The following is a 478,431-nucleotide window of genomic DNA, read 5'->3' as shown; positions in this document are numbered from 1 at the left end:
GGATGGACCAATACTGGCTGCACATAGGAAGGAAATAAACATGTTTTTTGACTTCACTGCTTCTCTGAGGATGGCATCCATCAGGAGTTTCTGCACTTGTCTAGGCTCCCTTGTTTTCTACTTTGCATTTCTTTAGCTTAAGCTTAACCCTTTGAAACTGTCAGCCTGGCTATCGGTGTCCTTGCCCTTCCCTTTTTAAATCCAATTAGCTCACATATGTTGTGTAATTTAGAGAAATTCCGTATAAATCATACTTCCAGATCGATTTGTTTCTGTTAAATTGGCACCAAACTTGTAGTGCTGCTGAGGAAATAACATACCAGCAAAACAGGGAAAGGTGGATGATGCTGCCTGTTCTTGCCAAACAGAAATACAGTGTATTATGTGCCAGATGTTAATACAAACATTTCTGGGATATTCTGTTTAAAGTAAAAGAAAAGCTTGCAGAAACAGCTTTGTGGAATGTTTAGTTAATGGCTGGTGTAGGAAAAGCTGTTGGGATGTGGTTGTCAACAATCATGCACTAGATAGGAGACAAGAGGAAAGTGTGTCATGGTAAAAAAAAACACAGGATAGAGATTTGAGGAAGAAGGTCAGAGAACATATGCTTTTGCCTGCTTAGACATCTGCGAGATCTGAAAGAACTACCTAATCTATTTTAGCCTAAATAAGGAGGTTCTTCTACACTGCATTTTTACATAATAGTGAAACTTAAAAATTTTTTTCAAGTGTCTTCCTCTTTGGTGGTGGCAGGAAGAAAAGAAAGAAAAATAAGGAACTAAATGTATTTTACAAAAACTAACCACAAAAAACAATGGAAAAAGGCTACTTCTCCTTGAACATAGATTGAGTAAATCTCACTTTTGAAAAGTCTAGTCTTATGACTCTTAACCAACCACAGACTTGCTCACACTCTGATCTACTGTCTAGTTTTGTCTTGTGCAACTACATTAACTGTTACAGTGCTTTGTGTCTAAAAATTACCAGAAACACTGTACTGTTAAGTTACAAGAGCACAGATGTTGAGGAATACACGTAGTGCAGGTAGGTCTGGTTGCAAGCTGCAGGTTGAGCTCTGGGTGCTGGGAGCCGTGGGCAATGAGAAGTGACCTGTCACCAACCCTTTGCACAACAAAGGCCACTATGGGGACATGAGGGTCAGCTGGGGTAACTGGACACCCAGAGGCACACCAAGAGCCCAGGACTCAAAACCCCAGGCTATAGCAGGCTTAGACTGGGAGAGTATAAAGGCCCAGGGATTCTTCTGTTTGGGGCCACTCCTCAGAGGCACCAGCTCAAGCTGGTCCTTTAGCTGTTACGTGTTGCTGCACCACAATTAAGTTCCTTGAAGGAACCAGATGTCTGAGACTGCAAGGGGACCTCAGTCGCAGCAGTGAAAGCCTCTGGTGGTGGTGGGAGTGTGACTGCCAGAGTGGCTCCTGCATGGTCAGACAGGAAAGTTTCCTCAATGATATAGTAGACTTGTATATTCTGAGGTTTACCCTGCCGGCATGGGGTACTGTGATGGACACACTTGACCCCCTCCCTGTCCTTTGGCTCAGACTCACCAACAACAGGCCTCATGTCCTTGGGGTGCACTCACAAGCTGTTAAGCCCCTGTCTCACCTACAAGGGAGCGAAGGTGTTTTGAAAACACGTTTCAAAACCCAAAGGTTCAAGATAAGCAAAGGTACAGAACGAGATATCAGAGCTAAAACAAGATACTTGTCTTGTTATTGCTGTTGACTTGCAGCAATACTTCACTGTACAAGCACCGACAGCCCATGCAAAGCTTGGAGCTCTCTTTGCTGAAGCAGAGGCTGCACGGCAATGATACCTCCCTGAGGTTACTCCTTGGGCTTGAGAGATCTCATACCCAGGACAGGTTCTCAGGAAGAGACTGACAGCATGCTGAATTCATCCTGTGAAGGATTACCTATGTAGCTACTCAGGTGTTTGAGTGTGGGTAATTTCATTAGAAGCGAACCATTGATGCAATCTCAGACCAAGACAGGATCCAGCTTGTACCTAGGCTCTGGAAAGGAGCAAAGAGATCTACTTTCCTCCTCATGACTCAACAAAAGGATCCTTCTTACTCTTCATACATCCAGTCCCTGTCTGAGCCATTCTAACTCAACTTTTCTTTGTATGTCTCTTCTATGCAGTAATTCATAAAGTGAACTTTGCTATTGAACTTTGTCAAATTCCATCAAACTTTGTCAAAAATCATTATTCTACATCAATAAAACACTTTACTGCTTCTCTCTTTTGAGTGAGGTGCATCCTTCTTCCATGACAGAATCTTCAAATAAATAAGTGAATTTTGGACAGTGGATCTGATTTGCTAGCCAGTTGTCTCTAAATGGATGTACTTCACACTTCCTATGAGCACAATCAAAGCAGTAGGTGAAGCTAGACATTTTATTAACCCACTAAAATAAAATTATTCTCCTTCACTGAAAGAAGTTCTGCAAGATTAATCAATAGAACTGTAATCACTGAGTTAGCAGAGCAGAGTTTATTGGGGATTATAATTAGTCTTTTTATTATTCTAAGTTTCTTAATTGCTTTTTAACAGTTATTATATATAGTAGCAAAAATGGGGAGCTCCTTTTCAATCATGATCAGTAGGGCTTGGGTCACCTTGAATCAAACAAATGACACCTGGTAATGGGAAGAACTATCAGTTTTATTGACTGTGTCTGAACATCACTGTATGAGCAAACAGAACAGATTTAGTGCCAAGAACCCATCTCCTGATGTACTGAGTTCACTGCAAGTTCAGGGGTGGATTCTTGTGGGCTCAGCCTCTTTCTCTGCCAAGAAGGACCTTATTTGATCACACCCTTATATGCTAGAAGGAAAAGTTGTACAATGGGCATCCCTATTAACTGTTTCTCGCTTAGCAAGTGTTAATAAAACAAGATTATTATAAATAAAACAAATTAAAAATTTGTTTCATCAGGTCCTGTCCCGTTGTCCCTCATCATAATTTTTATGGACCTGACTATAAAAATGTATGTATTCCGTTTGTTGCTTGCAGCTGTCCCACTTTTGCAAGCCCTGTGACTCAGCATTCAGGTCACAGCCCTGTATAGTAAGAGTAAGATGCAGCACAAGCCTGTTAACAGGTCAGTTCCATTACCAGAGTATTTTCCTCATTCAGATAACCACAAGCAGAAAGGATTGAAGATACTGTTTTTGAGTGGTGTAGAATGAATCAGCAAGGGATAGCACATTGAAAGAGATCTAAAGTAATACAAAACTGAACTGTGTCAGATGTGGTAAGTGTATGAAATTAGGCAGAAAATAAAGCCCTTGCATTCAGACTTGTCCTCTGAGATCAGAGGGGCTGGGTGAGGCATGTTTTAATTTCTGATTATAACCAATTTGGCACTATAGGTCATGTTCAATAAGAACTTTCATGATCACAGATTAACAAAAAGTGTACTTTATTCAAGCAACAGGTTATGGATTCTTGTTAGATTACCAGTGTTCCCAGGTATACTCCAATGCAGTTTGGTGGAGGTACAGATCTTAACAAAGAGGTGCTGTTGCTCTGGGGAGGACAGAGGAGCCAGCCCACAATCCTGTCTGCAAAGCGGGTTCATATTCTTGTTCTCCCAAAGTAGAGGATTTGAAATAGAAAATTCATACTTTTGGCAAAATGGAGATGTGACTGTAGTCAAATATGATTGGTTCAGGAATACTGTATCCTGCAAATGCAGGTTTCAATTCGGGAATAGCTGTTTTCTTGTGTTGATATTGGTGGGGATATTTTTAATATGCAAATTAGAGACAATAAGGGTCTTTGGTCACCTTTGGTCAAACGGAGTTATGTGGTTTATAGAGAAATGAAGACAGAACAGAACCATGATACTTCAGCATCCTCCTCCGGCTGAGGCAGTAGCAAAGGCCCTCTGACCTTCCCCAGAGAGTCTTTACATCCTCATCTCCTCAAAGTACAAGAGTTATCACAAGGCCCCATGGATGAGGGGGGTGAGGCTGGTACAGAGACATTGTTGTTGCTCTGTGCTTCACAGGGACAACACTGGGCTGTGAGGCCTCTGCTTCCTCACAGACAATGTTCTCTTGTTGAGCTTTGCTCCAGCCAGGTGCAAGACAAGCATGGCTTAGCTCATGTTTTTGCTCAACCATCCTCATCAATTCTTCATGAGAATCCTGGCTGGCAAATCACAGCAATTATCAATCCTGACACAGTGTTAAAAATAACTTAAAAATATTAGATTTTGCATTTATGTACTAGCTTTTACATGTTGTTTACATGTTTTACATGTTATCATAAGTACTTGGATATGGTACAATTTGTAACTCCCTTTGGCTGCTTCTTAGTGTAACCCAATCTATTGGTTTTGCACTGTATAGCTTGTAGAAATAGCAGTGTGATGAATGTATTATATCGTAGGCCTTAGCAAAACACAAAATGTGAAAAAGCTCCTATGGTGTAAGGCAATTATGCTTGTTTCCCCCGTATCTGCTGACCGACCTCTTGAAGTGATAACAGTGACACAAACCAGAGCACTGGAGAAGAACTATAGAAGAACTCCTTATCAGGGAGTGTGAAACAACAGGATGGAAACACAAGAAGAAATAAAATATATGGACTTAACCCACAGGATGTCACACAGATAAGTCGGAGTGTAAAATCAAACAAAAGAGTTCCTGAAACATCAAAAAGCTCACATGAATGTTTGAATAAAGTACGAAACACATGAATACGTATGTACCCTTAGAAATGTAACAGTATATAGAGAACATTGTTTTAAGCTAAGGTGTGTTTTTTGGCTGATTCCCAAAAACACCCCAGCGCTGGATATTTGTCCCTTTTTATCCCCTTATTAAATTAAAAAAATTCTAAAGAGTGAATTCTGTTTTTTTCACACAGTAAACCTGGCAGGTTTCTACAAGTGTCATCTGAAGAACAAATCAGAAGTGTGGATGTGAGCATTTAGAATTTACATTTTGCAATCATGATGTACTCCTATTCCTTTTCTACCCACAACACAAATGAACCTGCATGGGTATGTCTTTGAGATGACACTCTAACAAACAGCACAGTAGGATGGTTTCCTAGCCCATTTTAATCTCTTAAAAATTAAATTATACCATTTGGATATGTTGAATACCACGGGAATCAACAGAGTCCCTGGTGGGAGATTAGCTTTCAGTGGGTTTCAGTGAAAAAGGTCAGAGGGATAATTACATGATTAATCTTTGACAAGGCCAATTGTCATATTATTACAAATATTTTAGCATCATGATAGGTCATAACAAAGTGATACAGCTGCTCTAATATTAATGTTTTGTGTAATGTGTTAAAGATTACCTGCACTCAAAACAAAACAAAAAAAAAACAAAAAGAAAAAGAGAAGAAAAAAAAAGGAAGTAAAAAGAGTCCTTGTGCTCTTTTACTGTTCCTTTTTTTAATATAAAGGATTTCAGTGTCTTACCAAATTTGTTGGTTTGGGTTTTTTAACCTTCATGTTTTACCTTAAAGTTGGGAGGTAATGATGGAGAAAGTCACCTAGCCTCACTTCTGAACCAAACTTAGCAGTTTAACTGCAGTGTCTAGAAAATTAGAGCAATGATGACGTTCAAGGGAGAGCGAGATCAAAATTTATGCTGCTGCTTAAAAAGTAATAGGTTTGTGAGAATTAAGAATATTTTCTTGGAAGTGGTGGATTTACTTTTGATTCAGGAACAGGAATGTTAAGATCCACCAGAATGATGTTAGGATCCCACTTCTGGAATAATGTTAGGGTCTGATAATTAAAAGATACCTCTGCCTAAATTAAGGTGCAAACAAGATCATATGCCAAAGTCAATGGTACAAATTTTAACAAACCAACACTAAATGTGAAATAGAGAGATAGAAATAGGAAGAAAAGCAGGGGAGAAAGAGAAAGGGACAGAGAAAGATTATCATCACCACCACATGGGTTCTCTCATGCAAACTTCTTGCATGGGAAGAGATATAAAATACCTTTTCACGTGTGAGAAATGACACTCACTTTTAAAAATTTCAAAGGTTTATTAAAATCCTAACAAAACACAACCAAGGACTGAATAAGGCAAAATTACAGAGCTGGGAACATTGAATTATACCCCCACATGCTCACTCACAAAATGGCTGCTCCGCCTTTTATATCTCTGGGGGGGGGGGTTGCCTCAGGCAACCTTTGCCCCGCCCAAAGTCTGTCAATCAACTCTTCTTCACCATCCATTGGTGGAAGCTGCTTTCCTGCAACTTGATTGGAGGTCAGGTGTTGCCATGCCACGCCCCCTAGCAACAAGCCTTCCCCATTCCCAACTGCCCCATGTAAGGAAGGGCACAGGTTCGCGCCCTCCAGCCACAAGTCCCGACCACCAAGGCCATCCCTTGGCAACCATACGGGGGAAAGGGGACTATGGAGAGAACAGGGGATGCCTAAACAACAAATCACAATAACATAACTATACATCAATGGAACTTCTCTTAACATACACATAATATTCATCCCTTAATGGCAAGAGCCAAATACCATCGTATTACCCATCTATATCAACACCCTCCACACAAACCTCCACTTGCTCATCTACTCAGAATTTTGGGCTTAAATCTGTTCAAGCTATGTGGTTAAAACCAGTACTTTGTGGCTAAATTTACCTGCGACAAACATCGTAAAATTAGTCAAAAGATATAAAAGAGCTCATCATAAATGTTCTGTATGACATAATGTATGTGCACATGTTTCTAAAGCCCTGCAGAAGTGCAGGGAATTTACAGAAGCAGAAAGCTGGTTGTACTGGTCACAGCAGATAGGAGTTCAATCCAACAGTCCTGAAAATCCTCCAAACAAGCACTAAATACCTACACTCAGGAAAAAAAGCCCCAAATAAACCAGCACTAAATACCTATGCTAAAGGGAAAAAAAACCCCACAAAAAACTCCAGTGGTCTAAGGCTTAATTAATCAGAAAAGTCACAGCTATAATGAGCCAAAGGAGAGTAAAGATTCAGTACCATAAGACTCAGGGTCTTCACCATGACATTTGCATCACCCATGCAAGGTTCCTGCGAACTACAGCAAGGAGAAATAACTATTTGCTTCTCTTTGTTGATATCATTAACCAACTAGATTGAAACTCACCTAGAAAAGGACACCATGGAGGTTTATGCTCTTCCACACCTGACAGAATACATGGTTTCCAGAGGAGGCCCTTTCATAAAATCCACTCACACTTCAGGGAATTAGTTAAACCGATTTGTTAGAAAAGAAATTATAAAACACACTTTCATGGTACTAGAAAATCCTTGAGTTAATGGAGGTACAGAGAAATCAAATCAAACCATTAGAAAAACCTGAAAGGAAACAGTAACTGCAACATTTAAATTACCACAGATCCCAGAGGCTGATCCTCTACAAAAGCTTCAGCCAAACTTAGCCTGTCTGAATCAATGGCTAAATGGCAAAGGTACCCCCTTCAGAGCTGGGGTACTCCAGGCAACCTCAGACTCTTCTCTCAAGAGACTGATTTGCAAATAAACAGAGGTACAAACTGGCCCTTGAAAGGCAGCATTCTGTTTAGCATCTAGGTAGTAAGGAAGTGTGTTTAAAGGGGGTTTGTAGTAAGCAAAGGGACAGATTGCCCTGAACAGGCAAGGCATTACCAGTCTAGCTTTGGGATGAAATTTTTCCATCAAACTATATCATCGCTTGGACTCTTGTAAAAATTATGGAAACTCAGGAGAGAAGCTGAACAAATGGTGGCTGGTGTTGTAATAAGCCCTATCTCTGTAAGATAACCATCAGAATCCAGGAATCAAGTCCTGGCTGCAGAGAAGGGAGGACAAGATGACACCATAAATCTGCCAAACAAGGAGATAACACTGGAACAAAACTGTTGATAAGGCCAAAGAAAAATTTTGTTTGAACATTTGCGCCAAACTTTTGTGGTTGCTGAAACTGCAGAAAGGCCAAACCACGGTATCCGGCTGTACAAACAGGAACTAGAACATCTCCTTATTAGGAGATGTATACTGTAAATTGCATAACTGGTATAGAACCAATGCCTGCGTGCTCACATCGAGAATGAACTCCTGACCGAGGAAGACTACAAGCCTTCGTCCCATGACCACCAGGAAGCAGATTATGACCACCTAGCAACTAGCAGCACAAACACAGATGCAACCTAGGAAGAGTAATGAAGACACTGAAGACAGGACTAAATGTAGGTTTAGACTGTTGTGTGCAGGGGAAATGTTTCTCTTCCACAGTCTGAAGTGTATAAAAGTGGGTAGCTGGACTACTGAGTGGGTGCTAATTCAGATTTGCCATGTTGTACCCATTTCTGAGCAGACATGAAATAAATATCTCAACTCTGTGGGAATTGGCTTCTTGCACACTGGGTAGAACCCATATTTGGGGCTGCACTGTTGTAGCTGGCAGTCACTAGCTTGGTTTTGCTCTTGGTTTTGTCACAAAAAGCTCTCTAAGGTCTCAAGTTCTTTGCAGTGCTGTGGATGACACACATATCCTCCAGAGAGGTGAGCTAAGAAAACTGTAAGACAACTTTTAAGGCATTTGATAAGATTCTGTTCTTAAGACACTATGCAATCCTGGGTTGCTAGGTGCACAAATACTGAATATGCCTTAGCAACTTTTAAAACAGTGTATTAACCTATACTGAAAGTGTCCTTAACAAAAAGACCCAGAAGAACTGGAAAGCATAACAGACAATACACCTCAGGGGCTGTCTTAGTTTAGGGCAAATTAGGAAGGAAAACTCCAAATGGGGATTTCTCCAGGGAAATGCCCCTTCCCACTAACTGGTCTGGGAAAAGAAAAAAAATTCCTTAGAGAGAAGTGGAAAAAGCTGTTTATTTAACAGAAATTGAGTAATATTAAATAATAAAACCTCTTGCTGTTCGATGGGATGGCAAGTTTAGGAAGAAAAGTCCTTTTCATGTGGTGTAGCTCGGCTCGCTCAGGTTCTTATCAGTCCTTCCGGCGCTGGAAAGTGCCGAGGCCCAGGCCCCGGTGGGCCACAGGCGTGAGCTCCCGGGGTTTGGCTGGGTGTTCAGTCCAGAGCAGGCTTGCACAGATCCAAGAAAATTGGGAAAAAAACAAACAAAGGTCCAGGGAACTCCTCTGCCTCAGCTAACTAAAACTAACTAAAAGCCAGAGAGAAGCTCTGTCCCGCTGTCTGTCCGTGCTGCAGACACCACAGTCCAGGAGCGGGATGTGTGGGAGTGATGTTTTTCCTTAACACAAACTGCGCGCTTCTTCTTCCTCCTCTCTTGCTCTCAAAGCCAGTCTTAAAGGTGCAGAACTTAATATATAACATAAACCAGACGATTGGGGATACCAGTATCATAAAGTCACCCCAGGACAGGGGCAAAAAGCTTTCCTGTGGTGAGTTCAGCTAGAACTTATTAGACAACAGAATAGACAAATACAACCAGCAATTTAACATATACATGATGTAAGTGATTGATGGCACTTATAATAGAAATACTATGGCACAAATAGAAAGCAACTTGGAATCCTAATCTGCAAATGAACCCCAAACTTTTATTTGGAACTTTTGCAGACATTTGCATTGTGAATACTCAGGTTGTTCTGGAAGTGAGAAATGTGCTTGGGCAAGTGGAAACATGAGAAGAAACAGTAGAACAAGAACTAAAATAATGGCATATATTGTTATCTAAGGTCAGGAGTTTACCTGGATCACAGTGCAACCTGTGAATGATTTCATTCAATGACCAGAGAACAAGAAAATGAAACCATGAGGTAAGATGACAGGAGGATAATGGAATTGGGTTGGAGCCAGAATGGAACTAGAAAAGGAAAACAAAAGCAAAACAATTACCCAGCAGTGTTGTCTGAGACTCACGTGCAGTGAAACTAAACACCAAGATCACAGTAACTGTTTACTCTCAAGGGCTAACCAAAAGCAATTTCTTTTTAGCAATGAAGAGGAACGTAGGAAATGTAGGCAGGATTCAGTACTGGCATGTCCTGTCCAACATGTGCACAAACTGTCCTGGCCAGATTACTGGGACACGCACATACTGATACTTCTGCTGGTGAAAATATGAATAAACAGAGTCAGCTGATTTATGAAGCAGAAATCACTTTCCTTATCTGTAGGAACTTGAAGCGAGCTTTGTTTCATTAACTGCCATATAAATTGGCAGAGAATCCAAAGTGAGAAGGCAAGAAGATATCTTTCCACCACTTCATTGTGGAAGTGGTTAGACTCATTCATTGGAAAAGAAAGAAAAGGTAGGAACCACATACAGTGACTGATAATGTAGACAGAGCATACAAAAGCTACACAGTCACTGATTCTATTGATGCAGATTTGTGGTAGGAACACTAAAGTGGGCAAATATAAAATGTGTCTGAAAGCATCAGCAGAAAGAGTTAAAACAGAAGGGTTAAAAGAATTGTGACTGTTGCAGCACAGAAACCAGATTGTCTCCAAGACCCCAGAACATAAGAGAGCATACTGGGAAAATGAAGGATGGAGCTGAAGATGTGGAGAATGGCAGGAAGTTAAAGAACAGTATTTGATCCATAAAATCTCCAGAGGGAGATACATGTATCAGCAAAGGTAGTTCAGGGAGGTTGGACAGGGTGAGAAAAGCCAAGTTTACAGCTACTGCCAACTCCAGAAGTAGCTTGAAGAGTGAAAGGCACATTCAAAACCAACCTGTTTTTCCCCAGTCAAAAGAGACAAGATGACTACTCTTCACCTGATATTCCCTTACCATATCCAAGTCCTCTCGGCCAGACCACAGACTATCATAGTGATCTGGCCAAGACAAATGAAATATGACCGGCATTCTTAGTGGTTGTGTGTTTGATGCTATAAGAACACAAATGTGAGGTAAATCAATATTGTTTAAAACAAAAAGCACCCTCTCATTCTCATTTTGCTACATTAACAGCAAAACAGATTGAGGAGTGGCTTATTGAATAAGGAAAATAGAAGCTCTGGGCATATGAGTTATAGGTGTTGGCTGACAATAAAGAGGTTTAGAAAAAACAAGGAGAAAAAAGAAGTTGTGTGGTGGAACACCCACAGGAATATAACTGAGGAACAAGGACCTAGTCATTGGAGTGATGATGGCATGACACACTGCACAGACCCTGTCCATGGTGAGGGTAGGCAGCTCTGGGGTCACCTGTGCACACCTGTAGTGAGTGCTTTGCTCACAATGTCTTCAGTCCCAATAGCAATCAGATTTGGGATGTGGACTTAGCTTTGGAAACTCCCTTGGCAATATATCCTAATATCCTTATTACATTAATAATCATACAGTTCCTAGGAAGAATAAATGCAATTGGTGATCAAAGACACATGGTGTTTCCCACGGACAGAAAAATATACTGTACGTCTGCTCATGATTAAACACATTGATTAATTACACAATCTTTAAGTTACACATTAGGCTCATGAATACCATGTGACCGTTACTCAATCCTAACAGATGCATTTATTGAGTGGGAATGGGGTCCTGTGGGCGTGCATCCTCACCCCCTCTTCTCTGGCCTGCTTGCATCTCCTCTCAGCAATTGTGGCCCTGGCCTTTGTGTGAAAGTTGAGCAGTGAAGTGCCCCTTGACTGTACTGGGAACTCTTTCAAGGCTGAGGTGGGAGCAGCTCTGATGATACCAGGAACTCCTGCTGCCTGGACAAGGTGGGAGAGGAGAGTGGGAATAATCTGTCATCCCCTAACAGCCTGGAAACATCAGTTATCTGAATTGTAGCCTGAGTGGAACAGTACCACCCTTACTGGAATTTTGAAAATTTCAGTAATTGCCAGTCCTGGATTGCAGACAGAAAATTTACTGGTGACTGAAGGCAACCATCTCATGACCCTATAAACAGCATTCCTAAGTAAGACCCTTTGATCTCTTCTGAACTGCAGTGGGCTGCACCAGCATCTCCCTCTGAATGGGACCTCTCTGAGTGTGTGAACTCCCAAGTTTGTCAAACTAGGAAGACTTTTGGCTGGTAATGGGACCTGGGCTAATATCCCAGCTACTTGAGGCTCAGCCCCTTCCACTGAGATACAACAAAAGGCATTAGATGTGGGTATTTCACTCATTCTTGAGGGAAGTTTTTAATAGGTGTGCCTTTGTACATATACATATCTTTGTGTGTGTATTGATTTGAACATTTTATAGCAAATATATGTGCTATTATCTTGAATCCATAACTGTCATTGTTGTCGTGGTTGTAATTGATTATTGGTTAATTTAACATTTAAGGGCTGCTAAATCCTTTAGACAATAAACCATTGATTAAATCCAAGCCTAAGTTTGTATCCAGCTACACCCAGACTGCTCTCTGGGAAGTTTAGAGAGGGTCACGCCTACCCTTTTCTGCCTTACTCCTTTTACATCCCTGACCTTCATATAAATCACTCTAAATTTGATCTATTTTTCTTTTTGTTTATATTAATTATGCATGTAATAGTAGTAGGGTGAACCTCGCTTGTTGTGCTTTTGCAAATTCATATTGAAATCTGTTTTCACCAAAACCTTTGATGGTGATTTTTTAAGCAAATTAAACCTTCATTTTGTTCATTTTGTGACAGGTCCAAGACAGGAAGAGGCTGTAAGACAATTGAAATTGGCAACTTTTCAAGCTAAAGATGCCAGATACAACACACCCTTCTTAGCCACCATGCTAACCGCGTTGCCAAAGGCAATAGTTTTACCACAAAAAAAAACAACATAAAGGCAAGCTGGTCCTAGCTACAACCTCCAGAAAACCAATCAGCTGCAAATCAGGTGGTGCAGTCCATGTTTGGAAATGTTTAGACAAAACAAATGTTCCCGGTATATATGGTGTCCAGGTTTGGAAGACAGGTGTCTGCTACCGAGAGCAGGAGTCTCCCTTGGAATGGAAAATGTAGACCCTCTCCCTCTGAATTACTATAATCCTGAAATCAAGGGGCTCTCAGGCAGAGATCTGGGGATAGGAATAACAGTTCTTTACTAGTATTTATAAGAAGGTAAACAAACAATAACTACAGCACTAGCAAGAAAACAGAACCAGGGACCCCGTGACAGCTTTTCTTGGTGAGACGGGAAGGGATGGAGGAGAGGCTTTGCTCCACAAACCCCCTCGGGCAGTCAGTCCCGGTGCTCCTGCAGGGCTCTGAGGAACACTCAGCTGGAACAGCAGAGATGAGCTGAGATCCTGGGCTGGTGGCTGAGGTGTATCAGCAGCTCCATGGCGGTGCCTGGCACTGGCACATCCCGGCAGGACAGACTTGCCACCAACAAAGAAGAAGCAGCAGCTCCGTCTGGGTGATGGCGAATTATTCCTTTCTCGCAGCAACAACCGCTCCGAGCGTCTGTCCTGCTCTGAAGCTGAAGAAAGCAGCCCCTCCGCAGCTGCCCCTTCCCTCTCTTTTTCCTGATCCCCGGCCGAATTCTTTGTGTTTCTCAAGCACCCAATAAGTGCCAGAAATCAGGTTTCCCCACAACTAATGGGTAAAAATTCCATAGGCGAGAAGGAACAAAAGGAAGGATACTTAACCCTCAACATATGGTCAGAGATCCTGAAATCCCTTCTAAGGCACAGTTTATCAGATTGATTGGGAGGAAAAAGTTTCTTAGATTTCTATTGCCTGAGCAAGCAAATACTGCCAAAAATTAATCTCTTGGCCCAAATGGTTGCACCCATATTACAACAGGCTTCAAGTAGAAGTAATGGGAGACAACACAAACCTCAGAGGTGTATTTGCCCTTACTAAGGTAAAACTGAAATAGGCAGCATGATTATATATGGTAGTGATTGGTTCTACACGCCTGATTCTGAGACAATGGTGCCCGTGCCATGTGTTTTCATGATTATACTTGAGTTATAAGTGTTACCCTGCTTGTGGTATGTGGGCTTTGTTGTTGTTGTTGCAACAGGTGTACATCTAAAGACAGTTCTTGCTCTGACACCAGTCATACATGTCCTCAAGAGATCCTACACTTGCTTATGTTATAGGCCCCTTGTGCAATGTTTGAATTACAGGGTTTTGGTTTTCTTTGACATTGGGCTGCAACGTACCATTTTTGTGGACTAAAGAAATACCTTCTACTAGTCCAATTTATTGTTTGCATACCTAATGTCTTAACAGAAAAACATTGCTTTCAATCTTGTGACACTGGTAGCAACATTAATAATGTTATAAATTAAATCAGCCAAATTTTATCAATAAGGATTTTATTGAAAAATTTGAAAAATTGAATTTTGGAACAGCCACAATCAAAGTCAGCGTTGAGCCCGGGGCACTGCGTGAACTCAGAACCAGCCTCTGGCTCCCCCAAGTTCACAAACTGTCCTTCGGAGAGCTGAGTTTTATACAGGTTTTTCAGCCTGAGGCTATGCAGCTTCAGTTTCCTTCTCCTTCTTGTGTTGTTACATATTCATATTTCTGCTGCTGGTCTGTTGATGAGTCTTCCCAGAAGGGAAGAGAGTTTGAGTAGATTTTCGGGAATTGGACATTAAGATGTATGGTCCTGAGTATTTCGACTAGATCGGTATCAGGCATTAATCACTGGATCTTTAGTAGGCTCTTCTTGCCTGGGTGGACCCATCTCTTCTCGCTGATATCTTTGTTCTCTTGCAAATTACTCCTTTTCCTGGGTTTCCCCAGCAGCTTTTGCAATCTCCTTTGTGTTTTATACATAAAATATGCTTTATACCCGACTTTATACATGTACAATAAAACACGAATTATACCAACATATATTACATTTAAATAATACAGTTTTTACAGAAAAAGACACATTAATTCACAGTTAAAACATCTGCATGGAAACTTCCTAGTAGCTGTTCCCATTCTCTGGTGTTAGAATCAGCCTCCCAGTACCCTTCTGGTGCAAAAGGTTGGCTGTGAAATAAGAGATTTGTTGGTGTCCCTTGTTCTTCATTGGGAGAAATTTGATGCTGATGGTGGAAACTTCCTCACTCCAGGGTCTGTGCTTGGATTTATTTTTATATATTTTGTAACACGCGCCACATCTTCCTCTTCCTTTATTGCTTCACAATTCCTTATTATAACAAAATTCACTGTCTGTGGTTTAGTCCACATTATGTTATGTTGTGAATTCATGTTGTAAATATTGGCTTTTCACAATTATTCTGATAAATATATATTATATGCTTTCACTATATTCTTTTCTCTCTTAGTAAGTTATAGGCTTAGATAGGAATTCTGAATAATAAAGATATGTTTCATCTGGACAAGGCAAGACAATGGGAGGATCAAGCTGTGGAAAACAGGCTGTTATCAGCAGCAGGAAATGGAGAGCAAACTGTTATCAAAAAAACCGGTACCAGGTGGGCAGGGGGGAAAGATAAGCTCAGCTGCCCTCAGAAGAAGGATGAGGGGCCCAGATCCTTATCAACAACTGACCATCTGCAGAAAAAAGGAAACCAGACTCCAAAAGAATGCTGACCAGCAAGAATAATGATGACCAGCAAAAAAATTATGATGACCAGCAAAAACTGAGACTGTGCAAGAGCATGATCTAAGAAGGCGGAACCAGGGAGGGGACATGCTTGAATATGCATTAACCCCTCACAGCAAGGATGGGATAAAAGGGGTATCCATGGGATACCAGGTGTGCTCTTGGCAGCGCGCCAAGGCACCCGGCCGTTTTAACTCTTTGCTTTATTTTATGTCTCTTATTGTCTTTATTAAACTTTTTAAAATTTACAGGAGTGAACTTCGTTTTTCACAGTTAGACACTTGTTCCTTGTTCTTTTTTTTTTTTCTTCCCTTGAAACTGGTTTTACCCAGCTCCCAAGGCTACATTCTGTTAGTGACTGGTAACTGAGTACTGGTAATATGTTTATGACCCTGGGGTCTCTAGTATCATCACGTGCCTGGACTTTCAAGGCCTCTGCTATCATCCTGCACTCCTACTCTTCTAGGCAACTCTAGGTCACAGACACAGAATAATGACCTGTTTGAACTAACCATAGCTTCATAAAAAATTCTACAACAGTATAGCATACAGTTGCACAAAGTTAACTAATGTCAAAACATAATCTGATTGTTAGGCAACTGCTGTTACAGATAAACAAACAAATGCAGAACCCCTTGCGGGCCAAAACAAGCTCAGACAAGGCAACTGTTGGCAAATCTCAGCCTTGAAGCAGTACAGAAGTAAACTGCAGCCTCCTGCCTCTGTACCAGGAAACACAACACCAATTTACTTGGGCTTCAAGGCTACACCATCAAAATACAGTGTCTTGACAGCATTTCCATTTCTGACTCCATGGGTTTTACATCTGTTGAGATACAATGCCTTGGCACCATGGTTCATGTTTTCTCTGATGTAATAATGTACTTAAATATATTGCATCTTGATAGTTTTATCTGGGTGTAGAGTTCTAATAGTCTTACCACACTCAACCTTCAAAATTCACTTTATTTATTAATGGTAATACAATATATGCATATAACACCTTTTTTTTCAACTGCTTTTCCTTAACATCTGTCTCATTATGGCATATTACTGGTATGAGTTTAAATATGATTCTGTTCAGGTTTTGATTCCCTGTCCTTAGTAAGGAAGGACCAAAACAATAATTTACAACCACTGTAAAAGAATACCATGTGGGTAGAAAGCCTTGCAGCACAAATTTATAATTTCAGCACAAGCAAAATGTGTCTGACTGTTGGAAGTTCAGTGTTAAGTGCATTGGATGTGCAGCTGTGAACATCCATGGGGATGAACTCCTGGGCAGATAATCCCAGAATGCAGGCCTGACAGTGATTTTAGAGGTCATGATGTGATAAAAGGATGAGTGGTTTGAGATTCAGATTATTGAGTGCAGGGATTATGATTCTGGATATTTGTTTGAACCAAAATGTGGTGGAGAGATTGGAAATGGGAAGATTATTTCAATAAGGATCCCTGTAAATAGATTGATAAATGGATGAATCAGTCTAGGAACCATTTGTGGATCAGATGTGAAAGCTCATCAGAGAAACAGGATTACGAAACTGAATGAAAGAATGGTGAATGCGTCTGTTAGAGAGACTGCCAGCCTGAGGCACGTGGTACAGTCAGTAAAACCAAACATCAGTGCCCTAGAGAAACATGAAGATTAAGAAAACAGGAAACTGGGAACTGGAAACACACCCCACATGTGCGACTCTACAAGTTACTGACTCAACTGGAAGCCTTTGCTTCAAGGGTTTAATGACCATGACCAGACTCCAAGGTCTGAGGATGAAGCAAGTTTCAAGTATTGACCTTCAGCCATCCCGACTGCATAAATGGTGCACAAAAACTGTTACAGAGTTGGTACAAAGACAGTAGACAAGGGAGGGAAGAGCTGAAATTATCAGTTATCCCTGATCTTAACAGTTTTAAGGAACTCAGGTTGATTGGCATTGGGGATTTAGTTCTTCAAAACCCTTTTCTGCAATGCAGATGCTATTCATTATGCACTCAACTTCACTAGAAACTTCTTCAGAGTGAGATATCTTAGCCTGGATAACTGAGTTGCATCAGGAATGGTCAGAGATGCAGACTAAAATAGGAAAATGCAAAAGTAGAAATTATGGAAGTGGAGGTGCCCTTTTGAATGTGTGCATACCCAGCTTTGTGTCTGAAGTTTTTGACATAACACAGTTTTCAGGAGAAAGGTGAAGGTCCTGCTGTGACTATAAATAGGATGGGTCATCTGTCATATAAAATCAATGAAATGCCATAATGAAAAATGAGCACTTGCACCACAGTTAAAATGTGTAAACTACTAAAAATATTCTGCTGGTTTATAGCCCTTTGACAGCCAGGTTATTCATTCCAAGGGGAGGACTTGGAAATATTGGCGAGGAGTCAAGGACAGGGCTTGGTGTGCATGATCCAGTCTCAGTTCACAAATGCGAACTTCCTTCGCCTGCTGACAACCATCAGTTCACAGTGACCCTAACTTCTAATTACTGCAACATTGAATTGTTTGACTGTGTGGGTGTGATAATCTGCTGTCAGAAAGGAAGGAGTGTGTAACTGGGGGCAGGGACAACACTGAGCTGAACCTTGGATGTCTTGCCCAGCTGTCTGCTTTTGCCATGGCCAGTGGGGCAGGGCTGGCAGCTGGGGTGGACACAGCCTCAGGGTGTCTCAGCAAGGACCGGGGGATGCATCCAAGTAGGTCTGTGATGTGGATCTAGGTAATAAAAAATGGATCCTGTTCGACAGCATCTCCGTAACAAGCAAAACACCGTTTCTTTCAGTGAAAACAGACTTTCCACCTATTATTAGCGAAGATCATGGAAATAACAAGTGTGGGAGTATGTCTGAGAGCTTCATTATTCTGAGAATTCATGTGTGCCTCCATTATTCCGAGAATTATGGAAAGTCAGTGCAATGGATCAGTAATTTTTTTTGTGTTTCAAGATGCAGGGAACAATACTGTTACTGATGGTGGTTTTGACTGGAATAAAATTCACCTTGTGCGGACTACAAATCATAGTGACCTGACCAGTTTATTCAGACTCAATCTTGTCAAAACTCAGCATAATGTAGAGCAATTGTAATTGGAATCTAAGCAGATAGATGAGCTGAAACACACAAACAAGACATGCCATGGACTGCATGTTAACCCAAGACAGAATGGATACTGAAACCAGAATACGTTTAGGCCATAGTACCTCCATTTTAAAATGCCACCAATGATAGTCAGTCCCAGTCCTAGTGCCAAAAGATCCCACCCTTCTTTGGTTTTTACCTGATATTTTATCTCATTATCCATTTGCTCTTTTCACTGAACCTGCGCACACCTGGTTTGCCTCTGCCCAGATTCCTCCCAAAAAACCCAATACTCCCCCCATAGTAATTCTTTCTAATTTGCCTTAATTCTGCTACTTCTGATGTTCCTTCTTGTCAAATTTTGCATGGGTCTTGGTTTTTTAAAGAGACAAGAGCAGTTGTTGGTTGTTGTAAAGTGGTTTATTTCATAAATACATCAGTTTTGAAGGTGAAGAGTTCATTAAAGTCCATGTTAAAAGCTTTCTGGCATAGAGTCCTGATGTTCTGAGCAGCAGCAGCAGCTCCCCCACTTCTTTTCTTTTTCTTCTTCTTCCTTCTTTTCACCCCAAAACAGGGGGATTTTATTCATAAATTATCCAATCAGCTAAAAACACAATTCTAAAGCATTCTTCCTACACCAATCTGAGCTTAATTCTAATGTGTGAAAGTAGTGTCAGTCCTTAACCAAAATCTACACATACAGTTCTATCTGTTTACGCAAATAATTCTATCTGTTCTATATAGAATTGCAAACACTGTTCTGCTAAGTTTTCCTTACGTCTGGAGCTAAGTTAATTTTGCAAAAGGTAACACTACTGAACTTTAAACTAGGCTTTAGGGCTTTTTACTAGCTAACACTGTCTCTTAAGGCACTTAAGATATGTTTCCACTTACTTAAAACTAAAACTTACACTCCTACTTCATGTTTGTGGCTTAATATATTTCAGTTTCTCTCAAGGCTCCAATTCAATCCCTGCATTCCTTTCTCTCTCTCAGGGACTCAGAGAGGCTTCTATTTCATGCATTCCAACACCTTCTCAACCCGTGTTTCTGTTTTCCGTGTTACCTTGGCAATTTGGCCCAATGCAATGTAATGCATATAATTGCTGGACTGCATCATTGAGTGTCCTGACACCACCTTCCAATAATTAATTAATTCATGGTGGTAATGTGTCATGGACTCCCTTACTTTTTCAAAGTGCTCTCCTGTCCACAGTTCAGCCATAGCTTACACCAGGGCTCAGTACACCCAATTCCTGCAGAGTACAAGGAGTAGGTTTCCACAAATGAAGCACACAGAGGGACAAAAAGTTATCTCTTTTACAAAGTAAAATTCACAGGAACCCATCTAATGCACAGTCTCTGCTTACCTAATGCATATTTATTAGGAGATGTGATCTTGCACAATGCTTGAGTGATTTGGGTGGATCTCATCAGTTAAAAAACCCAAAGTTCTTCATTATGCAACTTCTGTTGTAAATGGTATCTGACAACATTAGTTATATTTACAAAAGGTGAGAAAATTCAGTCTGGGAGGCAGATAACTTGACTCACAGAGTGCTGATCACACCTCTAGGCAGTTCCTGTTTGACCAGGATACTGTGCAAGTATACATACTTAACCAAGGAGAGGCCGTGCCTGACAGTGGAGGAAGGGGCAGGGGTGCCACACCAACAGCACTAGGCTGGGTGGCATGCTCTGGCATCTTGGAATCTAGACAATGCAAAGGTCAAGGATCTCCAAAAGATTAGGCACTTGCTGGCAAGGAAACCATAAAACCTTGGGCAACAAGTAAACCAATATACAATGGGCATCCCAAGTGCATCTGCTGCAACAGACTTCTGGTATCTCTGCTGTGATGCAAGGTTGTGAAGTGTCTGGATATGTGTGCAAGGGTAATTAGAAATGTAGCATGATATTAAGTTCGTTTTAATTCAGAAACAAGTTTTAATTCCTCATTTGCACAGGCTCTTGAAACCCGTTTGGCATGTTGAGAAGGATATTCAACTCTGTAGCAACTGATTTTCAGATCACAGAATCACAGTATATCACAAGTTGGAAGGGACTCATAAGGATCATCAGGTCCAACTCTCTGTTCCTCACACTAAAACCTAACCATATGACAAACAGTGTTGTTCAGATGGTCCTTGAATTCAGACAGACTTGTAGCCACAAGCAATTCTTTGGGAAGCTTGTTGGGAAGATTGACTGGCCATCCTCTCAGTGAAGAACCTTTTCCTAAAGTCCAGTCTGGACTTCTTCTCACATGGCTTCATTCCATTTCCTATTACTGGTCACCAGGGAGAGGAGATCAGCACCTCCTCCTCCACTGGTCCCTTTGGTGGTGCATTCCTCCCCTCCTCAGATTGCTCTACAATCTCTGGAATTCTCTTTAGGACTAAGCCTTGAGGAATGACTCAGATGCAGCTTCCCTCAATCTTATCAGAAACTCATGCATGACTAAGGTGGGAAGGCACTGTCCTTAGCAGAAGCTTCTGTTGCATAACAAAGGACAAGAGCCCTTACAACCCTGGACACATTTCTTGCCTGAATCATTCTGGAGACTCACAGATCACTGAAGCCAAGCATTTTGCAGCCCTGTAAGCAGCAGTCTTAAGTGAAACCCTCAGAGCTCTCCTGGATGTCAGCAGGCTCAGTGTCCCAGCCTCTCGCTCCAAGTGGGACACTGCTCAGAGCCTGCCAGCTCTCACACTCTGGTACTTGGAGGACCATCACTGAAAGCTGACAGGGGGACCTGGGTTGGTACACCACTCTTCCAGGCTCAGCCTGCTGAGAGATGCAAAGGCATTCCATGTGAGTTCACTGACCTTGGTGTGGGAGGAATTTTTAATAGGTACCTTTGTACATGTTGCCTTCTGTCTGTGTGTATGAGAGTTTGAATGGCTTTAGATACCCTAGGGCAATACAATATGAATATTGCCAATAGATTCATAGTTCAGTTACTTTGCTTATAGTAAATGCTATTGAATAATTTTCTGTTAAAATAATGATTAAGTGCTTCTAAATCCTTTAGACATAAAACCCTTGAGCAAGCCTGAGGCTAAGTTTGGCAAGGGGATCCATTCTGAATATGGTGACCCAATGGGAGTGTCTCCCTTACCCTTTTTCACTCTCATCCTTTTGTAACCCAGAGTCTATCAAAATTATTTAAAATATGTACTGATCAAGTTTTTCTTTATATGCTTTATTCTATGTGGTAGTATGTTCTGCAACAGTAGTAAACTTTGCCACTGAACTCTGTTAAGCCACACTTTCACAAATACATTTAAAATCTCCTTTACTAATAACTTTGATGATGATTCTTTAAGCAGCCAAAATACTCATTCATGACATCCCCCTCAAGGAAGTGTTATGCTGCAATGGGGACACCCCACAGTCTTCTCTTCTCCAAGTTGAAGAAATCAAGTGGCCTTTGCCACTCTTCCTAAAGATTACAGTTGAGGCCAGTTCACCATCTTGGTCACTCTCTAGTAATTTGATGTCATTCTTATATTGAGGTGCCTAAAACTCACACAGAACTCTCCCTACAGAGGCGAGGTGGCACTAGTACAGAGCAGATCAGGACAATCACCTACCTTAAACAGCTCAAAGTGCTGTGCTTGATAGCCATCCCATGATGTGGTTGGCCCTTTTGGCTGCCTGGCAACATTGTTGACTCACCCAATTTTCCATCAATCCAAACCCCCAGATCTCTTTTCATGGGCCTGTACTTCAGCCTCACATCTCTGTTACTAGTGAGAGATGCCACTGCATGAATTAAGGTGCAAATGAGACCATATGCTGGAGTCAACTATATGGATTTCATTTAACAACAAACATGAGGTAGAGAGATAGAAAAAAGTACTAGAAAACAGAGGAGAGCGAGAGAGAATTATCAAGCAGATCCACCATCCATGTATCCAGGGGTATCCCACTGGTCCTTCCTCACCCTGGGCTCTCCGTGGTAGGTTGATACTCATTCTTTTGGTGGTACCACCTTTATATAGTCCAAGTGCTGAATATCAGATGGAGGTATGTTCCTAATTTACATGTTAAGCGAGGTCAGGCATGCCTCCATGGCATGCAAAAGTAAGGGTAGGCAAGGTCCTCTTTCTGAGAATGCTTCCTCCAAGGTTTTGAGGGGCTTTTGCTGGTCACAGCTACTGTCTGACCATAATATGGGATGATGTTTGTTTGACCAGTGATATCTGTATGAGTAGTTGCTTCCTTTCACACAGCTTCCTTCCACAACAGGACTTTTTGTCTGGATGCATTAACCAGGATGTGCTAACCAGATATAGCCTCCACCAGGCCAGGAATGAGTCCTTCCTGTCACAAATTCCTTTTTTCTGTGTTTATCTTACTGCAAGTCCTTCTCTAGCCTTAACAGTGTTTCAGATAGGCAACTGTGCTTTTTAACTTCTTACACTCCCCAATTTGCACATATAACCAGGATTGCCCCTATTCCAGGTGATGAATCCAGCACTTGCTCTTGATATATTCATAAGCTGGATGACTGCCAAACCTCTCAAGTCAATCTAGATCTCTCTGTAGGACCTCTCTAGATGTGGGTTGTGGGATTTTGAGGGTCTTTAGTGGTCTCAATCCTTTGGTCAACAGTTCATGCCCGCATCTGGACCTCATCTCAGCACTTGCACTGTCTTTTGTGTGTGGTAGTCTCCATGGATCAGAACAGGGGAGTGGGCCCCAGAAAGTTGCTGCTCTTCCTACATACAGATCCCCTCTCCAGCCACATCCTGTTTTAATTTGCCCACTTGTTCTATAGTGGCTATTGCTGTTTGAGACATAGACTCAAGCATTAACTCCTTGTTGCCCCAGTGTTCTACACAGGCCTAGCCAGGAACAAAACATAATGGTACCTTACTAGCCCAAAGAAAGGAACAGTGTCTTTCAAAGAAGCAGATAACAGAATGTAAAAGCAGACACACAAGATGCTAAATGTAGCTGGAACCAGTGGATAAACAGAAAATGAGGGATTATAGTGGCTTTTGTGGCAAAGCCATGTAACAAGAAGCAACACCACATGCCCTAAGAGAAGCTCAAGACACGGTCATCTGTAACACTGAGGGCACTTGGTGGGTAGGACAACCACAAATCCCTTCAGACAACCTTCTGCAATCATAAGATGACTTCCAGTAAGAGTAAGAGGTAGATGCATGGAAATTAGTTCTAGGAAAGGTGACGTTTATGTCTTAGCCAGGAAGTACACTGTAATCCCTATGTATGAATGTCATTGTGATGTTTTTGGAGCAGACAACACAAAGCAGATCCTTAACAAACTTAATCCAAGTTTTTGTTGTGGCCATACCTAGCATCTTTATACTCTTCTGGCTCCACAGTGCACTTCATCCTATTGGCCATCATCACAGTGAAAGCACTATTTTGAGAAAGCATCCCCAAAATCCAGATAAATCATCAGAGCAGTACTGGGGGGGCAGGCCAGCTCTCAGCACCCATCTTAGCCCTACTACAGCACCAGCACACTTAGTCCTCCCAGAGCATAGCCAGCAGATTCAAACTGAACTTGACCAACTAACCTACTCTTTTATTGGACACAGCTATGAGGAAAAGGCTGTTCCCACTCTTTGGTAATTAACACAGCTGCAATTATCAGGGGCAGGACTACCTTCAGCACTATCTCTCTCCTCCTCCTCCCACATATGAGCACGGTGGAATAAATGCTTTGTTGTAAAGTGTCATGACACACATAATTAGAGGAAATAATCCTCCAGGTGACCAGTGATGCAATAAAGAATGCCTGCTTTCTAATACTTCAAAATTGTGGTAGAAAATGAAAGGAAAAAAAAAAAAAAAGAGGCCGGGCTTTTATAATATCAAGTTGTTGGCTACCAGTCATATGATTCTAGGGCAACTGTGTCGGCCCAGCAATTCTAGATACCTTATCTGTAGTATCACTTGTTGGTTGCTTTATAAGGAAATTTGTCTGTTGCATGCTCACCTGTGCCAGTTTCTGCCAGAAAATATTATTCTTTGTATCCTCGGAATGTTTGACTTCAGCATTGTCAAGCTGTCACCAAAATGCAGGAATATAACTTAACACTGATGCACGGGGATAACTCCTGTGAATTTTTATTAGTCTCCAGTTATATGACCAAATGGCATGAAAGAAACTTATCCAACACCAATTTCATGTTGATAGGAAATATATATGCTAATATCTTCACAAACAACTGGATGGGTGGGGGTCTTCACTAATGACAGGAGAAATAGGGTGTTATTGTCTTCAGGAATGACTGAAAGAACCAGTCAGGTTCTGCAAGAATGGCTGTGGGGGCCTTTAGGGGAAATGGGTCTTCATGTCTCTACGAACGTCAAGCCAAGCAAATTACAGAATCCAGAGAGCTGGACCCAGACTTTCTGAGATTTACAGTAATAGGAGAAAGGGGTCCGCACAAACTCTATTGCAGAACTCAGAAAGCCTAAACTTTAGGGGAAAATGACCCTGCATGCATATTTAGTCGGTGGTTCAGAAGTCTGTGCTTTCCTAGTATCTCAGCCAGTGGAGAAAGGAACACAGCAACATGCACTCAGGAGTTTAAGATAAAAGGAGGCTGTGCCCTCCAAAACCTTGTGAAACACTCACCTCCACAGAGGTACAGCCCAGCGTACTCTCTCCCTTTATTGGAATAAATTTGCAGGACTCCGTCTCCTTTACAGACACTGGCTTTTCACAGCACAGCTTTTCCACACAATGTGAATAAGCAGGCACTTCTTTATTTTGGTGCAAGGAACCCAGGGAATTACTCCTCCGAGAATGTTCTGCTTAGTAAACAAAATCCATCCATTTGATATACTTTTTCTGCTAAGTCATCATTACGTAAGTTCTTTTACATTTTATGAAAAATATGTCTGCTCTTAAATTTAACCTTAACCATAACTGGTTTTGCTAGTTTAATAGCTTCATCAATATTCATACCTTAAGACAATGGGGCATCTCTACTGAGCTCCGACCTACCGATTGGAATCCTGGATATTCCAATCAAGATGGGAAGGGTAGGGGTTTCCAAGCAGTATAACTGGTCTGCATGATGGTTTCCAGAGTTTCTTGAACAAAACATAAGACGTCCAGTAGCTTCTTGTCGAGGTTTCTGCTGCATATTTTACACACAGGACTCCTGACATTCCTATACCTTATACTTCACAATTTTCTACTTGTAATCATAACCAGCTCTTTTATATTATTAAATCGATTATTTTATCAGAGTATTTATAATATGAAGTCTCAATGGGTCCTCAGCCCGTGGGGGAATATGAAAGGACCACTCTGTGATTGTTAAAAAAACGTGACGCGCTTGCAGCAGTGAGCTGTGGGAGCTCTCTGGAGAGCTGAGAAGGCAGGAAGGAAAGCGGCAGGGAGGAGGGGCTCAGCCTGGAGGGATCCGGGAGGCACAATCCACCGCGGCTCTCCGCGGGTGAGCCCTCAGCACCGCGCTCTCCGCAGCCGGCGGCCGGGCCCCGCACACCCCGCGCGGGGCGGGCAGGACGCGCCGGCGCCGCCTCTGCCCCGCCCCGGAGCTCCCGCCCCGCTGCCCGGAGCCAGGGTCTCCTTCCGTCTCCCATCGGGGCCGACAGTCGGGGCTCTGGACGAGTCGCCGGCCGGATTCGGTGAGGACGTGCGTGCCGGCGGGAATAAGGAAGGGAGGGAGCGAGAGAGCGAGCGAGCGGGCGGGCGGGCGAGCGAGCGAGCAGGGCGGGGGCCGTGCCGTGCCGTGCCGTCCTGTCCTCACTTGCCCTCAGCCCGCGGGGCCGCTCCCCGGGAGCTGCCGGCCTCTGCGGAGGGCTCGGAGCGGGCGGGGCCCTTTCTGTGGGCCGGAGAGCGGGGAGGCCGCGGGTCCGCAGCAGCGGGGGCCGCGCAGCGCCGGGGCGCCCGCCGTGAGCCGGGGGGCGCGGGGGGCCCGGGCGGAGCGCGGGGCCCGCAGCGAGTCCGCTGCTCGTCTCGCAGAACCAATTAACGTCAATTAGTAAGTGTCCTGCGAGTGCCTGAACAAGGACAATGCGATGCGCAGGCTCCGGGAACATCCGCCGCCCCGATCACTTTAAGGACGCAGAGGTTTGTTTGCTGTATTTCTCCGTAGGATATGACAATGCAGGGAGATGCGGTTAAAAGATACTGAAAAAAAAACCCAACCCAAATCAACAAACTAGGAAATCCCCTCCCCCCCCCCCCCCCCAAACAAAAGTGACGAGAGAAAGTAATCACTGTCAGGGTTGATGACCGGGTATTTCGAGTGTCCTGTGTTTAAATTCTGAGATGAAAGTCCAGCGTTAGTGATTTTTTTGCTTCAGCCTCTCAGATAGGCATTACAAGGTGTGCGGTAAGGAGCCGGTGCTCTGCTTTGTGCAAGAGGGACACCTGCAGTCGTGTATTGTGGTTGGACTGATGAAACTGTTTATACTATAACAGAAAAAAAAACACCAAACGTATTTAAAGAGGTATATGCTCACTCTTTCTGTTTTGGGTTGTCTGAGTAGTGTAGCTGATATAATTAACTCGCTTATTCCATGCAGAGGCAGATGGAAATGTGAGAAAAAAGTGCAAGTACCCCATCAATCTGTAGTGATTTTCTTCCTGTGCTTTGGGAGATGTGCTTTGTATGTCCGTGGCATCAATGAAAACCCAAGGCATCAGGTAGAACGCGAGTAGATTTTCTGCTGGGGCACTGGATGTGTTTCAGAAGCCCATAGGAATGCTGGCAGTTGTTTTCCTAGAAGTTGTTAGGAGGCTGACTCAACTCTTTCTAGGAGTTTCATGGTAACTTTGGGCATTTCCCTGCTCTTAACTAGCCTTCTGGGAGGACTTAAAAATAGAATAAAACAAACCCAGCTCATTGTGACTCCTGGTAAATATTTTCTCCTGAGAAAATATTCATCTGAGAATGATGGGAGTAAAACTTGTTACAAACATCAAAAACTCCTAGCTGGGCTCTTATCACTCTGTTCCCTTGAACTAGCCAACTGATGTCCCAAAACATTCAGTTAGATATTCCTGGCAGGGAAAACAAACTTGTGATAATGATTGCTTTTATATTACTGTCTGCAAAATTAAATAATTTACTCTCGATGCCTATGCCAGTATAAAAGTTCCCCTGAATCTCAGAAAGTCCAAAGTCTTGGAAAACTTATTGCCAACTGCTTCCCAAGATGCTTACCAGGAACCATTAGTTCAGTGTTTGTGTGGCTCACTGCAGTGAGTTCAAGAATCCAGCCGTCTTTGTAGTTAAAGCTTAAACAGTATTCTTTTCTCCAGGAAATAATATATTGTCTCATGTTTTAATAGAAGAAAAAAACCCAAACATTTCAGCATGCTTTATATCAAGTCTGTTATGGGATGTTTTGGTTTACTTCTAAGTAAAAGCTAAAACTTTCTCCAGTTCATTGATCTACCAGATTTTTAGAAATTTTATTTTTGTTGTTGTGGTTCTGATTTCTACTTAAAACTCAGATGCTTTTTTGCTCTTCCCCCTTCCTACTAATCTTCAAAAAAATAGTTGTAAAGTGGTAAAATACTTTGATTTGCAGGAGGCTGTCCCTCAAACACTGGCTCTTTAGAAGCCAACAAATTGCTGACTTGGATTGCTTCTGCAGGCTAAGGTGTTTTGGTAGGAGAATATTTTTATAAGTTTCTAAAATTTACACAAATCAGCCTTTCCCAACTGTTTTATTTGCCTTTTTTTGTTTGGTTTCATTTGCTGCAGCCATGAGTGACATATCAGTGGGTTGGAGATGTGAGACTCCAAATGTCACAGCATTTGTGGTCTTGTAATAATTAACCTGTTAGTTTGATGTTGAGCCTTTCTTCTTTGTGTTGAAGACTAACAGTTGTCAGAGGGAGAAGAGTACTCCCCACCCCATGATTTAAAAGACTTGGATCAAGACAGCAAAAGGAATAAAAGAGGGAGCAGAAAGCCAAGAAGGTGCAATTCAATTTTCTTAATTCCTAGAGGAGTTCCAGCTTTGCTAAGCATGGCTATGAGAGCTTGTGAAAAACCTTAGAGCCTGCTGGTGACTTAAAAGGAAAGAAAAAAGAAAAGCAAGGAAAAATGGTGAAAACACCCATTATGGTTTTTAGCATATTGCTAAGGCAATGCTAATCTTTGCCTTTTTAAACTGTTAATGGACACTAATGAAAGGGGACTGGTTCTTCACAGGAAATTGGAATTCAAAATCTGCCAGGGGACCTTTTGATATATTACTGGTAATCAGGACATAGGAGACTCTGGTGGTGGTGTTGGTACTGGTCATTGCTCCTTCGGTAAAAGCAGCACTTGAAGCTTACAGACTGTTGTCCCTTCTAGGACCCAAGACCAGGGAGGAGCTCCTGTTCCTCCAGTGAATGCTCCACATCTGTCTGAAGAGACACACGAGATTGCTGAAGTAAGTGATCTTTTTTTCTTTTTAAAAGTGAAATTGTGGATGCCATTTAATTGTCTGCTTTGGTTCATCCTGAAGCACCACAAGTGGTAGCATCAGTGTGACTAAAGAGGTAGAAATGGGGAAGAGAATAGGGTTAAGGAAAACACAAACTTGCCTACCTGTCTTTGTTACTCAAAGCATTTCTAAGCTATATTAAATACTGTTATATGCAGTTTTTAAAAAAACTGTAGTACTTTCCCATTGCTGAAAGGGACTGGATTTTTTTTTTTTTCACACTTTTGTTTGCTAAACACTACTAGTATGTTTCTCACTATCATTTGTCATTCTGATAAACATAAGCAATTCAAGTTCTCAGGAGTTTCAAAACTGCACAGGACAGTGTTAATGTAGAGCAAAAAGGCTGTAGGAATTTGTGCTTTGAGGAATTTCAAGGAAGCTAATTTAATGAAATGATTGATATTGTAACTTATAGCAGGCAGGAAACTTCACCAATCAGAAGAGAAACTATACTTTTTAAAAACACTCCTGTGATCTTGAAGGTAGCACTAAGCCTTCATGCTGGATATAAATGGTCTCCATAAAATGCAAATATGCCAAAAAGCTCTTATAGCATGTGATTGTGAAAGATTCAATGACCAAAATTCAAGTAACTTCTTAATTTGCACTTCAGTCAGTATCTTGTACATAGATTGCAGACTTGTCTCCCATGAGTGGTCATTAGGCGTTGGATGATTAGCAAGCAGTACTTCTAAAAGGGGATGATGTCTACAACTACTGAGGATATAAGACAGTTCTTTAAATATGCATTGAAACTTGAAAGGAATTTGGAAATTCCTCAGAGGTTGAAGCATGTATATGGTTTCTCTGCATTTCACTTGTTTCTGTGAAGTACTGAGGCCTGAACAATAGGCCCTGAGCTGAAGTTTGTTCTCAATGAACCTTCCAACCAAATGTTGCCTAATATTTGTATCCACTTATTAGTGAAAGATGCATGATCATTAGTAAAACATATAGTGTGATAAGAATATATTTCTTCCTGTGTTCAGAGCCCAGTCAGGGCCATGAAATCAGATACCTGGCCTTGTTTGGAAGTACATGGTTAAAGCCAAATCCCTTGGTTCCTCCTTGAGCCCTGGCCAGGCTTTGGGTGGAACCGAAGAAGAGAATGAAACCAGGTGTTCCTGCACTAGAAGATACATACATGGAATCTTGTTTATTCAACAATATAAATACTGGACCTTCTCACAGTGAAGATGGAGACCTCACCTGCGGGTGGATGTACCTCAAGAATTTTCCAGTTACCAGGAGTGGCTCTCCAGTCCTTCGCTGTGGCTGGAGCTCCCCAGCTGAAGTGCAGATTTGGATGATAATAAAATATTAGGTGATGTACCTTTCCTAATTACTATAGGCAATCTTCTGTAGTAGTGATTAGCTGCATTGTTTAGCTTATCCTTTTGTAATTCTTTGCTGTTTTAAACTATAGTAATTTACACTTATTCCTTAAAGTTGGTGTTTGTGTCTTTTGTGCTAACCATGTCCACTGGCAGAACAGTATTGTAAATAAAAATTTGCAGTTGAAGTGTAGGGGTGTAGGTATTTTCTAAAAAATGTTGTTCCATCCAAGAAAAGGCAGCTCTGGACTTCGCTTCATCTTTAGCTGACCTTCTTCCATCATAGTAATATGCTCAACTAGAAAAGCATGAGCTACAGATAATACTTACAGCATTGTGTTTCAGTTATATACATCAACTCTTCTGCAGAGGCAAGGGTATTCCTGTATGAAGGAGTGATGCTACCATTAGAAAAGCTTTCATCTGTAGGATTCTGAATGGAAAATTTGGTGATGCCAATTTGTCTGATGAATCCAGTCTGTGTTATTAATGCCTTTTCCCTGCAAATCTTTTCTGCTGAAAATTGCTTTCTCAGGCTTGCAGCTATTACTCAGAAGTGAACATATTTTTTTTTCTCTGTGGAGTATGAGCAATAAATGCTTGGTTGATACAATCAAGGAATTGAATACAATCTTGAAGATTTCAGTTTGTTCTGAACAATGACTGAACAATTGCTTTTGCTGGTGTTTGTGTGTTGCTTGGTACCACGGAGAAACAGAATGTTTAAATTCCTTGTGAAGCATGGCTCCTCCAAATGCCTGGTGTCCATAGTGCTTGCAGAAGAGCTACTTTTAGGTTTCAGAATAACCTCTTGGAGCTCAGTTTAGATGCTGCTTATGACAAATTCCATTTTTTTTTTTGTAGCTAGTGCTTCCGGTTGTTGATACATGGAATGGTGATTATCTGCATTAACTCATTTGTGGTGAGAAGAATGACTTCTTTATTCTTGACCTGTTGACTATGACCACAGTTCCCATGACACTTGTGACAGTGTTGCTGGGTGCAATTATTACTTTCAGGACAGTGGATTGGGACCAATGCCAGATGCCATGGAATGCCTTTTTCTTGATTTTTTAAATTATTGTACTATTCCCCAAATAAGTCTTAAAATGGAATTACATAATTGTAATTTCTCAACTACAGAATTTCTGGGTTCCCACCAAGATTTAAGGCACATTCAGAGATTGATGCTTGTTTCATTGCTTTTCTACATTTGTTTTGCTGATGGGAAGGATCAGAAAAGACAGCAAATTAAGAAATAAGTGTAATTTAATATAATACAAAAAAGCAAAGAATTACAAAAGGATATGATAGGATAAGCATCAGCTGGGGGCAACCACTGTCACAGCAAAGGACTGGAGAACTACTCCTGGTAAATGGAAAATCCTGCAGGTGTTTCCACCCACCGAAACGAGGCTTCTGACTTAGCTGTGAGAGGGTCCCCTTTTTATTCTGTTGAATAAACAAGCCACTGTAACTTCTAGTGCTGGAACATGTGGTTTCTTTCTCCTACTGGGTTTCTTCCAAAGCCTGGCCAGGACTCAAGGAGGAACCAAGGGAGTTATCTTTGATTTTACACTCCCAACCAAGGCAAGATTTGGCCTTGCCTAGGTTCTAAATACTGAAACCATAGTTTTGCCAATGAGCAGATACATATATCATGTGGTTGGAAGGTTCATCTAGAGGTCAGCTTTGGCCCAAGGTCTGTTGTTCAGACCTTAGTACTTAACATTTTTCTGCTGTCACCATGACGTGTGATAAGTAGAAATCTGTATCAAACATCCTTGTTGAAACCAAATTTCAAAATTTTTTTTGACATAAATACTAAAATTGGAAACTTGTGAGCGTAGCAGGATGTTCTTTCTGTATATCTGTGGGTGAAACAGCTTGAACTTCATGCTATTTGCAAAAATCACCAGTGATCCAGTGATGGAGGGAGGGTGGTCATGTTTTTTTTTTGTGTTGAAGAATGCTGAGATCAGCCTGACTGAAGCACCTCAAACAATATGAGGATGTAAAGAAACTGGTGTTTCCTGATGGGAACTGGCAGTGGCACGGATGTGGGAGACAGATGTTTCCTGATAAAAGGAACCAATGAGTGGTAGTACTAAGCGTGTATTTTAAATGAATTATGTTCTGCTGGGCTAGCCTAGCAATGTAGGACTGACGGTCAGTCATGTTATCCTATAAAAGCTCAAGCTCTCTTTTATTGTAGGGATTTCTAGCACAACCCTTCTAGGATTGTGTGTGCAGATTCTTCCTTTAAGTGGGGATACTTCTCATGGTAACTCCTTGTGGCTGAGTGAGAGATTTGCCCGTGGTCATGAGAATGGGTGACCAAAACCAATCTCTTCCTGACAGTTATTAAGCTAGTTTAGAAAATACCAATTTATTAAATAGTGCACTGTAATAGCAGTTACAGCCTTTTGTACTGAGGAAGATTATGGAGCAGATCATCATCAATGACATCACATGGCACCTATAGGACAACCAGGGAATCAGGCCCAGCCAACATGAACTTATGAAAGGCTTATGAAGGGCAGGTCCTGTTTGATCAACCTTGGTTTAAAACAATTTAAGAACACTCTAAAATGAGTTGTCTCCCATTAGTTTTAACCAATCTCTTTCCATCAATAAAGAGAAACAAGTAGAACAGATATAACTGAAAAAATAGTTTACTAAAAAAAACCAAAAAATCAACAGGCAAAAAACAACAGTAAGAGGACCAGTTTTTTAGAAAGTTTCTGAAATCTCCAGATTCCCAGGGAACAAAGAGAAACTCAAAATGGCAGAGTGACCGCTTCCCCAAGATGGTGCCTGCCATGGGGGAGACAAAGGGAAAATGGTGGCAGCCCCCCCACCCCTCCCTTTATCTCTCTGTTGGTGGCAACTCCGGTGGCTGGTACTTGCTTAAGGGCTAGGACTCGTGGAGGGACTTTGCCTTCTCGTTGGCAGAAGAAAGCAAGACAAGACCTGTGGGCTGGTGTGACTTGGTGCCTTCTTGCCTCAGCCAGGCACTGTTGGTGGGCTGGGGTCACCACACCATTACAAATGGAGAGGGGAGTTTAAACCAGTCCCCCTGCCCAGGCCTTTGACAGTAGACAGTAACTTAATCGAGGTGGCCAACACCCAAAAACTCACTCTTGTTTTGCAAGTACTTAATGGCCATTTAGGTCTATTACAAAATGAATGATTTATTGAATAGACCAAGGGAAGCAGACATAAGACTTCAACCAGACTTCTTACCACACATGATAAACAAAGAGATGCTATTAGTAGATAGACAATACAGCGTGATTCAGGTACCTATATTACAGCTAGATTCAATGTATCTTACCATCCAGTTGCTGGTGGGCCATACATCAAATCTTTCCTCTCAATTTCCAGAAAAGTATGTACAAAGATATGTCCAAGCTTTGTAGGAGAAGCCATCCTACCCATTCCCAGGGAGTGTGTAAGAGTTCTATCTCCGTAATAATTTTTGTGACTTTTATAGTTGTGAAGAGCAGTGTCTTTTGGTCAAAGATACTTCTTTTATCTCTTCCTGCATCTGCTCCCCAGACCAAGATGTTGATTCTTAGTTGGGTGTCTTGGCCCCTCTGGCTCCAGAGATAACCCCCTGCCAGGCCTTTGACCTTGCCTGGGTTATCTCTTCCGCATGCACCAGCCATCCGTGGTAGAGAGGAACGTCCTGCTGTGCACATGGAGCCGGACTGCTCTGCTTCTCTGGGTGCGCAACACTGCTGCAGACAGGTGTTGCAAAATTCACTCTGAAATAGTTTTTGATTGGGAAATGCAGCTTCTCGAGTTGCTGCTGTTGACAGTAGAGCCAAAAGGCATGCCAGAGGCAAGAGGAAGCTCTGTCTGAGCTTTAATGACTTTGAGAATGAAGTGTATTCACTTCATCTCCAAACAAAAAAACCCCACTAACAAACTGAAAAGTACTGTTTATGCAGTGTTGGATAACACTGAATAAAATCACATTAAGAGTCCAGGTGTTTGGAGGAGACAATGCTGAAAACAAAAAGGAAGGCTGGGAAGGAGAGCCTGATGTAACATGAAGGCTACAGGAGTAAAACCTAACCATCCTATGTACATTTTACTGAAGTCCAAAAAGGTTCATGCACTGGCTTTCCTAGATCATCTAGGTGGGTTACCCTGTTGTAGGAGGAAATCATGTGTGACGAGCTGACTTTCCCCTCACGAAGCCATGTTCGCTGTGGCTGATGATTGTTGTCTTCCAAGTGTTTTTCAGTACCTTCCAGAAAAATATTTTCCATGATTTTACCAGACACTGAAGTGACACTGACAGGCCTCTACCTTCCAGGGTCCTCCTTCTTGTCCTTCTTGAAAACTGGGACAACATTCGCCAGCTTCCAGTCAGCTGAGACTTCTCCAGATTCCCAGAATCACTCAAAAACCACCAAGAGAGACTTAGTGATGACATCAGCAGCTCTTTAAAGATTATTGGATGAATCCCATCAGGATCTGTCAGAAGTTGATAGGTAAAAGGGGGAAATACACTGTTGGAAATGGTGGAATGGGAATCTGCAAAGAGAAGTGACTACTAGTCTTTGTATGCTTAAATTTACTGTAAATGTTCTGTGATTATTTGGCAATCTGAGATTAAAGTAATTTTTCACAATAGAGACAGACAAGACACTTGTTTTTTCATGCAGAATATTATTGCACACAGCTCATTTTTATGTGCTATCAGAAGGCACCGTGTTTGAACCTAATAGGTCAGCAGATCCTTGAAACTCAGTTCATTGGTTGGTCATGGCTAGTGTACATGCCTGTCAAACTTTTTTCTTTCTAGATGTGTTTACATTTTTTCTTCATGGGTTCTCATGGGATAGACTTCTTATTTTTGCAGGTGCCATTAACTGTCATGGTCTTAGAATTCATTCTCACAGAAATAAGCAGAGATTTGCACTGTTACAGGATTCCAGTCTCATGAAAGCTGACAGGTTTCTCATGGGAGCTTAGGCTAGCTATTAGCTTAGCTGAAGTAATAAGGCCTGATTTTACAAGGTCTTTCTTTTATAAGGGTTTTACCTATATGTAACAGTAATTTCCAACTAATTATCTCTCATGTAACTGCTAAGAATTTTGGGGCAAGAAAATTCCTGTGTGCTGGTGCTGTTGTGACATCTAAAATACAGTTACAAAGAAAGGAAAAAGAGAATTATGGATGTTTATGTACTCTTTTCTTTGGGTACGTTTAGGTGATTCAGACTGTTTTTCTATAACACCGTAAGTCGGATGTGCTGAATTTGATTTAAATAGTTTAGGTTAAATGAGACATGCTGCTACAAGTCCCGAAGCAGAAACAGGAGAGCAAAGTTTTGCTGGCCTGCAGCTGAACTTTTGTCCTTTTAATTCTTAGAATCTTCTGTTTGCTGAACTGCTTTCTGCAGAGGTACAAAATAGCTGTGATCACAGTGGCTGGCATTGAAATGTGTGTTTAAAGAGTTTTGGCTCTATTAAAGGGCACTTTCAGCAATGAATATTTTAGAGCTATTGTGAGTGCCTCAGTTACACTTGTTGCAGAGGAGATTTAGACCACTTAGGGAACCACTGGCGCAGGTAGCTGGAAAAGTGGTTTTATTTGAAGTGAAATGATGTAAAAGTGAGGCTTAAGAAAGTGCCCTAGCACTTTAATCTTACTGTACAGATTCAATAACAGTAATAATTCAAAAGTATTAATACATTATCTTAATGCCCTATGATACGAAGTCATGCACAATGTCAATCACCAGAGATCTGCAGTTGGTAAAGAGTCTTTCAGCAAGGAAGAACTTAGAGGTGACCCAGCTTAAGGAGAGGTTGCAACCGTGCAGCTGGGAGAGATCAAAAAAAGGCTCACCTGAACTTTCATATTTGTTGAATAAAGTGGTTGGCTTGTAGTCAAATTAAATGCCATGGAAAAGGTAGGCATGAAATTCCTTGCACCCACAATTTCATGCGTTCCTTACTAATTAGTCTTGGAAGAACTACCTGCTATTAATGTGTTATTCGGTTGACTGGTGTTCCTAGCTCTTATACATCAAAGCTCTTTGTGTCACCCTGTTCCTACATGGGTTTTCAAATAATAGGTTGGAGCTGGAAAAGTCCATGACTACACCTGGTTACGGCCTACGCCTTTACTTCCTTGTGAGCCTGAGCCAAACTGTCAAGAATTTGGTCAAGGAGTTGAGCTCATCCCATGACTACAGTCAATCCACTTTATTGACTCAGAGTGGTAGTGCAGTTACCTCTTGCCTATGTCATCAATGTGTGTTATATTGCACATAAGTGGTGAGGGTACAGTTATTTGATGAGTTGCTTAGCTTAATTATTATAATTAACGTTTATTATATACCATTGCGCAAATGGATACTGATATTGTTGAATATTTTTAGGAGAAGGGTTGGAAGTGTTTGTGCATATTCCAGTCCCAGGTGCAATATGTGCACAGCAAGGAATAGAGAGAGTCACCCATCTGACTAAAACCTGGGCCTTTCATGACAAAAGAACCTAGGAGACTCAATATTTGCATTTGGAGGAAGGAGTATAGTGGGTAAGGGAAACAGACTGCAAGACACTTTCAGAAATACCTTTGGTACTGGCATGCAAAAAGATTCCTTTAAAAATAACCCAAACACTTAACACTCTGGGCAGGACCCTGACACTTACCAGGGAGATAGAAAATTCCTGGTGGTCATTGAGGGCTGAAATTTGGAGTTGTATCTTATATAAGATTCCTATCTATATGTGCTAGGAAAGTCAGCAAGATACAGGTGATGCGACACATCAGAAGAGGGAGAGGTTTCAGCTAATATTGCTCGAGCTACCTTAGCATCAATGGCAGGATTATAGCCATGGCTGAGGTAAATGAGTAAAGGTATAATTAATGCCATTTTAGAATGAAGTGTATTCACTTCATCTCCAAACAAAAAACCCCAAAAAAGTGAGCTTGGTAGGCCTAGTGGGTGGGACACTGGAGGAACATCTTTAATGTCTAAACTGACTGTGCATAGATGAGAGGAAAGGTAAATGGCATTAATTATTTTGGCAGCTTTTGTGACTGCATTGTGAGGCAGAGGGGGGCAAAGTTTATGTTGCCATAAACTTACGATTAAAAGAATAATTTTATGATTTTATTAGACATAAATTTATGACAGGTAGCTGTCACAGGCAGAATGGAAGCTTCACACAAGGTTTATCATGTGTACTCTCCTGTTGAGTCACAGGGTGTAGAAGGGATCCTGTTGCTTTCTAAACTCCTCCTCAGAGAGGAGTCTGGGTGTGGCTGGATCCAGTTCTAGACACAGACATAGTAAAGGTTTATGCCTAAAGAATTTCTAAGGTGCAGTTGAATCTTTATACAGCTTCATCCCACAGGATAAAAGAAGGCAAACCAATATTAATTTTTTTTATGGTGTTAATACTGATGATAATATTGATCATAATACTAGTTAGACTAAAGGACCTTAACCAAAATAAATTACTACACAGTATAGATAGTTAACTATCATTACAGTGATAATTTTAAAGTGGCAAAATAATCAAGTAGAGATTGGTGTTGCTTACTCACACCAATGTCTGTGTGCATATCTTTTTAACTCAGCCTTGGGAAAGAACCTTGGATTGTCCCCATTCAAAGGAGGTATCTCCACACACACTTCTAGAAGAGAGTATGTTAAGAGTGTTAGAAGCATAAAACAGTGAAGTAAATAGCAAAGCTCAGTATGAGATGGAGCTCACACATCAGAGCATCAGTGATCACAGCAGACATGGAAACCTGATGGAGGTTTTTGTTGCCATGGCGTTGGGTAGGAATGTAAAGTGCCAAAGGAATAGTGCAGTCTCAATACCAGGAAATGTTTTGTACAACTGCTACCAGGTATACCTCCTACCAAGAAATACTGCATACAACACAACCCCTAAGATCAGAAAATTGGACCATCCACAGCACTCTGCACAATAATGGCTAATAAGGACCCTGATTTTGTGTTCAGCTGGGGATGAGAATTTGACATGAAAATTGTTGGGACCCATTTTCCTCGCCCTCTGCAGAAGGGGCACCTTTTGGTTAGACTTGTGTCCTCGGCTATGCAGAGTGTTTTGATGTGAGAAATTGAGCTTGTGATTGCCATTGTATTGTTAGGGCTATATTTAGCTACTCTGCAGTTTATGCAGATACTACTGGCACTCCAAAAGAGCCGTGTATGTTGCATTTAATAAACCATAGTATTTGTGCATCAGACTGGTTCTTTTGAATGCAACTGGACTTATACTCAATAGACTATTGGAGCACCAAATTCCAGGCCTTTAGTTATGCATTTTACATTTGTAAAAAGTCCCTGCTGTTAAAAATTTGGACTGGGTTTTTATAGCGGTCGACTGTCAGTCAGATGTTTCTGGGCCAACTGTTTCAGGTCAGTTGCCTTTAGCTCAGCAATGTCAGGTAAATTATCAGTACTGTCACTTTTTGGTTACTTTATCAGGAGCTTTGTTGCATCCTCACTTGTGCCAGTTTCTGCCAGGAAACATTGTTCCTCACATCCTCAGAATGTTCAGCTTTGAGATTATTGAATCAGGCTAGTCTCAGCATTATTCTACACCAAGTGCAGCTTTATTCCCCTTCTCCATCCATCACTGATAACTTTTACAATCAGGGTATTGTTTGAGCTGCTTTACCCCCATGGATGCAGAGTGTCCTGCTCCAGTGGCTGTGGTTAGATGTCAGGACCCACTGAACTTGTGAGCTGACTGGCTGAGGCTGTTAAAAGGGGAAGTGGGTGCAAGTGAATACTCACTTTTTTCAGTTTTCTGAGAAGAGACATGATGAATTTTGGGGCTTGCAGGATGTTCTGGGTCTCTGAGGCGTGTTAACAGTATGGGTCACAGGAGGTAGGGGAGGTGCTTCACAGAGACCCCAGAGTAGGGGGACTTGGATTCAGAAGTACCTGGAGATTGTACCTTCCCAGGAGCATCATGGAAGGTCTGGTCTATGAGTGGTTCTGTTTGTGGAAGTAAAAAAGCTAATACCTTGCAGGCATTTGTAGGTCTTTCTAGTTAGAAATATCTGCATCATGGCCTAATGGTCTCACTGAGCAAGAGTGGCCAAATTATTGGAGAGAAATACTTGTAAAAGTATCTTATCTGAATCTTATCTTATATGTTACCATTATTTTTGGTAGCTTGCTGCATCTTGCTTATCTGACATGTACCTGTAGTCCTGTGAAAAACGACGTGTAATGTAGAGGTATATATAAACTCTGTCACTACCCCAGCTGGGCAAGGTTCAACTCGTCAGAGACTGTTACTTGGCTGCTCTTTGTGGTGCATAGCTCTGCAGCTACATGCAGTGATAAACTGCTGCTGTGCAGACCTGACCAGAATTGTATAGGAGTTATTCCGCAGCAGAGGTTAGAGCCGCTCAAAAACAGGTCCTCAGGCTGGCTGGCTTTTAATGAAGCCGCACTTGATTGATCTTGGGAAGGGCTGAAGGGGCTCCTGGAGATTGAGGGCTACTGCAGAGGGTGACAGAAGTGGTCCCCTCCATTGTGATCAACTGAAGGCAGAATTTTGACTGCCCATGAGGACATACAGATGGTGATGCCATTGATGGTGGCATCTACCTCCAAATGGGAAGTCTCTGTAAGATGCACCATCCATGGCACCTGAGAAGAATCATCAGGTTCTGTCTGGGGTGCTAACTACATGTGATAAGTCTGGGTCACCAAGGGCTGGGGCATTTCCAGTTGGTGAAATGATGGGAGGGGCACTAGGGCCCTTGCTCAAACCCTGGTGAGAAAAATTGCAGCATAGGGGCTTGTTGGCAACAGCCAATAAAACGTGTTGGGTCTGTGTGGGCTGCCTGGTTGGAATACCTGGGGCTAAACAGGCTTTTAAGATTCCTTGGGTCAGGGCCCTTTAGCACAGGCTTAGGGAGGTTTTAACCAGGGGTTTGGTGGTAACTGTGGCTGCATCCAGACAGGATGCAGGATGACAGAACAAGCATAGCAGAACATAGCTGGGACCGTGTGGTGCTGGGCATTGTGACTGCTGATGTTAGTGGGCTCTGAGTGGTCCAGGACTGTTTAAGTAGTGGGTGCTGCTGGGTCTCAGATGGAAGACAAACTCATAGTGATTTACTAAATATTGATGTTGATCTAGTATCAATATCAATCTGTTGATGGATAAAAGACTGTAAGAGTTTAAAGTTAGAAAGCATATGTTTAATCAGCACAGGGCAGGTACTTGGGGTAGTCCCCTAAGATGCACTGCAAATTCACAAAAGATTCCAGTGTCTGTTTATTTACAAAAGTCTTGAATACCCAAAATACTAATACATATTCATAATGCTAACACCTCCCATTCTCTGCTTCATATTAAAATACATGGTAATAAGTTTAAAAGGTTGTTACTCCTGTGTGGTTGGTTCCTTGAATTGAAGGGGTGGTCATTTTTAGTGAGGAGTGGTTGTAAAAGATGAAGGATAACCCATCTTCCTCACTCTGACCTTTCTACCTTTACAATGGTTTACATTACAACTGACACTTGGGGGAACTCCACTTTCCTCCCTTCATGACTTTTAAATGGGTTTCCAGATGTATGGTCTGTGTTCTTCCTGGGCCTATTTATCAGTTTCCCTGTTCCTCATTATAAGCACAGCTAAACAAACATACAATTACAAGTAATTCATTATCTAAATCCCTGGATTTATTATCTCAAATCCTGCTTCTAACCTAATCATTACCTCTAATTGATTCCAGCAAAGTCTATCTCTAGCTAAAAGCTTTAACTTTTCTAAAGTTCTTAATTTTTTAAAAATTCGTGACTCAATAGGACTTTACCTGGCACACAGGGGTTACACCTAAAAAATTATTGATAACCAGCCTTCTCGTGTTCAATCCCAAATCTGTGGGACTGTCCCAGGAAATATTCTGGGGACCTTGGTCACCTCAAGACCTTTATCTTTGAGCGTATGTTAGTGATACCAGAAGTACAGTTGTGTTTACCAATGGAGTTTGTAGTTAGATTCCAGACCCTACAGGAGGGCCCAGGCTTCTGATTCTGAAATTCAGGGGGTCATGTGATATATTTGCAATTCAGGTTAAGTAGCACACAGTAACAGATTTGTGATAGTGCTCACCTGATTTGGCATGGGATTTTGCCTGTGGAAAAGCATTCATAGACACAGTTACGGTGCCTCCATTGACACCATACTCAGTTTAATTGTTAGTCTGATTCATAGGCCTAGTCTGGCTTCAAGGAGGTAGGAATTTGACATACGATTATCTGAAATCAAATTGGACCAACTATTTCTGTCCTGGTTGTCTTGATCAATTTTTCTTTCAGAAAAAAAAAATCTTCTTTCAGAGTTTCTTTCAGAAGCTCACTTTCAGGCAGCTTCCAGCCACCTGACAAGCTTTTCCTGGGCAGATAGTGCCATCACAGGGACACCGTGGCCTTCTGTTTTCTCCACTGTCACTTCAAGGCTTCTAACACAGACACTGGCAAGAGTTGTAGAGTTGTGTCTGTTCCAGCTTAAGTGTCCTGCTGGGCTTCAGGCATTTCTTGTTTGTAGGGGAATAACTCGGACTTCAGCTGCATTAGGTAGTGCTCAGCATTTCTAAGACCATGAGCTGTAACACAAATAGGCAGGGTAACTTTCCCTTCATGCTTTTATCTTTCTGACTTTTTCTATTCCTAGAAGAGAACAGGTAGTTCCCTCCATGAGAGCATCTGGCGCCCAAAGGCAGGGCAAGGCCCCAAACCAATTAGTTCAGGCACCTGTAACAAGGCTCAGGCAAGTTATGATGCCATGTACTGCATCTCTCTGTTGACACCGGAGTGGAGGGACTTGATGCAGCCTGCTGAGTTAGATTTGGAATGTAGTAACAAACACCAGACCAACAGCTTTAGGGGTAAACAGTTTCTCTCAAAACAACAGGTGATTCTTGGGGATGGTCCTGTGTGTTTCCTCTTATAGTAATTCCTGTAACACATAACTCAAATCAAGAATTCCAAAGTATATCCATTACAGCCTCCACCCCTGGTCCTTTTGGGCTGGGTTGTAGGGTTTACCATTGCAATGAACCCTTCCTCTTGTCTCCAGCTTGGCTTCAACAATGGGTTTCTAATTTATTTTCAATCTTGATGGTGACAATAATTGGATTTTACTCTTAGTGAAGTTGTGAAGCTGCATGTAGTCAAAGTTCCTCCTCTAGCAAGGATTTTACAGTTACTAGGGGTTAGCATCTTAGTCTTGTTTGCCTCTCTTACAATTATGTTCCCAGATAATGTGAATGCCTTAAGTTTCCTCAGCATTTGTCTAATTCAAGGATTGTTTTATCCCAAATCATTTTTCAGGAAATACCCAGTGTAACATTAGCAGCCTGAAAGCGTAACCTTGGATGCAAAAACCTGTTTTGTCTGCTAAGATTCCTGCATCACTGTAAGTATTGCCTGGACACTGATGTTGATGATTTTTATGAATTTCCTATGCCACTTCGTTTTCCTGTCTTCTTTTGTTGTTGGTGTCTTAGAGAGCAGAGAAAGTAAAAGAGTGAGGAAAGATAGAGCTGTCTTTGAATCTTGAAAATAACACCTGGAAAACTGTAACACTGGGTCTTTTATTTCTTATAGGCTAGATATGAGTGATACTTCTCATTCTCAAATTTGAAATCAGAAGAGTCTTAAAATCTAAAAGATCCCATGAAGGAATGTCAGGAGCCTTGGGTAACCTGGGAGAAATGACATGAAAGATTCTGTTGAGAAACTGTCTTAACACCCTGCACAAAGCAAGGTGTTTGTTCTGTCCTAGGTGGGTTTGATCATACTCAAAGGAGCTTATTGAGATACAGACAAGCATTCATTCCTGTCAGTTGTCATGGGGTTTTTTGTGATACTTTGTGCGTTTTTGGAGGCTGAAATAGTGTTAGGCTTTGAGGGCACTGTCTCTAAAGACTTTACAGAGTAACATGCTCACCCGTTTGGGTTTGTTGATAATCCATGTGCATTCTGGAATATAACACATGAAGGCATAGAGATATGTGACTTTGTCAGCTCCTGAAGGTGTAAGTACTGCAGTAGCATAAGTGTTGTTGTCATCTTTATGCTTCATGCCTTCTCCCAGCTAAGTTAATGCTGCCAACAGAATTAGGGGCTCTTTGCTTGTAGATCACTGATGTGCCTGTAGAGGCACAGTCATGTTTCTCAAAATTAAACTAGTGGGCAACATTATTATGAGAGATTTTTACTAAACCCAAAATAATTTTTCCATTTATTTTGTTGTATTTGAAGGTATAATTGAAATTGAGTCTTACTGTCTGAAAACCCTGGCCTGTATTTTATTCTGTAGGTGTTTCTTGTGTTCAGCTCTTTAGTATTGTTCATTGTGTCATGTTATACACCTACCTGGGGGCTTTTTTTCCATTGTTTTAGGATTATTAGCTGTATTTAGCTTCAGCAATCTATTGTTAAATTAAAAGGTTGAATGATAACAGAATTAGCAGAATAGTGTGACTTTTTTTTAAAATCATTAGATAGTCAGTAGAGTCGTTAGTTGCTTCTCCTTTTATCCTTTAACTGTGTTCTGGGAAACAATTTATGCAACTTGACTTTGACAGCATTTTATGTCCATGCGTTGTGCTAATGGGGTTGCTCTCCTACCCAGCAATTTAAGTTCGACAGTGCCATTCATGATGCATTCTAAATCACTTCTTAGTAAATTAAATAGGTCTTGATCAAAAGGTTGTAATTTTTGTAAATTTTTTTTTGTAGCATTTTGGTTTTGCCTGAAGAAAAAGAAAACAAGAGAAGATGGACTGGAATGTAAGGCCAGTCCAGAATGCTGATGCAAATACAAACCTACAAAGTGAAGGAGCGTGTTTCACTCAGTTACTTCCTAATGGACATGCTTTTCCTCAGACAAATGCTAACTCTTCTAAAAATGCATGCACTTATGCTGAAAATAACCAAATTGTGTATATGCCAACTATCAATGTTGCCTTCCCTGGTGTAAATGCTGAAGGATTCAAAACTTCAGATCAAACCTCACCAGGAGCATCTGTAACTGGTAATAATTTTTTCACATCGAAATACTCAGTTAAACGACATCAACAGATGTACATAACAGCACCAAAACCTCCCAGTCAGAATTCACCTTTGCGGCCAGAGACGACTCTGACTTCTTGGCCAGTCTCTAATCCCTGCAGTTATCCCTGCAGAAATTTACCCCCTCTGTCCTCTCAAATGAACACAGGGAATAGTGTAAGGAGCCTGCTTGGGGAGCCTCAGTATGCCAATACCAGTGCTTACAACATGCAGCCAGAAATGCTGCAGCATAATTCTCTGAGACTTGCAACACTACATCAAGGTGGCATTCATCCCCAGAGTAGTTCTTTTCCTCTCGGTACTCCTGGGCAGCATGTCCAGCCCCAAATATTTAATTCCAGTACTCAACAGGGTAAAGTTTCATATTCAATGAATCAAAATACTGGAGCAAATATACATCTGCCACAATTTCATCAGAGTCAGATGACATCAGAAGCTCCCAGAGGATGTTCTGCACCATCTTTGTTGCCTGCCAACTGTGTTTCAAGACCTGCAGCACAATCTTCAATGGGTGCACCACAGGAAGTGCAAAATATACCTAATGGATACAACATTAACCAGCAGAGGTGCCCACTGGATCCAAAAAATGCTCCTGGGTTTAATAGTATTCAGCAACTCTGTCAGAAGCAGCAATCTGGAGAAGTCAGTCAATCAGTCAGGAATGTCTATAATCCAAGTGGAAGTGTGACAACAAATCGGTCTTTTAATGAAAGCTCTGTGTCATCCCCTGGCATTCCCAAAGAACTGCTTGATGTTGTGAAAGAAATAGAAGCTCTTTCTTCAAAGCCACTGAATGATCCTGCTTCAGTTCCAGAGAGCCAGACTAATAGTTTGATGAATGGGCCTGTTAATGCTCAGGTTTCTTCAGCGGCAGCAACACAGGGAATAGGAATTACAAAGGAGAGGCTAGCTTGGGAAGCTGAAAAGCTGAACTGTCTTAAAAAAAGGGTTGTCCTGCTTGAAACGGTTCATAATTATAAAAAAAAAATCTATCATGCCAAAAATACGCTTCTTCCTCCTACTAGTTATCCATGTTCTCCTGCTAATTGTCTTCCATGTGTGCCCAAACAAAATGTACCACTTTCCCCATCTGAACCAGTGGGGACAGAGAGGCCCACACTTGCGATTTCACATGATGAAAGAAAGGACAAAAACCTAGCCAGTGTTGACAACAGAAGATTGGAGGTGACTCAAAGTGACCCTCAGGTGGAGCAGGGAAGCCTTTCATCAAGCTTCACTCCTATTCCCTCTCAGAGCAAAGTCCCAGCTCAATTTAATAATCCTGAGAGCACCTTGGAACAAAGGGATGTGCATGCCTTGGCCTCTTCTCAAGGAACTGTGACTTCCTCAAACAGTGCTTCATGTTTTACTCAAGCAGGGAGCTCTGTCAAGACTGCATCAAAGACTGTGCAAATTGGCCCTGAGAACTCATCATTTCTTCAGTTTGTATTGAGCAGCACAAATGTGCTGAAAGAGAAGACAGCTGGTGCTACTGCTGATAAAATATTGACGAGTCTCCTGTGTAATGAAAAACCAGTGCTCGATACATCTGTCTCAGGTGAAAGCTTGCTAAAAGACACTAGAGAGAAGAACACAGAAAGTCTGAAAGGTGAGCAGGCATCTGTGGCTCACACAAACTCTCCTGCATCAGAAACAACTGCATCTGGTGACGCTAAATTCCAGACCGAGGTAGCTCAGAAAAAGCCGCCATTTACTGAAAATGCATCCTGTAACCAGAGCAATTGTAGTTACACTGTGGAAGAGGTGGCTGCATGCCTGCGCATGTGGGAGAAGTTTCCATCAGAATCTGTAAGTGTGCAAAATAAACAGTCAAATGAGAGCCCTACAGCAAATCAGGTTCCACCCTCCAACCAAAACACAAAAGCAGGAAAAAAAAATGTTCTGTCTAGCGTGGACGAGACCATTTTCCCTGTAACAACTACCTCTGTGGGACAAAAACTTGATACATTGACTTCCAATTTGATAAAAAATTTTGAACCTCAAGTTGCAGTTGTCTCTCCTTTAGTGCTTTGTGAACAAAGAACAGTAAGTGAGCAGGCAGGCAAGATCCCAACACCTGAAGGTAAAACCTATCCAGTGATCGATTTGGAAAGCACATGTAGCTTGCAAGAAGAGGGGAAAAATGGTTTAAATGTGGCAAATACTGCCAAAGGAACAATAGAAAATGCTAGGTCATCACCCAGTGATTGTGTTCTGGAACAAAAAGTGGACTCAGATTTACAACAGATCAAATTAGGTGATGAAAACCAAAGGAAAGTTAGTCCATCTGCACAAAATGAAAGAAAAAATCTGCAGCTTGGATTACAAAAGAAGGCTAGTCTTCCTGAATCAGGCACAAATTTTTGTAGTCAAATCTCTCAAGAAGGTATAAGGGACCACAAAGACAAGCAAGCTGTCTTAGAGGCAGGAGATTCATCCACAGCTGTGCTGGAAAATGAGATGTTTTGTATTTCTAGTGTATGCTCTCTTGTTGAAGGTGATAAATTTTATAATGCACAAATAGCAGGCATGTTTAGGTCAGTCTATGAGACACAAATATCAGAAGGAAGTGCATCTGGTGCAAGGCAAAAGGAACAACATCCGGACTTGCGTAAAACTGAGCTGAGCAATAACACTTCCCGAAGAGAAAGCTTGCTGCTGAAGATGTTGGAAGAATCATCAAGTCATTTGGAGAAAGAAAGCAGAGGCAATCCCCCTAAAGCAGTTTCTACCTCTGAACAAAACATGACTCTCAAGGCATCTTCCAAGCATCCTGAAAATTACTTAGAAAGTCTTGCTAATATAAATCAGAAGTTAGCTCAAAATTCACTAGATTCTTCTATCAGCATGACTGTTAAAACTAATGCACCCGCTGTTCCAGGAGACCACAGTAAACAAAATTCCATGCCTAATAAAAATAGCACAGAAAAGGAGGTGAACTTTTTTGGAAGAGAACCTAGTAAATATCTAGAAGATCAGCTGCTTGCTCTAGTGAAAGAATTTCCATATGGCATTGAAGGTGCTGATATGCTAACAAAAGGAGCAGCACAAAATCGTTCTGTGGCTGAAGGGACAGAGAATCAGTCTCAAAAAGAGGTTAAAATTAGTGACAAGAATGCTCATTTGAAGGACCCAGTAAATCAGACTAAAATTACGGTGTTAAGCTCTGATCAGGTTCAAGAGCTGTCTCCTGGACAAAACCAGTGTCCTTCTAGTGACAGCAAGAGAGAAGTGAGTCAGCAGTCAGAAAAGGCTTCAGCTGACAAGGGCAACCTTGAAGGCTGTGTCCAGCCTAGTCAGAAACCGTGTGAGGAAGAAAAAGCTCCACAAAAAAGTCCCAAGTCCAGTGAAAAAAGTGAAGATTGCTCTTTAACAGGTGGTTTGTCTGTAGAATATAAAACACCTCATTGTCCCTCTCAGTTAGAAACATCTGGTTCAGAGAAAAATGATTGTCAACTTTCAAAAGCTGAAAATACTGGCTCTGCAGAGACAGAAGAAAACAGTCAATCTGATACCTTGAAAAAGAAAAACTCTGCAGTGGGAGACTTAACAATTTCTGAAAAAATCACAGACAGTATTAGCAAAATTAAAGATACTTGCAAATACACTTCTGCAATGAACAAAAATCCTAGGCCGAAGGTGGATAATGAATACAAACTGCCTACAACACAGGAAAAAATTGGACTTTTTAATTCCTTTGAAAAACAGGATGCTGATAAATACAAAAGCAGCAGTTGTAAGGAAAATCTGCAAATTGACAAAGGAACCCAAGTGTCAAGTAAAGAATTTCATTCTGACAAAAAGGAGCACCAGACAGCTTCCCAAGAGTTACCAGAGAAAACTGATCATACATATGCAGACAACATGGCAAAGTTGTCCATAAAGAAAGAGAGAGTTTTCAAAACTGAGTCCCTTTCAAAGGATATAACCAGTCCAGGTTTGACCTTGAAATCCAAAATGGACACTCACCAATCTGTCAAGTCAGAAACCGTTGAAATTAAGCACTCTGAAGTCAGTCAAGGACAAAAATTTAAAACTGGTGAAGAGACTTCAGCTGAAGAGCAAAGCTGTAAGAAACAAAAGGAGCTGCTTAGGCAAGACGTAGGAATTAGTGTCAAAGAGCAAGCGAAATTACCAGCAGAAATAAAACATAAAAAATTGAGTAGTTACCAAGCTGATGCTGTGAAACTCTCAGATAGTAGCACTGTAGACTTCAAATCAAGACACACAAAATATTCTCAGCATAAATCTGTGAAAGTTCATCCTTTGCAGGAGCAGGCATACAAACGGAAGATGAAGGAAAATATGGTTGGGAAGAGAGAACTTAAAAAAGCAAAGCTAGAAGAGGAAAAACTGAAACAATCTGAAGCAAAGAGTTCTAAACAGCTTGCGCACAATTGCATGCTAAATGCTGACAAAGCTAAAAATCTGAATGGAGAAAATGGTTGGAAACCAAGGAGTTCCTTAGCAGATTGCGCTGTGCTTAAACTGCAGAGAAAAAGGGCTCGATCTTCTACCATATCTAAAAACTACTTTTCTAGCAAAGAAAGACACCTCGATGGTCTAAACAAAGACAAGTGCACTGAGAAAATGTTTCCTGATAAAAATCTTCTATACCTAAACAGAAGAAATAACAGACTAAAGCTGCATCTTCAAAAGGAACCCAAAAAACACTACCTGAACAGAGTGGCATTTAAACGTACAGCACAGGAGCGCATTTATCTGACAAAATTAGAGACGTCACCTGTCAGACCTGTCTGGCATAGAGCCACCAAAGTGTCACAAAGCAGCGAGTCAAAAAGAGATGTGTCTGTCTCGACAGCTGAGAAATCATGCAAACAGGAACTCCTTGAGTTCAAGCTGTGTCCAGAGATACTGTTCAGAAATCCAGCCCCTGGTGAAGAAAGCTTAGCTGCAAAGAATTCTCCAGAAAGAGATAAAGTTGTTGTAGAAGGTATGATGCTGTCTTGATGATTCATTTGTGAGTAAAAACTGTGTATTCATTTTTAAATGCATGTTGCACAAAGCTACAGACAGTGAAAACATGGGACTGTAGAGGCTGAAAGCTGAGATATCCTAACTTGTTCTGTGACAGACCATAGCCGTGTCTTAAGCTGAAAAAGTACATGGGAGTTTACCTTCAATTTTCTGTGAGCCTTAGAGAATGAAAATTAGAGCATGGCAGTTTCAAGTAACTTTTGGAGAAGGCTTTCTAAAGTACTTGTAGAAGTTAGCTTGGCTTGGTTGTAGAAAGTAGATTCCCTTGGCACAGTTACCAAAGGAGATGTGATTTGTATTCACTGTTCACATGGTTGTGCATCAGTCTGGCTGGGCAGAGGAGGGAGAGATCTTTTGTGACATTGAGGAATAGAGTAGGCTTAGGCCAGACATATCCTGCCCACAGTCCCCATGACCTTTGCCATCTTTGCTTTAAGCATCCATTTTTCCTTCTCTTCTTTACCCCATTTTTCAGCATTTTACATAGTGCATTCTGGAGCATATTTATGTCAAATATTGTATTTGATTTTTAAATGAACCCAAATCTTAAGCTGTACATATCAGCCCTTGGAGTCAGATTCATACCCAAAGGAAATTTCCTTTTGCATGTGCTAGTATATGTGTTAGAATTTAATGCTTGATAGAGGCCTAAATTTGTGATACAGAAACCTCAGAAACATTTCTTTAAAATTTCTTTTTAGGTGTCAAGAGTAAAAAAGAAGATTGGTTAAAATGTGAACCAGTGAAGCAAAAGAAAGTGGAAGAGATTTCTACAGGTGAAGTGACTTCTGAATGTCCCATTTGAAATACAAGTTAAATCCTCTTTGCTTGGTTTTAAATGTTCCTTTACAGTAGTAAATCTTAATAAAGCATTTTAAATTATTATTTTCTCATTCTGCTGATTAAATGGATATCAGAGAATAGATTAGAAGTATCAAATATTTGTGTAGCTTTTTATTATTAATGAATATGTTGTTGGAAATGTTAAAATTTTCCTGTGCTGTTAACTTGGATGTAGCACTGGTAACAGTGTTTAAATTTAATTTGTTTTAATTTGTATATAAGGATTCTTTCATGCTTTAAAATATAGGAAGTGATGTAGCAGAATGTAGTGCAAAAACAGAAAGCGATTTTTAAAATAAATCTGACTTGCACAGTTGGTTGCTGCTGTCCACACATAACACCTGTGCTCACAAATTGCAGGACCTGTGTCCCAGTAGTCTAGACAAGATAATCTGTATGACACCCAGAGGAAAAATGGGACCACTGTTAACATCTTCCTCATGTCTCTTGAATGGCAAATTGCTTTTTGGATGGTCTTTTATACCCTCTAGGAGTCAACTGTCACAACATCTCAGGATCTTGTTTGTTCCATCCTTTTTAAATCTTGGGTGAGGTTGCTCCCAGCTGTCCTTGTTTCTTTGCTTTAAGTACCTCTCTGGCTCTAATCTTGTTTTTCTAGTTAGTGGTCTAACAGGGAACAAAATGCATTCTGTAGCCTTGCTGCTGTCTGCTTCTTAGCTTTAGAGCAGAGTGCTTGCATGCTGATACTTGTGTTGTGATGTTGCAGGTGACATAGTTTGCAACCTTTGCATCTTTTGTTGCTGTTGCCTTTGTCCTTGGGCTTCGGTGTCTGCCATCTTTTTAGCCCTTCCTCTTGCTTCTTCTCTTCCTTACACAAATGCACGTTTTCTGTCACACCTTTCTTAACACTCTCCAGAAATCTCTCCTGTGATTTGACACCCAAATAGCCATTTTGTGCTTAAAGATACATTGTTTTAAATTTGAGGTGCCTGGTGCTTTAGGAAGGAAGTTTGTGGCATCCTTTTTGACACTGAAAGGCCTTAGGTACCACATGCATAAGGAATAGAGTCCTTTGAGACTCTTGCTTTAACATGCTTGTCTATCTTGCAGCTGAGGACAGTATTCCCCTTGATACAGCTATACAGATCCTGGATGGAGATGGAAAGACTCTTCACATTCCTGTCAAAGACTCAAAAGAGATGTTTCAGACCTACAGGAAAATGTATCTGGAAAAAAAGATGCAAAAGTCTTGATAGCACTCCTGTATCAAAGGTCTTACTGTCTCTGAGAAAAAAATGCCAACACTAAGATGATTTTTTTTCTGTTTACTTCATATTGCTGAACAAATGTAAAAACCCACGGTTTTCTGGTGGGTGTCGAGAATTTCCTTCCCTATTTTCCTCATATTTGTGAATAATTACCATCTTATCCTGTATTTATTGTCCAAATATGCTTTGGCGCTGTAAATGCTGTTTTAAACATATTGTTTCTTTTGGCATATTTGATCTTATTTTTTTTTAAGATAGAGTAGCTCATTGAATCTTGACCGAAAAATAACAAACTCATTTAAACTGTCATAGCCTGGTTTTTTTTCCTGATTCTCAAAATCTTCTACTTGTTATACTTTCCATTGCTGGCAGTGGAAAAATATTTCTGCTGCAAAGGGATTGCAGTGGATTCCCAAGCATTACACTTCTGTTTCCCACTACGGTAGTCTGTTTTGCTTCTAAAAAGGCTCTCTGTTTTTTGTAGAAACTTTTTTTCCTAAACTGGGACTAGAAATATAAACCCCTCAATTCAGGCATACAGATCAGGGGCATTTAAGAAATATTTATGCTGCTACCCAGTTTTGTTACATTTCTTTTTGTGGCACTTGTATGGACTGAACTCTTGAGTTCTTAGTTTGAACACAGTGCTGCAAACTACTAGTTTAGTGAAGACTTCTCTTGCTTTTCTTTCTCTCTTTGCAGTTGAAGTGTGGGGAGTTCGAATTCAGTCTTGTCTGAGTTCAGCTAGACTATAATTTTTTTGTTTATAAAGTGTTAGATTGTGTTTGCTTACACATTCACTGTGACGTAACGGTTGTATTTGTCATTGGCTATCTTCTGTTAAGTGCCTTTTCACTGTTATTCAAAATTTAAAATCAAATCGTATTTTTACAGAGATTTGGTACTTAATTCTTTCTATCTTACTAAACCTTTATGCTGAACAAAAAACCTGTAGATACTTCACTGAACGATTTTTATACTTGAAATAAACTTTTGAGGACTTCATCTTGTCTTTTTTTTTTTTTTTTTTGTTCTTAAAGTATGAAGTTGTGCTTATTGCAGTTAGTTAAATAGGCATTGAAGATATTCCTGTAGATGAAAAGCAGCTTTAAAATAAGTGATGGATCTTCCTTGTTTAAAGGAAGTAGTTGAAAGTTTGTTAGTTTGTTTTTCTCTCTGGATGCCAGACTTTTAGGCTGTGGGGAATGTTACTGCTGGAGGATTTTGTAATAATGCTGTTAACTCTTGAGGTTTTTCATTTTCTTGAGAGTGTAGTTACCTGTATTATACTGCCTGCATGAAGGAAGATTTATTGCAGCCTGAAGTGTAGCCAGTACAAGCAAAACAGGGTTCCTGTCAGGAGTTTAATCTGGGTTTTGTTCTGCACAATGATACATGAAGCTGACATAAATGCTTGCGTGAATTCTTTTTAGTAGGAAATTATTCAATCCATTGACCTATGACGTTTATGTTCTAAATATTTGGAGAAGTCTTCTCACTGACCTGGTGCATCCAGTCAGCAAGAATGCCAGTTTTGAGTCCCAGTGGATACAGCTGTGTCTTCTTCCTTCCTTATTACCAAGAAGTGAATCTTGGTTCTGTGACACTGTTTACATGGTGACTTGTGCCTACACTGATTCGCTATGGCTGGGATCTTTGGAATAGACTGTCCGCGTAGCTTTTGCTTGGTTGTTGCGCAGTCAAGAGAATCATGGATGAGGTCCTTTAACATAATGTGGGTTCAATGGGCTCATTGAGTTCAGTGATGCCATTTTCAGCTGGTTGCTGTTACTTTCAACTGCCCTGTGCAGTTCCAGTCTCCACTGTAGTCATATCATAGCAATTTTTGCTGATATTGGAATCTCTCTGATAAATTGCCATGGCTCATAAGTTGGCCACTATCCATTCAGACAGCTGCTGGAAGGAAAATATCTGTAAGGAACAGTGTTAGGACTGCAAGGAGTACCTACAGAGAAAAGCCTGGAGACCATCTGCTCCACAGAATGAGCACTGTGGATATGTACATAAATGTCACATGGAAACACCAAACCTTATTGTGGTCATGCTGGCTTGACAGACAGCTAAAGGGCAGATACAACTGTCTCTAGCACTGCCTGTTTCACCTGTGGGCATCTCCAGCAACTACAAGATAAATGGGCAGTCACAAGAGCCAATAAGAAAAACTTTGCATAGGGAAGCCTGATGATCAGCATTCTGCTCTGCATCTCATGCAGCTAACTATGGTTGAACCTATTCTGATGTGTGAGTACATCCAGTGTAGATTTCTCCCCTGATATGACCGTAAACAGCTACAGACAAGATGCATAATGTCCCTAAAACTTTAAATTTTAAAACATTGTGTGCTGGTTTTGCATTAATTGACATTTGGTGAGAAGGGAAGAAGCCACCCACAGAAATTATTTTTCTGGGAGAGGCTGCTAAGAGCTTCCTCTGTGCCTAGCGAAAACCAATAGCTGCCTAGCTTTGGGAACTGACAACCTATTGAACCATGTAGAGTCTGGGTCTGCCTCTGTGAGATTCACATTTTAAACATGGGCAAGCCCAGGAAATCTCTCTCTTGGCTTCCAGCTTTTGAAGAGGTAACTGGGTGCTGGTTGGACCGGATCCTCACAGCCTGCTGGGCTGGGCTGTCCCCATGTAGCCCAGCTGAGAGTTTCTGTCCCCTGAGGGGTGGTGAGTGGGCTGCTGAGCCCCTCACTGGGGAGTCCACTGGCCCCTGTCGCAGCAGGTGGTTGGGGCCCCTTCCCAGCAGTGCCCACTGGTCCTTCTTCCAGCAGCACCACCAGGCCAAGCTGGCCAGAGGCTCTATCGGTGCTGGGGATAGCCCTGAGGCCAGGAGCGTCCAGGGTCCAGGAGTGGCCACATGGCTGGGACTGTGGGGCTGAAAAATCAGAGCAACCGGAATAAGGGTGCACAACCATTGCTGCATCGGCATGGCTCGTAGTGAACTTTGTTTAGCTGCTTTGAGCCAGCCATGCTGTGGGGAGAAGGACAAAAATGGCAGCAGCAGCTTTTCTTGTTTTCGGTGCTCCGCATGAAGAAAAGCGCTGAGTGGAGCCGGCGGCCGGCACGGTGTCGGCAGAGACTGCGTGAGCAGCAGCGAGAGGCACGGTGAACGAATTCCCCAATGCACAGCCTGGATGAGAACAGCCTTTCAGTGCTGCAGAGCTCTATGAAAGCTGTTTCAGTTGATAAAGCTTGAGAATGAGCCTACCTAAATGAACCTACAAACACCAATTCTCTCCCAAATCAGGAAAAGGGTAAGACATGTAAGGAAAACAACATGGGACACTGAGGTCAGTAAAGGAGTCAAATTCTAGTTAGGAGAGGATTGAGGAGATGCTTTTGTCTTGGGCTGAAGTTCTCTCTGTAAGGCTATGGTGAAGATACATACTTGATATATCAGACTTTGTTTTTTCCCTGTAATTCATAAATTGCATGGGGGGATGCAGCATTCACCTGCAGCCCATGAGAAAAGGGCATTCGTGCAGGAGCGTGTGGATGCTGAAAAGCTGTAATCCAATGAGAAGTTTCAACAGAGAGAGATGAGAAACTTTACCCCAGGGACAGAAGAAGAAAAGCCTCTGTTCCCAGAGACAACAGAAGAGAACTTTTGGTTTTTATGCTAAAACAGCTCATCCTTAAAATAGCACCCTGTAAGTTGACACGGCCCATGAAAGCAGCTTTTGGAAAGCTGCAAGGCATGGGAGGGACTTTCATACTGCAAACAGATTTTCCTTTCCTGGGTGGCTGATTCACTGTGACATTGAAGCCACAGGAGAACTGTTACTTGTGGAGAAGTCTCCATGGCATGGGGAGAGAAACTCTTCTCCCTACAAGAATTGATGAAGGACTGTTACAGAGGTGGTAACAGATTGAAAATCCCAGGGGTTTTGTCTCTAGGCTGTCAGAGGGAAGGAAAAGAGGTTGTGGTGAGGGGAGAAGTATTCTGAAGGTTTTATTCTGATTCTTACTAGTCTTTTAGTTCTGTTAATGAAGTTTTCTTTATACCTTTTGAGCATGCTTTTCCTGCCTCCTAATTCATATCTCACAGCAGGAAATGAGTAAATAATTGTAGTAGGTGCACTAGTGATTTTAGCCAATGCTCAACCCACCACATTATTTACTGCATTGGCCGGGAAACTCTGCATGAAATTTGTGTTTCTGCTTGGTTTCAAACTGAAACCACCACATGTTGTTATGACAAAAATACACTTTTTATATAGAAAGAGTATGGGAAAGAGAGCAAAGGAAAAAATTGACATGGTTAATATTTGGAGGTGACTATTCAATACATACGGTAAGTTCTTAGGGTTTAATGGCTCTGTAAACTTCACTGATTGTGTGGACTTGTACTCATTTAGTACTGTGATGATAAGTTTTCCTACACAGTGTAAAGAAGGGCTCTCAGGGATTAGAAAGTGCAGTAAGATGAGAATCCCACTGCTGCCAGAGGGAGGGAGGCACTCTTCTGGGTTAGTGCAAGGGGCTTTCAGCTGTTCCCTACTCCTGAGAGGCTTTGTGGCAAGGGAGATAAGAAACTGCAGAGTTGTTCCACAGTGTTTTGATGAGAACCTCACTCCATTGTTCTGTGTGTTTGGAACAGGAGAAGGGCTGAATGCACAGCTAATGAAGACTAGACATGGATGCTATACCTGCAAGTGCTGTTTTCTATAGGGAGCTGTCAGAGGTCTTCCTGGGATTCCAGCAGAAGAAATCCCTGTTGTCTTTTCATAGCCCTGCTCTGCCCAATTGCCTCAATGAAAGAACAGAGTGAATTGCACCCTGCAGTGACTGCAAGAGGGGGAGGGAGAGGTGTCTGGGGTGATGGAGTGAAGCCGGGCCTGGAATGTGGGAGGAAAAGGTTTAGTTGTGCATACATATTTGTTATATTTTTTTAAAGAAAAAACCAAATCACTACTCAAATATTTTATTAATTGGAAATTAATTAAGTTAAATTCCTTGAGGTAAGTATCGTCCTGTAGCAGGATGCTCTGCCTGGAGTGGGGGTAAAACAACTCAGACCTATTTGGAGAGCTCTCAGTGGTGAATGCAGAACAGGGTGTCACGCTGCTTCCCCCCAAAAATGAGCTTTAGCAGGAGTACTAAGGTAAGTCTATCTACTTGCCTTACTTGGGAGACTTGGTCTGTGTATTCATGATAAGATACAGAAGGAGAATTCTCTTCTGAAATAACTGTTACCCTGTCCTGACTTCTGTTACTCCAGTGGTCCTTTCAACAGGGACAGGTTTCTGTTAAAAACTTGGTGACAGGGTGGATTAGCTGTCATCTCCAAGAGAGTGGTTGCCTGTTAGCAAGGTCTAACACAGACTTGATTTCCAGCAGTTGTTGTTAGCTCCTAGTTCTTTGTCCTTTTTGTGTCATATCCTTCTTCATTTGCTTATCATTGAGTTGATCTAAATTCTTGAAAATTAATTGCTGAAGAAGCCAACCCAGGTTTCTCTAGAGGAGGTTGACTGATTCCTGCACTATTGTCTGATTCCTCCTAGCTTTTATTTAGGAGTCAGCCACGAATGGGTTTCTTTCCCTCATAGATCAATACTGTGGCCTGTGGAAGATACCTCTCTTTTTTTTTTCTTTTTTTTTTTTTCCCAGAGGCTCATTAAAATTATTATTAAACTGAAAATTTTTATTAAAAATAGTCTCTGTACTCATCCAAGAGGTTTTTGATAGAGCCTCTGGTATGAATGCAGAAGCACAGATGCAGAGAAGAAAAGCTGGTCTGGAGCATGGTTTTTAGACTGTTAGACTAAATGTTTAAATTAGCATTTCTCCTTTCTGCTTCATGTCAATGGCCTCATATCCTTTGTTTACAACTTCTGACAAATCCTTCTCCCTTCTCTCTCAGTTTTTGTAAGAGAAGCTGCAGGCAGTAGAGGGTCACAGAAAAGGGACCATTGAGCTGAGAATGGGCCAATGACAAAATTGCCAAAGCAGCACAAACATATTTAGCATTTCTTCTGATAGGACAGACTCTGGCCAAATCACAGACTTACTATAACTGCAAAACAGTGAGAGAATTGCTGACTTGGAAATAATATATTTAGCTAATTGCTGATTTAACATCTGGTAAGACCACAGGGTTGATGTTGCAAAATCCCAGTGCTTGAACCAGCTGCAGAGCGAGAGAGAAGGGGTCGGTTGTCTCTGGGTGAGCCTGGGGAGCTGACTCAGGAAGGCAGCCATGGGGTGCAGATGGAGTGATGGGCTGCCTCTGGGACAGACTCAGAGCTGACTCCCCAGGAATGAGGAGCAATCTGGCTCTATAAATGAGCAGTACAGAAGGTCACAGGTCACTACAAGTGAGAGGATGAAAGGGAAAATCAAATACCAAGAGGTAGGCTTAGCAAAATAGGATCAGCCTTGAAAATCCCACTGTCTGGGAATCCACAGCTGCAAAGATAAACATCTTCACACCACCTTGACACATGAGGTGGGACACCTCTCATGAGCATGGACACAACAGCTGCATCTTGCAGACCCTCTCAAACTGGGAGAACTCAGGATTTTGGGGTGCTTGTCATGCTCCACTTTGCTAATATTTATCATACCTGCTCACTCCTAGGTTTATCGTAATTCCATACTTATTAGGTTTAGGCAAACATAACTGGCATAACTGTTTTCCTTATGTTTGTTGTACTTGAATTTGTCTGGCAATTTCTCAGAGCAGGAGCCTGCAGGCTGTGGCACTGGAGCCTGGAGAGGAAGAGGTACTGTGTAGCTACAGACACCCGCGGTGTTCAGCCTGCAGAGCTGTCTTTGAAGCCTAGAGTGGTGTCAGAGGGCATCTACATCATCATAATAAATCCCCAAAGGCATTTTTTTCTGCCCTGCACACAAGAAATTTATTTCTACCCTAATTTAAGGAAAAGATAGAGTCTCCTAAAAGGAAGGAAAATACATTCTGCAGTCACTGGCTAGCAGTGGGGAACTAGCCTGCCTGGGAATTACAGTAACCCAAAGGAAAAAAGACACTGTTGTATTACAGGTTTAAAATGAAGAGAATAAAATTGTAAAAGGAGGATCCAGAAAGGAGAAATCCCAGGAGAGCTGGGTGAGAAAAGGCAGAGAGTGTAGAGAACAAAAAGAAGTTTAAGCTGCAGTTATATTCAGTGAAGTTAAGGCGTAGTATTAAACTGAGCTTTGGCTATCACCGCTAAATCCACTAGATGACAGTGTGGAGACTGCGTTCAGCGCTACAGCAACATCTGTCTGTTCTTTAAGGGCCTGCTGCCATTGGCTCGCTGCTAGAAACCCAAAGTTTGCAGTGTGCCTCTGCTCCCACCAAGGTGCTTCACCCCTGTCAGTGGAGAGAAGGTTGTCTCCGTCAGTGCTAACAAGAAGGTAACACAGCATGAAAGAACTGATCATTATTTCTCTGGCACTGGCTCTTTTTTCCAAAGCCTAGAGGTCTGGGGACTGGGATTTGGGGAGTGGTAATGGAAAGGGGTCTGAAGGATGGAGGGACACCTGCCATCTGTCTCCTGTGCCTTGCATCCAGGCATGGAGCGGGACAGACTTTTAGCAGAGCCTGTTGTGACAGGACAAGGGGCAATGGTTTTAAAATAGGAGAGGGTGGATTCAGACAACATAAAAGGAAAAAGATATGGGTGGTGAGACACTTGCATAGTTTGCCCAAAGAGGTGGTGAATGCCCCATCCTTGGAAACATTCAAGGTCAGGTTGGATGGGGCTCTGAGTCTTCTGTCCAGGGCAGGAATGTTGTGGGGGGCACACACTGGTCAGAGGGCACTAAACCAATGGGAATTGCTGGCAGTGAGGCTTAGCTGGTCAGCCCTTCCCTTCTGCTGGGTCTCTCCCCTATTAAAAAAGATGCCTTGGTTTGAGAGACATGAAATATTAATCGGTTGTGCCATTTATTCTAGTGCAGCTTACCATGCACTGGAATCCCAAAGGGCCTTGAATTTTGTCTTAGCCTCATACAGATGCCTTGAAACTGGCATTTGGCAGTTGTCCTGGTGATTTTATAACAGCCAGGGTTTTAGGATTTTCAATGCATTTGCTGCATAAACTTGCCCTTATATGGGATAACATGAAATTCCACGAGTGAGAACAGATGGATTTTCTTTTGCTCTGCTTTTTCTTTCCATCTAGGGGAAGATTTGTCAGTCTAATTTTCCTTACCGCCTTTTCTGTGGCTAGAGAGAGGAAAAGAAATGCCATGAGTGATCTCACTTAATGACAACCAGTCTTTCATGGCCTTTGTATCAGGCAGCTCTGTGGAAAAGGATTTTAAAATCAGCCTGTCTGTGAATCTTCCTTTTCTTCTAAATTAACCATATATTGCAATTTCATAAACAATTATTTCAGTCTCTTTACTTCTCAAACACAGTATTATTTATCATTAAAGGCTGCTTTGAACATAAAACTATTAGGATGCCCCTTATTAGAGTGGCTTACCATGGCTCCCTTTCTAATGAATTTTTTGCTTTATGACTTGCTGGCTGAGTTTGGGCTCTTACTTTAAATCACACAATTGATTCAGTGTTCAAAGTCAGTTTATCAGACCGTATCTTCATGAAATTGCCTGCCAGCAGAGCAGCCGAGGCAATGAAAAATTAGGATGGAAAACAAAGTAACCTTGTTTTTATAAATTGTCAAACATTTGGGCTTTGCTTCTGCAACCCTTAAACTCAGAAGGGCAGGGAGCTTCTGATGCCAGCCCAACAAAGCCGAAAACAATCCTCTGGAGTGGCACTGCTTCCTTCTGTAAGGGGCAATGGACAGCCTGGGACTGTGGCAGCTTCTCTGATGGGTTTGTCACATGGCTGGCTCCCTTTTCCTGATTTCCCAGTGAGATGTCTGCAAATGCCTATGCTGTAAATTCATTCTGCCAGTGGGGTGCACAGGAAAGGTGTCAGGCCCCAGGAAAGCCATTGCTAATGGAGACATTTAAAATTGTGCTGGGCACAGGGTTGGGGGTGATTTGTACTTAGGAGATCTGAGGTCACAGAATCGTGGTATCATTTAGGTTGGAAAAGATCTTTAAGATCATGGACTCCAACCATTAACACAGCACTGCCAGCCCACCACAAAACCACGTCCCCAGGTGTCACATCTACATGTCTTTTAAATATCTCCAGGGATGGTGACCCAGGCAGTTTCTTGGGTAGCCTGTTCCTAAAGTCAAGGGCAAAAGCTCGCCTGCCCAGGGGATTAGACAAGCACTTCATCACCCTGATAATCAAATTTATGTGTTTTTATTTTTCAGTGCATCAGTCACAGCAGCTCAGCTGGGCCAAACTTGGTATCACACATACTTCAGTGGTTTGTAGGCAGAGACAGAATCTGACCCTTTAACAGAAGAAAATTTCATGATGTAAAATCTCTTGGTACTTATGGATTAAGAATTACCATGGTAAGTACTTCCTGAATGTGGAAATGCTTAGTTTGGGTACTTGGACAAAAAAAAAAAAAGCCTTGCACTGTGATGCAGTAAAAACTTACAAATACTTGACTGCACGATGCTGCCAAAACAATTTGCAATTGGCCAACAGAACAAAGTTAAATAAGTAAACAGGAAAAATCCTGATTTTGAAAGAAAAACCTCATTTTGCATCTTCTTCTCAGAGAAAATTATTCATATTAAATGTACATTAGATCTTTATAAAAGTTTTAATCACATTTTAAAATACAAATATGAAGTATTCTCCCTTCAAGATTTTGTTCTGGAAGTGATAAAAGTTTGTGTCAAAACAAAGCAGCTTGACATTAAGCAAGGGAAACGCAGTTTGCTCTAACTTCTCATGAAACTAAAGTGACACAGACCAAATTTTGGTTTTAAATAAGATAGTGCATCCCCACTTGAAGTCAATTTGTTGTGACTGCTAACAGAACTTGATTCTGTAACAAACGAATGTTGCTGCACTCTACAATAATCACATTAATAACTTCATAGGACCAAGTCATATTATCTGAAAAATAGTTCTTAATTTTAAAAATACTTTAGAGTGATTTCTCACATGCAGCTTTTCCAACATTGTGTGTTGCAGCTTGGATGTTGCTTTTGAATACCCAGATGCTCACTATAAAGCAGAATTTTCTGGTCAGATACATTTTCCATAACACTATGAAAATCCTGTGGCTCCCAAAATGAAACATTGATACTTTTAAAATAAAGAATGCACTGAATTGTGTCAGGGAAACCAAGACATTAAGAAAGAATGGAGATTGACACTCTAATTTGTATCATAGAAGGCACTGCAACCAGCAGTTGCAGTTAATTGTAGAAATGCTACAGAATGAAACATTTTGAGTAACTTGGAATAATCTTGAGCTTCAACTTCAGTATATTCTGCATTGAGTATAATGAAGATACTATTTCAATTATTCCAATTGTAAACAGAAAGTTTTATTAGTGGAAAATTTAGATTCTGCAAAAGCTGGTTTTATATCAGGAAAGGAGCCAACGGTTAAATGCCAAAAAGACTTTTAATCAACTGTTCAGTACAGGGTCCATATGGCAGAAAATAAGACCTGTAGTCTTTGATCTTACTTGGGTTTCATCAGAAAGAAGGAAACACATGATCAAGGCTACTCTGAACTGTAATTAAATGTTGTCCTCCTGTTGACCCAGTTATCAAAAGCTGCTTCTTCTTCATGTGAGCTGGAAAAGTCAAAGTAAGGTTGGTATGACAAAGTGATGTATCTGGGTTTGGAAACTAGCATGCAGTAACTGTGCTGCTCTAGTGGGCCAAAAAAATAAAGTTAGAAATGCATTAATTGCCACTTTGATGGTGCTTGATGAAAAATACATACCTGCAAAAGCAGAAAGGGTCATAATGAATTACTTTTAACTGGAACCTTAGATCCTTGGGTGTTGTTTTAATATTTTCTGTAGAGCAAATAAACGAAGATCTTGTTAAAGTAATCTGAATAACTTTGTCTCCTTTCTGAGGAGCAGGTAACAAGCCTTGTATTACCTGGCAAGGCATGGAAGTCCTCGAGGAAAGCCATCTGGTAGAAGAAGGGATGTTTTTTTTTAAAAAAGGAGTTGTTTGATGACCAGTTTTTGGAGAGAGTAGGAAGGTGGAGATCTGGCCTGGAACTGGGTGGGACAAAGCTGAAGCTGCCTGCCCAGAAGCTGAAGGACTGGAGGGGTTGAATGCTGAAAAATGCTGAGGAAAGGAATTGTTTGCAGGCCTTGCTGTTAGCAAGCTTTAGCTTTGTATAATTTCCTGATCAGTTTTTAGAGTAAATCTGGTGTTTAGATACTCCTCTGAAGGCTCTGTGAGGAGCTTGCTCTATCACATCCCCCATGAACAAGAAAACCAGACACAGCCTGTGCTCACAGCCTGGGGCACCCTTGGGCTGTGCAGAAGCTGCAGGTAAGATTTGGATGAAGCAGGAGCTGCTTTCTAGGTCAGGCAAATGAAATACATCAAATTGGTGGCTATAGGGCATTTATTTGGCTTAGGAACTGAGAGCCCTGGATCTGAAGGACACAGCACTCATGAACAGCCGGCCCTATTAGCACAAAAAAGAAGAAAAGGGAATTTTGGGCTCAGCACTATAACTTTTGCACATGAAGCTTATCCAGGGCTTTTCCAATTGGATTAAAGTTTATTAATTCTGGTAAGAAATAGTGGGGTAGATGTAAATGTAAATGGAGGACAAGACAGGAGATGGCAAAGAACTTTGAAAATCTGCAAATCATTATATGAGTGCCTGTTCTGGATTTAAATGTGTTAATATAAATTAATTATGAACTTGCAATCAAAGGGAAAAGCGGAGTATTTATGGAAGGGGTACAGAGTAGCACAATCTAAAAATAAAGTAGTTTGGGCTGAATAAGAAAAAAAACGGGGCCAAAAAACTTCCAGTCATCTATCTCCAGATTCCATGTGTTGATGATAATTTGTCTGAGTTTGTTCTCCAGTGCTGCAGAATATTATGAGATCAAAAAGGCTGACCCATATGGAAATTACTGCTGTAAAATAAACGCTATTCCTGCTGCTTTTCTGACATGAGTGAGGTCTGATAACAATGCAAATCACAGGAGTATAAATGCAGTTCAAAAAAATTATTTTAGAAGAATTTCTTCCTTTTTCAACAAGTGCTTTGAATATACATACACGCTCCTGTCTGGGCACAGACACCAGGATACAGGTCTTTGGGGGCAAGAAAATCCCATGAAGAAAAGCTGCTGGAATTTATTACGACTCCCTCTTAAAAAAAAAGTACACATGACCCATCCCCCCAAGGAAAAAATCTGAAACATTTCAGTTGAAGTATGCAGAAAGAAACTCAAATAAAATATCTGCCCTTACACCTAAGTGTTAGGCTCTGAAAAGATTTAAAGATATACAGACATTAAAAGGAAGTAAAACTGTCCTTTGTATCTGGGCCAATTAATTTGATGTTGCATTGTATTAGATCTTCATACCTGGTAATGTGGTATAAATTTCAGTAAGATGTGTAATACCAAAAATTACAAATAATCACCACCTTTAAACAAGAACATTCTAAAGTTACAAGACTCAATGTGAATATAAAAAATCTCTAGTATAACAATCTGAATTAACCTGAATAATCTGCAATAATTTTTAGGTTGAAATAATTAATCTAGTTGTCCTGTGTATGGAGATGAACATTATCATCTTTTCTGGGCATGTGTAATTTGGAGTCTTTTCTCAAAATCTGTTAAAGGGGCACTGAGGTAACCAGTGTCTCTATAGCCAGTAAAACCAGTTCATTATCATAGCTGAATAAACAAATTTCTCTTCCAGCAATACTGATTTCTTACTGTACCTGTCAAGATGGTTCTAGTAATTATACTTCCTTATCAAAATGGAAATCAGGTCTCTTGTTGATCAAATTCCTAATACATCTTTGGCACTGCCTGGGATGTGAGCTGGAAGGAAATTAAATGCTGATGCTTAAGGCAATACTTTGATTTAAGCCTGTCTTAAATTCCTTGGCATCACCTTTAGAAAGAATGTGAAGGAAATGACTGGTTGTGCATGAGTGCTCCATTTTTTATTCTTCTTTTTATTTCTGTGCATTTCCTCACAGTTTATATGATTTGACTACCAAATTCTGAGTTCAGTCAGCTTTTGGAAAACAAAAGTCTAATTTTTCCTCCCACCCCTGATGAGGGAGAAAAATGTCAGATATGAAAATGTCATCATTTTGCCCTGCAAAATTTAATCCTGCACATGAAAACAATGCTGCAAACAATGGAAAAGCTCACAATTTCACTGGAGAGCAGATATCAACCTCACAGCAGGTCTGCTTCAATGTGTTCTCCATTTTTTCCCTCACTTGTATAAATTTCTATTGTTCTCATGTCTCCACTCCTCCAACTTTAAAAGTTTTAACTTTCTTTACAATTCAAGATAAGTAGATTTTCTTTAAGAGAAAAGCAGTGTAATGTTTGCATATTAGATGTTCTCATGGAAACAATCAATATCAATTCCTCTAATATGATTTCACATTTCCTACTCTATGGCTTTTGTAAATAGTCATTCTGATGAAATAGAAGACAAACTGGTGTACTATATACATATACCCCATCTGATGTGTTTTCTTTTTACTACAGCCACTGGTAGCAAAGTAAAATTTGTAAAACCAATCTTGGATTCATATTTTTTCCAAGATACTTCTCCAATTTCCAGCAATTTTTAGTTTTGAAGCTTTCTTATCTAGAAATTGTATCTATGTAACACTGTCTAACTGTCCTTGAGAGATCTTCCCCATAGGAAACCATCTAGAAGCTTAGAGAATTAATTTAATTTATTTATTTACATCCAAACAAATCAGGATGTTATGAAATAACAGGATATTATGTCTTGCAATGCAATTAGGCACTACATGTGCAAGTGCTTTATTTTTTCCTGCTTGTCTTTGACCTGTTGCTTGATGGTTTCATTGAGTGCCCTGTGGTTCTAGTCTCATGAAAAGTAATGACTAATCATTCCCTCTCTACCTGCTCCATGTCAGTTATGTTTTTCTAGACCTCTCTTGTGGCCTCAGTTAATCTCTTTCTTCAAAATGAGTAAACCAAATCTTTTTGATCTCTTCTACAGCACAGATGAGTCAGAAATAGGAAACAATCTGACTCTCCTTATCTGTATCCCTTCTAGTTGTAAAATCTCATTTTTACAGTGGCCAGAGTGTCTCAGAAGACTGGGTGCACCGTGGCCTTACAGAGTAGCAAAAGATAGTTTAGATTCCCCTCCTGGTCTTTTTGCTGGTCAGGGGACAGTCTTCATTTTGCAAAGCACTGTCTGCAATGACGTGGGAGAAGTCCTGGTGACAAAAGCTGACATGAGAACTCGCTGCTTGGAACATAGAATTAAGGTCACTTCACCGTGTGCGCTGCTCTGCATTCATCTGCGCTGCTTTCCTCTTGCTGCTTTGTTAGCTGGGCAGCCCTGGCAGATCTTTCTGTAACTCCTGGCTAGCAAGTTAAATGCTCTCTCTCCAAAGAACTAGCCCTCCTGGATTAAATAAAAACCAAACCCAGAAGTGATAGAGGTTTACATGCCACATCTCTTTGGAGGTTTCTTTTTCTCCCCTTCTGTTTGCTTCCAGTTGTTCAGCACCCTAGAGTGAAAGAAACAGAAATAAACATAAGAATTATTTTTCTTCCAACTTACTTTGCCTTCCAAATTTTCAGGCAAGCCATTTCCTTCAGTTATAAACTGAAGGCAGAGACTACAGGTAGGTTCCCTGACCTACCTCTGGCATCTCCATGTGCAAAATTTTAAAGACCAGGCTATAAAGACAGCTGCAAGGAATGGCAGAATAACTGCTGGGAGCGAGAGGTCTGTCTGAGAACTCCTCTAATGCTGCAACCAGAAAAGCCTGAGACATGGGATCAATTTATTCACAATGAGTCCTTGCTGGCTTTGGCACATTTCATTATACAGAGTGAATAATAATCAGTCTCATTGGTATATAGCTCTTTTATATGTGTTTTTTAGGATGGAGATACATCACATGTGTATTTTATCAGTGCTCTGTCAGTACATGGCAGCTGAACCCAGCAGCAATGACAGTATTATTTAGATTAGAGTTTATATATAGATAGGCTGTGAATTTTCACTTTATTAATGGCTTTGCAGGACTTCTTGTCTTCTATGCAGTATAAATATGAAATTAAATCATGTAAAGAGGCGTAGCTTTTGTTGTACAACTTCATAGTATCAGTGGTAGGGTGGCAGGAGAAACCTGAGGAAAGCAGAGAATATAAAGGGGAATGGAAAGAGGACTAAAAAAGGAGGAATATGCAGAACAGAGTGCTACATAGTGTTGAAGGGGGATTTAAGAAAAACAAAGCTACTCAAAGACTAAAAAAGTTTTTTTTGACTCCCAAGGAACCAATTGAAGCTTCTTGGGAGCTATTGACATATAAATCTGTGAGGATGAACATACAGCAGAAATGCAAAGCATCCATGCCTATGGCAAATAATTCTTGCAGTAGGCATGAGCTGCCTGCCTGCTGCTCCCTGCTGTTCAGAAATGTCTGCAAGTGATGCAGTGGGAAGTGCAGGAACACATCTGAAGGATTGTTTAGAGACATACTCATTTACTTCAGATCTTATTCTTAGCTCAAGGAATAAACACCATTAATTCTGAGCCATTCACTGAAAACATCAAATCTGCATGATGTGCAGAAAATGAAACAAAAGACTGCAGAGACCTTTATCTTTAAAGGCTTTTTTAAAATTCACACTGACAGCCAGTACCTCACGCTCCAAAGATTGAAGAGTTTATTCATGTAGAGGTTAACTGCAGCCAGAGGAAGCGGTTTAGCCATGCTCAAACTAATCCAGAACTGGGACAGCCTGTCAGTTTAGGTGGGAGCTAGTCTGGGGAGCTGTGCCTCGGGCATTGCCTGATCCCAGTGCCCCAGCTCTCCCATCCTCCCAGCTCCCTGAGCCAGCCTGGCAGCTTGTGATGCTGTGCTCTGAGCAGGATCAGGGAAGTAATCCACCAGCCAATTTTGGGCACCTGTAATACATTTTGCTTTTCTATTTAAGCAGATCACTGGTTAGAGGGAAAATCAGAAGCCTCAGAGCAGCTAATGTAACCTCTACCTACATTTATTGTATCCAATCATTACAACCACAGCTTATTAATAGCAATAATTGAAAAGAAACTTTGCTTAATAGTGAGGTTTCTTTTCCCCTTAGGCTGCCAACAGTTTTCCCGTATATAATCTCATTTTTCAACATCATTTCATCTATCAGGCTGGCTATAATAAGTCTTTTACTTCATTTTTTAGTGCTTAGTCACCCAAGTGAGCTTTCTCCTGATATTTTTGTTCAAGCTCTTCTATCAAGACAGCAGAATCTGGAGCACACATAGACCCAGACTGAAGAGAGAGCTGCGCAGGGGAGCAGGCGGCTGGCTTGTCATCCCTAGCAGCTCCTTTCCTGACATCCATTTCCCATGAGAATGGTAGCAGCAAGGTACTGTTGGCTGTGTTTTCCAAAGGGACAGGAAGGGAGGACCAGTTTCACTCTGCAGTCATATCCCCAGACATTTCTGACAAGGATCAGATGGCAGATTGCCATCTCTGAGGACAATTCCCTTCACCCTTGTTTCTGTCTCTGATCTATCCACAATTCTCAGCCAGTCACTGAAGTCTCCCACAGTTCCCATACACTTTCTGATTTTGTTTTTGTCTCATTGTCATATTGACAAGGCCATCCTTCCATCCCTCTCTCTCTTTTCCCCCCCCCTGTTTTTCTAGCTCCCATCTATCACAGGTGGAAGAGGAACACCAATGTGATACAGTCAAGCTCAACTTGCTTAGTTCCCCAAGCAAGGGACAGGCTGCACGGGGAAAAGCTGCACACACAGGGCTCACACATGAGAATTAACAGGGATCTTTACCATGCACAGTGAGTTGGCACAGCCAGTCCTGGAGGAACATGAAATTGCTCTGCCCAATCTGTCTCTCTGTTGGGCAATGGGCAGCACCTCACTGCCAACATGTGATGGTTCCACCTGGAGAAATCTGTTTCCATGAGATGTTGGACATTTTCAGAGCAATGCCTCCCCTCAATCTCTGCTGTTCTGTACTCCTCAGGGACTTCTGGCTGGATGTCAGCATAGGCCATCAGCAAATGTCTCTATGATACCACCTTCCCAACAGTTTCAAATATTGTTCTCCAGTGGCTTTTTGATCCATGGCCCATTCCAAGGCTCACCTCACTATATTTGTATTACCCCATCAACCACAGCTCATGATGCTCAGTAACTCAGCCAAAGCAAAGTCATGATTCTCCAGTAATACCATTATTTATAAACAAGTGTATAAATAAATGTGTGTCTGTGGGTGTTTAAGTTTTGTTTTATATTCACTTAACAGCACATCTCAACTGCTCTTTGTAAAAGACAATGAAAAAAAAATTCTGCTTGCCCTTTTCTTTGCATAACCTTGAAGTGTATGTGTGTGCATGTCTGTTCCAGCTTTCTGTGGATTGGTGTCTGATGCCAGCTGAGGGCCACAGAAGTCATTCAAGAGACTTGACTGCCCTGATCATTCCTGTGTTTAAAACAATTCCCTCATCCTGCTAATTCACTTTCAAAACATGTTTCTGCTCTGACATGACTCCCTTTCTTACAGAGAGGATCTGTGACAAGTTTGCAAATCAAGCTTCCCCTCTGCATCTATCGGTAAATTGTCAAATCCCTTAAAATGTAGCAGCTGCCATTTTCTCACAATATTAAGGAGTGGGATTGCTCTTAAAGAAAAGGAGGAGAAAAGGGTTAATATTAGATTTTCTTCTTTTAGCCAGGCACTTGTGTTGCCTTCTCCGTGGTGGTGAGTCTTCTTATGGAAGGTGCTTCCTATTGCCTGTCAGTGACAGCTTTGAGTGATCTGCAGCTGACAGCACAGCAGCTGTCAGTCAGGAAGAAGCAGGAAGGCAATCAGGTGCCCACATTTATTTTTCTATGGCTGTACTGAATGCTCCAGACTACCATCTTTCTTACAGGGAAGTTGACATCCCCGTGGCTGCAGACTTTGTTCCATTCATATCCCATAGATAAATGTGATGGTAGCAGCTGCTTGTGTTCTCAGACAGCCTGAAAAGCAGAAAGATTCATGAACTTATTAATTTTAAAAGGAATAATAAATGGTAGTCATTAGGCATCAATGTTATGTAATATGAAGATGTATTACCCCTGCTCATCCAAGCAGGCAGGAGTGAGAGGTGACCAGAGACGATGTCAGTAGCAGAAGTGAGCTGTCCTGCAGGACTGTGCAGCCTGCAACCACACCTATTGTATGTGCTCCTGTGGACTCTCCCTGCAGCCAGCTTTTCACAAACCATTCTCACTCGTGTGTTCAGTGTGGGACACCAGGGAGCAGCTGCTTTGCACGTTGCCCTATATAACTGAGTTCCTTCAACTTCCCACAAGCCTATTTTGGGACTTACCAAGAGCTGAGCAGAAGGACAGCTCTCTTCTCGTAACATCCCCTTCCACAAGCAGAGCTACTCTCTTCCATCTTCTCCCATGTGACCCACACTCACATTTGCCTCTCACAGCCTCTTTCTGAAGCTTTCCCACACAGTATCTCCAGCAGCTCATAAGGGGGAGCAGTAGCAGATGGGCTCCTTGTATCAAAGGAATTACCATCTGTTATTTCTCTTCTCAATTTTGTGTACTGCTGGCAAGAATTTGACTGTTTCTCCTATTCTCCCTTGATCCTCTGCTGCCCAGTTGGGCAAACAAAGGTAGGCAAATAGCAGCATCCCTCTTGTCTTTTCCCCTGCTTGTTCCTGGAACTGCTGTGAGCAAGGGTGGCACTCCACACCCAAAGGTGGCTGTAGCCCCACTTCATATACTCCCCATGCCAAGCTCCATCTGCTGTGCCTTCAGAAAGTCCTGATCATTGAGAAGGAATAAAAAAACCCTAGCAAGACAACTTCACAGAATTAACTTTATCTCCCTCCCAAATGGTAGCACATATCAGGAAAGGCTCTGGCACTACAGGATTGGTTTACTCTCATCTTACACTGTATTCATGTTTCCCAGCTAGATACATTCAGATAGCTACTCTTAAAATACAACACAACACGTTTCTACATCTCTGCATTGACAAGACTTTCTTTTGAAAGAAAAAAAAACCTTACCATGTTCCCCTGCAGCAGACCTCCAGGAATTCAGTCATGTTTTGGGCACTCTAAGGTCAGGGTTGGAAACTGCTCCATGCTCATGATGTTTTTCTAGTTTGCAGGTTTAGTTAGAGTCCATCTCTCCTGGACCTCAAAAGTTCATTCAATAATCTGTTGGAGGGGTTTGGTGTTTTTTTTTCTGTTTCATAAGAATAAAGCTCTTGATTGTAAGAAAATCTGAAACAAAATACCAGCCAGCCTTGATCTGGCTCAGAAAGCATAAGGCAAATGAAAATAGCCCAAAATATTACAGCAAAACAAAACACAAAGAAAATACCCTTAGAAAGCTTTATGGGTTTCAATTTTTTTTTAAAGGATTAGATTTCACGATACAGAATTCACATTAAACAATTTTATGCAGTACCTGTTTCATCTATTGCAATCCATGTCTGTAGGTTGAATAATGTGATTATTATAAGAAGAAGCATTTATAGTATAAATGCAATTATTGGAAAAAAAATCTAGAGAGGATTTTAAAATAATTGTTTGCAGTACCCTGCTTTGTGATAGAGCAATCATTTTATCCAAGATGTACCAGAGTGATTGGGAAAATTCCCATGGAAGTCAGTCTCCAGTTCAAGATCTTAATCTCCTAATTGGACTTTGAATCCTCTCTTAGCTGAGGAAAATAATTGTAGCTTTGATCCAGATGCCTCCTTTGTAATCCATTGTTTTAGTGTTTTGAATACACACCACCCATTCCGTATTAATATTTAGATAAAAACCTAACAGAATCCAAGTTTATAGGATAGTATCATAAACCTGGCATCTTTCCCAAATGCCTCTCACTTAATAGAAATGTAATGTAATTTACTTTGTGCTGTGTGTTTTGCATTCATTGTAATGTGTGTTTAGAAGCTGAGTGCTGAAATACTAGCTTAGAGCTCTTGAAAAAAATCACTAAATCATATGCTTTTTTTTAGTATCTGAATCAAATTTTCCTCACATTATCAACACAGCATTACAATTAGATTCCACATAAAAATCTCAGTTTGTCTCTCAGTGATCACTGTCTGTAAATGTTTTTAGTCATTGATGCACGATAAGGAATGTAAGGCTTTAGCAGAAATAAGTGCTTTTTGAAGCTATATTTAATAGGTGCACTGCAGATTCTTTGCTTTCAATTTCAAGACAGAAGACATTATATAGATATTTGTTCTCTCACACTAATGACTTCTGAGGAGAAAAGCTAGTCAAAATGGGATCATAACCTGCAGTCTGATTCTTATCTTATAGTCAGACCACATTTCAAATGTGGGATCTACCTATTGTTCTGGTTTTGCCAGCTGCTTTTGCCCATGCTGTGGTGGTAGAAGGAAGCACAGGAACTGAGCAGCTCTGCACATCCACTCACTCCAAAGATGCTGGTGGTGACTTGACATAAAAGGAAGAAGGAGAGTGGAGAAACAATGTATAACCTCACTGCACTTCCCAGAAACACACTAAAGATGACAGAGAAATTGATTTGTGAGGGTCTGGAAAAAACACAACAAAACAGAGGGTTTGAAAAGTGCCAGAATAGAACTGCCAAGAGGGCATTGTCCTTTGAGGACAGTATCTGGCTGGGGGTGTAAGCAGCTGTCAGAGGCTTTGGGCACCTCTGCTGGAGCAAAAAGCCTCTGCTCTGTGGAGGAACCAGGTGTTCCAGACAGAAAACTCCCTTGGTCATCCCCACAGGTGCTTTCCCCACCTCAGGCCAGCAGGCAGGCCCCGAGACACTTGCCATTTTTAGAGCATTTCTGCTGTATATCTGAGATAAACCATGTTCTCCCTTCTCCTCTCAGGTTTACATCTGTTCAGTAAGGAACACTGTGACACTGATTTATGTAGGCTAAATTGCTGGCAAGTTGTTTGGACAAAGGATTCTTAATGGGCAGGTCTCCCTTGTGTCATAGGAAAGCGAACAGTAGTTTAAATAGGTATAATAATCCTTTTTGTGCTCCTTTCAACCATTTTTTATTTGTGTTCTGAGTCTCTGCATAGAGTGGAAGAGCAGTGTCCTGGATCTCAAGCCTTGGAGCAATGCTATCAATTAAAAGACTCAGCTTACATTTGTGGAGCTGTACCAATACCCAGTGCAACACTCGCAGAAAACAACATCCTTTCAGGCTGAAATTATATTATTCAGTATAACAGTTAAAATTCACATTTTTTGCTCGTCTGTAGCTTTTCTGTATGCAAGTATCAGTTGGCAGCTTAGTTATTGCTGACTGTATTTTCTAAATGTCCTTAATTTTTTGTAGTTTTCTTGTAAAACTCATTTTTGATTCTCTAGCCCTTGCTCACTACACACAAAACATCCTGCCATTTTTGTGCAACCCTTTTCCCTGATTTCCTTGTCAAAGTGTTCTGTTTTACTCCATTTTCCTTTCAGGTTCCATATGTTCTACACAAGTGGTTTTCAACCTCCAGCTTTTTGAAGCCCAAAATTATTCTGGTGAAATTATGGTTTCCTGTATTTAGTTTATTATCCTGACATTTAAGTCCATCTGATAATAGGCTTAAAGAAAATTAAAATTATTTACCTTTGCAGATCTTTAAAGGCAGTTCACAGAGGACTCACATAAGGACACTGCTGTTTGAAAGCCTTTCTTCTGAATACTGACACTCATTAATCAGAGAAACATCATTACATGCCTTATTGTTTATTAGCTCCTGTGTTTAGTTTCTCTTAACATTCTCCATAAACTAATTTTCTTAAAACCTATTACCATTTCTATTGGACTAGGATCTCGAAATATCTTTTTAAATTTCATTTTGTTCCCAGTGTCTCCCTTTTTTCTCTAAGCTGGCCATTCATTACAAAGATGGTGCTGGTATCCAGCACTCGAGAAAGATGAAGCTTTGGCAGTCTAACAGCCACTTGTTTATTTCCAGACCAGACCCAGCACAGTTCCCATTGAGCCTTCCCTCAGTGCTTTCCCCTTCTTTTCCCTTTCAGGAAATCAATGCCATTTTCATTAACAATGACAGATTGGTCCTCATACCTTTCTTTTTCTTATTTGTTTTTTCCTCCCTTTGGCCACTCTGGTGAGCCTGCCAAACACTGCTAATTAGCAGTTACTTAGATTTGGGCTCTGGTGCTCTGAGATGCTCCATACAAATGGACTCACAGGGATGTCTGTGCATGCTGTAGGTGCAGATTCAACCTTCTGCCATACAGTATGGGCTGCTTTTATAGCTGCATTGTCACTAAGGCACTAAGAACCAATAATTCATTTCATATAGGTCATTAAATGCTCCTTAAGTGATCTGAAATTTAAAGAATCTCTTGTGTAAGATTTGAATTGTATCGTTTTCGCTGTCCTTGAATATCTGTTTGTTTTAAAAAATGTGTAATCAGTACTGGAACCTATTATCCTTAGTTTAGGAATCCACTAGTATCACACATCAGGAATTCAAAGGAATTCAGTTTCATGCCCATGAAATGGATGCAATCAGAATGAAGCTTGTTCTATGAAGGTATGTGGAATGACCTGTAGATGAAATTGGTTGAAATGCTCATGTGAAGGTGGTGCACAGGGCAAAATGAAGAAGAGACAGCAATGCAGGGTGATATGCCAACCTTTAATAAGACCAGGGCATGCTTTTTTGAGCTTGAGGAGGCAGAAAACATAAAAGCATTGTAGCAGGACTTAAACCAATGTTAGGTGATCACACCAGGGCAGTGGAATTATTTAAAATGCCAATATCATTGTTTTAGGGCTGTCTGTGCTGATAAGTGGGCTCCTAAAAGTACCAGAACTGTGACTGAGACCAGAGCTTTGCTGGCACCACTATACAGTAACTTGAATCCATAGTTTATCATAGGCATTCCAGAGATCTCCATCAAAGGAGGACCTACTGCCTCTGCTATGAGGTAATCTCTAGGGAACGACCACCTTTGGGTCATGCTGCAGCAGCTCCTTCTTTAATGAAGACTTTGGCTAAAACTTAGATGCTATTTATATTGTAAGGTCATCCATCTTTTCTCATCTCCACAGAGTCTGGAATGAGGCAAAACCAGAGCTCCTGATAACAGGGAAAGGAACTTGAGTATTTTTCAGATCCATCAGTGACCTTAGTAGTTCACTAGAAATACAGATGGAAGATCTTGACAACAGAATGTAGGTGCTGGTTTTTAGGCTTAAGAAAAGAGAAGTGAAAGGTGGAATTCACTCAATTAAATATGTATGTCTGAATGTATCCATGTGTGTGCTGCCCAGCCCAGGTGTAGTCAGCGCAGAGGGACTGACAACTGACAACAAAAGTCCCCTGACAACTGGGGACTTTTCATAGAAGTCTTTTAAAGAAGTAAATTTTTAAAACAAAGACAAATATCACCAAAGAAGCCAGGTTTGATATTGCTTGCATTTAGGTGACAACAAGAGGGCACTAGGCACAGCAAATCATGGGCATCTTGGTGTTTTCAATTCAGAATAGCTTGAGGACCTCACAGTCAGTGTGCACTGCTGCACGGGGCACCACACCTGCCCTTCACACTGCACTTTCTCTGGAGGTGCTGCAGAAAAACTGGCACATTGTAAAACACCAGATTTCCCTTCTGGGGTGCAGATGTTCAGATGTGTGCTGAGGCTGCCCTTGGCTTGTGAGTGAGATTGTCAACCAAATGATGTTGAGTTACACCAAGGCTTGATTAGCTGTAGGCATCATGTTGCTTCAGCCAGTTTCCACACTATCCTTGACCCAACCACTCAATTTTAGCACTGGTCTCAAAGATGTTTGTTTTCTGATCCATTCCCTTGCTCAATAAACATTTCCTTGCACAGTGGCCTAGGTGCAAAGTTGAGAAAGACTAGACTAAAACTTGCAAAAGCTTTTGAGATGACATTTTGCTTCTCCTTTGAATTTTGGGCTTTTTTTTCCCCTTCTGATTTGTGGAATTTCTCATTGTCTTTTAAGAAAAGGATGTTGAGGTTAGATGTATTATGGGAATCACAGTTGAGATACTGGCATTTTCCTCTCTTTTGACATTCAGTCATCGATGAGAGCCACTCAGTCTTCTCACCTACTAATATTCACACTTGTTTCTTTCCTATTAATATTCACACTTGCTTCTATAGTAGAATTTATTAAGAATTTTCATTTTGGAAGTGGTTTTCAAGCTAAAAATTAACAGAGATTCCATTACTTTGCTTGCTTCTTCCACGTGTGCTTTCTAGGCAATGAGAAGGGTTTGTGCAGGCTGGATTACAATGTATTAGTTATGTATGGATACACATACATTTATAAAATTGATATATGCCATATACTGTATACATATATTGTATTACTAGTGTTAGTGCTTCCATTTGCAGATCTCAAAGAACTTTGCTGTAAGAGTACTCTTATCATTTTTGCCTATTTCTTAGTCATGGGGAAGCCATGGTAGAAAGGGGATGTGGCTTGTTTGAAACCACATTATCAGGTCAGCAAGAAAGGGAATCTATGTCTTTGATTTCCAATACAGTGCTGCATTGGTGGGCAGTGACATCCATCTTCTTACAGGTGACTTTCTATTTAAAACAAACACCTCCGTTTGGAAATTCTAACTCAACTGTCAACCTTTAAAGGAGTAAATTTAAAAATAATAATAAAAAAAAAGTCTGTAAAACGTGAAAAACAGGTCCTGCTAGTACTTAGAACAAAACTTGACAAATATCAATTCAAGTCTATTTGCAGGTCACAGTTTGAAGAAACAGTGAATTGGAGTTTAAGACTCCGAGTACAAAAAAAAAAAAAAAAAGGCTATGACATTGATCCAGGATGAACTCACTCTTCCAGCTCAAATATGTAAAATGCGCCTAATCTGGTGTGTTAACTTTTTACTGGCAGGCTTTGTAAAAGATCAGTTACTGTCTGTCTGCACCACTCCAATTCTCCAATTTTATGCTGGACAAGTAGCATCTGTCTTTCTGCAGCCAGCATAAAGCCAGCATAAAACTGACATAATCTATGCATCAGGTCCTCCGGTTAATTTGACAGATAAACAATGGTGTCACCGCATCTGAGCTGAATCAGTTTTGTCCTGCTGTCTAATCAGTGGCACCGAGACCTTGTGCTAATGGTGATGGAAGAGCAGCCCTAGCCCAACGCCCCGACCCCGCTGCTGTTTCGCGTTCAGGTTGCCTTGACCGTACCCAAACGCGCTCAATTCACCGGGGACAGGGAAGAGAGCAGGTAACTCAGCTTTCCCAGTTTCCCGAAATAGCAGGGCACTACTTGCGGCCGCGCTCCCGCAGTTTGCTGGGCTGCATCTCCCTTTCCGCCGCTGCGGCCATGGCTGCAGCACGCTGAGCACCACCGGGCTGCGCTGACACGGCGGCGGAGGGGCGGGAGGGGACCGGCAGGGAGGGGGCCCGGGCGGGGGCAGCCCCCCCAGCGCCGCCAGCCCGGCCGGCTCCGCACCGCCCCGCACCGCTCGGGCAGCCCCGCCGCCGCCTCCCCTCCCGCCCGGCGGCAACGCCAGAGCCGAGCGCGCTGTCATCTTAAAGAGCGCAGGGGAGGGACCGTGTGCAGGGGAGGCGGCGGTGCCGGCGCCGCGGGAGGAGGCGGGCGCCAGCAGCAGCAACTCCGCGGGGGCCGCCGCACCAAGGCGCGCTCCCGGCCGCCCCGCTCGCCGCCCCGGCCGCCAGCGCGCCGCCGCCTCCCCGGGCAGCGGGGCTCGCCCGCCCGCTCGCCAGCCCGGGCGCCCCCGCCGCCGGGGCCGCCGCAGGGCCCGGGGGGGCGAGGGCGGCCTCGCCGCGTCCCCGGCGGGCCGCGGGGAAGGGAGGGGCCGCGGCCGCGGCGGGGCGGACCGCGCTCGGCGGCGGCTGCCGCAGGCGGCCCGGTGCCCCGGCCCCGGGCCGGCCGTGCCGGAGCCGCCCCTCGGCCGCGCCCGCCCCCTGGCCGCCTGCTCGGCGGCGCGGCAGTGCCGGCGGGGCTATGGCTGCGGAGGAGGTGCTGCAGGGCGCAGACCACTACAAGAGCGAGATCGAGCGGCTGACCCGGGAGCTCTCCGAGACGACCCACGAGAAGATCCAGGCGGCGGAGTATGGGCTGGTGGTGCTGGAGGAGAAGCTCACCCTCAAGCAGCAGTACGATGAGCTGGAGGCGGAGTATGACGGCCTCAAGCAGGAGCTGGAGCAGCTGAAGGAGGTGAGCCAGCCCGGGCTTTTGTCTGGCCCCGCCGCCGGGGGCTGCGGGCAGGTGCGGGGCGCCCCCCGCGCGCCCGTGCCCGGCCCCGCGCCTGCCCCTGCACAGCCGGGCGAGCGGGGATGCGATGCGCCGGCCCCGGAGCGGCTGCGGGCTCCGGGGGTGGGGAGGAGGGCTTTCCCGGGGCCGAGGATCAGCCGGGACCGCGGAGCTTAAGGACGGATTACACGAGATCGCAACCCCCTTGCCCTGAGAAATTTCCCCCGGGTCGCGCTCCGGCTCCTGTCGCCGGCAGCCTCAAGTTGTGGGAGCGGGCGTTTGCGGCAGTGGAGGGTTCCCCCCGGTCCTACCTGCACCGCATCGCCCGAGGCTTTTTTAGGAAGAGCAAAGGAAACAGTGGGATGAGAGCCGGGCCAACGCAGTGCATAAGGAGTCGGGATCTCTGTAAACAGCTGTCTGCAGTGCGTGAGGAGAGAGACAATTCCTTTTGAAGTTATTTATAGACCCGCTTTATTCTGCCAGTGAGGGGAATCGCTGCCACTGTGTGTGGGGGGGTGGGTATACAACAGTCTCGAGGTCACCCATGAGTGGAAATTAAACTTCTGCGTCATGCTGAAAGGGTGAAATATTTGATTGGAGGGGTGATTTGGGGTTATCTTTCAAAGGTGTTTTTGTAACACTCAAAGTATGAAGTAATGAAGTAGAGGGGTGTTACACCTTACCTTTCAGCTCTGCTAAACATGACTCCGAAAAATCATCATCCTCCCTATGTTCATCCTTAAGGGAAGTAACTTGAGGCTGGTAACAGTGCACGTACGTGGGAGCCAGGGAAGGGCTGTGTGCGCACACGTATGCAGCACCCACAGCTCTGCACTTCGTGCTGCTTTTGTACCATCTCAGAATGTCACTGACGAGGTTGTGTAAACAGAAGGTAAAGCATCAAACAGATATTCTCTCAAATTTTGAATGTATCTTTTTGCTCTACAAAAAACCCCAAAACAAATTATAAACCCTAAACAAATAATAAAAAAACCCAACCCTGCTATATAGAATATGCAGAAATTCTGTTAGAATTATTGACATTTCTATTAGAAACCATGAACATATTCCATATGGAGGGAATCCACTTAAAAAGCTTAGATTATTTATGTGTATATTCTTTAGAATACTAATTGATGCCCTTTTAGAAGTATTTTTAATAAAATAAAGGTTTCATTTTACTTGCAGGTAAATGAGTTATTCTACAGACTTGGTTCAGTGTCCAGAAGAGTTGAGAACATTATATTTTAAATATGAAGAATAAAGCTGTTTTTCAGAAAAACCTATTGATCTCCTTAAACTTGATCTCTGCTTCCCTGCCCCCCTGGGTCTATGGAGTAGGCTCAGGACTTTTGAAACTAATAATCACAGAGTGAGGGATAGAGGTACATAACTTGGCAGTGGCATGAAGGCTGTGCTGTCTGAAATGACCTGACAGTAATAGAGGAACAGATTTAAGAGGGGAGAGTGCAGTGCAGTTTCTAGGGAAAAAAAAAAAAAAAAAAGAAGATGAAGAAGGAAATAAGCAAAGCTACAGCTAGCTGTTATCCCACCATAATCATGTGTGAAAGAAGACTGATGACAAGCCAGGATGACACATGGGTGCACATGGCCACAGAAGAGATAGTGCAAGGAATCAAGTTGAAATTATGAAACTAGAGGGATTAGTCAGTGCAATTAATTGAAATTAAAGATGGGCACAAACTCTCTTCCTGTTTACCTCCCCTTGAAGTCAGTGGGATTGCATGCTGTGCAGCCCAGAGTATCTCCCTTGGGGCCGTGCCTTCATGCTGTGCCAGCCACAGCGTGGATTCTGAGGGAATATTCACAGAGGGAGGAACAGAAGAAATCCCGTAGCTTGCCTGATACCAAGCAAGAGTGGAGCTTCTCCAGTTCCCAGTCCAGACGTAGGGCTCTCAATTCCAGAGTTCTCCTTAGCAGCAGGTAGGGAATTTCCATCCCCCACCTAGGCTGCAAGCAATTGTTTTCTTGCTTTTAACTTTTCTTGCTTTTAACCTAGCAGAAGCTGATTGTTACTGCATATGCACCCTGTGAAGGAGAATTTTCTCTTAGCCCTTCCTGTTGCTGTAATCTGTTTTCTAATAGGTCTGTGTCAGCACCTCCATTATGACAGTTCCCTCAGCACAAGTCAGACCTGTAATGGTGAGATACAAGCAAATGGTGCCTCTGTCAACACCAGTGAGACGGAATTCAGGTGGTTCAGGCAAATTGTCCTGTGGAGTGTAGACATGGAGCTGTAGGGTTCTGCCTGAAAGCTCTTAAGGGGGCAGAGAAGTCCAAAGACACATTTTTGTTCTAGTAAAGCACCATCCAAAATGTGTGGAGGAGGCTTTTTGTGTTCTTTCTCCGGCAGGCCCTTGCAAGAACGTGCTACCCAATGGTAGGACATCAGATGCCAAGACTGACTGACTAACAGGAATCTGCTTTGCTCTTACTTCACTGCATTTCTATCCTCTTTGAAGCCCTATTGGGGCATAGGCTTCAGGTTTGTGCTAGAATAAGTAGTTTGTCCATTCCCAAAGAATAGGAGGTGCAAGAGGGTGGCCAGGATTGTGTTAGGACAATTGCCTTTCCTTCTGCAGATCTTTTCTCAACAGATTCAGTTACTGGGGTCAACATTTTTTTGAGGCAAGTCTTAATTTTTGAACAGTTTTATTGTTGATTTCTTGTGTTCTGTTGTTAGGACTTCTTTGTATTTACTAGTCAGTTGAAAAACTGCCTGTCTTTAACTACTCAGCCATGGTTTGGCAGACTGGGATCTGAAGTCTTCTCCCATCCTCCCTGGCTATCCAAAACTCCAGTGGACTTCAGCAGTCCTTTTCCAAATAAATGGCCATACCTCAGCTATATAATAATTTCCATCATTGGAGAGTGAAATGGGAAACTAAACCCATTATAGGATGTTGAAATAAAAGCAAATTATAATATATTACATTAAATATTAATACTTGTGTACAGAATAGATGCTATCCACCTTGCAATATGAATTGTTTTAGTAACCCCTGATGTTTCTTCTGCTATGTTCAGAGGTCTCTGTTTAGCCCAAGATTTTGATGTTTTGGGCCATGAGATAAATTTATGTTGCAAAATCACTATTGTTATTTAAAATTTAATTAATTTTCATAGGATTTGGGTTGTTTGGGTTTTTTTCAGTCTGAAAATTTTGTTTCTCCAATCAATTTCATCTCAATTTAGTAGAATTTTGGATCTTTGGTGAAACACTATAGTTTTAGGGCCCCGTTCAGAATGTTACTTTAGCTGATGTGCCTTTTAACCTGCAGTTCATAAAGATTCAAAGACTAGGACTTGTTGCTATTAGCCATGGGATTGAAGGTAGCTTGTTTTCATTGTCTTGCTGACTTAGGAGTTTAATTACCATCATATTCTCTGTAAAACATCTTCCAGTGGTTTTATTGTATCTGGTCTTACATGTTCACATTGCGTTTGCTGTAAGAATAATGTGCATTGTTAGTTCTATGTATTTTAATGGAAGTGTAAAATGGCTTCATATTGATCTTCTTGCCTGTTTGCTGTAGCAGTCCCTGCTTTAGCATGGGAGTCCATTCCATCCTCAGCCATTCCATGATTCTCTGATCAGCTGCTGGGCACTGGTGGTCAATAAAGTTTTTAAAGCAGGGAAAGATCAGTCACATCTGCTCGTGATTAAATGGGGATGGAAGGCTTTGGTGTCCAACTCTGCAAGAGTTAGACCTGGGAAATCCTAGCAGAGGTTTCTCTTTGGGAATCAAATAATGAATGTGGCAGGTGTTCCTCTCCTTGACTCCCTCTCTGACTGACTAATTTAGGCAATATCTCACATGGCTTCTTGGCTTTTATGTATTTCATTCTATGGAGACAAACTCTTCTGCTAGGTTGCACATGGCGCTGGCTGATTTCCAGGCAGTTTGGTGCTTGCTTTACTTAAAAGCAAGTTATTCATGGTAAATGATTGGAAACCAGGCTAGTGGTGAGTAGCCCTGTCCTTGGTAGGTGTTTGTTTTCTTTACCTCACAGAAATGTTGTATAAATGATTATGAAGTGTTTACTCAGTTTACTAATAGGGCTTCCAGAAGTAATTCTTGGTCTGTGTCTGAAAGGATTTTTATGAGTAGAGCTGAAGGTCGCTCTGGCAACTTCTTTTTTGTTCTGCTCTTCCTTGCGCTGTTTCAGCACAGGTGACTCAATCTCCATCTCTCCTCTCTTCTGAAGTGACGCTGCCCCTCCAGCTCCCCCACTGTTCTCCAAAATCTCTCGCCCTCCTGCTACTTGAATCACTTATGCCTCTTCCATCTTTGAAGTGTACTTTTGGTGGGATTTCTCTGGATCCAAAAAAGTTGTAAGAGGGGGAGACTCCTCCCAAAAAATATCCCAAATACAGCCCTCTTAAATGTGCATTCTTATATACACCTGTCTACATCCCAGGATGCTTAGGAAAGTGTGAAGCGGCTCATAAATACCACTGAGATGTTCTAAATTCTCCCCAGAGCTGAATGTGTTCCAAATACAGAGCTTGGGAGCTGTGAACTGATGCCATCTCAGTATATCTTTACACCTCCTTCCAGTGACAGCGTCTGTGGGCTTGTGTTGGATGAGGCATCTCATCCTGATCTCACCACATCTCACGTCCTTGGCACCTGCTCGTGTTGTGTCACTCAGAAGGGCCATACTGTCCAACACCCAGCTCAGAGATGAGGCCATGCAGTTATTACAGGCTGGGGACTGACTGACTGACTGACTGACTGGGGGTCAGGCCTGTGGCAAAGGATTTGGGAATCCTCGAGGACAGTAAGCTGAATGTTGGATAGTGATGTGTCCTGACACTGGGAATTTTAACAGCATCCTGGACCTTTAGCAGCAGAAGCAAAGCTGGTAAATTCAGAGAAGTGATTATCACTTTCAAACTGGCAGTTGTTAAACCACATCTAGAAAACAGCATCCAGTTTGGGCTCCCTTAATACAAGAAAGGCATGGATAAACTGGACTGCATTCAGCAAAGAACCACCAAGATGGTCAAGAGCTGAAGCACTTGCCCTGTGAGGGGGACTGAGCTTGTTCAGCCTGGAAAGGAGAGGGCTGTGAGGCAGCATCAGCCTGTCCATACACAGAAAGTGTATTGAGATGTCAGAGCCAGGCTTTTTGCAGAAGTGCCCTCTACCTCTGGTTGGAGGCCTGTCACTAGTGGTGTCCCCCAAGGGTTCATACTGGGTCCAGTATTGTTTTAACTTATTTGTGACTTGGATGAAGGGGCAGATGCCTCCTCAGCAAGTTCAGTGCTGACACAAAGCTGGGAGGAGTGGCCGAACCCCCAGAGGGCTGTGAGCCCTTCAGAAGGACCTCAACAGAGATGGGAAAGATGGGTGCAAGGGAACCTTCTGAAATTTAGAAAAGGCAAGTGAAGGATCATGGGGAGGGATAACCCCATGCACCTGGCTGGGTGCTGACCTGCTGGGAAGCAGCTCTGTAGGGAAGGAGCTGGGGGTCCTGCTGGACAGCAGGCTGTCCATGAGCCAGAAAAGTGTCCTTGTGGCAAAGAAGGCCAGTGCTGTCCTGGGGTGCATTGGGAAGAGCATGGCCAGCAGGGAGGGGATCCTGCCCCTCTACTCAGTCCTGGTGAGGCACATCTGGAGCGCAGTGTCCAGTTCTGGGATCCTCAAGACAAGACAGACAGAGCTCCTGGAGTGGGCCCAGGAGAGGGTGATGAAGATGAAGGGACAGGAGCATCTCTCTTACAAGGACAGGCTGAGGGAGCTGGGTCTGTTCAGCCGTGAGAACAGACAAATGAGAGGGGACCTTATCGGTGTCAATAGTACCTAAAGGGAGGGTGTCAAGAGGATGGGCCAGGCTCTTCCTGGTGGTGCTGAGCAATAGGGCAAGAGGAAATGGGCAGAAATTGTTGCACAGCAAGTTCTGTCTTAACATGAGGGAGGCCTTCTTTACTGTGCAGGTGACCGAGCACTGCGAGAGGTTGCCTCGAATGGTTGTGGAATCTCCTTCCCTCGAGGAAGGGAGGTTGAACTAGCTGACTTCCAGCTGTCCCTTCCACAGCTGTTCTGTGGTTCTGTGCAGGGCGGGAAGACCAGAGATAAGTGACATAAATTGAAACTACAGAGGTTCAGACTGAATTTAAAGTAGATCTGTTTCCCTGTGAGCACGGGCAGTCCCACAGGTTGCCCAGAGAGGTTGTGCAGTCCCTTTCCGTGGAACTTTTCAAGCCACAACTGGGTACAGCCCTCAGGAACCTGGTCTGAGTGCAGAGCTGGTCCTGCTGGGAGAGGAGGTTGCACTGGGGGAGAAAGGGGGCAGACAGCCAGGGGCCTTGAGCAGTGCAGAGCCTCTTAAGGATGCCCACTGTGTGTAGTTAAATTTGGTGCTGGGTTGCTGTGAGTTACCCTATACACAGTAATGTCCTGCCTGGAAACAGTGACTGTCAGCAGGCCCACAGCCTCACTTCGTGCTTGAATTTCATTTTCTCTTGCTTGTTATTAAGTCTGCAGTGACCTGGGGTTACTAAGGGCGGAGTTTGATGTGCTCATCTCTCAGCAAGACAATCCTACATCTCCCTCTGCCATTCCTGCCCCTGTTCAGGCTCTCAGCTAGCAACTGTTCATACTGTCACAGCAGGGTAGGAAACTAACCTCAGTTAAAAATAACCGAGGAGGGGCTGTTGCTGTCTGTAACCCAGATTGGTTTCATCATCTGATTCACAATACCTCCCAGTGAACTGTTTTACTTTAGCTAAAAGTCAGCACGAGGAGAGGAATGAATGTAGAGGGAAGAGGGGGACAGGATGAGCTGCTGTACCGATGTTATGAGAGATGCTCATCAAATTGCATAAGGATTGCTTCCTCCAAGAGGAAATGAATCCTGTGCATTAGCCTTCAGAAAACATAAGCAGCTGGAATCATGTTAGAGGAACTTAGGACTATTGTTGGAGCTTTGGCAGCAAGGAAAGAAAAATGTAGATGAACCTTTTGGTTTTTTTCCCAGGGACCTGTATTCCCAGTTGCTCTCAGAAATTGTGTTGTATCCTTAGCAGCCAGTACAGATGAACATGCAGTATTAGTCCTCCTATAATAGCCAGCCCTTTAGCAGGGATGGTCAGCTTTCAGCATTGGGGGCTCACATATTCACAAAATAAATCTGAACAGACTTCAGTTTGTTTTCTTCCAATTGTTAAATTATTTTCTTCATTTTAGTTTTTCATCAAATAAATCTCTTTCTAATCTGAGCAATTCTGATTGCATCAGTCATCTGGATGGAACTCCTCGGAGATAAATGGAAGTTACAACTGGATTTTATGTCATGGAAAAGTAAATTTTCCATAGATTTGCTAGGAAATACTGAATTAATCTACCAATCTAATCTAATCTTTAATCAAATCTGATATGACTGACTGAGGTGTTAATGGGTGAGCCAGACATTAATATTATGAACTACTTCCTGTGTAAGGCTTACAAATGTAAAATTAGGGGTCACGGGAGAGATTTTAATCTGAAGGTCCACACCTGTTTGGAATTAGGCCTTTTTGTAGTGGATTAGAAAAGAAATAAATTGCTATCATCTTTTCACCTTCCTTTAGGTGAAATACTTTTCCTTCCCTTCTGTGTTGCCTAGTGCGTTTTCTTCCTTAGGCTGTGTGTGTGCAGTCTGTGTGCACAGCAGGATTCAGGGCGAACACCTGGCTTTATGGAAAGTGCAAGAGGGGCAAAACAATGGTGGAGAAAATAAGATTTGGCATAAAACAGTAATTTGTGAGCATTCATCATGGTAAAATGAGGAGCATTCTCAAAGTCAGATAGAGTGAATTTGCACCTGGGCAACTTTTATATACCTTATGCAGTTGGCAGTTGGAGGAAAATACATGCAAGATCATGTGTTTTTCTGGCTGTATTGAGTACTTCTAGAAGAGATTTCTTCTTGAGATGGAATGTGTTTTTTCTTCAGTACTTCATTCTCCCTTATGTTTTTGCATCAGTGTTTTCTCCATTTGGACAATGAGAGTAAAATCCAAATCACCGCTTGCTTCTGCTTCCCTTGCGTCTCTGCTGCATTGTAGGGCTTTGCCTCTGTTACAGCTTTATTTCCCTTCCCTCTTACTTTGATACCTGAGGGGGTAGTGCTTAATTCAGTACAATTCTGTACTGTACTTTTTTTTTTTTTTGGGGGGGAGGGATGATTTTAAATTATAATGGCAGAGACTGAAAAACATACATTCATTTCTGCTGAACTGTCTTACATTTGTTCCATGACTTTCATAGTCCTCTTCTTTCTTCATTTCCTTGAGAAATCCAAAACACTCATTTTATGTGGGAGGAGAGAGAGTATTTTCCCAATTTAGAGGAACTGATATAGTGTGTAGAGACATGAACGTGCCCTTTGTCCCTTTATCACTTGCATCACTCACAGCAGATAATTATGAGGAGAAACCAGCAATTTTTTGTACTGTACTGTGAATGCAGTGACAGACCAGCTACAGATAGAACTAGCTGGAACTAGTCAGAAGGTGAAAAATGTGCCTGAGCAAGGGCAGGTGCCTAAAGCTGAAGTAGGCATCTAGAAATTAAGCTAGGTTGCAGATTAGTGTTTTGTTGGGTTTTCTACTTCTCTGCAGAGGATAGTATTAAAAGTAATTCTGAGGTTATAATATTTGTATTTCTAAATTTCTTTCACTGTCAAAGTTTAATTAACTTGGTAGTTAAAAGAAGGAGCAGGCCACTGTCCTAAATCTATGGTTTTGGGACAGACCTATGAGAAATCAAAAGGCTTTCACTAAGACTGAAATGTCTCCAACCCCATTTTCTTCATCTCTCTTGGGGTTCCTTCCTCTCTGTCTGCAGCCTCATTCTCATTCTTGTACAGTGTTTGTCTCCTATTCATGATGGTTTATGTACTTGTACTTTTTTTTTTTCAATCTTTGCCCTATATCTTACTTAGTGTTCATTTGCTGCTTTCTGAGATGCTGAACTGAATTTTTTATATTAAAGAGCCTTTTTGTCATTTTGTGAATATAAGGAATCTGTCAATTTTTGGCAGACTAGGCCTTCCATACTACTCTCAGATATTGTAAGGACATGAGGCATTCCTAGAAATACTTCAAAATGTTGTTTTAGCACGGACTGAAAATGAAACAACCAAGGATTTGTCCCCTATGCTTTGTAGCAGCGTCATCATTAAAATCATCCTTGGGAAAATCACTTTTTGGGCAGCTTTAAAATTGGATTGGCTGTGTGGATGCATAGAAAGAATGCATTTCCATAAGGCCTTAGGAAACTCAACCCCCCTTTTAAAAAAAGAAAATATTGTATGGTTTCTGGAATAATTTGTTTAAGCCCAGACAAGACAACTGATGTCCAGGGAGGTTAGGTAATGCACTCAGACCTTTTGATCAGTGAGTAGTTCTCTAGCAGTGATAGAGACAACACTGTGCTTTGCCAAGAAGTATGAAAGACATCCTCATTTATCAGCTGGTCACCTTTCACTTCAGTTAACCACCTCTGGGGACATTCCAGCTGAATTACATAAATTTCACTTCCTGGTGGTTTGGGTTTTTCTGGTGTGTGTTTGTTTGTTTGTTTTTAATTCTGTGATGTCTCAGAGCTCACAGGTAGCAGGGGCAGTGCTGTGCATTTGATTTATACTCTGTTAGCACCAAAAAGGCTTTCCTTGGATGCCTTAGTCACTCAGGATGGATTTAAATGTCAGTGTACTGAGAATGAACTGCAAAGTTATGTTTGTCATCACTGGCTAATGACTAATTCCCACGGAGGGAAGCTGGAAGCTGCTAACAGCTGCAATTTTAACTTCTGTTTTGGATACTTAGAGGGGGAAACTCTGCTCCTAGTAGTTGTAAAGCTCAGATAGGAAGACAGAAGTAAGCTTTTAAGGATAAAGATAGGAATTTGGGTCAGGCAAAGGGAACAGGTGGCTTGGTGAAATAATTAATTTACAAAAGCTTGGCTGTTGGCCAAACATGAACACAGCATGATTTGGATTTTGTCTTCTCAGGACTGGAGTATTGTCTACTCACAGCCACAAGGCAAGGTACAGGATGCCAAACTGCACTGAATCCTGGCCCTGCTCAGGAAAGTAGAACTCTCAACCTTTTGGCATTTGAGTGTTAAGAGAACTGGAGCATTTGATCTGGAGGCAGATGGAGAGCTCACAGTTGGGTTAAAGCATCTGTGTAGTCATTGCCTCTGGTTCTCGGTTTGGTGGGTAAGCAACAACTGTATTGTCCAACTTGAATCTGTGACTCTTTCTATTAAGTGCTCTCAGTAGCTTGTAGCTCCTATAATAAATAGTATTAATAAAGACAAGCTTGTGGGGCTTTTTTTTTTTTTTTTCAGGTGAGTAGGGAGAGTTTTGCTCATACCCTGAATTCCTCATAGAGGTTTTACAAAGCATTAAAAGTTTGCATGGTTCTGGGTAGTTCCAGGTGACTGCACAGCAATGGCAAACATGCAGAGCTCACTTGAGTTTAGTTGAAGGGAACATTTGCATTGTCCTTTGTTTCTTTGATAACTGCTTGCAATTGCCACCTACAAACAGTTAGGAAAGGTTGGATTTAAGCATTCTATGTGAAGAGTGCTATCTCTAACAATATACCCTCAATTCAGGGTTGTGCCTAAGGGTAATTTCTAGCAAGTATGACTTGAAGACCAATGGTGAAGTCCTGCCTCCATGGGTAAGTCAAAGATAAAAGGGGGAAATGATTTATTGTTGAATCTCTGCCTACCACCCACTGTCAAACAGAACTATCATCAAGATGCAAATGATAAAATGTGTTACAACCTGAGAATTCAGATTTCTTCCCACCAAAGTAGGAAGAACTTGTATAATTATAATTATTGTGTTTCAAGCATGTGATCTTGTTCTTGTAGTTTAATGAGCTGTCATAACTCTGCTAAGCTGCTGTGACTGCTCATGTGCATGCACTTGACCAGCCCCAAATGTGTAAGAACAAGGTGAAAAAACCCCCACAACCAAACACAGAACACAGCAGAAATCTGAAGGAAACAGTGTTCAGCTGACATGGATCTTCTATCTGCAGTAAGCTAAAAATGTGCACTAGATCAATTTCTAATCCATAAAATCTTGGTCATAAATCTGGGTCTTTGGTAATAAATTTTAAAGTAAATTGTAAGGATATGGTACCAAGGACTCCTCTGGAAATAAAGTGTATGATAAATAACATTAGAGAAGAGAAACAGAAATTAGATGGAACATAATTGTGTGTGTATACCAATAAAGGAGATGGAGTCTCATGGCATTGTTAGGAGTACATTACTTTGGACATTAGGTAATTCCATTTCTTGGGCATTAGGTAAGCTTTTAATTTCTCTGCCAGATAAAGGCTGATGGTTGCCATCTGATAATAACAAAACTTTCACTTAAGATCCTGTAAGCTCAACTGTGTAAAAGTAGTAGCAAATCTGGAACAATACAGTTGAGGGACTACATTTTTTCCAAGTGTGCTGAATTTAATGTTACAGTTATGCTGTAGATTCTTAGATGCTTTCTATTCACACAATGAAATCCATGTGAAAGTATTAGAAGCGAATTATCACATTTGGAAATTTGTCCCCAAAATCTGTATTTTGTTTGTATTGGGAAACATTGGGTTTGCTTTATTAAGCAGGCTGAGCAACTTTGCATTAAAAACTATATGACTTCTTTTTGCCCACATACTTTGAAATTACAGATCACATACCTGAGTGATTGTTGTGATACACAGATAGTGTCTGGGCTTTAAATATTTTTGCTGTAGTTATTTAATGCTGCATCATTATTTGTAATTTAAAGTATTTTCTGTCTACTTGCTTGTGGAGAGATGTTTATGCAAGAACAGAAAATGCAGTGATACCTTCATTATAGTTTTAGCACTTGTGTTTGAAAAGTACTTTACTCGCAGTTCCCTGGGCTGACTCAGAATCATGCCTGTGTTTTTATGTTTGTTGAATTTGCTTTTGTAGCAGATTAGACTGATGGGAAGACACTTGAGATCAGACTTTTTTGAGTATAAATAACCCTTTCCCTGGGTATAAGAGGAAGAGTTGCAGGTGAAGACCATACTGTGCTCACTTTTTATTCTATAATAATAATAATATAATAATAATCTCAGTTGCAAGATATTTCTTGAAATGTGGCCCCTGGTTTCTTAACCAGTGAGAGCTTGAATTAGGTACCCCGAGATGATGCTGGGCTGGGTACTGAGAGCTGCTGTTGCCATTACTCAAGGATGTGCTTGTTAAAATCTTCCAGTCTGAAGAAGCAGGTTTGGAAAAGGGGATCCTGAATTCTGAATTCTGCCCCAAAACCTTGTACCAGAGATTCTTCTCCTGCCATCAGTTATTTTTGTAGCAGAAAGTAATCCACTCCTTGAAAAGGCATCCAGAATCTGATAAGCAACACTTTCAGGAGCCTGCAGTCCAATGGTTTGTGCTGTCTGTGGAGAAAGGAGTTGCAGCTTTGCAAGTGACAATGTAATGAATAGTCAAACACTTACCAGAGCTCTGGCACTGGATGGATGCAGGGAAAAGCCAGAGGGAGTGAGTCAGCATGACCTTGGCTGCTGCCAGAGGGATGAGTATCACATCCAGCCCTCCAGGGGCACTGACATTGGTTGGGGTCTTTATTGCAAAGAGACTCTGGTGAAATAAAATCTGCTGGAATGATTAACCACTACTTGTGTGTGTCTGAAAGGTGTCACTTGCACACAGAGTAGTGAAAACATCAACTTAAGCCAGCTGTAGTTATTCAAAGGTAGTTTTGTTAGTTAGCAGGTGTAGTTCTTTGTTACCCTGTGACAGCACAGGGAAAGCAGAAACAGCCTGAAAATTCAGAACGCTGCTGGTTCCATGAGCTGCAGTTTGGCACACTGAGTCTCAGCAGGATGGGATCAGTTGTTATTTATTGCATGACAGTAACACCTGGGGATTCTGCGATGCCTGGCACAATGAGTTGCAGGCGTATAAATAGAAGATTAGAGATTTTACTTTGGAAATGGGACCTTGTCAGGGATTTGGTATTAAGGAATAGTAAGTGCAGTTCACAGATAAGTAATAGAGGTCCAGAAGCTTTGATGGGATAGGTTGTTCAGCCATAATTTCAAAGGAAATCTGTGACTAATTCACAAGGAAAACACGGATTTTTCTCAGATTTAGCCCAATCCTTTATCTTCCAAATCCTTCCATTTAAAAAAGCTGGTCAACCAGAAAGCCAAAGCAATCAACTGCCCTGTGCTCACTGACCAGGGTGTGCACTGGCAGTGTTTCCCTCTGGTGCCAGGGTGACCAGTAAGGCCATTTAGGAATGGTGTTGTGGTAGTTTTGCTACTTTATCACAATCAAAACTAAAGGAAAAACGAGGATGAAAAACTCAGATAAAACTCTCTGGTTTATCAGTTCATTATTTGGCAATGTTTCAAAAGCCCTTGTCCTTAGAGATCATCAGCACCTCATCAGAGCACCTTGTCCCCTGTGGACTGTACCGTCCCTTTGTGGTCCCCCTGCCACATACTCTGCTGTTCGAGAGCACGTGGAAAGTACCTGGGACCCCAGAATACGTCCCCATCTCTCACCCTGAGCTGCCCTTTCTGCTTTGCTGTTCCCCCCTTTGGAAGCTGACTGCTCCTGGCCGCCATCCCACAATTTGTTACAGTCTTCCTACTCCTTCCCACTTATCTCTTTCTGAAGCACAACTCTTCTCTGCTGAGACTGAGATTTTCACATCAGCATTTACTAATCCCTGCAGCTGGTTGAAATGCTTGGTTTTTCCTTTGCTCTTTCCATACACCTAGCTGTTCACTGCTGGTGGGAGAAACCAAATTCCAGGCACCTCTCCCTGCAAGGAATGCATCTCTCCTCTCCTTGCTTGCTGTCTGTGGGTGGCCTCATCCCACAAAGTATCCCTTGTTCCTATTGCTGCATGGGGAAAAATTAAGTGACAGGCATTACTGTAGTGAGATCCAGCATGTGGGATGACCTTTACAATGGGAATATGTGGGAAATCTTCATTTAAATCTGTGAGGTGTGACTTTTGCAGTTCTTTGGGAATTCAGGCTGGCTAAAATCTCATGGGGTGTGTTGAGCACTAGATGAGGCTTTTTGCAGAGCTGGCAGTGGTTAATGTGGAGCTTGGACCAGGAGTTTGTAGAGGGCGAGGTCCTTGGGGCAAGGCCTGCCCTTGCCCTCCTGTTTGTACTGAATGAACACAGTGAGCCTCTATTCTTGGCTAGGACAATTAGGTTCTATGGCAATATCAGTAATTAATAATAAAATGGGGCCTCTTCTGTAGATGGGCTGCTGGAAATAATTTCCTTCTGCAAGTTGCTTCTCTAGAATGTGGTTTTGAACTTTGAGATCCTGAAAGAGATAATCGAAACACAAGCAGCTGTCACAAACCTTTAGCTCTGTTTGTGTAGGCAGTGGTGGAAAATCACAAAACCAAATTGTTGGATGGTTCACTGGTCTGTGCATCTTTTGTTGTAACATCAAGCTCTTATGCAATGGACCCCTGTTTGATTAAAGACTCTTCTCACTAGTAGTGGGTTTCAACTGTCCAGATTTATAATAAGGTGAAAAGAAGCAAAGCAAACTACTGATCTCCTGGTTGTTCTCACCCAGTTCATGTATGGCACACACAGAATCAGCTGTGCTGTGCTGGACCAGGGTGATCCAACTGCTCCAGCTGCAAGAAGTAGGCTCTTGTTTCCAGATGTGGTGTATGAGGTGGTGGTGGATCTGAACCCTGCCTTCACCCATGTGCCATCTGGGGCCAAAAAGGTGGGATGAAGCATTTGGTTGCTTTGTCACATCACAGTCCTTCAACAGCTGTTCCTCATCCCCTTGGCAGCAGGGGTGGCATCTGGCCATGGAGATGGGCTTCTGAGTGGTGGGAGCACAGTGCAAGGAACAGTGTGACACGGATCCTCCTGTCCACATGGCTCATCGAGGTCTGAAGGCTCCTCCTGTCCATCTTCTTTCCCAAATGTCAAGGAAGCTGAACTGTAGAGGCCTTCAGAGACTTCTTTCAGAACTTTCTTTTTATCCTTTGCCAGACCTCTGCCTAAAAAGATGGCAATGACTCTGAAATTTAAATTTAGGCATCCAAGGGTAAGTTATGCCTCCACATTTTTTACTATGACTAAAAAGAACCTTCTTCCTTCAATGAACACAAAACTGACATTTTAAGGAAGTTGACAGCTAGTGTCATGATGGTGAAGATGACTTACTGAGAATCTCACAATGTCAATCATGATTCAGGGGTTTAGAGTACTGGGCTTCCACTAGGCAATGCAAGAATGCAGGTATCCTTGGTAGGTTGTATGTAATGGGGAGGGCATTCATCCCTGAATTGATTTTTAAATTCATGTTCTATTTCTACTCTGGTAACCATAGTAATTACACTAGAATCTTGTGTTTTAACATATTCATGCCCAAAATGTCTTCTGGTGGTCAGTTTATTTTTAAAAAGATCATGTCATGGCCTGCAGCCAAAACCACTGGTGCTAATACAGAATGTGATTTTTATGTTTTCACTAGGTATGCAGAGCCAATTACAATGAATACTTTTTCAGGTTCTTTTTTTCAATAAAAATATTGGACTCCATGACAGCACTGTGAATTATGATCTGAATTCTCTCCTGCAGTACCTCTCCTGAAATCAAGAGAATTATGCTGGCAAAGAAGTTGGTTCTTCATAGTGTCAAGTCACACAACTCTGACAGTGACTTCATTATGGCATTCCCAGAACTGTAAGGTGTTTTGATGGGAGGACTTGGCAGCAGACTGGAAGCACTGGTGGCTCAGTACATTGTGCTCTGCCTTCTGAGTCAAAAATGACCTGGTGTCTTCGCAGTGCGGTTTGTAGTTTGGTTTTATTGTTAATTTTATGAGATGTAAACCCCTCTGTTTTCATGAAATTATTGCATATTACTTTTTGAAAAGAAAAATTAATATTCTTGGTGCTTTTTTTGGGGGGGAATTTAATATCGGGATAGCTACCATTGGCTGCCTGGTTTTACAGAGTTGGTAGGAGAGACTAATCACCTTTGCAATCAATATCCTTCAGCCAGATTTGGTCATAATTTGCCATCAAGATGTTTCAAGTACCTCCATAGGAAACAGGGTAAGAATTGCTCCTTGTTTGTCCTGGATAGTTAGGCCTAAATTTGTGTTTCTGAACTTGGCTTGCCTTCGATGCTGAAATGCAGATGACCTCCAGAAGTCTTTTACTCTTCAGCTATGGTTTGAGTCTGAGTCTAAGTACAGGAGTTCTTAAAAGTGGCTTAAAAACTCACAGTTTGCATATGAAATCCATGGAGGATCTTTGCTTCTCTGTTTGAATTCCCTTATCACATCCAAAAAGGTGAAATAAAGGAATGTAGACCAAGAGGTCAGATTTATAAAAGGAACATCTCACCAGACAAGGTTGCACACTGGATTGTCCCCAGCAGAATTCACTTTTAACTCTGGAACACCTCCTGAACTAGCTGGAGCTGGGATACTGGTGTTAGATGAACACAATAAATTAATTGGTTTTGTTTTTATGAACCCTTATGAACTAAGGGTTTGTTTAATTGTATCTTTGATGGAGAGTGCTGGGTGTGTTATTTTTCCTCGTTATGCAGTAATAATTATAATGTAAATATGAATCTTGGACATATGCAGGCTTCTTGTCCTACAGGAACAAACAGCATTAAGGGGGCAGATAGATACCCATGGACCAACAGGATCCCTGAAAGGTACATCCTTCCCTCTGAGATACACAGGGTCTGCCATGGCTGTAATTTGGGTTGTTCTGTGAGGGCTGTGAACCACAACTACCAAGAGACAAAATAGACAATGTTGGTTCTCCTTCCCTCATCAAACAACAGTAAATGAACAGCAACTCCCCTATCTTCTCTGTCTCTATGCACACTGATTTATGGGAGTATTTAAATGTCAGCGGGAACTGGAATGAGATGGCATCTCAAACAAATGTAAAAATCTTAGTTTGCAGCAGTCGCTGTTATATTTGTGGTCACAGTAATTTTGGCTGTAATTTACAAGTTAGGCTTGCATCTGTAACTGACTGAAATGAAACCGTTTCTAAATTAAGCTTAAAGCAATTTAAAATAAATTGTGTTTCTGCCTTTCAGTTCCAATTGAAGCCTTTTTTATTTCCCAGGCTATCAATTCTGTGTATGTATCTGTGTCATTCAGAGTCGGTGGGTTTCTACCTTCTTTTTAATAGCAGTACAAAGGAGTTTGAAAAAATATGAGGTGGGGAAAGGGTTGCTGTAGGTATTAATTTCTAATTAAAATATTATTTCTATCTTCTGCAACAGTTTTTATTTGTTTGTTTGTTTTGTTTGGGCCATAATGATGTAACACATTTCCAAAATATTTCCCCTGTCTTTAAATACTTTTAGAGAGTTGTGAATGAAAGTGAACTGCATTGCAAGACTATTTTGTAGGATAGTCTTCACAAGATGTGCAGGTAATCATGCTCTGTAATGGATGCAACAGAGGACAAGAAAGCAGCAGAAAAATTTAGAGTTGGTAAATTGTGCTGCTTCTGTCAGCATCAAAAAGAGCTGGCTTGTTTTATATGTGCTAAAGTTCCCATCCAGAATAATCTAATCAGTTACAGGCTTTATAATATTGACATTTTAGTGAAGCATGGCTGTGTAAGCATCACATTTCTGCATAGTGCTGCATACCTGGAGTAATTACCACGGCTTAAAGAAGTCTAGTTCATAATTTATGAATAACACAGATGTTCCCACAAGTCCTGAGTGATAACATCTTTGATTAGAGCTACACAGGCACGAAGAAGCTCATTTTGAATTCACAGGCATTCAGTACTGAGTAAGGTGACAGTTTTAGTGCCAAACATGCCACGAGACAGGAGAATTTGTATACATGTGTACGTGAAATCTGCTGGTGGCTTCTGCTGCATTGCGGGGTGCCTTGCTGGAGATGAAGCCATCCATGTGCTGTTAGGGCTGGTCCCCCATCTTCTGTATGCAGGAATAACTAAAGAGACATTGAATTTTGACAGCATTTTTCCCAGGGAGAGCACCTCAGGATAAGAGGTTGTTTTGGAGAGTCTGAAGAAAACCAGTCTGACCCAGTTTGTCTGTGCATTTGGCGTTTACAGGAATGAATTTACAGCAATTTAAAGAGACCAGGTAGTCTCATTCTCCCTGAAGTTGCACCATGAGAGCACAGGAATAATTAATCCTGCAGTCATACACATTATTCCTGCTGCTGTTTTACCAAAATAAGGGATTACTGCCTTTACTTACTGACCCTTACTTATGGAGGTCTTCCTCATTGCCTCCACTGCTGATTATTCTTTAATTAAATTCTGGAAAAAAATCATGTGAAAAGGAAAGTCTCCAGTCCTTAACTAAAAATTTTCAGTCATTTTGTGTGGAAAAGAGATATGTAGGGGATCCTTTTTTTTTTTTTTTACGTGCATAGCTTAGCAACAGGATCAGCTGTGAAATAAAATAGGCTATAAAGTAGAAGGGAAAGCAAGTAGGTCTCGAGGGGCAGAGATGTCCTGTGGTTACAACAGAGAAGTCATGGGGATTCTGATTAAAAAGCTACAGACTGATCCTAAGTAATATTCAGGGAACTATTTCCCTGCCTTAGTTTTCACAGCAGAGTTCCAGGGTTGGTAACTGCTGCTTTGATCTGTATGTTTTCAGTGCCATGCAAAGTAGAGAGCAGCTGGTTTTGAAAGCTTCAGGCAGTCTGTCTGCTTCAGTTGTGTGTCCCTGAAAGGCTGGGCCAGCTCAATAAGGGCCAGCTGACAGCACAAGAGCTGTGATTAAGCTTTGGCTCAGGGTCTGCTATGCTTATTCTGAAGGTTTTTTATGCTTCAGGGAGGTCGAAACAAATAAACAAACAGCCCTGCCGTGCTTGCAGTGGAGAAATGAGATAGACCATCTCCCCAGCTGCCTGCTCTGCTCCACTTCAACCTGAAGCGGTGCTGCCGGGCAGGGAGCAGCACTCCTGGGCGCCGGTAGCTGAAAATGGCTTCACGCTAACGAAGGGGGCTGTCAATTTTGCTGTCCGAGGTTGTGCTGGTTAGCTGTGCCCGCTGTAAAAAACGAGATTCGCTCTCCTGTTAAATTTTAAAAGGTTTGATGAAGACAATAAGAGACAGAAAATAAAGCAAAGAGTAATGGCCGGGTGCCTTGGTGCGCTGCCGAGAGCACACCTGGTATCTTTGGAACACTCCTTTTATCCCATCCTGCTATGGGGGTTTAATGCATATTCAAACTTTTCCAAGAAGTATTTTGCATGACTGCTCCCTGGTTCTGCCTTTTTAGAAGCCGTAGAAGTTTGATTTCTTCTGATCACCATTTTATTTGGGCTGGGGTTCCTTCCTCTGCAAGCAGTCAGTGCAGATAACAGCCTGGGCCCCATTGTCTTGTCCATTGGGGTCATCTTGCTTTGTACAGAGGGACACAGCCCTAACATTCAAAATTCTTCTTGACCTATGCTTAAAACTCACTAGCAGGAGAAAAACAGAAGACATAGCAAAAGCATATAACATATAACATTCATCTTAATACTTGTGAAAAAGCCAATATCACAATAGGAATTCACAGCACTGCCCTATAAAGCCCCATTTCCCCCTCGGAGAAGGAGAGCACTCATGGAGAGTGGTTGGCCTGGCCTTTCCTTGCAGGCGGCTGAGTGCCAGGACAGTGGGGTTTAGCTTGGCTGGGGTATCTGGGGAGTCTCTTTAGGGCTGTGAGTCCTGCTTACTTCGGGAGGAAATTTTGTTTTTATCAGTATGTATTTACCTGACTTTGTATTGTTTCCCGTGTGGTTGGAGGTGCTGGCTGTGAGAGCGGCCTAGTCACCACAGCCTTTCTCTTTGCTGTGTGTCCTTCTTGGCTGTGTGAAATGTACTGCTTCTGCTGGTGTCTCCTGAAAGGCACCGGAGAAATCTCAGCCCTGCCTGGGTAAGTAAGGTCTTAAATAATGCTGTTTCTTCTGTTCTACAGCTTTGGTAGCTCAGCAGTGGGACTGTAACTTGGGGGTGGTAACTGAGCTTCTGAAATCCCTTTTTATGAGGCTGTGTGGGAAGGGGCAAACTCTGACTTTCTTATCTGTTGGGAATGGTATTTAGAGAAGTCAATTTTTTTTTTTTCCTTGTTAGCTCTCCCATAAAATTCTAAGCATAGAATCCTAAAATGTCAAAATTTTTATTTTCTTTTCTGAGGGAAAGAAAGACAACAGTGGAAGAGAAGACTTGCTAATTTCAGCACAAAATGATGCTTTTATTTTGGCTGTAGTCTGAGTGATCCCCTGGGCTAACCAAGTGTCAGATATGTGATAGAATTGAAACAGAGATTGACTTTCCTGCTTGTCAGCTGACAATTTAGTGATGTTTCTGTGTCAGGTAATGCATGAATGTGAACATTTGTAGCCTGCTCTACAGGACTGAATGTATGAAACAAAATATTTTGATGGTGTTTCCTTTCCCTGCTGCATTCTCCTGCCTTAATCTGATAAACGAGGCTTCTGTATTCTATAAGGTGCTGGATGGGTTGGCCAAAGGACTCGAGTTCAGTTTTAAAGGTTTTGGGTTGTGTATCTCCCCTTGCCTGAAGAAGTTTCTGGATGCAGCTCTCAGTTCATCATGGATGGTCTTCAAAGAGATTTGAACTGATGGTTTAGGGTGCAAAATTTGTTACAGACATATAGTAGCCTGGTTTTCAGGCCTCAGCCTTTTATGTTCTGTTCCATTTGTTTCTGCCTACGTGTATATATAAAATATGTAAGGTCCTTAAGGATAGCACAGGCTGTTAAGTTTATGATGATTTCTGTGAAATAAAACAGAGGTGAATGCTTACAAATATTTAGGGTTATTGCCCAGCAGCAAATCTCTGTGCTAGTGGCTCTGATTCAATGGAAATTGTGTTGAAAAGAATGATTCTTTTGCAGTCACATTAGCATCTATTTTTTACTAAAAAAAAAATCTTGATAAGACAGGACATTCCTAGTAGAAATTATACTGCCAGGTTATGATTTTGTTTTATTTTCCATTAATTAGACCTGTATTTTAAAAGAGTCTATAGGGAAGCTTGAAATTCTAGTCTTGTCCTTACTACTTGCCTGGATGGATCAAATTGCTAATAGAAACTTAAAATGCAATTGTTGCTCCAAATTATTGTTTAGGTTTATATGTCAGGGGACGCTATGGAGGGTATTAATACTGGAGGTACAAATTAAATGTAAATTCATACTGGTTTAATTTCTATTGTAGCAGGTCTTTGTAAACACCAGCTAGCAAGAAATTTTTCTAATCTCTGGCTTGACAGCATTTCAGTGTTGTTTACTGCATTGTCTGAATTTTTTGCTGCCTCTCAAAAGATGAGAGGAGAGTTTGTGTGCTCAGTGTCAGCTTATCATCTTGTCATTCTTTTCAGGCTACAGATGAATATATTCAAGGGCTCTAAGAAATGTGTGGATTTTTGTGGGTGTGACATTGTCTAGGGTTTTTTTTTCCCCCTTTTTTTCCTTAATTGTAGCTGTATCCCAAAGCTCAGTGACTGGAATTAGAGAGCCTTCCCTGCATGGGTGCAGAAATGTGCCCTCAGAAACAGGGGACAGTTGACAGAAGTGGGCTTAATGGATAAGCGTCATTTCCATGTTTCAGACCTTGCTTCGTTTAACTTCCTCTGATCAAAGAGAGACCTCTAGCATGCTCTTTTTTCAAACTTGTAATACCCTGTATCTGTCCTTTGAAATGATCTCTAAGGATCATATAAAACATGCTTCTTGCATAGTTTTAAATCACAAATAATTGCTGATGCATGTGTATTGTCTCTCCTTTCTTCCTGCTGTGCCATTTTAGTCTCTCTAATTTCTTGCTCTTTAGTGGCTTTATCCTCTTTTTCCAATTACTAGGATTTTCTCTCTCAAGTCTCTGGAGTAAATCTCTGGAAAACTGCATCATCCACAGCTGTTTAGATTTTCCAAAATATTTCTTTGGCTTGTATTCAGAGACTGTTTAAGTGGCAAATAAATTAATGGGATTGTTTTAGAAGAGGAAACGTTCCTTCACTAGCTATTTTTACATACGCAAAGGGGTATTTAAATTTTTGTGTTTGCCTTCATGGGCTCTTATTGAAATAAGCAACCATGCTCATGCTTCTGTCTTTAATAGTGTTCCGTCCTGGCATGAAGCTTCTATTCATCTTGCTCACCGTCTTCCACCCAAATGTTAAATTAGTAGCCTCTGGGGCTCCCCCCTTACCTTAGGTTGAAGGAGGGACAGACAGCTGGACTGCAAGAGATCACTTCTGGAAGTGCTTCTGCTGTGAGGAGCTCCTGGCTTGTTTAGGGTGGGTAGGAAACTTTTAGATGACTTCATGTTGAGGAAGATAAATCCCATCTGAAGTACTTAGAGCTGCACCATTCAGATTTGCTCCTGGCTGGATGAACAAATAAATTCATGGAGCGCAAAGGTTAAAAAGTGCTTAGGGCTTGTCTGACCTGAGGAGTAAGAGCTGGAGTATAACTCTCCTTTAGCTTTGTGCTGAGCCCTTTGGTTTGCATTTGTCTTGTGGGCATCTTGTGAAAAGGCATCCAGTCTGCATGGGAAGAAATTCAAAGGCAGACTTGACTGTTTCCTTGGCAATTAATTTTAGTAGTTAACTTCCTCTGGTTAAAAGCTCCATACTTAATCTCAGATTTCAGTGTGTTTGGTTTAAATTTAAATTACAGCTGAAAATTAACTTTTTATATGCTTTGCTTGACTAAAAAGCCTCAAGGACATTTAAATTTCTGCCAGAGGTAATTTTCTTATTTCCTTTTTCTTTTTATTTGATGTTGTAGTCATGTCATCCAGCTATCAGCTTTCACCTCCAAAACAGAGTGAGCTTCTTATCCTCAGTGCTGAATTTTCACATAACCTTGAGACAGAATTGTAATTCTCTGCATCATCTCCTGATTTTTTGGTGTCCTTTTTAAGTGAGTTATTGGAACTCTTGCTTAATCCTACATCTGTGCAGTTTAATACCTTGCTTGGGGAGAAAAATTGCATTCTTGCTTCCTAATTCATTTCTATACATCCAAGGATTATGTTTGCTCTTCCCTGACAAAGGATCATATAGAGACTTGTGCTGACTTGCTCATCCTCTACTATGTCTCATTTCTCTTCAGCGCTTTTATAGCTGCTGACGTTATTCAGAAAAATACTGAAGAGTGCCAGACCTGTGCTTTGTTAATTAGAAACAGTCTCTGCAGCCTGTAGTCTTCAGTAGGAAATGGTGGTGAAAGTTTAATGAAAAAATGTGCTTGACCCTGTGTTTCATCTCTTGTTTATTATCTGCCTGCAGTTGATGCAGTTTTCCCTGGATAGTACTGTAAAATTGAGGAAAACTGAAGATTTTTTTGATAGCTAATTTCCAAGATTTTTATATTGTTCTTCAAAAGAATGAATTATGAAGAAAATAACTGCTTCATATCTTTCAGATATAACGGTATGAATCTTGCAGTAAAATCTTTCAAAGAGCAGCATGAAAAATACTTATATCTTCATTCTTCCTCAATCTGTAGCTGCAGATAACAATTTTTGGATTTTTTTTTTTTTATAATATTGTAAAAAGGTTGTATGTTGTTGAGAATTCTGAGGTTGCAGAGTTTTAGTAATGGTACACAATGAATTAAAAAAAAATAACCAACAAACCAACCTTGTAACGTTTTCCAAAGTAGTGGTGTATTTATCTACACCATTATATCACTGTCAGTGTATGACACTCAGTTCCTTAACTAAGCTAAGAGAGGAAACAACTTTTTGGGTACTAATGTACTTCTTAACCAAATCCCCTTTAAGATGGGGGTGGTGGTGTGTATCTAAATCTGTGTGTTCATAGAATATGTTTGAATGTCAGTCTAAAATAATGAACATTATCTGGGCCTGTTTGGACAGAAGAATTCCATTTTGGGAATGCTGAAGCTTAAATCAGAACAAATCTGAGCTTTCTGAGCAGTTCAGTTTATTTAGCAGGGAGAGAAAATGTCAAATGAGCCAATGCCATCATGGTTTCATCACTCTCAGGTGATATGAAAAGTCTGAAGTCCTATACTTCAAAATTCAGCAAAATGCCAGTGCTCTCCTCTTTTTTTTTTTTGTTTTGTTTTGTATAGTTTTTGTGATTTTTTGGGAGTGGGAATTGCCTTTTACTGATAAGGAGAAAAGATGGGTTGAGGGTTGAAAGAAGTTCTGGCAGCTCTTTAATGAGCAACTTTGTGAACAGCAGATGTCTCAGTGCTCTGAAGATACAAAAGTAATTTTTCATTGGCACCATATATCTGTCTAAAATCAAACCTGCCAAGTTAAAAATTATGGTAATTGAATCACACTTTCTTAAGCAGCCATTTTCTGTTTTTCTGAGAAGTGAACTGGAACATGACTTGCATTGTATTTACACTGAACTCCTTCAGTGCAATGTTACTTTTCAGTTTCCTCTAATTTTATCTCCAGCCAGTTTGGGTACTTCAAATTAATGGTTATGGTAACTCAGGTGATTGTCAGGATGCTATCAGAGTGTGAGCAGCACTGCACTGACATAAACCCTGCACAGGACTGGGAGATCATTCATGTCCTTGGAATCGCAGAATGGTTTGGTTTGGGACTTTAAAGATCATGCAGTTCCAGCTCCCACTGGATCAGGTTGTTTAAAGTCCTTTGCAGCCTGGCTGTATATGCTTCTGGGGATGGGGCATTCACAGCTTCTCTGGGTAACCTGTGCCAGGCTCTCACCACCCTCACAGTAAAGAATTTCTTCCTAATATCCAATCCAAACCTACCTCCAGCTGAAAGCAGTCAACCCCTTGTCCTATCACTCCACACCCTTGTAAAAAGTCCCTCTCCAGCTCTTGTAGCCCTTTTAGGCACTGGAAGGTGTTCTGATATCTCCCCAGAGCCTTCTCTTCTCCAGGCTGAAGAACCCCAGCTCTCTCAGCCTGGCTCTATAGCAGAGGTGCTCCATCCCTCTGAGCATCTTTGTGGTTGCCTCTGAATTTGCTCCGGCAGGTCCATGTCTTTTTATGTTGGGGCCTCAGAGCTGGGTGCAGTGTCCCTCGTGGGGACTCACTAGGGTGGGTCTCCAGATTATGAACCAATGGTGAAACTGTTAATGTAATGAGACTCAAGCTTTTTGTATGAGAACACTTAAATTTTGTTGAAATAGTTTTTGTAATGTTGGATAAACTGGAAGCTGAGAGGAATCTCACTTAAAGAGAAAAATGTGTTTTCATTTGGAAACAATTTTAAGTATACATTTGACTTTAGCAGCAGAATAAATACATTTGTACAGGCAAGCAGGCAGGTATTAGGGTTGGAATTCTGTTGAAAAACCTTTTTCAAACTGATACTTTTGTTGCAATGTCACTGCTTACCCCTCACCAGCATCACTTTTCCTAGTCATACTGTTTTCTCCCAAGAAGTGAAGGAAAGGCTGCAGAGAATCACCTGTCCTTGCAGGTCATCAGAAAGTAGTTTTTCTCTTGTTACCACAGGAATTTCATCGAGGCATCTGTCCTGTTTCAGGGAAGTTTGTCTAGAGAGGGGTGTGTAAGTTTGTACTATCCACTTTGATACTTAGAAACTTAAAAATAAGAAAAGATTCTGTGCAATTGGATGCAGAGGGAAGAAAGAGGAAGAATCTTCTGTAAGTTTAGCAGACAATTTTCTAGGCTAAAAGGCTTGTGGCCATCATTAGTCAAGGTGTAAGTGTACTTGGAGAAGGGTACAACAAGCTCAGTCTTCATGGAATTCCCATTTGGATGTAATGAAGGCATAACAACTCCATTGTGCTTTCTGTCAAGGGGCTGCACAGCTGGAAAAGAATGATAGGAATAATTTGTCTCAGATTCCAGGGGAATTTTCCTGTAAGGAGCTTGGGATGGAAAAATTAATTGGAAAGTGCCAAGAGCACTTTGAGAAGATCTTTTCTAAATGACTGTTTGCACAGGAGCAATTGCTTCCCTGCCTGAGTTGCAAAAGGGAGTAGAAGCAGAAATAAATCTGTAGAGTTTATGAACCCCTGATTATTTACCCCTTTGAGTACTGGCAGTTCTGTACTGGGATAGCTCAGGTTTGTTAGTGCAACCCACTAGATTCATATGCAGGTGCAATTTAGCCTGTGAGTCTAAAGATAACTTGTTAGCACAATGTGGAAACCCTAGTATGTTTTGAGCTCTGTAGCTAATGAGTTTTGCAATCAGACTATAATTTAAATCACATAAATATGTTGTCTTGTAGGTATTTTTGTAGGATTTTTTTGGTTGTTTTTTTTAAACCTAGCATTCAAATCTGTCGTTAATTTAAGCACAGCATGTTAACTAGAACACTGCTCTGTATAGGCTGTAAATGGTTATTTGCTAAAACAAGATAAAATATTGCAATTGTGTTGCTGCAGTAACGATGTAAACAGTCTAATTGGAAACTAATTAGGTACTCGTTTCTGGTGTGATGTGTTGATCAGGTAGAAATACAAGTGCTGCTATTTCTCTGCATTTTGGTTGCTTACTTATGTCGTGAAGATTCAGTGTAGGTGACCCAGGGTACAACTTTCTGCACCAGTAGTTCATTATGTGTCCATGGTTTCTAAAATAGCTTTTACAGGTGAGTGCTGCATGCATACATTAATAAAAAAAAATAATGTTGAGTGGAAAAGTACTCTTCTTGTGTGTGGGTTTTGGTGGAGGAGTTTGATGTAAAACAAAACTTCAGAGGATTTCACTGGCCACGTGAACAGGAGACACTGATGTGTTTGTAGCTCCTTTGTTGTGACAAACAAGAGGTGCATTAGCTTCTTAAATTGAGATTATCTCAAATGGAAGTAGCACAATTCCTGTTTTTGTTTGGTTCAGCTGCAGCAAAAATGGGTTTCACCTTGGCTGGTTTAAAACTTCAGAATATTTTAATTTGGATTTGATTTTAGGGAGGGGAATGGTTTGCCAGTACTAACAAGCAGCTTTCTGTAGTGCTCCTAAAATGACATGGTTATTTCAATGATTAATAGCACTGCACAGTCTATTAGAGTGATAACACTGGACTGCATGATTATAGTTTATATTCTTCTGCAGTTTCAATCTTTTTGTTTATAATTATTTTCCTTTCAATTTTCTTTTATGGAGACATATGTTGCTTATTAAGCAATCCACTATGCAGTTAAGTACAGAACTTGATTATTTGCCAAGTTTGCATCAGCAAGGCTGATGTTACAAATACTTGTTAGGCAAAACTACTTTGAGCTTATTCTTGCTACCCTGCTTTGACAAAATGAATTCAGTGGCATTGCCAAGACCTCCACAAAGAACTGCAAGCTCTTGTAGGAGGTTCTGTTTATCTGCTTAAAAGTAGGCTTTATTGGAATCCATGACGAATGTACTTGAGGCAGAATATAAACTGTTGTGAAAATAAAGTATTAAAGCAATTGCATGCCAGATTGTATACTGTAAGTAAATAAAAGTCTGCAGAGCAAATGGAGGCTTCTGTACTGGGAAAGGAGAGAATCACAAAAGGGATCATGCATAGGTGTGGTGGTGGCAGCAGCATCTAAATTAGGAGGTTTGTACATAACTCCAGATGTTCCTTCCTTCAGGCTTCAGGCCAAACTCAAGTTTTTAGCCCATGAGGACCACGCCATCATCATGCAGGTGAGTGTCTTTGTCAGCACCAGAAAAGACTCGGGTCTGAGGCTGTGCAGTGACTCTCTTTTGAAGGGTGGTGTGAAGGAAGTTGAGTGGAAGATAACAGTGAGAGTTAGAGTGAGAAATGCTTTAACTAATTCATAGTTTTTTCTTTAATCAAGACAGATGCTAAAGATGCTCTTTTTTTTGTGTGTGTGTGATGTTGTATTAATTCTATGCTGGGAGCTCATACATCCAGGCAGAGGAAATGGGCTCTAATGAGTGTGTCTCCAGTCAGACACTGGCTTAATGGATCATAATGGGAATTGAATGCTTCAGATTTCTTATGGAAAAGACAGAATCTGTAACAGCTGTTCTTTGAAATATAATTTTTCCTTCCAGCAAGATATGATCAAGAAAGAGATGAGGAGAAAGTGTGTGGAATCAATCCCTGCCAGTTAGATCTCATCTCTTATTGTAGTTTATTCTGCATTGAACACCTTTGAATGGATGGTTTATTTCTCCAGCATAGCTTCACTCTTCCATTTCCTCCCCAAGACTGTTGCTCTCTCCCATCTCCTCTGTGGAAGCACTCCTGCTTTCTGTCTGTAGCCATGCAAATGATACTGGAGGGATAAGTCAGGAGGAATGCCTGAATTCATGGAGGATGGGAGAACAAATCTGTGTGAAACTCCTTTAATCAAGCAGCAGATATTTGTGTGATGCTGGAGCCAGTGGTTCTGTGTATCTGCGTGAGGCTACAGAAATGGAGGAGGGCAAAGCAGTCACGGCAGCCTACCCTGTCTGTAGGTTTTCTGTTTCTGTGTTTCCTACATAATTAACTAGCTTTGCCTGGATCTCTTTGCTCATCATCCAAACAACTGATTTCCTGAAAATGCTTCCAGTTTGGTTCCAGCCACCTCCAGCTCTCTGGCTTAGATGTTTCTGGAGAGGAGCCCTACCCTAAGCAAGCACTTTAGAATTAACCAGTGGTGGTGGTGGCTTCCTGCTGGCACTGGAGTCCTCAGTGATGACTCCTTGCTTCCTGTGCTTTGAGCAGGGCTTTGCCAGACAAAGGGATGTCTCCATAACACTGCAAACCAGATCCAAGTTTTAGTCTGGAATAGCGCAGTTACTCTGGGCCTGTGATGCCAGTAGAGCCAGTACAGGGTTACACGAAGGAAAAAAACCAGCTTCTGTCTCATGGCAGCAGCTTGTTCCATGAAGCACATGCTGTCTGCTTTTTTACAGACTGGCTTGTGGAAAGAAGGAGAATTTAGCAATAACTGCCTTGCTTCTCGTTTACCAAAATGTATTTGTGTATCCAGTTGTTCAAGCCATTTAGACTCAATCTGGTGAATGAGTTGCTTAAAGGAAGATGATTAATGTATGCAAAGCATATTGTCCAGCTGAAACTTGTTTACCACATGAAAATGTCAACATTATTATCTGCTGCTGTCTTGAAGTGTTAGTATTTCTGTCTTCAGACAATATAGCATTGCTGGAATACCAATGAGGCAGATGCAGTGAGGAGTCAGAAGACTTCTGAAGCTCATAAGTCCTTATATAAATCCATGTGTGAGATTCACTTTGTACCTGTCATTTTGGGAAGTCATGAGACTTTGGTGCGTGTTATTCAAAATACATGATTTTCTCTTCACTCTTTCAAGTGTCTTTATCCACATAAGAAGGAATAAAAAACTTCATGGAACTTGTGATTAGTTCTTAGGTAGTGGATACTAGGATGTGACTTATGATTGACAAGTGGGAAAACAACCTGTTTGTTTAAAATTATGGATGCTACCAAAAGTGTTTAGAGTCTTAAATGATGGTGCTGTCAGCAAAAATCTGATTTTTTTGTGGTGTGGATCAAGCCAATTGCACGCTAGAGAGAAACATGGATTATTTATTTCAGAGTTGTGCAATCCAAGGTGCTTGGTGGAATTCCATAAGTCAGTCACATCAGCTATCAAAATGTTTTACTATATATTATATATTTTAGCAAGGAAAGAATAGTTATTATTAGGAGAACTGGGTAACTTGTAGCCAATGAACACTAACTCCTGTCTTCTATTGATTAACGATTGTTTTGCTTCTCATGCTAATTAGTCCACATGATCAGTCTTTCAGTCCTCTTGGGTTGGTGGTCCTGATCTCCCCCTGCTGGAATTACCTTTTACCCAGTTGGAGCTGATTTCAGCGCAGCTGCTCTCTTGAGTTTATCACTTTCTTCCTTATCTTGAGAATTCCACCTGAAGACTTTGTGGCCCATAAATTCTGCATTCTTTCCACTATCAGTGGGCATCCTTCTTCCCAAGGTTTGTTAACCTACCCCTAGGTCTGAGATCACTGAAGCATATAAAGCCCTAAACTTTAACAAGGCAATGATTCCAACAAGTAATTTGTTTTTCTAACACACGGATGTCACTTAGAGCTTGCTCGTTGGCTGCTGTTTCATGGATTAGATCTCCATTGTTGTTAATTAGGCTTTTAAGTATACGAAGATCAAACATCAAAGAATGCCCTTTCTTAAGAAAATTTCTACATATTCAACATTTTGCAACAGTGACTTTTTTTTTCCATTTATTACTTTTAAATTGAGTCCTTACCCTGGTTTTAGTGACAAAACACAGCTTCTTAAGCCTGGGCTGTGAAGGGATATCAGCCGGGATATCAGCTGGCCAAGTACTTGTTTGCAGCAACAGAGTTGGGCACTTGCAAATATCTTAAGGGCTCACCTATTTAAAGGTCAGCCCCTGTTTTTGATCTGTCAATGCTTTAAAAACTCTGAGAGTTTTAAAACTATGAGAGTGCACGTTTGGTCACAAAGGATGACAGTAAAATCCCAGTATGCATCAAAGCAGTTGCTGCAGCTGTAACCAACTTGTAAATCAATTCTGTCCTTATGGAGGCAGAGGGAGACACGATGCAGTGTCTGTTGGAATTTGTTGATATCCAGATCCCAGAAGGCAGAAATGGGGTCTGGGGACAGAGCCCCCATGAGCCTGGAGGAGGGTGGGAGCAAAGGCTGTATGTTGCTTCCTAGCCTGGCTCTCTGCACTAAAGCCACCTGAAGAGGCAGAGCTGCTTGCTTTCTGGCTTTTACCTCAATGCAACAAAAGGAGTGCTTGTGGCAGGGTGGGAGATGTGTGCACTTGCTGCTCGTTACCAAATAAGAGGCTAAGGGCCAAATGTGCCAAGAGTTAATGAGACAGATGCACAGGGAGTGAGAAGAATGAGCACCTTGAACTGGTGAGAAATAATATTTCTGGGGATCAATGCTTTTGGGAGGATTGAAAGGGAAGTACAGGATAGAGAGGAAGAATCTTAATTAGCTGTTGTTTCCTGTAGCTTGTTCAGTAGTTTTGGCTCTTCCACATTGCTGGATAATTTTCTAAGATCAGCCATTACAATAAGGATTTTTTTACTGTGTGTTATTTTAGGAGAATTTTAAGCAATATGAGAAACTAATGGCTCCTTCTAACTGCTAATTTATATCCCCTACAAAAGCCTGTTATGCTAGATATTTTGAATTCTAGTCACCCTCTAAGATGTTTTATTGTGTATCTGATCTGGGGGATAGATAATGATGGTTTGTACCCATAATTATTATTACCTATATTTTCCAGGCTGATCTGGAGGTGAAAATCAAAGTTGTTTGGAAGTAACATCCCTGATCGTGGCAGGAATTTTCTGATAAGAGTTTTGGAAAAAGGAAACCAGATATTAGTATCTGAAGTCTGAGCTGAAAATTTGAGCCCAGTCTTATCCACAGTGTATTCTTGAATTGGCTATTTTGTTTGATCTGCACTTGGCTCTTCTTGAATAAGTGAGTTTGCTTTTCTGAACTGTGATATTATAATACCTGCCCAACAGAAAAAAGAAAGGCAGGAACTTTAGGGATGGTGGCACACTGGGATTTAGTTTGCTCTCTAAATAGGAATATCTGTAATATTTGGGAGTTTGAAGGTTTGCTATACACTGGTGTTTTAAACCAAACAACAGAAAATATGATGAGGAACTAAGAGGTTGAATCTAATTAATGCTAAATCTGAAGCATGCTGGTGTGACTAATTCATCCAAGTTGTGTGTTTGGGTATTGTGAAGTGACCTTTACAGCATTTGGAGGGCAATAAATATTTGGAAACAATAATTAAAGGTTTATATGGTAATTTGGCATGCCTAATATTTTTTTAGTTGTGCATTGACTTTCTCAAATGAGCTACCTTCTGTGTTATCAGCCAAAAAAAAACCTTCCATGGTAAATTTTTCTCTGCTTCTTATTCCCCATTTTCTTTTAAGTGGTGGTTTTTTTTCCAATTAAGATGGAACTGGGTAATTTTGTGTCAGTGAGGAAGAGCTTGGTCCAAACTACCTCAGGATTGATGATTTGCCTTCAGTGCAGCTGTGTGTGGTAACCCCAAATGCTTGTTTGGGGGATGTGTGTGTTGCAGGCAGAATGGAAGCTTCACAAGTTCATCAGGGAGAGCCTCCCACTGAGTCATAATGTGCAGAAGGACCCTCTTGCTTTCTCAACACCTCTGAGGAGACTGGATGCAGCTGGATCCAATCCTAGCCCCAGACTGAGTCAGTGTTTATATCTGAAGAGTTATGGAGTATAATTGAACCTTTATGCAATTCTGTCCTGCAAGATTGAGGATGGCAAATCAAATACATTCATATGAATTATTTCAATTGACTATGATAATGATTAGACTAAAATATATTAATCAGAATTGCAGAGCATCCTGCTGCAGTGTTGAGTCTCAGCAGGTGATGTAATCTGTTTGTACATGTGCTCATTTATTTATGAGTTGTAATAAGCTGAATAGAATTCCTCTGATTTTCAGGAAGTGTGGCAAAGAAGTTGCTACTATGAAGCTGAACTTTATAAGTAGTCTTAAAAAATAAGTAATTCCACAGTGAGTGATGCTTATGCTTCTGGTATTAGCCATGAGTACGCTCTATATCCTGACCACAGCAGTATTATTGGATCTGGAAGTTGCAGAAGAGAGCTTAGAACTTTCAGCAGGTTTCAAAGTAATGGTTACGTTAATAAGGCTGTAAGAAGTGAGGCGAGGAAGGAAATGTGATAACTTATTACAGTAGAACAAGTGGGGAAAAGTAAAGAAGCTTTTCAAGACAAGGAAGATGCTTGTTTCATCTGGTAATATTTTGTAGTGCTCTGGCAAAATCAGGAGCTGTGCTCTACTCTTTGCTGTAGACTGCCTTCATGTGGCATTGAATTTGATGTTAGCTAAATCCATCTAACATTCTCTTTTTAAGAATATGTGAATTTATTAAATTGCATTCATTTAATAGAAAAAATTATACTAATATACCTAGGAAGTTTTCAGAGTATATTTAGACTCATTGCACTTTTTATGATGCCCATAGATGAATTGGATAATATATGTTATGCTTAGACATGTAGTTAATTTGGGAACCCCGTGATTGGCCTGAATAGGGACTTTTTTAAATGGGCTTCTGGGATCTTGGAGAAAACATTTTTGCTTACAAGTATGTTATAAAGCCTGGGTAGAGAGCAAAGTACGGTTCATTTTCTGTTTAGTTTTTTCTTTAGAGATGTCTTAAAATTCCAGTAGCTTACATTTCTGCCACAAATACATGTAAATTATGAAATTGCAAATTTGTCACTAGGTCTGTTCCTAGGCTTTCCAAGGGTATCACAGCCACCTGCAAAAAAAACATATACCACAGGAAAAAAATGACTTTATGTCAACACTGGAAGCACATTTCAAAGAGACTTTAACCTAATTGTTTGGATTTTTTTCTAATAATTTCTGGTTCTGTGCCTGCAACTTTTTCCTCTGTGGAGAAGCAATAGGTGCAACTGTAGTATGGCTGTCATACAAGTGCAGTTCGTGCTTCCGCATTTCTTAGGTTGAAGAGAAGGCCCTTGGAAAATGAGGTTCAATCATGTTATGGCCTATGTGTTTAACACATCATGTTAAATTTATTTGTCCCTGTCCTTTTGGCAGTGATAAATGGCTTATTGGATCAGAGATCTTGGATAAATCAATGAGGAAGCTTCTTCAGTATGCATGTGTCTGCTGGTACCTGGAGGGATGTTGCTGAGTATCAGAGATGAACTAAAGAACTCTCTGAAAACAGGCACTCTGCTGTTTTTATCAGATAGCACGCAAGAATCTTGGAGGAGTTAAAAAAATTTAAGCAATTTAGATACAGAGTAGATAAGTAACCACTTCATGTGCAATGTATTGAAGCGGGAGACCTCGTGTGTATTTAAAAGCAGAGGTTCAGTGTGGCTAGTGGAGACTGGAAATCTTTTCATGCAAGCAATCACCTGTGTCAGCACCTCTTTCTGCACGCAGTAGCATGAATAATTTAGTTCTTTGTTAATGTCAGTAAGAACTGTTTTCAAAGCTTCCTTTAACTTTCTGCTCTTGATACCTGGGCTTCCCTCCTGCACTCCAAAATTACTTACACAGAGGTGATGTCTTTCCTTCATGACGGCACTATTGCAGCACCAGTGTTGTGGAGAAAGAAGTGCAGTGACAGTGAAGTCCATTCCCATCCCTATTCCTCCAAATCCAGATGACAGTGGAGAGTTGTGGCTTCTCTCACAGCACCTTGACCTTGGCTATCCATTGCTGCTCTGAATGATGTGTGGAGGATGTATTGCCGTGCTTTTAGCGTGGTTTTATGTAGTTCACAACGATGGAATGCCACTGTAATTTTTATGAAAAGTTAAGTGTAGGGTGTCATTGGGGATTTAGGAGTATCTGCTGCCAGGCAGAAGTAGGGATATTTAATCTCTTTTGTGTTTGTGCTTCTCAATTTCCCGCTCTGACTTTCCAAAATATGGTTTATCTTTGCTTCTCAGAACAGCTCAGGGCTCATGGAGCCAAAGCTCTCCTAAGTCATGGGTGGCTGATGTGAAGGAAAGCTGGATTATGGAGGGGCTCACTGACACTGCTCTTTCTGGGGGGGTTGATTTTGCGTCAGCAGTGCTGGTGTTGCTGAGGGAAGGGGAAAGGAGGCAGAGAAGCTCTCTTGGGAACATGTCAGGGCTAAGTGATGCTAGCCCTATCTCTATAGCAGCAGGAGGGTGGTGACTTGGTGGTGAGGCAATTGAGTGTGATCATGATTTCTTCTCCTTGTAACATGTGCCACTGCACTGAAAATATATTCCCAGGCTTTTTGAAGTCGGAGGAAATATTAAATTAAGGAGAAAATATTAAAGCCATCTTGTGTTACTCAAGTAAGTGCTGCCTGCTTGTTGGGCACTGGAGTGGTGGTGGGCATGACAAGGTGCTTGGATAGGTTCCTAGGAAGGGAAGAGGAGCACCCAGTGGTAAAGGCATCTTGCCTCTATCCATGGTGCAGTGAATCCAGATATTCTGGAAACAAAACTTAGGCAGTAACTCCTCAGCCCTGCTCTGTGTAGGTCCTGTGTTGTCCCTTATCAGTAACTAGGTAGGAAACAGAAGGAAAGGGTGGGATCCAATGAAGTGCTACTTAAACATGCACAGAAGAAAACAAAATCAAAATATTTTGATACATTTTGTATATATTTCTGCATTAATCCCAGAAACGGAAGTACAAAAATGTACAACTAAATACTTGTCTTTAAAAGAGGATACTGACATAACATGCATCTTAAATGTGGCAGGAGGGTGATAAATGCTGGATAATGCAGTATCAAAGTACAGAGACAGCTGGAGTAGGCTGAGCTGGCAGAGAAGCTGTGCTGTATTTTAAAGCTTAAAGTCAAGTCAAATCTGCTATAGGTAACAGAAAAATCCCAGTGAGTTTTGGCATAGAAAAGAAGAAACATGGTAATAGGATTGTGTTACTGCTGTCAGTGCTGTGGAGGAAAATGGGAGAGATTGTAAAGGGATGGGGTGCAACAGCTGTGTCATATTGGGATGGGATGCTGCAAATTAGCTTTAAACACTGTCAGTGGCAGCTGCCTAGATGAACTGGGGAGGGGGATTTGTAAGGAGAGAGGCAGCATCTGGCTCCTGAGCATGCAGAGCAATTTCAAAATGTCACACTGGAGCTGCTCTGTGGTAGTAGCTACAGTGTGCATAAATTCAACATCTCTGCAGGGACAACAAAAGTGGGAAGCTCCCACCCAGAAGTTGAAGACAACTCTGAGAGTGCAGAAAAGGATGGTATTTGTTGTGGGGATTGCTTTTGGTTTGTAGTGTTTATTTTTTGGTTGGTTGTGTTAGTTTTTTAAAGAAATATTGAGAGAAGCAAAGGGTCAAATCTTTGTGGTGGTTTAAAGCATAATGCAGTAGACTCCAAGGAAAAGAGTTTCTCTACCAGACCCTGTTCTGTGATGTGCATATCTGCTCTTTTTTCAAGAATATTCAAAGCATTAAGTTGCAATAGTAAAATCAAGTTATTTTATCACTTTTTCCATCCCAGTGAAGAATGTGGGAGTTTTAAATTCCCAGAAATCTCTCTTGTGAGGGAGGCAGATACCAAAGGACTTGTCTTGGTGTCTGTAGAAAAGGTGATTGGAGGAATAACATAACTAAAATAGATTGACATGTCATCACTATAGTGTGGTGTGCCTTGAAGGACAGAAACATTACTTGTGCTATGGAACTGCTCACCTTAATTTGATTCACTTAATATGATTTTGCACTTTCAGAAGACTGAAAGGATGGTAAAGGGCAAGGGTGAGGCAGACTTTCCAGGGAAGCCCAAAAAAGCCCATTGCCCTTATCTGGGAGATAGAGTAATTTTTATAATAGAATTCACCTTTGAGTGAACAGAATAGATAGCAGAATAGTCAGTGTGGGTTTTGCAACAACAAGGCTTTTCCTATTTGTTTACTGGAGTTCTTTGAGGCACATGGTAAACATGTGAACAAAGATGATTGTCAGGTGAGGTGATATACTGGGATTTTCCATAGGTGTTTGACAAAATCATCAACTGCACTTCATTTAAAAAAAATATGGAAGCCCTGCCCCAACACTGCAATGGACCAGCAAGGTAAATCTTCAAGTGAATTAATGATGGTTGAAAAATTGCAGAATGCAGGTATCAGTAAAATGGGAAAATCTCATGGTGGAAATCAAGCCACCAGTAAAGGACTGCAGATGTCTCTGCTGGAGCCCGTGCAGCTCGATATATTGACGGGTAACTTGGAAAAGACAGGGAACAGTGAAGTGAACGAGCTGCTGATGATACTTAAGTATTCAGGGTAGTCAGACTGGGACCTAACTGAGAAATTGCAGACAGGCTTTATGAGGTTGAGCAGCTGGGCAGCAGAAGGTCACGGGAAAATCGATGTATTGATTTGAGCTGCCAGTTTACCTTCAGTAGTAATGCCTTAAGATTGAAGAGACATTCTTATGGAAACAGCCTCTCACTATGGTCAAAAACCCCACCCCAAACCTGAAATCAAGAGGTGTGGTCATCTCTAAAACGACAGTCTAATTGGAGGAGATGTGGACAAGAGAAACAAAGGTGATTAAAGGCAAAGAATGATTTCTGAAAGTGGAATGATGAACTAAGACATAATTCTTCAGGCTGGAGAGGATCTGCAGTGACACAGATAGGTGTGTCATAGACTGAGGTCTGTGTCTATCAGGCAGGGGATACCTGGGGAGTGAGTGTTGTGTGTTCTCCAGCAGAAGAGCTGGCAGCATCCAGTGTCAGCTGCAGGTTCAAAGAACAGGAAAGAAATGCTTTTCTGCCCAGTGTAGTTAGGCTGTGTAGCTGTCATGTGCCCCTCTGCACTGGTTCACAAAGTGACAGGACATTTCAGGAACATCTACTGAAAGCTGTTAAATAGGAAAAGGATGTTTCTGGCTCAAAGCCCCAGCCTCACCAGCTAGAGTGTGTTCTGGGGACGTGGTGGTGCATGCTTTGCCTCTTCATGAGCAGATTCCCTGGGGCCTTGATGTTGCTGGCTGTTGGAGGGGAAATGTGGGCTCTTGCTTGGCTTGTGCAGCCTTTCATACCTCACTGAAAACAGAAAACAAGTCAGTGTTTGACAAATACCTGTGAATTACACTGCTATTCTATTGACTTTGTGGTTTACACTAGTAATTGCCAACAAATCCTCTCTTGGTCCCTTGCTTCTAGGGCTACTTAGAGAGCTGCTGCCTTGAAAGGACCAGGTGAGAGCTCTACTTTTTTGTAGGTAAAGCAGGTAGGGCTCTAGATCAAGCTTATTTGATCTCAGAAAATAGTAGACAGGATTATTGGTGACTGAAAAGGGAATTGAAGGCTTCTGTCTTTAGGGCTTTTTAGACTTGTGTACTGGGTTGGTTTTTTTTGGATCTCTGATCTGGTAGTTAGCACAGTTCCATGCATCCCACTGATGATGGGGCTGTGGGAGGTAGGAGGAAGAGAAGGAGTAGGACTAGGGAAAGCTCTTCATGGAAGCAGATTGAGCTTGGCTTATTCCGTTAAACTGTGCACCTTGGCCTGCTTGTGGAAGGTGCAAACACACAATTTTTGCTTGAAAGTTGTATTTATTCAATCAAAATTGCTTTGATTTTTGAAAACTGGCATAGAGTAACAAATAGACTTTCAAAACCTATGTGAACCTGTTGGCTACTGGCTTAGCTTACATGAGCAAACAATATCTCTAAAACATGTCTAAAAAACCCCAAATTATAATTGAGGGCAAGAGGTTTTGCAGCAGTTTTACAATAGGAGTTTTAAAATACGTAATTTTTTGGTTAGGTTGCAAATACTTTTTGTCTGTATTGCCACAGGGCTCAGAAGCTTCAGGAAAGCTTCTTTAGAAACCTTTCATGCTCTTTCATTGAGAATGTGACCTAGCAACTGCTTAAAGAGCTGGACTCTTTAAATGATTTCTATTTTGGGTGTTAGCAGAAAAAAAGAATAAGGCTGGTACCAGGAAATATAGGAAGAGACAGGCCCTTCACTTCATACAAAATAGGTCAGTGTTCCCCACTGCCCTGGGGTAACTCTGGGTGCCCCAGAATATCAACTGCAGAGAGAATGGGGATGTGAAATGTGCATCTCCCTCTTGACCCAGGGAGTGAAGTGGTTGGGAAGCAGAGAAGCTTGTCTGAGGATGGCTAGTGGGTAATGGAAGTTCAGTGGTGAGCTTAAAGAAAAGTTGCATGATTTGTTAAACCTTACAGTGCTTAGCAGTGAAGCAGCTTTAAATAATGCAAATATTGCCAGCAGCTAATTAGGAATGGTGATGTATGAAATAGTGTTTTTTATAGCAAAGTGTTTTCCAGTACAGCATTGAAAAGCATGTTGTCATCCCTCAAACATGTGGTAAAAGTCTGTTCCTGTTCAAATGGCACATGGGAATTTAGGGTGCTGGAAACTGACTTGCTCCATATTCTATATTCAAAATGGATAAGTTAAAAATCCTGTTTTTGAACTAACCTAATCACCATAATTTTTTCTTTGAAAGAAAATAGTTCAGAATAATATGTATCTCTTCAAAAGAAGAACTTTCAAAGTAATGTATAGATGCTGATAGCATTTACTTTAAGGTAGTATTAATAATGGAGACCTACAGAAGAAAATATTAATTGTCCAGATTTAAAATAATTATTATAGTAATTCATGATGTTAATGTTCTTAGTAGCTAATGCTTAACATATAATCAGCTTTGTAGTGGTTTTTCACTAATTCCCCTAGCCTAATTTTGTGTGTATTTAATTGAGCTAGCATGGTTAATTCAATTTCTTTTATCAACTCTACCCACGGCAAAGGTCTGTGAAGCTCTTTACATTGTTGAGCTGGAATGTGAGGGAGACCTTTCCCTCTCCATAAACTCCTGGGTTCCTTAACTGCTGCAAGGTGCCCTGAAACCCATTACTTGTGCTGCAAAGTACGTCTTGATTGAATTACACTGCTGACGTTTCTGCTTATCCAAGTTCTCTAAGCTCCTTTTTTTGTTGTCCTGTGAAACTACTAGGAATGTTTTCAGGTTTTGCTTTTTGCTTCCCCTTGAAATTGTGATTTAAAAAAAAAAAAAAAGTATTATTACTCTGGATGCTTGTAAAATGGGGGAAAAAAAAAAATCTAAGTTCTGTGTGGCAGGAGCTACCTGATCTCTTGAAAGGTTGGAAAGAATGGAACCTCTGAGGAATTAAATAGCAGGTGAAGGCTGATACTGCAGTAGGTGGATTCTTTTTTTAAAATTTTTTAGTTAGACTTAAACTTCCTTTACTATAGAAACACTGTGACTCAGCTTCATAAATCATGAAGGATTTATAGAATCTTCTTGAATAAAGGTTTTTGTTTTATGAACGTTTTTCTCTAGGTGTGCTGACTCTGTCACGACCCAGACAATCCTTTGTACAAAATATTCCAATTATTTTCTGGGCTCACTTTGGTGAAAAATAAATGGACTCTTTGAAACACTTGAATTGTGATACAAAGGAGGACCAAATCTGCCTGGCCTAACTAAAATGGAGAGGTAGAGGGCATCTGAAGACTCACTGTTGGTATCTCCTGCACAGCTGTTACAAAACTCAGCCCAAATCAAAGCACTAAGCTATTTTCAGGTCACCGCAGATCCTGGAAGCAGAGATTGTACTTTGTGAATATTAGGATGTTTTTGAGATTTTAATTTATTTATCTTTTTCTGAGGGAAAAAATAGTAAAATGGGTCAATAAAATCCCTTTTTCTGAACATAACAGAAGATCTGTGGTTGTCATATCTAAGATTGCAGCTCTTATGCTTGCAGCGTAAACCTTTTTTTGAATACATCTTCTCTACAGCATCTTCAGTGATAATGTAACTATTTGGATAGCATCTAAACAGCAAACTAGCTATTTTTGGAAGTGTTCCTTAAAGTGTACCATATCAGTACTGGTACTTTTACAGCAGGAACTCCTGGGACCAGTGAAGCTTTGATGTCCATAAGGCTTTCTTTGCTTAAGAGCATTTGCCACCTTTAAAAACAAGCAAAAAAACCCCCAAAGCTTCCCTGTGGTTAGCCAAAAATCCATGTCCTAAGTAAGAACATGTTAAAATTTGACTGAACCTGATCATTATTCTTCAAAATTATTTTTATGCATACATTTCTGAAGAAAGCAGGACAGCTTATGAATGCCATAGTTTTTTTTAAATGCACAGAAGTAGTAGTAGTAGAATATTAGCACAGTTCACTTCCCTCAGAGGTGAAACGTGTTTGACCCACTGCACTTTTCATTTTGGCCATCTGGCAGAGGTCCCTCTACTAATAATTACTTTTAACCACCCCCCTTCCCCACTTTTACCTGTTTGCAGTCAGGTAAAGCATAAGGAAAACAAAGTAATCCTAATTTGTAGTGAGGTATCATCCAAAAATAGTGTTCCGAGCTGTAGAACAAGGCAGGTTACAATTTTGGAAAAGATTTGGCAGGAAAGGAAAGTTGAAGGAAAGTTGTATGATTTCTAGATGAAGTTTCCTGGCTTTTTGAATCTGACAGATGGAGATACCATTTTTCAGCATTGAGTCATCTTGTATATTCTAACTATAGTTATAACACTTTCCTGAGAGGCATTTCATAATTTATTCACTGACAGGAGTTATCACAGCTGTCTGCCAGAGGAAGATTTTTCTCAGCAGTTGAAGAAATAGTTGCCCCACTTTAAGTGGGATCCTGCTCTGGGGCCAGCTCTGGATTTAAAATAAATAGGCAGGTGCATTGTCACAGCTCCAAGCCTGCTGTGGTCTCTGCTGTTTTCGGAGAAGGTCAATGAGAAGGGTAGCATGTATCAAATGTGGGGGAGGAAGCAGGGAACAGCCCCAAATACAACATAATGAGAAGTGTGAGATTAAGCAGAAAACATGGTGAATAATGAACTCGTTTGCCTGCAGTTAAAGCATAAAAGGCAAAGATGATGAATAACCATAAATGCTGCTGTCTTTAAGACCTACACAAAAGATAGTTCTTTAGACACCTGATAGGGTTGCATCCAAAAAAAAAAAGGTTTAACCTCTCTTTTCCTTATTGGAAACATAATTCTGTGTAATAGTGATGATACAAGATGGCTGAGAGCTGGCTGTGAGAGAGGGAAAAGAATTGTACTAAAGTATATCCTTGTCCTGCGGGGGATTGGGAAGAAAAGAGTCTGGATTTTGGTGAAGGAGTTTAGTAGCTGGATTTCTGCAATTAGTTTAGAGTACTAGAGCTTCCTGTGTCTTCAGTGTGGTGAAACAACACACCTCTCCCCAAATCAGTGGAAAATTGTGAATGTTCAGCATATTTAAATTGGGAAGTCTTGAAATGTAAGATTAGCCATTTGATGGAAAAAATCGCATTTAACTTGCATAGTGAGAAGAGATGGGGAAAAAAAAAGAACAAGTATCCTGACCAAGAGCTCTTGAAGCGAGAACTGAAATGTTGATTTAGTGTTGCGGCACCTTGTTCTCCTGCAGCTCTGCCAGCCTTCCTTGCCTCCTTTCTTAGGACATGTCTGCCACATAGACTTGTCTTCCTTTGATGATGGAAGACCAAATGACTGGAATTAGGCATGACCAGCTTTTCTCCTAGTGCCAATAACATTAATGACTGCCTTTGAATGCACAATTTTAAGTATCTTAGCTCCTTAAAAAAAGGGCAGCAACAAAACAAAACCTTCTTGATAATGATATTGGCTATTGTCCTGCATGACCCTGAGTGTAGTTTACTATATAACAAAGATGTATTTTGCTTCCAGATGGCAGCATGGAGGAACATTAGCGAAATCAATATCGTATTAAAGATTCAGGCTGCATTAGGGTGGTATGACAGATTATTTTCTCTGAGCGCTGACATCATGTTTCATTATGTCCATTCCTGGATCTCCATGAGGTAGTGATGGAGCTGACTCAGCCCTCCTGGGAAGTTCAGTCTTTCAGGAGATCCTCCTCCCATGGTGCTGTACCCACCAGTGCTGTTGCCTGGTTATCTCTGTGGAGGCTGCAGCCAAGGGGATGTCGTGGCACTGCTGTCTGCCCTGGCCATGGTGCTGCCTGGGATGCTCCTGGCAGGCCTTGCCAGATGGCTGAGTTATCCAGAAAGGGCAAGGTAGGTGGGAAGAGCTCTGTAGAGAGTCAGCAGAGGAAGGATGATGCCAGGGAGGCCAACAGGATGGGACTTCTGTTGTTGCTTCTGTGATTTGCATGATAAGGTGTGGTGCAATAGCAGGGTACTGCAGGGGGACTAAAGAGCCTCAGCTTTGCTCCTTAGTTACATCTCTATCTCTCTTCGTGGCCTTGAGCAATTTGCACCCAACTTTCCCTGTAGGTAAAACAAGAAAATCAAGAAAATAATGCTTATTTAACTTTTTATGCTACTTTGAGATGTCCAACAGAAAGGTGGTGAGTATTGTTATTCATAGACTCACATCTTTTTTCCAACTTCTTGTATTAATTTTTGCTCCTTAGAATTAAATATTTACATCTCCTGGTCTGGGAAGATTAATTTCCCGCTTAAAGATGATATTTCATGCTTGCAAAATTATTACTTTGATGATAATTATTCCAACATGCATTAAAGGAAAATGCCAAAATTATTTGAGATTCAAAGGCACTGTGTTTTTACTGTATTGTGTACAGTGGCTGGTAGGAAGGGACTTCCCTGAGTATCCAGCCATGTTTATAGGAAACTGTTGGTCTCAATCAACACAGGGGCCTTCAAAGCCTGGGAGTGAAAACTTGCTGTGCTGTTCATGCAATTAAAGAGATTTCATAATTACGTTAGCACATCTTGAAAAGCTTGGTCAACTTACCTCAAGGGGAGGTAAGATGAGAGTTTGTAAAGCAGCTGCATGACTCTTGTCTACAGATCAGATCAATGATTTAAGTTTCTGACTTCAGAATTAGATTGTTTATCCTCTTAGTATTTAATTTTGGATACGCCATTATAAAACTTGACTATGAAATGTGATTTTAAAATGCCTAATCAGCTATTCGTTCTTCAATTTGATTCTCCATCAGTGCAGAATTACATCTTTCCCCTCACTAATGAAGTAAATAAATCAATACAAATGACTTGCAGTCATAAAGTCTGACTGAGTTATGAGCTTATGCAGCACCACCAAGTCCATAAATGCACCATTTTAGTGCCTCATCTTTGGTTTATAAAACAGCAAGTTGAAAAGGGAGGTAATAAAGCTGGTGGGAAAGTTATTAAGGCAAAATTTCCATTCTGGAACAGTCCATTTTGGACTCTTTCCTGCTGTTCTGTTTGGAATCTTCTCTGTGGGCTTCCCCGTCACTGCTGTCATCCTCCACAGGGAGTGTGTGGGCTGAGGCTCCCAGCTCCAGAGGTGGTATCCACAGGGACTTCCAGCCCTCAGTGCTCTGGGCCTCTGCTCCCGCTGCTTCTGCCCTCCTGCTGGCAAGTGTGGTTGGTTGTCTTCTCAACTTTTGGACTTTTCTGTCGCTTTCTGCTTTTGGCACCACCCTCAGTGTTATTTCCTTTGGAAAAAGGAATTGCTTCTCTACAGAGAAATGGATTTAACAGTCTGGAGGAGGAAGCAGGTGACCAGTCACCATTATATATGCTAAAATATATATGAAGCATATGTATATCTGTGGAAATTTTATAAGTTCTAATATCCAATATTTATAAAATTGTAGATTATATAAGTCAAATGTGTATGGGGTGTGTATATAGGAATATATATGCATATACGTATATATACATATGCTGTATATAAATAAATTGAAGGTTTTAATCCTGTGCAAAAAGGTTTAAAAAAGTGCTTAGATAAAGACTTGCTCTGACTATGATGTAAGTTATCATTTTATTATTAATAATGCATTTATTTTTTGTTGGATCCTGGAATCTCTGTGCAAGGTTATGGTGCTGTATGAAATAGATACTAATCTCTTCAAGACAGAAAGAGAATAAACAAGGTGAACTGAAGGCAGAGAAGTAGATATGGAAGACCTGGACTCTGCTGTTCTTTGATTGCAACTATTTAGCTGTGTAGGTAGAAGCATTAGCTTCCCAAAATCAGGATGTAACATAATGATGTATTGATATGAGGTAACAATTGTTTACTAACAATTTTCTGTTGTAGTAAAAGGGATGTTTGTTTGTTTAATTTTTTTTAAGTGCCTGTCAGTAAAGAAAAAAACCTGATGAGGTTTTGGAGAGCAGTATGTGTTACTCTGCTACTTCTGGCTTAGATGAAACCATGGGAATTATACTGTACTCTGGGGATCTGATAGCTGGTAGTAGCCAAGCAGAGACCTAAAGCCTGCCCAAGCAGCTTCACACCTGCATGAGGAGGTGGTGCAGTGCTGGAGGTGGAACCCAGCAGTGAGGCTGTGGCAGTGCACACTCGCTCTGCTAATTGGTCACGGTCTGATGGATTTCAATTTATGTCTAGATCAGATCAGAGGCAGAGCTGGGAAGGAAACTGAATTTTCAGTCTCATTCACTTAGGAAGCCTCAGCTTGATGAGGACTAGAAATAGTTGGAAGCTCAGTCTGACTTGCGTTCTGATTGAAACAATTGTTCGATAGCCTTGTCTGAAGGCAAATTCTCATTGCATTTAGCATGATGTGTGTCCAGCAGAGCTTGTGACTGCTGAACTGCAGCAGCCCTACTCATTGTCTGCAGATGAACTGCTGGCTCCTCTAATTTAAATTACAGATTTTGTTTTCTAAAATGAAGTTCCCTGACTTCCTTGGGCACGGTTCTAGGAGCTGTTGAGAGATGCTCCTGTTTGGCTGCCCTTTGAGCTTCTTCCATTCCATGGCACAGCACAGTTCTGTGGCCTCTTGTACACTGCCACAAGAGCTAAACCAGAAAACAAATTGAAAAGGAATGCTGATTTATTGAATTCTGATTAGGAAGAGGAAAATGAACATGGGATGCAAAGGAAATCACTCACCACTCACTACCTCCCACCATCAGACTGATAAGTGATGGCTACCTGAGGCAGACTGCTCCCTGTTTAATCCCAGTTTGGTGTTCTGTGTTATTCCTTTTGGCAGTTTGTGTCAGCTGTCCCAGCTGCATTCCTTCCCAGACCCTAGCCCTGCCCACTCACTGAGGGGGAAATTGGAGAAAAAAAGACCTCCTTGATGCTCTACAAGCACTGCTCAGCAGTTGCCAAAACACTGTTGAATTGCCATCACTGTTTTAGCCACTGTTTCGCCACAGATATAAAAACTGGCAGCATCTGGGCTGCTGTGAAGGAAGTTAACTCCATCCCAGTATACCACATTATGGTTAATTTGAAGATGCATTTTGTATCAGCATATCTGAGCTAATTAAGGGCAATTTTTAATATTAACCAAGTTTCATTTCACTTACTGTTACTATGGGCAGCAGATAAAAAGAAAATACTTGGTTTCCTTTTTACTGATCTCTGAGATGCAGAATTGGAGCTGAAATATAGGTAATAGAAAAACTGGTTCCTTTCAATAAATTCAAGCTTCATGCCTTTCTTTTGCTAAGCCTGCAACATTCTTTGCTGAAATATTTTTTTCATTCTTCTTTTCTTAGGTATGGATGATGTTCAGATGGTTTTGTAAATGAATTTCATGTGGAAATGATGCAGGAGCTTTATAACATCTTTTTAAACACCATATTAATTCACAAGGATGGAAGTTTATCATGTCATATAAAATTAAACTCTCCCTTGATGTACACTGGTACATGGTAACACCTAATATATTGTGCTTCAGTGACAGCTTTAGTGGGAATCTGTTTCTACTCTTCAATTTTCAGATGATTGTGGGTATTACAGCACCCTGCATGCATTAACAAAGAAACCGGGATGCTGCAGTCTTGCTCTGCTTCCTTGGTTAGACATGGAATAAAAGTTAAAATTGAGTTCATTGATGCAGAAGATATAATGCAGTGTTCAGCAGCTGGATAAACTTCTACTTGGAATATTGAAAATAATGTTTTCTGGAAGATACCACTATGCTTTTCTCTCTTTTATTGTGTTTGCTTCTACTTCAGTAAAAAAGGGAATTTGCATAAGACTTCAAAAACATCATGATAGCTCGGAATTTATGTGAGTTTGGAGGGTGAAGTTAAGGGCTTTTGCAGATTTTTCCATGCTCTTTGATCTGTCTTTCTAAAGATGATCTTAAATGCAGCAAGTGCCATGTCAAAGGAAACATAACCTGCTGTCTGCTCCTCCTGTTTGCACTCTTGATTCTCTTTAGCCACATCTTTTTAGTCCTCACTGATGTGAATGGGTGATTTTGAGGTGGAGAAAAGGTGTGCATTTTGTTTAAGGTCTGTAAAAGAAGACTGCTTCTAGAGAAAACAAGAGGGGATTGTGGATAGCGAGAAAGGGGGTATTTAACTTTTCCCCTGCCTAATTAGGGGTAGCAGGCTGGTGCTCTGTGTGTGCAAGAACCTGTTTCCCTACACCCGTCCTTGCCCTGTTGTTCATTGTGTTATTTCTCTTATGTGAATTAGTCTCCAGGCTTTGTGGTACTTCATCTCTTCTTGGAAAGACTAGGGAGAACATCAGATGCGTCATGGAAACTGTAGTCTGCAAGAACAGCTCCAAGGGGGGGTGATTTTTGATACAAATTTGGGGATAACACTGTTTAACTGCCAATCCTACAGACTGACTGAAGCAATATACTGGTAGCTGAGTAGTCTCCCATATAACAGACTGCCTAGCTCTTCCTCTTTTGAAATAGTGCAGAAGAGAAATCATGTAGGAAATCCAGTGTTGGTCTAATAATTCTATTACTGATCTTCTAATAGCAAAAAAAGTGACATGCTGCAAGATGAAGAACAACAGATGCAGAACTGCTGGAGATCTGGGTTTAGCATTCTAATAGGTCTTGGGAACATGGACTTGGAATGTTTGCATGCTTCCAGATGGTTCTGCAAATCATTTAAGAAAAATTGATCAGCTTATTTTCAGTACTTTGTCTGTAACTAGTTCACTGTAATGATGTAAGAGATTCCTGGAAATAAAGGCTGGTTCTGTATCCACTAAAGCAAGTGAAGAATGAATCTTATAAGCAGAAAACTTCTGTATTTGCACCTTCTTGACTTTCTGCATTCTCTTGACTTTCATTGATAATTGATTTTGGCAAGCACATTCAAGAAGCAAGTCGTAAAGAACTTAATGTCAGGATCTGTTTGATACATTTCTTAGAGTCCTGTGGAAAGATGGGGAAGTATAGAAATACAGTTAATGGGAGAGGTAGAATGAGAAATTTAGCCTGTTTAAGCATCTGTGTAAGTGCTGCTGGTGAGATGCAGCTTCTTGGTTCTCTGCCATCTGTGATATAATCACTGTGCTTTACCATGTGGACGAGGTCTGGTTGTTATTTCAACTTCATGAGGATGTTCTACTGCTACTTCAAACCTCATATCCTCAGTTAAACATGAGAATTTGTTCTTGCAGTTATAAGGTTTAAAGTGTTAATCTTCTGTGTTTTCCTGTTCTTTCCTCTGTAATCAAGTTCATTGGCATCATTCTTGGCAAGTAACTGTTTTATTAGTAAGCTTTAATGCATGCCCTTAATTCCTTTTTAAGCAGAAACAGAATGTCCTGGTTTGGGTTGGGATAAAGTTTTTTGTCTTCAGAGTAGTTGGTTTGGGGCTGTTTGGATTTGTGACCAAAACAGTGGTGATAGCTCAGGGATGTTTTGTTTATTGCTGAGCAGGGCTGAAGCACAGTCAAAGCCTTTTTTGCTTCTTGCCCAACCTCACCAGAGAGTGGGCTGGGCTGCACAAGGAATTGGGAATGGACACAGCTGGGACAGCTGATCCTAACTGACCCAAGGGATATTCCAGACCATATGGCATCATGCTCAGTGTATTAACTAGGGGAAAGAAGCAGCAGTGTGAGGGAGAGGATGTTCAGAGTGATGACATTTGTCTTCCCAAGCCAGTTATGTGTGATGGAGCCCTTCTGTCCTGAGGATGGCTGAACACCTGCCACCAATGGAAGTGGTGAATCAATTCCTTGTTCTGCTTTGCTTGTGTACATGGATATTGCTTTAGTTGTTAAACCATCTTTTATTTCAACCCATGAGGGTTTTTTTTTGCCTTTTTACCCTTCAAATTCTCTCCTCCATTCCACTGAAGGGGAGTGAGGAAGCAGCAGTTTGGAATTTTGTTGCTGTCTGGGGTTAAACCATGGCATAGTCCTAGATTTAAAACTGTAATGGCAAATAATAAAATCAGTGGGAATTCATTCCTTCTGTCCAGGCTGGAATGATTTATCTTTTGGGACAATCGATAACAATGCTATCCCATGCCTTCAAGTAAGTTTGGGATGGTCAAGTAGGGAACCAAAAGTCCTGCCTCCCTTTCTCTCTATCTGTGGGAATGCTTGTCTGAACTTCATCCACCCACACTCTCATTGGCTCTGCCTCTGAGGACAGCTTCAGGTGGTGTGACTGAGGTGAAGGCTGCCTTTCTGTATTTAGTGGTTTGACAGTTATTTTGAGCTTAAAATGTAAATTTGACTTTTTGACTTTTTCTCATGTGTATGACAATGTTCTCATGCTGAAAAGATGTAATCAAGCCAGTGTTTGATCTCAGACCATTGTTAAAGCAGATGGAAATTTTTCTTTCAGGGGAAGCTGGGAGTTACAGGAGACTAACTGTAGGTGAACATACATTTTGCATGTGTATGTTCTTTAAACATAACAAATTCAATTTTTTTGTACTCTGAATAGATGTTTTTTTAATCTGTCATTTGATATCCAGATCTCTCCATTTCCTGCTCACCTGCTGACCAGAGCTGGCAAATGAGGATATTTGCAAGGACAACACTGAGGCCTGAGTTAAGGTCCTCCAAAGTAAATCAAAGGGTTCCTGGTGGCATCCACAATCTCTTCATCAGGGTATATGCCAGTGGTGGTGATATATGATTTGCTCTAGATTTAGGTGATATCAGTGGTTTCAGTAGCATTTTGGAGTGCATCTTATGCTGTATGGCTGAAATTTGTTTTTTTGTGTGTTTGTTTTGTTTTTGAATTTGTTTTGTGTGTGTGCAGATACTGCTGCATGTCTCAGTACTGTTTAAACTGAAGAATCTGGGTCCAGTTAAAAATGCTTTTAAATTGAATAGACAAGTTCCATAGCTCAGCCCCCATTTTAAATTTTAGTAGTGTTTATCAAATGGTTAAGAGAAAGAGACCATTTTCATTACCATGGTCTGAAAAGGAGGAAGTAATCTCTTGATCTAAAGAGAAGCAAACAGATTATCATCAAAATCCAATAATGGATTGAAGCACAAATGAGGAAGCACAAAGAGCTGATTTTCATCTCTCTTGCCTTCTTAAATCAAAATTATTTTTGCCTGAGTTCAGTCACAGACACTTTTACAAAAGGAAGGACAAAGGGGTCAGGCTGAGGACAGAGGACTGAGAGTGTCCAGGGGAGCAATCCCTGAAGCAGCAGAAGCACTTGAGTGCACTTGTGACAGGAGAAGGAAGTCCTGAGGACTGGTAAACTTGCAGGGCAGGGTTCAAACTCAGGCACGAGCTAAATACAGATTTGCAAACAGAGCAAGCAAGAGATATTGGCAGCTCCAGGAAGGGTAAAGGCAAGGGAAGGCATGAGCAGTGTATGACTGGAAGGACCCAAGGGATGCTTGGAGCAGTAGAGATAACATTACCCAGGACTGCCAGCTCAGATCTAAGGTCCTGGGATCATACCGTGCCTGGATTACTTTGTCACAAGCCATCACTGCAGATCCTCAGGAGCTAAAATTGGATTGGCATTTTGTCTTTAGTGGTATTGCAGGGTTGCAGTCCTTATGAATGTGAAAATGGCTAGGACTTGGGATGTGGAGGATGGTGCAGGAAAAAATAAAAATACTTCCTAAATAACAAAATGGCTGGATTTTAGGTTGGACTTCAAGATGGTTTTCCATGATAGTGTTTGTTATTAATTCATGTTTTTAGCTGAGGGATCAGTGAAGAGCCAGGTGGAAGCCTGCCCATGTCATTGAATGGTCCTTGGCAGGGCATTTTATCTTTCCTTAGTCTGATTTCTGTATGCTGTAGAGGAAAAGATTGCTAGTGGAATGAGAAGGAAGAAGAGAAAAAGCCCTCTGAGTGCCAAATCTATCATCTGCTTTATTAGTATGTAATTTGCTGTGTTTACTGAAAACTCCAGTCATGCTGGAAGTTATCCATCCAATATGATCCATGTGATGTGGCTCTTTCTCTGAATAAATGTGATTTTTATCAGCTCTGTTTGCAAGACAGAAAAATCATGCAACTTCTGATCAAGCCTTTACTTTGAGAGTCTCAGTCAAGGTACAAGAAATACCAGTTAAGAGAGGATCTTAAGGATAAAGAATTTTGTTTTGGGTGAGAGAAAAACGGAGCTATCAGAGCTGCAACTAGCTTAGCTTACGCATTTTTTCAGAAAAATTAGCTAAGAGTTTAGATATAAGAGGACAATGGTAAGGGAGAGGGCTCCATCTTTGACAAACAGACTGAAAACATGTTCATACTGCAATGGAAAGAAACAGTTTAAAAAAACAACAGGCTTTGAGTAACTTCAGGTGTATTCCATTGTCATGACCCCCTGAATTAAGTAGAAGAAGAGAGAAGAATGAAATACCCAGCTCCTCCTCCATAAACTAACTGAAATAAGAGTAAGTTGGGGGATTTTTGTGCAAGAAAGTCATAGCTTGTTTTATTTTTTCCTTTAGGTTACTCCAAGTTTAAGTGTTTAAGGACTGTCTTTCAATTTCAAGACAGATTGGGCTGCAACCCACTTAAGGCAGGAGTTTATGCAAGACAGTATGTGTGAGATGAGCCCGTTAGTGCTGTCATTACAGATGTGAATCCCAATTGTAGAAGAGAGTATTGATCAGCCATTCCACAGCCATGGCAGACCTGTCCCCTGGACAAAGACTGCAAGGCTTCTTCCTTGCATGCTCAGTTTTGTGCTAGCTCAGGATAACCCAAGGGTCTTCACCTGTGCTATAAAGCCCTTAATGCCCTGCTTACCTCCTGTTTGCTATCTATGGGTTTGGACACTTAAGTTTGTTAAATACCCTGGTGATCTCACCCAACAAAACCTTGGTAACAGAAAAGCTCATTATTCAGTGCATTATTTCCTTTTTCTTCCAGGCAGATGCACTGCCTAGGAGTTTCTTGTTTCATGCCTGTGTACTTATCATTATGACTTCTTAAATCTTCCACTTCTGCCAGTTAAATCAAGGTTTACAGCTGATACAGGGCTCTGGGTGCTGTAATCAAATCCTTTTTCTTCACGAGAATGAATTATATTTTCATCCTTATTTTTGTCTAGTGCTTAGACTTGTCACAGAAGCTGACAGGCAGAGGGCACTTTTCTGCTGTGTTTTTCTGACTGTAATGAAGTAGCTGATGGGGAAGAATCTCTGTTCCTTATAACTGGCATATAATCAACAGGTGTCATACTGTGTCTCACAGATGGTATCTCCACAAACAGATTGTAGGCACTGGGGGGCTTGTTTTGTGGTGCTCTTATATAATCTCATGTTGCTAGCATCTTCCTCCAAAGATTACCTGTGTATAATTTTCTTTTGCTTCTAAAACTGGCCATTAATACAGATGTGTATCACTTCCAAGTATGGAAGATTTTAGTTCCGTATAAATGCATAACACATTTGAGTTAATAAAAAACTTGTCTTCTTGACTTTGAAGTTAATTCTATCCCCTAAACCCTCCAAACTTCTATTCTGTTAACTAGCAAATACTATAATCTCCGTTGCTCACGTGTCTCAACAATGTCATTGTACGGCTGTTGGCTGTGGCCAAGGTGTAGGGGCCAACCCAGTGCCTTTTGCTGGAGTTGGCTGGCTGTAACCTTGGGTCAGAATTCAAAAATGGGTTAAAAATAGCAGTATAGACTTTTATTCCCTTCCATGAGCCATAGCAGCAATACAATGAATATTAGTTATATTAATAAAAGCGTAAATTGTGTGCAGTCAGACGAACCTGGTTCTTGTGAATTGCAATGGTGCAGTATACAGGAGTATTTGAAATGTCATAGATGCTTTTGGAGAACATGTTACTTTTAAATAAGAGAAATGGGTGCATAGGCAGCAACTGCAACTCTCCTGTCACTTGCTCTACACTCCTGAAGTAAAGATGCAAAGTAATCTACACATGCCTCCTTGGAAATATTGAGGAATGGTGATTCATTAAGTGTTTTCTGAAGAGAAGACTTTTCAGATTAGGCAACTATCAAACATATTGCTTCTTTTCTGAGGGAAGCTGCAAAAAAATTTGCTTTCACTTGTGTATTTTGTTGCATTTTTAATCAAGGAGGGGGAAAAGGAATTGTAGGCATGTGCCAAGAGTATTCAAGTTGAGTGAAACGTTCTGCCAGCTGACCGGAGGCTTTCTGTGATCCTACTGGATGTGTATTAGTAAAATCAATGCAAACGTGTTTCTCATGCAATTCTCTTGTAGCCTCAAGTTCTGTAATTTAGCTGACTGTAACATCAGAGAAATTACAAAATAATAAATTGGCTCAGGGGAAAACTCTCATCACAGGTAGGTGTTAGATAAATGAGAGGCGCAGCAGAAAGAATCCTTGGACCACGATCTCCAGGCAGTGTCTGTCCTTTATACTCACCCTTATTGATTCATAGAGCTGTTACATTTTCCATGTTGCTAATTTCAAATCTGCTGTAGCTTGGTGTGTAGGAGGAGTAAATAGATGATTGTACCAAAATGAGGAACTTGATGTATTTTATTCTGTGTCTTATTACAGGAGAAGTGATTTCAGGTTATGCACTGAAAACAGGAAGTTTCACCAAGATAAAGAAGCTTGGATTACATTAGAAATATATTCATTTGCTATATTGGTGTGACTTTATTCTAGGGTTTTATTCTGGATCCCCTCAGTAAATACACAATATTCACATTAAGAGATTTTCTTGTTAAAGATACTGTTTGGAACTTTTTGTTACATACAGTGCTTCAAAATACTTTATTTTGATTGTTTTCACTGGAAGAAGCCATAGAGGAACTCTTCTGCTCTCTCATCTATTGAGAGCCAAGTATAAAGGTTAAAATAACCTTTTGTACATTAGAAGAGAAGTTGATTTAGATGAACAGCAAAAAGCTGTTCCTAATAACCATTTTGAGTCAAGATCGGAAACACAGAAGGAATTAATATGCCATGTTCAAAGAAACAATTATTTTCAGATATTTTTATACACTGTAACATCCAAGATTTTTTATGGATGTTCCCAAAAGTCCACCCAGTTTATTGCACCATGGTAAGGTGTTTCTTCTAATAACTACCAGAATATCTCATCTATCTTTGTTTAATAGATAACCCAGTTTTTAACCAGATACAACAGTGCTTTATTAAATTTACTGTCCTGGTTAGACAATTACTGTTGGTTAAGTTTTCTGGAGTGTGCAAGCCTATGAAGTGGCTCCCTTGCTGTACCTACAGTGTATGAACAGTTTTCTGTTATGCATATACATAATACATATTGCAGTTTTCTGGGGTGTATAGGCCTTTGACTCTTTAACTCTCTTCAGATATCTTTCTTGTACTATGATATCTAATTAATCTCTAGTTATATGACAACCATAAAACAATTCTTCATTGAATTTCGTTAAGTTCTCTAAGGGGTATGGGTCCATGGAGTTCCTTTCTGCAGGTGCAGTGAGGCAGTTTCTCAGGGTTTTCTACTGACAACCAACCAACAGAGATCTAACTCAAAACCAGCAAAACTAACAGTCAAATGTTCCTTAACTAATTAAAATTCATTATAAAAATTTAAAGAAAATCTGTTTCACTTTTATTTCTGTCTAGCATATCTGCTCCTGGGTAATTTTTTGGGAGAGAACTGCATGAGGGAGATTATTTGAAGCTGGTAGGCTAAGTGAGGACCCTGAAATAGTGCTTGGCTTTGGCTGTGATGGCACAGTGGGACAGACTGGGTAGAAACTTGAGCACCTGTTTTGCTCAGGATTGTATGTTTCCTAAATTTGTTGCTGTTGCTGGAGGAAAACAAATTAGCTTATTTTGAATTTTTACATGGCTTCAGCTTTTTCTTTCATTGGAGCTATGCTAAGCTATGCTTTTGATACTGCTGCAGATGGCAAATAAAACTCAATTAGTAAAAAAAGATACCATAGTCTTTTGAGATTGTTCCCTAATTTGCTAATGGCATGGAGTTTTGTTACAAAGCAGGCATGCATTTGTCTCTCTCTATTAAACTAAACACTAAGCTTCACTGGGGTAAACAGACCAAGAAGCCATTTCTTCTAGGAAATTTTCATTTTTTGCATATTACTGTCTCTAAAACATTGTTGGAAGATTGGCTGTTTTGAAAATAGCTAAACATTATCTGATTTTTCCAAAATACTGCTTAGGGTAGACTAAATATAATAGAAGTACCCAGAATTGTGTTACATCACCTTTTTTTAAATGCCTTAAAAAATGGTTGTTTATAGATGATACTGAATTACTGATGTATTTAGAGGTGATGTGAGTTTCCCTGAAAACTTAGTTATCCCCTGTAATAACTAAGAAATTTTCAGTTTTAGGAGCATGGAAAACACCCAGGATAATGTATTGCTTAGTATATCTGACTGATCTTTTTCTCAGGTAATAGTAAATCTGTCTGTGAATAACCCAGACCTTATTCAGCCTGAAATAATTACTTGAGTAGCTGCAAGGAGAAAATAAGGAGTTCTTTCCTAGTCCAATGAAACATCTTCTTTGTTACTAGTGCCATGGAAACCTATTTACATGCTAAGGTTATCACGTGCTTAAGTGCTTTCCTGGATTGAGAATTCTTTTGCATCTTTATTGAAAATCCACTTAAACAACTGGATCAATCTTGTTGCCATTTTGGCTCCTAAAACAGATTTTGCAGTGCTGCTGCTTTAGCTCTTCTAATGCTGAATCTTTTTTGCATTGCTTTTATTGTTCATGACTTGAAGTGAACCTGATTCCTTTTTTTTCAGTCCTTTAAGGGTGAAATGCTTTGCTTACACTTAAAGAACAATGAGTCAGTGCAGGGAACTTTTTTGATGTTTACATTCATCTTACATGCTGAATAAAATCACTACCACTTCATATTGCCGTTAAGTTTGTATATTTTATCAGGTAGGGAAGTATGGGAACTGACAATGGTCAAATAAAAGATTTTTAGGCTTCAGGCATTAGCTTGAGCCTGTGTGAAACTAAGTCACACAAGGTTCTCACTCTGGCATGAGAAATCATAAGGAGGAACCCAAGCAGTCCTTGGAGAAGGAAAACAACCTTTGCAGGTGTTGTTTGGATCCTTGTTGTTTACTTGTAAGAAACAGTCAAGGGGTGGTGTTCCAATTGGCCAGTGATGGTGATGTGTTGGTTTAATGCCCAGTGGGAGTTTTACCTCTTGGACCTGTCTGTAAAAGATTTAGAATAAAACTTGCTCTCTTGTGCAACCCAGCTAGAAAGTCAACGTTGTGCATCCACTGTTACTAATATAGAGCAACAGGGAAGTAGATCTGCATCTTAAAGCATCAGCTGAAATGTCTTGAGCTTCCATATGAATTTGATAGGGCTCAAATTTCTAAAATCCACTTTAGTCCTGAGATGCTTCAGGATAGTTGTCATTCTCTAGGTTCAGGTTAAGATAGAAATCATGTTTGACAGAAACATTAGTTGTATTTGCTGGGGAGGAAAAGGGAGGACAGATGAAAGAATGTTTAGGTTTTCTTCAGGACAAGATTTTGCAAGATTAATGTGTATATACTTATTCTTACATCTTGAGCTGCTAGGGAGTTGAGCATCTGTTTCACTGTGCAAATTCGAAGCATAAGTGGAGTTACTAGTCAAGATTTCTGAAGGGTATATGTGACCTCACCTGTGATTAATGCTGGGCCTAAGGCAGTGGGATGAATCCATAGTAATTGCTATGATGAATTGCATAGTAATTGCTGTGGCTGGCTTGCTTTAGGAATGAGGTTTTTGTATCACAAAAAAATGCATCTGTAAATCATATCTATAGAATAGGGGGAGTTAGCTGTTTCTGTAATAGATCGGGAACATCTTTGATGGAAAGTTGTACGATGGGAAGGTGTATTTGTTTGTGGTTGGGGATTTCTTGGAAGGAATGAGGTAAAGGTGATGTTTCCCTGCTGGTAGACCCTGCCTCTGGAACAAAATTAATCATTCTTTAAGTTTAATTACCTGACCTTAGCAATTATTCACAGTCAAACTTTATTTCATGACCTAAGGGAAGGCATAGCAAGATAAAAATCTCTGAATCCCTGTAACTCTTAAAGATTTGTGTAATAATGTTTCACATAATCCAGCTGCCTTAATGAGAGCTTGTGAGTGGCTTTGAGTGCATGATATAGGGATGCCTCACAGCTCTGAAATTACTTCTCTTAAGGGGTGAGCAACTAACCTAAATACAGTCTTGATGTCAATTGACTTAAATTTGCTCCACAGTGAAGTTCTTACAAGTACCTGGAAGAAGAGAAAGACAGGAAATCGCTTATCTAAATTGATTATCTGGAATCTCAGAATTCTGTGGGTAAACCTCTGTTCCAAGATACAATATATGTGGGATGGTAGAAATAGTCTTGAGTAAGCAATGAAGATACAACATGGGCAGATATTCTAGTTTCTTGTGTTGGATAAAGTTCATATGACTATGCAATCCATTTGTCGGCAGGAATATTTCCTAATGTAGGAGCAACAGTTCCCTAGCTTAATTCTCACCTCCTGTCTTGGCTTTCTGGAATGAGTTGGAAAAGCTTTGTTAGTGACATTGTTAGAAATTATCTTGTTCTTTCCTTGCCTTACAGCTGCTGTGTAGCATCAATGACTTCAGGTAGGCAGATGCATTTCCTTCTCTAAGGTTAGGCATCTCAAAATCCATATATTCCTTACCCTGAGCCCTGTAAATGCAGGCTGTAGATATGAAAAACTCTTTTATCATTTACTTGAAAACTATTTTACCCAAGAACCTGGAAACATCTGAGAGTTTGAAAGGGAGCAGTTTACCAAGAAAAGCTCACACTCAGTTTGATGCCTGAGCTATCTCATTCCCAGCTAGCTGGGTGCATCTGTATGGCACTGGACAGTGTTTTATATCTCACTTTGCTGTGTGCTATCAGTGATATCCTCATGGACCCCATCCTGTTGGTGGACACTGATGTAAGGACAGCCTGTCTCTTTGAGCTGTAAGAAATGCTTTTGTGTCACTCATAGGGTAGCTTTTATCTTTTTATCTCTGTGATAATGTAAAAAAATATAAAAAAAGTCTCAGAACCAGCAGCAAGCAAAACACCCAACCCAAAGTAGAAAAAGGCAAGTGTTCTTTGCCCAGACTTCTTTCTTCTAGCTAAGAAATTGTACTTTGAGCATATTGATGTTGTGCCAGATTTTTATCTGTGGGTGGCACTTCATACTCACTCTTCCCTTGGAGCCTGAAGAATGTTCTTGGAGGCTGCAGCTTTTGCCAGTGCAGTAGGTCAGTCTGTTCCTTGAACCATGGGTCTCCTGTGGCCACCTGAGGAGGCACCTCTCTGAGCTGCTTTAGGTTCAGTGACTTGTTCTTCCTAGAAACACTTCTTGTTAGAGATGTAAGGAGTTGAGCCAGTACCCCCTCCTCTGTGTGCTCCTTAGTCCACTCACTTAGCCTAGGCACCAGCTGAGAAACAGGGGACTGACAAATAGCACAGGCTGGCCTTTCTCCCCTGGCAGAGGTAAGGCTCTCTCTTCCTTTAACACAAAGATATGTACTGTAGTTACTTGTAGTATTTTGGATTCAGAACAATTTGTTTGGTTTCCTAAGTCATACAGAGCTCATTTTTAACTGCCTAATTCACTGAAGTATCAGGATGTTTTTGTCATGATATTTCTTTAGCATTTATCAGTAGAGAAAATAATTTTCTTTTCTTTCTCTTATCATCTTTTCTGTAACTTATCAGAAAGGTCTTTTGGTGTTGATGGCAGCCACAATTCACAACTGCCTTTTTTTTTTTTTTTTTTTTTTTTTTTTATCCTCCTACTTGTGTCCCTGGAGCTGATCTGTAGCTGAACAGAAGGCTGAGAATTCCCCACTGAATTTCCAGGACTGCTGAATGAATAAATTGCGTAGGGGAGTGAGTGGGAGGGAAAACACTACTTCTTTGTTGTGTTTTTTTTCTTTTTGCCTTTACAGAAAAATGCATTCTTTAAAATAGTGAAGTAAATAACTATAGAAGTGAGCAGCACCAACTATAAAATGAGCTTGTAATGTGCAGCATACAATATCCAAGTATGATTTTCTGTAGATAAGACATATGGTTTTGTTCTTTTCCAAAAGAAGTTAGAAGCAATCCGTGCTTAATATATGCATAGAAAATAATCTTTAGTATTTCATTAGGCTACTCTATATTACAGACTGTCAACTTGGACAAAATCCAAGCAAGGAGGGGAGTTCTTAAAAGCAGCCCTTCCCCTGCCTCCCTCCCCCATCTCAATGAAGGACAAGGTCCAACTACTTTAAATGTGTTTACATTCTTTCACTGCAGTAAATATCCCTATTTATAATTGCTGTGTCTGCATTCATATCAATGCATAATGCTATCTATGAATACTGAAAAGTAATCCTTGCCATTGTCCTAAAGCAACTGTTTATGGCATTTCAGCTTGGTTTTTGGTTTTTTGGGTTTTTTTTGGATGTTGCTGATGTAGACAAGGAAAACAAAAAATACTCCCTCAACCTTGAAGAATCTGATGCTGTCAATTTGATGCTCAGAAAATGCAGGCTGTGCAGGCATGAAACCTCCATGGAATAATAGGAAATACATTTTGAAATAATAGGTAGAAAAAGATAGGTACTTCAAACCAGCTTGTTTAGTCAGAGAAGATAAATTCAGTCCCAGACCATTATAGAAGATATTGTGAATAAACCCGGAGGGTACCTGCAGAAGGAAATGAGATGTTTTCTGGCTGATAGAGTAAGCAGAGTAATTAGGTGTGAAAGTACAGTTATCACAAAGCAGCTTGAAAATATAATTGATGGGTCTCTAATTGGCTCCTAGCAAGGAAAGAAGGGATAGTAAATGGAAAGCAAAATACCTGATTTTTATTTGGCAAAGATGTTTTGATTTTTAGTGTTAAAATGGCAGATTGCAGGCTCACTCGCCTACCATGCTGACACTGTGGGCATATGTTGTATGTGATCATTTTCCAACTGACCCAGATATCAGGTGCTGTTTTAATGCAGGGGTATGATCATCTTTGTAGGAGCTTTTCATTTTACCTAGTGTGCTGTGAGATTCCAAACTTAAGTTTCAGCTTCATACAAGGCCCTTGGTATGCAGGAACTGAGTGGAATTTCATCAGTTAAAGCAGAAAATTGATCTGCAAGAATTATGGGGTGCGTTTCTCCTTATTTTTGTTCTTAGATGATTTCAGAAATGTAGTTCTTCAGTGCTTTCTAATAGGCTAAAATGAAAATTGAAACCTAACCAGCCTTGAAACTGAATTTCCTTTAACTGTCTGTCAGCACTTTGTGTGCTTATAAGAAGCTGCGTAGCTTCCCATCTCTCTGAAGAGTTGAGGATGCTTTTGTGGATGAAGAAATGTGACTTTAAATGTTTGTTTCTTATTCCTTATTTTGCCTCAAAAATCATGAGTTGCCTATGCTAAAGAGGGATCTGGCGAAAAAAAGCAGTTCAGGATATTTCCTTCAGATGCAGTTTTCAAAGGGGCAGCAGCTTTGTTCAATAAAATTGATCAGGGTGTTAGGATGCAGAAATGCGCTGCTGTCTCTGCCATGTCAGGAGATTAAATGCTATTGCCATGGAATAGTCTGTGCATCCTGGACAAGCATTTTGCTTTTCTCACAAAATGGATGTTAGGTGTGCTATTAGTGAGAAAATGGACAAGGCAAATATCTGGCCTCTGTAAACTCAGTCAACCTTTCTTTTGAAGTTGAAGCTCATTTGGGGTTCTTCCAGCACCGTGTATTTTGTGTACTCCAAAATTAGGATTAGAGCAGCTGTCACAGGAGTGAGAAAGTTAAGGATCTGAAAGGATCTCTGTCTTGCAGTACTGAGGTTCATTTCTTCTCTTCCCTCCCATTTCCTGTAGCATTTCCTGCTGATTTGTCAGCTATCCTTCCTGCTACCTTACAACTGATACAGATAATTTCCCATGGGACCAGGAGATCTGGGTTCTCATGCCGTGGTCACATATGCTGGGAAGAAATTTGGGCCAGTGCAATTGATCATTGTCCATGAAGAGAGAGAATTAAACAGTCGAAACATATATATTCAGCCAAGTAGCCTATTTTTAAAAAGAAATAATTTATTTGCAATCCTAGTGAAGAAAGTGAGGCATGTCTGTAGCTGGCACCCCTGGAACCCTGTCCTGTAAATGGGTTCAGGCTTTTGGCATAAACATCTTTTGCCTTTTATAAATGTACTTACATGGGTGTGTGTATATAAATACAGTGTTATAGTAGTATTATCTATTAAATTAATGATAGTTTTTTTAGGCTCTAATTTTGTGATGACTAAAGATATAGCAAAGACTTGCGATAAAATGTTTAAGTACAAAATATAATTTATTTTTTCCCCATTCTGCTTTCCTTATGAACATTACCTATTGCCTTCTTGGTGAACTACTTGAAATGAAAATAAAGCAAACTAATGCAAGAGAAATTTAGTGAAAAAGAGACTGTTATTTTAGATCAGTGATGGAAGCTGATTTCTGCTTATTCTACCTGTTTCTACCTAGTTTTTGGGAAGCTTTGTCATTTCAGAGCTGTTCTTCACAACAAACTGAGTGAATGTCACCAGTGCTGGCTTTTAACACACACTATCATCTGCTGATCTTTCAGGGACCTTTGTAAAGCACTTTGAGATTGCTGTAATGGGACATCCTTATTGCAGGTAGTGTCTTATCTTAAAATGCTTCTAGTAATGTGCTGTTATTAACATAAGGGTTTCTTTCTGGTTCAGCAGAAATAATAGGGCAAGCAGCCCGGCCATCACTCAATGTCAGTGTTTTAACAGCTTAAAATCTAATTAGTTTATCTCAGAATTGCTCTCTGTAGTGGGGGTTTGCCTATTCAAGTTCTGTGTACAGAAATGCACTAACCCTTACGGTTTGAGTAATAGTCACAGATGACTTTGGGGGAAAATCAGGGATATTTTCTGCAAATTGTGAGGCTATTTCAGCAGCATTAAAATTGGCTGTGTAATTTTACTGGGTTTTTGGGTTTTTTTGCCTACTGGGACCACAGCTGTTTGAACAGAGAATCACAATAGCTTTTCTGTCTTTCTTGATATGTGATTTACCCTCTAAGATTTGTGGATTTTTCTGGAGTGTTTTGAAAGGTCAGTAAAAATACACAATTGCAGTATCAACTGATGATGACGCACACACACAAACTACTTAAAATTCTTTTGCAATTAGAATGTAACATTTCTGGCTTATTTTCTTTTTAAGCAAAATTTTTTTTGCTGTCTCACTTAAAAAGACCATATAAGTATTCCTTTAGTGTGTAAACATTCGTAATTTGCTGTCAGTGCCATTAATAATGTTTACAGTGTGTGTTTAGTTAAAAACAGGTTAAAAAAATCCTGTTTTGGGACTGCCCTTAACAAAAGTTCCATAGCAAATTAAGCAACCTGGTTGAAAACATTAACCCTGCCATATCCTATTTGATAATTTGAACAACAGAATCCAAGTATGATAATGGTATCACCTCTTTTGAGAACTAAGGAAATGTTTACACAGCCACAGATTGTCAAAATGTGCATGGAGAACATATTTGGATTTTTTCCCTTTATCAGATCTCAGACCCTTCAAAATGAAAGGTTGGTATGGTTTTTTGTATTTAAAAGTATGAAGCATCATAGACAGAGAAGGATTTCTGCCCCAGTTTTTGAGGGGAAATGCTAACAAGCATGAATCTTTCCAGGAAGCTTCCAAAATAACAACAGCAATGAATTACTTATGAGTGCCCAGTTTGAAACTAGGTTCCAGGGGACTTGATATTTAGAAAGCACTGACTGCATGGCTTTTAAAATTCAAAGGCTCTTGAGGCACAAAATAGATACTTTGAGGCACAGAATAGATACTTGCTGCTCTTTGAAAAGTGTTGGGTATTGCCTTCACGTCAGTATTGAAAACCATTATCAAAACGATGTGATGCATAAAGCCACGATTGCTGTGGTACCTACTTAGTGTATAAATTGGGCATTGGTTTATGTCCACCATCTTCCTGACCCTATGAAGACCATATTCCTGTCAATGTTATAATTTATTCATAATGAAATGGTATCTGTAAGTTTCAGCTATCTGAGGAGGAAGAAGAATTTTTGTGAGCTAATGAATAATTAATGTAGTTGAGTAGCGGAGCAGACTGATGCACACAAAGAGGTGATGCAAAATGAGTGTGGTTAAAGAGGAAGTTTTCCTGCATTTACCATATAGTTTTATTTATTTTTTTCCTAACTTGTAACTCCTGTCTAACTTTTTACTCTCTGCTGTGAAACTCTTGGACAACTGATTTTACATGGAAAGCATTCTTTGCTGTTGAATTATCTTACTATCTCAGCTAAAAGACAGGCTTTTGAGGATAGTGACAGTATCAGAATAATTATGATATGAAACTGTTACTTTCAGTTAACTGGAATCAACTCAGTAGTTACCAGTGTAGGTTCTTCAGTGTTTTAACTGTGAAAAGAGAAAGGATGATGAGCTTTATTCAGGTACGTTTTTAGAAGACAGGACTGCTCAGAGATGAAACAATCTGTAGGCTGGAAGAGACTGTTGTATCAACTTTCTCAATTTGCTATTAAATACAGGCAATAAAATTTCATAGTAATTTCTTTCTGTTGAATATAAAAGCTTATGTCTGACTAATGTGGTCACAATGATTTTAGCTGCAACTGAAACTGTGAAGTGGAAAGGTTTAGGGCTTGTTCTATTGGATTTGGGACTATTCTGTGTCTTTAGGATTCAATCTCCTGCCTGCTGTATCTCTGACCAGACTGCAGAGCTGTGTGTAATGCAGAGCTGCAGTTGGAGCTACTTTCTGTAATAAACTGCAGTACCTCCAGCTCTGTTAGATACCTGTAATGGCACTGTGGGGCTTGACCAGTAATCATTACATTCACTTGGACATTCCCACATTTCTCTTTATTTTGGATTGGGCACTATTAATGCCCAGTATGAGTAAATCACGGAATCTATTGTATGTGTTCTAATAGGTTATCATTTGAACAGGCTCTTCTTCATCCTTTTGAAAAAAGCATGCAAAAGTTCATCTCAGTCTTCCTGTAAAATGTTTCAGCCTTTCAGAAATTATCCGCAAGTTCAGAGAAGAGAGCTCTTTATGTCTGCTGGGGTAATGGTCACCTTTAAAAGATGACTTCATCCTTCTTACACTGTTAGTTTGAAACTGTCTTCATTTTAATTATGTTCCCTCTTGTTCTTGAGCACAAATGCAGATGCAGTTCCCTGCAGTCACTTCTTTGTGAAGAGTGGTAAGCAAATATGAGATCTGAGTGATGTACAGCATTAAAGGAATCTTAATATTATAGCAGAGCCTTTAAAGAACTGCAGGACTCAAGTCCATCTTATTAGCTCATTTTTAGTTATTAGATTAGCTTGAATTTCTGAATTGAGTCCAACCCTGTCATCTATTATTCTGGTTCCTTGAGCAATTTGATTTTGATCTGTATTTTATCCTTCTATTGCAAATCACTTACGTCTCCCTGTTTAAATGCTTAACAAAATTTGGTATAGTTCTAACTTGATTGGCATCTACTTCTATTTCAGTAATAATTTGCTCATTTCTGCTTTGCTCATGATCCTTGTCTCTCTGTATTTAATAATATGCTCTGTCACAAAATTTTCTGTGTATGGGTTATTTGTTCCAGGGTGTGTGGGGAGAGCATGTATGCTGTAGAGTCCTGCAAGATGTGATACACATTAGCTCTTTGAATTTCCTTCAACTTCTGTGGCTGTGCTTCTAACTTAGAATTTATTTTGCCCTTTTGCTGAGATGACAATAGAAAGGATGGAGACATTTCAATCTGTGTTTTCAGTGTGTTACTGGTCAGGTTACCATCCACTGGGTAGTTTCATAGCATGCTATAGCAATGTATCTGAACAACTTAGGCCATAGTGTGCTCCAGCCAAACCATCTGTATAATTTCTTATCAGACCCTCTGGAATTTGTCAAGGTTGCTGAGACATAAATTGTTCTAAAATAAGAAAGAAGAAGCTGAGAAACAGAAAAACAAGACCGCAAGAACCAGATAACAGGGGCAGTCAGACACCTGGACTGAGACCAATCACAAATCCTGAGAAGTGCATGCTGAACACGTGGACAGAATAGAGGCACCAATTGAGAAATGCATGATTGGTGTGTTCAGTAGTTTTAGAATCTATAAATAAATGCATAATGTAAACAACAAACAGCTTCTGCGTAATCATATTGGTTCTTTGTTCAGAGGTGCTGAGCTCCTGCCACACACAATCACGTAGATTACTTCAATGTTTCCAACTACCTTGCAGTGAAACAGTGAAAGCAAAAGTTTATAAATAATTACTTCCATCAAAGCAGATGTGAAAAATGTGGTTTTTTTTATTTGTTTCTTTGTTTTGTTTTGTTTTTTTTTTCTCCATCCCCTCTTTCACGCAGTGGTAGTCACAATGCAGTTGAAAAGTTTGGGTTTCTTTCAGAGGTGTGATGGACAAAGAAGGTGGCCAGTCACAGGACCTGAGTGGCCACTTCAGTCCATGAGCAGGGACTTGGCCAGGTCCCTGCTGGAACAGGCTGGAAATTCATGTGCAGTGCTGCTGTTTCTTAGAGAGCTCGAGTAATGTGCTTCCAGGTGTTTAGCTTACATTCTTCCACAGCAAGGAATTACTGTTGCTAGACAGGCTTGCTGTCATTGATAAACCCTATAAAAGATAATAAATTACTTTTTCAAGTATTTTTTTTTTAATAAATTTACTTTTTCATTAGAAATGCACTTCTCTGTGCCACCATTTGATATCTTTTCTGTAGGAAATGCTTCCAGCAATGCAGTTTACAACTGAGGATAATTCAGTTTTTAATAATTGTTACAAAAATTTGGTCTAATCTTCTGCATAGCATGGGGCATATAAAACCTTGCTCTATGTTGAGCAAATAATCTGTCTGAATAAAAGCATATTTTATGCTGGTATCACAAGATGAAATCTTGCCACTTTTTCTGTGATTTTCTGTGTTTGTTATGAGAAGCCCAGCTGAAGAGAGCATTCAACAAATGGCATTATAGTGTTTCTACACAAAATATGTTGTCTTCTTACTCTGACCTTGACAAAACCCCAAACCTTCCTCTCATATTTCACTGAAGTTAAAGGCTCAAATCCCTGTTTTTTTCCAAATACGCCTATTCTTTTTCAGTGAAGGTTGCTGTGTGCTGTCATTCTAATATTTGTATTCTGTGCTGTATTGCCAGGGTCAGCAATGAAACATGATTATCTTGGGATCTAATGAAATAGTTTCCTGCCTCCTGTAATTCTCACAGTGGCTCAGACATTTAACCTTTTCACCCATTGGGACTAGCCTCATAATAAATATACTGCTACGACAGCAGAGCTGTCTCGATTGTTTGCTGTATTTCCAAGAAATGAAATATTTTAAACACTTGAGCATTTTGCTCTTCTTTTAATTCCCCCATGTGGATGGGTTTTTTCTGAGCACAGCTTAATAAACCTAGTATGTGTTCAGTTTGAGTCTTAGTATCTACATGAGTTTTAGAGTCATAAATTACAGCAAGCCAGGTCTTATCTAGAAGAATTTTTAAGGTCAGGGTTTCCAATATCTTCTGTTATACTACATGATTATTTCTTTTGTTGGCCCACTTTCCATTGTCATATCTCTGTCATTAGAATACGTGGTGGGCTTCACCCTAGACATGGCTGTGATGAGGTTCTGGATCTTTGATTTCTGTCCCCTTTATTTACTGTTCCTGTGATGTCTCTGGGCACAGTTTCATCACATGCCTGTGTTTCTCAGCTGTGGGGTGACAGTGCTGGCCCAGCTGAGCTGTAACATGTTCCTACCAAATAGATCTGCATGAATTTGCTTGGAGCATGCTAATGAAAATGGATTGAGTAACCCTAAAAAAAACCCTATGAGTTGCTATTTTCAAAGCAGTTTTAGAGTTTTGAACAGTCTCGTAAATAAAATAGTTACCAAAAACTGGTAAAACACCTTAACACCAATGTAGCATTAAGAAGCAGGAATTCTTTATTCATTGCTGGATGTACCAGGGGCTATTTCCTCTGTAATATTGTGCATGCTGAGGGCAGAAAGGTTCCTGTACTGTTTTTTACATACATATTCATAGGTTTTCCCAGAAGAAACATTGCTATGCCAACCATTTCTCCAGAGTCATTGGGCATGTGTTCCTTTTCCCAGGGATCCCTCCAGTGGTTCCCAGTGACTGGTGACCCTGAATTTATACTTTGACACCCCTATGAACTCAGTGCTGCTTTCCAAATTAGGAGAAAAGTTGGCATAACTGATGTAGTTCATTAATTTGTGGGTCCTTAGATGAATGAAATATAGTTTTACTCCTTTCCTTGGTCAATGTTTATCACAGTTTTGATTGCATCGTTCCAAAGGCTAATGATCTTGCAAAATGATTGTTGTATTAACCCACCAGGTGCAAACAATTCTTTGTCTGGCAATAAATCAATCTCCATCTCAGTGTTCTGAAATTGCCAACACTGGTGTGCAACTAGATATATGTACATGTAAATACACAGCACAGTGTCTTTGTGCTATTCTGTCAGCAGTCATGGTGTGTTAAGTCCATTTTATTTTTCCTTCGGATTCTGTCCTAATTGATTTCTTTTCAGAGATCTAGCGCTGTAAGTCTGAGTTCTCCATATTGATAGCCTTTCAAATTTGCATTACAGCAGAAATGTATGGTAACCTCATGCTAGAAATTTATGAAAAATGGTTCATTCCATTCTTCTTTTCCTGATTTTTCCTAAGCTATGCTGAGTGAAGTTTGACTGAAGTGTCATCTGCACAGATTTTATATGAAGTTACCACTGTTTTTAGATGTCTGGCGTACAGATTCCCAACAGTAAAGGTTGTTGCTACTGTATTTTGACTCAAGGGAGTATCTGTGAATCCATTGCAAAAGAAATACATCGTTTGATGACACTGTGTTTTCACTTAGTGCTTCTTTTTCTAATGATGTGTGTTCCCTACAAATAAACTCATAGACCTGCTGCAGTTCAGAGATTCAAGTTTAAGACAAACAGAAAAGAAGCCATCAAATCTCTCAGGAACTGCCTCAAAGTGGGAGTCAATAGGGAGCTCTTTGTCCCCTTCAAATATAAAATACTTCAATTAACTGACATATCTTTCCAATGTGGATTTTTCTGACACTCTCAAAAGGCTCTTTGTAAAGCATTGAATTGAAAATGAGCCTCCATATAGCAAAGCTGCATCCATGCCAGGTGTTATGTTGTAATAGTATTTTTTCATCTAAAGACTCATCAAATATGATACAGTATAAATTGCAAATGTAGATTAGAAACGCTTTTTCAGCAATGGAGGTGTTTCATAACACAGAGTATGAGAGGCTAACAATAAATTGAAATTGCTTACAGCTTGTTTTGCACTGAGGTGATCCTGTGTTTTTTGGGATCCAGGTCAGAAATATAACCAGCTATTGAGTATCTAAATTATCCAATGACAGATGGGAATTATAGTAATTGATAGTAATCTTGCATCCCTCCTGATGCTGGGATCCTGCCTGCTGTGGCATTGTGTGAGCCCAGGATTGCACAGATCTCCCGTGTCCCTTCCATCCATGGTGAGTGTTACCAGCCTTTCTCTTCACCTGGAATTCTTAGAGGCCTTGATCATAGCACATGTTCATCAATCACTGACTTGTGGTCAAGTTTGGAAGATGGGCTTTGCTTGGAAAGTCTCTTGGATGATTTTCTCCACTATATCAATAAAATTATAGCTCTCATACAGTACATATAATATTTCGAGGACGTGACAATGCATCTACATAGCCTTACAATTGAGTATATGTGGTAGATATACACATTGATTTTGCTTCCTCTAATTATAATATTGTGTAAAGCAGCCACACAGTATCTGAGGCATGCACAGGAGCAGTAGTGGTGGTTGGTCTGCCACGGCAGGCTGGTGTGATGCGCTACAAGGACCACACACACGTGAAAAGGAAGAAAAGTTGCACGTCACTGACTCCAGCCCCTGTTTTCCAGTTTTACCACTCACTACAACATTGGAGAATTAATTAAAACTTGAGAATTGTGAGGTGTGCTTTTGACAAAGTAATATTCATTGTGTTACCTGCCCAGTGAGACAGTGTTGTTCTGGTGATATGAAGAGGTCTTACAGTGGGTCCTTATGGTTAGAGAGGTAGACTTTTTTTTTTAATTTAAAGAAAAGTCATATCCCAAGTGAAGCAAACTGTGCTTCTGGAGACCTTATGGAGTGTGTAGGTGATGCTTATTTTGCAGAATGTATCAGATGTCTGACTTCTACCTACCTGCACTCCTTTTTTTACAGATTTCATTCTTTCACACTCTTATGCATTCTTCCTCACAAGAACTAAGACATGTATGTGTGCACAGGTGTGTTTGTGTGATATGGGACAGGTGACCTCAGGTCCTTAGCATGTGTTTTACTGAGTGGTTCTGACAAACTAGTTTTGTGCATTAGGAGTGGGTGGCCGGTTTGGTATTGTGCATCATATTTCACTTCATTCCTCCAGATGAGTGAATTTCACAGTTGTCTTTATCTGGATATTTTATGGCTCCACTCCTGTTCTTCATTACCTTGAGATCTTATATTTGGGTCAGCTTGTTCTTCCTTTTCTGTTACATGAAATCACCTCTATGATACTGTAGCAAATAACTGCTAATTTTCCTATTAACTCTTGTTCTGCTGTTTCCTGTGGTGTGCGTGTGAGCACATGTGCAGACATGTATAAATGTTTCTTTTGTACTTCATTGGCACTGATGTTAATTGTTTTACTTTAAATCTCTTTAGAAAAGCAGGAAATTGTCCACCTTCATTTATTGGAGGCATTGATATTTGCATTCTGCTGTTGCAATTGTGCAAATGGCCATCAACCCATGCTGCGATGCGTTCTGTGACAGTTTGCTAAGTATCAAGTTCAGAGACGTGTGAAAGCATCCTTTCTGGAAAAGAAAGGGACAGCTCCCAGATCCGGCGCCGGGACAGATTTAGCCAGCCAGCTAAGCACTCCCTCACTGGCTGCTGACTGAGGTGTTCTCCTGTCTGTGCTGCTGAGCCTCTGCCCTGTGGGCCGCACTCCCATGGATGGGTGTCAAGGGAGGAAAGAAGACTTCCCATTTCATGAAAACTGCAGTTGTGAAAAGCAGGATTCTAGAGGGAAAATCCTGGTGATGCTGGTGGTTTGAAAGCCTCTGTGAAAATAAGGTTATTGAAAGAGCTCAGAGTGACAGGTTTTGCTGATTTTCAAAAGTTTGTTTAAATGGTTTGTAATTTGCTGGAAACTTCCACATGAGCAAATACTGTGAATCAGGAGCTAGAATACAGTATATCATCCAGAAGTAAATACCCAAGGGTAAAATCTGGGTTTCACTGAAGCCAGTGAAATCTCTGGTTACTCTTTCATTAGAACTAGATAAGTCATGGATGCTCAATTTGCATAGGCTTCTGCATTTATCTTACAGTTGGGAATATAGGTTACCCTGAGACAAAGCTGCTGACAAAGCAGAAGCATATTATCCTCTTAAACTTGTTATCCTTTGCAAATTGCTTACAATGTATTTCACAAACAGGAGTTTTCATCATCGGGCAGTATTATGTATTTGACGCTGTCAGGGAACAAGGCTGGGAACTACTTAAGGTTTTGGTTGAGCTAAGACAGGTCCATACTATAAAGATGCCTGCAACCCTGGATGTTGCCTCTGATTCCTGTTCTCTTTATTTTGTGTGTGGTTTTTAAATTCCATCCTCTCTACAGCTGACTTCCCCTGTGTTCTTGCAGGAAAAGGCAAATAGTGGAGGGAGAGTTGAGCTCTTGCACAAAAGCACTGGGAAAGCTGTGGCTGGACACATGGCTTTCGACACATGGCGGCAGATTTCTGGCTTGTAAAGCCAGCTCTTTGTTGGACTACTGCCTTTTGCTTCTGTTGGGGTGACAAATGGGATCAGTCTGGAGCCCTGCTGCAGTTGATACAAGTGCACAGCATGGGGCATGGTCCATCTTCTTCAATTTATCGTTGGGTTGTCTTGAGACAGACAGGTGTGGATGCAGCAGTGCTTGGAGGAGTGCCAGGCCACCTACCTTCTCACGCAACCTCCTGTATCAGACACATCCCTCTTTCCTCCTGAAGAGATCTTCTGGCCAGCAGTGTACACCACGTTCCTTTCATCACTGTCTCTGCTTTAGTTGGATAAATGGACAAGGTTTTTTGTTTGTTTTTTTTTAATTGGGTATTTTGTGTTTGTTTGGCGTTTTTTCTTCTTAGCATATACAAAATGAATTAAAGCACTTTGAGGATGACAGTGGGACAACTTATGGCAATCCCATTCTTTTGAGTCTCACTTTTCTGGGGGTGTTGAATAGGTGGGCTATTATTGCTGTAACATGATTATCAGTACCACCTTAAAATCTCATTTGCTCTGGAGACATGAGATAATCCAGCACTTGCAGTGAGCACCCAGCTGTAAGACCATTTTGTGAAGCAGTTGTGTGCACTGCATTGGTCAAGGCCAATGGAAACATAAGGTTCCCCATGGTAAGCCTGTGGCTGGCAGCAGTCTAATTAAACCTTTGAAAATAAGTGAGAGCTCTGTAATTTTGGCCTCTTTGTTCTGAAGGGCATGCTTTTATTTAGAGGTTTTTCCAACTTGTTAGGAGTTTCTATAAACCCCTGAAGCAACAGAAATTGCTGGATAATCTTTCTCCTTTCAAACATTTGGTTTAAAAACATTATTATTCTAAAAGTTAAAGTGTGCCTCCTGCCAGCTTATACTCCATCTGCAGGAACAGGACTGTGGGGCTCTTTCCCTGCATTCCATTGTCCATGGTACTTGCTAAGCACAACTCTGGTTTCCACATGCTGACATTAAGCGAGTCATGTGTGACAAGGAGAGAGTTTATTCTTATTAGTCACCTGTGGAGTAATCAGAACTGCTGTGCTGGCAATTCACATAAAGAACTGCAGAGAATAGAAGTATAAGTGGAGCCAGGCAAATTAAGCCTTTAAATTTAATGAGCACGATTACTTTAGTAGAATATACAGAAAGCACATACTCTAAGTGTAGCTGTTAATGAAATTCTTATTTTGGAAGACCTTTTTTCTGCCCTGACTGCTATGGGCCCAAGACTTGTCTTACTACTATGAATTTGGCTTAGACTGAGCTTTGCTCACAGGGTCAGAGTTGCATGACTGCTGCAATAAAACTGGTTGAGAGTGCTGGTGGCACAAACAGGTAAAACTCCAGGTCCCTTTGTGCTCTTGGCATTAAAACTTCATGTCTCTGTATGCTCTATTTAAATAATCAGATTTGTTTATTACAGTAAAACCACATTGGTTTTGCTTTTGGTCATCTTCAGTTTTAGGCTGGCGCTGAAGATACCCAAGAAAATGGCCAGCTATGTGCCATGGCTCTTTCAGCTGTGTGGTCCATTGTTGAGAGTCTCATGGGTCTTGGATCTTCAAAGAAACAAGACCAGCTGTTGGTTGTTGTAAAGTTGTTTATTGCTTGAATACATCAGTCTTGAAGGTAAAAATTCAGAGTATTAAAGTCCATGCAAAAAGCTTCCTGGCATAGAGTCCTGATGTTCTGAGCAGCAGCAACAGCTTTCTCTTCATTTTTCTTCTTTCTTTCTTCTCTGTTGTTGTTTTCACCCCAATACAGGGGGGTTTTATTCATAAATCATCCAATCAGCTAAAAACACGATTCTAAAGCATTCTTCCTACACCAATCTGAGCTTAATTCTAATGTGTGAAAGTAGTGTCAGTCCTTACCCAAAATCTACACATACAGTTCTATCTGTTTACGCAAATAATTCTATCTGTTCTATCTAGAAATGTAAGCACTGTTCTACTAGGTTTTCATTATGTCTAGAGCTAAGTTAATTTTGTAGAAGGTAGCACTACTGAACTTTAAACTAGGCTTTAGGGCTTTTTACTAGCTAACACAGTCTCTTAAGGCACTTAAGATATGTTTCTACTTACTTAAAACTAACACACTCTTACTTCATGTTTGTGGCTTAATATATTTCAGTTTCTCTCAAGGCTCCAATTCAATCCCTGCATTCCTTTCTCTCTCTCAGGGACTCAGAGAGGCTTCTATTTCATGCATTCCAACACTCCATGAGAAGTGTAATGTCTACCAGTCCTTCCAGCATGGAGAGTTACTCCCTGAATCATAATGGAATTTAGTTTGCAAGAGGCTCCTGTAGATGATCTTGTCCAACACCGAAGTTCGAAGTTAAGTGTTCAGGATCTTGTCCTAGACGAGTTTTGAAAGTCTCCAAGGATGGAGGGTGCACAGCCATTCTGGGCACTTGTTTTGTTGCCATGCCACTCTCAGGGTGGATTTTCCATTGTTTTGTGTGAATTTCCTTGGTTTCAGATTGTGACCTTGTACCTTGCCCTTTTCCTGTTGCACTGCTTTGGAGGGTCTGACTCTACCCTGTCCTCCTTCACTCAAGCAAAGAAGCCAAGTAGGTCTCCCTTTTCTTAGCCTGTTCTACTTGTGCTGAACAAAAAAACCCAGTTCCTTTTCTGTGGGAATTCCAAGCACGGAAAGTTCTCAAAATCTTATGAATGCAAGCTCAAACATAGACATTAACAGGGTTTGACCTGAGACCTTGGAGAAGGCTTCCAGATTTAAATACTGTGAGCAAGAATGTGGGTTTATGGTTTAGATAAAGACATTAAGCTAGGTAATAGAAAGTTTTAAGTTTTTTAAGTTAAAATATAGAAGTAGTTATAAAGGTAAGAAGAAATTTAAGGTATAACAAGTAGTTTTGTGTGTTATTATATGACTAGTTAAGAATGTCCACGCTGCGGCAAAGATGTGTAAAACAAAATAATTAACTCTTGGTGTGAAAATAGAAACATTCTTCTGTGGCAGTAGTTTATTAGCTACTTAACCTTTAAAAGACCTTGTAACCTGTGGTCTTGTGACCACTGACCACGAACATCTGGTAAACATGGTGAAGATGCTCCTTCATAAGACTCTAGAAGAAGAATAATAAATCATGCTCTAAAAGGTCTCCCAGTGGTTTTGTCTCTCAAAATACTGATACTTTTCTACAGGGAGCCTTTCAGACACCCTTGAAATTCACTTTACTTTCCTAACTTCTCTTCCAGGTCTGCTTGTTTTGCTGGGCTATTATGACAATGAGCGCTAAATAGTACCCCCTCTCTATTCTCCAGTTTCATTTACAAAAACTATAGAAATCAGCCTCTTTAGAGATTCATGACTGTAGTCAGTTCTCTTCCCATCTACTACTATATCTACTTGGCAACTCACAGAGATAGGGAGGCTCTAAGGGCCTGTTTTGAAAAAGATTGGGAAACACAAGGAAGAGCAGAGCAAGTCTTTATGCATGTCTCTAAAATGTCACTTCAAGGATAACATAGTGCTGTTTCGATTATCTGAGACCTTTCCTGTGGGTTTCAAAAATACCTTAAAGGAGACAGGGATTTTTGTCATCCTCTGTGAAAATGTGGAAAGTGGAAATACCCATTGTAGCTTCTAATTTATTTTGTTTGAATGACAAAGAATTATTCTGAGTGTAAGCTTCTGCCTGAGAGTGACATTTTAGAGTGCTTTGAAGACAAGATGGGTAACTATATTACTTGTTTTCTTGTTCAAGGAGAGGAGCTTCCTGTTCTTTGAGAAACAAATCCTTAATTTTGCTGCTTAGCAAAAGTACCTCCACTTACCCTATACTCAGAATGCAGTTTTGATATCTGGGTTTTTAAAATAACAACTTATAAAATTGGTTTGGAAGGGACCTTATTTTCTTTTTAATTGATAGAAAACAGTAAGAAATATTAAAAGGATCTAAATAAAATAGATGTGCTCTGACTTCTAAGATATGTGTAAATAGAGCTAAGTGTTTTGCAGCAACAAGAATACCATTTCTTTCAAAATATGAGACCAAATCCCAGAAGCCCTCATAAAGTGAGGCCTAGCTAATTTAAAGCTTTCAGGTGATTCAGTAAGCAACTGGGTTGTTTTATTTTTCACTACCAACATGACTTTGCTTAGACCATTCCTAAAATGCTCTATAAATGTGCTCTGACTATGGAATGTGAGTTTACATGTGGAGAGCTAATGTGAAATAACTAAAATGTCCCAGCAGGCTGGCAGCTTTTAAAGAACTGGATTTTGGCATTAATTCTTTGCTGTTTTATTCAAGCAAGCGCTGGAGGTAGAATTGCAATTATTTCAGCCATTTAATAGTTAGAAAAAGTGAAGAAAAGCAATCAGAAAAGGAAAAAAAAAAAAGTTTTTGTAAACATGGGATTTTTGTGCTCAGTGCAGATGTAATAGGGCCTACCCATGGAAGGCTGGTTTCATCTCTGCCTTCAGGCACATTTTATTTTAAAAAAATTGAAAATCTCTGACAGTCTTATATGCTTGTTCTGGTAATGCTTCTATTGGTTTTAATTGAAATTTTGTAATAGCTGGATGTTGGTCTGATAGTAATTTGTGCAAAATTGTAAGCCACCTTATGTTTCATTAACAAGATATGAATTATTTTGTTTATAGAGATAATTTAATTTTTTGCCATAGGATTTTTGAACAGTGCTGCTTTTAAACTACTAGCATGAAACTGATTTGTTGTGTTGTAGATAAGTGGTGCTCTTTGTTACAAGGTTCCCCCTTCTTGTGTTTTCTGTGCCTGGAGGGGAATGCTCAGGGCTGGGGAATTGAAATCCCCATCTAGAGTGCAGTTAAAGGCAATTAAATGGAAATTCTTATTCACTCCCCTTTTGCTGGATTGCAGATGAACAATGGATGCTGGCATTGAATGTTCATTTTCATGGTAGTGCTTTCTTCTTGTCTATAAGTATTTCCTAACCATCACATTTAGGAGTGGTTTTGTTCCTTATTTATAAAAAGGCAGAGTGGTTGCCTGAGGTCTCACACATATTGATGGAAATCAGCAGACTGGGACTGCAGAAGCATGGCTGGGTCTGTAGCTGAGCAGAATATAAATTTCTCTGTGTTTTCTCAAGGCTTTGTTGATTAGCATCTGATATATGAATTTCAAGAGGACTATACATACTGAAGGGGTCCACTGAGAACAAACAGAGGCATCCGTGTTGTTCACTCTTTTACCCAAATTGTCCTTAGGGAAAAGCCTATGAATTGTTGACATTTGTCCTACTGCTCTACATCAGTAAATAGACTCAGGATTAGTTATGTTTTCCATGGATCTGATCTCCCTAGCATTTCTGGCATAGGTAAAACCTCAATCACCTTGGCTTGCAAGTCCCTTTTGCAAGTGAAATCTCTTATGCAGATATTGACTTATGTGACTTTATCATTGCAACAGCATTTCATTTTTATTAAAGGGAGTTGAATTAAGTAAGCTGGTATTTGGAAGTACAGCTAAATGCTTTTTGCCTTTAGGTGGTAGCTTCTTCAAGTATCCTTTATAGATTTCTCAAGTGCCTGTACCATGCTCATACAGTCATTAAGTTTTGGAGAAGATCTCTAAGGTAAAGTCCAAACTTTGACCAAACACCACCATGTCAACTAAATCAAGCACTGAATGCCATGTCCTTTCTTATGCCATTCTTAAACCATGCCATATCTTAAACACTTCCAGGGATGGTGATTCCACAGTCTCCCTGGGCAGCCTGTTTCAATGCCTGACCATCCTTTCAGTGAAGTTGTTGATGTTCAATCTGAACCACCCCTGTTACAGCTTGGGGCAATTTCCTCTTGTACTGTCATAACTATAGTATCTTTTATTTCAGATCATGAATCGATCTTTTCTAACATCCTTTTCCCTCAGCAGCAGATGATCTCCTCTAAACTTCTCAAATGGGAACTTGAATTTCCTCAATTATCTGTAGCAAAGCATGAATTGAAAAAAAACCCTGTCCTTTAAAGTTTAATTTTCACCATTTTCGAAAGGCAGACTTCTTGCATGAGAACAAGTAAGAAACCCCCAGTTTGTTAGCATGCTTCATACTGATTGCAAAATATTTAACCTTTTTCTTCTGCAAGATGGGGGCATATGATTAAAAGGGTAGGTTGTTACATTAAGAAAATAAAACTCAAACACACAAAAGTCCTATTCATCTAGTGTGCCATAGAGCATAAAACCGATCACATTGAGTCTGGAAATTTTGAAACTACCAGTGCTTAGCCAGGTGCTTGAGTACAATGGAATTTTGATCAATCATCTCATTCGTTTTGACTGGGGAAGAGTTTAAGTCTAGGAACCTTTTTTGGTGTTTTGAGCTGAAAGCTAAATTAGTGTTGAGATAGATGCTCAATCTTCTGCCTCCACAGAAGAGTTCAGTATCCTGCTTTGCTGAACACAGGAGTAATCAGACAATCAGCTGTTTTCAGCTAGCCTGTCAACCCCGAAGTTCATGATCTAGTTTTCTTGCCTATAAGCCCATGCTGATTCACACTGTGTTCTCAATCTGTTTTTGTGTTTTCAGTCTGCTTCCCTGCATGTGCTGTCTATCTCACATGCACTATCTACACAATGCCTATTAATTTTTTTCTTCTGTCATCATTAAGCATGCATCTGCCTGTGTTTTGATTGCAATATGCCAAGTATTTGCGTTTGAAGGCTTTAATCACTCCAGTATTGGCTTCCAAAAGGAAACTATTGACCTGTCTCAATGATCTTAAATGAACATGAGAAGGTCACGCCAGCTGCATAAAGATTTGGTCTACATTATGTCAAAATTTGAAGGCCTAAAACTTTGGAAAGTTTTAAGAAAGCAGATATAATATGACTAGAACCCATCAGTTGCCTCTGCAAGAGGTTGCAGAGGTTTTTGCTGTTGCACTGCTGAGAAACATGTTGGATTTAGATTTGGTGCCATATCACAAGTTATGGAGGAAGTAGTTTTGTACCCATTGAGTTTGAGGGAAGGAGCAGATTCTGCTCAGATGCTGCTCCTCTACTCAGCCTTCCCTAGAGGGGATTTTCTTACAGGCCTCTGTCTGCCACTGATTGCTCCTTAGCAGAAAAATTTCAAAGAACCCTGAGCTTTTGTCAATGAATTTTGAAAAAAAAACCCACAAAAAACCAAGAAAAAACCCCATATATAGTAAACAGAAAAAAAACCCCAAAACTTATCTGAGAGACACAGAATTGCAAGTGACTAAAGGAATATTCAGTGATAAATGTGTATTCAAGTTTTGCAACAAAGTAAGGCTTGTTCCTGGCATTAACCCATAGCATCCGGAGCAAAGGTATCCATCTGTAATGTCATACTGACATTTGACTAGGAAATATGCTACCCTCTTGGGTAACCCAGGCTGGTTTTTTCTCTGCTTTTGTGCTATGAATGTGTGGAGGTAACTAATACATAATACATTCTGCTTTGCAGCAAGTTAGCAGCTCAAATAGGTAATCATTTGAATCAAGTTCAATGGTGTTGCATTATGCATCAGAAAAAAAACTACATTCAGTGTCAAAGCCATAAAGGTAGGCTGCCTGCTTGTCCTGTTAGCAGTCAGGTCATTTTTATTGCTTATTAATCAGTCCAGAGCAGAGGAATGAATTTCTGTGAAGCATTTCAGAATTCCAGCCCCAGGAGGTCATTACTGAAAATAAAAGGGAAATTCAGAAACGGCAGCCTTCATTACCTACTTATGTTTTAAACTGATCTTTTGCACATGTGCTGCTTTCAACACCTAAATTGGAAATCTACCTTCTCTCTTTCCTTTCTTTCTTGAAGTGCTAAATTTGTTTCAGACATAATTTTATGTCACTGCACATTAGCTTTCTACTGCTGTTTATATTTATCATATAAATATGACATGTCTGGAGCAGTCATTTTTTATTGTACCTTTGCAAATCTGTGCCCATTTTGTTCACAGCATTATTTCTGTCATACTTGTTTGCTTCTGTCACTGGAATTTTCATCTGGGGTTACTTAGAGTTCAACAGTAAATGGTGTTTTTCCTCTAAAGTTATACCTTTCTGCATGATCAAATTGACCTCTTCCTTGTGCACACCCACTTTTACCATCCTTTATTATGACATCAAATAGTGATCGCTATTTTATTGTTCTCACAGTTCAAATTTTAAGGTGCCTTTGAAAAACCATGGTAGTGTTACACAATTCTGAGGTTTCAGAAGATACATATATATACGTAGTATAATGGTGTCTTGTTACTCGGCTTTTATGACCAATTTATAAAGAAAAGTATTTTCTAACTCAAGAGCATCCTTTCAAACAAAATCTGGAGAGAAGTGATGGGGACCAGTGTAAGGTGAAAATCTGTCTGCTCTCTGTTAGGACAGTCCTTGTTGAAGCAGTAAACTTTCCTCAGTCTTTGTAGCTGAGCTCTTTGTAGCTTGAACTTTTTAAGCTGTTGTGCCTACTGTGGGAGGGGGTTTCCTTTCTCAAGGAAACAGAAGTCCTGAAGGGCTACACAGCCTCTTCTGAGTCCAAACTTGAATCTGGAAGATGTCAGGACAGCCTCATGCTGTGATTACTGAAACCAAGAGCCAACAAGGGAGCAATAGTGATTTTTCTAAGTGGTTTTATTGAGGAGTCCCACCAAGGAGCACCATGCTGAAAAGAAGTGGTAATTACCTGATACATCTGCACAGTATAGTACAGCAGCTATTCAGAGTACTTGAGACCATTTTATGAAAATACCAAGATCTTATTCAATGGTGAATACAGGGAACATCTGCTTTGCTTTTGCATAGTTCTTCCTCTCCCTCGGTGTCATGTCACAGGAAAGCTATTCCTCCACCCAGGCTTCCATGGCAGCCAGCTATTCCCTCATATACAGTACCATAAGATCTATTTAGCAACCCATTTTGTATCCAACACATGACCCAAATGCAAGTGAAATTCCTTTAACTTACAGTCCAGGTCATTGCCTTCTCATGTGAGCACAGTTACTTGAAATATTTCACATCATGCAAGGATATAAGGTTTTATAGAAAAGTAAATGTATTAAGCAAATTATTAAATTATTAATAATAATTATTAAAACAGAAACAAAAAATTATTTATAATTTCAAAATAGAGCACATATTTAGCTACCAGCTGAAAAGTATTGATATGTGGTTTAATTTCAAAGTGATCAATCTCATGGAAGACTTTAAGTGGACATGTCTGGAAAGTTTAAACGTTTTGGTGTTCTGTACAGGCTATGAAATAGAGAAGCAGAACTTTTTGCTTGCTTATAATTAAAAGGTATTTAATGTTCATCTCCTTGATGCATTGATCTGCATTAATTGCTGTCAATATCAAAAGTGAACTATGCATATTTGCTTTCCTTCCCCTTATTTTTAACATCTTGATAGAAGTTTAAGAAAGAAATTAAATATAGTGATATGAATGAGTTGGGACAGGCTTGGCCATCAAAGAAATGAGGAAGAAATTCTTTTCTATACAGGTGACTTAGCAGTGGGACAGATTGCTCAGAGTTTATGGAGTCTCCCTCACTGGAGCCTTTCAGGAACTATCAGGACACAATCCTATGCCATGTGCTCAGGGATGACCCAGCTTGAGCAGGGAGGTTGGATGAGATGACCCACTGTCGTCCCTCCCAAGCTGACCCATTCTGTGATACACTAATGCTCAAATTGGTTTCATAGGAAAAAAAAGTTTATGTATTTTCTGTAGTCATAGGTACAAGGAAATGTGGAGTACACTGTAATTTTCCACTATGCTATGCACCTTCCCCAAAATCTGTATATTCATAGCTGTTCTCAAACATCACACATGCTAAAAATGCACCTTCAAAGTACATTAAGAAAAACCAGGTATGCATCTGGAAGGCTGTCAGTGCTGTGTACTGGTGTTTAACTGTACTTCTCTGGTAGAGAGGGCTCCAGGTAACATTTGTTCATGAGCTTCTCCATCCCTGCAAGTCCGACCTGCTCTTCTGATATGTTTTGATTTTACCCCTGGATAAGTGGGTAAAATCAAAACATTTTTTGTTTTACATTTGTCTTATAGGGTCTTTGTTTGACTGGTGCTTTTTGCTTAGTCTCAAACTCAGAACAGCAAGCCATTGATTGTAAGTATGTAGAGGAAGATAATTTATTAGTAGTGTAACCAAAACAGTTGTCTTAGATTCACAGATATCAGTGCTTAAGTTTCATTAAATTGAATTTCTTGTTATTTGGAAAAGCCTATTTAGCAAGATGCTGATGCTTGCTATTTCAGTAACTTACAGCTTTTTGAGAAGACAGCTGGGTTAATACATTATTGAATATTTTTAGAATCCTTTAATGCTGAGTTCACAGGATTCTCTAAGTCAAGTAGACTTAAAAGCTGTGAAGTTTTTGAAGAGTTTTACTTTGAAGTTTCTAAGGGGCTGCTTCAGTTCTATTGCCAGTAAAGCTTAGAACGTGTTCTGAAAGGCTATAAATAGCAGCAGTAGAACAATGGATTTAATTTGGCAAGTCTTATTGATGGGAAGGCAAAGGAGGCCACAGCTTACAATGGCTACAAATGTGTGCTGTGGTTTTATAGAACTGGGTAGAAATGAGGCTTTTAGGGATAATTTTTCACTGAAATAGCATGTTACCATGACTCAAATTTCTCGCACATATTAGGAGGAAGAAAAAATAAAATTGTGGTCTTTCAGATGTGTTCATTTTGATTTAAGATACATGAGAGAACTTCTGCCTCTATTAGGATAAATATTCTTCACATTAGAAGCCTTCTTTTGTCTTTCTCCAGAATTAGGTCATGTCACTTTCAACTGAATGTCTTTTTTTAAAAGGTAATACACTCAAATCTGGTTTTTATTTTATTTTACTTTATATTTTGCTGCTACTTTGATTTTCTTTTTTTGTCTATTATTTCATTACATTATTTTTTATATTATTATATCATTGCTGGGTTTTCCTGCATTTTTCATAGTTAAAGGATATCTCCATCATGTCTACCATCATGGCTTGTACGTTGCATGCTTCCAGGTTGCTCCAGAGCTGTCAAAAATAGCATCAGACATTGTCACTGAGAAATACTGTCTTATTAAATTGATCAGTGTAAGCCAGTAACAAGAAGACAAACAGTGAATTTACTGCTGTATTTAAACAATTCTCAGGCAGTTAAATATCCAACAGAGGCAAAAACCACTGAGTAGAAATGGGGCTGACATACTATGTGTTTAGCATCCTAGAGGTGTTGATGGCCACTGCTTGGTTCTCAGCTCATTTATTTTTCTTCCAGGTTATAGGAGCATTTTTCCATACCAGGAGATGAGCTCCAATAAAATGTTGTTGGAAATGGAAAGGATTCAGTGAGATTTGTCAGCTATTTATGCTCTTTAAACCAAAACAAACCATGTGTTTGTTTTGCGGAACCGGAGAAGAAAGGAGTTGATAAATTATGGGCTGGCCTCGTGCAGGAGAATTAAACACTGGTACTAATTAATGGCCAGTTAGCAGAGCACCATCTTGATCTCAGTGGAGGTCGACTGGATGGGGGCCATAAATCCAGACTGCAAACAGGAACAGCCTCAGGATGCTTCATTTCAGCTAAGTGGGATGGTGGCCCTCAGCTGCTGGGACAGTGTTTAATAGGTCAGAGTTTGGGATTTGCGGATCTATCCCACCCCTGCTGGCTATGCAGCTGCTCGGTTCCATTGATAATTGTTCTGGGGCAGTAGGTTTTCACTGTGCTCTGTTTTTCCTCTTGCAGGCTTTTGGACAGTCCTTCTCTGTTCACCGCAAAGTGGCTGAAGATGGCGAAACGCGGGAAGAGACTCTTCTCCAGGAGTCTGCATCAAAGGAAGCATATTACCTTGGCAAGATTTTGGAGATGCAGAATGAGCTCAAGCAGAGCAGGGCCGTGGTCACCAATGTTCAGGCAGAGAATGAGAGGCTCACTGCAATTGTCCAAGACTTGAAAGAGGTAAATGGGGCTGAATTTCCTTAGGGTATCATGGATAATACATCTCTGAGTAAACAAAATATTACAGGAAATGAAAATGCTCACCTCCCAGCCTGTGATCTTCCCAGAAACCACATGGCCTGAGAAGGCTACAGTTTAGCAAGGAGAAAATACAACTTTTGTTGTCTTTAAACAACACCACCACTGCCTTACAAGTTTAAAAAACCCAATTCAAGAAGCTGTAATTTCCTAAGCACTCTTAGCTTTTTGTATTGTATTTTATAGTACTGAATTTTACATCAACACGTTTTTGGTGCTCATGCAACTCTTCTCTTTCTCAGCATTTACATAATTTCTCAGGTATTCTGAACTGCCTAGAATTAAATAAAACTTTTGCTGGTTTTCTTCTACTATAAAGCAAAATCAAAATGCATGCTCATATTTAGAAAATGGGTAAGGAAGTCAGATATAGTTATTGACTGTATGACACATTGAATAATTTTGATGGAGAATTAAGCAATATTTAATAACTTGCCTTTTTTCTCCTTGGAATCTGGAAGTTACAGAGTGTAGCAGAATAACTACATGCAGGGGAAGGCAGCACTTGGAAGTGAGCTCACATCTTCCCTGCATTCCCTGGGAATGCTTAGACACAGGGATTCTCCCCACTGCCCAGCTGCTGAAGGAGTTATTTCCTATGTGATTCTGGAAAGTGAATACTTAATGCATTAATTCGTTAATATTAACAGTTACCATGTTTTCTGTAGCTGAATGGAATGGCATCCTATTAGCCTACAGAAAGCCTGGAACAGGGTATCTCTGGAACTGAGGCCTTTACTCCCATTGAACATTCTTATTTAATGGTTGTACTGCCCATAATACGGATCAGGTTTCAGGAAGAAGAACACACATGCCAGTTGTTCCCATAGTCCAATTAAAATATGTGATTGTAATTGCTGTTGCAGTGTTTAACAAAAGAAAATCAAATATATTTTATATTAGTTTTGATCTACTTGTCCTAAAATCTTCTTGGTGGCAGACAACCAGCTGCTGACAGGCCTACCTGTTTGGTTTTGCTCACAGGTCCTGATGACTTGGGCTTCAGACACAAATGAACAACCAACTAAGAGAAAACACATATTTGTCTTTGTACTCTATATTCTTTTCCTCTGGGGTCTCCTTGGGATTCCTTCAAATGCAAATCTCCCTTCCATTTTCTATCATGGTTATTGATCTGCAATTTGTTCAGGAGGCAGTTTCAGTACCTGTCCTCCATGGAATATTGATTGTCCTCGTTTCCTTGGAGATAACAGTAACCCCTAGTGTGAAGCCAGCTGCAATTATTTCCTGCTCTAATCCTAAGTAGAAACAAGCCAGAGCAGTTAATTAAAGTGCAATAAAGGAATTTACTTGAATAAAAATAAGGGTGATAAACTATTATGATGTATTATTATGATGTTGTACCCCACATATGAAGTCCTTGACTGTGTGGAACTTTTATTTTGTTTTACTACAATCAATGTATTTAAGCATAAATAGGATTAGTGCAGTCAGTTCATTGTACCACATACTATTATGACTAATTACTTGAATAATAATAATAATAATAAGAGATAGAAGATGATTGACACCTACTTCAGGCCCTATGTGATATTTTCACACTGAATTACACTGGTATTTCACCTTGGGCTCAAAGGAGTGTCACTCTTGTGCCCAGCCTGGTATCCCTTGGTCCCATGGCAGTGATGTCCAAGTGCCTGCTGTAAGAAGATGATCTTCTCCTGTAAATGTTTATTAATTTTGTCTGCTTGGTTCTGCCTCCTGCAAGTAGGGAAAAGCAGACTGAACTTACTTCAAATCTTGACAGCTACAAAGGTGAGGAAAAAAACTATGAAGTGTCTGGTATGTTTTGGAGTAAAGCCAGAATTAGATGCTGCTGTGGGTGGATTGCTACAATGAGGAAGCAATTTGTCTCCTTAGGCAGTAAATCTGGAAATATAATTAGAGAAAAAAATGAAAGAAAAAATATTATCTTCATGTGGGCCTCTGCACTGAGTGATGCAAAGATGGATGGGTCTTATGTCCAAAATGTTCTGGACATAAGTATCCTGTCTTTTCCCCTCCCTGCCCACTACCTCTTCCCCTTAAGAAAAACATGCTTTATAGCTGTTTTTTTACACCTTAGTAAGACATCTTATAAACTAAGCAAAGAAAAATAAATAATTCCTTTCACCTTCAGTTTTAATATAAAGGTTTGAATAACTGCTGTGTGGTTCTGGGAACAATTTTTTTTCATGGATGATACAAAACTATGGTAGTTTCTCCATGAACTCATCCACTTATATGAAGACTGATAGGTTTTCAAAAAATGACTCCTGTTGTTGGTGTCACATTCCTAAATAATACACTCAGTGCTTCACTCTCCTGCCTGTTGTGGGAGTTATCTGATGAATTCATTCTGCTTTCTGAATTTGCCCAGAAATCCATACTCATATGAATGTGTATGAGCATTTTCTGAACCATCAGGATACACTCACATGAATGCTGATGACTTTTAGCAATCCTGGGAATTCCATAGCCCCAGAGTTTAAAAATTCATACATTTTAGCAAGTATCTGCCTCACAGTCACAGCTGATGTCTGCAGGGCAGCTTGACCTGGATCTCCCTTGCTATAAAAGGGAATGTATCAGGCTCATGTCTCTTGAGAATTATGCGCCTCAGACTGCAAAAACAAACAAACTGATTTTAGTACCCATATCTTGAAAAAGATGGTTTTTTAAGAACTTGATCATGTGCTTCACCCTGATGGGAAATAAGGAACCAGGAATCTCTGTACACAGATAACTTTCAACTTAATGTTAAAATGATTAAAGGCGTAAAACACCACCAGCTTTATTTTTTGATGTAATAAAAATCCGCAGAGTGTTGGATACGAATCATATTAACTATCACCTAGTTTTTTAACTATCACATTTTGGAAAGCTGGTAGGTATTTTTTTCTCCCACCAAGACCTAAGATATGGAATGTAGGCTGTTTAATTGGAACCAAAACTATACAGATTTTAAAACTGAGGCCAGAGAGATAATATTTTAGCAGTCAGAGACTAGATTTACAACATCTGCATGTTAGGCATAACACAGTTTATGGTGGTGGCCTTTCTGTATGGAGAGCTCATTATGGTTATTGGATCATGTAACCTTCTCTAGCAGTGTATAAATTACCCTTATTTATTATAAATGTTAAAAAAATCACCTTTTCTTTAGGAAAGCATCTTTTTAAAAGACAATCTTTTGTCTTTTTCTTATTTCCTGGAGTCTAGTTTGTTTCCTATTTAAAAACACTGTTTATTATAGTTGGGAGATGAGTTGCTTTTTTCCATTTGTTCCAGTGAAACAATCTCTTCTCATAATAACCATAAGTATTTTATTGGTGTATGGGGATGAAATCACCGCCTTGAGAAGCTGATAACTGGCAGAGGTGGTTATGAAAGCCCAGATGACCAGCTCAGAGGCTGGAGAAAGTTCTCCATGCCCATAGACAGGAAATCTCCATACAGAGGTGATGTTTGGATATACTCCTCCATCATGGGAAAGCTGAATACCTTGGAGCTGAGCATCTGACTCAAAACAGGTGGCAACTGGAGGGGAAAGAGAATGAAGCAAAGATGAAGCAGGTGAGGCTGTAGAAAATGGAGATGAAGAGTGATGGTACAGTTCAAGATCTGTGGGTGTTATGAGACTAGGCTGATGAGTTGTTTAGGGTGGGTAGGTGAATATCTTGGTGTCTGAAGGGGCTGGCAGGTATGGATCAGCTCTTTCTTCCATTAAGACTAGTGAAAAGGAGAAAGCCAGGAAGAAAAGGTTTTCTACTAAAAGCCACTGCAGCAGCTGCTGGGGTTGCAGAAAGAAATCAGCACCTGGGTACCTGCAGCTGATGAGATAACAGATGAACAGGGAGGTTTACATGATGACAATATTAATGGGCCATGGAAACAGCACACACCTGGATTTCTGGAGGGCAAAAACAGGAATGGGGGCGGTGGGAGAGTGGGTGGAGTGAAAAATAGAAATGTGCGATGTATTATTCACTGAAAACAGGTGAAAAAATGTTTAAGGTAGAGTTGTGCTGCCCTTGAAATCAAAGCTAAACGTGTATTCACTTCAGCAGTACAAAATTCTTGTACTTCATGCTAATCAGGAAATGTATGGGCATGGTAGCCTGGACTTTTCTGAGGGGAACTAACATTGGAAAATAGAACAAATTTGCAGTCATTGTCTTCAAGCTGACTTTCATTGACTTTCATCTAAAAAATTATATATTAAGAACTGGACCTTCTATAATAGATGTAGCTTAAATAAAATTTTGCTGTTTCTTATTTAGAAATTATATTTTTTCAATCTGAAAAATTAGGGTTTTTTCTCTTTTACAGTTTTGAATAAATACTAAAACCTTTAATTGTGAACACATGTAGTTAATACCCTGTTGTGGTGCAACCAGGGCAAACACACCAATTTCAGATTCCTGTTTTACTGCTCTGGGTTTAGATTTGGATACATTGTGCATCCTGTATAACGTAGGATGTCCTTAGATCCTTTGTACATTCAATTGTCATCTACTGTTCGAAGCTTCTGCAGACATAATGTGCTTCAATTTCTACCTTTTGTAAAATTTTCTGTCCATCTAAAGGTCTGGCTTGGCCTGAGGTCTGTCAGTACCCTGTTGCTGCACACTGAGCACTGCTGTAGGAGCTGCTGGGATCTTCCAAGGAGAGGTTTCCCAGCTGACCACCTCACCCAGTGATGTCCTTCCATTCTCTGGTTCCATGATTGTGGTGAGGTTTGGGGCTCCAGTTTATTCTCTCTCCTAGGATTTATGAATCTACTTCTTTCTCTGAAGAAAGTGCCCTATCGGTTGGCAGGCTCTTTGTCCCTTCAGATGAAGCTGTTCCATGTTGTTGGGAGATAGTGTTTTGTGGGCCAGGGAGTGAGACTTTGCAGACTGATGAGCATGACTATAGCCTAAAGGCTAAACCACCCAGATGGGAATAGGGAACAGGGTCTAGTCCCTATTTCAATTAATGTTGGATAAGAAATACTTAAGTATTAATTGGGTCAGAGACCAGAACCCCAGCCACTCCTCTGAGAGAGGACAACCTCAGCAACCCTGTCTCCAACCCTCAGGGAGAGCGTGGTCTGCAGCCTGGCTCTCCCATGGCTGGTGGCCTAACTGATGAGCTCTTGGAGGGAGGTAACTCTGGGTAACCAAGTGAGGTGACCTTAACCAGCTCTGCACTGAAAAAAGACAGAAAAGTTAAGTCTGAGGGAGGAATTACTGCTAGGGATTGTGTACTGCAGGAAGCACCTTTTAGCTGCTTGGCTGTAATGACAAAGCCAGTGAATTCTCTTCACTTTTTTTTCTGGTAGTTGTCTAATTTCCTTCATGCATAGAATATGGATCCTGTGATTGTGCTCTGGTGTTTAACCCAGATAGTGAAGTGATTTAAGTTACTGCAGTGTTGACTCTGACCATGCAGACCATCATTCTTACGTGATCTTGTCTGCCCCCTTTTGGTGATGTCCTTTTCTTTTCAGTGTCTGCATTCACAGCCTTATCCCATTCACTCTACTCCAGAATGAGAGTTTGCTTTGGCATTAAAGCCAGTTAAAGAATGCTCACATTATAAATATTTATCTGCTTGCTAATATTAAGGTGGCATTTGCACAAATGGCTTTGTATTGTGACCTGGGCAAGGGGATCAGGTGCCAGTTTGCAGACAACACCAAGCTGGGCAGAAATGTTCATCTGTTAGAGGGCAGGAAGGCTCTGCAAAGGGATCTGGACAGGCTGGATTGATGGGCTGAGGACAAGGAAATGAGGTTCAACAAGGCAAAGTCCTGCACTTGGGCCACAACAACCCCGTGCATCACTACACACTTGGAAGACAATAGCTGGAAAGCTGCCTGATGGAAAAGGACCTGGGGGTGCTGGTTGACAGCAGCTGACCAAGAGCCAGCTGTGTCCAGGTGGTATCAGCAATAGTGTGGCCAGCAGGACCTGGGAAGTGATTGTCCCCCTGTACTCAGCACTGGTGAGGCCACACCTCAATTCCTGTGTCCAGTTTTGTGACTTGAAAGGCAAGACAATAAGTATATTGAGGTGCTGGAGCAAGTCCAGAGAAGGGCAATTGATCTGATGAAGGGTCTGGAGCACAAGTCCCATGAGGAGCAGCTGAGGGAGATGGGGGTATTTAGTGTGGAGAAAAAGAAACTCAGAAGAGCCTTTATCAATGTTTACAACTTTGTGAAAGGAAGTTGTAGCAAAGTGGGGATTGGTCTCTTTTTCTAAGTAACAAGCAGCAGGACAAGGGGAAATGGCCTCAAGTTGTTGCCAGGGAAGTTTAGATTGAATATTAAGGAAAAAATTCTTCACAAGAGTGGTTAATCATTGAAGCAGGCTGCCCAGAGAGGTGGTGGAGTCACCAACCCTGGTGGCATTTGGAAGACACATAGATATGCTATTTGTGGATTTGGTTTAATAGTGCAATGGCCACGATGGATTAATGGTTGGACTTGATGGTCTTAGAGGTCTTTTCTAACCCAAATGATTCTATGATTTTTGGAGGGAAAATAATTAAGAAAATACACTGAAGTATTCGACATGGATATTGTTAAAGGTGTTTTGATCCTAATGGACCTTAATGCAGGCACTGCTTTTTGAAAAGAAGCTGTAGGAGTGAGATGCTAGAGCAGCCCATGGACATGACTGTGGGTGTCAGAGGTGTCTGAGAAACAAAGTGGAGCTGGGTGTGATAGAGAGATGGCAGAGCTGTTCCTCCTGTCAGGAGAGTGCTCACATCTCAATTTGGGGCATTTTTAGCATAATCAGTAGAGCTGACAGTGTTTACATTCCTTTGTTTTGGAAGTTAATGTCAACTGGTTAGAACCAGCTCTGAATTAGGCTTAGAATATAAATGTGTTACTTTGCCCACTGAGAGGTGTTTTTATTTTCTGTCTCCTGTTTTTAGAAAAGCCTACCATAGGGAAATTCTGTCAGGTCCCCCTCATAAATGTTTCTCTTTCCTTTGCTGATAGTATTAATGGGAGATGTTTTTGCCTGAAGAGGCTGCAAAATTTGCTTAAAAATGTATTGTATCTGTCTGCTTGCAGGAAAAATTTCAGATGGAGCTTGGTCTGAAAGCTTGTTAAATGGTTTCCTCTGCTCTGTACATGTGCTTTCCCTGTTCACAGGACTTCTAAAAAGAAACAAAATTATTTTTTTTGTCTTGGAGACAGAAAAATACAAGAAGCTATGACTTGTAATCCTATCAAATCTCTCTTCATGCTGTGAAATTAATGGGTATACTAATAGACTGATCGTGTATCTCTGTAAGAGAAAGACCTTTGAGTACAGGCAGCAAGACCACTGTCAGCTACTTCTGAGTGTTCTTATTAAAAGATAAAGATTTAATTACAAATCTGCCATTCAACTCCATCTTCTGACTTAGTTACCACCAAATGCTTTCTTAGGGTTCGTGCTTCACAGTTTGGCTGACAAACCATTCAGGTGAAACCAAAGGTGGCTATGGTAAGATTCGCCTTTTTGTTTCATTAAATGTGGTTTATAATCCTAAATTGCTATAATCACTCATAAGATGGTTGTGTTTACAAGTTCATACTCCTCATAAGCACCAACAGTAATAGAACAGGAAGATCAAGAGTTCAGGATTATTAAAAACGAGATTCACTTAATAAATTATAAAAAGAATTTAATATAAATAAAAAGACAATTAGGAGACAAAAGAAATAAAGCAAAGGGTTAAAACGGCCGGGTGCCCTGGCGGGTTGCCAGGAACACACCTGGTAGCTGGGGAACACTCCTTTTATCCCCCCCTACTGTGAGGATTTGATGCATATTCAAACTTTTTCAAGAAGTATTTAACATGTCCCCTCCCTGGTTCCACCTATTTAGAACATTTTTATTTTCTGCTGGTCAGCACTATTTTTGCTGGTCATCATTATTCTTGCTGATGAGCATTATTTTGGAGTTTGGTTTCCTTTCTTTTGCAAATGGTCACTTGCTGATAACCATCCGGGCCCGTCATCCTTCCCCTGAGGACAGCTGGGTTTCATGCCTTCTGCTGATAACAGTTTGGCCTCTGTTGTTCTCTTGATAACAGCTTGGGCCCCACTGTCTTTACCCTCTGGGGTTTCCTTGCCTTGTACCTAGGAAATTCTTTTAAACTTAAGACTTGTTAGCAAGAAAAAAAGTACATACATAGCTAAAAAGTATTTAATATATAATATTCATCTGCGAAAGCCAATATCACAATACAAATTTATAACAGGATAAATACATGTTGTTGTGGCACTCTTTTTCTTAGGGTAACCAGCTTGTTTTGCTGTTCTTACCCTCAAATACACTTGCAAACCACCAAAAGTATCTTTGAGCGGCTGTTAATGAGCCCAAACAAGGATTTTGGATACAAATTTGGGATTTGACAGGTTCATGACACTGTTTTCTTTGGCAAGGCTTGAGCATTTAGCTCTGCTGGGAATAGCAGAGTCAAACAATGGACACTAGGGAGGTCAAAAAAAGGCCAAGTGGGATAATGAAGCATAACCGAGGGACTGCTGTGTAAATACCAAATGCCTTATTAAAAATACTCAATTTCCCAGCTCCCCCTTTCAGAAAAGGGGCCTCAAATAGAAAATGAAAGAGGGTGCACTTTCAGCTGCCCTTGGTAATCAAATCGGGATCTGGCAGTGCTGGGTCTTACATAAGTTTTTTGAAAGAATGACCCCTTATTTGTGCCGAGGTGGTGTTTCCAAGCCCTTTGTTGTCCCCCTTTGTGCAGGGTATTGAGTGAGCACGTGCTGAGAGGACAGCTCTGGAAGTCAGAGGTATTACCTGGGTTTAAAGAAGAGTGAGGCAAATTTCATGGAGGATTGGGCCATTAGTAGTGCTGATACCTGAAGATCCAGTCCCAGATCCCAGGGCTGGTAGGGGATTCCAGGGAAAGCATCTTCCTATAATATCCCTGTTTCTCAGGTATCACACCTGTGGCTGCTAGGATATTGGGCTAGCAGCTCTCTGAATTTGTCAAAACATTATTTTGTTCTTCCTTTGTGGCCTCTACATTTTTAAAATGCATAGCTTTTCTGCCTTGCTATTGTTTCTACATGAGGAAGCCCTCTTAAGAACTTCTTGTGCTGACTCATTCTTTTCAGTATTAATTTGCTGGCTAAAAATAGCTTGGGCTTTTGTCTATTCAAGTGGTGTGGAGTAAGATGGTTTTTGGCATTGCTGAGATTAGCTGTGTTGCCAGTTTTTACAGAATCCTTGCAGTGTGATCTAGACTCTCAGGAGCAAGAGCCCAGGAGCTGTGTTGACTTGTACCTTGTGACTTCATTTGCCTGGGATTAAGTGGGAAAGGAATACCCTGGGTGCCAGACTTTCTGAAACTTAAGTCCAAAAGCTTAAGCAGCCTTCCAGATAAAGTAAAGGCATAAGGAAAAGAAGTTTTTGCTGAAAGTTGTCACTGCCTGAGTGCATAAGCAAATAGGGCATGAATTGTGGTGACATGTGTCACTGGTAAAAAATATTGAACAACAAATTGAAGGTGAGTTTGTTGCCCCTGTTCCAATTAATTTCCTCTGGTTTGTTTTTTTTTTTTTGTTTTTTTTTTTGTTTGTTTGTTTTTAATGTCCTGAGCAGTTTTCAGATAAAAAAAAAAGTTCAAAGCTTCCCTGAGAGACTAATGTTTTTCTTGCCAGTCATTCAGTGTTAGAATGTGCAATTGTAGAATGTTTCATTCCTTCCAGTACTCATTGGGATCTCATAGATCATCCTGTTCTTACAGAGCAGGAATCTGGATGTATTCCCAACCATCAGTACACAGGCAGTGTGGTCCCATTTCTGCTCTCCTGGGAATCCACACATGCACTGTAGCCCTGCATGATTGTACCTTCTGTTGATTTTCTCCTGTTCCCTGCATATGGATGCATCACTGCCTGTTTTCCTTCCTCCTAAAATTTTTTGCTCGTTATTAAGGAGTACCGAATGGACGGCACTGGCTGGCCATTGGTTCAGAGAAGAGACCCACCAAACAAAACTGAAAAGCTCAATGATCTCTACTGGAGCTGTGATTAGTTACTTGGACCTTAGGGAAATTCATAGGTGCTAATCACATGTGGACAATAATTATCAGCCAAGGTGCTCAAGCTTCAGCATCTGCCCTTATTTCTTCAAACCCCACATTTATTTTCAGTCTCTTTTTTTTTTCTCGTCTTTTAATCAATATTCATTTATTTGTAAGGGTTTCTCCTGGGATTTAGTAGGTAATTTTGGGAAATGGGATTTACCTTTTCCTGGGGATGTCTTGGCTGCCAGGACATGGAGCATTGCCTGTGACCTGACCCCAGAAGTGCATGATTTGTGAGGTGCAATCAGAGCAAAATGGAGCAAAACACATCTAAATTATGCCTTTGGACTGTAAGCAACTACTAAAGAAATTTTTGGCAAAAATCCCCCACCAAACAAAAAGAAAGAAACGGTGTAGAATCAAAACCTATGAAACCCTGAAAAATATGAAGAAAGTCAGCCAAATCTTTGGGGTTTATATATTTGTGCTCTTAATGCTGGTATTTTCTCATCTGGATTCATTCCGACTACATCTTACAAAACTGAAGTCTGTTCTGTGTGGCAACCTGAGACTATCCTTAAATATGGTCCTGTGTGGGGAAGGTTCTTCTCTTCAGTTTCCCACTTCTGCCTTAAAACCTCAAACTCATTACCAGTTTGTCATTGGTATGAAATTATTAATAAGTTCTTGGCTCCCATGATCTGTACTAATTGTGTTTTCTACAACAAACTCTGTTCTCAAGAGGAAAATTTATAAGAGGAAGGTGACAGAAGGGTGAACAGCAAGAGCCTCAACTATGCCACCTCTTTTTCTCCCTTTGCCCTTATTTCAATATATGACACAAGCTGGTTATTTTTAGTTATTCTCAACAGTCAGTGCCAGTCAGCATCCAGGAGGTGGGCAGCAAGTCAGGCAGAGGTCAGACAGTGTTATCACCCTTTCATTGTGATGGTCAAATCCACTCTTAAGCTTCAGGATTGAGAGAAATGCACTTTTGCTGGCAAATGTTTTAGATGTGTCCGTGCAGATGCTCATACATAATCAGAGCTTGTCTGCTTCTATGATGTTATTGTTAAAAAAAAAAACCTCATCAAATAGGTAGGACTACATATGAATGCAATTTTTGCCTTCACTGCTCATTCATTCTGCCTATGTAGCCTTTCCTGTCCTCCTGAAGCACAGTATGTTGGCTCTTTCAGCTAAATGTGCCTTGAAGGCATCATCGTAGAGCTGTGATTTTTCACTTCAGTGAAATGGTGGGGCTGTCTGCTCTGATACTCGCTGTGAACTCTGCCTGAAGAGTGAATGCTGTGGCATTACAATGTCAGCTCAGAGTGAGGTGGGTTAAAAATGGGTCATTTCCCACCACTCCTGCACACCTAGTCACGAAAAGGGGATTCAGAGGAAATGCTCTTCACTAATGCAATACTGTGAGGTTTGGCTCACGAGGGTTTTTGGCATTTGTTTCTCGGAGTCCCTTGTGTCTTGTTTTTCCCAAGGGAAGTGACAACACAGCAGTAGTGAGAAGATACAGGATTCCGGTTCTTTGCTTAGTGGCTGGATGTGATTAAAGTGGCAAAGGCAGAGTGGTAAAGTGGCAAGGGCAAAATTATGGGTCAGGGTGGAGGAAGGGAAAGTGTTTCTTTCACAAATAGCTTCTCTCACATGCCCTGACTATCTGTCTTTTCCAGATGAGGTACACAGAGAGACACATGAGAAAAGCAGGGAAGAAAAATTTAAAAATTGCAAAAAATAGGTATGGATGGAGATTGGTTGTCAAATAAATGGGAATATATTAAAGGGAAAACTCAATATTTTGGTCTGTACCAAGTCAGCAACAAGGTTTCCTAAAGACACTATGCCTTGGCATGCTCCACAAATGTGAGAGGAAAAGAATATCCTTGGATTATCCAAATGTTATGTTATCCAAGGCATAAATGCAATGAGGACGAAGGATTGAAGGATTGAATCAGAAGACCGCTTTGCAAGATGTTCATAGGCACTTTGTAGAGCTGGAGCTCACCTTATTTTGGCAGCACTTCCCATTGCCCTTTTACTGTACAGTGAGTTGCTAAGCAGATAAGCCATAGCTAGAGATGTAGATTTATATGATTGGTGTGTTCTTGATATTAATTTTACTGAAGATCTTTGAGTCGTCATCATCAGAATATTTTAGTTTTGGAGGCTAGGATGCACAGCTGGTTTTGTGCAACTTGGTTTGCCAGTGCTCTCTAAATGTCAGTGGTGATTTGAAGTCAGCCCTTTGACAGCTTTCATATATTCTTTTTGCATTTTGTTTTTATCCATCATAAATACTTTTAAAAAGCTAATTATGAGTTTTGCCTTGCCACTTTTCTTGCCCTCTAGAATTTATAACTTACTTTACTTTTTCTTCCTTCTTTTAATCTACCTAATTTCTTCCAACCAAATCTGTTGGGAGATGGAGCTTTATGCCAGAGTCATAACTGCCATAACTCTGTTTTAAAATTAATAGTTTTATCAGCTCTAAGGGAAATTGAACCTTAAATTGCTAATAGAATTTAAAAACGCTTCTGTATTGTTAGTCCACTTGAAATTATATTGCCATCTTCAAGGGAAAGAAGTAATGACAGTATATGCTTTGAAGTTCAAAAAGTGAAAAAATTTAGAGTATTAGGAAGGAAAAATAAAACTAGGTGGGTCTTTAAACTTAAAATGAGAAATGCACAGCCTTGATGGTGTTTCTGTTTAAGAAAACCTCCACCTTTTAGCATGTTATCAAGAGTAATGAGCTCTTATTTTATGATCAGTTCTAACACAGGGCAGCTGCACCACCTGCTCTGTGCTGATTTCAGGCTGTGGATTGCCTGGGTGAGCTAAGGACCAATTTTCAGGATTTCAATGCATGCTATTACCTAGCTTCTCACTGCAGCTATCAGAAAGGCAAGGCAAATCAACCACCAGCTCAGCTTCAGCAACATTTATGTAAATTAATCATTCTTTTACCATATACTTTGGGGAATCGTACTTCCTTTTCATAGCCACTAATTGCATATTGCAAAATGAAATGCTGAGTTCCCCTACCACAGTCTGTATTTTTGTTCTTAGCTGCATTCAGAAATATCAAAAGATACTGGTTCTTTGCACAGTCAGAATAGCCACTGCTACAGCCTCTGGTAGTTCTGCCTTGAGGCAGAAGGAGCCATGATCACCTTTTTAAAGACAGGATAGTAAAAAATGTTGGGTTTTGACTGCAACTGGAAATCTCCTTGCTTTCCAGTTGCAAGGTTGCAAATATACTGGAGATTGTTTTCATCCCTGTTGTCATTTAATTAAAAATCCTGGCAATAACTCAGAGTGAACTGGAGAGATAATCTTTCTTTCCATCAAGAAGCAAATGCAAAGACTGGTTTATCATTCTGTTTTTCATATGGCACTGACCTCTTCCTCAGGGGCTGTAAGCAAGTCCAAGACATTAAAACCAAAGTAGGCTGGTTTCTTCTTTATTGCATGCCACTGCTTAAGGAAATTTAGCCATGACTATTTATTTTCTGTCCAACACCACAACAAAATATATAAGCTACATCTGCTGTAAGTGACACCGTCTTGCAAGACTTGTCTTATTACTGAAACCTAAAACCACAGTCAGTTTTTGTTATATGTGTTAAGGCATTTTTCTTTAACAGGTTTTTTTTTAATGCTGAGTTTTATAAGGAAGTCACTTCTCTTAGTTGTGCCTTATAATAGTGGAGGCAGCTCTATGCATCATTCCCATCTGAGGTCTGGAAGGTCAAGTTATTTTTAAATCTAGTGCTGCAGCTGGAAAACAGTTCAGGCCTTATAAAGGTGTAATTCAATGTGATTGTAAAATAGGTTGTGAAAATGAGACATGAATTTTAAAATAATTAAGAATTTTAGAAAAGCTAAAGATCTTAGCTAGAGATAGGCTTTGCTAGAATTAGTTAGAATTAATGATTAGGTTAGAAGGAGGATTTGCGATAATGAATCCTGCATTTAGGTAACAAATTACTTGTCATTGTATGTTTGTTTAGCTGTGCTTATAATGAGAAGAAGAGAAACTGATAAATAGGCCCAGGAAGAACACAGATCTTACATCTGGAAACCCATTTAAAAGTCATGAAGGGAGGAAATTGGAGTTCCTTCAAATGTCAGTTGTAATGTCAACCACTGTAAAGGTAGAAAGGTCAGAGTGAGGAAGATGGGTTGTCCTTTGTCTTTTACAACCACTCCTCACTAAACATGACCACCTCCTTAATTTAGGGAACTGACAGGCTTAATGACTTTTTAAACTCATTATCATGTATTTTAATATGAAGGGGGAAATGGGAGGTGTCACCGTTATGAATATGTATTAAAAACAACAGTAAAGTAAAATACACATGTCACTTCCTCCACTGAAGCACATAATTCAGAGTCTGTTGGGGTGAGGAGCCATTTGCCTTCTCCTCTTTCGACTTTCTATATCCTGTCTGTAGTCCATTAGAGACTTCCATTATTTCAGCATGATTGGGGTTAACTTCTAAACATGATTTATTGCTGCTTTCTCTCATGAATACAGAGATGGAACCTGTTTTTTCAGCTAGGATATCATCCAGCAGGATTGAGATTTTTTTTTTCTTGCTATAATTTTCAATTTATCCCGTGGGGTTTTATTGCACAGCCTTGATAGCCTATTATTGTTGAACCAAGGGTGAGGAAAATTCATTTGGTCTGAGAGAGATTGTATATGAAGTACACATTTTGATTTTAAGAGGCATTTTCTTGTTCTCCAGATGATAGACTTTAAAAAATAGCATTTTCATAGAATGTTCGCTACTTTTTATTTAGAAAATACCAATAAGCACTGAAGCAGTAATTTGACCCTTCAGGAAAGTGCACCTATAATATGAAGTGTCTCTCATCTCATCCTCATCTTTCCTCCTGTGCTGCAGCTCCTGCTGATGTGTGTGGTGTTCATGCTGTTGGCCGGCTGAAAAGCAAGTCCTGTGCAGTATTGGTATCCAGAATTTTCACATACCTTGGAGGGAGAAGCTTTGCTGAAAGATAAAATGTCATTTATTTCAGGAACTTCTGCATATAGATAAAGAATAAGCAAATTCTTTTAACAGCAGAGTGAGTTTTCCCAAGGTGAACATTTTTCGATACTTACCTGCGTAATTTTTCACAAAAGAGAAAACTCAAACTGCCTTTAAAACAAATTGTTCATCGCATACCATTGTCACACAGTCCAAGCCACATCTCACCCCTTCTCTTAAATGCAGCCAGATTTAAGATGTAACTGTCCTGGGAGGTTTACCTGTGATGGTGGAGATGTATCTGGGTGTGCTGAGCTCCCTCATGTATGGCTGGGCTTTCAGAGGGCACTGACTGCAAGAAATGTAGTGCTAGCCGAGGTTTTCTGTGCTGTTGAGTGGCTGGCTGGCAGCGCTTGGGGCTTATTCACATGACATTTTTTTTCTCAGAGGAGATGGATGAATTTTCTGTGGCTCCAGAGTGGCTTTTCTGGGAGTGGATAAGCAGAACAGCAGTCAAGTTATGAGGGGACATGGATATGAAAGAAAACCAGAAGCACTAATAGAGCATCTTTCCTGATTAAGATAATGAACATAAAGAGGTTGTGTCTGGGCCTTATCTCTGGACTGATGGGATGCTAGGCTTTTGTTTGTTTGTCAAGATCATTGCTGTGTAAGGTAAGTAGGATTGGAGTTGGTGTTTTAAGAGGAGCTAATGAAAAAAAACCAAGTGTAGCTGACTCCAGGGCTTTTTTTCAGCCAGGAAATTACTTCTGCAAATATTTCTGAATAACGGGAGAGCTATAGATGTCTTCTCTTGTGGACTCAAACATCTTTTCTCTGTATCTTCTCCCAGGAGGACTATCTGCCTTTCTTTACCTGTGCATTATTGACTTTCAGTGTATTTTACAGCCTATATTTTGAATAATTTTATGCCTTACTCAGGCCAGATACCTGCATTTCAACTATTTTTGTGTAAAAATAGCCTGAAGGCATGTACTGTATCCTCAAATTAAGAATTTCCTTATTTGGGGAATGCAGGGAATGCCCAGCACTGTGTCATTATATAAAAATCACCACCCCTCAGCTTTGTGCACTTCCCCTGATTCAAGGGCCTTAAACCTCAGAGTTATTGTCAAAAACTGAATTCAAGATTTGCACTGGACTCAAGTTGTGCAGCACAAAAAACATTTCCAGCCTTCTTACATCGCGAGAGTAACCCCAGAAGACTTTTTTCCCTGTAAGGTATGGCCAGCTGGCTTCAAGAAGCATCTTACTTGGTGCCAGACCAGACTTAAGAAGCTCTGCTCCAGTCTGTGATCTTCTTTGTCTTCTTTTCTAATGTTTATGTGAGGGATAAGTTTTCGAGACCTTAAGTGCTTGTGCCTTTCTTCCCCCCTTCTTTGACATCAGCTGAACCATATCTAGCATATATTTGCCTCATTGTTTGAAAATTGCTACTAAAGATTGCTCCATGTTGGTGTTTAACCATTTGCATGATGGTGTGCTGTGTCAAAGGAAAAAACAACTGCACAAATCCTCAGTGCTTCTCTTTTCCATTCTGTAGAATTTTCTTGTCCTTTGTGTGCAACACTTCACTTACAGCTCACAAATGGATTTTTTAGCTGTTAACGATAATAGTGATAAAACCAATTCTTTATTTCTGAAAAGACTCTGCTGTGCTCTGTAGGCAGGGAAGTGCTACAGTAACTGCTGTAATTAAAACCTTTCTCATTTGGAACATATGGCAGGATGGGATAAGCAGGCAGGAAGAAGGAAGCTTGGTATGAAACACACAGTGGGAAAAAGTGCTTTGGTTGGAGAGAGAAGCAATTTTATAAATTAAAAAAGTGCCCAAACCAGCCATGGTTTGCCTTCTGTGACTAAGAGATTTTCTCCCTGTAAATGCTGTCACACATGTTGTGGCTGGGCACACTAAGCATGCTCTAAACTTGTCTCTTTTTTTGGGTAAGATGAAGGTATATGTGCAGTTCAAGATAATCTTCTGCAAAAGAACACCCTGTCTACAAAGAAACCAAACCCAAGGTAGCTTCCAGTAGACAAATTAGCGGAAATGAACTATCTCTGTATGGAATTTCCTTTTAGAACCACTAACGTTATCATGGTGGACAGTCCATAATCTTTGATTCCATGGGAAACCAAAAAAATATTTCTGCCTCACCCTCAGAATGTTGTATTTCATAGAGAGTAATTTTCTAGTCTTATGGAAATGATAAAGATCATATGTATAAGCAAGGTCTAGTGATGCCTGTTGCTGCCATCTGTTCATCTCCCTGCCTGCTTTGTGAGATAATTTTACCAGTCTGTTCCTATAGCACACATTTCTCTTATTCATATGAGGGATAAAATACTGTGGAAATAAATTGTTTCAATAATAATACTTTGTTTAACCAGGACATGTTTTGCCAATTTCTTACCTTTCTATATAAATGAATGCATTGTTTTGAATGCCAATAGAAGGTCTGCACTGTTTTAAATGTGGTCTAATTTAAGGTGTGTAATTTGTACAGATTTGTTATAATGAGATGATTTCTTTCCTGTAATGGGATGTTGAGGCATTGAGGCTCAGATCTCCATTTCTAGTAACTGAATGCTGATCTCTTGCATTCTTTGGTTTCTTTGACACTTGGTGATATGTGTAAGATGAGGGAGGAAGTTCGTGCTGCATCTTAAAGCTCGGAAATTCCAGGGATTCTTGTACCCCTAACACTAACTGTAGTGTACTGCTTTCCCTACCCAAAGCTGAAAAATTGTAATCGTCTTTGCAGTGTTCCTAATATTGAAGAGCTTTTGACAGAGCTAGTATGAATCTGTTTCCTCTTTATGTATTGCAAAAGAAGACCCAGACTCTGTCATGTAGCAACTCTTTCACATGTGTTTTGTGTGCTTAAACATGGAAATCACTAGCAACACTCAGCACTTTACCTGAAGGAGTATTTAAAGAATCTCCCATCCTTTTTTTGCTTGTTATGCAATTACAGGGTGTTACAACTGTCTTTCTCTTTAAAGAAAGGGTTTTTCACTTTAAGGAATCCCTTCTACATACACTCTTCTGTTCCATTTCCTATTTACTTCCAAAGCTGTGTACCAGTGCTAAATCCAAGTTTCTAATTGAGATTCTAGGCAGGAAAAGTTGCATCATTGGCTTTTGTTCCCCTGTGAAAGCCCATACTATTGGAAACTGCCTTATATAAAACAGTCCCCTTTTCATCTTGGAACACAAAGAAGAGTTCCTGTCCGAAACAAGTACTGTGCATTTCAGTGCTTTCCAAGAGCTGTGCCGAGCTTTGTCCAGAGCCTTGACTGTCCTTATCAGCTCGATTTACACTTAGCACAGGTGCTGTGCTGATGAAATACGTGGTACTGCCACAAGTGGGGCTCTCTCTGAGCCATTTGCCAGGGCTGGGACAAGTCCTCGGGCTTTGTGCAGAGCCTGGCAGAGAGTTGGTGCTTGACCTCAGGGCTGGTGCAGGAAAATAGCTGAGCCACAGGCTGCTGTAGGCATTGGGACCTGCTGCCCTCTTACCCATCCCTTCCAGTCTTGCACTTATAGCAGAAACATGGGATCCTATTCCAAGATCACCAAACTGACAGGGTGTGAAAGTTTTCTATTTGAATTCCTCCCTTGATTGTCGCGGATTTGTGTCAGATATAGGATTTCTGTGTAGAAGAAAGGGGATGATGGCGGAGCTTGTGGCATGGGGTATCTCTTACAGCAGTCTGTTACACCAAAGTGAAATATGTGAAGGGAATTCTATAATAAGGGAAAAATAAGATTTGTTTGTGATTAGTCAAGTTCTGACTAGTTTTGATTTATTACCCTTCATCTCAAGCAAAGCAAAGATTCAGGGCCTTGTCAAAAAAAAAAACCTATAATAATATATATAACAGGATATCTATGATATATAATATGTATGATATTATGATTGTTTCCATTGTATGTTTTTAATGTGGGTTGATTAACACACTAGCTAGTATATGTTAAAAATATGCATCCTCACCCATGATCTTAAAATGAAGGGGAAACTTGGGAGAAAATGTTAATTAAAAAAAAAAAAAAAAAAGCATTTGATTGCCACAGGGTATCCTGAGGCTAGGATTATTAGAGACTGGTTTGTCTCTGTCCATGAGACAGACAACACAATGGCAGAGACTGCTGCTATTGGTCTGTTTCTGGTTTTTGATACTGGGACGTGATATTGTCTTCTGTTTTAGCAAATAAATAAACAGCTTAAAACAGTTGTCAAGATTGAGATATGAATGCATTTTATTGATCAGGTTTGGCAAAGGATCAGCCTGCAAGGTAAGCAATCTTTTTTATTTCCTTGCAAGTTTGAATTTAACTATTAAACATTATTTGTACGTTTTTCATTAACCCCTGTTTAACCCAAATGTCAGATATTGGGGAGAAATTAGTATTTGATGCAAGTTCAGCACACTGATGCCTCTGTTGAAAAAATGGTAAATAAGAAGTGAAGGTTGGAGGGGCAAAAGAACAAAACATTTTGACAATCTTTAGTGGGAAGAAAAAGGACCAGATATGTTAGTTAGAGCAGAAATGGAATTGGTGGCGATGTTAGGCAGGGTAGTATGCTTTTATTGCTGAGTTTAGGACAAATTAGGGCAGGAAAAGCTTTCAGTACAATGTTTAGATTTAAAGAAATATTTACTGGAATTTCTCTGGGTCACCCAAACACTTCCCTGAGAGAATGAGAAAAAATAAAATGGAAGTCAGAAAAGTGCTACAGCAGCTCCAATCCCTTAATGGGATAGACTGAGGACAATATTTAGGCTTTATGCTGCATTTATTTACAAAAATGTTCCCGGTGGAAGGGGTTGTGACACCGTAGTGTGCTGGGCCAATTAACAAGAGCACATCTGCATTCTGTCTAGATGCTCCTGAATCTCAGCTGATCTCTGAGGGACTCAAGAGTGTGGGGGGAAATAATTTGGGATTCAAAGGCTCATGTCTTGTCCTTTTGTTGCTGTGTGAAAGTTGTCTTCAAAAGCTTCCCATTTAGTGGTGACAGCTGGAAAGGTCCACAGGGAAAGTGATGTTTTCCACTTTCTGAGGACCAAGGCCAGAAATGGATTTTTAGCTTAAACTTGAAGCTTTGAACTGCACATAGAAAGAATTCCTTACTTTATGAAAACACAGGGATTTTGACTTGGTACCTCTCAAGGAGCACAATCAATGTCTCTGATTTGTGATGGGGATTTTCTTTTCCTAGAGCAGCTCAGCTCTCTTCCCTGTGCTTGCTGCAGCTTCAGCACTCCTGCAGCAAACACCAAACTGCTGCAAAGCAATGGATACCCTACTCTGAGACATTAAAACAGGTAGCACTTTATTTTCATATACTGGGGCAGTGTGGCCACTTGATCTTAAGGAGCTGCCATTCACTGAGGATGAGGGCAAAGAACAGATGGATGTGGCTGCAGGGTTAATTTTTTCTCCTTGTTGTTTCTGTCTTACACAAGAGGTACTGTACAGGCTGAAGAAAAATTACCTATGTTATGGAAGTTCCTATGTGATCAAAGAGAGAGACTATTAAACTGGGGTTAATGCACTGCCAAAAGCTGTGATTACACTTGAAGTTCTGTTTGGGGGATTTTTCCTATTCTGCCCTTGTATTTGGCAATGTCCTACATTACCCTGCACAGAGTGCATGGCATAGGTGTGCTGTATATCCCATGATCCATACATATATTTGTAGGGAGGCATGTAGGATCAGGAAAATGCTAAGTCAATTCTCTGATTGATATGCTGGGTTAAGTCACCCTCAGTATAATAATTAAGAGCCCAAGGAATTCTTGCAGCCTGGATTGTTTTCTCTATAGACACTGGTAGCAGTATTTCAGTGATGAAAAACCTGACAATAGTCCACAACTGTGTAGGTATGACATAAGAATGTATTGATCAGTTAATGAAGGAGAGTTCATAAATTTCATCTTATTCCTGTTGCTTGTCTGAATTCTGACCTGGTTCAAGAGTGATGTTGTTTTTATTCCCTGAGACTGGCTGTCATTTTATTGGATTGATTATTCTGCTGCACTTCTTTTCAGTGTATAACTGAGTTCAGTTGTGCTGTATCAGGCCATGGGGCATACAACAGAATCAGAACTAAAAAACTTGGATTTAAATAGTTATTTGCTGAAACTGATACTGAATTTCATTAGTAATGATGGCACATTGAGGTCATGGTTGAGTGCTTTAAGAAGTCACAGAAAATTTAAAAACACTGTAACAAATCTGGAGCCATCCTCTACATTTTGTAGATTTATGTTAAGAATCAGTTAGGAAAAAACAAAGGGAGCTTAAGTTATCAATCATCAGTGGTCTAATGGGAGGGTAGGAAGCAGGAGGGAGCAATTTGTGGGAGAATGGATTGTAAAAGAATAGAGATCGTGCTGCAGGCAATCTCGCCCCTGGTAAGTTGCAGCTGTGTAAGATAGGTAACCAGCACTGAAGGAAAAGGCAGGGAATGCAGATGTGTAGTGACCAATCACAAAAGAGTAAAAGGGCACACAGGTGTTATGCATGTGAGAAGGGTATAAAAGGTTGCACTGGGGAATAATAAAGTGCTGATGCTCAAAACCATTCATGGTGTCAGCCGTGTATACTCCGTCAGCAATTAAGACTTTGGACTGCAGTCCTTCACTGCCAAGGAAGTTTCTTAGCAGTACCTGGAGATTTACAGTCCAGCACTCCCCTGTTATCCATGCACCTCGGGGGCATGGCTGAGGTCTGGATGGGGGGAAGCTGTCACACTGCCCTAATCTCCCCAGGCCACCGAGCCTGCCAAGGCCAGCAGCAGGGCCAGTCTGGCAACCCCATTTCACCCAGCTGCCTTGAAGGCTTGAGAGAAGGCTCAGCTCAGAATTTGGAAACACTGATATTGACACAGATGAGGCTTATGAGAACATGTCTTTGAAGTTCAGCGTTTTCCTCTCCACTTTTCACATGGACTAGATTTCTAGATTTCCATAAATCTGCAAAGAAAGTAGTTCTTCATTTCTCAAGGTCCTGACTCTTTCTTGCTGCAGCTGAGCCCCCAGAGCTGCTGAGTCCCTTTGCTCACATGTGCTATAATGATCATCAAGATTACTTGTTAATTGCCACTCCTCATGCCACAAGGTGTTTATAGAAAACTATCAGTGCTTTAGGTGAATTTAACTTTAGATTTCTGAAGGACTGTTCGCAGGGATTTTTTATGGGTGTTCCCAGTTAGTTCTTTTGTCTGTATCAATGATCTATTTTAGCAGAAGGCTTCTGCTATCAGACTAACACCCATAGTGAGCTGGGTGAAAGCCCAGTGGAAACAAATGGTGAAACAAAATCACCAGTGGTTTTAAGGGGGGAAGCACAAGAGAGTGGAAATAGATTTAAATGTAATTTTTATACCCATAGCTAAACAATCCCATAGCTTACTTGATATTTTACTCCCTGAGCAAATACAGAATTTTATGGCTTGCTTTTTTTTTTTTTTTTCCATTTTGATGCATTGCAGGCAGTTAATGATACTTGGTGTTTATTCATTTCCCAAAGGAATAATTTAATTCTAAGGCTGTGCAGCCATAGGCAACATGCTTCAATAATCTGTGTGAGAACTGCAGCATTAATAATCAGTCCTTGCACTGTGTTCTTATGGCATGTATTACATCTGTATTTCTGTCCTGCATGCTGAGCAGCAAGAATCTTGTTTGTGCAGCCTTTAAAGGAAAAGATAGAAAACTGTCAGCATGAAAATTATTACTGTTGACCGTAATATATAGATAAATATGCATATGTATAAAGTAAGTGTGTGAAATTTATGATCTGTATTAGAATAAAAAAAAAGGGCAGATTATAAAAGCCATGATCAGGTTTCAAACCAATTTATATTGAACGGTGAAGAGTACTACACTGTTACAGCCACACTTCCTGAGTACAGGTATTTTTACTGACCATATCAACAAATTCAAGTAACCTTCAGTGCAATTTACTTTAAAAAATCTTTTATGTGGGCATTTGTATTCAATTCAAATTCAATTCAAACCACCATGTGTCCCGTAACAAGTAAAAATTATGTGTACTATTCTGTCCTAAAAGTTGTGGTTTTCAGACAGATGAGGTACTTACCTTTGACTTTATTTGCTACCTACGTCACTCAAACATATGCTCTAAAATAAAAACCCTAAGTCTCTGATGATAAAAAGCCATTAGTCATCAAGCCATGTTCATCTTTTTAATATTAATCAGTTGCTGTTTCTGAATTGATGGTTCTGCTCATGCCACAGAAGAATTAGAGGGGGTGGGTGCACACAAGGTCAAATAAGCTGCAGAATGCTGTGCTGCTTTTTGTAGCAGATGGGTAATGTTACATGGATTTTAATTACTGCAATTGCTCCTGACTTTGAGGAAGTACTCTCCCTTAATAACGACAGATTTGGCCACATAATTATATTCAAATTTTGTTGCTCAGATGTGTTAGTTTAAAGATGCCATGCCTCTGCCCATCTGGAGAAGAGTAATTACTGAAGTTTAACTTTCTTCTTGTACCTCTTTTCATAGCAACCATTTATATTGTATTGATATTTTTCAAGGGGAGCTTGAAAGAGCCTGTTGTCATTGGGAGGGTGGTGGGTGTCGATTCACAGAGCTTTTAAAACACCTCTGCAGTTGATGATCTGCAGGAATAATTTTGTTGAGAGATGCTCTGCTGTGAGCATGGGCTTACAGAGCCCCTTTGATGAGCTCTCACAGTTCCTTTGCAGCACAATAGAGAATGTGCCAGCAGATGACCCCTTGAAATAGATTTGTACCTGTGAAGAGGTTTTTTATCTCTTTTAGACTTTTTCACTCCACTTTCTAGAAAGTATTAAAGGTTTCTTCTTTCTTGCAGTGTATTTCTCCTCCAGTGTGAGGAACAGTGAAGGAATACTGTGTTATTCTGGTTCTCCTTTTTCCCACCACAATATCTACTTTCCATTGTAGTTCATTGCCCATCTCCCTGCATGTCATGCAAGGGCATCTAAAGTGTTTACTCTGTGGTGGGAACTATCTGGAATCCTCATTTCTTACCTGCTCTTTTGGTTGTAGAGGACACAGAGATGGCTGAAGATGGATAGAGTGGGCAAATGGAAATCTCCTGCAGAGAGGAACAGATGCATTTATTTTTTGCCTTCTCTGGGTAGGAGAAGAAATACTATTTTTGTCTTTCATTGTGAAAGACTCTGCTTCAGATTTGAAATTCAAAATACATCCGTGGCAAAAGGAAAAGTGAAGCCAGGAAGGAAGTTTCTGGGAAAGGTGATGGGGTTGTTGGAAGTCTTTAACAAGACGTTAGATGGATATCAGGAATGACAGAGATGTTGCTCTTACCCTGGGAAAGATAAACTGACTACTGAATGCTGCCCAGGGGCCCCTTTGATATCTATTTTTTATTACTTTTATGATCTTGGATAAGCTGAGGATCAGGATTAGTTACATCTCTGACTAATTTGAACTCAGCCCCCTACTAATTTAACTGCACTGTCCCAGGGACCAGATTTATTGGTACTGCTGGCTAGCCCTGGGTCTGCATGTCAGCTCTGTCATCTTTCTGTGCTCTGACCCAGTCCTGCAGCACAGCCCTCCCACTGCAGGGGAGAGCAGAGGCACTTACAGACATGGATGTTGCAATGTCTGGCTGGTGTTTCCAAGAACAAAGATTGATGTGCAAACTGGAGAAAGCAGAGCTTGAGTAGTACTTCAGGGCAGTGCAGGTTGGGGAGGCTGAGCTGAGAGCCCTGACCTGGCACGTGTGTCCCTCAGCAGCACGGTTTCATTGCTGGTGTAAGGAATAGAGGGAAGGCAGGGCTGAGCTAGAGGCCAGCTGTAATTAAAATAGCTCCAGTTCCTGAGGAGGAGAGGCAGTGGCCATGGGGAATGGAAAGCTCACAAGGAGCCTAGCTCTGTGCCTTAAACATGGGGCAGTGGAGCCACTGCCCAGCATGTCTGGAGACAGGTTACCACAGGGAGCTCTGAGATCCTGACAGCAAAAGATAGGGAAGGACAAAAGAAGGAATGTGAAAGCAAGCAGCCAATAAACAGGGATGTATTTTTCCATACCAACCAATCATAATGAAGCCTAAAGTAGTAGAGCTCACCCCTCTTATTTCTTTCTTCCTTTTTACCTTCAGGCATTCACTTTACTGCTCCTGGCTCCTCAACATTTCAGTGCATACAATGAAATCTTAGTCCTGCTGAAGGCTATATTAATTTTATAATTTACATCAATGGGGCTGGGTTTCCACCTCTGGAACTTGGAACTGTGAAAAACGAGGTTCACTCGCCTAATAAATTTTAGAAGGTTTAATATAAACAAAAAGACAATAGGAGACAAAGATAGTAAAGCAAAGGGTTAAAACGGCCGGGTTCTTGGCTCTCTGCCAGGAGCACACCAGGTGTTTTGGAAACACCCTTTATATACCATCCCTGCTACATGGATTTATACATTTTCAAATTTTTCCAGGAACTGTTTTGCATGGTCACTCCTTGGGTCCACCTTTTTAAAGCATGTGCTCTTAGAGTTTGATTTCTCTTTATCATCTTTTTATTTGGGCTGGGGTTCTTTCTTCTACAGGCAGTGAGTGTTGATAGTAAGGGTGAATAATCTGGGCCCCATTCATCTTTTCACTGGGGGTTATCTTGCTTTGTACAGACAGGACATAGCCCTAACATCCAAAATTCTTCTTGACCTACACCTAAAAACTTTTTAGCTACTAGCAGGAGAAAAAAGAAAAAGACATAGCAAAAGCTATTCTAAGATCATCTTAATACTTGCAAAAAGCCAACATCACAGTATGTATTTAGAACAGAACAGATCATACAGTTGTTGTTGAGCAGCAAGCACACCCAAATCAGAAATGACATATTTTCCTATTTTCCCTACCTCCTGCCAGCACCAGTGCTTGTGTGTCCAGCCTGTCAGCAAAGTCAGGGAGTATAAACACCATTAAAACTATCTTTATTTGTTTTCTGGAGTGGCTTGCTGCCCTTTTTCTGGCTGGTGATGTGGAAGGTAGCACTGGCCCGAGGGAGGGTCAAGACCTGGGAACAGCAGCTGAGGGACTGATGAGCTTAAACTGATCACAGCCCCACACCCTGTTAACACAACTTTTCTTTTGTTGGTTAGCCAGTTCCCCTTTTGGGTCTGGAATGAAATTTGGCATTTTGGACCTGACAGATGGCCTCTCAAAGAGATACATGTAACTGGCAGATGCTTCTCCTAAGTGATCAGTTAGGATTTAAAACCAGCTCTTGGCCTCTTGATGAGCTTGAAAAGGCCTGTGCAGTTTCTCCATCAAAAAGCCTGCCTTGAGGCATTGTCATGTAGAATCACTGCTCTTGGCTTTTTAAATTGCATATAGAAAGTGACAATGTAATAGGAAAGGTTATAACTGGGCAAAAAATATAATCCATTCAGTACAAAATATGCCCTAGAATCAACCCTTTTTTTTTTTTTTTTTTTAAGCTAATCTGTCAAGAGCAATTTGGGTTCGGTATTTTTATGATACTACTCATCCTGCTATGAGGTAATTGGGTGATGTGGAGCGGGCAACAGCCCCTGTTTCAGAGAGTGCAGACCTGGAGAAAACGAGGCTCAGGGGAGCCTTATTGCTCTCTAGAACTACCTGAAAAGAGCCAGGGTTAGGCTCATCTCCCAACTAAAGATTGATAGGGTAAGAAGAAATGGCTTCAAGTTACACCAGTTTAGATTAGATATTAGTAAAAAAATTCTTCACCAAAAGGGTTATCAAGCACTGGAACACGATGCTTAGGGAAGTGGTTGAGTCACAAATGTTGGAGTTAATTAAAATATCTGTGAATGTTGTACTTATGGATGTGGTTTAGCAGTGACCTTGACAGTGCTTGATGTGATGGAACATGATCTTATCAGGTCTTTGTTCTTCATGTGCATCCTCCCTCCACCAGCACCCTCTCTCCCTTGCCACCGTGACAGGCAATGTGGTTTATCCTAAGACAAGTGCACCAGGTGGGAATTGCAGGAGGACCTGTCTGGATGCTCACATAGCACCCACAGTGTCCTCGTCGTGGCAAAATTTGTTCCAGCTAATTGATATTTTGCTATTTGCAATGATCAAATATTCATGCATGAAGCCATTGCACAGATGTGTATTAGCTGTTCAGTGCTGTAACCCTGGATTCTGAATTTTCTCCCACACTGCTTTAATAAGGCTTAGTTTGGCGAAGTTTCTCATCCTTTAAAGGAATTGAAAATATTATAGCAGTGTTTGTTACAGAGTGCTGATATTAATTATAAATAAGTATAATTAATACACTAAGAGATTTATGTATAATTAATGCACTAATTTTAGTGCATTAATTGCTATAAATGCAGTCAAATCAAACCATTATTTTTTCAGGTAATATGCATGATTAGAGATTTGTGGTTCATACCATCTTATAAAGAATATTATGTGACCATGATACTCAGCAGGAAAATTTAATTCCTGAACTGTCAGAACATTCCTTAGTTCTATCTTTTTATATATAATTATATATGAAGTCAATAAAATAGCTGCTTTGTAGGGATTTATATGTGGCAGGATTTGCAACATTAAATATGATGGGTTTCAGACTCTGTGATAAGTACATAAATGGGCTATTTAATTGCCCTTGATACAAATTCATTCTACTTCTTCAGATTTAGCTATTCCAATTAAATGCACTGAGCATTTCAGATGATTAAGTTATTAGATGTATTGTAAATGCTTTATTTGAAATCTGTTGCTGGGGAAAGAGCTTGAAACATACATTATCATGATCTGGCTTCTAATCTGTATGCTATAGCCAACAAATATATGGCTTTTTTCATCCTTCCCTTTGTAAGTCTATCCACAGGAAGGGAAAGATGGATAGATATTTATGCTATGCTACAGATATATTTTCAAAAATGCCTTGTGCAGAACAGCATTTTTATTTCCTGGGTTTTAGACAGTGAGTGATATACCTAAAGCCAAGAGATGTCAGAATTGTACCTAATTTCAAATATTAGTGATTTCTGGGTTTGGACAATAGGAGCTGTATTTGTGTTTTTAAAGTAGGATGCCAATACAGCTGCTTAGAGCAGATACAACATCATGAAGTCTAACAAAGCCATCTGATGAAGCTTTTTGAAGGATGAGACCAGAAAAATTCAGGTCAAAAAGGAGGATGCAGACTTCTGACAATGATGAAAAATAATCTTTGTAATAATTTATTTTGGGATGTAGAGATATCTGTGTATTGAAATAGCAAAAACAGTTCTGTAAAAGATGCCGCAACCCTGCTTAGTTGGGCATCAGAATGTGTGAATTAGGAGGACTGGGGTGCAAATTCTGCAAAGGGGTCAGACCAGGTCACTTTAGGTCATCCACAAAATCCCTTTATATTTTTAAATATACCTGGAAACATGGAAAATGCCATTCTTTTAGTTCAAGTTGAGTACACCTGTAGATGAGGGAGGGAAACTTTAAGGCTAGTGTAGAGGACTCTGGGAACTTAAAACACCTTATGACAAAAAAAGAAAATGCTCTTCTGTTGCCACTTTCATTCTCTCTTCTCTCAACCCCTGTTAAATTGAATTTTCTATCACTATTACTGTTCTTCATAAAAAATACATCTTTTATTTTCCTCTTCACAATAAAGTAAACATGACATACAAATTTACAGTGAGACTTGTCAACAAACACATAAGATCATGGATATTAGGCTGAGCATAAACTTTCTCTTGTATTCAATTTACTACTAGTGCAATAAAACTGTCATCAGATAGAATGGGATTTTATCCTGCATCAACTAGAAAACAATGCCATTAAATTTGAAGTATACAATTTTGGTGTATACAACATATCGTTGTTCTCTTGTTCTCTAGTGAGTTATGAAAATTAAAAAAATTATGTACAGCACCATGCTATGGCTTGCATATTCCAACAGATAAGTAGGGATTTAGTCTGGGTAGTTTGGGATGTATAATTAATCGATGATTTATAAGGCTGTTTTTCAGTGTGAAAATATGTTTTGCTGTAGTAAGAACCTGAAATCTCTTATTGAACATTTGTTTGAACACAGTGGATGGAAAAAGCCCAAACACTAGTTCCACAATTTTTTGGGGGGGATAAAAAGCAGTAGACAAAATACAGAAGTAAAAAAAATAGTCCTTTATGTACTCCAGCATAGGGGGGAACCAAAATAGTTAATGGGAATGCATTCACTTTAAAAAGAAGGCTAAAAAAAAGAAAAAAAAGAAGGCTGCCACTTTCCCAAGAAATTCAGTATGTTTTGTCACTATTTAGGAAACCAGAATCCATCGGAATTCACTTCTCACCCCTAGACGAGAGTACTCAGCTTTAGTGGTCCCTTCCTTTCCCAGTTTGTTTTCTTTAGGTGAATTGATAGGCCACAGGAGCATAGCAAGTGGCTTCCTGGGGCAGCACTTGGGAGTGTTCTGACATGAAAATTGTGTACTTTTTCACAGTGTTCAACATTAGCCATTTCCATTCCCTCGTTTTAAAGTACCTTCTCAGCTGCAATTATTTGACATTACACAATGCATTGCAACGAATCCACACACGATTAATACAACGTGTTCTCTATGTGGCATATGAGATAAAGCATTTTAAAAGTCTGTGCTGAATCAAAAATTAATATTGTATTAATTGTATAATGTTTAATTTGCTAACAAGTACAAACTTCTGTTATTTAATATTCCACTGATGCTCAGAGACCTGTCAGGATTGATGGCTGGTAGTATACAAGCATGGTCCTTGTCTCTGCATAACCTAGAGATGTCTTTCACTTTTCATATATTACAATTCTGAACATATATCTAGGTACCAGTAAATAGGTGACCTGAACAGACTTTGTCTGGACTGAGCTTCCTGTTTTTTGTTTGCCATGGTCTGCTTCATGATGTGTACATTCATTAGAGGTGCTGCAGGGATGACATCTTCCACAATTAGTGCTCACGTATAATGAGATGCAATGCTGACAAGGACTCTCTTGTTTTCTATAGTTTCACTGAGAGGCCTTTTCCTTCTTCTTTGGCACCAATCCATTAAAGCCATTGCACCATGTTCAGCTGGTGGCTGGGATTGAAAATAATTTTCAGCCATTAAAACTTTGTTGGTGTGTCATCAGCTCCACCTCTTGGATTCATTTGGCTTTTACAGGCCCAGTACATAGTTCATAGGGGAATTCTCTCTGGGAATGTAAAAAGTCCTGAGGCAGTGCCCTAGTAAAAGCATCTGGCTCAATTGCTTGTCCTGCAAGTCCAGTGCTTGATGAGTAGCAAAGTTTAATTACGAATTACTTTGCTAATAATTTGGGTTACATTGTCCTCTAGTGGCTCATGTAGATAACTGCCCTGCTGGCATCCTTTTGCCTTGTGTTTTTAAATCCTTTCATATTCTTTTCATACAAGTCCACCAAATAAAAAAATCTGCTTCTTTCCAGCATTGTATCAGTAGAGCAAGAGCTCTCCTCTATAACTGCAGATACTTTGCCTAATAAATGTGTATTTGAAATTGTTCAAAATAATAGGATTGTGAGACGTTAATATAATTAATCAAAGCATTTGATGAAAACTAATATATTCTTCCTACCAACGGTAAAAGACACTAAACTCAATGTGATTTTTTTTTTTTTTAATAGATTCAGGACCTATTTTCACTTCCAGAAAATACACAGAGGTGTGTATATATATATATATATAGAGGTGTATATAAAGGAAATCAGAATAGCCTTCCACATGTCCTGTGGCTATTTGCTAGTACACCTCTGAAACACTGGGTTTTGGGCCTGTGGAATGGAATCACTGCCTTTCCTGACAAGCATGGAGAGCACTGGAGTGCTTTGCAGCTGGGTGTTTGCCAGCATAATGCAGATGTTTGCAAGGAGGAGGGATCTGGAGTATGGAGAATAACTCCTGGGTGTTTGCAGTGAGAAAACACACATTTTATATTGCTTTGAAAAGGTAATGGCCTATTCTGTTATATGCTGAGTTGGTTTTGCCCCTGTGTCAAAGCAGAGGGATTGCTTCCAGTAGTGACCTTGGCCCTGGCCATTGGAAGTGTGGCAGGAGGTGTTTGGGCAGACATGGCACATTGGATGCTCCAGCTGGTGAGTCTTCCTTTTTCCTGCTGTTTCTTCCTTGATGAAATGCCATGAGAAAGGACAAATAGAAGCTGCAGTGCAGAAGGAGTTTCTCTGTGTGTAAGAAGAGGAGAACGATAGATGTTCTGTTTCTATCTCCAAGATTACGTAGGAAGCAGCAGTTATAAATGGTGAAGAAATGTGCTATCTCTTTTAAAGAAATAGTGATGCACTCCAGCAAGGTGATAGCTCATGTTTTCTGTTGCAGTTTGAGACAAAGGGGTACTCACATCTTACAGAATTAATTTTCAAGGCTTTTTCAAGCTACCCTGCCTGATAGTCTATCAGAAAACATCAGGATCTGTAAAAATTACTTGTTCATGTCCTCCATTTCTGGGCACCTTTTTCATGCTTCCTTTTCAGAACCACAGAACCAGAAAGTGGATTGTGTTAAAAAGGATCTTGAGGATTGTGTAGTTCCACCCTGCCCCCACCATGAACAGGGGCACCTTCTGCTGGACCAGGGTGCTCAAGGCCCCATCCAGCCTGGCCTTTTGGGGAGGCCCTCCTTCCTCTCAGCAGTGTTGATGGCAGAGGCAGTTTGGATCACGAGTAGATGTGTCCTGGCTGCTGCTGCTGCTGCTGGTCTCACCGCAGTGAAGTGCAGGCAGCGCCATTGGGAATGGCTTGCTGAGCACTTCTGGGATCCTGTCAGGATGCTCCCTCTCCCAGGGCTCCTGGCAGTGCTGGATGGATGTCAGCCAGCTCATTCCCTGGGCTGATCATCCTCAAGTACTGGGAGAGTTGCAGAGCAGTTTCATTTATCCTTGACACGGTGGAGTTGTGCGTTTGGTGTTGTCCCCCTACCGCCTCAGACTGGCACACGCCCCCACACCTGCCACAGCTGGGAATGCAGCTGTGCTGGCAGAAACAAAAGGTATAAAGGCAGCCTGGGGGTGTAAAATGCCTTCAGCTTTTGAAATCATCTGTGGTGTTGCTCTTACAATTTGTTCAGAGGTTTATTAGTCAGTGATGGATGCAGAAATATTTACTTTTCTCTAGTGCTCTGTGACTCTTCTGCTGGGAATCTTTTCAGTTGTTTTCAGTTCAGAAATTAGGGAGTTGCTTTATTTCTTCTTAACTGGCTGCTAGGAGGAGAGCAATGGTTTTTAGTTTCCTCTAACAAAAAGTTTTCATTTTTAAATGAAACTTTTGTAAAGTCTTGCATCAAAATGTTTATTTTTTTTCATGCTTTGCAAAGTTCTTTTCCAGAGGTTTGTAATTATTTAACCGAGATGCTAAGTGAAGTTCTGTTTATCCTTAATTCAGAATGTGAGGTTTTAGCCTTCATGTACCAGAGAGTGAGTGGTGCAGATTGATTGATTTAGATCTCCCTGACTATAGTTTCTGCTTAAACATTTGACTTTCAGGTATCTATCAGGCCAGTAGTTGCCCTCCCTCCACACTGGAATCTTTTACAGAAATTCATTACTGCTTCCCAGGTGTGCTCTCTGTGACATTCCAGCAGTGAGGGGGGTCTCCCCCATCAGTAAAGTCTCTCCTCCAGCTGCTGTGGTAATGCTCAGATCCTCCTGCAGGAAAGGAGATGTGACTGACCATGCCTCTTTCTATTAATCAGACAAATGCAGGCTTCTCTTCAAAGCAGGACTTCTTCAAAGGTTGTTCCTCCCAACAGAGCTGTATTGGTCACTCTTGGTTCTCTGGTTTTCTTCCAGCTGCGTGTTAACTCTGTCTTCCTGCAGTGCCTTTTACATTGTGGTTATGCCAGCAGAGTCTTTCCAGAATAACCTGACCCTTGATGTCAAACTCAGGCGGAGCTGGAATCTGATGGAATCGATTTTTGGTGAAACTGATCCCTCATGTTCTCTCTCATGAGGCTGTCTGGGCACAGTATGTGCTAATGGGAAAAATGAAATGGTGACCTTGTGTGCTCCCAGAGTGTTGGGTGTGATCCTGCTCAGCTTGCTAAGTGCTTTCCACCCTGTGCCTGCCTGTGAGACTCTCTAGTGCCTGCAGATGTGACTTCACCTTGCTCCCAAGCAGATGCCTTTGGAGAACAGATGTCAGTACTCACTGCTTTTCTGTATGAATGTAAAACGCATCCTTCAGTGGAAAACAGGTGGTAATTTTAGTTAAATCCTGCTGTATTGTAGGGCCATGAGATGCTACAGCCTTTCCAGGGCTTCCACTTCAATAAGCATCTAATCCTGAAACTGTTTAAATCAGGCTTCTCTATCAGATGTCCTCATTTCTGAATTGCCAGCACACACCTGAAATTATTGCTTGGCCTCAGATTAATAGGTGATGGTGTTTTGATGTGCACTGTTGAATCATTTCTATTTCAGGATTAATTTTTGTTTGGCCTTTTCTCAAGGCAGTGTTCAGCATTAAAGTTGCTGTGTGTGAATTGTAAGGTACTTGTGTTTTCTCTTGTCAGAATAATGAAATGGTGGAGCTGCAGAGGATACGAATGAAAGATGAGATTCGAGAGTATAAGTTTCGAGAGGCGAGACTGCTGCAGGACTACACTGAGCTGGAAGAAGAAAACATCACTTTACAGAAACTGGTGTCCACACTGAAACAGAATCAAGTAAGCATTGAAAGATTCAAGGCTCTGTACTGTAAATTGTCACTGTTTTCTCCAATTTCCATAATGTGATCCCGCAGAGCACTTTGGTAGACATTTCTTTGTATGGTGTTTTTGGGTTTTTTTCCCAGTTGGATTTTTGCTGATCACTTATTTTAAAATGGTGTTACTGGCCATTTTTGAAATATGGGGAGGCTCTTACCTCAGTTTTGGTAAATTGTGATAGAATATTTAATTTCAGAACTATGGAATCACAGAGGAATTATTGAAAGAGATAGAATTGTGAATTTTGCTTCATGCATGTTCCCATTCCTCAGGAACTCAGTGCCCAGTGGCCAGCTGTCCTTTAAAGTGAGCAAAAGAGGTTTGGTCTCCTGTCATATGAGTAAAGTTGTGGTGATGAAAATTTAAATATCCAGGTTGGATGATATAACACTTCCTGCCTTTTAGATGCTGTCTAGACCATCATAACTTTGCACTTCATAACACCCTCTGCTCACCTGCTCTCAGAGGGTCACAGCTCTGCACTGCAGCCCCTGGTTGTGTCCTGATCTATTGCCTGGTGCTCTTGGGGCTTCTGTGGAAGAGCCAGCTCTCTCACAGATTCTGATGGCACCTGGGAGCAAAGCTGCCTTATTCCTGCAGGAATAAGCAGTGCTATTTCAGCTCTCTTTTACTGCTTTTTCCCTGCTCCAGTACAAATGTGATTGAAACACTTAAAACAACAGAGCTGTGCTGCAGGGAATACACAGGTAATGGAAATGGGTGCATGATTTCCTTATTTATGAGGATGCCTAGTCTTTCACACTCCTGAAATAGAATTTATAGCAGATCATCTTTGCTGCCAGAGTTATTTACCCTGACAATAAATTCTTCCTTTGAGGCAAGGATTTTTTTCTCATCAACCTCATAGGAGACATTTTCACGTTTTCAGGAAGTAAACGACCCCTTTATGGACTGTCCTATTTTCCCCCTAAAATGAAATCTGTTTGCAAGTGTTTATATTTGTCATAATATTTCATTCTAACTGAAACCAAATACCAGCAGTCTGTGGAGAGAAAAAACATTGCCACATTTTGAAGGGCTTTAAAAATCAGTCATTTTGTATCACAGATACATGCACTTGTGATTTCTAAAATTACTTTAATCTGCAAGTTAAAATTTAAGAGCATTTTATACTTTAATGGTTGAATTTACAAAACCATATGTTAAAAATCTCAGTGCTAAAATGTCATTATCTACATGTTGGGGGTTTTTTGTAGCTTTTTAAAGTAAGAGTCTATGAGAAGGTAACCATAGAGATATAGCTTTTATAAGCATTTAAAATTGAAAAACTGTTGGTTGTTTAGTTTGGTTTGGCTTTTTTTCATGTCCTTAAGTTATAAACTTATAGCTACTTGATTTAATTTCATAATTTTTCTGGATGGACCTGTTCCTCCAGTAAGGAAAGATATTAAATTGCTAAATGTAGATTTGAAACTCTCATGGATTTATTTTTCTATTTAAGAATGCCCAATATGACTTTGGGACTTTCTTTGTTGTTTGATATGTTTCCAGTTTCTGGGTTTGAAGATTAGTGCTTTGTTTTTAAGTCTGCCTTTCCAAAAGTCAAAGACTTTTGACAGACTGATAAATATTCTACTTCAGTAGGAATGGCGAGTATTTTTATTTCTGCTGGAACCTTATTTTAGTTTGTTTAGAAATCCATATATTTTAAATATAAAAAAATTCTATACGATGCCTTAAGATTGCAGATAATAATGTGTTTGAATTATAGAAGCATCAATCACAAAAAAATGTGGTTTTTAATGGAAACATGAAAATCCAGTATTTTTTTCCCTCTTTCACCAAGCTATTAAATTATTTCACCTGATAATGAGTTGGTTTTTTTTCATTTCAAAATTAAGATGCAGATGACTAATGTGATTAGAATTAAATTTAAAAAAACAAAGTGTCATCATTTTTACCAGTTGTGTTGGTCAAGTGTGGACATGTACCTTGACAAACAAAGCTCTTCCTTTTCATTGCTGTGGGGTTTTCCAACAGTGAATAGGAAGATGAAGAAGGACAGCAAAGGGGAAGCATTCTGCAGTGGGGATCTCCTGCACTGTCTCTAGGTATTCCTGATCAGCTGGTTTCGAGCTAGGCTGTGTTTTTCTAGGTTTTGTTTCACGTGAGGTGAAATGGAAAGGACTGAACAAGGGAGCTGTCTGTAAAGGACAGACAAGAAGCTTCTGTTTAGCTCAGCTCACAATGCCCATAAATACCTTGATAAAATACCACACCTTGGTGTGGTGCAGGGAGCTGCCCTCTGAGAAGGACAGAACAGTGAGTCCCTCCAGTGCTGCCAAGGGGTGTCACTGGGGCACATTCTAGGCACTGTGCTCGGAGCAGCAGGTTCCTATGTGCTCCAGAGGGACATCCCTACACACAGTCCAGGGGCTGTGGGGGGCTGAATGAGCTGTTTGCTGCATTTTTCTGGTAATTTAAAAATCTCTAGCAGTTTTGGGGTGTCTTAGAGTTTAAACTGACTGTAAAATAGATTCCGGTTTAATTTTTAAAATTAAATGCCTCTGGTATAATGGAGAGCCTTGTAAAGTACAGAGAACAGATTTGAGGCTCTTCTACTGTTTTTCTACCTTATTTTTGAAAACTACCAAGATAGTTATCTGTGCCTGAGTGACTTTACATCTAGTAGGAGTTGATATGTGAGGTCATCTTCAGAATATTTGCAAATTGTAAATCAGGCTGTATTAACCTAAGATATATATGGTATAAATACCATGACATACCAACATTGTTTTTGGCAATTCATAGTAAATCTGTTGTCACCAGGACATCTGCTAATAAACAGCCTTCTTCCCATGAAATTTCATTGCTTATCATAAGTTGTTCAGGAAGGGGTTTTCTATTTCTGAGTCTCGCATGCGGAAAAAGTGAGCACTGGAGTATTTAACAGAGTGAGCTCCACTTGCACTTTTTGTTCAGTCAGTTCTTTGCAGCAGCAGGCAATGTCTGGTATTCCGAGCCATAGTTTCTCTAGCACCTATCTCAACAGGGCTGATAAATGGCAGATTTTCACAACTCAAGTTTTAGTATTATGAATGTTCTTTGTCTTGTCTAATTCAGGTTGAATACGAAGGCTTAAAGCATGAGATTAAACGATTTGAGGAGGAGACAGTGTTGCTTAATAGCCAGCTAGAAGATGCCATCCGGCTGAAGGAGATTGCTGAGCATCAGCTGGAGGAAGCTCTGGAAACTTTAAAAAATGAAAGAGAGCAAAAGAACAACCTGAGAAAGGAACTGTCCCAGTATATCAACCTCAATGATAGTATGTATAGTAACCATATTAATATATCAGTAGATGGGTTGAAGTTTTCAGAGGACGGGGGTGAGCCCAACAATGACGACAAAATGAACGGACACATCCACGGGCCTCTTGTGAAACTCAACGGTGACTACAGAACTTCCACGAGTAGGAAAGGAGAATCTCTGCACCCTGTCTCTGACCTCTTCAGTGAGCTCAACATATCAGAGATACAGAAACTGAAGCAGCAACTCATGCAGGTAAGGGCTGAATTTAATGTCCTGGTGTGTTTAGACACAGGGTTCCTATGAACCCTCGTGCCAGTTTTGCAGTGATCATTCATGGTAATGTTCTTGACCACATATGTCCATTCTCCAGACTTCTGCTTTGGTGTTTTTTCATATCCAGGTTTTGCCAGAAATATCCCTAGTAAACAGAGTACATGCCTCACAAAAGTCAGTGTGACCTGAGCAGATATTTTGTGCAGAGGAGAAAGGGACATAGGCGCTGGGATTACAGAAGGTTTAGATTCCTTTTTTCCTGCTTTCATAATGGTAAATGTCCCTGAAATTGCAAATGAAATAAGGTATTGTGAAAAACGAGGTTCACATATTTTTTATAGAATTTAAAAGTTTAATAGAAAGACAATTAGGAGATAAAAATAAAGTATACAGATACAGCCGGGTGTCTCTGCATTCAGCCAAGAGAGCACACCTTCCTAACAAAGGATTGTCCCTTGAAAACAGACTCTTACTACATATCCATAAATTCTCATACATGATTCAAACATTCTTCTTAAGTTTTGGATGTTTCTTTGTTTAGTTTTTGACTCGCCACCTTCCCAATAAATCAATCTTCTTGGCTCCACCGAGTTTCACATTCCCTGATAACAGAAACGCACTAAATTCCTCCCCCAGAGCGCTGGTCACTGCTGTCCTCATCTGGATAAAATAATCTAAGGATGGAGGGGGGTCTCTAACTATCTTTTTCAGTCTTTGGGTTATACAAACAAAAGTACTTTCTGTTTTAATACTATGCCATAGCTTAACATATATGTATATTATACCACTATTTCTAAGTTTCATCAGTAACAGAAGTAGAAGGAACTATATTAATATAACAAAGTTTTCTGACCTTATACATATAACATTCATTTTAATATTTGTGAAAAGCCAACAATATAATATGTATCTATAACAGTATTCTTCAACTTGACTAAGCTATCTGGAAGAAAACTCATTAAAATACCTGCGTGTACAGATTTAATTATGCTCCCTTGCAAGTCAAGGAGTTTTTGCCGTTAAATTCAGCTCGAACAAGGTTTGACACAGGGTCAGGAGAGAACAAAAAGAGGGGAGTGCTCCTCTCAGCAGCCGTGCTCTGGGAGCATGTGGCGTGTGGGCTGTCACAGAGCGCCCTTGTCCCGCTGGCGGTCCCGGCGGATTCAGGGGCTGCAGGGGGTGCCTCGGGATGGGACAGCCAGCGTTTGTTCCCTGTTCATCCATGCCCAGCCAGAATAGGAGCCTGGGATGCGAGCCAGATGAAAGCTGAAGCTGCCAGCCCCAGTGTTGCCATCATCTCAGGAGGGGTGCGGTGCCATGCAGAGAAAAGGGTCCTGCTGCCCAAGCTGTTGAGCATCTGGTCTGCCACAGCAGCTTGAAAGGTTTTAGCACTGTCGAGGAAACACCCAGCATTTTCTAGCTTCAGGCTTCTGAAAAGCACCTCCTCGAAAAAGGGGAAATACGAACCCTTTACTGCCTGAAATGTAAAAGGTGGTTTTGAAGTGAAGTAGAGCAAAACCATTTTTCGGTGCTTGCTAGAGAACAACAAATCCCTATGTGGTCTGTCCTATTTGCTGAAGAGTTAATTGTTTTATTTATCTCATTGCCAAATTCACCGTGGGAAGTTTTAAGCCAAGCTGTGACATGGTGAACATGGATGACACCTAGTGCTTTGCACCAATAACTTTGACACAAAGCATGCATCATTTAAGTGTGAAAGCTTGAAATTTAGGATTTTATTTACATGACAAATTCTGTTAAACTTTCCCGAAGTATACACAGACTGTATATTGTGTAGATATGCATATGTACAAATTGCACCTGGAAGTACATATATATTTTATATATACATATATATTTTATATATATATATAAAAATATATAAAAAAGTATATATATAATATGTGAACATATATGCATAATATACATATGTGAACATATGCATTAGATGCAGCTTATAATTTGATTCATAAATACAATGTTAAAAATTTTAAAAGCACAGTTTCAAAGAAGAAATGCTTTGAAATGTTCACATTTCAAAATACACTGTGTTTTAAACCATAATTTACAAGGAAATATATGCAATATAAATTCTGAGTGAAAGTTGCTTATAAATGAAAAAAAAATTGATGTCTTTGGGTATGCTTTTTCTTGGTTTTATTAAATTAAATACTGAGCATGATGAGTTAGCGAACTTCTACTTGAAAGATACTGTAATTGACTTTATCTTCACTGGGTTAAAAACTTTTATTTCTTAAACAAAGAGGCAGCCTTCTCACAGTCATTAGGAACAAACTTAGGACCCTAAAAAAGAAATAATGACTATTTTCATTCATACCATTTTTTTGGTGCTGAGCCTCAGCACATCTGTGCCAATGGTGACCACCATTGTTTGGCATTTATATCCTGTTAAAAGGTTCATGGTTTAAAGAGACAGACTAGACCTCAGTGAAAGCCTGACTTCTTTAGATACTGTAAAGACTTACTGCAAAATGCTGATGTTTTACAAAGTGATCTCCTCGGCTGAGTTACATCAGTTCACATCACACAAATTAAATTTGGATCATACAAATTAAATGTGAAAAATTCCGCCAAATGTTTTCCATGGGGTAGATGGGAGACTTAATTGGGTTTAAAAGCTGACAAAAGGTAAATCATCAGCAAAATTGAATTTTTATTTTTTTTCCTCTACAGTGTCTTTGCTGTATGGTGTTCATTCAGCAGTAACTCAATATTTGGTATGAGTTCCTCCTGTTTTCTGTCAAGAGGCTGCACTGGGACAGAGTTTCTGGAGGAACTGACCATTTATTGGGAACTATTTTTATGACTGTAGGACATAAAGTTCTTTTTTAGGATAAAGGTAAACTTCAGATTTGCCATTTTTTAAGTGTGTGTAGCAAATTGGTTTTGCTCCTCAATCTCATAAAGAAGACTTCACTGAAACAGTATGACAAATAGAATTTCTTCTACAGCTCTTGGATACTGCTGCTTCATGAGCTCTGCTGGTACCTCAGAGAGATTTGATTGCACCTATTCCCTTTCCATATATATATATATCTGATGTGTAATGTCTTGCTGAAAATTTTCATATTCTGAGATTTTCTTAGAAAAGCTCAGGGCTTTGCACTCTTCCTTCCTGTTTGTTGTCCAGTGGAAATAATTCTCTATATCATCCTTCAAGTCTGGGATTCCTTTTCTTCCCATTGTCATGCTTTCCCTTTTTCTGAGGCCAATATCATATTTGGAAAACTTAATCTAAGTTCCCTTAAAAAAGGCAGAAAAATAAAAAGTCCCTGCAGCTCAGTTTCTGACACTCTTCTTCAGCTGCCTTGTACTCTGTGACAAATATGCTGTAGCTGAGATTCAGGGCTCTTGAGATGAGTTCTCCTGTTAATTTGTTCCAGTCTCCCCCAGGAATTGTTCACTGAAATTCTGATGTTTAAAAAAAAATTAAAAAAGAAAAAGGTGATGATATAAATGACTATGGTTAAATTGCTTTCCATAATTGCAAACTATAGATGCAAATTGGGAAGGAAATGTCCTCAAGCTGAAATTTCTGAAGGGAAGGATGCATTCCAAAATAGGTATAGCTCCTTTTGAATTGCTTTTATTTTCATGTTAACATTATAAAAATCTTTACTGCAGCTACCAATTTCAATGTCAAAAAAATGCACCAACTGGACTGAAAAATACCTGGAATTGCCATAAATTTGCTGTGGTGGAAATAAGAGTATAGTATTGTGTAGGACAGGAAATATTACCATACTTGGGAACAGCAGAGCCATTAATATGCAAAAGGTATGCTGAGGACTGAGCTGGAGCTTTGGGGTTTTTTGCTTGGCAGTAGGAGCATGTATTTATGGTTTTAAACTGAAGTGGATTAGCTTAATCCATTATTGCTGGTCCAGAATGAATAAAATTGAGTAGGTCTGTGTATTTCCTTTTGCCTGCTGTGCAAGTTGATAGATGGGTTTTAAAAGTTAAAAATGTTTTCTCTGGGAAGAATCCTTTCTGGTTGAAATGAGTGTTTCCAGAACACATTTATGTTCAGAAGAGAAATTATCATCAAGATCCAAATTAGCTCTGCTGCAGTTTTTCTTTGTGATAGGGTGTAATGGCTCAGATCAGTAGTCCTGCAGGATCATTTCTGTCTGATTAATTTAAGCAGGCACTGAAGCACTGTACTGCTTTAACACACAGGTGTTTTCTCAAAGGAAAGGCTTTATTATAAATAAATATTATTAAAATTCACTGTTTATTTTTACATGGGTGCAATCTACAGTGAATTGGCTTCTTTGGTGTGAACATGCCCACAGTGGGCCCATACACTTTAATAAGCTTACTGCCTTTTGTGTGTAATGTGTGGTTCTTTATAATCAGTACGTTTTCTTACTATAAGGTGAGATGGTCCTTTAGTTAGCCAAAACCCAGATTATTTTTTGCATATGCATAGCTCACCTTATCAACCTGAAGGAATAAATACCTACATCTGATGAGGGCAGTGTAACTAGCACTGAAGCCTGCTATACCAGGTGGTAACAACTGGAGGTCAGCTGAAGGTTTCTAGGGAGAGCAGACATGAGCCAGCCAGCTTGATAAAAAAAAGAGGAATGCTTTTTTCAATCCTGCTGGTTTGATCTCTGAGCATCTCCACGACAGGCCTGACCAGGAGATCTGTAGAAAGCAGAAATTTTAAGAAGATGCACATGGCAAAAGGGAAGTTTACCCTATTTTGTATTTTCTCAACAAGAGTGGGCTGATGTGGGGGCTCAGCAACAAGTATGATGGCGACATACTGGGGTAGCAATGGGGGAACGAAAAATAGGGAAAGATAACAAAATACATGTGGTTCTTGGCTGTCCTCTTCTGCACTGATGATGTAGTGCCAAAAGTGGAACACTTCATATCTAAAGAGATAGACTCTTCCTGGATCATAAAATAATGATGAGGTTTGGTCTTGTTTTTTTAATTCTTAAGGCATCAGTTCCCTGTATACAAGAAAAGTAGACTGATTTTTTTAGATGTTTTTATCATGGCTTCTATTTTTATTTGTACAGTTTCTGGCCGCAATTGATTGCAGATCCTAGTGGAGGTCACGTTTTGAGAGCCTATCTGTGAAACCAAGGGATCACTGTGTGCTCCAGTGTCTTAGTACTTCTGAGCAGCAGCTGTGTCTCAAAAGCCTGGTTAAGAGGAAACAAGAGTTTGAAACTCTGCTTGGAACATTTTGTGAGATGGTATTAATACCTTCTCAGCTTCTCAAAGGCTTTTATTTTCCTTTGCTAAGATCCATGGGGGCTGATTTGATTCTCTTCCACATACTACTGATGACAAAGGAAAGGTTTTTTTTTAAGGTTTCTTTGTAACAAAACTTTAAATTCTCAGAATTCGTAATGGCACCACTCATCAAGGGAAGTGCCATTTTCACTGCATGTGCTGCGATACTACAACAGAGGGAGAGAAGAGCAGTAAACCTGATAGGCTCAGGGTCTTATTGTAAAAGCCATGAAAGGAAACAGGATCTTATCTCTGTAAGCATTTTCTCTTCTTCCCAATTCATACCTCAGAATAGGACAATGACACAGGAAAAAGTTGGAGCATTTCACTTAATTCTTGGAAGTCCTTCAGGGGTATTATGATGAGTAGCAAATACCTGAGCAGATCAAACTTGTAAGTTTGTCTTTTTCACTTTAAAATTGCTGTGCATGAAAACTTCTAGAGGTGTCCTTCATGATGTCTTCAGCTCTCCAACGTCCACTTTTCTATGTGGATATTTGGAAAGAAACTTACTAGGTCACAACCAGTGGGTTGTTAGTTATGCTGCAAATCCTGGTTTTCCTGGCTTGAATTTAAACAGTTGGATTTTGCTTACATATAAGTGCTGGGGGTGGGCAGTCCTGTGAGTTGCATGTCTTCAGTGTCCTGATCTGTGCTACATTTCCACACAGTAGGTTATTCAATCTGTGGAAATGTACACAACTAGTTTTTTATTGCATTTGCCTTAATGAAAGTGTGCAACAGTTCAAAGATGTAAATGAATATTGTGAAAGATTGGTAAAACTGTTAATGGGAAATGTAAATTCAAACTCCATTGAGAAAAGGCTTGACAGTGATGCAGTTTCTGTGTTCAGGGAACATATGTCCTAATAAATCCTGTGTCCTCACTCCAGCTGATGAGACAGTGCTTGGGCACTTGGTAATTCTTCAGTGGGCAATGTGCAAAATTGTGACCTAGTGATATTGGAAGTTGTAGAGGAGGCTGGAACTTCCTAAACCTCTGAGAGTTACACAGTGCCCTATAAATTAATTTTATGGTTTAGGTGTATATGGCTAAAATCTCTCAGAAGCCCTCAAGCTGCAGACAGTGGTAGGGTGGAAGAGATGACTGTGACTGCAGAGCTTGGTGCTCAGCATGGGTAGGATGAGATCCTGGGTTTCTCACTCTGCCTCTGTTGCAGGTGGAGCGAGAGAAGGCCATTCTCCTGGCCAACCTCCAGGAGTCTCAGACGCAGCTGGAGCACACCAAGGGAGCCCTGACGGAGCAGCACGAGCGCGTGCACAGGCTCACGGAGCATGTCAATGCTATGAGGGGGCTGCAGAGCAACAAGGAGCTGAAGGTTGAGCTTGACTGTGAGAAGGGCCGAGATTCCGGCGAGGAAGCACATGACTACGAAGTGGACATCAATGGCTTGGAGATCCTGGAATGTAAATACAAAGTAGCTGTTACTGAGGTGATAGACCTTAAAGCAGAAATCAAAGCCTTAAAGGAGAAATATAATAAGTATGTGGAAAACTACACCGAAGAGAAGGCCAAGTATGAGAGCAGAATCCAGACATACGATGAACAGGTGACAAGCCTGGAGAAGTCGACCAAGGAAAGCCAGGAAAAAATGGTCCACATGGAAAAGGAGTTACAAAGGATGACAAGCATAGCAAACGAAAACCACAATACCCTTAACACTGCCCAGGACGAGCTGGTGACATTTAGTGAGGAGCTGGCTCAGCTCTACCACCACGTCTGCCTGTGCAACAATGAGACGCCAAACAGGGTCATGTTGGACTATTACAGGCAGAGCAGAGTCACCCGCAGCGGGAGCCTGAAGGGGCCGGATGACCCTCGAGGTCTCCTTTCCCCTCGGCTTGCCAGGCGGGGGGTGGCATCACCCGTAGAAGCCAGGACCCCGACCGAGCAGGTGACAAAAGAGGCCACAGAGCCCGGCAAGGAACAGAGCCCAACCAAAACACCTTCCATTTCTCCTGTCATCACAGCCCCTCCTTCCTCCCCTGTCTCTGACACCAGTGACATCCGCAAAGAGCCTATGAACATCTACAACCTCAATGCCATAATAAGGGACCAAATCAAGCACTTGCAGAAGGCTGTGGATCGGTCGCTGCAGCTGTCACGCCAGCGGGCCGCGGCCCGTGAGCTGGCACCCATGATCGACAAAGACAAGGAGGCCTTAATGGAAGAGATCCTGAAGCTGAAGTCACTCCTGAGTACAAAGCGAGAGCAGATCGCGACCCTGAGAGCAGTGCTGAAAGCCAACAAGCAGGTAAGGTGCTCATAAAGCACTCAGCAAAGTCTGTTATTTATACAGGTCACTTACAAGCTTTCCCAGGGGTATTTTGAAGGAGAGGTTTTATCTCTTACCTCTTTATACATCATACCTTTTAGCCTCTCACTCAGTCACAGTGAGGACACACCTTCGTTCCCTTCCCTCCCAGCCTCCTCTTTAAGCACTTGAATTCTGCTTTTCTCAGCACCCACCATTCACTCAGCAGAGGTGTAGGCAGGGACCAGCTACTTCCCAGGCATGTTGCTAGTATTAGCACAAACTGTTTAAGATTCCCAGGGTTAGAAAACAAAATATAATGTACCTGGAGAAGCTCTCAGTGGTGCGCTCTTCTATTTAGGAGAATGAAAACCTTCAAGATACTGTTTTGAATTTTTTCAAATCTTAAGAGAAATTCATCCAACCACTTTATTTTTGATGCTCCACCAATGAAAAGAAGCCAAAAATTATAGTACTTGATATCAAATGCCCGAAGAAATCTATCTTAATGCTACGTTCTTCAAGAGTACTGTCCATTTATTTGTGTGGTATATCTACCAAGCCTTTGGCATCCATTAGATTCCAGGTCTGAAAACACTGTAAAAAAAATCTAAATTTAAACATGCAAATAGTTTTATTTACTTTGATGAATCTCCTTTTGCTCAGAATTAAATCTGAATACAAAAGGCTGCAGTGGCAGTGATTTTTTTCTAGGTTGCCTGGCACTTTCCTCATCTGAAAGCCACCACATGGGGGCTTGAATTCTGGTTAACAGCTTGGCACACTATTAGCTGTTGACAATGATGGGATTTCAGTGTTAAAATTCCCAATAGTCAACTATTCTGAAGTTACAATTTCCAGTTTAATTGATTGTTGTATCTGTAACTGCATAGGGTACTGGGGATTTTTAAATTGCAGCAATATTTCAACATATATTGAGTCTTTATAGCATTCCCCTGCTCTTCCCAATACAACACATGTTAAATATTAACTCAAGTAATTAAATACCATCTCTAGCTAAGCAATAATAGCTCAGAGCAATTCCATGTGGATTTTCCATGTAATTAAAATGTAATTTAGATGGAATTGATGTGTGGGGATATACATTCTGTGATTCCAAATTAAAGATTTCTCCCATTAGCATAGAGTTATCATTTATTTTTTGCTGCTACCAGAAGATCTATCTAAGTCTCACTCTTTTATTGCTGTCAGAAATAATGCATTATCCTAAGGCATGCTCACTGAAATGGAAAAGATAGATTTGCTGACTAAGGAGCTGCTATTAATGAATCTTTTACTTACTGGATAGCAGCATAGATATTGGTAATTGTACAGCTGCGTACAGGAATTTGCAATACTTGTTCATGCAAACTTGATATCAACTTACTCAAACTTTGAAGCTAAAAGGTATCATAATGTAAAGGGAAAAAGAAATCTAATGTTGGAGAGGGGAAGAGTGATTTATTATGTGCCAGCCTCAAGTGGTGGGTATATCCCAGAACCCAAATTCATATTTTGACTCATGTTCAAAAAAACAGGAGTTAAGATTTATTCTTTTAAGGTCTTCCCCTTCAAAAGAGTAAGTTTCTAAGCAGCAAAAGGCTGGGGATGTTTTTCCCTTGTGTGACCCTTCCTTAGATCTGCTATTTTGGACTGCGCTTTAGTGAAAAAACACCCTTAACTAGGGCAGCACAGTTGGTATGTAGTGTTGGTGAGTAGTATTCGCAAATAAGCATTTTAGAGTTCACAAGGCTCTAGCAGGAAGAAGAGAGCAAGATTTGCCGTAAGAAGATGGAAACCTAAGTCCATGAAAATGGATTATTAAATCAATTGCCCAAGAAAGCAAGGCACACAGATCTTGATGGCTTGCTTACCTTGTCTTGATTTATATATCCATTTGTTCATAGCCAAGATTACTGTGTCTGTACCAGGGTGGTGGAATAAACATTAACAAGTAGCATAAATGAGAGAGTAAAATCGAATCAGTGATGCAGTAACTTTTAGGACCAGTTCAATAATGGGTTTGATTTCGATTCCTAATAGCAATCAGAAAGCAGAGCTGCCTGTGAGGGGAATTTAATATCCTGAAGTACAGATGGAAAGCTGATCAGTTGTTTTCCTAAGTAAATAGTTCAGTGGGACAGAATTGAGTCAGCAAGACCTTCACGTCTTAATTAACAGTAACTGTGGTGTCTCCAACTCCCATAACTGCAATACCCATAAAAGTCCTTCAGAAAAAATACTTTGATTACCCCAGACATACCGTATTTTATCTATAAACAAATGCCCTGATATTATATAGACAGAACACAGAATTTCTACTGCCAAAGAGAGGCTTGATGAAAAGACCTGGTACCGTGTACAGGTTCTGCTCTAAAAATACAGGCTAGTTTTCTGCTTTTGTGTGTGAAATAAAAATCCTACCAGTGTAGGATTTAATATTTATTAACAATTATTTTAGCTGGTCTGCTTCTCACACTTCAGCTATAAAATAAACGGAATACAAAGCTGTCTTAGAAAATGAGATTTTTTTCTCAGATTTCAGGATGAAGATGGCAACCTTTAGGCTGAGTTTGGCAAACATCTCTTCTGTAAGGATACAGAGGAGGATGGAAAGGACCCTGCTAGTTCTGGCAGTGCTTGAGGTCCTGGGCTCGAGTGTGTGCTCACCTCAGCCTGTTCACCTCCAGGGCTGGCATTTAGGGATGAGGAGGGAGCTGAGCTCTGTGTGTTCCCCAGCTCTCTTTTCCTTGATAGTATTTCACACCCCGCTGGAGTTGAGGTGTTGGAGCTCTCTGCTTCCTCCTGGCATTGCTGTCAATTCTAGGTGACTTCTACACAGTAAATGCTACATGAGCCGTCAATCCCATGTCTGCAGGTGGCTGGCTGGGAGCCTGGCTAGTTCATTTGCCCAGTTCCTCAGCATGACTGGTCTGACACGAGTGTCATGAGCACCTCTACTGTCTTATTGGGTTATTTACTTCACTGAAGAATATTTATGGGGTTTTTGGGGGTTTTTTTCTGGTTTTTTTCATCTTTTTTCTTGTGCTCCCCATCTATTTGTGTGATGAAAGGCTGCGTTTTTGTGTGGAAAAAAAGTTCTCTGATTTTTCTGATACAATTTTTTTTCTTTAACCGCAGCTTTAAACAAATGCTTCAGAAAGAGCTGTTAAAGTCAGGTCCTGGGTACCTACTTCCTTGTGGCACCCACTACTTGGAGATAAAGGCTTTTATTTGCCCCATCCTTCCTTTCAGAGACTGCTCTGTATACACTGTTCTAGATTACCTAAATCTGGATTCTCCTACAGAACTGGTTTCAAGTATAACCAGGCATATATGGCTCAGTGGGTACAATTTTGGAGATTGGCTGAGACGGGGAACAAATAGAAATAATTTCAGCAAGAGCTGGCACTCTGGAGGAGTAACGTTATGCTGTGTCTTCAGTTCATTCAGTTAATTTTGTCCCTTTTAGTTTGGCACAGTGTGACAGTACAGCTGAGGTGACCAGACACTCTAAGTGTCTCTGATAGATGGAGACTGAGTTCCTCTTTTATCCTCTGTCTCACTCTCCATTACACGTTCAAGCTTCAGGGTGTTCTCAGGATTCAGGCAAGTTTCCTGTCTCTTCAGGCTCCCCAAACTTCCAAGAGAAGCTTCCTCAGCTTGTGCTCCCCTTCTTTCTTTTGCTACTAAACCCACTTTTTTTGTCAGTTTTGCTTCTCCAGCAGAGCACTTATCCCCACTTGTTCTTCACTTAGGAGACTTTCAGGAGGGAGATCCTCAGCAGCTTGACTAGTGCATGGAGAGCCATGAAGCATTTCCCATAGGGCTTGAAGCTTATGCATTGTATTCTCTGTGTTGTTTTATAGGAAATTTTAATAGGAAGAAAAAAATATTTGAAGAGTTGACACAGTTCTTCCTCAGTTACTTTTATTCACCAAGTAAACTATATTTTTATCCTGTAGTGTTGCACATCCCTTTAGCTTACACTGACATACGGACTAAAACATGGGGATCACAATCCATCTGATCATCGTGCTTAATTCCAGTGAGGTGTAAATTACTCTTAATTTATGAGTGTGCATTTTTGGTCATGGCTGAAAACAGACAAAAAGCTGATTATTTCTGCTTTATCCTGCCAAGGCATAGGCTGGTGTCTGCCATCCTACACATCCTACACTGCACCAAGGCATATATCATCAAGGCTGAAAAAAAAGCAGAATTGATTTAAATAGATCCCTAAATGATTGATAATTTTAACATGTACTGTTGATGATTTCAAAGCTGGATTGGAAAACTGCATCTATTTAAAGTGATAGGTGGTTACTACTACTGCCCTTTAAAAATCTATTCTCTTAATGTAAATTGGTGTGAAAGTAAGAAAATATTATTGGTAAATATACAATTAAAAAATTAATTATTTTAACACCGTTATTTAACAAGACACAAATGAATAAAGGTGTAATTTAGTAGGAGATTCTAATGTGTCCTTTTTTTTAAGAGATAATGTTAGTGGGAAATGTATTGAGTTTCAGACTGTTTGAAATAGGTTTCCAACTGCTTGGTCATTACCATCTTTTGTCCTGGTCCATTGCTGGTTGCTTCAACCTAATGTTCTTCTAAACTTCTCTCCCCTGATGGTGACTCAAGAGCCCATAAGATCAATAGAGGAAATTGATTGCCTGTGTGAATTGCTGCAACTTATTATGCACTAAATGAAGTGCAAAAAACAGCCATAACACTCTCTGAATAAATGTAAAAGGAAGCAAATTTTTCTTCATTTCATTCAAAGGCAGTATTTTTAAATGTCTCGAGCAGCAGTAGGATAAAACCTCTATAAAACTATGTATTTTGAATAACTTCAAAGTGATACTAGATTCATAGGTAAAGCAGAATGTTCAAGTCTTGCAAAGATGAGACAAATGTAACTATCAAAAGCACTACAGTAAATGAAAGAAATTTAATGGATGAAATTGAAAACAGCAAGAAGAGACCAGCAAAATTTTAGGAATAGGACAAATACAAAGCCTTACTTTCTCTGTCTCATTTGTTTGTTTGTTTGTTTGTTTTGGTTTTTTTAGTGCTTAAAACTGCTAAAATAATGCTGGTTTGCACAGCAGTGAACATTGCCAGTTATCAGGCATAAATCAAGCCGCCAGGTCCAGGCTGTCCCTGTGCCCAAGGAAAGCGTCAGCCAGCTGGAGGCTTGAGGCCAAACTTAGTGATTCACAACTTGGCTGTAGAGGATGAGCCTCACGTGCTCTCTGTCCTGTTTACAAAGTGGCCAGGGGACACACTTGGTTGTTTATTGCAGCTCAAACAATGTGGTAGCAGCTCTTGTAACTTTACTCACTTGCCTGAGTCCTCCACATAAAGCTGCACAGTATTGCAGAGATACTTGAGGTGCTGAGTTGTTGTCAGTTGCCATTGAAATGGATTTTTTCCTTACAGCTGCTTTTTCCTGGTTTTGTGGAATACAGCTTAAAAGAAGAAGTTAAAGTGTGCAGCCCAATGAAGATCAGGTTTAATTTCTTTTACTGTGTGAATGAAGGGCATCAAAACCAAAATCAGGCATGGGATTTTAGCTGTTCTTACAGCTCTGTCTCATAAGCACATATCCTTGTTTGTGTTTTAGACAGCTGAAGTGGCACTGGCCAATTTGAAGAACAAATATGAAAATGAAAAAGCAATGGTGACTGAGACCATGACCAAACTACGGAATGAACTAAAGGCTCTGAAGGAAGATGCAGCAACCTTCTCATCCTTGAGGGCGATGTTTGCAACCAGGTAAGGTGAAACAGTGTCACCATCTGGTTCAGCACTGTAAACATGTGTGTGCTAAGTGAGAACACACTTAGCTGTGTGTGTTGGGTGCTTAGGAGGATAGAGAAATTATGTTCTGCGTGGTCAGGAGTTTGCTGGATGAAGGTGAATGAGTTCTAGAGTGCACACTGTGCAAAACTTGAAAGGTTTCAAGTGCTGCTGAGACACGTGTCTTGGAAAATAAAGCTGAAGAATAGCAATGTCAATACAACCTTGAGTAAAGTGTTAGAAATTACAATATATGTCTCCAACGTATTTGCATTTATATGGTTTTTTAAAGTGAAAATCAAATAGTGGATTTATGTTGCTGATTTTCCCATCCAGAAGTACGCAGCGATTCCGTCATGTAAAGCTTTTGTATGGTTAATGATGATCTTCAGAACCCCACATTTTCATTACAGTGAGATTTATTACTTACCAGTAGTAAAATCTATTTAATCAACTAACTTACGCTGTAATCCAGTGCTAATAATTGTAAGGCCATGTAATTTCCCACTCCAGCATAAATTCTTATTTTCTCCCACTGTGATGTTCAATTTATTATCTTCTCCTTCACAGGATAAAAGCTTCACTTATCTTCTGTAACATAGTCCTTTCTGGCAGAACAGTAATTAATCAACTTTCATCTTTTCCTTCTCCCACATTTTCTTCAGAAGTGCTTTTGATTTTACACAGAATCAACTAGGTTGGAAAATACTTCTGAGTCCAACTTATGACCACAAACCACCTTGTGATCCAGGCCATGGCACTGAGTCATGTCCAGGCTTTCCTTAAACACCACCAGGGATGGTGAATCCACCACCTCCCTGGGCAGTTCACTCCAATGTCTAGTGACCCTTTCTGTTAGAAATTCTTCCTAATGACCACCTCAACCTCCCCTGGCACAGATTAAGACTGTGTCTTCTCAGCTGCTTTTTAAAAGGTTACCAGGAAATAATTTTTTAAAAAAGATCCAGCATTTTCATCAATGAATTCTTATTTTGGAAATACACAAGAGAGACTTTTTTTTCCCCCTCTTATGGTCAAACACAGTACAGATTTCTTGTTTGTGCTGTAGTCCATAAATAAGACATCTTTGTACCTTCTGCCAACATCTCTTCAGTGCTGCCGGCAGTGCCATCTCACCACTTCCAGCCTTCTAAGGTGTTTTTTTTTGCTTAGTGACAATGGCAGCAGCAGCTGGGAGAAGTGGGAAGGAAGGAGAAAAGGGGCATTTATATGTCATGACATTGGTGCTGTGTACAAATTCATCATAGGTCCATCGTCAGAAGAGTGCGTGTAGCGACATAATGGAAACGAAGACCCAGCTCAGCAGGTGGTGTGAACCAAGGTAGCCTGATTGATTTCATTGACATCTAAAGATTTTCTTCCAGAAAGGAGAGTTGTGTCTGTATGTTAGAAATGCATGTGTTGACCTTTCCTTGCAAGCTCCTTACTCTAGGAGACACAGGAATGTTCTAATTCTGTAAGAGCTCATGGAAGGCGGGTAACTCTGGAGCAGAGGAGTGGCATCGTGAGCATAAAGCAAACAAGGCTCTTGCATGGGCCATAAATCATCAACATACAAGGTAAAAGTAGTTTGCAAAGCTTTAGAAGTTAATTAAAGGGAATGTTAGACTGTTGGTGTACTGAATACTCCTTACCCACTTTGGGCATCCTGAGTGCAGACTTCTGTTGTGTTCAAGGCATATCCTAGAGCTGATGGGAAGCTATAGCATTGCCTAATTGTGAGAATTAGGCTTCACTGGTGCCACTCATCATGGTATCTTTTCTAGATGCCTTGTGTGTAGGATGCAAAGAAACTTCTGTTCCTCTTCTGTGAACTAAAAATGGAGTCTGTGTGACTTGCTGAGTTGCATATTTTTAGTTTACAAATTTCTAATGTTAGTAGAGATAAACTCCACCCAAAGAATTTACTGCTGTTGGTAAATTCCATGTATTAGTGATTAAACACTCAGTGATGTCCTATGGAATGTACCCCTGCCCTTGAGGTCCCAAGTTTTGCCCAGTATTTTCTGAGCACAGTTATAAAAAATGATTCACTATAAGGTCTCTTCCACATCATTATGTTCCTATAGATTTTTCTGCTGTAAAATATTCATTTTTCTTCCCTAGCATGGAGTTTAATGGCCTTTATAATTAAATCAATCTTCCTAAATGGTCAAATCATTGACTCATTCCAAATAGTCCATTTGGAAGAGCATTTGTTTAAATGACAGAGTTGATATACTCTGAAAGTCTGTTGAAGAAGAGAAATCTGTTTGAAAATACAAGGCTGAAGGTAACATTAGATGCAGTAGCAACCTTCAGCATAAAAAAGCAATTGTTTAGTCTTTAGTTGAATAAAACAGTGGTTTCCATGGTTATAGTGTATCACATGGTACTTACTCCTGCTTTTGTACCATAGGAAGATCATTCTTCTGATAGTACAACTGTATTATAGATCTGGAAATGGTTGCTTATACTGTTTGATAAACAATATCCTTTCTCTTTCCATAAACCATCATTTTCATCCCCAAGTGGATGTTCATCTGGTGCTGAACTGTATGGTTCCTTCCTCAAATACACTGGATAAAGGTCATAGCACATGTTATAAAGAAAGCACAGCAAATCTGTTTCTGGTTTGAACAGCAAAGTTGACACTTTCCTCCAAAGCTTCCCTGTGCAGAAAGCAGGAGCCTTCCTTTTTCAGTGTTTTTCCTGACACTTGTTCATCCTTCACTCCTTAAATTCTTTTTTCAGTTCTTTGTCTCAAAAGTCTTTCTGTCCTGCTTGTCCTGCTGCTTTTGCCCTTTTTCCTTCTGGAGCAGCTATTTGACCCCAGAATCTCTGAGATTCTGATCTCTACAGCTTCCTCCTTCCCTTTTGATTAGCCTTGATCCTGAAGCGATTCAGGAAGCAAACTTCACTGAGTCCTTACACTGTTTGCTTTCCCAGCCTAAACAGAGATATGTAACAGGAGAGAGCAGGAAGTATTGCTTATGATGTTGCCATAGTCCTGACACTACATGCATGGATTTTATTCTTCGTCCATCAACCTATTTTCTTATGATAATTTTTAAAGAAAAATGTGTGCTGAGGAGATGGAGTAAGGAGATGGGACAGATCCTGGAGCTGAGAAAACACTTGTGAACAGAAGAGAATTGTAATTATATGGTTAGAGCAGGGACCTGTCACTGTCAGTGTCACCAGGTTTTAGCTCAAACTCTGCTATGATTTATGTTACCTAAAGTACACTTAAGCCTGATTTGGTATTTGGTTTATGTTCCTAGACAAGAGGGATAGATGGAACCAGAAATCCCTGAAAATCCTATATAAGCTTCTTGGATATAAAAAATAAGGGGGCTTATGTGTCTGTCTGCTTACTTTCTGAGATGAGAGAAATAAAAGATAGGTAAAACCTTGACTTTTGCTCTAAGTACACCAGCAGACAGCAAGAAAAAGTGTTGTTTATTTAATAGTCACTTGCAGCTTACAACCTGTCCTGGGGCAAGAGGGAAATTGGGGGAGAGTTCTGACTCAGGAGGACATGACCTAACTTTTGGTATCACTATTTGAACCCTCCTGAAAGACCTATTCAGAGCCCTGGAGTATCCTGGAGCACTGCAATGGTCTCTGCCATGCCAGAAGTCATCTTTTTTAGGAGCTCTTTACCTTTTTCTTTTAGGAGATCCTTAATCTTTTTCTTCCTTCTGTGAGACTCGGTGAGTGTTTATCAAACGTGTGGGTGAAAGGCAATATAGATGTGTGCAATGCTTTTTTCTTTTTTAATTGGAGACATGTCTCCTTTTATGCTACACTCGCACATAGCTGGGAATATTTCAGTGAAGGGAAATTCTATAGCTGCAGGCAGTTGTTACCTCTCACTACACAGTATAACCTTCCCTGCTGCAAAATTCCAGGAGACCTGAGGCTGTTAATTCAGCAGTTTCTAAAGTTAATTAAGGCCTTTTCTTGGGTGATATAGGTTTAACCTTTCTGAACAGTTTCTCAAATAAAAAAATAAAATAAAAAAAGCTTGAGCAGCAAAAACCCAGAGACAATAGACCATGTGTTTGTGAAAAATAATTAGAAGCATCAAGTCATGGTGGAGGTCAGATGACGGGAACCACCCAAACACTGCAGTGAACTAGCAGAAATATGGGCTTGCTCTTATTGGGACATTCTAGGAAGGACAAGAGGACATGTAATTAATCAGAACAGCAAGAAAATGTATTAATGAGATTGGTTTTGTCTCAAGTATGAGACCAGCTAATAGCATATGGTATGTCCAGATTTCTCATAGCAGGTTCATCTAAGACTGCCTTAGTAATATCCACCTTTGTTGCACTTGTTTCTTAGCTGTTCAGTTCACTTGTTTCTGGGCTGTTCTACAAATCAGATCCACAAATACCTGGAACACCTTCTAAGGATTGAGAAAAATCTATCTTTTTCTAAAAACAAAATTGATTTATTGGCATATTAAAGGAAGATATTTCATTCCCCTAGTGGCAGTGTGCCACAGGTGTTGCTGCAGGTGTTATGTCTAAAAATTTTCAACAGGAAACACATTTGGAAATAAAAGAAGTCTCCTGAACAAAGAGGAAAGCAGGAGAGAATAAAAGACATGGATACAAGACCCGTCTGGTTACAAAAATGAGGCTTTAAAACTCTGATAACACAGACATCAAAGTAAATTGATTTGAAATAGAAATTACTATAATATTCAGAATGCTGATTTCATGTCTCTGTCAAGGAAACTGACTTGAGCACCAACAGACATCTCACAGCTTGGAGCAGAAACAGGTGTGCAAATTGGCTTTAAGTCAGCATTTCATGAGTATCTCTTTTCCTCAAGGCTTGGGTAGCAACAGTCATGCTTACTAAGGTCCTGTAGAAGAAATATAATACTGAAACTAGATGAAGCTGTATCTGATTTAGTAATTTTGCTTGCAGTGCCTGAATTACTGAAAAGGGGAGTGCAACATATATATAGAAGTATTTGTGTGCAAAGAATAACTAACTACATATTTTCAAGTATACTTTGTTTCTGTTTCCCAAGGGGAAGATTAAAATTTCAGAGAAATTAGTTTCATCCCTCAGTTCACAGTAATTCAAAGGTTTATTGCATCACCCATTTCGATAAGGAAGACTAAAATAATTTTTTATGCTTGCTTTCTGTAAGTGATACTGATAAAGTTACATCCTCATCCATTACACAATTGCAGCTACATAGCAAAGCTACTTAGATCTTGTGGGAAGGAGATCTGGTGAAAGCTGCATCATTCAACATGAAAAATCCTTGGACAGTGTCTGATGGTCAGGCAGTACTGCTGTGTGTGAAGCATCTCACTGCTGGGATACGTTTATTTTTATCGCTCTTGGGTCTTACTGATTGGATGGTCTATTGCTGTCATATTGAAGCTATTTCACTTCAAAAAGTGTTTTAAGACAATTTTGAAACGCCTTGCTTTTTCTGTTAACTTTGGGAAGTATTGCTAAAAGCAGAAATAAATTTAACTTGGTCTCAAATCATAAAAAAAGGTGGTTTTAGTTCTCAGAGATCTAAAGCAAATGAAAAGATAATTTTCATATGGGTAAAAAAGGTTGAGGATTAAAATGGAGTAGGTGACCATAGCAATGAACACCTCTAAGAGATTCAACAGTAAATGTGAAGTAACTTCCAGGTGTGGGGTTTCCTGAATAGTACCCTTTAATCAATGGTAACTAATGGTAATAAATGGTTAACAAGGGTAAATAACTGAAGATTTCTCATTTCACAAAATCTGATGTGTCAAGTGTTCAAACTACTTGCAGTCTTCTTTTGTAATACTTTCTTGAAGTGGATATTACTGCCTGTGGAAAATAGTATTTTCTAGTTGGTAGATGTTATTACCAATGGTGACTTACTAGTAGAAGCAGCACCCAAAATTATTATTTGTGGTCTAAACTGGAAAAAATCCCATACTTCCCCTCCAATTGCTTTTTATCTGCATCAGAAACACATTACATTGTCATAGACTATGTTAATATAGGCACAGGTTGTCTTGCTGAATGGGAAGTGTTGACATGCAGGTCCAAGTCCAAATTTATTCAAAGTGGGAACAGAAGAATTCAGGCTGCCTGCTGTCAGGGTTAGGGTCAGCAAAAGCTGGGATCTGAGTTTGGCTCTGTAACTGAAGCCCAGGAATGTGCTCACTGGTAGAACTGGTTCTTGGGCCGTTTCCCCAGATTTCTGCCCTGTTTTTCCGCAGGTGTGATGAGTACGTCACACAGCTGGATGAGATGCAGAGGCAGCTGGCAGCTGCGGAGGATGAGAAGAAGACCCTGAACTCTCTGCTGCGCATGGCTATCCAGCAAAAACTTGCCCTGACCCAGCGACTGGAGGATTTAGAGTTCGACCATGAGCAATCCCGACGCAGCAAAGGCAAGCTGGGAAAGAGCAAGATCGGCAGCCCTAAAGTAAGTGAGGAGGCATCAGCCACCGTGCCAAGCATAGACACTTTCCTCCTGCATAGTCAGGGCCCACAGCAACCAAACTTACTGGTCAGCAGTGGCACTCAGAGGAAAAGGTATGCATGCAGTGATCTTTACAGTACAGTGCAGTAGCCAGACTTGCATTAAAGTCGTTCACTGAATTGTAAACATGATGTTTCCTTTTTTTGCTCTTATTTTTTCTTTCCATACTTTGACTGGGGAGGAGGAGGCGGGGAGGATATGAGTATGAAATTCAAAGCCTGGCAACATGTGGTTCTGATCCACCTACTCACTGTTATTTCCTCCTTCTGAATGCAGTGTTTTGCACTATATTCTGTCAGTGTCTCAGTGCATCTTGTATGTCTTTAATATTAAGTGTGAATGTATTTTCTTTAGTAAGTTTTCTTTAAGTTTTCCCTACGATTTTCCGTAATGAGCATCTGAAATAAAAGAAGGATTGTGCTCTATGAGCATTTTAGTGCTTAACATGAAAGAAACTGCATTTCTTTGTTAAGCTCTGGTGCTCACTTGTTCTTTATCAGTGTGAAAAGAATATGGATGTGTTCACTCAGATCAATTTTTCTACATGGGAGCAAGAAACCTTTTGAAGGGGATGGCTGCCATTCATAACCTAATGCAAATATTTTGCTGTTCAAGCAGTGAGCTCATGTCTTGTGCCTGCCCCTGCCAAAACTCTCTAGGTGTGGGCTTTTCCGTGGTTTTGAAGATGAAGTGGACTCTGTTAGAGAAGTCCTAGATAATCATCCCCTTTTCTTGTATGCTCTAATCACAATGCAAAACTGCGAGAACAATCAGGGAACCTTGTACAAGCTGACTTGAGGATGCTGAAATATAACCCAACCTCATCTCCTCCTTCCCTGAGGTGAATGAGGATTTCCAATGCAGGCAAGGTGTCCTGCTCTGGAAATGATATGGGGTGTCAACCATAGTTGATTTTTGCCTGTTAAGCAAGTTAAGATGATATTGTCATTCGTGAGGCTTTGAAAGGTAATTAAAGTAAAACTCTTTTGTTTCCATATGTATTTTTCTTGGATCTCCTGCAAGACTATTCTCACCTTCCCTTTGTGATCAGAGCCATCCCAGGACTTCAGGGACCTACCTCCAGAAATTATTAAGAGCCCCCCCTCATCCCGCCTCCACAGAATCATATCTTCTGAGGGGCTCCCCTTCCATGAGTGAATTCATCCATGGGCACCGTCTCAGCAAGGAAAAAAGGTTAACCGTGGCCACACCAGGTAAACATTTTTTCCTTGGGTGCATGTGGTGCTGAGTGGTTAGCAGAGCAGGGGATCCTCTCAGCACTGCAGATGCAATTTAATTTGGGCGCCTTCTTGGAAAGCAAAATGTCTCCTCCTGTGTCTCATGTGGCGGGAGATGACATTCTGCCAGCAGCGGCCCAAACTGGTTTCAGATGCAGTGTGGAAAGTCCTGCTGTGGTATATGTGGGTGCATCCACTGGCATCCACAGAGGCTGCACCCCTGTGCCTGGGTGGTGGAGTTTATCCTGGTGGTGGCATTGGTAGTCCCTCTGGAAGGCACAAATCCCACGGGATAGAGGAGTCAGATGTGTGAGGACCGGTAAGGGAACGGCTGGCAGTGTGCAGGAGCCTCCGCAGCACCCATCTTCTCACCCTGGGGCATTCAGTCAGGTTTTTCCAAAGAGTCATGTTCAACTCACAGAAGGCTTAGTTTATACAAATTGAGTCATGAAGTTTATCTATGCAGGAAGGTTTTGCTCTTAATTTCCTGCCAAAATGTAGCGTCTGCTTCAAATGAGGCGTAGAAAGGAAATGCAAACTGGGATGACATTTCAAAGGTGTGATAGCTTTCTTCTCCTGAGAGAACCGCTAATAATTTCTTATCTTCTGCACCTGAGCAGGACCTTTAGCCTTTAACTGGGCACAGTCTTGTCCCTTGTGGTAATTTTGTTCATTCTTTGTTTTGAAATATGTTATACACAAAATAAGTATGAAATAGGAAAACTGAATATGAATATGAAAGCTAAAACAAATAAAAGTAGTTTCTGCTCGAATAAATGTTTATTCTGGGAAGATGAGCAGCACCCTTTAGTAGGTTATATTTCTCACCCAGTGTCATCAGGGTCTTTGAGTAGTGCTGTGTGAGTAACGCCCACTCAGAGGACAAGTGTAAAACTGCAGAGAGTCTAAACAAGACATTTTCCTAGGGTGTGTTGCAGTAAATTAATCAAAGAGCTGTCTCCTGAGGAGAAAAACATGGGAGTGGTGGGAAAGAAGCATCTGATATCTCATGGAACATCACAGATGTATGGACCACATGATTGAGAAACACTGACACAGTTTTTTTGTCCAGTAACAGAGACCAAAGGATGAAGCAGCCTGAAAGGTAGAATTGGCCAGAAAATGATGTTTTCCTGGAGTCCTACCTGTCACTTTAGGTACATCTCTATGTATTTAGAGTATAAGGGTCTTGAGACAGGGTCACTGATTTATGTTGCAGCTGTCCTTATGAATCTGCAACAATCTCAACTTTCTGAATGCATTTGTCAGAATTTTATACCATCACATGGCTTTAGTCTCAGCCTGTGAGACTGACAGGTCCAAATCCAAGATTTTTCTGAGCATTCAGATTCCAGTGTTGGCAGGACCAGTTTAGAACCAAGCTGAGGATTAGGCAGGGAATTATTCATCATTATTTTTACCAGTTTCAGGAAGATTTCTTACTGTTGTTAACAGATGAAAGGAATGATGTACCAAGTAGGATTTTTTTGCCATCTGTCTAATTATCTGTTTCCTGAAAGTAAGGAACAGCAAAGAATGTTATTCTGCTGCTTTTACTGAGAATGTTTAAGAGCTTTATCTCACAAAGAGCTCCTGATCTCAGATGATTCGTTCAGTCAAGCAAGGCAGCAAGAAGTGTAACAACCCACACCTGCTTCTTCATCAGAGAGGGTGCAAAAAAGTTGCATCCAAACTCAAACACTTTGGAGCAAAGTGTAGCTTGGCTTGAGGCTGAGTCCCCAGGTGTGGAGTAAGAATGAATCAAACCTACATCAAATGGAAACACATTTTCATTTTGTTCTTTTACATTTGTGAACTATTTCCTTCACTAAAATTTTTCACCTGTGTGATGTGAGAGCTTCCCTGTTCTTTCATGAGCTCCCAGGGATGTGGTGACTGGGAGGCTATAACTGGGAATGTGTTTGGTTGGAGATTGAGACCAAGAGCCAAAATAGCTGAAGTTGGTACTGGACAGGTTCCTCTGCTCCATGAACCCCCTGCAGCAGCAAGCTGTGCCTGTGTTTTTCTTGCTCCTTCTGGACTGGTGCTTGGCAGAAGAGGCTGCCTTTGCTTTGACTGCTGCTGGATACCTGGAGGGGGAAAGCTGGACTGCTTTTGGCAGCCTTCTTCAGAGGAAGACCAGCTGAATTGAAGACCTCTTAAGCAAGAGATTGCCATGTCCTGCTCAATTTCCATTTGAACACCCACAGCTTTAGATCAGCACACAGGTACCTTTGACACAAAGCTGCGACTGAAGGACTTGATCTGGGCTTTCTAATTGAAGTAATAGATCTTAACAGCCCACAGGGGCTAAAAATACCACTCAGTGCTTTTTCAAAGTATCGTGCTCCATTTTTCCTAGGCAATGGCATGCATTTAGCTTTCTTGTCTGCTTCTTCTTTGTTTCTGTTCTTCTAGCATGTATTTTTACACTTTCAATTCTTTATTCTTCTGATAACAGCCAGTATGTGCCCAGCAAAATTTCAGCCCACCTTTGGATGTGTTTGTGCTTCTTTTCCCAACTACATGAAGAAGTCAGGGCATATAGAAAGCCTAGTGATGGGTTTGGCAGCGTGTAACACTGTAAAAATAACCTTTCCTTTGCAGTTGTGTTCAAACTCCTTGAATATGAAGTCACTAGGTGCCTCTTAATATCCCAAATATGAAATACGGTTCTCTCAACCTCTTTGAGGAAAGAACAAGACTGAAAAGGTCCCCGTAGTATCCGCCTTGACAGCACTCTTTTTTCTGTCAGATACTTTAGCATGGCAATTCCAAAAGTTGAATATGAAGTTCTGCTATTTTAGCTTAAAATTAAATCAAGATCCTTGTGTAGAAGATGTACCTGAAGTAAAAGCTTTCCCAACAGGTTATGAGAAGAACAGTTAACCAATGGCTGCAGTTCTCACCCCGAGTCAACAACAAACCACCTGAGAAGCTCCTTTGTTGGAGCGCTCTCCCAACAAAATGGGGTGGATGCTTCTTTCCCCTGTTGTTTATGCTTAGTATTTAAAATCTCACAAAGGAAAACACTGTAAAAAATGAAGTGTTTCATCTTTTGAAGGAATACATATCATAAGATCACAATGAGCAATCCTTTCAGAGAAATCTGTACTGCTGTATCGATTTTATTTTATCACAATAGAAAAGGGAAGGTAGCAGCCTTAAATGTAACACATTTCCCTCAAATTCCAAGCCCAGCTGAGGTCAGATATTTGGCTGACCCAGTCCAGGATTAGACCCATGGATTTCAACAGAACTATGCTAGTTTGCTGTCATCCAAACTTGTATTTTTGTTGTGCTCAGATTAATTGTTACAAACCATCCCATGAAATGGCTCTTCTAAAAACCTGTTAGAAAAAGACAACAAACCTTGCAAAAATAGGTGGTTTTGTATGGGTGATCATTTATGAAAGCACAAGAAACCTGAAAGCACACTTGCTTTTCAGCTATCTTTCAAGAGTGATTTACAGCCTGGCATGTAATTCTCACAAGAAGAGACTAATGTGGAAGATAAAGACAGCACAGAAAATTCCACATAATAGTATAGCAACTGCTCACGCACTCAGCTCACCACCTACCATATGTAATTAAGAGTATATAATAGTTACTGAAAAAATCAGCCAAGATTAATTTCTGACATAGCTCTATACTTACAGAAAATCAAATATGAATCACAATATGATACAAATAACTAGCTCTTGTTTGTTGATTTATATTCTTACCATAAAATTTAACTTCATTTGTTAAAACTCTATCCCAAAGGCAATTCCTGGAGTGTCACCAATAACTAACTTACAGCATCTGTAGGTGGAAAGTATTTTTAAAGCTAACAAGGACAATGAAAATAGAAGTCTCAATGACCCAAATGTTGAGGTCCCAGGAAGTCTTGCAATTAAATCTTTAAGCTGGAACTCAAGGGAAATTGCTTAAGAGTTGTCTTTGCTACTTGTCTTTACACTGAGCGTGGTTTAAAATGTGAAGAATAGGTAAGAAACCTACAAAGGCATTGTTTTGTTCGATGTAGCACAAACACAGTTTACCACAAAAAGGAGCAGAGGGTCTTCTGAGTAGGGTGGTTCTTAGTCTTATAGGGAATGTGATAGGCCATGTGAGGGTGTTGAGTAACCCCTCTTGGCTCAAGAGATGAGAAATAAACTCTTATACAATTTTAAAATATTTTTCCTTCTGTATTTTGAGTTTTTTAAAGTACAGTGTTTTAGATGTGACTTTCCAAAATATTCTAGAAAAGGTTATTCTCTGTGGAATCATAAGCTCATGTTCCTTCTGTATTTTTCTTTCAATAACCTTAAAGTGGAGCTTGGCATGTGGGGCAAGACTGTTGGTTTTCTCCTCCTTCTTACTTCTTCATTTTGTTTAGGGAGTGTGAAGATATGGTAAATCTTCTTCAAAATGTGTGTTGTGAGTAGAATCTGCCTTACCTTTCCCTTTTGGATGCAGGGGCTGGGAAAATGAGCAGAGATTTTTCAGGCTGACACCTCTCTGATGCCTGGAGAGGTGTGCCTGTGTAAAGGTCAGAGAAACACATTTTTGATAGCAGATTTGTGTCTACTTTCCTTGTGTGATGGAAAGGGTTTACTTCAAGGACTTTAGCTGTGCACATTTTTTGTTTGTTTAGGAATATTTTGCCAAAAACAGCTTTGGTTTTGAGCTGAAGTACCAATGTCAGAAAGCACCTCACAAATCTCTAAGCCTTGCTGCTGTAGGCATTACTTCAGTATCTCAACTTTGCTTTTTTATGCACTTCTCAATTTTGAAACAGCAGGACTGTCAGAAATCTGAACACAGAAAGCACAGCTTCCTTTAAAAATGGTTGGTGGAGGAAGTCCTTTGAGGAACTTTGTCAGCTCAGAACTGAATTTTGCCAGGAGGGTGCTTTGTGATTGTTCAGGTCACACAGTGAAGAATTCTAAATATTTCTTACTTCTCCTTTGCGAATTAATTTTATAGATTGATGAAGAGGAAAATCAACATGTTTAGGATCTAGATACCTCCTTCTGTGCTGATTTTAAGTTAGATAATTTTATACTGGGTTCTTAACAGTGTGGATTTTTCTGTACATTGAGTGAAAGAGTTTATTCTTGAAAAGCAGGACAGGTGGTTAACCAAGCCACCATTATGTAAGATATGCAGCCATATAAAATTTAACTAGTCAGGCTGAATTGTTCCCTCAGGAAAGTTTGTTTTGTTTCATCCAAGCAATCCAAAGCATGGAAGATCTTCACAACCATTATTTTTTTAAAAAACCCACAACTTTATTCTGGTAACACAAATTTAGTCTGAGTACAAGTAGCCCTTTGCTTCTTTAGAGCTCTTCATTAGAACATCTCATTAGAGATCCATGGATAATTTTTCTAAGAAAGAATGTTGTATTTTTATCTACTGGGAATGTACTTGTGTTGATGATGATCCTGTAGCTGCAAGATGTCTCTGAGCTTGTGCAATCAGAAAGGCCACTGGCTGTTGTGAGACTCATGCAGTATTGGTTTAATCTGTCTCTGCTCCTCATAAAAAAATGGATTTTATATGTTTTTAGTAGGTTTTTTAAAAAATCATGTGTAAGGGTTTTTTTAAACGTGAATATGATGCTCTCCACAAAAGGGATAATTGAGTCATTATTTACTTATTATCCGTGTTCTCTTTTTTTGTTCTGCATTCTCCTATTTTCTGTGGGTTCTGTAAACATGCCATATTTGTATCTGTGTGTGTTCATTGTTTGATGAGCAGTATCAGTGCATATATACAGATACATGTATATATCTTCCTGCTCTCAGGGCCATGTCCTGCATCTGATATGCTCATTTATCTCAGCTTAATGAGCATTGCATATTTATACCATTTCAAGCATGGTGTGTTGTCCCTGTGGAAGCCGTTTTGAATTTGAGGAACAGTGTCCTTGCCAAGGACATTGGTTGGCTGTAACTGATGAAGAATTCATCTGGCTAAATGTACTTTTACCTCTTGGTGCCACTGTGAATAGGACCTTTTCACTCTGTGCTTTTCCTCTCTTGCATTTAGCTTTCCAGTTGCCACTGATGAGACCAAACCCATGCATTTCATGCTGATCAATATAATTTAGCTACTTCAATATGATTTAGCTATTATGGCATGAATTCACTGCAATTCTACAAGTTTAGTTTATTTTTTATTATGTTTTTTCACTGTATAAAGAAAATAATCCTGAAATAAAACCAGTTTTTCATAGAAGCCCTAATTTGTTTGATAAAACATTAAAGAGTAATAATAAGAAAAAGAGATTGCAGTGAAATCCATGCCTTACTGCTGTGTATTTTCATTAAAAGGTTATTGACATTTTTCTCTCTCTGTCTAGCTCTGTCTAAGCTTGCTGGATGGAAAGGTTTACGTTAGCATCATTTGTTAAAGTTCTGCAGTAAAGTCTTATTTAGACTTCTGGGTTTTTTTCTAGCTAAACAGGTATACAGATGACACGTGAAATCTTTAAGGCATTTTACCAAATATTTCTTGCTTTCTCTGAAAATTTTGGGCTTTGGAATCCAGTCCTATCAATTAACTAAAACAGAGATTGAAATAACCTTACAGTGTTGGTGACAAAAGTCATCCATCTCTATCTTCTTTTATGAGAAGTTTTAATGGGGTTTCATGACTTGCTGATTTTTGCCATCAAATACACAGAAATATTCAATACTGTGCTTTTTACCTCATAAATTGGGCAAAACAGAAGTGAGTCTTTGTTTGAATTAGACATGCTGACATTTTAGCTCTCTGATAGAGCAATTCCTTGGGATGTTGTGGTGTTTGGAGGAAGTTCACAGCAGTTCTTTAAGCAAGACTAGTGTCCTTGGTTGTATCTCCCTGTCTGCATTTTTTAGGGCCATAGAACCTTACAATTGTAACTTACGTTGTTTCTTCCAAAGCCTACTAAAGTTACTGTTCCCATGGACTTCAAACTTTGGATCAGGCCCTTCTTTATCCATATAATAGTGCAGGTATTTTTGCTATGGATGATTTTGTGACCTGAAATGTGTCCTCGACTTATGTTTCCATGGTAAACAACAAGACTGAAATGTGATGATTTATGTAATTTTAAGACCTTTCTTTTCCTCTTTTGAAATGTTTAAAATGTGTGTATCTTTTAGTAAGTGCTTCATGAATCATCAGACATTTCTAAATGTGCTTTTTATGAACTGTATATAAAAGAAAAGAACTGAAGATATATTTTTCAGCTTATGCCATTTCCATTCCTGCTGTTTTACTAACCCATTATTTAGCTTCTCAGTAGATTTAATGAGGAATTATTTAAAGCATTCACAGAAACCATTTGACAAATAACAGAAACACGTCATGATACAGAAAGTGTGAAAAAGGCTACAGAGGTAACAAGAAACCTCTAAATGTTCTGAACCTGTAACTGGAGAAAAATGCACTTCACTAATTTCGTTAATCACAAGGTATCAGTTATTTTTTAAGAGCTACTCTTAATATGAGCTACAGGAAAAGCAAGGCTGGGATATGGCTTTATCACTATACTTTGAGCTAGCAGGCACATTATTACTGAAACATGTGGACTGATGGGGGAACAGCTCTCTAGATTTGGGATAATTCAGGTCTAAAAAGAAAATACAAGTGAAGTCACGCAGAATGAGGAAATTAAGGGTAAAAGCACTCCATATAGTGTAGCTGCTGTATAGATGAACTCACTAGGACATAGCCAAGAAACCTGATGTGTTCTGGAAAGCCCCTGAGTCAGTGACCTACTAAATCATGGCTGTCTGTGCTGTGTGACGTGGTTAGTGATGCTCCATGAGCCCATTTGTGGAAATCACCAAGATAAATAGCATTTCCCCAAATGCCATAAGAGAATAGCAGTTAAACTCCCTACCTGCTCTTACTCTTGAGAAGCATTTAACAGCAAACCCTCTGTTAGGTTAACTTTGCCTGACCTTGTCCTAAGGTGCTCAGAGGAGGAGGAGCAGAAGGAGGGCCTGTGTCAGGAGCTTGTGATTGTAGAAACAAACAGTGGGACATTCCTGAGCATGCTTTGCCAGAAAAAGAAGATGGGCACGGGGAGATGACAGAGATGAGGATTTTAGATGCATCCTACTGCTGGCCTACTGCATCTTAGGGCAATGTATAGATATTGGTAATTAATGGGAGTTCAGCAGCATGCTCACATCTCTTATTCTTTAAATAGTTTTTAAGAAGAGTAAGAAATAAGTAGTGGAATAATTAATTGTTGATGTAACTTCTCCAATCAGAAGTAATCTAAGCTATTAAGTTTCCTGAATAGTAAGCTTAAGCTGTGAGTTACCTGTGTACTTCCTCTCCCAACACAGGAATCTCATAGTAGATTACCTTTAACATGAAGAAAGCTGAAAATGATACTTGGTTGACACATTTCTCTATCTCCAATCAATGATCCATTATTCAGTTTGATGGAACTGAGGCAAAATTCAGACAGTGGGAAATTGCAGGTAATGTGGGTGCTGGAAAATGTGCAGGAGCTAAGCAGCACCTGGTGAATTTCATTTGGCTGCTGGTGTGCAGCTGTGCCAGGATGGGGCTGGCCCTCCTGGAGTGGTAGAATGGCTCTGCACAAGGGCCAGTCCTCCTACGCTGCTCCTTTGGCTCACAGGCCAGGACAAGCTGACTCAATCCTGTTCTGTGCAAGCTGGGGTTAATTAGGCCAGCCAGGCTCCAGATGGAACCCCAGAGGCTGCTCCACCATAGCCCTCTCCTCCTGCAGAATCATGGAGTTGTTTCAGTTTCCAGTTTTCAGCTGGCAGACCAATCTGCTGGGGCTGTGTGTAGGGCAGAGATAATTGTGTTATTTCCAGACTCAAACTGACCCTGGAAGCAGGAGAAGGGAGAGACTCTTCTAATCTTTGACCTGTGCTATTGTTTGTGGCTTTTTCCAAAGGTAAGTCACAGCTGTTCTCTCACCAGCTGTTTGTGATTACTGTTACCTCTTAAAGTTCCTCTTGGCCTTGAGGAAGGTCAAAGTTTTCTTGTCATTCATTAGAAAAATAAAGATAAATTATAAGTGAAATCAGCTGCCAAATGATTGTATAAACTTATGTCCTTGTCACCCTTGTATATAAACAGTTTGGGGACTCTTCTCATCCTGTCAGATTGCAGCTTGAAAGTATCTCTACAAATCTCAGCGAAGAGGGCAAGCATCTTAGTACACTCTGCTCCATTCTTCTTGACATCTCACATTTGTCTTTTGGTTTGAAAATCTTCCTTGTTTCTTACCTTTGAGCAGAGAGGATCGATTTATTGTCTTTGTAGGTCTTGCTCTGTGATGTAACACATTTTTACATCTGCACAACCAGAAGGCTACTCATCTGTTCTTTGCCCAATACTTTCAACTCATGCTATTAACCCTTAATTCTTTCCCATTAAATTGACATTTCAGGGATGAAAACAATCCATGATCATACTCTCTTTTCAAGTAAATTGTCAATAACAGCTTCATAGACATATTATCAAATTCCTCAGACTTGGTGGAGCAAGTTCAATTGACATTGTAGCATAACATGAAGTCAGACAGCCTGAAAACTTTTACCTAGGAAAGAAGGAGTTTCTGTTGGCCTGGAGTGATAAATGGGATGCTAAGCAAGGTTTGTTTTAACAGACTGAAAAAGCCTCAATCTCACATTTGGTCACAAACATTTATTGACAGGTTTTCATTTATCAAGAACAGATTGTTCCAAATGTTTTCATATCAGAAATGCAAAATATGTTACAGTACCTGCTGATGGTTTGCTGTTTGGCTCTCCATTTTACCTTTTCAGATAAAAGAGGGAAAAAAAAAATTCATTGATTAACAGAACTAAATGCAGTTAGAAATCTATTATGCTTATCTTGGAATTCTGAGTAGTCTTGGTGTTTGAGAGCACTGTGTAGAGATAAGGAATTTCCTAAGAGTCAGAATGTGCTGAAATGTTCGTTGCAGTGTGCTGGGTCCTGAGCAGGTGGGACTGGAAATGCTTGCATGTAGATTTTTCGCAGAGGACATTGCTGATGTCACCAGAAGCCAAGCCCATCTCAGACACAAATAACCCAGGAAAGCAGACCTGTGTTGGTTAGAGTCACCAGTTCACAGACTGAAGGGCAGAGCACATCTTGTGACACCAGAGAAACACGTTGTTTTTGTGACTGATCCAAAGGGAAGCACAGGAAAATACTCTCTTTTTGGTGAGATTTGCTCTCAGCAGATAATTTATAGCAGCACATTCAGTGCTCATGTGAGCAGATGTAGTTTCTCTGAGCCTAGGTTTTTTTTAATGCTCTTACATCAGGAGCTGATTAGCCCGATTAGGACTGAGCATTAGGTTCCAAAGGAAAATCAGCAGTGGCTAATCTGTGTGAGAGGAAATCTCTGAGCCCTTTATATCATCATTGTGCAAGCGGCTAAAATGTCAGGAACTGAAAAATCAAAAGAGGACTAACATATAGCACAAGTTAAACCTCAAATTTCCAATATTTCCTCAAAATTCCAGTGGTAAGTGTTGTTGGAGAGTGTCACAAGACACTCTATCTGCCAGCACAAGTCCTGCTGAATTCAGTGAAAACTGGCATGTGGATTTCTGTGTATAGCAGATCCTCTTTGTCATCTGTGGTTGAAATGAGTGCTAAAATTAATTTCTTTGTTATAGGTTCATGGAATGGTAAAAGGACTTGAGATCAGATAGCTCATCCCCTGCCCCAAAGTGGTTTATTTCCTAACAGCAAGTGAAGATGATGGAGAAATAAGACAGTCTGTATTTAATAACTTCATTGATGATTTTCTTGGTGGTAGTGTCAGAAGACACACCAAAAAGTGTAAACTGTGTCTGTACCCCAAGTACCTTCTACATAAATGACAGCCTGTCCTTTCACTCTGCAGCTTGACTGACAGGCCCTAATATTTGAAAGGTACAGGTAAAAGGCTTCTTTCAATGTGATTTTAAAATTTATTTTTACTTTTTTTTAGTAATAGAAAGCATGTCTTACCTTGTCTTTATGGCATGTGACATTAGAATTAGTAAAGACTTTTTTGAGACTTTTAACCTTCAACAGAGTATTTCAGAAAGAAACAAACATTTGCTTAATACAGGCAGGAGTTCCTTAGTAGAAAGAAGTCATTTTATGATTGTCATGACATTAGAGAAGGGTGTCATAAATCCTCCAAAATACTTAAAAGGATTAAATATAGAAGGAATAAAGTTAGCTCTTGCACAGCTACTTGGGCATAAGTAGATAAGAAGCTCCTTTGAATTTGAAATGTGTCTATGCAAGCCATATGCATTCTGCTTAGCTCTTTCCTAGCATAATCCTCAGAAACTTCACTCCTGGAGGATGTAGGAGGACGATTCAGTCATCTTAAGACATGTGGATCACTAGATGTGGTCCTGATGTGAACGTGAACCAGATTGCATGAGCTTTGCTGACGCCAGCTAGAATAGTGTTTCACACTGAAATAGTTATTACCCAGCTTGCATAATCCTCCCAGGACCTGGCTCACGAGTCAAGCATTCTGCCAAATGTAGCAGATCAAGATGCATCATAAAATATTTGCAGCAGGTTTGAGATATTGGAACAGGATCATAAATCAGGCATTTGTGTTGTTCTGGAAAAGCCTGTCGGAACAATTTCTTCTGTATTAGTGAAACCTGTCTGCACCTTTTCATCACACAGCATTTTGTTCTGTATTTCTTTCCTCACTGACAACTTTGTATAACCTGTTGGGAATGACTTTACTTTGGACTTCTGCAAACTATTTTGTTTAGAATAAAGCATTACTTATTTATTTGCTATCATTTTCTGTCTGCAGTTAGCCTGATCTGTCTGTTCCTCAGACACCTCTTATTTTAGTTGAGCTTTGTGCTGAAATGACAGACCCTTCTATTCATGACTCAAATACATTGCCAACTCTTGCACTCCTCTGCTAAAGGATACAGTGAGGACTGTAGTGACAATCCTGGTAAATGAGAGTGGCAGAGTATTCTTTCTTATTCCATTTCTGCTTTGGGACACAATGCTGCCGGCACAAAGTCTGCACATATTTTTCTAACCTATGTACTAGAAAATAGGTCCAAACCCTTCTCTTCTTTCCTGAAGCAGGAAGAAATCAGTGATTTGGGTACACTTGCTTCTTACCCACTGGAGGTCAGCACAGATCTTCACAGGAGCTAGGGAGAAGCCTTGTGGGCTGGTATGGAAGGGAAATACTATAATAGTGGATATGATGCTCAGTGTGCTATGAAGGTGTGTTGCTTTGCAGTACCTGATGTCATCTCAACACTCTTGACAGCAAATTACTTGCATGTTCTTCCATTGATTGAGACAAAGAACAGAAGGGGGTTTTGAAACACATCTACATTGTAAAGAGAAATTATTATTGGTGTTGAGCTTTAAGTAGCAAACAATTGGAAGAAAAAATCAAGTTCTTTCTGAGTACATGGAGGTCCCTTGTCTCATTTTTAAGGTTTAGGGGAAAATAACCCCATTCTATCAAACAGGTTGAGAATCAGGTTGAAGCAATCAGGGAGGATGACAGGTCTGCAAATCCTACTGGAGATGAAAAGTAATCTCCAGCAGTTTTTAGTAGGGTCAGAATTTCACCCATAGATTCCAATATTTGAAAAGATCCTGATGACTCTGTTGTGTGACAATCTGAATCACACAGACAGTGGAATGAAAGGCCAGAATGCTGCAGGGAAAATGAGCAAATCTTGAGATCTGTAAATCTCAGTAAACACTACTGACTTAGAAAGCAGGGTTGTCTTGTTAAACTACTTTCATGAAGCCCCACAAGTATTATCCAGTCTAAAGCTGTCTTCATATTTTCAATGTCACAGGAAAACAAAGCAATGAAGGATTATTTGGCTTTACTGTTATTTAATAAATTAAGAACCATAATACAACTTTGCAAGTGATTGATGTGGAAACTTCTTTGACAGAGAATTGATAAAATAATTGAGACAAAATAATGAAACTGACTGTATCAAGTTCTCCCTTTTTCCTACCAAAAAACCCCAATCTCACAAGCATTGTTCAGAAATTGAAAAGACTTTCTTGTATGTTTTAATGAGATTACATAATTGTTTTTGTATGGATATAAGTCCTTTGGATAAATTTTGAGTAGCTTTATTGATACTTTTCATATTAGATGTGAGCAAAACTACTTCATGACGAGCAGAAAAATGAGAAGTACAAGGTTTAAACTCAGATCCTGAATACCACCCGTTACTGCTGTCTGTCTAAACAAAAATTTGTCAGTGCTAAGGGAAAACAAACAAAAATTTTTTGAATGCTTCTTCTGAAAAGGAGAAAAAGGCAACAGCCAATGTCACTGCTATCAGACAAAAGGTGTTTCTGTCAGATAAGGCACCAAGAGCACATTCCTCACTAAATCTCTCCCTGAGATGCGTAGCCTGTGTACTGCCGTTACTAACCCCTTGCTCTGTAATCTCTCTGTATATATGTCTAATTTATCAGTTTCTTGTAGATTGTCAGCAGCCTGCTGCCTCCATACCGCCACACGGCTCACAACTAGCCAGGGGGCCAGATTGCCAGACTGTCAGGTAAACTCCACTAACCCTCCTCTCTTTGCACATAGCTGCATGCATGCCTGCCACCCCCCTCCTCCTCCTCAAACAAAAACTCTTCACTTCTTCTCTGACAGCAAGCTTCTAACAGCTTGAAGAACAGTGGTAATTTCTGCAGTGACAGTACCAACATGAGTCACAGCATTCGTGCACTTGCTTCCCTGTAAAAACATGGAAAAAATGCAAAGCTGGATCTTGCAGCCCTCATTTGATATTTTTATGCAGTTTTTCAACAATGCCAAAATAGTAATGAATTTATTTTTTTGCTAGAAAGATTTACTTAAATGGGGGACTTTTAATTTCAGGGGTAGATGTAGGCTTCCTTTTTGTAAGGTGGCATTTTAAAGGCCTTTGTGAGACTTTAGCAGACACTTCTAAGTTCTCCCTGACTTGGAAACCCAGACCCAAGGCAATCAGGTTTTAATCTTGTTTCTAAAAGTAAACTCCTGGTGCCCTTGCTCATAGGTGGTGCAAAGGCCACATCATGCTTCTGGGATGGCTGAGTTAACCAAGGCACAACCCCCAAACCTAAGCAAAACAAAAGGACATTACAATAATTTTATCTGTTCATGGTACATTCTGTGCAAATATTCACTTATGTCTATGCTCTCATTTGAAATAGGTTACATTATTTTTAGGCCCTTGCCTGAACTGTAGTGACCAAGTTAGTGCCTCTCTTTTATTGCCTACAAAGTGGAAGTACTATTATCTTCTTTACTATGTAAGAGCAATATGAAAATCTTACTGAGAAATTGGTGTAAACTCATTATAACTGGAAAGTATACTGATATGGAGTTTGGACTTCTACAGCTTACTGAAAGAAAAGAAATATTACAAGTTACACTTAAAATCCTTAATATGCCAGTAAAGTGATACTGCTGTATTTTAGATGTTAGAGCAATTTGAGATTAGCAATAGGTGCTTTGGAAACGTGGAAGGTTAATGTCAACAAGTCTTATTTGAACCCTATTTAATTAAATTAAAGACTATTTTGTTCCTTCCAGAGCTACTCTTCTAGTGGAGAATATGCTCAACTACCATCCCTCTCTAAATGCTAAATAATTGCTTCTGTAATTTTAAAACGTCTTCTCAGAATGGAAAACCTACCTGATTTGCTACTTGTGTACATTTATCTGCAAACATGAACTTCTTCTGATAATTTAAAATATGGTTAATATTTGAAAAACTTCAGGTCAGTCATCCTAAAAACAACACACACCTTACACACAAAATTGACTTTCACGTAGCTATTGTTTTTTACCCCTAGATTTGTACTTGTCTGGTGAAGTCAAAACAACACAGACTTTGATGTATTCACACTGCTGCCTTGCTTGCCTCAGCCACATTACCTGCCCAGCTCTGTAAGGCAATGAAGCATAACAACAGATTTAATGCAAGTCAGCATGATGACATCAGTTGTTGAGTGGTTTAAATAAAGTAATTGGAACCTGGAGTAAAATTTGAGGGCATTTAAGGACCAGTTAGACTTATTGAAGTTTGGATTTTCTAAATGCAGCAGAGAAGGAAGCCAGGAGCTTGTTCCACCCTTCCTTGTCCTCTGACAGTCCCTACTGGGGTGGCACATACGATTTATGTCACAGGGTGATGCCAAATGAGGCAAATGAAAGCTCTGCCCAGCCCTGAAGTCACCCATTTTAAGTGAGAGCTGTGCTTGTTTTTTAAAGTCTCCAACACAATTCCTGCAGTAATGTGACCTCTCATTGGCATTTCACTCAGGACTCAACAAGAGCTGGTTAAGGCTTGTGCTTCACACAAATGTTTTCCACATCCTGCAATGTCTAATTGTGTTCAAACCAGTTAATTAACCTGACCGTAGCACAGGTAGTCACAGAGAGCTTTCCCTCATTCATTATTTACACTATGGTTTTTAAGTGGGACTTGTATAACTCTGGCATTTTTAGTAACTGGGATTCCAATGCATAGGCTTTGGTGAATCTCACTAGATAAGCAATGCAGTTTCAAGCCAAATGACACTCCAGGGCAGATCTAGTGAATTTATTTTATCTTTAAAGTGGCCTTTTTGCTTGAATCTGCATGTTTTAACTGAAACTTGATTGGAGGATCTGTGAGAACTTTCCTTAAGAGACTTTTTTTAAAGAGATTTTTTTTTTTTAAAGCAACATGTTTTTTTTAATGCAACAGTGCACAAAAATCTCACTCTGCCTTCCACCCATCAGCTCAGTTTCTAGGTCTGGGGATATGGGGCAAGCAACCAAATCCAGGCCTGCCCTGAAAATTACTGGATGCTGTTCCCCCTTCCCAGCATCTGTAGCTACCTGTCTGCTGGACTATACTGGACAAAGCTAAAATATTGCCATTATCTAATATGTATAATATATCCAATATTATAAAGAGCAAGTCCATGATTGGATTGTGTTAAGATTTCTGTTGAATGCAGTGAAAACCTCATTTTCATTATCAGAGGCCAAAACTCTAGGCCCAAATTATCTCTTAATAAGAAAACAAACCACAACTCCCTGGTACCTCAAATTAAATTAATATTGCCTTTTAATATGAAATTATGCTTTTACTTATATAAAGTAGGAAATAAATCTTAAGAAAGGTAAAACACGCAACTTAACACATGCAAAATTTTTGCATTTTGAAAGTATCATTGGTCTGTTTATATTTTCCTTTCCTGATTTGTTGCAGTTACAATCAATGCCAGACAATGTTGCATGTGAATGACATCTCTAAGCCAGAACAGAGTACTTGCAAACACTGAAGGGCTTTGCACACTATTTTCCAGTTAATTTTAGAAATACTTGATTAGTATTTTGAGTGCCAGGGAAAAAAAACAAGAGAGCTGCATAAAGCCAGACAATAATACTAGCACAAAAAATACTAACTAAAAATATTAACACAGTAAAAAATACTAACACAAAAAAGTTACACAGACTTTATTCATCAATTGAATGAGTACATCCCCAAATGATACAGGCATTTAAAAAGATGTTCTCAAAAAGTCTGTAAAAACCAAATGTTTCAAAAACTACACATATCCCGTTGGGTGAATGTAACAATGTTATTTTCTGTTTATAGTCAGAAACTCAAGTTCTTCCATGTCTCTCTCTTGCTTTTTGTTATTAATCTGCTGTCTGTGACTGTCAATATGTCTGATAACTCAGCTCCAGCACCTGCTGCCACAGCACCTCTACTGCCATAAAAAGCACATTCAATGCCACGTGTCACTTGCTGATTCTGATGTATTTTTAGTTTATGTACTGCTACAGTAATCTGCATTAATGAATTGGATGAATTGTGTTTCTGAAGAGAGGAAGGTATAACAGCAGAGTTTTAGAAAAGGACTTAAATCTATTGGAGCTGCAGGTGATGTGGTTATATATTTTGCTATAAAGGTGCCTGCTAGCCTTGAAATTCTTTTTTCTCTTCCAAATGCCCCTAGTATTTATTATTGGTTGAAAAGGAAATAGCGAGATAATTTTTTCTATTTCTTCTGGACACAAAGTGTGCTTGTATTTGAAAGTAAGAAGCAACACAGAACTACCAGGAGAAGAAAATTAATATAACTAAGCACAGTTCTTTGAATTGCTAATCTGAGCATAGCCTGGGACAGTCTGTAGTACGGGTTTTACAGTCATGGCTGGCTTTGTACTGAAGGTCAAGCTGTAAAGTTATTATGGTTGTTTATATTTGTGTAGAGGAGAATCTTATGTGTCTCAGAGAGGTTTTTTCAGGCCACTGAGGCTGTACATAACTAGTTGTAACTACAGCCATTTCTTCACCAGTCCTCTCCCTCAGAGCATGAGCATCTTTTGTTGCTTATTTTTAAAGTTAGGAAGGAAGCCCCAGAAGACAAACACATCTCTGCTAATGAGCAAGGAATGTGTGTGTTGAGTTTCTGTTCCTCTCTGGCAATTATAGGAGTCCCGTTTAAAAAGAAACAAGGCAGCAAGGGAGAAGAGTAAGCCAGTCTTTGTTGGGTTGTGTAATCACCTCCTTGTTTATCTTCCCCAAATGTGATGTCGAGATTCTAATTCAATTTTCTATCTCTGAAGGAATTAAGACTACTGCTTCTCCTAAGCGTATCTTGAAAACTTAGGAGACACTGAAGCCAGGAGCTTGCTCCTGATGAGTGGGAAAGTTTGAGAGTAAATACAGACCTTTTGGGTCAATCTGCAGTCACTCCTGACATAGTCATTAGTGTGGAACAGATAAAGATAGATCTCAGTAAGATCTCTCTGTGGATGCTCTATCTGCATCTGCATGTGGCAGAATATGACAGAAGGATGGATATAGCCATGGAAAGAATTATTTCTTCTGAGGGGTCATAGTCAATAACAGTACACACTTTGAGACTGAACTCTCAGCTGAGCACAAAACAAAGCTTGTGGGATCCTGAGCTTCTATAACCCCCACTCACCACCCATTTTACAATCAAGAAACTCATCTTCAGGAGCACTAATGGGAAACAGAATCTAACTTAAGACATGTGATTCTGTGATGTTCAAATAAGCTCAGAGGTGCAAGGACTGTGGCACCTGCTGAATCGTAATACCTGTGTATTTGTGGCCAAAGCCTCCCAGATTTCTCTGATTTGAATATGTAGACATTGCCATCAAGTTACTTAATGGTGATGGTGCACACTTCTTTCTTCAGTCAAACACAATGTCATCTCTTTGTTTCCTTAAGTAAATGCTGCATGTGGAAACTAAAGACATTTTCAGTACCACTGGCATTTCCAGTAGCAGTTTTGCAAACACCTCTGGCATTTCAAATTGATTCATTTCCAGCAATAGACTAATTGCATTCCTTCAGCCAGTACTCCAGTAGTCTGTGCTGCAGAGATAATATGTAAAAGCATGGTTTCTAAAGAAAGAAAACAGAAAAGGCAAATTCTCTTGAAGACAGAGACATAAATGATGGTGCTTTATCATAAATCACACTGTTGAGCTTGGAATAACTTCAACACTGAACATTTGAAGCATTAGGGAAAAAAACTCTTCCCAGACACATTAAAGAACTGGGGTTTGTGGTATTTTTCTGGGGTTTTTTTCCCCCTTCTCTTTATAAATGACATTTTCTAGCTTTTTGTTTTATTATCTTGTTTTTCTACAGCTCTGCACCAAGAAGTGGGGGGTATTTGTGTTAGTTGCCCCTTTTCTTTGCTGCTACTCCAGCCCCTGTAAGGTGGTTCAAACCTCTCTGAACTATATGCCATTAATGCTATAAATGCACTCTAGAGTCTTAACAGGTGAATGCTGTTATCAGACAAATTGTACATGAAAAATAGTCAAATGACAGAAGAATATGACAGAATGAAAAGGATTCAAACAGCACAAAACCCCGAAGAAAACAAAACATAAGAAATCCCCATACTTCGGGAGTGTAAATTACAAAATATGTAATGATTAAGGGGCCTGATGAAGAAGGCTACTCTGTATTTGTACAAATGAACTCAGAAATAGGTCACATTCAAGTAAGACATGACATTTTCACAAAGCTAGGAAACCTGATTTCCAGCCTGGCACTGTCCTTCATTTCAAACAGTGAATCAGCTGCATATAGAAAATCTTTAATACTCATGTAAAGATGGCACCTGCATCTTGTCCTTCAAATTTGCTCCCTCATTTCACAGATGCATTTATTTCCTCCACAGTCTTTGTCGTCTCACATGCAAACAGCAATTGTGTATGGCAGCTGTGAAGTGGGATATCAGGGCCACCTCACAAATGCATCCAGGTGTCACTGACTTGCTGTGCTCTGAGGTTTTCTTTATGTACGCTGTGCATCTGAGGATATGGATTTAGAGACGAGGCTTCACCCCCTTTTAAAGCTCATTTCCAGCCCTGTACTATTTAGATGCTTGTAAAGAGTTTGCCTTGTATTTTAAGTGCTTTTTCTCTTTTCTTTTTAATTTTCAGTCCTAATGCTCTTCCAGAAGAGCAGCCACATTCCAGCTCTCAGTGTGCCCCTCTCAACTGTCTCTCTAAGCCTCCTCCTTAGCCCTAATCTTCATATGCAACGTAAGAGAAAATGCAGAGTGGAGCGCATGCAACAAAGGTTGGGGTTGTTCCCAGCAAGCGGGTAGACAATCCTGCCTTGTTGCTGCTTTGGCAAGTCTGGATTCATATCCCCTGCTCTGGCAACTGAGGGAAGGTTGAGAAGAAGAACACAAAGCACAGAGCCCAACCTATCAAGAAGACTTTTTATGGTTCCTCTGATTGTACTCAAACTGTGCTATCACAACTGAAGTGTAGTGAAATTTAACATCTCGACAACAATGTTCCTCCCAGCTGCTTGGCTTTACCTCTGAAACGACGAGAGACTTAAGCCAATGTTAAAAAAAATGTTATAAAAATCCTACCCTCACATCCTCTAAGTTCAGCCATAGGAACCAGTTCAAATTTCCTTTTGTCTTCAAGGGTGTGATATTTATTTCTTACTTTATTTGCACCAGAATTTTGTGTTTATAAAATGCAGTCTTTTTTTTTTTTTTTGTGAGAGTTGTATTTAACTAATTTTATTTTTTAAATCCAAGCAGAAATAGCTTCAGTGAAGAATGACTGTGTTAATATTAAAAAAAGGCTTGTTGCATTGGCCAGCATATGGCCAATTTTTATTGCACAAAAATGTTGGAAATGGGTTGAATTGGAATGTTAACAGTGACTGTATATTTTGCTGCTGCACTGATGTTGTTTATGCACTTGGTTTTTTAATTCCTACTACACTAGCTTCTGGTTTTGTTCTAGCTCTTCACTGAAAGATAATTATTAAGCCTAAGAAGGAGATGAAAGGATAATGTACTGATTTGTTTTCAGTTGTTTGCTCTCATTGTAATTATACTTCTCGCATCATGAATTGGTGCTGTTTTTTGGGATTACTTTCTATTTGGTATCTGAGAAAGAAAATCTAAAATAAGTAAAATGCTGTGTGCTAATTAAATGCTTTCTTTCCTCCCGCTCCCATATTCAGGATCCTAGCTCGAGGCCTTACCAGGAAAGGCTAATTTGAATGAGGAAGTCATGTGCATTTTGTGTGAAGTATTCTGTGGTGAAAGAACTCATGCAGGTAGGGTTGATGGTGTGGATCAAAGTCAGCAGGACTTTACTGTAGTGCATTTTTTCCTTGCCAAAAATCAACAGACACAGAACCTTAGCTCATGTCAGTTTATGACAAATACTCAGGTGATCAACACTACGCAGACTCTATCGCAACAGTGCACAGTGTTCCTAGTTAAAGATTCTTTCCTTTAAAAGCTGAGTAAGCCTGTTTTTCTCTTAAAAACAGTGATTTTCAGAACAAAATCAAGGATAGAGGAATTTATTTTGCACAGTACCTGGCAGCAAGACAAGTGGCTAAGCAGAGGGTTATGGTTCAGCATCTGTGGGTTTCCCGTCTGGTAGTCAGCTAAGCAAGTCTGCAGTGCTGCCTACTTGTTGGTAACTAGCAGGCTCCTTGTTTTCTTAGGTGGCCTTAATTTATTTACAGAAGAGAGGCTTAGATATTTCCATGTCTTTATATCTTCTCTGCAGCACATGTGTGACTGACAAGTGGGAACACAGTACAGCCTAAGGTATAGGGTAGCTGGGAAAAAGAAATTGCTTCATCTGTGGCTGGAGCAATTCTTTCAAATTCTGCCTGAGTCTGAGAAAATGAAGTCAGTTTTTTTTAGGGACAGTGCTTACCAAATGTTACAATACAGAAAACATCAGCAGAGGAAAGAATCGGTGACCACTCAGTGTGCCTAACAAATCATTATTACCATAGTACCAAGAACAAAGGTGCTGTAAATAGAAATATTTTATGTCATCAACAACGTCTGTCGTGTAACCTTGGCAAAGCAGCTGAGCTATTGTAACAAAACACTCAGAGATAGAGAAAATAGGAACAAACTGGTACCCAGTCCTGATCAGATCAGACAGATAACACTCGGCAGTGTTTTGAGTTTGGTTTCCATGGGGTTCACGTGATTCTTCTCATATACCTTTACATCACTATTCAGTATCATAATTGAACTGCCTGTTGTCTTGTCATAGAAAGCTCAAGTGAAACCTTGTTCAGCTCTATCATGATGTCTGACACTGAGTTTAGCTGCTATTTTGATTTTTTTTTTAAAATCCCACAGTATTTTGTCTGAGGCAAATTCAGCTTTCAGAAAGCATCTCCAGATTTCTGACCTTGTCTGACTGGTGTATGAATATCTGCATCCAACAAAGACAGCTACTGCATAGTGTTAATAAGAGAAGGAATTTGCATAGCACTTTGAATACAGTTACCACTGACTGCACTTGGAATAGTTTTTCCTATTTTCATATCCAAATCAAAGGCATTTTCCTAAACTTGAGTTAAGCAGTATTTCAATGAAATACATTTCCTTTCTATATAGATACAAATTTTTTGGGGGGGGAAAAAGGTATTAAGACAGTTTAGAAACATATGCATGTCCATGTGGATCAAGAGTTATGAAAGAACATTCAGTGGTATAGAAGTTGTGGCCCTGTTTTATAGAAATAAGTTTTTTTATTCTCTTAAGTTTAAAATTTTTAATTTCTAAGTTTTCAATTTACATTTTTTTATATGTAATAAAATGTAATTGTTGGAAATGTGAGAGAACTAGAAACAAACCAACTTCGATGTACAAATGGTTGTAGTCATTGCATTGTAAGTTGCAGAATTCTGTAGGTCCCTGGGACAACTTTTGTCAATTAACCAGTATAAAGTAAAATACGTACCTTGAACTTAAGATGAAAACCTCTTCTTTGTTATATATTGATTGATAACATAAAACTTTATGAGAGATTTTGTAGGAAATATTTACATTCAGATAAAACCAGAAACAAAAGCCTGGGTTTTTTAAGGATTGCAAAATATTACGTTTTGCCCATTTAAAATTAGCTTATGTTGTGTTGATATCTATTCTGATTTTTAATGATTAAGAAAAAAATTATTCATATATTTTTAATGGTTGAGTATACTTAGAATCACTATTATGTGTTTTACTCAGTAAAGAAGCAATTCAAATCCTGCTATGACTTCTGTGTCTGAAACACAGCTTTTATTCTCTATGATGGCCTTGAAATTTCTTTTGATTTGAAATAGCCTACTCAAAATAGGGTCATTTAGGTCAAAACAGGGGCATTTTGGTTTGGCTTGTGTTTTCTGATGTAGTGAAAAATTATTCCTTGTTCAGTGAAATGATCTGCTTGTGGAAATCCAGTTTATAGGAAATGTGTGAAGAAAAGAAGAAAAGGAAATAAATAGAAAAAAACCCAAATATAAAGGGAGAAAAAGATGAAAAATAAATTTTAAAATGTAATAGTATATTACAATATATTTTCTATCAGTCAGAACATATATGGAGGTTTTACAGAAAGAGGACATAACTGTTTTTCATGCTAATTGTATAGAATTTTCTGCCTTCTAAATGGAGGCAATAGTGTGATATTCTTTCTGATTGATCTGATTGACAGGTTGGCATCTCTGTGCTTTATCCACATTTTTACAGTAAATTAATGTAATCATAGCTATACAGCAGAGTTTGTAGAATTAAACTGTAATTAACGCTGCAAGTTTTAATGCCAAGTTGATTTTCAGTTTGCTTTTTATTTTTAAAACAATGACAAAGTTGTTTAAGCCATTTACCATATTAATGTGTGTACATAAAGGAGATTATGTTATGAAATATAACCTCACTTAAGAAATATGACCTCACCTATGAAGGCTGCTCACCATAATTATGTTGGAAATACTTAAGTAAGCTGTTAGTAAAATCTGATCCAGTCCTTATCCCACTGGGAATGACACCCACAGTCCAGGCCCTAATTTTGGTACCAACCTTATCATTTATCCTGCAATGCCAAAGTCAGTAGCTGTGCTGCCAGCTCCACTTAGAGCTGGATTGATCATCATCATCATCATAAGATATAGATTGCATCAGCCTTTCTGAGATCTGTTCCTTTCTTTGGCAGAAGATGCATATCCACTGAGGTTACAGTAAATTTCTTTCTTTTGTTCCTTGGAAATCTTTGTTTGAGAATGGCAGGGACTGATGTTTTACCTTTGAAGTATGATAATTGCCATAGTTACCTCTTTAAAAATTCCAGTCATCACTTTTTCTTCAGCTTTCCTTTGCTATGTGTGCAGTGAGTCTGAAATGGATATATACTATTCAGACATTTTTTAACCATTAAGGGGTTTTTTTTAGTGTAATTAAGTGGAAAAGAAAGAAAAAAGCAATTGCCTTTCGCCTTCAGGCACAAATACATCAAAATATGCAATGGAAAATGTGTGCATGACATTGTTAAGATCATGTTGTTTCTCCATATCCATTACTAAGCTAGAAAATTCTTATTTCTTGTGTGATATGCATATTCCTCTTGCTAGAAGGGCAAGACAACTATCACAGAGAGTCTGTATCTTTCATTTGGAGGCGCACAGCTTAAATCCTTATTGGTTTTTAATCTGTTTCCTGTGGAGTTCTTGAAAATCCCCTTTGTAAAATGTAATGGTAACCAAGTGACAAAAGGTAAAGGAAAAATCCAATATTTCATTACTGGAGTTAATGTGTGGGCAGACTCTGGGTGATAGAGCATTGTATTTCAAAAATGTCTTTCTACAAAGCTTTATATTTGTTTTGATTATCATGATCTGCTGTAAAGGGGTGGATAAGAGTGTATGTTTTTTCTCAGTGTTAGTAATCTGAGTTTTTATTGACTATGTGGTTAATTGATTTCAAAAATATCTTGAAAAATCAATAAACAGAAGCATTTGATGAAAGTTTCAAGTAGACTGGCTTGCTAGCTAGTTGGTATTTTAACAGCTATGAACAAGAAATAAGAGTAATCTAGCTTATTTTATTATTATTTCTCCTCTTCACAGATATGGCTGTGTGTGCTATGCCAGTGGTTAAATTAAGTCCATTTTATTACTTATTGCCCTTTTGATTTTCAGCCCTGTGGTTTGACTGTTAAAGGGTTAATTAACTTGATCCTTTGTAAACAATTAAAAAAAAAGAAAACTGATGTTTTGTGACTTTTGTAATCTATTGAATGTTTCCATTTGCATGATGTTCTGTATTTAATGAACCATACAGATTGCTGTGTTCCTTTCAAAAGAGTTTTAGCATTGGTGGAGTTGTGACAAACACAAATTTGTATACTGTATGTTTACTGCTGTAATAACTCAGCTACTCCTATGTTGAATTGACATTATGTTGTCCTGCCTTCTTGGGGTTAAATGATGAAGTGTTTCTAGGTGGTGAAGAATATAAAAATATGTATGTTCATTTGCTAAAGACTGAGTATCTGAAACTCTTCTTGTTGCTACTTTATGCTAAAAGCAAAAAAGTTAAATAATTCTTGTTTCCAAAAATGCATCGTTTATTTTTAAAATTGAAGTAATTCTCATGTTAACTTTTCCTTGTCCTTGTAGACAATCCTAGATTCATACCTTTTGAGGGATTCATAAAGTCTGTGCTTGTACATGTGTAATATGATCATGCAGTCAAATGGTTGGGAAAAAACACTCTACTGCTGAAGAAAATTAAAAGAAGCCAATATACTGATTCTTACGTCTTTATGTTCCAATCAAAATTACAGTGTAATGCATAACTGTTCCAGTGAATAAACTGGCCATTTTTGTTCATTTAACACAATTCTGTCTGGTCTACTTCTGTTTGCAACCATTTGCCGTGCTTCGCCTTGGCTTAGACTTTCACAATTATTTAGTTCTTGGAGATCAATGATTGTAAGTTTAAAATGTATCAAAGAGGAAATTTAGAAAGGAAATCAACATTAAAGGAAAAGGGAATCAGAACTAAGGCCAGGATCCTTCCTTTGTTTTCTGAGTTTGAGGCAGATACTAAAATACAGTTTCTCTATATAGTGTTTCCAGCAGATTTAAATGATCTCTGAAATGCTGCAACATCTGCATAAACTTTCAGCACAAGAATTCTCTGTAAGATGCAAATCTCCATCCTCAGGGGATGTAGATGCAAAAGAGCTGAAGTCAACATAAATTTGTCTTGGGAATGCTGTGCCATACCTGCTTTTTTACACTTAGAAGCATCCTTTTCTCTTGCAGAAGAGCAATGCTCTGAAAGCAAAGTGCTGAAAATCACCCCACACTGATCCAGGAGCTTGGCCCTGGCAGGAAGGTGGCTGCTGCAACTCCTCCAGTGAACCTTGCTGTTCACAGGGTCCCTGAAGGGTAAAAAATGTCCAGCTTTTGGAAGTGGGTCAGGAAGATTGTAGAGAAAGGATTACATCTCCAAGCCTGCTGTGACGTTTGACTCAATGAGACATCTGGGTTGGTTTTTTGGCTGGCTGGGGAGGTGCTTTGGATAGTAACACAAATTGTGCATGGTGACAGAAAAGGAGTCTGAGAGCTGTTATTTGTCTAGGTTCTTCCCACTTGGCTCTTTTCTTTCTTTTTCTCACCTAGCAGGGGTTGTTCTCCCATGTTATCTTTGCTCATTGCAGGAATGCCTTGGGCAACAGTGTTCCATGATCATTTAGCAGAAGGTGTGACTGCTAGAATTTTTCACACTGGGTACTCCTCTTTCTCAATTTTGAATTGAGAGTTTCTGTGATTTGAGAAAAAACAGACTTTGCTTTCAAAACATGGTGAAGAAGAGGTTTCACAGAGGGACTACCCCTTGTGGGAATGTTCTGATTTCAAAGGTGGTTTGAGAAACTTGTAACCCATATTGCTCCTTCCCCTTGCTCTGTGTCATCCCTTCAGCTGGTCCTGTGCAGGGCCCTGAGAGGAAATGATATAAGGTCACTGAAACAAAATGGGGGAAAAAACCCAACAAATTGAAAAAAACCCTCAATAGATGTAACTTGTGTTCCGAAGAAAATGTCTATGTAATTTCTGCCTTGGGAAGAACCATTACTCCATATTCTGGAGCAGGAGGTAACTTCTGACCATTGAACTGTTGGTTTTCTGCTATGTGTATGCCAGATTTTAATGGAAAAGATCCTGAAGGTAAAGTTTGCAGTGACTGTCACAGGAAGTCTTGGTTTTTGAATACCTCCCTTAATAAATCCTGCAGTTATACATAAAGAAACGCAGAGCACTTTCAGTTGTACCTAAAGGCAGCAGGAGCTGTGCTTTGACTCTCCTAACACTATAAAACACTAACAGGGCACTGGCAAGTGAGGTATGCAGGAAAAAAATTAATTTTGAACAATGTTGAAACCTAGGTTTCATTTGACCCATAATAAGAACAGAGATACTAATTATGAAGAGGGCTTGACAGCCACATCTTCTAGCAGCCTATGAATCACAAACATAGAAGATTTTATTTATAGAACAAGATAGAGAGGAAAGATGGAGCTAAAATAGATAGTCGTAATTATGTGCATCCTGGGAAAAATTATTTGGAATAAAGCCAGTTTTCATCGATTTGTTTATGGTAAAGGCACAGGCACAACCGCTTTCTTAGTAGAAAGTTTGAGTGACTGCCTGGATAGAAGAAGAAAGTCTTAACTTTGCACAAAAATAAGGCTCAGTGCTATAGTTGTCAATTCAGCAGAAGCTTAATAAACCAATAAAAAATATTGACCTTTGCAAGAAGGATTTTCTTTCCTTTTTGACTAGAGTGGTATATTAGAAAACACTTATTTCCTTCATTATTATTTATATATTCTCTTGTATCATAGTGGAAGTATCCAACTACAGGAATGTGATTTTTTGGCTGCTTTTAGAGAAAAAAAAAATTAATTTATTGTGATAGCAATTTATGACTGAGAAAATATTATTTGTAAGAAAGCTCTATATGGGGGGAGGGTGGGTGGGAAGAAGGACATTCATATCCCTTAAGTGAGTTATCAGGAAACTTTGGAAATAAATAATGAGACAGTTGTATCCATTTAAATTAATTCATAGGATTTCCTACCTGTGCAGGGTTTTCATATTTTTTAGCATTGATTATGTCTCTCAAGGAAATTGATTTTTGCTATTTGATGCTGTCATATTGGCTGAGGTATTAAAACTGAAGCTGTTATTCAGATTGGAAACATTATATGGAAAGTTACATTGAGTGCAGAGCTTCCTTGAAGAGCAAATTCTGAAGGCAGAGGATGTGAGCCCAATATTTGGTGACCAGTTTGTGATTCAATTTCAGCCTTGCAAACCATACATAACATTAGAACTTATAGAAACACAATACAAATACCAACAATCTCAAAGTCCTACACTACTTAAAAAGAAAATGCCTCTGTGAAGCCACCATGGCATTCAAAGGTTTTTATTATCTTGGACAAATGCAGAGTAACTCTTTTTATCTTTACAGCACTCTATGCATATTAATTCTTTCCCAAAACATCTTTGCAAATTGGGTGCTGTTATCTCTCACCTACAGACAGGCAAATTAAGAGTGTGTGATGGGAAAACATCAACACTCAATAAAGTGATTACATGTAATCCTTCACCTCTCCGCATACCTCGCCCTGCACACACTGAAATACCAAAGTGCTTTTAGATGTGAAGGTGAGTTGTTTACTCCATGTGGTATAGACATTGTCCCAGAACCTGCATTGCTCAAGTGCTGGAGTTGGTTCAGAGCTTGTTTCCTATTTCTGCAGTGCTTAGTATTAATAGAGCCTCACTATAAATAGCTGGAGTTTAACATCCTCTTGCTGGTTTTAATTTCTGTAGACCTATGCCCTCCTTCTGTCTGTCTGCCAGGCTTGTAACCAAAATGGCAATTTGACTCACCAGACACAAGACAAAAATAATGCCTGAACATGGGAAAACTTTTCTTTCCCCAACAATGATAGCTCAATAAAATACAGATGCTCTTATTCTGGTAGAGAATGTGAATTTCCTTTTCAGTGAGTACAACCCATTAAAAGGGTATTCAAAACCATTAATATAAATCTGTGACAAAACTCAAATGAAGATTCTGGAGGTTCTGAAGTTTCAAACCCCTCATCTGTGCATTTATGCTTAGTTTACCTCTGCTGAAATAAAAGCACATGGCACATTTCAGTTTGGAAAGGTACAGCTGTTTGCAGTGCATAAAGCTTGCATTTATATACACTATAAAGATTGTTTGAAGTACTATGTTCCAAAATTAGATAACAATAGATCTCTGGGGGTAAAAATAAGTTTTAAATATTATAAGTATTAATAGAATGTTATTTTTTGAGATTCAGGATAAAACAGCAAGTTTAAGTGGAATACGAGCAGCATTTATATCCTTTTCACAGTCATATAATAATGTTTCATCCCAGAAACATCCAAGGGAGTCTGTGGAATGCAGAACAGAATGGAGGAAAACAAGGGAGGAAAACTTAAAGAGGAGTCTGTAAATGCAGCAACAGCTTTGAAGTCTTTCTGTTTTAAGTCACTATAAATTATTAAGAAGCATGTTGAAACTCCTGTGCATGTACCATATGCCTTGTTAGAAGTAATACGAAGTACCTGACAGCTTGGTTTTTACAACAAGGAAAAAACCCCAAATTAAAGCAGTATTGCAATACTGGGACTGGTATATTTTCTTCCAGAGCTGGAAGTTATAATTAGACCTTTATTTTCACAACATGTTTTATCAACCATATGCTCTACCTGTGTTGATTTGTTAAGCAGAGAACCAAAACATTTTGCTTTACTGTTTAGGTAAGCACTCACAGAGGGACAATTGTTAATATTTAATGTATCCAGCACCTTAGCAGTACATGACTCTTCAAACAAAGCACCTTTCCTATGGAGACAGATGGAGGGAGTTGGGGTTGTTCAGCCTGGAGGAGAGAATGTTCCAAGGAAATCCTAGAGCATCTTCCCACTAAACCCCACTAAAGTGTCACAAATGACCACATCTTTTTAATTTATTTTTTTTTAATGTGGCTGTTGATTCTCATTACAGAATAAAAGATGAAATAGAAAAGTAGAACATTTTCTTGAGCATAGCTTCCTTTCTCTCTCCTTTCTGCTAACATGACCTTATGGAAGTTTGTTTTCACCTCTAGTTAGTGCAAATCAAAGCTAAAGCACTGTTGCTAAGGGTATCTAAATGACTGACATCAATTGGATAGCAAGACACATTTCATTAATCTGTGGTGATGATAATGAAGAATATTCTAACTTCTAAAAGCAATCAGGCTCTGTTAAATGCGTGCCGTTCTGCAAGACTTACCTGACAAAACTGATCAGAAGAAGCAATTACTCCCTTTAAGCAGCAATCCTTCAGTAAAACTAAGTAAAACTTCAGTAAAACTAAGGGATGTGTTTGATACCTTTATCTCCACGTATTTTCAGTAAAATATGAAAAGAATTTTCTTGCAGTAGACCAAATGCTTCTGTGCTGCAAAAAGAGGGGTGAGACAAAAAAAATTACCAACAAGGCAATAAGCAGCAGGGATGTTTCTTCCTTTAATTATCATACTGCTGTTCTTGCAAAGCTACATGTTAGCTCCCATCTGTGTGACAGAGGGAGAAACCCTGGCTCTAGGGGGATATAAGTAGGATTCTTTATGACAGTAGCTGGAAGTGGACAAAACCTGCTGCTGGAAAGTCCCGATCATTACCTTCAGTGGGGCCCAAAACGACAACAGGGAGAAAGAGATTAAACACAATATTGTTCCCTCTTACACAGTCAAGCAAGGCAGAACAGAGATTTATGTTATGTTATGTTATGTTATGTTATGTTATGTTATGTTATGTTATGTTATGTTATGTTACATTGCGTTACGTTACGTTACATTACATTACGTTACATTATATTATATTATATTATATTATATTATATTATATTATATTATATTATATTATATTATGTTATATTCATTGTTTGGATGAAAGAAGCCTGCCATGGATTTTCTTCTGAGGGCTGTCTACCCATCCAGTTTTGTTCCAGCAGTTAATACTCGGGATTTGTCTGACCTCTCTCAGATTGCTTGTCATGGGTCACTTCTGATGTTTGACTCCAATTCCTGCTGTTGACCCTGCAGCTCCTTCCTAAGATATGGCAGTAAGTAACAAAATAGCCCAAGTGCATTTTTGGTGGAAACCAGCATAATGCCACACGCCGAGTCTCCCCACGCTGCTCTGACACACACACTGGGTGCTGTGCAGGGAACACGCACCAGGCCCAAGTCCCTCTCCTCTTTGTAAGCCACTCCCCAGGCTAAGAAGCAGAGCCTGCAGCCTCAGGCTGAAAGACACATTTATATCTTTGAGTGCTGTGTTTGCCTGCATCACAGTTTGAGTGAGATTGAGTATTTGCCTCAAATTCACTTGCTTAGTCTGTGCATCAGTTTCACACACTGCAGTGGCTTTGTGCATTGTAGCTGCTGCTGCTGCTGCTGCTGCTATTGGAAGAGACTTTTCATCTGGAATGTGCATGAGGGTCTGAGATGAGTGAAATTCTTCTCTAATTAGTATCCTCCTCAATCTTTTGCTCTACCGGTTCTTGCTCTTCATTATACTTCCCTGCTGGCAGAACTGGTTTGTGGTTTAAATGCAGTTCACAGAATATTCAAACTGATGAGTTATACAGTGACTTAGGCAGGACTTGGGTTGATTATTATTATGTATTTAATATGAGTTTTCTGTATTATAGCCTACATTCTAATTCAGTTTTTATTTGGAGGTTCATACTTAACAGAAAGGCAGCTTTGTTTCTCAGAACACTGAGAAGGTACTGTCTATCAGTTCAAAATAAACTATAAACAAGTTGATGTTTTTAATGTTTAGAAAGTTTTATAAATGTTATAGTGTTAGGTGCTGAGTTAATGCATCTTCTTTCTCAGGGTCCTGTGGATTAATGCTCCAAAAATATGTTACTACAGAGATTTTCTGTGCACAGGATAGAGCACTCAGAGAAATCAAAGCTAGATGCTATCAACTGAATCATGGAACAGATTTATAGTGCAACTATGGAGACAGTAAGGTTAAATTCCAGCAGAAATGAAGAATCTTGACCAATGGCAACAACAGAAATGGAATTTCTGTAGAAATTTTAACCAACTGAAGGAGCTAGTTAAAATCAAGTCTCCTGAAGGTTGCTTCCATTAGTAAAAGATTAATCCAAAGAGGTTTACTGGAGGAACAATGGTTTACATGCAGAGTGATGTTTTTGTTTTCTTACAAACTAAACAAAGATTGCCTATAAAGTCCTATTTCCCCGAATGCTGTGGGTCTCCAGCAGCACAAGATGAATGCTTCCCAAGACTTCCACACACCAGAAGCACTCTCTCAACTTTTTCTTGAGGCTGTCTTGCCTGCTGTCCTTGCTCTCCTCCACCTCCATGTGCATCTGCAGGGTTCCTGTTGTTCCTCCCACATGCAAATAAGGTAGAGTTAATTCAAGTGTCCACCACTGCATTTCTCACCACTCCCACAAAAGCCTTGGAGCTGGATGCCCCAGCTCTTGCCCAGGCTGGGCTGGCTGTGGCTTGCTGGTGCCCAGGCACCTGAGGGGTGTGTAACTCCTGCACTTTTCCTGGGGTGGGACATGTGCTGCAAGGATCTTTGCCAAGAAGTGCCATTTTCTGACCTTAATATATTTTAAGTAGCATTGGCAGTACTGTCTACATGTAAGCTTATTTTTCTGTTCTCAAATCCCTTCTTCAGTTATTACACTGATCTTTTAATCATTTAGGGTGATGTTTTCCAAGATAATGCCTATCTCTGATTGACCTTTTATACTTAAATTGCTTTTCCTTTTGCTGACGTTGCCAAAGGACTCTCTGTGCCCGGAGATGGAGAACAACAGGGACAGAGGGTGTACAGAAAAGGAGGAAGGTCATGCCAAAAGGAGTGGAAGTGTTTTACCCTGTCAAAGCAGGCAGAACAGAGCAGCTGCTGGTGTACAGCAGCTCAGAGCCAGCTTGAACCAGCTGCTCCAGGTCTGTGTGTAACTAATTGAAAAGAAGAGAGACAGTAAGTTATTCTGGGAACCCTGCACCATGCTGCAGCGTACAAATGCTCTGCAATTACTGGGAGTTTACTGTCTGCCTGGATTTCTTCTATCACAGGCTGTCACCTCACCGCTTGAAATATATCAGTGTGCTTCAGGGGGATTTTCTCAAGAAAAGGAGCTTTTGTGGCCAGTTTTCCAATTCCACCATGTTGACATGAGTCTCTTTTCTGAGGTGACCTTTATTTTCCAGAGTGACACTGTAGTAAGTTACCACTCACTGATAACATTGCAGAGATCAAAATTAGCACAGTTCCTACCATTCAGTTAAGATTTGTAGGGTGTGTTTGCCCTTGCTTCCTTAGCTGCTCTCCTTCCAGGAGCAAAGCTCTGTGTTTAAAGAGGTAAGTACAAAGTTCAGTAATAAGTGATATATGCATGTCTATATGCCCAGCCCTAGTCTGGTGACTGAGTCAGGACATAAATCAGTCTTCTGTCTCTGAGTCACTGCTTTATTTTGTATGTTTACAAAAGTCAAACCTCATGTTTGCAATTGCAAGCAGACAAAAAATGATCCAGGAGGTGATCTGGCCGCTTCATTTTTATTGGGAACTGAAGGGGTTGGCTGTAAGATATCTAGCCTCTTCTGGCAGAGAATGATTACAGAGGCCAAAAGAGTGAGATCATTGGCACATGGTGGCAGATGGCCCAGCTGCACCAGTTCTTCCTCCCCACTCACTGCTGACACTGAAAGTGGAAGATCCACTCCTTTGGCTTCTGCCTCGTGATCCTTCACTACTGCATGTGTGGTATGGAAAGAAGCACGTCATCCTCTCTCTCCTTCCAGGGGTCAGACACTGCTGGTGCTTCACATGGGTGGTCCCCTGACATCAGCAGGTGTGGTTGCTGTTCTGCATGCCAAGGAAGCCTCCTGGAAGACTCAGCAGGATCCTCACCCTGTAGCACAGGACTTGGGAGGAAGCTGATGCCCCATCTCTGGTTCCCCCCTGCAGATGTGGCTGTGCTGTATGCATGGCTCTGTGGGTGCTGACAAAAGGTATCCTTGTCCCTTGGGAGTCAAGGAAGTTGTGAAGTCAGCAGCTTGCCTGAGCAGTCCATAAAATCCCATTTTGGAATATGTAAAAGCCTAAGAGTGGCTGTATGTGTCAAATGAAAGGTCTTGCCTGCCCACTTCCCATCTCTGACAGTGGTCAAAAAGAGATATAACAGCAGGGTAAGTACAGAGGGTGCTTCTCCAGAATGTTCTCCCAAGCCCCAGCAATTCATGTGCTTCCTGGCAAAGGTTGTGTTGGACCATTGCCAAAGGAACGCCATCCCTGGAGTGTGGCTCACTGCACTCCTCTTTTGGGAGGAAATCCTGCAACTACTGCTGATGGCAAATGAGGCAACATGTTCCAAAACAGAAGGCCACCTTTAGGGAAGTCCTAAAACCTTGGGTTTGCAAAGGCGAGGAAATCCCTGTGTAGTAGGAGCACTGCTTCTCAACTGGTTCGCCACAAACTGCACCGCATCAAGCTCCCTGGCAGACTTCAAAGCTCTTAAGAGACAGCTCTCACAATGGCACAGGTGGAGATGTTCTTCTGAACACTGTGTTTTGGTTAACCAGGTAAACAGGTGCTTTCAGACACTGCTGCTGTAGAAGTGATTGTAATCTCAAAGCATTACAGCCTGCTGATTGCCTTTCCCATTGATGAAAATGTAGAGACTTTGGCAAAGAGGCAAGAGTTTTGGCCTGGATGGAACTATTATTGATGAAAGTATTGCAGCTCCATCCCTGGCATCAAAACTCACTTTTAAGTACTGGAACTCAGAGATGCCTTTGAGAATGTTCTCGTCAGACACGGGGGACTGCGTTACGGCCAGCTGGTTTGATGTTCGCTGGCAGTCCGACAGCAGCTGGCCTCCCCCGGCAGGGCAGGCATTGCGGAGGTGAGCAGGGGGAGAGCGCGGCCGCCCACGGGAACGGGAAGGGGAACGGGAAGGGGAACGGGCCCGGGGTTTCCCGGCGAGGCTCCGGGAGGAAGCAGAGCAGGTGCGGTGCCCGCGGGGGGAACCCGCTCCGTGGGCGCCCGGCTCGGAGAAAGTCTCCGCGCATCCCCGGGCAGGGCCGGGCCGAGCCGGGCCGGGAGCGGAGGGCCGTGCCTCGCCGTGCCGGCGGGGAACCCCGCCCGGGGCAGGTGGCGAGGGCAGGGCTGCGGGAGGCGGTGTCCGGCCAGCTGCCGGCGAGGGTGAGGTGAGGCGGCAGGTGAGGGCCGAGCGATGCAGGCGGGCGGCGAGGGAGGCGCTGCCCTCGGGGCAGTGCGGGGGACCCTGCGGAACCCCCGGCCTCTCCCCCCATCCGCCTTTCTCCGTTTCTCCGCCGCCCCGAGGATGAGCGGAGCCGAGGGCGCACGCTTCAGGAGGGTGGCGATCCGCAGGAAATCCAGCGCCGCTCCCGGTGCCGGCGGAGCAGCACCCGGCAGCACGGCCGCAGGTAACCCCGCAGGTAACCCCGCAGGTCATTCCCCCGGTAACCCCCCGGTAAGCCCGCAGGTAACCCCCGGTAGCCCCCCGCTAACAGCACAGGTAACCCCCCGGAAGCCCCCCGGTAAGCCCCGGTAATCCCGCAGCGCTGCCGGGCCAGCGGCGCTGTGGCCGCGGCTGGGGGCGGGCTGGCTCCCGAGCAGAAGGCGCTGCTCACCTGCCGGAGCCGGGGCAGGTTCTCCGGGGGAACTCCGGCCGTGCGGGGCTTGGGGCCGCTGCTCGCAGGGGCTGAACTCGGGGGCTTATGGGGAGAAACCCCTCAGCGCCCTCGGAGCTCCTACCTTCAGCACGAATGTACTCAAGTTGTACTTTTTATTCATCTCCGTGTTTGTTACATTGTTATATGTTAGAATGTTATATGTTTTTATATCTAAGACTTTTGTGCTGGTAGTTCTTAGGACGGCAGGAAAGCAATGTTCCTCCTCTCACAGATCGTGTCACCTGCCCCTCCCCGGTGCCTCTCTCTTTTCCCCCTTCAGCGGCAACCTGTGCTAGACTTGTTTGACACGTTACACTTCAGAAGGCAGCTACATAATGTTGAAAGGGACAGTCAGACTCTGGCAGGTTACCTGTGTTACCTTGGCCACCCTGAAGAAGTACAGTCATAAAATCTGGACTTCAGAAGGTTGTCCTTTATCAGCAAGTGAACGCACATGCCCATGTTTCCAGGTCTGAGCTGTGTGATGTGACAGCAAGTGCGATGTGCTGTGTGTGCAATGTGCTGTCCTCATGCTTGTGGTGCCACGGCACCTTGGTTTTATGGGGGTGAAATAAAGCTTGAAATCTCTGCCATATGGTTGTTATGATGTTGGGAATTATGACACGTCAAATACTTAGGACGGGGTATTTTGCTTTGGGACAGTCCATGACTTCCTGAGCAAGAGCCCTGCTTAATTTAACAATGAGTACGCACAGAGAAGAACAGACTATCACAATGATGTTCACAGGATCCTTTCTTTTAGATTTAATGTGTAGCGACTTTGGATTTGCTCATGAAACCACAATATTTTATTGGTGGTGGGATATTTTTTCCCCCCGAGGCTTTATGTGTTTGTTTGCATTGGGAAAGAGAAATTGGTAATTGTGTTTGCAGCATGTAGACTTGGATTTTTAATCTCCTCAAACAGAGGTATACTTACAACCAGGACTCTGTGTTTCCTGTTAGTTTGTAATTTAGTTTGTTTAGTCTTCTGCAGTTGCTCTCTGTTACCTTAGACTCCTGGGTAGTGTATTTATACTCATCTACAATCTATTTATTGCCACTCTTTTCATCTGTGCTCACACTAGCTCCACCAGGTGACTTATTTACTGAACATTTGTGCAAGATGCAGCCTTTCAGTGTGACCACTCTTGCTGGCTTTTGGGTTGCAGAAAGGTTGTGAGGTCCACGACAGAAGCAATATCCTCCTAGTCAAGTATGCCTGCTCTGCAATAACCAAACTCACAGTAGATTCTTGTATTGTGACTTCCAGGTATGAAAACCTCACAAATTAAGATAAGGAAATGAATTCCAAATATGTGGGAAATAAAAGGGAGATTTTGTGATGATTTCTCTATATAAGTGCATATAAAGCCTCTCTTTTTTTTTTCCCATTCATAATCCAATTCTCCTGGAAGATGAGATGAAGAAGCCTTCTGAACATGACTTCTATTCTCAAAGTGGAACTTTGGCACCCTGTCTGCTCTTCCTGTTGCAGAAGCTGCTGGAGCAAGTGTTCCAGCATCCTATAAACCCAGGACAGCTTTGTAGCTCTCGGTAGTCAGAATGTGACTGCACTTGCTTCTGTGGCTGACAAAAGCTCACCAGACTGCCTAGATTCTGCAATAAAATTAATTCACAGTTGCAACACAAAGCTAGATGTGTTCTTTCTTCTATTAAAAAAAAAAAGAAAGGCAGGTGTTTAGGCTTCTCTGGCTTATAAAATACTAACTGGATCTGAAAAGGGTTTTGAAATGCAGTACTCTGCCTGTGACCTGCTTGAAAATCTTACAGGAAAGGAGTTAGTGTAGCCCATCTCCAATGCTTGTCTATGCCAAATGTTGTGCAATATGAGAGTTACTGACATTACTGCCTGGGGGACAGTACTCAGGCAATTGTCTTAGATCTGTATCTGGAAAGGAACTGAGAAAGTAAATCTGTTTTATGAGCTGTAAATGCATTTGAAACAATTCTGGATAATGCATATGGGAAGCATATCAGAACTCTTCTCAAACTAGTAAATTGTGCGTTAATTAGTGCAAAGACATAATAAAGACTATTGTTAATTCCTGTGCACTCAATAGTTGCCTCACAGCTTTTGACACTGGGCTGATGAAGGAGGGAATGTTGCAACTTTATGTGCTGGGAGGCAGAAGATCAAGGAGTGTTTCCATTCTTGTTGCTCAAAAACATTTCTGGTGCTGAGATAAGCTACTGAAGCTTTCTCTTACAGCATCAGCCTTCTGTTGTGCACTGCAAAGTTTCTGATATGTAACAGAAAAATCTTTCTGCTCTTCCTCATACTATAGCCCAAATTCACCTTCATTGTCATGTGCAAAGTGGCAATTTATATTTTATTAACCTGTGAGTCTGAAAAAGCTTGGTGTGTTTAACTGCCTACAGACAAAGCAAAATTTATCTCTCATTAGAAGCTGACTTTTAAAAGTTTAGACAAAAGAGTACTTGAATCTTCAGAGATACTTTGAAATGGATGGAAAATGTCAAACCTGGTATCTGGAGAGGGTTTAGAGAAGGGTGTTGTGAGGGGTAACGCGATTAACAATCTGTTTTTGAAGAGAATAACTGTTGTGGACTTGGTGTCTTTTTTTCCCTGCTAAATTAGAATTCAGAGTTTGTGCGACTTGAGTGAATCTTTACTTCCGATGTGTGTGTGCATGTTAACTCAAAATTAGCTCCCTCCTGGAGACAGGTCTAGGCCACAACTTGCTTGATCAGCACTTTGAGAAGCCAAGAGCTCTGCGAGGTGTGAATGTGGCACCACTTCCATTCCACTGAGGATCGAGCTGCCCTTGGAGCTTCTACCCCCACTTAGCCGACTTAATTAAGGCATGAAGCCACCACTCAGAGCACAGGGACACAGTAACTCACTCTCACAGCAAGAAATAGCTTGCTGCTGTCATCAGCACAGTCGCCTCTGGCCTCGCTGCACATAAACTAGATTAACTTCTGTGGCATTCAACTCTCGCACCACTTCCCCGGCTTTGTGCACTGGAATGCAGATTTTCACCCTCTCTGGAAAGTTTTCCTCTGACCACCGACTTCTAAATGTCCATCTGCTGGCGCTGTGCTGTCTGTTGGCAGTCTCAGACATTGCAGATGCCTCGTGGGGAGCTGAGGTAATTTGAATTCAGGACAGCGTTCACTGCAGCAAGGTGTCTTCTAACACTGACAGGAAAAAAAATAGTTCCCCGCTGCTGCTGTTGTATCTCTGCCTGTAAACAGGTATGAAACGATGGGATTATGTTCAAGAAACTCCAGTAACCTTTTGGGTTTCCACCTTGCAGTAGGAGATAACTAAATGAGACACTAATAGCATGCTGCTCCAGTCTTTGAAAAATGTCTTTGTTGTTTATTTTTTAAATGCTAGAAGGACAACTGTGGCCTGCCTGACAGCTTCTCTTTGTTGTTTTACCTTTGAAAATACAGTAATGAACATTGGGTTTTTATTCTTCTTGTTCCTGGCTTTGCATAACCTGCTGCATTTTGTTGACTGGTCTACAGTGATTGAAAATTTGCTATACAGTGTGTTCAGGAAAGACCTATGCAATCATTAGGGCAAATCTTAGCAGAGATTTGCATCTCTAGGTGCATTAGAGACCACTGACAAAGAAAAATAGCTGCTTTACAAGCCTTCCTGGGGATTGGAGCCTTTCTGAGGTTTTTCTAAAGTTGAGCTTTATCAAGGAGTGTTGATACTTTAAAATGTTGAGAAAGGAAGGTGAAGATAAGGAAACTGCTTTCAAATATTTCTCTTCCTTCAAAAATGAGGGGAAGTAAAGCAGAACAAATTGCTTTATGCAGAACTTGCATGAAAATACGTTTTCCTCTCATTAGAGAGTTTCCTGTTTCTGTGGGCCAAATTAATCACCGCTGCCCCTTATTGAAGCAAACGTGGGGAAGTGCCAAGAAATGGAACTTTGCTTTTACCATTTCTCCCCCCACTTCTCATCCAACATTCAGGATCAAAAAAAATCCCCTCAAAGCCAGTAAATGTAGTGTTCAGTTCATACACTATCCAGTCATGTCTGTATGTCCTTTGGGTTGGCTTGAGGTTCCATTTAACTCTTGTCTGACAATGTCTATTTTACCCCATAATTCTCGTTGGCCTTATAATATTGACTTCCTGGTGATCTCGATGTTGATTTCCTAAAATAAATTAAAATTTGTATTCATTGATGGCCTTTTAAGTGACAATACACAAAAGATTTCAAAGGAGAGTTGCAATTTGACATGGGTTTGCTGGAAACTGTCCACTCCTTGCTCTAGAGGCTTCTTTTAAATATAGCCTGAGAGGCCAAAATCACTTTGGTTCTGGTAAGTACCATTGCTGAAATGCTTCTAGGCATTGCTGAAACTGGGAAAGTAATAATTTGCACAGTACAAACAAAATTAGTTTGTTGTACAGAATCATAGAGCTGGTTTCTTTTGTAGACAAATTAATGAATGTGGTTGGGAGATCTCCAGATTGGAAAGGAGAGCTTGTTCAAGGAATGTGTTACATTTGGGTAACAAGTAAAATCAAATATTGACCAAGGAAGCTGTTAATAAATAAAAAAATAAAAAACAAATAATAACTGTGATTTGCCTTTGACAAGTATTTTGTTCCTTTTTCTGTCAGCACCCATAATGCTTAAAACTGCGGTTATCAGACTTTTCCCCCACTACTGAAGTCCCAGTTAGGGACTATCTCATCTCCCAGCATTCCAGTCAAAATCCTATTCATAGCTGGGCAGTACTTGGCACTGTTTGTCAGTATGTCTTGGGTTCAGTGAGATCTATGATACAGCCCTCCAGCTGCAGTGTTTTGCACTGCTGTGTCTTAAAGCAGTGTTATGCATTTGATATATAAGTTGTCTTCCCAGGATGGGGGGTTTGTCAGAGGAAAAGGAAAAATAAGAAGCAAGGAGTTATTTTAAAATGAGACACTTGTGGGCTTTTTCCTCTAGTTCTCTTAATATTGGGTAGACTTCCTTCAAAAAATTTCTGTCAATTCAATATTTTAATCAAATTACTGACTGTGAATTTTGTAGCTGGAACTCTATTTCTGTGAGAGGAGAAAATGGCTTTCTATTCCAGAATGGGATACTATGTATATTAACTGTCCTGAATATAAGGTGATCCAGGATGAATATTTACACTTAGATGATCAGAATGATCCTTTTCATCTTGTTAAATCTGTGAATAAACTTTGCCTCCAGCTATTGATGGTCAAAACATTTTAATCAAATGCGTAGCAGTGGGCAGCTCGATGTAATCAGGCCATTGTCAACAAGCTCCTGTACTCGTGACAAAGGGACGGAGAACTCTGCTTAGGGAGAGTATCCCCAGAGCACCAGGTTGTGTAAATAACCTGAGCACAAAGGAGGAAATGGAAAGAGGCATTTTTAGTGGTTCCTTCAGCTAGATGCCTTGGAAATAGCATTTTAACAGAGATAAGCCTTTAGCAGAAGAAAAGTCTTTTGAAGTAAATGTAGGGAAGGGAGGATGTGGTTCTGTTGAAATGTTGGCAAGCCATGTAGAAGTCAGCTGTGGTTCCAGGGTACAGATACACAGCAGTAAAGTGATAACAGAACGTATGGAGAATTGAGTAAAAGCAGGAGAGAAGGAAAATTTCTGCTACAGTAGCCTGCAAATCTAGACATGTAAAGAAATGCATTTCTAATGAGTTTCAGAGCAATTTGACACCTCTGATTGCACTGAAACTCAGTAAAATGGAGCATAAAATGTGTTAAAATTAGAGGGAGAAGACACTGAGTGGAAGGTAGGACAGAGCAATGAAACAGCATTCATAGCATTCATTATAAGTATTAATGCTAAGTATGTCAGATGTTAATGTGAAACAAGTTAAGTAGCCTGGAAAGAAGGAAAAATGTGGTGGCACTGTAGTGTGACATGTGCAATTCTGTGATCTATTAATGACTTCTGAACAAATGCCTTGCAGCACAGGCGATAATGTAGCTTGGAGGTGTAGCCTTCCCCTCACTCTCACCCAGATGCTGGTGTGGCCAGAATTAGATGAGGCTAGGAGAGAAACAATGGTGAACAGTGATTAAAAATCACGGCCTGGTTCAGTGGCTGAATTTCTTCTGGCCCTTTCAAGGGTTTGGCTTTTTATTAGCTGGGTGCGTGATGTTTCCGTGCCGGGCTCTTGGCTCTGCTGGTCACCACTGGGGACTTTGTGGTGCTTGAGAAGCAGAAGTCAACTGAGAAGTTTCCAACTGCATCTTCTGTTTCTGTGAAGTACGAGAGGCCTCAGCCTGCAAAACTTGAGAGCAGATTTCCCCTGCCCATTCCTGGTGGCTTCTCAAGGTAGAAGATGTAGGGATAGGGCGCAGAACTCCCTGGCACTGCCTCTGCTTCTGGCTGAGCACCCTGACCTGGCCACTTGCTGCTCCTTGTGGGGACTGCCCAGTCTTTGAGCTCCAGCTAGAAAGCTGGGCTAGGGTGACTTCTTATTTATTTACTTGAGGCTTCACCTTCCTGGTGGGCTGAGACATTTGGCTGCTTAAGCTCAGGAGCCTGTCATATGCCACACAACTCTCTTGAACGCTGTAGTATTGCTGGCTCACAGGAGAGAAGGCTCCTAGTTTCACTTCTACCGTGGAACAGGTATTCTAAATCAGACATCAAAGTCAGTGTCTACAGCAGACTTAAAATCTCCAAGCTCCATAAATTCCCTGAACTGTAAAATTGTAAAAGCAAATAATATTTGAAGGCATGTTGCTTTTGAAGTATTTTGTATCACAAGGGCTTAATGACAACTTGTTGCAATGAGTTATTAAAATCTTTTTCCTCTTTGCCATCTCTTGCCACCATTCACTATCTTGTGATAATTCACTTCCTTAATTGAATACTAGTATATATGTATTATTTATATTGCATATAATAAATACAATCTATTATTGCAATATATTACTGTATATTGTAATATACAGTAGCTGAGTTAGGAAATTAAACTTACTGGCTAAGTAAGTCTCTCTTCAGAATCGGTGAGTTAAGAATCAAAGCAAAGTCACTGGTACAGAAAAAGTCAATTGTTTTTGACAGAATTGAAGTTTTTCTCAGTTTTATGCAATTATACTGCTATCAGCCTTTTCTTCAACTGGCTCTTGCCAAAATGTCCCTGTCTTAATACAAACATACTGTACATTCCTTTTTATTCGGTCTGGCACTAACTCTCCTTATTAAGTGGTTGCATTTCACCTCTGGGGGTAGAATCCTTTTGTACTTCAATTATTCTCCTATGGATTAGCAGTTCTAGAGCATTCAAGAAAGTTATGTGGGATGAGACACCTGGGGATGGCTTTCAAAAGCCTGAAAAATCTTAATTCTTAAAAGAGGCCTTTCATTTCTTTTTTTTTAAAAAAAAAGCTTGGAAATTATTGTGCAAAATGTGGTTCTAGTGAAGACTTTGCAAAACGTCTGATTTTTATGGTATGTACAATGAAATCAGAATTACTATCAGTGCATAAAATTATTCAGCATTTGTGTTTTGGCTTATTTTTATTCTAAATATAGAGCAGTGTGAATTTTATTAAGATGTACTTTAAACTTGGGAGCAAGTTGCATCAATTTACTGCTAAAAACCATTGTCCATTTTGGAAAGCAGAGTGGTTGTAGTGCAGCAGCTTAACTTGACCAGGTTCTGGTAATCTGAGCTGAGTGTTGCGCTGTAATTACCTCTGTGTGCTCTTGAGTTATGTGTGATAATACAGTAAAGCAGTGTTCTTCATGAGTTATTAATCTCTAACTGATCCAGGGGACAAACAAGCTCACCAGACCTGCAGGTGAAGGGCACTCCTTCAGCCTGACAAGGTAGGTGAGGCAGCAGGGGGTGATTGCCGTGGCTTTTGTGTTTGTGGAGGGTATGGTGGGGTTGTTGTATTTGTCCAAACCCAAGAGGTGGGTTGTGCACCATGATTTTTTTACATCCTTTCCCTGTCCTGCATAGGGGGTGTCTTTAGAACAACATTCCTGCCATACAGTCAAGGGTGAGAGAAATGCCCAGCTGCTGTGCCTAGCCAGCAGGAGATCTGGCTTGTGCTGGTGAGGGCTGCCCTTGGTCTTCAGCGTAGAGAATTTCCTCTTCAACTGTTCAATTCATTTATTTCCTGTGTAAGGGCTGCTTGTGCATGGCATATACGAAAAGCTTTTTGTTTATAGAAATGAGAACAATATTAACATTGTGTGTGTTAATAAGGAATTTAAAGGAACTTCAAAACCCAAGTGAGTTACCTCTTCAAAGGATTTTCATGGAGTTTAAACAAACAAGTGTCCGTTCATCATAACTGTGGGGAATTATTGCTTCCTGGTTTTAACAACTCTTACCTTTTAACACCATTATGGTTGCTTTTCTCAGGTGGCCAATGCCAACTGAACAGTTCACTAGTTTTTTATGGGGTTTTTCAGGGCTGTTGTCACCAATTGCAGTTGAGCTGCTGGAGAAAAGTAGGCTTACCATTTTAAAACCTAATACCAGGGTGTTGTAACGTGGTGTGCATCATGTACCTTATCCCTGTGAATATTGTGCCCTCTTTGCTAGGTCCCAAATGCCACTTAGGTCTTGTATGGGGCTGCATCCTGATTAAAAATGAATCTTAACTGAGTTTTGTGCCTCATGTAGCTTACAGAAAATGTTGAGATAACACAGTGGTAGGTTCTACATGAAAAAGAGATCAAGTAGTTTCACCATGCATGTCTTATGACTTGCTGATTTAAAGGCTTACATCATTTAGAAAATAGGAATGTTTTAGGGGTGTTGCATGCATCTCAAACTCTCACATTATTTTTTTCCCCCCCAGGGCTAAACAGTGTTGATTAAAGGCATGTGCCAAGCCCTTCAGTGATTGCTTGTGTTTTGCTGGCGTCAAGGCATCTGTGACCAGCAACATGTGATTTGAAATAACATGCAGTTTGTGACAGTGGTGAGCAGGACCAGGATTCTGCTACAGGAGACATCAGAAAGTCTTCTAAAACTACGATTCAGATATTTCAGACTCTTATTCTCTAAAAACTCATAATTTTCACTGTGGTTTTCTTAGAAAATATTAATGTAGTCCTTTCAAATAATGAAGAGGTTTTAAATCTGACACAGGGAAAATGACTGGTGTCTGGAAGCCTGGGTTGGTACTGGTGCTGAAGTACCTGCAATGGGAAACAGCTCCAGGGCACAAGAGTTGATAACTATTTTCCAGTTCATTTGTTTAGGTGTGATATTAGGAATACTCAAATATGGGGAAGTTACAGAATCCAAACTCTCACTTGCAGACTCTGGAGCCAAAACTCCAGTTACACAGCTCGGACCCACAAAGTGTCTCAAGTGCTCCTTTGCAGCACTAGCTTTTCCAATTGTTCCCTTTTGCCTAGAGGTGGAGGTAGGTGATAGATCAGGGAAAAAAACTACAGAATTCTGTGTCAGAGTGTTGTTTTGGAGAGAGTTTTCTGCAGGAAAAAGAGCTCCTTTCAATCTGCTGCCCTGTGGTGTACAGTGCTATTCCTCACACTGTTACTGGCTTAATAGGAAAAAAAAAAAAAAAAAAATCTTTCACTCTTTCCTTCCTCTCACTGCAGGGAAGGAGATTAGAGACCTGAGCAGAAGTAGATGAATTGTTCTCTGTGGACACCATGAGAGTGCATAAATTTAGTAATCACCATTTTCCACATGCTCAGCTCTGCTGGGCTCTGCTTGTTTGTATAAAGTACTTCTGGAAGAAATGAACCACTCCTGCTTCCCACATGCTCATCCTCAGGTAACTCTTTGTGCCCCTGTACCACCCTGAAACTGTAGCTTGGGATGGACATGGAGGAATTTCTCCAAGTACTTTTCCTCCTTCAGGAAGTCGAACAAAGTAGCTGCTTGCTGTCAAATGTTAGCTTCAGTTTCAGGAAGGAAAAATGCTTTTTAAATATGAGAAGTGAGAATATATTATCCTTCCTGAGACTGACAAGGACTATATGCTTATTATAGTCAGTGCGCTGACAGGCAGCACTAAATGTGGGTAAGGCTAACAGAGCTGGAAACTGAAATACACAGAGCTGGGGGATCTTAAGTCCTGCAATTGGATTTTTTTTTATTATTTTTATTTATTTTTTGCTGTGTGTGGAAGAGCAGGTCGTTTGAAGTTGAAATACAATATTTGCTGTGGCACAGGCTATAGAAGCAGAATCAACTTTCTGATAAGGAGTTTTTTCAGGTATAGTACACAAGAGATTAGAAAAGCAGGAGCTACTCAGTAACTAAGGAGAGGACTGCATGGTGCTGTTCCTGTTCCTAAGGACTTTTTTAAATTTTTATTTTTCTTTATTTTTTTTCTTGGTGCATGGGTGTACATTGAAAGAAGGGAGGAAAATTCTGATAATTAGTAAGCATGTTAAACTCTAAATGAGAACTTCTGAACTGCATTACAGCAGCTGCTAACAAGCCACATAAAACTAGATAATAAAACTCTGGTCATGAAGAAGAACCTCCATTTTTCTCATAAGCCCTTGAATGACACATGTTCAAATACAGAACCAAATTTTGTATGGAATGCATGCTTCTCCCCCAGTCTTTTTTTTTTTCCCAGATGTGGATGTTATAAGATTGAACAATCTGCAGTTTAAATTATGATTGTGTAATTAATTACTTGGTGAGCATGGAAAATCAATTCTTTTTTCTGCTTATTAACTTGTTGGGTGTGGGATTTGGGGTTGTGGGGTGGGTTTTTTTTTTATTTGTTATTCTTAAATACTATTCTGTTCCCTAATTAGGGCTTAGCAGATACATTTAGGAATATGCAGGCAAAATAACTTTCTGAAAAGATGCATGTTTGTGTACTGATTAGTGGATTGTGGGGAATGACTGCACATCTCTGAGTCATTTATTTGATATTAAAAAGGAATTCTTTCTATCAATTCTAATTCATATGTATGAATTAAAAAAATAAGAGCACACCTGTATTTTATAGCTCCTCAGAGATTAAAAGGGAAGTAACCTTAACAACATTATATCTATGATAAGAATCTGAGTTTTGAAATCTGAAGAAGAATTTTATTTTACTTCTGTTAAGATAATTTTAATATAAAGTTAATAAGGTAATTTATATTTAATAACTTCATTCTACTTCAGTATCTTTCAAAACATTACCCGTGTTGGTTTACACACAGAATTGTGCCCTGTGTTGAAAATGTGAAAATTCTGTCCTAGTACATGATACCTATTTAAACTTAGGATATGAGCAGCTGCATATTGCTCTTTATTGACAAATATCAATAAAACAACATGTAGGCAAGTCTTGACAGATGAATATTTAACTCCACGTTTGTATACAGACTTAAGTAGGGCTCAAAACAGGCAGGCAAAGTAAATGCGGTAATTTGTTTTCCACATTGTAATTGAATTTGAAACCTTATTTCCCTCATGGCAATTCACTGAATTCTCCACCAACCTTTACTAAAAAAAGCACAATAAATTGCTTCTGTGCTGGAAGCAGGAGGGGAAGGCTGCAGCATGTTCGCCACAGCAGCCATGGACATGCAGCAGTGGGGATGTCAGGATTTAGAGGCTGGATTATCAAAGCTCTCCATCCTGCTGGATGCCTTGGGCCATGGCAGTGGTGTGCTCTGGCAGCAGGGGCTGCTGCTGGATCTCCATCTGGCTGTGGCTCTGCAAAGCTGGTCTGGTTTTCCTTGCTGGACTGGCAATTACAGGCTAAGGCGACAGACAGAGCTGTGATTTAACAGTGTTTAGGGGTATAAACTCCTTATAGGTTCTGAGCTGTTCCTATCCAGGGAAAAAATGGCAAACTGATAACAGCCTTAGGTGTATATGGTTTCCTCTGTCTTCTTTTCTATGTATCTTCAGATAGAGCTTCTCAGTCCAGCACAGTTTTTAACAAAACAACAAGCTGACTTACATGGAAGAGAGCTTAATACACAAGCTGATAGTGATAGGACAAGGGAAGAAGTTTTAAACTAAGGATTAGATGTTAGGAACACGTTTTTTATTCATAGGGTGGTGAGGCACTGGCACAGGTTGCCTGGAGAAGTTGTGTTTAAGGCCAGTTTGGTTGGGGCTCTGAGCAACCTGGTCTGGTGGAAGCTGTACCTGCCCATGGTGAAGGGCTGGAATTAGATCATCTTTTAGGTCCCTTCCAACCCAAACCATTCTATGATTTTATGGATGCTCATACACTGAACTTTTTTGTACTCTTTGAAAGTCTTGAGTATTGACCTATAGCCAGTAAATCAGGTTTAGTTTCTCTAAGGTTTAGTTTAACTGTGAATTGTTTGCAAATATGTTGTCCCTGATAGGGCTGTAATTCAGTAGAAATGGTTCTGCTGAGTAAATTTGCCATGTGGTATGAAAGGTGAGGGGATTTCTGACCTGTCTGCTGCCTATTTATATAAAATCAGACCTGGTCTCTTTTATGATCAGCTGAAAGAAATATGACCATGTAGAACATAGGGTTTTTTTCCCCACAGACTTCATTCAAAGGTCTCTCTTTTACAGATTAATCAGTGATTAACTGTAAAATGGTTACAATTAGCAATAGCTCACCATGATAGTTTTCCATCCTTATTTCAAAGTCTAGTATGAAAACAGAGCAATTTACTTGTGTATTTCTTTCTTTGAGAGTGGCTAATTGTGAGCTGGAGATCAATGATGAAAATTTGGAATTGAGGATAAATTGCCTATGGAAATGGATAAAGGTAAAATATCCTTAACCTTTTAGTGGTTTTGCTGTAATTCCTGCACTATGCTTTTCATATCTGCAGTGTGGTTGCTTATGCTGGGTAGTGAAACCTTTCTAAGACTCACTTTTGCTTTCTGCTTCCATGCCAATAGATGCTTTTAAAAAAAAAAAAACAGAAATAAACAAACAAACAAAAAAACCCAAAGTAAGTGCAGATGCACTTCTCATTTTCCCAGTGTCTGTGCAACTTGACACTTCACCTTCAGAGACTGCTCAAAGAGCTTGTTGAATGCCTCTCTGAATCCCTTAGTGACTCTGCTGATGGTTGGCAAAATTTGCCTCAGCAGCTTTCTTTCCTGTCCCTCCTCTTCGTGACTGAGCTGCATGATAGGGAATGACATACAAGTTATTTGCTGTAGTCCTTTGGACATGTAAAGCAGATGTACTTGTCAAGTGTGTTTCCATCTAAATAAAAACAAATGATTTCTAGGATTGTTTTATCAAATTCTAAGCCAAAACACTGGATCCTGTACTGTATCGTGTCCCAAATTTAGTAAATTTTTGTACATTTTTATTTTATTTTCAAGCAGCCCTGTATAGCAAGTAATACAGTTTTGAATGGATTGAGGCTCTTTACAACCTCTTTCTTCAAACCCATCATGTTTTCATTTGTAATGTTCTCATGTGTATATGTATTTTTCATCTCAGGAGCAAATCATCAGCCTTCAAAGGTTTTGAAAGTATTTCCTTTGATAAAATATTTTTGACCTATTTATCTTAGTCTGTGTGATAAGTATAGTTTTACCTTCAGAATTGTCTTCTCTGCAAAAGAAGGATCAGAATTCCATTTCCTTTCAAAAAGAGGAGGCAGCTACTATGTTTTATTTGATTGATATCTTAATCTTATTGGACAAATTATTATTAAAGCTTTGTATTGCTGTATAAACCAGTGGAAAGGACTGTGGAGCAGAAGATTGCAGGTGATGTTTCTGTATTTTTAGGTGTTTTTACACCACAGACTATTAGAGAAACAGGAACTACTTTTCAGATTATTGCTTTTGGTCTGCTCTGCTGATACTGAGATTGCTTTGAGAGCAGTGTTGTGAAGAGACATCCTTCAAAACGCTGACCCAGTGTGAAATGAATGCAGGATGTTTCAGTGGCAGGACTATTCCAATACTGGTTTATACGAGCTCATTACTACACTTGCAAAACTGAGAAGCAACTGCTGTAAGCTGAGCTTTCTTTGTGTCCTGGATCTCCAAAGCAAAATTACTTCTTCCTTCTACCAAATATCTGGAATAAAATGAAGTGTATTTATGACTGTCTAGTAAGTGTTTTCAATGTAGGCGCCTTGTTTTACAGATAAACCAGCAAGGATCGGGTATGGGTGACAAAAACCCCACTTTGTATTGGTGTCAGCTCGCCCTTTCCTGCAGATGTAAAGGATGGGGAATGCTCTGCAGGGAATGATGAGTGCAGTTTAACAGCATATTCCTCTGGTAGCCACAGTACTGTGCTTTCCATTTGTCTGGGTAGAGTTTTACTGTTCACTGAAGCATCTGCTCTGTGGAGGAGGTTATGCAGAGAAAACAGTAAGCATGAAGTTGAGGTGTTGTGAGCTTGTGTGGGGTCTTGCCATCTTTCTCTGCACCCACAGATAAGAATAAAGCTCTTGCTTTAAAAACATTTTCACATATTCATAAAATAACTGAAGAGTGCAATATTCTGGTGGAAAAAAACAACTCTCCCTCTCGTTTCGGCCTTGAAAACCACAAAAGGAAGTGAAAGAGACTGCGAGCCCTTCAGTGTATAGGTTGTGCAGTCACCTTGGGTGGTGGCTCTGAGGATACAGCACAAAGTCAGCCTGGTGGAGAAAGAATCTCTTTTGACCTAAGGAGAAAGTGTGAATCTCTAATTTCTTACCAAATGCTCAGAGATGTCTTCACTGGTAAGTAAATAAATTCCTGTATGTAGACAAGAATCCTTCAGAAAAAACAGGGTAGGGTTTGGAGGTCATCGTTTTCCATAGAGCTTCTTTCCTTAAGGCAAATACTTAATTCAGCAAATATTTAAGTGAAAAAGTAATCAGGGATTTGTTTACTGAGAAACACTGAAGGACAAAAAGAAAGGGGGGAGGAATAGAAAAGCAGTATTCTATTCTTCCAACAGTGTGATTCAGAATTAAATTCCTGCCTGCAGTTAATTGGGATTGATTGTCTTTTTCTAAATTATGCATAGGAAAAGCAGAGGTATTACTCAGTGGGGTTAATCAGAGAATTGTGAGAACAAGTTGGAAGTTTTCCATTCTGCAGCCAGGATATTACATACATATATAACAACTAAATATCCTGTTTTTCTGAGGTATTGAGATTGAGCTCTTCTGAAAACCACTTCATTAATGTACTAGTCTGAATTTTGGATTTTTATTTATAACTTTAGACAAGTAAACCAACAGATTCAGGTATCTAATTTGGTGGATTAATATCTGTAAGTACATTTCTAGGTATTTTAACTATTTTCAGAAGCCCAGAAGTGCCTATGTATAAAAAAAAGTGGTTTCTGCCCCTTTTCAGCATGTGAAATTGTCAGTAAAAGCTAAATGTAAGCTGAGCAAATGGCTTCTGTGGACAGCTGAAGTTTGTGCTGCAGTGAAAATGCAAGGTCTAGAATGCAGTAATTAGAGAGGCTAGTCAATACTTGTTAATGAAGGCAGTGCTTGTGATCTGTCTTTGAAGGGGGAGCAGAGCAGCGCTGCCCTTCCTGCAGTGCCTCATTGACCTGCTGCAGCAGCCTCTCTGCTCATCCATGGAATAATGGACATGCTTCCTTTAAGAGTAAATAACCTATTTTCCAAAAGTGCTGGAAATAGTTCAGGAAAAATGAAATGGGACTGCAAGGTGTATGGGTACATAATGTGTGTCTGCAATTACAAGGGGTTTTGGTGGGATTTACAAGCTCCAATAGAAGGCTTTTAAGGACAATTTCTCTATTTTTTTAAATGGGGCTTTCATTTTTGTTAATAGATCAGTCTAAAGGGTTTATGCATAACTTGAATGAGGGAAATTTAGTCTGTGCACAAGTTGCTGCTGTGAAAGGATAATAAATGAAATATGAGGTGTTTGGCAGACAAGCTTCAGAAATGTTTCAGTGATTTACCTCTCTGGGAAAGACTGCTGCCACGTAATTCCATTAGCTGTATGACATGGCTGTGTGGTGGCCAGGCGTGTCACTGCCCTTGAATTTCCATTTTGCCCACTCCTTTATTTGTGCTGTTCCCATGAACTGTTTTCCTGCCTGTTTCCCGGGGTGCCAGCTTCTCAGAGGTGATGAGAATAGCCAGCTTGTGGTGGTCTCTCCTATATTGTAGCTGTCAGAGCGAGTTTGTGAGGATCAAAGATGGAGAAAGGGGGCTCTGTTAGAAAATGAGTCTCTGCATGGCATTTCTTTCAAGGCTGGTCTAAATCTGGCTCAAGATGAAGACTGTGTCACTGAGGTCTCCGTTATGCTATTTAGTTCCACAATTACAGAAGAAAGTACCAAAGATGGAGAGCTGCTCATTTTCCCATGAAAAGGGAAAACTACCACTTATTTCCTTTTAGAGCAAGGTAAATGAAAAGGGAGAACTTTTGAGAATTCTCCTGTGAAATGTCAGTACATTGCTTTAACAAATTTTATTCAGTGTAGGTATGTTGCCACATGCAGGAAAAACAAGTACAACCCCTGCCCCCTCCACCCCCCCCAAATTCTGCTTCTTCAATTTATCATGCTTTTTATGCTCATTAACATGATTTGGTAGTGATCAAGGCTGTTCTCAGAAGTTCTTACAGCACTCTATAAGCATGCTGGGTGAGGTCCTGATATCTCACAGCACTCAGAGCTGCTTTGCATAAAGTAAAACATTCCTTCCTTCTGCTGACTCCTGGGCTCACAATATTCATGGCTCCTGAATCTATCACTTGGAAGCCTATACCACGGACCTATATGAATCAACTTCTCCTTTAAGAATGCTTTAGTTATGGAAAATATTTTATTTCTCAATTAATATTGGGAACAATGAACACTTAATATCCTACTACTCTTGTAATGGAAAAGTCTTTTTGGAAGTGACTTCTGTCAGAACTGCTTTAACTTAGGAGTTGCAGAATGGTCAGTGACAGACCACTGGTGCTGGTGGTGGTTTTTAGATTGCCATCCTAATCCAATGGACATTTGAAACTTCTCTGCCATGGTGTTTGCAAGATGGCCACATAAATCTGAGTGGGATTTACTTGGTGGTATATTGAAACCGCTTGTTGACCTCTGTTTAGCAATGGTTTTCTTTGTAGATGAGTTATGTACTGGTGTTCAGAGTCCTTTACATTTTCTGCACTAAACTCAGTGTGGTGGGATCTAAATGTGGAGCCCACTTCAAATATCACTGCTGTGTTCAAAGATAGAGGGTTAAGTCTTCAGCCAGGCCAGAGCCCTAGGAAAGGCAGTGTCTTTTAGAGTGATACATCTGGGGAGAGTAAAAATGGCAGGAGGTCAAGCTCTTGAGTACACTGAACACCAGCAAAATTGAATGCCACTGTTCAGACTTACTTTTTCACTTGTTCTCTTTTTGGTAAATCTGCTCACTGTACTTGAAGTGTAAATGGGGTCTTGTTTGGGAAAGCGTAACCTCAAAGCACAAATCTTACATGACTAAAGAATGAACTACACTGGTCTATCTGTACTTTTTGACAGATGAAAAGCCTTATTTAGATGTTTCCTCTCTGCTGTCTTGCTGGAACCATGAAGTCCCTCTCTTTCAATGGAGCTGTGTGTGGTTTGAAGCAAGGAGGGAAGAAAATGATGCTTTAAACAAGGCATTTGTGTCACTGTAGGAGTTCTGCAAACACAGCGTACAGAGCTGATGTTCTGTGTATGAAATATCATTTTCATTTTAGAATTCATTTAGAATTCAATTTAGAATTTTAATTTTAGAAGAAAGTATATTAAAGTAATGTTGCTCATTTCAGTTCTGTAAATTTTACAGAAGCCAGGCTGGGGTGGGAGAGTGCAGTTCTGGTTTTGTAAATCCAAAAAAAAAAGCACAATGACTGCTGCACTTTCTGTTTCTACATGAAGTGTTTGTCACACATTTGAAAAAAAACAACCTTCCCATCTTCCTAAGCTCCTTCTTGTATGTCTAAAGTAGCCAAGACAAACCAAGCCAACTACAGTCAGAGAACTGTAATTTACACTGGGGATATATATAATATATGCTGGGGATATATGACAAGCTTGTCTGGGTTTTAGACTCACCATGGTTCAGTTTCCATAGTCAGCCTCTGCTGTTGCAGGGGAGGCTGATGTAGGAGGTGTGAGGGCAGCTGGCTGCTCCTGTGCAGCTGATGTCTCTCAGGTTCTCCCAGAGACACCTTTTCTGCCAACTTCAGTCTGCTAAGGTGGTTCTGTCATGAGCTCCTTTTTACTCTTAATTCTTTCCTTCTGATATCCTCAGTGATCTGAGCTGGCCATACATGGCTTTCTTCAGCTACGTTCTGGCTCAAAAGTTTCTGTTCTCTCCTGGTCTCTTGGGACTCTTGGAAGTCCCTCTGAGATATCTGCCACAGTTCAAGAAGTACTAGCCCTGTGCTCTTTTCTCTACTGCCTTGATATGTGATCTTCCTGTGAATTTTTGTCTTTAGGATCCTGACATTGCGTAGAAATAGCTCATGGTAATTATATATATTTTTTTTTAATCAGACTGCACTATAACTGTAAGATCTGTGGAACATAAAGGCCGTGATACACAGCACTGTAACTGCAGTGAGAATCAAATTTAATGAAATACAGTCCTTATGTAGTGAAGGTTCCCACCAGATATCTCAGAGAATAGCTTGGGGTTTTTTTCTAAAACTTGTGTCCATTTTTAAACAAAAAATAAAAAAGTAAAAGAAAAAGTAAGCATTCCTCATCAGTACTTTATGTCTCTAAAATCAAGTCAAAATGAAACTGGTGAGCCAGTGGCAGTGCCTGCAATTAGGTTTATTTTTAAAACTTCTGTCTTTCTCTTGAATGTATTCCAGATATGTATTCTTATCTTCACACCTCTGGAAGATACAGTGAGTATCTGATAGACAATTGTAAACTTGATAAACTTCCTTTGCACTTTTATACATCCTGACACTTGAACTTTTAAATATCATTGTTGTATATGTATTAGTGCAGTGGAAAAGGTAATTTTTCTCTCAAAAAATAATCTTTTGTTAAAAAGGCACTTTTTAACTGACTTCTGCAGTGTGAATGTTGATTTTATTATTATTTTTTTTTTAATTTCTCTTGAATGTAGTCAAGCCGCTCTGTACCTATAGAAAGTATCTTTTGGTATCCTATTCTGTCTTTAGTTTCTCTCTCTCCTGTGTCCTTTGATAAGACTTTTGAGGCTGCAGTAGGATATTGAGGTTCCTGTTTCATGGACCAGTTTGTTCCATAAATAAGACAGTAAATGGTTGTCTGGCTACTTTTTCATCTGGGAGTTTATACTACCTTAGAGATTTATCTGTCACTGAAAGTAACATCCATGCTGATTGCTCTGAAGCAGCAGTGAAACACAATAACCATGATTGAATGGTTGCTGTCGGGATAATGGTGGAGGGGAATACTACAAAATAATGAACTGCCAGGTTCCAATAGAATTTTGCCCTTTATTTAGTATAATGTTTGTGGTTTCCAGTCGCTTCTGCTTTTTGTCATGCTTGCTACATAGGTATTTAAACTTTTATAACAACACCAGATGATAGTAATCTAGTCTTTGACAAATTATCACTTGCAGTGCAGAGTAGCTCCCCACACACATTGGGTACTACTCACCCTTGTTACTACAGAAGAACAAAATTGCATCTGCCTCTTGCCTCAAAAGTGGGAAATTTTAGGTCATTTGGTTCCTTCTGATTCAAGAGAAATGATAGCAGAATTTCTCCTAAAAGTTTGTAATCTGGAATAAATGTTTCCTTGTTGTCTTGAGTGGCTAAAATAAATGTCTGCTGATTGTGGGGGTGTTAAAGGATGTGACACTGTGCTTATGGATCTGGGTTTCTTCCTGCACCTGTCTTTGCTATGCTTTTTCCAGCTGATATTCTATGTGATATGCTTGAGACCCAAGTGCAGATGTTATATAATGAATCACTTCTTTTGTTGGTTTGTGCACCTTTGCATCACTTCTTCCTTCCTAACCTGTTTGAGGGGGTTTCTCTTAAACTCTCAGAAATATCACAAAGGGGGTTGGATCATCCTTCACATCTCTTGATATCAATGCTCTGCCATACAGACAGGTTTTTCTCTCAAAAAAAAAGTAATCTGGAAAAAGTAGTTTAGTTTCAAGCACACTGTTATATGAGGAAAACCTTGCTGCTTTTTTCTTTTTCTTTTTTTTTTTTTTTTTTTTGGTTGTTTGGTTAGGTTTTTCACTAATTTAGCCCTTTCAAGTCCTAAAATACTTGTGAGCTTATCAGCAGTGCTTCTCTAAAATATCAACAAATAGTATTGCTGAGAGCCCTGTACATGAATAATCTTAAAATACCGAGAGAAATGTTATATCTGCTGTCTTCCCAGAAGCCCCGTGCATCACCCAGTAAAAATAGATTAGTGATGATATAGTAGTAGCAACATTCTCAGTCTAGAAGTTGCTCCCTTTGGAGTGGGATGTGCAGAACTAAATCCAGACAGGCACATGGGAGACTGGCAACCCTGTGGGTAGGGATGTGAGTGGGGAAAAAAGCAACATTGGTTGCATTTTTGGAATAGCTCTTTTGATGCCGAACCTGGGAAATCATGAGATGACTCTTAACAAAATTCCCGGGATCCTGGAAATTTGCTGTCTTCTCAGTGGAATTTTTCCATACAAGGTCAGTATTTAAACTCCCTAGTGGCATTTTTCAAATATACTTTTAGAACAGCTAACTCTTTAAACTTGGCAGAGACCAGCAGCTGCAGCTCTAAAATGATCCTTGGCAGCTGATTACCGCTTTCCCCAGCTGGCAAATTTTCCTGTTGTTTTCCTCTTCCCTTTTGTGTCAGGCAGTTGGTGATATTTATTTGTCCTCTAATGGGAAAGCAGTTTCCTCCATCCTGCATTAAAACAAAGTCTGTTTTTTATTTTGATCCCTGAGTCCCCTTTTTTTTTTTCCTCTCACATGGGACAGCCTAAAACCACCATGGGTGCCGTCAAGAACTGCATGTTCATTTTTCTTGCCTTATAAATATCTGCACAACCTCAAGTAATTAATGATTGTTTCCTCCTCCTGTTTTCATAGTCAGGGGGATTATTAATGCTGGGGTTATGCACACAGAAGTCTGCACAGGGAATTGAGGAATATGTTGAGGAAAAAATTCATTGTAGAGACAAAGATTTTGAACTTGGATTTCTTGAAGCAATTCAGTAGCTTGCCATAGGAATTTTTTATGTTTCAAGTTCTCCATGCAGGATATCATTGTAATTCCATCCTTGTTTCCTGTTTGGATTACCTTATTTCCTAGGTTTCTTCATTAATAGTTTTCTGTTTGTTTGTTTTTGGTTTTGTTTCTTTTCCTCTTTTCTTTCAAAGCATCTCTGCGACAAATGCAAATATTTCTACATTGGTCTTGCACTTGAATGTGAGAAGGACACAGTGGTGACAGTGAATTTTCTTCTTTGAAAAGGAGTAACGTGTCCTAGTTTCTAATGGAGCTCATTTATCTCATAGAAGGTGAAGCCACCTTTCTGAATGGAAATGTTTATTAAGCTAACTTCACACATTTTCTGTGGTGTCTTCTTGATAATCTATGATCTCTTGTCTAAACTTAATCTCTCATCTAAACTTCATCTTTCTATTGCCCCAGAGTACTCCTGCAAGCTATAACTCCTCAACCTAAATAAACTGTGCCAGATTTAATAGTAGGCTAAAAGTAAAAATTCTAGACGAGTGAAAAAGAGTCCAAATTGGGTTTTTTCCATGGTATGGACTGCATTGTTTGAAGGGATATTTTAGCAGCTGTGCTTATTGTTGGTTTCTAAATTCCCTGGGGTGCCATATGTGTCACCAGTTTGCATATGACTTTAGCTGAGGTCCAAGGTGGTGCTGCACTTCATCCATGGAAGTTATCTGCAAACTTTTTCTCTCTGAATAATGATAAATTGATATTGCTATTATTTTTTTCCTTCTTTTTCCCTGCCTCTCTTGGAATAAAGGTCAAAGAACCCAAACCTAACATGTTACTCTGACATTTATTATATCCATTTATCTTTTATACAAATAGTTGTGCCATGCCTTCATACCCCAAAAATGTAAACATTCTTTCCATTCTATGAAGTTACTGAACTCAAAAGCTCTTCAAAGGACCCTTGGGAAAGCAACCCACCAGAACAGATTGGCAAAGTTCTTCTTGTCTCCTTCTTTGTTTATGTTTTCTTTCTGTCATGTACACAAACAGTTCAGGACAGGGAAGAACTTAAAACACTTGAAATGTAGCAGATGGAGACAGATAATGACTAACAGTTACTGATGAGATTTTTGTACTTCAAATTGTGCTCTAAGCAAAGCAATTTGCCCAGAGGTAAACTGGTATTTGAGTTTAGAGGAGGAGCCACCTTATGATGTTGTACTTATGTTTGCCCTTTGGGTATGGACAGCATGGTCAGACTGATTCTGGAGGTGGCTTTGGCTCCCAAAGCACTTTCAGTAGTCCCTTGGAAGACACTGGTCAATTGTTAGGCCAGCCAAATGGCAGACAGGGAAAGAAAAGTAATTCCTTTTCCCTGGGTTAACCCTGACATTGATACTGTTCCATCCTGCTGTGAACTGCCTGGACAATGGAAAGCAGAGCATCCTCAGCAAGTTTGGGGATGGTATTGCATGGAGAGGGAGCACTGATGTGGGTAGGGTAGGGATGCTTTTTAGAAGGACTTTGTCAGACTGGAAAAATGGATTGAGAGGAACTCCATGCAGTTCATTGTGGGCAAAATAAAGTTTTACTGTCCCTGTTAGAAAAATCTCTGTGCTATAGCAGAAGCTGGTGCTTGGAGAGCAATGCAGATATGGGAAGCTTATGAGACAATAATGTGCCTTTGTGCACCAGCTGTGTTGGGTCATGTAAAGTGAGCCTGTTAGTGGTCAGACTACACCTGGAGTATTGCTTCCAGTTTAGGTGGATATTAAGAGGAAGTTCTTTACTGTGAGTGTGGAGAGACACTGGGAAAAGCTGCAGAGAGAAGCTGTGGATGGCCCATCCCTGGAAGCGTTCAAGGCCAGGCTGGATGGGGCTCTGATCAATCTGGCGTAGTGAGAGGTGTCTGTGTCCATGGCAGGGGGGTGGAACTGGGTGTTTCTTCCACCCCAAACCTTTCTGTGATTCCTTCAAAACTAAAGTACTGCATGAGTTGAGTGCAGCTTGACCCAGAGGGGGTCTGACAACACTTGTTTGATTGCCTGTTGTGATCTGCAAATGTTCCTGTACCGGTAAGAGTTTAGATGCCTGGCTGTTTAACTGGAAATATAAATGGCCCAAAGCATGGGCCTGCTGAAACAACCTTTGTTGTTGGCTGCCGTTCTTTGTAAGGCAAATAAAGTAGTTGATTTGCCTCCTGAAGGAGAAAAATATGCACAAACTTCTTTGTCTTGGATAGCAAAAGAAATCATGTTTTGATTGTGATTCCTGCTTCCTCTAGTTCAGCTCCATAGCTGCAAGAACTTAAGTTATATTCTCAATGAATATATCATATAATATGTGATAGCGTATCTTGAGACATCTTCCTCATTTTTTAAGTTACTGTGAGCTTCTGTCCTGAAGGAACCATAGACTTAAGATAGAATTTATTCTTGAATAGTAATTTTTCATTTTTCCTTCTAAGAGTTCAGGTACATAATAAAAACAACAGATAAGGTGATAATGAGATCTAGGTTCCAAATCTTACGAAAATGTATTCCTCAAGGTGGAGCAGCAAATATATGCCTGTTGTAGCTGGGTATTTATTTCCTTGATTTTTAATTGATTTCCCAGCTTCATGCACCTGCTTTGAAAGTCTTATGAGAATATCATCATTCATATAAATAGTTTCAGCTCTGGAAGAGGTAAAAAGCCATTTTCACCCCCACCTCCACTCCCTCCCCAAAGTCTCATGTCAGTCATGGTAGTTGATAGAAAGGCTTAACAAAATATTCTGACAAATACCTTGGACATGTTGCAAGACAATGAAGATGTTCAAGCCCTGTACAGAGGAGGTCAGAGAAATCCTTGGAGGAAGCAAAACTGAACTGTTGTTTGGTTGGTGGGTTGCTTTTTGTTTGTTTGTTTGGTTACTGTTTTTTTCTGTGTGGTTTGTAAAGACCTCCATTATTTTTAATTTTTAAAGGTGTAAGTGTACACAGAGCTGTTCTGGCTTCAGCATGTCCTTCTGTGTGCGACTCATTTCAGAGTCATCCTGAGGATGCCCTAAACCATAAAAAGATTAGGAAGCAACTAAAGAATAAGTAGCAGTGCTTGCAGACTAGAATGGTGAGTCAGAGTCATGGGTGCATGTGGGACTTGGCAAAATGCTGGGCAGCTGTTCAGAATCTGCAGGAAAGGGAGAGGGACCCAAATTAAAGTGTGAATCTTTTTTTGTTTGTACGTGTGCTTTTTTTTTTTCTTTTATGGCATTGCTAATCTAAACATTTCTTTAAAAGAAAATTTAGAAAAGAAAATCCAGTGCGCACTGGCTGAATAACAATATGGATAGCATGAAGATTTTGGCACAAAGCAAACTTAGAGTAAAGAGCTTTTGTTCTTGTTTAGCTCTATGAGTAATTTCCACTTTATTTGAATCCTGCTGCATGAAAATATCTTGTGTGCTGCCACTGCTGATTAATATTTTACCATTTTAATTCAGAGGGACACGGACAGAATGTACAAGTGTAAGGGCAATCAGATGTTGACAACCTGATGTGATTTGATCATGATTAATAATAACTCTGCAGGGCCTGACTTGTTTATAGACTTCAAACCAACCAGCCAAACAGCCTCACCACCAGCACACCGCCCCCCAATATTCTCACCTTCTCTGTCACTAAAAATCTTCTGTGCTTATGTGCATGCCAGTGTTCTCTAGCAGCTCCTCTTCTGCTTTCTTGCTTGCAAATCTGAGCCAAATTATGGATCGGACTGGAGGAGTTTCAGTTTTGTTATCAAATTTCCTGTTTCAAGGAGTTAGCTCTCTTTTTCCTATTCACTGCTCTACTGAAACTGGATATTGAGTAGATGAGGGTAAAATTCTGCTAAGCTACTGTTGCTAGAATGTCTGAAGCTTTGTCCCTTTGCTGTGATGCAGTGTATGAGCAATAAAGTCTAACCCCAAGATACTCATTAATTTTGGTTGTTTATTTAAAAATAAAAGTTTTTTGAATATAATCAAACATAGCTATTGTTCTGTTATATTCCTGGAAATGGGAAAGACTGTAGTGTGAACATGGAAACATTCCTCTGAACACACATATGACTTTTGCTTATTTTGGGTTAGAGGTTGGTAGCCTTCCTAAATCAGCATTCAGTGGAGATCCTTGCTGTCAAAGAGGAGAGAGTAAAAAACAAATGTTACCATCATGTACTGCACTTAATACGTAGGCTTCCTGTATATCCCAAAAGAACTTCTCAGATATTTCTGCTTCCAAATCTAAGCATCATAATCCCTCAAATCCCCAGAGAGATCACTGAGGAAGACTGTAAGGCTTCTTGTGGTTCAGAGTGTCCTTATAATCTAAATAATTGTGACTGGAATCTCTTATATCTGTATCTTTAGTGTTTCTCAAGCTCTTTGTGAAAACAAAATGGATGAATTTTCCCTTTTAGAATAAAATATTGAACAGCCTCTCCACTGAATAGGAAACATAGGTGTTTCTAGCAGCCAGCTGCTGCTTTAGAGGGAGGTGGCAGACGTACAGGATGTATGTTGTGTTCAGAGGAATGTACTTGAGGTCAGTTTGGCAATCATCCACTGCTGCTGTGCTGTGTTGAGTCAGCTGGAGTATTTATGTCCATTTTTAACATCCCTTCTGATAAATCACAAACGTAGATGTCTTTGCTGTGACAAATGCGTGTCTTAAACTTGAATGTGATTTCTTCTGAGTTTGGGGAGTGGATGCATTTTGGACATTGGTTGTTCTGGATCATGTAGGACTGAACTGAAAATCTTTTCTCCGGTGCTTTGTCTTCATTTTGTAGCTTCCAGGTATGAATGTCACGACTTACTAAAGTTTTTACTTGTTAGGGATTAGAGGGATTGATTAATAGCTGAATCTGAAACCTGATAGACTACAGATTTTCCTATGTTGTGTCCCATGATAGTGTGGGATTGCCTTACAATTTACTGAAGCAAGGGAAATAGACTATTTCAAGAGCCAAAAAAAAAAAATAAAATTAACAGTCTTACAATGCAACCTTAATTGTTTGTCATAAAAACCTTAATGGAAGCTTAAATAAAATGACACAAATTTAGATAAATATCAACGTAATATATGATATAATGCTACAGAACCCTAAATAACTGTAGTCCAGATGAGTGAGTGCTCTTTGCAGACTGTTGGATGCAGCTGTTTTCCTGTTGATGACAGCAATCACTCCTAATGGTTATAGTTCTGAAGTCAAAAGTAACTCTGCAAACCACAAACTCTGAAACCCACAATTTTTCTTTCATTAATTTCTGTTGAGCTATCACTTCCTTTTATAACCTGAAATTTTGGGAAGAAAGAGTGTGAAAATTTAATGTTTCTCATGTTAAAGTTGCAGGAAGTAATATGACCAAAAAGATTATTATAATTCATACTGAGCTTTCAAATTACAGATTCAGAGCTTGAATTAAAGGGTCAGAAGGGTTTCTGGGTGAAAAAGGGGACAGTATTGAGAGATGATGATGCTTAAACTCCATTTTTTCATAGGAATGCTGAGGATCTTTGCCCTGCTGGTAGTTAGGAGAAAATGAGAATGGTTGTTTTACACTGGTGGCATCAGACAGCTTTCTGCTGTAGAACCATTAAAAAGTACTGTATTCTTCTTTCTCTTATATTAACCTGAGAGAGGTATAGTGCATGTTTCTGATGATGTAGTTTTCACATATTTATCTTCCCAGGATGGATTAGACATGCCAATTATGCTTCAGTGCTGGGTGTTGGACCATGTAGTCACCTGTTATGTCTTCTGTTTGTGTATTTATAGAACTCCTATTGACCATTAAGTATCAATTTTCTGATATGTAAGGTCTCACACTTCTTGAAGCGGTAGTAAAGTAGACACATACTCCCCTTTTTGTTAGAACTCTTAGCTCTTCTTGGTTTTAAAAAAATCAAATTGAGGAATGGACTTAAGAAGCTGCATGGAGTGGGTGCTGTGACAGTTGAGTGTCCAGCTAGCTCGAAAGCTGCCAGCATCATCCATTCATCCATGCCTCATGCTATGAGATTTTATCTTAAGAGGGTTTTGTTTTTTGTTTTTTGCTGTTGGTTGGGTTGGGTTTTTTTTTTGTTTTCAATTGAGGCATGGTGGAAATTCTCTCATACCATCTCAATAATATGACAGTCCATGCAGAAAGGAGTCAGGAGCTTTTGGCAGTCAGGGCCTGCTTGTTTCTGCTGAATTTCGCATGGTGCAAATGTGTAGCAGTAGAAGGGTTGGAGGCCTCCTGCTGAAGTTGGGTATAAGGAACACAAGGATGAGAAGCAAAAATGGAGGAGCAAATTACAAGGCTTGTCTTGTTTACAAGTTTTGTGCTACAGGAAAATAATAACTCACTACTAGACAGTTAATTACTGTAGAAAGAATAGTGAGGCTACAAGGGGAAGTAATTTATAGAAATCCTTTCTCTGAATTTATTCATGTTCTATTTATTCTAGTTCTTAACAAACTAAAAGACAGGACCGCTCTTCTATAGAGTGACATTCTGCATTGCCAGAGCTGCTCATTATTTTCTTAAGATGTGAATGTTCCCAAAAGGCCTTAAAGGTGAGATTAGAATAGAGGTTTCATAATGTGGAAAAGAAAATAACTATTCTTGATGGCACTGAGACAAACGAATCATGACGTGTAACAATTTTTTTCTTTTTAAAGAAAAATTTTAAAGACACATTTCCCTTGATATAGGTGCCCACTCACACAATCTGCTGTTAGTATGTGTTGAAATACTTCTCGTTGCTTATTTCCTGAATTATGTCACTAAGTTATGAAATTCAGAACTTCCTGTTTCATAGAATGAGTCGACAATGCTCATTCTATGTCCAGTTTATGGATTGCCTGCCAAACAAGTAGGTTTACTTGCACAAAATTACTGGAATGTAAGGATTTCTGCTTGTGGTACAGGCATTCCTATATAAGGCATGGGTAGCTGTAAGTAGTTGTCTTTTGGTTTTGTGGGCTTTTTTCTTTAATAATGCACTGTTTTTGAAGTGGATATATGTCCTCTGGGATAGTCTCAGAAATATTTGAAAATCATGGCATACACAGTTTTTCTCATCCTGGCCTGTAGCTGATAGATACATGTATAGATATCTCATGAAGAATTAGAAATCAGCAGGAGGCCAGTAACTTTCCTAGTAGCCTGTGACCAAAATTCTGTGTAGGAGTGAATCCGTGGTCTAGATCTATTTTTTCTGCTGATATCAGAAAAAAAGTTTGTTTTTTGCTGTTGTTGAGGACTGAGTCATCTGACAACATCCAAAGGCAGTTGCACTAAACCAAGTTCTCATGGCTTGGATGAGCAGCGGTGGGAGCAGAACAAGAATATGTTGATCCAAGGCAGTTACTCTTAGAAAGAGAAATAGAGGCTTGTGACCTTCCTCATTGCACACCATGGACTTGTCTTCAAATTTGGACTTGGTTTCAGACTTTTTCCTGACCTTTCCTTCCTATTTTTCTGTCACATGCAGTCTGAGAATAGTGATGATCTTTGAAATTATGGATGGGAGACAAGGGGTGAGTGTCTGTGCCCCTGACATCATTACCTTGCAGTGCATTGCCAAAGGTTTTATTTTCCTAAAAGCAAAGTCTAGGTAATACATTTCCTAGAGTGCTATGTATTTATAGATATATATATCAAAATATAAAATATATCCTAGCTGTTTAAAATGTAAGTACAGGCAGACTGGATGGAAAATATTTCACTGTAGTGCATAGATACACTATATATACACGTTTGCACTATATTGTATTACTTTGAAATGCAGTTAATTATTCATCCCTGCTGGCACTGCATTGTTTTGACTCATTTTTCTCACCAGTGCAAAGACAGTCAAAACTTCAAAAGTGTCTTCAAAATTTTTATTAGTAAGCAAAATCAGTTTATTAGTTCTGTGCACATGTGTCAGTCTTGCTCATTTCTCAGAATGTGGAGTCTTTCTTTGTAGGTGTCTCTTGATTTATGCTGTTTTTTTTCTTCCCCTTATCCTTATGTGTAGTAAGTGCAATTAAAGGCAAACTATGAAAATTCTAGACCTTTCAAGGTACTGCTAAAATTCATGTGCTAAAATTCTTTTGTGTTTCCTTGCAGCAAAATAATAAAATCCTTGCAAGATCCCTCTTTGTTGCCTTATATGTTAGTAGCAATAATAATACAAGTCTTCATGAGGTGCTTGCTGCCAGCAATGCTGTACAGCAATAGACTGTACTAGGCTGATTACTTTTATAGAAAATAATCTGAAATAGAGATTACCTGCTGTATGCCTCTAGTGTCATATATTTGTTAGGAATCCACCTGGAAGCCTTAACTGTGACTAAAACCTTCAGTATTCATCAGAATTTTCTAAGCAATTTCTGGCAAAACCTCTTTTTCCTTTTTTTTTTTTTTCTTTTCCCCCAGCTGTGAAACTGATTGCTTATTCTTGTGGGAGGAGGCAGGCTGCATAGAAATCTCCGAGCCATTGAAATATAAACAAAATAAAACCCAGGAGTATTTTGGGTGGCTCTAGTGGAACACATAGCTACTGTTGGCCCAAGTGGCCCTGTAGATTTGGTTTGGAAAAAAGCTAACTGTGTTGTGTGAGCTAGCAGGGAAGTGGGTGGAATTTTTAGGTTTTGTTGGTGTTGTCTCATCAGTTATCAGTAAATCTTGTGATGCTGCTTTTCTTTCCTCTTGTCAGTGGAGATGTCAGCTCTGGGCATGGAAGGAGCATGCTCCAGGTTTGCCTTATCAAATACCCTCCAAAATGAGGTTTCTTTAGATGGTTTTGTGCTGAACTGACCTGTGGAAGGAGCTTCTGGGCAGAGAAAGACAAGGTTTATTTTAAAATGAATGTGGTGTTGTTCTGGAAACTGTTACAGGTTGCCCAGAACAGTGCTTGTTTGGGTTGGGTCTGGCACCGGTGTCTCTAGACCCCAGAAACTGCTGGCAAAGTGGTACCTGATGAGTTTGTTGAGGAATTTAAATCAAATCAATGTGTATTATATAAAGGGATCTGCTAAATGCATTTTAAGATTCTTTTTCTGCATTCTTTGCCACTAATAAGTTATCCACATGCAGTGGGCTAAAGCATGATGTAGTATTTAGTGCTGCTCAAACACCACTGTTCCTGCTGTACCTCAGATTACCTCTGCAAAACCTAACTTCAAGTTCTGGAGTTATAACAACCTTTTTTTCTTTCCAAGTTTGATTGATGAAATATGAGAGCTTCCTGTATCTGCATGGAGGAGACAAGCTCACTGAATACCCATAACGTTGTGAGTTACTTCATTGCGGTAGAATTGGTCTCTCTACATTTCCTTACTCTCCTACTGGTTCTGGTTGTTACTGTAGGGTAATTTATAGAGGAGGGAATGTACAGGCTATTTTTCTTCCAGCATTTCTGTCTTTGTTTTGCCAGTTCTGTCCAAGAGCAGTCCTTCAGTTCCTATACAGACTTTTCAGAAATGCTTTAATGAAGCCTAAGGAGAGAGGAAAGCCCCGTGGCCACAGCTCCCACCCATGTGCTGCTCTGATGTCTGTTCCGCTTTCACTGGGAACTCAACTAGTAAATAAAAAGCACAGAGCAGAACCCCTGGGGTTGGGCTCTTCCCAGAGCTGGATTTACTCTTCCATTGCTCAGAACCACATCCAAAGAGCTGTCTGTGATCTCTCTTTGAGCCTTGTGAGTCTGAGTTTTGGCTGGCTCAGCTGTCAGACGCTGAATGTCAAACCTAGGAGGCTGCTGCTTTTCCATGGAAACACTCTGTGAGATTGCAGAAATAATCAGGCACGTCTGCTGGTTGCTGTGCCCTATTGTTGGGTGCTTCCAGACAGTGAACTGAATTGTCCTACCTTGACAAACTGAGTTTTCAGCTGAAATCTGCTCTACTTTTGTCATACTTCTTGCCTTTTTTTTTTTTTTTTTTAATTTTTAATTGAATGCATTAGTGTGATAGCTTATTCTGCTGTGGTGAGGCAAGCCTCTTGATGTCTGCTTTCGATTTCTCGATTTCTCTCCATTCATGCACAACCTGCAAAACTAGATCCAGGCCTCTTGCTCCTGGGCAGGTACCACCAGTATGAACTGCTTCGTGCCTTGGCTGTGGAAGGTCTGAGCTGCAGTGCTCTTGAGGGATCCTCTGCAAATCTCCTTAACAATTCTTCTGTGCACTACATTTTGCTGTTGACATAAAAATAATTCAGTGTTTACAATGTAAAATTCTGTTAATTAGCTGTGTCTCTTCAGTTAGCAAAAGGATTTTCTTTACTAGAGGAAAGGGCTAAGATTTTGAGACTTTCCATGGCCGGATTTTCTTGAAATTAAATTTTACATCATTTACTTTCAAGAATACTTGAAAAATTTATTTATCAATGTGCTTGGATAACTCTAGATATGCTTTGTTTTTGGCTTTGGGAAGAAACAATATCTTTGCTACAGGTATTACTAACTTGAAGTCACTATTGATACAGCTCAGTGGGAGAGGTGCCATAAACTGCTTGGAAATGAAAGCAGTTCTGGTTTACAGAATGTTTTTCAGTGTATCAGGCTGATGCTGTGATCTGAAAATAACTATCTTTGGAGACATAACAGTAAGAGTCTCCTTTCTTATATTTCTGTAACTTGAAAGTTATTCTGGAGAGCTGCCTAAGAAGGAAGGATAACTTCCAGGCTTGTGGACTGAAGCGATCACTAAGCTGGCCTAGTACAACTTCTGCCCGTGTTCCTTTTTTGTCCTTCAGTGATAGCTGCCAAAAAGGAATGTCCACGGGAACAGCTGTTGTAACATTGGAAGAAGGACTGCTGCTGGAGACAGTGCCAGTGAGGTGGGGAGAAGGAGAGAGCTCACCTCTGCTGCAAATCCCCCTTCTGTAAAGAGCAGCAGCTTGGAAGGGAAAGGTTTATCGCCCAAAACACAGACATCACATGAACCAAATGCTGCCTGTAAGGACAAAAGCAAAACAGCTGCCCTTTTTTTCCATGCCCAACGCACATCTCCTCTCAGGGCACCCTGTGAAAGAGCAATAAATGCCACGGTCTTGTTTCTTGTGGCACTGAGGAGCAGGGGCAGGCGCGAAGCCGTGCGGCCTGAGATGGCTGGGGAAGCAACAGGAGTGCAACACACCAGGCCTGAGGTCTCCTTTGGCTCCTTCAGAGCTGCTGAAGAGGAATATTTTGCTGTCTGCAGGGCCAAATTCATTGCTTTCCTCCTTCAAAGCGCCATGGTTTTTAGAAAAACAGCCAGTTGAGATAAGGCAGTGAAAGTGTGGAAGCATTGGCTCTCCTGTGCTTATCACAAAAAAAATGCGAAGTCTTGGGATTTTGAAAAAGTAAGAGGAAATTTTGCAAATTTCAGCCTTTATGCTTGCTTGTGAGAATAGCAGTATTTTTTTATACTCTTAAAAAGGTAGACATCCTGTTTCCCTTGAGGTGCACTTCTTCAGTAGTAGATGGTTTGGAGCTAAAAGGAATACGCGACCATTTTGTGCCCCTGTGCTTGGCAGTGGTGGGGCTGCACCTCAAATCCCGTGTTCATTATGGGCCTCTCACTGTGAGAAAAGCATGGAGGTGCTGGAGTGTCTCCAGAGAAGAGCAGGGGCTGGAGCATGAGTCCTGTGAGAAGCCACTGAGGGAGCTGGGGGTGTTCAGCCTGCAGAAAAGGAGGCCATGGGGAGACCTTATCACTCTCTGTAACCACCTGAAAGGAGTCTGTAGCCAGGTGGGGGTCAGGCTCTTCTCCCAGGTAACAAGTAACTGTCCTTGGGGCGGTTTAGATTGGATTTTAGGAAAAATTTCTTCACTGACAGGGTTATCAAGCATTGGATCAAACACTCCCTGCTCAGGGAAGTGCTGGAATCACCATCCTTGGAAGTGTTCCAAAAATGTGTGGATGTGACACTTGGGGATGTAGTTTAGTGGTGAATACCGTGATGCTGGGTTAACAGCTGAATCCTATGATCTTGGAGGTCTTTTCCAACCTAAACTGTTCTATGAGCCTGTATTTATATTATAGTTGATTTCTCTGTAGAAACAGGTAGAAAAACAGGTAGAAACAGGTAGAAAAGGTAATACTATAACAGAGCAGATCAATGTTCTATTGTTTTACCTTGTCTGGCAGTAAATGTTGCAACTGTCAGGAATTACAAGCCTGTTTCAGTAGAACTCTAAGAAATAGTGTAACAAATGGACAACAAGTTGAAACCATGCGTGTGTGAGGCCTGACATGTCACTTACTAAGATGCTGTGGTTGGTTTTAGTTCAAGCTTTCAAATCTTATGCAGACAATGGTGGTAACTGCTATCTGTATGCCTCATGCTAATCTCACATAACTTGTTTTGGATGAATAGAATTTTAAGTGGTCATTACCAAAATGACCACTTTATCCAGTTTGAAAAACGTACATTTCTAAAGCTTAGTTTCAGACTCCATCAGCCTGAATAAAATGCCAAAATCTTGGTCTGTCAGATAGCAGCTGGGACTGGAAAAGCTGAAGCACATGGTGTCATTGTTGTGAAAGACAATCCATTCAATGGAATCAATTCAGGACACCGGATGTCAATATGTTCTTTATTTTCCATTCATGTCTTCCAGCTAAAACCAGTTTATTCCTAAACTTCTGTCTCTGAGCCAAACAAGAAGGGGAAATGTCTGAATTTTCTTTTCTTCGTCCATCCCTCCTCAGAATCATTTTGGATGTGCTGCTTTCCTCTGTCCCTTTCAAGTAGCTTAAATAAAACTTTCCTCGTATGAACAGAGAATATTTTTTTTAGTGTTGCTCCATATATGTTACCTATGGCTTCTGTCAAAGATTGTAGCGTGTCCCTTTATCCCTTTCTTTGTGTGATGGCTGCTCCATGTGGTTTATTTTTTTTTCCTACACGTTGTATCTGCATAAAATCAGACCTAATAATTAAAGAAATTCTAAGTAAGAAGCTGAAATAGATTCTGACTGCTGTTGCCCTTCATTCTGCTAGCAATCCTCCTATAATGAGTACAGCTAGTTCTTGTTCAAGAACAGATGGTCTAAGGGTTTTTATGGTGTATGGAACAGGTTTTACAATACCAAGATGGCTTATAATATTTCAGTAAACAACTTAATTTTTAAATGCAAAGTTAGAATTAACATAAATACAGAAAATTGTTTTGTAGGAGGTGTCCCTTTCATGATGGAAAAAAGACTGAAACTGAACTTGAATCCCTATAATTTTGAAGTCAATTTGCTAAGAATTGTAATTGCTCCATTTTTTAACCACAGAAATGCATAAATGCATAAAAATCTATAAGTACATCAAAACTAATTTCTGAGACACTGTCTTTATTTTTAGGGGGCAAAAAGGAAATGGTGTTGCTGCCTTTCATGATTCTTTAATGCTGAAGAGTTTTTATTATTAACAATTGGCAAGTTGAATAGGTTTTCTTCCTTACTTTATTTTACTGCAGTTGCTGATGGATAATTGGGTCTTGTGTCCATGTAAGCTTAAGAATATTTTTATGATGTAAAGATTACTTATTTAGAAGAAGAATGTGGATTGTAATTAGCAGCATAAACCAGAATGGTCTACTAGTCCTGGAGGGCAAGTTGGCAGACCTGGATTTTGTCCCACATCTTTCACCAGTATCCACAATAACCTTGTGAGTTCTGTGAGTTCCTTCTGAAATCTGTGTCGTCTTCAGCTTTCTGTGGACTTTAGTGTGGATTACAGCTACTCTTGTGCTGTGAGCAGAGGTCTGAAGGGCTCCCAGTGGTAATGCACTGGCAGTTTAATAGTGGTGTCTCTTACCAATGTGAACTTCTCTGGGCTTGCTGTGGAACAAGATAAACATTCTTGTGGAGTGAGGATGAGGAAAACTGAAAATTTGGGTGGAAGGAGAGAAAAAAATCAGAGCTCCATGCCTGAAACCATTTGCAGAAGAAGACAGGTTTTTGTGATGGTGGGGTCCAGCTGAGGGTTTTTCAGTCTTTTAGAGGAATGAAAGTTATTCTGCAGGGCCAGCTAGGAGATTAAAGGAGAAAGCAAACCATTTTCCCTTCCTCAGAAGAATTGTTTGCTAGTCCTAAGTTAGCATGCAGGAACCTGAGGTCCAAATTTGGTGCAGCTTCAAGTAAAATTGCCCAGTTTTTTCAACATGCCATTAGTCATAAATGCTGAGTGGTTTAGAGAGTGAGGCAGAGAAAGTTTGTGTGAGTCAAAGCTATTGTACATTCAGTGTTTCAAGCCTTAAGTATTTTGAGACTGTGCAACTCATCAGCATTTAAAACCTTAATATGTTCTTTCAAAGCCCTTTTATTTTGCAGCAAAGATCATTATCGGTTGGATGTGAAAAGCCACTTCCCTTTTTCCCTGCAGACATCATCAGTGGGAATTCTCTGAGCTGGTGCACACACCTTCTCTGTAGGTGTGGAGCTGTGCAGGGTCTGGCCCGGTGAGAGCAGAGGTTTCAGGCACACCTTTGATAGGGAAAAAGAAGGCTTTTCCAGCCCCGCCTCTCCTGGCAGTGCAGCAGAGAGCCGGGGCAGTTTTGCCTGCTGCTGAATCAGCATCGATCTGGGCAGATGCAGAGCAGATAAGCCTGACAGAAGCCCTGAGACCAAAACAGAGGGTCTGTGGTGTTCTTGTTGAGCAATAGATCACGGCATCTCGCGGGGAGCAATTTCAAAGTCCGGGAGATAGCCATCAGGCGGCAAACGTTTCCAATCGTGCTGAAATCCAACCCGTTCGGGGGAAATAAGCTTGCCTTCACAAAACCATTTTGTCAGGGGGGAAAGACGGATCCCAGCTAATTCCCCTGAGCGCTGTGTTTTAACAGCGAGCAGAACTCCCGTTTAGCTTCCGCTCCATCTCAGTGTTACCCCCGGCAGACAGAGCAGGCGGTGTGAAGGTGACACGCTGCTGTGGGCAGGTTTTGTGGAGGTGCACCTGCCGGGCACGCCCAGCCAGCCCGGGCTCGGCGGGGCTGCGGCACAAAGAGCGCTTGTTGCCCCGCTCGCCGGGAGCCTGCCGGGCTGCCACTCGCCGGGGAGGACTGGTTACCATGGAGGCTGCCATCTGTTCCCTCCCTGCTGGAATGTGATTATCCTCGCTGGCTTGGGAACCGGCAGAAGCCGGGGAGCGTGTGCTGTCGGCAATTATCTGCAATGGAGTGCGTTAATGGAAGGCTGGAATTAGCTGGCTGGAGGAGCACATAAAAGGATTTTACCAAAACTGTTCCATGATTTCTAGCCGAGAGGAGCGAGCTTTTTGCAAGGTCGGTGCTAAATTCATTTCGTATGGAGGTAATTTTTAATTGATGCAGTGGCTTTAAGGTTCGAGGATGGCAGCACCAGGGAAATAATGCTTATTGTTAGGAGGGTGTGGGGGGATTTTATTTTCAGGATCTTGGTTTGTCTGCTGCAGTTCAAGCAGTTTAATCTGGGGTAGTTAAAGTAGTAAGTCAGAACAATAACTGGCCGAACTGACACAAATGGAGCAATCCATATCCCTGCTCTTTATGAAATGCTGTTTGCTGCCAGATCTGTTTGATTTACATGTCTTTTCACGCCGGTCGCTTTTTGTCCGAGTGGTTTCTTTTTGCATGTGATACGTGTTTGGTTTTCCTACTGGCATGAGGGGTGAGACGAGGGGGAAATGTTGGAACGGAGCTGGTGATACAATGGATGTTTAGGGTGTTTTATGCAGCTTGCCCAGAGGAAGCAGCGTAGGGGAGGCAGAATGCAGGAGCAGGTTTTCCACTCCTCGTTCCCACCCTCTGTCCCTCTTTCTAACTCACCAAGTGACCAAACATTTTGGACTATTTCTCTCATACAGCTTAATTGTATAAAGACTTGACGTGAGTTTTCAGGATTCTCTGCAAATATTGTGACTGTTTTGATATCAGGATTGAATTTAAAGGGGAAAATAAAATTAGAAGCATGTCGTTGTAAGGTTTACTTGTCCTATAAAATACTTTTTTTGCTGTGTTTCAGGAGCGAGGAGCATTAATATTTTTTTTTATAATATATGCATGCTGAACATTTAAGTGCAATTCAAATTGCTGACTTAAACGAGGGAACATTAAAATTTTACACCCCAAAAATGCAAAATGTTACTTCAGCAGATGTTCTTAGTCACATATGGGCTTTCCCTTTTCAAATAAAGGTCTTGTGCTGCATCCCTCTTGCCAGAACTGCCATTTTTATTTGGTGCAGGGGACAACACTACTGGAGGCTTTTAATTAAAACTGTGTCAGTGCTAATTCAACCGCTCTGTCCTCTGCTTTTATGCACTGAAAATGTCAGTGCATTGGAGTCTGGACGGAAAGTTGCTGATAGAGTTAATAAGTCATGATTGCAACATATTTGACTAAGATAAATTTTTAACCTACAAGATGCTTTTCAAGTCTTGGTGCCTAACAAAAGTGTGTGGGAGGTTGAGAGGGTTTTTATTTCTTTGAGTACTTTTAACTGTTTGTGGTGAATGAGCTTTCCTTGTGCTTGTGGGAGGCTGGTATATGTGCCTGGAGTCCTTTCAGACACCATGTAACACTCTCATATTGGTGGAACTGGGTGAGCAACCTTAATGAAAGCTGTATCCATTTGTAATTGAAATAGAAACCAAACCAACCTTTTCAAAAAATTCCATTCCTTCCCCCAGAATTTAAATATTGCATTGCCTTTGAAGTTGGTGATTTATGCAAAACTTGCTGTTAATGGGCTGCAGTGGACTTGTTCACACGTGCAAGTCCCAAGTCTGTAATTGCATTGTCAGAAGGAAAGGGGCAGATTGGCTTTTGTGCTTGGAAAGAGATTAGACTTTCACCCTTCAGGTGTTATGGTGGGGCTGGCTGGAGTGAAGGGCAGCTCTTCCAAGGTTATGCTGCTGTGGGATGCGTTTCTCTTCCCCGCTCTGTTTCGAGGAAGGCGGCTGCTGCCCACAGCATTCACTGTCACCGCGTGTGAGTTACTGTCTCGCTGGCAAGTCTTCACGGACAGCAGCAGTCCTAAGGGCAGGAAGGTAATGGCTTGTGTACCCTTTCTGGAGGTGATTTCTCCTGATTGCTAACTGGGGCCTTGCTGAGGAGCCTGTTTTCCCACTGCCTCTGCTAAACCTTTGTCAAGGATAAACAGGGGACTGCACATTCTGCACTCTCCAGATCTTATATTCTCTGATGAGCACCATGTAAATGTCCAGTCATGGGGGAAACATTTTTTTTATTTCTTTTAAATTTCTGTCTTGATTGGTCTAAATGTGTCTGTTAGATACTTATTTTATTATTAAATTTTACTTTAGGTCACTAGGTCAGAGTTGATTTGTGGGTGCAGGATTTAAAGGCTAGACACTGTTTAATCCATTTGAGCATCTGGCCTTTCATAGTAGACATCCCATTTCTATATAAGAGAGGAACTGTTTAATGTCTGGTGGAAACTAATGATTTTTTTTTTTCTAAGGCTTTTTTTTTTTAATCTTTGGTAAATTATTACAAGTGGCTCTGATGTTTATGCTTAACGCAAATAAATGATTGTCAATGTAATCTGCTACATGATCTCTTGAAGGAGATTTAGTCTAAAATACAGGCTTTGGGGGCCAGCAGAGATGATGGGTCATACTGAGTAGTGATTCAATTTGGGTTATTTTAAGAGGGTAAACTAAACTTAGGTACATCATCTCACAATAAAAGGGCATTTTGAATGAACTCACAACTAAACAGTGTCTAGAAATGCAACCTAGTATATAATGAGCTCATAATAATCTTGTTTATAGTGTCTGTTCTCACTAAGCTTAGAGGAAACTCGTCATTAAATGGTAAAATCCTGAGTCAATATATAGGAAAGTGGCTTGTGCATAAACGATCACAATTGTTTTCTTCAAACAGACAAGTCTTTCTGCTTTTCACTTGACACATGACTGTGGAATGCTGTTTGACATGACTTGGGTTTATTTATGCATTGTGTTCGGGCTGCTGCTTGGTGGAGGTTTTGAGCATGCTTCGTTTTCAATACACTTTTTTTTTGCCATTTACTCCTGTACAGTGAACATTAAAACAAACAAAAAAAAAACAACCAAAAAGCCCAGGCTCCTCACTGTCTCCTTACAGCAGCATGGCTGTTTCAAGGTTAAAGCCTGCAGCTCCCTCTGAAGGGCCAGCTGTTTTGGAAAGTCCTGGTGCCTGTTTACAAACTGTTCTCTTTGCAAGTCCCGTGGAATAATGGAGTTCTCCAGCCGCTGGATGTGGGAGGATAAACCTGCTGACACAGGCACTGCTGCTGTTGGTCTGTTTGCTGGGCCTTAGCCACGTAAAATTGCTGGTGCCTTTTATGCTTTCTGTGGGTGGGGTCAAAATTCAGGCATTAACACTTGTTTTTCCCACGGTGCTGGGAAGTGCTGTACCAGATTTTAGAAAACATCAAACTGGTGGAATTTGTTCTAAAGCTGATCACCATCCTAAACCTGTGCAGTGAGATAGTGAGTAACTAAATGGGAGAGACTGGCAGATTAATTATTTTTGTGAATTGTGGTAGGTTTTTTTAGTCTTTTCCAGAGGGGCTTGCATTTAGTACAGAAATACTTTTGTCCTTCCATGTGGTTCCACCTCGTTAAGGTGTCTAATTGAAGAACCTGAAGACTCAGAGGTGTTCTGCAAATAGTTTCAGAAAATATTTCCCTCAAGTAATTGTTATTCAAAGTTGGAAGGAGAACAGAATGGGAAGAAATGACTACACGACAGCAACAGGATATCTTGAAGTGGAATTATTATTTTTATTTATTTTTACCCAGTTCATCCAGTTGCTCTTACTGTGTAATTAGCTGTTCATTTTAAGTATAAAAATACTACTTGGACTTATAAGAGCAATAGGAATTGTTTACTTTTTGATGAGTATCTCAGCAAAGTAAGTCCTTGAGTGCATTTGGGAATGTGGAGCTCAGGACTGGAAGGAGCCATTTGGTCACTGAGAGGTTTTTGTGTGGGATTTCCCCACTGCCAGCCTCAGTTGCAGGTAGCCTTATAACTTACCTGTCATTTAGATGATCAGCAGGCTTTTCTTCTGGCATACTGCAAATCACAGACTGTTATGGCTAAGGGCAGCAAACTTTAAAGAGAGCTTCAAACTCTGCTAAATGATGAAAAGCCAGTGTTACCCTATGCTTCAAAAACTGAACAAGAAAGACTGAACTCGTTGCCAGTGTCATGAGATCCCTGTCAGTAGAAAACTCAAGCAGGCACTTTGACACGTGAATTCTGCTCTCAGGAGGATGTTTTGTGGGCTCAAGCCAGTCTCCAGTGCTTCAGAAGAATGGTAACCCAGAGCAGCCAGATTTTGAATTGAGGGAAGTATAGCCTTCTAGTCCTGACAGATGGCTAGCAGAAGTGCTTTTTCAAGTAGAAGTGCTTTTCCAGCTGCTGATCTTTGAAGGAACCTTCATGGCAGTTTTTGTGTACTTCTTCTTGCCCATCTGTAGACATTTTCTGGCTTGTGCCTACCTCAGACTGTACTTTCCTGCTGTGGTTTTCCCACTGCCACAGACGCACTTTACCTTCATGGAGAGGGTGTAGGTGTAGCTAACCCTGATATTAAACAGTGTTGTAACTTGTCTGCTCCACTTCTACTTGTAGTAACACTTGCCAAAAGCCAAACCAAAATCTGTGTTCACTTGCCCAATTAGGTGTTGGTGTGGTTTATAGTACTGAGTATCTTTTTAAAATTTGTTTGCTAAGATTGAAACAAAGATTTATGCAAACCTTTTCAGCAAAGGCTCATGAGCTGGGGATTGAGTCTGCAGAAGACCTGAATTACAGACTTTTCTACAACCAAGGTTTTTTGTTTTGAAGGCATTAAGTAGTGCCATGGCTGGTGTGGTGTATTCCCTGGAGAGATGTCAAACATAGCTGCTGTTTGAGTAGTAGAGGGAAAATTAGCTCAAGAGATTGTAATGATACTTTAAAGAACAGCTTGATTCTGTAATGAGTCATTCCTGCAGGGCAGGACCTGAACTTCTCACCAGGAATTTTTCTTCATTGTATCTCCTCCTCCTATTGGCATCCTTTGTGTTCTCCTACACTGCTGTCCTATTTTCTACACAAGGTAATATTTATTCTATTTTTTTTACTCTCCTCCCTTTCTTAAGGAGGTCACTGATGCTCAGGAAAATGAGTGAAAGCATGAAGTGGCTTTTTTGTGATTCAAAATAGTTTTATGGCTTCCCATACCATGCTTGTAGCAGTACATTGAGATTGAGACACAGAATAAATAATTTATGCTCATTTTACTTGTTCAGTGTGGCTGAGTATTGTTCAGCTCTCTAAAGTATCAAAAGGCTTCATAGGTTATATAAGATTACCTGTTGCCTTTCTTTAAAGACCTTTCTTTAAAGCCACTTTTCTCTCCGGCTGAAATAGTTCTCTGGCAACTCTGTGAGTCAAGGCAGTTTCCAAGACTAATTCTGGTGTCTGTTCTCTACAGTAGCTCTTGTTCACGCCATTCCTTGGAGCCTTATGTTACTGTTATGACTTGGCCACCCACTATCATGTAACTGGCAAGTGTTTCAGTCCCTTGGCTTGTCAAGATTTCTGTGTGTAAGTCAGTTTCAACTGTGGAAGCTGCTACAAACACTCTTAAAGATAGCTGCTATAAGCCAAAATAAATTCAAAGGCTCAGTGATGGAATTAGAGCTTTGCCTGAGAACTGAAACACAACAGTTAAAATCTAATACGGTGAAATACTCACAGTTAGCAGTGTTAGCACAGTTAACCCTCAGTGAAGTCAGCAATGTTGCATCCCTCTGTTGTCTGCTAGCATCCTTTTACTCTGGGGAAATGCTCATTTTAAAGGCTTAGTCTGGAGCACTGTAGATGAAGAGGTTTGCCCACAAGTTTTGCCCCTTGTTCTGCAAGCTGTGGCCTGGTTAGGTCACAAGAGACTGAACATTTGTGTGTGTGTGTATGTATTTGTAAAGCTGATTTGATTGATTTTAAAATATAGTCTTTCTAAACAATTGAATTAAATTTTTCAGATTTGTCACTGATTTTACTGGTCTTATTCCTGGTGTTTCCCTGGCTTGCCTGAAAATATTCCAAATATTCCAAAATTTTCCCAATGTTGAAAAATTCTGAAAACTGTAGAATGCTTGTTTAATTGCTGTTTAACACAGGAGCAAAACTTCATTTGGTAGCTGAGGCGTTTTTTTTTGTATGTGTGTGTCTTCCATGGAGTGTCCTCAGCTTGTGTGAGCAGAAGTGTGATATTCCCTCAATCTGATACTAAACATTTTCAGTGGAAAACAATGCCCAGGACACAGTCATGATGAGAGGGAAAAGCCTCTCAATCCCATGTGATCTACTTACTGTTCTTTGATACTCTAGTCTGTTCATCATGTTTTAATGGATTAAGATTTTCTTTGCACTGCTTTAATCCTGTTTATCACAAAATCGGGTGGTGTTTTAGAATTTCCTTCCATAAGAAAGACAACAATGAAACCTGACTGTGTCTGTTTTGTAGCTGGCATCTTCTCTGATTCTGGGTTTTTAGAGTTCAGAGATAGCAGTGAAGGAACTGTGGGGGAAAGCTTATTGATTGCATTTGTGTTGAAATAAATGATGAGAAGTCATTATTGGCTGGCTGATGAGGTCTGGCGTGTGGATGGCAATAATTTAAAGGAAATTACAGTTTCATTAGTGTGGGTGTGGTCTCCAAGGCTATGTTTAACTCTCAGCACAACTTCACTGTATAAAAACAGTCATGGCTCCCTCTGATCTTTGACCCTTGCTGCTCCAAAAGTTGAAATACACTTCTGCGTTCTCTTATTTGTCACTGCTGTCTGTATTTTCACCTTCCCTTTTTTGATTCATATTGGTTTGTTGAATTCCTTGTGATCACTTTTCTCTGGACTGTTGAGGTACACAAGGCTGGATGGACTGGAAAAAAAAAATCAGCTCTATGTATTAATGGCAGGGCAGAAAAAGCCTGCAAAGAAGGGCTCAATTTGTTGACTGTCCTGTAAATACTAGATTATATTGGCCCTAACAGGACAAAATAAGAAGACTACTATATATATCTACTATATAGCTGTAGCTATATTTGAGGCTGAAGGAAAGCATTGTGAACAGGTAGTGATATTTTTTGTCCTGAAACTGATCTGGTCAAAGATGTCCTTGCCCATGCAGGAGGGTTGGGCTGAATGGTCTCCATCCAAATCATTCTATGCTTATGTGACTTTTAGGAACTGATGAGTTCTGGAGAAAGCTCATCTGATACTTTCTATAGTGTGACAGGGAGGTGGAAGGGGAAATGTCTTGTGCTTTCAAGTTTCTTCTCCTCAGAAAGCTTAGAGTCAGAGCTAAGGTGGAATAGGTTAAAAATGCCTGTACTGTCACATACTCTGTTTAAGAAATGTAAATGGGATTCAGGAAAAGACTAAACAAATTCACGGTAAATATGGCTTTCAGCATCTGGCAAAATACAGTTTCACAAATGACATGGATGATCTGGATGACATGGATGATCATGGAACTGATGCTGCAAGCAATGGGGCTTGTGTGTTTGATGCTTTCTGCATCAAACAGTGGATTACCCAAACATTTACTACTGCTTCTTGTCAAATAAAGAATATTTGACTGGTTTTTCAGTCATCTTTTTTCACTTGATCATATCTTGTGTAGCCTTATCTACCCCAGAAGTGTATTAAAGCATTCCACTCTGCTGTTTGTTGTGAACCCTCCATGCAGGTTTTATTAACTCAAACCCAGAATAATCTGTACTTTATTTTTAGTATCTAGCACTGCCCTGATTTGATTTTTATATGGAAGTGAAATCACAGTCACTGCAATCTGATCTGCTTATTTTGTGAGTCTGTTGTTTGGATTTTTTAATGTGGAAGGGGTAATTTTGAAGTTACGAATTCACTGTACTTTCACTGTACTGCAGAATCTAAGGACAGGTCTGTGTGGTGTTCTTCCTGGATGGGTCATGGCCTTTTTTTGTGGGGTGCACATGTGCTTTGTGTGTTTGTGTGTGACCAAAAGCTACATTAACTGGAAAACGAGTTCCCTTCCCTATATCATAACATGATTCTGCAGGATATACATTTATCATTTGTATATATAGAAAGGAGATTTTAGAAATAAAAACTGTTAAGCTGTTTTTTTAAACAGAAGAATTGGCAAATCAAACCTAGTTGATGGAGACATAGCCTTTGACCACTTCCCATGTCTTAAACCAGAAATCCTTTAACACTTGCTGATCTTTCTTTACTAAAGAAAATTGACAAATGAACCACAGATTCCTGGATTTTATTTTTTTTTCAGGTATGGAAGGTGCTTTAAGCTACAGAAACCCAGCTTTATATGGTTAGTGTAAAATTAGAGTTCCCATATTCCCATACAAGAAATGTTCCTTTTGTAAACTCTAATAGAATGGATGGCATTCAGTGATCTTTGATATAGTTCTCTGATTTCATTGAATTGCAACCATTTAATTATTTGTTTGGAGAGTGTTGTAGTTGCCTGTATTACTCTTACTCTTGGTCTAACTTGCAGACACCAAGATGCTACAGTGACAAATGCTGTGCAAACATAGGACAGGAAGTTCTTTTCCTCTAAGAGCTTCTATTCTGTGTTCTATGAGCACAACCACAGATTTTCCCTTTGGGACACATAATACAACTGAGCTGGAAGGAAAGAAAAAAAGGATGGGAAAATACTGCTATTTACTTTCTAATTATGACATGGTACTTGTTCATCACATCTACCTAGAGATTGCTTTTCTTGCAATGTGATGAAGTCACAATCTTCTTGCATGTGAACCAGGAGAGCTAGGGAGGAGAGGGATAGATGTTCCTCATTTTTAGAATTTGGATGGGAAAACGTCCTTTCAACAAATGTGTTTCTGTTGGGCTGCAGATCCCTTAGTGTTTTTCACCTTGTTCAGGGTTAGCTGCCCATCTTTTTAAAGATATTGTTGCTTTTCCTTGTTGCAGCAGTCCTGAATACCCATTCCTAAACATCCTCCTTGCCCAGCCCACTTCTATGTGGATTTTCCCCTCCTCGTTTTCCTGGTGATCACTAATTTCTGTAGGTCACTTCCTTAATATCAAATTTCCCCCTGTCCTTTTATTCATTATATGCCTACAAATCTTGAGTTGTGATATGACTGTTTCTTCCTTCCTTACATGCCCTGGGGCAAAGCTTGAAGGATGCACTTTAACAAGACACTTTAACAAGTAGTTTTAAATAAGTTGTGTGCTTTGGGGTTTTTTTAATACGTTTTGTTTAAGCCATCCAGGCTTCTTCACAAAATCACTTGTTACTGATTTTAGCCTGTCCCACGAGTCAGGAAAAGGACAGCATGTGGAGGGTGTGACAGAAGTGAGGGTCACTTTGGGACAGTCCTGTGTGGTGTCCTGTAGCCGATCCCATTTCCCTAAGAATAGCTGGGAGCCAAGTCGAACCCCTCTGCAGACTACTGCCCAGCTCATGAGAGGGGCTTTTAACAGCACCTCAGGAGCTCTCTGGGGATGAGGACAAAGCATGCTTTTATTTCTGCCCATGCCCCAAATCCTGTGATTTTGGAGTACTGGGGTGTAATGGAGAAGAGAAAGGGGAGGTCAGTGTGAGCCAGCCACAGCTGCTTTGTGGGAACCCTGTGAAAGGGGCCTTCCTCTCTTAGACTCACTGAGATGTCTACAGATCTCTCACATGGAAAAAAGAAAGTTGGGAGATGCTTCAGAAGTTCTCCTTTTGAATTCTGTGTCAGGGTGCAGGTGGGTTACCGATCCTTTGGCTGTGACTAAAATCCCTCTCCTCCCTGGCTTACACAAACTGTGCATGATCTGCAGCAAACCTTTTCAAACACTTTGTGCCTGAACCGAGTCTGCAGGAAGGAGGAGAAGACAGCCACACTGAGTGCTGGACTGTGATTCACTGTCACATGAGCCAATTTGGGTTTGGGGGCTGTGTGTCACAGTGGCACACTGCTCACGTAGCTCTTTAATACTTGGTTCAGCTTTCCAGGTTTCCTAACAGTACTCATGTGACTTCCTTCTCAGCTTCATCACATTAAGAATATTCAAATGAGTTATGTACGCAGTTTGAGTCCCCTCGTCTGCAAAATGGGCAAAGTACTGACAGAAAGATGGTATGGCTCAGTCTGAGAGGTGCTTGGAAGTGGGAAAAAAGTAAGTGCCATCTATTTATTGTGAGACATTTGTGAAAATTTTAATTATTGGAGTGAGGAAATCATATATGAGCCAACAATTTTTATTTGGGGTAACGTAGTTTCATAGAACTAGTCTGCTGTGCAAGGACTAAAAGCATGCAGTATTTAGTCTATAGTTATTCTGGTTATGATGGCAACTTCTTATCTTAGCAGTATGACTTTTATGACACATTAATGAGAATGTTTGTTTTATTTAACATTTAAATAAAATTAGTTGTTCTCTGTGCCTTTTAGAGAAAATTAATAAAACTAACCTTATTTTTTAATTAACTTTTGTTTAACATTCATAGGCATGTTTTGGTGACAGGGAAGACATAGCTGCACCTCTTGTTGTTGAGTTTTCAGCTGATACTTGCATTGTGCAATTTATGTGTTTCTGCTTTTAGAGAAAGCAAAGTTGGGCGTAGAACACTTGTGAAACCAGGGTAATAGGTTAATGAGATATTCCCCTCCTAGCAGTTTAATCTCTTCTAAATCCCCTTATCTGCTAGCTAATCAAATAGATAAGGTACAATTAATATATTACTTTTTCAAGAAAAGGGAGGAGTTAAATATGTATGTCAAAAATGGGCAGTGGTGACTTCTTTATACTTGTTTAATGTTGTTACTTCTGGAAGCGAAATAGGATCCCCAGTTTCATGTGTGTAAAATTCCTGCTTTCTGAGTGGTAGCAGAGCTGCAGTGACTCTCTTGTCTGGCCCCTACTTTTCCTTGACCCCTTCTCTTCTCTTTGCTTGCATTGGTCAGTAACAGTTTATGTAGCTGCTTATCTAAAACAATTGCTTCTTAAATTCTTCTGTAGCCATTTGTCCCATAGTTTTCTAACCTACAGTATTGTTTGTGTCAATATTGAAAGCTGTATTGCTGATCTAATCTGAATTTAAAATCTGGCATGTACTTGCATGACAGGCATTATCAGTGGTTTTCCTGGGTTGGGAAGGGTAGACCTGGCTGAAGAAAGGTTGGCAAAGCCCTCACTCACTGGCAGATGGACAAACCAGACTCCTGGGGAAAGTGATTTGTTCCAAATGTGGGACACTGAGCAGCAATTTTACCTTCTCAACAGAGGCTTTCCTGGAGCAAGAAGGTGTTCTGTTATAAAGGCACTTCATGTGTAAACCCAAGCAACAGGGGTGAGCTTTGAACTCCTGGAGGAGCTGAACTTTCAAAATACAAATCTAGCATTGGAGTTCTAGCACTGGAGTTCTCTTGGTCTGATTATGAAACTCAGCTAATGGTATTTTTTATTTTAATGGTGCGTCGATGACCTGGGTGAATAAAATTTGTATGTGTCTTTAAGAAGCCTGGGATTACTTGCTAGGAGTATCAGGGATGAGGAAATGCAACTTCCTAGCTCAGCAGTTTAAAAATAAATGCTCAAAACAGAAAGAAAATTTCTAAATCTCAGCCAGGGTGCTGAAAATGTGTTCCATTTAGGTTTCAAACCCATATATATGGAACCTGCGTCTGCTCATCTCAAGAAGGAAAAGGCACAAAAAGTGTTGAAATAACTGGAGAAAAGTTGGTTTATTTGCTGGTTTTGGCAATATCCCCCTGCCGTACAACATCTGTAATAAAAGGAAAAAATTAGCTGCCCGTTCCAGAGGCTGTCCCCTCAGTGACAAACAGATTCTCATGGATTGTTGTGCAAGTGTGTTCCCTTGGTGCTCCCCCCTCCAAGCAGCTCTGCAGTGTTGTGAGCGTGGGGATTGTGTGTGGCTGGAGATGGAAGGGGCTGCAGGGAGCTGTGGTTTGGACCGGTCCAGAGGTTGAGAATAACCTCAGCTGGCTGCTATATTCTGATTCATATTATCAGAATTCACAGAGCTGGATTTAAATCCCAGTTTTTTTCTCCTTCGGAGATGAATGTGTGCCAGCTGGGGATCACATGGTGTGGGAGTTCTGAACAATAAAAGAAAGTTACTCGGGGTAACTTCCCTTTCCAGTTATTCCTTTTGCTTTTTGAAACTCTGTATTTCCTCAGTTCATAATTCACTCTAATATCTTTGTATTTTGCCCCGGAGCACGATATGGAGTTTATGTCATTTAAAAATTGATTTTAAATTATTCTGACCAATTTTAATCTATGCCAAATAAACTACTGTTTTGATAACAATTCTTTAATGTCGATTCTCTTGGTCAGTGCTCTGGTATCCTGTGTACTTAATTCTAGGCATAAATTTAAAGAGCAATTAGGAAATGCAAAAGATGACTTGAAATGAGCACCATGCAATATAAAGGGCGACCAAAGCACCAAACAGAAAAATATATTAACATGTCCTTTAACCTCGATACCGCTTTCATTTCAAACAGCAACGCAATTAATAGTGACAAAACTTTCACACTGGCTGAGGCATTAGACAAAACAACTTACTGTAGTCCCTCCTCCTCCTCCTCCTCCTCCTCCTTCTCTCTCCAGCAGTTTGTTTGTTACATAAGCTGATTTCTTTGTTTTTCCTCTTTCCCCGTGAGCAGCCTTCACTCTTTTCTCTGGGCAGGCTGCTCTGCGCTTCTCCTGTCAGCCCGGGCTCGCCCTCGGGAGGAGGAGCATGGGCTGAGGAGGGAGCCGGCGTGTGAGCTGTCAGCACACACCGAGCATCCCCGGAGAAGCCCTGTCTGGCCACTTGTGGGGCTTGTGAATAGGGTAAATGTGAGCCTCTCGTAGGGTCATTGCCATCGCAAAGTCAGTTCCTCGCGCAGTGCTACTGGATTGAATTGGCAGGCAATGTCTTCTGAAGCAGGTAAGGCTGACCGGGATGCTCCTGGTAAACTTGAATCTCTTCAAGGCTCGGGGTGTGTTTGTGTCCAGAGACACCAAGAGTTAAACTTTCTAGTCTGAGGCAAATAAACCGGTGACATCAGCTGCCTTGTGATGCAATACAGCTGGAATGCTCTGGTGGCTTTTTCCTCCTATTCGCAGTAAATGAGCTCCAAGGCTCCTGAGCAGATTGCCTGACACATCTGCCACACCAATAACACCGCTGCTTTTGGCTTCTCTTGCTGCTGCTTTCACCAGCTCGGGACTTTCTCAAAGCAAATCGGTTTTTGTGATGTTTATAAGTGGTTTCAGTTCCTGGCTCATTTGCCAGATTCACTGAGCTCTGTTCATAGCGGTAAGGTTTCTACAGGACGTATCTATGAGAAAGCACTGCCTCAAGATTTATGTCCTGCATAAGATTTATATCCTTCTTTTAGGAAGTAGGTGTACACCTGTGACTTACACCCAGCTTTTCAGATATAATGTTGCAGTAATCCATTTAACTGATGCTTATGCTACACATAATATACAGAATTGGCTTCCATAATTTTAAAAAGAAACATCTTTTATTGCACCATCCAGTGAAAGGTTTGACTTTTTTCCATTGTATGCTTGTAAATGAGTTTTAAAGAATACTGTTGAAAATACTGTTGAAAATACTGCTTTACTTCTGAGTGCATTTTTTCAGTTCTGAGAAAAATTCAGCTTGGGGTAAGTTCAATCAAAAGGCATACCCAACCCTAACACTTAATATAAAACAGCAAATATTTTGAATTAGGTTTTTCACAGAAAGAGGGGCGAAACTGATCTGTGGAGGGTTTGGGTTTAGCCAGCCAGTCTCCCTCTCTGGAAAACCCTCTGAGGCTAAAGAGAGGGAAGGAAGTTACCGGCTGCGTGAGTTTGAGATTTGCTGGAGAAGCTTGGAGTAGAGCTATCCAAATAGTTCTACCTGGTTCTCCTGATTTCAGTAGTTGGGGGCATTTACCTTTTTAAGGGGGTACAAAGAATACTTGTTTGAAAAAAATTCTATTGGCTCCTTATCTATTTTATGAGCAAGTTTGAAACTGCCCTTTCCCCTCTAGCTTTTAATAATCAACGAGAAGGTTGGGAATCACAACTTTCCTCCCACTCCTTAAATACCATTTTGTTGTATCCTGAGAATAATTTACATGTGTTTGTAGGAAGCTTTCTTTCTCTGAGCTGTCTCTTAAGAGCTGTTTTCTAGGAAATGTAATGTGTATCTTTTTCCTGTAAATGTGATGTGAATCTTACAGATTTTTCAGGAAGGATAATGTGGTGTTATAAATACTATTTCCTCTTACTCCTTGGCTTACTTTCAGTCTGCAAGGGCCAAGGCCTACAGAATTCTTACATGTGACAGTGGCAGTCTGAACAAAGTAGAGTGATGAAGCTATGATATTTGTTTTGTGGTTTGTTTTGTTGTTGTTTTTTTTTTTTTTTATATTAACTATGTGATACAGAAATAAATTTGTACCTGCTTTAAGATAACATAAATTATACTGTCAGGTGTAGGGGACCTATGGATGTAGACAGTGCACAGGGAAAGGGTGGCAGCAGGTAATTCCAGTCTGTGTGCGTTTTAAATCAAGTGGACAGATATCCCTGGATCCCCCTGCATGGTGTCAGAGAAGCAGGGAGTGCCTTGCTGAAGCACTGGCTGCCTCCAGTCTGAAACACAAAGCAATCCTTCCAGTGCTGACCGCCAGGACTGGGTGAGGGGGCAAAAGGAGGGACAGTACCTATAGGAAATATAAATTCACACAGAAGTTCATTCATTCCTGTCACTATAGGCAGTTGAGTGTCTCCAGGTACCTGAGCAAAGCAGTTTTTCCAAGCACTAAAGCCCCACAACAAATACGTAGAATGTACCTTTCCTGGAGCGCTGATGTTTTAGAAGACTCAAACTTTATAGATTTATATTCCTTCAATAGCAGTATTCACTATCAGGAAAAAAATCTGATTTCAAGCAATACCTTTTCAAAAGGTCATTGGTACCATGACTCAAAAGTCAGCAGGGACTCCAGTGTTTCCATTAACGCCATCATTATGCTTTTCTTTGTGCCTGCAGCACTTAGTCTTTTACATGATAGTGCTGTGTGAACAGAAAATGTCTGTTGGTTTACACCAATGCTTGTAAACTCAGTGTATTTGTTGAGTCTACCAAAAATTCAAAATAATTCTCCTCTATCTCTTCCCTTCTGCCCTGGATTTATAATTATTACAAAACAATGGATTGAATTTCTTTAGTGTTAAGCGTTTGGAGCTTTAGTGCCTGTGTATTTCTTACAGTTTTACAGGCAGTGCTTGACCTTGAGAAGGACAGGTAGTTAGGAAACACAATCTTTCCTTTACTTTGCCACAAAATATTTAACACATTATGATTGCTCTTGCTTGCCTGTGAAAAAACCCCTGCACTCATGACCCATCACTATAAAAAAGGAAACAAAAAGAAGGGGAGGCAACAGTTGGTTTACATCATGTGAGGTGGAGAGGGATTGGAGCATTGCCAAACCTTGTATTAGAAAAGGAGTTAAATACTTAACCTTAAACAAATGTTATTTTTATGAGTAATTTTGTAGACTTTATTTGCTCTCTGTTTTGGAAAACTTTTTTCCCCATCATGCAAGCCATCCACTTTTTTTAGTGAATATTACAATGCTCTTTTCTCCGATGCCAAGAGTTGAGGCTTTAAGGAGAACTCTAAATATTACATGGGAGTCAGCAGCATTCTGTTGGGCTGCAGTTATGCGAGCAGCTCAAGTGATCCAGTGGGCAGTGGCTGCCAAGAGGCTGCCAGGTCCCTCCCTGGGGCTCATCCATGAGCCAGCTCAGCTCGCTCCCACTGTACAAAACTCTGGTGCTAAAACCCATGTGTGCTCTCCCGGGAGCTGTGCGGGGTTATGCCGACCTGGAGAGAAACCCAGCGAGCCCAGTAGAGCTGGTAAGAAGTGAGCAGTGGGAATTACAGTCATGTGGAGGGATGGAAAGGATAGAACTTCTCATCTTGTCCTCTGGGGTAGCTGCAGTTTGGGTGGGAGCAGCCTTTTTTTTGGTCTGTCCTGGGGCATTCAAACATCTACGTTTTGAGACGTTTGCAAAGTGAAAGGTTGCACTCTTTGAGGTGTGTTGGACAAAACTTCAGCCACTTCAAAATTAGTTCTCTTCTTGAAGTCTAGTTGGGTTTAATGTACTTTCAAATTATATTACTTTTTTTCTTTCTTTCTTTAATGGTATTTCCTATCCATTTGCACACTCAAAGATAAATATTCATAGGAATATTAAGCTTTTTGTACCTGTGTGATAGACTTTCAAGTTTGCATAGAGACAAGGTACGTGAATTCTCCAGCTTCATAAATTTTAAGAAATGGCATTCAAAATTCATCACAGTAGCTGTTTTTTGGCTTTTTTTTTTTTAACAGTAGATTTTAAACGGATGTATAGAAAAGAGGAGAGAGAGAACTAAACAGTAGAATATTTCTGAATTTTAATCTCTCAGCCTGTTCAGAGCATGAAGTGTAAAGCTGTTTCAATCCATATAACGTTCAAGAGGCAAATGCATTCATGTGCAGGTCTGTTAACCTGAAGTGAATTCTGTGGACAGCACAAAGAGTGGTCATCTCTGGCAATTAAGGGCTGAGGGACTTCTTTTTCCCCATTTGGATTCCAGGCAACTAGTATTTGGCTTCCTTACATAAGGGTGATTATGAACCAGTGGGTTAATGTGAAATGGTGATCGGTTTCTTGTTCCTTACGGAAAAGAGACGATGTAAAAGCTGGCATAATTGTGGTAGGCTTTAAAGAGACTGGACAAGGAAGGTCCTTCCTGAATGATTTCACAGGAAGGCTCTAAATGCACTTAAATGAGGCTTTTTGTGGCTATTCTTCACTTTTTTTCCCTCAACCAGGTCAAAAGCAGGAAGCACTTGAATTCTTGTGAAGTGTCCAGCTTTGGGTTCTTTATGTTTCTGTTTGGTGCAGTGAGCATTCCCAGGGAGCTGCTTGTTCCGTGGTGTTTCGTAGCTGGTGGCTGCTGGTGACTTGGCAGGGAGGCTGGAGTGCCTGGGAAGCCTGGGAGAGCCAGGCAGCGACCATGGAGCAGCCGTGGTCCAGCTGTACCGCTGGGGCCGCTCCGAGGGGCGGCAGGGCTCCTCTCCATCCCCACCTTATCACAGACTTCACCAGTTCACATTTACTTGTAAGCTCTCGTGTAACAGGAAGCAGTGCCTGTTGTAATGTTATTGTGCAGTTAATACCCTGCTGCCTTTTCTGTAATTGGGGCATATTTCAAGCCATCCATTTTTAGATAATGTTTGTTTTTATTATTTTTTTCCCTTTCTGTCACTACTGTTTTCTCCAGCCCCACTGAGATACGATTCAATAAAGTCAATATTACCTCGTGGCTACCTGCTTCTGGAAAGGGAATCTTGGCTTCCTTTCCGTATCAATAAATTTGCATCTTTGCCCAAGCTCCAGTGCATCTAAGGTGAATGAATACATGGAACTGGCTGCTTTATTTTTTTTTGGCGGGGTTACATTTCTGATGGCTTAACTTTCCCAGACGGCATCCTGAGGCTAGATGGGTGCCAACACTGGTGCACAGACAGTGGTGGGAGCAGGCAGGCAGGGGGAGGGAGGGCAGTGGGTGGAACAACTTGTGTCCGTGACAGCTGGCTGCTGGATGGGCTCTGGGTTGTCAGATGCTGGCAGGACACATGGACTACCGCAGCAGCTGGATCAGGGAAACAGTTTCCATCTATCAGTGGTGATTTTATTGACCCATACTGACTTCTTTCTGGATCTTTGGCTGTTCTGCATTTTGGATATACTATGTTATGTATTTATTTCTTTAAATTACTTGAATGTGCGTGTATTTTACAACTTCTGCTCAGATCTTCTGAAATAATAAATCAGTTACAGTTTCAACCTTCTGTAATTAGATAGTTTCTTTTTTTTCCCCTTTGGGTCTGTGGGGGCCTTTTGCTTTGGGTTGTTTAGCATCCTGTTTCTAAAAATGCTTTCTTTTAGTCCTTTTATCTACAGAAATAGCTGATTTCATGCCTCAAAGCATACGGATAGTTTCCAAAATAGCTCTGAGTTGAGATGAAATAACTGCACAGATAACTGGGCAGAGAACAAGACTGAGGCGTCTGTGACTTGTTAGAGAAGTTCAGAAGCAATGAATACTGAGCAAAATGATGAAATTTGTAGTTAACTCAAATTTCTCTAAGCACACTGTTATTTTATAATGGCTTATGAATTATAGAAGGGGAGGTCTTTCTGTCATTGTCTGAGTAATTCCTGCATTTGCCTGGTAAGCATATGCTAATGAATCCTCTTGAATTATTCCAGTGATTTGTATGAGCTAGTCAGCTACATTTTTCCTTCAGTTGATCCCAGTATTGCAGGTGCTTTCCTTAACATGAAGTTAAATTGTGCTGCCAACATGGTGTCATACTGTTTATCTGATACATGATAAAAGAAATAGGAAAATAAATAATCTTAAAACACAACAGATAAAGTGAAAGAAACACCAGGCTCAGTCCAACAACCCTTGCCCAGACAAGTGATTCTTCTGTGATCAGTGAATCTGTTTTTACAAATGGGGTGTCCTGTTCAGTCAATAGGAGCTTGGGACACTTAGTAAATGATGGTTGCCATCTGTGCAGAAAATGCTGGTGACAATTGAAAACTTAGTGAAAGTTTTCATTGTTGCATAAAATAATAGTTGAGGGGGACATTGCTCACCTCACGCAGCTCTGCAGAGAAACCAGAATGAAAAAATACCTTTAGGAAAATCCGAAGGAGGTGCATCCTGTCAATTTTTCCTCGCTCGTATTCTAAATGGCTATTAATGCAGTAGGAGCTCAAGAAAGCCACACAAAACTTGCTCAAGCCCTTCCTTCATCAAACATGAAGGAAGCTGTAAAGAGACCATGGGACAGGGAGGGGAGGAAGTGCCCCCCAGATACAGAACTCGCCAGTGCTCCCATTACCACCATGGGGGAAGAGGGTGACAGATGTAGTCAGGAGGCTGCTGCAGCTTTGTGAAATGCAGCCGTGTGAGAAGCAGCTCTCGAGCTGGAAGTTGCCATCATGACTTAAGGCACTGGAAAAAAGGCAGTGCTGACAAGCAGGGAGGAATTACCTGAAGTTACCTGGTGCAGAATGAGACAGTAACAGCAGGGCAGCTGACTTGGGCTGCAGGGTCAACTTGCCCTGCCTGTTCGTGGAGTGGTGGAGCTGATGCTTCTCATTGTACCCATTTTCTTTCTCGATGTCTCTTGTTTTGTGGCTTTGGATCCTGTGGTTCTTAGCTATGTGAAGTTCATGGTCCATGGTGGTAGGGTCAGGAACTGTATTCACTTGTAAGTCTTGTAATAAAAGCAAAGAAAAAATATCGTCCAAATCTGCTGAAAGATTTTGACATTATTTTTTGAAACACAAGCCATGAAAAGACTCTACAAGTAAAAGAATACCATTGCATATTTTTATATGCAATATAAATTGCATATTTCTCTCTATTCCATTGATAATACATGTTCAAAGACCAAAGTGAAAACAAGGCTTCAAGGGAATATATTGTAATATAGTAACTAAGTATGTGGAAGAGGAGTACTTTATTCCTTTGAACAGCACTCCTCGCACTTGGAGCTCTCCCTTCAGTCATGTCCTTCTGGAGATGTGGTTTGAACATTTCTTTTCTCTGTGTGTTTAAGAAACCTCCATTATTCATTAAATAGCTGATGAACTATTCCACCATCAGCAAAGCCATCATCACAGTGTGTACAGGATAGGTGAGTAATAAAAACCTTAGTGAAGAAATGATGTGGTTCGGCAGAGGGCCTCAGTCATAAACTTCCGCTTTCAAACTAAAATAATTTCAAATTCTGTCCAGTGCTTTTTGTTTTATTGGAGCAGCATCAGCAGTGCATGTTACATTATTGTGCTAATCCAAAATTGAAACAAATGTTGGAAGATAATCCCATAAATCGTTGACTCATTTTAATAAGAGTCACAGCAGATGCGCAGGTTTGCCTGCAAGGAAACAATTATCAGAGCCAAAAGAACAAAGATCACAGCCAGACGGGACAACAGAGTGAAGCACACTGAGTCTGCCTCCTGTAGCCAGCATTGGCAGGACATTGGTAGTAACTGTGGAATTCACCATTCAGTTCCTTGCTTTGTGTGATTCACTGTGTGCAGAGACTGAGATCAGGGGATTACTGATAAATCTCTGTTAATATTTTGGTGCTTCCTGTTAAAGCTTGGACTTTATAATCTTGAAATTGTTGCCTTAAATATGTATCTTTCTTGAAAGGCATCCAAGCAACTCCATTTTTTTAGTAGACATTGCTGGAAGGTCTATTTCAGTCTAGAAATGAAAGTTACCATCAGAGAGATGCATGATTTCTTCCAACCAAAACAACTGTAATGCTTGGCAAAACATGGGAAAAGCAGCATGGAATGCTCAAGTCTACTGAATACCTGCAAATCAAACCAATGCAGTAATGTCTCATCTTAGACCAAGCAGATATGGGAGCATTTGGTATTGGGTTCTGTCACTGACGCTCTGCATAACCCACCTCAGTTTATTAAAAATGAAACTATTTCAAATGCTGTTTCTTCTTTTAATTATTCTTTTGGGTGTTGTGCACTGTTAAACTTGCTGAAGTTTATTTCAGTTTTCCTTCTGTATTGCTGCTCTATTTGTTGCCAGTGGTTCACACACTGTTGTGCATACCACAATCTGGAAACCTTTGCTCTCTGTTACTAAGGTACCACAAATACCAAGAAGTTAAATATTTTCTGGTTCTTGGCAAGTATCGTGTAGCAAGTGTTTCGTCTGAGAGTTTGAAATTCAGTAATATTTCCTGTTTAACTTCACCATCACATGTTGTGAGTGCATTCACAGGGATCATTGTATTAAAAGAGCAGTATTTATATACTTTTTTTCAATCTATAATTTATATCTACCATATTCACTTGAAGATTTATTAACTCCATGCGGAAAATGCTATGAAAGACAGTTAATACTAGTTTTGTTGTTCTATTAATGATTGTATGCAGTGAGAAATAATAATTTTATGTGGTTTACATCTTTTTTACTCCCAAAAAATGCTCTACCTTCTTCTGTTGAACTTAGAATTTTTTTGCCTGTGTCTGGGGAATTGCTCTGCAAGGAAAAAACCCTACATTTTTGCATTTTGTCAGCATGTGTATCTGAACTAATCCTTTAACAGAACCTGATCTGTCCCCTATACTTTGCCAAGATTCCATTTTTCAGAGATAATTCTAAACCGTCTGTTACTTGCTATTTATTTTTCTGGCCAGCACCTTCTTGCAGAAAGAAAACTAATTTATTTGGTGAGACAGCCCTCCTGACTTCAGCAAAAGCTATTTTTTTTTTCTCTTTTTGCAGTGTTTGGTTATCAGCTATTTACAGTATTTCAGCAGTGGCTCACCACAGTAAAGGCTGGCTTGATGTTTAACCTTTATAGCACATCTGCACAGAACAGAATGTCAGTGTGGAGTTTCTGCCCTATTCTGCAGCTGAAAACATTCACAATTCTATCACCACTGCACTGGGAGAGGTGAGGATGTGGCATAGCACAGCTGTGTAATTAACTTGGAATGATAGCTTTTAATAGAAATTGGAGGAAGGAAGATTTTTATTTTTTTTTATGAGAGAAATGTTGGCTTCCAGACTTCCTACCCTCCTCCTTCACACTCCTAATTCTCAGATAAATTGAGCTTGGTCCATTTGTTACTGACATTGGGCATGCTTCAGCAGCGTAAGCCTCCTAGAAGCATGCCAGTTCCCCTCACTGAAAGGGTAAGTCTGTGAAGGGGAGGTACCAGGTTATTTGAGACTTAGGTTTGAGGGCAGGTTTGGACACAACTCTTACAAAATCTATGACCTCATGTGCTGGATGTCTGGCCCAGGCCTCAATATGCGGTGCTGTAACTGAGAAACCATGTTGTGCCTTCTTGCTCGTGATCAGGAAGCTGCTGCTCACTCCTGCTCTGTCCTTGCCACAGCTCCTGTGGTGCTTGGTGAGTGGATGGGTTGGAGTAATCCCTGGCAGCGTCAGTGTTACTCTGAGCTGCCCAGGAGAATGTCTGGTTTGGTTGCTGTGCCTGAACCAGTGCCTTGGCAGGGTCTATTTGCTGAACCCACACTTCTGCCCAGGGCTGGGTAGGAAGTGTGAAGCTTTGCAATGATCTTACACAAAAAAATTCAGCAGTAGAGCAACAAGACCACAGCCACTGGGGTGGGTGCTCTTGGGACTTATCACATGGGGCATGCATAACTACATAATTTAAGAGAAGTAACTTCCATCCTTTAATTTTGCCTCTTGTCACAAGAAACTAACTTTCCCCGTGGATTTTGTTTCCATCCAGAAACACTGCATTTCTTTCATTCAGAATGTACAAATGAGTGAGATCACATCACAGTGGTAGTAAAAATTAAACAGTGCTGCAGCAGTAAAGAAGCACTATGTGCTTGTAAGTGGGAATGAAAATAAATACAACAGAAGAGTTAATGGTGTTGAGATTGGCTTATGGAACTGCTGATGGAAGACCTATCAAATACTAAGACATTAATGTAATCCTCGTGAATATAAATAAGCCATTTTTTAATCTTACTGCCATTTCAGGCTGGCTGATTGTTTGTCTAAATGTTCATGGATCCAAGTTATTTCTAATTAAAATGCCCTGAAAAAAATAGATCATTCATCACCTAGCTTCAAACATACTTGCAGATGCAAGCGTGTTTGCAAGCATTCTAGCTTCTCGTTTCCTTGCAGATGATAAGCAAAATAATTAAGCGCTTATCAAATTTGCAGTGTTTATTCCTCTCTTCTGTTGAGTATTATTACCTCTTTCTCCCTTCATTTCTTACATCTTCCCCCACCTTTCTCTCCTCTTCAGTGTTTTTCATTATTCCTGATTAGGAAAGGGGGGTATTAATCACGTACCAGTCAACACAGGAAGTGGCTGGTGCTATTTTGTTGTGCATGGCACTTCTGACTTCAGGTAAAATTTCTCAGTTTTTATAATTCACAGAAGTAGCAGAAGAGTAAAAGTGTTTCTTTAGTCAGGTCAGAAATAATCATGATGGGGTTCTACTTCAGCCCAGTAAAAGGTGCAGGTTTTTGCAGCATGTCTTCATTTTTGCAAATCTAATGGCATTTTACATTGTATTTACAGGGCAACAACTGTATTTTGAAAAGGCAGATTGTGTTACTGCTTATTTAAACCTAGAGAATAGAGCAGCCCTACTGAAATTCGTGCTGCAGATTGTGGAGCAAGTATTTGGCTGAATATCGCATGTTTTGGGCTTTTGTTATAACAAAATGTATTATTATATTACAGTACACTTGCATACAATATACTAGGTATACAGGAATTTTCATCTCAAGTTTGTGTTTCTGCCACAATTTTATTGTCTGCATCACCTGGAAAGGTGGCATTGTTCATTGCCTAGAAACTAGGGCTCAGATTTCCACGGATGTTAAAGGATGTTTTTTGCCCAGAGAATTCTGAATACTCAGTTATTTATAGAAATATGCTGTGGCTGGATTACTGTTACCTTTTACCATTCCAGCTTTACATGGCTTGGGGATGTAACACGATTAACAATATCACTAGTTTGAAATACAGGTTAAATGTCCATCTTGAGCAAACATGGCTCCCACAGAGGAAGGAGAATTTATTTAATGGCTTGTACAAATAACAAATTTGAAGTCTCTCTATTTCCCTACACCCCCACGTGCTGAGTTGTAGGTGTGGAGCCAGAGCACATCTTGAATCAGAACACCTCTTGGAGCTTTTGTTTCCTGTAAGCAGTTGCAAAAATCCAGTTCTAAATAAGCACTCTTTGCTGTTGCTTGTGTTACCGTTCTGTATTACAGCAGATGAGCTTTACAAAATGGCTTTTGCCCACCGAATGCAAATAATATTTGCCAGTCTGGTGGGGACTGTGTGATGCTGACAACAAAATTGATTCTTAAGGCCAAGTAATGTTTTTGCATTGAAGATTTGTTTTCATCTGTTGCTGATTTTGCTGGTCTTTTTATTAAGGCTGTGTGAGCGCATGTGTGAACCAAGCAGAATCAAAGTCTGAACAGCTGCTTGAGGAACTGGGATTGTGTTGAAGTGATCTCATCAGGCAGGTCTAAGGAAGGGCTGCTGCTGCTGAGAGGAGCTGTCCTTTGCCCTTCCAGCCGTATTCCCAGCTGTTCCCTTGTGCAAGCGGCAGCGCTGGGGCAGCTGTGAGGCCAAACCCATCCAAAATGCACTCCAGCTTCCACCTGCCATGAGTGTGCTGCTCATCTCACAGTGCAGTGCAACAAGGGCTGGTGCTGGCCCAGGGGAAGGAGTAGCCAGAAGCAGAAGCTGGAGCAGAAGGTGACAAGGAGGGGGGACCGTGGCCGACCACAGAGCAGCTCTGTTCTCAGCAGCAGCTCTGTATTTGGCTCGGCGTTAGGTGATCGTGAACGATAACCTTCAACAGGCGTCAGTGCCTTGATAAAGCTGTGTGTGCAAAATAAGTTCCTATCCTGACCACAGCAGACCCTCATTTTCTTAGGAAATCCTTTTAATAAATAAGGTACCATTTCAATTGAGATTTTTAGCCCTTGACTGGAGAATTGACACAGCAGTGCCCCTTACTGAGCTGCACTCTGGGAGCTGTGGATTTTTGCAGCATGTTGGCTGACAAATCTGCAAGGTAATTAGTTTTCAGAAAGGTCTAGGGCTTCACACTTTGACCCTCATTGCAAACTGATAAATGATCTGAATATAGATTTATAAATTGTGTCCAATTGCCTACCCAATTGTGCAACCTACTGATCTCACAGGAGTTACTCTTTTAAAATTTGTTTCTGAGTTTAGGATTGCCCAGTTTGAGTGCAAACGGCTACATTTGTATATCCATAGAAATTGTACATATAATTAATATATATAAGAGTAATAATATAAATATTATATAAATAATAATAATATAAAAATGTACATATAATTGTACATACAAAATGTAATCCATACAAGTTGTACTTGCATGGGATTCTGTAGTAAAGGGAAATCCAGCTTGTCAACTCTTTGGTGGAGACAAGGAAAACTTTTGTGGTACAACTCTGTACCATCAGCTTGGTCTTTCTAAGAGCTTTCAGTACTCCCAGCTCCACAGAAGAGACAGATATGGCACCTAAAGTACCTTGTAAGGCTTTGAGGAATGATGTGGGACAGAGCTCTCACTGCTGTACAATACAACTTTTTTGTGGATGGGAGTGATACCAAAGGAAACAGAGTCAAGGAATCTCTGCCTGAGATCACAGGAATCTGAGATGCTTCTGTAGGTTGGGGGCTTTGTTAGATTATCCTCATCACTCTGGATCAGCCACCTTTATGTTCTTGGGAGATCCCTTGCTACTTGGATGAGCTAGAAGAGGGAAAGATGCTGTGCTGCTGCTGTGGGTGTTGAGCATGAGTTGTCACCTGAGTACTGGGGCTTTGGTAGCATGGATTGTTGGTCTCACTGTGGACCTCTGTAGGAATCTGTGTTGGTGGAGGCAGCCTCTGGATGTAAGGCAACCTCAGTGTTTAACAGGAAAAATAGGCTTCCAGGAAATAAAGAATTAGTACTTGAAAGTATTGTTGGAATCCAGAAAGTGCTGAAGAACCATTAAGCAGCACAGAAGAATAGTTGTAGCATCCCTTTCCATTGCTGTTCTAAGAGCCGGCTTGGCTGTAGCTAGGGGTGGGGGGATTTTGCACTGGGAGAGGGAGTTGGATCAGGTCAGAAGGTCCAAACTCTGCAGACCAGTTTGTAAGATCACTTTATGAAATGATTGAGTGGGTTTTGGATTTGCTTTTTATGGAAATGTGCAAAGAAAAAGCCAGCAAAGGCAAGCAAATGGAATGGGTGGAAACAGCAACAGTAAATAGAGGCACAGAAACTCTACCCTAATATTTTTTTTAAAATGAAAATAATTATGACACCACCTCAATAAATGATAAATGGGCTTTTCTCCTTTTTCTTGCTCCTCCCACAAAAATGTTGTGAATTATTTTTTTTTTTAATAAGAGGAAAATGGATATTGACCTAAGTGCATCTCAGTCCTTCATATTATTCTTTCAGATGATTGATTGTGTTTAGAGGACCAATTGCTTTTACGCCCCAAAACTAGAGTGCGTGGTTTTAGCTTCTGTAGTCATATTCTAGTAAATGTTTTTATTAGTTTCTATTGTTTAAATATGTTTTACTTTATATTTTCTTCCACATTTCTTATCAATAACAGCATCTTGATCCTATGAATGAGATTTAATTCCATTCTGCTAAGAAAGAGTCAGCTGGCTTTGTCCTGTGCTCTTTTTTTTTTTTTTTAATACTTAAAATTGGGCCCTTTCCTACCAAAAAAGATGCAATTAATTTAGCAGACTTTTGGATCCTTCATCAGTAATGAAATAAATGTTCTGAATATAAGCACACTTCGAATGCAGAAATAGAACAGCTGAAAAAAAATGCTGGTTTTCTACAGTTCTGCTGAACAATCAACAATTCAAATAGGAAAAAAGTCTGTTGGATATTGTCATGTTCCTATAGAAGGGTTTAGGCTAGTCACAGAAATATATTCTTAATATCCAACTCTTCAAGGTTTAAACAACATAACAAATTTCAGTGAAAGGCAAAGAGTGTTTTTAGGACGAGACACTCTTAAGTATTTTAATATTCTCTGTAGAGAATTGTTAGCACTCTAATAAATGTTCTTGTAGTCATTCTACCCTATATTTAGTCCAGTTTCTTATTTTTGTATGTATTTATTTTTCAGGCAGCAGCATCTGTCCAAAGCCCTTAATACTGTCAAGAGTTTGTGCAGCGAGTGCCACAGCCAGGCTTGTGGAGCAGAATGTACGCAATGAAGCGGCTCAGGGAATAAATGGAAGTGTGCCACTCAAACAGTCCCCACGTTCAGCTTCAAGTCCAAAGCCACAAGGTAAGCACTCTCAAATACTTTTGTTAGGGAAGTTGTTCTCTCAGACTTCTCAGAGCAAAAGAGCACCTTGAGAGAACTGTATTTGAGGAGAGAAAACCATGGGGCAGAAGCTTTCTGCTGAAATAGAAATGTTCTGTAAATGCCTTATGGTTTTGTAATTTCTGGCTTATTTTTCAAAAGTATTGCTGTATTTGAGCTGGGAGGTTTGGACACTATTCTTAAACTAGAGTGTTTGACAGTCTGGCTTCAAGGCAGGGGTGGTGGGAAGATATTCAGGGTCTTTGGAGTTCGAGCAGAGATTGGGAGGAACCTTCCTGCAGGAGTATGTGGAAAGATGGGAACTTCATGTTTGTGTACCAAAAGCTGACATTAATGTACACAGAGCAGAATTAGATTTCCCTTCTTTCTGTCTCTGTCCATATAATACCTTCACTTTTAAAAGCCAGATAGATCAACCTGTATATATATGTTAGTGTATACATATGTGTATGTATATGTACACATACATACTTTATATATACACACTTTATATGTATATATGTATAAATATCTATGTATAATTTATACTTATATAAAATCACTATATACATTGATTCAAACCATCTTTTTATGTGGTCTTCTCAGTGATATTGTTGATTCTGCTGTAGCTGAGTCACTACATTCCAGAAATCTTGAATTCAAATCAAATCTGGACTGATATCTTTTAGAGGTGACTGTGCAATAGGAACTTTGATAATTTTAAAAGTCAAAAAAAAAGGGAGTGAGTTTAGAAGACATACATCACAATGCTGCCCAGTGCATTGGATTCTGAGACACAGTGCTGATAAGACAGAAATGAGAATTACTTACAGAAAACTAGATGTAGAGGGCCTACCCTGGCTGAATGCCAGGTACCCACCAGAGCTGCTCTATCACTCCCCTCTTCAAATGGACAGGGGAGAGAAAATATAACAAAAGGCTTCTGAGTTGAGATAAGGACAGAGGAAGGTCGCAAACTGATTGCTGTCATGGGAAAAGTGTTGAATTAATTATTAACCAAAACCAGAACAGGATAATGTTAAGTAAAACAAATCTTAAAAACATCTTCCCCCCCACCCCAAGCTCATTCCCAGGCTCTGCATCCTTTCCCCTTGGCAGAGGGAGATGGGAATGGGGGTTATGGTCAGTTCAGCACAGGTTGTTTCGGCTGCTGCTCAGGCAGAGGAGTCCTTCCCCTGCTCCAGCTTAGGGTGCCTCCCATGGGAGATAGTTCTACATGAGCTTCTCCAGCCTGTGTCCTTCTGTGTGCTACAGTTCTTCATGAGCTGCTCCAGCATGAGTGGAAGGTACAGTCCTTCAGGTACAGCCTGCTCCAGCATGGGTCCCCCACAGGGTCACAAGCCCAGCCAACAAACTTGCCCCAGAGTTTCTCTCCCTCTGGGTCTGCAGGTCCTTGCCTGGAGCCTGCTCCAGTGTGGGCTTCCCATGGGGTCACAGCCTCCTGTCAGGCATCCACATACTCCTCCATGGGTCTCCTCCACGGGCTGCAGGTGGATCTCTGCATCCCCATGGTCCTCCACGGGCTGCAGGGGCACAGCTGCCTCTCCATGGGCTGCACCAGGGGCTGTGAGGGAATCCCAACACCTAGAGCACCTCCTGCTCCCTCTTCTGCACTGGCCTTGGTGTCTGCAGAGCTGTTCCTCTCACATATTGTCACTCCTTTCTTCTCTGAGCGCAATCATGTCTGTGCAATAACTTTTTTTTTCCTCTCTCAAATGTATTATCTCAGAGGTGTTACTCCCTTCTCTGCTCAGCCTTGGCCAGTGGTGGGCTCATCCTGGAGCTGGCTGGCATTGGCTCTGTTGGACATGGAGAAAGCTTCTGGAAGGTTCTCACAGAAGCCACTCCTGTGGTCCCCACAGCTACCAAAACCTGGTCACACAAGCCTAGTACCAGGGCACATCTAAATCAAGTACAGAAACTGGAATCACACGGAGTCATCATGTAGTGGAGTCAAAAATATCTGTATCACTCAATGGGAATTTTGCATCAGTCCTGAGTTCATCTTAGAGTTAAGAGCAGGAAGAAATTTTTTGAGGTGTCAAGAAAGTTTTGTTTACTTCAGGAGAATGAGAGAAAAATAAAGCTCTATTTTTTTGTGTAGTTTGTTTTTACAGAACATTTGCCAGTATTGTTAACTAAACTAAATTGTTTTTGCCAGTCATATGTAAACATTACTTATCTGAGAAGCCTTTCTGCACCATTTCCTAGGGCTCTGAAATGAATTCTCTACAGCAAAGAGAACATGTGTTCTTCCTAAGAAAAATATTTTAGAAATCGTTAATGGATAAATAGAAATGTGCTATCAATAAAATGATTTTAAGCCTTTCAAAAGCAAAGCCAACATACTTATTATAAAATTTTAGCTATTAGATAAATTAGGAGTTGTATATTATTGGACCCCATTCATTCAAGTTACACAGCTGTTGTTGCTCTTTCCTAGCCATGTTTCCTTTTGTTTGTCAATATGGTGTACTTCAAAATGTGCTGCAGCCAGGAATAGTGTTGTTGTCTAAGAAATGCAGCTGTGTGGATGCAATTCAATTATACTGTTGTAAATAGTATTTTGTGTCTCCTTTGTTCATGGGTCGCTCTCCATTTATTAATATTAAGTATGTGCATCAGATGGAAGTTTTTGTTTATCTTTTGTTTGGCTTTTTATTGAATTGAAGCAAAAAACCCCAGAATTAATGAGAGAGGCATTTGGGAGTCTAAATGTTCTAAGCAAACTAGGCTCTGGTTTATTGGTTTAAAAGTAGCCACTATTTTATTAAATGGCTTTCATGTGGGAGTGCAGAAACATTTTTGGTTTATAGCAGCAGGAAACATTTTTCCATATGATTGTTGTAGTCATGCAAATACTAAGTAGTCTTTCATACTGAAAGGAAACAAGATTACAGACCTGAATTGTAATGCCCAATTGGATATGGTTGTGGAGGAACTAACTGCAAAATCACCTTCATCTAACCCACCAAAATAACTAAAATGAGAGATATAGACATGACTTTGAGGTTGTGTTGCAAGTGTGGTACAGCCATTTTCAGTAAAGTTTGCTTTATTAAGGGAAATAGAGCTTTGATATTGAGGAAAAATATTGAAAATCTTGCACTTCAAGTGAACCCTGTACTTTTATCTGTACTTGGTCTCTGAGAAGTAGTTTAAGCATTTGGAAACAGTTCACTCAGGGTAGTTAGGTCAAGTGAATAAATTTCTTCACGCAATCCAATATAAAATTCTTTCTTTTAATTTTCATTTTTCCCCCGGCATTTCAAGGAGGAAAAAAACCTGTCTGATACACTGTCAGTAAAAGCAGGACTTCTGTTCCCCAATAAGTCCTTCCATCAACAATTCAGCAATTCATGTGTCAGATTTCTGTCTGGAGCAGGGTTTGATTCAGGAAAATCTTTGGAGCAAATTTGGAGCACAGCCTGAAACTGGCTGAAAGCCAGTGAGGGAGTTGAGCAAAGGACTCGGGGCTGCAGAGCAAAGCAGTCACAGTCTGTGTGTCTGTACCAGCTGTGGGATGTGGTGCTTTGCCTTTGCACCAATGCAGTGATATCAGTCCCTGATAAAGTGGACTAATCCAGACTGGAGGCAGTCAGTGGAAATAGCAAAATATGCTACCAAGTTCCTGTACGAATACGAACCATAGAGATGAAGCAAATTGTTAAATAATTTGAAATTTGCCCTTACCTACAAATATTTGGGTAGTGATCTGAACCTTGCAGTAGCAGAATTCATGTAGAGTGGCATGTGAAAACTGACCCTTTTTTCTAGTTTCTTCTATTCCTTGCTCTTTGAACCTCTTGCTCTTGTTTTTTTATGATGCCAAATTCCTAAATACTGGGCACTGAAACTGCTGTCTGTAGCAGGCAGTTTTATTGTAGGATGCAAAATATGTGGAAATGCCGACACTTCTTCAAAGCAGTGAAGTGTCTTGTCAGTTCAAGACTGTGCATCACTTGCTCATTTAAATTTTTCTAATGAGAGCCTAGGAGTACTTATGAATCTCCTGCTGAGACTGAAGAGGAATTTTTGTTTGGGTTGGAGGTGAATTTCCACTCCAAAAGATGTCCTGGTTTGTGCTAATGTGAAATGATAAGGATGCAACAGGTTCAACTTTTAGACTTTGGCAGTCAGTTTTAGCTGCCTCTAACATGAATCCTGTCTTCCTTTCTCAGGTATTATATAGTCTGTGGTTAAAAGTTTTCAGTGGCCTGGGCTTAAAAAAGCTGAGAGACCTCTTAGAAGTCTGAGGTGTAGGTGTAGACTGTACTTCCCTGGCAAATGAAACTTGTGCAGTTAAAGGTGAATTGAACTAAAACTTCCTGTGTAGGCTACTCCAGTCTTGGTGTCCTTTAAGAAACCTGCTACAGTGTCTCATCAACAAAACTGACAAATGCCCAAATTTTCTCTGTGAAGAAGACAAATGAGAGAACAAAACACATCTGATTATTATTTGTCTTCTCTCTTGATATACTATTGAAAGATTATTCTTGTGTGGTGAACTAAAAATGCAGAAACACACATCTCAAAGAGAAGAGGATTTTTTTTCTCTCTGCTGAGTTTAGGTTACTTGTCTTTTCATGTTGTTCTTAAGAGTATAAATCTTTGTCATCTATTCAGCAGTGCTCATTTGATATTCCTGAAGGTGATGGAGCATGCAGGGAGGTGATGATCGATGACTCAGCCAGGAGAGCTGTAGCTGCTTACCACAGAAACTTTTAACTTCATTTTCATCTAGTCAAGGCATAGCAGCATTTTTAACCATTGAACACATTATACTTTCTAAGACAAGAGATAAATGACCTTTGCTGATATGCTTTGGAGTCTGCAAAGGTGGTTGTACCTTTGGAGTCATTTATATAGCATTACCTGACATTTCCTTATATATGTATGCAAACTTGAATGCACAAGTAGGCACTGCAGCACATACCTTGATTTTGGCTAGTGGTGTACAGTATCAACTACCACAATATATGGAAGGGTTTTCTTTGGGCAGAATAAGCAGTTCGTATCTCCTAACGAGCTCAAAATTCTACAGTACAGAGACAAGAGTATTTATAGACTCAAACAGAGCTCTGTATTATGCAGGTTACTACAATAGGCCAGTCTTTTCTCTTTTTTTCCTTAAGATCCTTGCTCTGCACACACTGAAAAATAATCTGATTAAAGCAAAACACTACAGGAGTACATTGAGGAGAGAATTAATGGAATTTGCTTTCCATAATCCCTGTTAACAAGGCTGACCTTACAGGAAGGTTTGAGGGCTGTGGGTTGGTTTGGTTTTTTTTTTTACACTACTGATTCTTTTCTTTCCATTGATCTTGTGACTATTCTTTCTCCACTGCAACTATTTCTGAACCATACAGTACTACAGACGCAGCTGGTAGGGGAAATGCTGGCTGCCAGGTGCTGATACGGAGTAAGGAATAAAATATTTTGCATAAGTGAATTGGCTGTTTGGTTTGTGGTTCTCTTCTGAAGACATTACAGGGATTTTCAGTATATGGGGATTGTCCAGTTTGACAAGAGATTCCTCATTGCTTGCCATACGTAAATGCTGCTTAGCTGTTGTTTTTCAGTAACAGCTGCAAACGTGTGTGACACTTCCACAAAATGTTCTAGAATTTGATTTTTGTCCCAGTGGATCCAGTATAAAAATAGCTACCAACTAATTTCTTCTGCTTTATTGGTGGACATTAATTCCCTCAAGTTTAGCAGTTTTAATATATCCTTGTCAGGATATTAACGTTTCGTGAGATGCACAGAAGAACTGAAGAAATGTATGAGTCCATTGCATAAGAGAATTCACAGGACAGGGGGTTACACAGAGTCCATTGCAAGAGCAAGAAATGTTCCTACAAATTGCTGTGGTGCTGGTCAGCAAAGCCACTCCGTGTCCCCTTTGCTGTCCACCTCCTCCCCGAGGGAATGGCAGTGCCTATGACCAATTATGTGTCCTGCTTTTCCCCAGCCTGCTTGTGTCTCCTTTTTTCAGCTGTCCCATGGCCTTTGTCAGCACAGCGAGCTATTCAGTGCTCGGACAATTATCTGATGCTCGCTGGCCTAATTCTGCCAGGCCTTGCCCGAGCTCCCTGAGAAGAGGGAATGTGGGGAAAGCCGTTCCACTGCACTGCAGCTGCGGCCAGGCAGCTGCACGGGGCTTCCCAGGAGGGACTGCAGCTACTGCAGACACTGAAGCAGTTGCACAATTTAATAATCTGCTTGCTTCAGGGTTGCAAAGGAACTATTTCAAAGGAGCAGCATTCTGAGTCATCTTTCTGTACTGCATCTTTCCCCAAACTTGCTTTTTTTGCATGTGTTAATCAATAATAAAGCTTCTGAGGACTGAGGGTGCACATGTGCGCAGTAAAAGCATCTGACCTACAGTAATTGTCTTCCTTCTCACTCTGATTATTATATCTATCAGCCTTTGCAGTTGATATGATTGAAGTCTAAAGCTTTTTGTGGTAAATTCATTTCTGCACAGAGTCTCTCATGGTACTTTTCCTGCAATCCCACTTAACTGCAATTAGGCTGTTGGAAACACAGACAAATATTACCTCCTGTATTACCTATAAATTTAATGAAGGGAAGAAATGAAAAATTGCCCTTAACTGAGTGTTTCTTCAAGTTTATGACCATCTATTATTAGTACATTTGCAAGAATTTTTTCAACATGCCTTTCAAATGTCGGTTGGTGGGGTTTAACATCATTCCTGTGGTGCATGGGTTTTCCAGGGTAAGTTAGGAAGATACTCCAGTGTCAGCAATGCAAGGAACAAGGCTTTTCCACATTCATCTATTGTGTATCCTGTACTAGGGCCTTTTTTCCTTACCACAAGTGACATGTGATTCCTAAACCCAATTCAAATCCTCCTTCACTTCATGGTTGCTCACTGGCAGGTCTTTATAGCTGCTGGAGGGCCCAGTGCCTGTGCCCCACTGGAATGGGGTGCCTGTGGGGCACTGCCCGAGCCCCTGGGCCACTGCTTCCACTGGCAGGTTAGTGCCTGCTCCAATTCATGCCTGCCTTTCAATATTTTTTTCCAATTTCATATCAAATGCTTTCACTGCTCCCACAGTATGCTTTGGGGATGTGTGTGGGAGTGAACAGAGTTGTGTTCTCAGGAATTAAGGTGCTTTTCCATTAAGTCTCTCCCTTTGATGGAGCTGGACATTCATTGCTCCAGTGTGGAATGTATTTGGGCCCAGTCTGTGATGTACTTTTGTTGCCCACAAATGCTTCATGGTTGCTTAAAGTTAATTTAAAGATTTTAGTGCTGTGACTTTTCTTGCTTTATGTGTCACCTTGTCTTTTGTGTTCTAGTCACCGCTGTATTAAACAGTGGCTGATCATTAACGGTCTAATTAGAAGGACTTGTGGTAAGGATGGGGAAAAAGCAAGAGTAAAAAAAAAAGTTTTCAGGGGGGAAGGTTTTCAGCAGTATAATTAGACAAAGGTTCAGTGAGTAAGGGAATTTTAAAGCTGAAGGCAAATACCTTTTCTACTGATGATTGTTATTGAGGTCACAAGGGATAAGGTAAAGAATGAGAGCATCAGAGTTTTGGGGCAGCAATTTAAATCTCTTTCTTGAGCTCCACAGTATGCCTCTTTCCTTTGTGCTTAATTTTCTTTTATTAAAAACCCTGCAGTCATAAACCTCTCACATGTATTTCCTACAGTACACTATAAAGAAAAACACACGGACAAGAAAACTCCCTAATTTTCTAGCTGGTTAAAGTAGCATATGGTTCAGCTTTTAGTTAGGAAATGTAACAAGATCCCTAACACCAAACAGTGCGCAGACAATTATGTGAAGTCTCTGTATTTGTAAAGCAGCTAATTAAATCTAAGAGTATCTCTTTTTCATTGCTGCAATAAGTTCTTTATGCAAAAATCTCATTTGTGAGAGTAACCTGGTCTTGCAGAAGGTGGAAGGTGCAGGAGGTTTGGAACTAGATGATCTTTAAGGTCCCTTCCAACCTAAAGCATTCTGTGATCGTGTTCTAACAGCTCTAAGAAATATGAGTGATTGCTTTTTGTTGCTGTTGTTGTTTGCAGTGCCTCCAAAGCCAATTCATCTGCAGAAGGCAACATACCAAACCCCTAGGCATAAAGCTTTAACAAATCAGAAACCAAGAATGGAGGAAGAGACACCTGCTGCTGTTCCTAGTGTCACAAAGGAAAAGTCCAGTAAAGTGTCAGATCTCATCAACCGTTTCGAGGCAGGCAGGTACGTAATAGAATTTTGAATTGGTTTGTGATTCTGTTTGTTGTGTGGGGATTGTTGGAACTTGAAGCTGTGAGGAAGAACGTTGGTTCTGCTCTAGGGCTCACTCCTATCCCTGCTGAAGGACTTGATGGCAAAGCTGCATGTGGTTCGATATTGTGGGAGCCAGTTGCATATTTGGCTTTACGAGGTGTGCTTTTTCAAAAGGTGCTAGTCCTAATTTTCCTTAAAAAAAAAAAAAAAGAAACTTGTAGCATTTTAAAAACAACCTGAAAAATGTCAGCAATTTGAAATAAGTTTAATATTTTTTAATAAGAAAAAAATACTTTTATGAGTGAATAGAAAAACCGGAAATAGTAGTTTTAACTTTATACCATCTTTACTTCTTAATTCATTCATGTTAAGAGGGTGAACTCTACAAATTATTTGTAGTGGTATGGCATACATTCCCTAAATGCTTGCTTTGTAGTAATTGGTGATTTTGGGGGGAAAAGCTCAGTGTTCTTGAGTTTTGATTCTGTGGTTTATGGGAAACATTTGGAACTCTGGGGAAGAAAGAACCACTGTGAACACTGCTTTCACAAAATGGTGTTTCTTGGGTGTCTCTAATCAGATGAATGTGATGCATCTCTAAGTAGTTACATTATAAACTCTGAAACAGACATTTCCAATATATCTGCTCTGTATAAAGAGAGCGACTTTCCAGAAAGCTCGTGACAGAGGAACAGCTCAAGAAACAGTCCAGGAGCAGTTTTGGATCTGTTTTTTTCATGTTTCCTTGGGACATTGGAGTTCTGGAGGGATGTCCCCTGTGGTAATGAATGCATGATGTACATCAGAGTAGACGAATGCATGACCTACTGTGGAGCCAGAGTAACAGGGCTTTCTGTGAAAGAATCTCCCCTCTAGATGGGTGGAATTTAATCCCTTTTATGGAAGCAGCTGAACATTGCAAATGCAAACGTGTGTTTTTCCATTGGAATAGAAATCATTTTAGAGCCTCATCTGCAAGAGACTTCTTAAGGCAGAGACTTAATTGCACTTGGTCATGACAGGTGCTCAGAGATGGGAAAAAGAGATTACTGCAGCACTGGGCGTTCTGTGAATTCTTTTAGCACCAGTCTCCAAATCCTGCTATCACTTTGTTTTCCAGCCTTTCTCCAAAGCATCACCCATTTTTTAAACAGTGGAGTATCCGTATATAAAAAAAAACTTCCTTTCTGAAAGGAAACTCTTCATGTTCATTGTGCCCTACACCGAGCCATACATATCTTCCTCCTAGACCTGCCTGCTCCATTGTGCAGGAACTTCTTCCATATTATCAGAGGAAGCTAGAACGAAAGAAAGCAAGCTTTCTTGTTTATAGCCCTTTACAAGGAGAGACATTTTGTGGACTATGGGAAGCTGAGCTGTTTTTGGGCAACATCATTTATCAGGTACACCAGTAATATCTGTCCTATGACTAAATTCTACTCATTTATGATCTCTGCTTATGAGAAACTTCTGTGATTAGCATGCTGAGTTCTGGATTATCCTGCTTTGGCAGTGGAGATAATTCCTATTTTTTGAATGAGCTCAACTCACAAAGTGTGTCTTCTGTGAAGCTGAACTTCAGTTTTAATAGTGATCTTGAAATGGCTAGGTAGCATGTTCATGAGCTGCAAACTGTGATTGTCAACTAGAATAACTTACTTTCATTAGTCTGTACAGCCCACAAGCATGTAGGCATGGCGGAAAGTTAATTAAACCTCTTTACTCTATACAGGCAATTGAAAAATGTATATTAATTTTACCCTGGAGTTAAGCTTATTTAATAAAAGGCATAGTCTTTACATGACTAAAAAAAAGTGATTTAATTTTTTTTTTGTTATATGATGGAAGAAGATAAAGCTAGTATAAGCTATTTTTGATCTCTGTGCACAAAAGTGCAGAGTATGTTAGCAACATTGGTGTAATGTATCCTATAAATGAGTAGTAAAAGTACTGTTTGAAAGCAGTTTTCATCCTTCCAGAAGATGGAGGTCCATACTAGGACCATAGAGGACAGTCAGGAAGAAGAGATAATATGTTTAAACCAGAGACAAATTTTGGAGGAAAAAGATCTTCAGAAAAGATGCAGCATGAAAAAAGGACCTTGCTAACTAAGGAAACTAGAGAAGAAATGAGATACAAATGTAAAGCTCCTCATGTAATATTCTGAATTAAGGAAAAGGATGCTAAATGTTCTTGAATGTGTTTGATTAATTTTTTAGTAATTACAGAGCTGTTAGGGAATGGACTACTGGTTAGTTTAAGCAGTGGACTAGGACTTGGGAAACCATGAGTCTTGCTCCATTTCTGCCAATAAGCTTCTGGGACACTTCGGCAAGTTGCTTCATCTGTCAGTTTCTTGGTTTCCTACTCTGTTTCATGGAGCTAAGAATAGAAAAATTCAGGTTGCAAGAGATCCCAGATCACTGCCAAATCCACCACTAAACCATGTCCTCAAATGCCATGTCTTCACACCTTTTAAGCACCTCCAGGGATGGTGGCTCAGAGTCTTTCCCGGGCACCCTGTTCCAATGCCTGATGACCGTTTCAGTGGAGAAATTTTTCCTAATATCCAATTTAAATCTCCCATACGCATGGGATTCAAGACACATAGGGATGCAATGGCTCAAAAACGGCAGAGCTCTGGGTTTCTAGTAAGAGAAGCTTGTTTGTAAGTGTTTTAATGCATTTCAGGTCTCAGAAATTCCTAATATCAACACAGGAAAGAAAAGATTTCTTGGGGAGGAATCGGTTACATGGTGCAACTCTCCTATTTCCCATCCCAGAATTTAATATAACTCCATGTTTAACTCTTCTCTCATCGATGTTTTGTTTGCTTGGTGTTTTTAGCTCCCTGAATCCTAATGATTTGAAGAAAGATTCCTCTGTTCTCCTCGTGACTAAATCTCAAGGAAGATATGGGTCCACACCATCACCTCAGCCAAAACTCCCCTCCCAGCACTCACTGCAGAAACAGGGAAACAGTGACACTGACAAAACTCAGGTTGCACAGCTGCCCACGGCCAACGGTGTCGTCGTAGCACAAGACCAGCCGGAAGACGAGGACCGGCGGTTGCCGGACCGCGGCTCGGCCGTGTCCACCCCGCTCCCAGATGATGCCATGGACGGCAGCTTGGTAAACGGGGAAGGAGAAAGCGCTCGCAGAGAGTCATTGCAAAGTGTGGCTGTCTGCGAGGAACAGGTGCTCAACAGCTGCCACAGGACTCTGAGCAGCGACACGCTGCTCCCATCCGAAAGTGAAACTCTAGAAATTAACACTGATGTCAAGGAAGAACCAGCTGAGGAAAGCAGTAAGCAAGATCAACCTGTAGAAACAAAGGTAAAGAGAAAAATTGTTTCATTCCTGATTTATTGCTACTTTTTGTATTTTCTATAGGTTTTTATTTACAAAAATAAGCTTCCAGGATAAGGTGAGAAATTGAAAATATTTTGGTTATTTTCCCTCTTAAAAAATACGGGAAAAAAATTTTGCTTGCCTTTTCCCACATTCTCCTCTCCTTTGCTCTTCTCCTCATCCCCTTGGCTCTTTCCCATCAGTTATCTGAAGTTTATAAAAAGTGAAACTCAAATGTGTGTGCTGTTTAGCACCATGCTTCAGCTATGCCAGCCTACAAGGGACACATGTTAGTGGTGTATATGAAATAAAATGCCATGTGTGGTAAACTGTAACGACAGAGCTTCAGGCAGAAGTGTTGTGTGAATCCCTAACTTGGATATAGTTGTCAAGTCAAAGCTGGAAAGGCAGTGGCAGTCTGCTAGTGATCAGATAGATGCAAAGTGCAGGGTATACTAAATATACGACTTTTTAGCAAGGAGAACTTAAACCATGATGAATTTGAGCTCCTTTGTAAGGGAGGTTTTAAATGCTTAAGTGAAGTAAGTGGGTGGAAGGAAATCTGTCTTGGGAAATTAATTGCTGAAGAATGGTGCATATTTTTCACTTGTAAAAGTTTACTTATGCAGCTCTCCTCCTTGTACCAAAGCAGTAAATGTGATTAACAGTTCTGGTCCAGCCATCCTCTGTTTGGCAGGGGGAGCTTGGCAGACCCTCCCAGCTTTCCTCTTCACCATAGAGTCAAAGAGCTGATGCTGGAAAAGCTCCTTGCTGCTGGTCAGGTTTGCACCAGTTCAGTGGCGAGCTGAACTGAGTGCAGCCTTGAGTTTGGATAGCTGGGGGTCACATACACATGTGCCTGGAGGTAAATTCTGTGAGTGGGAAAGGTAGCTCTCAAATTCTCATGTATTATAGGATGAAATATCCTAGGTCATGATAAGAAAGTGATGGGTTGGGTGGGTTTTTTTTTTTAGGGATTGGGTTTTTTCCCAGTAATAAATGAATGTTATGTTCCCCACCTAAACATAAGCCTGGGTGCAGTCCAAGGCACTTTTGATCTGCCACACCTGTCATAATTTTTCTGTCTCCTTTTGGGTAATGTCTGTTTACCCTCTTTATGCCTGTAAAGTGCTGAATTCTCAGCAGGCAACGATGCTAAGCTTGAATCCAAGTCACGCAGTAAGGTGCTGGCAGCATTTTCAGGAAAAAGCTGAAAAGGAAAGCAGTTCTGTTTTAAAGTTCAGGAAGGAACTGGGCAAACACTAATGGCAGCAATCTCATTAAAATCTGTCTTTGAGCTGCTGGGACCAGCACGTGTGATCTGTCTTATATTGACAATGAGTCAGCTTGTGAGGTGTAATGTGACTGTAAGTAGATGTATATTGTTCACTGGTGCTTGAAGGGTACAAAACCAAAGCAAACCCCATGCAGGATGACTTTGCAGCTTGCATTGGTGCAGAACTGAATCTGTAAAACCAAACTGGCTCACAGCAGCCCTTCCTGAGATACCTTGTGCAGCAAGGACTTCCCCTTTAGTCTAGTGAGGTTAAGAAGCGTGTCTACCACCCTTTACAGAATCAAACACTGTCTTAGTTTGGATTAATGCAACCTGGAGATGGAAATCAGCCCTTTGGTGGTCTAAATAGCTGCTGCCCTGCTGTCTGGATTAGGAGAAGGATGATGAGAAACAGGAGAGTTCTGGTGGAGCTTTAAGCTGTTTCTGTGTTCAGGCACACACTGGTAAGAAGTAAGAGCATTAGACAATCTGTGATTTTTCTAAATGCCTACTTAGTCATTATAGAATATCAAAACTGGGATGCAGTCCAGTTGAAGTTGTACTGCACAGGATAACAGCACTCTCCTGCCCTTTTGATTAAAAATGTAAGTACGATTGAATAAAAGCAAAAGGAGCAGATGCGCGTGAATCATAGTCAAGCTTAGTCAAACTCTGTGTCTGATCTAAGTATTTTGATGCTGATGAAAAGTATCTTGTCTCTTGCATGCCATCTTCCTTAGTCCTTAGTCCAGGGAAGAGCAGAAAGTGGTGCTCTCTCTCTCTCTGTAAATGTGTATATGTACAGTAGAAGTAATCCTAAATCCCCAGCTGGAAGGGGTGAATTAAATTGGGTACTGGTGCAATACCAGTGCAGAAATTACTTTTTAGACTTGGAAAAGAAGGCTTGTTTTGAAATAGTGTTGCTCTTACAATTATTCTCCCCTCACTTATCACTAGTAGATCTGACTAAAGACCGATTATTGCAGGTTCTGGAAAGAGTTGAGCAAAATTCATTAAATTTGACAGCGATCTGAAACAACTTCTCCAAACAACCAGAGCAGAGTATCTTTTATTAATCTTATTTACTGAATTAGTTTGAAAGTAATGAAACACAATCATAACAAACAAAAAGACAATTGAAAGTGAAAAGTTTCCTGCCTTGCAGCAGAAACACCTCCTGTCATAAAAATTGGTTTGTCTAAACTGCGGAGGCTGAATAAGTACAAGAACATCTCAATCAATTAACTTCCTGAATAACATCTTGTGGAGAATCTGCTGCTACAGCTAACTGAAGACAGGAGGACAAATGTGTCAGTGTTTGCTGTGAGACTGGTAGAAAACAGGGATATAGACTGCCTGCGTACCACAGATGGGGAAGAATCCACAGAACATCTTTATTAAAGTCCTTGTATGTTGCCTTCATTTGATGATAGTGTTGGGGGCTCTGATGTTTCAGATGCAAAACCAGTGGGAGATACTGGATTTCAAAATGTGAGGTGATTTTTCAGTTTAATTGGGGTAAAATTTTTGGTTTTGCAAAGTTAATTCTCTGCCAAGAAATGTTTTACTGTTGAAAGACTTGAGATATTCTTGATTCTACATTTTTTGGTCTTCTTTAGGAACAGTAACTGGAACAAAGCTGTGTATCTTCAGCATAAGATATAGATATATAAATACATAAATGCAATACAAATACATAAATCTTCTTGTGAACAGTCTCTTCTTTAGGGATACCAGAATCTTTCCACTTTCTTGGTTGCTGTGCAAGATACAAGCACAGTGTAACTTAAATTATATTTGTTCATACTCTATTTCTCTCACCCTGTCTGTGTTGGTTAATATATTCCTTCAAAGCCCTCAGGGCAAGGGCTATGCCTGAGTAAGAGTGAATCATACACATCACTGTTGGCAGGTACAGTTTTCTTGACAGGAGATGGCTCCTGTTTGGTTTGGATGATAATAAGAAAGTTCATACTTTCACCGGCGTTTTTCACACCTCTTCTTAATTTCAGAGTTCAAAATTACATATTATAATTTCTTAAGCATCCACAATAATATAATTATTCTAAAGATGAGCAGCTTTTTGCTAAAGAACTAGATCCAGCTGAAACATTTACTGTAAGCAGTGGAATAGAGATTCAGGTTTGCAGTCCCTGCTGATGCAACCCTTGGTCTCTCACACGCCTGATATTTTGGTCTGCAGCTGAAATCATGTACCTGTGTAATGTAAATGTAAATGTTCTCCACATAGCACACTAGCAGTTTCTGCTTGGTTTTATATATCGAGTTGCCATGCATTATGGACCGTCATTTGAAATGTTCCTTGAAATTATTGTTCCCTGAAGTTGCCTTCCCCTCAACAACACCCCCTGCTTCCCCCCTGAGAACGTGCTGAAAGAAAAGCAGTAGTAGAGTTTTCTGTTATTTTTGCACTGATCTAACCTTGTAGGTGGGTGTTCTTATGCTGGAATAAGAACATGCCGCAGTGATTAAAATATAACTCATCCGTGATGTGCATTTTTCCCCCACATGGAAGATCCCTCTGTCAGGTTGTGCAATTGATGTAGAAAGGAGATGCAGGTTCAAGAATTAAGAAGATGTGTAAGGTTGATACTGAGAGGATTGGAAATCTGGGCTCAGCTCATTTTATGTGATTTTTTTGGTGTTTGTTATGCATGATTTTCCCTCTCTTAATTAGTTCAAGTAATCTTCTAAAAACTATGGATTGCTTCTATAGCACTGCTTCAGGGAGCAAGTGGAGTTCTGGGGTGAGAAAAAAATAAAATAAAATTACCAAGGAACCAGTAACCTCCATGGTTTTGTGCCTCAAGTCCACATGTGAGATCTTTTGTAAATGGCTGCACTAAGCAGCAAGCTGTAGCTGTAATAGCTAATCCTCCAGCTCCCTGCAATGTCTCTTGACAGCACTTAAAACTCTACTCTGTAGGTTACTGTGGTTGTTATGCTGATTTAAACAGATTTAATGAACAGCTTTGAAGTCACTATTGAAAGCCTGCTTTTAGGGAGGAGGTTTGCCGTGTAGCAGTGCAACTGTGAGCACTGCAGATTAGAACTGAAATACGTTGAAATTTTGAATACTTATTGAATACTAAAACAGGGAAAAATGCACTGAACTCCCTTAAATATAAGACTGTACTTTAATATTCGGTATTCTTCACGCAATTTTTGTAAAGGTACTTGCAAATGTTTATTATACTTTTGTGGGAAGCAGTGTGCAGTTTGAAATCAGAAATCTCTCTCTCAAACTCTCTATTTTTTTATGAAGAATTTTTATGGTTTGTCTAGCAATTACCAGTTTCCCATAAGCAGTGTGATAATACTGTCATTTATTTCAGGAAGACTGATGTCGTTAGATGTGAACAGACTATCACTAGATCTGGAGAAGGAATCTTGTAATGGAAGTGTCAGTTTGTTGAGCCTGACACTTGTAAGCCTGAGGCATTTCCCTACTGTTTTGATACTGTACAAGACTGCCCTTTCATTGTTTGTTTTGGAGTAATTTTGCCCAGCAATTTATAATTATGTATCATAACATATTTGGTTTATAATAATATTGAAATTTATAATAATATTGAAAATTGAGTGAATGTTTTAAGTTTCTGTTCAGCAGAAGAATCAGAAATATATTCTGTGGAATAAAAGATTTTAAAATGAAAACTTCCCTTAAAATGCAAAAATTACTTCCATAAAGACTTAATGAAGGAGTCCTCTAATTGCAGTCAACAATTATTCAGCAATAAATGTACTGGTGAACATAAAACATTTTGTACCACATTTTTCTATAATTTTGTTGGGCAAAGAACATGCAGTTCAAGTAACTTCTGAAATGGGGCGGGGGTGAGCACTGAGTGCTCCCATCTGTTCCCTCTTACTCTGCAAATCAGTTCTTCCAGCTCTGAAAGGTCAGTGGTACGTGATTACCAGGATGTGAGCAGATCTGTTGAGTAGGGAGTTGCTGCTTTGGCAAAGATCCCCGTACAAACTGGAAAATACTAAATCTTTTAGGCTTTGAATTTTGCTCCACAATTTGACTGGTTTTTAACATTCCCTGACTTTTGTTTGTGTTGATTAAACTGCGGGAAATCATGTATTTGTCAAAGTTGGTGTTTATTACTAAATGTAAAACTTGTATTTCAGTTTTGGACTATAAAGTAGTCATAAGTATTTTCAAAATTTATTTATTATTGAATTATGTTTTCTTCAGTATCCTAAGAGCTGCTCTTATTTTCCTCCAGGAGACAGACGAGCAGAAACGTCACAAAATTGCCAATGAACTTCTGCAAACAGAAAAGGCCTACGTTAGCCGGCTTGACCTCCTAGATGGGGTACATTTTTCTCGAATTTGCTTTTATTGTGTTGCCTTGAATTCACTCAAATGGCTATGCATAAGCGTGGGTATAAATTACATGAGATGTGGCATGTTTTTCACATTTTGCTGATTTTCCAGCCAGTCATTTTCTGTTGCCACATGGCTTTGCCTTTGCTTCTATTTTAAGAATGCTACATTTTTTAATGAGTGTTAGAATTTTGTGGCTATTAATGCAATATGCTCATTGTGTGGAGAGGTCGCTATAAGAAATCATGCTGGTAGCCAGCAAGGAGCATGGATAACCGTGTCTTGCCTTCCAGTGAATGCTGCAATCACCCACTCATTAGAAAATTACTAAATCCTTCTAATTTGAACCACCCAATCAGAATTTTTCTTTAGTCCCAAAGAGCCTAGAAGTTGCCTAGAAGAAAAAGTATATCCTCTATTATCCCATTAAATATTTAGAAAAGGAAATGACTGTGCCTTCAACGGAAGAGTTGGACTCTCATGCTTTGTAGGCTCTAGCTGTTATTTCTTAAATGTAAAAGTCTGCACTTGAGGATTTTTCTTTCTAAGTCTTGTTTACTTTCCACGTAACACATCTACATTTTACCTGGATACCTCTAGCTTTGCATTGCCTTAGTACAGGATACTTTTCTCAGAATCTACAGTTTAAATTTCTCAGGTCAGAAGTTCTGTACAAAGAATTGATGAAAAGTAAAAAGTCTCAACCAATACAATAATTGTTCGGGCTGCATGGTGGGATCTAAGTAATTGTCCTCATGAAAGTGGATTTACACAGCACACCCGCATTGTAATGGATATATGGTGACTTTTAAAAGCAAAAGTATTGCAGGAGAAAAAGTGATTTTAAAAAAAAGTTTAAAAAGAAAAAAATATGTTTGCTTCCTTCATAGATTTTTCAGATGGGTAATGTACAACTATCTTCCTTGATGTCTTCATAAGTGCACTACTGCTATGTTTCCAGATATTAGCTGGAGAGAATTCTGAAAAATGAGTTTTAAACACAGCTGCTCAACTGCTGCTAATGATAGGAAGAAGACTGGGAAGGGACTGTTATATTTCTAAACTTGGTTAAAAAGTTGTGTAATCTTTATGGTCTTCAGAGTAACTAACTGTCCTCTTGGCAATGCAGCAAACTGGCTCTGTTTTAGAGTATATATGGTAGTATATGGCTTTTTCCCTTTCAAAACATTTCTGCTATCTGATTTGGGGTGATCAAAGTTCCTATATTTAGACTTTTATCTTCTTTTTCAAGTCATTACCCAGACTTGTGAAGTCCTTTCCAGGGAGGTGCAATCTGTTCAGGCATGGGAGAGAGCGGCAGAGGGACAATAGTTCTCCAAAAGCACTGTTTTTTTGGTGATGTGCACATTAACAGATGCACATTTTGTAGCTGCACCTAATCAGGTTGAGCCCACTGAAGGAGAAAGACTATATTTATTTTTGAAAGAGAACATAGTCCACTCAGAAGTGGGTCCCTTCTCTTCTTTAAATGATATGTGAGGACCACTCATAGTCTGCCCACTACTTTGATTTCAGAAGGATAAGGGGGTACAGCATTCAAGGAAAGTGGTGGGGCTGATGGTAATCAGACATCATGCTAATTGCAAAGAACAGAAGAGTGGAAAATACTACTGGAAGACTGGGAAAGCTGAGATGACCTAGCTGTTAAAACAGACAGGATGTCTGGAGCTGATCCAAAATGGCACCGCTTCAGTTTGGCTCTCCTTATGTCAGCCCTGCCTGCAGTGCTCTCCTGGCTTACGAGAACGAAAGTGGGGTGTAAAGGGAGGAGCAACTTTTCATTTCCAGTGAGGGAAAGGCAATGAATCAGTTCATCACTACCGTTTACTATTGAAATACTAATCTTGCCTCAGCTGGAGCAGGAGGGGTGGATAGTTGGTCTTCCGTTGTTAAATATGATAGGTTGACAGGTTTGGGGCTCTTTTTCTGTATTGCAGGTATTCTATTCCAAACTCCTTGAGGAAGCCAACAGAGGTTCATTTCCACCTGAAGTGATTAATAAAATATTTTCTAACATTTCATCAATAAACGCCTTCCACAGTAAATTCTTACTTCCGGAACTTGAAAAACGAATGCAAGAATGGTAAGAGGCAATTCACTGGCTAATATAATCCTAAAACTGTGTCTGTAGAAACTCTTGCAGGGTTGAGGTAGGGAAAGTATCTTCAAATTAAGCTCTCCAGGCCCCAGAACCACTGTGAGTAAGAGAACATCTGCTCTTCCTCAGGATCTGACTCAGCAGAGGACTTGCATCATTTGCTCAAAATAAAGGACATGGATCTCATTGAAGCCAGTGAGATTACTCATGATCAAATGTTTTGCTAAATTAGGGGTTCAGGCTCGAATTATGTTCTACCTGGTGAATTCATTGCACAGAATACAATGCTGAGGTAAATAACATGTATGTGGTTTATGATAATGCTGAAGTAAAGTTACCTTTGTTGTTACTGCTTTTTATAATAAGATGGGACACATTCTTCTTCTTATATATTTTAGTTTTCTGTTTGAAATGAAAATCCATCTCCGATGTATTTCAGGACCATTTTCCCCTCAGCATTTCTTGACCTCTGTTTGGAGTCAGCAAGGACAGAATAGGTGTAAATATACTCTGTAATAATCATGTACAGATGCAGTATCTTTATCCTGCCTTGGTGTGTGTGTGTATGATTCTGGACATACTAAAACATAGCCATGCATTTTTGGTCTCTTCTATGTATTTGAAAAGAAAGAAAAAGTCTCAAACCATTGCTGCTTCTCTGCCCTCTTTGGGAAAAAGGATAACCTCATTTAAAAAGAAATTACAAATACAGTTTCTTCTAGTTATTTCACCTTAGCACTTGTTTGGCTCCTATACTCTATGTTATCTAGAATTTGTTATGAGGAATTCAAATGTTTGTGCATACATAATTTCCAGTTACACTATCACATAACTCCTTTATTGTAAAAAAAAAAACCAAAAAAACCACCAAAAATGAGAAAAATTGCTTTTCTGTGATATATATGAATAAATTAGACCATACAGGTGGTGCTTCAGACAGCAGCTATACATCTTCTGACTCTGTAAGATGATTCCCCTTTAAATGATGATTCTTCAAAATAGAATACTTAACATGTACAAACACATGGTACCCCTGTGTAGTCTGTAATGAATGGAAAAAAATAAAATGTAAGCATTGTGAAATATAGGAAAGCTTACACTTTAGGTTCCCTGCAGAATGACTTGAGTAAGTAAAACCTACCCATTTCTTTTAATAAAAGTTGAAGAAATCTGATTGGAAGTATGAATTAATTAGAAGTCTGGACTACACTAGAGTGCATGTTCATGAGAGGTGGAGTTTAGATGTTTGAACAAACAGTTCACACCACATTTTGTCAGTGCTGTGTAATTTGAAATGAAATTCACGACATAATCTTAAAATTCTGCTTTAGATACTTCATGGAGCACAGAATATAGGTTGCCTTACTTTACATATGTGCAAAATGCTAAACTGCTCTCTACTATTGTGTGTATAATTATATAGCTTCAAAGGTTGAAAAGTGCTTATGCAGATAAGCTTTGACTTTTGGTGCAGAGCTCATAAATTGCATCACAAGAATATTATCTTTTCCACATTGCCTGAAAACAACCTTTGTGCTGTACCTGAGGCAGGCTGTTTAAATGTCCTTGAAGCTTTGTGCTTTTGGGATGAGTTAGAAAAAAGGGTGCAGTTGAAGGCAGCTTTTTCTGATCATTGCTGAAAGAAAAATCTGGGGTAATTTTCTCTCCCCATCACAGGTCTCTGAAATTGTCTGGCATAATAGCTTCTGCCAGATACAGTCTTCTCAGCAGTTCCTCTCATTAGACACAAGAAATTAAGCATGTTCTTTGGGTAGCTTTATGTGCTTCTATTATTCTTTATTTTCCAGCAAAAAAGCTGGATAAAAATTCCCGACACTCTTCCCTTGAGTTGTGATTTAAATTGAAAATTTGGAATAAAAATATGTAATTTTGTAACTGGGAAAGCAGATCAAAAGCAAATTCTTCTTTTTTTGGAAGAAAAGGCAGTGTGAATCTAAACTTTATCAAGTGAAAGTGAAAATGTCTGGTAGCTGCATTTTGAATGAGTTGAGCAACAGCTGGAGCTGAGTATCTCTTACAACATATGGCTTGAAAACACTGGAAACAGCATTGTTGCAATATATTTCCCATGAAAAGTGTGTGAGAGCATAACAGAGCATAACAGTGATCCCATGGCATAGAATCATTGAATGGTTTTTCTTAGAACTTAAAGAACATCTAATTCCAACTCCCCTTCCATGGGCAGGGATACCTTTCACTAGACTATCAAGCAAAATAATTAGATACAACACCCTGAGTCTCCTGTATCCAAGGGTGACCAGTAGCAGATACTTGGAATAACATAAGAACACCACATGATTTCAGAGACCAACTTCCCACTCTATGTTGTCTCCTCATTGCCAGCCCCAGCAGCAGCCCACTCCTCTTCCAGGTGTTACACAGGAACTCTCTGCCTTGCAGAGGCAGCTGGAGCTGGACCTGTTTTTGACAGTCCTGCAATATTCACTATTCAAGCGTAACTTTTCTGTTCTGCACAGCTTTTCTCTCAGGGAAGTGGTATGTTGGAGTGGGCTGTAGAAGTAAGTGCAGTAGATTTTTTCACTTTAGACCGCTATGAGGACATTGATTTCAGACTTTCAGAAATCCATACTGTGATACTGAGTTTCTGAGTCTGTCCCTGAAAATGAGACATGAAATGTGTTTCCTATTGTAGTCCTTGGAGATGCCTGTGTGCTGCTCCACTTTTTTTGTGTGCCTTGGGAGTGCAGCTTCTCTCAGCTTCTCCATCCATTACTTTACTATTTGTTTTATCTGAAGACACCATCAGGAATTGGGAAAAATGTGGGAAGGTTCTCACAAAAGACTGGAGTCCAAGGGGTTATCTTTCTGTCATATGTTTCCTTAGATAAATAGTAATTTTTTTAAAGAAAAATGTTAATACCCGTGTTTATACAAGGCACAGAACGGGAACTGTACAGAATGGGTTTAGCTCACAAACCAAACCAAAGGTTAGGTATTTTAGGGGTTAAATTATGGTCAAAAGAAGTTGATGTAGTTTTAGGGAAGTGCAGATAAAATAAATTGGGCCGTGTTTTATAGTCTTTCATGTCTTCAGTTTCTAGCTTTTCTTATTTTAGTCCTCTGCATGACCTGTGGTGCTTACACACCATCAAAGGGGATACAAACTTTCTGTGTGAATTCAGATTTAATGCTTACGTTGGAACTCCATATGAGGCAATCCCAAACAGGAGGATTCTCTGTGAAACACTTGAAACCTTTTATAACCTTGTGTGACTTTTTTTCTTTCCTGTTTGCTCTGAGATTCCACCCTCTTACTTTGCAGGACTACCACCCCTAGGATTGGAGATATTCTGCAAAAGTTGGCTCCTTTCCTCAAGATGTATGGCGAGTACGTGAAGAATTTCGATAATGCGATGGAATTGGTGAAAACGTGGACTGAACGGTCACCTCAGTTCAAATTCATTATTCAAGACATTCAGGTAATGGGGAGAACAATGTAGATCCTCAAGTTATTTATAAGAATACATAGGTTTGTGGATGAAAAAAGGATTAAAGAGAAAATGAAATACCGAATCCCTTAGAATTAAGGTAGTTGTATTTATCCACTTCACACTGTGTTTTTCACTTCTCCTTCCTGCATATGTGCACAACCCACCCACAAAAATCCTGATTTTTCTCGTGCAAAAAAGGAGCAAATTGTAAAAGGCTGAAACATCTGAAGACTAGAAAAATAGTGCATTTTGTTGTAAACACCAGAAGTTAATACCATTTTAGGCTAAAGTGAAAAGGCAGTGCAACTCTAGATCCCTGCACTGCATCCATTAATACTGTGTTTGCTCACAATAGTGCTGAGCACAGAAAGCTGAGGAGCCCAGGGATGCCAGTCTTTCCCAAAGGCTCGTTCCACACCCTCTGGTGCTCCCTGGGGGTGTCTCTGGGAACTGGCAGGTGTGTGTCCTGCTGCAGTCTGAGCACTTAGAAATAGGATGAAATATTTCTACTTAAATTTTAGTGCTCTATGGACTCTTGTGGTTGTAAGCCAGGGAAGAAAACTGTGTATGTTTTAATGTAATTTTTGTTTTTAAAGTCTAATTGTATCTAAGATTATGGAAATGAATATACATCTTTAGAGATGAGGAAGGGACAATGCTGAGGGAGTTGACATTGTAAATGAAACTCGAAGAAAGCATTCCCTCCTCAGATAGGTAAAGTACACCTTTGTAGCCCATTTAAGTGATTTTTTATAATATATTGTCATGAACTGTTACTAATTCAGAAGTATTTCTCTTGTCTGTTATTACAAGCCTATTTTAAAATACACTGAAGTTTGAAAGGTATTTTTTGGTAAAACTTTTTGGTGAGACTGTCAAATACTTAGAAAAGTTTTTACTGTTTTTTTTGTGAAGATTTTCTGATTATCTGGTTTGGTAAAATAGTTCTGTATTCTTTCAGAAGATCTATCATGCATATTTCAAAATACATTGTTTATGTTTCATCAACCATAACTTTTATTTTACGGTATCGTAATGACATTTTTGCCTGCTTCATTGAAATATGTTTACAATTTTTTAGAAGGAAAAAGTGTGTGGAAATTTGACATTGCAACATCACATGCTAGAACCAGTCCAACGCATTCCACGCTACGAGATGCTTCTAAAGGACTACCTAAGGAAATTGCCTCAGGATTCCCTAGACTGGAAAGATGCTGAAAGTAAATATCTTCAGGCCATTAAAGGAGCTATAATAAGATATTAGTAAGAGGATACTGTAAATAAAAGATATTTTCAGGAAATATCAAGTGAAGAATTGCCCATTAAAAGAATGATAGAATTTCTTCAGTGGAATCATAGCATTCCTTGAAAAAAAAAAAATCTGTTTGAACTGAAGTTAATGTAAAAACCATAAAGCCTTTAGTATTCTCCTGGGGCACATAAGTTTTACTTTGGTTTTGGAATAGCACACAGGTTTTGATTTGTTTGCTTTGCAGATGATCAAGGCTTTTGGTGGCTTTTTTATTTATTTGGTTTTTTTTTTTGTTTGACATTTTGGTTTTCTTTATGCGCATTTGGAATTTGCAACTGTTATTTGTAAAAAAAGTGAAGTTAGACTCACTGTATTTTTAAGCTTCTGCAGGGAAAAAGCACAGCCCACTTTTAAATTTCTTCCTCTTTGTATTTACACAAGAACAGTGCAAGATATTTGCATGGATTGTTCGAAATCACTTGCCAGATAATTCTTCTAAATATTTCATTTTTGGTACCATTACAGTAAACACTTGTAAGATGAGCTGTTTCAACTGAAAAGATATAGTTTGACTTTCTGAACTACTTTCAGAAAAGGAGGGAGAGAACCATGACTGTTCTTGTCACAGAAAGATGTAATTCTAAGTGCTGAGCTGTTACAGTTATCTGCAATAATTCTATTCTGGTCTTTCCATATTATAATTTCTATTTGGTAGCTGCCTTTTTTATGCCGTCCACTTTACCTTGTTTTCTTTTTATTGCTAACTGAAGAAATTTAATGTGCTTTGTAATTTATGTAAAAACAACAAACATTTTTGTAGAATTACCGCTGTGTCCCCCCATTTTCCCCCCCACTATATAGTACGTAAATAAATAAAAGTGCAGCTTTTAGATTTTACTTATTTTCTTTTTCTTCTGTCTAGAATCCCTGGAAATTATATCCACTGCAGCAAGTCACTCGAATAGTGCAATAAGAAAGATGGTAAATGATCCTTGTTTTCCTGATCACCTTTCAACCTATTATATTTCAATATTTGGTGAAGCTAGGAGAGCAAATTGCAAATCTTCCCTAAAATGGCAAGAACTGGTTTCTTGGGTCGAAGTGATTGTTCCTACTTAATGTATTTATACAGCTCCTGGAAATGATGGACAAAAATCTGTCACTGCAACGAATTCTCTCAAGTGGAAAATGGGACAGACTTTGTTCTTCTCCTGTCTCAAATCACTGATACTGCACTAAACTCTTAACCTTGTTTCATCTGTTTCTGTAAGTGCAGGATAATGTTTGTAAAGAGCAGTTACTGTTTCTCTGCCTGATCGGGCTAGGATGATAGTATCATAATTGAAATGTGAGATGTTTTGGGCAGGAACTAATGCAGACTGTATAAACAACTGCATTTTAAAAATTACCTAGGATATAACATTTCTAAAAGTACTCCTTGCTTTATCAGCTAAATGAATCAGACCACACATACTGGCTATAAATATGTTTTCCAAAGCTGACAGTCTCCAGATTTATATCAGCTTCCATCATTTAATTTAAACTGCATTAAGATCTGTGCTTTCAATTAATCAGTTTTTAAACTGTATTTTCACTGTAAAGGAGAACCTGAAGAAGTTGTTAGAGATATACGAGATGCTGGGAGAAGAGGAAGACATTGTGAACCCTTCAAATGAGCTGATAAAAGAAGGACAGATCCTCAAACTGGCTGCTCGCAACACATCTGCTCAAGAGCGGTATCTTTTCCTGGTGAGTATGGTGGCTGCTGATTATGAGAACTCTGAAATTCTCATTAAACTGAAACGTAAAAGCTTAGGATCTTTGCCCTGATAGATTGTGTGTTGAGGTCCCAGTAAGTCTTGTGGTTCTGTGGGAGCTTTTTATCGTGGCAGGTCATTCTCTCAGCTGGGATTCAAAAAGAACAGCTGTGCTCCCTTACAACTCCTTCAGAAAAGGTTTGGTGTGGTTTGCTGCTTCCCATGCATTGAAAATTACCAATACATTTTTGCTCAGGGGTCTCTGGCATGGCCTCTCTTCTGGTTAATAAAAGGTAGTGACAGGATGTGGCACAGCTCCTTCTGATCTGTGCTTCAAACAAAAGGAGAAATCAGAAGAGTAAACTCAGCTGGGCTAGACAGCTGACCTACATGATATTCCCTTCATATGAGAGGTGACAAGCTCAAATGTGCTGTGTCTGTGATACAGATTAGGCAATAGTCTAGTCAGGATTTAAAATATAAAATAGGATTCAACTGAACTGAGTTTTTATTTTTAATAATTAATTCTGAGAAAAATGAGAGGGGAAAAGAAGGAGAAAATTAAACATTTTATATCTGATTTAATAGCTGTGCTTTTAGGCTGGGGCTTTAGACAGTGAAACATTATTTAAAGTTCTAATTTAATAAAGGAATATATCTTTGTCCTGCTCATGTACTATGTTTTCCCCCAGTGATATGGAGGGTTTCAGGGAATAAAAACTAAGAAATGTTCTTTTGTCTTGGAGAAAACAAAAATAATGTCTTCAAATAACATTAGTTACAACTTGTACAAAACAAAATTATTTTGGTACAGGATATATATATATATATATATATATATATATATGAATACACTGAAGGGAAGAGTCCTTGTCCTACAGTTTACAGTAGGTTTTGAAGAATTGGAGTATAACAATGGGTATAGAATATCTGGTCTGAGTATAGTTTGTTAACAAATACTATAAAGACTGCTGCAGATGCACAACAATTATTCTTACATTCAGTGAAGCTGTCCTTGAATCCTATTCCGAAAGAAATAAAGAAGTTGTCTTGCTTTAGAGCTTTGGTCTTCTCATGTATCAGCTGATCAGAAAAGAACCTGCTTTCTCACCCAAGTTTAGTTGTTGATATTGTCCAGCTCTCAGTGGACAAACTATGGCTTTATCTGTGTTTTCCTTAGTGCAAAACCACCTGTTTATTTTTCCCCCCAGTTTAACAATATGTTGCTCTACTGCGTCCCCAAATTCAGCCTGGTTGGATCCAAGTTCTCGGTTCGAACCAGGGTTGGCATAGATGGCATGAAGATTATAGAAACTCATAATGAAGAATATCCACACACTTTCCAAGTGTCTGGAAAAGAGCGGACACTGGAGCTGCAGGCAAGGTAAGCAGTCTTTTTAGACAGGTTCTTGAGATCAAATATATACACGCAAAAGAGTGGATGAACAGATCTGAAGAATGATGCAGTGGATTTCTTCTTAATATTGGTGTTTTGAAAATAGCCTAGGCTGCCAAAAAAATCATGAATCGTCAGTCCAAGAATCTCTCTGAGTAGAAGATGCATCTAGGATGCATGGCACATTGGCTAACTTTGCAGGAATGCCCAAGATAGCTGTGGAAGGGCTGGCTGGGAATTCAAGAGCAATGCCAAGGCAGCCTGTCTGACTGATGTGTTTCAGGAGCCTGGGTGTGTTAATCACTGGTGCCTCTGGGATCTGAGCTGCCTTGGTACCAATGAGTGTGTTCACCTCAGGGCACCTCCAACAAACAAAGCTCTCCCTCCCAGTGGGTTTATCGCTACAGAACAGAGTTTTCTGCAGCAGGAGGTGGACATCTGCTTTACTCAGTTCCTCAGACCCACTTCCCATCTACTTGTTTTCTTACAGTCCCAAGAATCAACCTCCTCCTGGAAGGCAAGCTTTCCTTTTAGTTCTTGGGTCCTTTTCATCCAGGTGCACTCTTCTGACTGGCACTTTTTTTGCTTTCCAATTTATTAGTCTTTGCATCCTCCTTTTGCTGAGTTATTTTCCCCTTACCTTTCTGCCTAGACTAAATCATACCTGTCTAGACTCAAATAAAGTGAGATGCTCCTCTTCTCCTTTTGGGCCTGCTTAAAAGTCCTATTCTTAGCAGTCAAGATTTCATTGCAGAGAGGCGAGGATTAAATAAGCAGGAAAATGTCCATGGTGTACAGTTCTGAGTTGTCCCCATGTATTTGGGAGCAAACTATAACTTGCTAGCCAATGAGCTTGCAAGCGACTTTTCTTTATGGAAAACTTGTAATATTTAATGAGACTTGCAGCAGAGAATATGCAAAGGTAACAGCATATAGATTTTTACCTACACTTTCATTCAATTTCAAATTAAACATATACTTTGAAAAAATTACCCAAAAAACCCCTTTCCACTAAGATCTGCAAGATTTCTGGGACATGTTTTTTGCCTATGTAAATTACTGTGTGATATCTTGCTAAATATTCTGTAAATTGTTACAACACCATATACCTATGTAAATGGTGAAAGGTGGCATCTTGCTATACCATTTCTGAAGCCTGTTTTAATTGGAAGAAAGTTGATACAACAAAGCAAGCTTATTTTGTTATTAGCTTTCCTACATTACCAGTGTGAGAAACTTTATTGCATTTGTTTATTTTAGGTGAGGGAAGCACAGATTTTTATCTTTTGCTTTGTGATCATTGTTAGAGTACACTAAATCTATACAAAACTGTGAAGGAATAAGTGCTACAAAGCTCTTACTCAATTATATTAGAAAAATCTTCATTAATGTATGAGTAGTGTATGTACTCTATACCTTAATGTCCTTAATTCATGAGCTTGTATTAGCACTGAAATAATTTTTAATTTACCTATGGCATATTCTTTAGTAGTAGGCTTATATTTATTTTTCAAACTACTATTGAAGTACATTTTCAATTTCAACTGTTTATAAACAGCTAGTAGATTATTTCTTTGGAAGGTTGCTGATCAGGTACTATGCTTAATAGCTCAGCTTTTGGTTTTTGCTGTAAGCAGGTAGGAAGAATGATTTTGGCTCCTTGGACAGGTTTCTTTTTCCTCATGTGCAGATGGTAGGTGGGAAAAACAAAGAGCTGTTTAGCATTCTGCTTGCTTAAAAGTTCTGCTAATACTGCAAAGCAACACGTGGGAAGCTGTTTTAATTGAGGTGTTGTAAAGGTTCTCTTTTGCATCCTTCAGAGCAATCCACAGAAAACTTAAATTTTGTATGACTGGTATTACATGGTGCAGCAGGGGTTTTTTCCCCAACACATTACCCAAGGAGGAGGTCACTTTTGGAAAGCCACATACACTGAAGTGTTAATTCTCTAATTCTCATGTTTCTAACTTTTGTCTCTTGGATTGCTTTGTTTGTTGTTTTTGTTTTTTTTAAGTGGGACAGTTAACAATTACTATTTAAATTCTTGAGAATTACTACCCAGTTACTTGGCTTTTGCAAGAAGTTGTTGATAGTGGGGCAATGTTTCCTGAACTTGTCTCAAACTAACGTGTCAAATATTTCTTTTAGTTCTGAACAGGATAAAGAAGAATGGATAAAGGTAAATTCATCTACATTCTTTATTTTCTAAATACTTTGTCACTGAAGCAATCAGAAAAGTAATATTCATGTGTTCTGCCTCTACCTTCTCTCTGCTGATCAGTAACTGGTCAGAATGCAAAGTTCTGTTTTATATTTTACCATGTCTGAGGAATTTCTCCCCTGTTTCCTTAGGCACTTCAGAGTACTATTGAAGCTTTTCAGCAGAGGAATGAAACTTTCAGAAATGCTATTGCTAAAGAATATGAAGACATGCCTGTTGAAGTCTCTGTAAGCTGCTGTTATTCCTTTGTAACCTTCTTAATACCCATTGTGTTCTTCAATAAGTGGAAAAAGTTTGGCAGAAACTTTGTTTTCAAGCTCATCATTCTTATAGCAGAGTAATCATAAAGCAGTCATCTTGTTGGTAATTGTTTATGTTCATAATGCCAAATCTTGTAAACAAGCCTCTTTCTGTCTTGAAACACAGAGCACCCTTTCAGTGATGCATCATGATTTTTTGACTGGGTTCTTTGTTATTTCTTTTATAGATTTCAAAATGCATCTTGAGCTATGTTTTGTAATTTCCTTTCCAGAGGAAGAGTATAATTCCTTTCCCTATTTCAAGTACTGTGCAGCTTTTTAATAGCTTTTAAAATTCTTTCATCCTCCTCCTGTTTCCCCCCACTCCCACTTTAGAATGCTGAGCTTGGGAAGAGAGCACCGAGGTGGATCCGGGACAACGAAGTCACCATGTGCATGAAATGCAAGGAACCCTTCAATGCACTGACGAGGAGGAGGCACCACTGCCGAGCGTGTGGACATGTAAGTGCAGAGCCCAGTGCCTGCAGCTGCTCAGCAGGCCTGGGAGTGTCTCCAAGCACCTGCTTGACTTCTCATGGCTCTTTGTCATCATAGAACCATAGAATGGCTTGGGTTGGAAGGGGCTTTAAACATCACCTAGTCCCAACCCCGCTGCTGCGGGCGGGGCCACCTTCCACCAGACCAGGCTGCTCAGAGCCACATCCACCCTGGCCTGGAACACCTCCAGGGATGGGGCATCCAAGGCTTCCCTGGGAACCCTGTGCCAGTGCTGTGGAGTCTGCTGCTGCACTTGGAGCTGAAAGAAACAGCTCTGCATACCACCAGGGGCCCTCTGCCTGCTTTAGCTGGCATGGTGAATTTGGAACTCATTAGGAGCAGCATATATTTGTGTATAATGTCCCAAGGCCCTACACACAGTATATTGTTAGCTTTGGAAGACCTCTACTAATATGAAGAGTTTCAAGAGCATATTAAGATGGTGTAATCCAGCATTATTTCAGGCAGCACTGGCTGACTCCACCAAAAGACCATAAAACCCTGCAGTTTTTCATTAGGTTAACTTGGAGCTGCTCTCAGCTGGGCTGTGTGTAACTGTGGGAACATTTACAAAGCATCAGGGAAGGAGGGAGTGTGAGGGTGGGGAGAGAGTATTGCTGCTGCTTTCTGTGTGGGATGCTACAGTAGCATAGGCAGCTTGCAAGCAACCTTCAAACAGTGGTAGTATGAGTCTTCAGAAGTTATCAAAAGAAGAGCAAACACCCTGTGCTTTCTTCTCTTGCCACCCAGCAGCTCTGCCTGTCTCCACCAGATGGTAGTACAAGCTCAGCTTTAATATTTGTGGTACAGGGTCTTATTCTTTCTGATGTTTTTAAGTGGTATGAGGGCTTGCTGCATTCATAACTCTGCTTTTGTGTTTTGCAGGACACTAGAGACTTTTTCAGAAGCTCTAAATTAAAATTATTGATTTTACAGTTGTCATAAAGGGTTTTTCCCCCAGATCTTTCTGTCTGAAAATTCTGTTAATGTTAAAACCACACCCTCCATTTTTATTTCCCTTTTTGTTTAGACTCCTAGCTACTTCCCTCTATTATAGCTCTATCACATCTTCTTATGCTTTAATTTCTAAAGATTTTTTCCATGGGAGTCAATTTGGGCTAGCAATGGTGGCTTTCCAGAAGTGACTAATTTGGAATACTTAACTAGTATTGTCTCGAGCTAGAAGCTGAAGGTGGTGATCCAGATTAGTTCTACAAATCCTTAGTCCACAATAAAGTTTTGTTCAGATGCATTAATGGTTCAAGTCCATTTATCTACCTTTCTTTCTTGAAATAGTTACACATATTTTTTTATTCAGGGCACCTTTTTTCATGTGAAAGAAGAATTCTGTGGAAAAACATTTCTAATGAAAGAACTCTGCTATCTCTCTTGCATTTGAGTTACATGTATACTGAAAAGAAAAATCAGAGAAAATCAGTGTATATTGACTTACTTATTCTGTGTATTTATGACTCAATTTTAAAACTGTAGATTTTATATGTATAGGTGCGTATATATACATTTAAACATGCTAATATTTCCTAGCAAGTTAAAAAATAGCCATTTCTGATTTTGTCAGACTTTTATCATTAAAAGGTCATCTCAATTGTAGTTTTTGTTCATTGTCATAACCTCATTCTAGTTACATAGAAAACCAGTTGGTAAATGTACCTTTCTGATTGCCATATAAAGAAACTGCCAGCATGGCTTGTGCTGTATTCTGATTCTATACCTAACTTTAAGCTACAGATATAATTAAAAGCCTAATGTAATTTTATGCAAAGTACAAAATTTCCACCAGGTAAATAGGAAGAAGCACTTCTAGTTAAGAAGTAGTGGCACAAATTTGGAAAAACATTATTTTCAAGTAATTTACTGTTGACACATTATAAAGACATCTTTCTTGCTTTGTATAATATACATATATATTATATATATATATATATAGTATATAAAATTTACTACAAAATAGCATAATACCAATTTTTATTTATATTTTAATAAGCTTCTATAAATACTTAAATTTTATAATTTTTTTTCTAAGGTGGTTTGCTGGAAATGTTCTGATTACAAAGCACATCTCGAATATGATGGCAATAAATTGAACAAAGTCTGTAAGGATTGCTATCATGTTATAATTGGTTGTACGGACAGCGAAGAAAAGAAGAGGAAGGGCATTTTGGAGGTATGTCATTCAAAAATATATGTATAGTTGCAATCATTTTGGTTCATCTGTAGGTGAAAAATGATAGTATTTTTGCAGAGTTTATTTTCTCTTTGAGAAATAAAAATATGTGTATCAATTTCATCCCATTACATAAATTTTGGTTTCCAGCACTCACCTTTGCAAAATTGCTTTGTTTCTTGTAACTTAACATTTTTTAAGGGAATTACAAACCTTAAAACTTGTTTGCTTCTTTCAGTTACATCAGCTTCTGCTGATAAAATTTAACCTTCCCTTACAAATTTTCAGTTTTCTTCCTCTGCACTTAAGCTTTCATAGCAAAAAATCCCACTGCTACCACTTGATTTTTGAAAATACATACCCAGAGTGAAAGAACTGGGGATGGAAACGAGAAGAATGAGGGAGAATTTTGCTCTTCCTTCAGAGTCTGAGTAGTAAGATATTGTTTTGATCAGTGTATAAAATGGATCTTTAAGTTGTCAGGTTGCCCTCAGCTTTTGGCACCTGAAAAGTCAAGGTCAATGGAAATTTTAACACATAATCAGTTTGTGTTCTTTCTTATCATCTCAGGTTCACTATTTAACTTGAGCAGCATTTTACACTGTCTACAGATTTTAAGCAATTATTCTAATCTTTTCTCTAGGATTAGTGCTTGAATGCTTATGTTGTTTCTAGAAGTTTGTTTGCTTTGGATTCTGTCGTAATATTTTGACTGCCAAAGTAGATAAGTTGTCATGTTGGATAGTTAGTGGCACTTCAGTGCCTAACATGGTGTTATTTTGGAAATCAGACATTGTTGTAGATGCTCAGATATAGAGAAAGTCTGGCTGTGGTGGCAAAATAAAAATTGGAGTGATTTAGAAGTCTATAATCCAAAATTACTGATGAAAAAAGCAACAGATTTCACATGATAAGGGAATACATGTTGTATGTGTTTAATATATATATATATACTCCTCATAAATCCAGTCCTTCATGATCTTTCTTGAGTATTTCTGAAGCTCTTTTGCAGATACTATCCGAGTCTATATGAATGATGATAAATTTCCTGCTTTTCTTTTTTTAGTCTTTATTGAAGGAAAGTTTATTTTCCTTTTTATGCTTTCTACTACCTCCTAGATTGAATCTGCAGAAGTCTCTGGAAATAGTGTCATATGTAGCTTTCTTCAGTACATGGAGAAGTCCAAGCCCTGGCAGAAAGCATGGTGTGTCATACCCAAACAGGAGGCTCTTGTGCTCTACATGTACGGTGCTCCACAGGTAAGTACAGGGGAAATGGAAAAGACTTTAGTAATTATTGTCACTGGTATTTGGGGAAGAGACAGCAAATAGCTTGGAAATGGAGGAAAGATCCAAGTGTTTTCACCAAATTGTACAGCAGACGAGAAGTAATGGGGAGATTAGTTGTCTGCTCTTAATAAAGAACTTCTTCTCCTTAGGATGTCAAAGCTCTGGCTACAATTCCTCTTCTGGGCTACACAGTGGATGACACTCCAAAAAGCGCTGACCTCCCCCACAGCTTCAAACTGACCCAGTCCAAGTCTGTGCACAGCTTTGCTGCAGACAATGAGGAACTGAAACAGAAGTGGCTAAAAGTTATCCATTTAGCTGTCAAAGGTGAGACACTAGAATATCAAAATGAACTGCAAGTGAATTTGGAAGAGCATCCTGAATCTTCTAAAAGATCTGAATGCTGAACCTCAAGAACATGTGGCATTTTTAAATGATTTCAGTTGAAATTGTGGTTAGCCTTTCTTTGCTCAATCAAGGAAAAAAAAAAGAAAAAAAAAAAAGAAAAAAAAGATAAAAACTTCTTACTACCATACACATCTTGGCACTTTACGTTTGGGAAAGAATTCTGGTCTTTTTAGGGATCTTTTTCTTATATTTATGTTCTGTCAATAAAAGTGATGTACAGGTCCATTTCAGAGACTTTTTAAAAAAATGTGAACGCTATTAAAAATACTAACTTTACTGTACTACTTGTTTGTTGTAATGCAATTTTTTTAAATCCAGTTGCTCTTCAGTTAACATTTGCTACTTTCATTACCAATGCAAATATTTGAAGCTTCCTACTTACATGTTAGGACTTGCAACAGGATAAAAGATATACCTCCACATTGCCAAAATAGATCTGTACTTAAATATGCAGGGACAGTTTGGTTTAATGTATGTAGTTTATAGATTGATTTCCACAATTCTGTACATATGTTGTATTCACTTGTATCTTTTTAATTAAAGTAATGCAAATTGCTGTCACAGGTATATTGGCTTTTAAGGTTTCAGTTTATCAAGGAAAAAATCTAATGGTTTTCAATCTAGAAATAAATACCTAAAATATGAGAAAACTACATATAATATATGTACAGTATTAAAAATGTACAATACTTGATTATTGCTTTGATTTCATGATACTGGGTTCTTATTAGTGAATAATTTATTTAAAAAAAAAAAGCATGTTTCCTATTTCAAATTAAACACAGTCCTAAATTAAAAAATACTGTTCAGTGATTTGTTTTACTAGCTGACACTTAATGATCTTGATATTTTTATGCATCAAAAAATTAGCAGTAATGTCAGTGGCATGCAATGGACAAATGAGTTCCAGTTGTGTTTAAAACAAGTAGTCGCTTTTCTTCAGTGTCCTATCACTGTTAGCTTTTAAGAGTGCAGTAGTTTGTTGCTTAAATACAGTATGTGGTTTGAGAAAAGCAACAGATTCTAGTAAACTTCTGGGAATGTGTATTTTTGCTATTACGGTTATTGGAGCAAAAGAACATTTTGAACTTAAGTTTTTTAATTTTTGTAGAAGATTAGGTATTGTAATGCTTATTTATGACAACAATCTTCAAGGATTATTGTTTTAAAGTGGAGCCTGGTTTCTAAAAATGTAGTATGAAGTCTGAGCTTGCAAATCTGAAATTTTATGAACTAACATGATTTGTTGTCTGCTTCTGGGTATAAGGACTCACTGGCTTTACAACATTAAGTTCCTTATGAACTTCCATTCCTATTAGGGTTTTTATACATAGAGGCGAATGATCTCCCTAAAATTTTTACTGTTATATCCTTGAATGAAATATGGCAAACTCAGAGGTAGTGATTGACTATCAATTAAAATCATTGCTGTCTTTCCTTTCTGAAACCCTTAAAGGAAGGAAAATATGTAACTTCTACAATCACCTTGTCATAAGAACATTCAGGAGTCTTCCTTCTCAATAAATCTGCAGTCTGTATTTTAAATCACGTCAAGCTGAAGAGCTCAGGTTCAATTTTGTTAGTAGCATGACAGATTTAAATTGTTGGGTTTTTATAATGAATTTGCCAAACAAACTATCCACTATCCTACTCCTGCTTTACTCCTTCAGCAACAAATAGGGGGAAAAAAACCCAGCTCATTTTGCATTTAGCAAGGGATTAATATCTGTTTGTAGTGTCATGCACACATGAGCATGCAGTGTCCATCATTCCTTCATAAGAATGTCATGTAACTTAGTGGGATGGATTTTGCTCTTACCTGCACAGATCCAAGATCTACCACAGCCTTTAGATTCCACAGCTTTACACCAGTGTTAATAATGATCAGGACGTGGTATGGTAGACTAACTCTCCAGCTGACTCGATGCATGTCAGTTCTGAATTCTTTTCCTTGGGTGCTCCCTGTGTCCAGATTATTCTGGATATAACCCTAGTATTACTTTTATCCAATGTGCAAGCCCTTCTGTAATTCTCTTAGAGATTTTAAGTTGCTTCTACTGGCAGCTGTGTTTACCTTTAGCAATGGGCAGCTCAAGCCTGTTTTGATTCATGTTGGTGAATACCATCAGATTTTTGCCAAGGTAATATAAGATCTCCCTAGCTAATATATGTAATCTTACATATGCCTTGGCAAGGGATGGGGGAACATTCAGCTAAGCAAGCAGAACTCATGGTGGCTATCTTTGCTTCACAGCCATCTCCCAAGAGTGGGTTATCTTCTACGAGAGCCTCAAATGCAGTTGTGGGATATGGAGAGTTGACCTGCCACGTTCCAGTGTATAGAAACAGTTTCCCATGGTCAAGGCGTTGAGCGTAAAGGAAGGAGTTGCTTTAAAGGAGTTCTCAGATTGGAAGGAGTGAGCTACACTGAAAATACTGATGATATGGCTGTAGAATCAATTAGGTTGGAAAAGGCCTCTAAGATCACTGAGTCCAACCATTGCCCAGCACTGCCAAGTCCAGCACTAAACCTTGTCCCTAAGTGCCACTTCTACACACCTTTTAAATACCTTCAGGGATGGTGACTCAACCCTTTCCCTAGGCAGCCTGTTCCAATGCTTTACCTCCCTTTTGGTGACAAAATATTTTCTTAAATCCAATCTAAAACTCCCCTGGCACAACTTCAGGCCATTGTCCCATTGCTTGTTTCTCGGGAGAAGAGACCAATCCTTTCCTTGCCATCATCTCCTTTCAGGGAGCTGTAGAGAATAAGGTCCCTCCTGAGCCTTCTTTTCTCTAGGCTGAATACCCCCAGCTCCCTCAGCCACCTCCACTCCAGCACTTCCATGTCCCTCTTATCCTGTCTTTCACATCCCAGAACTGGACATGGCATTTGAGGCGGCAGCCTCGCCCATGCCAGGTACAGGTGACAATCACTGCCCTGGTCCTGCTGGCTACACTGATACAGGCCAGGACACCTTTGGCCTTCTTGCCCACCTGGGCACACTCTGGCTCTTATTCAGCTGCTGTCAAACCAGCACTCCCAGGTCCTTTTCTACCAGGCAGCTTTCCAGCCTTTCTTCCCCAAGCCTGTAGTGCTGCAGGAGTTGTTGTGACCCAGGTGCAGGACTGGCACTGGGCCTTGTTGAACCTCTTAGAGCAGGCTTGACCCATTGATCCAGCCTGTCTGGAACTCACTGCAGAGCCTTCCTGCCCTTCAGCAGGTCAGCATCCTACCCAACTTGGTGCTGTGTAGTACATTTGTTTTCTAAGCTCCTGCAAACCTAATTCTAAGCCAGGTAGAAAGCTCCATTCCATATAAGTGATTAGAAGTAGCAATATCTGTGATGCCGTATTGTTATAGTGGTATTGAGTATTTGAAGCTACTTGAATGGCAGCATCACCCAGACTAAGCCCTGCATCTGGGCATAAGCAATTTGAAAAGAAGTTAGCACTGGGAGTTGTTTGTTTGGATGTTAGCCTCATGTTTGCTCTCAGACATTAAATTTTATATATCACAGGATATTTTATTTACCCTAGTGAAACCCATTCCATGTTCTCATAATCAATTGCTTTGTCAGAATTGTTCTCTTCTGAGTCAGAATGCCTTGGCACTCGAATACATAGTACTGTGTGTATTTTGTGGGAAAAGTATGTCTTACCAATATTAAAGGACATCAGAAGATCGAGAAATTGCTTCTAAATTTAACCATCCTGTTGTCTTCATTCTCCACAGACAAGCCCTCTTAACAGCATCCCAAAGTTTAACTTTAAATTGTAAATTACAACTGCAGAGGAACAAATACAAAGTTGTAGTTGCTGTAGCTTAAGAACTATGACAAGAGCAGTGAAATTAAAACCATCATTCTAACAAGGTAGAAGCTGTTCCCATTTGAAATAAATTCTTAAATTCTTCAAGGAAAAGAAAAAAGGCATTAAATTTGTGAGCATAAAGCTCTGTGTGTAAGGAAAAAAACTGTAACTAAGCATTCATTCATAATGCATGAATGCATGTGAATAACTCTGCTGAATTATTTAAGTTTTGCAACTCTTGTGTTCAAGTAATGCTTGTTTCTCACTTTAAAAGTGATCACTCTTCTGTGTGATTTAAAGCAGATCAAAAGTTATTTTAGTGGTTTCATCTGTGAACCAGAACAAGACTTAATTTTATCATTCATATTTTTGGATCATAGCAATATATTTTTGAAATTACTTATTTTTTCCCCTTCCATGGGAAAATAGTGTATCATGATACCTGCATGTCTGCACCATTCCTCCAGACCCTCTAAAAATTCTCGTCTGATATCAGGTACTCCTGCTTGGTTGAAGAGCTGCTATTAAACTTGTATTATGTAGTATTTTCAAATCCCTTTATGCTGAGTAGTTTTGTTTATTCCAAAGTGTATTTAACTTATATGTGCAAAATAAATATTGAGAGTACAAAACATTCTCTTCTATTTGGAGCAGAATATTAAACCACTTTAATTGCATGTATATATAGTAGCACCTTTTTATGCAAAACCATCTCAAAGTGCTTTATAAATCTCCTCAAAGATTCTAACTCCCTTTCATAGAAAAGAGGATTTTATTGTTCATGTTTTTAAGTTATGGATGAAGGCAAGGCACTGATTAAATATAGAGTAAATACACTAAGTAAAATATAGGTGAGATTAGAGAATTATGCTCCTCAGACTTCCAAGTGGAGTCAGAAGGAAAAAAAATATACATAAACAAGTGGGAAAGAGGTGGAAACATTTGACAGGTTGTTTGGGTTCCTCACCACATAGCTAGTATTAAAAAGTCATCAGCTTTTCATTTCAAGGAAAGATTAAATAAAATTAAGAGAGGGTAGTTGTTTCTTATACTGAAGGAAAGAATTTCAGGAAAGAAATAAACATTCCGTGTAGAAATAATCCTAAGCAATAACAAAAGGTCTTTCTCCATATAGCTGGTATAAACTATCACGGGCCTGCCGGAGCTATTATACCTTCAGTGATTTAAATTCACACAGAATCTGCCTTACATTATATAAGGACACTTGTGGAAGATGAAAATTCCACCGGTTTGGGAGCTTTGAGATACCATGTCTCACCTGGAGTCACAGAGCTCAGGTGAACCTCAGATGGAGATAATTGATGTAGGGTGAACGGGAACAACTGGAAATACATATCCAAAAGTAAATGATTGGAGAGAAATAATTTTGTGACTGACTATCCTTAAGGAAAATCCCTTGGTGAAATGGGCATCAGTCTATGTGGTGTACTGTTTGAAACCTGAAATTAAATACATGGGGTTAATGTTTTCTGCTCTAGCCTGTGGCCCTGTTGGTGTGAGGAATTTATCTAGCTGGTTCTGACCCATGAGACTGTAGTAAGTATCTTCCCCAGACAGGAGATTTAATCTGCTAGTCAGATTGTTTCCTAAATCCTTTTCCTTTAACAGATGATAGCATTAATTTAATGATTACGTATGTGTCTGTATATACACATATGTATGTGTGTATATGTATATATGTGTATTTATATATTTGAGACTATTATTCAGATGACTTGTTTTCAAGCAGTATTTTACAATCAAAAAATACACTGTGCTGCATTCAAAATAGAATGTATAATAACTGTGTTGAGTGTGCTTTCTGGAAAAAGATGAAGGTAGATCTGCTATTGTGGCATGTTTACTATTTCAGCCTATAAAAACAAACACAAAAGCCCTCACAAACATGCTAATTCCAGTGAGGCATTTCAATCAGCTTCCTCTGAAACCTTGTGATTAAATTTCTTCACAGCATAAGCTATGGCATTTTATTTCACCCCTTCTTCTTCCTAGCACAAGTGAATGTAGAATGTGTGTTTTCTCAAAAACCTCAAGCAGATTTCTGCGAATAAAACATGTTTTCAGCCACTGCATAACACCAACCTACTTCTGTTTATAGTTCATCTTCATAGATTCATTAAGTATTTATGATGGAAACATTCAGAAAAGAGAGAACTATGTCAAAGCATTTTGCATCTATGTGCCCTGGTATTTTTAAGCCAAATTTTTTGCATGTATAGAAGAGTTTGCAACAGAAATACTATTTTTTCTACCAGTGTATTTTCCATTCTGCAGCCCTTAAGGCAGATTAATACATTAATTTTAGTGGGAGCTGTAACAGCTTTAATGTTTGACATCAGAATTACAGACTATACATGCTAATTTCCCTTCATTATGGAAGTATTTCTGATCTTATTGCAAAAATATTTCTTAAATAATAATTGGAAGACCTAAATTTGTTTTGGTTTGCAATAAAGTGAATAATATAAAAAAGGTGAAATACTAATGCCATTGTAAGTTGTGCAAATGTAAGTCATCATTTTTATGGTTAAGAAATATATGAATGTAAAAATGTTGAAGATATTGTACATATTTTCTGTAACATATGTATATTTGATCCTAAGGTGGGTGGAGAATTGTAAAAATTAAGCACTTTAATTCATGTTGAGTACTTAAAAAGAACAGAAATTTGTATCCTGTAAAATAAAAGCATCATTAAATAAGTATTGCTGGTTTAGTCATTTTTTTTTGTCCACCTACTGTTCATTTTGCTGATTAAATCTCTAAGCTGTGTTTCTTGTGTGTGAAGGTAAGGACCTATTTTGGAACACTGGTGTCTAATTTCCTGAAGTGCTGGTTACAAACAAGTACTGCTAAGTTGGTGAAAGATGTATTCTGAGTTTATAAAGGGTGTATTTAATGCTATGACATCCTAGGTGGGAAAGATAAAAGACATGGTCTCTGCAATCCTGCACACTTTGGTCCAGATTTCTGTAATGGGAATGTGACTAGGTGCTTGATGGATTTCTGTACTGCCATCCCTGTAGAAAAATGCAGAAATAAAGGAAAATGTTCAGCATAGCCCCAAAACTTTCTTAGTATTAACTCAATACTAAGTGATCAGCATGATCTCGTGTACTGAACTAAAGTGGTTCTGCAAAACAAAAAATGATCAGGTAATTAGCTGGATGTGTCCTTTAACCACCAAACAAAACTAGTTGCTCTTGCCTCTGATTTCCATAATCTGCATACATTAAACTTGTTTTGATTGTACCTGATTTATTCTTCGTATTCTTCTGCAGGTGAGCACAATGTTGCAGAAAACACTTCCCCCAAAACAGAGGGAGGAAAAGTTACTGTAGTTCTTGGTAGTTCCTGACTGGAAGGAGTTGCATACAAGAATTTTTGTTTCATTTCTACATCTTCATCTCTTTGCACACATTGTAAACAAATCAGTAGTTGAAATACGGACTTATTAACCACACAGACTAATGCTTCCATTTCTGTTTGTGTAACTTTATGATTTATCTGATTTTTTTTGCACTGTGGTTAACTCTGTTCCAAACCTCATTTTCCCCATTAAGCACAATTCAATGCCTTCTGCATGGAGGCAAAAATAATAGTGTTTACCCTAAAAATGTGCTTTAATAAGAGAACACAATTATAAAACTCAAATTACAGGAAATGTGTCACCACAGGTCCTACTTAATTCCTTTAAATCAGCAGGGTTAATAAGCACTGATATTCCTGTGGCAGCAAATTGTCCAGAGCCCATCAAGTTGGCGAGGAAGTGGCAGGCGTTGCCTCCTCTGGCTTTCCTGAAGAGCCTGACTAACACTGCCTCATTACCACAGAGTCATTCCTGGCATTGCATGAACTTCCTGACATGAGAGAAGTGGCAGACCAGCCTTTGGCAAACACGGTACTTTGGAGCTTCTTTGCTCTAAATAAATTGCTCTGGACGGTCCTGTGGTGTCTCTAATGGACAAGCAGGAGGATCCTTATGATTGTGACCATTTTTCTTGGGAGTTGTTCATCCCCTGCCTTCTTGGCCCTGTGCACCAGGCAGCCATGGCAATATTTAGCCTCACTGGACCCAGTTTTTGTGGTGAGTCAGGATACACACTGTGGAGTTTGGTTCCTTGAGGAACACCATGTCTGTGTTGCATGGTGCTGTTTCTGTCTCAAAAGCACAATGCTCTGGTGTCATGAGCAACATGCACTGCCTGCCCCAGTCAGAGTTGACATGGCCTCCAACCATCAGGATCTCACCAAGAAAATTCATTAATAATTTCAACTGCCAAATTTGAATATGTTATTTGCTAAATGAAGGAAATTTCTGCTGTCAGAAGCATCTAATGGAATAGATCCTTAATTGGGAACCTAGGGTAAGATGAATTTCTGGATCCAAAAATATCTTCATAATAAAAATATCTTCATTAATTTTACTGAATATGATCTTATTTAACTCACAGATTCCAGAAGTTTCTGGATTTGATTTATGCATTTGTAATATTGAAATAACACATGGCTGAAGAAATGGAGATTGTCTTGGGAGCAGGATCTGGGATTACTCTCTCTTTGGCCTTTAGTAGCCTCATGTTCTCTTCTGCCCCTTCCTACTCCTGTCTGGGAGCCAGGCAGTCGCAGCACTCTTGCGTGGAGAATGTGGAAATGAACTCTCTTGGGCTCACTGGACACTGAACTTGTATCTCTGACTTCCTGACTTTGTGTTTGGAAACAAGGATGGAGATTTGTGCTCTCTTCTGAACAGGTTTTAACACAGTATGCCCGACTCACCTTTCCAAACTCTAGGTAAGGGGAAATTCCTGCTTTGGGGAAATGGGTTTTGGACTCTGACTGCTACTGAATAGGGGAGCCTTCTCTCAGTGTGAAATTAAATTAATGACCCTGGGATGGAAGAAGACAGGATTTCATTGTAGTTCTGTTTAGATGTACTGCCTAGCATGTGGAATTACCTGCCTTACCTGTTTTGTCTTACTTGAATATATGTTTTGCAAAGTAAATCCAAATTTTATAGCCTGAGGTTCTGGGACACAGCATTTGCAAAAGACCTGCCTTAACTATGTCATATTTCGGAATTTGATCTCAGACTAGCACTAAGCTGGTTCTATTAACTGAATGCCCTTTAGTTCCTGAAGTGCATCCTACAGCTGTGTTCCACATATAGAAATACCTGCATCTTTGTGCTTCAAGACAAATCTGCAGTACAAAGCAATACATGGCAGGTGAGTGTATGCTATCATTACTCTTATAAGCAGGGTGTGATGCTGTAAGTCACATATGCTCAATTATTACATTTCCAATTTAAAATTGTGCCAATCATAAGCAGTGTGCAGAAGAAAATTTGTATCATAAAAATAAAAAATACTCCTCTTGGCATACTATTTTACTTTAAAAAGACTATAGGAAATGGTCTTATTTAACTACTAGATCCAGAAGCAGAAGATAAAAGCTCAATTCCTCCCAAATACTGGCAAGTTTTTGTTGAGGTAAGGTTTGGTTGGGGTAAGATTTTTTTTTCTTTTCTATTTATGTTAACTCAATTGATGCTAAATGTACATCTTGCTAACAATAAAAGTTACGTACTTGATAGCAGACAGGAGGTTATTGTCTTTATTCCCAGAACCTTGGTCCTTTAACATAAAAAGTCTTCACATGAAAATTGAACTGCAAACCATTGGGGTGGTGAAAATCTTTTACTGAAACAACTGTTTAAAGTACTGTGTTTGTTATTTCAAGTGACCACCCGAGTTGCAGCAAGGAGGGAGCACTACTGTACAGGAATCCACAGGGATACAGAGATTACTTTCATCTCCAGCCTAAGTTTTTATCTCTCTTGGCCTTGTGAGAGAAGCTGATGTCTTCCAAAGTGCTTGGGCTTTGTTACTGATTTATGAGGTTTGACTGTTGTGCTTGCTTTGCAGCTCTTGACCTCTGCTCTCCCCTCCCTTAACTTGAAACCTGCTTTCAATTTCACAAGCAAGTTTTAACAGCAGTCGTGTGACACCCCAAATAGCCAGTGGATTTTCATAAATAACTTCCCAGTGTTCAGATTAAGAAAACATAAGGAATTCTCAGTTGTTTAGTTCATATTGTCCAGCAAAGTTGCATCCCTGCCCCAGGATAACTTTGTTTTGTCAGAGACTGGGTGTCAGCCCAGGTAACATGTTCCTCACTCTCAGGAATTCCTATCAGCGCTATGATTTCTTAAAGCCAGTTGAAGCACGTAGGAGAGCTTGCTTTACCAACTCAGCAGAACTCCTGGACTATGGATTTCAAACCTCTGACTTCTGTTGCTTCTGGAAAAAAAAAAAGAAAAAAAGCAAGATTTAGAATCTCTCAGCTTGGGAAATCTGTGTCAAACCGCCAAACAAAGGATCATTCTGTCAAGGGATTTCAGGAATTTATTTATCTCATCTTCTAATGGTGTCTGGTGTAAGAAACTGTTACAATTATATCTGTGACAAGGTTGTTCTGGAGAATACAGAAACACCATTCAATTTGACTTCACATAAAATCTGATCTCTGCCAGACCCACATAACTGCTGTACTGCATGGTTCCAAAAAGTGACATTAGTAAGGAATAGTTTATAGAAGTATTTTGCTAATGGTGTTTTTGCAGTATAAAGCAGTATGAATGTATGAGGCATAAATGCTACGTTATATACTTATATATTTCAGTAAGAATTCTCTATACAAAAGAGGATGTCAGGAAATATGCTTTGCTGAGGTGCTAGTTTGTGGGTTCCTTGTCTGGCATAAATGAACTAAATGGCAAATGATTTGTCCATTACTGTCAGTATGCCAATAAAAAAGGCACATCTCTCTGAGGAAAATGGAAGCAAATGATGATGCAAAACTAAAAGGAAATTCATATAATGGAGAAGAAAGTCTGGAAATGTTCTCCTGATATCAAACATAAAACCCAGGAGGTTTATATGGAGATTAGAAGATGACAAATACAAAACTCATACCAATTTGATTTTTTTTTTTTGCATTATATATAATTAGATAATGAAATTTACCACCAGAGGTTGTCATTGGAGCCCAGAATTTGGTGTGATGGGACAAAAACCTATTATATGTTAAATAAAGCAATCTAGTTTGCAGTAACATAGAAGAAATATTGAACTGTCTACTTCAGATCTTACAGCAATATCAAAATTATTTAACATAGTTTTGGAATGAGAAGATCTTATTACTGAATTTTTAGATTTTCCCCAGAGGGCTGATGCTGGAAAGTCTTAGAGACAAGGTCCTGAAGTAGATTGATATCAGGTCACTTTTGGTGTGGCAGTTCCTGTGTCCTCATGTCAATTAACTTAAATAACCAGTCTGACTGCTACTGCCTTTATCAGATCTTTGAGTTTCTTGCTCAGTACAATGTAAGTCAGACTTGGAAATTTAGAGTTAAAGCTGCCGATAACCATTGCTTGTTAAAATACTTATTGCTTTGGCACAGTCCTCAACAGGGCTGAGGTGCCTGTTGGTGCAGGCCAGGACACTTCATAGCAGAGGTATTTCTGGCTTTCACTTTTTAGCCAGAAATGTAAAATGTGTTAAATTTAGCAGTCTGATGTCTCTTAGCTTTATATCTTCTTCAGTACTTTCTTCTTGCATTTCTTCCTTAATTAATTTCCTCCTCATTTCCACTGTGCTTCTCCACTGGCGTATCCAGCCCTTGACAGGCCTTTCAACATGTCTGCTGGGCAAGCTGGCTTGTCTCAACTTGGTTCAGCAACTGATATTTCCTCTGTGTTCTCCTTGAAATACTACACTGATAAAATTCTAAGAATAGCCATAGTGGGACAGGCTAACGGGCAAGTGCACACAGTGCTTCTGCATGCTGCTCTCACGGCTTCCGAACGTTGTGAGCTCAGAAACAGCCCCAGCTAGATCTGATCCCTACAGAGCTCTTTTGATACATGCAATGCATTTCTCCTTCTTAAACTAATCCATACAACATCTGAATCAATTTAAAGTTTTACCGTCTACAGCATCCTTTGGCAAAGAGCTCAAAAGGTCACCAAAATGCCTGTAGGGGCTACTGTCTTTGTTTTGTTCTGAGCTTCTTTCATTAGATGTTCTTACTTTCATTAGATGTTCCCAAAATGTCTCTATTGGAAGGCAGAGTAAAGAAACCTGATTCTCTTTCACCCACTCCAGGTTGCTAATGAATACACAGACCTCTGGTCCTTGCTACCCTGTGCCATTTCTTTTGTAGAGTGAAGATTCCTGGCTTTCTTAGTTGGTCTCAACATAGAAACTGCTCCATACCTTTCATCATCCTTGTTGTCCCTCTCTGACCCTCTTCCAGTTTTATATGCTTGCTGAGATGTCCCACTTCTGGTCTAAATTAAGACATAAACCAGGTTTCACTTTCTCCATTTCACAGGGGTGTCCATGAGGTCATATGGCAAAATGAAAGTGGTAGGAGAAAAGATATTTGCATAATGAAATAAGCTGGTTTATCCATCTTCATTGGGAGCCAGCAGCTTCTTGTCCTGTGCAGTTGGGATGCTCTTATTGTTTCCTTTCCCTCTCCCTTTCCCTCTCCCTTTCCCTTTCCCTTTCCCTTTCCCTTTCCCTTTCCCTTTCCCTTTCCCTTTCCCTTTCCCTTTCCCTTTCCCTTTCCCTTCCCTTTTTTTCTTTTCCTTTCCTTCCAGACACTCAAGGAAGAAGAGGAGATCAGCCTTCACAGGGAACAGCAAACCTTTTTAAAAAGATTATTTGCTGTGTCAGGGAAACATTTCCTTTTGTCCTGGAAGCTGGAGAGGTGGATGCCAAATGGCCTTTTGGTATTAATGATCTCTGGGACCCATCAGCTCAGTGGGATGCTAAGATCTAATGGGTGAAACCACTGGATAATGTTTGCATGACAGGAAGCCCTCAGCAGTCATTCAGGACTTTCTTCCCAAAATTTGCACGCATTAACTGCTTCTCTCTGTCCTGAATACACTGACTTTTGGAGAGTTTCAAATTGCTTAGCCATCTTTATGCTTTTATCATAAAATATTATCCCTCTGACAAACAGTGTGAAATTACTTGGCCAAGAATGAGAAACTTTGTTGAAAAGATCTACAAATAAGAACACATATCCTTGTTCTTTCCTTTGACATTTGAGTATTTCAAGACGTGAAGACTGGAAAAGACTAATTTGTATAGAACAAGAATAAGAATTCTAATGCCATGCGAAACTTGAAACTTTCAGAAGCCTTTTTACTCTGCTGCTTACAAGAAAGAACAAAGTTCAAATTAACTCAGTGCCAGCATATTCATAATTTATCTTTCAGAAAATGCACTCAAAGGAAAGACATTTGGAGAAGAGACGGCTTATTTGTTGTGATCTCACATCACAAGTCATCCTTTGGTTTCATTTTATCTCTTTTTATAGCACAGCTGAGTATTAGGTCTCACACAGTTTTCCACTTCCTAAGTGGAAAACCTCAACCTAACCTATTATTTATATAGATATATTATATTATATTATTATATATTATTCATATTAGACATACATCTAAGTTACAGAATTTCAGATGATCATCCAAGAATCTCACAGCAAAACAAAAAATATCCCCAAGAAAGCAAACAGAATAAGTATAGCTGTTCTCTGCCCATTGTAATTCTCAATATGTGGACAGAAATGGAAGAATAGTCCTTTCACTGTGCAATTTGTAGTAGCAGATCTCTAGTTCTTTTCTTCCTCAGAAAAAACTCCCGTTTTGCCTCTTCCCTGCCCCAGCAGCTTTATTTTCCTGCTCTGTTGCTTTGTGACAGCAGATGCTGCTGAGCTCTGGCACTTTGCCTCTCAGCACCTTTCCTTGGTGACATCTCTGGGGGAACGAGGCCGGCCTGTCCCAGCCTGTGGCACCCGCTGGAGCGGTGGAGAGGGCACCAGAGCTGGGGAAGGGTCTGGAGAACAAGTCCTGTGAGGAGCAGCCGAGGGAGCTGGGGGTGTTCAGCCTGAAGGAGGCTCAGGGGGAACCTTACCACTCTCTACAACCACCTGAAAGGAGTCTGTAGGTAGGTGGGGAGTCTGGCTCTTTTCCTGGGTGACAGTGACAGGACAAGAGCACATTGTCTTAAACTGTGCCAGAGGAGGTTTAAGTTGGACATTAGGGAGAATTTCTTCATAGAAAGAGTGATTGGACATTGGAATGGGCTGCCCGGGGAGGCGATGGAGTCACTGTCCCTGGAGGCGTTTAGGGAAGGACTAGAGGTGGCACTCGGTCTAGTTGACATGGGGGTGTTCAATCACAGGCTGCACCCAATGATCTCAGAGGTCTTTTCCAGCCTCACTGATTCTGTGATTCTGTGTAATAAAACCTGTCAATGCCGTGTCATACAATCCATCGCCCTGTACCCTGTGTCACTCGACCTCCCGCAGCCCCGCGCTGTCAGAGCAGGGCGCGGCCCGGGGAGGGGCCCCGCCACCCCCCACGGCCTACAACTCCCATGGTGCCTGGCGGCGGCGCCGGGCCGCGCGGAGGCTGCCGGGGGCCGGGCCGTGCGCGGGGGCCGGCGCCCATGGCGGCAGGCGCAGGGGGCGGCTGAGGGAGCCGCCGGTGCCCGTCGCGTCCATCGACCGCCGACGCCTCGCCCGCCCTATCCCTTCGCCCGCCGCTATGGAGGCGCTGATCCCCGTCATTAACAAGCTGCAGGACGTGTTCAACACGGTGGGGGCCGACATCATCCAGCTGCCGCAGATCGTGGTGGTGGGCACGCAGGTGAGGCGGGCCGGGCCGGGGGCAAGGTCGGGGTGTCCATCGCGCTTCCGCCGCTGCAGACCCGCGGCTGCCTCCGCCAAGGGCACGGGGGGACACGGCAGGCGAGGGCGGGCGGTGCGGGCGGGACGCCCTCGCCTCCCGCGTCCCCGCCGCACGCCCTCCGCGGCTCCGCTGCCTCACCCCGGCTGCGCTGGGAGCGCCTCGTGCGCCGCCCGCCCTTTGGCGCTTCTCCGGAGCGGTTCGAGCGGCCCAGGAGCTCCGCAGGGCTGCGGGCAGGGCCGGTGCCGCCGTCTCCCCTGGCTCCGGCCCGCACGCCGGGGTGCGGGCGGCGTCGGGGGACCCGTGGAAGGGCAGCCGCCCCGGTGCGTCAGCGTGCCCGCCATCGCTACTCGGTTCGTGGCTTCCCTTCTTCGACAGCGGCCGTGCAGCGAGGGCCGAATGAAAGAGATGCGGTATCGGGACGGCATCTTGCAGGCGTGGATGGCTGTCCTTTCCCCCGAGTTCTTGGGTCGTTTGGACTCTTTGTCTTAGCTGGTGATGGGGGTGAAGGTGAGAGGCGAGGCCGGCGACTGTTGGCTGCAACAGTTGCAAGACGTGCGTGTGAGCCTGGTAATGCCTCTGGGCTCGAAGATAACTCGGGCCCTCTTATATCTCTTCAAATAGGATGCTGATTTTCAGCAGAACTTTTGGCAGCTGAACATACCTGACCAGAGCTACAGCAGTAGAAGATGAAGCTTTAAACAGGAGTAAAACTTGAAGCTGATGGGTCTCTCATTTTTTTTCTGTGAAATTTAAATATCTCTTGAATGTTCTGTACTCCTTGACAATAGCTTGCCCACCAAAGACTTTAATACCAATTTCTCTGTACTCAAGATTTTTATTAATAACTTAGAACACCAGCTGTGTAAGTAAATGGAATGGCATTTCTCCATGTAAGATTAAAAAAGTATTTTTCCAGTTTCACTCTATGAAATGTATTGAAGTGGCATTTTTTAAAAAATATTTTTAAACAACTTAGTCCCAGTTATCTTTTCCTAGGTGTAAATACTTTCCATAAGTCAATACTGAGAGTTAAAACAGTATTGACATGTGTTTGCCTTCATTAGTCACCCCATCAGTATCAATATCTCATCAGTGCTGTGTTCAGGATATTTATGAACCCCCATAAATTAGCATGAAATTTCCTATCACGACAAAACAAGGTCCTCTGTGGATTCCGGAAAAAATATATACTGAAATATCTAGCAAGCTGTATCTTGGGGTTTCTTTGTTTTAGTCAGGGTTGCTGGAAGGGAAAGTTGTCTTTACTGACATAGTAGTTCTGTAGATGGTTATTTTATGCAATTAGTTTTAGTTTAAATAAAACTTTATTGATCTATTAATTTGAAGTTAGTTTATTGGAGACCAGATTTCTGGAGATGTGTCAGATACGGCCTTACAGCTGACAGTTTTGCTGCTGGTAGCTTGCTTCCTATTTTTTTAACATGTACCTTTTAGACAGTCTTGTTTCTTTGAGGCCTTTAAGTTTGTTCACACTGTTGATGTATCTGTAGCCCACTGTCATATCCTGTCTTTGCTTTTTCGTCTGTGAACAGTATTCACAATAAACAGTCTTGAATTTTTCACCTCCGTTTTTCTTGTAGGAAGTAAATGCTGCCCCAGTTAAGGTTTCTGTAAATCTCTTTTAATTGAGTTATGCTCTTTTTCTTCCAATTTGCCAGTTGCCTTTTTTAAAAGACCTTTTTACATATTCAGCAAGGAGAAGAAAAATGCATTTTGAAGTAGTTTTCTGTTTATTTTTCTCTCTTCTCTACCCTTTTGGTTTTTTGTGCTTATGTCATTGCTTCTCATTCTGCGCATTAAGTTAATTCTTTCTTTTCTAGAGTTCTAGAGAACTCAAAGCTGTTTATAAGCCTTAATTCAGCTCTGAATATTTTCTGTTTCCCATGTTCCCTTTCCCCCACCTCTGTTGTCTGGGATTCATTTCCTACCTCCCTTGTGCCCTGAGCAATTGAAATGCTTTAATTTTTCCTCTTTCTTGATACATTTTGGTGCTAATTGCAAATTGTTTCTCAGTAAATTTTGCACATTTAGATGGCTTCTTGCACTTCTAGTGGTTTTCCTGCCACTCAGTCGTGAGACAATTCCTTAGCATTGTCCTCATAAATATTGTGTAAATTATTTTTGTATCCTGGTGCAGGGTCATTTCAGAAAATGGGCCTGTGCTGGTGGAACTCGGAAAACAATGGACTCAGAGTGCCAATTTTTCTTCACTGTTTCAGGGTTTTTCTGCCATTCCCGGATAGGTGTTCTATTTTTTCCCCAATTCAGTATTCCAGTTCCATTTTTAGAACTGTATGACTGAAGTGCAAAGAAAAAAAAGTGTCCAGGTTAGGAATATGATATAAAAATATTTGTTCAGTAATGCTGTAATACTCAGTGTTCTGGTTTATACAAATGCTTCGTGCACTGTATTTGTAAGGAATAACAAGGTGGTGTTGAAGTGCTTCAACCAAACACACTAAAATTACAGTTAAAGAAGGCAAGGGAAAGAAAAGTAATGTGGTTAATTATGGCCTTTTGTGTGGATAGGTGGTATCACAAAAGTTAAATGCCTACACTACCAAAGTGGGCATAAGATTTAGAATAAATTTAAGAAAGCCAGCCAGACAACAAAATATATGCCTAGAAGTAGGTAAAAATGAATTGTCTGTTTATTTTTTGTGCCATTAATTCTTGGAATATGTTTGGGGTTTTTAGTAGTCGTCGACATAATTTTATACAAACTTTAGCGTCAGCTTTATAGCAAAATTCTTCTAATACTGACTGACATTATAAAATCACCTCGTGGGCTTTATTTGCACTTGGTAATGTTAATTGAAATAGAGACATTGTAGTGAAATTGATGTAGCAGTTGATGGAATTCACAAGTGAGATTTTTGGAGTAACCTTTCATGTGTACATTTATAGAGTACTTTTGCTCAGTCTTCTGTCAATGCCATTTTGGAACTTTAAATGGGGAGGTGTAGTTTACAGTATTTTGGATGTTCCCCTGGAATTGGCTCACAGATGAGCTTTACATTTATTTTTTTTTTTTACTGTTTATGTTTGATGCTAATGCTAAACCACTTTTTATTGCAAGATGGAAGGTTTCTTGATCTGAGGTCACAGCCTGAGCACTTGATTATGTATAAATTTATATTCTGGTAAGATAAATAGTTGGAATGCTAATTTGGCTGTTAAGAAGTTGACAGCAGTGGGAAGGTAATGTACAGTCCTGGCTGGTGGGACAAGGAGATGAATCCAGCAGATGCTATCAAAGCATCCCTCCCATCTGAGAGAGACTGGCACTTTGGTCTGAAACTTCAGATACTCTGCAAAGCTTCTGTGACTTTCCCTGGCAAGGGAACAGAAGTTTAAACCACTTAGCTCATTCAGTGTAGCTTACATTGTGTTGGCAAAAAGCCAGTTTGAGGTGAAGGAAACTCCAGTTTGTACCAAGCAACCGGGAAAGCCCCATGCCAAGCACTGCCATGTCTTCCTCTCTCCTCTCTTGCTGGATTGTTGGTTTTATTTTTGTGGGGTTTTGTTTGTTTGCTTGTTTTGATCTTTCTTTGGGTTTTTTCTTTGTTGTTATTTTGTCCAAGGATCTTTCCTGGCAATTCAAGCAGATCCAAAATCTCATTTGTTTCTACATTTGAATAGAGGATGTAACCAGAGCATTGCTTCCATACTGGCTGGGGACAGTTTGTTTTTTCTCCCAAATGTTTTGCAAACTTCCTGATTTTCTCTGGGTTTTTTCCTTTGTTTTCGTATGTAACATTTACACTCTCTGGTTTTGGGTGTAACTGTTTTCCTTTTTGCCATCCTTTGCTCTTGTCAAGTCATGCCCTGACTGTTCTGCTGTTCGTTTCACACAAGCAGCAAAGTGAAGCTGACATGAATTAGCTGTTTACATTTACCAGACATAATCTAAATGTTGCTGCTGATATGATACAGTAGTTAAAACAACATTCAGTGTTTTGCTGTTTCTTTTCTTTGATGGGCTCCCTGTGTTTCTGATCAGCTGAAAGTTTTGGGTCATGAAGGTTTCTGTGATTGAAAGAATTGCATTTTCACTGTTTCGATCTGCAGACTTGGGATGAATTAAAATAAAATGATAGGTCTATTAACTTGATCCTGTATTTTAGCATTTTGTGATTCTTAATATGAAAGCATTATTGAACACCAGTGAGAAGAAGATAATAATTTTATTGTTTACAAATGCCTGGCTATTCTGGAAGAGTTGAGAATCGGCACAGATTTCACAGTTGTAGAAGGATGTGGATAAAGAAGTCTTGTGCTTCTCTTTTTTTGTTTTGTCTGTGTGCTTTGTTTTGTTTTGATGCTTTACTGCAAGGGTCCTGTTTGTCTTGTGATTGGCAGTTTTCTTGGAAAACCGGTATTTTAATTAGACCAGGTGAATCTTGAATGTTATCCAGAGGGCATAGTGCAAAGAAAACTTATTTTCAGGAAGACGGAGGGGAAGAGTATTAAAACAGCACAAGTATTTGTTTTTCACAATCTGGAGAGAAAATGACTGTGTAGTTCTTGGAAAAGATTTGTTCATTTAGTAGCCAGAAGGTTGACTAACTTAGAGATTTGGGGTTTGGGTTTATTTTAATACTACTGTTGTTTAGAACTTTTAAAATTCGAATATGTAAGTTGGCTTTATTTTGATTCACTTTACTGCATGTCATGAATATAGCAGTAGACACAATACTATGTGAAATCAGGATATCTGGCTTGCAAATGAAGTGAATCTTCAAATACCACAGTTCCATGATGTAAGTGGGGGTCTGTAAGTTGTTTCTACTTACATGAGGCATTTTTTTCTTAAGTGAATTATTGGAAGGCTTTGAGAATTGATGTACTGAAGAAAAAAACATCTGCTAATCATTGCTCTATTTGCTGTTGTTTGGCACGTGTGTGCAGTTAGATATGGTGTAAATGCGGGATTTCTGAAGAATTTTGACTGAGCTGTGCCAGTTCTGACATTCCTTACTAATTGTACATTAGCTGTTTTATGTGGAGGTAGTTCCTGTGCCTTCGAGTCTCTCCCTGGCTTATTCAGGAGAGTTCTCTGTTGAAGTAAATGGGGAATGCCCTGCAGGAACAACAGTCTTGTAGTCTGGACAAGATCTTGCATGCATTTTGCAACAATGGGCAATGCATTATGCTGGTTTTACTGCTTTCTCAAGTTGGGATCAGCCTGTTGTCTCTTTTGCATCTTTTAGAAGTGTTATTTTGTTTCAAACAATGTCTGAAAATAATTTATTTGGCCTGCTTATATCTTTAACATTCTTTTCTGATTAGTAAATAAATTTTTAAATTTGTTAGCTGTTTAGAACCAGCCTAGCTTGGGGCATTCCTAGTTTGAATCGGAAAATTTTGTTGTAATAGCTGTTCCAACCAAAGCAGTTCCTTTGCGGAACTGCTCTGAAATTGCATGTGTACTCACCTTTTATTCCAAAATAATTCATATTTGCAAAATAAGGAAAAAAAACAAAACACTGCTGCTCTTTAGTTATAGTGGACTAAACTTTTCTAGAAAAGTATATGTAGGCTTTATGTTAAAGCCTAGTAGTTTATGGCTACTGCAAATAACTTTTAAAAGCACCAGTGTAGGTAATATTCCTGTGGATGAGATCCCAGCACAAGTGCATTAGCTTTTATTTCCCAATGATAAAATGAAAATTTAGGAAATTCTATATGTATGTATTGCCAAGAGCTGGATTTACCAGCACAACTTTTATACTTGTATGACAGAAACTGCAGAGTTGCCACAATTTCATCTCAGATGTCAAAGCCAGATGCATTGCTTTCCTTAACAGAACTCTTTAGGAATTACTATGTCTCATTGAGAAGTCTCTCTTGCCTCAGTTCCCTACTGTCATTCTTGAATGTTTGCATTGTGCCAGTCCAAAAGTCATGGGGAGTTCTAGCATCACTGCTTCTATTTTCTTGTGCTGTCCTGTAATCAGTCTGTGTTGTGTTGCAGGAATTCTCTGCATTTTTTTCCCTATTGGATGATACAATACAAAAACTTATCAGTTTGCCCTGTTCAAAAGCAATAGGCTAAATTTTACACTCCTTTCAACTAATTTTTGTTTAGGATGTTTCCCGGTAGCTTATTGGACATGTTTCCTCAACAAGGTTTTTTTCCCACAGATGATGTATGGTGCGTTGGCTCCACAAAGATGTTATGAAGTCTAAAGATAGACAAAGGTAGGCAGGGGATTCTTGTAAGATGGCTTGAAATTTGTTGCAGCTGATTCAAGTCCATTATCATTTTAATCAGTACTTGAAATATACAACAGTCAAAAATCTAAGCATGTGACTGTAAGAAATTTGATGGTTCTTGTGCATCAGTGGGATTCCAGGTGAGCCTTGTGTTAATTTGTCTTCTTGCTTCATGAACTTCGTAAGAGTAGGAGCAGACTTTGCTTATTTACTGAGCTAATTGGTGAGACCCAGTGAGCTAAAGGACAGTGAATCACAAGGGATCTGGCATTCCTTTAAGCACAACCTCATGGAGCACAAAGGAATAGTCCATAGCCCTGCTTGGGAAAATGAGTGGAGGTCTAAGGAGAGCAGTATTGAGGGAACTCATGACTTAGGCTCAGCACAGAAGAGTTATGCAGGAGGTAGAAACGAGGACAAGCTTGCTCAGGGATATGGAAGTCCTGCCTACAAAAGGCAGAGATGATGTGGAATAAGCCACTGTTACTGCTAGGGGCATCAAAAGAAGTAGGAACTTCCAGCCCTGGATCAGAAGTTAAGGAAAGAGAAATCAGGGAAATACAGGCTTGCTGCTGACTGTGACAGGTGATCCAGGGACAGTAAATATGGACAAGGCTGAAGCACTTGATCCTTTCTTTGCTCTGGTCTTCTCAATCAGGGTCTTCTAGGCCTTTGTCCCTATAGGTGCAAGAGGATTGGGTCAGGTTTTTTATACGGAGAAAACATCTTTGCGTTCTGTTTGGTATAGGGCACAAGTCTTCTAAAATAGGAATTTAAATATCTTTAGGATATTCCTCATTAGGAATGCTAATGAGGATGTGGAAATAGAATAAGAAAGCCAGTGAAGTAAATGGGATGGGATGGATGTGAGTAGTTGTTCATAGTGTTATTTCAGCATTTTTAGGATGGAGTCTCTTCCATCTGACTTGTCAACGACCCTAAAGTGTTTTTGAAAGTAACATCTCTGGCTGTGATTGAAGCTGGACAATTATAAAATCATGCACTTTCTGTGTGCTGCTTCTGAATTCCTAAAACTGTGGTTTGTAATGCAGCAGATTGTAACCCACATTTTCTCATAAGAATTGGTGTAATGGATGGGAGCAAATGCCTTTTGATACTTAAGTGCATACAGTTGAAACATGCAAGGATGAGTAAAGAAGAAATGAAGGATAGGGAAGCAAAGCAACCTCATGTTAAAAGTAGAGGTGTTGGTTATTTGGATTGGATCACAGTTCTTACAGATTGCAGCTTTTTAGTTTGGGTGGATAAGTGCACAGTTGTTTCCCAGTGACATCCTTGATTGTCAACATCATCTTCAGATTAATCTAAACCAAAAATGAACATACAGGTGTTACAGGGACAGTGAGAATGCTGATACGGTTTCAACACACTCTGACAGTACATATGATGTAAAATACTGAAATCTTGTGTGCATCATCTCTTTTTATCTTAGTACTTTGGGGGAAATGGTTTTACCATCCATCAGACTCAGGTGTTTCTCTGTGAGATTAACAGTGGTTGACAGAGCAGAGTGTGAAACACTCAGCCATGGTAGTTTGACACAAAGGTTAAAGGAGTGACCCAAGATGTTCCTGTATTTTCTTCCCACCCCCTGTTTTTTTTCTAAGCAACTGTTAAGTTCCTCTAGATATCACAGCTAATAGATATTTTAAGTTAGCATCAGAGTCCAGAGGAAAATCTGCTTGATCTGCTACTGAAGGTTACAGTTTGTTAATGCTTTTCTGGACCCATTGTTAAATGACTTCATGGATTTCAGTCTATGCTTAAAATTGTGATGAGCATTTCAATGACCTGATGAAACAAGTGTGCTGCTTCTAGAGACTCACGTAAAATTTCTGTGGTATCTTTGGTCGTTGGTGTTAGTGTCTGTTTGCATCTGTTGTATGAAGGACTGGCTGAACTGACTTTGTATTAACAGACCCATATCCCTTGCTTCCCCCTCACTGGCAGAACAAGATCAGCCTTGTGTTTGCTGCTTTTCTCACTGTGCTCCCAGACAGCTCTTGGTAATGGATGCTGAGGAGTCCAGATTAAGAAGTGCGTCATTAGATAATTGTATTTCATCAACAGATTGCTTTAGTTGGGAGTGTAATGCAATTTGAAAGAATTTCCTGATGCATGGAGTACTGTAATGTTTCATTTAGTGTGTTTGCAAAGGATCCAGATCGTTCCTTCCCCATCCAGAGGTAACTGGGAGCTGTGTAACACAGTGATTTGCTTCAATACATAGCTTGGTGTGCCCATTTAACTTCCTGCATTACCACTCCTTTAGAAAGACTAAATTGCAGCAGTGTGCAGAAGCTGGTCTCATGGATTTCGTTTTCCTTTTTTGGTGAGGTTCTTGATAGGGATTCCAGCTGTTTGTTACTATCCCATATGTGCTTGGATTATATGCTCATGAGAAGCCACTTCATCTAAGTCTGATCTCCAGCCTTTTGAGACCGAGTGATCATTTTTCCTAAAGAAAAATGCCTAAGAAAATCTTATTCAAGAGACCACAGAATCATCAAGATTGAAGAGACCTTCAAGATCATCTAGTCCAACCATCAACCCAGCGTAATCACCCCTAACCCGTATCCCCAAGTGCCACATCCAGATGCCTCTTAATATTTGAAATATTTTTAATAAACAAACCACTGATGGTCTTTTTTTTCCCAATGCAGATGAACCTTTATCATCTTTCATTTTTTTGATGAGGCATTTCACTTGTTTTAAGTTAGTTTGTTGAGAAGTGGCTTGTTATTTGTCTCTGTGAAGTTTGTTTTTTCAGGATCTGTAAAATCAGGAGTTTTTCAGAAGTGGGCCAGAACAGGAAGTCTCTCAGGGAGGCCGGCAGAACTAGTTCATGCTTTGGTCAGGTTGTTCTTAAGTTAATTGGTAAGAGTTCAGTGTCCAGTGGTCTGTTATAACCTGCTTGCAGTGAAGGTGCCCAGAGTTGATTTGGAGAAGGACAGACAAAGAAAGTTACTAATAACTTGGTAGGGTAGTCTTCTGATGGAAAAACAAATCTCAACAAGGTTGTATTTCTGTTTGACCTTCTTCTTTTTCCAAATCTTTCTGGACCACTGATCTCACTGCTGCCAAATGTGATATAGATTTACTTTGAAAAATACACATAATCTGCATTGTGTTATTTGCCTATTGAGACGAATTATATTTTTGATAAAAGGTCTTTTTTTTTCTGTGCCATAATGCATATACAAAAAAGTGCTACAATAAAAGAAGGCTTTCATTTGTTGCTGTTCAAGCTTTCTAGGGGTTTGGCCTTTTAATATTTATTTTGTCATTCTGCATACAAGCCCTATTTCAATAGGTTTTAAAGCTGTCATATAATATATTCGTGTCCTGTTTTACTTCACTAGTACAAATGCACTGTCTGATAGTAATGTGTTGCTTGAACTCTGATCTGTTTTTCAGTTTTAGAAAAGTCACTGAATGTCACTAAATTTGTGAGATGTAAGGATATTCATCACTTCTTTCATGTTATGCTAGGTTATATACTCAGCATTTGCTTGAAGTCTCAAATCTATTACTTCAGAACTGGTAGGCTGAACGGAGGTTCTATAGCAGTTACATAATGCACATTCCAGCTGTCAGAAGCATCTGTTGGTTTCCTTTTTAGGTTTTGTTTTCTTGTTTGCTTGTTTTTTAACAAGAAAATTGTTTGGTAGTTGCATTAATACCGAAACATTTCCTAGATGGTGGCAATGACTGTTGGAGCAGGTTTTCTCATGGTATCACTATGTAGACTTGGAGCTGCAAAAAATTGGAGGAGTTTAATACAGTTTTATTAAAAAGACAAAATCTACTCAATCAGATTGAGTATTATGTTGACATAGCTGTGTATATTTTTTTTATTGTTATTTTTAACATGGATTTATCTGGGATCACTTTTAAAACCCAAGTTTTCACAGCAGCTTGTTGGGTCAATTGTGAATCTTATACAAAAGTCCTGCAGGGGAACATTTTAAATGTAGTCTCTCATAGAGTATTGGTAATTTCACAGCCTTTAAGAATTTTCCAACTTTTTAGTTTGTTGTTATGTAAATGCTAAAATATATACAGAGAGAGTGTTGGATGCCATGAAACAATATTTGTTTCTATGTTTAGGGTACAAAACAATATCTGTACTTATCAAGCTGATACAATACTTATACCAAAACAAACAAAAAAACCCAAGCAAACCCCCCTCGCCCAACCAAACCTCAAAAGGAAAGTAATATAACACTGTAGCAGCCTAATGTACTCAAGTATACATGGTTAATACATGTTTGTATAATGGCTGCTGTTGGTGTCAATACAGCCAGCCCTTGTTAATTCCAAGAAATACTAACAGAGGGTTAAATTCCTGTGTTCACAACACAATTTTACCTCAAGATATTAGAAAATGATGTAGTACAAGACATTGAATTTCTTTCTGAGCATTATAAAGAAAAGCATTTTTTTTCCAGAAATGTTTTTGGAGTTTGATATTTGTGGTCGAAAATGTTAAAAAGGAAATATATTTTTCTGAAACCTATTATGAGTTAGTTTAACCTTAAGAAATAAAAACTGTGTGACTCTTACAAACCATGTAGATAGACATCTGTTCTGAATATCTCGAGCAGGTTTAGGCGGTTACTGGCTTGTAGCAGACCTGTGTCCTTCAGTGCCTGTGTAGTGGCACTGCTGTGTCTGCAGGGAGTCTGTCATATGGTTCTTCAGGCACTCTGTAGCAGAGGACAAAACAGAGTGCTGTTTGCAGGCCAGAAAGCAAACAAAAATATCACAGCATTTTTATATTTCAGAAAGTAATGTAGCTATATTCCACTTTTCAGAGCAGTGGAAAGAGTTCTGTGTTGGAAAGTCTTGTGGGGAGAGATCTGCTCCCACGAGGTACTGGAGTTGTCACGCGGAGACCCCTTATCCTGCAGCTGGTGCACGTTTCCCCAGAGGATGGTCGGAAAGGAGCTGGAGATGAAAATGGTAAGTGTGATCCAAGAAGTGTTTCGCCTTTTTGGAAAGAGAATTCAAGTCTTTCTTGTCCTTTTAAATGAAAAACCAGTTGCTATAATTTTAAAACTCTAGTATGCTTTTTAAAATTTGCTTGGAAGAAAACACAGCTGTTGTCATATCTGTTTTTTCCATTTAGCAAATGTCATGAAGTCAAAATCTTTTGGATATTCAAAATACCTTTAATGTTTGAAGCTTTTCTGTTCTTGTAATTTTTTTGAGAAAAAAAGGCCAAAGAAAGCATTTCTGTTGTAAAGATAATTGTCTGGAGTGTAGAGAACATGATTTTCTTGTGTGTGTTTTTCATCCCCTCCCGTTTTGCTGTATAAATAAGGTGTTCCATTGAGAAGGTGAGGAATATGAGAGTTTTTTAGAAGGAGGTCAGGAAATAGTTGAGTTCCGAATAAAGAGGAAGGAGGAGAAATGAAAATAAACTTGACTTGTAGTAGATGCAAACAGAATTGAATTGACACATTCTGTAGCTTACAGATGCCACCCTACTGGGCTGCACTGAGAGACTCCCAAGTGCATCAAGCACAGCACTTTGTGTTCTGAAGCTGCTTACTTTGAAGCTTATTTTTTGTACTGCTTCTATTTTATCCTTTGGCAGATCAAGAAAGTGATCTCAGTTGTCCCTTGGGAGTGTCAGTGCTCATTTTATACCAACTAATGCTCCTGGTCATAGGAGGGAGCAGCAAGGGCATATCCACCTTCTGGTTGTAAGCTAAATTTTAGGTTTTTATGTAGACACTGACAACTGCACAGGGTTTTGTTGGCATGATAAACTTGGGACTATAAATATTAATTCTCATTGTGTTCAAGTTTTTCTTGATTTTTTTTCCTACCAATAGTAAGTCAAGATATCAGAAGTTCTTTACACTATTTGTTTTCCTGTAATAGTCATGGCCTTTGATATCTGAAGGACAGTTACTCATATTGCACTGTTTGAAAGGCTTAAGCGCCAATCTTAATTACTGTCGCAAGCAGAAAACACAGGGTTCCTAACAATTACCATGCAAACCATGAGAGAAATTGTAGGGATAATTCAGGCTGGAAATGATTTCAGGAGACCTCTAGTCCAATCTCCTCAAAACAGGGGCAACTCTGAAGTCAAGACCAGGTTTCTTTGGTCTTTATCTGCTTGGGTCTGAAAACCTCCAAGGATGGAGAACTCAATCTCTGTGCAACTTTTAGAAATTGCACATTTGATGTCTTTAACTGCAGTTTTATGTTATTTGTACTGTGCAGTGTATAGTTTGTATTCCTAGAACTTCTCAGAATGCTTGGATTCTGAGTTGTAGGGTAAAATATTAATATGTTCTTCTTTGCAACTTCACAGGTGTAAAAGGAGGTTTTGTAATTGGAATATTCTGAGTCAAGTCAGAGCCTTTTTATTTTAGGTTGCATTTGATTTGGGGATTTGGATTTTAAATTTAAAGTTCATAGGGATGTTGGGCTAAGTTATTACTTACGATGCCCATTTAGATGTTTTTCAGCAAAACAATACGTAAGATGTAAATGTTATAATCTCATCTTGTTCTTCTGAGAGAGATGTGGGCTTTTTTTGATAAGACTAGAGATCTGATAAGAACAGAAGTTATGATTTGTCAATTGAGTTTGAAATGTCTCTCCAAAATTCAGGCAAATTGTAGTCTAAATGGTGTTGTCACTGATCTGGTTTAGCATATGCTCAGATTGTGGTGTTACATCTGAGAAGATAGGATCAAGTAGCTGGGAAAGAAAAAAGCTAACAACCTCTTATCCTGGCTGTGCTGTGTAATACTGTAATAAGTGCCATTAGAGGTCTATTTTTAGAGGTAATTTTATTTGTGTTGAGGTAGGGTTGAATATGGATTTGGGATTTCCCAGAGGGAAATAGTCTTGCAGAAAAGGATTTTATCCAGATGAGGGATTTCTTCCTTACAAGTTGAATTCTGGACAAGAGAGTTATCAGTCTTGGCATGCTCCTTTCTGATTGCTGGCATTGAACTCTCTGTGCACACAGATAGTTTTATACAACTCTCTCTTCTCTTTTGACTTCTGTTTTGTGATTGTCATCTGTATCCATCCTAATGCTTGCTCTACTGATATTATATATTAACACAGCCATTTCAAAATAGCTACTACTCTATGGTTCTTACAAGCTTTAATTTTACCTCTGTTGGAGTGTTGGCATCCAGAAAGCTTTCCAGTTTCTAACACAAAGCACTTTTGACTGCTGTGCTTTTCACTTAGGGAGGGACAAATGATACCCTTGTACTGTGATCACTGCAGTAAATCAAGAGAGTCAGAAAATACCAAAGATAAATTTTCTATTAAATGTGAAATTCTGTATTTTTATAACAGGCTGATTTGTATATTCTACAGAGAATGTGTATAATTAAATGTGAAGGAAATGTTCTCATCATGCTTTTGCTCTTTACTGTTGGCCTCTAGTGATTCAGCACATATGGTGTATTTGATGTGAACACACTGTGGTGTTCTCTGATCAAATTGCAAGAGAAGCAGCACTTATCAGAGAACTGGGCATGGTCTTGTGAATTATTAAGGTGGCCTTGCAGTGAAGACCTACAATGGTAGTTCAGAAATAGAAAATAAGAGAGAACATGCCAGTGGCCAAGTACTAATGCTTTAGTTCATTTTTTTTGTTTATTCCAAGATAGGAAACTGAACATCATTCAAATTCTGAACAGACAGAATTGATACAGAACACAGGAATAATTAATACAGATCCACTGCTTGATAAAACAACACTGTTTTGTTAGCCTTTTTCTCTCTGCTTCAGATAGGAATCTCTTACCCCTAACTCCTAAACAGTGTGACCTTCTTCACTGGGCTTGGCTTTGTAGAAGTGCAAGAGAAAAAGAGCTTTCTCTCACAAGTGCTTGCAGTCTAGTTGTTGTCAAGGATGGGAAAAATGGTACAACAATTAGTATTTGGGAAATTCTCATTGCCATGCTGCAGAAAATCCTCTGTGGTGGTGGCCTTTAATGACTCCCAGCAGCTTCTCCCACTGGAAATGAATAACATTTCTATTGCTTTAGAAAGGGAGAGGAGATCCATGAATAACTGAAGTCAGTAATCTTTGGATTTTATTGAGCTTCTTAAAGGAGTGTTATAGAGTAGGACATAATAAGTACAGTTTGGTGGAGGGCAGTCCTAGGAAAAATCAAGTAATATTTGTGCTTTTCCTGTGTATTAGTTAAGGTTTTCAGGTCTTACAACTAGATAAGGAAAACCAGAAAAATACAGACTCTTGCTTTTATTCATGAGATGTGATAGGGTTTTTTGAAAAGCAGGATCTGTTTGTTCTTAATAGCTGCTGTTTTAGTAATTTTTTAGAATGTGTAATACTGGATTTCATCATGACCAAAGTGCCATTTCTTCACACCTTTATCTAGCATTTAATCTTTTATGTAATCAGATGATTTAAATCTTCTGAAGCTATAGCCTGAAAAGCTTCCAAAAAGTAGCATGACTGAGAGAAGACTGATTTACCAGTTAAATAGGTGATAAAAAACATCCTACATGAAAACCAGAACAGTGGGTTGCTGAATGTAGGCTAATTAAAACACTTTCTCCTTGTCTTGAGCATTGTTACATTTAGAGAAATGCAAATCATTCCTCCTTTCCCAAAAAACTCCTTTCCATTAAATCAGATCTATTGGGAAACTTTTCCATAGGTGTTGGCAAGTTAAAATGCAGTGTCTCTGACCCAAGTGTGTCTTTTAAATATTTATTTTAAGAAGCTTATAGGTTATGCTGAAAAAAAAAATATTTATCCATAGAACTCAGCCTAGTACCTGGCTGCAAATTCCCATGCCAACAGAAAGAGAATGATTTAAATGTCTGAGAAGGAAATTATCTCCCAGGGAGGGACATAATCAGAAAGTGTTTGGTCCATATCTTTCAAATGTCACAGTGGTAGTATCTTGCTGTGTATTTTTTATGGCTTTAGGCATCTCTTTACTCCCTTAGATCAAATTTTCAAGAGGAGATGAGCAGTATAATACTGAACATACTGTAGTTTCTTCCTCTGTGTGCATTTTACTTTATTTCCTCTAAACAGTGAATAAAACCTGTTAAATAATCTGGTATGGAGGAACCCCTTAATTTTGCACTTATTTTGCAGACTGGTGTGTCATTTTGCCTATTTACCAACCAATATAAACAAAAGCTTTTTCTTAATGATGTTTTCTTCATAGCTCATGTGCCTGCAGAACAGTAGGGATGCAAGTTTGGTTTTAAAAATTTTTCCTTAACAGATCCAGTCCATCAAAATCATATTTCTATTGATGGTACCCACACCTTTGACTGAGCAAGACATCAATTCTTCAGATGAACTAAGCTTTTCAAACAGATGAGTTGATTATTGTCGTGCTACCTGAATTTTGTACCAAACAGGCACAAACCAAAAATATCTTCATCAGTTTGTTTTGCTGCTTGCACTTTCAGGGTGTTGTGCAGAGATCACTGGAAAATAAAGTTGTAAATTCACCAACCTCTCAATAAGAAGTTAGGTTTTTTTGGTAATGAATTTTCCATTAATACTTTGAAAAAATTAAAAGTTGAGAAGGGTAATGCATATGCTGTCTCTTCTTAAATCTGTCTCAGAACTGATGTTATTCTTTAATTGAGTCTTAAAAATATTGATGCACAGCATCAGATTTCCTTCCCATACAGTAACGCTACTTCCAGTGACATTATAAATGTTTGTTTACTCTTTCTGGCTCTTGCCATGAGTAAATGATGCGAAACGTATTTTGCCCAAGAAGTTCATCTTTGAGGAGCCCAGTGGTGCTGTTGTCTGTGTTCAGATAAGAAAATACTTTAACCTGTTGGAATTAGGTTAATTGCAATAATAGTCATCATCAAGTAAACTTTGTTGTTTAGAATGTCCGATTGATAGGCATCATTTATGTGTTTAGTTAAGGTCTTATTTCTGTGCAGATTGCTAATATGTTACATACTCCCATCAATACTAGAATAGCATGCACATCTGTCTGTTTGTGCTCTTTTTAATAGAATCGGTACTGAAAGTGAGTAAAATGCTTTATTAAATATGATTAAAAATGTTAAACATCATTCAATGCTGTTTCTCTTTAACTGCAGACCCTGCTACATGGAAAAATCCAAGACACCTTGCTAAAGGTTGCCTTTATCCACTTGCTTTTTCTCCCTACACCTGAAGTGCATGCTTATGTACACTAATTACATACATTTCATGCCACATGATTGTTGATTACACTTTTCCTTTTACACTTCAGCTACTGTGGTGATTATTTTGCTGAGTCTTGTGATTTGATTGATTTTCAGTTTTCTGACCTTGTTGCATTAGAATGAGATGATTTTTGCTTTTCTTCTGTGCCGTTGCTGCTTCATAGAACTTCCTGCACTTTTAATTCCCAAATCCTTAAGAAAAAAATCTTTGGTGATCAATTTTCTTAAATTTCAACTTAAGTGAAAAAAATGTTTTGGAAGATTGCTTGATTGTACCTAGATTGTAGGTAAACCGTCTGTTTGCCAAAAGGCCACATTTCTTGTAGACTGTTCTTGTGGAGCAGATTGCTGTGTCAGGGAGCACAGAGGAAATGACCCCAAACTAAAAATTGGAAATAGAACTTGCCTCTAATACTTGGAAACCTAATAGTGAAAGTGTGAATATCTTGCAGTGTGACTCAAACTGCTGCCTGTGCTACAAAGGAGGAATTGAGCAAAACCTGCTTTACAGTTTCTGGGATTGCTCTTGCATAGTCCCCAAGTAATTCTGGACCTCGGTGGTGACTGACAAGAGTGAAGATGTTTGGTACTTGACAGATTTGGGAAGAGACATGTTCTCCTAAGGCTTCTTCCTTATGCAGAATTCTTATGTATTTTCTGTTTGCTTGCTTTAGTCCTACAGATTTTTCTAACTTTTTCTTTCAGCTGTAATTTGGTCTCACTTGCATGGTTTAAAAAAAAAGATGCTAAAAGCTAGCTTGATAATTTTTTTGTTTACTGTTACAAGCTGATACTTAGTGAACAAGACCATTTCTGAAGGATTGCAGGATAGGTGATGGGCTTAGTCATATGTAGGAAGGTGGACCTTGTGTGAGACAAATTAGACAGTAGCAAGGTGCAGTGTTTCAATAGACAGAATCATAAATCTATTTATACTGGGCTATTTAACATCTAACTGTGAACTTTTAGAGAAAGCTAACTAATTTTTCTTTTGCTGCTTGAAAAAGAAAATCTTGCATTTTTCAATGAACGGGCCTTGGAAAAATGTTAGTGAAACATCTACTTCTTTCTCATATATCTATTTTTGTTTTCAGAGGTAGATGCTGAAGAATGGGGTAAATTTCTTCATACCAAAAATAAGGTATGTTTACTTTCTTGACTAAGTAGCAGTGTCATAAAGACATTGACATATATATATACTTAACTCTGTTATCTCTTCCCTTGACTTTCCTGAAAAGAAGATGTTTATTGGCATTATTATGCCTGCTGTACTCTATGGCAGAATATTGAGGATTTTGTGGTTTGCATTTATGAGTAGAAAACTTTTGAAAACATGAAGTGTCTGTTATGTGGGTCATTGACTCTGCTGAGTTATCATAAGCCTTTTTGGGTTATTTTGCTGATTATTTTATTTTGTGCATTGCCTAAATTAGAATGGACGTCAAAAAAGACAAGGATAGGTGTAAGCAAAGTCATTCCAGTCCATTGAAGAACTGGCTGCTTCAGAGGTTTATTAGAAAGCTGTGAAAAGGAAGGAAGAGCCTCGTGCATCAGGGTCAAGGAGCACAAACTGAGATGACCTAGCACCTCTGGAAGAGTCAAAGCTTAATTCGTGCTTGAAGACAGTCATAATTTTTGGCAAATGAATTACAGAAGTGTTTATTACTTTAAACTGGTTTCTTCACCTTCTAGACAGTGCTAGGAATTGAAGGAAAGCTGGAGAGGAATATAGGGGGGACCAGTGGAAGGGTAGCTCTGCTAACCTTTTTTGCGTTGATGGCAGGAGAACAGTTATTACAAGAGTGGAAAAATTTGAAAATGCAACTGCCCTTTGTCCTCTTCAAGATGAGAAGTGGTTTAGGCTACATGTTGCTTATTAACTTCAAAGGATTACAACTGGACTCAATATGGAATTTTGAGAGTTTGGAATTCTCTGTAGGTGGACACAGATTAACAGTTTGTATCTGACATTGGTTGTAAGTGCTAATAACTGCCATCTCACAGAAGCAGTCAACAGATTACCAATTTCTGTAATTTTTAGCGCTGGTGATTCCTGTTAGCATCAGTTTAAGGACTACTAGTAATTCTTGTATTTTTTTTAATATTTTGCATACTTAGAGAGTTTTTTGCCGTTACTTGGAGAAGAGAACATTATTTTGCAGTTAAGTAAGTGAATGCTGTCTTTGATTTTTTTAAACTATTTCTTTTCTTCCTTCAGATTTATACAGATTTTGATGAAATTCGTCAGGAAATAGAAAGTGAAACAGAGAGGATTTCAGGAAACAATAAGGTAAATCCTGTACTGTTCATCTGTTGTCTTCCTGTTGATTTTCTTGCTGCTTAAACCTTCAAGGAGTTTTGGCAGCGTGGAGTGAAAAGCATTTAATTGTCCTAATGAAGAACACAGGAATGCTGCTTGCTATCTTGAGATTTTTTTCACTTTGTTCATGAGATAAATTACATTAGCTAAAAGACAGAATTGTTACTTTGCTTCAAGATTCTGTAATAAAAGTTTAAAAAATAAACTTTCAGTTAAACTTGCTTTCATTTTTCTACATACCTGGCTTCATGTGTAATTATAAAATTGGCTGCTGCCAAAGACAAAAGAATTGTTTGACAGATGTTTGGCTTTTTTTCCTTGCTGTCTATTTCATACTACAAAGAAGGTCTTATGTGATGAATTTAAATAATCCAGGGCAGTAATTATTATTTCTTATTAATGTATTTCTAGGGGATCAGTCCTGAACCGATTCACCTTAAGATTTTTTCATCTAATGTTGTAAATCTGACTCTTGTGGACTTACCTGGAATGACAAAGGTAAGATGCAGAATGCTTCTCCTCTGACTCAGTGTGTATTTTTGAACAAGGTGTGCCTGTTCACTCTTTGCCATTGTTCTGCATTGTTAGATAAACTGCTTTCCTGGGGTTAAGTAGTGTTATATAATTCTGACATGTCATTGTGTTCTGGGGTAAGATTTGAGTTTCTGATTCACTTTGCTGATGTCAGAGATAGATTTGCTTATGTTTTTCCTCTTTCTACATATAAGTGATGGTAGGTCTCTGGGCTGCATGTTCCTTTCCACAGAAGAGGTAGCACTCCAGGTATTTGGCAACTTGGAAAATCTCTTCCACATTGCTTCTCCAGGAGTTGCTTTGTGTATTTTGTGTGAGAGGCTGTATCGAGTAAAGATATCCTAAGAGAAATGTTTAGATCCTGCTTGTTCAGGTTACATATGGAATAACTTTCCGAGACATGAAGAAGTCAAGATGACTTCTTTCCCTGCCCATGCACAGATACACACCCCACCCACTCTGCCAGTTGTGCAGGTGGTCTTTGGACACCAAGCCTCATGCAGATATGAAGACGCAATTTTGAGCAGTTCCATATTGTTTTTTTCTCTAGGTGCCTGTTGGTGATCAGCCTAAAGACATTGAACTTCAAATAAGAGAGCTTATCCTTCAGTTCATCAGCAACCCCAATTCCATTATCCTGGCAGTCACAGCTGCTAACACAGACATGGCCACTTCTGAAGCACTGAAAATAGCTCGGGAGGTGGATCCAGATGGTAAGCACCAAGGCTAACTGGATGCTGTTATTCAACTGCTTTTTAAAACTCAATCCTAAAATAAAACTGAAGTTGTTTGGGCAAAATATAGTAAGAAAAGTAAATGTCACCACATTTCCTAGAAAATAGAAGTTTTATATTTACTTAAAGACTTCTTGCTGCAGTCTCTCTAACTCAAGAGAATGCTGGGATTAATCAGTAGTGATAGTTTTCTGGCTTGCCAGCAAACCGGGTAACTATACTAATAGTCATGGAGTCACTTCTGTTTTCACAGCAGCAAAATGATATTAAGAATGTTGGGGGTTTTCAGAGTTTTAGTAGTTCACAGTGGTCTGTAAGGGCAACTTCAAGCTTTGTTGTCCAACATTGTTTCCTTTGGTAGAGAAAGTATGCTATCCTGCAGCTAGTAATTGACTATCTAGCTGTTAGTTTAGTGACTTTTAGTAAGGATGAATTTTGATGCCCTGTATTTATGTGCAAGAGCTGACTGATTTAATGGAGAGGGAAGATTACCATTTTATATTCACCTAAGGACTTTGAAACAGATCTGAAGCTGCTGGCTGCCTGCTTCTTGCATTTGCGAAGCGCTGTCGGTACCATTTACTAACAAATGGCACTGTATGATTTGAAAGAACATGGACTAATACACTTGGAAAATAAACATACAGAAATTAGGCTAAAATGTAGTGTTGGTACCCTCAAATTTTTCTTTTCATAAAATGCAACATTTCTTGATTGTTTTCAGACTTCAAGTCTGCTTTGGCTTGTCTGCCACATAACCTTGAGGGAAGACCTCTTCTGGCAGTCTACTCAGTTAAACTGTCCTGGTTCAAGATATCAGACCCCTTTTATTTTACTCCTGTAAAAATGATTGACAGGGTATTTTGGATCACTTCCCAAAATTCTGAAACTTAAAGGTCTAGACTGGCAGATCATGTTGCAGGTTCTGCAGGAGTAATGCTATATAGTGACAATCTACAGTACTAAAGTAGCTACACTCACATAAAAGTTTTGAGACCCAAGAATTACTGATTTTGCTGAGACGCTGGTTTATTTTTTTAGACACAAAACATGTGTTATATTTTAAAGAAAGTTCTTAGCACTTTTTTTTTCAGACCAAGAGATCAGGAAATACTAAGGTCCCAGACAGATCCTGTGTGTGTTAGCCTACTGGTTTAGATATTTACGTATTTAATGAATTTAGGTCACTAATTCTCCACTTTGCTGAATTATGAGTTTCAGTTACTCTGATGAAATCAGAACATCCCTGTGAGTGTTTTCCTTTTGGTAGGTCGAAGAACCCTTGCTGTTATCACAAAGCTGGATCTCATGGATGCTGGTACTGATGCTATGGATGTGCTCATGGGAAGAGTGATTCCAGTCAAACTTGGCATCATTGGAGTAGTGAATAGGTCTGTGTGGGCACATTGGTGCTATTTTTATAACTGTGTTAATATGAAGTAATGCTTCTGCTTTTTTAGCTATGAATATAGTTTTAAGAATAAGGTGACAATGTTGAAATAAACTTGTGAATAAGCAAGTGAGAAGTTTGTTGCTCACTTCTCAAAAGCCTTTGTTCTTCCACTCAACTGGCTGCTAATGCAGAGAAGAGATGCTTCTAAAAGAACTGTAGTGTCACCACTTCTGCTGTTGTCCTTCAGCTTGAGGCGTGCTTCTGGTCAGCTCTGATCCAGCACAGATCCTGTATTTATTAGACCTAACTGCTTATAGCTGTGGTACTGTTTGCTGTGTTTCTTTACATTACTTAGGTCAAATCTCATGTAGTTTTAGTAAGAGCATTGCTTAGTCTGTGTATTATTGCTACCAATACCTATTTGCGTACTATGCTGCATGGAGAAACAAATAAAAACCTTTAATGTCTAAGGAAAGTGAGTTGTGTAAAGCAAGACACAGTTTTTAAATGTTCTGTCCAGAAAAGCAGAAGTGTAAATTACTTTTACTTTGCATCCATTAACTAGTGTGTAACTCTGCCTTTTACCTTCAGGAGTCAGTTGGATATTAACAATAAGAAGAGTGTAGCTGATTCCATTCGTGATGAGTATGGGTTTCTTCAAAAGAAATATCCTTCCCTTGCCAATCGAAATGGAACCAAGTATCTTGCTAGGACACTGAACAGGTATTACTTGAAGATATAAACTGATGTGTTAGACATATGTGCAGATCTTTCTTTTTGCCCTTAGTGTCTCTTTTGGTGCTGTAAAGCAGTGCATTAGAGAAAACTCTGGTTGCAAACTCTGGTTCTCTCAGTTTCTGAATTTAGTGTAATTTTCCCAAGTGACTGTTTTCCTTTGGTGGTTGTTTCATGTCTCTTCTGTGTTTTGATGGAGGTGATAAAGCTGGAGCTTTTCCTCCCTTCTAATGAGGGACTGTTTTCTATTTTTAGATTGCTGATGCATCATATCAGGGATTGCTTGCCAGAACTGAAAACCAGAATTAATGTTTTAGCTGCTCAGTACCAGTCTCTGCTGAACAGCTATGGGGAGCCTGTTGAAGACAAAAGTGCTACTTTATTGCAGCTGATCACCAAATTTGCCACAGAATATTGTAACACTATTGAAGGAACAGCAAAATACATAGAGACTTCAGAGCTGTAAGTCCAAATGTTTTCCTGGAATATTGACTGAGTGGTTAGGTTGACACAGTGGCTCTTAGTGGCTCTCACTAGCGATATTACTACACTAGACCATAGCATACTCAAAAATGTTTGAATCCAAGCAACTGTAAAAAATGTTTTCAATGAGAGCTTTCTTTTTATTATTTGCTACTTCAGTTGTTTTTTTCTTCTTTCAGATGTGGTGGAGCCAGAATCTGTTATATTTTTCATGAGACTTTTGGAAGAACTTTAGAATCTGTTGACCCTCTGGGTGGCCTTAACACAATTGACATTCTGACTGCCATAAGAAATGCCACTGTGAGTGCTCTTCCATATTTCTGAGCGTTGTAGGTGTATGTTAGATAGGAAGCTAAGGTTTAATTATGTATAAGGAGCACAACTTTGAAATGGTTCTGTGTTTATATGACAGATTTGGCTTCTTGCTAATAAAGGAATTGGTGTTGCCAAGAATTAACAGAGTAAGGCCACTTTTAAATTTTGCAGTATACAGAAAAGTTCACTCCTTTGAGCTTGACTTTGAAACAAACATGTCAAACATGTCAGTCTGCTTTTGTAATGTGTCTGTTGTGTGTGGACAGAGAGGCAGGTTTCTACGTGGTCTTGGAGCATGAGGTACACTTTAGCAATGATCTGTGTGCATGTTCCTATCATGTAAAAAAAAATGTAGAAACAGGATTTAGTAACAGGAAACATGTCTTATTTCTGGTAAAAAAATGTTATATGTGTAGCTAAGCATTGGTCTGTATGATTATAAATGAAATTCCTTCAAACACTGAAATCCACCTATCTTGTTGGTATGGTATTAGATGCCCAACACTGTCCAATAAATAAGCTTTTCTCTCTGAAGTTAGAAAGAAAATTATTTTTCCTTTATAATAGATTTCATGTAAATGGGGATCCAAAAATGCAAAAAAGCACCGTTCAGATTTGTAAGCCTAAAGTGAAATGAGTGGGTAGAAATCTCCAGGGTTCTATAAGAATGCTGGTTAATCATTGTTTAATACATTTTGTCTTAAAGATAGCAGCTGATAGCTTTCATTTTTAAATATTATTGCAACATATTTTACTCTTGAGACCTGTTCTGAGTGTCAGGTGTGATCACTGTGACCTGATTTATTCTGGGCCTCATCAGATCCTACTTCTTAGAAAAGCATCTTGTTTTATACACAATTTAGCAGCTTTTTCCCTCCTTTTGAACCAGGGTCCCCGTCCTGCCTTGTTTGTTCCTGAAGTTTCCTTTGAGTTGCTAGTAAAAAGGCAAATCAAACGTTTGGAAGAACCGAGCTTGCGCTGTGTGGAGCTGGTTCATGAGGAAATGCAGAGGATTATCCAGCATTGTAGTAATTACAGTACACAGGTAAAAATGCATGCTTTAGAATTGTGATTACTGGCATATGTGTGCATGTGATTATTTGCTTAGAAAGTTCTGGAAGTCTCACCAGTAAAATTTCGGTTTGTTTTTAGGAATTACTGAGATTTCCTAAACTGCACGATGCCATAGTTGAAGTAGTAACCTGTCTTTTGCGTAGGAGACTTCCTGTCACAAATGAAATGGTAAGTTTCCAGCTACTCTGATTTTACTGGTAAAAGTGCATGTTTTCTGGATTCTTGATGCTTCTGCTGGCAGAGTCAGGAACCCAAATTATTAAAAGAATCTTAACTTATTTGTTACATTGATAGTTATTTGATACGTACACATTTTGAATCATATGTTATAGATACATAAAAAACAAAGGGGTGAAGTCAGTGTTAAGCATATTGTCCCCTATGTTTCACTTTTCCAAGAAGAATTTTACTAAAACTTCAGTTTAACATCTTCTACTTTTCCTTATATAGGTTATTTCCCTCCCTTGTAACAGGAGCTGTGCATTTACTGTAGAGTTTGGGATGCAGTGATGAAAATAAATTGTAAACCTTATTCTGAATGTTTCAGAGGCTTGTAATGCCCTTTAGCTAGTGAAAGCTAAATGTTCATCTTTTACCTTCAAATAAATATGTTTTAATATTAAAGTCTGATTTGGCCTGTTGGGGAGTAAATAGTGTTTTAATATTTGACTCTGTATCTGTTTTGCTGTGAAAAGCAAAAATTTGTGTGTTTTTTATACTCACTATCCCTCAGAGTAAGCCATCTGCCCCTGGTTCATGTATTGTAGGTGGTTTGTGGCTGAGTGGGTTTTTGCTGTGGGCAGTTGAGCTGTGCTTGCCAGCTTTGCACTGGCATTAGGTTTATTCCCTGAATTTTTGATCTGGGTCTTGCATTGCAGGTTCATAATCTGGTGGCCATTGAGTTAGCTTATATCAATACCAAACATCCAGACTTCGCTGATGCCTGTGGGTTAATGAATAATAACATAGAGGTAAGAAAATATGTTCTCTTAAACTTGTCTCTTCAATTGAAAGGGAAATTGATAAAATAAGAAATGCTTCAATTCCTTTCATTGAAACAGATTTCTACTTTCTCTTTTGAGGCATTAGAAATGTGATGAATTTTAAATATGGTATACTCTAATGATCTGTGAATTTGTGCATTTCTATTGCATATTACATTCAGGATCACAGATTGATACTTCACTGAATAGATTCTACCTGTTTTTCAGCCTGGAAAACAAGATGGGCACCTAATTGGGTATTGCCTATGAAATGAGTTTTTTTAAGGGGAAATTTAAATATGTAGTTGTGAAATGGCCTTTCATGTTGAAGTAACTGCATTTAGTGTCTGACACAATATATCAATACTGTTCCTCTTATTCCCGAAAGGATAACACGAGTATTGTTTCCTCTGTTCGGGTCCTAATTTCCGCTTGCTTTTGGCATTGTTCTTGAATTTCTGTTTCCACACTTCAGTCTCCCTGAGATATTCTCTGCATCAGTCTCCCATCAGTAGTCTTGTGTTTTTCAAGCCCAGCTCTGATTGATAATACTTGTTGCTGTCATCATGCTGTAAAAGCAGTTCAGCAACTAGTGTGATAGACTGGTTAGACTGATTGATAGAAGAATCACTCTGGTGTTGTTGCAATACTTCATCTCTCTGGCTAAAAGCTTGTTAATACTCTTGTGTTTATCCAGCACATTGTTTCCATTCCTCACAGACCCATAGAATGGCTTGGCTTGGGAAGTCATGCAAGGTCATCTCATTCCGACCCCTCTGTCATGTGCAGGATCACATCCCTCTAGACCAAGTTACTCAGAGCCCCATCCAGCCTTGCTTTGAATACTTCCAGGAATGGGGCCTCCACAGCTTCTCTGGGTAACCTGTTCCAGTGCCTCATCACCCTCACAGTAAAGAATTTCTTCCTGTGGAATATGTAATTTAAACCTAGTCTCTCAGTTGGAAGTCATTCCCCCTTGTCCTGTCACTACATGCTCTTGAAGTGTTACTTTTCTAGATGCTTACATTACAATTTCTACTCTAGTTTTAACCTTTTATTTCTTGTTATACATATATTTTGTACTGGTGAGGTATGCATTTGAATTTGCCTTGGTAGACTGATTTTTAATCTAGCTCAAAAACAATGTGTATGGAAACAGCTGTGAGTACAGAAATTAAGACTTAGTGAAGCTGAACATACAAAATTGTACCATCATGTGTTACTTAAACTAGTTCTTTCCTAATGTTTTCCTAAACAGAACATTGAAATTCTTGAAGAACCAAACCCAAGCCTTACTCAGTGGACAACCAGTTGTTAATTTTGAGCAAAATCAGATATTTTTTTCCTGATTGCTTCGAATTCTGCTTTGCTATGAAGCGAATTCTGCCTCCTCCTTCATTTTGGGCTAATCATGTGCTGACCACAGAATCAAATCCTTTAGATTACTTGGAGGATTTACGGCTTAATGAGGGCTATAGGGTATCTGTGCTAAGCCAAATTGTGGAGCTTTGATGTTGTTTTTTAAATGCTCAGGTTTTAATTAGGGAGTGTGGTTCAAAAAAACTTTGCAAAACTTCTTATATTGAGAATTTAGTTTTGACCAGGTAGTCAAAGTATCCAAATAATCAAGGGTTTCATAGACCACAGGTGTATTAGCATGACACAGGGTGAGATGAAATTACTCATGTTTGTGTCTAAAATGGAAGTCATCTGTAAAATCTGAATCTTGCCTATGATACAGACTAATACATAATTGAGGTCTTGATGGATTGTTTTTAAAGGAACAAAGGCGGAACAGGTTAGCCCGGGAATTGCCTTCTGCTGTGTCACGAGACAAGGTAAGTAAATGTTTGATTTTTAAATAAAGCTTAATGCATTCTCCTAGATCCAGTCTTAAGTATTGGAAATTTTGATATGCTGCCCTAGTAACAGTCTTGGGAGCTCCTGGGTGTTGAATTTTTTCCTTTCAGTTTCATAAGATAGAAGTGAAATGTCATTTTCTTAAAAAGATGCAGTTTTTGGAAGTTTTTAAAACTGGTATTTCTGAAGACTTGTCTATAAATGTAATAATACACTTACTACTTGAATTTTGTCACCTCAGGTAAGATGTAAAATGCCTGCAGATGTTGAAGATGGACTCAGAACTTTCATGCTTAAATTTATTGCTGAGACACATTGATTTCAAAAGATAAACAAGTGATTTAAAATATCCAGTGCTAACATAGTGACTTGTGGTTGGTTTTTGTTAAATCACTCTTAAAACTCAGTTTATTGCAGTCTTTCTTTGGGAGCAGATGTTGGAGGAGATATTTTTGTTTGTTCATCATAATCCAGTCATGTATTCTGTCTCTGGAGTTTGCCTAATTTTACCATGTTTTGGGATTAGTGCAGTGATAGGGGTGGAAGAACCAACCAAGTGTCATGGAAAATATTGTCTTAGAAATATTGACATTAAGCTGGAATTCTAGACAGTTATTTAATACTATATGAATTATTAAGAATTCAGAGATGGAGACTATATTTTAGGATCCTCCTGAGGTTGTAACAGGAGTTTCTACATCTGATAGAAATCAGTTTGTTAAGTTCATTACCTTAAAATGAGTGACAAACTCTGAGTAGGTCTAATACTGCTGCCTTTAATCAGTCTAAGATAACTGATGGATGAACTGAGAATATAAGGTAGCTAGCTAGAGATTGCTTTCAGTGCTCTTTGATCTTTCATTTTATTGATTTCATAGTTAAATCATCAGTGTACGAGCTTAAATGAAATTGAAGGTCAGATAATCCAAAATAACTCTTGGAGATGCTTTTTATTTTTCCTTCTCTTTTCCTTCTTCTTTTATTCTTTTTTTCTGCTTCTATTACTGTTTGTGGTTTTTTTTGTAAATTCAAAATACTTCTTTTCGGGATTTTGAAAGATGCTAGTAGATAAAAGTGTATGAAATTTGCTAGGTAAATTTGGTGGTCTTCAGTTGAATTTTTTTTTTTCCCCTCCTTGCATTTTTTACCTTCCTTAGTCTACTAAAGCTCCAGGTGCATTGGCACCTGCTTCCCAGGAGACTGTTACTGCTGCTTCTGCTGAGGCTGATGGCAAGGTCTGTCTTGATTTTTCCTCTAAGCACTGCATGCATGTTCCTGTTGTCGTGCACCCCAGGTGTAAGGAAAGCAGTTTGTCTCTAGTTTTCTGTCACCAACAGTGTGTCCTACCCAGTCTGGATGTCCTCCCCAGTGTGGATTACTTGGCACTACTGGTTTTATGTGCAGTGGCATGTCAGGACATGCCATGAGGTGGCCAAGTCACTGCTTTCTCTTTGAACTAGTTTGCAATATATGGTGGTGCAAATATGCACCTAATTTGCCTCAAACTGTCAGTAGATTGTTGGGTGCAACAATATTGTAATCAAGTCTTCAGCATGGCTGTTAAACTGCATGTTTTTAATGTGTTGACAGTTAAAGAAGGAGGACAGAAGATAAGCTAAAATGTGAGTTTCCTGCTTCCTGCAGGGAATCTTTACAGGCTTTGTTCAAACTGAAGCTCCTTTGTGTTGTTTCACATAATTGTTGAATCCCTGGTTTACTTATATTTGTGAAATGTGTTCTGCAGTGTTCTTTTACATGTTAGGTGTGCTGTTTCGTGTTAAAATAACAGCTCATTATTCCTCTGAAGGCTTTTCTGCTAATTGCTCTCGCTTGGAGTCAGAAAAGATGGGCACTCACAAGTTTGTGTATTAGGAGTACCAAGGGGACTCAGGTTTTCTGCTTAATTGCACATTCAGATTTTAATACAAAGCTTCCATTTCTGTCCTGAGCAAAGTGGCTAACATCAAAATCTAGTAGAATTTTAACTATTTTCATCAATGTTTCAGAGGTTTAGATATCAAAAATAAAAAGAAACCATGAGCAACTGTGAAGATAGTATTGTGACTTAGGAAGTTGCAGGAAGCTGCCAGATTTGGTTTGCATTTCCCATAAAACCTGTCCCCTGTGCGATACATTTCACACTCTCTTGTATAGCTTTGTTTCTGAAACTACTTTGGAGGTAGAGCGGGCTCCACAGTAACGCAGAAGGAGAGTGGCATTTTTGTCATTTCGCACAGCTGCCTTGCAATCAGAAATCATGCGGCAGAGCTTTCCTTGACAATAATTTTCTCTTATTAACAGAGTTTGATTTGAATTCCTAGTGTGTTCTACAATGCCTCTGAGCAGTTGTACCATTTAAATAAAATTTTTGATGTGCATAGGTTAGCTGGGTTTCCTCCTGTATGCTACTGCTGGTATTCTCTTTGCTATGCTTTGTTTCTCACTTTTCTTTTGGATTTAAGATCAGTCTCTGGTGTTTCATTGTAAACACAATAGATAAATTTAGTTTTTTTCCTCTTATATCTGAAGCAAGACATAAATAGTAGTACAAAGCCAGGACTGTTTTTCAAACAGGAGTAGATTTTAAACCACAGAGTAAATAGATAATAGGCATGTAGAAAGGTACAAAATAAAAACATTCCCTATTCTAAATCAAAATAAACTTTGGGTTTTTTAATACTAGTTAATATACAGTGGATAGCATCCACTAATATTTCTTTTGTCCAGTGATTCCTAATGTTTAAGAATTGGGTGTTACATCTTTTTCTCAGAAGATTTGTGAGTCAGTCTTTGTCTGGAACTCCCCAGAATCTCTGATCTTCACTTCCAGAGAATGAAGATTTTTGTTTTGATTTGTTACCAAAAAAGTCTTCTGTAAATTTGGACAGCACAAATGTGATCATAGCTGTGGTACCTCGAAACAGAAATGTGCATACTTCTTAGCTGTTACTGTAAGAAACTCCAGTCTGTATTTAAATAAAACTCAAAGAATTTAAATTCGAGTATTGCAAGAGCTGTGGTAATCTTCAACATATACTTCAGAACGATCCTGACAGGATACAATGTGTGGTCAAAGCCAAATGACTTACAAAGGCCACCCCATATTTCAGAAGTGATTTGTAGACCCTTAAAATGCTGTGGAACTTCTCCATGGGAGACGTTTTCATACCCTTTATTTGGGATAAGTATGAGTTTTAAAAGCTTTCCTTTTACTGGCACCTTTTGTCAGCTGTAACCAGCAAAGGGAGAATAAATGTGGGGAATGTGAAGAACAGAATGAAGGGAATATACTATGAAAATCTTATTTTTTAGTGAGTTTTACCTGTAGTGATTTGATCAGGCGCTTCTCTGCAGTGTCCAAGTTCTAATTCTTCCATGTTTTTTCAATGTGCTGTTTGTGCAGACTCCTTCTCTAGGAGCAGACTCGTCTCAGGAGTCTGTAACAGGCAGCTGGAGAGGAATGCTGAAACCCTCCAAAGCAGAAGAGGTATCAGCAGAGGAAAAATCCAAGCTACCTGCAGCCCTACCTGCTAGTCCTCAAAAAGGACATGCTGTAAACCTATTAGATGTGGTGAGTCTTGGAAGACAAACACCTTTTCTATGTAGTTTGGGCTCAGGAAAGAAAATACCTGAATTCCAGATCTTGTGACTTTGCTGCTAATATGTGGTATCTTTGTATATCATTCCCAACAGGGAGCTCTAGCCAGTCTCTTCTGCTTTGCTTCTTGCCCGATTCCAATCTCCCTGCAACCTCCCTGCCTGCTCCAGCTTCAGGCTATGATTGGGATAACTGTCTTCCCTTCCATACAAATTCCTGTGCAAGAGAACTCCTTGTCTAGATAGCTGTCAATACTGAGTAACAAATCTCAACTCAAATTCCTGCTCTTCTTGTGCTGAATTTGAATGTTTCTATTAGGGAAGAATCATTAAAGATAAAACCCACTTAAGTAAAAAACAGATATTTGGAGAGCTTTAGAAAAAATACAGTGGTGCCCTCTGACCTTTGTTTTACGCATGTGGATTTTGCTATGTCTCTAATTTTATTTCCGAAGAATTAAAGGTTTGTTGCAAGACAGGTTATGTTTATCAACTCAGGCTAAAAGAGCAGTAGTTACAGTTTTGAGTTTTATTAACAAATGCAAATGAGCAGAATTGGTAAGCTGAGGGTTTTATTTTTTCACACAGCCTGTACCTGTTGCACGCAAACTTTCTGCCCGTGAGCAACGAGATTGTGAAGTGATCGAACGACTTATTAAGTCTTACTTTCTTATTGTCAGGAAGAACATTCAGGACAGGTAAACCCAAACTTCCTTGAAATATTTAAGCCATACAAATATTGTGATATTTCAGGAATCATATATCTGATCATGTTATTTTTATCATGTTCTTATGTTTGTAAGAAGAGAGAAAATAATTTTATTTTTTAGAAGTGACAGCAGCAAGTAAAATTTGACGCTTCACAGAATGAAGCAGTTTGAAGAAGCACTTGTCTTCCCTAATGGTTTCAAGTTCTGTGTAGTATTAAGTAAAAGGTTTAATTACTTAGGAGATGCCTGCTTTTCTGGAGGATGCTTCAATTCAGATGGAAGATTTGCAGCAAATAACTGGAATAAACTCTAGGTGCTGTGTACCCTGATAGAATTTAGATTTGCCATCCTGTTATTTCAAATGGGAAGGTCAAATAGGAACTAGTATATGTGGCTCAGTTTTCTAGCACTTAGCTATAAGGATGGAAATAGCATAATAAAGTTCTTTCTACTGTGGAAAATGCCTTTAAAGTATTTTCTTTTAAAAATGTCATACTTTAATGAGCAATTCTATAAAACTTTTTTTGGTTATGTCTTTGTGGAAAGGTCTAACTTCATATATATTTATACTTTTAAGTATATGAGAAATTTGGGGTGGGGGAAGTACAGGAATCTGGAAACCAGATTTTAGAGCAGGTTAGTGAGGCTCATAGGTGTTTCAGTCTATCCAGTAAACTAATACCTTCAATATAATTTTTAGTATTTCATGGCAGGAAATTGCTTTGTTTACCTTTACTGCAGTGTTCGTACTATGTAATATCAGAGATATGAATTATTTCTTTACCTCTTTCCCTTCCCATTTACACATAAAATTTGGTTTTAGGGTTGACATACTTTAATGTGTGTCATTCCTAGCACAGTAGAGATAATTGGGTTTCTACAAAGCAAAGTTATTTATTCTGTGTTTTATACTGTTCATGTTTTTTTACAATGCAGCTTTTTCTGTTTGGAAGAAATGAATTTTAAATGAAGTAGTTCTACTCCAATATCATACATGATGCTGCTTTTACTTGAGAGAGCTTTTATTTATGGTAGTGATAGATTCCTGGTAGTTAGAGCCATGGCTATGTGTAGCTGCTTGCCCTCATTGTGCATTCTTCAGTATGGAACAGACCTGGTTTTGAACAATTATTTTAAAGAAACAACCTCCCTGTGCTTGCAGTGTGCCAAAGGCAGTGATGCATTTTCTGGTGAACCACGTGAAGGACACTCTCCAGAGTGAGCTGGTGGGCCAGCTGTACAAATCCCTGTTGTTGGATGACCTTCTCACGGAGTCTGAGGACATGGCACAGCGCAGGAAAGAGGCAGCTGACATGCTAAAGGTAATGAAGAGATCAGGAGCTCATGGGAGCAGTTAATCATATCAGTGGGAGGCTTTTTGAAGACTTGTCTTCCTTTTTTCTTTGCTGCTTTTGAAGAGTATGCCAGTGTATTGTTTTTCTGTGCTAGAGTAATTAAAACCAATGCATGACCAGAAAGGATTACATAGGAACTTTTAAATATGCTGTTTAGCAGGCTAGATAGAAAGTAGGTGCAGTTTCTCTTCTATTTTTAAGCTTTACAGCATTAAAACTGTGCATGGTGAAGAAGTCTGCCCTTCTTGAGAATTTAATGTGTTGCCACTCATTTTGTAATGAAACTGATTAGCTTTGATTTGATTTTTAGCTTTGTGCTTCCCAGACTGCTGCTGTTACGTCCCTGAGAAACCTGTCCAGCATAACTAACTCTGGCTTTTGTGTGTTCCTGCGTGCAGGCCCTGCAGCGAGCCAGCCAGATCATTGCAGAGATCCGTGAGACACATCTTTGGTGAAGACTGTATCAGCCACACTATTTATATGCATTGGAGGTTACATTGGCTTGACAATTGCTAGGCATGGTATACGGAGTAGAATTTTTATTTATGAACTCTTATCTGTGTACTGCAACTGTGTAAATCTGCTCATGTAAAGACAGTTGGTTTGATTTGCAAACAGAAAAATATGCTGTATTTTGCAAAAGAAGTCGTATTTAATCCATATAATAAATGGCTCTAAATGTTTCCTTACCAGGTTTCTGGTGCAAATTAAAGCAGACCAAGTCTTCTGTCTCAGTGACAGTCTAATTTGAACTTGGGGAAAAATGTTCAAGTTCCAGTGCCCAACTTGCTGAACAGGTTGCCTGTGGTTAAGATGGCCGGTGTAGTCTTGTGGCATAGTTTTAAGCTGCTTTTCCAGTAGAAGTTTCAATACTGTGAAGAAAAGAGAGCACCGAGTATTTTCTTTCATGAATATATTGCATGCACTGTGACAGATGGAGGTCTCCATTTTATAGCACAGTAGAGATGTTGAGCGTATTACTATGTATGTGTGTTCCCTTTTTTGTTGTTTTTTTTTTTTTTTTCCTCATTGTCCCTAATGTTTCAATGGCAGAGAAAACTTCAGAGTTGATTTCATGGAGTATCATGTAGGAAGAATTAGCCTGGAGCTTGTGAACAAGAACAGCCTACTAAAAAAGTGGCTGCAGAATTATTAACGTGCACTGGAGCTTGCGTATGAATGTTGGGGTTTATAATCAGGCACAAGGACACCTTCCCCTTCCTTCCCCCTTGGGACCAAGCCCCTGGAGCATCTGATAGTAAATTTGCTCTTGGCAGAACTGAAAAATAAAACTGAATTTCAAAACTGTAATGGGATAATAAGAGTTTCTTTTAAAAACAGATTAAGTTGGTCAGGGAGAAGGGGATGCCCACAACTTCTGCAAATTTTGGAATGTATGACAGTATGAAAGAAAGTCTGTGGAATTGGCATATTTATATCAGAGATTACAGTTGCTTTTGAGGAAATTTTATTGTGCTGTAAGTAGCTTTGTTTTTTGAGGACAATCGTAAAATTATTAAATTTTAGGTTGGAAATTAAGTTGATGAGGTTTCTCTTTTTCTTCTGATTATAATTCATACAGAACTTGATCACACTAGCCTTGAAAAAGTAAACATTTTCATTAATAAAAGTTTATTTAAACTCCAGCCAACATATTTGCATGTACTTTTCAAGCAGATTCACTCTTTTTGTATAAAGTGAAAATGTTTACTATAGTGTTGCTGATACTTTAACACAACTTGCATGAAAAGTAGGAGACTGCTGTTAACCTCCATGGCTTGATTTTATTGGGCCAAGATAGTGAGGTTTTTATTACCATATGCAGTTCCTTCCCCCTGAAATCAGTTAACAAAAATGGAATTCCTTTGGTAATTTGCTAAAGATTGAAAATCTAAAAATTCAGTTTACAAGAAGCTCTGTTTAAAAATTTATTTTTCTCATGGTAATCTTCAATTTGCCATCAATACGAGCACAAGAAGTCTGACAGATGCAATTTTTGGATACTTCATGTATGATCTGAGGTAATTCATGCAGGACACAGAAATATATATTGTGTATTTTTAAACAGCCTAAAAAGTGGTGTATGCATTACATGTTATGAATACAAAGGAGGTACTTTTATCTTTCATTGTATCCAGGGATGGTAGTTCTCAGATTTAAGAAATATGACTGAAGTGTAAACCACTTGTTAAATCAATTTGGTGGTCAGTGAAAGCTTTTAAGTTTTTTCAAAAGCATTACATTTCTGTTTGGAATTCACCTGACACCTCTCTCCCTTTTGCTTTCAACATCCAATAAGTTTTCAACAAGGTAGTGCCATCCATAAGTGGTCTGCTACCTGAGCTTTAACTCCCAAAGTTCAGCCAACAGTCTCTTTGTGAAGAAATACTGATTTGTAAAGTTTTGAAATGCTGCATAAAGCAAATGAATTTCATTTATCGAAGAAATTCTTGCAAGTGATAACCTGGCTCTGTAATGTCATGTGAAATTTCCGGTTAATTTGGTTTCTGAAATGTTACAACTTTTTTTGTTTAAGTTTCACAAAAAGTTTCAATTTGGTAATGTTTGAGTGCCAAGAAATGAACTTGATTTGTAATCCTTAATGCAAGACTTTGAAGGGGTATGCTGTAACAATCCTGTTATTTAATAAACAGATAATACACAAAATTAATTATGCCAGAATTAGTTTTGGACTGACTTGTTCTGGTGGCAGGACTTAAATGCACTTGTAAGTTAGTAGTATAAGTTTCTATATGTGTACAGCTTTAGTTATGATTTCACTTGTTCTCACTCAATTCTGCATTATTGAATAGTTCTGTAACTCATACTCTAGACAGGCTGCTCATGCCTACTGATAGGTTTCAAGCAAGCTGTGTGTGGAACTGAGCTAAAATACTTCAAATGCCACTATTACTACCAACATTAAAAAAAAAATTATGGGGAAGCTGTGGAAAAAAGCCTAATGAGGGCAGAAACTGAAAAATTCCCAGATTAGACTGATGGTTTACAACTGTTCTAGATCACCTTATTTAATTTATACTTGAAATAGTTTTGTCATCAATGGACAAAGTTTTTCCTAACTTGCTCTCCAGTGGGGAGAGAATAATGGAGGGGAGAGCTCCCTGTAGCCAAGTTCAGATCAGTAAATGTCTGACATTGTTACCTGGGCTGTTGTAGTCCTGCTTTAACTAAAACACAGTATCCTGGTGTGAACAGTTTGTATTCAGTAGTCAGGTTCAAATTTTACATAGTGAAATAGATGGGTAAAGAGGGTGGTGGTGTCTGTGTGCATCAGACCTTACTCTGAAGTGAACAGAGCAGACCTTGTGTAAAACCTGCATTTATTCATTGCTTTGTGGATGAATGACAGATGCCAGATTGGATATGGCAAACTCAGGTCCCTGCTTTATGGACCACAGCAGGGGAAGTAACTTGCCACTTTGTTGTGCCCCTGCTGGAAACCTGAATTATCCTTTTCTCCTTCAGCTGTGATAACAATGGGTATCTGGTGTTTTCTGTAGTTACTGAGGTTCGCCTGTTGCATCTGCTTTCTGTTGCTAATTAAACTTGCTCTGAGGTGAGAGCTAGAGGATTGGTTTCTTGAAGTTTAATACCACTTGGATATGGTTTCATGCTTAATGACACTGTTTAAACTAGTGAAGGTGCTTTCATGTTCCCATGAGTTTACCTGCTGCATGCCCTTTCACCCTTTACCTCTTGATTGCTAGCTGCCATAATAAGGTTCAATTCAAGTCTTCCAGGTTGTGCTGTAAAAATGTTTTTGGTGGAGCTTTTTTAGTTTGTTGGTTTTAGTTTTTTTTAAATACCTTGCCCGAATAATTACTTATATTTTTGCACTTTTAAATCGTGCATTTCTGTGTTTAATATTCATTACTTCTTGTTCACATTTGAACATAAACTCTGATTATCTGAATGTACCTGTATATAAGAAATAGGACCAGGCTAAGAAAGAACAGTTGACTTTTCCAGTTGTTTTTGATCCTTGGCCCAAACTTTCACATGCTCAGTGGTGATGGCCCTGTATGGTCATGGCAAGTAGTGGTTGTATCCAGCTGTTTGTCTGGCAATAGTCAGGGAAGGGTTTGGATTGCTAGGACTTGGTCAAAGGCAAGCATGTGCTAAATTTCTTAGAGTTTATGAATCTTATCAGAAACCTTGCATGCAAAGAACTTTATTCCTTTATTTTGTTTCATATTTCTAAAAACTGAATTTACTAATTTATTACAAATGGGTATATACGTGCATCTGCACCATTTGGCGATGACAGAAAACAGGCAGGAAAGAGATCAGACATGAAACACTACTTATTCCTAGATTTTCCTGTAACCAGAAAAAAACTCTCAAATGGGCTCTGTTTTATTTCTCTGGAGGTGAACATGGGTGTGTACTGGAGGATTTTGATCCTAGGTGCATGTTTCTGATTTGCTCTAATGCTTCTGTCATTTAAGGAACAAGGTGGTTGTGTTAGGTGGATGAACTTTCCCTTTCCCCTTCCTCTTGTGTTGCCTTCCCCCTTTTCCTCTGTGTGCTTTCTTTGAGGTAGAAATGACTCAACTACTTTTTATTGTTATATAATAGAGATTAGGCTAGAGATGTGTCATTATTAGACAGAATAAGTAGGATCTGGAAACTGAAATTTACACTAAGAATAGGCTGAGCTTCTGAAAGTACTTTATTTCAGTTTCACTGCCAGCAGAAACTGTCATCTATAACAAGCAAGCCACTGTATTACAATTGAAAACTTGAGTCATGGTGCAAATGAAATCAGCATCAAGTTTATCAAGTAAGAAGAAACATAAAAAAGGTATCTAAAACAGTAACAAACTCCCCACCCTACTCTAGAATATATATACCACATTCCAGAAGCTTAGATTAAGGCTTCCACTTCCCCCCCTTGTGGCTGCCGTTACTGCAAATTGGTATTGAAGATTTCATGGACCAGGACATTATTCTCCATGGCCTAAGAGTGAGGACTGATCTTTGAAAGCAACACTGCAAAGCACTGGAGGTTCCCTCAAGTGTTTTCTGGTCCAGAGACCCTGTGGTGCCGTTCACCCACAACTCTTGGGTAGCTCACATTACTTGGCTTGTAATCTTCTGGTATAATGTGCTATCTTCCAGCTGACTGCAGAGCATACAGCCCTAGTATCTGGATAATCCCTCAGGAAAGACGCTGGAGAGCATGGATGCATCCAGTCGTTCACAGGACCGAAGAAGTGGAAAAACTGTCACCTTGTGAGTCATACTATGCACAAAGGCCTAAAAGGGATTCATTAGGTTGATTTAAGCTCTGAAAGGCTCTGCACTTTCAGATTTCAGACGTGAATTTGCTGTGTATTCCCATATGAAGGCTGGAAAGCTTTAGTGCAGTGTGTCCCCATACATAACCAAGAAGCAACTTACGTTTTTAATCATTTAGTCCTTTATTATAAATTTTCTGCAGCTTCATTCAAAACAAACCTGTTCAGAGACAGATGACCGTGGTTGTCTTTGTCCCTAGCAAGGTTTCTTGGTTACATGAGTACACACTGGCTGTAAGGAGTGGGTCTGAGTTTGCTTTGGCTCATTTTCCTGTGAGTTATCCTGTGGAATAACTGGCCACTGTTTTCCTACAGCACAGAAGGCTGTTAAAGGAGGGGATGCACATCTCCATTGCTGGACTTTGAAATGAATCTTTTCATTTTCTTGTGCAGATCCTTATGACTGGTGCTTTGAATAAGGCCAATTGTCTACAATCTCTTCAGTGGTACAACTCAGCTCCTTTATTTGAACTCTGTTGAACTCTTTTGAAAAGGAAACTGATACTGGGTGGTCTGTGAGCTGTGTAGAAATGCACAGTACAGAAACATCTTCAAGTACATCTTCAAGCAGCAGAGTTAAACTGATCTGTCATTTTAGGGAGATACTCTGTTGTCACAACTGCAGCCATTTTATAATGTAATAATTTTTCTTTCCAACCCTAAGTAATGATACTCCATTCTTCAGAATATGCTGTCCCAGAATAAGAACTGTCTCAGGATTCGTTACACGATTCCCATTTATTGAAACTCCTCCATCTGTAATTTTCCTGTACCTTAAAAACAAAGCAAAAACAACTGTTAATTGCTATTTATTAAGAAGTGAAAGCTCACTTAAGTTGGGTTTTTTTTGTTGAACGCATAATTGAATACATTTTAATTCTCCCTTTCAGTTCCTTCCTTTAATTCTCACTTCAGTCTGAAATTATTTAACTTTATTTAACTCTACTACTCCAGCACTTTCTGCGAAGGGTAGATACTGTTTCGAGAATACTCACAGCATAGGTGAGAACTTACCCACTAGGTCCATCTGGAATGGCATTTGCTTTGCGGCACAAGTCAAGAACAGTCATCCCAGGTTCAAGCATCAATTCAGCAGAAGCAGTTTGTCTGAAAAGTTCCTGTAACTCTTGGTCAGACATTTCTTCCAGTGCCTCCACACTGCTGTAATAAAGGGCCTTAGTGCACCTGTGAGAACAAAGAGCAATCAAAATACAGAGCTAGTTCTTGTCACACAGAGTGCTCCTCGACTCATCAGATTCCCCTCCCCAGTTTCTTTTGAGAATCCACACACTAACAGAAATAGTTTAAATACACCCCCATTTTTTTATTGTACCCTACTGCCCTGCAAGCTTTTTTAATATTTTCAGTGTATTTTTAAGTCTACAGGATTATTACATTTTTCTCTTTTAACATCTAAACAACAACTTAATGGATTAAAATAGTCCCTGAAAAGCTATGGAGAATTACCAGAGAATAAATCTGAAACAAAACTGCTTGATGAATCAAACTTTACCTCTTAGCAGATTCCAGCCCCTCTCTACCATGGACAAGCTTAGTTACTTCTGCAGCCAGTCGTTTCTGAGGGCCCCATTTCTCAGGTTCTTTAGCATGCATTTCCATGATGTGGGCAATCTCCTCAAGAGGAAGGAAGGTGAATAGTTTCAGGTATCTATGAGTAGGGAAAAAATGTTTTGTCTGTATAGCCATCATTACAGATTTCCTGCCTTTGTCATTCAAACTTCAGTAACTGCACTAAAATCATTCTTAGTATAAGAAATACATACTAAGATGCTCTGTCCTTTCAATCAAATCTTTAAAGCTCACATTTTACTTAATCTTCTGCCTAGGGTCAAGTCTTCAGGCATAATATAATGCCAGATGAGCTTTTATGAAGCTTGTGTTCCAATCAACAATTTAGTTTTCTCTTGAAACTTTTACAGGAATTACTGGAATCATGTGTCAACTAACAAGGTTTTGTATTTATCTTAGGAGATCCACAATATGCTAATGCAAAATCTCACTGCCAGTCTGTGGCCATCACAGGACAGAAGCATACTTGTACTAGCAAGTAGCTCAGCAGGAAGAGTATTTAGGATAATCGAGAATTTAAAGATGCATCCCTAAGCCTACTCTTTATGACAAAGTCAATTTTAATGAACTTTCAGTCCCGTGCAATGTATTAAAGGTACCCTTACTAGTAAAAAGTCTGAATGCTTGAAATATTTTAGCATTAAGTACCAACATACCCTTCTTTCAGTCTGAAAGGTGCTGGTGATCAGAACATGGATTTGAATTACTAGGGGATAAATCTTTGTGAGAGGTAAGTTATAAGGCAGGTCCCTTATATGAAAGGGAAGTAGCTCAGATTTTACAGTGCTATTGATGTTTAAAGTAAAACAGATACAGAAAAGAACATAAAGTTATTAAAATCAATGTAGTAATATAGCGTACTGAAAAAAACTGTGATGCTACAGTACTAAAACTAATAAGCCATGCAAGAGAGTCAACCCACTGGCAAAACAAAATGCACTATGCTTCACTCCTTTGTCATTCACCTTCTAATCTGCTGCTGCATATGTCAGCATATGGAAGTTCCACTATCCTATCTGCTTAGGAACCAGTCATGCCTGTTTATTTCATAAACACTTATAATTAACACAGACTTCTACATGGAGCTTGCGTTGCACATAATTAAACGAAGCAGTTACAGTGAACAGTTAGAATCACGTTTTATGAACAATGGCAAAAAAGAAAGATGGAGAAACACTTACTTTTCAACTACATTATCTTCCTGTCTGACAAAAAACTGATACAGCTCAAACGGAGAGGTCTTATCCCTGTTCAGCCAAACTGCATTTCCAGCAGTCTTTCCCAGTTTATCACCAGTAGTGCTGGTAATAAGAGGTACAGTAATTCCAAACACATCTGTTCCTGTCATCCTGAGAAAGAAGAGTCACTGCATGTTAAAAAAACCCAAATTATATCTTGAAAAAGCTGAGTAAAATGCAAACATTCTGCAAGATTCTATCCTTGATACAAAGTGGGGGAATGATGGGCAAAAAGATCCCAGAATACTGTTCTGTGGAGAGGGCTTTAGGGAAAAAACCAGCACCCTAAGTTTTTAAGTTCTTTTGTATGTATCAAAGATATATATGTATTTTAAGCAGTTTTTATGTTATATACCACAACTACCTCTACTTTGGTGTGATTACACCAGGATGTGTGTGCTGGCAGACTTGCCATGATTTTGTCCCATGCTTCAGGGTGTTTGATTTTGGTTCTTGGATTCACTAATACAAGAACCTATTATTCTTCTTAAAAATTCATATAAACCTGGTCAAAACGTATGTATGTACCAAGCTTACGGTCAGGCCAATTAATTACTCCTCTCAAATCACAGAGGTCTATGTCTCTGCCTTCTGCTCCTGGTGCTTTAGAGACTGTCAGCACCAAGTCGCACAGCATTCCATCACGGAATCAGAGAACTGGCGAGGCTGGACAAGACCTCTGCTCTCCTCGAGTCCAACCTGTGACCGAGTATCACCTGTCACCTAGAGCATGGCACTAAGTGCCACATCCAGTCTTTCCTTACACACCACCAGGGCCAGCGACTCCACCCCCTCCCTGGGCAGTCCGTTCCATCGCTGCCCTTCTTGCTCCGGCACCTCACTGTCCTTCTGAACCGAGCGGCCCAGGACCGGACACAGCAGCGGAGGTGCGGCGCCGGGCCAGCAGTGCCCAGCGCAGGGTGGCACTGCCGTCCCCGGTGCCGCTGGCCGCACCAGTGCTGACACGGGCTGCCCGCTGCCCGGACCCTGCGCGCCACCTCCCGCCCCGCGCTCCCGCCGTACTTGGTGACGAGCTCGTATCCGGACATGATGTTTCCCATCTGGTCGTGGCCCCCCAGCTGGATGCGGCAGCCGTGGTGCCGGTGGAGGTGCAGGAAGTCGTAGGCCTGCAGCGCAGGGTACAGGAATTCGGCCAGGCTCATGCCCTCGGCGCTGCGCAGCCGCGCCTGGCAGCTCTGCCGGCTCAGCAGCGTGCCCATGCGGAGGCGCCCGCCCGCGCCGCCGAGGAAGCGGAGCAGCGGCTCCCGGCCGAGCCAGCGGGCGTTGTCCAGCAGCGCGGCGCGGCCGAGCCGCCCGGCTCCCGGCCCCCAGAACAGCTCCCGGTGGTTCCCGAACAGCCGCTCCAGCCCCGCGCGCAGCGCCCGCGCCTGCGCGCGCACCCGCCCGGCCGGCAGCGGCTCCCGCGCGCGCTGCCGCCCGCTGGGGTCCCCGAGCAGCGCCGTGGCCCCGCCCACCACGGCGATGACGTCGTGACCCGCGCGCTGGAAGTGCAGCAGCGCCATGACGGGCAGCAGGTGCCCCACGTGCAGCGAGTCCGCCGTGGGGTCGAACCCGCAGTAGGGGGCCAGCGCCGGGCGGCTCGGTCCCAGCAGCGCCGGCAGCTGCCCCTCCGCGCTCTGCGCCGGGAACCCCTCCTGGAACAGCCCGCGCTCGCACTGCGCCGCCAGCAGCCCCGCCGCGCTCCGCGCCCGCCTCGCCTGCTCGTGGGCCCGGCGGCGGGGCGGCGGCGGGGGGGGCGGGGGGAGGGGGCCCCGGCGCGGGCCCCGGCGCCCGGCGGGGCCCCCGCGGCGCCGGCCCAGCGGGGGCGCCGCCATCGCGCGCGGGGCAGGCCGGGAAGGCGGGGCGGGCGGGGCTGTGGGCTGGGACCGCCCCGGAAGCGGGAACCGGCGGGGGAAGGGCCGGGAGAGCCGCTGGGCAGGGGATGGGAGTGTGGCCGGGGGTCGGGAACGGCCCGGACGGCGAGGCTGAGGCTGGGCTTTGCGCTGGCTGGCTGGCGGTTCTTCTCCGCCACATTAAAGATGCGACAAAACCAGCTCCAACTCCGCTGTTTTTTCCCAGCCCGATTTCAGGGGCTGCCAGCGATGGAATTGAGCCCTTCGGCTGGTAGTAAGGCGCCTGGCAGAGCGGGTACCGCGTGCCTGAGTTAGTCACACCGGGGCTTTAGAATTTACAGACCCTAGAATTTCTTAGCTATGTTACCAGAACTTATTAGCTCTATTACTATTCGCTATTTTATATGTATCTATGGAATATATTTATATTTTTAATGTATTTGGCATTTTTAGCTGTGTTGTATGTCTTGAATGTTTGGGAAGGGGTGACTCAAATTATAGATAGAGGTGTGCAGCTGTAGGCAGGTGGGTGATAAAAGAAAGACTGAGGAATGTGGGCCCTCTGGAACACCTGGGATGTGGAGAACACTGAGGTATGCAATGATTATTTTGTCTCAGTGCTCACTGGCAAGTGTTCTAAGCACCCCAGCGAAGTTGTAGAAGGAAAGGTAAGGATGAGAATGGACCTGCTGTAGGAGAAGATGAGAATTGAGCCCCTCTAAGGAAACTGAAGGTGCACAGGTCCATAGGACATGATGAGATGTGTCCATGGGACTTGAGGGGACTGGTGGATGAAATGTCTAAGCCACTCACCATCATGTTTGAGGCACTGTGGCAGTCTGGTGAAGTTCCCACTGACTGGAAAAGGGGCTCAGTTGGTCAATGTGTGGTACTAAAAACCTTGTCACCTTTGAGACAATGACAAGTACTTTGTAGATATTGTCAAAATCTTTGCCATTCTCTGTTAGAAGTAATATGTAGAGGTGATAATACAATGGGAAGATCAATAAATGGAAATACTGTGCAGACTTAGAGAAGTTTAGATTATTAATTGTCCAAATAATACTGACAAGAAGAGAGTATCTAGTTCTGACACATTAGATCCCAAAAAATAGCCCATTGTCTCATAAAGGGCCTGGTAATGTTCTCTGTGCACCACTTTCACACTCGGCTGAAATTCCTATTCTCTAGCACATTTGAGTGCTAGCAAAAACAATGACCATGGCAAGTTCTTACTTGCTGTAGGTTCAGGTAAAGGCCTAGTTGGAGCAGATGGTTTGATTCCTTTGTGCTGGAACGGGCCACTGACTTCAGATAATCCCTTGCTCTTTCTTCCCTTGTTGACTCACAAAAACCCCCTGCAATGCTACAGGCTGGGAGAAGAGTGACTGGTAAGCTGCCTGGGGAGAATCAGCCTGGAGCTGCTGGTTGAGGATGGCTGAACATGAGCCAGCAGTGGGCCCAGATAGCCAAGAAAGCTAATGGCACCTGGCCTGTGTCAGCAATAGTGGGGCCAGCAGGACCAGGGCAGGGAATGTCCCTCTGCTCAGCACTGGTGAGGCCACATCTCAAATCCTGTGTCCAGTTTTGGGCCCTTGACACAAAAGACCTTGAGGTGCTGGAGCGTGTCCAGAGAATGATGGAACTGGTGAAGGACCAGAAGTTTACTTTTTTGAAATCTCTGAGATGCTGTGTTGTGTTAGTATCCTTCTCTTTGCAATGAGCCAGTTAATTCCGTTACAGAGCTAGTTTTTGCCAGTTTGTTCTCTATTCATTCACTTCTGCTTTCATTTCACAGGCACAGCCTTTGGCTGCTGGGATGGTGAACCAGCATTAGGCTCCAGAACAGCAACATGACCTTTAGAATTCACTTCCCCCAGCCCCTCTGCAGTAAATTCCCTGGTGCTGGGATAATCACCTTGTGATAGCAGATGCTCTGGTTGTGCCCACTCCCTTCCACATGCACACCTCATATCAATACACCTCTTTTCTTATTATTGCTTCTGCTCTACTCTGAGGGTTTTGGTTCTTTATGAGGCCTAGGGGTGGAAAAAGCATTTGCTTTCAATGTACATCTAAGGAGTAATCATGGCTAACTGTGGTGGCTGTAGGCAACAGGGCAGTGGTTATTTTCTACAGTCCTTAATCCCTCTGCAGCTTTCATCTCTTGGATTAGTCAGAGCATTTGATCTTATTTTTTAGAATATCTATTTTTTTTTTTTTAATCCTGTCATCTTTTTCAGCTAGAAAGTAACTTGTTCCCTATTTCCTCATCTCCCTCCAGCCAGGGATATTTGGTGCTTGTGTGTTCCTTTCTCCTCCTCTCTTTCTCTTTTCATGGACCTCTTAATATGTCCTCTGATAGGTGCACAGATGATTTTAATTGTCTTTGTGCCTTATGGATCTTGTTTTAGATTTAAATTTAATGTGCATCCTTTAAACACCAGACCAATTAATATGGAATATGCTTTTGTAGTTTTCTATGCTAAATGATTCTGCTGATTTTGCAATGACCCAGGGGTTTGCAGACTATGGTGCTGACAGCTGCTTTTGTCATTGACTTTCAAAAAAAATTCAGTTTCAATACTTGGCTTTTCTAAGACAACCCCTAACCCTGAATCAACTATGAAAATCCTCTTTATTTTAAAAATACTATTGGGAGAATGTTATTATTTGTGGCTTGTTAGCTTCCAGCAATTATTCCTTTTTACACAGCTTTTTTAGACATGACAGTATCCAAAGTTCAGAATCTCTTCTTACTCCACAAACAGTCATGCACAGACTTAATTTTTAAATAAGATACAAGTCTTAGGAAGAAAGTTCTGCATCTCTCATGAAATTTAAATAATTACAGTATGTATAGGCACATGGTATCTTTCCTCAAAGCTTATGGGTTGGTATCACTCACTTAGAAAGTATTTGTGGCATAACTGAGAAAACTTTCTATTAAAACTGACTTATTTCACCACCCTGCCATACTGTAAGGGTCAAATCATCTGTTCTGAGAACCATTCACTTAAAAGATTAAGGCAAAGCCAAGGGTGATCTCTCTTTGCTGTATAATGGGATACCAGTAATGTAACCAGGGAAAGTAGGAAGTGTTCAGGACTAAATCCCTTTGGGAGACAGGCTAAGCCTAAGTAGAAGAAATGTGGATGCAGTTAAAAGTGATTAAGGTGCTTAGTCTTTCCATTATAAATCATCAATCTTTATGTGTGATTGTCTTACTATAAATCATAAAGCAATTTATCTTAGCCTTGTAAGCAAATGATTTTTTCAGGCATTTTGAAAGCATTTTCACACAATAAATCCAGAACTGATAGTAAAGGCTTAGCTTCCATTATTATAAATAGAATAGCCATGAAAGGATCATTATTTTCATGGCAATGTACTTGGAAAAATAATAGAGATTAGAGCAAGAACTAACAAGAGATAATAATGAGAATAAGAATGGGCTTTTTCCTATTTCAGTTGTTAAGGATGAATCCTTTATCTTGGCTGCCTGACTTAGTACTCTGGATGATGGAAAGGAGAAGACTGTTCTGATTTCAGAAAATATAAAAGTAAATATGAAAGCTGAAACTCCCTCTGCTTTCCAGTGCAGGTGTATAGACTTCCAGGTGATTTGAAGGAAATTACTTGGAGAGTTCAGGAAACTGCTGTGTGAAATTGAAGTAAATATAAAATGCTGGTATGAAGGGCCTGGGTGGAGCCTGCTGAACACCCCCACAGTTCTCTGGGCAGTAGTTGATGTCACTTCCAGTGGTAGGCACCCCTCCACTTGTATTTTCCCCCTTGTTCTTCACTGACCCATGGCTCCTTTGCCCTTCATCAAGTAGATGTGGACATAATCGAAGTCAACCCTTCCAGTATTGTGGGATCTAATTCTCAAAGGCAACATTTCCTATAAACCACAACTCTCATCTTGTCAATTGAATAGCAAATCACGCAGGGCCTTGGAAACTATTACAAAAATTTCCCAGTTGGGTTACTTAACTGGAATAATTTTGAAGTTACTTATTTATGGTACCGTTGTCTTTCGTGTCCCACCGTCAAGAGTGCCTGGCTGAGGGATGACTGCAGAGCTGACACATGGGTGAGTTGTTCATGCCTGAGTTTTTACCCAGTATTTGATTCATATTCTTCCTTCAGAGAAGCTCTTCATTCCATTGCAAAGTATCGTTATTAAATGTAACTCCATTTAAAGCTCTACTTCGATTTATGATTCCCTTACAGGAATAGAAGGAATTCCTGATGCGCTTGCTGTCCTCTGGTAAAGCCAAGTTATACGTGCATCAGCCACGAGGTGGCAATACAAGAGCTTGATATGCTGGATTTTGGTGAACTTTGGGATATTAGCTAGGTAAATATATTTACAGTGTTTCTGCAGAGTTTGGCTTTCTCTGCCAGTGTATGGTGCGTGCTCCACATCTGCATAAATGACTTCATGCAAAAGCTAAGGGAGAGTAAGCCGATTTACTGGATCAACGATTGAAGCCTTTTATGTGGCTAATAATTGATATCTTTATTTAAATGGCTCAGTAGTTGATGGAGATGTTATGTGAAGAACTCAGCTGCCATTAAAAGCAAAATATCTCAAGAAAGGGGATGCACTGGTAACATACAGCTGTCTCACTGTGAGTTTTCTCCTGCCTTTAAGTTCTGACCTTCCTGAAGGCTAAGGAAACCAGAACACCTCACATGTATGGAATTCCCAGACAGGATTGCTTCACAACATTGAAGTCTGCCTTTTTCATCCAGGTTTTTGATTCAGTTCTCAGCATGGCTGATGCTTGTTTTTCTGCCTTATAAGAGCATTCAACACTGGTGTCAGGTGGAAGTACTTAATTTCCAATCTTTTTCGTCCTTTCTTGTCATTTTCAGACATTAGGGAAAGTAATAGTATCTCTGTACTTTCAAGGACTAGTTTTCACCCACTGTAATGGAGAAAGTATTTTAAGACATTTTCTATTTTGACATTAGCTCTTTCAGTAGCAGCTTTTCAGAAGGTGGAGTTCTCTGTTTTCTTTTTCAGATAGACTAAAAAGCTTCTAGCATAAGAAATGGATTGTGGACTTGGCAGATGTCTCGTGTCACTATATTCACCACAGTGTTTATTTGAACATGAAGAAATTATGGATGTGCATTTTGTTATTTCACATGAAAGTGCCAACAACCTGCTACTGTCTTTTCTTGACATGGAAATAGTTTTCCTCTGAGTACTTTATGGGAAATCTTACTTTCAATCAGACAATGCACTGTGAAGTCGCTTAGCAAATATGTCTTTGAAATACATGCAAGTTTGTGGTTTAGTAAATAAATAGAAATGTAAGGAGAGAAACATAGTAGGAAGCCTTGAAAGAGTAAATAACTTTTGAGAAGGGAACTTCCCTAAGAAAGATTTGTGATAAAAGTCTGCCTGTGAGTTGGGTGTTCAGCCTGTAAGAAGTGCTGTGAGCACAGGTGCTGGGACTGCCTTGTCTTTGAAATAACACAAAGCTCTTCTGCAAGGGCAGTGATGGCCCCTCTCAGTTTGGATACTTTGTTGGACCAGGGGCACTGGCACACATCAGAATTCAAGATTCACAGCTATTAAAGCCTGAAGGAAATGGATTTGGCTGATTTTTCCCTCTGCACAATGCTGACCATAGGATTTAACAGTTGACAGAAAATGCAGAAATGGAGACCTGTATTTGGCAAAAGCAGATACACCACAGCCCAGGTGTCTTTCAAAAAGATCTCCAACCCTATCTGTTAGCATCAAGCAGCCTGCTTAGATAGTTGATAAACTTTGTCTTTAAAGCTGGTAACAACAGATTTCTCCTGAGAAAACATGCTCTATCCCCAAAGGCTCTTCTCTTTCTTGAGGTTGTTTGCATGTCTCAGATACTGCACAGCATCAGACCAGATACTGCACAGCCTCAGGCCATGCTCCTGGCAGGTTACAAAAAAAAAAAGGCTTAGAGAAGCTGGCTGGTGACTGAAGAAATGAAAGTAAGCTTTGGGACATGATGTTTGAAGAACTGGATGGCTACTGCTTTTACCTTGCAGCTTTCTCCAGTTGCTTGTGGCAAGATGCTGGACTTAGATCTCGATGGGAGCCATTTTTCAGGGAGGACAAGTAACTGGTTGTACCAGCAGAAGGATAACTCAACTCAGTGATGAGTTGATAGAATAGTATTTCTGTCCACCTAAATTGTTCTGCAGTGTCAAATGACAAAGGTAATTTCAAACTTTTATTAATCCATGGGTTTTGGATATTACCCTGACAACTATGACTGTATAGAGTAGCATGTGCCTCTGGGAAGGGAGAATTTGAAAGGGAAAAGAGGAACAGAATGTGACCACTAGCCTCAAAGTACAGTGCTGAAGAGAGAGGCCACACACCATATACTTTTCTTCCAGGGAAATAAATGATGACAGTGCTGTGTCTTCTCTTATCATGTAGTTTGTTCTTCTTGTGTTTACCTTGAAATGGATACTGAACATTTGTTGTATTGCTCATTTCTGATTCTGATTTAAGGTGTTTAGTATTTATTTCAGCCAAAGAGAAGGAACCTGGTGACCACTTAAGCAAGACATGAAATTATGTCACTGACATAGATATCAGTGTCAGTGTTCATTCTGGGTTGGTAGTTATTTTCCATATATATATGTTATTGATGTTCACGGATGATTAATCTGATGGGTTTGTGGTCTGAAAGCTAATCATTTATATTCCTGCTCTGTTCCTGGAAGGAAGAAACTTGCTCTTTCTTGCCAGGAATCCATAGTCAATGCAGTCTGTTCAGGCTGTTCATATCTTGTGTATTGTTATGTGATAAGGGGGAATTATAGAGTGGGATTCTGCCTGAAATCTTCTAGGCCTGTGGGAATTCCCCAGTGTGTCCCAGACTTCTTCAAATATGCGATAAGGCAAGCTGCAAATACTGATAAAAGATAGGGGAAATGTTTGTTTTCCACGATAGAGGGGGATTACCAACTGGAATCCTTTACAGATCAATGTGAAGATCAGTGCTGTTTGAAATGCCTATAAACAATGTGGGCAAGTAGTTGGTTAGTGAACGGCTGTTGAGGAGGGGATGATACTAGCTCCCAAAGACATTTCAGGGTACTGCAGCTTAATCACATTTAGAGATTTGCTGTGTATTGAGGTGCTATCATATCTAGTCTGGCTTCTCAGGGTCATGGAGTTACCAGGCTGCATGGAACTCAGGAGGAGGAGGAACCTTAAAATTAATATTTCTGCCAGGTTTGTAAGAAAAAAATCCTTTTTTCTAAAGCAGGATTCACTAAGAGAAAAAACATTTGTTCCTTCGGTTACCAGAAGTGCTTTGTTACAGGACCTGTTTGTAAAGAGGGAGAATAAGGTTGGCCTGTGCCCAAATGCATTTGTAGTTTAAGTACAAAGTGAAGCAGTAGTTGGTGCAAACAGCTATTGAATATGAAAAAACAAGCCCTCACTGCCCTGCCCAGCCCTGCCTGCCTTGGAGTCTCCCCACCTTATCCAAGGTCCAGGACCCTGTCCTGGCTACTTTATAGGGGTAGCCCAGCCTGGCCTCCTTTTGTTCCTGTTGAACCCCCTGGTCCTGGCTCACCCCTTGATGTACCTGCTGTGGCAGAGGTCTGTTGGATGGGGGTTGCCCTCAGCCCCGTGCTTGTCCCCTCTCCTGGGGCAGCCTAATGTGGCACTACAGTGTTATATCTAGGAAAGACAGGTCTATCAGTGAAACACAGGGGATGCCAGGTGTCTCAGAAGGGTGGGCTTTATTTTCTGTCCTTCCTGAAAAGTGCCTACCTTCACTTGCAGCTCTCAGCATGAGCCTGTTCCTAAATCTCACCCCTCACTCACCCTCAAGAGGCAGCTTTTTGTCCTCTGCCTGCAGTTGTCCACAAGGTCAGCTGCATTGCAACTGGGGTTATTAACACTGCAAGGACACGTCAGCACTCCTGTGTGAGAATGCTAAAAATCGATAGCCAAGAATCTTGAACTTTCTAAGAAGCAGTGGCTTTTGCTGACTGTGAGCTGCACTGAGAGTCTAGGTGAAGTGTCTGTCAGCCCAGAAGTGTTGTTTTAACTGTGAAATTCCAGTGTTGGGCATCCAAACCAGCAGAGATGGAAGAGCAGCCTGAAATACTTGAAGCCAGCTTGTCCATGGGGATTCAATCCATGCCAGGAGTGAACTGGACGCAGTGTGTGCTAAAGAGCGTTAGATCAGCCTAATGTGCACTCTCATTATCAGCTGAAAGTATGTATGTCTGTGGTCCCACACGTCCCCAGAGATGTTAAGTGGTGGGGTTTGTCCCATTATTTGCCTTCCCTTTGCCAGTCCACCCCATGCAGCAGCTGTAGGCTGGGAGATTTCCATGGAAATGGGAGCTGCTCAGTCACGATTTGGGTAATGGAGACTTAGAAATTTCCTCAACCTGCTGAAATGGGATCTGGCAATGGTCAGTCTTCCTTATTTCTGTGGGACTCCAGTGACCTGAAAACCAGACAAACAATGGCCCTGTATTTTGTATTTGTAATGATAATTGCTTAATTATCCTTGCAAATAAGGGGAGTGAGGGTTCCTCAGTGCTATGTGTGTCATTGCATTATGGCTAACTATGAGATATTGTTAGCTGTTTACATTGCTTAACGTTAATGTTAAACAGGACAAGCTATTTCAGAGCCCAGGATAAGTCCTGGCTGCCAAATAGAAGGGAAGAAGTCCAGGTGCAGCTGTGTAAGCACTTTAAATTTTTGTGTGTATGTGAACCTTAAATAACCCTGAGGAATTCATTACTCAGTCTTTATCATGAGCACACAAACAAACATATTTTCTATAAATAGCAGTTTCATTAACAGTGGTAGGTGAAGGAGCCTCTTGCATGTGTGGCCTTGATATTCTGTTTATATGCAACCAGTGGATCATTATAAACATTTATTAGGGTTAACCATGATTGCTATATAAGCTACATTATATATTACTATATAATCTATGATTGTATAGCAGGTTATACCCCTACCCACATCTATGGCATTAATTTTGAAGTGTATATAAGATTAATGTATATACACACATACATACGTGCATATATATATATATATATATATATATATATATATATATATATACAGGAATACAGCCCTGTAGTCCTGTTAAAGTTCACAGAAACTCATGTGAAAAAGGAAGAGCAAAGCACGGGGAAGTCACCCTGGTGGCTGTTGGAAGCTTTCTCAAACTAATGCAGCTGGCTCTTGGCTGTCTGTCCTCCATACGTGGCATGCTGACATTTATTTGGTCAAATGCATTTGAGTAAAGAGGAAGAGCAGAGGTAGCTTCAGAAGTCAACTCTTTGAAATAAACCAAACCAAACGACGCAGAAGTGTGGTCCCTACACTAAGCACAGGCAGCTTTGGCAGCTTCTTTGATGGTACTTTGAGTGTTACAGAAAGCTCAGTAATCCAGGGGAGCTGCTGGTTACCTCCAAAGTATTTTGAGATACTTATTAGGGACTGACAAACATTTTAAGTCCTCCTTTACCTTTTGTGACTTCCTGTGTTCGGTTCTTCAGAGCTTTCCACCCCAAACCTCCTGTCACAAAAACCTCAGAAGAGCTCTCTCTCACCAGCTGCAAGAAATGGACATGTTCAGAGCCACGTGTCCTCCACAAGGGATTGTTTCAGCTGAGCTGTTGACAAGTTCTGGGAGCCAACAAGTTCAGAGCTGGAGAATGGGAAGAGTGCAGAAGAGCCAAGTCAAAAAACCCCCAAAACTAGCATTTAAACCCAAAGGGAAATCTTTCTGTTCACTGCCTAAATGCCTCAGTAAAACACCATTTTTGTCTCAGGGCATAAAAGGTACCCCCTGCTTTCTTCTTGAAGCCCAATTCCAATGTTGATGTGAGGGGTGGATGGCAGGACAGAATCATAGAATACATTGAGAAATGATCAGGATAAAAAAGATTTAAATGCAGCCATTGAGAGGTAAGTGGTAAAGCCATTAAATGCAATCAGAATTATTAGACTATCAATCAGTCACAAAAGCTTCAGTGAGACACCAGCTCAAGAAAATGTGCAGCAGCTACAGGGACAAAGTACTCAGAAAGGTAGGGAGTCATTAGCCTTGAGTTGTACCTGTTCCCCTTGTGCTACATGATATAGATGTTTCAGATGTTATTTTATTTGAAGCAGATAAATCGCTGTATTTCACAGGCAGCAATTTTTTTTTCATAAGACAGCAATTAAATAGTTGAAAGCCTTTTTGCTTTTTGCACATTTGTACTCTACTCACCCTTTCCAGTTTATTTTTGTTGCCTGCCTGGTACTTTATTAGTGCTTTCCAAAAGCACTGTGACCACTATGGGCAAGTACTGGCAGGGGGAAAGACCAAGGCAGGGAGGGTTTAGCTGGAGAAATGAAGATGTGTCACCATGTTAGCCATGACACATGAAAAGCAGCAGCAGGACAGGTCCAGGACCCCTGGAGAGCCTCCCCAGGGATGACTGTAGCCCAAGCAATTGCCTCTGGTTCAGCTGGGACCCCTCAGGACTCGCTGGAGGCTCCTGCAGCCGGTCAGCTCCTCAGTGGTGCTGGGATGGGACCACCCTGCTCCTTCCCACCCTGGTGGGAGGCTCCCACTCCAGGGCTGCAGTCCTGGGAGGCTGGATGGCCATTTCCAACTGAGGCAGAGCCTCAGCCTGTCTTTGGGACTACCACATGCTGCACAAACAGAGGCCCAAGTACCATTTTTGTGGTTTTTCTTTATTTTTTCTTCCAATAATAGTTGAGTTATCCGAGGAATTAATTTAGCTTTGGCATGTATAATTTCCACTGTATTTATAATGGGCTTCCTTTGTGCTCAGAAGTTTGATTTTTGTTTGGTTGTTTAATATTACCTGATCTTTTGCACTGTGATGGGTGATTAATCTTTAGCTGTCATATTATTAAGCAGTTCCTACACAGTATGAATTCAAAAGCCTGCACTTCCCATTCTCTCTCAATAGCCTGGGCACATATTAAATTTCATTTCTAATTACATATGTTAGGGTGAATTATGGGCTAGTACTCAAAATAAATTGTTCTTTGATGTCAGTTCAGCATATGAATGGCCAGTTGTAATTATACAAGTTAAAAAAGAACTTAATGCTATTGTGCCTAGTCCAGAATAATTTTGTTTTTCTTTTAAATAGACTCAAATCAGCAATTTTCCATTGTTTATGAGCTCAATGCAGCCGTTATGAAAGAATTTTTTTCTTTGTAGATTTGAGCTAAAAATGCAAGTGGCATGTAAATGGCATTGACAGAGGCAGAGGAAAGGTGATCCTTTCTAGTGTGCCATCTCCAATTTCCATTTCCCTTCAAAGGGTGCAGCCACTGGATATTTGCTGCACTTCTGCTGTGGCTCATTTCAATTTTATGAATGTGCTGAGTTCCCAATAAATGTGCCTATTTATCACAGGAAGACACCATCCAGTGTCTCGGCTGCCCTGTGGAGTAACATCACACAGAGCTGTGCACAGTTTGGGGTGGGGAGAGAAAGGGAGGACACACGTTCTGTTATCTGTCATTGAAAGACCCCGTGGATCTTCCTGGGGCAGTTTTGATGTTAAATACTGATCCTTTGCCATGCTGGAATGCACAGACATGTTCTGCTGGAGCATGTTAAGCCTCTGCATTTAACACAAACAGGGCTTTTAAAATGAGAGGACTAAACACACTCCTGGTGTCAGACCTTAAATTCCAGGGGTTTGGTTATTTAGTCTGTAGCTAGCATGCATTTTGTGCTGGATGGAATTTGTTATCAGCTGTATTTAAGGCTGCTCCAAGGCTTTATGGAGCTGCAAAGCTCTTTAGAATTTGTGGTTCTGCTGTTGGGCTGCCTGTTTTACAACAGTGTGTGTGTGTTAGCTCTATTTTTGTTTTAATTATTGGCAGTAAATACACTTCAGGAGTGAAATATGTTTTGTCAGGAGAAATCTGGAAGTGCTTCCTCAGGAGAAAAATAATTAGAAAGGTTAATGCAATCCACTTTGAATAAGACTTCAAACTCATTTGCTTGGAGATGTGAAGCAGATGCTTTATTCACAAAACTACATTAAATTAGCCCTGGAGGGTGTCCCATTACTGTTTCTCAAGTACAGCAAAAAAGGCAAATTAAATCTATATCAATTTTCAATATTGACAATACAGTTGGCTTTTTAAGTGTGTACAGTGCCCCATACAAACAGTTTTTTACTGCAAGCTTGGTTTCACACAGGCCTCAAGAGAGTGAAAACTGGAATTTTAGTTTTATTATATTAAAACTATAGATCTCCTTGTCTGAGCTGTGTAGGAATGTGATTTTAACAGGATGGCAGAATCAGTGCTGGAAGCCCTGGCCTGCCAGCCAGTTCCTTGCAATAAATGGAGACCAGTTTTGGGAGCAATTGAGCTGAACCAACAGAACTGGTGGGTTGGAAGGGCTTGCTCTTTCTGTGGAGAGGGTTTCAGGACAGGTTGTACATGCACATTGAATTGTAAAAGGCTAATGCTGCTCTTTTTGGCTTCCACAGTCCTTGTGCTGGGCTGTGAGGAGCTCAAGTGTACTGGGGGTCACAGCCAGCAGCAGTTTCTCAGTTGGTTCATGTTGGCAGGGCAGTACATCAGCTTCCATCAAGTTAGCTCGGGCACACTGACAGTGACAGTGACACTGCCCTGACACAAATCACATCCATGACTCTCACTCAACGCCTGCTTGTGCCTGTCTGGCTGAAATTTTGGCTGTGATTTCAACAGACTTCCTTGCAAGATGTTATAGCCCAGACATTTCAACTAGAAGAGGCAGAAGTTAGCCCTTAGCGGAAATAACTTTTTGATTAAGTCAAAGATAGATTAATCATTTATTGGGCTACATATAAAACCAGTTTCAGAAGCACTGGTTATGCAGGTTATGTTTCCTCCTGTAATCCAGATAGGAAATAGATTTTACAGCACAAAAACCCTTGTTCAGGTAATGGTGTAAGTGTGCCTTGAACCTGTTGTGACCCCACTGTCTCTGCTAATGTGGACTGAACTGCTGAAGAGATGCATAAAAGTTAATAAAATGGGAAATTTAAGTTCTGTGAATTTCCTCCCTTTGAGATTAGTGGGTCCATCAGTCATTTCAGTTACAATAGGTTTGTTACCTCTGCAAATAATTTTTTACTACTGAAATCATAGCCATCCATCTGCTGGGATTAAGGCAGAAATTTGCAAGGAACAGAGGTAACTTTGGGGCTAAGATAAGAGAAGTTGTTTTTCAAGAAAGCTTGAGAGGGATTAATGCTGCTTAATATGTTTCCTGATCATTGCTAGAGCCAAGATCTCATATATTTTCTCAGGCTGATGGGGCAGCAGTATAAAACTTCTGCGTTTTATTATCTTGTTCTATATGCTCCAATTTATTACTTCCCCTTTGGCTAAACCCAAAGATACATGATATAGGTAAAGCTGCTTGGCAAAAATACAGAAATGCAGTTCAGTCTGAGGCACAGAGGGAACAACTACAGAGGCAGATTTCTTAATGGAATGCAAGGTTTTCATTTTAGCACTTCCCTTCTTCCCAGGTCTCCTGTCTGGGTGACCCCCACGGGTATTTCCTTTAAGCTCCATAAATGCATTGCCTCAGGACTGCTGGTGAAGGGCCCAGCCTCAAGCTCTCCTCTCACAGTTGTGGAGTGCTAATCAGGCAGCTCCTTACTTAGCCTTCCATTGCTACATCACTTTTTTTTTTTCTTCTTTTTGTCTTTATTTATTTATTTTTTCCCCCAGCATTCCTCTCATCTGAAATGTGATTTATTTCTCTTCCGTCTCTGAAGACATTACAGCATTTGTGCTGGGAGTGATGCCCTTCCCAGGAAGTGTTTGGCTACTGCTTTTCCACAGCTTGAGCCCAAGCAAACTTGTGTGCCACATTTTCCCAATATAAGGTGACTACAAAGGGACTCTCAGAGAACTATTCAAGGCACTAAATTCATGCCTTTGAAAGCCCAGTTGTTGGCATGCATGAAAGGAGTTTGTAGTCAAACTGCTTTTACTTCCTCAGCAGTAATATTGTAAGTTAAATAGAGCAACCAGGTCAAAAGTGACTTTTCTGGCTTAATTCCTTCCTCTTGTCATTTGTGCATGGTAGGAAACAAGAATATGTTCCAACAGCAGCTTCTCTGGCCCCAACAACAACTTCTGTTTTCCCCAGAGTCCTACTTGCTGAACACCATCCAATAGGCCTGTCATGGAGGAATTTCACCTATCAAAGGTGGTGTATGATGAAAAGGAATACGAATATTTGGTTAAAAGTGCATTTACCCCATCAGGCTTTTAAAAAAAATTTTTAAATTATTCTTTTCACAGCTGGAATAGGAGTGCTTGCACATGAAACTGTAGGCAATAGTTATTAACCTTTGATGGTTATACATTGATTTTACTCTCATAATCCTTCTTGTTTTACTTGGATGCCTTCTTATCAGAATCGGGGGCCCTACAAGATTCCAAAACAACGCTCTTACCTTGTAATGTGGTATAGCCTGTTAGGTTTGATTTCCTAAATATGTTTCAAGTTACATCCATACCCTAAATGCTTTTAATAGTTTAATAGTTTAATTCCGTTATGTCAAGGCTACTAACCTTGATGTCAAAATGCTCTTGGCCCCAGCTTATGTTAACTAAGTCTGCTTTACGTTGCAAAGTTTCCTCTTGCAAAATTACTGGAAAAGTGATTAATATATTGGTGATTAGGAAAGCACACGAGTCCACCCTTAAGATTTACAAGAAAGGGTGGGGTTATTAGAATGTTTTTAACCAAAAGGATTTAATGAGAATCACAGAAAAATCAGAGACCTTTTTAAAGCCATCTAGTCCAATCCTACTGCAATAAGCAGAGATATCTTCAGCTAGATCAGACTGCTGCCATCCCCATGCAACCTGGCCTTGAATGTTACCTGGGATGAGGCATGAGAAGGAAGCCATTATCTCTGGAAATTTGGTGTTCAGATTCAGTAAAGGAATTCTGATTGATTGCTGCTGGCAAATTGCTCCTGAAAATGTTATGTTACACCTTCATGGAAGAAGTTCACAGGAACAGGACCTGAACTGCCTCCTCCCTCCTACCAGTGCTCTGGAACAGTGTTGTGGTCCTGGAGTGTTACCCTGGGCCTAAATATTTGAGGCACCATCTATGAGAGAGAGATTGGCTGGTCCTAGGGAGGGGACACGCTGGTGTGTGCTCTGTGAGCTCTTGGGAGAGGTGAGGGGCACAGGGTTATCTGGGGATCTCCCACCTCTGGGCTGTGCTATCTCTGAGGTCACTTCTTTGGGTCTCTGGTGCATTTTATTCATTTGTGTCCTCCACTTCCCTTTGCTTTTGGTAATACTAAAAGAAAATGTAAAATCTAGAAGTAGGAAATGCTATGTTTGGAATGAAATGCCTTTTTTTTTTTCTTCCTTAAAATGAGATGGACTTTTGCAGCGTTTCTACAACCCGGTTGCTGGGGAGACAAGGCGCACAGGAGAGCAGGAGCCTTTGGTGTGCTCCACTTTACTGTTCCCCACACTCGGCCCTTGCACCCAGCTTTGCTGCAGCTGTCCTGCCACGGTCGAGCAGGTGGCAGCAGTGCAAGGTCCCAGCAGCGAGGCCAGATCCTGGCATCAATGACTCTACTGGAAATCATTTCCCACCTAATAAAGCCTCAGCCTGCCCGCTGTGGCAGTGCCAGGTTAGTCACCAGAGGGGCTGTGCTGGCACTTCCCAGGCAGAGGCCAACGCCTTGCCTTTGTTGCTGCCCTGGGCTGGCTTCCAGCACATGTGGTGGGTTCCAGCAGCGGGGAAGGGTGTGCCAGCTGTGGGCTGGGGCTGCCAGGAGTGGGGCAGCGCTCTCCTGCCTTTGCAGTGCTTTCCTCTACAGCTGGGAACTCACAGGGATTCATTGATTTCTCTGTGGCTGCAGTAATGCACCGGAGAGACTTTCAGTGGAAATTACCTGTGAAAAACCAGAGTAATCCATTTACAGCAAAACTGAGGGTGGGTGTGCCTTTCCGGTCTGGAGTTCACTTGGCCAGCTGTGGTTTGCAGTGCTAAATCACAGCCATAGACAAAGGACCTAGGGCGTGAAACTCTGTCAGTTCCTGGCTGAGCACACAGGGTACGGACCAAATGTGTCAACATGACCCCACCCTGGGCTTTTACCTCCTCTGCACTCAGGAGCCTTGGAGCAAGGAGATCACCTTCCTGAGAGTGGCACTTGGACACCTACAGCCCTATTCCCATCCCACATCTGGAGCAGCTGAAACCCCCACAGCTGAGGCACACTCCCACTTGGAGGCTTTATCTGTTTCCTTCCTCTAAGGCTTGTTCAGGAAGACTGAGGAGGCAGCAGGGAGGTGTTATATATGTTACACACACACACACACATTTATATATATATATAAAAAATTAGGTGCACTAGTTAGTGGCAGTTTGAGCAGCAGAATTCCAGCTTTTCTCCTGACTGGCAGGTAGAAGTAAGGGGAAAGCAGCCTGACACAGAACACTTCCTTTTGTTAAAGATCCATACTTTGTTCCATGTTTCTCCTCTGAAACTATCCCAGTGAGCCCTGTCAAGGTCAGCTTTTTACCTGGGCACTTCCACTCTGTCAAGCCTCATTACAGTCAGCCAGCACTTTCCCTAAATCTGTTGGCTTTTGTGGGCTGACTGCTATGACTTGGGACTATCAGTGCCTGTGGCTGAGACGCTGAAACCCCTTGGAGGTCTGAGGCTGCAACTTTCCAGGATGCAAGTCCTCAGCAAATCCAGAGGAGAATCCTTGGATAGCATTTCAGAACCAAGGCTTTAAGTAACCAGGTAGAATCCAAACAATGTGGGTTTGTGAGTCACATGTAAGACATGCCACTGCAGCTCTTCTGAGATTAGTGAAATAATGGGCTATGATGTGTATCTTTATGTCTTGTTTAGTGGTTGTGTTCCTGACTCAGTGGGCAAGGGAATGTTTCCTGAAATGAATTGCTCTGGGGGCAATTAACATCATCCATGATCATGAATCAATGTGAGCAACAAAGCTTCTGGTTTTTCTCTTCTCCCTAGGGAGAGGTGCAGGTCTGGGACCTGAGTCAAATGGCTTTGAGCAAGAGAAGACTTGAAAAGGATGACTCTTGTCCTCTGAAGGAGAGAGGAAGGGAGAAGCCCTTCCCAGACTAACATAAAAGGTTGAGACCCACTCTCCTGGCTCACTGCATGAACAGAGCATGATGGCCTGGCACGATGGGCATGCATGCAAACTCTGGAGAATTTTCCTGGAATGCTTCTCCTCTGATCAGCTAACACCAGGTTTCATGGGATCTGGCTCACTCTGTCATTCCTGGAAAGCCCTGACCTGGAGGTGTGGCCAGCAATCTGACTGCCTGGAGACCTGTGATGGGACTTGGCAACCTGACCAAAAGGCACTTGATATCAATCAGTAATGGCAAGAAAGAGGATACCTAAGAGATCCAGTTACTGTCATTGTGATCCTGATTTCTCCTGAGGATGGCAGCAATAGTCTCTCTCCTCTGATGAGTAAGGTGCCCATCAGATCATGTGTGTCAGTCATAGCCAAGGCAAAATGTGCAGGGGTGTCTGCAGGCAGAGCCTCAGCCTGTCCCTGGCTGTGTGTGCCTGCCCTGGTGAATGCCACACACGCCTGATACCCAGGCAACCTGGCTGTAGAGCTGCAGGCCCAGAAGAGCCTCAGCAAAGCTGAAAAATACAGAAGGAGGAGTCAAATAAATGCCAGAATTGATGCAAGGGTAGGCAGAGGGAAAGCATAGTCATGAGGGAGGAAAAGCAGCCATTTAAATTGGTTTAAATTAATACAAAAACACACTCTGTGCCAGCAATGACATCCAGATTGAACAAGATTTCTGTGTCCCTTACAGTACAGGCAGCTGTGACAGCTGCCTGCCTTTCCACAGTAAATATATTTTATATATTAAATATTTATATTTAAAATATTATATTTATATAAATATATTTTAGCAAGAGTTGAGCTTCTAAGTGCTCCACAAAGCTGCTGAATGATCATGTGTTGATTAACCTCACCAAGGAAGCATTGCAAGTACTGGCAATCAGCAACTAGTTGAGAACTGGTCATTAAGGGTATCAGACTGGAAATATGTTCTTTACAAAGACATTCTAAGTGCAATTAGCTGGTGGATCATGATACCTTGATGCTATCACTCTTGGGTTTCATCATTTGTTTTTCCTCTTTCAGTTGAGCTTAAAGTCAATTAAATCTCACCTTAAATCACAGGCCATCTTTCTGCTTGATGCCAGTCTTTTGTTGAGTTTGTGAGAAGATGCAGTGGTGAGGGCAAACCAGGAAATCTACTTGTGTATCATTGCTGAATCTCAAGGGAGAAGCATTTTTCAAATCTGGGTGACACCTAGTAAATCTTTAGCAGGCAATGAATGAGGCACTTTCAGACAGTCCTTATTTATTGTCGGAATGGAGATTAATATATAATCCCAGAGATGAAGTTGGTTTGACTGATCTCTAAATTACTGACCTGCTTTTTACCCTCTCTAATGAGAAGTTCGGTGCTCTGGTTATCTCCAAAAATTATGGCAGTTTACACATTCTAGAATGTGTTCTACCAAACTCTAACAACTGCAATATATATATTTTATTATTTAAGTGATTAACGTAGTTTCCATGCAATCTGTCTTGTTTTATCCATCTCCTTTATTCCAGTGAGATTATTCATGTAGGATTTTTTATCCTCATAGAGCACTGAGCCTATGGGAGAAGTTGGAGCTGGTCTCATGCTTTTGACTTGGCAGATTCTGATGCTGTACAAGATTAATAAGAAAGCAGTTCAGCCACTGAAATTAGCACAGTTCAAACTTCTCTTGATGGTTTCTTAGCTGGACATGCCACAGGCCTTGCTGGAATAATTTTTTCTCTTGGTCTTTGTAGTTGAGAAATGAAAGGGAATATACAACACAGGTGAAATAATGAGAAATCATTTTATTAGCATAAACATGAGGTGAGTATTCCCTGTGAAAGGAAGCATATTAAGGAGAAATCTGAGCAGATCTCAGCTTCTGCAAGGTAATTTCTGCAAAGCTATAAAACTACAGAGCTGAAATACCAAGTGTTATGCCGTCTGAAAATATGGTTGTTCTAATTAAGCTGTCTTTTTCCATTCTGGCCAAGCTAGAAATGTAGTTTTTTTGAATGCTCAGAAGATGGTTTTAGTAGTGTCATTAAAGGAACCACATTTGCACAAGCCTTAATAAATTCTGAGAATGAAGTGACAGTTTGCAGTCAGGATCTTCAAACAGTTCTTAAAAAGAGCTGTTGGATCCTGTCCTCCCTGGCAGGCAGACCTTCCTGGGCCATGTGGTCTTGTATTTTTTTTTTGATTCTAGCAGAAATGTTTTGGAAGACTGTGCTTTCATTATTAACATTTTGAGAAGGCTACTCTGAAATATGAAGGGATTGTTTCTAACAAGGGATTCTTTGCCTAAACTGGGCTAGAAAAACCAGCTGTTCTAGTTTACCTGAGCTATTTGCCCTTCTAATTCTCCTTTGCAATATGAGAGAGAAACAGTTGCTTTTCTACATTTTTATTCTTTTAGGTGCAGGGTGAATTTGCAGAGACAGCTGATAGATCAATCATTGCTTCTCTTGCCCATGCAGAGTGCATTTAAAATTAATATTGTAAATATGCTGCTTTCTCACTTTTCTACAGTTAGCTTTTGGCATGGGCCCTCACTTTGTGGTCCTAAATGCACTGCAGATGTGCTTTAAAGGCAACAGTCAAAATGCAGCAGAACCTTCTGTCTAAGCTTGGCACCTGAATGCCTCCTTCCAGGATTGTGGGGGCGAGTTGCCAAACAAATTCTGCTCAGCATTATCTCTGCATCTGGCCTTCTTTTGGCATGGGATGGGCCTGTGCAGAGGGAAACAAAGCTACAGATTCAGCAGAATGTTGAAATGTAGTAAATTAAAGCCCCCAGCCAAATGAAACTTTTTAATTGATGTGTCACTTTCAAGTGAGAGAATGGCTCAGGCAGGTTCAGTGTTCTGCCAGGGTTGCAGAACTGTTGTAATTATCCTGTGTGGTTTTTAATACTTTTGAGAAGAAAAAAAAAAAAAAGTACACTAATTTTTAGAGCTACAGGCTCTGTTGCCAACGTGCAGCTGGCATCTGAGGGCATCTGAGCTTTTCAGCCAGATGAAGTCTTTGTGAGCACTAAGGCTGGGTCAAAAATTGCTGCTGCCAAAGCAGGCTGAGCTACTTTTTGAGTAATGTGACTTCTTCTGGACATAGATATCAGGCTGTCATTGAAATTGTAATTTAGTTTCAAGATCAGACACTTTCTCTCTGTCACAATGCAGAGCATCTGCTGGAAACATGAGAGGACAGACTATAAAATGTAATTTTACTTCTTAACTTTCAGTACTTCGCTTTTTTATCCCCACCTCATTCTCAAGGACATTCTTATCATAACCCTTGAAGACAAAGTGGTATAGATACCCTCAAACACACAGGTATATTGAGAAAGACATTGGAATTTGATGTGCTTGAATAGATTCCACTTCTTTTCAGAAACAACCTGGGCAATACGAAAGCTCTCTTGGTAAATGAATGCCCTTGAGGTATCATATTTGCATGAGGAAGCTCCTAAAATAAATATGTGTGGGAGTTGCTGCATATATTTAATCTACATTTGTGTGTCAGAAACAATAAATTTCAAAAAAAGAAAAAAAAAATTGCTGAGTTGATAGCTATTTAATCTTGAAGGTGAAGTAACACCAACCAACTCCTGAACCTGCTATACATATTGAAATCTGAATGCTTGTGAATGCTGCTAGTTCTGCTCAGAGCATTCATGCTTTTTGATATCAAGTTTGTTCAACAGCTATCAAAAGCAATTTATCAGGAAACAACAAAATAAAGCACTTTATCTGAAACAGGTACTTTCAATTCATGTCACTGTATATAAATATATATATATGCTCAATGTTTCTAAGAAACAAGCCAGACTAGTGCTTGGTGTATCTGCTGGTTGCCACCTTTGAATAGCAGCACATCATCATTTCACATACTTGTGGGCTCCTGGAAAACACAGAAATTTCCCCTTGGTGCAAAAATGGTCCTTTCAATAAGATTTTTCAAAGCATTAAAAAGAAACACCAGCAACAACAACATACAACAAACTACCACAACAATGCTTTGCTGAGGAAGTGGCTTGGATTGTCCCTGGAAAAGGATCTGAGGTGGGTATTTGAAGGAATGGAGCTATGTCCCTATGTGTTTGAGAGGGAGAAGGTGAGGTTAACTCATCTCTTGTGGCTGATGCCAGAGAAAACTGCTTTTTTGAAGGACACCCCATTCATACAAGATTTCACTGATGCCCAGAGGCTTTCATTGATCTGACAGGTGAGCAACAATAAACAGAATACCTTTGGGTGTAGGAATCCAGTAAACTCCTCAAGAACAGGTAAAACTTGTTCTTTTCCTGCAGTACATTCTGAACCATAGCATTTATACAGAGAATGAAATTTAGGCACACTGTTCAGGCTATTATTTCCTCTTACTTTTGTACTCTGTAAGCAGAGGCTTAGATGTGCAATATTAAAGGGGAGTTCTGTAGATAAGTGGCATTATATGTTTTTTTCTTTGAGTGCTTGCATGCTTTAGGAATGAAAAAAACCAATTTTTATAAGCAACCCATGATGGCACCTAGGCTTCTTAAGGCTTCAAACATCCTGAAAGGAGGAATCCAGGCTAAAGTTTTCTCTTATGATGAGGTTTTTAATATTTCCTAAACCACTTATTCTGGCTTACTCAGTGCCTTGTATCTGAACTCAGTGCCTGGGCTCTTAAGGCAGCTTGCATCTCATGTCTGTAAGGACAGGACTAACTTCTCTATTAGTAATTACTGCTGATTAGTTCATGTATTTTCAAGAACTTCAACTGAGGCTGGTCAATACAGCATAGTTGCTGAGACCTGGGGCTTTTAGCAGATACTCCTTAAATTTTACATCAACTAAGGAGGAAGCATGGGATTTATCTTGTGAACAAACCATCTCCAACTTTATTGCTGCTGTTAGAACAGCAGATTGCTGCAGCACTCTGCCTTGGAGGCATAACAAGTAAATTATTTCAGTATGAAGTTCTTCCATGGAATTTTGGGCTCTTCCCTCCTAAGTTAGGATGTCTTTTCCTTTCTCTTTGTTCAGCATTTACTAAATGACAGATACAGTACAAACTTTACCCATCCATTAACTTCTATCCACTATTGTGTCCGAGGTCTTTCTCCATTCTCCTTACTTAAGTAGGAATAAGATTTAAAAATATGCTCTAAATACCTTTAAAACATGTTTATATTAAAAAATACCTTAAAAACATGCTGTCAGTCTCCCTGAGCACTTTAACACATTGCTTGTTTTTATCTAGGTTCCCAGGTGAACTAGGACCTCTTAACTCAGGCTGTTGAAAACAAATAAGTCAGCAGAATAAAACCAATTTCTAAGTTATCATATTCATTACAGAAGAAATGCCAGAATTTCAAGCAGAATATTTTTATTCTTCTCCCCTTTATCTATTTTAGTCTCTCTTTAAGAAAAGTCCTAATTTTAGTCTCTCTTTAATTAAAGCAAGAAAAAAAAAGGAGACCCATATACCAAAATGAATCTGTAATTGGAGACTTTAATGATAACTTCTAATATTCACTACTTAAAATGCTCATTAAAACTAACATGGTAACTTTAATAAGTAAAATGAGTTCCACATTATGCAAATATTTGCACTGGCAGACCAAGATTTGAATCTATCTGTATTATAGCTAGTGGAAACAGCTAAAAAACAAGGTCAAGTTTCCTCCTTGTGTCTGAGACCTTTTTCACAGCTGACTGGGTTGCTCACTCATCAGCTGGGCAAGACCAAACATCCTTTAAGTTCTCTCTTAAGGGGGGTGTGACTGCTGCTTGATGTGGGGCTCACATATGATCTCCTGGTCAGGGTAAAGGAATTTCCAGAGCTGGCCTGGTCTGGCTGATGGTGACTATTACAGCTGTAATGTGAGAGCTCTACTGAAAGGAGAGCAGAAAAGGATAAAAAGTACGGTGAAGGAAGCTGTCACCATTATTGAAAATCAAAGCTCAAGCAAAAGTACAGTAGATTCTGAAAACAGATATGGGGGAGCTCTTTTAGAATGGTGATTTTAAGACCCACTTCGAGAAAGTCTGTAATCAACTGCTTTTTCTCTCAAACTTGTGATTTTTCCTTTCAGGTATGGGTTATATGAAATTTTTTTTGGAGGCAGAACTGTTGGCTTGATTAGAACAACAGCAACAACACAGAAGTACAGAAGCCTTCAAAACTTGTGAAAAGTCTATCCGCTTTGCTGTGAAACTAAGCTTTGTGTTGAGGAATGAGAAAGGGATCAAGAAAACTTCTTGTTCTGGTGTCATTGGCCAAACCCAGTTAATGCTAATGTTAGTTGGAACTAATGCTGTGCTCTCTGCTTCACATAGCTAGGCAGGGCCACTTGGAGCTTGAATTTCCAACCAGGGGATGAGTAAATATTTTCCTTCACGGGGAAAATATTTACCAGTCTCCAATTAAAGTTATCTCAAAGATTTTTTTTTTTTTTCTATCCCCATAAACCTGATCTGGTTTCACTTTATGACAGGAAGTTTTAAAATCCTAAAGAAATTGTACAAAAGGGGAGCAACTGGAGCTGTAAGCACTTGCACTGTGCATAGAATAGGAAATACTGAGTTGCCAGGCTGCTTTTTTCTTGCCAAGTCTTCAAAAGCGGTAGGAATGGAGCATCTCTGACCTCTCTGGATAGCTGTTTCTAGCATGGCATCACTGTGCTGGTAAGAAGTTTTTTCCTGATGCCCAACCTGAATCTCCCACACCTCAGCATGGTGCTGTTGCCCTGTTGCCCCTTGCTTTACCACCTTTCACTGCTGGAACAAGTTTGGTTCTGTGATCTCTGAGGCTTAGTTGCAAGTATTTGTAGGCTGATTTACATCCCTGTTAAGCACTTATGAACTACAGTCCAATGAGCATGAAGAATTTTTAAACAGTCTAAATGCTATGCTACTTTATTTCTGGAGAAGAATAAGAGTTACAGGTTCAGTCCTGGAAATCCTTTAACAGAATTTGAAAATGCAAGGCGATTTAATATTTTTCTTTTACAACTTGAAGTTTTACCACATCATTGTTTATACCAAACTACAAGCTCAGCTTTCACAGAAAATATCCATCTTCCTCCTCACCAAATCATCCTCCTCACCATCAAAAGCCCTTAGAGTAAAAAGCTGTTTATGGGGACAGGTGTCTCATATCAGCAGACTTTAAAAAAAATACTCCAAACAGACTTTATCTCTGTATTGCACGCAGTAACCAGACAAATGCAAAGAACTGCACAGCACAGGTGTGAGAAAGCTTATCTGCCTCCTTATCTGCAAATTACAAGGGTCAGAGATACACAGGTTTGAAAAAATCATAGCAGGAAGGAGCAGATGGCAAATGAGGCAGTATGGGAATAGTCTGCTAACTTCAGCCATGGGTGAAAGCCAGTGGCAGGTGAGAGACCTGTTGTCAGGAGGAAACACGAGCATGCAGGGCTGTCAAATACCAGTTTACTCAGAAATTCTGGAGCTGGGCTGTTTCCACCAACCATTGGGGTACAGTTTCTGAGAAGTATGTTTGGGCAATTAGAGGACTTCAACAACTGGAGTAATATCACTGAAGATGCTTCCCATCAAAGCTCTTTAGGGATTAATGAATAATAAATAAGCACAAGACTTTAGCCACGGCTCTCTTGTCCCTTCAGAACTACCTTCCATGTGAACGAAGCTCAGTGAGCAAGGTTGGAGCTCCTGATGTATCCCTTGTAGCCCTGGGAGATGCCACTATCAACACAGCTACTGTTGAAATGAAGAAGGAACCAAACAGATGTATCTCACTTTGTTTTGTCAAGAAAATCCTCAGGCCACACTTGGAACATCCTTTGTTTTGAGACCTTCCTTTCCCTCAACCCTGTGGTGAATTTCCTATGTCTGCGGTTTTGGGTTTTGTGGAGTAAGCAATGTGTTACCCAGACTTCACTGCTAAATTTGCAAGAGATGGAATTGACTTTGATGTGGGAACAGATATGGGACTGCTGGCTTATTTCTGGTCTCAACTTTGTCACCTTCAGAGATTGTCTCCTAAACCAGAACAAAACCAGTTTGTACTTCATAGCATGCATGCACATTTCAGCATGCCTGTTGTACACAGGATATCCCAAAAAAACAGTAATTGATTTGTCTTGGAAAAGGCTGGGGAAGAATTATATTTTTCTTAGTTTAGGAGAAGAGTTATTGTTACAGCCCAGAAAGATAAAGAATGTTGGCAAGATCTTCACAAAAACTCTCCTCTTCTTCTTTTTTACCATGTAAAAGCAATTGTTGAATGGCATGCATGCAAAAACTAAATTGTCCAATTGACCAATTGTCCTTTCCAAAAAGGTACCTCTGCTTAAAGGACAACAGCATAATCCAGTGTAAACTATGGGTTATTTGCTGTCCTTTTGGTGATGCTGCCAGCAGTCAGGAGGGCGTCTTCTTGCCCAAGCCACAGGGCCATGAGCATTTAAAAAGAATTTCATGGTTTACTAGAATTGTGGTAAAATATTTTTCAGGCTTGAGATGTTACACTGGTTTTGAGTTTTATTTTTGCTTTGTGTCTACTGAGAAAAAAAAAATAAAAAATTCTAGGGAAGGTACCACTGTCTGTCTGCTGGAGTGGAAACAGTGACAGAGCAAAATGTGCATCTACCACAGCTGGTTGGTATGAACATGTGAGAGGTCAGGGACCACTGACCTTGGTTATTACCTTGGTTTTCTCTCCTGCTGGGAGTCAGCTCACTGCTGTTTGCTGCCTTTAATGGCTTTTTTCTCTCTCTGTGCCTATTCAACAGATCTGTACCTGTGGCCACTACACTGGATGTGAAGAACATGAGGTTGCTTTGTAAAACACAGGTCCTTTCAGATGCACCAAACAGCTCTTCTTTTATAGGTGAGCACATTATAGACTGTAGAATCCATTGTGGCCTATTTATTATCCATAATAACCCTTACAATGAGTTAATTACAACCCTGAGGTAATGGTGAATTTGCCCAGCTCTCTTTAAAACAGCAGAAAATAACTGATGTTATCAGAAAACCTGTCTTTGGAGGATGGGTAATTCATGCTGTGTATTCAGGGGGAATTCTTTCAAAGGCCTCTGCTCCAGTCTTTCACACCAGAAGACAATCTTCCCTCCATCTCTTTGTGTCATTTAAACTGTGCCAAATCTTCTGCAATAACATTTTTGCAAGAATATTACTGCTATCCAAGGCACCAGTTTTTGACCTTCAGGTTTTAAGTAATTTCAGGTCGAGCAGTAGTCCCACCAAAACAAAACAAAACAAAAACAACACAAAAACTCCCTACAATGATGGTGCAAACATTGATTTGTAGATTCTCCTTTTTATCACCATGTATCATCAGACCTGAGTTTCTCATCCCAGCCTCTGTTTATGTTAAAAAGTCTTACCTTTTGTCCCTATGCTTTTAAATTAACAAACATTATCCTATTATAAAAATAGTATTTCAAGGCTATGTGTATCATATGTTTAGAGCACTTCTTTTTCCCACCATCAGGAAAATAAAAACTCCTTAAGAATCCCTGTTTTAATTTTCAGAAAGACATAATACCTCCACTGCTCTCACTGCAGCATCCTGTGTGCTGCTGTGCTGTAACTGCAATACAAAGGTTGCCGAGGTTCCCCAGGCTTTAAGAATTCTGCAGGCTTTAAACTCATACACAGTTTGTAATGGGGCTAAGCCAAACATCCAGAGTTTTGAGTTTAAACTCGAGCATGCATCCTAAGGCACAGTGTGCTTTCCAGGCAGAGTTCAACACTGATACTACAACATTACTGATTTATTTTGTTGTTATTCCAAGCCAAACACAGCTATTCTGGCTGGAACCCATTTTCTTTTGACCTTCACGGGTTTCAGAAAGTTTCTGAACTTTCTAAAAGATTTTACCCTCCTTAGCCTATCACTATTATTTTTGTGTGGCTTAGACATGGCTATTTCCCTTTCTGGTGAAAACACAGTAAGGACATATTTTTGAGGGTTAAAAATGCCTTTAGATTTCTCTACAACTGAGGAAGACCTTAAGTCTCCCACTGAAGCTGCAAGAGGGCCCAGATGTTTAAGAACAGTAGAGGTAGTACTGGTGTCCTTCTGAACCCCAGAAAGAAGAGCAGGGTGGGGATTTTGGGGACCCAGCTCCTTTCAAGGTGTGAGTGGTGATAGTTTTGACTCGTAGTCCTATAGCTGATTACAAATTAGAGCAGGCAAAACACAGGCATAGGTAAGAGAGAGCCTTGTGCAGATTTGGAGGGAATATGTGGTGAGCACTGGAAAGAAAAGCCTGATGATGAGCAGTGTGGGTTTGCAGTGTATCCCTGTTTCTCTGTGCTGCTCTGTGACCACGGGCTTGTTCAGAAGCCCCTGGTACCGTGGGGGTATTTGCAATACTGGCTCTAAATTGTAGCTGCTGAGAACCTGCCTGCTGTTCTGAGAGAGGGCTAAGAATAACAAGATACAAATAAGAGAATGGAAGCTTAGGTTAAATAATTGTAAAGTTGTTGAAAAAATGCTAAATTCATAAACTTGAATTATTTACGGTCACACTGGGTACGGCACTGGAAGACACAGCTGAAGGAAGGATGCAGGGAAATTCTAATTTCTGATCCTAAGCTTAGAGTGCTTCTAACGCATATTTTAGGATGTTTTTAGCTCTGAACATGTGAAATAAGACAAAATTAATTTCCCCTTCATACGCAAACCTATTAATATACCCAAAGCAAGCCTGTAGAGAAAGGCAAACCTCTGATCTGTGTACAATGTCTGCACTAAAGCCCTTTTTGTCTTTGGTGTATTTGAGCAGATCTCCCTGCTGGGTTTCCAGTGGGCTGTGCAACATCTAAACCAATATGCCAGGCATAACTCACATGGCTGCATCTGATGTTTCAGGGCTTGTCCTTGGTGTGCTGTTGAGCTCAAATATGCGTTTCCTCCAGTCTGACTTCTGTTTCCAGATCTTTGTCTCCTACCAGATGATGCCTTTAGGTCATGTTATCTTCCCCATGGGATGGGTCTGGTGAGTCAGGAATGCAAACTGAGGTTTTAATCAGCAGCAGTTTAAGTAAAGGAATGGAAGAGCAGCAGCTGGAGTTGGAATAGCTTGGGAAGCAGCAGTTCTCAGCACACCGCATAGTTTGTGCATGATTCACCATGTGACTGCTCATCAGGCTAGCTCAGGAAGCATCCCCCAAGGGGGCTGTGAAGTGACACTGCTGGGCTTTTTGGCCCTGAAAACTAAAGAAAGGAAAATGTTGATTCTTCTGTCAGGCTGGAACCTATGGGCTAAGCATGGTGACAAATAAAATACCAAACAGGCAGCCTGACTGTCCCCAGCTGCCATGGAGCTTTCCTTTGGAGCACTGACTGCCAGGGGAGGGCTGGGGTCTTGTGTGGGGCCAAGATGATGGTGCCAGCTCATTTCACCTGAAGTTCTTTTATGGGCCCAGAAGGGGAGGTTGAACCTCTCTTAATCAACAGCACGTTCTTTCTCAAACAAAGAACCCCACAAAAAAGACAAATAACCCAAACCCTGTGTCCATGCACAATATAATGCAATATTTTACATTGTTTAATTCTACTTAGGAAAGGAGGAAGAAGAAAAATAACTAATGTTTAGGAGCAGTGATAGTAGAAAATAAGGTAGGAGGATGAAATGAGGAAAGGAATGACTAATTCTCTGGCAGTGTCTAAAATCTACTACAAAATTATCTGTATTATTTAAGAGTTTCTACTAAAACAATTCAGTGGAAGACAGTTGTACTGGGTTGTGGTTAAGACACGAGACAAGAGGGCCTGGGATGAGTTCCTTGTTCAGCCAAAAACTCTTTGGGCACTGCTCAGCATGTTTAAATTCAAGGTTTCCAATCGCCTCTCAGGAATAGAGCAAGGGGGAATGTTCTATTTCCCAAGTCCAAGGCTATGGGGAGGATGATTCTAATTATTTTTGAGATCTCCAGTGGCCCATGGTGAAGTTTACTGGCAAATACTAATTAAAGAGAGGTGAAACCAGCAGATTCTGGGAGGTTTGATGGGTCAAACAGAACTGGACAAAGAAAGTATTTGCAGGAGGGCTGTGATGGCAACAGGAGCATTACATAGCTTGCCTTCAGTAACACTGTCCTGTTGTAGAAAAGTCTAAGACGCCATACTTAGATTTAATTTAAAAATGAGTCTGCCCTTTTGAAGGAAGGGCTAAGGCTTAAAAATACATTTGCTGCATCACAGACAAGTAGGTTCACTAATAACAAGAAGACCAAAGACAGATTTTTTGCATTAGAACACTTTATTATTTCTCTGCTTTGTTTTCTTTGGAGTCTGGCTGAAATGTTTTTGATTGCATACAAGTAGGAGATCAATTGTAATAAGGCGTGTCTCGTTCCTGGTGTTGCCGCCAGGTCTGAGGTACTTTGTGACTTTTGAACACAGCTTAGGTTTTAAAAGAAGCACTATCATAGATTCATTTTGGTTGAATAAGACCTTTAAAATCACTGCATCAATGGAAACAACCCAAAAAACTCTGCATTTCCTCTTTAAGGACATCTTACTGAGAGGTACACATGTATTTGAAGTACCCAGCACAGTTTGTTTTGTTTCTTAAATAGCATGTGAGTTTAATAAAACTAAATGCATGAGAATTTCTAAAAGATCTCTTCTTCATCTTTTAGACTGCAATTCTTCATTCCTATGCTACTCTGTATTCAGGTTTCCTCTTTCTACATTGATTTTGCCTACCACTCCTATTGGGCAGTAAAAAAACAACCTTTCCAGGCTTCCTGGTATTCATTCTTTCATGGCACAAGCAGAGTTACTTGGGTTAATAAGTTAGAAGAGAAAGTTGGATTTTAATTGTCTGTTTTCTATCATATTTGAAGAAGTTATAAAAACAATTCCCTCAACATGTGGTGCTGTAAGTTCCCCTTCCCTGTGTTGTTTTTGGACCTGCATTATTTTGAATATGACATCTTACAAAAAATAATCGTATTTTTAAAACCTCCTACTGGAGTGCATTTGATTTGAGTTATTCAAAGCAAATGTGGAGGACTAAGAGCTCCTCTGAAAACCACCAGTGAGGGGAAAGCAGCGGTGTTTGCTCCCCTCCCCGGGGCACATTCTGTTCTGTGTGCAGGGGTGGGACTTTCTGGGACTCCTCAGAGAACTGTGCACATCCACCAGCAGAATTTAGCTCCCAGATATCCAGAAATATGTTTGGACACGGTGCAGCGGTACAACCCGCTGGTTCTAAATTTCTGGTAGGAGCCAGACCTTTAGCCAGGGGTGTTGGAACGAAGAGGCCTGGTGACCTCCCCTGTGAGGTCCCTACTCCAAGGATTTTGCAGCTCCTTCTGCACAAGAACAGCTGCTCAGCAGTGAGGGTATAGGATGGGCTCTGTTGGAGCAGCAGGGCTTGTGTTGACACATGACAAAACATCCATTGCCATCAAGGTAGCTCACTTCCCCTGATTTCAGAAGAATAATTCCAGATCACGTCTGCTGATAACCCAATATTTATATAAGAATTTCCTACCGGTTTAATGGCAAATTAGATTTTTTTTTTTTTGAGAAAAATCTGACTTACTAAATGCAGTGGATGGTGTTTTTTCACTGCTTTTTACCATCTTGAGCATCATGCCATGAAAACCTGAGCCTTCAGGTCCTCAGGAATTTCTTTCCCTCCTGTTACCTATTCCCACATGTGCAGGCATAGTCCTAAAGTTATCACATTGCATGTAATTGCTGTAGAAAGGATGATAATTTCAAGCAAGAGAATATGAAGCAGGATCAGATGAATTCCTTAATCAGGACAGAGCCCACCATCTTGTGTGTATCTATTACTTCAAACATAAAGGCAAGGCTCCACTCCCTTTATTAAATACAGATTATCAACAGAATTGTTTTGAAATTGCAATTTTCTTAAAATAATCACTGTACCACCCACAAATAATTTCTCCACCAACTAGAAAAGAATGATGAGCTTAAGTTCAGCCCAAAGTGTCTGAAACATAGTGCCTTAAACCTAGTGGTTCCAGTTAAAATCTTTTCTGGACACAGCTGTAAAACGCAACAGCCATGTGAGGGAGGATGAGAGGAGCAAGGGATGATAACATCTATGTAAAATCAGTTTTGCTACTGTTGCTGATGAAATGTCAAAGGAAAGAGGGTTAAGAACCAGTGAGCCCATGAAAACAAGCAATACAAAAATAGTAATTTTAACTTCATTGGTGCTTTTATAATGAAGGTAGTGAAACAACTTCTTGTGCATACTCGTAGAGTCTGGAGATTCTTATTTAGCTGTGTGAAGAAACGAAAGAGTGAAAAATGACTAAATCCTGAGCAGTGCACTCGATGCTTATCCACTGTAGAAAACTTCTGGTATAAAACAGTCTGAAAAGAATTTGCTGCCAACTAGCATTTCAAATTCCTCTGTATAGAGCAAAGGCAGTCATCTGGAGGTCTGACTAGTGGTAAGCCAGGGTGAAACTTCACCTCAGACATCCTGGAGAATCCATCTTTGGTTATTCTTGGATCGATATATACAGTGACAACAAGGTGATTAGGATTAAAAACTCAAAAAAGCTACTGTGGCCACTCAAATCTTTATAGAAAATCAGCCCCTTTTTTTTCTGAGATCCTCTGTGGTTCGTGATGGCAACACCAGCCCTGTGAAGATGGTTACATTAGCTGCTGGATGATCTCTGTTGTGCTCTGACTCAATCCTTTAAGGAGTTATAGGCTTTTGTGGTCCGGCTGTTGATGAAATCCGCCTTCTTAAAGTCAGCCTTTGGAATGGAAGAAACAGAACAATTCATTATCTTCAGTGCTGGTTCTGCAGGGGAAGGCTGGGTCCAGCTGCCTAAAAGCTGAGTAAGGAGCCATGGTAGGGGTCTAGGCAGAGTCCTGTGCAGTCACAGAGCCGGGACAGGCAGTGCTTGTTTAGTCCCAGAGAGATGAGAGGATAACTGGAACTGCTGAACTCTCTCTGCCCACTGCACCAGGAGCCTGCTCCTCTAGCTCAGCCCTACAGACTCCTGACTTCTGGGTGACTAATAGCTGAGATTAACCTAGCTGAGATCAACCCTGTCAGAACAAAGAACACAAGGCAATGCCAAAATGACTCAGGATTTTATCAATTCTGTTTGATCCAGTGATTTCTGTGATTTTCATTAGACTAAAGTTTCAAAAATGTCTAGGCATTAGATGGCTCTGAAGTTTTCAGTGCTATACCTGGTCTCTCTAGGGGACCTGATTTGCATAGGAAGAGCAAATAATCAGAATTTTTGAAAATCAAGTCTGACAAAGGTGTCTTACAGGCTTTGCTAAACTACCAGTAAATTAATAAAATTCATGCCATCAGAGATACTGCTGTATGGTAAAGTCAGGAATGCAGTTGTAAAAAGCCAGAGATAACAAACGCTAGTTAAGAATTTATATGACACAATAGCCTTATTCTTGAACACAGATTTCTGGTTTGTGGGGCAGTACCTGCTGATTGTGATGCAACACTCTTAAAAGTTTATGCTAAGAAACTTTTTTGGAGCAAATTTCAACCAAAAAAATCTACAAATAGAAGCAGCTGAATAACAAATGCTAGCAGCTTGCTTGAGAACTCGGAACAGTTTTAGGTTATAGGGAATTTGAAGTGACAAATTCTGAACAGCAAGCACACATGGATTGAAAACAGTTTGAAATGCAGGGTGAAGGCAGGTAGGTAGGTGGAAATTAACTCAGCTGTGTGTTGAAAAAGCAGGAACAGAGCTTCAAAAAAACCAAAGTGGTCTGTGGCAGACTCATGCTGGTCATTTTTTGTTTGATTTGACTATGGCAGCAAATGTTTGCCAACACCTCTCCCAGGCCCTAGGTTTTGTGTTTTTTATATGTGACACCTGGGCTACCAGGCCATGCAAACAAGGAGAACAACACTGCTCTGGTTTTAAAGCAGGAAGCTGCCTCGCCCTGCCTTTGTTTTTGCTGGCACTGTAGTTCCTCTGTGCCAGGCTGGTTCAGCCAGCGTGGATGGTCACCTACTCTGCATCACTTCTCACCACCTGACACTTCTGGCAGGCAGCAGCAACGCTTTTCATAAGCTTTGCCAGCAGATATAAAAACACAGAAGGAGAGAACATGAACACGGGCAAAAATTAAGGCCACGCATTGCTTACACAGGCTTATGTACAAGTAAGTAAGAAAACCAGATTCAGGGACCACTTGAATCCTATCATAGGTTGATTCTTAAATGTACAGGAGTGCTAAAGGGCCCAGAGGACAAATGAAAGGGTTCTAGGTCTGAAAGAACAGATTATTTTCCTTTGTGCTTACCTTTTTGTAAGCACTGTGGAGGTCGGTGTGTGACCACAGCGAGTAGAGGAGGACTGAAGCAGCCCTGCTGGCTTTGCTGAACATATTGCTGCCATTTTGCAAAAAAAGAATGATAAAGCATGTTTAAATTCCCACATCATAATCACAGTGCATGTACAAACTTCAGAAAACATAATCTCATGGCAATTGTTTTATCTCCCTTTACTCCCAAGTGCTGGTTTGCCACCTTTTAGGTACTGTAGCACGTTTCCCTATTACTGAAACAAATGAAACATGCCTCCCTGCTTCACTCATTCTTCAAATTTAGGGAGAAATCAAGTGCTCTGTAGCCTACACCTTAGAGCAGCTATCATAGTGTGCATTTTCAGCTGAGGAAAATACCCTCAGCACAACAAGCATTTGAAAGAATCTTTCCAGTAGGTAAAATCTCTGTTTAGTTAGACAGGATTTAACCTATCCAGGGCCTCATGAGGCCTCCTTTACTGAGATAGATTTCCTCTTTCATTTTGCAAAGAAAGAGCAAGGCAAAGGGAATAATTATTCATATCTGTAAAGCATTAATTATCTTCTGAGTAAATATTGACTGCATGTGCTTACATATTAAAGAACAATTAAATTTTTAATCTGTTCTCTAAAATGCCAATATATTATTTTTAAGTACAGATCTGTCAGTTCTATAAAATGTATCCCTGCACTTTATTGCTAAAGCTTATCAGGGCTGTGTCACGATGAACAGGAAACACATTTTGGGTACAGATGAAATCTGATGATCAGTCCCTACAAATATATCAGAATACAGATAATGTTGTTTAGTTATCTTCTGAGGAGTTGGTTAAAATGCTGGAACCTGGTGAATTTAGCTATGGATGGGAGAGATACAGAAATCTTTATTTCCCAATCAGTGCAATTCTATCCACATCACTCATTTGGGCTGTCCTGTACCTTGACATGAAGCGTTTTTTTTCCTCCCCGAGTGGCAGAGGTTTAATTTCTTTTTTTTCCTGGGGAAAGAGTGAGCCTTGTGGAGCCTCTCACCTGTCATTCATGCTGATGGCAATGACCTTGGGCAGGCCGTGGGCGCTGAGGAGCAGCCGGGCGTTGTGCGAGCTGCTCTGGGTCAGGTTGAACAGGGTGTAGCAGATGGACGCTGTGGTTTCACAGGCAACGTCACACCCTGGCACACACTCGGGCAGGATGGACACCAAATCAGGCAGAACTTCTCTGGCTGCAAGAGAGACAAGCAATTCCATTAGTACCAGGTGCAGATTTACCTCATTCCTCGCATTGTCCCTCATCAGGGAGCTGTGTGCTCCCACCACACACTCACGGCTTCCTGCCTGCATTACATCCCCACCATTCAGGTTAAGCTGCACCCACACTGCACTGGACAGCCTGTAACTTGCCTCATGCACAACCCATTAATACCTCGTGTGCTGGACTGAACTCGCCAGGCACGTGCCAGCTGCAGGCTGCCACTTCCCTTTTAGAGATGTTTTATATTAAATTTATCTCCGTTTGATATGGAGGTTCACTTTGCTTGATAAACTTGGATAAATGTAGGTTCATTTTGCTAGATAAATTTAGACCCTTATAATCTACAAAACAGTGTGTTTCCTCTCAAATGTTTTCCTTTGGCCAGAGGGCTTTTTTTTTTTTTTTTTTTGAATTTGACCTGAATTCACAGATGCTTTCAGGCAATCAAAAAGAACATCTTTTGACAGAGAAAAGACTCTCCTGAAATTCCCCCAGTCCTCTCTATTATGGAAAAGCAAGGAAACAACTGTGAATGTGCAAGATGAAGCATCTGCCCCCAAAGCTTTGTGCCATTCTGTCTTTCCCACACTATCATAAATTATTTTTTCCTGATGAAACCCAAACTTCTTATCAGTTTAATTTCTTCTCTTTCAGAGGGATTCACCGCCTGTAATTGTTAACACCGTATGGATTATCCCTTGGAAGTCAGCCCAACAACATGTTATAGTATTTTCATTAACAGGGAATGTTCTCTAAGGATCAAAGAAGGCCCAGGAGACTGTTCTCAGAATTCTGGAGGGTAATCTGCCCCACGAGCCACCTGTACACCTGGAATTTCCCCCTTCCCCCTTGGTGGGAACACAAAAAGGACAACAAATTATATGAATACATTTTATCCTATCAGTAGGGAAAAGTCTTAAATACACAATAAATTGAAATGAGAATACTCAGAATAGAAATGGCTTTTATTTAGAAATGAGATAATTTAAAAAGAATGAACTATTTTTTCTATAGCATCTTAGCCTCCATTCTCAAAAAAACTTTGCAGGAAAACTGTGTGGGCTGCAAACTTCCTAAGCTTTGTGTATAATAAAAGAGAGCCTGATCTTTGCTAGAAGAATTAGAGATGTTTTGTGATTTCTTGCAAAGCATTATCCAGCTGTGGCAGCAGAGAGCTCAGCACTCACCTTCCTTTACCCTATTTTAAGCAAAACTCCCTCTCCAAATCTGTGTAGACTTTACTTCAATTATGTATTTTTGAAAGTAACACCAATGGAAGTATCTGAAGAGGAATACCCAATAGAGTGAAAACTTTGTTTAGGCGAAACTCTGCTTTTTTTGCGCGCTTATTTTTTTATCAAAGCAGGAAACTTTAATGTGAAGAGAGCAGAGCAGGCTGTGAGTGTTTGCTCACCGATGTCGTTCTGCAGGGAGGTGTTTCGAGACAGGTTCCTGAGCAGTGAGACCGCTGTCCTCTTCACGGCAGGGTGGCTGACGTGCAGCATGGCTCGGATGCCTGGGAGGCCGTTTGCCTTCTGAACAACAGTCCGGGCCACTGCCAACGGCATCTGCAGAAAGGCAGCTCTGGGTCACTGCCACGAATGCAGAGACTCACAAAAAGCCACACACAGCCAGTTCCCTGCACCAGTTTAGGCATATTTGAAATAGTTTTAAGCCAGAGCTACATATGAGTTGTAACAGGAAAGGAAGGTGATAGAAAAGAAGTTTCAAGCGCCCTTCCTGCCAGGTGCTCTTTGGCTAGTTCCTCAGACAGGTTTCTTCAACACAAAAGTGATCACTGGTTTCTTCAACACAAAAGTGATCTGCTGCTGTGTCAGAGCCCTCCTCTCTCCACAGGACTATCTTCCACAAACAACTTTTTTAGTGCTTTGAACATCCGCTCATCCCTCGCTGTGTATGAACCAGCAAACTCCACACGTGGAGATGTACACAGAGGGAAAAGAAGCAGACCCCATTTAATGCCAGGCAAGGAAAAGCTGAACTGCTGTCTTTGACTCTCCCTTCAATGTTCTTCATTCTCCTTCACCATGTCAGAGAGCCAGTTGCCTGTCAGTGGTTATTTGAGTGCAGCTGCACTGCAGCCCTGAACTCTATGCATTCACATAAAGAACTAAATGAAAAGGAAAAAAAGTTGACTTACTGGTCCAGTGCCAGCTGTGAGGTTCTGAAGAGCTCCCAGGGATGCTTCCTGGGTGTAGTTTCTGGTACTCTTTGCTATTAAGGAGAGGTATATCCTGATCAGTGTAGAATGCCAGAGCGATTCAACACCTTTGGGATTGCTCTTTTCCTCAGGTAGCGGGGTGTCCTGCTGCTTCTAAACATGCGAGCAGATCAAACCTTCAGAAACAGTGACCTCCATAGCTTAAAGCCTCACAAGCTCAGCTAGCTGTTCTGTAACTCTCTATGACCAGGTTATTTGGAGACTGCCAAGTTCTGAGATCAAATAACAATGTGCAAAGTTTCAGTATTTAATGATAGTGGCCAGTCCATCCAGTGGAGTATTCCTCAACTAATAAAACATTTGCTGTGTCTTTGTCACCAGCAGCAGCTGAACGAGAGAACTGGTGTCAAGAATGACTATCAATAAATTTGCATTTCTGGGGCAAGGAAGTGTCACCCTACCAGATACATCAATAACAGACTGTTAATTAGATCACAGCCTTATTCTCCCGAGGTTGCTACAAGTTATTAACCAAATGAGATGTAACCAATCATGTACATTACCTCTTTTACTTTTCTGCTCCGTGTTCCAAAACAGCCTGGTGTTTTATCATTGTCAGAAATATTTCTTCTTTGCATATATATGCTCTGGGCATAGCTCTCAGGAAGCTCTATCTCTAGCTGGTAGGAAAGATTGTGAAGAATGCACACACAGTTCTCTGTGGCCTAAAATAACAGAAGAATAGAAATTGAAAGCTTTTGCATGTGTTGAAGGGACACGTATAGACACGGGAAGAGATTTCATTTTTGGATCTTCAGTAAGTGACTGCAGAGTTTCTAATGCCTCACAGAAGAGCCAGGCTTCATGCCAGTGACCCACCAGACTGCCTTTGCACTGATAAATGAAACATGCCCTGGGATGTTCCTGAGCAGAGAGGCCAGCTGGCACACGGGGTGCGTGCCTGTTGGAAACTGTCCTGGGACATTGTAATTCCTGCACTGGGCCTGGGCATTGTTTGGGCGAGTGCTGCTTGACACAGGCTAGAAGTGTGCCAAGAAATGTTTAAGAGCTTAGGAGTAAAGATGATCATGTACACACCTCACCAGAACACCAGCAAAAGAAAAGCTTTTTATTTTCCCCAAGGAGGAAGCATTTTTCTGTGGTGGAATTCTTCTCAAAAGAAGACATTCCTTCCTGAACGTGGCTATGGTCAGGTCTACAAATTTCTGAGTGATGAGTCTAGTGGCAAATAGCTTTATTACCAGTTCCTCCTTTTCTGAAAGCCAAAGAGGAATGAGAGTGGTTCTAAGACAAAAGGCAGCATGGAGCTACTGGCACACGTGTGATGTGCTGGATTCTCCCTGAAGCTAATGGCACAGGATACAGGGAGATGGGGAAGCTCAAGTAACTAATCCTAGAATAGAGCTATAAATGTGCAGTAATTACCACTGCACAGCACAAGTTATTGCAGGCCCACCAGAAGTGCCTCACAGGAGGCTGCAGCTAACGTAAGTGACAGCTGCTCTTCTCACCCAACTTCACCCAGCTGAAAGACAAGCCTCTGCTCCAAGAGTCTGTGTTCAGGGTTCACCTGCACTCAGTGGTGGGAGGAAGAGTGACAGAAACTGGCATCTGGAGGTGTCTACGTCCTTGTTGTTACTGGCTTAGGCAGCAAGGAAAAAAGTACACTTTTTTTTTTTTCCCCTAAAAAAAAAAACCCTAGGAAAATTAGTTTTGTTCTAAATGATGCCAGTTGCTTAATCACACTGCCACCCAAAGGGATTTAGGTTCTTTATTTCCTGAGGGATATGTAGCATTAAATACATAGGAGAGTAACCAGATTCATTTTTTAAGCTTCTAGCTAGCTAGAATCCTGAGACAACCAAAAAGGCAACATCTGACTTGTTTGTGTGTCAGCATTTCTGAAAGCTGTGATTTTATCTCACTTTTTTTTTAAAGAAAAGGCAGAAGCTTCTACATTTCTCTCTAGTGATCCTGAAAATGTTTTCCCAGTGCTAAATTATACTAATATTTTAGACTGCAGGATAAAAATACTTCAGAAAGCTTCTTACTGGAGTTCCACCTTTGGTGGCAGTTTTAAAAGCCCTGGAAATAAGTTTTGCAATTACATCACAGCTGTTTCTGAACATTTGTTTCCAAACAACAACAGAAAAATGTTCACTTGGCAATTTCCCCCCGGAAAACACTTCATCTCAAAGAGTACCTTGTCATTGGGCTCATGGTCTGCAATAGCTCCTTGGATATAATACACAAGAGAATCAATCAAGCCCTCACATTCTCTCATCTTCTTCCTTCCTTCTGGGCCAGCAGAGCTCATGTTTCTGTGCAGGAAAGAATATGTTGGGGAGAAAAGATTTAGTCAGAGGTATTTTCTTGTGCTCCTCTGATAAACTTTTCCATCTAAATCTTAAAGATAATAAAGTTCAGGTTGGCTGCTTCTTTTCTTCAGAGGTGTAAGACAATCTGAGCCTCTTCTAGATAAAACTTTCACTCCCAGACAAAACCAAATACTCCAGGGAAAAAAACCACTTGTGTTTCTATGGATAAGGTAAGATCTGACTGAAATTTTCATCTCAAAGTTGAGTTAATCCTTTTCAAGCAGTTTAAAAAAAACCAAACCCTTGGATTTTTTTTTTTTCACTGTTCCATTTTCAGTTATAATTTTAATATTTAGGATGGTGGAAATATCAGAGGAGAGATACCTGTAAAAACTTCCATGCACGCAGATGTCCTTTGAAATTAATTTACTTATGCTGAGCTGGTCCTTGATCCAAGATGACCCATCAAAAGTCCCATGATCTGAGAGTTTTAGCAGCACCTCTACATTCACATGCAAGGACCCCCTCTTTGCCTGGCTTTCAAGTAATGCTTGCTGTGCTTTGTAGTAAACCAAGTACAACTTACAAATGCATTGCAAAACTGATTTAAAACCTCTTGAAAAACCAAACACACACTTGCTGCTTGAAGCTGCTTGGCTCTAAACAAGCCACTGATTTCCACGGTTGTAATTATTTTTACAACTCAACAAGGTCTGAATTAAGAAATACTGGAATTATAATCCAGGCCTTATTTTTTTTTACTCCTGCAGCTCTGCTGGACACAGTATTGCACATTCAAGCTTCTTTGTTTAAAATAACATTAAATATTACCCAATCTTGGCATCCGTCAAAGCACAGAGGGACATGTTCCTTTAGATAGTTTCAGGTTGCTTATTTTGCATGCTCACTAAAAATTACAATGTTTACAATTTTATTAATGACAAAGCCAGTAAGGTTTAAACTTTCTGGTGGCTTATGACTGTAAAATGAATGTAGCATTTTATACACTGTCATTTCACTTCCACTATTTTTTTTTCCTTTGGGAAGTACATATTCAGGTTAAATATTAGGCACTGTAATTACAATTTTACTTTAGGTCATGATGTTAACAATGTCTCTATTTATGGGTTCATTTACTCTCTCATGGAATTACGTATCACAGACTCAATATTCAGATCCCACAGCATGGCCTACTATAGAAATCCCTTTGGAATTTGATTTTACCTATATATGTCACATTCAAGGCATGCCATCTTTTCCTCTGTTTATGCTGACAGAAGTGCACACATTACAGCCCTCCTGCTGCATAGCAAAAATAGTTTCTGCGGCACACAGACTAAAAATACTGTCTAAGATAAGTGTGGAATTTCCCTCACCAAAGACACTTCAGATGATGCAGTGTTTTGTTTTGTCCCAGTACATATTCTAAAATCCCCTCAAGTTTTTACAACTGATCCTGCTGAATGCTTGTGCAAGGAGAGGCTGCGCCCTGGCCTTGCTGTCTGCATGTAGAGAGTAGAGGAAAGAGCTTTTACAGCTCAGGAGGCAGAGAAGAAGGGCACTGAATCAGGGGCACTGTCCTGTTCTGCAAGGGAAATTAATTACTGGGCTCTGTTTGATTAAGAAGTTGATGGTCATCCAGAGACAGATACCAGCATGTGTCCATGGGCACACCTGTACACACATGGTTTCTCCTTTCCCCACCCTTCCCTGTTTCCTCAGCCTGACAACATGGACTGGGAAGGGAAGAGCTCCTGCTTTCCCACTCATCCAAACACTGCTGTACCCACCTTCCTCAAAACAGGGTCAGAGAAGAGCATTTCAGGCAAAACCTCAGCTAACAGCTTAAATTTGTCTGCTGATTGAAGCTTGAGAAATTCCAGGAGATAAAAATATTATTGGATTGGTAAAAAAAAAAAATAAAATTCTGAGAAGTGTGACCGAAATGTAAATGTAAATACATATTTTTTTAAATCAATGGAGACGTTTTGCTTAGAGAATTTCACAACTGACTTCATCTTGGCTTCCTGAGATTTGAGGTTCCTGACAACTGAAATGCCAGCCTCTGAGCTCACCAGTTGGATGTTACTGTAGTGGAGTTCCAGGAGGCCCTGGAATACTCAGTGCTTGCAACGTGAGGAGAGCGCAGCCTTAGGCAGATTGCTGCTTGTGGGTACTCTCTCCTCTAAATGACCCAGAACTTACAATTTGGCAGCACCCACCCATGAAAACACCCTGACTTCTGGCACACTTAGCTGTGCTAATGCTGGTGACATGCTCAAACTGTGCTGTTTGCTGACGGGGATGCACCCTATCTGTCTACACACCTCATCTGTCTCATCTTGCATTTGCTGCTTCTGTCCCCTCCTGCACACATGCATGGTGCAACTACCCCTGTAATCAAAATAGCTCTTTGCCCACGGTCCTGTGCCATGTGGCAAGGATCAGCTCATTTCCTGCTGGGAAATATTATTTTGATCCAGAGTTGTGAGGCAAATACAAAGAAATTTGACACAGTAAAATCAAGCGGGCCTTTGGAAGAATGATGATAATAAATGTTCAATTAGCTGATAAATGGCACCAAATGAAAGGGATACTCCCTCTAAGCCAACACTGAGTCATACACTGACTGTTGGAAAAGGTTCTTGAACTGCCATGAGTGGCCCACGTAACTGATAAGAAGAAGGATTTTGCTCCTGGGACTCATTCTGCTTAAACTAGTAATGTGAATTTAATTCAATTACCAGACAACATTTTGGGAAATTCTATTCCCTTCATGCCTTGCACAGTTCAAACATTCTCCAAGGAGGGAAAGGTGTCTGGGATCTACTTAGTAACTAGATGTGCCAGGTTTCAAGCTGCTTGTTGGAAGTAGTAAAATTCCTTTCAGGATTTGGGGGAGCAGATAAACTGGAGAGGAGGCAAGAGGAGATAAGAATGAATGGAAATAAACTTAAAGGAATGGCAATGCTATGCAAGAGGCCTTGGTTCAAAGACTTATTATCATCAGTCATTTGTTTTACATTCTCTCTTAGAAGCTGCCATTACGCGTCCAAGGTTTTCCAACACATGGGGAGAGCTTTGGCTTCACTTCTCTCCAGAGTAAATGGCAGCAGATGTTTATGCAGCCTCCTGGGCTGAAGTGCAATGATACAATTTCCTCCAAATGCAGCTTTCCCCTGTCCTTGTGGGTCACTGCGTAATTCACAAGAAGCTCAGACAGGAGCTGGGACAGACTGCGAAAAATAGTAATGAAAAAGGAAGGATGACTTTTATTTTACTGGGTGAGCAGAGGGAGGTTAGCTGACTATCCTAGAAATACCTGTATCTATAGCTGACTGTATCTAGAAACAGCTGTCTAGAAAGTTTTGAAAAACTAGAATACATAGGGGCACAGGGGGCTTCAGTTACAGGGCAGTTAAAAAGGAAGGCTCTGTAGTGAAGTACAGCAGCTTCGGCACTTAAATGTTTTGCAGGAGAAAATGTGATAACTGTGTATAAATCTGGGGAAGTTCAGCAAATGGAACCAGTTTGTTATCAGCTTTTAAGGTGTGATACAAACAGCCTTCCTGTCAGAGGAAAAGTCATGCCAGAGGTTCACTTATGTATATAAATAATATTCAAACCCATGCATTGTACATGCTGCTGGGATCTTATCCCTTCAGACTCAGAGGAGTAGGGGGAAATTGTTCGAAGATTTTTATCCTCTGTATTGGAACTGGAAGTAAAAGTTTTATGTGTAGGACTTTCAGGCCAAGAAGAAGTGACTTTACCTTTAAAATCCTACAGGACTTGTCTACAAATGCCTGTAACACTCCCCTAGATAGTTTAATACACCAGTTTTACTTGTTCAGCTTATTGTCAGGCAACCAGTGAAGTCTGTTGATTTGGCTTACTCTGTGGGTCCAGGCAGAGTGCTTTTTATCATATTTCACAGATAAACAACACTATTACTAATTTTAACTGCCAATGCAGTATTCCGTGGTGTACACAGCTTCTTTTTATTACATAAAGTTTGTGACCTGTGGTTTCTCTAAAGCTTTGCTTCTCACAGGCTTTTAAGACAAAATACAGACCCAGAGAATGGGATTAACAAATCCTTTAATGTCAGACTTATCAGTGACTGCATACACTGACACAGGCGCCGAGGTTCAGGACCCCACAATACTTCTGGCAGTAAATGGGGACTGGTCTGGTCCAAGCACTCACTCCAGTGCTTGGAAGTACCTGCAATATTATCTGCTAGATGTGGATTCACTTCTCCTGCTGCTGTTTTCTCAAAGAGGATGAAGGAAACTTCAATTTATAATCTGGTAATGGTGTGCTGCAGTGCACATGCCCCCACCAAATGCTTGTGTTGGGTTTGGGCTGTGCTTGTCCCTTTCAGTCAACAGCTGTATGGAAAATTTTGAAAAAATTTGAAAAAAATCAGAAGAAGTTCTGGCATTCTTCTGTTACTAAGTACAGTACTATGCAAAATGTATTGCACTTCAAAGTACTATTTTTACCCTCTAATAGAAGCTGCAGGCTATAGACTTTATCAACATGCCCAACAAAAATGTTAGCATCACAAAAGGGAAGACTAATTACAGATTTATATTCTGGCAAATAAGCAGACTCTTTAAACATATTCACAAGTAACATTATTCCCTCAGTGCACACTTTTGTTACTTTGTGGTGTGCTTTTTATTGATGGAGATTTTATGTTATTAATACATGAGGAAGGAATACCTCTAGTGACCTAAGCTGGGAGGTGAGTCAATTTCCAGAGAAGAGATACAAACTGATTAATCTTAAAAATCTCAGCTATTTAGCCTGTACAAATAGGTAAGCCTCATTAAAAACTATTCCGTGCTAGAAAGTATGTGGCAGATCATCTTTACCTGGGAATTTGCAAGCCCTTCTTTTTCTATTTCTAATTTTCAGTGTCGAAACTCTTAAAAATGGGAAGGACTAGAAGGTAGACATCATATTTTTAAAACAGGTAATGTATCCTTAAGCACCTACATAAGGGCAATTTTAGAGATTTTTAATTAAGGCTGGAGAGCTCACAGGGACTCTGGAGCAGCCCCAAGCACTGACTTTGTGTCCAGAGTAAGGTTAACCCAGGAATCTATTTTCATTTGAAAGAACTCAGGTAATGTTATACCTTATTTGTCACATAACAAATTGTGAAACAAGCTCAGGAAGAGGAACACCAAGCTAAACTTGAGAATGATCTGAGCCCCCCTTGGCTGCCTCATAGGGAAGAGACAGCTCCAGAGTCCAAGCACCAAGAAAGGAGCACCAGACTGGTTTCTGCACAAATGCAGCTTGGGCTAATTAATATGAAGAAAAGACAACCTCCTTCACTTCCTAGACAACAGCACTTAAGCATTAGCTTAGAGAGGTTTTATTATGGGTGGTTAATGTTTCTTTGTGTATGTTTTTGAGTCATGAGAGTAAACAAGTTAATTACTACTTAGAGATGAAGTTAATTAGTAGTTAGTAGGCTGACAGGAGTTCCTGCAGAAAAAGGTGTATTATTGTTGAGTATTTTAGCTTACAATTAATTTGTCTTCTAAAACCACACGAGTCAGATACAGAGCTGTTTGCACAGGAAAAATCAATGCTATACACATACAACTACTCTGCCACAGGACATGTCAGCAGAGCAGGCAAAACAAGCAGCTTTCCAGCCTCCAAATCCCAAACTTAATTCCTTGTACTCGACTGGAAGGGGTTTAAACCTCAGGTCATGCCTTTGCAGTCACACATTACTGCTTAGTCAGTTCAAACGATGTCCTTTTGTGCATTTTTAAATGTGTAAACTTACTTAATCTGCAATGACTTTGAACTCACACAGGGCCCCCATTTTATAGACTGTTAAAAGTGCTTTTATTGGAGATGTGATTTTTATACTTCAGCCATTTAGGGGTGTGCTCACTGAGGCCTTTGGTGTTTGTCTGTAGTAACTGCTACTGTGTCCGAGAGTCTATTAGCAGATTGCAATACTAAATAAACAACTATAAATCTATTCCTCCTCCTCCTCCTCCAGGCTGCAACTTGCTTGAACTCGTACAAAAGGCTGGACAGAGCTTACTCTGGTATAAAAAATGCCTTTTCCCTAATTTAAACTGAATCATTTTCTAATCAGTTTAGGCAGAGATTATATGTTCAAACAAGCATCTTTGGTAGCAGCTGGAAAGAGAACACTTCTATGTGCTTGTAGGTACCATGCCCCCTTTCTAAGTTATCTATTTGTGATTGTGGCTCTGTGTATTTAACCAAAAATAATTGTGCAGACCTGTTTTGTCATCACTATTGCTTTGGGTAGTTGTCGACAGAGTGCTCACCTCAGGCATCCTGTAGCATTGTAGAAGATATCAGGGTCAGGTAGAACACTTGATTTTGGGTAATCTCTGTCTGGCCAGCCTGAGTAGGGGATGAGGACAGCTTCAGTCAGCGTCTGCAGGGCTTCTCTAACCAACAGGTGCTTCAGCTGGTCATTGGAGGACAGATTCCACAACAAACCTGCAATATCCACAATAAAATCAGAGAGGGAAAAGGACTCCTCTGCACTTTGAAGACCTGATCTCATACCCCCTGATGTTAATGAGTGAAGAGCCTGCCTGGCACTGATAATCTGAAGGGTAGCAGAAGGGACTGGTAAGTGTTCACCAGCTCTGATCCAGGGACATGGAAACAGGGCAAAAAGGGGGCACAGTTATCCGTATGTGAATGAAGTAAAACCTCTACATGGTCAGTCTAATGTCCAGCCAAGAAGTGCAGTTTTCCACAGCTCTGCATTGCCCATCTGCCACCATCACCTCTGTTACCAAAGCAGCACAAGCTAAGGGTAAACAAACTCACAAAAGGGATAGATGGGAGGTGCAGAGAGTTTACATAAAATCTGCTGGAAGACAGGAGATGCCCATTACCAAGTTTCTCTAACATTTGACAGTAAAATTTCTCATAACAGGGAAAGCTGTTTACACTGTTTGGCTGCTACCGTCCAGACATTAGTCACTAAACAAATCATTAAGTAATGCTAAAAACCTTGTCTATTCACAATCTCCAAAACAAAGTTCAAATATAATCCTGAAGAACTTATCAGGTTCCATTAGGTTCTATTCCAACAGACAACAATTCTTTTTAAAGTATTCTTCCCTTGGAAAATAACACGTATTTCTGCTTTTGACTACAAAGACATTCGTTGTCCCTCCAGCCTGCTGCTCTAAGTTTCACAGACCTCCTCCTCCACACACTGGCAGAGTATTAGTGAATGTTCCTTTCATCAGCTCGCAACAACAACAACAAAAACGTTTCTTTTGTATCTCCTTGCACTTTGAATTTCATTTCAGGTATTGTGAGCAATAGTAAAATCAAAACAGAAGCCAGCCAGAGGCAGCCCATTCCTTCTTCTGGGATCAGCTCCTCAGCCTCTGAATCAGGGGATAAAAGGGAGAATGCACTTTTCTGAAGGATAGGTAAGGCTTACAGGAAATCAGACAAGCAGTCCAAAGGGCACTGGTAAGCAAAGCAGGTTAAGACAGAAGGGCACAAATGCAAGGAATGGCACAAGGACAGAATATACTTTTAAAAAGAACAAATACATTTGGAATTACAGGCAGATACTTAAGAGTTGTCAGAAGAGAATCTGAGATATTGCTCTCACTGTAAATTTTCCAACAAAAACCCTACCTTTACCCACAGGCACTGTCTCTCTGTGCTCAGGATTCTCTCAGTGGTATTCTGGGTGTGGATGAATTTGTGCACATTAGAAAATGTCTTTAGGAGTGGATTGTTTCCTTGCACCTATGCTATATTCTTAGGAGCATAGTTTTCCCTTAGATGGTTATTTGGAAAAATGGGTGGGGTCTGCTTTTAAATTTACATTTCTTTTAATGACAGCTCTGCTTGTGCTGTAATCTTCCCTGCAGGAAAAATTTTCTTTCATTTCTTATATTCATGATGCATGATAACAAGATCAGGAGGTTAGCTACTCTCTGGAGGCTCACCTGGCTTACCTACAAAAGCTAAAATCTTTTGGTTCTTTCATGCCACAGCCATTTTACTTTCTGTTCCTCAGTATGCTCTCCAAATACTATAAAACTCCAATCCTGTCTTAGGTCCCGCTCTGTCTCCAAATGACATCCGCTCCTACAATTTAGGAGAAACCTCACTCCTTTCCTAAGAGATTTCAAAGTAGCTTGTGTGCCAAAGAAAGGACAAAGCCTCTGTTTACTTTATCTCTATCAATCCTTTTGTGAAGCTAGCAAATTCAGTCAAATTCAGTGACCTTGGGCAGGTCTGATTCCCCTTGTGAAGAGATCATTTGAGCACAGAAATTGCAGAGAAGCTCTTTTCTGCACGGGGCATTAGGCAGACTGGTCCACAGCACCTTTCAAATCCCTGTCATCAGCACAAAGCTGCTCTGCTGGGGGCAGTGGTTTGGTGTTTTTTGTGTGCTCACAGCCTGTGAGGCAGTCACAGTACGTGCTGTAATCAGCATTTATCTCACACACCCTGGCTGCTCTCAGCCTTTTCACAGCCCAATACAAGGCACAGTGTGTGACTGGGCTCAGTCTCTATTCCTAAGCCTGGGTCTTGAAGAAAATACAGGCCATCGAAGTATTCTTTGAGAACATTTGGTAAAATAGGGATTAATGTTAGGCAAGTGCTCGTCTGTATTAACACTGATGGTCCTAATAAACCAGTGACCTTTAAAGATAAGCTTCTAAGGCTGAGATTTACTTATGTGCACAAGTACTATACTTCTGACAGGTAATGAAGTACAGTATCAGAAAACTTCTGTCTCAGAGTTTTAACTTCCTTCTCTCCTAAAACTTCCTTATCTTCATATACTTTTGTCAGATGGTACCATGCTTCCCACACAGCAGTAGAAACAAAAAACTTCCCTCTGCTGAGACATATTAATTAATTAATTAATTAATTAATACTGCATGCTTTCAATCCTTGGCCAGGAGTCTTTCACTAGAGTTCATTGAGGTATTATCAGGTACAAAGATGATTTTACTTAACTCTTATGGGGAAAGGCATTTAGCTGAATATGATGCCATGCATTTGGAAGTTCCTAATTTGCAGTCAAAGTAGGCAAGTAATATGTATGATCTGGAAAGACAAATGGACTTCTGGTGCTGACCAAAAGTGTAAGACCAAATATGTGGTCTAAGACCAAATCTTTCACATTAACCTTTTCCTAGAAGTGCACACTTCAGAGAGATTGCATGCATGGATATGATATTCCACTAGTCCTGTATGAAGTCAAAGGCAATGCAAGAGGTGAAATCCATTCATCCAGACTGCCCTTTGCTCTTGTAGGCTCCTTGCAGCTTGCTAGGGAGCTGGAAGAATTGTTCAAGTGATGGCAAAAAGCACTGCCCTAGTGGCATTTTCACTAAGGTACCCAGTGCATTTCCTCCTGCACGTTTGATCTTGAACAAAGCAAGAAACACTTCTCTCTTGGTGTATTTTTAAAGCTATCCTTTGCAACTGACAGGCATGAAAGCACATCATAATATTTTGCTTTACACTAAGCTACATCACCCTGCTTGGCATAAATATTTTTTTGGTGTCTCTTTTTGTTTTGTGAGTAAATATTCACGTTCAGTGACAGCAGTAATTGCTGAAAGAAGATATCTCTTTATCCATTTCTACACTGGTGAAGGGGAAGACAGTAATATTCACAATATATATGTGAGTTATCGGGCACAGTCAACATTTTTGTCAGAAATTATGAAACTGCTTGCAGGGAAGGAGCACTGGCTTTCTGGCCACTTTACCATCATTTTCACTGCTTCCCTCACTGGTCTGTAACAGCACTGAGAGTTAAAGCACTATACAGCAAATTACTGTGTGACCCAATTCTGCAACTGGTGAGTGTGAAAAACTTGAAAACATTTTAATGTTGCAGAGCTGCAGAACTGAGCTAAAAAAAGAGTGAACAATACAAAGCTTTGTTCTCCAACTTAGAGAGCAGAGTATTTCAAATACTTTAAAGAATGCAGAATTACAGAAGGTCTCAACATGTTTTTGCTTCAGGACAGGGCTGCTTGACAACTTCAGTATCTTTTCACGCACGGTTCTCTTAATAGATTTTGTTCCTGGTGTCTTTAAAGATCACTGGAAATAAATCCCCATTCACTTATTCATGTTTTCCATTTATAAAATATAAGCCTGCTCTTCCTTTGCATGCTAATTAGAAAGAATGTGGGTCACAAGCACTGGAATTCCAAGAGACACACTATGAACACACAGGACTGCAGGGATGAAGTAGGAATCTGGGGCAGTGGAGTTTGTGGGGAATGGAACAACCACTTTCTGTCCATGGCACATGACACTTCTGGGTGACAGCCTTCAACAAGGAACTTCCAGTAGGCGCTGTCAGCACAGAACCAAAAAATGAAGACTGAGCTGCTGTGTAAGCAGCAGGAATTACAGTCCCAGGCACCCCCAGGGAGCCTGACTTTCTTTTCTGGAATATCAAGGATTTAAAGCTTCTTGCAAGCAGACTCACTCAATTTCTGAAGAAGCTTTAAGAGGGGAAGTTCCAGTTCCTAATCTCTTGTTATTGACTGAAAGAATGATCTTGAGTAAGGACCTTGGAATTTTACCCTACGGGAATTGCTTAGAGTAGGTGACAGTGTCTTTGTATTTAGTCACTAAACACGGGCTTAAGTAAACAATCATGTACCTCTCCCTGAAAGCTTTTGCACTGCTTCATGCTTGACTCCAGAGAAAATACTACCTGTGATTTGCTTCTTGGTCTCTATATCCCTGGTGTGCCGGAGCAGGCGGAGCAGGAGTGGGATCCCTCTCTGCTCTGACACCTCCAGCTTGTTGTCATTGTCCTCAAACACCAAGTTTCTCAGAGCACCACACGCTGCCCTCTGAACGTCCTCATTCTGAACCTCAAGGAGCTGTAGAAGTCTGGGGATACCACCAAGTGAGAAAACCTGTGAGGAGAACAAAATACAGCAGAGAATAGTCAGATGCTGTAAATGACAAACTCCACTCTCCCCCTGCCCCAGCAAATGTTTCAATAGTTATAGCGACTCCTTTCATTTGCTCCTGTTTGAGAGAACTTGAAGCACAGATCATTAATCATTTGGACATGACTATTAACTTCTGGGCTTTTGTATGACTAATACTTAAAACCCACAACTAGGAGAGGCAACATGTTTTCATAATTAATATCAGAGAACGATACTAAATCTCTTCCAGCTTTGCCGCAGATTTGTACTCTCTGACAAGACATTTAATCACTCTGCTTTTTAGCTTCCGTGTTGGTGAAATGAGTATTTGAGATTTAATTCTGGAACAGTTATGAACAGGTTTTTACTTTTCCTCAGCAACCAGCCTGATGAAAAGACTGTGTTCTTCCCAATGCAGATATTGAAAGTGTATTAAAAAACAATACATTATACTTAATACTTCTTAACTGTGCCACACAGAAGAAAAACAGTAAAAGTAAGCACCAAAATGTAGAGCATTAACCACTGTTAGCCAGCTATCTACTGAACTACCCACATTTAGCAAAGACTACTTTTCAGTGTTTAAATCTTCAGAAAACAAGGTTTTGGCCCCAAACGAATGAAGGATTTAAAAGATGTTACTTAACAGTAGCTGTATGGAAACAAATAGTTTGTTGTGGTGAATGAGGAATCCCATACAAACTGTGATATGCCACAAGCAGGCCTGAGCCGACTCGGGAATGAATCGACTATGGGAAGTACCTTACCTTAACGTACGATTGCCAACCCTCTCCTCCAGCATCTCAAAATGCCATATGTTTTTTGGACAAACTCACCCTTGTGCAGAATCAACAGCACATGAAAGACTCAGAAATCTGATACAAGTGTCTTAAATAGTCCAGAGTTTGACGATAGAAAGGATTCAATACAACCGGCAGGTGTTGGCAACACGAAGAAATGGAATGTAACAAAGCCTTTTGTGCTGCAGGGAGTAAACTACACAGCCTGGCAGCCTCTCCTCTCATCCACCTGTACAAAAGGCACAGTTTCTTTGTCCTGCTCTGCTGACCTGATTCCCCCTGCAATCACCTAAATGCCAGCAGAATGGAATACAGGAATACATCCTGTGAGGGCAGTGGTACACAGAGCACGCTGCAGGCACATCAACCTGTTTTATTGCAGTGGATCAGCCCTTTTGACACCAATACTGTAGTTGTTCGGGTTTTTTAAATATATTTATGCAGACCTTCTCTCAGTGATTTTAAGGCATTTATAGCTCTTGTAAAAGGACTGCTATTTCAACCTAATTTGCAGAGAATTTAGAACAATTATTGACTGGTTCTTCTAAATTTCCATTAGCAGACAAAATTCACCAGAATACTGAGAAGTTCACAGAAACAGATAAACCACTAGACCCACAAACTCTCAAATATCAGGGAACAATAGACAAAGAATGCAGGCTGAAAGGCTGAAAAGGGGACACAAGAACATGCCAACGTGAACAAGTCTGACGGGTGCCAAACAGAGAAGCTCATTACAGGATATGTGGGATAGACAGGAATATAGGAAGCAGCTTCAGGCTGACTTCTCCAATCTGAACACTACTCAGCCACTTATTTTCCTGGGAAGATGCCTGAGAGAGGTCTGCATAATAACCCACTTTCAAACATTCAATTCTGAAGCTCTGTCCTCAGTTTGAAGTTAAAGTTGCCACCTGTACTGTTATTTTCTCCCAGAACTGACTCTGGCATAGCCCAAAGCAAGTCAAAAGGATGGAGAGATGTTTGGCTGTCACTGAACTGGACTGCATGCACATGATTATGGAGGTAAGGCTGGGATTACTGAGCATACAACAAACCAAAGCAGGTGTAATAATGTTTTTTTAATGGTTAGAGTAAATTATCTCCTTACATTTTAATGTACAGAATCATTCAGCAGGAGGGACATATTTATGTTCAGTAGTGACATTTAAAGAAAAGGAAGAAGAGAATATTTTTGATGTGCCCTTTAGAAAAACTTGTAAGAGACTTAACAAGTTTCTTGTAAGAGACTTGAGAATTTGGTTAATCTAAGCAATGTACTAATGCATGTGCACAGTTCCAGTGAGCCCTTAACATTTTTGCTAACCCATGTACTTTTCTAACACATTTGTGCAGTCTTAACAAACCCTCAACCTTGGATAAATTTACACTGTATTCAGAATTTTCTTTTTTTGGGATATTTCTGCATGCAAGTCAAAAATGAGACAGGAGCAACTACATTGACAAAAAGTTCAGACTCCATGATTTATAAAGGCTGAAAGAATTAAATTTGTTCAGCCTGAAAAAGAACAAACTGAGTGGGAATACACTGAGTGGGTTCAAAAGCATCTGCAGCAAAACACAAAAATGCACTTGAAGGAAAATATCTAACATCAGTATCCTGTAAGGTTACTTGGACTGCCTTCTTTCTTTTCATGCTGGCACACGTTGCCAAAAAGTATACAATTTTATTTTCTCTACCTGATTTTAACTGGCAAAAAAGCAATTACTTACTTTTCTCCTGGCATCTGCTTTTTGGAAGCACTCATGCTGTATGAAAGTCACTGCAGCAAGGATCCTGGGGGTGGACTGGGTATTTTCACTCTTCAGTATGTTCACTGCACGCTCCAGGGTCATCTCCACTTCTGGGCTCCTTAAAAGTACAGACAGAAATCTAGTGAAGAAAGACTGCAGAAAAATTATCAGTCTTGTAAAACTAGGGGTTTTGTGTTTTCCATGTAACTCTAGCTTTTCTTAAGAGATTTTTTTGCCTTTCCAGTAGCAGAAAATATCATAATGGCTTCAAGAGATACTGATATTCAGGGGAAAGAGAAAGTCATAAATAGAAGTGTAGCTCTGGAGAAAGCAAGTCATGCTTTGAGTTATAATAACAAAATGGAAATATCAGTGGCTGTTTCTATCCAGTGGATGAATGAAGAATGTGAAAGAAAGGATGAAGAAATGGATGAGGATCAAAAGAAGGCCATACCACGTCAGAGTGATTATTACTGGCCATGAAAATACCTTGATGTTTTCCTCAATAGTGTGATGACTGTTTTTTTATATTTGTCCTTATGCCTTTCATCAGTGTCTTAGTTCCCAGTCTACATCTATGCAGGATTCAGAACCTCTTTTTTTCAAAAAAGGAAGTTGTTCTTGTTTGAAATAGATGGGCAAAGCCCTTTTTCAGGTGGGAAAAAATAAGAATGCCACTCATTAAACTGAGTATGTAGAGATCCTGTGGTAGGGAGTCTATGTAGGGAGTATCAAAAATATGTGCCACCACTTCCAACTTCCAGCATGTCTGCTTAAATGACGATTGTGTTAGACAACCATGTAAAAAAATGGAGAGAGAGGTCACCAAACACATTTGTTTCCACAGTAAATGGAAAATAAAAAAAATTAATGGCACAATCAGGTGCATTTGATCTGGGACAGGTGGTTATGCTCCCCAGACTTTTTATTTACTTTTGGTTTCAAATATGCTGCAGCCAGATGAAAAAATGGGGAGAGAAAAGTTGACAAGAATGTGAGCATTCTATTTTTTTTTTTTAATCCAGATAGTTTTGTAGTAGCAGATGTGCCACAGGCCAGAAAGGGATGAGTGGGCAGTCTGTGGCCCCCTGTGAAACAAGCAGTAATTGGCTTAATAATTTAATAACTCCCTACTTAATAGCTTAATAACTCCCTACTGCAGAGCTACCAGAATCAGAATGATTTACTTGTTAATCATCTCAGTAAATGAATCTGTAACTAAAAATTTTAACCCAACTTTTACATTAAAATGAGTACCTGGGAAATATATTAACTAAAGTTGAAACTTTAATTTTTTTTTTTTTTTAACTAAGCAGAAATATTAGATAATAATTAACAATGCTCAGAAAAGTGGAATATGGAAAATGAGCCAGATCATATTTCTTCTTTTTACTCTGGAGTGGAACTGAAAAGCAGGCTTTTCAAACTTTGGTTTTAGTTACATTTCTTAAATCAGCAAAGGATTTGAGACCATGTTATAAACCTGCACACATGACCATGTCTACCTGTTGGAAAGAGCAGTGCTTTTAGATCCTTCTGACCAAACTCAGTCACCTTCTGTGAGCAGGAGACATCTCTGATGTACTAAATTGTGGCATTTCACTGACCAGCAGCTGAAGAGGACTACAACCACGGGCTTCCCAAGGTCAAGGCTGATGCATGAGCTGACCCCTCAAGGCACACCAGAGGATTTATGTGGGAACTCAACCTCAGGATGCCAAGGGTGTCACAGAGGAGTAAAAGTCCATCAGGAGCCACTGCCAGGCTGGGATGGACTCATGGACAAGCAGACAGTGCATTTCTGGGTGCTGGGGGCGTAGCTCTGCCCTGAGAGTGACAGCAGCTCCCCAGACATGCAGTTATCCCTCCACGCTGCAGGCAGAGGGTTTCCCTCCTCTTGTGCACTGCCACACTTGGATTGCTCTCTGTTAACATTCCCTAGTGTTTTATCTGGCAGCAATAAGGGATGCAATGCCATCTCTGACCCTCAATGGTATTCATAAAGCTGCAGCACCCTAACTCGTGTCAAAATAGAATTCGATGCAAAGATTCCGTTCCCACCCTCCAAGTATTTACAGGCAAACTTAATTAGCTCTGAGGCTCACTGGCACATGAAGTGACACCAAAGAAATGGTCAGCCAGGCAAAGCTTGTTAAACAGCACAATGATTTGACAGATTCTGACTTCACCTTAATTGCCTAAATATGCCAGTTTTGAGGCAAATACACACATAATCATTTTGTGGCAGCTCTCAGCACATTTAGAGGTCAGATTCTGTAAGCAGCTATTTCTCAGACAGCTTCAGGTTGAGTCTCTTTTCTAAGCTCTTAGTCATAAGGATGCTCTTAACTGAGTCACCTCACCAGAAGATACAGAGATAGCATCTCTGTACTCTGATTTTTTTCTGCTTTGCTTTCATAGCTTGTGCTAATTCTTTCACAGGAAAATGCTTTTATATACATTTCAAGTGCCGTACACAGCTGGTCCACTACTTCTCTTTAACCTTACACAACTATTTTACATTCTCTTAATTCACCTGGAAAGACTTAAATTGTGACCTGCATTAAAAAAAGTACAGATTTCTGGAAAAATTAAATTACTCCAGAAACAAGCATATCTTTTTCTTCCCCTTTACATTACTAAGGAAGCAACAAGTAAGGTAGCAATAAATCAGATAAATGCAACCTTAAAATAAGAGAATGAGAAATAACAAGACAACTGAGAGTGTCTACAAACTCCTTGAACTGAGAGAACTTCCAGCAAATGCTGAACTTAAAAACTGACGCTTAAGGAATTATGCTGTCACAAAGATTTCCAGTAGATCACAAATCTTCCATCTGAGTTAACATGGTCACAATCAAACCATTTGCACAATGATTCAACTCTGATTTTTATATTTGCAGGTATTAAAATACTTTGGCTGATGCTTGTACATACAGACAACCAGACTCTAGTGTCTGCACATGCAAAAGAAAAGTCAAAATTGCTCCTACATGTAATTCAAGATAAAAATTGTTGGTTGTGGCTCAGAAATGCATTCAAGAATTTGCCAAAAGTTAAAGCAGATTATTAAACCAAGGGGATGTATGTTTGTAAATTCTCTTACTGATAAACAAAGTCCTCCCTACGGATAAACAAAGCCAGATATCTATTTTCAGTATTAGTACTCCAAAATCTTTAGCTGTTGTGAGCTCTCAGCTGATACTTTTGGACTTACTAGATGCAAAGTCTGAATACTTGAAAGTCAACGTAATTAATCAGTCAGATTTCTTAAATCCTGCATCACCCAGAGATGATAATTTCAATCCAGACTAGAAGTGGGCATAATGCCATATATATGTTTGCAAATATAATGATAACACACAACATGTAGCTGGCAACAAAAAATATCTGATCTGCACATAGCAGTGATATCAGGTGATATTTTTTCTCACACAGTAAGAAACTGAGAAGAAAGATAGGTCTTTAGAAAAATGAACTTAGCAGCTATACAGTTATGGGGGAACAGCCATTTCTTAGTAACACTGTTGTAAATTACACTATGATTAAGCAGAAATTTTAGGTTCCTATTTGAATTATAAAACAACAACAGAAACCAGAATACACATGCAAGTAACCATCTCCTGTACACCAAGTGGCTTGTCCTGTCCACTGAAACACAGCAACTCTGGAAACATTCAGAATTATTCTAAAATAAAAAGATATTCACTTCTGAGGGGAAATTCAGAAAGAATAAAATTTCTCTTTTGAAAATGGAACAGATTTTAAACATTCTGGAATTTTCTCTGAAAAGGAATTTTTGGTGGGGGAAGTAATTTTGGGAACAAACCTGAACAAACTTTTCAAGTATTTTAAACCATTTTCATGAAGTCTGGGGGCAGATTTGGGACTTTCTGGCATGGAGCTAATGGAGTTTCAAACTAAGATAACTCCCTTGGAGCATGTAGGATCTCATGGTAGTGAGAAGCTCTGGGATCTTGGGATTCAGAGCAGTTTGTACTTGTTCTAGGGATGGATGGTGCTACAGAGCTAAGAGAAATTTCTGCCTGTGTTCTACCAGAAGTTTATAAAAACTAAGAGGTGTCCTTGAAACCATGAAGGATTTTTAACTGGAAACTGTCAATTTGCCAAAAGCTGTTCCACTGGTACACTTCTGACCGGTTCTTGTGAGAACCAGTGCTGATATCGTATGGGCTCTTGTGAGCACAAAATTTGCCAGTACAATTTTGTGTATTGTGACTTAGGTTGTAAATTACTCAGTGACTACTTCATGTCTCCTGATAAAGCTTAATCTTGTCAAAAGGGGGTCTCAAACTTCAGCAGGAGCTGTAGACCCTGCACCGTACTTACACATACACTTTTTCTCCCCTTTCCTCCGTTACACTGGATGTGGATTTTTAAAGGCGAATCTATTTTCAGCCTCCTCTGCACTGATATTTCATACATGGTGCTGGCTGCTGAACCACAAGCTATCAGTTTACTTTCTAACAAACACGTTCCCGTCAGCAATGTCAGCCCAGAGCCAAAGCAGGTCCTGCACTGTGCTTACCCGAGCTGAGATCCATTGAGGGTCACTTGCTCGCTCTGCAGGAAACCATTTCTCCCTGCTGCGGCCACAGCAGCTGTCACCGGCATCCTCTTCCCATCCGTTTCTGCAGTGACACTGGCTATTGAAGCTGGCTGGGAAACTTCTCTCCTGCTCTGTGTGTTTCTGAAGGCGGTTTGGTAGAAGCTGGACCTCACAGACTGCCTGTTCTGAGACAAGCGGGACGCGGCCGGGGACCTCACTTGTCCCGTCGCGCTCTCCGCGGCCAGGTAGTTTTCCTTCTCCAGGAGGTTGGTCATGCTGCGGCTGTTGCCAGGCCGGTGGTACAGAGGGACAGCGGGGCTGGGGTAGACACCATCAAGGACAGCATCACTGACAGCCCCCATGCGGGACTGTCTCTTGAAGGAGCGTCCCCTGTGCACGGAGTCGCGAAGGCTGTAGCCAACAATCTCGGAGCGAGCGTATCTCGGTGGCACAGTCCCAGCGGACCTCAGGCTATCTCCGTGCCTCATGGAGAACCCAGCTGCAATCCCTCCATTGTAGTGAAAATCACTGGACACGTACGCCAATCTTTCCGGATTTCGTTGGGGTGAAACCTCCAGTCTCCTCAGAGGCTGCCTTTGAGCTCTCTCCTCCATCGTCCTGTAAGCGATCCTTGTCCCCCAGCCATTCGTGTAAGAGGATGGGGAGGCAACCTGCTGCAGGGGGCATGAAACAACAGCAGCCACAGTTAGGTCACAGCACTTCAGATTAGCAGCAGAGAAACCAAACCAAACCAAGTAAAGACAAAAATTCTACAGCCTGCTCGCAGAATAAAAGAAAAATAAACACGTGAACGTCACCAAAGTTGTGCATCAAATGGGATCCTGCCACACTTCTCTGCCCCTCACTCGTGAAGGCAGGAAGAAGTACAGTCTAAACATCAGGAGACAGACTCTAAGCATCCAGTCTTCTGCCATGAACTCAAAATAGTTGCATAAGTCAATTAAGACAGGTAATTAACAGATTGATTATTAACGGAGATTTTTCTGTTGAAACTCCTTGGGGATTGACACCAACATCTGCTACTAAAGATAAATTCAAGGCTGTCTAATAGACAGAAGAAAATTAATCAATCAGGTATAAAAAATATTATACTCAAGTGTCTGCATATTGATAATAACCTTTTTAATATAAGGTTATTTAGCACTCATGTTCATGTGTGGTAGGAGCTAGTAAGGAGAGGCAGTCCCTTCCCTGTTTGTCTAGCCTCTTAAAAATTAAGGAGATGGTAAAACATTTCAAGAAAATTAAAACGATCATTTCACCATTTCACTGACTTCCCTAATTCTACAACTGGAATTTTAGACTATTTCCTTTTTTTCTTGTATCTAATGGGGATAGACTGTAATGGACCATTACCCTGCTTTACAATTTTCTCATTTCTAAACTCAACAAATTCATTGCCAACCTTTCTTTGTAGGATGTAAATTCAAGATTCTCAGTTTCTGGGTCATTTAAGGCCTCTCAATTTTTATACATTGTCTTGCTCTCTATATTGGACTCCATACTCCAAAACCATCCAGAACTAAATCAACTTGGGACACTCTCTGGCCTTGAAATAGAGGAGTCATGGATGAATTTTTTTTAAAAAAAATAAGCATAGGGGCATACAACCATAAAAAGCCCCATATTTTCCATTTCCATGTTGTGTTAAAGTGTAGAAATATTAAAGGCACTTTTTAAGGTAAACAGAGAAGTTTACACAAGCTATGAATTGAAAGAACAGTGCTTAGCAGATAGATACCAGACTGAATTCCCTCAATTTCACTGTTGAGGAGATTCTGAGGGTGATAGCTAACTCAGAAAAGGAGTAAAGGTTAGATAAACTTGCAGGCTCAGGCAAAGCTCATTGGATATATCTACTTATTGTCAGAAGTTATGCAAGGATAGCTTTACCTGTTGTTTGGGGATAATTCATGTTCTTGTCAAGTACCAGTCCTTGTGGCTTTTCCCACAGGACACCCAAGTCTCTCTTTTCCTCCCACCCCCTGCCTGGTAAACTATTATTTTCTTGTGATTCCTATGTCACCTCCAGTTTTCTTTTTGTTGCTGTCTCTGGAAGGAATGGATTCATGTCAAATATTATGGACTTCAGAACAGCTGAGAGCAGAGGGTGGGAGGGCAGAGAAGGAAATGCGTTTAGGTAAATGCTTCTCTCTCTCCCCATACAGAAGCATCATCATGCTTCACTGACTGTTCCAAAGCTGGGCTATTTCTTTGAATGACAAAAAAAGACGTGTTTTTTCCTGAGTAATCTAAAAAGAGGAAAGAATTGCCCCCTTTATACAGTTATTTACCACACACGTTTCTGCTCTCAAGCCAAATTGCTTTCAGTTTACTAAACTGATCATGCAGGAGCTTTGCTATTGAGCTGGAATGCTTTCCCAGTCACTCCTTCAAACAGGTTCACACCAGCTATGAGCTGTGTCACAAACCCTGCAGAAAACCAATTATTTATCTCAGCATTCAGGCCATGACCCCAAGAAAAGCTGGTCAGAATAGCAAGAAAATTTATGATTAGATGGATTAGAAACACCATTGTATTGCAAGGACTGTACTGCTGGAATTCTTGTAATGATAAAACAGGTTACAACAGGAGTATTTTAAATAAAGGAACCATTTAAAAAAGGAACCATTCTACCTTGTGAAAATGAAAGTATTTGTGAAACCAAAGCAATCTCTTTTCCTTTGGTTTTGGATGCTTAATTCTGAGATACAGATGTGCTGACCTGAGCAGCTGTCTGGTGGGAGGGATGAAGATCTTACAGTGTTTGCCTTAGTGGAGTGTAAATGCAATTTTTCATTTAGTAACCTCATGCCAATTCTCACAAACCAAAGAGGTCTGCAAACAGCCCGTCTGTATGACTGACTTGAATCTGGCTACTGGGCTCTGAAGTCATTGGAAGCAAGGGAGAACGTGAAGAGATTTCATTGTAAAACCCTCATTTTCTAAAAATCAGATTTTAAGAATCAAACAAACAAGCAAACAAGCATTGTAACACCATCTAAACGCAATTATTTGTGGCAACAAAATAAATAAACTAATAATAATAAATAATAATAATAAAAAATATTAATAAAAGATTCTAATAATAAAATAAAAATAAAAATAAAATAAAAATAAAAATAAAAAATTTAAATAAATAAATAAATGTGTGTGATGCTGTATTTATTTCTACTCATTGTCTTCCTTTGCTCACCTGGTTTGCCTGGTAATATGAGAAACCGTAGGGAGACCTTGGTGCAAAATCATTCTCAGTGATCCCCATGTTGTAGACACGCTCTGGTACACTGGATGCACGGTGCAGGCTGCCTGGAACCAAAGACTAATGTCAGTAAGGTCTTACCAAAACATGGTATTGTTACAGAGGATGATACTCAGTGCTAGCAAAAGGTAGCAGTCAGCACTGACATTTATATAAGCTGAAAATTGAAGAGGGAAATGATGGAGGGATATTTGCATTTTCCTGAGGATACAAGCCATTTTTTTTTTCAGTTCCCCGTATACTTTACTTAATTTTTAGCTTTTAGGAGTCTTGTGACTCGTGCAGCTATGAAAAATGTTTCAGCAAAGCAAGCTGATATTTTAAATGTCCCAGATGAGAAGCTGATTAAATGCTAAGAAACAGTGTCACTGAACTAAGAACACTTATTTTTCACTGTAACCACTTTGAATGTACATGCAAATCTATAAATGCATGGTTTACACTGGCTGACTATGACATGAAAAGTACACAAGAGAGGAAAATACTGCAGCTGTAGATTGGAGCTGAGAAACATGGGTTGATGTCTGTATCTGCTACTGTGCACCCTGGATGCAGATTTCACCATGTACAGCTGTAAACAAACAGCACACACTGAGTACAGACCCTTTATTTCACAGCTGTCTGACTCAAATCCTGCTGTTTCTTCTCCCTCAGGTGCTAATTTAATGGCAATGTACTGGAGCAAATAATGCTTCACTAATCTTCTCCCTGCTCTACCCAAACAGCACAAAGAGTCTGCAAACAAACTATGGCTCGTGGCGCCATGAAGTTGGGTTGTCCACTGACACTTCAAATCTGCACCTGAAAGGTTCACTAATCCTACAAATAATGTCAAAGATCCAGAGTTTATCTGCTCCGATTCCTTTTTTCCACGAACCAGCTCTGAAAATAGAGCAGCGCATTGTGATTATTTCTTCCATTAAAACTCCAAACAGGCCAACAAAACCTTCAGGCTGTTCCATTTTTTCACTAATAGAATGCATTTTCAAAAAGTGAGTGCTTCTAGTAACAAAACTTTCAAAAGCAACAGATATTAATGAAAGAATTATTTATGAGATTCCATGTTACTATGAGGCTCTGAGTATAGGAATATAATTAACACAGGTCTAAAGCGGTGAAATAGGGGTTGAAAGCAAGACCTCAAATCAGTCTGAACTAGGCTGAACAGGCAACAGTGGTTGATAAAGAAGTTAACTGGCCATCAGTTTCCAAAATATTAAATATTACCTGAGATACTACAGAACAGAAATCTAAAGAACAAATCACTGACTTGCCCAAACTGCTGAAGACCGAATTTGTGTATCCCATGGCAGACTGTGATAATTTGAGGCCTAATTCAATCATAAACTGCAATTATTTTGCTTGTATAATCATACTTTCCAATTCTCTGATTTTGGCAGATTTAAACACGAATGAGGTGATTTGTTAGGACACATTCACAGTAACTTCATGTCATGAGAATGGAATGGTGCAGCTTGGCAAAATCCATGATTTGGATTGTAATAATTCCTTCCTCACATTACAACGTTACCATAGCCCAAGGATTACCTGAGTACATGAGAAAGATACAAGAGGAAACTGCTCTCTTATACTGCAAAAAATTCTCAGAAATGTGCACCAACATCCCAAATCTACAAATTTAAATGGATGTCTCATTTGTGATGTGTAATTCCCATAGCAATGTACCATTTCAGGTGCCCAGTAAAAGTCCATCTCAGGTCAGTCCTGGCTTTTTAAAGATTCACTTTCTTCATTGCTTCATATTAAAGGACTTCTATATAATAAATCTCGAAATAGAAATACCCATAAATTTCTGGTTTTTTACAGTTTGTATTTTTTTTTTCCTGTTTACTGTACTTAGTGAGAAAATATTCTCCATTATCTACTTAGGGCATAAAAGCCCTTTCAGCAAGTAATTTTTGTATATTTTAGGTAACTCTAAGCTTGTCTTTATTAAAAATAAAAATCAAAAAGTGAGGATAAATTAAAAATAACAAGGCAATCCATTAACTGGTTGAGGATAAACTACATACCTAACAGTTCCCTCCTCACAAAAACAAAATACAGTCAATCAAAAGTTGTACCATTATCTTTCAAACAGTCTCCTTTTTTCACCTTCAGTCTTCCTATGAAATTATCCATCAGTAAAAATTTTTCGGTCCCAGAGACAAATAGAGTATATGTCAGCCTATGGCATGTCACTTTGCAGTTATCTCTTGCTTGCTGTTATCACATCAGTAAATTATTTTGCTGGCCTTTTACCTGTAGATTTATTAGGCAGACATAAAAGGCATGCCTTTTTACTGTATGCTGGTTACTTGTGCCAAAAGTCAGTGTGTTAAAGGAAAAAGGGGGAACTGAAATGCTGTGCCTTTCCAACAGCTATGAGAGGTGCAGAAGAGGTGACCTGATCAGAACTTGCCTGTGCCAGCAAGGCTTCTTTCAGTTTATTTTCACTGTTCTACAAAAACCTTACACACCCAGAGCACTGTTCAGTTGTTTGATTTAAAAAAACCCCATGAATCATTACTTTTAAAATTTATATTATGTTCTCATTTACTGATAGGACTAATACTTTCTGACTGTGACTCTCAGAGTTTCAAGTCTCACAAAAACTCTCTCCTCAGGAAATAAGCACATGATTCAGCCACTCATCCACAGGGGACAAACACTGTAAGAGGCCATACGACACCACACTTGATTTCCAGCAGCCAGTCAGGAAAAAAATGGGTTTGCTGCAGGCCCTGCATCGTATCTGTCAACCCAGAAGGGTATTTTGGACCACTCAGGCATCTCAGCCAGCAGCAGACACCCATGTGTGGGCAGTTGAGTGGAACTTCTTATCATTTCCCTCTCCGCTGTCAGTATGAACTGCAGCAGCTGAGGAACACCTTGGATGTGGTCAGTGCAGGGGGAAAACCCAACCCCTCCGCTCTTCTCCTCGCCTAAAACAAAAGCTGTGCAGAAGTCACTGATATTGCAGCAGTTACAAGAAAATTCTGAGACCAGGAAACAATAATTACAGTATCAGGAGGCAGCAGGCTGTACAGATGACTGAGCAGAAATCCCGTCTGTCTCCAGAGGCTCCTCTAAAGGCCCTTTTGTTCCCCTGGATGTGACAAGCCCAACACCTCCTGAGCCCTTGGGAATTTCTCCCCAAAAATCACTGCCTATGGCTGCAGACAGACCAACCTAATGCTTGCTTTGCTCTCAAAAACAACAATGACAACAGGCACCTCTAAGACACCTGGGAGATGAAAAAAGACAATTATCTCCACTAAGGAGACAAAGATATCTGTCACTAAGGAGATATCAAATAAAACATGTACAGTGGTAACTCTCTGTTGTCAGTCTTTTCCAGCACTTTTCTATTTGAATGGACACCATGAAAGCCAAATTTTGGCTTTGAACCTCTCAGTGCAGTCATCAGTGTAGCTTGTACCTGCACACATCAGTCTAAGAGGAACTGAGGGGCTGTCACCCACCCTGAGTGCCGTCCTGCCGAGGGCTCCCTGTCCACTCCTGCTCACCTCCCCCACCAGGACCCTCAGCACGCCTGGACCGGCACCTTTTCATCCTTTTTTCACACTTCAGCACTCAGGATGGACTGAGGTGATGACATTTAATAATGGCATATCAAAACCATCACTGAATCCCTTCATCTCTGCATCAAAGAGCCTTCCTTCTGATTGTGCTCCTTCATCGCTCTGCCAGCACATGCCTGGTCCCAGAGGAGTTTTTCTAAGATTTTGTGTCCTCTTTTGTGTCGGTTAGGACATTTACACAAGGGTTTCAATTTAAGAAAAAGATTTCTTCTGGCTCAGGAAGCAGAGGCGAGGAGTGTAACAAAACCAACAAAAATTGAAAGTCAGCATGGATATTTTTTTCTACTTCCTTATCCCAGAAAGATAGAAACAGAAAATTACTATGAAACAGTTAACGTGCCAGCATTCTACAAAATAGAAAGCTAAGGACAGAAAAGCACCTGAGTCCCTAAATGCAATTGTAACAAGAAAATACTAAGAATTTAAGAAATTAATAAATGTGAGGAATAAATAAGTCTCTGATTTTCACCATCTTATATCTGATGCTGTTTATTTGGAAATCACATAAGATTGAATTCTGCTTTTATTTTTTTGTTTGTTCTTTTTATAAACACATTGTGTTTATAAAACCTGTTATAAACACATGTGTTTATAAACACATTGTGTTTATAAAACCTGTTAGAAAAAGAATCAGCTCACAGGCAGCAGTTCATCAGGCCTTTAGTTTTATATGATACTTTACTCCATTCTGCCCTCATTTTTTACAGTGAAGATCTAATAAGGATGCCTTAAAAATCCAATCAAAATCCAAAAGGAACAAGATCAGAGGCAAGTGGACTCAGAACGAAGTTTAAAAGATTCCTACAATGTACATAAAATAAAAACAGCATCTGCAACAAAGCACCAATCATTAAAGTCTGTGATTCCAAATGCCACTTTTACTTTGGTAAGATGGAACTACCTACCATTGTATTTCCACCCTTAAACAGCATCCAGAAATTTGATATGACTGCTTTAGTTGTTCAAAACTTATAAAGGCAGTGTAATCTTTAATTTATAAAGGCTCAACATTGGATAAACTGGACAAATTGCAGCTGTTGTTGAACTGCTTGTAAAGCTATTAACAAGGCTTGACAACATCTTGAAGAGTTGAGGACGTATGTAACTTTGATCATTTGGCAGCAGGTGGAATCCTCAAATCTGAAGATTACCCAATTTCTTGTATCAGAAAGAAACACACCTTCCAAAAGGAAGAAAAGGCCATGAAACGAGAAACAGTATGGGGACAGGAGGAAAAAACCAAGTTTTTCCATATAAAAGTAGTGCTGAAGGCTAAGCAGGCACCTCTAACTTGAAACTCTAAGGAGAAATTATGCTGGCTGACAAACTGCTTCTTGTGGCTTCAAAGTTTCCAGCAGAGTCAGTAGAAAATGGGTGTGCACCCATGACACTGGGCAACACCTTTCCTACCACTGATTTTTCATACCCAGTAGTTATGTGCTTGGCTAATTTTAGGCATGCTTGTGAACACTGTGGTTAGGTATGCGCCAAGTACCTTGCTGAGCAGAGTCTGAAACACTCCTACAGACAGGACAGTTATATCACAGCTCCTGTTCCCTCTAAATCTTTGTAATCCTCCCATGCAACTGCAAATAATATAGGAACCTTGATGACTGTAGCCATAAAATGGCTATAATTCACATAAAGGGATGCTTTTGCATGAAAAAAAGGGCATTTTTTGAAAAAGTTCCCTACACATCAGAATTCAAATGTTTCTCAAAGCATGGTCCGGGTTTGAGCAAGTGTGTTGTCCTGGTTTAGGGCAAATTTGGGAAGAAACCTTCGAATGGGGTCCCTGCAGAAAACAAATTCAAGCAGCCCCCACCTGGTTTGAGAAAAGATTTTCTTGGAGAAAACCAGAAAAAACCTGTTTATTTAACCAGCAAAGTATTCACAAGCATGAAAATTGAATGATATTAAACAATAAAACCTCTCTCTGTTCTGAAGAGATGGCAAATTCAGAAAGTCCTTGTTGTGGGGTGTAACTTGGCTCACTCAGTCCCTTATGAGTCTCTCCTGCATCCCAGCCCCTGGTGGGCCACAGGCATGAGATGTTTTTCTGGGTTTTCAATCCAGAGTAGGTTTGAATAGTTCCAAGAAAAAGAAAAACCACAGTCTGGGGAACTTCTCAGCCTCAGCTAGCTAAAAAAACCCAAAAAACTAAAAGTAGAGTTCTGTCCTGCTGTCTGTCTGTGCAGCACACAGCACAGTCCAGGAGAAGGATGTGGGGCAGTGAGTGCAGGTTCTGAAAAGAAACTTTGAGCTTCTTCTTTTCCCCTCTTCCCCCTCAGAACCAGCCTTAAAAGTGCAGAACTCAATGTCCAGCACAAACAGAACGGACAATTGGGGAAACAAGCATCATGAAGTCACCCTTGGAACATCTCTATAGAAAGCACAGGGGGACACACATGCAAGTATATGCATATTTTTCAGGAGAGCCAAAATGTTAAATGCAAGATTGACTATGATTTTATATATATATATATATATATTTATGATTTTATATATTGACATTATATATATTCAGGATATAGACAGATATACATGTATTATACATATGTATAAATTTATGGAATGCATTTCAGTTTTGATTATTTTTTTTCAGAGTTTTGCAGTGGGACTAAAAATTGTACAGCAACTTCCCCATAAAAATATGTATGAAACAGCTATGAAAGAAGGGAAAGTTCATTTTCTGCATGAACAAGACGTGTTACAGACAAGTCATTCTCCACCCCTTATCCTGAAGTTTAAAAGTTTTGGTGTCCCAGAAATGCAAGGGCATCAAATACTTGACCTTTAGAAAAACAAAGCAAACCAAGATAACTATCCCCAAATACATTAGGTCTGTTAATGTATTCCAGAGAAGCCAGGATGACTTGAGAGCACGGGAACTCTGTTTTCATAGTGTTTTATGCATCGTTTAGAGACTTGAGCTCACGTTCATGACACCGTATCATTTATAAACTACTGCTTAAAAAGCTTTTTGCAGGCTCTCTGTGGAGAGAAAAAGAAATTAAGCTACTCTAAAAGTGTTTAGAAACCATATTTGAATGGCAGCAGCCAAGCTAAGGCTTGGCTTATTAGTTTATAACAGGCTTATGCATGTTTATCTGCACGTTGCACACCCATAATGTGATTTGTACAACTGATTTCTACAAGCAGAATATGTCCATTTTTGCCATGAGCTGTTGTTTGAAATAGAGGCCAGACAAAGAACAAGAAAATATTCGCCTGCCTGACAAGACAGATGAGTGAAGTATGTTTATAAAGACTTTTGACAGCTTTTAGCAAATGAAAGTTGACAGTTCCTTTAAGGACAAAGGAGTAACAGGGCATGTAGCCAGTCATATCTTCCCATTTAAAAACGAAATTAAAGTTTCATGGCATATAAAGTTTTCATGAATAGTTAAGACTAAAGCCTTCGAGCACGTTGCCTTTAACCCTCAGCACCTGGCAGTCACCCTGTGGGTGCCTGACATTGTGGTCGGGCTCTGCTTGGGGCACAAGGCGTGGCTGCAGATTTCCTGACGGGTCCGGCCTTCTGGCCACCAGATCTTGGGAGCGAGGGATGATTGACGTCAATTTGTACACGCATGTCAAAGAACTGGGTAAATAATGCCTGACAGCATTATCGTCCTGTGCTTCCCATTCCTGCCTTTCCGAGAGTTACTTTTCCAAACTTTTATTTATTTATTTTAATTTCACGGTTAAATAAGGCAGAGCTTTTCCTACGATTCTTCCCATTTGGCTTCGCAGACAGGAGCAGTGGGTAAAGCTAAAGGCATTACAATAGGGACATAAAGCTGCTGCTGGATCAGGAGAATTTCGGCTCGGTTCCGCCCCCGGGCAGCGGAGAGTTACGGCAGAGCTCGGCAGGGAGAAACTTACGACTCCCGGCGGTGGGAAGAGAGTAAAAGAAAAGGCGGCAGAGCCACGATTTTCTGCCCGAGCAGTCGGCAGGGCGCAGGGCCGGGAAGCCGCGGACACGGGGCCGGCGGGGGTCGCGGTCCCTTCCCGTGCTCCCGCCGCCAGCGCGGAGCATCGCGCTCGGGGAGGGCACTCACCATTGTACAGCGAGCCCCGGCTCTTCCTGGCCAGCGTCTGCTGGACCTGCCGGTGGATCCGCAGCGCCTTCTCCTCCCCGGCGCGATCTCCCGAGAGTTTGAGCCGGTCCTCGGAGGGCAGCGCCAGGCTGGAGCTGTCCAGCTCGCCCAGGATCTGCTGGCCCAGCACGGTGCGGATGTAGCCCTGCTCGGGCCCGCGGCCGGCCATGGGCACGGCCGGGCCGGGCTCGGCTCCGCGGACCTGTTGCGCCTCCGCCGCTTCCCCAGCGCCGGGCCCGGGCCGCGCCCCGCCCGCCGCACAGGTACCGGGCACGGCCCCCTCCCGGCCCGGCCCGCCCCGCGGGGCCCGGCCCGCCCCTCCCGGCTCGGCACCGAGCCGCTATTCCGCTCCCCGGGAGCGCTCAGGGTCCGCCGGGGCTGCCCGGGACTGTCCGGCACGGCACGGCACGGCACGGCACGGCACGGCAGAGCCCAGCTCAGCCCAGCCCAGCCCAGCCCAGCCCAGCCCAGCCCTCGCCAGCGGAGAGCGGCCGCCGCCTCCGGGAAGCGCCGCCTGTCCCCGTCCTCCCTTCGGGGCAGTCCCGGAACGGCCGGGCTGAGCTGCCGGGGCCGCGATAGAGCGTTTGTGTTTGTGTGTTTGTGTGTGTGTTTGTGTGTGTTTGTGTGTGTTTGTGTGTGTGTTTGTGTGTGTGTTTGTGTGTGTGTTTGTGTGTGTGTTTGTGTTTGTGTTTGTGTGTGTGTTTGTGTGTGTGTTTGTGTGTGTGTTTGTGTGTGTTTGTGTGTGTGTTTGTGTGTGTTTGTGTTTGTGTCAGTGTTTGTGTCACACCCGCCGGGACACCGGGTTCCCTCCCCCGCCAGCAAACACACTTTAAACTCATATTAAACATATAGATATGCGCTGTGCCGTCCCTCATAGATGCTTTGCATCACGGTATATATAAGATAATTCTATATTCTTACACGTTTACACGTTTTGCTCCTAAGTTTCAGCCTGGAAATAGAAGATGCTCTGAGCGCCGTGGGCCGTGCCGTGAAGACCGAACTTTCAGGCGGGAGTGGTTATCGGGCTGCTGGTTTGGGAGGTTTTCCTGCTGTCTGGGTTTTTTCCAGGCTGCCCTAAGGGATTGGAGAGAGATGAGTTGCAGCCGCCTTCTCTCCGTTTCGTTGTAGAGAGGTGATGAGGGAATTGCTCAAGGAAAGCTAGGAAAAACCCCGAGTTTTTGTTGTGAGCGGGTTTTGCCCCCTGAAGTACAGCTGGGGAAGGGTGAAGTTCTCACACGATCTCAGGACCGGAGTTAGTGCT

At 40.2% G+C, this 478,431-nt stretch overlaps 6 protein-coding genes across 30 annotated transcripts; 4 read left to right on the top strand and 2 right to left on the bottom strand.

Annotated features, from left to right (window-relative positions):
- The first annotated feature begins 26,104 nt into the window (after window positions 1-26,104).
- On the top strand, window positions 26,105-52,561 carry RESF1 (retroelement silencing factor 1). Its single transcript, XM_014256873.2, has 7 exons — window positions 26,105-26,214; window positions 28,905-28,983; window positions 34,702-34,879; window positions 42,741-42,825; window positions 44,154-49,440; window positions 50,186-50,260; window positions 51,399-52,561. The coding sequence occupies exons 5-7, from the start codon at window positions 44,193-44,195 to the stop codon at window positions 51,539-51,541; spliced, it is 5,466 nt and encodes a 1,821-aa protein (XP_014112348.2). The 5' UTR covers window positions 26,105-26,214; window positions 28,905-28,983; window positions 34,702-34,879; window positions 42,741-42,825; window positions 44,154-44,192; the 3' UTR covers window positions 51,542-52,561.
- Window positions 52,562-77,657: 25,096 nt separating this feature from the next.
- Window positions 77,658-244,387, top strand: BICD1 (BICD cargo adaptor 1). Of its 12 annotated transcripts, none has more exons than XM_088055083.1 (10): window positions 77,658-77,870; window positions 160,391-160,603; window positions 194,334-194,486; window positions 197,613-198,050; window positions 204,530-205,624; window positions 211,260-211,411; window positions 217,681-217,888; window positions 218,997-219,159; window positions 232,679-232,754; window positions 238,685-238,899. In XM_088055083.1, the coding sequence occupies exons 1-10, from the start codon at window positions 77,658-77,660 to the stop codon at window positions 238,764-238,766; spliced, it is 2,793 nt and encodes a 930-aa protein (XP_087911209.1). In that variant the 3' UTR covers window positions 238,767-238,899. The 12 variants fall into 12 exon arrangements, with proteins under 12 accessions (XP_087911209.1, XP_014112337.1, XP_087911202.1 ...); XM_014256862.2 differs by having other exon boundaries at window positions 217,681-217,998; window positions 218,969-219,159; XM_088055077.1 differs by lacking the exons at window positions 77,658-77,870; window positions 232,679-232,754 and adding exons at window positions 104,500-104,573; window positions 105,556-105,610 and having other exon boundaries at window positions 217,681-217,998; window positions 218,969-219,159; window positions 238,685-244,387.
- A 9,481-nt stretch (window positions 244,388-253,868) lies between these two features.
- On the top strand, window positions 253,869-358,164 carry FGD4 (FYVE, RhoGEF and PH domain containing 4). Of its 9 annotated transcripts, XM_088054926.1 has the most exons (18): window positions 274,754-274,940; window positions 278,423-278,565; window positions 317,269-317,433; window positions 325,541-325,712; window positions 328,590-329,079; window positions 334,627-334,716; window positions 336,686-336,831; window positions 340,151-340,307; window positions 341,401-341,539; window positions 342,494-342,552; window positions 343,174-343,320; window positions 344,540-344,712; window positions 346,873-346,903; window positions 347,077-347,172; window positions 347,581-347,706; window positions 349,787-349,927; window positions 351,047-351,187; window positions 351,367-358,164. In XM_088054926.1, exons 4-18 carry the CDS (start codon window positions 325,621-325,623, stop codon window positions 351,622-351,624), a joined length of 2,286 nt encoding a protein of 761 aa, XP_087911052.1. In that variant the 5' UTR covers window positions 274,754-274,940; window positions 278,423-278,565; window positions 317,269-317,433; window positions 325,541-325,620; the 3' UTR covers window positions 351,625-358,164. The 9 variants fall into 9 exon arrangements, with proteins under 9 accessions (XP_087911048.1, XP_087911052.1, XP_087911051.1 ...); XM_088054922.1 differs by lacking the exons at window positions 274,754-274,940; window positions 278,423-278,565 and adding an exon at window positions 253,869-254,122; XM_088054925.1 differs by lacking the exon at window positions 278,423-278,565.
- Window positions 358,165-365,962: 7,798 nt separating this feature from the next.
- On the top strand, window positions 365,963-401,468 carry DNM1L (dynamin 1L). Of its 5 annotated transcripts, XM_005527907.3 has the most exons (20): window positions 365,963-366,189; window positions 377,310-377,457; window positions 382,597-382,635; window positions 383,799-383,845; window positions 384,923-384,994; window positions 385,436-385,522; window positions 386,109-386,271; window positions 387,563-387,683; window positions 388,277-388,408; window positions 388,676-388,882; window positions 389,083-389,203; window positions 390,108-390,263; window positions 390,371-390,460; window positions 391,171-391,263; window positions 393,057-393,113; window positions 394,293-394,370; window positions 396,539-396,706; window positions 397,321-397,430; window positions 398,605-398,764; window positions 399,196-401,468. In XM_005527907.3, exons 1-20 carry the CDS (start codon window positions 366,088-366,090, stop codon window positions 399,250-399,252), a joined length of 2,208 nt encoding a protein of 735 aa, XP_005527964.1. In that variant the 5' UTR covers window positions 365,963-366,087; the 3' UTR covers window positions 399,253-401,468. The 5 variants fall into 5 exon arrangements, with proteins under 5 accessions (XP_005527964.1, XP_005527965.1, XP_005527966.1 ...); XM_005527908.3 differs by lacking the exon at window positions 382,597-382,635; XM_005527909.3 differs by lacking the exon at window positions 394,293-394,370.
- A 2,004-nt stretch (window positions 401,469-403,472) lies between these two features.
- YARS2 (tyrosyl-tRNA synthetase 2) lies at window positions 403,473-408,781 on the bottom strand. The gene is made up of 5 exons (XM_005527951.3): window positions 407,970-408,781; window positions 406,890-407,057; window positions 405,632-405,787; window positions 405,133-405,303; window positions 403,473-404,891 (listed from the first exon to the last, which is right to left on the bottom strand). The coding sequence occupies exons 1-5, from the start codon at window positions 408,779-408,781 to the stop codon at window positions 404,732-404,734; spliced, it is 1,467 nt and encodes a 488-aa protein (XP_005528008.2). The 3' UTR covers window positions 403,473-404,731.
- Window positions 408,782-438,249: 29,468 nt separating this feature from the next.
- Window positions 438,250-477,401, bottom strand: PKP2 (plakophilin 2). 2 transcript variants are annotated; one of them, XM_088055637.1, is made up of 13 exons: window positions 477,129-477,401; window positions 469,394-469,506; window positions 466,155-466,849; window positions 461,585-461,723; window positions 458,825-459,032; window positions 454,410-454,587; window positions 447,960-448,077; window positions 446,299-446,460; window positions 445,715-445,888; window positions 444,968-445,121; window positions 443,335-443,524; window positions 442,300-442,387; window positions 438,250-440,762 (listed from the first exon to the last, which is right to left on the bottom strand). In XM_088055637.1, the coding sequence occupies exons 1-13, from the start codon at window positions 477,334-477,336 to the stop codon at window positions 440,694-440,696; spliced, it is 2,496 nt and encodes an 831-aa protein (XP_087911763.1). In that variant the 5' UTR covers window positions 477,337-477,401; the 3' UTR covers window positions 438,250-440,693. The 2 variants fall into 2 exon arrangements, with proteins under 2 accessions (XP_087911763.1, XP_005527968.1); XM_005527911.3 differs by having other exon boundaries at window positions 466,155-466,846.
- Window positions 477,402-478,431: the final 1,030 nt, after the last annotated feature.

Source organism: Pseudopodoces humilis, chromosome 5, assembly GCF_049639895.1.
Source record: "Pseudopodoces humilis isolate 2021_Gansu_Grassland_sample_001 chromosome 5, ASM4963989v1, whole genome shotgun sequence".
Classification (NCBI taxonomy): Eukaryota; Metazoa; Chordata; class Aves; order Passeriformes; family Paridae; genus Pseudopodoces; species Pseudopodoces humilis.
The sequence above is the reverse complement of the archived record's forward strand: the minus strand, read 5'-3'. Positions and strand labels throughout refer to the sequence as shown.

Bases quoted from the DNA above. Each gene is read 5' to 3' on its own strand.
- BICD1 (XM_088055075.1), top strand. From the start codon at position 77,658: ATGGCTGCGGAGGAGGTGCTGCAGGGCGCAGACCACTACAAGAGCGAG. The intron at 77,871-160,390 runs GTGAGCCAGCCC...TTCCTCTTGCAG, and splicing joins AGCTGGAGCAGCTGAAGGAG to GCTTTTGGACAGTCCTTCTC. The intron at 211,412-217,680 runs GTAAGGTGAAAC...GTTTTTCCGCAG, and splicing joins AGGGCGATGTTTGCAACCAG to GTGTGATGAGTACGTCACAC.
- RESF1 (XM_014256873.2), top strand. From the start codon at position 44,193: ATGGACTGGAATGTAAGGCCAGTCCAGAATGCTGATGCAAATACAAAC. The intron at 49,441-50,185 runs GTATGATGCTGT...ATTTCTTTTTAG, and splicing joins AGATAAAGTTGTTGTAGAAG to GTGTCAAGAGTAAAAAAGAA. The intron at 50,261-51,398 runs GTGAAGTGACTT...TCTATCTTGCAG, and splicing joins AGTGGAAGAGATTTCTACAG to CTGAGGACAGTATTCCCCTT.
- YARS2 (XM_005527951.3), bottom strand. From the start codon at position 408,781: ATGGCGGCGCCCCCGCTGGGCCGGCGCCGCGGGGGCCCCGCCGGGCGC. The intron at 407,058-407,969 runs GTACGGCGGGAG...CTTCTTTCTCAG, and splicing joins GGATACGAGCTCGTCACCAA to GATGACAGGAACAGATGTGT. The intron at 405,788-406,889 runs GTAAGTGTTTCT...CCCTACTCATAG, and splicing joins GAAGATAATGTAGTTGAAAA to ATACCTGAAACTATTCACCT.
- DNM1L (XM_005527907.3), top strand. From the start codon at position 366,088: ATGGAGGCGCTGATCCCCGTCATTAACAAGCTGCAGGACGTGTTCAAC. The intron at 366,190-377,309 runs GTGAGGCGGGCC...TCCACTTTTCAG, and splicing joins TCGTGGTGGTGGGCACGCAG to AGCAGTGGAAAGAGTTCTGT. The intron at 393,114-394,292 runs GTAAGTAAATGT...TACCTTCCTTAG, and splicing joins CTGCTGTGTCACGAGACAAG to TCTACTAAAGCTCCAGGTGC.
- FGD4 (XM_088054922.1), top strand. From the start codon at position 253,909: ATGCAGGCGGGCGGCGAGGGAGGCGCTGCCCTCGGGGCAGTGCGGGGG. The intron at 343,321-344,539 runs GTGAGTATGGTG...TTTTCCCCCCAG, and splicing joins AAGAGCGGTATCTTTTCCTG to TTTAACAATATGTTGCTCTA. The intron at 346,904-347,076 runs GTAAATTCATCT...CTGTTTCCTTAG, and splicing joins ATAAAGAAGAATGGATAAAG to GCACTTCAGAGTACTATTGA.
- PKP2 (XM_088055637.1), bottom strand. From the start codon at position 477,336: ATGGCCGGCCGCGGGCCCGAGCAGGGCTACATCCGCACCGTGCTGGGC. The intron at 469,507-477,128 runs GTGAGTGCCCTC...CTTTGGTTCCAG, and splicing joins CCGGGGCTCGCTGTACAATG to GCAGCCTGCACCGTGCATCC. The intron at 443,525-444,967 runs GTGAGCAAACAC...TCTCTCTTGCAG, and splicing joins CTCCCTGCAGAACGACATCG to CCAGAGAAGTTCTGCCTGAT.